Below are 502,821 nucleotides of genomic sequence, written 5' to 3' on the forward strand. Positions count from 1 at the left end.
GCACTGAACTCCCCCCCATCTGCGTTAAATGGTTCGTTCCTGCTTAGTGCTTGACGGTGACGTTTCAGCAGCAGTCAGTAGAAGACAAGAACGACTGTGGCAAAAAAATAAATAAATAAATTTAAAAAAAGAAAAAAAAGAATGACTGTGGCTGTTACTATGCTGCCTAAAAAAATAATAAAGTCAAGTTTTCAAAAAATAGAGATTTAAGAGAGAGAAAAAGACAAGAGTGTCTATTTATAACAGATTTTCTCCTCCAAGAGAGGTGAGTAGACCGTGTGAGATTATCAACCATTTAGCATAGTTAGCTTAGCTACAGACTACTGTTTGCCTCCATAGCATTAAATGAATTAAGGAAAAATAAATACCAAGATATTCATAATTTTAACTTGTCCCTGTACCTTGTAACTTGACAACAGGTGAGTCAGTCAGCAGCAGCTCTAATCCCTGATACCAACATAAACCCCTTACCCTGTCCCAGTGAAAAAGGTGAGCAACACTGTATCCAATGACAACCTACTTAGCATCATTCCAGGAAATATATAGGTATTTCTCTGTGTCTTTGCTCTTTTTACAATTACACAACAAAAACAATATATTTGTTGCTGACAGAAATTCAAACCATCCTTATGAAATGATTTTAAAAAAAAATCAGTCTCCTGTCTGGACTGCAGCCAGTCCAGTTTTACTTTAGCTTGCATTTAAATTACAGCTATATATTCCCAAGTCCCTCCTGACCCGTCCTCTCCTACGTGAAATTAAAGCTGCAGGATGTAACTTTTATAAAAAATATATTTTTTTATATATATTTGTTTGAACTGTCATTGTGTTGTGACAGTATGGCATGAGAGATAATTTGTGAATAAATTATTCCCTCTGCCTTCTCCCAGTGCTATCTAGAAACAACTAATCAGAGAGATTTCACCTGTATCTTTTATGCAAATGAGCTTCTGCTGGCCAAGCGTTATTATGACCAACTTAGAATTAGAAAAAAACACCAATATCTGGAGTAGAAAAAGATGGACTGAAGGACTGAGATATTTGTTAAAATATTGTGTATTACGAAAACAAACAAAGGTCATTTTTAATTTATCAAAAATATTATCCTCATTTTGCTCTCATGAATCTAATATTACATGTGAAGGAAGTGAAATTCATTTCTGCTTATTTTTTATAGCAATTATTCACAGAAATGATTTCTCAGGATAATTTATAGTCAAGTCAGATGACCAAGCTAATCCAGCTCCATTTGTCTGCCTAGCTAATCACTTTCAATAAAGATCATTTTCACCGTCCTTACTGATTTCTCATGCAGCTCATCAAAAAGCCTTTTCTTTTGCTCGTGTTGCAAAAGAAAAGGCTTTTTTTTTTCTTTTGCGGTTCTCTTTGCCTAATGTCTAGGCTCAGTAGTTCTGTCTACTTCCTTTATTCCACTTTTTCTTTGCCATCTTCTTCCTCTGAATGCTTTCTGCTTTTCCCCTCCGGTCTGAAGTCACTTCACACATCACTACAGGTTCTCCAACCATATTATCGTCCTCACAACAGTTCTTTAGTGATTCTGTACCCAGAATAATAACAGCAATTCATTTTTCAGGCACTCCGTCGATCTTCTGGCAGTGGTGAATTTGAAAAGATCACATTAGGGAATCAATTGGTCAATTCCCTAATTTCTTCTGTTCTGTAGGAAAATTGAAAGTGTGTCTTCAAAAACAAGTCAATGGGATTCTTAATGCATAATTCTCTTTGTAAACAGCCAATAGACCACGAGGTTGACGCAGAATATTCAGGAAAGGCTGAAAGATTTCAGTTCAAGCCTTACCTCAAGAAGTTGTGAAGAAAACGCACCAGCCAGCCCCCCGGTGTGTCAAAATCCATTTCCGCATGATCAGTTAGAAAGGGTAGCCCCCCAAAATGGGGAGAACTTTCAGCTTTTTCTTCAGGGAATTCTGCTTTTTCTTTTCTTCCTCGTGACTTGTCTCCTCTCTCAAGGTCCTCGTCCATCATCTCCCTTTTGAGCTCGGCCCCCTTTGTGGCTTTGATATTGAGATTTGTACACCTTGATCTGGAAAAAAGAGCCAATATCCAAATCAAAGAGGCATGAAACAGATAGAGCCATTATTGAAACTGATTGTGGTAATCATCGACTGAATCTGACAGACTAATCATGGTTTGTTTCCACACGAGAGGAGGAGAGACAGAAAGACTGCAGATGATTATTCATCCCTCAGTGATGTTTGGAAATGACATGGTAATTATTCTATCCTAGCTTGAGGGATGGCGCTACTGATCTCCCGTCTATCCTGGACAGTCATTTTGCCACACAATTAACCGCATTTAGAATGAACTGAAGTTTGGTCACCTCTCAGGGAGCTCTGCACTTCATCAAGATGGCGGCTGCCAGTGTGCACAAAACTGTCACTGCCTAACTGCTCAGATTATTTGTGAAGCAAGCTGGGCAACAGCTACAGAAAGAAAAAATATCAGTAAAAGGAAACATGCGTCATTTCTTTCTTTCTTACTAAAGCTTTTACATAAGTATCATGGCTTACAGTTTATTGTGTTGTGCTCCTGTCAAGATTTGTAAAAGATTTGGTGAGTTTTTCTAAACAGCGCCTCGTGTGTTTTATCATTGCTACGTCTGGCAGTTGGTGTGTTTATGTAAAGCCATATATATTGTCTCAGTGATCTTAAAAGCTCCTTGGTCCCCAGGTTTAGCTTTCAGCTTTAACCATAACTAATTATATGTCAGGTTTTAATGGCCGTTACTACTGATAACAATTTTTAATGTCATATTAACTTCAACATTGTGAATGTTTGGCCTGCATTGGGATAGCAGGTCCAAACACAGGGCCTCGCAAAAGCTTAAAGTAGGATCAGGTTTTAAAACACTACCTCATAGAACAATGTTCAGTCCGTCATCTGAAAAACAAGAGTATGGCACAACTGCAAACATTAAGAGACTTAAACAAACAGGCCTTGCAAGTAGGGCATTATTTAGAGGAGGAACAATCCAGAAGCCCATAGTAACTGGCTAACAAGTAGAGATTCATAGCCTAAGAGGGAAAATCTTACAAGAAATAGCCATGCAAACTCTACCTGGTCTTTTTTGACAAGGAGAAGCCATAGTTAAAAGAAAGGTACAAAAAGTTCCAGTTAAAGTCTGCCACAAGTCCTGTTTGTCGATAACAAACAATTGCAGGGTCTCCAAACTCAAGATTCGCAAAACCGGTGGGAAGATGCACCGAAAGATCTGCAGCTATAATCGGAATGAAACATGGTTCAGAGAAGTATGATGTACAAAAACACACCACACTTTTGAGGGTTTTTTTCATTACAACTTGCCCTAAACTTGACCTAGCTTAGGTCAAGTCGGTTAATTGTCCTGCTTATTGGATGCAGATCCAGCAACATGTAAAACTGAGACGATCTACGATAAGGAAGCCTTAGGCAGCAAACAGTTTGGTCTCAGTCGAGATCGACGCTGACGGCACTTGGCCCCTCAAAGGTCCGCAGCTTTTCAGTCTTCATTCAACCATGTAGGATATTAGAAAGAAAAGCATCAGTATTATTTCTTTGTTCTAAAGACTTCTTTACCCACAAGAGTTCAAAGAAAAGATGATTGAATACTTTTTGTTTTATAATGTGAAAACAAATGTTATGGTTATCACTTGTGTCCTCATTGCTTCATAGGAAATATCCTATATGGGCTGCAAAACGAGGCTGAAAATATCTGCAACTGTCATATGCAATAAGTGCGACATCGTTATTTGTGCAACCATATAGAGTTTGCAATGTTCTGCCTCGGTTACTTGAGGAAAATATTAGAGGTTTCCAGCTGGTCTGTATATTGCCTTGGTAATTGGACACATCCTCCACTTTAAAATTGGATGTTAGACTCATCAAGTGAGATAATTGCAGCCCCTCGCTAAATACACACAGTACATTATTGTGCTTATGAAACAATTGACTTTGGGCGTTTAAAGGGAGATGTGGAAGAAAGCACAGAGAGAAGTGATTCATCATGACCAGGTAACCGTATTAGTTACACCGCCTCTGTCTGGAAGAACGGGCCAGCGTTCAAGCAAGCTAATGTGAAAAACGTTTGGAACTTCAAACAGTTGAAGAAAGAAAGAAAAAAATGTCTTTCTCAGCTCAGTTTGACAATAAGAACAGATGTTTTGGGTTTTTATAAGCAGCGGGGATAAAGATGTGATTTCAACTGAAACACTTACCAAGTGAAGAATGGCAGTCCCCTAACACGCAATACATCATCAAGCATCACCTGATTTCAAAGGACAAAAGTGGAAATAAATTATAAAATAATATCTGAAGTAAATAATTCAACACGGTCGGATAAATACGATAAAAACAGAAGTGGGCACAGGTAATTTCATAAAGCTGACTTTGGATTGAAAATCATTCAGCTTCTCTTGGATTGAAGTAGAATATTGTGTAATTTCCTTTTGTCTGCATGGCATTTAAAAGTTTAAAAGTCGGGCTTTTCACAGACTTGTCAGAGCAAATGCAAATTCTTCCAGCTGCTACCAAGCATGACTTTTAAAAGGAGCATGTTTGACGTACCACTGAAGCCAAACCTACTTTTATATTCTCTTGCACAAGGTGCAGAGGATCTCAGAATTACACTAATAAAAATGTTCTGATCCTCCACCAAAGTTTATCTGTCATACAGGAATGTAAAGGTCCAGATCCAGATAGTCGTCCAACTCTGGTTCTCAGCCCTTTGCTGGCTCATTTTGTTTGCTCTGTATTGTTTGCTTGTGCGCTGCACAGGGATTGTGGAGCTCACCCTCCCACCCAATAAAAGCAAACATGCTTTCACACTGAGCCGAATGACAAAAGAAAAGGCCATTACTGGGTTTAATGTATTGATATTCTTTAATAAAATGTTACATATAGCTTAACATAACACAATTTATATTAAAGTTATAAAGTTGGAAGATTTTCGTGTCAGATGGAAAGTGAAAGGAGCTACAAGGGGATTAGCTTAGAGGAGGCTTGTCATGCAGAATACCCACAATCAGTTGAGATTTATTTTGAAAAATTCATATGGCATAAATTTAGTCTTTTACATAACAAGTCTATAAATTAGGCTTGTGTGCCACCAGCATGGTAGGGAGCACAGTGGTCGTTCAGTAAGTGTAGAGAGGAGCTAGTTAATATATTTTTGGACCAAGATCGAGCTCATGTTTAAGTTATGTATTGTAAAACTGTGTGTTTTCATTCTGCTTTGGAGCTTTTTCTTCAGAGAAACAATGACATAGAACATAACATATTCTTCTATATACTGTACTGCCATCACAGTTTTACACAGAAAGAAGCTGCATAGTACCTTTCGATGCAATCTGTCCAGGATTTTATAGATTCTTCTATCCTGACCTCAAACTAAGCTGTTTGTCTGCTCCAGTACTAACAACCCCAAACTCCACTTCCCTAAATGACACCACTGTCACTGAGGCATGAGCGCACTGTCTTTTAGGGATTCTGGCAAGATCATTACATTTTGACTCAAGCAGATCTGCCTCAACATGAGCCAAAAGCTGTTTCACATAGTTCATCAATGCTGATTGTACGTACTTATGTTACATGATAAACAACATTTAGGCAAAACAAGGATCTGTCAAGACAGAGACAGGCGTAGAGGCAATATGATTTAATGATCAGGAAATGTTGCTACTCATGAAACGCCTGTAAAATGCACAATGGACATAATTCTTTTAGGTTTCATAGCGTTTTATAAGCAGTGCCCGTACTCATTAAAAAGACCAAATGCAGAGATTCTGCTGAAAGGCAAGAGTTCAATTAAATCCAAATTCTAAGATTACAGTCAGTGACATCAGAATTAAGACATGGTCACATGATGGCTTTTGATAGATTTATTAAGAAATCTAAATTGTTTTGCCGTAATTTCTTGTTGGAAAAGAAAATTTCCACTTAGAGTTACTTTTTAATCATCAGTGAGTTGAAAACAAAGCATATCCAACCATGAAACACTCATACCCACTGTTTTGTCTATTCGAAATGAAGTAAAATACCATGAACAGTAAATGTAATGTAGTAATAGAATAATACTACAAATGAACCCCAAGACGATAAGAACAAAAACCACGAGTTGTTCATATGAAAAGGCCTGTCTGCCTGAATTACATTCAATTAACTCATCCTGTTAACTTCACATTCATTTCCAAGAGTTTGTTCATCTGTTTAAAATAGAATTCTACATCAAAAAGGCTTTTTACAATAAGAATACTAAATTTTTTTAAAAGTTCTGTTGGAACATTTTGCAACTTGTGGATGGCAGAGGTCTAAAGATTAGAACCAAAAATTGTCCGGAAAACCAGTAGGTCTTTCATTTTATTTAGACAACATCCTGAAAAGGCCTGAGGTGAGAGTTAAGACTAAAAACTCTCTCACAAAAGGAATAGATTTAAAACTGAGCCAGGCTCTGGATGAGTGCCTATTTGCCTGAGTGTCCAGCTATGAGTCAGGCTGTTCTGTGACATTGTGTGAAACTATCAACACCCATTTATATACAGTATATAGATTTATTTATTTATTTATTTTTTGTTACATTTTTTTTCTTTTCTTACACCAAAATCACCACCAGCTTCAATATGTACAACATGGAAAGCCCTTTTTAATCAATGCTAAACAATTTGGTCTGGCTTTCATCTGCATAAATACAAACAAATTTTGGTTGCGCTTTTCCCAAGCAATTGCATAAAAAGTAGTTTAAATGTGGGTAAGCTGCCGATTAAAGCCAGCTTTAAGTGGCATGTGTCATGTTTCACAATTTAAAGTAGTGATGTCCCGATATCGATATCAGTTCTGGTATCGGTGCCAGACCTGATATCAGTGTCATATACTCATTAAAAGCAAGACGATATTCCAAATCAATGCCAGTTTTCTGCTGGATTTTCCTCCTGTGCTGCGCTGCAGTGCAACTCATAGACTAAACCACACTTCATAACAGATGGTGGTGGTAGTATACATTGTGTATTAGCACCAGTGTGTATACACCAATGTATTATTCATTAATTTATTTTATTAACAGAGATCATCGATATATTATCTGCTGATCCCTGGAGCAGAGGTCGTGCTTGACTTTTTCGTTGTCCGTCATTTTGACCAACACTGTCAAAAAAAAATCAACTGAATTGATCAGAATTTGGCGAGACTCTCTGAACATCACCTGGTCCCACAAACACTCCCCTCAGAGGGAGAGTAATCCTGCAGCAGTGGTTCAGCTGCGCTAGACGCGCTCCAAAGCCTATAGGCCACAAATCCTCAACGTGCCACCGTCGGCCCTCAGATAGATCAGATCAGAGATGTTACTGTGACGTAAATTGTTCTTATATTGATTGATTTAGAGTGTTCTCGGTGCGTAAAGTTGAAACTGTCACATGCCACATTTTTCTGTCACCATTTAAAAAAAAAAAACCCCGTCAAAGACGGAAAATATTTGGCAACTCTTGGCTAACCCACAAAGGATATTATCTATTAATAAAATAAATTAATGAATAATGCAGAGGAAGTCAATAAATCCAATTAAGTGACGTGGATGAGTACAATACAATGTAGTCACCCGAAATGGTCTGCTGTTTAGCTCCAATTCTTTGAATTCCTCATGTTAAGCTACTTGACGCTACATGAAGTTTCCTCATGAAGTTGATCCTGCTAGCGATTGTTCTTTGCTGCACAGGATACAACAATACTGGAGCATCTTATCAGTTGTTGGCACACCGTTTGTCCTCTTTACCTCTTGATATGGACAAGGATCCGGACTATGTTTATCTCCTACATAGAGGATTTGTTTCTGTTCATTCATTTAGGGCCACGTTTCTTTAGTGTATATTCTCTCGGGAATATACACTTCCCAGGTGTATATTCCCTTCCCGAGGGAGCAAAAAGCAAACAACAAAAAACAAAGAAAAAACTAAAACAGAAAAAGGATATAAAAAAGTGATGCAAAATAGCATCAAAGTGTCTTGGTTATTTTTGGTAATTTTTTTTTATGGAATACGTTTTTTATACACTTCAACCTTCAGATCGGAGAGACATCCTGTGGTCACGCAGGACTCTGGTAAACTGCCTGCTGTGATGTGCTCAGGCGGGGCATTGCAGAGGTTATTGCTTTTGCCACAAACAGGAAAACAAGGTATTTAACAGGCTAACTTTGCATCCGTCTCTGTCTCCTTCCTGTTCTTTTCACCCCTCGCCTGCAGTGAGTGGCCCCATTAGACCTCCGTCATCAATTCGCATTTCTAGTCTGCGGTTCACACTCCATTCATTCTTTCTTTCTACTGTAATATTCAGCCCCAGCTCGTTCCAATGTTTTCATCCGATTGTTATGTTTTTCCATTGGAGGTAAAGGCATTACAATCACAGGCATACAAGAGTGTTCATGTGGATTGTTGCTGGTCATCTAGCTACTTCATATAAAATCCTATTTACTCTTTTTGTTCTCTGCCATCGGTGACAGTACATACCCAACACAGTTGCAGTTAAAAATATTTTCCAAGATGTTCATACAGTAAGCCATACAGATAGGATGCGTGAAATTGCCATCTTCTAAACTGTAATTTAAAAATAAAAAAGAAGAAAAACATCAAAGCGGCAGAGCGACTCATTTTCTCAATCTAAAGGAACAAACATGAAAACAATATCAAAATCAGTTTACAAAAAAAGGATTTCAACATTTACGTGTTGAGAGTGTTTGGCTTGTGGAGAGACATGCCTGAGCAGCGAGGCATCCACCAGGCAGACCTCCCCCCGAAAACATGATTAATGAGATGACAGCCATCAACCTTCACAGTCTACAGTGCTTTCATCCGAGGCCAAGAAATGGGTTTCTGCAAAAAAAAAAGAAAAACAAAGCCTGAGAAATGGTTACACCTCCTGGTGTGAACCAGAAAAGGACATTCAAATGGCTCCCTTTGTGTGCACATGTATTTTTATAATCCCAAATAGAAGCACCCTCTGGGTTAAACATGCTGTAGTCACACAATTACAAAGCTCAAGCATATAGGTATAAACAGATGCAAATGAAGCTGTCAGAGAGGGTTAATTGCTAAAGGTTGAGATTTCTGTAGATAAGCGTGAGCCACGTCTGTGACGTGTGCCATGATGATCTGTGAAGTATTTAAAAGCTTCCGCAGTGCCCACGCTTGGATGCGGCGTTCTCACATTTATCTAGTTTTGCCTTTACTGCGCCACATGTTTGGATTTTATATCGGTGGGTTGCCGGTCCGAGCCCCCGCCGGCCCTTCCTGTCGGTGTTTGTCAGAAGGGCCGATGGTGCAATATGGCTGCCTCGCTTCTGTCTGACTGCCCCAGAGCAGCTGTGACTACTATCCAGTAGCTCACCATGAATGCGTGTGTGAATACGGGTGACATATTTTATGGTAAAGCGTCTTTGAGGGTCATGAGAAGAAGTCTGATGTCATTTCATATCATAAGAAGACAGTATTGTTTGCCGCATTTCACAAGAGGAACAACTGGTTTCTTGACAGATGGTACATCAGCGTGTACCTTATGCTATTATTGTTATATCATTCTTTCATAATGAGATAATGCTTACATAAAAGGTGAGCTTATTCACAGGAAAACATCATTGCTCTTCCTTTCAAAGACATATCAGTCAAACGTGTTTTGCAGCAGGTACATCAGCGGTGTCATATTGAGCCCTCAACATTATTTTGTCTGCCCCCCAACATTACCTGAACATTGGTAAGGTTTTATAAATTTGCAGAAGCAAAGGGACATATTTAAAATAAAAAAATATAAACAACATTTTAGCAACATTTTAACTGAATTAATTTTTTTTCTAAATGAACAATGTGAGCTATATGATGGGTCAGCATGAAGTTGCCAGAAGTTAAATGATCTTATATGTGAATACAGAGAGTACTTTTATTCTAATGTAGAATAAATTGTGTTAATGTCCAGCAGGTGCAAACAGAAAATGCCTCGTTACCTCAAGAACGATATCCAAGATAAGGACAACAAAAAAAAAGAATGATGTTACAGCAGCAGCGTTACTAAGGGACAATATATAAAGTTAAGAGTTATTTGCACAAAAGTCTATGAAAAGTGACAATAATAAAAAATAGCTGTTCATACTTTTACTGCTTCCGAAAGAATAAAGATAAGATCTCCAATGAATCTCTAAATTTATTGTGATGAATTGAGGAACTTGTTGACATTAAAAACACCTTTTTGTTCCTATTTTCAAGTTTTAAAATAATAAAAAAGAAATAAAATTTTTGTACAAAAAAAAAATAAAAAAACCAAACCAAAACAAAAACTTTAAGTTTAATTCTGGAACTGTGGAAATGTAAGACAATTATCCCATGAAAAGACAAAAAAAAAATCTCCATTTGTATTTATATAATTATATTTAAAAACATTAGTTACTTCTTTGTCATTTTTGGACACTGGGACTTAAAAAAACATCATTTTGTCTTGTGAGACGACTAGTTTTCCAGCCTACAGTTAGAGTGATATTGCTAACAGCATAAACATATGGTAGCTTTTCTAGGAATTTCTTTAGAATGATGTAATATTGTGTATTGAAAATAAACCATATGGAAACAATAGCAAGATATTCCATTTGGACATACCTAACGTACTCTAAGGTATCTGTTGAAGAGGCATCATTAGGCTGCATTAAAAATGCAAGCAATTTGCTGTGAACAGAAGCATAAAAGAAGGAAGTTCCTACAATTTGGTAAGTCACGTTTGCAGCTTACATGTAAGAATTATTTCGATTAATTAAATACCAGAGTTAAAAGTTAGGGCCTTCATTTCTTACCCTGAGTTCATGATTGAATATGATGTGGATCTGTTCTTTCATCTTGGGATGAAGTCAACAGTGAATTGAACAGAGTTTACTAATACCGGGGGATTTCACTTTGGCATAAAGTAAAAGATAAAAGGACCTGTGTGTACATGTCTGTGTGTGCAAAAAAAAAATTTTATATGAAGAAAAGAAAAAAAAGAAATAAGCAGGTTGTGGTAGAACAAATATGCCTGTTTTGTTTTCATAGCAGCAGATGTCTAGTCTTGCTGTAAGATGTTCACTGTTTTCATCAGAGAGAGTGAAGAAAATGTCTCTTTAGTGGCTGGTTTTTCCAAACAGTTGTGTCCAGGATGTGTGGGGGCTGCAGAGATGCAAGCTGCATTTTTTTTCCTGACCCTTAGACCTGTGCAAGTCCTGATTGAAGGAAAAGTCAGTTTTTTGTTTTTGTTGCAGTCTGGATCTGTCCTGTTATGTGGATGAGTCAAACCACACAGTGCTCAGAATAATGCAGGTGCATTAGATGATCAGCAGGTCCTGTCACACAACGTAATGGACATGCAAAATTCTGTGTCCCAGAAAATGTTAATATAAAAAAATAAATAATTTTAAAACATAAATGTCAGGCCTCTGAAAAGAATGTCCATTTCCTGACAGTCAATGCTTGGTTGAGGTTTATTTTGCATGAATTACTGCATTGTTGCAACATGTCATGTGGTTCTGATTTTAAATCAATGAAGTAATAGTTCACTTTTTTTATCAATAAATGTGTAAATAATGAGTTTTACTTGACAAAAAAATATTGAATGTTTTTGCAATGCTTGATTTTTTTTGAGCTGAAATTGTGCAATCAATTTTTCAAAATTAGTTGGGTGGGAAAAAAAAATCAAGTGTTCTGAAAAAAATGTTGAAAGTTTGCTTAGAAAATAATTGCTGTCAAAACCTGTTATTGTTTGTCTGGTAAAATCTACAAATAACTCATAAAGTTGGATTTTTATCTTTGTAACATTTTTCTCCAGCCGCCTCCACTCCTCACCTCAGAGGAAAAAAAAATAAATAAATAAAACTAAACACAAAAAAGCTTAATACAAAAACTGGAAGACAAAAATGTCTATTTGTCCTGTCGTTCGTTCTCTATCGTCTTCTTTTTTTTTTGATTTTTCTTTTTGCTTTCTAAAAGCTCTTATTTAGACCCACGGCAGGACGACGTCGATGCCCTTGACCTTGGCTATGGCTGTGGAGCAGCATCACATTTCCCAGCAACACTAAGTCTTCCGGGATTTGAGCGGACTTTCAGACCACAACGAGACGGCTTCTTCCCAAACGGCTGTTAGTGGACGGTTTGTATCCTGCAGCCAGACAAAAGGGAAAACATGCAACAAAGAACTTAAGCAGCTTAAGCGTAAACAGTTGAGCTACCGTATGCGTTTCCAATAATCACAGAACAAAAAGCGGAACATTCTGGACATGGAATCAGTGGTAAAATGTTAAGAAACCCCGTTTTTAAACGCTGCGTTTTGTTCCAGCAGCAGCATTTGTAAAGCTACTCCAAGACGAACATGTTGAGTCACAATTATTGTATTTAAGTTGAATCTGTTGCATCATTTTATCCATTTAATTGATCAGTTTTATAATTAAGTTGATACTTTTTTTCTTTTTCTACTTTGTATTGCCCATTAGTGCCGTGTTACCGCAGCAGCCATTGCGTCTGAAATCCACTGCAGTGTGAGGAGCGCTCCTGTGTGTGTTATCCTGTTCAGTGTTGTGGGGTCACCAGCCTATCCTCGACCCTCCATTCTCACACACTCAAACACACAATTTAGAAGTAATGAAAAAGGAACTCATGTCCTCCTGTTAAATTGTCGAATGAGAAATAACTGCCTCATCATCCTCTGAAAACACTAAGTGGGTTTCATCTCTCACATTACGGCTCACTTTTTTTTTTTTTTTTTTTTTTTTTTCCCAGATGTTTTCGATAATGCACGGTATTCATCACCAGTAAATAGTTCGACACTGCAGAATGAATATGGAAGGAAATTGTTGCACACACTCCACCTTATATGTCAATAACTCTGACTCCTGAATTGACACGGCTTGATTTTCTCTGCTGCACCTCATTTCCTCTCTGGTGTGGACCTATCTACTCAGGTAAGAGCTGGGCTTCGAGGAGATCCCGTCCCATCACCCAAATGGATATATTCTCCCTGGGATATTTTGTTCTTTCTTTTTTAACTCTTCTCTTCATGACTCATTTCCTGAGAGTCTCTTTCATTTTGTCCACTCGTTAAATAAGTTCCTTTTTGATGCTGCTGCCAGCAATTGATCAACAGCATCTATTTTACACAAACTAAATCACACTTGGTTAAGAATGTAACAATTGATAGACATCTATTTAATTATTATTATTTGGAGAATTTTTCTCTGAATGACATTTTTTTTAAAAATTGAAAACATGATAAATGAAAACCGTTAAAGACGAAGCAGGGGATGAAGGATTCTTTCTTGATTATTACAAGAGAAGATCAAACCAAATGAAAAAAAAAAGAGAAAAAGAAAAGGTTGTGATTAGATCTGTGCAGTTTGGACATTTTACTTTTCATCGTACAATGAGAGCACCGGGCCATGAATGACCTCAAAACCACGATGTCTGTAAGGAAAAAGAAACAAAAAAAAAATGCGCTTAACTTTATTTTGATTGAATAACGTCTCGATGACGACTCCAGCCACAAGCGCTACTTAACGCTTCCAAAGACAGAAAATAATCTTTTGTCTTTGGATCTTCAGATAATCCGTCTCATCTGCAGACCCCCGGGGGGAACCATGGTCGGTGTTGTTTATAACCTTGCAGGCGCGACCATCACCAGCCATTAAGGACGTCTGGGAGAGACGCGTTTCAGAACGAAGAGAAAACGGTGGGCAGAGCAGACAGGGGGTGGCTATGGCAACCAGATAGCATGAACACTTGTAATAGAGCCATTAGCTGTATTATATTGACATATGCTTAAACACCGGCATATGCTTCCCTTACTCAATTTGCTTGTTTTGCAACATGATAATGTGACAGCTGGCATCTGGACACGTGGTAAAAAGTCAAGCTCAGTGTGTGAAAATGGCAGAAAATCTCAAAGGTCAAAGTGACATGTCAAAGCTTCTGGCTTGCGGATGTTGAAAGGGACGGACGGAGGAAGAAGGGAAAGAAGAAAAGAGAGGAAGGACCAAAGTTTCCATTTAACATGTTTTACAAAGTAATGTTTGAGACTTTTGAGAGTTTTAAAATCATTTTTGAGCCTGAAGAAAACAGCCATTGTCATTGTAAATTTGCTATTTTCTTCTAATTATTAAAATTACAAAAGTAGAAAAAATAAATGCAGCCATATATTTATATATATGGCTGCGGTATGTATATCTCCCATATACATACTGTGTATGCCACACCTTTGGAAAAACACAACTTAAATTCTAGAGTGGGTTTGTTTTTTTCTTTTTTTAATCGGGATTTAAAATAAAGTGATTCAAGATTATTGACATCAATATTTGTCATGTTGCTCTATCTGGAATGGAAAGTATGACACAGACCCTTTAACCTTTGTTTGCAGAGGTCATAGCTGAAAATGAAAACAACAACAACAAAAAAAAAACAAACAAAAAAAAAAAACAGCTAAAGATAGATATCACATCCTGTGAAATACACTGACTGGCCAAAAAAAAAAAAAAGGTGTCCTTTTGGAGGAGAAGTGCAGGGATTAATGTTTCAGCTGGCAGCAAGTTAAACTACTTGTGTGATGCAGCAAGTAGAAACAGTCAAAGACCGGGACCAACTGGACTGGATCTGAGCGTAAAGAGTGGTTCAGGTACATTTACAAACAGATTGAATATAATAATGTGCTTTACAGACGTTGGTCTATCTTACTGTCTCATCGATCTCGGTTACATAAAAAAAATGATAACAATCTGGAAAAAGAAATTAAACCTTATTTTTTCTTCACGTTTTTTTTTTTTTTGGCCAGACACTGTAGTCCGTAACTGACTGGTTCACGATCATCTTCACAAGCACATAGGTGAGTAAAGTACAAAAACACTCCCATATACATCAGTCTCATCCAGGTTCCTTTGTCTTTAACACGATTCTTACTCATAGGTTTGCACGAGTGGCGTGAACGACAGGCGGGACGTCACGTTGGCAACCGCTTGTACTTCTCAGTCAGTGGGGAAGTTAGTCAAATGGTTGACTGAAAATTGTCCCCTGAACGTCAGTCCGCCGGCCTCCGGTCCAGGAAAAACAGCTTCCACTGTAGATGTCGGGCACATCGGGTTAAAAGTACACATTCACAAAAACATGAATGTCGCTTCATAGCAGCTACAGGGAACATTCATACGTGTTGACATTAGTGAGATGTTTTGCTCTATTATCGTTTTAAAGACTAAAATCAAAGAAATTATTTAGCAAGCTTGGCAAAGAAATACTCACTGGGTGACTGGACAGACATTTCAAGTCTTCTTTTTTTTTCTCTCTCTCTCACAGTTTTACATGACTGCAGCATGACAGCAGACATGTAACGTAGAATAAACAATAAATACAGGAAAAGATGGAAGTTTGATGCGGATAGAAAGACGAGACAATAAGAAGCCGGGATGTCCCGATGCTACGCAGGTGTCCCAATCATAGTCCTGAATAATGACTCCGGAGATCCGGATGAAAGTCTGATGAAGCTTCTATGCCAGAACCTGATGCAGTGGCATGATTTACAGCCACTTTTGGAAAAACAGAGAAAAAGATTTTTCTCCTCTTACAATGTTTTCAATCTTTGTATTTTTGTCATCGTTAAATGTTTGGGCTTTGCTCTACCCAGGACAGTCCATAATTTAGTTATTAGCCACTCCATCTCTTTAGTCGTTGTCATCTTGTTGGGTTCACTTCTGCTTTTGCTTGAAGTCTTTCAGATGGTCTCATATTTCTCAAGCAGCCCCCTCCTCGACCCCCTCCGAAATTTATGGCGAGACAATTTGCTTCAAATTGCTTAATGTCAAACGTGTCCACCGTTGTGGTAGACCAAAATTTAAAACCATGAATGTACTGAAGCATAGTAATGCAACTCGGCCTCACCGGAATCCTGATCAGAAACATCCCAGATTTTCAGTAATACTGATATGAATTGAGAGAAATGATTGCTTTAAGTGTGAACATTGCACATTTAAGTTTTACTTCCATTTCCCAGCAACAATAAATAAAATGTCAAAAAATAAACTATAAAAATAAATAGAATAAAGATTTAGTACAATTAATCTGTCACGCGTTTTCCCTTAAACGTCAAAAAAGATGGATGTAAAATCTAAAGGTGAAGTCTGGTTTGCATAGAGGTCTAATGCTCAAAACAGAAGCACGAGGACCACTGTGGCAGTCTAAGAAGATATGGATTAAATAACCTCGGCTTGTTTAAAAATGGTTTGGGAACAACAGGTACAAATAACTGAAACGCTTATTAAGAACGCAAAAAGTAAGAAGTCGTTAATTAAACCTGACACAGTTCACAACGCTGTCAGACAGGCGTCGGCTCTGAGCCGACAGCGCGCAGACCGAACCGCCGTCCCTCCTGACGCTTTTGTTTTGAAGTAAAAATCACACCAGTGAGTCGCACGATTCGAAGTTCAGACTGTCGGTATGAACGTGCCTTGAAGCTGCTATGACTCTGTGATGATGAGGTGTTTCAAAAAAAATCTCAGAAATGAATGCCTTTCCATAGAGTGCAGGAGTTAACTGTTCACTTTGTACATTTTCTACACACACTATGATCAAGGTAAAAATGAGGATGCACTATGCTATAGGACTTTGCCTGAGAAATAATGGTGTATTCTGTAATATTCTCGACTGATCGCCTTGGAAGGACCAGCGTGTTTTCTGTTTTGCATACAACTGTAAAAAATACAGTGAAATTCAACAATCACATTGCATTATTTCCTTTTCTTTTTTCTCATTGACTTAAAAAAGCTTACTGGTACTGTACAGATATTGAACAGATGTCACACAATAATAGTATTAATCTGAATTTACACTTCAATATTGGGCAACAAACAGTCAACTATCAACAGTAACACACATTTTTTTCATTTTTTTCCCCTATTTCACATACAAAAGAAGGTTTTTTGGGGGGGTTTGGGAGGACACAAGCTCTGTAGTTTTACCATCATCAAATTAGTGCATGTTTAAACTTTTCCCTTCTCTCCACAGTTGCCTGTCACTCGTGGTGAACCGACAGAGAACAGACTCCGATGTAAAGCCGAAAAGGAAATACGAAAGAAAGCAAAGAGTGTGAGCCAGTGGCATTCTTGGTTTCCCGTTCTTCTCATAGGACTAAATCGTCTGTTCTTGTTGTTCAGCGCTGCGAGAAGCTCGGAGTGGGGGCCACGTTTCTCATCAGAACTTGAGCAGGTTGGATAAGGCTACGGTCAGCAGGAGGCAGAGGGAGCAGCGGCGGAACATGGGCGCTCCGTTTACATCATGCATTGCACCCGGACCTGCGGAAGAAGCAGAACGTTATTCCACGTCTGTCTGCAAATTTGTTTTATTCATTTTCAGTGTTGGCACTGCAGGAACTTTAGCGTCAGTTCACTTTTTGAGCAACACAAAGTAAGTGCTGCCCACCGTGGTTTATAGCACTGTTTTTTTTTTATATTCTTTACCTTTGCTTTATGCTGGAAGGTTTTTTTAAGCATGAGGAACAAACATATTTTAAATTGACCCCCTCACCCCTCAAAAAAACCAATGTAGGACTAGGTTCCAAAAATATATTCTAAAAATTCACAAAAGTTGTTTTTTTAAACAAGCATTCTTTCTATTCCTAACATTCAGTGGATGTAATTTCAATGATGATGGCTCTCAGATTTGACTCCACATTAAGTGGATCTGATTTACATATGATTTGTTAAATATACAACTCTAGACTCTGCATCCGAATGGTGACAACCCTTTGTCAAAATAGTTCACCAGGCTAAATGCTTTCTGATCAAATGAGATTTGAGGATTTCTCAAACATGAATGAAAGAATGAAAGCGACACTCCGGGTGATTCCCCTTTTTTTATGAAGGAATCACAAATCAAAATCTCTGATTTTACTGTTTGACTAAAGCTTTATTTTCCCTTCTAGCTCTGAAATTGCAGGTTTTTTTTTTTTTTGTAACAACATGCAGAAATCACTCAGTGCTTGCTGTCCATTTCACCCTGTAAAAGGGAGAGATAAAACAGACATATTTAAAATAAAATGTTTAATTAAACATGCTTGTTTTGTACTATGTACAATGACATGTTGGGTTTCATGAAAATAATGAGCTTTGCAGGCCGCGCACAGGTGTCACCTGGGAATTTTCCACAAATCGAAATATAGCCCTTTTTTAATATAAACATGTAGATATTTTCCAGACAGTGTTTGACTTAAGAGAATAAAATACATTTCATTATCTTCATAAATTGTTTTAGGATTTATCAGCCTCCCTATTTTCTTTAAGGTCTTTTTCCTTCCATGCTGCAGAACAGTGTTGGATAACGATGCAGCTGATGAATAGTAAAGTAGACTAACATGCAGTGAGTTACATGAAGAACCAAGACCTTCTACAACAATGTGAGTTTTTAGGACTTTTTAAAGTGTTTCTATACTCACCATAAAGAATTATACTGGCATTAGTGATTCCCATGGTGTTCATGGCGACACAGGTGTAGTTTCCATAGTCTTCTTCTGAGACATTGAAAAAGATGAGCAGTGACTGTTTTCCTTGAGTCTCTATCTTAAGACCGTTTATTCCATTGAGAAGCCTGTAAAATAAAGACAATCTATCAAAGTCCAGAACGGTTAGTGTTCAGGCAATAATCAATAATCTACGCTTTTCAATTCATCCTCGTTCTGTTGGCTCTGATGTTTTATCACATTGCTAACATATACAATCAGCTTACAATAGAAATACATCTGAAGAAATACACAATTCTTATTCTGTATCAAACATTTCTACAGTTGTTCGTAATATTTAGCATTTCATTTATTAAAGAAACCCTCCACTAATCTCTTTTTTTTTTTTTATCTTTTTTTCTTAGCCATATTGCATCAACATTATGTTTGTCCTTCCATTTGTAGCGCATTATTTGGTTCTGGTTGCTTTTTTTTAGTTGACTACGGCTAACGGGTTCGATTGGTTTTTATTGATCCAATATTTCTCAAAAACCCGGTCCAGATTTCCGAGTTTGGTCCAATCAGGTAAAACATTACACTATTTACAGCTGGTGACCAGAGCAGGAAAAAAAAAAAAAAAAAAAAAAAAAAAATTGAGGACAAAGACATGAAACGCTTTAAATTTGTGGCAATTCACAGGAGCTCTGGAAAGTGACTGGTAGATGTATGTCATATATTTGTGCACTTTGTAATAGCTGCTGGAATGTAACACAAATGTTCAAATTTGTCACTCGGTGTTAAATAAGCACCAACAAATGGTAAAATGGCTTAAGAGCATTTTAAGTGTCAGTCTGGCTGAGTGACAACTGTTTCATTTTATGTTGCAGGTTTTTGTTATGAGAAAAAAAAGGTTTTACTTTGTATCCTACATGACTTAAAGACAGTCCTTATCATTTTCATAGCAACAGAGGTCTACTTCCAGTTTTAGAAGTCAACAGTTTACGTGCCATGTAAATTAAACGTAAAGGAATTCATTAAAATGCTGTAATTCTAGTCACCTTTTAGCCTAACGCCATTAATTTCTCTTTCAGGTTTTACCGAATTCTAACAGAACCAAACACTTCCATAAGTGCTAAACCATTAAATGTTCTAATGCAACCCTTTGTCAAGAATAGCTTACCGGGTTAAATGCTTTTCATAAATGAATTTTCTAATCTCTGACAAGTTCCTTTAGTAAAAGTTCCTGCATTTTGAATGAAACACGTACACAGCAAAAACCGGTAACGGCTGCATTTTAATCCAGAGATTATTTATTCTTTCTTTTTTTACAAAAGATGACAAATGATAATCAGGATGTCATTTAGTAAATCCCTCTTTTCATATAATATGAATAAACATTGTATTAATTCACAGAGCCAAATGACATCCAATGAAAATGACCGAATCCTGTGTAAAAACCAATGGCGATGGAAAAAAAAAGAAAAAGAAAAGTGTTGTTCTTTTCAAAGCCGTTCTCACAGACACAGGAAGCAGAAAAGGTACACTCGCCTGCGGTCTTCTTTGTACCACTCAAAATCTGCCCTCGGAACGGCAGAGGCTTCGCACTGCAGGACGCCTCTTTGTCCGACCGGAGTGCCTGTACTCCTCGCCTTCGAAATGAAGGGAGGGTCTAAAAATGAAGACAACAGCCATCAAGCCCAATCAAAGCCGACAGAGTGAGCAGTAGATACATTTAAAAACTAATAACAAAATATATAAGTTCTACACCCCTCCTTTTTCAGTTTTCCAAATGAAATAAAGTGAAAGTGAATAAATGTAAAATTACTATAAACTCAACTCTGATTGGTTGGTGGTAACTTAGATTTCTTTTATCTTCATTGCACAAAGAAACTTAAGTGAAATTGGCCATGAAATGTCATCGTAATTATAATTCTTCATGTTTTACGTAGCTTTTTTTCTTCTTTTTTTCCCCCCCATGGCAACTAAAGGAAATTAATTGTACTAATCATTTCTAGCATTTTATTCCAATTAAATCATTCAGTGCTTTAATGCAGAGTTGAGAATAAACCTTAGGGAATCAGTGACAAAGTAGGAAGAGGACAAATAGAATGAGGAAGTCCACAGAGACTCGTACGTTCATTGCTAGAAACAATAAGAGCAGCAGCATCATCTCCGAAGTTGACGTTTTCGATTTAAGCCAAAACGAAAATGCACATACGTCACACTAGATTTTCTACTAACCTACAGTTGAAGTTTCTTATATGAAACCAATGCAGCTTCGCCAGACTCCACACAAAAAGACCCCGGCTTAGAGAGAACCGCTGATCTTTATTTATATTAAATAACTGCTGCTCCACGTTTCAGACGCCTTATCTAACTGAAACCGACACAAACCTCCCAATAAAACACATAGTACACATAACTTTATAACTCAGAAGAAAATCCCACTTGTTTGAAATGGAAGAATGCTTCCCTCATGAATAAAGATTTTTAATTTAACGAAGCCATGTATAATTTACCATTTCAATTAATGATAAAAACTCAAAAAAAAGAGAAAATGGTGGTTGGTTTTTGATGTTATTTACTTTAGAATCAGACACAAGAAAGAAAGAAAATCTTTCTTTCCAGACTTTCAGCCTTGAGCTCAGATAAAAAAAAACCCAACCTTCTCAAACGTAGAATTTAACTTCAATTATTAATTGGTCAGGTTTATGTGACGTGGACGTTCCTTTGTTTGTATTGTTCACATTAGCTTTTAAAGCAGCCGTGATCCACTTCACTCCGTCAATGCATTAATTATCCATCAGCAGTGGAAAGTTATATATCGATCAAAGCAGAATCCTCTCTAGTCCAACGTCTGATGGATTTCTTTTTCTCTTTAGATGATGCTCTAAGATTTCCACCTGCTGATGCGAATGGGATAATTCTGCGCGTGTCAAACAGCTGTTATGTTGAACCGAGTTCCTACCTTGGAGAATTTTTATATTTTTTTCATCAAAACACCTGATTTTGTGGAAATATCCCTGGATAATCTTCTCAGAAATACTTTTGCAATAATTACACAATTTTTTTTTTTAATTTGCAAGTGACACAGATGTCTTATTCAACTCATCGTGAGCAACATCCTTGGCTATTACCGGGTGAGTTTCTGGTTTTTCTAAAAGACATTTATTCAATGAGGAAAAATCAAACCGTTACCATAAAAATGGCTCAAGTTGAAACAGAAATCCAATTTACAACTTGTTCCGTATTGTGAGGCAAACTAGGTATCCTTCATGTTGCTGCCTGACATTAGTTGTCATGGCGATGAAGACAAACGGCTCAATTCAGAGATAATTAAAACAGTAAATATTCAATCAGGCAGAATGGAATAGTTGTCTTGTTTGAGGTGACCTTGCTGAAATTCTCTGATAAAAAAAACCCCATCTCTTTATTTCATTTCGTCATTTCATAAAACAAATATGAAATTTGTTTTCATATTTGAAAACAAATATGAAAACATCCAGTTTTAGTGCCCTTAAAACTGGATAAGGGTACTAAACTATGAAGCGGTGATTTTTTTTGGGTAGCATTTGATTCTAAAAAACCTATTTCTTAAAATGTTTTATGTAAAGCATGTAGGATAACATGGATAATCTGAGGTGCATTGGATGCACCATGAGACTGTTTAGGCTGTTAACAAAACAAAGAAGGAAAAGCATCTTGAGGGGGGAATTTGACGGAATTGTTCAACAATTCCATTATTACATTAAATGTGTGGTCTCCGCAAATCCATGTTTGCTGAGACCATGAAAACACTTCAATCAACAATCCATTTAGTGTTAAAATTAAACTATTTCCAGTGATCCGTTTGTCCATTTTCCACCTTGTCCTGAGCCTAAAACGTAAAGTTGTTCAAACGAAGCCCTTTTTTTATTATTATTATTATTTCATAAGAAACACTTTTCTGTTTTTAGATTTTGATTGTCAATGGAACTGAAAGAAGAAACAATACTTGGAGTTTAAAGCCATCAAAAGCTTCTGTTTTCCTCTATAATTGAAGGCATGGTATGTTCTTTGAGAAGCAGGCGGCATCAGTTTACAGTCCATTCTATTGAATTTCGTATTACATTGAAATGTAACATTTTTCACAAGAGTTTTTTATTTTTTATTTTATTTTTATTGAACACATAAAGACTCTTAGTGATGTTGGAGAAAATCTTAAAACTCTCTACTGCCCTTGAAACAGGCTTTGCAGAAACCTGTTTCCAGTTTGTGTTGGTGCACGTTCACATCGGTTCCCCTTTGTTAAGCCTGGCACTTGAAACTGCCTTTGCATGTATTCATGTATTCATGTTCCAGGATCAGGTTACCAAATACAGGTTAAATAATAAACCACCTCTTAGTTAGTTAAATGTATCCAGCCACACAAAAAGCTGATTACTGTTACAGGTCGACGCACATCGACGGTGCCATAAAACACTGTCGTTTTCTCCGAAGTAGTTTAACACAAATATCTGGTCCGTCCAAAACACCGGTGCTTTTAGAAACCTGTGTTATATCACAGGCTTGAGTTTACGGAATAAACGCAAATATCGCTACACTCCGCTGCACTGGTTCTGGAGTTCGTCTTCTGCTGTTGCACTGAATCACCACTTGCGATAGAAAAACCTTCACATCGGTGGGGAAATTTTAGTTTTGGGCACGGAGATAATTCCGTATGTCAACTGTAAAAGGAAGCATCTCGACAAAGCATTCAAAGGTCAAATCTAAAACACAAGCAGAAGCCTAAAATACAAGTCATTAGGACCACAAGTGCCAGAATTTAATAAGCTAATAAGGTCCAGAATTGAAATGTATTTCTTTTAATCAAAACTGTAGATGCATATATAGTATTAATTAAACTATATTTCATGTTAAACAAATAAAAATATATTAAGAAATAGCTATTTATATTTGTAAGTGTGGACTTCCTGCGTCATTCTGTTTGTTCCTCTTTTTGCAAGGAAATGATGTGCAACCAAAACAGCTCCAAACATCCTGAGCCCCCGATGTCGTCTGAAAGCCGAGAGCCAATCTGACCATGAATACGGCAGCTTGGTGCTTACAGTTGACTGTGACTTGCACTCTCCTGATGTCAGAGCTGGAGATGTCGTTCGAGGCGATGCACTCGTATATTCCCGACTGCTCTTTGGTGATGGAGATCAGCTCCAAATGTTCCCCCTCTGTCACAAATTTATGGCCACCTGCACAGAGTAGAGAAAACGGGAGGCATGGGCATTTCGTCTTCTGGCAACACTCACTGGTTCCAATGGAGAACGCATTACCTTCATATTTTATTTTTTTTACAAACCTGATGAATATTAAACAAAATGTTACATGTTATTTATATTTGCAATGTTTGATATTACATTTATATATTAATCCATATTTCAATATTACATAGCAATGTCCAAATTACAATTCATATACACACTCTGCATGTGGCGGTAAAAAAAAGCAATGTTAGTCAGAAAAACGGTTTACTACACCTTAGGAGGATTGAGCAATAACCTCCCAAGATAGGACATTTTTACTTTCAAAGTAATTAATGAAATATATAAAGACTAAGAAAAAAACAAAAACTAAAGGCAGCCATGTTTTCTGAGGTGATCACAGATGGCGAGGTTTCTCTTTGGTCCGGACAGTTTGGTTCACATACTGTGGACATATAAAGTCACTGGCGACAGATGTTTTATTTTTCCAGTGTGTTGAATTACATCAAATGTATATTTCTGATCTTTTGCTGTTGAATAAATTAAAAGGAATTAGTTTTTTGCTTGGCCAGACCCTTCTTTAGAGACACAGACTGTAATCGCACAAAGACACAACAAAGAGTTTGGCAACAAAATGTCGCTGGCTACTGGAGAAAAAAAATACTGAAAAGATATAAGTGGGCCAATATATATATATATATATATACTGCATATATATATATATATATATATACTTTTGACCTTTGGTGCTGCTGCACTTGCATCAACACAGTGATAAACTTGGTCAAGGTTCTGAGAGTGAGGAAGCTGCAGAGTTTGATGTTTTCCTACATGTCAGACATCCTCAGGGCCTGATCTGCTAAAGGTTTGCGTGCATAAAAACAGACACAAACTTGACATCAAGTGCAAACCTGATCTGCAAACAACACATAAGCAAACGGGTTTGTGTAGCAAAACGAGAAGAATCACAGGCGCAATAAATTTAGCATTGCGTAGCTTTAGAACCAGACTGCTAGAGGCAGTTTTTGCAACTATATCTAATACTTTTGAAAAGTACGTGTAAAACTGGTATTTGTATGTATTCGGTCACCGTGGCGACCAGGAGGCGTAGATACATTGACTTCATTGCTTGTCCAATAGTTGGAAGATTTAAAGGATGCAAAATAAAATAAATTAAAAAAAACAGATTTTGAGCTGCAAGATTACTGAATAATTCATCACTTTATGGCAGCACACTGCTGCGTCTTGATGCTCTGCGGGAGCGCATCTATTTTGCCCGGAAAAGGTGATGCAGATTATATTTATCAGCATGTTACACAAAGATCTTGGCTGGTGGTGTGGCACATGCCAGATCACATATTGAGTAAAATGGGTGGGTGTCAAAACAGCCACGTCCCCCATCGGATGCCCATATAAGCCTTTAAAAAAAAAAAAATCAAGCTAGCAGGAATGGAGCCAAAGGAGGCCTCTGCGTGCGACAGCTCATCAGTTTTGTTCTATTTTGAAGCGAGGATTTACCCTTGGCTGAAGTTCAGTGATCTGTTCTGACTCAGCGGACATCACTCCAACCCGTTTTGTGTTACTAGAAAGAAAGAAAAAAAAAAAAGTCTGTCCCATACCAACAATGTTAGTCCCAACATTACCTTAAATTCCCCGGCTGGTTTTCTGTACAAACTACATTAATGAATATTGCATTACCTTGAGGCTGGTTAGCAGAGGAGACATTGACTTGTAATTTGCAGCTTCCTGTCCGCACTACAATAAAAGACTGTTTCACAGTTTGCTTTTTTTAAGTAACATAAACTGCATTTGAGCAAGTCTAAATCTAAAATACTTAGAAATATTCTAATGAGCAATTCTTCGGCTATTGACCCAAATCTCTTATTTTATTTAATTATTATTATTATTATTATTATTTTTTGCCTCTTTTCCCCCAGAAAATCTAATATGCGCCACTTCCATATGTGGTACAAATTTGGATGCGTATCCGATCACTTTTAATTTTACTCTAAAGAGTCACGTCGCACTTCAACCGACTTTTGCGTCGCTGACGTGAATCGTGCATCACATTCCTTCACCAGAACAACCCGGACACTGTGAATAAAAAGATGGAATCAACGGCTGAAGTTTCTAATGAGGAAATTACAAAAGAAGTCTGTGTCAATGAAGCGCATCACTATCACACCACTTGTGGTCTTGACTGCACATCCAAACAGACTTCTCTACAGACGCTGCAGTCAATGCAGCAAAAGGCCGTTGCAATTAGGTTGTGCTTTTCTTTTTCTTTCCTCCCTTCGTCTTGCCACGATCTCGTGATGATACTGTCAGCTCCCGCTGCTCTGTATCTTTATTATCAATCCATAGACAATAGATTGATTTGTCTATGGATCCCTCTGTAGTACATTATTACATCCTTTAGAGGCCTCTGTGTGAACCTCCGTTCACAGATAAGCCTGACTGCCGTCACATTTGTTTAGCATTATGAATGGTTACACACACAAAAAATGGGATTTTAGCCAAATAATAATAACAAAGATACTGGGACTGAGCATCGCAGATTGTAGCCTAAGTTATTGTTCAAACCTTGTTTTGTTTCTTGAGCAGAATGTGTTGCTGGATCCCCAGTAAAAATGTTATTTAGGGTTGGAATGGTGGTTAAAAATGGCCGGTGGTAGCAAAGACCTGGGCTAATTTATTTTCACATAGCACTTCCTTACATTAGTCCTGTCTATCTTACTAGACTGAATGACTTGGGCAGAATAAAACCGTTAAGCATACCTCACTTGATGCAAAATAAGGCGGAGCAAACAGAAATAAAATCCAGTTCTCACCAGCGGCTATGAAAGTTTTTTAAAACTCTGGTTATCTTAAGATTTAAAAACATCTTCACTCTCGTCTCTCTAGGAATTAGTTTGACTCTTGGGCGAGAGCTGCTTTATGAACCGTTCTGGAGCTGCACTTTCACAGCACTTCTGTGCAAAAGTGTTTTATTATGACATAAATGCAGATTTTTTTTTATTTTAAATTTTTTGTGCTAGCCGAGAAAATAGATAGGCGATTTAATCCAAATCAACTGAAATGTCAATCAAGCAATATTTCAATATCCCCATAATGTGCAGACGTTACTGCAGCTGGCTGGGGATTCACTGCAAAGGGGGGTAATCAGCTTGTTGCACAGAACCTGGGGATCTGCTAGCAGTTAATTGAACATTTTCATCACGGACAACTAGATTAGGTAGAAGGAAGCTGCTGAGTTAGTGGACTTATCATGTAGCAGCCAAGGATCGAGAGAATTGTGCCGACAATAATGTAATTTACTCACTAAATTTGTGGGAGATTTGATTATTTATGTCTGAATTCAAACACTGTGGTTCTCCTTCAAGATTTAAGGCTGCAAAACCGTTTCAATATCAGCGTCAATTTAGAACATGAAGTTGTTTGTTTCTTTTCTTTTTTTTTTTTTAATTTGGAAAACAAGTGCGACCCGTTTCCGTTTTAGCGCCGAAAGCTGAGTGAGTGCTCAGAGCCTGTTGCTGCCGCTGGGTTTTTGTCCCAGTGAGTACGTTCGTCTCGGCTCTCATCAGATTCCCATTAAGCCCGCCGCAGATCATTCATTTGGAGATGAGCGAACATGCGTGCGCGTGCGTACGGCCTTTATGGAAGAATAATCAGTCACATCTCGGCATTCAAATAGCAATCTGAAGGGAGCACAGGTGGAAATAGCTCGGACAATAGTCTGTTTACTCCAGCTGAGAAACCTGATGACTGCAAAACCAGAACGCCAAAGCGCTCTAAAAGCTGCGAAAATAACGACCTCAGAATAAATATTAGGATATAAATGTCAATCTAACTTACCGTGGAGAATACAATTAAAGAGTGAGTCATGAAAATCACATAGTACTTGCAGTGAAGAAAAGAAAAAAAAAAACAAAAAAAAAACAATCATCATCATTATCGACTGCCTTGTGGAATGATCTGTGGCCAAATCTTTTGTGTAACATTAGCATCCATACAGCGTGACTCGATGACTAATAAGAGACACGTTAAAGGGCCAGGCAATGGCCGACACAAATGTGCAACTAAAAACACTTCATACAAAACCTCAGCAGTAGAAACCATTAGTCTGGTGCTCAGACGCTGAACACAAAGGCTTCAGCTGAGAAATTAGTCCAGAACAATTTATGGTTTTACAGTAGAAAAGAACAGAAGACCAGTGGGCCGGTGAGGGGGCGACAAATAGGTTAGAAAATGACTTACAAAGCACATAATAGAACATGGTATTTGCTAACCTTGGAGATGTTTTTTTTTTTTTTTTTACAAACCCCAAAACAGATATGAATTTGTTTCATGTGGTCTGTAAAAAAAAAACCAAAAAACCAGCCAATATTCAGATAAATCTAGATCTAACATGTTGCATCAGAGTTCTGATGCTCTCTAGATGGTTCTTCTATAACAAGTGTATTTCAGCAGGCTCAGCATTACCTTTTACTATTGCTTTTCTTTTGTGTCTGCATTTCACATGCTTTGTATTGTTGATGCAATTACTGTTGTTAACTGAACTGTGTCACTTTAGATATATATATATTTTTCACCTTCGTTTCATAGAAGGTAAGCAGTGTCACGTTTAAACACAGAGCCAAAGGAGGAGACGCTGCTGCCATCACCTGTGTGGATTCTCTTTCCCTTTTATTTAAATTGCAAGTATATTTGTCTTATTTCTCAGTTTTTCTCTCAGCTGTTCCTCCTGAATCTGACTCTGCTTGGGGTTTCATCTTGTTGGAGGTTGTTGTTCCTCTGCAGGCCTGCTCAGGTTAAGAGATTCTTGCAGTGCCAGCAACTAAAGGTTGTATTTCTTTATATGTTGGCATTTTATGATCAATTCAATCTGCCTGGAGTAGCCTGTAAATAACTGAACCTAAATTTGGAGTACTGTGTACTTAGTACCTACATGGATTATATATAACTGGCTGTAAATAATATCTTCTTGTCCAATAACACAGTCCAAAAGAAGTTAAATATTTTTATAGGATATTCAACATGATCTGATGCCAGCTTTGCATTTGCATTGCTTCTTCTTCTTAATAATAATTAATAATCAGTCAATCTTGTAAAAAAATAATTACAGCAGCAGGATCTATTTGTTCTAGATTCAGTTTTTATTTCTTTATCTGAAATACATTGCCCCCCCCCCCCCCCCCCCCCCCCCCCCCCCCCCCCCACACACACACAGTTTCTCTAAATGTGATTTTATTCAGAAGAATCCACAGAGAGGAGCGATCACGACTGTTAGCTAGGTGAATTTACTGATCCGCGATGCATTGAAGTGAACATAAAATCAAGCACTGCGCAATCTCCCTGACAAAAAGAAAGAGAAATGCTCTAATAATCCTCTGATGTTTGGTAAGGATTAATTCACACAGACCATGAACTTTAATCTGTATGAGTTAAAGAAAAAAAAAAAACGTTAGGAAAATTGTGGCTGCGCTGTAATGAATTCAGTTAATCTCACCATGCAATTTTCCCTGCCAACATGAAGCAACCCCCCCCTCACAATGTGTTGCAGAACGATCAATATGAAGTGCTGTTTCTTTCTAATTAGCTACTCTTGATTGCAGAGAAAGTTTAGAGGATATACAGCAGCGAGGGCGTAGCAGGGTTTTTTTCGGGTGTGTTTGACAGGAAGCCGTGTGCTCCAGCTGTAAAACAACGCCGCCGCTCGAGACCTGATATGAAGCTGTGTATCTGCTCTGACAGCAGCCAGCAGTTATTTTAAGAGCTTCATGCTTCCTAGCCATTGCAGAGCCCTGTGGTCATTCTCTCTAAGCTGAATTTTGTACTCAGCAGACGGTACTTGAAACAGGTCATGGTCCATTTGATTGCTAGACACTCGAGCTGCCCCGTAGAGCATGGCGTCTCCCTGAGGACTGGTTTCCTGCTGACACCATTCACTGGCCTTTTCTCTTCACCTTCACCTTGCTGTCACATTCCACCAATACCTCTTTGCCCCAGGCAACAGTCTGGGCATTGAAGGGCACATTTAAGTTTGGTTGCATCTCCCATTCTGTTTTTTTGTTTTTTTTCTGACTTTGACCTTCTTAAACCACCATCCCCTTCCTTTCACTCATTCACCCTGGAGCGGAATACTGCCTTAACAGAGGACGCTGCAGTCATGTCCTTTTAGTGTCATGCTGTTTGGCAGGGAGCAGGGAAATCCTCTTCTAATCTCCTTTTGCTGCACTTGCAGTTCATTTAGATGCGTTTCCATCAGATAGGAAAAGAATGCTGAATTTGTGCTTCTTATTGTAGCACAATAGTTAGTACTTTTAAAGTTGTGGAAGAAGAAGTAAAGAAAAAAAAAAAGCTTCAATCATACAGACTCCAAAGGGGTGGTTTAAATAAGTGGGCTTCTCTGAAGTAGCTGTAACTAGTCACTATCTTACCAGCAGTAGAGAACTTGAAAGCTAACGGCTAATCAGACCTCAGGTAAAGATTTCAGTTACAGTATATACTGTAATAGCTCCTGGTTTAATCCTAAGCTGTTTTAGCCAAGGTAAAAAAAAAACAAAACAAACTTATACTGTAATACTGAGGTTTTGTTTCTCAACGTAAGACTATCAGCGTCACTGAAACGTGAATAAATGCGCTGAGGCGGCCGATTGTATCCGTCTGACCAAATCAACTCAGACTCCTGACCAAACGCAACTGAGAGACCATTAACATTTGTGAATATGATAGAGAAAATATCTTGTCTGTCCCCGGGGAGATGGAGTAATAGCTCTATGATTCAGAACATGAAAAGGAAAACAGCTCTGCGTGGAAACTGTAGAAACAACGAACTAGATAGTATGCGGTTTTTATTTTTGTGTTTGTTTTGGGGTTGTTTTTTTTTCCTCACATGACTTTACATTCCTACAGTCTTCAACTGTAAGACACATTCTTTAATCTGAATTTCTTCCTTCAGAGATTTGCAGCCATTGCTTATTCGTTCCTTATCCATTCATTGTCTATAGCGCTGATCCCTGCGGGGTCGGGGGCTGTAAGGTGGGTGTATATCTCCAGAGGTCACTGGGTGATGTGTGGGGTACACCTTGAACAGGTTGCTAATCCATCATTCTATTCATGGAAGAACTGTCATACCACATATCCTGAGCTTCTCTGTGAGTGATCCTTGGCCTCCCTGATTAATGTACGACTCCGCTGTCAGCAAATCCTGCTAGGGGGAAACTGATCATGACCAGTTCGTAGAGAAATTATGTTTCGAATTACGGCCACCAAAATTATTCACTGGAGCATCAAGACTTTCAGAAATGAAATCCAGGCAATAATAGCTGGCAGTCTTATGCCGCCTGAATGTTTTCGAAAGACAGACAGGTTTTCAGCGCGTGTTGGATCACTTGAACAGCTGCCAACATTTAGAGTGAAATTTATTTTTATAGGCTTTAAAAGAAATATGTTTACTCAGAAAAATGCAGATGTGTTCAGTATTTTGCTATCCTCATTACATCTTCCCAGCAATATATTTTTTTATGTTTATATTTTTAACATTTTGTTTTACAAAAGAAAAAAAACTAAAATAAACACACACACAAACACACCAGAAAAAGCAGCAGCTAGAAACTAAGCTATATACCTCCACTTTTGTAACAGCTTTATCAGCGTTATTATTCCCCGGGGCGATAGTGGCTCAGCTCGAGTTGCTGGTTCAAATCCCTGTTCTGTCCATCTCAATCATTTTGTCCTTGGGCAAGACACTTCACACACTTTACTCAGCTTCTGTCAGTCATCATAGTTTACCACCATGAGTGTGTGAATGTGTGTATTAAAGGGGGAATGACTGAATGTAGCGTGAAGTGCTTCGAGTCCTCGGTCTTGATAAAGTGCGTTACAAATGCAGTTATTTAAAACCAAAATAGCAGCAATTTACCACCAATTTTTGTGGCAATTTTTTCCACAAAACGATTAGAAAGGAAATATAACTATATCAATAGACAAACCACTTTAGCATAACATTTGGAAGGAGTTTAATACAACGATAAGTATTAGCCATCCCATTAAGGTACAATTGTCTTTGGTGCTCTGTTGACTTTAATAATGATACGACAAATATCCTCTTATTCACTTATTTTTTTGCTGGAGTTTGTACCATTCCCAGCATTCTGCACTTCCGTGAAATAAATACACCCATTAACTACAGAACTGTTGAGGTACAGATTATGGTTTCCTCAAAACTGGTCTGGAAACAACCAGTCCATCCATCCATCCGGAGGGAAACCTCCCCTGAAATACGACGGCGTTGTAAAACGACAGACGATCCCGGCTGCTGATGTCTGACTGACACAGAATGTGAAAACATGGCTTTATCCTTAATTAATGTAAAAAAAATAATAAAAAAACAACCCCCTCAAAATAAAAATCCATTAATCCCCCATTTGTTTAGATATGTCGGAAATGGAAATGACTCTTCCTCCTTTTATTTATGGTTCCTTTCCATTGCTGCGTCTCGCACACAGCAATATTTGACGTACTCATTCAGTGACACCCACCAAGCCCATGTTCTTCAGCACAGCAGTCGCTAATCACAGTCGTGTTGTTGTGGATCCTGCAACCTAGTTATTTCCCTAATTTCATTCAGCTCGTCGTCATGCAGCAGAGTGCTGAGAGGCAGACGAGGCCTCTTCAGAGATCTGTATGAAAAAATCTTTTTTAACTAATGATTTCTTGAGGATCCGTTATCTTTTGAAGCAACGCACAACTTTCTTTTCTTCCAGCTCTCAGCACCTGAAGGTGAACCTCCACTAGAGAGAAGGTTCACTTGTGGAGTCCTGAGGATTCACAATTATTGTTGGTCTTAGAAAAAAAAAAAAAAAACTTTTTTAATTGACATGTTTTATGTAGCTCTAATTACATTTGGTGGCTTGCTGTATAATTGTAGGAGATTTGCATTGAGATATAGACCGTAGTTTCCTGCTGAGAAGAAAGTTGTGGTCATTAAAGAACGTAAAAACTTGTAAGACTCAGAGTAACTTGTAAAAAAAAAATCTTAGAGATATTAGAGAACAGCTAACCACCTCAAGCGACCTGTTGTTGTGCAAGGTGCTACCTTCGCCCCTTTTTTCTGGCAGAAAATACAATCTTTTTTTTCCAACGTTGAAGATGTTTTATTTTATGTTTATTTTACTGTTTCCATCAGTCGTTTCTACTGTGATTCTTCAAAAATGTGCATAAAAAACAGAGATGAAAACACAACTACAGTGATAAAATACATTTTAAAAAATCCCTCCTCATCTTCATTTCTCTAATAGGCATCTGAATCCCTTGAGGAGAATTTGACCGTTATTTGGAACTACCCATAACTTCATCGGCGTGGAAAACAAAAATGAAAACAATTCTGATTCTAAAGAAAAGTAACATCAGAAAACGTCATGAGACCTAAAGGAACTACAGCAAAAATGTTTTTTGAAGAGCTTAGGGAGGCGTGACTTTCATGACAAGAACACAGCTAATTCTCATCTTATTCTCACTAAAAATCATCTGACAAAAATATAATCTCATAACTAAAACAGTTGGCAAACTACGTATTTGCCAAGCTTGAGTTTTAGACAGCAAAAAACTTAAAGTACATCATCAAAAACACCAATAGATGACAAACGAAGAAGACTGTGCGTAATACATTCCAAAGTCCATTCCAAGTACATAGAAGCTATTATAAGGTAACAGTGTTTATTTTATAGATAAGTGTTTCTTTGATGAAAAAAAAATATATCAGTAGAGCTGCAGATATTCAGATAGATTCAGAATACTAATTTACATAAGCCATTAAAGGGGACATTGACCAGAACCTAAAAGACATTGACCTGATAGTATCAAAAAATCAATTTGCTCATGAAACCGTCTCTGTGCTGTTTTAACAAATAAAGTTCAATCTGCACAGAGAATGTGCTGATTTAACTTTAAAACAGCACATCTGTTTGAAATCTCTATCTCCATATCAGAGATATAGAGATTTATATATATCTATATAGATCTCATATATATATGAGCCATGAGCTATATGGCTAAATAAAATGAATTTATTTAGCCATGGACTGAATTAATAGATGGCACTGTGCCTGAGTTTAAGAAGAATCACATTCATTAGTAAAGCCATAATGCAAAGTTGTTCTTTGTAATTGTTTGTTTGGAGTAAATGAAGCAGCAACCTTGTTTCCACCTGAGGTGCTCGATGGAATCAAGTAATGAAAAACTTGTCCTTGATTTTAGTAATACAATTCAGGCTATCTAACTTTAGCTTTTAATTCATAGTCAGTCACGTCCCACTAAATGAAAGTGTCAAAGCTCCTCAGCTAAAGGAATAATGAATATATATATTTTTTTCACTTATTACATCACTAAGACATTTTGTCTATGATAACTTTAGCTTTTCTTATTCAGCAGGTTTTAATTGCTCAATAAATCCTCAAGCTGGATTCACAAAGTCTACTGACAAAAACACTTGAACGATAAAACATGGTTATTCAAGCTTGAGGAAAAGGAAACCATTCTGTCCGTTCTAGTCTACGTCTGAGAAACTCAGGGACCCTCTGACATGTTCTACTTGTGACTGATTCTTCTCACTTTGACGTCAACTTATTAAATGATGGATTTATAACCGTTTTTATATAAGATAATAAAATAATCACAAATTTTGGTAAGAATAAAGTATGGAAGCATTCATTTCTCCTTGCTAAGATCATACCCATGAGGTGAAACGTTGCCACTCAGCAGATATTTACAGACTTTATAAAAAATCATGTCAATTCAAACACACATCGATTCCTATTGATCCTCGTCATCAAACGGTACGCTTGCTAAATTATTCAAAGTAGTTTAAAAAGTTGCTATGTAAGGAAACCTGGCAGATTCGAGTCGAGTCACTGACTTGCAGCACTCACCTCCTGGACGACGCGCTACGCCAACAGAGATCTGCATAACTCTAGATTTTAATAGCAGAGTTTTGCTATTTAGTCGAAATGAAAGGACATGCCAGTAAGAGTAAATGTTTCAAAGAGAGTGCATATCGTGAGGTTAAGTGTGCAAGAAACCTTCCTCTCTAACAAAATACCTCTGCAACAGTGTTCTCTTAACAGATGCTTTCCGACATTTTACATACAGGCTTTATACCCACCATTTGCAGAGAAAAACGAGGTACTTTTTAGTACCTGCAATCAAAACACCTTCTTTTACAGGGATAAAATATATTAGACATTAACATGTAGATATTTTTGGCATAGAATTGAAAATCTTTTTGGCCAGAAGTGTCAAGCTCACTTTCGTTTTGGGCTGTATCAAGATTATAAACGTCCTCAAAGCTCCGGTTGTGGCAACACGTACTGATGAAATTACCCATTAACAAACTCTGAAAAAAATGAAATAAAATTAATAGCTGTCTTAACATTTAATTAGTACTTCTCAAAATTTAATATAGGATATCCTTTCAGATTGATGTAATTTGGCAGGATACAGATGAAAACTGATTTCATTTGATTGACAGAATAATGTTCAAGAAGATAAGTGCCATCTTAGAAGCTCTGTTTCTGTGGCCCTTGGGACCCCGGAGAGCCACATAAAAAAAGCTATGGCGGGCCAGATTTGGCTCTAAAAATAACATTGGCATTCTTTAACTGAGGAGATAAAATATTAGATTCTGTCAGTGTTATATGATCAATTCTTGGCTCTTAATTGGCTTTAATTTAGAATTTTACTACTTATCTTTGTGCAACTCCCACATTTAAATGGATTTCAAAGTACTTCATTTACTGTGATTATTTACCACTGTTAATCATCTCGAATGGCCTCGAGCACGAGCAGCGCTGCTCAGATGGATGCGCCTTATCCTTTCTCTGTTCCAAGTGCTTCTTAGAATGCTGTGAAATGAGTCGTTGCTTTGGTGGAGCTTTTGTCTCCCAACCTGACTATCAAAGCTCTGATTCGAGAGAAGCGCGGGAAGAACCTGGATGGAGATCCAGGAGAAGTCGGCCACAGGGATCCCTGTCATTCCTCCCCAGGTCCTCTGTGAGCTCCGGCTCCTCCGCCTGCTGCGTCTCCATCTACCGTGCTGTCGCTCCGAAATCTTAACTGGGTCAAGTAAACAAATCATTTTTTTCAGTAATCGGTAAACAGAAAGCAGAAAGTTTATTTTCCCTCCTCTGTCGTTTCTCTCTTTTTCTTCCCTCCTCCTCCGGCCGGGAGCTAGACTTTATTTCTAATCTTTAAAGTGGTCCTGAGCGTTAGTTCCAAAACCCGAAAAAAGAAACCTGTTTTTTAAATTTTTTTTTATAATGTCTTGTTATAAACATTGTCTTTAGCATCATTAGGCAGCGCATCAGAACGTGAACTTTCTTAAGCGAGTTCATATAACCGCCTCCTGCTGCTTTTAGATCCACCACAGCGTGACGACCGTCACATCAGCATGTTTAATTGTTCCCTAGGAAACTGCAGAAGTTTCATTTGGACGGTGAGGGTGCCCTGCTGACAGGTTCTACAAGACACTCCAATGCGGTTCTAAATCCAAAAGGATGATCACGTTTTATTAATAACAACAAATATTCATGGCTATAGAGACATTTTGAACAAATCGGAGAGCTTTCAGGGAACTGTGTGTTAATTAGTGCCGCTGGACTGAACTGCTACTTTCAGAGAATTATTACTTTTGGGCAGCAGATTTTATAATACAACACCGGCTGTTGTTGTTGTTCATGTCAGACGCTTGGATGCAAAATGAACTCACAGGCAGCAGTAGCTCATCTGCAGTCAAAGAGAGACCGCTGACGTCTGATAAGACATTTGAGACAGAGAGGCTTAGATATTTGTGTGCATCAAAGAGGCTTGCTTCTGTACAGAGAATTGTTTTTGAAAACATCGGAATCATGTAAACCGTTTATGGCCAAATAAATGTTGGTTCTAACAATAATGGTTATAATTTCATAAATGAATTACCGGGCGTCTGCAACGTCTTTTTATTATTGTTGCGAAATACCGAAACAAGAAAGAGTGGGAAAACAAACAAACAAAAAATAATCTTATTGCTTTTATTCATAAATATTTGCTGCTTTTAAGACAGAAGAAAATGGATTATTATGCTTATCTATAATATTTCTCTTAGTGCTGCTTTGATTTTGATATAAAGACGCTTAAAAACAGAGTTGCTACAAGGACTAGTGACAAAGATTAACCATTCATTACCGGTAATCAATTTTTTTTTTTTTTTGGGTAAAGATATCACCAAAAGTTAAAATAAATAAATAAATTGTAGTCAACCGAAAGTAATGTCATAAAACTTGATGAAATGAAAGCGGAAGCTAAAAGAAGTTATAACAGCCAACAAGAAAAATTCTGGAAAACATAAAAGAAAAAAAAAATGCAGCAATAAGATAAAAGGAAGTTGTTTTTTGTCTTTTCTTTTCTTTTTCGGGGGGCGGGAAGGGGTTCTAACTTTTTTAACAGCCCTCTAACCTGTTTTTCTGCTTTCATCCTGTTTTGGCTTGCTCTGGTAAATACGGAAACTGCTGATGCTGCAGACTTGAAACATATCATGTTCTTGCAGCACCCCGAAAGGGTCGAATGGGAGCGGGGAGGGTGTGGGGGGCAGGTTGGGGATGTTAAAAGTTAGGAGGTGAAATGTTCTTTCAAAATATTCACATCTGATGTTCCTGATCGTCATTAAAAGTGTCTGCTGTTTAAAATATGGTGTTCATCCATTTTTGTCGTGTTGAAAAATGGCGATACATCTTTATAACGGCGACTAGAAAATCGGAGTCACTCTAAATTCACACAGAAGCTTTTTTTTCCCCCCCAACAGCTACTGCTAAATCAGTTGCCAAGCCAAAATGTGTCCTTATCAACTCCCTGTGCAGAGCGGCAAAATCTCCAGAAACTCAGTGTGATGGCGAACTGTGAAATTCCCATTTCAGTGTTGCGTCAGTCTGGTAATTCTACCTGAAGATAATTAATAATGATCCACCAGTGAGGCATTCATGCGCGGCATCTACGCCTCACTCCTGTGGCGTCTCACAAAGCCGGAGTGGAGACAGTAGCTACACGTGTGGGACGAAAGGAAACATGATTCGAACTGGGAGTGTCTGTTGCATTCATGCTTCATCAGGTGTGCGACTGGCTTTATAATATGCTTTTTCTAAAAAAAAAAAAAAAGGAAAAGAAAGATGCAGTGTGTAACGCTACGCAACTAATGGTGGCTCGGTAATGATCTGACATAGAAGCTTTAGTCTGGAAAGTTTAGGCGGCTCTCGAGAGGGATCACAAGCCATTAGCTGTTCCTTTAGGGACCAAAGAGCCTGATTCTATTGAACAGTTCACTAATGTTTTTTTTTTTTTTGCTGCTTTGAAACCTAAAGGAGGAGTAGTGGAAAAATACCCCGGAGCGTCTCAGGAGTGATGGGTTTGAATAAAAAAAAAGAGGAGATTTTGCTTCGTACTGAGATTTGTCCCGGTGATGTCGAAATATTTGATGATCAAAATATACTACATCTGTGTACATATTCAGGGAATTGGAGAATTATTGGCGACAAGCTGAAAGGACCTGATATTGATAATGTTTATAGTTCAATTAGATAAACTCAGGGTTAGTTGTTATAGTGTTTTGATATTCAGATAAGTGCTGTACGAATCTGTAGAAAATCCTCTCTAGCTTCCTGTAGAAACATTGTATTCAGCCCAACCTCTCTCCACCAGTATCTGTGGACATAAAAGGTGCCTGTTTCTTCTAAGAACTGGCTGATAACAGACTGTTTACCCTTTAAAACCTGTTTTTCACTGCTTATCTTCGGGCACACCAGGCTGTCAGGCTGTGCCATCCAGATCCCTTCCGCCGATGTTTTTTTTTTTATTTGATATTAAATAGTCAAATAAATCAACCAAACTGGTTATTTCTGTCTCATTATGTTATCATTTTGCCCCTTAAGCACATAAATCAAAGTTTGGTACCACACAACAAAAAGCTTTTTTTTTTTTTCTCTCGCAATTGAAAAAATAGATAAAAGAGGATATGCCTCACTTTCTGATAAAAAAAAAAAAAAAATCAGACTGAACCTTTTCTGTTTTAAGTCTGTTAGGATTACCGAAACTACCTCAATTTTCTAAATGTCAGAATATCGATGTTTTTTCCAGAGTTTTTTAAAATTCTTTTGTGACCTAATATTTACGACTCCTTTCTTGTTGTCTACGTTTCTTGGTGAGCCGCCACTTGTTTGTGATTGGATCTGAAATCTGCCCCCAAACATTCGCGTAGATGCGTCCAGTCTGTCACAAAGCAGCCGTACCCACACACATAGCATGTCATCTGTCCTCCTACATTTTAACCTGGCGACCACTTTGCACGCAACGGCTCCCCTGCAATCCGCTGTCAGGGAGCCTGTCATTAAAAGCTTCAGCTTAGGAGCGACAAGAATCTGTAAAGTCAGAGTGGGCACCACACCGTGCTGACAAAACTTAATCAGTCTGACGACACAACATGCAACAGCTACATGTGTTCGCAGCACAAAATGTTACCATTGAAAAAAACAAAAGGACTTGAAATTGCACGATAAATATGTTTTGCTTAATAATTTTTTTTTCCTGCGCAGATGTAGGTTACATCTCTATGATCAGCAGGAAGCTTTGATGTTATAAAATGCAGACAGGACTGACCTGGAGTAGTTATTACCCTCCGTCCGTTTTCATGCTTTGAAGAAGGAATTTGAACTTCTTGTTTCACGCTTTCTTTCCAAGTGTGGCCAACAGTTAAAACTTTGAAGAGCCATCAATGACATAGTAAAAACAAACAAAAAAAAGGAAAAGACAAATCTAATTTAGATTTCATTGGGTTGACAGAGAATCAATGAACTGTCTCTGTTGTTAGGCTACTGGAGGACAAACTGACCACTTTTTCTCACTCTGCTACTTTCTTCTTCTGCTGCTTCCCAATTTGTCTCTGCCATTTTGTGTAGCTGTGGTTCCTTCCTGGATTTGGCCGTCAGCTTAGAAAATGCTGCCAACAAGTAAACACTCTCCCTCTCCTGGTATTATTATTTTTCTTTTTACGTTTCCTTAACACAGAAAGTAATCCTACATCAGCTCTTCTGTTTTGCTATTTCTTATTGCGCATTGTGCTCTGTTGTGGCCGACGGCCGCTTGTACTGAGCCAGGATCTGGTTCTGCTGGAGGTTTCTTCCTGTTAAAGGGGAGTTTTCATTTCCACTGTCACCACATGCACGACTGTCTACTGTCCAGGAGGAGTGAATGCACTGTTTGATAACTGGAATCAATGGGAATGCAAAACTTGAATTTAATTGTATAAAGAACAGATGACCATAACAGGTTCAACAGCAACAAGCAGGATGCTTCATAACGGGGCTGGCAAGTTTCACCCAACTTCATGAGAAGGATCAGAGAAATGCTGGAGACATGAAAAACAGCAAAAGGAGCAAAACAAGTATTGGCAAGGCTCCAGTACACAAGAGTTTACTGTACTTGGATTAGGAAGATGTCTTGGGTGAATCTGAGAAGGCCAGTGATCAACACTAATTTCAGGCAAAGACTAAGCAGTGGCGTTAGTATCAAAAAACCTTTTATAAAGTAAAAAAAAAAAAGTAAGCCTTGGTGGTACTTTTAAAATAACGGACCATCTCTGTTTCTTATGACTACTCCGTCTGTAGCCACAAGCTTTTTCTTTTATGATTGCATCGAGACTGACACTTAAACCACAAAAGATTTATTTTGTTGTTAAGCTGGCGACAGAAAAAAACTGTCTAGTCTTAAAACTGAAGTCTCTGGAATCACTGCAGCCTTCACACCTTTGTCCGGCAGCCTTTCGTTTAATGCTGCTGGAAGACATGAAAGTATAGAAACACGACACATCCACATCACCTCTCCACACTCATCAGCTGGTGTGTTTAGTTAACGCACTTTCAAATACAGTTACATTTAACTGATTTCTTTAGGTGCCAAACAAATATGCTTTCATTTGTGCTACATGTTACCAAGGGCGTAAATCCCATCTCATTATTGGGGGGGGGGACCATAAACAGGAACATTTCTTAAGAGCAATTTTGGGGGGTCGGCAAAGTCACAGTAAAATGGACCGTAAAATATTTGTAAACTATGGTTTACAAAGTTTTTAAACCACATTCAAGCTGCAGGACCAAAAATGACTAGTAATGCACATCAACAAACTATTGAGAAATAAAACTAAAATTCAAATGTTGCTTCTATGCAAGTTTTGTTCAGTCTGACTGATCTAATTTCTGCTACACCTTTACAAAAATTTAAGGTTCTAAATAAAAAAGCTTTAATGAGTAACTCAATGAGTAACTCAATGAGTTACTCATTAAACCCCCTCGACTCCCGGGGATTTACGACTATGCATGTTAAATCTTTTGGGGAGAGATTAAAAACACATATTTCTTGTTTTCTTTATGCCTCCGTCACACCTAATTCAAAGTTTCTTAATGTGAATACAAACAAAATTGAGACAATTGGACAAACTTGAGTCCTTTGCTACTCGTAACATATTTCCTAGTCCAACCTAGAATCTGTTTCTCTTCAAGAGATTAAAAGAGAAAACAGCAGACTGATGTTTTTACTTTTCCTCATTTAGACCTTTAGATTTCCTTGTTCGGGTTCTAGATCACTCATCCATTTGCTGTTTGTCGCTGCCCTACGACTGTTGACAGGACGAGAAACCGTGACCATCACCATCGCCTTGACTTCATTGGCAATAATTTTATCAACTGTTTATAAGGCTCTGATTTCTGTCTATCTAGATGAATTTTACACCAAAATATTTCAGCAAGAGCAACAGGGTCTGCTTCCCCGATACTCTCGGATGTCTTACAACCAGACAACAGTTGCCAGACAATTAAGAGTGGCTCACGCAGTCCTGCAGAACCTACCGATGCAGGAACAAATTGCTCAAAACATAGTTTCAGAAGAAATGACAAGAAAAAAACCTGCCTGGAAATTTAACTGCACTCTATTTTAGTGTAGTTTCAATACCTGATTTTTATTTTTTTAAAATCTATTTTATATTAATTAGTTTATTCATGATGTATCATTTTATCTCGTTGTTTCACTGTTTTAATTACCTGTTTCTTGGTTTGGGTCATTTCAATTAGTTGTTTTCATTTTATTGTGTAGAACTTTGGTCCAACTAGTTTTAAAAGTGTTTTATTGAGAGTGACTAAGACTTTGTTTTTCTTCTTGCTGTAAGCTTTGTTCCAAAACACTGGTTCATGGGACCTGTCCACAACGGCAAATAACTTCTTAAACTTTTTCTAGACATCTGCAGCTGTTTCGCATTTGACCTAAGGACTAGCACTATGGCTGATAGACGCAAACATGCATAAAAATTATAGGAATCATTTGATTTCACCATCTGTAACCACACGTTGCTTTTTTGACGAGATTCTTATTGTTCATTTACTGAGGTACAAGCCAATTTTAAAAAGTAATGGACACAGCATGAGATTTCTTTCAGTAATGGACCCTTTCCTGAGATCCAGTTGTCATTGTAATTTAGTCGCAGTGAGTAATATATCTGGAAAACAATTTGTCTGTTACAGCGCTTTGTGGTTTTGTAAAGTAATAACAGATTTGGAACCAAAGTGAAAAATTGTTTCAAGTGAGTTTCTGTGTCAGGACAATTAACAAGCACCCAGACCAGTACGAGGCAAATTTACATTCACTAAACTTTGTAAATAAATTGTACGTTCATATGCATTTTTAAAAGAGGTCGGTGGTCGAAGAATCATTTGCTCTTCAAATGATTCAATAAAAAGAAATGAATGAGATTTAAGCTTCCATGTATCCTGATTTGTTTTGAGCGAGACCCCTGCCAAGAGCGATGAGTCCAAGCAAAAAGAAATACAAATACTGCACCAGTTCTTTTCTATCTGCAGTGATTTTCTTTCAAAATTTCAACCAAAGTTTTTATTAAAAAAAAGAAAAAAGAAAGAAATCATGGACAATCTTTTTAGACCTTTAAAACGAGTAACCGCTTTTAAAATGCAAACTGCAAGAGAGACGGTAACTGGAATACTGAAAGTAAACTTACAGTTTATAGTTAGTGGAAACATGCCTAGTTGAAAGCTAGAAACCATGCTGTGTGCTGACCCTCTGGATGACAAGTTTCTTTGCAACCATGTGATGCTGTGGAGGTCAGACCAGGGAATCTGAATTTTGAGTTGCGAAGTTCTTCTTTGTAAGAAAAGAGAAAATATCCAGCGAGCGGCAGCCACATGGACCAAAAAATGCCTTGCCGATGTCAGAGGTCAGAAGAGAATTGGCAGACTGGTTCAAAATTATAGAAAGGCAAATAGTTTATATAACAATTGGTTACAACCAAGACGTGCCAAAAAGAAGAAAAATCATCTCTGATCTGCGGCAGCAGAGTAACCACACAGGGTTCCATTTCTTTTATCATTGACCAGAAAACGGAGGAAACAATTTACAAAAGGTTATTAAAAACGGACAGTTACAGATTGGAAAAATGCTGCCAAGTCTGATTAAACTATCATTTAAATGGGCAAGTCAGAGTTTAAGCAATAGGAAAGCATGGATGTTTCTTGGTTTTAATCATCTGAATCATGTTTTAGTGTGACGATGTGGGAGCATATTATTATGAGGGGCCGTTTAGGACAAAATTTACGTTTTGTCTCTCACACACTACCAAAAAGTCTCGCATACTCCAAAAAAGTAGCCACGCACACTCCAAAAAATTACGTTTTGTCCCTCACACACTACCAAAAACTCACGCATACTCAAAAAAATAGCCTCGCATACTCCAAAAAATTACGTTTTGTCTCTCACACACTACCAAAAACTCTCGCATACTCAAAAAAATTACATTTTGTCTCTCACACACTACCAAAAACTCACGCATACTCAAAAAAATAGCCACGCACACTCAAAAATTACTCACGCACATTCAAAAAATACTCAAATTGCGTATACACACACTACTAAAATGTCACACACACACACACACCAACGTTAACTTTCTCGCTCACATACACTACTACCAGCTCGCGCACATACACACAAACGTTAACTTTCTCGCTCACACACACTGCTAACAGCTCGCACACACACAGACGTTTATCTCTCACATACACAAGACTAAAGTTGAACACACACACAGTACTAAGACTCGTTTTATGTATGTGTGAGAGCGAGACTTTTTATGAATGTGTGAGAGCGACACTCTTTATGAATGTGTGAGAGCGAGACTCTTTTTGAATGTGTGAGAGTTGTCACGGAAGAGGCGGGGCATAATTTTTGGATCAAACTGCGCATGCGTAGATCCTAAACTATAAGTTTCGATTGTTGACTCACTGTATGTTCTATTACTTAGTATATTTGTGCTTTTAAATATATATAGAACGTTTAACTTTCTTGTAGATTAAATGTGCTATAGAAATAAATGAATCTGATTGATTGATTAAAAATAGCAAAATTGCTGTAGTACAATCTGTCCAATCTGTGTTTTTGTAAATTATTGTTCTTTAATCGATCAAGTGATCTATCATTTGATCAATGATAACATTTCCACTCCACCTGATGTCCGCCCTTCACACAGCACAATAATTTTCACGTCGTCCTACTTTCATTTAATGACAGGTTACGTTACGCCTCCAACATATAAAGTTAAGCGGAAATTTTGGTATTTTAAGGACGAAAATGACAATGACTCATGTAAGTGACAAAAAATAAAATAATCAGGCAAAAAGAAAAAAACATTCCCAAATCAATTAAACTCGTGAAACTTTAACAACTGCAGTTGTGCGGCTTTGTCCAGAAATGTTACTCAATTATGAATAGCAATACATTGTAAGGAAATTACTCAAGCAAAAGTAAAACATGCAGCAGTGTGAAAAATACTCGTGAAAGTAGCTTTTATTTTGCTAAAGTTGCTAAAGTAAATGTAATTGAGTAAATGTAACTAGTCACTTCCCAATTCTGAGATTTACACATGATGTGTCCTTTGAGCCGCTGATTTTATGGACCAAAACAATATCTCTGTCTGCAAATCATCTCAAACTAGATTGATGGACACGACCACGATCCCGTCGGCGTCCGCGGTCGCTACATCTCAGTCCAGTGGAGCGCCTTTGCAGCGCTCAGCGAGGTGGAAGCGGGAGATCTGCGTCATGAACATGCAAGCTAGCAACTCAGTGCGGATTCTGTGATCCCTGGAAGTAAATATGGATTCAAATCTCCGAGAGATGCTTCTGGAAGTTTGCAGAATCTATGCCACAAATAATTAGGCAGCTCAGTCACCAAAACGGGAGTCAAACCGGGTTCACCTGATGAAAGCGGCTCATGCGAACTTTGTTACTTTCCATGAGGTTTCAGGTCATTTCAACCCATAAAGAATAAGTAAATAAATAAATATTATTTTCTTGCTCAAGGTAAGTCAATTTGACAGAATGGGGACAGTCTAACCAAATTTGATACATGGTAATAAAAATGTTGCTTTCTCAACAGAGCATATCAAATTATGCGTCAAAAATAGGTTCTTTTTTTTATTCCACGCTACCTTAATTAAAAAGTAAAAGCTTAATTGCAAAGAAAACGTGCCTCTCTTATATTTTCTCAGGGTTACTCAAATGTCTCCCTGATGATGAAAGCAGAACTGAGAGCTGACATTCTGGTTCCTTTATTAAAAGTTTGAAGAAATGTGCACCGGAATGCTAATTTCTACCCGATTTATTTAAAACATAACTAGGTTTGTAATCATCTCAACAGTGACCACAGCACATTTTATAACGGAGTCTTGCGTTCTCCAAACAGTAAGAACCTTGTCCTCTTGTCCTTGTGTTTTTAAGTTAAATGAAATCTCGTTGCTGTTGACTGTCGCTCTTTAATGGACTTTATTCAAACCATCCATCCGTTGCTGATGTTGTGAGACAAACAGGCTGAGGGAAACTCTTCTGCACTGTGTCTTCTAGTATTTGTTTGTAGTATGCATTTCTTTTTTTTTTTTTTACTTTTAGCATTTCCACTCCCCTCGATGTCCATCGCTCAAACAAGCACAGTCATTTTCTCTTCTTCCTCCTTACGTTTGATGACAGGTTACATTACGCCTCCCGGTCCCATCATCACCTTCCTCACCTCTCCTTGAGCGTAATTAAATCGCCGAGCCCTCCGCCAGCCCCACTCTCCCAACTCCTCTGCCTCATTCATTTCAAATGTATGACCTTTTCCAAGAGCAGTTTTCAATCAATAGGTGTTTTCCCTCATCAGCTCATTTCAAAGTAGAACCACTGAATGAAGTTATGACACGAAAGGGCCGTTACTCAAGCTTGTAAAAATGCCAGTCAGGCCCCCCGTTTCATAGAACACGCGCCGTCACTGCGGTTCAAAGGCGATTCGATGGGTTTTGTTTGTGTGGATGTCAAATTCTCAGTCGGCCGCTTCGTGCATTGTGAGAAAAAAACAACAGGCTGGGTCAGAGCTGAGGTCGGAGAAGGTAAATATGCAAACTAGACAACCAGTCTTGACATGTTTCTGATTCACCACTGACAAAAATAATCTAATCCGCTACTTCTTCATGCAATTAAGAGTAAGGAAATAGAAAAATGGCAGAAAAGGTGGAAAGACAGGAAGAAGATTATATAAAGTGCAAAAGTCAGTATTAATTAGAAATATTACTGAGAGAAACAGAAGGGAAGAAATAATAGTAATCAGATTAAGAGTAGGTCATACTTATTTAAATGACATTTTATATTTAATAGGGAGTAAAAATAATGATAAATGTGAAGGATGTGGAGAGAAAGAAAATGTCGAACACGTATTGATGAACTGTAAGACATGAACCTGAAAGGGAGAAACCGAGAAGAATGGTTGGAAGGACGGGTCAAAAATGGAGTCTTAAAGGAATATTGGGAAATGATGGAAACATGGTGGATATTTACAGATTAAGGAAAACATCATTTATTTATTTTCAGAATACAAAATTAAAAAATAGAATTTAAGAGATGTAATGTTGCTACACACTCGTGTGCAGTAGGTGGCAGTATGCACCTTACAGTTGCTTGCCATCCGCCATAACAGAAGAGAAGAAGAAGAATTTCTACATGCAGCGCTGCGAAAAGCTTTACTGTTAACAGACTCTGTGTCAGGATCCTGGGTGGTTTGAGCTTTTTGTGTTTGCTTTCCTGTTTACTCTGCTAGCCTTAGTTTCTGTCTTTGCTTCTAGTAGTTGTTTATTTATGTCAGATATATTATTTGTGCCTTACGTTTAGTTATTCTTTGCCATTGTTATGTTTTTACGTCATCATTTGCCTCCTGGATTCTGTTGCATTTTGGTCCCACACATCATGACGCTACGTGTTTCTATCTTGTTCATCTCACCTGAATTTAAAATCATCAAGCAATTTTAAAAGTCACAAAAAGATAACCTATCGTAACATAATCCGTTTTCCAATTGATATATATTTTATTTAATATCAGATCTCTTTATGAAGTCATAAACTAACTAATGTCAAGAGCCACCACTATTTTACTGCTATATGTGAAAATCACTGGAAGGTTTTCAGCTCCTCTTCTGTCCCTAATTAATTGGATTGCTGGCAGTGAATTAGGAAACATAACCCATCAGTCATAGACTAGTAATCCTAATATCTATTAGGCAGCCAGTTTGAGGCAACGTCTCACTTAATTCAGTGATAGCGAACACTGAAATTTCTTGAATGAATAATGAAAAGAAAAAAAAAAACATCTGCAAAGCATCTTTTTATTGAAACGGTTTGCCAAAGGTTTCCAAAGGGCCAAGAGCCCAATTCAAATAAATGAAGACATCCCGTGTCTCTCCTGACAAAGTGCCTTGATGACACAGGTATTTCAACAACTCATTATATTGACATATAGCAGTTAATTAAGAAACATCATTCCTCTTAACCCTGAGTCTCCAGATAAGAGGCCATAAGACCCTTCTCTCTTTTCCACTCTTGAAAGGGAAACAGGTGTTCATGCAAATCCTCCCCTTGTTATTAATGGTTCAGTTTCAGGAAGGAATTTATCACTTCACTGTTGAGATTAATGATGAAAGACAGAACAGCAGACGCCAGTCATTTGGAACGGTCTGCACCTGTCTTACGCTTTCTGACGACTGTGTTTGAGTAAAAAGCAACAAATTTCATGTGTGGATCATCTTGGTGAAGTAATATTTTCTTTAGATTCCTCTACAAAGTTCAGTTCCATCTTTGTGCTTTTTCTTTGTGCAGCCATCTGTTTTTCCTTTACAAACTCGCTGCAGACCTGCTCCCCTTTCTCCTTCAGCACTTTTTCTGAATGCTTTTTTGCTTCGTGCTACAGAGCACTTTAAGTGTGCGGCTGAGTATAAGAAAAGTCTGACTGAAGGCTTCAGGTTTCCCACCAGGCACCAACACATCTACATCTACATCAACCACATCTGACAGCCAAACAGCCTCAATTCTGACTGTCAGACTGGAATTTCAACACAAGGGAAAGCTTACTAGGACAAATCGAAAAAAACCCAAACAAGCCACTGTTTGGGTTATTTGCTCGATAAAGTTTTAATGTCTGTTTCCCTAATTCTTCCAGGCTGACGCCATTGACTGCTTGGCCACCACTGGAAAATGATCAAGACATACTCCTGCACAAGATATCATCTTTAATATTAACTGACTGTAACGTAAATGCAACTTATGACTTGTTCAAACGTAACAAAGTGGGTTTCAAGAAGCAATTTTACTTCAGACAACGGAGCTGTTTTCATGTTTTCTGTGGTGCAATTCATAACACGCAGGGAAATTAATCCACACACACACACCCCCACACACGCTGCAGAACAAGAGACAGATGCAGTCTCCCAACAAAGACCCTATGAGTAATTTAATCATTCTGAGAATTATAACCCTCAATTACAGCTGAGGAACATGCAATCCCTGTCGGTGAAACGAGTACCTGCTTTATAAAATGCACAAATGACATTTACAGTCATACCAAGACTCTAATTTACATTCTAATCATTCTATGGTTTGTACCATGCTATTTCTAAATCTAATGACAATCTAAGTTTGATGAATTCTGAAGTCACTCAATTATTCCAAAAATACATCTGATAATAAATATGGTAAATTTATTGCTATGTAGTATTTATTTATTTTTTTAATTAGCTGTTGGTGACTGCGCTCATTGTAGTCAAACAACAAAATATGAAAGGCCAGCTGAAACTTTAGATTCTCTTACTGCAAAATGTCTGTTTGAAACAATAATTAGTGGAAAAAAATATCAAGATGTGCATGTTTTTGTATTTCGCAGTGTGTTTGCAATCGCTGAGAACAACTATTTGTTCTTCCCAAACAGGCACCTCAGATTGCACAGCATCAAGTGCTCATACTTTCAGCTGTTACCTTACGCACAACGTATGAGCTCACAAAATATGCATTTATACCGAAGCAGCCCTGCAAGAAGATTCACCAAGGTGAGGCAAGCTTCGATTGTTGCTTTAAAGACTCTTCATAGGTCACCAAAGATCCAACCCTGTTGCTCAGCAACGGCTGTGTCTGCGGTGCAGGGCCTACATTGTTTCTGTAGAGGTAGAGATGACTCCCCCAGTGGTCCTGGGTCTAGATGATCAAATCTTTTATTTTGCAACACATACTTGCAATAACTGACAGGAGGATAAAGAGTTGTCATTGTAGGAAGAGTGAGACAGAGTGGGTTTCATTTAAAGTCAAACTAAATCTGAAAATATGTATGTTGTGAAAATGACATCAGTTTAGTGTCATATGGATGATGATAATAGTCTGTTATTCTCACAGCGCTTTTCGGTGAGTAATAAAACAGTAGATAGCTTGATGCAGCTCATTTTTCATAAACTCTACATGGTCAACATCGCACTTATAGAGCATCTACTTTGTACACAGACATCTGAAATCTAATTTGATAATTATATACACTATATGTAATTTTATAACAATAATTTTATTATTATAGTTTATTTTATCAATTCAGTTCTGACTGCAGGGGCTATGATTCGATTCAAAATTGTTTTTGGATTAAAAACAATTATTCATAATGATCCTCTCTAGTCTGCTATGCATTGCAGAACAACAAATTGAGACATTAAAGTGTCTTCTATACATTTATTAAGTTTTACACATTAATGATTAGAGGGAAATTTTTCAAGCGGCATCACATTTTAGTGCCACTTTGGTGGTTTTTCGTTCAGGAACTGGCAACGTTTCATTTCGTTTCTTGGTAAAGCTGTGGCAGAGTTGTTCAAAGTTGTTCGTTTTTGATTTTGTAGCATCTACTTTGGGACATTTTATATATAATTCTGAATCGAACAGAGCAAAAGAGAATCACAATTCTTATGTGAAAAGAGTTTTTACTACACGCCAGCTGACAGCTCTCGCTCTCTCAAATGGTTTTTTCTTAAATTTATATTTGTTACAACTAAAGTTTCTTCTATCTCACCACTGCCTTATAATGACCAATAAGAAAGTAAAGAGACCAGAGCAAATAATAATAATAATAATAATAAATAATGATCAGAGAGTCAGAGATATTGGTAAATGATGTAATAAGATGTAACTACTCATATGTGTAGCCAGAGCCCTCTGTCAGACTACTGATTTGTCCCAAGGTGTGTATCGTGTAAAATTTTGGAGATGTTTGGAAGTTTGAGCTCTTGGCAGTAAGGGTTACACTGGATGTACAGCACCAAACATAATGTGTTAAAATATAACAGTAACACAATAATAACAAAAGCCTTAGTTTTTTCTAGCTTAAGGTGCTTCTGAAACCAGCAAAACCAGTATCTGACTATAATAGCGAGGAATCAGCTTCAGGAAGCCATTTCTAAATCAATAATCGATGCTAACGTTTTTATTGCATAGCAACAGACTGAAAGCTCAATCTCTTTCCAGAAAATCAAAGACTTTTAAATAAAAATGTTTCAGGCATTTGAGCATTTCTGATGGTCATAAATGTAATGTTAATTTCACTTAATAAAAGTGTAAGACCCAAATAGAAAGCTGATGTCTGTTTGGCGCATGTCCTCCTGCAGTGAACGCAAAAGCTGATCGGGATGGATTGTCCTCGGTGAACCTGAGCTGTGCTCTGTGGTTTGGATGAGTTTTATTTAGAGATCTCATTTCCCAGAGTTCTGTCCACTAACCTCTAACGGAGAAGCACAAGCTGTTCTGTTACCAGAAGGTTTGCATTCTAGACCAAAATCAGGATCAAAAAGAATCGCATGCCCCACTTGAGCAACGTATTTAGAGATGAACATGAAGGCAACAATGTGAGACGCATGAATGGAAGACGGGGTTTTATGTACATGTTGTTACTAAATGTAACTTTTTTGGAGATAAATTGCTGTTTTCAATACAAAACTGCAAACCCCCACCCCCAAAAAAACCAAAACATTGTTGCTTTAAGGGAAATTTTACTTCTTTTTTGTGTAAAACAGGATTTGATTGCAGGTGAGCACCAAAAATGAATTAGTTTTAAACATCAAACAAAAGAAACTAACACAACTGGATTGTAGCTGATTAAAAAAAAAAACGATGTTCACCCCATCCCCTAATCGCTCGTCTCACAACCTTCAGTTATAGATAAGTCCAGTGAGGAGCTTTTTGAAGCCATTCTGACCCACTCTTCACTTTCACCTCAAGATGTTTGAGACGTTTCTTCCATTTCCAGCCCATGTCACGTGTCGTCACTTCACGTCAATGAGATCAAGTTCTGTGCTCTGACCTCTCCCAGGACTTTTCATTTCTTAGTCCTCCGGCACTCCTGGGTGGATCCACTGGCATGTTTTGTTCATTGTCATGTTTTCACAGATGTTGTCACATTGCCCTCAAGGATCCTCAGATGCACGGTGGAATTCATGGTGGTTCTTAATTTCCATCAAGGAATAAATTACACTGACTGTACAATTTCTGTCCACTGTAAAGCCAGCAGCTTAGCAGAGGCCGACTGCCTCAGTATGCAAGAGCAGAGATGGCATCTTAAATGTGTGATTGAATTCTTATAATTTTTTTTTCTGGAATCAAAATAGACAGAACATAGGTACAACGTAAATTCCTGTATCTGTGTGATATCCAGCCGTTTGTATGATGTGTGTGAGTGACGGGGTGTGTTTACGTTGAGCGGATTTTGTGTGCTTGGAGTAAATGTGTGTTTGCACGTCTGTCACCCAGAGGTACAACACAGAACCCAGAAGCAGGAAGGCGTAGTCAACCTCAGCAGCGCCGGGCTACGGACACCAGGCACACCCAGAGAGCCGTCATGTCATTAAATATCGAAACATTATATTTAATGATAACTTCTGTTTCAAAAGAACTGCTCTGTTTTAGAACATATTTACCGGTGGTTGGTGTGTAGTTTCTCTGTGAGTTCTGCAAACCCTGAAGCCTTTGTTTCATGCTTTCCTTCTTTCTCCCTCTGCCCATTTCCTGTGCTATTTCTGTGAATAAGGGCCACTACTGTCAACAAACCTTTAAAAAAAATGTTTACTGACTCCAAGAACTGAAAGTGAGCATTGCCATTCCTCAATATGTCTCCATTTTGTTCTTTGTCCTCTCTGAATGGATGCCCACCACCCCGTACAATGGTGAATGGATGGAGTATTTATTTGATTGAGTCGATGTTAAATCTTTTTAACATGAAACATGAAAGAATGGTCAGGACTACATGTTGCTCTTAAAAGAACTCACAATACAGCAAGAACTGCTTTCAAGCTAATTAGCAAGATAAGACTGTTTGTTTTGCAGATCAAATCTAACACACAAAAAAATTAAATTAAAATATTAATGTCTGCACTTTGTTGAAATCTAAAATCCTCCCGAAGGACCTTACATAAATATTTTGTCGGCCCAAGAGTCCACTTCCACCTATTTGTTTATTGTTTAGCTGTTTATATCTTTTTAATATTCACACTGTTTTCACTTTGCTTATATAAAAGTGAATACCTCAGGACATTTAGATTTTTTTTCTTACCATTACGATGTAGACATTGTATAGACTTTGTGGCAGTTTATCTTGGTTTTCCAGTTCATCTTTTCCCTTGGGCACTCGTTATGTCATTCTGCAGCATTTTCTCTGTTTGGTTGGAAGCCTGTGACTTTTTATGTTCTTCTTCCTCCTGCTGCTCTGGCCCTGTGATAGTCTTCTGTTTCTGCCTGTCTCGGCAGTTTGGTACAATTTGCAGTACACGTTTTTAGTTTGCTATCTCTTTTTTTTTGTTAGCCTGTCTGTGTACCTACAGTGTATATCAGTACATTTAATAATAATAATTGGACTATTCTGATGTTTGTATGCAGGGTTCTGCCTCTGTGTCGCCCCGTGATGAACTGCTGATTAGTCCAGTGGTCATCCTGCCTCTTGGCCTCACATTGCTGGACTTGTGGTCTTGTTCTGGTTCAGCAGGAGAGGAGGATGGTGAGCTTGTTCCTGAACGGAATCTGATGAAGAATGTGTTCAGATCACTGGCTCCAGACCTCCATCTGTTTAGTCCTCCTGCTTGCAGCCTCTGATCTTCTTTATCCCTTTCCAAACATCTCTGGTATTGTTCTGCTGAAGCTTGCTGTCCAGGTTTCTTCCTACACACCTCCTTGCTGCCTCTAATCTTGACTTTAAGCTCCTTCTCTCTCTTCCTTAACAAGTCTGTCTCCCATCGAGTCTAAGAATAGAAAACTAATATATTTTTTTTTCTTTTATATCATAAAAAAAGGTTTTATGGTCTATCAGATAAAAATCCTGGTAGAGAAGTACAGTCATCCAGTAATGATGCTGGCTGGTTGTCAGGAATTTTAACTCATCAAGAAATAACATAAAGGGTATTTGTGAAATGTCATGTAATTTACATTTATGAAAGGTTCATCTGTTTTCTGCTCCTCACAGGTTTTATTTTACATTATGAACCCCAGCATGCATCCTCGCTCTACTCCCTGTGATAACTGCATCGCCACGACGTGTTTCTTAGCGTTTCCCTTATCTTGAGGCGGCATTACTAGAAAAGTGTGCATTTCTTTTCTGCTGTGTAACACCATGAGTGACACTGTTTAGGAGAATAATCCCAAGTTGACAGCAGCTGTATGGGCTGCTGTGCTTCTGTCACAGTCTCTCTGCGCTGTCAGTCCCTCAAAAGATGTCCTTCAGATTCCATGTGAGCATTGCGCCTCGCTGTTTAACGTCAAATCCTAAAACCAGAAATTCCAAAGAATTGGGGGGTGAACACAAGTAAGCCTTGCAATTACTTAATATGGATTATATTCATGAATCATTTTTAAAATATGTCTTCTGTCTCGATTAAACAGTTTATGCTATCTGTTGAATTCCCGATGCTACAAAGCATAGAAAACAATAAGACATTTCTCTGCTGTTATCTTGTAAAACTGACATTGTGTGTTAGCTCCACATAATTGTATGTTATGATGTTTCACAAAAGCATCTAGTAATGCCTGTTTCTGTAAACTGCCACAAACCAAACTGTCTGTCCTCAGCAGGACATGCTGTGATATTACAGGTGGGATAAACTTTAAGGGCATATTCTGCCCTTTTTAGCTTTACCGACATGATATGATGTGATATGAAATCCTCGAAATACAAGAAGAAAAAAAAACAGCTCAGTATCAGTTTCCTTCATTAATGCTGCACATTTCTTTTCTGGCAATTTAGCGTATTCAGTTCATTTAACCAGCTCACGGAAAATGTAATCCGGAAAACGTATCCAGTTCATTTCCGGTCACATAAAAAGAAATTCGGTCTGACACAGTCAGTTCAAAACAGTCAGGTTCCCTTTTAAATTCAGCTGCATGCAGTCTAATTAGATTGTTGTGATGCAACACAATCAGTGGCAGGAACAGAAAACTTATTTCTGGATGCTAGTTGTTTGCAGCAATGTCAGTAACATGTTATTTAGTAACACATTACTTTAAGTGTTATTACTCTAAACCTCTTTCTTTCCAGTAATGAGCAATTTAACACGTAACTACTTACAAACCATCAGTCAGATTAAAGTTACTCATTCAAAATCACTATGCGATTTTACTTAGTAAATAGATATTCTGTTATTACAACACAAAAGGTCAGTGAATTGATCCGGTTACTTAATGATCTCTGCCGAGTTATTGTAAATATTTTCTATTTAAACGGTCTAACTTGTGCTTTAAAAAAAATATATATATAGACCAAAAGTTTGGACACACCTTTCTAATTCAATGGGTTTTCTTTATTTTCATGACTATTTATAAGGCAAGAAATCCCACTTATTAACCTGACAGGGCACACCTATGAAGTGAAAACCATTTCAGGTGACTACCTCTTGAAGCTCATCAAGAAAATGCAGAGTGTGTGCAAAGCAGTAATCACAGCAAAAGGTTGCTACTTTGAAGAAACTAGAATATAAGGGGTATTTTCAGTTGTTTTACACTTTTTTGTTTAGTGCATATTTCCACATGTGTTATTCATAGTTTTGATGCCTTCAGTGTGAATCTACAATGTCAATAGTCAGATACAAGACAGATACAAGAAACATTGATCAAGACGTTCAGATGCATCCTTCTGTATTCCCAGTCATGGCTAATTCACAACTCCAGCCTTCAGAAGGTCCTTTAAGAGTTATATTTGATGAAAAGTTAAGATCAACAGTAAATACAATAAAATGATTAAAGACGCTATAAAAATAATCTATTTAAAATGAATGAATTGAAAGAATAACAATGAGTACAGTTTTGATTTATCTCCAGCAAATTCCTGAGCCATAAAGTGAACATTTTAATGTCAAATATGGTCTTAAAATCAGCGCCAAAGCTTACAGCTCCTAACAGAGAAGGCTGCTTGTCCAAAGGTCGTCCTGTAAAATGATATTTTACAGTCGTGATTTGTGGCGCTTCTACCGACTCTGTTGACGGTCGGTCTCTCTACAAGTGCATGTAATAGCTCAGGTGGTAACGATTGATGCTTTTAGGGAATTGTTTGAGGAAGCAAAAATGGATAAAGTCGTCAAACCTCATGAAATCATATCTAATGATGGACTTTTTATCCAAACTTTGTAAAGTAGAAAGATCCGATCCTGTGGAATGTGCCGACGAGACGGCGCACACGCTGAGTTTAAATTAGATTTCACACAAATTAAATTTGTAAAGATTTGTCTGTGTTGCACAGCTTTGGTGAGGTGCAACAAAGAATCACTGCTGCTCTGACTGTTGCTCTAAGGGTCAGACAGAGAGGTCAAAGGTCCCACCCAGGAGGCGCCCTGAAGCCCTGAAGCCATGCAGAAAGCCGGCATGCTGATATACAAATCAAAGACGTGTTTTTATTCACTTGAAGTTAAACGATTTTAGTCTTACACAAGTCTGTATTTTTCCATTCAGCCATAGTTTTGCTCTATGCTGCATCTCTAGTCCAGTATTTTAGATACCATAGAAAAAAAATATTCATCTGAATATCAATTAGTGGTTTTTATCTCTCTGCCCTCTCAAACTTTCACGCATGGAAATTTGTAGACTAACATACGTGAGAAACACGTGGTAACATTGCTACGTCAAACTATAGGGAATAAACCATTATTAGAAATATAAATGGCAATTACAGGCAATATGAAAAAGATCATTCTGAATAGGAGTTCACCGATGTGCAGACTGGACACATATTTTGTTTTAAAAGCACATATAAAGCTAAACAGCTTTACAAATTGCGTTTTTTAATAAAAAAAAAAGGCATCTTTTTGTAGTTCAGATTTGTAGCATTAAGAAAACACAGACTAAAAAGTTACTCTTTGAATGCTTAAGCTTCACACAGCCTCTGTAGAGAATTATGCTTGCTGTTGGTTTTCTGCTGTATTTCTGCCTTCCAATTACTTGGCAAGAAATAAAAAAAATCATTCTAATCAATGCTAATTCTTAACAAGTACCCTTTCTGTGGAAATGCCAGACAAATGATGAAACTACACATGTAGAGGAAAAGTGGGAGAGTATCAAAAATGTTTGACTGAAGTCATACAGTTTGAAAGACACTATGCATGTATGTAAACTTTTGAATTCAAGGAAAGTTACAAACAAAGTTTTCTGGCATTTAGCAACAGAAATAATATCGGTAATTCTAAGCTAAAACAAGAAAAGTTTGGTTTAATTTAACTTTAGACAGTGAGGGGAGAAAGAAATGAGTTTGTGTCTTCTTATTTGGTGTATGAAAATATCTGATTTCATCTGTAGCTCCTGAAGGTCTCTTTATATATTTCTAACAGAATCGCTCAACCTACCTGGTAAAAAAAATCTGCACACTGGGATTTCCCACATGAGTGGGGTAGTGGGGGGTTGTAATGTATTCATGAGAGCCTAGAGAAACTGAATGATTATTTTGTAAATTTATGCTCAAGTACTGAGGCTGTTATTTTACTCAAAAATCATATAAAGCATAGTGCTTATTTATTATATCTGCCAGCTCTAATCTAGATCATGCCGTTAGTGTACAGTATTTTACCCTTTGTTCTGTTTTTATATATTTTATATGATACCTGTTATTGTCTATTAGTGGGACAATAAAGTGAATTTCTATTGTATTTCATTCCATTCTATCCTCAGAACTACATTCCTAATACCAGCATCTGAGGTGAGATCCTTTGTGGGTTGTTTTGGGGTGAGTTCCCCTTTTGTTTCCTCTTCATTGAAAGAAATCAGGTGAAGTGGTGCCTCCAACTGGGATGCATCTTGAACGCCTCTTTTGGAGGGTTTACAGGGACTCTTCCACTGTACATAACTGATTTTAATCTTTTGCTTTGATCCTGGAGGCAAAATTTCAAACCTGGATTTTGGGAAAACCCTTTGGGGCTGAGGTTGAGCTCATATGTCTATTTAATTTAACAGTTAAGCAGCAAAAAGGGTGGCTGAATTAAAAATGTTGATTTGTCAATATTTTGCTTAGTTTTGTTTTTGATTTAAATGTGATTCATTGGGATTAGTTAATGACAATTAACTAATTTCAACATATTAAGAGTCCCACCACTAGTCATTTCATCTAAATCATATTTCGGTATGAGTGTGTCTGTGGGTGTGTGCAAGGACCATGAAGACAAAGGACCGTCTTCATGGACTGTCTTCAAAGGACCTTGAAGACGGTCCTTCAAAGGACCATGAAGATCTTCACAGGAAGATGGTCCTTTGAAGACAGTCCATGAAGACGGTCCTTTGTTTTCATGGACTGTCTTCTAACGGCTATCTGTCCAGGGTGTACCCCACCTCTCGACCAATGGCCTATGGAGTTGGGCACCAGCCCCTAACAACCAAGGCCAGTAAGGACAGGCAGGTATAGATGATGTATGGATGGTTGATATTTGGAGCTGCAGTCATGTACATCACCTCTAGAAATGAATCCTTAGTGATATCTGGCAGACTGTTTGCCCACTGGACATCTGCTGGACTGACCCTTAAATAGGCTGCAGGGATCTGAACTGCGTTGTCCCTAAATAAACAGTTTTCCTCAAACTATAAACCTTTTAATCCTTCTGCTGACCTGCTGCTGGAATCAGAGGACGCTGCTGAATAATTTATGAAGTCCCCTTGTGCTCAGACGGAGACTAAGCATTGAACTGCATAAAATAATGGTGACTTAAGTTGACTTGGTACATATATTAAGTAAAGGGCCAATGAGGCTACACATTTATGGTCTGCCGCTCTCCACACAAGTCTCATTTATGTCAACACACCTACTGCAGGATTTATCGGCACAAATTATTGTGGCTCGAGAGCCTCTCTACAGTTAGTGGTGGAAGGGGGAGCAAGGATATTATTTACTATCTTGTGGAATATGATGGCTGCTCAGTTTACCTAGCCTTAAAGTAAACACCATCCTTTTTATTTGCTTCTGTTTTCTTGGCAGCAGGGGGCTGTTTCCTAATGTCACACGTCAGTTCGAAAGTGGAACGTCAACGCTCGCTTCTGTATCAAACAGCTGCTGTGGTACAGTTGCTGTTTGATACTCACAAACTGTGAGTGTGAAATTGTTTTAATTGGCAGTTCATGCAACAACAACCGTCAAAACGACAAAGCGGCTACACGGCAGATCTGAGACCTTCGCAGATTCCAGTTGGACTCTGGGAGAAGGTTTGCTTCCTTTAGCGTTGATCTAACAGCTCTCCTCAGAGGGAACAGTCCATTACTGCTGGTAACAAACGAGAAAAGCAAACCATGAGGAGCAGCTCAGGAAAATGCCTCTCTGCAGGAAAAGCCATTTAAGATTCTTTGTGACAACGAGAATTTGCTTAGCCGCCTAAACATTTCTCTACGTAGTCTGTCTTTTTATGCAACTCAGAGAAATGTCAAGTAAGATAATCCATTACGCTTTCCCCACAAACACAGAAACAAAACACACCTACAGGCAACACAATTGTGTCTGTATTCGGATGCCAGGAGATCAAGTCAAATTCCTTTTGCCACGACTGCTGCTTGCGTACAGCACAACGCGCTAGCTGCAACTTGAAATTATGGAAGTTAATGAAGCATGGTTCCCTCCCCTTTAATAAAACCTATCAAGTTTAGGGTTTAAAGAGGAAACGACGTGATTTTTGCCGATGGATCGGAAACGTTGTGGTGATCCACCTGGCTTTGTGGAAAAGATTCTACTGGCTGGAGGTAATGGGGAGGGAGTCGGAAACAGCTGGGCTGTAAGCATCCCTGTCATTTCCAGGCTGAACATCTAATCCTATAGAGAAGCAGCACATGACTCACGCTGCTCAATGCTCAGTGGGAAGCGCAGGACTGACACAATTAGAGCACAGCACACACGAGTACGCATGCACATGAGAACGCGCACACACACGCAGGCGTGCACACGCAGCTTCTTGGCATTTCTCTTGGCTGTGATGTGCCAAGAAAACACCGAAACAGCTGTGGCCACCAGCCAAGTCTTAATTTGATTGGAGCCAGTTTGTCAGGCCACAGGTTGTGCTGCTTCAACTACCTAAATTACTCGAGCTGAAAGAAAACAGGTCAGTAGATTTAAATCTGGCGGTAGTCATCATAAATAATAATTTGGCTGGAAATGCAAAAAGGCATAAAGAGGCAGATGTTTAAACAGTGTTTTGGAAGTAAGCAGCCTTTAGCAGGTAAACAGATATTCCTATGAAGTAAACTCTAGAGTTTTGAAATTTCTAATAAAGGTTTATATAGATATACATCATCGTGAAAGCTATAAAGCTCCAGTGATGTTAAAGTAAATCTGGTGGGATTCACCTTGGCACTCAATTCACTGTCATACAGGACATAATAAAAAAAGAAAAAATACTATTTCTTGTCTTACTTTTGAGATTTTTTTGAACAAAATTAATTGCTGTCTTCTTCATTGTTGTTGCTGTAAGAGCCATTGTGTTTTTCACTTTCAATCAGATAACCATCACTAGTTTATTCCTTAACTCTAGCCTTAACCAAAACTTAGTTAACACCATACCTCTAAGCTTAGCTAGGAGACGACAGAAGATCTGAACAAAGGGAGGACCAAGAAAATGTCCTCACTTTCCACAAATGACCTGCATTGATAAAAGTTGTGCTAGCGGTCTGCTAAATGTAGTACATACACGCCCACACACACACACAATTTACATAAACATATTAAACTCATAAATACACAGATCATATTCAGGTTTTTTTTCCCTGTGACCCTTTTATTAAGGATTAACCAACATTTCTTTCACTATTCTGCATCAGAATGTTCCCACTGCTCTGTTTAACTTCAAGTACAAAAACTATATATCAAGTGTTGACATCAAGGCCAGTCAAAGTTCCTCCATTATGTATCACTGGGTTCCAGACTTTGCATAGAGGGCATTGCATCTAAAATAGTATAATAATAATAATATCTTTTAAAAATATGGACCCATGCATCCCATTGTATCAAGGTCTGCCTTCTCCCTATAAGCCATAATGCTTTGCATAGAATTTTGTTGACCACATCCAGAGCAGCTGTCTTCAATGTAAACAAATAACACCACAAATAAATCTAAATGTCATGATCTGGGGCCTCATGCATAAAAAGCGTGCGCAGTTTTCACACTAAAACTTGGCGTATGGAAAAATTTATAAAAGTCCGGCGCACAAAAAAAATCGGATGCGTAAAGCAGTGCGCGTGGCCGCGCACCTTTCCTTTATAAATCCTAATTTGCGGGAAATAGAGTGCAGCTGATGGTCCGCCCTGTCTCTGCCCATAAATACATATGTAAATTAGTTTGCCACCACGTGAAGCAATAAACATGGCAACGTCCTTGTTCGACGCAGTATAAGTATTTATAATAACAATACTTATATATTTTATTTAAAAGGTGCTTTGAGGACACATAATGTCATCTCACAAAAATAAAAATACATAAAAATAAAAAATCCAAATAAAAAAATAAGAAATAAAGAGTTTCTGCAAATGCCTGTTTGAACAGCAGCGCGTTCAGCCGGGATTTAAAGACAGACAGCGTGTCAGAGATTTGAGTGGGGAATGTGGACGTTTATTCTAAATACTAGAATGTTTTATGTCCATTCACAAAACGGGCAACTCGACTGAAGGATGACTGCAGCTGGACCGGTACTGGTACAGCACGGCTCTTTTGCTCAGAGCTCCAGGATGATCAGTCTAATCTAAACACTAATAAACCATCATCAGCATTTCCCAGCAGATCAATATGATCTCTGATCAATCGCTCCCTCTGAATCCTTCCATTGGCGATGTTCTCCATCAGAGCCAAAGCTCACCTTTACGCAGCTGCTTGTATACATGATATTGTATGTATACACACCTTGATCACTTTAAAATAATCAAACCTGATGATTATTTTTAATCAGCAGGTTTGAGTTAATCTGCTGTTTTCTTCTTTTAGTGAGAATGAAATGACCCCATAGCTGCATTTCATGCACTCCGGCGCACAGACCAACGCGTTACATCTTTATGAGACAAAAACTGAGGAAAAGTACTATTTACATTGGAGTGAGGTTTTCACATACTTTAATTTTATTTTCTTTATTTTGTGTGCTTGTTAGCTTATTGTCTGAGGATGAATGCGGTTCAGTTTCATCGTTTACATTTAAACAATAAAATATTAAAATCATAAAAATCATCGGGTTTGATGCTTCTTGGTCTAGATAACAACGAATGTCGTCAGATTTCAGTGTATTCAGGTGAGTTTTGACGCTTTGTAGTTTGTTATTGTCCACAGAAAAAGTTTGCATGGCTGCCGCACATTTTCACACCAGCAATAAAGTGTGCGTATATTTACGCAAACTTTGACGCAATGTTAATTTTTATTCTTGTGCGTAAAATATGGCGCCGCACAATCTTTTGTGCGCACGCACACTTTATGCATGAGGCCCCTGATGAATTATTACCCATCAGAAAACACAACTTTACTCATTATTTCTAAAACCTAAACTCATCCCTCATCTGCTCTCAGCAATGCTGTTAATTCCTTCTAGAAGCTGATATTTCTTCTCTGGTGGTCTGTCAGAACCCAAGCATGATGTGGAATGAGGATTTTCCTCCCTGGGCTTTTTACCTCTATGAAGTAGAAAGGAAAGACAGCTGCAGGGCTTTTGGTGCTCGGTTTAAATTTAGATTCCTCAGCCCCATTCATTCTAATTCCTTGTCTGTTGGCAACCTTTTGGAAACTAAGGCTCTGATCACAGGAATACTCCGCTTTCCCTTTGGGTTCACGTCATTTATGTCTTCCGCTGCTGAAGACATAAATTAAACTTTGTCTGACAAATGGTGCATCCGCAAACAAGAAGAAGTTTGCAAGTAGTCACGTTCGGAGATCTCTGAGTTTCAGGAGGGTTTGTCACGGTATGTGTGTAAATATCAAAGCAGACAAATATGAGAAGTTACATTAAACTGCGAAGATAAGTTCCTTCAAAAATATCTTTGCCTGTTAACAACCAAATCAAGTGGCTTTACTCTAATTGTAATTAGGGAAACCTCTGGGTTAGGCATAAATGTGGTTACTAAAAAGAAACTGAATACAAGCTCCTCTGACTGATGGAAGTACAAGGTTGTGTGTGCTTGTGTGCGCATGATAGAGGGTGAGACATTCAGAGACCAGGATAATTTTTTTTTTCTTTTTCACAGAGCAGCCATCACGTTGTTAATCCTGCTGTTTTCGCCAACATGACCTTTCAAATGTTCATCTCCAGGCTGTACAATCCCAGAAAACTTTCTGTCCTCCGCTTAAATCTTGTCAGTATTTTTAGCGCAGTAAAGCTGACTGCACTCGAAGGAAACTGCTTCTCTGGGGTGAAAATGCACTCAGGATTTCTGGACGGAACTGACAGAAATGTCTGCTGTCTGCATTGTATTTCAAAGTGATTAAAACTGTAAGGCAGAGAACAACTTGATTGTTAAAATAAAGATACAGATTTCAAGGGTTTTAAGAATTTTATGACCCTTCCTGTGATTGTTTATTCTTTTATGTTCTACAAATTCTAATTTGTCCGGGTTTTTTTTATGGGCACAATGGAGGCAAAAAGACAATTTCACTTTTACTCGACATCCATAGCGCGCTCTCGAGGTAAAATAGTTTCATTAACAAAACGAAACTTGGACATGTAGGTATTAATTTGGCAAATGGAAACCCCCCCCAAAAAAACAAAAAAACAAAAAACAATGTACAGAAATTGTTGGTACATTGAAGAATCACTCGAAATCACTTGCTCCCTTTTTTCTCGATCTCTGTGTCGGCTACTCTTAATGTAGACCTGTTGCCATAGCAACTGATTGACAACACCTCCATCAATGTGCCAGGACTCACCGCCAAAAACATGCAAACATTTTACGCACAGAGAGCAGAACTTGCAGTTATGTTTTCCGGCTTGATGCTTATTTTGCGATAAGTAGCAAGTGGTCGTCTGAACAAAGCGCTGGTTGCTTAGTTCATTACTAAGCAACCAGCGCTTAGTACACGTAGTTCCTTATGTGTACATTTAAGACTTAGCGTGTTGTGTTGACAAATGAAACCAGTGCTAGACGTTGTCGATGAGTAAGGGGCGTCGGATCTTGCGCGGATCGTGCAACGTGTCTATTCTCCTGAATGAAGTGCTTTGTCAGACAGGTTTGAGTACTGCCGTAGTCCTCGCCATAGCGACGAGGGATCCTCAGACTAGAGGGACACCAGCCCAGTGCAACATCTTCACATGGCCAGCCATGGTTTGGTGATGCACCTGAAGCTTTTCTGTTCCATTGAAGAAAGAAGATCCCCAGATCCTTGGCTGAGCCTCTGTGACTGATGAAACGAGACGTCTCCAGTGGGATGTCCTCGTCATGTGTCTACTTGAAATCAGTTCCCCTCACAAGATAAAACTTTCTTCCACATTCCCTATATCAATGTTTCCAAACTCTGCAGTGACAGATCGTTATGACCGGCCTTGCAAGTCCAGCTCATGTTCTGCTACGCTTTTCTGCAATACAGAACGACGTTTTGCCTTCGCCATCTTGGGATCATGACAGTGTGAATGCCTGACTGAAAATGACATAAAAAAAACTCATTTATGTGCAGATTTGGACTTGTTAAGGCTAATAAGCATAACCCGTCCATCAGCTAGTGAACAGCTTGGTGAGGTTTTCTTTTCTTTTTTTTAAAGAATTTTTCTCGTCTTTTTTTTTGTCACTTGCTGCTGTTTCTTGTTCTTACACGTTTAATAACTACTTACAATCTGGTTATGATTCAACCTTAATGTCTTTAAATTATTCTCCCATCTTAAGACTTTGATGAGGAGCATTTTACAAGTTTCCTAATTTGTATTTTGTTTCCCCTCTTCCACACTGAAATACACATTACGATCAAAAGTATTCAGTTGCCTGTAAATGAAGAAATTCAGGTCGTGGGCTACAAGATGCTTTATCGAATAAGACTTTGCTGACAAGCGTCGGGGCAGAAATGTGTCTTAGTAAAACACTAAAACAAAAGAAGAAGTCTTCCCTACCTCTCGGTGACTGATGCCTCCAGGTGACGCTGGCCTCAGGTCGTCCCACCGCCTGGCACATCAGATTGACGCTGCTGCCCTCGTTCACTGTGACGTCCTTCGATATGTTCGTTATCTTGGCAGGTACTGACAAGAGAAGGGAAAGGAGTGATTGATGTTTTCAATGTAATTAAAGACACGTGAACAGAGAGCCCACAGTCCCACAAGATCAGAGGAGCAACATGGATAAAAATAACACCAAGGTTGGGGACTCAATTAGCATGAAATTAGCTGACAAATCTGACAATCCTTTGGCATGCCATGATGTTCTACATGATTGATTTTCTTCATAGCGTACTGTAGCTTTGCTGCGCTGCTCATTAGACGAGCATGAAATGATTCGGAGCTGGATGGGATTTTTTTTTGTGTGTGTCTCTGACAAGGCCATGTGTGTTTATGCTTTGGGACGAAAGATTTAAATCAAAGGTTTTCCATTTGCTTTCACTTTGTTTTTGGGTGTGTGCTTTCCGGCAGGCCATTTATATAAACGGAAAAGCTTATTTAATTAATTTTTTTTTTTTTTACATATTTATCAATTTCTATTTTCAGTAAATATGGCACATTTAACTGTAATAGCAGTAAGTTCTAAAACTCGGCTCTTGTTCCCTTTTTTTGTATAATTCAGTGCTTCCACAAATCTGGACCAGAGTTAACCTTCCAAAACTAATCAATGCAATAATTATGCAGCTCTCTTTATGTCGACCTTATGTTAAATTTGAGCAGTTATTTTGTAAACACAAATCAATATGTCGCATATTTTTTTTTAAAGAAGCAGAGGTTCCTGGGGAAATATATTAATATCAAGACTGAAAGGAAAACAGGAAAAATGATTTTTTTTTTTTTCGCTTTCTTTTGTAAGCACAGGGGAAGTCATTGCAGAACATCTAATCTTAAAGGTCAGGTATTGTTGGCTCTATTTGCAGGCTCCTACTCGCCACATAAGAAGTCAATACGGGAGGTTTTACAAGCTAAGAATTGAATTTGGTGTTTTTCCTCTTTGTTTGGTTTGTTTACTATGAAATAGACAGAGCCATCCTTGTGGCTCTGCGTGAGCCCAAACAGCCCTCCTCTTGGAGCATTTTCCAATTGTCAGTAAAGCAGTATCTTTATAATCCAATAGAGTGCACTAAAATGATTTGAGTCCCTTCCCTATGAGAAGTCTTCCCTTGTTCTCCAGACAGAAAGGTCTCAGCTTTCTGTCTACAACAGCCAAAGACAACCATGGCTGTTGTATGCTGCATATAAGATATAAAGCCCTGAAAAAAGTGGAAGAAATAAAAAAATTCTGATTAATTCAAAATGTGTATATTGCTAAGGTAAAAGTAGCCAGATGGTATAAAATAATTCTGGTGCATCTGAGAGGAAAACATGAAGGAAAAGTTACAAAGCTGATCTGACTGTGATGGACCCTGCAGTCTACGCATCAGGAGCCCCGTTTAGCTTTAGGCTAACCGTAACTGTTGCCAAAACACAAGTTCACAGTAAACTACATGTAGGTCTGTAGCAAGAGTTCTGCTGTGTGCAATGTGAAGAATTATCTGTTCTCCATGCTGAGTACTTGATGTATGAGGTTGAAGAAGAGTCAGTGAGTTGAATTCATGAATTCCATTTATTAATACCAAAATACAGCTGGTCCATTCTGACATACTACCTTTAAGAGCTAGCAAGACAAAATGGCAATCAAGTTTGTGATCTGCTTTGTTAGCCTCTATCTGAGCTACACCCTAAAGAGGGCGTACCCTAATGTGTCATTTCCTCCAAGCCTAGCTCTCATTTGCATTTCCTAATATGTCATTTCCTTTAAGTTTTGCTTAGCAACTAGCTAGAAAGAGGTGGAAGGAAAACACATAATTATTTATTCTCAGAAGCAACAAGGAAAGAATGTGCAGCTACGTCCCCATTTGAAACTCTCAGCTCCTCAACAGGCAAAGAGCAAGGAAGAAGCTTTGCATTAATACGTCTAATTGTAAGATACTAAAGATTAATTACGGGTGAAATGCAGCACGTGATGTCAATGAGTCTCTGAGTGGAAAAAAGTGAACTATGGCGGTTTAAAACGGCAACACCTCCAGCAGAGAATGAATGAACAAGCATCTGTGTCCTTCTGCTTTCAGACGCCGGTGGCCTGACGATAAAACTCAGTTCCCCTGCTACTTAGGCTGCTGTGACTGAGACAGAGGGCCTGTGGAAATGTGACTCCGCATGTTTGTGCTGCCAGTGTGCTAAGGCCAACCCAGTTTGTGTAACTGCATTCCTCTGTAATACTTTCTCAGATCACTAAACGTGCACGGCTGAGATTAAAGAGAAAATATGTGATGGCGTGTTGTGTAGCTGCTCCCGCGACTCTGGCGGCTCTTCTTTCCCCTTCATTTTCCATTCGTTATGCGTTCTTGTCAGCTCGTCTGCTTCATTAAGGTGCAGTCGGTTTGCAGCCGGGTTTGTAGTGATTGCAGATTCCAACACACCTATAAGTCTCAATCGCTCCTGCAGTGTTAACCCAGGTCTTATCTCCAGATGCCGCTGAGTTTCCAGTTAGATGTGTTGCACTCTTACAGCCTCACCTTCTGAGCTGAACTAAATAAAGTCATCTTGTGCTTTTACTGACATACCTTACTCTAAACGGTGCTGCAGAGGATTGCCTGACGGTAGAGCTCCATATAGCAGTGCTGCCTTTATCTATTTTGACTGTGCAACTATTTGCAAAAGATAAATACCAGATTTTGTTTTGTGTACAATTTGGTGCGGTAGCTTCCATCTAAGTGCAAATTTAAATAAAACAGCAATACAAAAGAATGGCCTGTGTGCAGTCTACTCTGCTGAGTCCTCTGGGCCAGAGAGCAAAGCCCCCCTCTCTGGCCAGCACAACTGACCAACTGCGCCTTCTTTGCCAACAGCAGCAGACTTCTCCAGCTCTTCTTTTTTGTTTGTTTGTCTGGCTTGTTTTTCCTGAACTGCGTAGTTTTCCCGTGGAGGTTTCAGCTCTTCTGTGAAAAATGAATCTTCAACTAAGCAGGCCGAACAAAAGGTTGTGGATGACTCGATAAAAAACGTAAGACTGATCAGTGGAGTCAGCATGTTGGGAACATGCAATGTTACACGGGTGGAATTTACGACAGGCCGCTGTGGAGTAACGCACAATGTCTACAATGTTCACAGTGAGGTGTTTGTTTTTTTTTTGTTTTTTTACTTTATTCTTTTGTCATTTTCCAGAAAACTCAAACAAGCAAAAAGCAAAATCTTTTCACTTCTTTACATCTTAACACCCCAAAAGGGGGAAAAAAAAATTCAACTGGGTTTATACAGAAATGAAAACACTCCCGATTCTCAACAGCCTGGACCATTAGCATACAGGCTAGACCTAACAACGCAATCTTAATAAGCTATAGAAAAGAAAATAATCCTCTTGACAAACACTCCTACATTGCTAAATCCCTTCAAAATGTAATTTTCCATACGCAGTAGCGCAGTAGTAGTAGAATAAATATATACATCTGGAAAAGAAAACAAATCATTGCTAGGATGAACCTTTAAAAGCATTAATTATGGGGCAGCCAGTCCCTCCAAACTCCTCAGCTAGATGGTGAGTCCAAACCAAGGGGAAAATGAAATGATAGTGAGTATGCACAAAAATATGAACAAAGGAATCGTTTAATTGCGATTTACTTTAACTTAAAGAAAACTCTAATTTATCACTGAGTCAAAGATGTTTAAATTAAATGTAAAATGTGTGTCAGTTTGCTCTTTTGTCTGTGAGCAGTAGTTCTGATCCAAACTTAACAGTGAACGGTGAACCCAGCAGGTTTCAGAAGTGAAATAATGTTGGTTCGGTTCTGGATTCGCCTTCGTTCAGACAAAACTTTCCATTAAAGTTGCTGCATGTCCTCTTGGTTTCAAACAACATCAACGACCACCAGGCCTCAAAAGGTGATATGTGACAAATTCAAGTCACATTTTGGACAAAAATCCTTTTAGATTTTATCACTGCCATGTTCTGAAAAAATAGAAAATGAGGATGTTTGACATTGTCAAATTTCTGAACGGGTGCTTAATTTTTAGATGCTTGAAAGATCAGGAAAAAAAAAACCCTGTTTCTTGAAGACCAATCTTGTAGTGATGGTAGCCCGTGATGGTTCCATGGTGGTTCTTGTTTCATTGTATTCTGTTTTAAGAAAATTTTTAAAATATATGCAATAATACTTGTTTCTTGCTGTGCTTTACTGTTTTCTGAACAGTTCTATGTTGGTAAGTGTCCATTTCAAACTAGCTATGGATGTTGTAGTGTTCAGTATTTGCTTGCACTTATCCCAACGCACCTAAACAATAAAGAAAGGAATTCTATAGCAGTGGCACATACTGTATGTGCACTATTTATGGTGTCTGAACGGTTTTTTTTACCTTCATTCCGAGGAATTCTTATTAGAAAAAAAAAAAAAAATCGATGTCAGCCTGTCATAGGAAGTAATTGTGTATGCCACAGAGTCAGAGGCAAAGGAACTCAATGCTGGAGGGTTATTTATCTGAGGCAGCACAAGTTCCCTCCCAAGTGAAAGCAAAGCAAACACGGCGGTGGCTGTAGGAGGATCCTTTCACAAAGTGCTTCATAACATTATTTCCCTGAAAGCACTACGACTACTTCTGCCTACAAAAGCATCTGTCTCATTTTTGACAACATTGTTGTTTTTTCTTCCTTTAAAAGAATAAGTCATTTAGAAAAGATGATGTCTTGTCCTTAGTTGATAAAGGGATGTTTAGAGAACATCCAAACATTGGAGAACAAGCTTGAACTCAGTTCTACTTCTGTTTCAGTGACAAGAAAACTTGCTTTGTTGGGGGAAATGCTCTTAACCCTCAGTCACCTTGAAACCAGGTGGGTTCGTCACAGTCAGGGTTTGTGGTCAAAGAGATTCTGTTGATGTGATTTATTGAGACTGACCTCAAATCTCCAAAGGGATGTGGTTAACCAGAGTAAATCATTTGATGAGGCGGAGAATTTCTTTTCTCATGGGGTTAAATTCCCGTTTGGAATTTTTTTTTACCACTTAATAAATCTATCGTCATTTCAAGAATGCAGTTTGTATTCACTCAGCTTATCCCATCTTTCTAACAAAAAAAAAGAAAATGTTTGACAATTCTGAGTTTGAAACAACCAATAAAAGGAAACATCAAAATGTAAGAACATGAAAAAAAAGAAGATATAAAAGCATTCAGAGGAGTATATTAGACTGAGGTTGGACCTTTGGCCTCCCCAGATATCAAAGCCACTTCTCTTGTTCTAACATTAAATCATTAAACATTAAATTAAATCCTGAATAGATACTTACTTCTTTGTCATATCAAATTATCACCCCACTGAAGCATCAACAGAATCGATGTCAGTGAGTTTTTCATCCGTCTGTTTTATTCTTCAATCTCCTGTCAGGACAGGGATACGTTCACCATTCCTGTCCTACAGTTGTGGGTCCAAAGTCACACCAAATTTTAAGAGAATGAAAAAACACCAACATCCTCGTCCTATAGATGTAATTAAATACCTGAGCAGTGGGAGAAGCAACTTGTGCCTCATGGAAATTAACTTGTTTCGTTTGGTCACTAGTTGGCAAATTTCTCAAGCATCTACAGCGTGTTCCAAATTATTATGCAAGTGATATTTTCTTAAATGGCCAATGCAAATGATGGTCAGTATAATTTTTAAGTCATGAACCATTACAATATAAACACATTTTTACTGAACAAAGCTCCCCATGAGAACAGTATTTATTTCAAAAATAAAAAAACTCAAAGTGCACTGTTCCAGATTATTATGCACAGCAGATTTTCTAAACATTTTATGGATTATAAAGAACTGCAAACAGTCATTCTTTGAATGTGCAGCATTAGATGGTCACATGTACTAAAATCAAAAGCTAATTCAATCAAAAACATCTTAACAGACCAAGTTACATGTTAACATAGAACCTTCTTTGACATCACCTGCACAATTCTTGCATCCATTGAATTTGTGAGTTTGTGGAAAGTTTCTGCTTGAATTTCTTAGCAGGATGTCAAAATAACTTCCCAGAGTTGCTGTTTTGATATGAACTGCATTCCACCCTCAGATCTTCTGCTTGAGGAAACTCCAAAGGTTTTCAATAGGGTTGAGGTCAGAGGTCACACCATGAGTTTCTCCACTTTTATGCCCATAGCAGCCAATGACACAGTGGTATTCCTTGCAGGTGCAATGCAGCATGAGATGGTGCATTGTCATGCATGAAGATGATTTTGCTACTGAAGGTACGGCTCTTCTTTTTGAAAGAAAGTGGTGAAGTCAGAAACTCCTTATACTTTGCTGAGGTCATTTTCATACCTTCAGGGACTCTGAAGGTGCCGACCAATGATTCTCTCCCCATGATTTCTGCCCAAAAAATGACTCCACCACCTCCTTGCTGACGTCACAGCCGTGTTGGGATGTGGTGGCCACGTGGTGGCCACCCACTGAGACCATTTCTGCTTGTGAGCTCTGGTTAGGGGCCCAATAGTAGGTTCATGCACCGCAAGCCTCTGGAGGATCCTCCACCTTGAAGTCCCAGAGGCTCCAGCAGCTTCAAATAACTGTTTGCTGCTTTGTAAGGGCATTTTAACAGCTGCTCTCTTAATCCGATTAATTTGTCTAACAGAAACCTTCCCCATTCTGCCTTTATCTGTACAAACCCATCTTTGTTCTGAATCAGCCACAAATATCTTCACAGTACAAGAACGTTTCAGTTTTCGTTAAATATTTAATGTTTTCATATCTTGTCATACGGCACTATGCTAGCTGATGATTTTTGTCAGCAGAGATCCTTTATCTTTCCCATATTGCTTGAAACCTGTGGCCTGCTTAATAATGTGGAACATCCTTCTTCAGTAGATTTCCTTTAATTGAGCTCACCAGACAAACTAATCAACCCAGGTCTCTGGAATTAATTATAGTGATTCAAAGAGCCCTGACACACAATACCATCTATAAATTCAATAGCACAACAAAAAATTTGATCCTTATGACACTTAAATCCAACTAGCATAATAATTTGGAACACGGTGTATGTGGTTCACATGTGCTTCTGTGCTGCAGTTTTCACTGAGGTGTTCATTCCAAAGCAGCACTGAGGCGATGCTGAATGTTAAGATCCACTATTCTCTTCTATTAAGAGAGCAAAGGTACAAATAGTTTAGCTTCATCCTTCGGAGCAAAGCTAAACTAGGGAACATGGCCTAAGGGTCTCCAACTGTACGCAACTGTGTGTGTGCATGTGTGCAAAGGAAAGAGAGAAAAATTAAGGTGAAAAAGAGAGAGAGAGAGACAGAGAGAGGACCAAGAAATCCCCAAAGCCTGCTTTTCATAAACTGCTCTGAATGCAAACATTTCTAACACACGTTACCTTTCAACCAGCAGCGTATCAGACCACAGCGAGGAGTATTCACCAACATGTAAAAACGAAAGACGGTTAAATTGTCTTATTTAACTAACACACTTTTCATCCCAGACACTAGAAATCTGTATCTCTTAGTGTGAGCTGATGAAGCTCACTCAGGATGTTCGGGTAACTGGAAAAAAAAAAGAAAAAAGAATTGGGTAGCAGTCAGTTCTGGATCAGCAGGCAAGCTGGCGCACATAGCTGATGGGCTCTAACAGAGCCGGCAGCACCACTGGGTACAAAAACCAAAGGGGAAAAAACCACTCATCGACGTTCAGACGTTTTAGAAAGTGGAATTGGAAAGGATTTTGGGCATCTCAATTTCAATCGTACGAACATACAACACGTGAGTTTATGCTCTCTTGCCCGGGTCTGTGTCCTGAGGGTAAAAGTGAAGGTTGTTTGCAGAGATCAGTCTTGCGCAACATTTGTAACATTAGCAATGACTTCAAACTACGCTGGAAAATATGTTTTGATCAGTTTTTTTGAGGAAAAGGGGTTTTCCTCTAACCTTCCTTCCTTGTTTGAGGAAAATGGCGGCCAAACAAATGGTTGGCACAATATCTTTCTTCCGTTTTTCACTCACATATAAAAGGCCCAGATCAGTACTATGCATATTTGCACTAATTAAACCTGGTCTTCTTGTGTAACAATATGTAGATAGTTACAATGACGCTCGTTTGTCAGATTAAAAGTAGAATTCGGAAATAACACCCTTTAATGTCATCATGATTCTGACGTTAAATGAAATTGTTAAAGATCCATAAAAGTCCTTCAAGTGCAATACTCTCAACAGCAGTTTCCTGCATGAAAGGCAATTTTGATACAATGAATTTGTACCTTTTGTTTTGTGGATAAGCATCTACAAAAGACAAATATTTCCGCTTATTGGACTGACAGAACTGCGACAGACTGGCGACCTGTCCAGGGTGAACCCCGCCTCTCGCCCGGAACGTTAGCTGGTGATAGACACCAGCACTTCCCGACCCCTCTAGGGACAAGGGTGTTAGAAAATTAATGGATGGATGGAGATTGACAGAACAAATTGTGAATCTCCATGATTCTGTTATCAGATGCAAGACAGTACGTCATCTGTTCACACATTACATTACGTTGCAAGAATAAACATGACTGCGTATTTAATTTGACTATTTTAAAATTTATATCAGACGGTTGAAAATGCAAAGCTATAGTAAAGTAAAAAGAACAACAGGAAGATGTTGCCATTTTGGATTTTCTATTCCATGTTGAAGCTGTAAAAGTTTCCTAAAGTTTGAAGCAGAAGGAGCAGAGAAGAAGATACGACAGCATCATTGTTCTGATTTTGTCAGAAAATGTGACACTACTCATCTGATCAAAGTCAATTATCTGTGCCAGTCAGCAAAGCCAAACACTCACTGAACGCTCAATTAGAAACACCTGAACTCCTGCTTAATCATGCAGTTTCAGCAAAGTGGCCAGTAGGGTGACAGTAGTTTAATGCATAGACTCCTGGAGATCACTATCAGGTGATTAAAATGGAGGAAAATATGATGTCAATTACTATGATTGGGACTGGTGGCAGAAGACTCCAATTGTTGGCATCTGAAAATTTAAGTTGGGATCTTCTTGATATTATCATTCAAAACAAGTTTTGTAAATAAAGAAAACAATATGTGGCCACAGAGGAGTTTTCCGCCAAAACACCCCTCAAAAATCCCTTGAGTAATTTCACACGTTTACAAGAAAAATTGGGACAGTGTCTGCTGTCAAAATTGCTAACTCCCTATGAATAAAGGATTAAAGCTTCTGATGCTGTAACATCAGCAACTTCTAAGAAAAAACTCTCAATCTGAAAAAAGTCTTCCTGGTTTCAAATATAGACTCTTGCAACAAATAATGCTAAACGGTTTCCACAATTCACCTGTTTTGGGAAGCCTATGATTCTGAAAATTAGTTCTTAGGTTTCCTTTTGTCTGAATTTTTTTCTGAGCGTTGCATCTTTCACTGAATTTGTTGGGAAAATTTCAAGCTGAATCAGTTGAAAATATTGGTAACACTTTATTTGACGGGTTGTGAATAAGACTGTCATGACACATTACTGATTATACTTTAAAAATTATGCAGCTTTATGTTATTAAAGCTACAGTTTAACCAGTAATACTTTTATAACAAATTTATGATTTCTTGGTTAGTGTCAAGTTGTCATAACGAAGACATTTTGAATAATGTCAACTTTGTATTAAAAGTGTCATGATTTACTGAATGACACTTTATGACAACAGTCATAAATATTAATGAAGACTTGCTCATGTTCATGACAGGTGTTGTCATGTTTATGACGGTGTCATGACAGTCTTATTCACAACCTGTCAAAGAAAGTGTTACCACATTTTTTTTCCACTTGATATTATTTCTTACAGCAGAATGATGCTTTCCAGTTGCTTTAATAACAGCCTGATAACTGATCTAAGATGATCAGTTGCTTGTCTAATCTCATTGCTGATGTCTTTCCATATTGACGTTGTGTTAACACACCCGAATGCTGCTGACCAGCAAAGATGTACATCCTTGTGCCTTAAAATTAGTCAAAAAACTCACCAAAACAACAAATCTGTCGTGGCTTAACAGATTTCTCTGTTAAACCACAAAAGCTGGTCTGAAGGGAGAAGACATGCGGCAAAGATCATCAGGCTGGGAATCGAACCTGCGACAGCCACGTCTAGGACTAAGACCTCCTTGTGTAGGTTGTGCTCTACCCCTGCGCCACCACAGAACCCCGTTCGCTACAGGGTCTCTCCTTGCGTCATGACGCAGGATACGAAAGCGTCATTAAACTTTATTCTTTCATGTATAGTCAAAGTAAAAGTTCCTTTAAGTCAAACATGTGTAACATGTAAGTTAATTCAGCACAAAAAAGTAAGTTGTCATCACCAAACCAAAAAGAATTAAGTGAGATTAATGTAAATACGTCCATAATATGAACTACAGCCCAAAAACACTTTTTCGAGTGAAGATCGGCATCATACACTCATCAAGTCGCGCCTGATTTTAGAAGAACTTTATTGCATTTCCACATAGTATCGGATTTGCTCCTGGGGACAGCCTCAGGGTCACTAATGATTTGTTTACTTGTGTTACATTGCATAAAAGGTCAAACACACGATCCTTCATGTAACTCAAGCTTCTGAATGTAAAAATAACCCCACTATTCAAACTGAAATAGTAGCTTTCCTCCTGAAATGCAGAGACTGACTTGAATGGTGAAATAAATCAATAGGCTATGACGTGCTTTAAGATATTTCTACAGTATAATGATTTTAGCTGTCCATAGTCTTTCACATGCACATGTATTTTATTTCCACATTGGATCAATAATCCAAACATAAGAGAAACAACAACACATTTTTAATATTTAAATGTCAAAGGCTAAACAGCTTGATTTTGACTGGATGGCTGCAAATCTGAACAACCACACTTCAGTGTAAAAGTTCTGATGATAATGTAGTATAAACAGGATGTGCTGGATGTGCTGGATGCAGGGTGTCCTGCTGCCTTTTCAGCCATCTAATTAAGGTAATTCCCTAGAATCTACCAAATTCTCCTATAAAGATAGGTGTCTTTCAGTTTCCAGCCTTGCTGCAGAGAAGCAACCACAACCAGCATTGTAAGTTTTGGGTAAATAGTTTATATTGTTTTTTTTTCCTGTATGGAGAGTTGCACACATCCCTGAATGTCCAGTCTAAATGAAAGCATTCGATTTACCGCTCCATCACTGTTCCAACCATCAACTACGGCCAGGAGATTTGGATCGGGACCAAAATAGCGAAATCCTCCAGACAAACATCTAAAAGGATGTCTACATGAAGCAGCTGAAGGCCTGGGGGCAGGTCAGAGTAGAGATGCTGCTCCTCCACATCGGAAGATGACAGCTGAAGTAGTTCAGACATCTGTGCCTTCTGAACACATTCCATTAGAGGTTTTCTGGCCATCTCCCTCTGGTAGGTCACTTTCTGACAGAACGGACCTCACTGCAGGCACTACACAGCACTGAACCAGCTTGTGACTGGTCAGAGTTGCAGAATGCCTCTAATAAGAGGAGTCTGGGTTTCGTTCTTAAATCTGTGCCACCTGACATTAGATAGGTAGAAAACAGCGGATGCAAGGTACAAGGTCTATAATCTTATCAGCTCTAATGTGTAGAAATAAGACAAAATAAAACAGCACCTAAAGGATATGGCCCTGGTAACACAGTTAATGTTACATATTTAAAGCACCAAGGCCCTCAGGGAGCGGGTGTATGTTTTAGCAAGAGCATAAAGTCACTGTAGAGTCCTGTAGGAACAATTAGCATCAGTTCAGGGGCAAAGAACAACCTGTAAAAAAATCCCTAACAGACGATTAGGGAACATGATGGTAGAAAAGACACACTCGGCAACAAACAGTAAGTTTTTTGGTGTATCTCAGTTTGGGAGCTTTTTAAACAAATAATCAAACACACAAACAAAAAAAAATAGAACAAATATTGTATTGTGTCTCAGCTGTAAAACTAAAATATCTAAAAGTGTGTCAGTGATGTGGCTTCTAGCAAATTGTGGTTTGCTGCAACACAAAATCTTTAGGCTTCAAGTTAAACACAGACAGTTAAAACAAGAGATGACATAGGACTGAGTTATAACTCAAAGGTTGTGGGTGACACTTACTGCTTCTGCAGAATAAAGGCTAAGCTAACAAGTCAGCTGCAAACAGGGAACCAATCAAATGGAATAGATGTATAATTGATCATACAGTTAAAACATCTTCTGGATTATTCATCTTTCAAAGAATACCAGTGTTACTAGAAGATCCTCAGTTCAAATCTCAACTGAGTCTTTCATGTGAGTAGTACATATATCTGTTCTCAATTTTCATTGGCAGGTTTTCTCCCGTTGTCTGTATTTTAGTTGCATTGATGTTTCTGATATGCCCAATTCATTATTGCCGTGCAGATACTTCAGAAAACTTGAAGTACACCAGGAAAGCTATCACTTTAAAATTCATAAAATTCAATAACCGGGATGTAATCCACACTGGAAAATGACTTTCCTGTCCAACACAGAATTTACATATTCAGAGAGTGATTATATGGTTCAACCAAAGTCACACAGAGAGAAACTTAACCCGCACAGAACTAAAGTAGTTTTATTTGGGATTATAAGAAAACTGTCTTGATGCTGTTTCACTTCCTTTGGGGTTTGTTTGTACTTAGTCACTGTGGTATATATTACAAAGAGCTCGAAGATATTATTCTTTCTACTGGTGTGTTTTCTTCTGTGGAGTTGTAATGGAAGCAGACGTCCCGCACAGCTGGGGGATATTAGCTGACAAGGTCATTGGGCTGATTAATGTCGTCTTTACAGTCTCTCCTCAACACACTCAGCACAAACCTCCACTTTCAGATTCCAGAGAGCTGAGGAGCCACAGGATCGAAAGGTCCTACTAATATCCCCAAAGGATTCACTGATCCGTCTTTGCCAAAAAGATATCAGTATACCATTTACTACTTTATTGGTAACACCAGGGTATAGCATAATCTCTGCCATTTTCTCACAAAACAACAGTGGTACTTCCCCCAGTTTACCGAGTGAGTTCAGCTGTGTATGAACATTCTTATTTCATCATGATGAAGAGCAGTGCGTGTAAAATGACCCCACGCGAGTATAAAAGACCGCCAGCATGGGTCCTTGCTGGGTTCTTTCACCGGATCGCTGTCCCTCCACTTTTATAAACAGAGCAAATATGACATTGATATCGCAAACAGCAAGATTGCATGAGCACTGCCATTATGTTTACAAACGTAATTTGAAGTGTCTTCGTACAAACTGACATACACAAGTTAATAGAAAAAAAATTTGAACTAGGAATAAAGGGGACAAAATAGCAAACACTCTTCATTTTGACACTTAATCCAAAATGCTGTCAAAAAATTAGGTTACCAATTCTTTTTAATTGAATTTTGACACAATCTTATTTTTCTGTTCTTGAAAAGGTAATTTAATTGCAAGTAAATACAAAAAAGACCTTATTTTACTTCTTAAATTCAAACTTTGTAATATCTAGTCCTATGCCAATAAAGATGGTCCTTGTAGAAGTGTACCACCTCTGACATCATCAGTCTGAGGAAATTTTAGCCCACTCCACATATTTGAAGGGTTTTTCAGGTTTTAAGGGGTTAAATAGGGCAAGCCTTTAGTAAAACTCTGAATGAAAATGTTTTAATCAAGTGCAGAAGTACAGCTTTAACCTTTAAGGACAAACAGACTTCAGACAAGCAAAAAGAGATGATATGTACCATGCATGTAGTGAAATTGATTAAACAGAATAAAACACTTTTCACCTCAGAAAGAGTTCTGTTTTCTCAAAAACACTAAACCTACTTTTATGCATTCCTCAGATAGGATCTAAAGGAAGCCATGTACCTTTTCCCAGATCAGACTCAGGTCTTCCATGGTCAATTGATTGTTCTTGTACTGTAATTTGTTGCAGGCAGCAGTAGAACAGCAAATATGAGACAAATGCTGATGCAAGACTACAGTAAGATACGCAGTGCAGCTTTTGCAACTTATATTCTACACCCTGCATGTTTCATAAAACAGGTAGTGTAAGACTGTGCTTAGACTTACTGTATATATATATATATATATATATATATATATATATATATATATATACACACACCCACACCCACATGCATACTATATAGTATTCAAACTCTATAATTTAGAATTTGTCAGACTTTTGTTGCTTTCTTTTACCCTAAAACTGAATCAGGAAGATGAATTGCACCAGACTAAAATTATGGTCAAACATTTTGGCATTTAATCAATGTTGTATTTTGAGGCATTAACATTTTTTGCTCAGGTCACAATGACATATAGGACCAATTACCGCATTGTACATTAAAAAGGAGATTTATGGAATTTCTCATGACAGTCAATATTTAAACTATTGACCCTTCTTTGTAACTACAGCAAGGTAGTTTCGCACAATACGTGGATGTAAACATCCAGCTTTTATTCCTAACTGTTGCAGTGACACCCCATAAATGTACTTTATCAGAACATGTGGACCACACAGAAGTCGTGATTACAATCCCTCTTTTCTTCTTCAAACATTGACTTTTCAAATAATTGTGGAATGCTATTTACTTAAGGTTCCATGTGGATGCGCTCTCACCCATTTGCTGCGTGCTGAACTAACTGTGCAATATTGAATATACTGAAGTTTTTCTTGCTTCAGCTGAACTTCTCATCATGGCTTTATTGATTGGTCTTAGCTATATTTTTCTCACATGTAAGGCCATTCAGATGAATACCAGTGACAGACGGATCCTTTTGTTTCTTTTAATATATTGATTTAAACAGTCATGTTTAGCAGTGCAAGATTTCGGGAGATTAAGTTGTATTTCATAAGACATTTTTCTTCACTGATTTGTTTTAAAGATTGTACGATTGTGTGAATGGTGCATAAGCAATCCAAGTGTTTTGATGGAGATTTAACCTTTGATTAGTACCTCCATTTTGGCTTTGAACTACTATTAGTCAATGAATATATACTGTATTCCTCAAGCTTTAAAAGGGTAGCAATACAAAGTTCTGTTTAAAGTTTGTGGATGATGTTTGGATGAGATCTGTTTTGTTAAATCCAACAGTGGACATCACCCTGAACACACCATGTTGAGGGTGAAACATGGCCGTGGCAGCAGGTCCTTTGTTTCAGAAGAGAGTGAACCTGATCAAATATGATGGAAAGATGGATGAAACTAAATTCTCAACAATCCTAGAATTAAGCTATTGAACGGGCGCGGACCACCTGAAACTGGGGAAGGACAATGACTGTAATCATAGAACCAGAACTACAAAGAAATGCTTTCAGTCGGTTTTCTTTTCTGTCTAGCTCTATAGCTCATCACAGCCTATCAAGTACCCCAGTGGAACCTACTGACGACAGTTACTGTGCACATCCACTCAATGCTGAGAATATAATACATTTGCTTAAATTGAAAAAAAGTTAATCCTGCTTTTATCCAATGTTGAGTTGTATCGAAGAAAGCAATCTCATTTTCTGCTGATCAGAATCAGGACTTCCATGAACACTTGATCATTAATCTACTGTAATGTGTCGCTGGGAGCAGTGAGAGGAATGGCAAATGAGTTGCATGTGTCGCCATTCTAACTTGAATATTATACCCAGAATAAAAAATTATTTAAAGGAAACTGTAGTTCTGAGCAACACTTAGATTTGTGTTTTATGAAATAGGACATGCTTCCGAAGATCTCTCATTTATTCAAGGTTGTTTGATGTCATAAATAAAAGTAAGCAAGCAAACTAAACTGAAAGCTCCAAATTGATGTTTTTTGATCAGATCTAATGACCGATGTTGTCTTGATACATAACTAAGAATGATTTTTTAAAAAGCCGAGGCCCGACAGCAGAGCACCACAAGCGCCAAGAGGCAGAGTGGAAGGCGACCCCAAAGGTAGAGACGGCATTGGTTTAAATGTTGTGTTCTCCAAATTACTAGATCAGCGACACCTGTAAAGGGGAGGAGCACAAAGGCAGACGACAAAAACACCTGCAACCCAGCCAATGAGGCTCAGAGCCGTAACAGACACTGCAAGGCGAAATGAATGCTGTGCAAGTTTTTTGTACAATTTGAAACTAGGAAAAGACCCCTTTAGCTCTAAACCAAAAAAACCTCATATTGCCCGGTGAGGTTTGACAGAAACCTCAAAGCAAAAATCATCTGCTGCCTCTGATGGTGTGCCTTTTATGCACCAATTTTGAACAATCTCTGAAGATATGTTAAGTCCCGTTCTAATAAACTTAATTTATTGAAATAATAATAATGTAATAAGGTCAATTGCTATGTAAAGCTTCCTTTTCTGTAGCTTGGAAAGTCATGTTTAAAGAAAGTAAGTTGTGGGTAACCAGCAAGCACATTGTGGATCTCAGGTAAGTTGGACACAGACTTTCAGTTTCTTGTAGTTCAACTCCTGAAGATAAACAAAAGCCCTTGTGAGGTTCTATTGGAGACATCCTGACAACTCTTCTCAGCACAAAGGACGTACATAAATCATCAACTAATCAAGGATTATTTTGTGGTGTACTCATTTGCCTAAATAATGCAAGCAAAAGGGGTTACAAGCATTAGGTTGATTCAGGTTAACCTCAGCTAAATCAAACTTGGACTCCATACTGGATCGGTCCAGTCTTGTGTTGACTGCAAGGTAGTGATAGGCAAGATAATAGCTACACGGCATGTCCAGCTACAAACAGAATATAAGCATGATCGGATTGAAATAACTTTTTTTGTAAAGTGCCTTGAGATGACGTGTTGTGAACTGGCACCAAATAAAAAAACTGAACTGAAATTGAACTGAGACTGATGGTGAGGAAGATAAAGACAAAAGCAAAGCTGAGGACCAGGTGGTGGAAACTGAAAATGTTGAAGGATTTTCAGGGATCAATGGAGACAGGCTCTTGGTGGTGACTCCCAGAGGAGTGAATGGCTACAGATAATGTGATAAGGGAGACATGCAGGAGGGTGTTTGTTCTGTCATCTGGGAGTAAATGATGCAGCGGATGGTGAAGGTAGAGGTGACAAAGGTGTATGATGACCTGCATACCAGGTTGGACAGGAAGGAGGGAAAGAATGATTAGTACAGGTTGGCAAAGCAGAGAAATAGAGATGGAAAGGGTGTTCAGCCGGTAAGGGTGATTAAGGACAGGGAGGGAAATGTACTGACAAGTCCCAAGTTAATGATGGAAAGATGGAAAGAGTACTTTGAAGAGCTGATGAATGAGGGAAATGAGAAAGAATGCAGAGTAGAATAGGTGGCTGTCGTGGATCAGGATGTAGCTGAGATTAGTAAGGATGAAGCGAGGGAAAGGCACTTGGTCCAGACAATAAACCCGTGGGAATGTTTTAGGAGAGGTGGCGGTAGAGGTTTTTACTGGGCTGTTCAACGAGATCTTGAAGAGTGAAAAGACGCCTGAGAAGTGTTTTTGTGCCAAATTTTAAGAACAAGGGAGAAGAATTGCGTCAACCGCAGACAAAGCAAAACTAATGAGTCATACGATGACGCGGTGAAAAAAGAGCAGTACAAGCTAGGCTTAAGTCAGAATGGTTATGGTTTCATGCCAAGAAAAACTACTCAGATGCAAATTTTGTTTGTATGATGCCGATGGAAAAGTACAGAGACGGCCAGAAGGAACTGGATTGTTCCTTTGTAGATTTAGAGAAAGTGTATGAAAGCCGTGGTATGGCAGCAGGAAGTCTGGAGAGTTAATGGCCCAGGGCAGGGGTGGGCAATCCTGGTCCTCGAGGGCCGGTGTCCTGCAACTCTTAGATGTCTCCCTGGTCCAACACACCTGAATCCAACAGCTGAATCACCTCCTACGTGCAGTCAAGTTCTCCAGAGTCCTGCTAACGACCTCATTATTTGACTCAGGTGTGTTGAAGTAGAGATGCATCTAAAAGTTGCAGGACACCGGCCCTCGAGGACCAGGAGTGCCCACCCCTGGCCCAGGGTATGTATAAGAGCTGTGAGACAGCAGTGAGGTGTGCTGTAGGAGAGACAGAGGAGTGCAAGGTGGAAGTGGGACTGCATGAAGGATCGATTCTTGGTCCGTTCTCTGACCAATAGACAGCTGTATAGAGAGGGTGATTACTTGTAGTGGCACTCAATAGACAGAATAGGGTTTGCATCTAGCCCTTAAGTCACACATTTTTTGTTTCAACACTGTGTGTGGTATCCACATTTCCATATTGACACATTGTGGACTTGAATCCACTGTTTCCCCAATAATGATAAGACTGCTAGATGTCAGCAACAGCAACAGGGGACTTTCATCTCCCATGTAACGTCAGCCTGTCACAGTGTCACTCAGATATTACGGCTGCAGCACCAGCGCCACGGTTTTACTTTCACTTTCAGAAGCAGTTTGCTGCCTTCTCTGCAGAAGGACCCTGAATTAGAAGAAAATGGCATATTCCAAATTTGCTGCAAAAATAAAAGATTGACAACATTTTAAGCACCAGCGCTTGTGTTCTTAAAGTGCCTGAAAATCGTGGCTTAGAAAAATGTTTCCAAGTTGAAAAAGAATCATGACAGAAAGGACAGACATTTTGTCAAATTTCAATATGAGAACAAAAATAATCATACAAAGATTGCAGGCAGGGTTCTTGTTTCATCTGTGACACAACTGACATGTTGATATCTTTGTTCACTCTTTGTTCACTCTGTGGAGGGGTTGATTGTTTTAGTCAAACTAAAAGGCACCTTTAAATTTATTTAAAGGTTTTAGTTACTTTGAATATATCTGCATTTTGCCGTGTGGATTGATGGACTATGATACAGAGCCGTCCAATAATTTAGAATATTGTTAAAATATTATTTTTGGAACTTCATCACTGTGTTTGCTTTTATGTGTGCTAATTGTGGCAATTTGGGTTTAATAAAACGTATGTTTTCAAGTGTCCACAAATAGAAATTTTGAAGGGTCAAAAAGACATTTTTAGTCAAAGAAAAGCTCAAGACTTGCACTTGAGTGTAAATGTTGAAGAGGCTATAAACCAAAACCCACGAAAAAAGGAACCAAAACCTTCTGCCCTGTAAGGATTAGGGGGTAAAGAAAATGAAAGGTCAAGCAGTGCCAAAAAATCCAAAAAACAAAAGTCTTGTCTTGTGTTCCATAATCTGTACCCTTAGAGCCTCTTCAGTTTGTAATTTTCTGTTTTAAAGAACCAGGAAAAAACATTTGCCATTTTTCTTTGTTTTTTTTTAGTCAGCTGAGTTATGCATGTGTTGTGTGTTCTGTAATACTCCAGTAGTTAATATTGTGATGACAATAAGTAGCGTAATCAAAACATGGATTTGCTGTGAGCATCTAATATCTAACTAGCTAATGTAACAATAGTGTTATTGTAAAATCCTACAGTACTAGTGCTTTCACATAGAGCACTTTAGCAGAAATATTTGTTTACACTGTAATGAGTTATGAGAGAACAGTTCCAAGATTTTGACGTTCACACACTCTCACGTGCACCAATGAATAGTTAAAACGCAAATTTTCTTTGTCAAAAACTGTACGCATTTAGCACTTGGTTCTGTTTTAATTTGTGTTATCTCCAGATCTGTTAGTGAGGCTGGAGTGGAGCAGATTGTACAAGCCTTCACGGTTAGCGAACATGGATAGATAGAAAAACGGCAAATTACATTTTGTGAATAAATAATATTTTGCGAGAGACTTGGCTAAGATTTGATTTGATTAAAGCCAGGGCCTAACGCTTCGGGGTTATTCGTTTCAACATATTTTGATAACGTTTTAATTAATGTCGGCCAGTGGTAATTAAGGTTATAATTTAATGAGAGAAAAAAATTCTTAAGATAATTTTATTGTTTTATTGAGTTCCATTGAACACGTTTTACTCGAGTTGGTTTCTCTGCAGATTACAGAATCATAAACAGGGGAATCTTTATCTACTTAGGAATGTAGACAGCTCAGTTCTGATGTTGATCATTCTCATTTTGATTCTCCATCAGATATCTCTACCAGCTAATGTAGTAATTATGTTTGATCTTTCATTAAATGTCTTCTGGTGTAGCCACAGGGTTCAGACTTCTCATAAAAATCCTTGATTACAGAGCTCAATGGCTGTAGAAAGTGTGGCTTAAACTGATTTCATCATCAGGATGATGAAATCATCTTTTTTATTGTACAACACCCACTATTAATATTGACAGGGAATTTAAAATGAAATTGCGAATGAATGTCAGTTCATTCGCAATTGAATGAACTGACATTCAATTGCGGTCTGATACTCTTTAAAAATCACCTAATCACACCCTCCAAAGCTTTCCCCTTTGATTTTTAGCCTGACAGTGAACACCCAAGGGGACAAGAGATTGACATCTGGCAGCTGAAATGAATCCCTGACAAAGCTGCAGCAGCTGTATGTAATCCAACGACTTACCTTGAACAATGAGATGCACTTTTGTGGATTTTGGTTTCTTGTTGGTGAGGATGGAACAGACGTAAGGTCCCTCGTCGTGAATGTTAACATTTTGGATCTGAATGCTGTACTCTGTGATGGCAGTGTTTTCCATCAGGATGACACGAGGATCCAAAGACCACTTCTCGGTCCCCGCAAACAGAATGGTGGTGCGGTTGAGCCAAGCCACTCGAGAGACTTTGCTATCGACGCTGCATCTGGATGGCAGAAAGAACGATAAAAACTATTAGCATTTTACGCAGTAATCTGCTGTAGAAACCATTGCACTGCAAAACTAATTACAGGAGTAGCAGTCTTTTATTAGATGTTGTAAACAGTCGAGCTGAAAATGTCAACAAGGTCAAGGCTGCAAATTGGTAGTGTTGCCCAACGAATTGCAGCAAACCCCACCAACAGGTCCGGGTGAAAACAAGGGCATCTAACAAGGGATCAAAGATCATGACCAAATGGATAACATCACCCAATTAATTTATTTATGCATAGCAATATCGATCAGCCATTGCACACACTAAGTTGAACTCATTGGCCTTTGTCACTGATTCTGTTCGTAACCTTCATGGACAGAATTTCTAGGCGGGAGCCAAGGTGTGTAGGGGATCTATTTTGGTGCCCTCAGAATCAGATCTCTGTTTTTTTTTTGTAAATGATGTGGTTCTGTTGGCATCATCAGAACGTGATCTCCAGCTTTCACAAGAGCAGTTGTGAAAGCTGTAGAATAGAAGAGTAGAGTACAAGTTGTGAAAGCTGAGTGTGAAGTAGATCGTGATGACAACCAGCACCTCCAAGAAAAACCACGGTTTGAGACGGAAGAGAGTAAAGTGCGCTTTGAGTTCTGGAAAAATGAAGTGGGAGACAGACAGGTGGGTGATGTATGTCATGGTGAAGAGAGAGCTGAGCCAGAAGGTGAAGCTCTCGATTTACCAGTCGATCTATGTCCCCACACTCATCTAAAGCTAGAAATTGTCTAGGAAGAAGTTAAAACAGCAACAACCAAATCAGCTGAAAACGTATTTCTTTTTGACCATAATGCTTTAACCATTGTGCCTTAAAAGCTGTCCAAGCATTCTCATAATTTTTCATAACCGCTAATAAAATTTGCAGTACTGTGCCAAATAAGAGTCTGCCAAAACTTGAGCCGCCTTCGCTGGAAATGACCCTAGTCTAATAGAACAGTATTACTTGGCGCTTGGCAGCTATTTCTGTCTTGAGTATCACAACAACAGAAAGTCTTGTAGTGCTGTAGTGACTGGTGGACAGAACAAGTGCTGAAATCCCAAGAAAGATGTAGAGCCTGTGTGAACTCCTAACCCTATTTAAGGTACTACTTTATAGGAATTGCTTTTTCTTGCACACTAAGCTGTATTTGATCCAACAAGCCTACAACACATCTCATCCAACACACAGCAACCACAACATTTTTAATTCGATGAAAAACTCAAAATAAACAAAAATGTAGCTAGTGAGTAGTTTTCCAAAAAGAAAAGACCAATATGTTACAGCAAATGTTAGTAAGGTCTACTCTTTCACAGTTAAGTGGTTACAAAATTTGCTAAAGCTGGTTATTGATCTGGTCAAAGCTAAAAACAGATAAACAATCATTGCCATCAGCATAGTTAGGATAAATTGTATTCAACCGCAACATGTGTGTTAGATGGAGGCACAGGAGTGTAAAACAACATCATGGGGAAATAAAGGAATCAAGCCAAATATCAGGAAGTGAATTATGAACTGGATCCATTTTCCAGATGCCTCACAGTCCCACGCTCAACCGTTCAAACAATTACACACAACACCACATATTAAAGAAACGTTTGCAAACTTTTACAATTGTGGAAATTGACATAATGTCTTAAAATAAACCTTGAAATAATTCAATTCAACATTCCACCCTGGCATTGTAAGATTTAGAAACCTACGCTTCAATTATGTGCTCTACCCTTTTTCTTCCGTGTAAATAATCCTTACACTTTACTGATGTTAAATTCCTAATTTCTCTTGAGTAGAATGTTTTCTCTTCTCTTTCCGCTTCTGCGATGGTACGGTGCCAGGCTGTGATTTCTGCTTCTGGCCAATAACGCTGATAATTGAGGGGAAAAAAAAAAAAAGATAGAAAAGAAGACAAACTCACTGTGAAAGAAGCAGTAAAGGGGCATTATTTATTACACTAATGGTTTCTGCGCAGCTCACAGACGAGCCTCACACAGCTAGCAGTGTTTGCTAACCCCAGACACTGTTCCTTGTTAATAGCGTTAAACAAGAAATCATAGATTCACAGATTAGCACGTCCCTGCTGAATTGAGGGACGTGCTCAATTCAGCAGTGTGTGTGTGTGTGTGTGTGTGTAATAATGTGTGAGAAGAATGTCATGAGCAAGGCTAAGACAGACTATGAGCAACAAGAGTGTCAGCAACAACATGACTAAAAGGGTATTGGACAGAATAGAAAACGCCAAATGTAGCAGCAGATAATATAGTTAGATATATTAATTATATAACTACAACCGTATTTAATTATTTAGTCATTACTTTGTATTAGTATTTCAAGCTGACAAATTGTGCTGATGTGGTGCTATGTATGCTGCAATTGAACTATTAAGAGAGCGCACAGAAACCAGCAGGAGGTGTGTATGTGACGGGAGGTAACACATCTCATTAGTGTTCAACGGTGGGAGGAAAAAAAGCAGGGTGATCATGTGCAGAAATATCTGCTGGAGGAGCCGTAATGGCCTTAAAAAAAAAATCTAAAGGTCAGTCGCAGTCATTAAACTGTGGCCTTTTTGTTTAAGCCTGCGGATGATGCATATTTTACATGAAACGAATAGCCGTTCATTTAGAAAGAAAAAAAAAAAACCCAGGGTGGCACAACTGTGTTTTTTTTTTTTTTTTTTATGATCAGGGTGATTGTGGATAGCAGCCACAGTGGCTGGCACTATTCCTCACTGGAAGGAGACGCGAGTGTGAGAGTGCCTGTCCATCATGCTTGTCTCTATGACTCCCTGTGACGGCACAAGAGCTCCAGAATGTTCCCAACCTCTCGCACACCGACTTGTGCAGAAGGACGATGTTGGACTGAATTAAGCAGTTTGAGAAACTGGTTGTAGGGGGGAGAGGCTGCCCCCCAAAACCCTGAGCTCTTGGCTATGATTGGATGTATGCTAAAAAAAGAAAAAAAAAAAAAAGACCCCACATGCACATCATAACAAAATACAGTGCTGTGAAAAAGACATGGGTGCATTACATAATGTCATCCACGTCCTGAGGCCAAAGAGCCATCTCTGCCAACACACTGTTTTACGTCTAGAGTGCTATTTTTCCAAAATGCACACACACAGAGAATTGTTTCCCCCCCCCAAAAAAACCCTGGGGAATCAAGATCATACCGAACTTATTCTCTCATTGCTTCTCTTGTTGAAATCCAGTTGCCCTCAATCTAAACAAATGATTGTCATGACCTGGAAAACTGAGAATCTACACAAATGTACAGTGAGAGGTTGTTATTTTTTTAAAAAAGACAGACCTTTGCTTTCTCTTTCTTTGTCAGCAGAAGTTTGATTTCACCCAGTCTCTTTCTTAATGTTGAATAACGAACCCCGAAGCTACAGATTTGTTATATCTTTATTGACATATAAAACTGGGGTTGCATTGGGAGAAGCTTATTGCACAACCATTCTGACTGTAAGCAAAGACAACAGAAAACCTGATTGGGACAACTCTACTTACGGCTGTTCTCTTCAAAGCTGACACAAGACAGCATTGCTGTTGGCAAGTCTCAACAGCAATGCTCCCACTTTGCTTCCTGTACCACAGAGTATTTCCAGCAATACTGGATGACGTGTTATCGCTGCCACACAGTGTGCGACTTCAAATATTACAAATAACATGTATGTCTTGGGTGAGGAGGAGTTTTTTTGTTTTTTTTTAACGGTATACACATAGAATAACACTTATTCTGTGTTCTCTTATGCAGCAGTTCCAAAAGCTTTTACGAACTGAGAATGACAAAATATAGTTATCTAAATCTGATAACCTGAATAGAGCCTCCACTTGAGCAAATACTGTTAATGTGGAGATAAGACAAACGGATTATAAAGCTGTAATCCTATCATGTTTATCTATTAATCTGTCAAACAAGCTAAATATACAGGAAATGGCTGTAAATTGTTTTTACATTTACATTTTTTTTTATTGCACAGTCAAATATAACCTGATCATCTGTATACTTTACTTTTATTTCTATAATTATTTTAGCTGCCAATGATGCATCTGGCACCTCTGAGGTCATTCCAAGACGCAGGTGTTTCTCTCGAGCTTAGGTAAAATATTAAAACAAGCTGTGCCCGGCTTATGTTCAAAGATAATTTGTTGACTTTGAGGAAAAAAAAAAAACCACAATTTATTCCAGACTCAAACCTCCTCTGCAAAGCCAACAAGTAGTTTTAAATAGACTCTGAGTAAACTAGAGGGATGGGTGAAAAAAGCAGTTATTAAAAAAAAATGCAATGTCAAAAAGACAACTGTTTATGCTAAACATTTTATTAGAACTCATATATATGATTTAAAATTGAAAAACACAATTCAATTTTACGTTAAATAATTCATACGAATACAAGTGTTATGAAGAACTCAACATTTCTGCTGATATTTCAATAAGATAAGATACATTCAGTCCTTACAGCTAGTTTATTGTGACCTTTACCAAGATTAGTCACATTTCGAAGACTTACTTCAGCCACAAACTCTTCAAAAACATCACTGTGAGGCTTAGGAGATACAAAGAGAGAGGAGAATGTGAGGTTTTACAAAATCACATTTCACCCCACAGCCACTAGATATTAACCCATAAAAAAGCACTGTAGTAAAACACATGGCAGCTAACTTACATACACTTTCATTAGTTCATTTAAAAAAAAAAAATACATCTTGTGCTTTGCATTTTTTAACACAAGCCATTTCAATGAGCTTCTAAAAATAACTTCATTAAACCTAAATCTTTTCTTAAGAGTTTTCCAGTAGATAACTTTTATTAAAAAATGTGTGTTTTTACATATTTGTTAAAACTGTCCCCATGTCAGGACAGTATAACATGGGACGGACAATCTGTGGAAAAAATCGAGTTCCCCTGGTCCTTTCCTGTTGTTCTACTGCCATCTGCAGAAATGCACCACACGCAGACAGAAACAACCAATCAGAGTCAGGAGGAGCTCTGATTGGTTGTGTATACGCAATACAGCTGTGCTTTTGGTGGAGGTACACTTAGCATCACAGGACAAGTGTTCATCGGTCATAACCAGCTGCCATGTTAACTAGCCTGTTGTGGTGTACTGTACCTGCCTCTGATTGGTTGTTTCTGATTTAGCGGTGTATTTCTGCAGATGGCTGTAGAAGCACTGGAAGTAAGCAGAGGAGCTCATCTTTTTTCACACATTATCAGTCCCCTACTGACAGTTTTAACAAAAATGTAAAAAAAAAAAAAAAATTAATTAAAGTTACTTACTGACTCTTTCACAGTGTGATATTGGATTTTTTATTTCTGAGTAGGTAACACAGCAACGTAAGGTCTGCTGGTTTCCCTTCAATGTGTCCCAGGATATAATACATTTATTCAATCATTATATTCAAACTGCCAATATAATACAATCCCAAGGACAGTTCTGAAGGTGTTCTTAAGAAAGTTATTCTAAATGTGATCAGATCAATATGGACTCATTCTATATACAGTTTGAACTGGGTCTGTTTCACCTTTTTTGTCTCTTTTTTTTTTTTTTACAATCTAAGATACTTGGTTTTCTACTTATCACACCATCTGTTTCTGCTTAGGAGTGTTTCTGGTTTGGAATAATCACAGTAGAGCTTTATGAATTAACTATGTTGCAAAAGAAATACACACAGTGGGAGAGAAGAGCAGCAAGGAGCCACATCTGCAAAGTGCCTGGAGGTATAATTTAAAACTTTTTATGTTTATAACATTTGTAAATACCAATGTTATAAGCACTTTTGTTTCCAGTTTGTACTTCAAATTTGCTTTTCATGCTATGTGATTGATAGTTCAGACTCCAGAGGCTCAAAATGAGTAAATAAATAAATAAAGTTGAGAAAAAAGGTTAACAAAGAAGAGCTTTAAAAGATTTGGGGAGCCATCAATCAGGACCAATGTGATTACAGTACAGGTCAGGTTTATAAGGGATTGTCTTAGGAAAATAGAACATGTCTGTAGATATGAGAATGCAGCACAGTAAGCTCTCAGGCCGGAGTCGCTGGGACAGACCTGGTGACAAAGAATTCATATTAAAGACAGATTATTGTTTTCCTTCCAAGCACACACTGCCTAACCTTCAGTTCAATGGACCTCACAAGATGAAGAGCATTACTCAAGCTGTCACTTCTTACTGCCACTGCAGGGTCAGAGGCGACAGCTGTGTGTGTGTGTGTGTGTGTGTGTGTGGGGGGGTGCACTTCTATCAGAGTACTCCATCAAAGCTCTGACATGAATCTGAACTAGTGGACAAACACTTCCTGCGGGACAAAGGTGGTGGAGAGCTTCTTTCGTTTGTCTTAAATGATCTGAAATCAGCTCGGAGAGCCGAACGCGTTTTAACCGCATTTCCACATAGCAGATGACAAGTTTGAATGTAAACTTGTCATTATTGTTAATGACAGATCTGGATTTGACCCGGAAAATATTAGGCAGAAATAATAGTTTCTGATGTATTGAAACAATGAAGCAGGTGGAGCCACAAGATGACGCCTTTCATTCTTCACTGGGACTGCAGAAGCATCCCGAAAACTTTACTGACAGACTTTTATGTCTATGTCGGTAAGATTGACATAGACATAAAAGACAAAAAATTGAAAAATATTATCAGTGAGTTAATGTTTTGTTTTTTGTGTGTTCACAACATAAACTTCCAGCTTTTACCTTTTAGAACTTTTCTGGAAAACCCTGAGGGCAAACATTTTTTCTCTTTAGAAGCTAAATCCTCCTCATTTGTTGCTCCTATCTAACTTTGTCCCTGTGCCGTTGCCTCTAAGCAGCTTATATACTCTGTAAATAAGCTGCCTTGAGCTGCTGAAGAAAAGAATCAACTAAAACTAGTAAAAGTCACAGATTTTCGCCCACTGCTGTCCATCAGATCCACATAGAAATAAGACAAAATGCACTACAACACAGTAAAACCTTGCATCAGATTTTCCTTTGGGTAGGCACCGTGCTGTTTTCCTTGTCACTATTAATATTTAGATTCACCAAACCGCTGGGATTACTTCCAACTTAACTCAAGGACTGTGTGGCATTATATTAGCGGGTGTATAAATTGACAGCTTTTGATTCACAGCGGCAGTCCAAAGCTTGAAGAATATAAAAAAATAAATGCTTTTCTTTGATGTCAGTTGGACACAAACACAACTAATATGTATTGGCTGAAGTAAAATGGCTTAAATGCTCAGTAGTTGGACTGTTTTGTTGTCTGCCCGACTTCAGTTATGACTTGCACCAATTTATCAGCGGAAACTGAGAAGCGTTGCCCACTGAAGAGGGAGTAAACAACTCCTTCATTAGGCCGTTGGAAGTTCAGCTGAAGCGGAACATTTTATCAGTCAGAGTCGGAGGGTCTGAAACGTCCAATCAAACGGATCTCATGCGTGTTCACGCATTCAGACTTCACTAACACTTTCTCATCAAGATAATACGTTTTAATGTAAAAAATATTTAGAAATCAGTCTATCACATAATATATATAATATATGTCTATCAGTATATACACTGCCTGGCCAAAAAAAAAGTCGCCACCTGGATTTAACTAAGCAAATAGGTACAAGCCTCCTATTGGATAAGTACTGCATAGGCGATTATCTTTCAGCTGGCAACAAGTTATTTAACCCCAGCTGATGCAATGAGTAACTCCTCATTTCTTAAACAACCATGGCAAAAGACACATCCTGTGGTCGTGGAAAAGACGTTAGTCTGTTTAAGAAGGGTCAAATCATTGGCATGCATCAAGTAGAGAAAACATCTAAGGAGATTGCAGAAACTACTAGAATTGGGTTAAGAACTGTCCAACGCATCATTAAAAACTGGAAGGATGGTGGGGAACCATCGTCTTCCAGGAAGAAATGTGGTCGGAAAAAAATCCTGAATGATCGTGATCGGCGATTACTTAAACGTTTGGTCAAATCAAATCGAAGAAAAACAACAGCAGAACTCAGGAGTATGTTTAATTGTGAACGCAAAAGCATTTCCACACGCACAATGCGAAGGGAACTCAAGGGGTTGGGATTGAACAGCTGTGTAGCCGCAAGAAAACCTCTAATCAGTAAGGCTAACCAGAAAAAAAGGCTTCAGTTTGCTAGGAAGCATAAAGATTGGACTCTGGAGGAATGGAAGAGGGCCATGTGGTCTGATGAGTCCAGATTTACCCTGTTCCAGAGTGATGGGTGCATCAGGGTAAGAAGAGAGGCAGGTGAAGTGATGCACCCATCATGCCTAGTGCCTACTGTACAAGCCTGTGGGGGCAGTGCTATGATCTGGGGTTGCTGCAGTTGGTCAGGTCTAGGTTCAGCAACATTGTGTGCCCAAAGAATGAGGTCAGCTGACTACCTGAATATACTGAATGACCAGGTTATTCCATCAATGGATTTTGTCTTCCCAAATGGAACGGGCATATTCCAAGATGACAATGCCAGGATTCATCGGGCTCACATTGTGAAAGAGTGGTTCAGGGAGCATGAGACATCTTTTTCACACATGGATTGGCCACCACAGAGTCCAGACCTTAACCCCATTGAGAATCTTTGGGATGTGCTGGAGAAGGCTTTGCGCAGTGGTCAGACTCTCCCATCATCAATACAAGATCTTGGTGAAAGATTAATGCAACACTGGATGGAAATAAATCTTGTGACACTGCAGAAGCTTATTGAAACAATGCCACAGCGAATGCGGGCTGTAATCAAAGCTAAAGGCGGTCCAACAAAATATTAGAGAGTGTGACCATTTTTTGGTGGCGACTTTTTTTTTGGTCAAGCAGTGTATATACAGTACAGACCAAAAGTTTGGACACACCTTTTAATTCAATGAGTTTCCTTTATTTTCATGACTATTGACATTGTAGATTCACACTGAAGGCATCAAAACTATAAATAACACATGTGGAAATATGCACTAAACAAAAAAAGTGTAAAACAACTGAAAATACCCCTTATATTCTAGTTTCTTCAAAGTAGCAACCTTTTGCTGTGATTACTGCTTTGCACACACTCTGCATTTTCTTGATGAGCTTCAAGAGGTAGTCACCTGAAAGGGTTTTCACTTCATAGGTGTGCCCTGTCAGGTTAATAAGTGGGATTTCTTGCCTTATAAATAGTCATGAAAATAAAGAAAACCCATTTTAATTAGAAGGTGTGTCCAAACTTTTGGTCTGTACTGTATATATACAGTATGTATTGTGGATAAACAACAGAGGAAAGCATTTGTGGTGGATGTAGCAATACCAAGTGATTACAACATCAGGAAAAAGGAGCACAAGAAACTGGAGAAATACCAGGGCCTCAGAGAGGAACTGGAAAAGGCCTGGAAGGTGAAGACCACAGTGGTCATCAGGGCCCTCGGGGCAGTCACCCCCAAGCTGGAGCAGTGGCTAAAACAGATCCCAGGAACAACATCAGACATCTCAGTCCAGAAATGTGCAGTTCTAGGCACAGCCAAGATGCTGCGCAGAACCCTCAAGCTCCCGGGCCTCTGGTAGAGGACCCGAGCTTGACCTATTTATTCCACCACGAATGCTTACATTTTTCACTGCATGTAAAGTTTAACACATTCTTGTGTTAAACTTTACTATAAAAGATAAAGCCAAATTGCATAGGAATTCTTTATAGCTCATTAATAAGTGAGCCGCGACCCTGCTGGCTTTGTCTTACTGATCATGTTAAATAATTAAATGTGCAACACATAACAAACAAGATAAGGTCACAACAAAGGCTTCCTAAACTAAATCTTTTCACTTAGTTTTTTTGCAGTGGGAAGAAGACACTTTTACAGACCATCGATAGTGATCATTTAGTAAACCATTTAAACATAGTTAATTGAATATCATCCAGAAGATGTGTTCAGTCAATATTTGCCAATGAGTTAATGAACATACTCCATACGTCCTCTGTATAAACTCACAGGGATTTCTATGGACCTTTGTCTCTGGTTGCCATAGCCACAAGGCTGAAGTGCTAAGAGCATGTGTCTTGCCCTTAACAACATCTGAACAATGGATTCATTTTGAAGATTTCTTGCTACATTTTTCATTGCTGCTGTTTTTTTACACTATTAGTTCTCAACTCTCCCAAGTCTAGCCAAACACAGAGATTAGCAGATGAATTTGTTTAGCCAGTCACACCCAAGAGTGCTAAATTTTACTTTAAGCTACAAACGCAATATCCCCACTCCCAGGTGTTTCTCCATGTGACTCTGGTTATTCTGTTTCTGTCGAAATGCAAAACAGGAGCAACACATTGTTTCATTTTTGGCACCCTCCAACATCCCGCTTCACTACACTGATTTGGTGATTTTAAAATATAATGCTGAGTGCAAGATACCGACTTGCAGAAGCACATTAGACAGTCCTGTCTACAGATTTTAGATTTATAGACTTGTCAGGAGAAAAAGAAGAGACGACTGGTAACATGTAAGAGTGGCTAATCAGAACCAAGTGGAAAATCTCCAGTGGACTGGCTCGGCTGGGCGTGTGCACCTCAAAGGGGTGGTGTTAAATGGATTCACCACCTGGGTTAAAACAGGAGGCAAGCTGTGCTGTGTACATCCATGGTACAGCTAATCCTCGCTGTGTGGCCAAGCTTTGGGGCAAGTCATGTGACCACAGCTGACCTATCAAACAAAGTAATATAAATCACGGTAACAAAAGGAAATATATGCCATCAAATGTGCCCTACCAAGGGACTTCTAAAATCCATTTTCAAACAGAAAGGAAAGGGAAAAGGTGAATAAGCATCTTACATTACTTTATGGTAAATGATGCTTCAGCATCACCTTTTTGTACAATAGATTTACAACCTGTTCACTGACTGAAACTGTTTTAGAGACACCAGAATGCCTGGCAAAATAAACATCCTAACAACTTAGGGTTATAAGAAGGCAGCAAATGTGCAAAAATCCTGGCAATGTCTGAAAACTATAGTTCAGTATTTTGAATGATGTAGGAATTGTGGTGTTTAGCATGACATAGTGTCTCTGTTTATGAAATAGTCTATATGAAAAAGTTATTTGCCAATACCATGTTAGGATGTTACCTAAATGAGATATTAGTAGCACTAGAGACCAAAAACAACCGGCAGCCATAAAGCTTTCAGACAGGTATGATGAAGTGAACATTTAAATAATAAATTACTAGGTGCAGATTCTTATCTAAAAGAGATTACAAAGTATACTGCTTTATATCCAAGTGAACTTGTTAGAAAGCTTTTTATTGTGGGACAATTTGGCCAAGAAAATCCAACCGTTTGTGTGCCGTCCAAAGAACCGCTGCTGTCACCGCCAGTGCAGATCAGGCAGTAGATTTTGAAGTGAGAAAAATGAACGGCTTCGTGTTAGATTTTGCTTATTCGTAGCTCGACGGTGACCTGGTGTATTTACAGAGTTGGCTAATGAAGAGGCTTAGGCGGACACTTAGCTAACCTTTGGTTCCACAGGCAAGGAAGAAACCTCCATCCTTTTTAAGGCAGTTGTGTGACAGCATTTGAAACAATGACAGAGTGACACACAAGATATGAATAATTTATAAACGCTGTGAGAATATAGGTGTGCTCCCACTTCGGGAACGTGCTCTGGAACCAGAGGAGTTTCCTGGAGGAAGTTATTCTGCCTCTTGTGTCTCCAAAGGCAATACTCAGCCATTTCTCACTGGTTAAATTTCCCTTTATTTCAGTCATCTCAAACGTTCTCATTCTCTGAATTAGAGTCCTATGTTCTGTTCATTTTAAATGACGTTGGAATTTTGTACAATGTTCGCAAACACAGTATTTACATTAAGGCAGCCATGCTGAATGTCGCAGTGTTACAGAGTTTGAATCTTCTCTGATTAATGTTCTCCTTCCTAAGTCCTAGAGTTTAGGAGGACAGTCATGTTTCATCAGGGTTGCTGTTTTTCAGTAATCATCCCATTTTCAGACGCTGGTCTCTCTGTGTTTTAGGACAATGTTGTCCTAGACCTGTCTGTTGTGTCCCTTGGTCTCTGAATACTGTTTCGTTCACAAATGTTCTTTAACAAACTTCCAAAGCCTTCGCAGAACAAATTCGCCTATTCTGAGATTTATTACACTCTGGTGCACATTTTACTAATGAGGTTGTTTTCAAATACAATTAGTTCCAGTTTCTTTTATTTTGGAGTGTCACAGTATTAAATCCAAATTTTGCTTCATTTTTAACATGTCTTAATTTTTTTAGCCGTTAAAACTAAAGGGAAAAGTTCAAGAAGTAGAAATTATTTTCCAAGGCTCTGTGCAAAAGGCAGTTTAATCAATGGAAAGTCTTGTAATGAGGTGTAAAGGCACATAGTCAATCTGAGATAATCACCTGCTTAGTGTTCAGAAACAAAGACAGAAAATGTATTCTTAGATTCAACGTTCAGATAAATTCTTCTCTGAAAATATATTATTAAACTTGTGTCACAACAAGAACTTCACAAATGTTTTTTATTTATTTATTTTCCTATGGAAATGTGAGGAGAAGCAGCGAGTCAGTTTCTTATTAATATTTTCCTGCTGAAAGTGTTCTAAGCGCCTGGCAGCTACAACCAATTAAGCGGACTAACTCCCAGTTAAACACAGCAAGCTGCATCACAGTTTGAAGAGACGATAATTGGACTCTCCTCTTTTACTCAACTTTTCTTACCGCTGCTTTTGGTGGATGAAAACAAAATACGGCAAGCCGCTACACGTAAGCTGCTTCGCGCTGCTGATGCTCACAGTCCAGGACAGAGACTGTGAGGTAAAAAGTCCAGTTACTGCTGCCAGAGCAGATTGTGTAGCCAATCAGCATCAAGTTACAAAGGTCAAAGTCACCTGCCAAGCGTAACCCTGCCCCGAGTTTTCAAAGCTCAGCAAATTTAGTGTAGTACAGTCCTAATGAAAATCAACGCTGACAACCAGGTCAATCCTTTAAAAGTGCAGAGCTGATGCCAGTATTTGCATTACTAAACCAGAGTAACTTTATTTCTTCATCCTCACTTCACTGCCATACATCACGATGCAGAGCGGCAAAATTAAAGAAAGACGTTGTTGTGCACTGTCCTTGCAGGTGGAGAACGATAAGCAGCATTGCACCTGTGCAGGATTAAGCTGAGACTTTTGTTTTGGTTTTCTCGAGTCACGCATCAAAGAACCAGCAGACTTTGAAGGGCAAGGTGCAGAGCTGAGTTCCTTCCTAAAAGATGGATGGCTTCCAACGAGAGCTGTGGAGTTTAGATCCTCAATGATTAGGACTCACGATTTGGTGGTGAGGCATGTCGTTGAATAAATAAAAAAGTGACTTTGTCATACCTACCTGACAATATGGTACAAGAGTATCTACAGTGTCTATATAAAAAAAGTATTCACGCCCTAACCCTAACCCTTGAATGTTTTGCCCTTTTATTGCTTTTGCAAATCAGTCATGAGCAATAACTTGGGCTTTTGACGACAAAGAAAAAAACTGTAAAGGTCAAAGTGAAAGCTGATTTCCACAAAATAATGATAATTAGATACAAATAAATAACTGTGTAACACATGTCGTGGTAAGTTGACCATTCTGACAGTAGCAAGTATGATGTAGGACAGCTAACCACACTTTATCTTTTGACCTTGGTTCCCTCATGATGTTTTGGCATTCAACCTTCATTCTCACCTAATTTTCACCATGGCACGGTCACAATCAGCCCCCACCACCCCCAATATAAGGTTTATATAACCCAGTAAACAAAACTGTGGTTTGTCCATAAATGTTAAAGTTACTCATCTAATGGCATGGGTCACCTCACGACAGCAGTATAATGCACAACGAGTCCTTGGACTTGATAGAGAGCTATACAAGAACAGAGCCATTTACCTTTTAAACAAATCCAATCTCAGAGGTTATATACCGCACTATGCAGCAAGTGAGTAAATATCAGGATATGCTGCGGACGATGAATTAACAAAAAACAGTTTCGATAGCACTCAGCTTGCCACTCAGATTTCCTCGGAGCTTCCAGCTTTGTCTAAGAGCTCAGATGACTGGCTGTCAGGCCAGGCGCAGGATGACATAAACCACCGTATCTTTCTTTTTGCTTATCCTGTCACAATGAGAACAAGAAACGTGCCTCTGCTGACAAGTGAGTTTTGGGCGTCCTTTGTGAAAGGAGATAATTTGCCACATCTCACGTCCTGACAGAGACCTTCTCAAGATATTTGATAGGTTTGCAAGGCTCACAAATGTGTGCCAGTCAACACAACTCAAAGGGAAATCGGTGATAGGTAGGAATATAAAACAGATGGTCCTCGTTCTGCAGCACACGGAGGCGATGCGTTGCGTGTCAGACGATGGATGTGCTCTGAAGTAAAAGGGAAACTGTTCCTATCAAACTGCGAACATGTTTGAAATGTTAAGATTTATTGCAACATATTGCGTTGTCTCTGGAGCAACTAGCATTAGAGTGGCAAAGACTACAGTAAATGCAGTATGATGTTTATTTCAATGAGACATCTCATCCGTCACTACACATAGGAATGAATGTTAAGTGAAGTTTGGGATTCAGGCTCAATCCTCCTTAAGGATATTTTCTTAGCGTTAATGAGAGCGAGAACAGAAGTGGCTTCACAGGGTGAAAACATCAGCCACACCATGTAGCCACACTCAGCACAGGTCAACAATGGCAGCACATTTGCTGAGAGAAGATGGGGACCTTCCTAAAATAATGGCCTAAGCCATTTTTTTGCCAAAAGTAATTATTAGGGTTTTTTGCCCAAATCATCTTTTGGCAAAATAGAAGTGGTGACATTTTTTTTTTTTCTTTTCAAAATTACTTTTAGCAAAAAATGACATAAGCCCTTATTTTAGGAGGGTGATGACATAATAGTAGCAGCACATTTGATATGCAGTGTAATCAGATCTACTGCAGCAGTCCAGCTTGAGCTGCCTTTCCAAAAAGCGTGCAGGGTTTCATCCAGTTCTTTGCTGGGCACCCTGCACGGAAATGCAGATTGTATCACACAAGACAAAATACAATAAAAGAAGAGATGCACTGCAACTGGCTGGCTTCTATTGGTTGTCCCAGAGCAGGTAACACTACATACATAAACACAAAACACAAGTGAAGTTTCAAAACAAAACTAACAAATGAATATAAAACTGAAAGAAACAACAGAACCTACTCTATTCAAATATGTCTATTTCAAGTCTGAGGAAAAAAACAAAAAAACCAAACTACTGAATCTTGAAATAAAAAGGTTCTTTTTGCACAGTGATATTCATAGTTTGCATGTTGCAATTTATGACTTTGAGTTTAGTTTGGTTAATTTTGTCACCGTATTTTTGCATGTCTGGTCAATTAGTAGTGTTTTTCCTTCCTCCATTGCTTTCTGCTTTCCGACAGCTGTTAATTTCCCCACCTGTATGGCATTAAGTAATCAAACTCTTCAGAGGTTTTTCTCCTCGGTTCATTTACTCCATGGGTAGATTCGTTGCTGCTGTCACCAGCTTGTTTTCTTGCTTCAACTTCAACTGTTCATTAAATCCTTATTCATCACCTTTCTGCGCCAGGTTTTCTACAACAACATCGTTACATGACAGTGAAGTAAAAGGAACGTCAAGTAAAGACATTCATTAGATGAAAAATGTTACACCGCAAAATATATGTTGTAAGGAAGAAAGAAGATTATGAAGCAACGTCTTAAGAGATCTAAGGATATTAGCAGTGAGTTTTAGAGTGGCCATCACAAAGTCATTTGCTGTCTCCCTTTCGGTAGCCAATAAAGAGAATACAAATAGATCTCCTCGTTACATGGATGACATGCCCAATTTGTTCAAATCTAAAACATTTAAAATTTCTAGCAAAAAATTTTATATTTAAATAAACCCCTGAAAGAAATGAATCGCTCGTCATCTTTTTACGGTTAGACTCCATCAGTTTTTTCAGGCCTATGAATCTATTTTGAAATAAAATATTTTGTGTTTGCAGCAGAAAATTATTTCCCGATAGTGAAGGCAGACCAGCAACACCCCGAAGAAAAAGGATATAAAGTTACTCACAAGTACTGTACCTGAAACGGTTTTATTCTCATTTTAAGACAAACGTGAGCAATAAAATTAGAATTTAGCAAAAACAAACAAAAAAAAGAAAACGCTTCACTGTCAAAGTAAAAACTGATTTCCACAAAATAGTACCAATTAAATAAAAATATTTTACATAAAATAGGTGACTGCATAAATATTCACTCCCAGAGAGTCTGTGTGGATCGGTCTCAGTCAGGCTGCTCATCTGGACCCTGCAGTTTCACTCAATTCTTCCTGCTAAACTGCTCCAGCTCTGTCAGGCTGCATGGGGATTAGCTGTGAAAAGCCCATTTTAAGTCCTGCCACAAATTCCCTATTGGATTGAGGTACGGGCTTTGACTGGACCTATCCAGAACGTCCACCTTGCTTTCTTCAATCCATCCCTACGTAGCTTTAGGTGGATGCTTCGGGTCGTTGTCTTGCTGGAAAATAAACGTTCTCTGGTAGATAGAACCTAACTGTCCTCCAGGATTTCCCAATGTTTTACTGCATTTATTTTGCCTACTTTTACAAGCCTTCCAGGGCGGATGTTCCATCAGACCGACAGTTTCCGAAACCACATAAGAATAAAGACTCGTAAGAGTGCGCACGGGTCAGTGCAAGCTAGTGGGGTCCATAATGCAACATCTCTTAAGGCAGCAGGAGTGAATGCTTTTTATAGGCATTGTATTTGCACCATCATAATGTAATGGTTGCTATCAGTGTTAGTTACTGTAGACATTTGTGAAATGGGCTTTGTTCATGTTTAATCTTTTGGTATAAATACTTTACTTCATTTCACTTCATTTAATCAGCCTAAGGATTTCACAGCAATCATATTAAGGAAGCTGTATAGGATATATAATCGTCACATTCATCAAATAATTACAAAAACAACTTTCCTGATTTGCTATGTAACGCATTCAGTAATTATAGTTCGCTAAGAATTTGGTGTTACATTACCGGGTAAACAAGAACCCAGTAATGTAATGTAACCGGGTTTTGGAAAGTCAAAAAACTTTCAAAGAGGTTTTTGAAAACCTTTTTGAAGTTTTCAAAAACTAAAAAAAAAAAAAGCTTTTTGAAGAATTTGATTAGTGTAAAATATTTCCAGGGTTTCCCCCAATGTATTATAAGTCTGGCGGACCATCAGGCTTTACTTGTGCCCCCACCAGGCTAAGCATTGTTTATTTATTTTATTTTTTCTTAATCATTGCCTTTTTTTAAGACTTTGTAGTTGGTGTTTAGGTATTAGTCTTAACTCAAAAACATGGCGGACAGCTGGATGACTGCCCTAGATCCCACAGCACCGGGCTTAGCAAGTATTCTGGAGGAAACCCTGATTTCAGTTTAATTATTGCTTTCTGGCTAAAAATAATCCTGTTGTTTTTAATGTTTCTAATGAAGAACCCACTGTCTTACTTCAAGGTAAGAGTCTCTTTACGCACACCCCCCACATATCTGGGAATAACAGAAACAGCACACATTTAATTTATCAAATAAGGACATGGTGAAAGACCATATTTTGATGAGAAATTATGCTTTGATATTGCTAGGTTTTACGCCATGAGATCTCGCTGCACTGCTGTGGTTGTGATGGAGTCAAATCAAAACACTAAAACTAAGATTACTGATCTTGAAAATTAAAACAGTGAAGTAAAAGCAATATTTCATCTCACTTTGCTATTACGTCAAATCTATAAAGTGTCTTCAAACATTTAAGAGTAGGTCAAATGTGCTATATTCATAATCTCCTTGTGTAACAGTCAACGTGGTGTTGCAGTAAAATTAAATTTTAAATCAATTTTTGTCCAAAAAGTTGGACCGTCTAAGACCAGCTATGTTTTCACTAAATACATCAAATGAGTTCTTGTGCTGTTCCACAGCAGATACTGTAATACTGGTGTCAGTAGTATTTTCTGCTGGTACCATGGAAAGCAACGAGCCTTTTCCCATTAACCACACCGTGTTATATTATCATAATCATTTCTCTTTGTATCTGTCAAACTGCAAGGTTACCAGGAAATTCTGAGCCATATCAGAATATGCATAATGCATGAGAAAAAAATCATGTAACATAAAGCAACCAATAACACATTCTTTAGCCTGACAGAGCAGATGAGATGAGGAAGTACTGATAGTTCACATCATGGGATGCTGTCATCGTCGGCTACAGAGCAATGCATTTTTTCAAACTCAATTTTAATGGAAATCAGACCAACGGCTGACCTCACGTTTATTCCACCAACTAATCAAGCTGGGAGTAAAAGACAGAAACACTGATCCAATAAACGCTGTAACGGAATGACAGAACACATCAGAGATGCTGAAGAAAAGTAAGGAAATTGTTTTAGTGTGTCAACCCATGACCTGGATTTCATTATGTGAAATGTTAAAAATAGTCCTTCAAAGTTTGCGGCCGGAGTGCTGAAAATGATTCTTAAACATGGACTGGAAATGCCGCTATCAAACCGACACAACCAGATGTTAAAATGAAAACATGTAAAATAAAAAATGTACAGCTATGATTGTTCCTGGTATTTGCTCACTGATCTTTTCCCGAGATAGTATCCTCCTAAAAGCATTCATAAAACAAAACGAAGACAGAATAACTGCTGGGTTCAATAATAATCCTGATGCCTTCAGTAAAGAAAACATAGACCTTCTCTCATCAGGTTTTATAGCTGAATGTTGCTGAAATAACAGATATATTTTTTGGGCTGTGGGACACGGATCATAAATATTCATAAATAATGGTCTGCATTAGTACCTTTGTACAAGTGTTTTCATTCCCTTGCTTCACTTACCTATTACTCTTTCCGCTTTGAGATGAACGGTTTAAATTTTGTGACCCGTTTCATGTTTTCCCTTTAACAACTGTGATATAAAAAGATGTGAAAACAGCGTCTTACATATTTTGCTTGAGCCTTCATGCCTCCAGCAGTTATTAATTACTCCCATTAAGGAATAGAGGCAGCCTAGTTCTGTGTGAGATAGAAGTTGCTGTAAAAAAAAAGTGTTTTACATTTTTGTTTAACCCTTGCTGTCTATAGGCAGTTACCAAGCAGGAAATGGGGAGAGAGCTATGGGGGGAAGACATGCAGCTAAGGTCGAACCCAAGACGGCTCCAGTGCAACAGTCTCTGTATGTAGGGCGCCTGCTCTACCGCTGCCCCATAGTACAGATATTTCCTACCACTGCAATGCTACCCTTAAAAGGTATTTGTGTCAGTTGAAGAAAAGAAAAAGTTGTACAGCTTTGTGTGGATTTCTTCTGTCTTTTTTCTTTACAGAAAAACGTCAAAAGTGTTGAGCAAAAAGTTCAGAAAAAAAGACAAAATTTCGGGGAATCCCACCGACTGATCGCCGACGTTGCCAAATCTTGCGAAAGAAACAACCGGCTCTGTGAAAACGAGCCCAACTGGCAACCCACGCCCTTGTGTAAAACAGAGGGGGGTTGTAAACGGTATAAATTCATACATCTATTGTAAAAAAAAAACAAGTTATGAATGAAACGAGATAGCCAGATATCAAGTGTATATCCACTGATTTATTTTACACAACTAACTGGGAGATCAGTGGCAATGAAAATAGTTTAAGTACAAAAGAACAGTAATAATAATAATAATAATATAAACCCACTATACGAATGTTTGTGTTTTTGTATATTCTACCGTCGTCTGCAAAACTCTGATTTTTAAAAAAGCTTTTTTTACAAGGGCATCTTTTTTCTCACTGACAGATAGCCCCTTACCATCTTGCCATTTTAGTTAACACCTCGTTTTTGTTTATTTGTTCTCCCTGTTTATTCTTTGAGTTTGTTTCTTCCTGTTTATTTTAGGTTTGGACTCATTTCCCCTTTTTTTTATTTCTTTGCTTTATTTACCTTCGCTCTTCCTGCTAGTTTTCTCCCCTTCCCAAATGCCTTCAGTAATCTCGTCTCTCCCCTGCCTGCATTCCTTCTCAGCTGCATCCACTTTCCCTGATTAATCCCTCTGGTTCTTCTTGTTATTTTACCACCTCTGCCCCACTTCATATAGCTCCTGTTTTTCATTCCTCATTACGATTTCCTCGGTTGCTCTTAATGCCATTTCACTGATTCTTCAGTTTGCTTTCTAGTTCCCCATGTCAGGTTCTCAGTTCTTGCTCCGCTGTTTATCTTTTTGGTCATTTTCAATAAACCTCTGCACTCCACCGCTCTGCTTTTTGTGCCTTTACTTGGTTCTTACCTCATTATTATACAGAAATATCTCTTACTTGTTGTTGGAATTGTTTTTTTTTCACTACCTAAGAAGCCTTTATGTACATTTTGCGATCAAAAAAAGCATCAGAACTTTATGTTTCTGCTGCTTTAGGCAATAATTATTTGAATTTCTCAGTGCCTCTCTACCTTAAATGAGTACACGCCATCTTTGATGTGCTGCTTTTCAAGGTCGTTGGCACCAGTCAACAAATCAGAAGAAATGTTTGGTTCTTTGTCTCGCTTAAGAACAATCTGACAAGGGGTAAAGCTCAGGATCAAACCGTTTCAAATGGATTGAAATTGAACATCGTCACATCATTATTCTAGCAATCAAATTAATAAAGAATATCTGACAGAACATATCGGTAAGTGGGAAAAGCACACATGCCATCGAAATTCAGGAAACCAACCTCCTAGAGTTTGTGAACAGAGAGGCAAGCACATTTCACCATATTTGACACAATGTCTGTGTATTAATGTGTGTATGTTGAGTGCAGTAAGTACTTTAAGTGGACACTAGATGTGTTTACTCCATTTCCATTTCAACAAGGGCCGATTGTTTCAGCATGTTCATATAAATCCTGCAACTGTGCATACATCTGCAGATTAGACTGTGCAAAGTTTACACTGTTGAAGTTCTCATCCGTCCTGGTCAGACTAAAATCGGTCCTTTTTTCCTGTTAATCATTTAACAGGCTTCACTCGCTTACAGCTGAAGCACTGAGAGCTTCAGCTCTCAGCTGACATCTGACTAACATGCATGACGGAGGGAGAATACTAACCAGAGTCTGAAATAGAGACCTGTCTGGGCCGCGACTGTCAATTCAGCTGGGTCGGGGATGGCTAGATTAATCTGTGATACAGCTGTCCATCATCCCGTACAATCAGGTTTTATTTTTATCTTGCATCAATCTGAATTACTGCAGACAACGTCTGATTACGTGAAGTAAATCCCTTCCCCGAGGGAGGCCTGTAGCTTGGGCCACACTTTTCATTCCACGATTACCTCCAGAAGAAGGAGAAAGTGTCATATGCACATAAGCAGTAGAAACCATATATTTACGCACACTGTGTAAATGACATTGTCTTGATATGAAGACTAAATGTTCCTAAATGTTCCCTCTTTAAGGACAGTTAGGATAATAAAATCATTCCCGTTCGCTAAATGCCAATGAGAAAGCGAAAACATTTTAGAGATTTTTTTTTAATGAAATTTCTTCCAGGTGGTTTTACGTACACTGCTTTCATACTTGATAGTCCTGTTGACTCATTTTGATTGGGGGACCAAAATTACAACGTTTGATTTCACACCACAGTGTGTCAAACAAACAAAACTCTTTAAAAAACCTGTTCACCCCCCCTCGCCTGTGGTGGCGCTGCACCAAGAACCACTCAAGGAAATGAGACTAAAACCTTCAAAGAAGACTTCCTTCCACACAAAACGTAAGCACAATTGGAGTAGTGTCAGATTTTAGCGGTCAGAGGATTTCCCCATCATCTACCAGCCATTTCTCCCTCCAGCACTAGAGTATCACGTTTGTTTTGATTGCATTTACTTCCTGCAACTGGAGAAATCTCCAGCCCGCTTGCATTTACATATGCATTCAAACCACGCCGGAGTTCACTTGGCAATCGAACTGAGACCTATGTTTTAAGATGGACCAGAGTTGTTTTTTAATCTGCGTCAGAGTTTGATTATGCAGTCACACCTCCTAAAATGAACCAGACTTTGTAGACAAACGAACTAGAGTTGAGTTAAAGCAGCAAAGTTATCGTTGCTGCTTAACACAATTATAGGGAAGTACACGGAAATCTCCAGCCATTTTGTCGTTAGGTAAGATGATTGTTTTTGTTGCCCCATGGATTTTTGTGTTCTGATGCGAGTTGTGTGTATAAAAAATTGAATGATCTTGTACTGGCTTTTTCTCCAGGCCAGTACTGGAAAAAAGTGTCATTATTGAAAGTGAAACAAGTCCTGTACTAGCATGGGCCACAAAGCCACTGGGAGAGTAAGAAGCCATTACTCTTAATCTCCCAGTGACCTAAAAAGCCAAACTGTTTCCAAATGTAATTTTGGAATGTCTTATGATTCAAAAGAGCCTAAGTTGACGTGTTTTGAAATTATGACTATCTTTCTGAAACTACTTTTGAATTTCAAAAATGCTAATTGTCTTTGCCAAAACTTAACAGTTAAACTGACTTAAAACAGGAAAAGTTTAGATTGATTCAATGTCAGAGACAAAAAGGCTATGAGTCTTTTTCTAAAGTTTGTGTACATATCTGGTTTCCACTGTATCTACAGTAGCGTGAAATGATATTTCTTCACAACATCGGTGTTGATAATCATGAACTGTCCATAGACAACAATAACATTTGCCAAGTATGCTCTCCTGCACTTTGATGTCTCACCCAGCAAGTGGCAAGTGCCTCTTCAAAGGTGATAATTAATAAAACTCTCTTTCACCATATGTCATAAGGATAAGTAGTTAATTAAAAACGAACCAGGGAGGGAGAAGACCTCATGGGTGTTTTGAAGGTTCGGATTTGGAGAGTACCTGTTAACTTGTTCAACATTAGCTGCATGAACTCCGTTGGAAATACTCCTGCCATTTGCATTTCTGTTATTTTGCATCCACAGTCAGACAGGCTGCCTGTGCTGCCAATCAGCACCATAAACGAAACCTGAAGCTGCGGTTCTCTATTCTGCATCCGCAGTAAGCGAGAATCACTTCCTTTGGCATTCTGTTGTGGCAATTACCTTTAAAATGGGATCGGAGCACACAGATGTTTGTAAAACCTCTTTTAGTTAAAAAGATTGCATTGATGTACAAGCTGTTCGCATCGCTTAAAGCCAATTGCTATAGCATGATGTGCAGGCCTTTAATTAATAGTTACTGGGAATGTGTGAACATTTAAACATGTTGAGGCTCCTTTGTTCGCCATCAGCACATAAAACCAGCCTGTCCAGCATCCGTGGTAATAACTATAAAGTGCATATTTATAATTTTAAAGGGATCCAATTGGATTCATGAGAAAAAGCTGCTAAACAGCAGCAGGGTGTAATAAAATTGAAATATTATAGTCACAGGAAAAATAGTATTATAATAACAGTTCTGTGAAATAAACCAAAGTAAGAAAGAAATTTGGAGAAACCTTGGAGAAGAAACTGTCAATTTTTTTATTTGTATTATTTTCCACAAAAAAAAAAACAGTTGAGGACCATCATCCTATGGTTACAAACCTTTTTCCTGACAATTAACCAATCTGCCCAGGTGGAATGGTCCTCCAAATTCCCCAAAATGAGAAAGTAGTTGAAAACATTGTCCATAATGCTCATCATGCTGGGCAAAAAGCAACTCGCGTATCATGAACGAGCCACGCCACTCAGGTGAGAAAACCGGGCCACCAAGAACACAACACAACCGCAACTCTACATCAAGATGTCTGAAAAAGAAAAGAATCCAGCTGCTACAATGCTCCAGTCGACATCCAAACCTCAACTTGGAAAAAAAAAAATTGCATTTAGAGGTTTGTGTAAACAAAGGAGTGTAAATCTCAATAAAACTGGATTGGTCAAAATGCCTCCACTGTCATACATGCAACTTTTGCAAACAGCGAAGCAGAGTCCCATGCCTGCTCAGTCAGCTACCAGCAGGCAACTGCTAAGCCCCAAATGACACATTTTGGGGTCCTGTTCACTAAAGTCCAGAGCAAGCCAACGTCAGCCTTCAGGTTGCTCAGTTGGGGAATTTGTGAAGCACCACAACTCCACACTTCTCTAGCTGGCTTCTCCTATATTAATCCCTGTAATGCATGCAAAATAGCTGTAAAGCCATACCCTGCTGGCTGTCGGGATAGCTGCCAAAAGCAGGCTACGAAGAAAGTACTGATTGACTTTCTGAGACAGTAGGTGGTGCTCTGTGGATTTAGGGTAAGACTTTCCAGCCATGACGGATTTTGCTTGTTACAAATGACTGTTTCATGTCCATGAAACAGGTTACAGCAGGTAAATATATTTTTATTTTAAATGCTCAAAGACTTGCATTAAGTTCAACTTCAGGTTGGAATTCGGGAATAATGCAAATCACCAGATAAAAAGATCCTTTTCTCAGCCGTAATGTTGTGAAGTTTGTCAATGTGACGGTATGTTAAACACTGATAAACATTCAGCAAGATCAACTGAAGGTTTGTTGAATTCTTAATGGAGCTGTTTATGCAGCAGCTACAATAAGTGCTTTGCAAAAATATGAGGGAGAATATATTGTTATTCACAAACTGCAAAAACTGACACACATCAGGGGACGGAAGGCAGACAGCTAATAACCCATCGTAATAATAACCGTAGCTGCCGAGGTGTTAGCTCAAACAGAGACGTTAAACCCCACAGGACCATTTGCTTCAACCTCCAGACTCTGGCAGACGTCTGACACCTCGGCACCATGTACATTCTACAGACAAATCAATCTAGAAATGAAAGGCTAATTGCCAGGAAACTCGCGGTTTTGACCTGTTAGGCCTGTTCCAGCCAGCCACCTACCTACCCACACACACACCAGCTGAGTGTCATGTCAGCCGAACGGCATAATGTGAAGGAGGCAACAAGTGAGCAAAATCCAACGACTTGTATGGGTAATTCAGGTTAGTCTTCTATTTGACACAGCAATACACATGAAGGACTGCAGATTTTCTTTTTGCACTCCCAGATGAAATGAGGAGAGTCATTATTTAAACGTCACCTATCTGAGAAGCGTCAGCAGCTTCTGAATCCAAATTACTTCAGTAAATATTTACGTCCGCTAAATAATTCAACTCAATCTATTAGTATGTTTACAACAGTCTGCAATGATAAAACGTTTTTAGATCATGTGTTAATATGTCGACATTTTGTCATATGTTACAGTTTTTTACCATCAACCCTAATTTTACACATTTAACCTAACTACACATTTAACCTAACCTACTGTTTGAAGAAAAAGAATAAATAACCGGAAAACAAACAATAGAAGGACTTGTAGTTAAAACTGAAACAAATCTACCTAGATGAATGTTAGTTTCTTACAAACAAACACAAGAAGCCTTGTAATTCATCAACGATGACAAATTATAAGGTTTCATCTGAATTCTAATATCTCACTCTGATCAGAAAGCTATGAGGGGAATTGTATCAAAGGACGAATTCACCACAATAGTCCTTTGGTCTGCTTGTTTGGTCTGGATCAAAAGTGGACTTCATTTTTATTTTTTCGTTTGGTGTGGTTTGCTTTCACTTTTTTTTTTTCTTTTGCAAATGGACTGTAATTTGTAAACAAAGCCACAGGTGACCATCATTGCTGCCATTGGACAGAAATGACAATGAGAGGGACAGAACACACACCTGAAAAGTAACAAAAAACATGGGAAAATTTCATGCTGTACTTCCGTTGGGCACGTGTGTTGTTAGTACAGCTATAAAAAGATTTTAAATGTCAAGAGCAGCTCACTCAGTGCAGGTTCCCCCGTGGGATATTCTTAATCCTGGGACAGCGTCAGTAAATGCTGCCGCGAGCTGAATGAGACGAGACGCTCTGCATCCTCTGACTCACAACCTGCTGGTGGCAGCCTCACTTTCAGTCCAATCAGTGCATGCCATAGTAGTGTTAGTAACACTGAAGGGCTCATTTTCAACCATGATGCTTGGCAACGGTGGCTCATGAAGTTCAAAAAGACGTCCGTTTCCTGTAGTGAGTTCGGATCGAGATCGGTCTGTATTCACACCAGAAGCGATCCGCACCAGAGTAGGTTTTTTTAAGCGAACCGAGATCACCTCAAGACGTGGGTCTCAGTCTGGTTGTTAAAACACACCAGGGTTCGCTTGAGTGTATTCACGCCTGCAGAGAAGGTCCGGATCGGCGAGGGAAACAAGCTCAGGTCCGTTTAAAGCAGACCAAATGTGTCAGGTGTGAATACAGACAAAGCCAGGACCATCTTTGTGACCAGTCATCTTACCAAGCACAGGACAGTTGTCACAAGAAATGGAGAAGAAATAGAATTTAGTGCTCAAGGCAGGGTCGGAGAGTTTTTAAAAGGAGATTCTTCTTACTTTAATGTCGTGTTATAATGTCATTCCCTCATCCTGGAATGTTGCTTCAGCTCATTCAAGCATGTTTGAGAAATCCTCAATCTCTCACGGTTGCCATTCGGGGGTGCCATAACGATTGCTCATGCAATGTGCCGCCTACACCCAAACTGAACCAAACTGGGTCTCTATGGATGCGCAGTTTTGGAACTTGTCTCTGAATGGCTTGGAATGCTTTGAACCACAACAGAGCTGTGTTAGTCATATGAACGGGCATTCAACCTGAAATATCTCAATGGATGAAGTAGAGCAGCCTCTCCATAGTGTGTGGAGGAAAACATTCTCTCACCACAGTTTCACTCGGTGTTTATTTAAAATAATTAAAAAAAAGATTCATCACTAACTCCTTTTCTGGTCCAGGAAAAAAGAAATATTTCTGATTATAGGAAGTCGAGTTAACTGACAACAGCTCAAAACAGGAGTGAATACCCAGGATGGCCTAGGCAGGTAGAAGCTGGTAAATCAATCAAATGTAAAACTAGGGAAACCATGAAGTGTGCTCAGTAAAAGCATAACAATGTGAGGTTACCCTATCGATCTTTTTTTGAAGGTCTTTTCTTTTGGGCACCTGAGAAACTCTTCTAAGCTCCATATTTGCTGTCGGATGAAAACCTTTGAACTCCAAAGATTGATCTTTTCACAAAATGCAAAAACCCGTCTTGTTTCTAAATGTAAAAGTCCTGCTACTTGGCCAAAGCTACGTGTTTTGTTTTGTTTTGTTTTGTTGTTTTCAATGGAAATGTATCAATAAAATCCCAGAAAAATGGGAGTGAGAACCAATAGATACAATGGTTTTACCTGATGACAAGATAAAAAATAATAATAATAAAATAAATTAGAAATTCCAGTAGCCATGAAATTTCTTTGTCATGACCAACCTTCCCTGTTATCCTGCAAAATCCAACATGCAGCAATTTAAAAAGCAGCATTCACATTAAACATTTCACGCAAATAGGAATGATTATTTTAACTTATGGTTAATTAGAGATCACTTTTGAAAGTCTATGTATTCCTAAAATAAAGATAATGAAGCTATCAACCTATTGAACCTCTTTCTCATTCTCCTCCAAAACATGAAAACTATACACCCCTGCACTCTGGAAGCTACAGTAATTGTCGGAGCATTCTTTTGATTTGCTGTATTGCTACCTTCTTCGCCTCACATCCACACTTAGACTGTTTACAGACAGCACAGACCACCCAGCCTCATGCAACAAGGCAATTTCCAAACACTTGCTGAGTAGCTATCAAACATCGCCTTCATCAGGGATAGCTCTGCGCAAAGCAAGCCTTCCAGCTGTGGACTGACAATAGGAATCCACTCACTTGAACCAAACAAGAATACATGGACAGCAATCAATAAAGCTTCTCTTCGCTCCAACTCACAAAGGCTGCATTTTATTACAGCGCACAGTGTGCACGCTGATATTGTGCAGCACATATTTGTGTGTTAGGGGATATACTTCTGTTCTCTAGGAAAACATTGCATATTGGTTTTTAGCCAGTACAAAGGGCACTGTTAACAAAAAGGAAGCGACGTATACCATGTGCAGGAACTGGTCTTTGGCGAACAAGGTGGAAGCTTCATTAACACAACAGCAAATTGATGAATCAGTCTGATAACGACAGGCCCATTCAATCAATCAGAACATTACTGAAAAGCCAGTTTATTTCAAGAAATGTATCACTAAGGGAAACACATTATATATATTAATTACACACAGATGGATGTTTGAAAGTCGTTGTTTCTGTTAATTATGACGATTTCCCACTTGCATCCATTAAAAACTTGACATTCAAAATGAAAATATTACATCAGGCCAATTAACAAATAAAGATGTGGGCTTAATAAAAAAAAATATGTTTAAGGACATTTTCTCCAGGTCCTTTTAATCTGACAAGCGGGCCTCGTCAGAATGCATATTCTAATTTATGACTGCAGAAAACAGTTCACCACTGTTTCTAACGGCTGGAGGGATTTGTTGCCTTACCCAGTCAGGACAAGACTGCAAAGTCTAAAGCCACAGAAAGCTGCAGGTTCCTCCCTAGGAAGCTGCTCAGCCAACCCATAGAGCAACCCTGCTCCACACTGACCACCATCTTACCCTTTCAGACGAAGATACGAGCATCAGACCTTTCACTGCCCCACGCTACTCACTCCAATCATGATGAAGTGTCTGGAGAGGCTGGTTAAAGGCCAGTTGATATTCCGGCTACCTGCAACACTTGACTTTATGTTTGCATACTGGTTTGGTACTATGTTACTGCAGAGAGAAAATCTATAGCACTTTGTTAGAACCTAGCATGTCTAAATTGTCACATAAAAATAATAATAATAATAATAAGGTCATCAAAAGACAAAGGTTCCAGGCCACACACATGTAAAGCGATGATAAATGAGTAACACACATAATGCATAAATGATTTACTGACAGTTAACTGTAATGAGATAACAACTAAGCTGTATTTATGCCATTTATTTTACTATTATATCATTTAAAATGTGCTCAATAGAACAGCATATTTATTGGAAACAGATGTTTTCTTTATGAAGACTTACATTGAACTTGTGTCTGTTTGTATCAAATAATACAGCAAATGCAATACAATTTTATATGCAGTTGGTCAACATTTTTTATGTTATTTCTGATCTCTATTTTTTACAAAGTATATACTGAAGATCTCAGAACAGCATTCATATTTTGGCCCTTATATCAGGAGCCGTTAATGGTTACTTTCATTAAGAGCAAAACACATACAATCCTGGTTAGTAAGAGCTGTCACTGTTAAAAAAAAAAAAAAAAGTTTGTCCATTTAAAACATGAAGACAAGACAGTCATGGCGTTTGCATTTGAATCTGTTTTCTTTTGGGGGTTTTGTAATTAGTGTGGCTAGCATTTCGAAAACCACAGACGTTCTGTTTTCCCTAGAGAATAAAGATCCTTGCATTAACTGAGGTTTTAAAAAAGGCTGTCTACGACGGCAAATCCAGCTCGTCTCCTAGCAAAGTTTCAAAGTTCTAAGCAAGTTAAGATGGGAGCACAGTACAGACCTTCCCCAGTCTTTATGAAATATCTAACGGCTTGGATTTCACACCAGTGTGCAGGGGTGTGTGTGCGTGTGCGTGCAAGGCGGGGTTAGTGAAGTCATTAGTGTGTTTTGGACTGTTAGCTTTATACATATAAAAATTATTTCTATCTTTGCTGAAAACAGTATAATGTTTAGATTGAGTTGCGGAAACACACACACACACCCACGAGTTTTAACTTGACAACTTCATTCTAATTTTATAATAATAATTTTGCAAATTAATTGAATTAAATAATTTCTACCTTTATGTTCAACAACATGTTTAATTTATGTCCTGTAAAGAGACGCTTTATTTTCTGTACTTCATTGTTTAATATTCCAGTGTCTGTCTCTCTTTTGGGCTTTCTCTCCAGATTGATGCAAATATGTTCCAACTGGAAACTGTGGTTAAACTCGGGCCAAACATTGTGCAGCATCCAAGACAATAACTAAACTCCAATTAGTCTTTCTGTTATGTCCTTCAAGACTCACTCTCTCACAGTCTAAGGTCACTGTAAGCACGTCTTCAACAGCAGAAAGAAAGTTTCTGACTTCTATGTGCTTCCTCGTATGTTTTCTTTTTAAACACCTCACTGATACATACAATTAAATAAGTTTGAGTTCATTACTTAGAAACCAAGAAAATCAGTGCAAAACAGTGTTGTTACTGCCATCTGATTGGTGTGTCTGCTGATCAGAATGATCCACTCTTAATAACCATTCAGTCTCTGCTCAGGGTTAATCCAGCAGAAAATAATGGAATTCTATTTTCATCTCAGAAACAACAGCTACAGTAGACATAGCATATTACAACTTGGATATTAACGAGGCAAAGTAGAGAGTCGAATCTTTCCGTAAAACAAATTACATAATAAGATATGTCTATAGTCATTTACGGGCTTTTCACTGTACACTGCAAATGTCAGCTTCCTCGTTAAAAAACACAGCAGCCACTTTACTTTCTGCAACGAACGCTGAGAGAAACTGGAGTGAAAGCGCCCTGACCATCAGCGTCTGGGGGCCCTGCTCAGCTCTGACACTGACATGAATTAGGGTTGAGTCGGTTACAAATGGACAGCTTTAAGCAGCTTAGACTGGTACTAAATCAGCCCTAACTGATCAGATCTGTTACTAGAAAACAAACCTTCGGAGTTCAACCTTCTTCAAACCACCTATAGAGATGGCTGATGGGAAGCTGTCCTAAACCTGTGTTGAATGCATCCAATCATTGCCATCCACCTCTTTCAGCCATATAAAACCTTGATCACTAAAAAGACTCTTAAATTATATAACTATGATAAGGATCTGATCAGTAATTTTAATCTTTGTCATTTAGTTCTGGTTCCTTACTTACTCATCGCTGCAGCTGTGTGACAAAAATCGTGTCATTTTGGTCTCAGCCTCTTGTCACCCAGCCCTTCTTGGTGCAACACCCCTGGCAAGTTTTTGCTCCCCTCTGCAGGGGAAACTATTGTGTGTTTGGTCGTAATTTGTGTTTATAGACTCAACTAGTCATCTTCCCAAAGCCAGTTTTTCAGCCATGAATAGTTTTGAGGAGCAATTGTCCAAAACTATGAGGACATACGTACCGTTGGACCAACACTCTGAACGCCTCCTGCTGGGTTCTGGTCCGATGAGGTGGGCCAGCGTCCCAACGACGCCTTCTGTTCTTTTTTCCAGTAACGTGGAAAATAAAATGAGATGTTGCAGCTCGTCAGTCATTCCTACTCCGCTTGAACTTGTGAACTTGTAACAATCGGTCCCCTCTGCCAGAGTTGTTGTGTTTATTATCCTGTTGCACTGTTGTATGTTGCATACACATAAGAGAAAACGCAACGATGGATCCTTAAGTGAGAGGGGTTTCCCAGGAGCTTGGCTTGGTGTGTCCTGCAGACCTTGAAGAGTTCCAAAATAAAGGCCCCATAACCCCGAACCGCGCATCGACTGTCTGGCTTTGGTCTGACCATTCTGGGTCCTTCACTGTATGCACATTCTAATCTGCAGTTTCTGTTCATTTCTGAATAGCAAAAATAAGTAGCATTGTTTTCTGTTTGTTGGGCTGAATAAAAGCAAAGCTTCATTTGTTTTGTAACTATATTCTGTAACGATATAACTGCAAAGATATTCATCCCAATTCTCGCCACAGACTCATTATAATAAAACTCGTCAGCGGCAAATCTGTTGGCACAAAGTTTTCCTTTAAACTCACAAAATGCAACATGGTGACCTAAACCACACTGCAGGAAAACGGCTTGCAAATGCGCACTGAGGTAAAATCCAAAGTGGTCCCATCTGCAGGAGCAAATTACCGATGTCTGTTGATCTTGATGTGTTTTGTCAGATACACGACCACATGATGCTCTCATTGTAAACTGGAATACAAAGTTGCCGGCAACAGTTCATCATCTGGCAAATTTAGAAAGTCAGACGTTATGCACAGTTTTGTGGCTGGCCATGCTTCTGTTAAACAGTTTTCTGCCTGTGAGTTGCTTCAGGCTATTCCTCAAAGGGAGTTATTTAAACTAAACCTGAACCTTTAGTTTTCACTCATTTTTTTCTTTACAGTTTCTCATCCTCGCTTTTGTTTGAGCCGACGGTTTTATGTACGACCACAGTATCCACAAGCAGGTTCTCGGTGTTTGCAACCTGGTCATGTGCCACAGTTAACATATGGCCAAAAAGCTTCCACTTCTCATCGCTGCAGGTTCTTTGAAGCTGCATGTGTGTCAGAGCTCTAAAGGGCAGCAGCAGCGACTAAACCTACTAACATCAAGAGAGGATGTGAAACATTCATTGCGCTGATGACTGAAATCTGACCTTTTAAATGGGATGCAACGACATTTTAGAATCAAATTCTGCGTGAAGAGCCTAAATTAGAAACAAAAAGCTTAATCTACACGAGTGTTTATCATACTCTACTGCAATCACATTGTGGATTTGAAATTAGACAGGAGATCTGTGACATATTTTACTGTGTTCTGCAGAGATTTAATTTAATAGCCACCAACCAATGCTTCAACAAAGCAGAACTTTCCTTTTGCCCCACTTCTGTTTGTATGAAACCCGGCTGTTTTTTGTGCGTTTGATCCTGACAAGTCAAAGCTACGGGGTTATAAGCCGAGGCCGTCTGGGTAGAAAAAGAAAAAAAAGTTGAAAAAGGCTGTGAAGAAGTGTTTATGATGTAGAATGCATTCAAGGTGTGGGGGGTTTTCTAATGCCTGTTTACATGTCATTTTATCTGCAATGTTTTCCCCATACTGCAGAACAAAAAGATATATCCTTGTCTGGCACATTGGAATACAGCGAATGCATTTCTTGCAAAGTCTGGCAAACGCATCGCCTTTCAGGTGGAGATTTCTGAGACGCAGAGTGACTTAGTAATTGTTTGAAGCCGGAAATGTAACAACAAAGATCTCCTTTTAGAACGGCACGCAGTTTGATTTAAAGTGTGACAACAAGAGCGGGCCGACTTTTCACGGGATGCAGAGCCAGATCTATACAATGCAGGGATAGACGGAAGTAAACTTTCTTTTCTTTTGTTTCCTTGTTTTAGCGTAACTTCTGCCTCTTTATTATTATTATTCACCCAAATTTACAGTCATTTATAATAAATTACAATATCACTGAAAAGTGTATTATTTAATGTACTCAATTCACCAAGCAAGACATATTATAGAGATTAATTCCATGTAGACTGATGTTTAAAAGCCTTAATTCTTGTTAATTATGATTTTTCAGCCAATGAAAACACATTTAAGATAAGAACATAACTTCAGACCAACAAAAGAACATTTGTAATACAGAAATGGCTTAATGAAAGGAATGTTTAGTACCTAGCTAAATGTTATTTCCTAAAGATTCCATTCATTTGACAACAATGATTAAATCAGCCAATCATATGGCCTAAAATATTCTAAAATATTTTTAAAATTCCAGATTGGACCAAGGATTATGTCATAAAGTCAATATATAGGGGAGCTTCAATTCTTCATTTTTACTTTTTGTTTTCTTCAAATTGTAATTGTAGTTTAAATATTATTTTATCTACAATAATTTAATAATGCATTTTATTACAGAAATGTAATCAAAAGATTAAATAAGAACAAATCAAAATAATTTTACACAGGGTTAAGTGTATATTATCCTTGTGAAGACATTTTGACGTTACCCTGGAACACATTATGTGATACAACTAAGAAACTCAGAAGGGAGAATCGTAGGTGAATTAATTAAAATATTTATATCCATTTCAAATCACAATAAAAGATAATTTTGTATTTAAAAATAATTTACTGCAAACATATGACGGCAGGAAATGGGCGCAGCCTTTCCGCTTCTCTTATTTGTACTTGCTGGAGGAGGGCTTAACACCCTGCTTCACCCCTTAACTAACTCCATCAACATGTCCAAAGAAAAATTTAAAAACCTGCGTACAATACACCCATGGACCACCATGTGTGTTCAGACATCACACGCATGCAACCCCAGACCACATTTGGGAGGATTTCAGGCAGCTAGCAGATTCTGCAAACTGGCTTCTTGTAATTACAAGCCAGCAGAGGAGAGGGGATGGATCACCTATTTCCTGCTTCCCCACAGGCAACATTGGAGGCTACAAATTGAAGATGATTCCCACACATGGCCCAGATTCCGCCCGGAGTCAAATGCCCCTGTGCCCCGAGTAACAGCTTATCTCTGTGCAATAACAATGTCAGAGAAAATTGTGCACCTGACGCTCCGCCTGTCCTCCCCTCCAACCAGATCCTCGTTTTCTATCATTGTGTTGTCTCTCCCACGACAGAAGGCAAACACCTGTGCAAATCAGGAGGACGGTGAGAAAATATCTCCATCCTAATACCTGAAGATGTATGCCCAGTGTTGGCTTGAATAAAAGAGATAAAAGGAGTCCTAACCTACCCTTAAATGAAATAATAAGGTATCCGGGCAGCTGTGTGCTTGCAGTAAACTCTAATTAGCTCTGCAGAGGGAATGTGGGAGCGTCCCGTCCTCTGGGCTCAGTTAAGGTTCGGATTAGCGGCTGCTGCCGAGTCCGCCATGTGTGAGGCTCCGTCTGTTCGGCATCTGGCGGGAGACTTGTCACTTGCTTTAATTTTTTAAACTGAGTTCTCTCTACTGAGGAAGAGAAAGAAAGGAAAATATTAACTGCCACTGATATACATACTTATGATGAGACAGCATCAGAGCAGCCTGCGCTGTATGAAACCATCGTTGCAGCAGAATAGGTTTCTTCAGGGCTTTTGAAAATAAATAAATAAATAAATAATGTTGTCATGAAGTACCGCAAGACAAATATTCTGAAGAGAAAGAGAAGGAGTTATCGGGCTGCTGATCAGTGGTTGACTTTATATTTGATCTCTCACATGGACTCATGGAAAACTGGAGTGGGCCTTAGTTACAGAAACTTGTAAGCTGTCAAAATATTTGAAGCAAAACCACTGGAAGAGAAGAGAGCACAGAGGAGAGAGAGCCAGAGAGAGAGAGACGCTGCAGAAACGCGGCACAGCAACAAGACACCAATCCCCTCGTCTGGATGTTCCGCCTCTGCCGTCTCTGTGAGAACTCGCCCCGCGGTCAATCAAAGAGCCATTCAACCTCGGAGAATAAGCTAATGCCGCGCCTGGCACCTGGGCTCTCGTAGGCGCACAGGTAAGGCCGAGACACGTCTGCTTGTGGCTTAACGGCGAGCCTGAAAACGTTGTTTACTCTGTCACTGAATGGACACCGTGCCTGCTGTTCTATTTAAGCTGTCAGGCATCACAGCCTCAAAACAGGCCCAGCTGGCTGGCTATGAGCCTTCCACAGTAAGATTGATGAGGGGACGCCTGGCAGAGGGAGCGAGAAACGGGCCTTTGTGTTGTTCTGCATGTACACATCATTTTCTCTCATTCCACAGGAGAATCAGCAGCAGCAGATTAAATGACAGAATTAATTTCCTTCACTCCGTACACATGTTCCAGTGAATTTGTGTAACCACTCAGTGTAACCTGGAATTAATTAGGTATACTTGAATTCTAATGCTGCAATGGTAACTCAGCGCTGTGGCCGAAGCTAATTGATACCGTCCCGCATTAAAGTCCTGTTTTATCACCATGCCAAACAGCAAGCATTTTATGTTTTCAATATACGCCCCGAAATTTGGAGCAAAACCCGTCTAAAAGAGAAAGATATTGGCAGGTCATGCAGTCTCTGCTCAGCGCTATGGTGATGCATCCTGCTGTGAAAATGTATTTGTAACATTTCAGATCGCTCCCGTTTTTGGTTTATTGTCTAACGTACATGTTTCGAATCACCAAACATATTTTAATATTACATTATCATCACCTCAGTAAATTGAAATGACAAAAGTAACTTTCCTCCTCAAGCTGAGAACACGTTGTCCCACCACTGGAGACAACAACAACCACCGAGGCTTTTACTGTTTACTGCAGAAATCTTTGAATTCAGTAGAATTGAAACATTTTCAGGGCTTTCATGCTGTATTCAAGGTCATGCCCTAACAACTCACTTGTATTAAAAAGTACAACTGGCGAATAGGCCACTTCAAGCCTAAAAAAAATGTCTTTTTTTTCCAGACATTCAGGACGATTGTCTTGATGCATAAAGCTGAGTGTGCTCGAGTTAAGGTCAGGAACTGATGGTTGAACATTCACCTTATGGATATTCTGGTACACAGCATGATTCACGTTTTAATCATTTACAGGAAGTCACCCAGGTCCTGAAGCAGCAAAGCATCCAGATCACCATCACAATGCTAGCAAGGTTTCACTTCTGGTATGATGTTTTTTTTTTTTTTGTGGAATGAGATGTAGACCTTCCTAAAACTTTCACTCTTTTATTGGAAAAAGAATACTTTTTCCAAAACGTGGGGAATATCAAGATGTTTTTAGCATCACTGTTGGCGTTTGTGTTCTATTCGGCCAGCAGTGATTTCAATCTGGAGAGACTCAGACGGAGATAAGAAGACAATTAGAAGAGTTTATTGACAAACAGGATTTAAAGTCTTTGGCGCTCGGGCCCCGGCTGGGGATAACGGTTATCGCAGCGTTAGCGATAGGCTTCAGATGAGCATTCCCGATGCTGTTAGGAACGTCATCCCCCAGGGCCCGGCACTGGTGGTGGAGGTTGAAGAAGGGTGCGGGCCTGAGGACCGGGCGAATGGAGGAGAAGGGGTGGTGGTGGGTTGAGCTCGGCTGGAGAGCGAAGGACGCCATGAATGAAGGTCCTTATCAGCTGGGACTTGGTCGATGATTGGACGTGACGTGGCTTGGTCCAGTGTTGATAGGTCGACGATTGTGGGCAGGTCGCTTCAATTAACGGGTCCCAGTGGGGATGAAAGAGTCTTCCAGTTTGAATTTGCGCCTAGGCTTCATTTTTGCCTGGGAATTTTCCTACAGATGCAGTACCTGCCAAGCCTCACTGAATATTGACCTCTGACCTTAGCTAAGGCAGGTAAGGCTGTAGTTCTTTAGACGTTATGTGTTGCAGATTTGTCTGTTGCCTTGGAGTGATTTTGGTGGGTTGGACGACCACGCACGGAATATTTTCATATTTTCTCTATTTGTGTATAATGGTTTCTTTTGAGGTTTACTGAAGATACAACCCATTAGGCTGTGTAACCTCTTCCTGTCTGACCAATGTCTATAACTTTATGTCTCATCTGTTTCTGCTCAGGGCATGGCATGATGTGGCGTTTCTTTTATCCTTTGAGAAATCTTTAGCCTACTTCATCTTGTCAAAAAACAATTCTTGATCATACTGGTCTGGCAGTAATCCAGGCTGAGTGTGGCTGATCTCAGCTTTCCAAAAACAATGGGCTATTCACAGTAAGAAAAAAAAAAGAAAAAAAGCGGTACTTAATTCTTCATTAGAAAACTTCATTTTGTATTTACCCTGCTTATCTTTCTATTATATTCAAGTGTGTTTGATGATCTGAAACATGCAAGTGCGATCAAAAACAGAAGAAAATAAATGGATTCTCTAAAAAATACAATAAAAGAATAGAGGGGGAAAAAAATTCACCCTACTGAATTACTGCATGTACAGAAGTTAAAGTTTTGTGATGGTTTACATTTTTGTGTGCTAATGGATTTTAGTCTATAAAACACTCCTTTTTGCCATCTGCTGTTATTTAATATACTTCAGCTGCCAGCACTCTTTTTATTTATTTAAACACTTAACAGGAACTCAAAGCAACCACAATGTTGATTTTGCTTGACTGAGGCACTTACTATGACTAATTGTTTCTTTCCTCAGCGAAGCAAAGCTCGGTTTCAGAAGATTCTATCACTTTATAAAAGGGCTGTGCTAGATAGTACGATTCAGGTCCTAGCCAGCTTGCGGTGAAAGTTTTTGTCACAAAGCTGGCTGTATTTCACCCAAACCATCATGGAAACAAATGATGGATTACAACTTGCTCTAAAACAGTTTTTGTTCAGGCCTTCGGAACAAATTCTCTCCAAAAAGCACCAGAATGATCATAACTTGATATATTCTACAGCAAAATCCAGCTCAAGGTCTTATCAAGATAGCTCTCACTAGGTTGAAGTTGAGTCGTTTCCCCATGCGGAGCAGTTCAAGTAGGTTTGTTTCTCACAAGTGACAACAGTAATGGGCAGGAGATGGACTGACTGACCGGACCTTGTCTGCAGCGATGCTGTGCCACTCCGGTCTTTCGTAATGAAGACAGACTTGTGCCAGAGAGCAAAGCTCTCAGTTTACTGACTCACCTACACCCCAACACTTACCAGAAAAGAAATGAGACGTGGAATATGTGGAAAAGCATGAGACTCAGAGCAACTGAATTGGATGCCCTTCATAAGGTGTTTCATTTTTAAGGCTCCCATATACTTGAGCATACTGTGCGTTTTCTGTGAGCCGCACAGACTCCACACACTGAACGCACCCACAGTGCACTGAGCAATGAAAACTCAACCATCTGTGGACAGATTGCCTACATTTTTTGTGACAAATTACTTAATTTCCCACAATCCAGATTGATACTAGCAAGTTTGATGAGCTAGATGAGCACCTAGCCCAGCTTCTTCTCCACCAGTGCAGCCACTGCACACCTGTTGGTAAGGCACAGAGTGACAGTCTGGCTGATGCCATCCTTGGAACTGGTTTCGCCGGCTCTTAACTTCATCAGCAAAATGGTTTGATATGAACACTGCTTCCCCCCCACAAGCTGCTGGCTGAGTGACACATATTACACATACTCAGTCATAAAAGTTTACCTTGCATGGACATGTCCAGTGTGTTCGCTTTGAGTGTGCATGGACCTCCGTGGAGTAACGTAAGCCCGAGTATGTGGGGGATCGACAGGGAGCTCAAAGCACACCTCCATATTAAAAGAAGCATCCTTCATTTAATAGCTGCACCAATTGCAGTTTTTTGGCCGATCGCCGATTACCAATCTTTTAAAAAGCCTAACTTACCATTCCTATTTTGGCCGATACCATTTTTTCATCTGAAATGTTGCTCAATATATCAAGAAAGTTGCTAAATTTTCAACAATCGGGTGACTAGTGTTAACTGCAAATGTGCAGTCAAGAAATAGTCGGCCAGTTTGTCAGTCAAACCTCTCTCTCAGGAGAAAAGAATAGCAGAGTGGTTGAGTTTTAGACTTTTGCCGAGGTTGATAACATCGGTGGATAAGATCGGCTTCACATGTAAAAATCGGCCGATCACCGATCTCCCAAAATTAAGGAAATCGGCACCGCTAAATCGGCTGACCACTAAATCGGTGCATCCCTATAAGGCAGTTCAGGAATCTGACAAGGATTAATCCTAGACGATTCCGTTGGGATTTTTTAAAGTATGTAATACTGAGAGAAGATCCCAGAGCAGAGCCAGAATCTGCTGGAGGGACTAAATATTTGTTTGGGTCTTAGAACACCTGGACATTTCCCACAACAAAACATGGATCGATGGATGGATGAACGGAGGGATTTTATCACGATTACCCTTTGTTAAAGCAAAGTTTGTAAAAAATGGAACAGAGTCCAAAGAATATTTTGAAACATACAGTAGTTTCATTTTAAAATGGCAATACTCACTCCATAATAGCCACTGCATCCCTACTAGACTGAAGCTAGTTTATGTTGCTCAAAATATAGAACATTGATGCAACAATGTCTCTGTTTTGGCAGAGAGATCTCATTCTCAACACATTTTAATTTTTCACAATCCGATATCTTACCACCCACCATGCCTTAATTAAGTTTACATCTTATCAAGCAAGGTTCTTATACTCATCAAAATATTTTTTTTCAGAACAGGCAATATTAAACTAGAGCATGTTTTGCTTTTCATAGAAAGTCCAACATTTTTCATTCAGTTTGAGGGACAGAAACCAAAAACCTAATGTCAGTCTGCTCATCAATTCTACAGCTATTCTGATGTACTATTGGGATCATTCTGTTGTTCACTGTGTTGATCCAATAGGGACCAATCACTTTCAAGGTGAAGAACTACTGCAAAGTTGTTACAGTCACATTTTTCATAGTAAATTATAGTAGCAACAGCCCTTTTGCCTAAATTTGCTACACACTAGAGAGAATACTTGCAGCAACATATTGCTATCTGTTTCTAGCTGTCAACTGTATTCAGAATGACTGATGGATCTAAAGACCAGAATAATATCACACTTAGATTTATTTATGGGTTGTCAAACTATATCAGTCCGATTTTTGAAGCGTATGCACAACCGTGCATGGCTTTCACTCTAGCCGTCTACCACCCGGCCCCTACACAGAAACAAAATCCTACATTTAATCCCTGTATTGTCTGTAAACTGTGGTAAATAAAATATAGTCAAGAAGAGCCTCTGACATTAATGAGGGTAGACAAGATACAGCATGGAGCACATGTGAGGTACCAAGTTATTTCAGGTCACTCTTAGGTTAGGCACTGAAAAGAACGCTTTGACGCTGCATTTAATATGCAAAATGTTAAATCTGCTTGTCAGTTTCTATCCGTTGAACCACTTTTGCATTGCTAGTCACATTTATCTATTCTCACATACAAACCTTCTCTCATTCATACATCAGAGAGGTGTTCATACGCTCAACTTGGTGTACAGTGCCATTCTTTTTTCTTTTTTTCCCCCCCAAGATGTTCTCAAACCTACAATCTCTTGATTCAGAGAATACAGTTGGCTGTGTTCTCCACTGACCCATAACCATCCCATATGGAGTAGAAAATTGACAAATATGTCAGAAACCTTTGCAATAAGAGGTCTTATCTAACGGTGGCACACTCATTCTTTTCATATCTTCGCCACTCTATTGCCAAGGGCGAACAACAACATAGCATCGCATCAGTGGCATTTCACACCATACAATGCTCAATTTAACAACTCAGGCTTCCGCCGTACATTTTTGGGATAAACATTCCACCACATGAGCACCTTGGATTTCATTCACATTTAATGAAAACCAAGCACATGGACCACTGCTCCAGAATTAATCCAACTACAATGCAAATATTGCAGCAATAACTCAACAATAACCATATTCTCATCCCTCACATTCCAGAAGCATCACTCACATCGGGATGCTGGATGTTTGAAACTAAATGTCAATATGGCAGTCAGTTGATCCTTTAATGGGGAAAAAACTCAAAGTTGTGGTGGTGACATCAAAAGGAAAGTAACATACTCTGTTCTTATGCAGAAAAAAAAAGTATGAATCCCTAACAGCTGATCTCAAAAGGCAGCTGCAGAGTTCATACAGGGCACATATTCCCTCCAGATTTATAAACTACCTGATTTCTTACATAAGCACATTTATTTTTTTATAGATACACCATCATGTGCTTCTAGAAAGGAAACAGTATGACAGAATAACATTCAGCGTAATCCTGTGAAATAAATTATTACAATTTTGCTGGAAAGGCTGTCATAAAAATAGTTCAAGTTGAAAATATTTAAGTTTAATTACATGAAAATCAGAAAATAAAATGACTTGATGTATACCTACTATGTGCAATCATGCAACACATGGCATAATTAACACTTGTATTAAGGTGTGAAGGATGTGATCTATCAGATATTACTCAGGTAATTGGTTCATATGGTAAAGTCATATTAAGGGCAAATAGAAGGGAAAAACATGACCAAGTTAACTGCGAAAATTATTCTGCAAGGAAAAAAGGCAAACATATTTCTTCACCAAGGAGATCAAAGAGGACTAAGTGCAGACACAGACTGGATAAAGAAAGTTATGAGCTCTTTCCCCTTCATGAGCAATTGAGTCTGCCAGAGGACAGGAACATATCCTGCAGACTTAGCTAACCTAGAAACTAACTATGCACACGGCTAAAAATAAGACTGATAAACACCCTGAACTCAAGATCAACATATTGCGAGATAATGCAATAATGCATACCAAGCAACCTTCATTGTTTAACTCGGCACAGTATTTACACAAATGAACATTCTTTTCACATTTTCTCATGAACCAGGAATAACTTAGTAGTGCTGCCATACCACTAATCTGGAAAAAGAATATGGGTAAAGTTGAAATTTACTTAGACAACAATGTAAATTTCAAATTTCATTCAATTGAATGAAATTCTTTAATTTGTTTTACCTTCTTTTGTCTTCCAAATTACTTTTACCCTTAGATTGTACTTGTTATTGTTATTTTTTTGTTGTTGTTTTTTTTTGTAAGGAAGCAAGCCAACATTGAATGTTACTAAGAAAATAAAACAGATTGCTGCATTGGCCTTCGTTTATTCAAAGGCATGGGAAAACAAAATATATATCTTATAGAGCTTGTTTGTGAAGGGAAGAACAAATTGATAGAATTTCGCTATTTTATATTTGAACATACATCAGATTTTAATGTGGAAAAAAAAATCTGCCAAGATTTCTACACTCGTATAGCCTGGATCTTTGCAGGATTTAAGAACAAAAGCATGCTAGCAATTTGTTTGGCCCCCATGTGGATGTGTGTATGCTCCGACTGACACTGCACGTTGTTTCTGGGCAGATCTCCACCCTCACCTGGAACAGGAGACCAGTTAGCTCTAGAACAGTCTGAATGTGGCCCAGCAGCATTACACCAAGACATAATCTCTCAGACGTTTCCAAAGGATCTAAGTCAAGCAAACATGGATCAGTTGGGTAAATTCTTTCGTCCTCAGGGAACTATCTGCATATTCTCCAACAGATAATGTTTCTATTGGTAGTCATTACCAATCATCGACTCAAACTGCTGTTCCTGGCAACCTAGCATCCTCCCCAGTTCCTTCAGATGCTTACAAATTTGTTCTGAGCTCATTTGTGATAAGTGCAGGGAACCAATGATGGACCTCCAAATTCTGTTATTCAACAGGAAATCCCAACTGAGCTTGATGATCCTGAGCAGTGAGAACACAGCCCTCTGGTAGACAGGTAACCCTTGACCCTGATGCGTGTTTTTTATTTTCTGGTCCAAAACCTTCACCTCTCCCTCTTTATGATAAATGGGTAGATGTTGGTCCTGCTGATGGATGAAGGACCTTCCATAACCCAGTCCAGGTCTCATAGACTAACTTCCTGTCTTCAAGAATCTCTGCCATGTTCTTTTGACTGAGCTGTGTGATAAAGCAAACGTTTTGATAATGGAAACATACCGAATTTTTTCAAATATATTTGGTCTATACACTACATAATCAATTTTGATGACTTAACTATGAATTAGAGATGTTTGCATTGCCCAAATAAGTTTAGAAATAAAAAAAATTCTTGTAGTTCTAAGACAGCAAGCAGAAAATGTGTTTGGTGAAAACATTCATTGTCCCAAAGTTGTGTAAGCAGCACATATCCATGCAGTAACGTTTTCATTGTGCAAAGGACAGTTGAAGTAAAAATAGAATCGAGGTCACAGATAGCCTTTGTTGCTCATATTGTTTCTGCGTCTTGGTTCCAGCTCTGCTGTTTTGGCTTCTGTACAAAGCTCAAAGCTCCAAAGAAAGGGTCTGATTCAATCATCTGTTGTTGGGCAAGACATCGAAGCCTAACTCGTTGCCAATATGCTCATCAGGATATAACTGAAGAAAGGAAAGTGTATTTAGACGTAACTACACGACTAGAAGTGCTTTGTTGTATGTGCGTATATTTTGGGTATGAAATGTTCTGCAAAACAGATTGAAAAACTTGTCGTGAACATGGTTCTAGTATTTTCTTGGCTTCCAAATTTCTAAAACCAAAAGTCTCCATTTTGATAAATTTGACTGTACCCAAGTGCAGCCACTTACCTCCCACACTTTATCCAAACAAAAAAGCAGCTGATACACAACTGAGTTAATTGGAGAATATACAACAAGACGTTGGTTTAGTAGCAGTGTTACTAAGAATAGGTCAGTACACTTAACTAATTAGCTCACCATGGAGACTAAGAGCCTTAAGCATATATTTTCCTACTGAGAGTAAAATAGATGCATTTGTAAGCAAAACTTAATGTAAAGTCAGGAGACCTCCAGCATAACTGTGATCACAGTGTTTTGTGTCAAAAACCTACCATTCTGCAAAAGTTCTCCATACTTATATTTCCAAACCCCTTAATATGGTACATCTTCCCCAAACTAACTAACCTTTGTAACTAAGAGACCTGCAGAGTGAAGGCAGACTATAAACTTATGACTGCTGTTTTCATAATCCCAGCAACACTTTAGAGTTCTGACTTGAAACTGATGGAGAATTTGTGGAGGGAGCCAAAGACATGGAGTTCATCAACAACAATCAACGATAAATCATCGTCACCATCATCAAAAAACAAAAACAAAAAAACTATGGAAACATTAGTAATTACAGGTAGAGTTTGATTGCTGTAGTGTCAATAAACAAATAAACAAATGTTAGTATGCATGTTAGTATGTTAGTATGAATGCATAAAATGTAAATAAAAAATATTTTCATTTCAAAATTGATCATAATTTTAAAGAGTTTTATTGTCTCTTTTATTGTCTTTTGATAGATGCCTGTCACAATTCGATCGTAAACATAATGTTATGAACAAAATAACAGAATGGTATAAATAAATTTAGGCTTAGCTGTAAACCAATCCTTGAGTGTGATATTTAATATCAGCCATTTGTTTCAATGCCAATGGAATACACATTGCACTAGGAAAATAAAGCTCCTTGCCCCTGCAGGTGCATATTTTCAGTGAAGGCATATGATCATGTTTTCCATCCAGAACATTATGAACAATAAAACATTATACAACAACAACAAAAAACCTTTAAATGGCCAGTTGTCAAAATATTCCCTACAAATTGTCTCATCATAAGACCAAACTTGTGGAAGCACAGAATAGCAGGTGCCACACTTCCACATGTGGCAGTTCAGATAAAAACAAACAGCACAGACTGAGGATTTTTATGATCCTTATGAATGTGTACGCATACAGTAACAAAACAACTCCCATTCAAAGGGTGGCAGCAAACACACAATGAATCCAACTTCACAAGCCAATTCATGAACAAATGAAACACATTAGCATTTAAGACCTACGGATGAAAAAAATGGCTAGTATTTGGGCATTTTATCCATCTGTATATATTGTATTGGAAAGCACCTATTAGCCACTATAGCTAGTGACATGCGTCCGCAGGCGTTGCTACTATGCATGACTCGCATCAACAAAACCATATTATTCTGTTGCGGGATGAGCATTCATCTGTTCCAAAAATGGTTTTGGCTCCCTTATTTCTTGTCAGATTTCAATAAGATATGGCTAAAAATAAAACTGAGAAAATTGCCAATGTTTTGATATGTAAAAGTATGTATTCTCAAAAGGCATAAATACACAAGCAGTCTGGTCTCTGCCAGCATCTGTCAAGATGGTAGAGAGCGCTAAACAAATTAATTTAGACATAATTGCTGCTGTAGTAGTCATAGTTTGGTAAACACTTGAGGAAATATTTTTATCCAATTTGATGTTGTTTGATGTTCTTGTGGCAACCAACGGACAGAAATTGTACTTAAATGTAAAAGGAAGATCAACACCAAAAAACACAAAAAGATTTCATACTCAAAAAACAAAAAAAAAAACAGAACATAAAAATCCCAAACAGAACATTCACTCCATTACGGTGCTATGTTTTCGGGCTTGACGTTTAATTTGTGAGTAAGTGGTTGATCTGTCGGAGTGAGTGTGTGGGTCACATATTTTATGTTAACTGAACCGAAACTTACCGAATTGCACAGCACGTGTACATGTTAAGGTTGTCAAAGTCAAGCTACCGTAATTGACTATTTTAAACATTTGTTTGGTGACCTGCAAAAATTATACTCTTGTTGTCGTAGTGTTGACAATCAATAGCGGAAACTGCTTCCTTCCTTTTCCGGATGTTTTGTGTGGCTGTTTGCAGCGTGTCATTTACCATCAATGTTCCCGACCCCAACGCGTAGCAGTGGTGCGAGTGTGTCACCCGCTAAACGTCATGTCCCATCCAGTAATATATGTTGAGCACAGGAAACAAAACAACATTCATTTCCTAGTGAGAGATCATTTTATTCATAATTTTCTTCCTAATTTCTAAGTAGACAAATCAAAAACAAGGCTGTTGTTAAGAACGTATATGTAAAGGTAGAATGCTATAGTTAGATCAGCACAAAAAAAAAGGAGCACATAGACACAGTTTAGGTCTCCAAAGCCAATTGAACATGTTTTAACCACGATGCTTACAGCATTTTAGTAGTTTACTGATAAGCCTAATCTCAGCTCCTGACGAAATTGGTTCTTTACTTGGCCCGGCAAAAATGGGCTGCTGAAATATCAGCCTTTTTTGAGGTAAACAGATATGGTGCTAAGGAAACACTCTGCCCAGCTTAGCACTGTGAAAGTTTTTTGCTACAAAGTGCTTCCAGAAAATACGAAAACAAACCAACAGGTGTGTTCATTTGACTAAAGCCATGAATCCAGAGAGCAGAGCTGCAAAGTGGCACAGGCACCATTACATGTGCTTGATTAGATCATTGAATTCCAATTGATTAAAGGGCTATGAACCATCTGCCACCTTTTTGAGGGCTGTGCAAAGAGATTGATGATGTTTATCAGTTTCTATAAAACTCCAGAGGTGGCTCCAGAGCCAGCTCATAACTGGCCTTTAGATCAATATCGGCACAACAGACACGGCAAAAATGATGGAAGCATGCTTTCAGCCCTGCATGTGTCTGTGTCTGTTTGTGTGTGTGCGTGTGCGGGCGTGTGCGTGTACCTCAACCAGAGTCTGAAATTGAAGCATCTGCTACCAAGGACAGCCCATTCCAAGGGTGGAAATGGCTTTCAAACAAACCCATAGGTGTGCTGAAAATGACTGTTACCAACTGCAAAACCGTGGAAAATTAGAAGTTATACTTGGTTTCACACACAGCTAGGAAATTTTTAAAAAATGAGATGTAGCAGAATATATAAGGAATGCTTCCGCCTTTATAAAAAGTGGCACAGAATTCCCAGAAGAGTACGCAGAAACTCTTTGAATTTAAATGAGTAAATCAGACTCCTTTGAATGCTGTTAGAGAGATATATAGGCACCCTTATGACAAAATCTAATTGGTGGACTGATTTATGACCCTAATCGTTAATTGCTTTTAATTTCCGGTGACCGGATGTGCCCCCCCCCAAAATAAACATTCCTTTGACATCTGTTAGTCCCATCTTTGTGACACTTTATTTTGGTAAACTCCTTCTGACCTCTGAGTTTTAAGAGTAATACAATTAAAGTATGAAAAAACAATAAGTGTTAGATGATCAAGAATAATATATAGTATATACTATACCTAGAGAAGTTTAAATAGATTTTGTTGTTGTAATTACCTCTGGTTTTAAACAGGACGTCTTCCTGATACACAGCATGAAGGGGAGGGGAGAGGACTGACCCCGCCCTGCTCAACATGCCATCTGTGTGAGGAAGTAAAAGCCCCTCAGGATGGTCAGGACATTTGCTCACCAACTTTGTGTCACCTTGTTTTGGTAAACGCCTTCCAACATCTATGAGGTTTAGGAAGAATGCAATTAAAAGGGACCAACAATAAACATTTACTGCTAGGTACAGTCTAACAGTTGGCATAGCATGAGGAGACAGTGACAAACAAACAAAGGCCACAAAGGGGAGGGTCGATGGCAGTGGTGCTCAGTGTAAGGGTGTGTGGGGGGGGAGGGTGTGTGCGCACATGTGACCACGTGTGAGGGGTTTAAAGTACAACCCAATTAAACTATGAAAAACAATAAGTGATAATCAGTATCAAGAATAATATATAGTTTGTCACCTTTCCAGAGAAGTTTAGATTTAGAATCTTGTAATTACCTAAGGTTTTGCCGTTTGTGCGTCCGTGCACGTCCCTGCGTAAGAGTAAACACATACCTCTAAAGAAAACCTAGTTTAACTGTTTTACTGCATTATTTATGGTAGCATGATTAGTCAGTGCTGACTATGAGTTTGTGATTTCCTTCATCCGTTCCAAAAACTGTCACTCCAATTTTAAACTCTTGTAGATTTTTTTCCTGTAACACTTGCTAGTGTGATACATTTCAGTAAATGTTCCTCATTTGTACATGTACTTCTTAAGAATATGTGTCAGACAGTAAACAGGCCTACGTGAGGCTGCTCAAATGTAACTTTTCTGCACTTAAAGTGAAAGACAACCTCTAACATCGCTCCCTTTCCAGAATTTGTCCTGGCATCACTGTGAATGCTTTCGGTCAGTTTTGTTCTTGCTGTTGAATCAACCCTGATCTTCCCACTGCTTCATGGTTTTTCCAAAATAGTAAAGGTTGGTTTAAATACAGTACATTATAGCCAGCATATATGTAAATTTGTGGAACAAACACCAAAAGAAAAAAAACAATATAAAACCTGAATGGCCATTCAGTTTGATAAATATTTACACAGATCATCATTCAATAAATCGATAGAAATCCAAGTGCACACATCACAACATCAAATCTAAATAAATAATATTTAGTTTAGATTTGTAGTAAATATTTTAATACATTGATCATTTATAAGCTTTAGTAATGGAAAATTCAACAACTACAGGTGTACTATATTTTGTTAGTGAACACACTTAAATGTTTAAGACAATGGATGGAGGGAAAGCATCATTAGGGCCAAGAAACATACAGCATATAAGTCAGAGACAAAAGTAGTGGATAATTTTAAAGGTAAAAAAAAAAAAACAATTTCCCATATAGGAGCAACTCTTATAGTGTGGCTGTGCAATGTAAAAAAAAACTTTAAACTGTAGGGAAAGTTGAAAGATACATATGAGTAGCCTATAGGCCTGTTTAGTTCCTGTCAGATATTCTTCACAAATAAATTTACAGATGAGGAACTTTAACATCTATCACACTGGCAAGTGTTACAGAAAAAAAATCTATGAGTTTCAAAGTACAATTCATACTTTAATTGTATTACTCTTAAAACTCAGAGGTCAGAAGGAGTTTACCAAAATAAAGTGTCACAAAGATGGGACTAACAGATGTCAAAGGAATGTTTATTTTGGGGGATGAAATGTTTATTTTAGGGGGGGCACATCCGATCACCGGAAATTAGAAGCAATTAACGATTAGGGTCATAAATCAGTCCACTGATTAAATTTGGTCATAAGGGTCCCTATACATCTCTCTGCTGTTCTAATCTCAAATGATTTATTTCTATGAAATGTGCATCATTTCATGTGTGTCAACAAGGCCTTTTAAATTTTACTCTCATCGAGTCGGTGTGAATTAGTTAAAACACTGCAAAAGGTAGATAAAAAAAAAAACACTCACTATCTCTGGAGCTACATAGTATTAATCATATGCTTATCGCTAACACTTATCTGTCCTATTTACCTGATTTAAATCTGTATCTGTGTTATCATTGCCTGGGCAATGTCTATGTAGGCTAATAATTAATTACATTTTCTCAGCAGTGACTACTGGGAACAATGCATTGCAAAGGACAAACCGCGCCAGTTTTTCAAATTTTATCTGCAGACAGCTTTGTTTTGTATGTAAATTACTTTCAACTGAAAGGTCAAACAACACCAGACACATATCACCTTTCAATAGCAAATAACCTTTAAGCTCAGTGAAAAGGATGTAAAGCATTGCATTTTTAACTGACGTGACCCCAATAAAAGTCTGCTAAGAAAGGACGTTCATGATCAAGATTATTTATTCCAAAGTCTACCGGAAGAGAGTTAATCAATGGTAATAAGTTAGGAATGGCATATTTAAAGCATGATTAGCTTATGTGCTTGCTCTTTTGTTTGTTGTTTGCAAATTATAATCCATTTTACAAACCTAACTTCACAGCGCTGACACTTCTCTGGTGAACACGATGCTCTCCTCCAAACACAATCTCCTTAAAAAGAGTGTGTTTACAGTGCCACTTTGTGCATCCTAAATTTGCAATTAATTACTTGATTAATTACTTAAATTAATAACAGTGTGTTTATTTACTGGCATACACAGTAATATGTGTCCACATCACGTAAAGCAAAAGTTCCCAGAGTTAAAGTTCAGACCCTCGAAGTCTGATTGTTTGGGTAAAATCGACTTCATATCTTAGGCCGATATTTTGCGCTGTTTGCATTAAAATAAAAGTGCTACAAAAGGCTTTCAAAATCCAGCAGTGCTTTTAGCTGCTAATTAGTGCATTCTGACAGACGGTCACAAAAACAAATACTGCTCTAAAAATAAAACTCACCCGTTATCAAAGAATGCACAATTATAGTTACAGTCAGTAGTGCTAAACGACACAAATAAAAACATTTTTTTTAATTAATTAATAATAATAAAATTACATATGTGCAAAAGGCTAGTGAGTGTCTCACTAGACGTGTCTCAGGAATGTGAAAATTAAAACCCTACTGGGTGAATATATGTAGTGCAGCACTATTATGACTGCTATATGACCGAAAAATGTCTTTTTAATTTGCATTGATGTAGCCGCATTCCTGTTGTGAAAGTCGACGAGGGATGGCCTTCATCCTGTGTTGAGCAGACATTTAGAGTACTGACTGTCCCACACGGTTTGACGGTGTGATCGGAGAGACCGAGATCATTGCGAAGGATTGGAAATCCACGTCGGTCGTTATTCATCAGAGCTCCTCGCATGGTGAGGACGAATTCCAATGTATCAGCCACATCAGTAAACTTTGTAGAGGCCACAACTGACCTTGTCAATCGAACAGCGACATATTTTCAACCAGTGAGAGACCTATACTCTCAAGGGCATAACCAAGTCATAGTCTATGAATAATTTAAACACTTGTGTCACTCTATATATTTCATCGAAATATATTACCAAAGAATAAAACATTCTAAATATTGGGTGAGTAGAAGAGTAATACCTCCTTTTTTATGGGGTTTTGTTTGAAAAATCAAATTCTCCTTTTGCTCGCATGTTCTTTGCTCACCGAATTTGGAATTCGCCTCTGCAGCACACCAGAACCAGAACCATAAAGCCTGCGATACAAAGACAACACACAGAGGGCCTGTTGCCAGTAATAATTCATGCTGACAGAAACACACAGGGACTAGTCATTTAAAAGTTCAGCCCTGTGGCAGTCTGCAGAAGGAACAAAGTGTTGATGGACATCTTCGTTACAGAGTCAGCCATTGCTCTCTGTTGGTTTAAAGAAACTGAGAGCTGGCACACGTACTGGAAGTTGCATTCAAGAATGCAACTTCAGAAACAGAAGGGACACTGTGGATGTTGAGGAACAGATTTTTTTATGGCACAAAAAATCCTATTCTGAATATATTTTGATAGCATGATATTTTATCTCGAAGTGAATTCGAGGATACCATATTACATAAGCCTTTGTGGTAAAAGGTTTTCAGAATACGGTTACCTAATGACGAAGAATAAAATTACAAATGTGTCTTGTAATTAGTTTCCTCATGTATCTATTACGTGCTTATAAACTAAACAAATCACCACAAATGCATCAATATTGCTGAGAAGAACATAAAAAAGGAGAATTTGAATTGTGGTTTGCAAATAAGGATTTCATTTATCAAAGCGGAAGAAGCTGTCTATTCCAACCCGATATTTTCCCTCATTGTTAAATCATAAATTATTTGACCATATTTTTGGACAGCTACGTTTCAATTCAACTAGTCACTCCAGGTCTGATTACCTAATGGTAGAACTGAGACATCACATAAAAGACTTGCTACCAGTTATCATGTCTGCTGGCAGTGGTTTCTCCAAAATGGAGGCAAAACTAGTTTTTAGGATAATTATTTTTTTCACACAGGGCAAGGTTAGTTTGAATAACTCTTTTCCACTTGAAGAGAGAAATAATCATTTCAAAGCTGCTTTTTGTATTTACTCAGTCTACCTGTCTTTCATTTTAAAATTAGCTTGACCTAAAAATATTTAAGTGTTACACAAAAGCAAAAAGAGAAGATATACTTTTTTTTTTTTTTTTACCCCCCGGCAAGGTAAATCAAATATATAGGGTGAAAATCCATGTAGAGACAAAGGTGTTTGTTTTTTTTTGAAAGTTCACTCTGGCCTGCAAACAGATGATTTTTGGAAGGCTAAAAAAATGAGTTTCTTACAAGCTGTAGAGGTGCACAGTTTATTTTTATTAGCACATTGAATCATGTTTCCTGCTTTTATCAAAGTTTATTAGTGGAAACTAAATTTAATGCAACACTTCTAATCACAATCCAGCTACGCTGCTCATTTCTGTAGCTGCAATCACTGCACAACAATACACAGCCGCGCACACCTGACAGTTTCCAGCCCTGTAATTAAAGCTTTATGACCACGATAGCTCTGACCTCCATGGAAGTCAAGCAAGGCGCGCCTATTTGACAGCTCTAAATTCAGTGCAGAGTCAAAGGGGTCACTGTCAACAGTCTGCTTTTCATAGTTCTCATTATTCTCAGTGCAGGGGAAGGAACACTAGACATCCAGAAGAAGGTTAAACGCCTACAGCCTCAACATTAATGCCACGAACCCCAATTTTGATAATGTGCTCAACCTGTACAACCATGCTGTGATACTTGGCCAAGATTGAAGAGAGTGCCATTAAGTTGCCGCACCAGAAATTTCCTGCAGTTTCATTTTCAATGTTTAACACAGCGCGCCTGAGATAAGAGGGCCATGTGTCATAATTACGCCCTCCCTGTGAGTACACCATTACAGGAACATGAATCAGCTTTTCTCCAGAAAAGAACAAATAATGGTAAAAGAATAATGATATTATGTTGCTGCTTAATTTTTTTTTCCAAAAGTCTGGTAGCCCATTAAGTGCTGGGTGGACTGGCCCCATTTCTCAGACAGAAAGTCAGATTAATAGTGGAGCTCATTTAGTTTCCAAAGTGTTTGTTTGATTTATACGTGCCTCTTAAAAAAATGCATAGAGCTTTCTCCTAAGATGACGGATGGAAATTAATAATAATTGCTTTCACATCTTGTTTTCTGTCTTTGTGGGCTTCAAAAGAAGAAGTTCTAGAGTAGTCGTGTAAAAACCAGCCCAAACCGAAGGGTTTGGGCCGAGAAACGATTTGCTTCCTGGATGTGTGGACTCTGTTGAGGTTTAAAGTCTTACCCAATCACCAATGTTTGACTGTGACGTATGCAATGTGCCAGTTTGATGCTATGAAGCTCATGGGAAGTTGTCTGCGCTCTAAAAAACCATCCCTCGCTGCAAAGAGAGAAGTGCCGAGCCAAACGAGGCAGCTGTTGATGTTAACATAATTGGATAATATAATCTACTGCATTGTTTAGTTGTACTGTAAACTTTGATGTCTTGTACTTTTGAGGATTATAGCTGACAGATAAAAACCCAAAATACTGTCTCACAGGAAATTAGATCATGTAAAAAAAACTATAAGAAATATTTCCTTTTCCTTCATCCTAACAGGTTAATGTCTTTTAAAAGGGTTTAATACTAGAAGTGTGAATATCATTTTAGAAGGCAAAAACAGCAACCTGCTTCATTTTTGCAAGACAGCACTTTACTTTCCCTGCTGTCTGGTTAATTAAATTTGGTTTATTCCTCTCTGACAAATTTAAGCCTCTCATAGAATATTCAAGTTCAATCTAGGGTCAGCTGACCCTAGATTGATTTGAAACTAAAATAAGACAGTGACATCACAGCAAAGGTAACATACACACGTGCCATCCAAAGTGAGAGCACCGCAAAAGAGACGCACGTAGTTCAAAGACATGACAAGATTTGATATTCCACAAACTCCGCTTTGCTACATGATGTTTGGATCCGTTTTTCAATGCTGGCCTACACGTAGAAAAGCAAGCGCGACAGCAGCTTTGGAGGCTCTGCTGAGCGAAGAAACTTTTCGTCAAACTTCCGGACCTTCCCAACTCCAAATGAAACACATGCGACACATTGGAAACGTTGACAACAACGTGTCAAACCGCTAATGCATTCCACGTGTTCACTTTCAGCGAGTTGGTGCTTAAGTTCTGCTGTGTTTTAACCCCTCCATCTGCCAAATCCATCAAATGCTGACAAGTGTTAATTAGATATCAACAATTCATTAGCACATTTGTACTCACTTGCGTCCAGGTAGATTTAAATGCAGATGCGTTGCGCACCAGTCTATCCTTTTAGAAGACACCGCAATGTGCAATATGTAACGCAAATGATTACATGCAGCTGGATTAAAGATTTATTCCATCAATTTAAATGTCGGTATGACCTTTTTCATCTGGTTCAACCTGTGCTTCAATCACGTTTAGCTAAATGATTAAAAATGTGACTTGAATTAACTTAATAAAATTGCAATGGCCTTGTCTGCAGCAGCCTTAAGTCAAGGCAAGAGTCTGCAAACTGCATTATGGATACACAGCCAGAGACACACAGTAAATCATTTTAGTATCAACTTTGAGCTGGGAAGTCGGAGTGCAATACTCTCCGGCATCCACTTCCACACCTGTCAATTACAGTCTCATAAGATTATTTTATTGCAAACTGTGCTCCAACTTGCTATTACCTGTCTCCATTTCAGATTCTCTTCTGTTATTTATTGAGTTGCGTATTTCTGTCAGTAATTTAAAATAGCAGTGTTACATATGCTGCTCTGCTCCCAACCGTCAGAACCAGAGAAGTGAATCATCACAAGACACCAGGCTCCGCAGATGGAAAGCATTCTGCTAACGGTTAGCAGAAAACTCCTGACTTAATGTGGATTTGAAATACTAAAGCAGACTATCTTGCAGTTAATTTGTTCAGCTGCCCTTATCATGTTGGTATATTGCAAACCTTTTTCACAGGTGATGCAAAGTTTTGAATTCGACTGTTTTCGCTTTATTGAATAGAAAGTTATTCCTGGTGCGAAGTGCGAAGGAAGAACGGCAGTCCGACTGCTCAAATCAAGGTTTCGACTCACCAACAAACAGTTACACATGACAGGATTATATAACATTACATTCAAATTTACCATTTAACCTGTTTTTATACATATGCAAGAAGTCTATTAAAAATAAATGTGCAAGTATCGTTAAGTACAATTTCAGAATTCCCCGAAAGTGGACCGTTCCAATTCCTTACCTGCAACTGTGCATCAGATCTGCTGTCAAATGAACCTCTTGTTTTGTACGCCACAAAAACAAATAATACATTCCTACGTTAATTCCCTTTTGAGTTTTTTCCTAAAGAATTTTTTGACATTCAGTGGAAGCCTTTTGAACAAGTTTTTTAAGTGTAGTTAGGAAACTGGTTCTTAAAAGCTGAAGTCGTCGTGGCATTTGTGGCCTTGATTTGGATGCTTCATTCAAACTGAAAGCTTCCAAGCACAAAGTGCTAACTTCAACTTTGCTTTTCCACCTGAAAAGAGCTGTAACTGCTCTTTAGTTTACAATCGATCAACATCTCCGCTGTTACAAGGCCAAGAAAATCACCTGCCAGGATGAAAACAAATTAATTGCTTTCAAATCGCTGAGGCTACGTACTCCAGTTCAGTTCTGTAATTAGTTTCTTTTTGTGACTAGTTGGTGTCATGATGAGTGAAGAATTTAATTATTAACTATTAATTAACGCAGGCTTCTAATAACTAACATCAACTACGAGTCGATGTTAATTATTTTATTTTAGTTGAAACTAAGCGAGTCTTTTGGAGTCTAAAGAAAACTGAAATGAAAGCTTTTAACAATTAAAAGCAGTCATTATTTAATGTAAAAGTTAAAATATTAAGTGAACAAAACTTTTACCCCAGATATTCTTCTTCTCAAGAAAAGTAGCCATTAGATTAAATTGCTGGACTGTGCCTTTATTCTTAGTGTGAAACAGAATTCCTGGAAATGCCGTACAGTTGTAACATCATCTCCTTAATGATAGTGATGGTACACTGCCTGGCCAAAAAAAAAGTCGCCACCAAAAAATGGTCACACACTCTAATATTTTGTTGGACCGCCTTTAGCTTTGATTACAGCCCGCATTCGCTGTGGCATTGTTTCAATAAGCTTCTGCAGTGTCACAAGATTTATTTTCATCCAGTGTTGCATTAATCTTTCACCAAGATCTTGTATTGATGATGGGAGAGTCTGACCACTGCGCAAAGCCTTCTCCAGCACATCCCAAAGATTCTCAATGGGGTTAAGGTCTGGACTCTGTGGTGGCCAATCCATGTGTGAAAAAGATGTCTCATGCTCCCTGAACCACTCTTTCACAATGTGAGCCCGATGAATCCTGGCATTGTCATCTTGGAATATGCCCGTTCCATTTGGGAAGACAAAATCCATTGATGGAATAACCTGGTCATTCAGTATATTCAGGTAGTCAGCTGACCTCATTCTTTGGGCACACAATGTTGCTGAACCTAGACCTGACCAACTGCAGCAACCCCAGATCATAGCACTGCCCCCACAGGCTTGTACAGTAGGCACTAGGCATGATGGGTGCATCACTTCACCTGCCTCTCTTCTTACCCTGATGCGCCCATCACTCTGGAACAGGGTAAATTTGGACTCATCAGACCACATGACCCTCTTCCATTCCTCCAGTGTCCAATCTTTATGCTCCCTAGCAAACTGAAGCCTTTTTTTCTGGTTAGCCTTACTGATTAGAGGTTTTCTTACGGCTACACAGCTGTTCAATCCCAACCCCTTGAGTTCCCTTCGCATTGTGCGTGTGGAAATGCTTTTGCGTTCACAATTAAACATGCTCCTGAGTTCTGCTGTTGTTTTTCTTCGATTTGATTTGACCAAACGTTTAAGTAATCGCCGATCACGATCATTCAGGATTTTTTCCCGACCACATTTCTTCCTGGAAGACGATGGTTCCCCACCATCCTTCCAGTTTTTAATGATGCGTTGGACAGTTCTTAACCCAATTCTAGTAGTTTCTACAATCTCCTTAGATGTTTTCTCTGCTTGCTGCATGCCAATGATTTGACCCTTCTTAATCACCCTTCTGTGGTCTTTTCCACGACCACAGGATGTGTCTTTTGCCATGGTTGTTTAAGAAATGAGGAGTTACTCATTGCATCAGCTGGGGTTAAATAACTTGTTGCCAGCTGAAAGATAATCGCCTATGCAGAACTTATCCAATAGGAGGCTTGTACCTATTTGCTTAGTTAAATCCAGGTGGCGACTTTTTTTTGGCCAGGCAGTGTATTTTGCACTTTAGTTTTAGAGCAAAGTAGTTCATACGGCAAGTTTAAGATTGAAGTAAGCGTTTCATTTAACGGCAATGTTTTGAGGTGGGCCAGGTAGAGTCCACATTTAAACCAGATAGAAAATCTGCTTGGTGGGCTAAATATTTGCATGATGGCAAGAAGACTTGGAGCTCATCACTGAAGACAGATCGTCAAAATGCGAATGAAAACATGCAAAAAGCTGCTCAGCAATTTTAAAAAAGCGTTTCATTACTGTATTGCCAAGAAATATTTCCCTCAGACGACTGAAAAGGTTATGAGTTATTTTAAAAACTGATTCTTTCATAAAGTGTAAATAAAAACATAGATAGGTAATTTCTGACTACAGAGACTTTACATCATCTATATGTATACAATACATTGTATTCTCTATAGATGAGACATATCAGTGAAGCGCACCTGCATTTTACAGGTCTGCTTTCACATTCTGGGACACAGATCGACTCCCTTATGCTGTTAAAATTCTCACCCAGAAAATATTTCAGTGTGCATGTCAGAGAGTTCATTTCTTGCAGTCTGTTCTTTGTTCTGCTTTCCTATTTCATGTTCTCTGATGATTGATCAGCCCATCTGTCCTCCATTAAATGAATACCTCCCTCAGTACATATCAGCGATTTAATGGCCGTGATGGAAGAATTTCAAGAAATCAGTGGCCACAGCATATGTATCCAAATAGTACGTACAATATTGCTTGATATACTGCAGCCTGGTCTCACTGGCCCCTGGTTGAAGGTCGTTTTGACAGCCACAGTGAAGTCAAGAGTTTTCAACAAATACAAGCAGTTCATCAAAGCAAACAGCCAAGGGGGTTAGGATTAGGGTAGGGATAGTTTTAGGGTTTTTGTTTTTTTTAAAGCAGGTCTATAGAAAACTAAACAAAAACATTATACTTAGGCTTAGTTGACCTATTTTATCAACTCCAACAGCAATAAGACAGTAGACTTCTCTATGTGGTATTGTATTCAACTTTCACTCTTCAACCAAATGTTCAGTTAGTGAAAGGTTCGTTTGAGAGAAGAAATTGCAGGATTTACACTCTGCTAAAAAAAAAAGATGACTGGAGGACTGGAACTAGATGATCATGAAGCTTGTTTAAAAAATAGCTGCTGATAAACTGAAGTTTTTATTCTTTAATCACTAAGCAGACATAGATCCCCAAATGTCGACCTTATAAACTGCTTATTTCGTCAAGAGCAAGACCATTTGGATTCCAATTATTTGCTATGAAAAGCAATTACACTGATAGCATCATAATGCCGTCCTGTCTTATTTTCATATTCCTCATATCAGATAAATTTGACTTCAACATTCTAATGACCTATTTCAGATTGTTTTTATTAAAGACGATGGGTACAAGCACGCATCGTTTAACGCGCTTTTCCTCTAGACTTCTAAATTTGACACTGGATACGAACGCCTGACCAGAAATACGGAGCAAGGAGCATCTCGCAGCATGACTTATTAATTTAGAAAAAACCCCAAAAAACATTTTGATGTCATTCCTCAGATGTTGTTCTCTCTTGTCAGATGTTGTCAGTTAAAAAAACAACAACAACACATATGCAGTAAATGAGAATCTCTGATTACTGCATCTAGTGTTTGTGGGTTGGAAGAGAAGTGCAAATTACTTCCATCTGCCGGACTCGATAGGAGAGCTTTTCTACTGCATGCACTTAATCCAAGCTGCTTTGCAAAAGATAAATTAGCACCACAAAAAAGTTGCCTTCTTCGTTAATTCCAATCACAGTAAAAAATAAATAAATAAGAGATAAATTAAATATCACATTTACAGCTGAAAGTGACACACATTTGGAAGGTTTTGCTAAATGGGCATGACTTTAGATTCTCACTCAAAGACTAGTTGCAAACGAGGTTTCCCTTGCCATCCGTTCGACCAGTGCTGAATGTGAAATCCCAGTCAATAACCGTTCATTAGTTAATATAGAAAACGACTTCTCGGGATCACAATTCCGGCTGCCTACATCATTACATTGCGAGGTGATTTGAAAAGTAATTTGATTAGACCATTTAAAACAATCATACGAACCAGCAGCTATAAATTATTAGCTGCTTAATGGCTCATGTTATTGCACGGCCTGAGAAGCTGATTGCTGTGCTGCACTGAAATAATAGTTTAGACTCAGACCGTGAAAAAAAACAAAACTTCCCCATAGTGCCAGCCAAAGCAATGGCACCTGTTTATTTGGACACAGGTGAAGGCGAGTGCTCAGGAGAAAGGTCAAAGCTTTTATGGGATAATATTCTTCTAAAAAGAAAAGACGGAGGGAAAAAAAAAACAGGTCGGGTCTAGGTTGACTATTTCTGCTAAACAAGAAAACATTCTGCTAAATTGGCTTTATTGATTTTCCAAAGTTAAATTGTGTATGTCAGGAAAGATTTACAATAGTTTCAAAGCTTTTCCTCCTGCCAAGCTTCCATTTATTATCTTAGATACAGCTCACAGAATATGTGTGGGTAGACAGATGGTGTTGCTCCACAGGTCAGAAAAGGACCTGTGGCCAGGCCAGAAAAGTCCAGAAAGGCCTCAGGACTACAGTAGCATGCTACACTAGCATGGTGGGGAAAAAAAGTCAGAATGTTTAAAGCAAATCACAGTGCAGTCAGATCCTATTAATCATTGTCACCAGACAAACCTTTGGGAAGGTTTTGCAAAACCGTGCTGTGAGGGATTCCTTACATTTACATATATTTTTGTTCAGTTCAAATTATCTCTAGCTGGAATATGTGAGATATAAAATGTTTTTTGTTTTTTTCTAAAACTCACAAAAGCTCACGAGGGAGCTAACGTACATTTTCTTCCGCCAGCAGCAATTGTCAACAAGCTCTTGACCACAGACGTGTCAGCTTCTGCTCCGGCGCTGCTGAGTGGAGCAGCAGAAGACTGAGGCAGCACAGGACAACTCCTGAGAGGAAGCTCTATGTGGAAGGATTTCGAACTTGTTGCATTGATGAAAGCACAAAAAAAAAAAAAAAAAAACTGTTGTTAGATTTGAACCCAGGACCTTCTTGCTGCAAGGCAGCAATGCTAGCAACTCTACGTTATATTTTCAAATTCTAAAGTTTATTTCGTCAAAAAGATAGAGTAGAGATGACAAGCTGATGTTGCATGCAAAAGTTAAATAGCTATAGGAAATCTACCACAGTGCCTTGGAAATGTCATAAATAGGTAATGTCCAACTACCAGCTACATTTGGAGCCGAGTGTCTGCACCAAGCTGAATTAAAAACAAAACAAACAAAAAAAACCCCGTCTTTTCCAACATTGAAAACATTCAACACCATAATGCAGAGGCAGTTCGAGAATGGCTATATTCAGGATAGGAATAGAAGATCGACCCAGGTGGAAGAGATTCTTAATCTTTGATTTTTCTCATAAGTGTGGGGTGGAACAGATCAGGAAATCTATAAGCAAACAGGGGCACATCTGCAGAAAATGAATGAAGTCATTTTGAGGAGAGAGGTGAACGAGAACTATTCTCTCTATGGGTCTGTTGACTGATCCGCGTGAGCTCCTATATAACCTCACTAAAGACCATGGCTTTAGCTTAAAGATGCAAATAAGCAAATGTTGCTTAATTTCCCTTTTGGGATCAATAAAGTATTTTTGGATTGAACTGAATTGAATCGTGTGTGAGGAAAAATATTTAGGACAAATGAAGTTTGTTTCAGATCATAATTACAACAATTGATTGTCAAAGTGTCAATTTAAAAGTATGGACAGTTATGCCACCAGGTTAATGCAGCTTTATATATATATATAAATATATGTATATATATATATACTGTATATATATATATATATATATATATATATATGTGTGTGTGTATAATTTTGATAAATTAGTTTTTCACTTAAATTGGGCACAACATTGTTTTTTATGAAGAATGATTTTTCCAGTTGTCATTTTTAACATCAAAGCAAACTGCCATTTTATCTATAATGTGCAACACACTGATCTGTGACAAACACACTGTGTAAGCTGAAGGGGGCGACCTGGTCTCAGACGAGTGGTGAATTACACATTGAAAGAGATCATATAAAAAAAAATTGCTATAAGGAATATGAAAAAGAATCGCACAAGTACTGATTTATCTACGCCGATAAAAAAAATCCACAGTGTTATCTCAATCGTTCTAATACTGTAAAAGCAAAAAACTGATACAGTTTTTTGTTTAATTTAATAGTGCAGAACCAAAACATCAACTAATTCCATTTAGCTAGCAGCTTCAGAATGATATTTCACGACATCAACTCAGGACGGACGTGATTCCCAAATGTGATTAACAATAGAGAAGGAGGAGGGGTGTCAATGAGAAGCTAGCAAATCAATTTATTACAGCCAGTGGTTTCAGCCACTTATTTGTTTAATGTAGTATGACATTCCTCCCAGATGACTCCCCGTCAGTTTTATCCATATTAATGAGCACCATCAGCTGGCAGCGTGAGATAAATTTGCCGCCTCCTTTGTCCTCACATAGAGAAACCCAGTTGTAATAAAAATGTAGGGCTCCTGTTGGTTGTAATGTGCCAAAACCAAACACACCAAAACGTGACTTCTATCAGAAGAACAGGGGAAACGTGGCACAGTTTGAGGTGCTTTACATCCCAACACGTGTTCCAGTTACTTTAAGCCTTTCCTTAAATGACTGCAGCATCTTTCAACACATTGTGATCTGGTTGTCAGCTTAAGGCAATATTTGAAACATTGGAATTTTATATTACATGATGCAAGCTAAGATGTTTTGCTTACAGTACGCCTGTCAATATAAGCAAACATGAAAGAGTCAGTTTGTGGCTTTTTTTTGTTGCTTTTAATGCTTGATTCCTACCAAAGACAGATAGGCGATACCACAAATGGTTCAGACAGCAATAAACAAGATGCTAATCAGAAGCAAATCGCCGTAATGCACATGTTCATGGGAAAGCTTTCGTATTCAGATGAGCTCGTAAGCAGAGGCTGGCAGCCTAGTCTCATTTAATGGTCATATTTCCTGTACACTGCTTTTTGACGAAAGACGCTCTTTTTGTTTGGTTAACTTTCCTCCATTACCATTAGTTGGATCTCATTAAAGCAATGCCCTTATGCTGCATTTTTAACATACCTTCACTGACAAAGTGAGCTTGGCACCCAGAGGGAAAAACCTCGGTTAGATTATAGTGTGCCTAACAACCAGAGATATGTTTGGAAAAGATCTATGGAAGTAGCTGGGATGTTCAGAGGTCTTCAAAGACACACAAGACAGCTTTATTAACACTTGGCAGAGATTTGTAGAATTTGTGATTTAGGTTTGCATGGCCAAATGATCATTACATACAACTGTCTAATATACCCAGAATGTGTGTCACATAGGCCCAATCTTGCAAGTGGTAGTTGAGGGCACCTAACACATTGTACATTTTTTCCTCACCCAAGACACCCCACATCAAGAAAACATGTTGCGGCTCAATAGGTACAATCACCGTCTTGCAATCTAAAAGTTGTGTGCGCGATTCCAGTTTTCTCTTACCACATGTTGATGTGCCCCAGGGTAAGGCACTTAACTCCAAGTTGTCGAGAGTGTACGAATGTGTGTGCATCTGTGGCTATCTGTGCCCATCAATAGCCCATCTGTGGGCTATTGTGTAAAGCACTTACAGTGGTCAAAGAGCTAGATAAATTCAGACAGGATTCCCATGACAGCTGCATGTTAGATATTTTGCAGCGCCGCTTTTCGTTCCACACCAGATTATAACTGTCCAATCATGCGGCAGCTATTACATCAGAGCAGAGATGGCTGCGATACGAGTGCTGCTATGATCAGTATCAGTCAGCATTAACTAATTACATGTTGTATTGTACCTTGTTTGCTGATAAACCATGGGTGACCATCATGTGTCTGAACGGCAGTATCTCTGGTTAGCTCAGAGATCAAGCTCAACTATAGCTCTGATGGCCCACTTATAACATTTAAGTATTTACTTCTTGGTGCACAAGAGAAAATTCTGTTCTACACTGATTTGGTGTTGTGTCCATGCCCAAATAGAGTGCCAAGCCTTTTTTTTTTTTTTTTTTACAAGAAACCACCTCTGTGACTTTACTTGTAGGCATCTCCAGCTCTATTGGAGCTTCATAATAAGCCAATAGTTAGACTCATGTGTCAAACAGTACAGTATGCTCAATTAACTATTCAAAGTAGTTTAGAAAGTTTCTATCTAAGGAAACCCAGCAGATTGGAGTTTACCAGGGAATCAGCTGGTAAACTGGTTTCTCCAACTGCTTCACAGCTACGGTCCTGCAAACTTTAGTTGCATTCCTGTTCCAATACAACTGAATCAAATAAATGGCTCGATACAAAGCCTGTGAATACAAGCCCTGTGCAGAACTTGATGATGAGGTAATTTAGACATTTGATCCAAGTGTGTTCAAGCAGAGACCCACTGAAAACTTGCTGGACCGTAGCTCTGGAGGACTGGAGTTGGAAGCCCTGGATATTAAACATACAAAGAAATGGATCTTGAGGACTGACTTCGGAGAGCCACTCTTCTAAAGCCAGAACAGTGCCTATTTTTTCTAGAGTTGTAATCCTAATGATTAAGGATTTCATTTCATTTTGATCACTTATTTTGTCATTAGCTCAAATAAAATTTGGGAAACATTTCAACTATCCTAACCCTGAACAACGTTCTGAAGTCCTATATGTGAGTATGAACTGCTCAGGGAACAGAATGAATGAATATAACCTGCTTCATACTGCATTAGCACCTCGTGAGCATAAAGACTGGCGCTATGAGAACTGATTGAAGAACACACCACATATGGTAACCAGTCTTGCGTGGCACGGCAATAGGTGGCCAGCGAATAAGGCGTGTGGGTGACGACAGCAATAAAAACGTTAATTGTTATTTTCCAACTTCCACAAAAGTAGAAGTGTTTGAAGCGATTGTAGAAAATGCGGCAGCACAAGTCCATTAAAAGGCTGCTTGCTAAACTGTTGCTTACAAAAAAAAAAAAAGCAAATTACCACTGACTTCTTTTAATAGGAATCTACATAATGTGCTGGTGGCGAGAGAGAGAAAGACAGCATGTTGATGTGAAATAGACAACCCACTGTATCTAACCGGAGCATCTTCTTTGGAGACGATGACCTACTTTTCCCGCACTGCATTTTTAGAACAAGTATCTTTTGCCACAGAATCCATTGCAAAAACACGTCTTAATGCACTCCCTCTTTTCATAAACAGCATGAGATATTAAATACAGCCATTAAAGCAGGGGAGGTCAGTAATTAAGCAAAGTCAGTCACTAATTAATTTATCTCTACATACTTATCTTTGCATAGCACATGGGGAATATTAAAATTAACTTCTAGTCTGACAGCCTAAAGGAGGTAAAAAAAAAAAAATGAGGAAAATCATTAATCACTTAGTTTTCCAAAAGAAAGCAGTTTGTTCCAGTGGAGTCCAACTGCCTACAAGGGTTAATATTGGGCACACATATGCATACTATGATGATAACAGAATAGAATAATAGAGTTTAATTATGATTAGTAAGTTAGCAATTTGACTGGCTACCTTAAGATTAAGGATAAATGAGTACAGAGAATGTTAAGAGTTCAGTTCATTATCCAGGCCCTTCACAAATACAACATACAACACAATAACCCTGTTTAAGGCCAAGCACATACATTATTTTAGTAAAGCAAACTAAATTAAGCAGTCTGTGGCACCTGTAACAGTCAAGTTAAGGTTGTTTTCCTACATCCTGGGTTCTTACATTTGCCACAGTTAGATATTTTTTTTTCTTCTCACAGTCGGAGCTGCAATATTCACAAGACATTCAGTCCATGTCTGGTCTCAAGTAATCTGAAATCCAAGTCAGCTTTCAAAATGTCTGAAAGTGAATACGAACCGTTCTATAGGTTCAGTTACAGTAACTAAACAATGTCAGCAGGCAGGTTCTTTCAGCATTACAAGCTGAAATTAGCTTTATGATTTATAGCTTCTGAAAGCTTCTGTAACTTTTTTTTTTTTAAATATGTTTTTTTACATATTTCATATAAATCTCACTATGTCGTGATAATATAGTATGAAACTTATCATCATGCTCTGGGGTTGCTTCTCTTCAGCAGGGACGGGGAACATGGTCTGAGTTGATGAGAAGACAGACGGAGCCAAAAACAGGGCAAACTTAGAAGAAAACCTGCTGGAGTCTGCAAAAGACTTCTGACTGGGCGGAAGGTTCACCTTCCAGCAGGACAACAACCCTAAACATAAAAACCATGCAGGGATACAATGGAGTGGTTTAAACCAAACATATCCATGTGTTTAGAACATCCCAGTCAAACTCCAGACCTAAACCCAATCGAGAGTCTGTGGCAAGATCTTCTGTTCCTCTAATCTAACTGAGCTGGAGCTGTTTTGTAAAGAATAACAGGGAAATATTTAAATTGCTAGACGTGCAAAGCTGATAGAGACATACCCTCAAAGTCTTGCAGCTTTAACTGCTGAATACTTTTGCACACTGGACTTTTCAGGGGGGTTTTTGTTTTGAATTTCCACTTCACAATTGTACATCACTTTGTGATGGTCTTTTTGTTTGTTTGTTGTAACACTTTGGCAAGCCACTATAATTAAAATCTGGCCTAAAAGCTCTGCTATGTTTCTTTTTAACTGCAAGGCTTTGCATGTAGGGAAATAAAAATTACAGTCCTTATTGCAGAAAACTAAACTTTGAAGTTGTGGATATATGAAACACTTCTACAAAGGAGAACAAATTTATTTAAGTGTAATACACCCTCCATTGCAATCACACCACAATATTTAACAAATCTTATACAAAAATGTATCACAGTTACTCCATAAAAAGTGTCGACGTTAGAATATCCGAAAACCTTCTCAGGTTAATTACATACGGAATCCTACTAAATGTGCCTCAGGGATTCTGAAATGTGGTCCAATTAGTAAGGAAATCTTTGGACTGAAGTTTGTCCACAAGTTGCTCCTCTCTATGAATAGAATCAGATGGGTGAGAAGGATGGTAATGTATTAAAAAGAGAAGGGAGAGGTAGGTGGGAGGAGGCATTAGGGCGTAAATTGCCTGGCAGAATGTGGCATGAACGGAGCGTGTTCTTGATGAGTATTAATGATATCAGAAAAGTGCAGCCAAACATGCACAGTGGAGAGACAGCGAAGACAGGCTGTAATGGATGAGGCTTAGTGAGAGAAGTGGAGGAGCTAGTTGGACTGCAGCACAGCACATAGGTTGCTGAATATTAAAAATTAATGACTATCTCGGTGATTTACGGCAACACAAGGGTGCTGTAACCCAACCTGTGTAAGATGGATGTCTTGGGGAAAGCTAGAAGAAGACTGATGCAAACCATGTGAACTACTAGAGAGTGGGTGCATGGGAGCCTGACCCTTATCCTCTGGTACTTTATATCCAGTTGGTGTTTCTCTGACTGGCGAAATGTTTCTACAGTATCCTTTAAGGAAAAAAAAGAGGAAGCAATAAGACCCTTCGCCTGTGTTATGAGAAGCATATCTCAGACGGGGGTTATAAAAATAAAACATGCTAGGTCTGCTATTATCCAACTTTGAATGAAACCATAAACCTCACACTGAGTGGTTACTGAAAGGAAAGAAAAAAAGAGAGGTGGAATCTTTCTTGGCTCATTCTCAGTAAGTGGTAGATGCGCAATGACATGCAAAGTCACTACAGGACCCTTTCATTAAATACATTTGAATTTCATTTAATTTAGTCTATTCAGTTGGATTTTTCTATATTGCACCCACACCAAAAAAAGCCCTTGGGTCCATCACAGAGACACACCCACCAGTTAGAGTGGCTTATTAACCTAAAATATATATTGGCTGTGTGAGGAAACGAGAGCACCCACGGAAAACCCACACCTCCACAGGCAATACACAAAAACTCTACACAGAAAGACCTGATCTGAGATTTGAATCCATGAATAACAGCAGTGCATGCCTTCATATCAAAACGCAGAGATCCGACCGAGTTGTACCGCTGCAACCAATAAGAAAGCACTGTTCAACTGAAGGAGGTCAGCAGCGAGACGGCCTTAGGCAAAATAATGCCGAACTAAACAAATTGCACCCAAATGTCAAAATTTGCACAGAAGAATAAATTGAGAACTCTGAAAAAGAACATAAAAGTTCTGATAAAAGATTATCAGCAAAAAAAAAGTTGATTTGGGGGTAAGTTTCACTTTAAGAATTGACCGAACATCAAAAGTGTCAGAAAATCTATTAACACAATTTTTCGGTGCACCTCCAGTGTATATCAAGTATATATATGCCAATAACGCCACCTGCAACAGTACTTTGCAAAACACTAATCAGTACAGTTACAGGTGTATTTTGGTGGATATGTTTCTAACACCTTCTAACATCTGAGTCAGACTGGGTGGAGAGCAGCTGTGAACATCTATTTTCAAATCCTGTCGCAGAGAGCAGGATCTCGGTCCGGACTTCCACAAGGTCATTCTAACATATGAATACGCTTTATCGCCATCCATCTTCTCATCTACTCTAACCAGCTTATTTGACCTTGCTAAAGCATCACCACAGCATGATGCTGCCACCACCATGTCTCGCCATGGCAATGCTGTGTTCAGGATGTGTATGGTTTCTTTTCTGCCACACATAGAATTTTGCATGTAGGTCATCATTTAATTCTACTTTAATCAAACTCGTGCTCCCTAACCCGCCTGCCGTTTTAGGGGCTTGAATCTAGGAATGTCTTTTTGTTATGTGGAAAACCATGCCTTCTCTCCTTCTACTTCACAAGTAAACACTAATTCATGTTGGTCTATGTCATAAATCCCAATAAAATTCATCAATGTTTGTGTTGGTAACATGACAAAGTGGGAGTTTAATGCAGAGTTTAATAACTGGTGGAAACGAAAAGCACGTGTCCACTTTGAATCTGTCTGTTTGACTGGATTGAATGGATTATATATTTCAGCATATGATATGGATTTTTTTTTTGTAAGGTGCTTGAGATAACATGTGTAGTGGCTGGAGCTCTACACTGAACTAAATTGATTCCAAAGAGTTTATGAATCCTTCTGAAAAGCGATGTGTTAGATACATTTTTGCTCCTCAGAATTGGTAAGTTTGTTTTTCGTTGTTACTGGAAAACTTTGGATTTTTTTTCCGTTTTAATTGAGATATAAAAAACTGCCTTGAACACAGATAGGAAACATAATCTTGTTTCATAATGAGTGGCTGAGTTTATTAAAATCCCTGATATATGGTTGAAATTAAACAAAAGATACATGATTCCAAGATTTTGAATGACGCAAATAAGCTCAGTGCCCATTTCTATCATCGTTCCTTCATGCTTGTTACAGGAGCACACCCTTCTCTGCTCATTACCGTCATATTACTTTCAGAACTAACTAACTCCCTGTTAGTAGAGCTGCGGTGTATAGCCGTGTTTTGGGTCAGATTGTTAAGCGTGATGAAACAGTGAGGCAGGAGCTTGTTAGCAGCGAATCACCTTTCTTTCTAACTGCACTTAAAAATGGAAAAATGCAAAAAGAGAAAAATGAAGCACAGTACTGGACACTTTATGCTCAAATTAAAGCAACTTTCTTGTTACAATTTTTATCTGATTTATTACCACTCGTATTAAAAATATTGTTCTTCAAAATGAAATTATGTCGGTTTGAAGACTCTCTCTCTCTGAACAAATACGAGATAAACCTGTTAACTCCTATCTACTCTAAGCCGGGTAAATGATTTATGCAGCAGGGTGAACCTCCTGGAAAAAAAAAAAAGATCTTTTTAGTGTCAGACCTGATCAGTGAGAAACGGGTCAGAATCCCAGGGATGGTAGTAATATTTCTGTTTCTTCCCGTTGCTATTCGAGATCTTGTCTCACAGTCAAAATCAGAATCAGAAAACTAATAATATTGAAGCATTTCATGGATAATATGTAACTTCTATCTGCAGATTACTTTCCCTGCTATTAAACAGAGGTATATATTTCAAAAAGTGAGTCTAGAACAATATTTTTGCTCAGTCCAGATAATATTACACCCCTGATCCACTGACCAACCTGAAAACCTTTATGATCCTCAAGAAGAAACATGTTCCTCAGCAGAATCATGGAAAAAACAAAAATCTGTTTAAAAAAAACTAAAAAGTTTGCTTCAAGTTCCTTTTTATGGATGAAAGCCATAAGCAGAAGTTGTCAGAGACATTTGGATTGCTGCTCCATGGATTAAGTCTGGCTTGGCTTCATATTTGCATTTTGAGTATTGTCAGTGTGCCAATTTTTATTGTTCTCCAGTGTAAAATGCATATGGCATTAAAACCTAGCCGGAGGCCATATGAACTGTTGGTGTGCAAAAAAGTGTGTCTTGGTGTTTTGCCGGTCTGCGTTTCCCCTGCAGCTCCGCATCACCCATGCGCTAAAAAATAAAACGTGCGTTCTTGCAAGCTCACAATCGGAGTTGAGTTGACTTTGTTCAAATATTATATCTGAGTCTTCACGGTGGAAGTACTTCCTGTGTGTGCAATCAAAGAAGACCGGAAAAGAGCTTTGAATGAGATGGCTGGCCGATGGGGGGAAAGCAACTATACCCACAGGCTTTAGGTATAGTTTTTGAATTGATTTTGGTTTTTATACCAATTAAAACAATGTAGAAAATACATTCAGAGCAAGCTGATTCAACTGTAGAATAGTTACCCTGAGTTAACATAAGAATCTAATATTTACTCATTTTATGAATTTTATTGAGAGGTTCAACATATGGCAGAGCATTTGATAATGAAAAATAAACTAATCAGACATGTTGAATATTGATTTTTCTTTTCTCTTAGCACCTGCCTTAAGAAGAAGAAAGTCCGGTGCTTATTATCAAGCAGAGGAGATAAAGATGACCACACAATGTTCTTCAGGGGGAATTGAATTCTGAAATCAGGTGAAGAGGACATTATGTGGTTCAGGGCTGCACAGTGACGCAGTGGGTAGCTCTGTTGCCTTGCAGCAAGAAGGGCCTGGGTTTGAATCCCGAACCGGGGTCCTCCTGCATGGAGTTTACATGTTCTCTCTGCGCATGCATGAGTTTTCTCCGGGTACCCCACACACACACACAAAAAAACCCCAACATTTTTTGCATGATTAGAAATATCTGGGATTAAAAAAAAAAAAGGCATTAAGCTTGCTGGTGCTGTTGATGTCTGCATTTAAGAGGCTTTGGCTGAAGAGGTGATGAAGATTTACCTGCTGCAGAACAGAGACAGCTCAGTCGAATCTACCGATGTAAGGGTTGTTATTGAGGGAATAACTGTTCTCGGTAATCTTTGGGATTTCAGCAGAGGCTGTTGCTCTCTGTTGGGACTAGCCTACGCTTTGGATCTGAAAGAGTATCAGAAATAGTTTTGAGGCATTTCAAAAGGATTCCTAGAGCTGGATCCCAGAAGCCTTTCAGTCAAGGTTCAGCGACTTAGTTATTATTGAGAGGCTGTAGCTGAAAGTTATTGTTATGTCTTTTTATTCACTACTGTTTTCTCTTATGTCATGTTTATTGATAGGAAGCAGCACAGTGAAATTTTCAAGCAATGAACTGAATTTTTAGCATCGTGACTATATATATATACCCAAAACTTAACAACACAGCACATGAGACAGTCATCCATATGTGGTGGGAAATGTACTTCCACTGTTGTTTAATCCACAGTGGAAGTACTGTGGATTAAAGATAGTAAACTGCATTCTGTATGCAGAATGCAGTTTAGTTTACTGGATCTGTGCTTCAGATATGTCTCAAAAATAGAGCTGTTTATAAGAAATAAATATGTAATTTATTGGAAAATGCTAACTCGTGATCCTCCTTTATATGTTTTTTTTCTACACACACACACACAGACACACACACGCCAGTTAAAGAGTGAGAAAAAAAAGAAGGTAGTCGTAAAAAATAGTATTTAAATAGGCTAAGCTTTATTCTCTGAGTTCGGACAGCAGAGGGTTGATCCAGAAAACAAGTTAGTGACTTGGTCTGGATTCTGCAGACCAGAAACAGCCAGTGCAGGTCAATCATTGCGGTATATCGCAGACAGATGGCTGCCTCTCAAGCAACTAAAGTGCTTCCATTTAGATGACAGGAGACACACCTGCAGATTTCAAGTAATAAGTTGTTGTCCTCGCTCCATGTTGAGTTACAGATTCAAAGAGCTAGAAACTGCCAGAACACCTAGAGGTATGTTGCACTTCAATAAAAACAAACAGCGATGGGGTCAAACATCAGCCGCAGTCCTTGTTATTGGCTTTGCACAGGTGATGGTAGCTGAGCCGGAGGTGAGAAAATTCACTTACAACCACACTGTGTTGCCCTTACACTGAAGCTCGTTGCTTTCAGGGGAAATAAATCCTTGGTTAAAACCTACCATGGAAGATATTGCATTTTCAAGTGATTTAAGTTAGTTGATTTTTATCATTAATATTGTTTTATAACTAATGCTGTAGATGATATTGAGCTAATATGCTATATGCATTAATTAGGTTTGGGAAAAAATTTAATGGCACAGACAACAAGTGTTGAACACAATTACAGGATTTACTAAATGATATGCAAGATTTTCCCTACCAATGTTTGTCAGTCCGGCAAATAATTATTGCACGATATATTGGCGCAGGAAACAATTGGACATTTCCAATTTGGAAAAATAGAGACATGCACAGACTTATTTACCGATTTAGAATGCAAAAGTTTAAAAAAAGTGGAATTAGTTGCCAAAAAATGCAACGTTGCATATGTGGGACTACTTTGACTTTAAAGGGGATGAAGAGGTGGCTGTTTGCCCTTGCACTGATTCAGAAAAGTACTCAAACGGTCCGGCTGATTACGCTACACAATCACCAGCCGCTGCAGCCTATCAACAAGCTCTGAAAAAGCTTTTCACTGACAGAAATACAAAACAAGATTAAATACGAAGAGGACAGTCCCAGATAGACACAACACACCTTGGTTGTAAATATCTCCCAAAGGAAAATACATGACAGATGTTCCCAATTGATGCCACAAATGGCAGGAAAACATACATACCGGTCTTAAGCAAAAGCAAATCTTTAAGAGGAGCTAATGTCGGCTGGTTTGACCGCATATTTCCAAGTATCGGCTCATTTGACCGCAGCACGCGCAGACCTTCTGAACTCGTCTTCAGAAACGTTGGTAAAAATTGTTAACCACCTGCGCAAAATCCAAACAAGGTAAACATGCTTGTTTTCCTCACCAAAGCAGGAACAATTTTCGTCCAAACATAGTGTGACCCGTAACATCCAAAGAGCTCAGCGTTGGCCTTATCTGACCAAACTACATTCTTACAAGTGTTCTGCAGTCAACATTAAATAAACTTTATCATGCTTTTACTTCAGCAGTGAGTGTGGTGAGAGGTAGAGGTAATTTTATTTATATAGCACATTTTCAGCAACAAGGCAATACAAAGTGCTTTACAGGAATTAAAAGGAAATTCAAACAAAATAATACACCAAAGGAAAGAGCAAAAGAAGAAAAAGCTGATAATTTTGATCCAAAGTAAATAAACTAGAGAGGTCACAGGGGTTAGCTGTGTTACTTAAATGTGCCAGTTGTTTTCAGGGTCCTTTCTGAAGGTCACAGTGAATGCTCCTTCACTGTCGGGCAAATCATTTAATTACTTCCTTAATTGTCTGTTAGAAATCTTAGGAGGGGCACCCGACTGTGGCTGTTTTATGCTAAAACTTAGCACTGTAACATTTAGAGTTTTATAAGTTACCAGTTGATATGAAATTAGCTGATATGGATTTGCACATAGGAGCAGTAAATCGATAACTTCATTTGTGGACTAATTTGCTTTGATTTCTTTTCAGACATCTGGTATGAATTTTATTTAACAGGAAGCCTTACAATTGCTTAAACTACACGTCCATCCATATTTTTCTGTGCTGTAATGTGATAAACAGAGTCTGTTTGGGGGTAAAGACACTACTCTGAACTAGCTATATTGTTACCTTTGTTATTGGAAGTAACCACAAAAGTTTCTAATCTCGTTTAAACGCTAAACATCTCATTCAAATAAGTTATAAGCATAATGGAGGAAAATAGAGAGACACAATAAATCTGACAATTTCTCTGCGCAAACAGCCGTACTAGGAAAATAGAGAGACACAATAAATCTGACAATTTCTCTGCGCAAACAGCCGTACTAGTAGAAAATTTGAATTAACATTGTTAAATGCATGATTGCCACAAAGTATGATCTGATAGGTATAAAATTAGTATAGAAATACATTCTTATTATGAACAAAAGTGTTGGACTGCTCATGGATTCACTGGGGATGACTGAACACATAATGTGCTTCCAGCTCCTTGCAGCTCTTTCCCTCTGTAGTCTCTCTACAGTCGACAGAGTCTGTGACACTGCAGCACAGTTTCCTCCTGAAGAGGAAATAATGTAAAGATGCCAAAAACTCTGAGGACACATAACATGATGCCGTACTTACCAATCACTGCATTAACATTTTACCGTGTCCCCTTATGAACGAAACTGGTGCTGTATTATAAAATAGTACATGACAAACAGTAACACGTGATTTGATTGTAATGCGTTGATTTGAATATCCGCTCTGTTTGTTGATATGAAATGGACTTTAAAGACTGTCTAAGCAGACAGGGAAAAGGACATAGCACACCCATATTGCAAAAAGAGGAATGACAGTGTATGTTCCTGATGATTTATTTATAAAACAAAAGCAAATCTTCCTTCTGAAGCTTAATTTGAATGACAGTGAAAGGCAATTATTCCTGCTCACATCTGCCTAAGTTCAGGTTGGATGTGGTGTTACAATAATATCTATTTGGGTCTCTCATTAGCTGTTTTAATAATGCAATTTCCTAGAAAAAAAATATTCCCCTGGGAAATATATCAGGAAATCATGAAGCAGATGCTGCAATCATTGATTAAAAGATATTGTCAAGATTACATTCATTATGCACTTATGTTCTAAGCACCATTTCTTTTTTATGTAAAGTAGAGAAGCTTACCAGGTTATGTTAATTAATTATTAATATAAATGCGTGTTTTTCATCCATGTTTCACACCTGAAACCTGAAGTAGGCCGGACTTGTTAATTAGTTCCATATTTTCATCAGAAGACGAAAGCCTTCAGATTTTAATGTGAAGAGTGTTTACATCAGTAAACAAAAGACTTGATCTAATAAAATGTGCCATGAACTGGGAGATGGCTCGATCATTTCAAATCCAATTGCCAAAGGGTTTGTTGTAGATCCTACACTGTCAACGATTTTTATATCAGGATAAATGTCAGTGGATCTGCTCAAATACCCTCACAGACACAAAGCTAGCATGTGCACAGTGAGTCGAATCCATAATGAACTTAGGCGTCAAATGTCCTTTAACTCCCATTCAGAACATTTTTCAGAACTTTCTTTCGTCTGTACAATGCAGCCAATATCTTTGGAAAATTCAGCCTTAAAATGATCCACAAACTAGTCGCTTCGTTCATTGCTAAACTACTTTGATTCTTTATAATATTGCCCACATAAACAAAAGGAAAAAAATAGCCTTTCAGGTGATCCCAAATTGCTGCAAGAGATGTGATGACAAGTAAAAAGAGAGCTTATATTTATCCAGTTTAGTTTATCTTCAGAGGTTATTAGTTCAGTTCAGGGTAAAATTTAATTAATCTGTTTTCACATATGACACTCTGAGTGACCAAATTCAATTTATTTGAGGCAGGTGATTGTTTAATTTCTCCCCAACAAGCCACTTTTCTATCGTACTGTAAGTTTACTGATGGTAGCCTCGATAAACACAATGAGATGTTGAAGTTAAGAGACTGCTGTGTGGTGGAACCAGGTCTCATTTTGTATCGTGTAGACAGTCATTCTGTCTACTTGAAGCTTTCTTTTTCATTAAGCTTATAGTGAGAATGGTTTTGGTTTATAGTTACTCTGCAGTTTGTTTGCCATATATTTTTTGATCTGCTCTCTTCACTCATTCTGGATGCACTTGCAGTTACTGCTGCTGTTAACTTTATATTCTTCTTGTTTTCTCCTTCCATAAAAAATATGCCCTACTTGTATGTCTGACTCTTTTGTTTTCCTGTCATCTCATCTCCCGGCCGGTACGGTAGATGGCAGACCATTAGCCTTCTTCTTCTTGACGTTTCTCCCAGTTAACAGTTTGCTGTTGTTCTCCGCCATTGCTCCATATTTGCTCAGGTTGAGGGACTGCAGTAAAGTTAATCTTTGATGCAATTGTCTGTTTATGATCAACTAATTATGATCTCATTATAATATAACTAAATTGAATTAATATTTCATTTTTAGCCATGAGTATTGGTATACATTGCATTGTATAGAGATACAAAATGTATGTATTAGATGTAAACTGCACAAAAAAATTAACTAAACTGAACTGAAATAAGCATATTAAACCAAATCTGACCAGATGCACCAATCAGATCACTCAAAGTGGTCAATACAGTTAAGTCCAGAATTATTCATACCCCGTTAAATGGTCCCTCAGTCTAGCTCTGTAGGCTACACAATCATGGGAATGACTGCTGACTTGACAGTTGTCCAAAAGACGACCATTGACACTTTGCAAGTCACAAAAGAATAATTGCTAATGAGACTGACTGTTCACAGAGCTCTGTGTACAAGCACGTTCATAGAGAGGTGAAGTGGAAGAAAAGATGTGGCAGGAAAAAAAGTGTACAAGCAACAAGGATACTCGCCTCCTGAGAATTGTGAAACCAAACCCATTTTTAAATGTGGGGAAGATTCACAAAGAGTGGACTGCAGCTGGAGTCGGTGCTTCAAGAACCACCACAAACAGATACATGGCTTCAGCTGTCAAATTCCATGTGCTAAACATTCGAGACGGAGCCAGAAGAATCTCACCTGGGACACTTCTGACACCCAACTATTAGGTTTAATAGTTGTTGGTTGGCTTACCAAGATTTTTGTTTCTATTATGAAAGAAGGTTGAGAAAGATAGTAAGATAGCAAATCTTTGTCAAAGGAGTAAGAATTGTGAAGAAATTATCCTTTAAAAATTATGTAAAAAATTATTAAAGTCTTTCGCTGTCATTAAAGGCAAAATATTTATTGGCATCACAGCAATCAAACACTTGTTATAATGGCGATACTTCAATATTTTGCCTCCATTAAAAACGTCTCAAAAGCCCTTCTTGCTTTAATCTTTAGCTCCCCAAACAGATTCTCTCATATTTAGGTGTGGTCTTTTCCAGGGTCACTTCAAAAAATTAACATCTGTTCCAGTCAAAAGTAATTTGCTATCCAAATTTATGGATATGGCATGAATAACTTTGGTCTTGTATGCCCAAGATTGTTGTAAAAATGGATCTGCTTACTATAATCCATGGTACACATTTGGATTGTCAAAGGCATTGGACATAATAATGTACAGCAACATAAAGAAGAATTCTGTGTTAGAAGACCTGAACACACAACATAAAAAAATACATGTTTAAAGTCAGCGAGAGTGCAGCAAAGTCCCAGGTAATTATTGCATGTACAGTTTGACTGATTTACTGTAAAAATGCCAGAATTTTGTGGTAAAATGGGACAGCATTAGAGACATGATACAAATAAGTCTTTGTGGAAGATCTGCAGTTCATCCTGGGGACAAATATGAGTCAGACTTGGACATCAAAGCACAAAACGAAGCAAACATCCAATCTACTTTTCCCCTGTGTTGTACAGAAAGCATTTGGTAATTCTCTTGTTTCAGCTGAGAAATGCCAAATTTGTAGAAATGTCTTGATTTGTTTTGTGCACACATTACAATAAACGTAATAAATGTTGAACAGAATTTGGGCCTGAATCAAATTCTGTTTAAATCCTGAAACATTTCTGAATACTAAATTAGTTTAGTATTTATTTGAGAATCAGAATAAAATAGAATTCTTAAATTAATAAATTCACTCCATCTCTAAAAGGACCTGCTCACCTACCCAAATCATTGAGTTTAGGTTTTCACAGCACTTTCAAGGCCACAGATGAGCAAAAACCAGGATGCAGAATGATTATTGCTCTGAGGAGATCCTCACATTCTACTGTAATACATATAGTCAAAAATTCATTAATAAATACAGAGACCTCTGTATGGTTTATTCATTTGGCTAGTTGTTTTTTTTTATTTTTTAAAGTTCATGCAAAATGCTATGGAGGCAGGCAGCTAGGAGCAAAGAAAAAAGTGAAAAAGGAGCATTGAGATAGGTTTAGTGCTTAAGTGATTAGTGTGGTAAGCTCATAAAAATATTCTGCAACAAAATGTTCCTCCCACATGTTAAAAGAAATTACAGCAATCAGGATTCCTGCCACGGGATTCTTTAAAGAGGCAGCAGTGGCTAAAAAGGTAAAGGGTTTATATAACAGCAGTGAGGTCGGATGAAAACCTGTCCTTTCCTGCTAACTGTCAAAGTGTCCTTTTGTCTCTGTGAGACACCATGCCCGACATTGCTCCTAATGCTTTCATTGTGGGGGGAAAAGTACTGTAAAGGAAAAAAAAAAAAAAAAAAGACCAAATGTACTGTTAGAAGTTCTGTGAATATGGGCTGGTGTGGGTTATGTGAAGTGTAAATTGCTTTCTGTGATCAACTCAATAAGAAAAGCTCTGTTAGCTAATAGAAGGAAATGACTGCAAGTGAGGCAATCATGAGTTCAAGGTGGCTCTGTTCCAAATACCGCTGATGCTTATGCTACTTTTACACTGGCACGAACTGATAGGCAGATCAGTGTTTACATGAAAATTACAGACGGGAAATCATTTCCCCAAATGTGTCCAAAGACTGATTAGATAGAACTTAATAATGATGACGTGCATACTAATTTGAAAAAGTCTAACCGATCCAATATGTGTACCAAATACAAATCAACCTCACAGCTGTTTTGCTTCCTGCCTCCGGTGCGTGGCCCCTGGCCCCAGGCCCTCCCCTGTGCGCCTGAGCCTCTCCAGCCAGCTGTCCCTCCAAACCTTTGCATCGTTGCCATTTCGGTGCCGACACTCCTCACAGGCAAGGATCACTGCTTCACAGGTATCACAGGTATCACGGCTCCAGCCGCAGGTTGCTCAGCGCATGCAGCAGTATAGCTGTCAAACGTGTGGACAATGCAATCACATGCCAACTCTGCAGGGATTATTCCCACCCACAGAAGCCAGAAAGAGGCATGAGAATTATTTTTTTTTCTCTAGTTCTTTAAACACCATCCAGCTCCTCTGCACCTAGGGAAAGACTCAAAGCAATGTGGGCGGATAAAGTCTGGTTCCCTGGGACTGTGTGGCTCCTTCACTGACAACCGGTTCATCTTCTGAGGGACGGCCGGTTGGACACAGTGCGGAGGAGCACAGTGGAGCCTCGGGTCAGTGCATTGTCAACTCCCTGGTCCACTTTCAGCACCTTTTAACACTGTGCTTGGAATTCAACCCTGTGTCATGGAAGCTGCACCTCTTCTTTGATACCTTGCCAATTGAGAGGGGCCCAGGTAATGGTTAGAAAAAGGAAAGCAGCAATGTTCCAAAATCCAGAGTGAAAGCTGCTAAAGTAATGGTTTTTAGAAGAACCGGCAAGTCTCTTCAGGGCTGCTAATCAGTGAGAGCCAGGACAAATCTGGAATGGCTTAGACGGAGGCCAGGAGCTGCACAGACCAGAGTGAAGAAGATGAAGACTAAGCAGATTTTTACTTTAGACATTTGCACCCTCCCTGTGGCGATCTGGTGCATGATGACCTATGAGCCAAAAGATAAGCTGCATAGCTACTTATCTAGCAAGAAGTATAAGGCTTAGCTATACCTTTTGGCCACCTAAATATGTGGCCAAAAGGTGGATCAAATGCATCTCTACGAGTGAGACTATAATCTTAAAGTTGTTGATTATTATTTTTTTTTTTGTAATTTAATTCAAAAAGTAAACTCCTAAACATGGGTATATCATTTAAGCATTTAAGCCTGACCATTTTTTATGGCTTTCAGATAAATACAAAACCTACAATCCAGTCTCTGAGGAAATTAGAGTATTGCTAAGATCCAAAAATAGTTTATGCACAAACATCATATTTTGACGTTGTGGCCAACCAAAATGTGAGGCAGATTCTGGACTTGACAGCTGTCCACAGCAGGCGGTCACTGACCCTCTTTACATGAAGGTTAAGCCATGAAAGGTCACTACTAAAGAAGTTGGCTGTTTACTCATTGGGAAAGTTGAGTGGAAGAAAAATGTGTGGTAGAAAGAAGGAGCACAAGCTACATGGATTACTGCTGTCATGAGAGGATTATTAAACGAAGCATACCTAAGAGCCTGGGGAGATTTACAAGCTGTTGACTGCAGCTACAGTCAGAGGTTCAAAAACCACTGCACACAGATTAATCTAGGACACTCTCACATTTCTTATAGTAAGAATCTTTACTGGTCTAAGAATAAAACGGACTAGAAAGTTAATTTGTTCTCCAAAGTCATCTTTTTCGATGAAAGAACATGTCTGATTTCACTTGGAAATCAACTCAGGTTCCACAGCCTGAGCATGGACTGGTAAAAAGCTCTGCAGATGCTGATTTCATTTTCCTTCAGAGCTTGGCACCTGCCCACATTGCAGAAAGTGCTGAAACCTCCTTTAACTGCCCTTGTATCACTGGGCTTAAATGGTCAGTAAACTCGCCAGACCTAAACTCTAAAGCTAATCTATGGAGTACCGTCATGATGAAAATGAGAGACACACGCAACAATGCAGACAAGCTGAAGGTGTACTGAATGCATTTCATGTACGATGCATGGACATCTCGTTCAGTAGGCTGTTAGAAATAACCATCAGAATTTACTGAAATACTTTAAATCAATCACTCTGTGTAATAAATGTATATATGAGTTTACCTCTTTTAAAATGAATGACAAAAAATGTATTTTTAATGGTGGTCTAAATGATTGAACAGCAGCTGAAAACTGCGGCTTTAGTACTGAAAACAGAATTTTAAATCACATGCCCATCAAAACAAAATCCAATGTTCTTTTGCTGAGGTTAACAGTCATTGCAATCTACAAAAACTCTTTGAAGAATCGGAATTAATATGAGTTACAACAGCATTTAATTCCCTTTGGGATCAATAAAGTATTTTTATATTGTATTGTTTGAATACCTCGACAAAAACAGACGTTTTTTGTTTTTTTTTTCTCCAGTAGAATCAATCATGTTATCTGGGAAGGTTTTCCAAAATGCTGGTCTCCATCATTTTGCCGAAAGAAAAATGAGTCACAGCTTGCCAATCTTTTCTAGCTGAAAGTGTCGGATAGATAATTCCGACTTCAAACAGCCCTCGCTTAGCATGAGAAATGTCTAAATCTACAGCAGTCCAATTAGAAAAGACGGAACAAGTATAGCTTGATTGAACTGCTTGCCAGGATTATGTGTACTCTCTGTAAAGGCAACATGGCAGGATAAACTTGGTATACAAGACGTTATGTGAATAAATGTAATGATTTGGATTAGGTTTGCAGCAAAGAGGGGGAAGAGAAGGACAGACCCAATTTGACCCTGGATCCATGATAAGCTACCAGGTCAGCAGCAGAATTGGGGTTTACCACAGGTGCCGAAGACTCAGGATAAATCGTTTTCTGCAACTTGTCTCTTATTCCCTGCTGAAACTGACTTCCTAGCCTGCCCATCTGTCACCTCTCCTGGAGACGTGGGCCGCCTTTCACTGGCAATACACCACGGTGAGAGCCCGCTTTTTCTCATCATCATCAGGGTGAATTCTCTTTCCGTAAAGGAGTTGGTTATTGCATCTGGAACGGATAGTTACTACAAAAGCTATCGAAACATCTTCGGAAAAACTGAGCAAAGGTTTGATCTCCGTCTATTTAAGCCTGTTGTAGTAGAAATGACTTATAAGGCTCAAATTATATGAAGGCACTCTACAGCACTATTACTTTCTTCAATTTACTGGGAACCTAGGCGTTGCTAGAGGAATTTTAGTGAGACCTAACCCTGAGGATGAAAGCCACATTGCTCCTCCTGACTCTGATATTTGACCATCAGTCAGATCCTCCTCTCAAACACCCCAGGGGGAAGTGGGATCCCTAGATAATTGAAACACACTAACTTGCGTGTCCTTGAGCATCCATTATGTTATGTTGTTCAGTACTCGATTTATTGTCTGCTTAGTCATGACATTTCACGCTTGTTTAAGGGTTACCTTAGGTTCATTTATGTACTGGGTGTGAACGTATGATCTTTTAAATGACAACTAAATAGATGCCAGAGTTTGTTTGTTTTTTTTAGAGGATTACGTCTGGAGAAAGTGAAACATCTTCATCTGAGGAACACCAGTCTCCAGGAGTCATTCCCTGATGCTGTGACCTCAGTATGTTTGGGTACTGTCATCCATGAAGAAGAAAGTCGACCTTAGTCACTCTTGCGATGCCACAATAATTGGATGAATGATTTTATTCAGGTACTATTACTTTTTTAAACTACCATTCATAAGGTACATGGCATTTCAGTATTGACTGAAGTCTAGTCAGTATTGCAGTCTGGGTGGTTGAGTCTAGTCACCCTCGGCCTCCTCCATGGCTCATTCAGTGGCAACAGCAACTGACGCATGGCATTCTCCTTGACAAGTCTTAGTGGTTTTCTATTCTGCTCAGTAGAAATCTGCTTTCTTCAAATTGCTGTACTGAGGCCCATTGGTTCCTCATCTAGAACTATTGCTCGCTGACACATTCAAGATGAATGCTGTGCCAATTATCATGGAAGGTCTTCTCACACAGAGACCATGCTGACGTAAGCAGGGTTTTTATATGGGTGGATGTGACACTCCAGAGTTCACCAGAGTTTCACCTCCCTTTGGATGTGCCTGGAGTTAAATAGCATTTCCCATCTGGTTCCACAGGACACTGTTACTAAGGAAGCAGTCATCAACATGGTATCTGGCCAAAATACATCCACTTCTAAGTCTCTCTGTGAAGCTTCCAGACTCTGTGTGTCTCTGCAATCTGTTAATGACACTCTGTGACAGTTCGGTGGCGTCTGCCCTCAGAGAACATCCTGCCTGAAGGCTCACAATACCCAGGAACTGCTTATTGACCGTTGGGTGTCGTCTTGATGCTATGTGGCCAAAATTTGGACAGCTTATCAAAGAAGGACCGTTTAACTGTGAGTTGTCATTGATCCCAAAAATGTAGTGGTTGACACACACATCAGAGAGAATAAAAAGAAAAGAATTTAATAAAATATTCTGTTTTGCAATTGAGTGCTGGAAATTTATGCCATTAGATGTGATTTTCTATTAGAAACATTTGTTATGCAGTAAGCACTAAAACACTGAAAAGATATGTAGATTTAGAATTTAGAGAAGTTCTAATGAAGATCACCTGTAAAGGTTATACAGCATTCTTTGTTATTGAAAAATTTCATAAGATAAGCCATACACACATACAGACTATAGATAGATAGATAGATAGATAGATAGATAGATAGATAGATAGATAGATAGATAGATAGATAGATAGATAGATAGATAGATAGATAGATAGATAGATAGAGTTATTTAGTGGGGCAGATTTTAACAATTGCTACATACTCTACTGCTTCCAAAACACGCCCAGACAACAGCATCTATAACATGTCCATACTGTGGGGGGGGGGTTCGCGTGTGTGTGTTAGAGTGTGAGACTTTTTTTGTATAAGTGTATCAAATGTATTTTTTGTATATTGTATCAATATTTTTTACAGGTGTTTATAGAAGCCTATTGCAGGAACGGAAATAGTTTAAGGAGCTCAAAAAAGCAGTCCTACGCCCTCATTTCCAAAGGAATCTGTCCAAACTTTTACATTCGCAGCCCATCATCATTTTAACACCTCTGCTGACACTTCATTTTAGTACATCAGCTGTGCATCCTAAGTAAGATATTAACCAAGCAGATCAATAACACTCAAGGGCAACGAGCCTGGCTGTAAACACCGAGTTTAGCACCAGGACTCGTTTATGTCGCACATAGTTAAACACACAACAACAAGCATCTGTGTGCTCCATAAGCGCTAATTCTGAGCCAGTTTAACTCCGGGGCTGCTGTGCCTCGGACCAACACACAGTATAAAGCCCAATAGGAGCACATCGTTTTTGAATAATAATAATAATTAAAAAAAAAAAAAAAAAACAGTTCGAGACTTACTTTAACACGGCGCTGTCCCCCTGTCTCACGGTGATGTTGTCCTTCAGTGCAGAATCCCCGCTCCTGGCTGGAACTCCTGCAGGCACAAGGAGCAGCAATTTAAGTCCGAGGACGACCAGGAATTTCCCAGGTTCTGCCAGGTAGCCACACATTCCCATGTTTGTTTGCTTCTTTCTTTTTCTCTTTCTTTCACTGAGCAACTTCCAGAAAATAATAATAATGAAAAAAAGAAAAAACCCAAACTTAACGCGGTCGTATATATTCCTTTTGCGTCCTTATCAGCCTCTGCTCCTGGCACACAGATTTGCTGCCACTATGTAGCGCCGGAGAGATGCGTTCTATCCGGTTCTCAGCAAGACCACCGCGTTTCTCGGAGAAATGCGCGCCGTCTCCTCTGCTCCCGACTGTAATCTCTGTGAAATGGATGCTGAGGCACAGATGCATCAGCCTGAGCTCCTGTACGTTTCCCTCCCCTCCCGCGGCGTCCTTTTCTCTCTGTCGTCGGGGTGAGGCGGTGAGAAGCTGAGAGCATTCAGAGCAAGCGGCTGAATCCGCTCACTATCCTTTTTTAATTAAGTACACACACATCTCTCTCTCTCTCTCTCTCTCGGGGTGTGTGTGTGTCCCTCTCTCTGTCTCCCTCTCTCTCTCTTTTTCCCCCTCCCTTATGTCCTGGTACTCTTGCACCATGAGGACCTGTGGACATACCTGCCAATTCATAAGGGGATTCCAAGTTGTGGTCCATGGAACACCAAGGGGTCCCTGTGTTCTGCATATGGGACACTTAAATAACTTGAAATATGCCTGCTATCCATAACCTCGGGCTATTTCCTATTATATTCCACGATGGTTGAATCATAGCTACAAGCTAATCATCGAAGATTGGAAAGATTTCTAAATATGCACACCAGCATACAACTCTGGTTCTCTGGCCAAAGAAAATAATATACTGATAGTGACCTGATGATTTTATGCTTTTAAATCGCTGACAGGTGATTAATTGTGTGTTTTAAAATATCCATGTGTTAGATTGCTGCTATAGGGGAAGAATAAGTGATCATAAAATTTAACCAAGCATTCTATCCCAAACCAACAATCATACCTGATCTGCTCTCAGTATTGCTGTCGATGCTTTTCATGAGCCAGCAGCTGAAGCTGAACCACAACATGGGTTGAGGTTTTCCTCTGTGGGCATTTTGTTGACATAGTGAAAATAGACGATGTTTTAGGATACTTGTTTGAAACTTTAAATGTGTCTCAATTTGATATTTTTTAACTAATTGGAATAAAGTGACCACAGAAATACTCCCAGTTTACTTTGGCTGCACCTGCTGAAACCAGAACTTAAACGTAGTCCTTTTTTAATCTATGCAGCATAGACATGACATGTAGTCACGTTCAAACATGTCCAAGCTTCAAAGACATGTCTTTAGTTGTGTGGTAAGATGACATGAAGTAAACTGATAAGTAGTTACTTCAAAAATATGTCTCACTGCATCTGATTGGCTTCCAACAGAAAATACTTTTTACTGTGGCATTTCCTATCCTGTAGTAAATTTCCCAGTACTCAACAGCAACTGAGAAAACGTTACTCCACTACACATGCGTACGGGTAGCAGCAAACGTTTTTACAGGGGACAGCTGATATTTTATTTTCTAGTTCTTATGTGACCCACCCCTTTCTGATGTCACTCTGGGCAACTGCCCACATATCCCACATCAAAATCTGTCACTGTGTTCATGTTTTCTAAAAATGTATTAATGTCTCAAGTCGAACATGTCTGAAGATTCTCAGTTTTCCAGGTTTTTATATTCAGGGAATGAATTTTGTTTTAAACGTTGATTCAGAAATGCCCCTCTCCATTAATTTCCTATGCAACAAAGAGGTGACAGGCACCTGTCATATCATTGGTGGACCCAAATGCAGCAGGCCGAGAAATTGACGCGTGGTATTGAGGATTTAATGACGAAAGATGATCAAAACGCGTACAAAACAACCCAGTCCTGACACCTCATACAGCAAAGCGACTGGCGTAAGCGACCGTGCTTGTGAAATTTCAAGCTTGTACATGTGAATCTGCACATGTGGGCTAGTGGTGCGACAAAAGAAAGTTGAAAAATTTTCAACTTTTGTTGCCGTTTACCGTCACAGAAAACGTTCATCTTTCATAGCTCCCCATGTGCGGAGTCCATAGCATGTTGCTGTGAACTATGTATCCCTCCGCGGGATAGAGGCTTTTACTACTTCGCAAGGGTGTAAATCCCATCTCATTATTGGGGGGGGACCATAAACAGGAAAATCTCTTAAGAGCAATTTTGGGGGGGTCGGCAAAATTACAGTGAAATGTACCGTAAGATATGGTTTAAAAAAGTTTTTAAACCACATTCAAGCTGCAGGACCAAAAATGACTAGCAATGAATAGCAACAAACTATTGAGAAGTAAAACTAAAATTCAAATGTTGCTCAGATACAAGTTTTGTTCAGTCTCACTAATCTAATCTCTGCTACACCTTTACAAAAATGTAAGGTTCTAAATAAAAAAAGCTTTAATGAGTAACTCCTCTTAATAAAATTCCTCATAAACACTGATTTATTGAAATGGCTCCCAATACACATTATGGCCTATTTAAATTATAACTTGTTAAGTTGCTTTATTTTTAAGCCTTCTTTAGTTTTGCCATGTCCTGGATGACTGAGAACCAACAAGTAGATAGAAATGAATATCTGGGGGGTATTATAACTTAAACATAACATTTAAAGCACCAGGGTTTATATAGAAAAATATTCAGATTTTATTTTGTGGTTTTAAAGGCTCTATGTTGAAGACAGTGAGAAATAAAAATAAAGGCATAACTTTCTGTTTTTTCTTTGTTCTTTGGTCAGCCCCTCCCTCCCGTTTCAAACTCTTCTACTTAACTTAAAGTTAAAAAATCTCAATATGAATGTTTGCTACCTTTGACAAAAAAGCTTAGGTCTATGAAAGCACTGTAGCTGTTTTGCTAAAGAGGCAGCTTATCATGATTCAGCCAAAGTAATGAAACAACGAACTGCAGTCTGATCTTTATTGTCAATGTGTTTCTTCTTATTGAGCAGTGAAACTAAATAAAATATGTGCATGTTTTTTCCTGTAAGTACCGGTATTTACTTACTGGAGGGGATTTTATTTCTGCTGCAGAGCCACAGCTAACAGTTAGCTCCTCACTTTAGCGGCTCTGCAGGGCCTGTGTTCAGCCCAGCTGTTGTTCCACTTTGGACTGAACCATTGTTCTAACAATGGTAGGGGGGGGACCTAAAAATTCATTCTTATTTTTTTCTGAGATAAATGGCAGATTTTTGTTTCTTTTGCCTTTTCATATTGATATTATTTAAATGCAAATGTTTCTTCAATGATTTTTTTGAGGGGGGACAATTCTAGACTTGTCCAAGATTGGACCCCACGGGATTTACACTTATGCCAGTTCGATTAATCTGCGCTATCCAATATTTCAGATTAATTGCATGTGTTAACCTTAACTCTGACAGCACAATTTAAAACACAATCATTAGGCAGTTACATATTTATAGGGGAATTTTTCCGCCAAAATTTGAGAGCACACATTTTCAGTCAGAAAGCAGGATTACATGTCTTTTGTTCTCAAAAATGTTAATACTTTTGCTTGCATTTTCATTTTGAAAGCAGGACTTCATGTTGTACTTCTCAAAACTTGTAATGTTCACTCAAACCTTTCTCCTTGCGCTCCTGCAGAACTCTGATCAGAACGCCTTTTGGCACCGTTGCATGGCAAGTTCTCAGAAAATAGAATGAAAGTGTTGTACTGAAAGTGTACTGAAAGTGTTTGTTTCCTTCTAGCGGGTGTGCCTGCATGGCTACTATCGACCTGCGTCACACACTGGATGGGAGTTAGTTGGATGAACAAACTCCTGCCTAATACCTGAAGGCTGTTAGCACACCGCTAGCGGTTGTTTAGTGTAAGATTTAGCAGAAAGCTGAGGCCATTGTTTCTCCCTTGTAGCAACCTGCACCACCCACTGGATATGACAAAATGTTCTTTGGAAAGTCAGTTTAAAAAACTAAAGACATTCCAGAAAAAGACAGAATATGGAGGTGAAAATGTCAAAGACATGACCTTGTGGGCCGGTCTGTCAGTCAAACCTCTCACTGCAGAGCAGAAGAAGACAAAGACTGATTTTTAAACCTTTTCCGATGAAATTAAGATCAGGAGATAAGATGGGCTTCACTTGTAAGTAGCTGATCACGATCCCCAAAATTAAGGAAATCGGAGCCCAGTAATCCACTGGCCAATAAATGTATCCTATAGTAGGATTTTTAGGATACATTATATCCAGTTTACATAGGATATAATGCAAACAGCACCATCAGAGATGCAATAAGTTTATAGCAGGTGTGCAAATGATCTAATCCTCTAACTGTTGATTGCAGCCAGCCCACATTGTTAGCAGAAACAAAGGACCCCAAAACCAAATTTTATTTAGGGCGCCATGGAGGCTTGGGCCGGCACTGGTGGACTAATAGCAGCACCAACACTATCAGACTGATCCATATATCACTGAGACTGACTCCAAGTGGCAGCTAGACAGTAATATGTGCACTTGAATTTGATGAGCACCAGTTTAGCTGCGGATGGCGCGGTATCATCATGAGAGAAGTTTCTTAGTAGGTTACCGGCTGATATAGAACGAGCATATTAGGTGACATTTCACAATAATTGTATTTAGTTCGTATTAAAAATGAGAGCCTCTGGCTAAATTCTCTTCAATGCAATTGCAGTCTGTTTCAAGTTAAAGGCGAGACAAAAAAATAGGTTAAGGACATCTTCTAGCAAGGGTAGAGGAAGGGACAACATTCCTGCTCTATCTCTAAACCTATCAAAAACTGTTCTCTTTTAATGACCTCAACCTACAAAGTTTGTTGCTCGTAATGATGTTCTGTTTGACTGGACGTAACATTGTAATATTACAGTTGAATACTGCACAGAAAAATCGATTGAAATTAAATCACATTTTCCTCCCTATTTATTTTTTTTCCTTATCAGAACCTTGTTTTACTCACCAAGCTTTGTGATCCTTTGTCACGAGGATCTACAGTGCCGTGAAACAAGTTTTTTCTTACATATTTCCTCTGTTTTTATGTTTTTCTTACATGAAAAATGTTTCACATCAATAAACACAGTCACTCAGAGACAGCCCGAGCAAATACAGCATACAGTAAACAAAATACAATTGAATTTATTAAGAGAAAATGAAACCAAAATTACTGCAAGAGCACATCAACTACTCATGCAGAAGATCACAAAGATCCTAAAACATTTAAAGCAAACCAGGCCTCATTTTTCTTAGTTTATGATTAAAGTACAAGCAAGCAAGAGACAACCACATGTATAATTTGTTTTTATATCAGACCCACTGATTCTGATCATTTCGTTTGTAAGGGCTGTAGAACACATGTGGCAAAAAATGTTCAGATCACAAGATATTTTAAATGTATGCCTCAAAGCTTCAGTCTCTTAACATTTTAAATTTAAAAAGTGCATCAAAGTTGATGTTTTTGATTGATTCATTTACAGACTAAACATGGTAGGATTCTTGCCCTTAAATTCTTAAAATGTATGGGGGGGGGGGGTTGGATTGTTGCCAACAGTGCAGTGGAGAACCTCAAAGTTGTGGTTCTGATGGACTCAAATAAACCCAGATGTTTCTCTTTGCTTTTAAAGACAAACAACCAAAAGTGTCAAGAAGTCAAAATTAAAGCCTAAAATTATTATGTTACACCTCATCCTCCATCTGTCTGTTATCCTGGCTGTCTCAAATAAACCCAATGTATTTCATTTTGTGTTATAGAAATTCAACGCTCACCCAAACATAATGAAAACAATTCAGATTATCTTTGCCCAAGGTCATTCAGTACCTTATAGATTATAAAAAAATGATTTTTCTTGATTGCACAATGTGGATTCTTTGTTCAGCTTGTTAACGTTGTTTAAACTGAATGAAAATAAAATTCATCCATCCATTATCCAACACGCTTATCCCATGAGGAGTTCTGGTACCTATCTCCAGCGGGCAATGGGCGAGAGGCGGAGTACACTCTGGATAGTTCGTCGGTTCATCACAGTGGAAATAAAATTCAACTGAATATAGATCTGGAAGATGACTCATCTCTGTACCCGCCCCTGTAGGTAATGAACCACTCAATGGCTGATTTCGCTCTGAAATTTGTTCACTCTGATGAAGACATTTTAAATTAAAAAAATTCAAACACAAATTCAGAAATTCTTTTTTGATCCCAAATGGAAATTTCATGGGCAGGAAAGAACTCCTGTAGTGGTCTGTATTAAATTTTATTATTATTCAATTAGTAATTAAACTATACCACTCTCTTTTGTAAAAACAATGTGTACATTCCAGAGTATATATATATATATATATATATATATATATATATATATATATATATATATATATATATATATATTGTCAAGAAAATCCGAGCTCATCCCACTTCCCCATGCTGGAGATTTTAGTTTAACAGTAATAATAAATAAAGTTATCTTTAAAATGAATCACTCAAGTGACATCTAGGCCCAACAGTAGACTTAGGTGTCAATAAAATAAATCTGGTTGTGTGTGTTGTTTTTGTCTAAAGCAAACTTTGCTTTAATTCTACTTTTTTCTATCTAATCATAAGAAATCATAGTCAGTCAGAGAGAGTCATTAAACAGGAAAAGCAGGTTTCCTGGAAAAAGAGGAAGTAAGTTTCCAGCCTGTAGATTTATAAAAATAGCTGAGACTATTCCTTATTTTAAAGCATGAAAGTTTTAAAGAATGAAATCTAAACATTTGAGTAATTTGATAAGATTCAAAGTAAAATACTTATATTAATATTGGTTTACTTGTAATGATACTTACACTTACATTTGTGGGAACACTTACAAGAAAAACAAGTAACTGTAACTTTAGTATTAAATAATTAGAATCATGTATTATTCTTTGTTTCTTTTCAGAAAAACATCTGTAATAACTCACATTAAGATTATAATAAGTATAATTAATAAGTTATGGTTATAAAATCATAAATGAATGCTAAATCAGAGAAGCTAAAGAAAATAAATGTGATATAAATGTGATTTTGACATTAAACTTGAAATGGTGTAAAAAAGGTGTAACTGCAATTAAAGATCACTGATATGTTGGAGGTAGAGAGTAGGTGAAAGGTTGTGCAGGCAAGGGACATAGGAGGTTGAGCAACCCTGAGACATTAGCACAGACATCAGGACATAATGTCTGTAAGACAGTGATGGATATGAGATCATCTGTCTGAGCAGTCAGCCAATTAAACAAGTACAGCAACAGTGCTAGCCAATGAAAACGCACCAAAAGGGTGGATAAACCCTATAAAAGGTGGGTGCAAAAGAGGAACCTTTCGTTGGATCCTCCGGGCAGCTTCGAGCCAAGATCGAGATGGACAAAGAACTCTGCAGCTGAAGAAGAGCCGGGGCCACAGAGCTGAAGACTGTCCTTCTCATGGGGACCAACCCGTCTGGCCCGCAACATGTGGCTTCGAATCGCACTTCTCTCATCGGCTGGGTTCAGACCCCAAAGACAAAGATGAAGACAAAGACAAAGGCAAAGACAAAGAAGAAGAACTGGTGCCTTTTTTCCTGCCAGCACCAAGTCCTGTGTGACCTCACCATCCATGCGGAGAGGAAGCTCATCGGACCTACAGAGATTCCTGCCTTCGCTGATCAACTTCCTCCTCCTGCTGCAGCACCTTCTTCATCATCAAGCCAGGTCTGGGGTTCGAAACGCCAAACTCCGTCCGTCTCTCTCAAAGGTTCCCTTTTTTAGTTCTCAGTATCAGCAGTAGGGAAAGATAGACTAGATGATTGATTTTACTTATTTGATTATTTCTGCTACTGAATTAAGCTGTACTGACCCTTGCAAAACTGCCTTACTAATAAAATATTTAGCATAAAGAAAATCTAAAAGATGTTGTGGACATTCAGTTAATGAGTCACCTTAAAGTTCTTTGATGGTTGTAAAATAGCTATGATGTTTGATTCTGGAGAGGAAAAAGTTTAAAATGTTTTTAGGTTGCTGGTAGCCCAAATTTAAAACGTCATCCTTGGGACTCGCCCGAGTCACTAAAACCTACCTGGTTCAATAACAAATGCAAGTTGTAAAATAGAGAACGAGCGACCGTTAACAGGTGTGCTCTGTGAAACTAGTTGGCTGTAGGCTGCTCAGTCTGGCTGATTCACAGGGGGAAGAAGGGTGGGACACCTGGATGTAGGCCGTCAAAAATCAGGTGAATTGTTTCTCGAAACCAGCTTAAACAGAGTTTACTTCAGTTCTGGACAGGGTAAATCCCAGCAGATTTAGGAAACTCAATTAACCCGTTAGAAGGAGAGCTGGTAGCACATCTCCCCTCTCAGAAGAGGAAGCAGAGAGTGAGAGAGTAGAGACAGAAAGGAGGGGGGGGGGGGTGTTGCGCAACAACAATATATATATATATATATATATATATATATATATATATATATATATATATATATATATATATATATATATATATTTCCCTTCTTACATATCTATGTATTAAATGTTTTTGGACAGCAGAGTGAAACTGAACTCAAATTCCTTGTTTGTGCACACAAAGCCCGGTGGATGAAGCTGATTCAGATTCTGAAAAGAAGGTGAGGTTTTATTGCATTTTGGGCTTAGAATAAGACTTAATCCTCTTGATAGTAGATATCAAACACACTGCTACCAGAGGTGAAGAAGAAAAAGAAAATAGTTTACTACCAGGTTGTGAACAAGTAACTTCTCTCCCTGCAGAAAGTCAAGGATGTGTGGCATTGATTTTAACAACTTTCATGTGCTTGCAACGTCCAGTTTGCAGCTGTGCCCTGGAGGTAAATGCATGTGTCGGACTAACACTCGGTATCGACAGAAAGTCAATCTTAAGAGACTCGAATTTGTTTCAAAGGGACGGCTTTTGAGCCATCTTGATAGGATATATTTGCACTGCATTTTAGTTTGGTTGTTCGGTCATAAAACACCTGACTTTAAAACACTGTTTTGTTCTGGGTCCATATAGACTGGGTGAATTGACCTTGGGTGGAGTTTGCAATCCATAAAGGAATGCCGAGCAGACTATTACATTCCATTTCACCCTTTGAGTTAACGGTTTAAGACAATCTTTCTAAGATGACACATATTTTATTAGTAATTGACCTCTACTTAGCAGCTCTACTGTGATGTATTTAATTAAACATTGCATAACTGTCTCATAGACTTTGAAGAAAATGCAGTAGCTCCCACATTGCATTCTGATTAAAACATGCCAACAGTTCAATCTGGAGTAAATTTCCAATCTTGTTGGTCAGCTGCAGGGTCTTTTGTAAAATAAAAAAGCTAGTTCTCGCATAATTAGTTTGGAGTGTGAATCACCACTTTTGTTGAAGAATTGGGCGAGGAGAAGAGGCTGCTTTGAAAGGAAAGTGTTGAAGTTAATCAGACTCCGAATTTCTCTTAGATTAATTTGCGGGAGCATTGTTTACTAATGCTCCCGCTCTTTCCTTCTATCTTCTGATCTGTATGCATGGAAGGGCTGCTGGCCACGAGGGACACAGGGAGGCACATTGCCGCGCGTGGAACAGCATCTCTCACGATTAAGATGACAGCTTTTTGGGTCTCACGAGAAGCATGAACAAGTTAATTTCTTTACCTTAATGTCAGTTTGACAGACTGTTAAGATATTGGATAGGCACGGAAAGAAACAACAGTGCTCTGGCGGCTCCGGATGCCTTCATTGGAGAGAGATACAAATAACGCACTGTTCTCGTCTGGTGTCAAGTGTTTGTGTAAGTGTGAAGACACGGACGGGCTTGTATTTGCAAGCTACAGACTATCTTCTGTTGATCGGGCTCCTTCCACTTACCATTTATTTTACATAAAAGGCATTTCAGTATAAAGACAATGTGCAGCACAGCACAAGACAACCAAAACAAGAAGAAAAAAATTGCTATCTGAATAAAAGGGCTTTCGGGACAGTTTATTGATCGATTGTGTGGATCCACTCTAACATTTTCAGCTCAGCAGAAGCAGCGGTTAAGGTAGCAAGACACATACTCTGCACTTTCCATGTCAGCTGTTTTCTTTTCACTTCGACATTTCAAGGTTTTCACAATGCCTCAATGTCACAATGATAGAAGTCCTTAGCTAACATCGAAAGAAATTCCCTGAAATGCACAAGTCAGAGCTTGTTGAATGACCAGCCTGCCTAAACCCATTCATCAAGCCTGTTGTTCAGTTTATTTAAAGGTTGTTATTGTGTAATTATGATGATGTTTTGTGCAAGAGAAAATGGTCAAAGATAAGACTTAATTAAAATGATATCTGGCTGGGATGCAGCCCAAGTCCTGACGATGCTCACATCTTAATGGTTTTTAAATTAAACCCCTTCCTGACCTCAGCAAAATCCTGATAAGTGGTCTTAATTAGAGTCAATGGGTAGAAGGAGGAGGTGAGCTGAGGTTCCCGTTTGCAAACCTCCCCCCTGTCACGGAAAATAAGATCTGATGAGGTTTTTACGACACTGTGTAAAGGCCATTGCCTGAGCTGATAGAATTGTCTGTTTTTTTCTTTCTTATTCAAACTTGTCTTGATGTTGGCTGGTGCTATTCTTTTGACAATTGTACTAATACAAGTGTGATTGTTTTGTCAAAGTGTGAAAAAAGCACACAGAATAGTCTACCTGATACCCCATTAATAAAGTGGAAAACCAACCTAGGGTACTCTTCCTCTTGTACAATGCTGATGAAAGGGGATGGGTAGCAGTGGTACTGTAGCCTCGCAGCAGGTGCTGGGTTTGAATCACGCACCTGTACTGACTTGTGTTGAAGTGGCAATCCCACGTATCTCCCAGTGTTAAATGCACTTAACTTATACAGCACTTTTCCAGTCATTTTGGCCACTCAGATTGGTTAACACTACCACTTGGGATTAAGAAGCTGGAATTGAACCTATATCCTTCCAATTGCAAGTCGACTATTCTTCCCACTTTGCCACAGTACCCCGACACCCCAAAGGACTGCCAAAGAGAGGCACCACCTGTGCCCATCTCTGTGGTCACACTTGCAGGATAACACAATCCTGCAAGTATGCTCAGGTAAAGCACTGGTTCCCAACTCTGGTCCTCAGGCTCTTTTACATGTGCCTTTGTTCCAGCACACCTGATTCATTTCAGTTAAATGTGTGGCATGGCAGACAGCGGTTCCCCCGGGCCATCCTAACCCCTACTTAAAACACAAATAAATTCAGCCTGTTGAAAGATTTTCAGTTGCAAAATGCAAAAAAACCACAAAAAAAACGTGGTTGAAACCAAAGGACCAAAATAAAGTTGGCAAGCAGCTTATCTGTCAACAGCCAGCCCACTGCAGGCTGGAAGATGGGTAGAAGATGGTAAGTAATATCAGCTTGTTGTATCTGGTATCAAAGAGCAAATTGTCAAAAAGTAACAAATACGTGAAGACTGCAACATAAACTTATTCAACATAGCTTAAGTGCATTATTTTGCCCACAGGAATTAAGACAACAGATAAACTGAACGGCAAGCACGGTAACACACCATGCCATCAAAACAAACGAAGTAAAACGTACAAATAATGAGAACTAAATAATGTTGAAAGATGTTTGCCTTCAATAACAAACCTTAAGCACTAAAAAAATCTTATGTTGTGTTAAATCTTATTTATTTATTTTGCAGGCTCCAATTAATTTCTTAATAATTCAATGGGTTACCAAACAAATAGATCCTTTAACGCTATGAAATATCTAACAGTATGATTAGTGTATTGAAATTTTAAAATTCCATAGACAATGGCCCATGTTTAAGGTGAATTTGATATTTCTCTCCCAAAATGTCTCCTGTCAGTTATCTCCAAGAATTTTTGTTATGAAAATGTAGCACAAATGTTTCATATGAAAACTATAAAACAATCCATCCATTTTCTAACACCCTTGTCCCTAGTCGGGTTGGGAGGTGCTGGTGCCTTTCTCCAGCTAACATTCCGGGCGAGAGGCGGGGTTCACCCTGGACAGGTCGCCGGTCTGTGGCAGTATAAAACAATCCTTTTTGTAAAATAATAATAAAAAAGTAAATATTCAAATATGACCCTAAATTTCTCACTTTCAGTATAACAACAAACAACAGCTGGGGAAGAATTTACAGAAATGGCAGGAGATCACGAGCTTGTTCCTCTCTGTGAAAACGTTCTCTGACCACAAAAAAACTGGCTCAGCACATGTTCACTTTGAAGCTTCCATTGTTCATGGGTAGATAAAACTTACCAACAGAACAGCCTTCCTGCTTCATAAATGAAGCACTTTGCTTTTGCAGGTCATAGTTATTGATGAACAGTGCTTTGCTGTAGTCAGGTCTATATCAGACTGCTGCCGGTCTGAGGGAGAGCTGACCTTCAGCTGAGTGGGTCACAGACAGACAGGCTGCGAGATCGCGGCAGACAAGACATGCTGTTTTGCATCTTTTTTGTTCGTGTGAAGATTCACTTGCATAGCATTTTGATCTTTCGAGAATTGTCATATCAAATGCACAAATTACCAACTTCTCTGTCTGATTCCATACTTTTCTGTGTCAAAATCTATGGTTTAATCGGCATTTGGTGCCTGATTTGACTTGCTGTTCAGTCCTCTTCTGAAGAGAATTCATACTGTAAAGCAGCAGAATGAACATTTTATCAAAATCATATGTATTCTAGGTATTTCTTAAAACTTTCATTATGGAGTGACAGTAAGAGATGAGCCAGGAAATCTTTGAAAAGATCAAGCTGCTCTGCGTTTTCTCTCTGGTCCTGATGTCATCTGCTCTGATTGGTTGTCAGAAACAACCAATCAGAGCCAGAAGGAGGGTCTTAGTGCCGTCAATATTGCTTGTGTACATGATGCAGCTGTGCTATGAGCAGAAAAAGCAACGTGCAGTTGCAAGAAAACCGTTTATCTGAAGTCATCGGCAGCAATGTTAGCTAGCCTGTGCTGTAGCGTAGCAAAGATCAAGCGGGAGGGTGTTAGCAGCGGGTACAGCGTTAAGATCCTCCTCCTGGTTCTGATTGGTTGTTTCTACTTGAGCAGTGTATTTCTGCGGACTGCAGAAGAAATCGGATTTTTCACAGATTACCTGTCTTATGTTATTCTGACATAACATAGTGAACATGTTATGAAATATGTAAAAAACACAAAAGTTACATACCGTAGCTTTAAGTTAGGTTAGCTTAGTTGGATGACCGTTTCTTGGTAATTTTGCAGGTGTGCCACACTAAAAGTTTGGCATATTATTTTATAACCTAACCTTCTTAAAACATCTCCACAACCCTTTTCTCGACCCGTCCGCTGTGTTCCTAATGCTTTTTGATCATTAATGTTCTCTAAGAAGCATTTGAGGCTTTCATTGGAGAGCTTTATCTGTGCTGTGGATTCCTTTTTCTAATTGAGGAAGTAAAATTTTATGTAGACGTATCAGAGTAAAAGGGGGCTAAATACAATGCTTACCAGACTTTTGAATTTTTCATACATAAAAAATATTAGGTAGATTGGTGTAATAGATGGTTACAACCATTTATTATTTTCCATCCACTTTAGAACAATGTTCTACTTTGTGCTGACATAGTTCATGTGAAATCCCCAAAAAGTGCATTAAACTTTACAGTTTTAATGTCACAAAATGTGAAAATTTTCAACAACTCTTTTGAAAGGCAATGCAGAATGGCAAAATAAAACCACCACCCATACACTTGTCTAAGCCAGCATTCCTGCAGTTTGTTTTAACATAAAAATATAATAGGACTGTAGTCTAATTCTTCTAAGTCATTAGAAATATATATATATATATATATATATATATGTATGACCCCTCAGGTCCTCTGCTCTGCTGCACGCTGGGTCATGTAGATCCAATGACCTTGCCAAAGTTCCAGTGTGAGAAACCGTGCTAAGCATGCAGAAATGATGAATTAGAACAGCATTGTTTTTTTTTGTTCTGCTCGCATGAATCATTCTTGATGCATCACACAGACATGGCTATTTATCGAGTCAAAACAAAAAGACTTCACTGTGTGCACTAACTGTGCTCCCACAGAGGAAGTGTATGTATTGGCTTTGAAATGAATAAGAGCAGTGCTCTCAAATCAGCGTCTTTATGAATGGTTGCAACGGTTCTAGTTGTTATTCTTATTCATTTCATTTCAGTATAATTTCCTGCAGCACCACATCAACACCAAGACAATGGGGAGCTTGTCAGATAATCCGTGCTAATCTTCATTCACATCATGCAAGAATGACCGGCGCTAACAATGAACAGGCCCCTGACCAAAGCAAACTAATACTCAAGAAAAATATGGCTGGACTGAATCTAGACAACTCAGTCAGTGGGTTCAGTCATCTGTTAAAAGCTCAAATTTCTTTGGCACACTAAGAGCAAAATTATGGATCAAATTTATGAGAGGCTGATGCTGGAAGGCTCAATGTGCAGTAAAGTGTTATGAGATACAATACAGCATAATAATATTTACTGTATTGTCCTTACTTTTATTCAGAAACATTTGAATGATTTTGTTCATGATTGGGGCGAATCATTTCTGACAACGCTGCTTTTAAACTGAGAGCTGAGCTCGGCTCACTGAGGCGACATTAAACAATGTTGTGTTTTCGTTTAAATGGCTGCTGTAAGTAGAGAACTGCTATTGATAAAATGCATGCCTATCTCCCTGACTTGATCTTTGAGCTGTAAAAACAAAGAACACGTACCTCAACCACCAAAATGAAAGCACAGTCAGAGTGTTGTTCTCAGATCTACGCTTGCAGGTGGAGTATATTTTTTGGAGTTGCCTATAACAGGTCTTTATGAGATTTAAAGCAGACTTTGATGAGTAAATACATTTGACTCCTTTTACATTATTAAACAATCCAAATATTTTTACAGATTAAGTAACCCCAAAATTTAAAGACCTGATAAAGCCAATAAAGACCCCCCCATGAAACTAAAGTTACTTTGCCCTTTATAGTGGTACAAGGAGCACACCCACAGCTTCTCATATTTGGTATCACTGCTTTTGTATATTGGACAGTCAAGCCGTGATCTTTATCCACACATGGCCGTTCGTGGCAGCCTGCAGCTCTGGAATGTGTAGGTCACTTTTAACATGAACGTTTCAGCTTGAGTGTGAAAAAGTGTTTCCTGCTTTCTTATTTTATTGCGTGTTTGTCACACTTCAGAGCTCCAGAACATCAAACCAATTTAAATAGTCAAAGACACAAGTAACAAGAAAAAGCTAATTATTGTTAGTTATTCTAACTCTGCAGAGATGAGTGGTTTTCCAGCATGAACAGCCTTTTTAATGTGATCCCACATCATCTCGATAGGATTCAGGTCAGGACTTTGGCTAGGGCTCTCTAAAGTTAATTTGACTTTTCTTCAGCCATTCAGAGGTAGACTTGTTGGCGTGTTCTGGATCATTGTCTTGTTGCAGAAACCAAGTTCTTTTCAGCCTGAGGTCCTGAACAGATGGCCAAGCATTTTCCTTCAAGATGTTTTGGTGGAGAGCAGAATTCATGGTTCCAGTCATCATAGCATGTATTCCAGGTCCTGACGGAGAAAAACAGCCCCAGACCATCACACTACCACCATGTTCTGAGACACTTAAGTGTGACAAATAATGTTACTTTAAAAACAGCTATCCTTTATTTCCTCATTTACTGGTCACACTATTGCCACCATTTGAAGCCATATATTGGATTTGGATGTGTCAGCGGGAAAACAGAAAGACTGTTGACCTTTTTTTTTTTTTCCAGTGTTAGATGAACCTAACTGAAAAGATTTTGCAATTTTTTTGGTACCTATATATTCTATGCCTAAACCAGATGAAAAAGCCAGAGACTGGGAAAAAAAAGAGACAAAATTACAAGTTCTGAGGAAAGATCAGCGATGAAAGTAAACTCCACTACCTGAGCATTTCCTAACAAGTTCTGAGAAGACGCAGCCAATGTCAGGCAAAATCTAAATCTACAAAGCAGCACCAGCTGATCAGTTTCTGCTTTGTGAGTTGAATGTCTGTGCTGCTAAACTGGCAACGTTTTGCACACAACTTAAAGCTCTCTCTCAAAAAGACTATGTTGCCTGTGTTGTTTAACATGGCCACCATCATACCTGCACCAAAACAACTGTAACAGCAGCAGCTACTGATCTGTTGTCAACAACGACTCGACGTGATGACAGAGGCCCAATAGCATCCCACCGTTTCTCTAACCTTACAGTTTGCCTGTTGTGTCAGATGATTCTACCGTGACCTACACACAAAACAGCTCAAATGCATAAAAGAACAGCCAGTACCTCCTCTGAGTTCTCGCAAGACTTCAACCCAGTTTCCTCACAACAGCTCAGAGTCCAGCTTTTTGTGCTCAGGCTTTGAAACATCACTTTGCAAACAGATTTGAAAGTTCCAGTTATAAATTATTAAATAAATCAATATGACAGCAGCACAAAAAGGCATTCAGGTCAAATGAGCTCAGGGGTCCCTTAAGGATATGTGTTCAGTCCCTTGTTATTTAATCTGCAGACACTTTATTGTGGTGCCAGATTCAGGACAAAAAAAGCTCATTAAGTTTGCAACAACTGGTACAAACGTCCTGGTGTAGAGGTGGAACTATTGGTGGGAAGGTGTGGAGGAAAAAATCGAAAAGTGTTGGTGGATCTTAAAAAAACAAAACAAACAAAAAAATCAGAACATGAATCCCCTATGGAGGGAACCAGTCACACATTATTGGGTTGGTTCTGGATGACTGGGGATTTCTCCTGGATACCCAGCCTGACACACTTGGCCAGGAAAGCTCTTCCTCAGGAGACTGGAGCATATGAGAGCTCCACCCTTCATCCCTTTCTTCTACCCAGGGACTATTGAGAGCTTTCTGACCTGCTCCATCATATCTTGACATGCCGTCTGCACAGTATCTGCCAGGAATATTTAGCAACTTAAGGGGCGAGGGGTTGAGACAGTCTGCCAGATCTTACTGTTTTCCATAAAAGCCATTTTCAAGTAGATAAGCAAGAAAAAAAAAAGTTGTCAGTATTGTGAGAGATCTGTTCCACCCCTTCCATGTGTTATTTCTTCTCCTGCCATCTGGAAGAATGTATCAGTTTATGAATTGAGATGAATCATAATGTGCAGCAGCCTCACTCCCCTGGCAATGAGGCTGCTAAATTCCCATTAACATGGATTTGTATGAGGGGGAAGAAACATAGTTCAGTTACATGTCAAATTTATCGTTAAATTATGCATATTTGATCCATAGTTATTTTCTTAACCATAGCGGAATGGTTCAGATTTCTTTCTTTCTCAGGATCCCGATTTGTCTTTACTTTAAATTTGGAAGAACCGCAATGCTCTGGGCATGAAGGGAATCAGACGGTTTCAACTTTGATCTCAGGTAACGGCACCCACCCCTGTCTTCATTTATCAGACAGCGTATAAATCAGTTGCCTTTCCTCAAGTCACTGCGTCCCACACAAATGACTGTGTCTGTTTGCAGGTTTTAAAAACCTGAAGCTTCTTTGCTGTCAAGCAGGTGTCTCCCCATCTGATGTGATCACAGGGCCTTCCATGTTTCTCCCTGCTAATGCTGCACAAAGTGTTGCAAAGTCAGTCAATGAAAGCACGACAAGGGGACATGAATTATTTAGGAAGCTGGTTTAAGATGCAGCTCTGAAATGATCTGAATGCTCTGACATGCTGTGATATCAATAGGTGTAATATTCTCTGTGCTCCCAGCAGGCATGTGTTTGGCAGATATGCTGATACGGTATCAGGCACTGTCCTGCTGACCTCTACATGACATTCCTGTTGGTGTGCGTGTGTGTGTGTGGGTGTACTTGCTTAGCTGTTATTGTGAGGACTTACTCTAGACAAACAACCAACATTTGTAGTTGTGAGGACATTTTATCATGTACACTCAATGTAAAAATATATTTTTTATGTTAGGAAATAAGTTTAGCACTAAGCTGTGAATTGAGTTTAGGTTAGGAAAATCTCGAAGTGGTTAGGTTTGGAGAATAGAGGAAAGTGTCAGGATTATGGGGGGAATTTTTCTGAAAGCAAGATTTCATGTCTTTTTTTCTCAAAACTTGTAATAATTGCACTCAAAACTTCTCCTCGCGCTCACACTTAGCCTCTGCTCGGAGCAAATCTTCGCTTGCAAAACTCTCTGCTCGCTTGGTGGAATTTTCCTGCCATAATCCAAGAGCACACATTCTCAGTCTGAAAACAGGATTTTGTGTCTTTTGTTCGCAAAATGTAATACTTTTGCTTACACTTTCATTGTGTAAGCAGGACTTAATGTCTTTCTTCTCAAAACCTGCAACGCTTGTACTCAAAACTTTTCCTCGTGCTCACACTTAGTCTCTGCTCGGACTCTTTGCTCGCTTACGAAACATGGAACCGCCTTTTGGCACAGTCGCCTGGCAACCTCTCAGCCAATAGAATGAAATTGTTGTATTAGGCGCTTTTGTTTCCTTCTACCGGGTGTTCCTACTAGCGATTGTAGCAACCTGCGCCACCCACTATATGTAGGGAGAAACAGCGACGTCAACTTTCTGCTCTGTAGTACACTAAACATCCGCCAGCAGTGTGCTGCTGATTACTAACAGCCTTCTGATCTTAGGCAGGAGTTTATTCACCCAGCCAACTCTCAGCGAAGACTTTCTTAGAGCAGAGACTAAGTCTGAGCGTGAGGAGAAGATTTGAGTACAATCATTACAAGTTTTGAGAAGAAAGATATAAAGTCCTGATTTCAAAATGAACATGTAAGCAAAAGTATTGAAGGGTTTTGAGAACAAAAGACATGAAATCCTGCTTTCAGACTGAAAATGTGTGCTCTTGTGTTACGGCAGGAAAATCCCCCCCTACAGGATAGGAAATAGAAATTAGTGGAAGTAAATGCAAGTCCACACCGGAGTGTGGACTTAGAGTGTGGAAACTCCTTTAGACAGGTGTGTGTGGATCTGCAAATGTGTAACCACAGAAGCATCAGGGATGGGGAACATTTTGGTACAGGTCTAAACAGAGAGTTAATTTTATCAAAGTTGTTTCCTTTTTATCTAATCTGTCAATACCTGTCAAGTTTTGACCAACACAACTAGAGACATATAATGGATGTAAAAGTTGTCTGAAGGTCAAACTCAAATCATCCTGCATTATCCACATCCAGGGTTTGTTTCTGAAAAGCCTTGAAAGTATAAAAGCCATCAATAGGGAATCAGTGTGCCTTAGTGGCTGTTTTTGAAGCCTTGCAGCCAATCTTGCCTCGCAGAGTACAAAAGAGAATCAATTCAATCTCCTAAATACTTTCTTTTTACATCCTAAATGTTGCTGCAGAATTGCTTAAAGTTGGTAGTTGTTCACATAGAAGTGCTTCATCTAGCAGGGAGCAAATCTAGGACAGATGTTTCAATGAATGGATAAGTAAATGCTCTGAGAGACTGATTTAACAATTACTTTTGGGGAAAAGTCTAATAGGTTTTTGTGAAAAATGAGAATGAAGAAATTAGTTGACTGAAGAGCTAAATTAAGTTAATTAAGTTTATGCTTTGAACAGAGACTTTCACTACAAATTTTTATTACTCTTTTTTTTAACAATTGGAAATTTGACTATCAGCGTTAGTTTTAGCAACATTAAACTTAATTTTATGCATGTCTGAATAGCACTTTAGCACAGTTTACATGCTGATAATAACAGCTGAAATGAGAAGATCAGATTGGAGTGATGATCATTTGGGCACAGACTGCCATCCCAGAAATGGGATGTGCTCAATTCAAGGCATAGAGATCAAGCTAAGTAATTTCCATTCCAGTATCAGTCAAATGGAACTGATACCTCTCAGATGTTTTTCTGTTCCCTGTCTTTCTGTGTATCCTGGAGTTTGGAAAAGCATGCCAGTCTAAACACGAGGAAACCAAGGCGAATTTCTCGAGCACTCTGACATGTCTCGGAGGTATGTTGGTAACTTTTGGCTTGCTCCAATCCAATTCCGAAATAATACAAGTGCACGCTCCTAAATTAGAACATGATGAACTGATCATTTTAGATGGATATTACGCATTTACTTATGACACACACAGACTGAAGTCTTGAAGCCTTTACGATTTTCTGCTAATGAAAACACATTATGTAATGTCACATAAGAAGAATGAAAGACATTTTAATATAGTAATGTGGGCTTAATGAAAAGTTTGCTTAAAATCTGCTTAGATATTAGAGATCAAAAGTTACATTTAATCTGACCAGCTAGCTTCAGCAGAACACTTATTTGTACCTGCATACAGAGATCAGTGTGGTGTAATTCACAGTGTCCTGCTACATCACGACTGGGTACAGAACTTTTCCACAACATCATTGTATTGTTTGTTGTTTTATTTGTTTGTTCCCCCCCCCAACCCCATAAAACCAACAACAGTAGGGATACAAGGCGCAGACATACAGATGTATTTTTTGGAGAATGGCAGAAAATGTTAACGTGGTGAGATTATACAATTCTGACAGTGGATTATTGAGTTTTTCAACAAACATTCAGTACAAAATTATATAAATATTTAACTTCTCTTATATCGGGTTATCACTTTTCAAAGAAGTTGAAAAGAGAAACTATTACCACCGTTAAAACATATTAAAAAGTATGAGTTTTGGGATTACATGCATGTTGTCTGACACTCTTCATAATAAACACACTTTTATCATATTTTCCTGAAACACTAAGATATAAAAAGTTTAATTGCTACAGTAGAGCTGTTGAATATAATTTGTTTATACTACTTATGTATTACCAGTTTTACTTATGAGAAATAAGATCTTTGCCACTGAGACATTGTGAGATCGGGGCTCAGGTTGGCATCGGCAGACAGACTTCTGTCATGTCAGTCTCAACCTTGACACAAACATGTTACAAAAATTAAAGGCATCAAACAGTATCAGAGCGACTGTGCTCCGTGAAATGACTCAACAACAACTTTAACATCTCAGAAAGGCCACTGGGGGAAAAAAAACTCTGTTACTAAAATGTTCACACAGCTCTTTATAAAACATGCTCAACAAGTTCTTTTTAAATGATTTATTCCCTTGACTATTTATTCCAGGCAAGATTTGCCCAAAGCCATTAGTATAAAAACACCCATAATATTATTAAGCAAAATATAATAATCTGGGCTTTCTGAGATGCATACCCTAAAACCATTTCTTGTTTTGTTCAAAATTGAGACTCATGTCTCTTCTGCTTTTTTTTTTCAAAGGACAGTCGCGCTGCACTATGGATACTTCATTACTTGGCAAGACAGGAGTCTTTCGCAGTGTCAGGATTTCTTTCTGCGTAAATTCTGGATGTAATTCAACAGTTTTCATATGCTCAAACATTTCTGTAAAAACATACAAATATGCAGAGGCAGGGCTAATCTGTGTTTGCCTGCCTGCTGACGCAGGCAAAAACAGTAGAGAGTGATGTTGGGTAACGTTTTTAACTAAGATACTATTTGTAACTTCAAGGTTTCTGACCTGGTTTGAGGCGATGAAGGTATTGTAAGCCTTCCAGGATAAAATAGGTAAACACAACTGATGCTAAAAAGTATTTATCAGTCCAGTCAGGGTATGAAGTGCCTGTGATTGGTTTTGCGGAATATCCTAAAGGTTCCTAAGACCATGTTCTTCGTCACAGTGATCATAAGGATATTTCCAGTATGAAAGCACTTATTGCTGAAAAATATAAGTTATGTAATTTGTGAAGATAAAGTATCTCTCTGCACAACAATGTCCACAAAATCCCAATAAAATTGGGGAATGGTCAGACATTTATTGGAGAACATGTATAAACTGACATGATTCTATTCTCAACTTTACCTGTCAGTGCCTCCCACTTTAGGCCCATGCTTGAATTAATATTTCAGTACAACATTTCAGTCACTTAGAATGTCATTCTAAGTGATATTCCTGTTAATATGTACCGCAATTTTCAGATGGACAGGTGTAGAACTTGCATTGTGAGTCTAGCAAGTAAGATTTTTTACCATCACTTTCTGAATTTAGTGTATAAAAATCAGCAAAACTGTCTGCCCGTCTTTCATTCTGTGTCACTCATGTCTGTAGATATGTGTGCATAACAAGACAAAGATAAAGCACTGAGATTCCTATTGACAGCTTCTGCTTTGAGTTAGAATGAAGGGACACCTGATAGTTTAATAAGTTGTGAAGATATATCTGTGCACACCACACAGTAGTGTAAAGCGATGTTAAAAGTACCACACTAATCCATTTGCAGGGAGTTTGTGTCTATTTTTCAGCTACGTTTCCAATTTCCCAATATCATATGTACAGTAAGGACTAATAAGGATTTATTTAAAAGCCCTGCTTAAGTCCCTGCAGGGACCTTTTCTGCCGATTTTGTAAAGTGCGTCATTTTAACTGAGAGCCGGAGTATCCCTCCGTCTGACCATGCAGCTATTGATCAGAATATTTAAATTTCATACTTAACAGGTTTCTTTGGCTTCCTTATTTCCCTAGCATAATATTGAAAAACAAACAATACAAGTATCATTTAAGCAATGATACAAACCGAGCCTGTATTTGCTACAGGCTCGGTTTGCTCGACCACAGTCTTTCTTTTCCCCACCATCTCCCTGACTGTTCTCCGTCTAAGAATTATCTTCAATTATTGCTGCCATCAACTTTATGTTCTTTTCAATTTTTCTCACATTTTTTGGTGTTTACACAAAAGATATGTACAGAAACTACTTCCTGGCTTAAATCAGCTCTGAAAACGATCCTATTTACAGCAGCAGTACCACACACTCAGTATTTGTGCTCAGGGCACCCATGTGGATAGCAACAGCCCTGGATGAACCTCTTGTGTCACCCAGGGGGGTTCCAGATTGAAATAGGTTACTAGTCCTAGCAAACTTGAATGTCTGCCCTAAAGCGTGAATTGTTTTCTACAGTGCAACCTGCCTGCCCACTCCGCGTCTGGCTCACTCATGCAGCCAGATTTCTCCCCACCCTCCACCTTCAACAATAAATCTTCCCTCAACTGTCACTCCTGCGTCCTGGGGCCAGGTGGATTAAAGATGTGTAGGCACAAAGCACATTTATATGCCTGTTTTTGCACTCAAGGAAAATGTGAGAATGGCTTCTTGCATTCTTGAGTACACGCACACACACCCCAACACGCACGCACACATACAAAGTATTTCTGTCTATCTCCACAATGACTTTGCATGGACTTCAATTTGTTCATCATTCATTTCTATAGCCTGACCCTGACCCTCACTGAAAACCAGAATTTCTTCCTATGAGGCCCCATAAGGAACAGTCAGCTCCCACAGTATAGCATGTATTTGCTTACAATGTATTACATACATGAATGCACATGTTCTTTAGAGTTGACTTGTGGTGCAGACTAGTCTGTTTTTTCTACCCACTCTCCAACAAACATTTGTAAGCAAGCACATGCATTGAAAGAAAAATGCTACCTAGCAGCCAGACATGAGAAATGGTAAATGGTATCTATTTCTTTAGCTTTTTATCAACTACAGAGATCTCAAACCACTACATGCTACATTTAGTCATTCACACATTCACACACACGCCCCCACAACCCCCCATAAGCTGCCTTGGGGCACACTGACAGAGGTAAAGCTGTTCTGCACCTGCCCCCTTAAGCCCTTTGACCACCAGCAGGTGGTGGTCAAAGCAGGTGGTCAAAGAGGGTGAAGTGCTTTGCCCAAAGACACAACGACAGAAGTGAAGGGAATTGAACCCACCGACAAACTCCTACCACCATGTCGACCATCGTCCAGATCTGTGTGGACTTGCCTCTCTTGCAACTTTTCTTTCATTCTTAATTTTTGAACGGAAAACCAGACCAGACATCATCCGGCAAGACTGAAGATTGACAATGGAGAAGGGGCCTAACTCAATCCAAGTTTCTATCAATCTGCTGAATAAAGACTTCGCTAAAGCATGGTACTATAACCACCATGTTTTACCTTTGGATTTGTATGGGATGTGCAATGATAATTTGTTGCATGTGGGACAAAAGTTCATTGTTGGTCTCTGCAGATATTCTTCTATATGCTAATGTGCAACAGTTTGTAACATTCGCTTGTTACAAACTGCAACCAGCATTTCTTTGGACATTTTTTTTTTAACAGTGGCCTTTGTCCTGCTAACTTTACAAAAGACAAGTTTTTATGGAACGCATGTTAACAGATTGTTCCATCTGAGCTGTGGATCCGAGAAGGCCTGTCAGAGTAACCATATGCCTCTTGACTGCTTCTCTTCTTATTGCTCTGCTTGCCCTGACTGTCTGGTTTACAGATGTGCAGAGTTTGCCCCACCTTCAGGTGATGGATTAAATAGTGCTGTGATATGTCCAAAGCCTGAGGTATTGTTCTATAACCTAATCCTGCATTAAGTTTCTCAATAACTTTATGCCTGGCCTGCCTGATGGGCTGTTTCTTCACTAATGTTTTCTAACAAACATCTGGACCTTCACACAGCAGCTGGATTTATGCGGCAATTAAATGAGACACAAGTGAACTCTATTTACTGATTGGGTCAATTTAGAAGACAGTTGGTAGCCCTACATTGTGTTTATGGTTGGCTGAGTAAAGTTAAAACTGTGCTTCTTCTCAATTACACACTTGTGTTTATCTCGTGAAATCCCAAGACCATGCTTTGAAGTTTTGGGGTTTTAATGCAACAAAATATTCAATTGGTTCTTCATACGTCTGCAAGGCAAGATAGCTGTAATGCGCTGCAACTCCACTCACGTCTAGCCACAAGAAATGTTTCTTGCGACCCGCAAAACACCTTGGAATGACGGAGAAACAGTATTTATGATTGAAACACATGTAACCAGAATGCTGAAACTTCCTCATAGCAATCTGTTTGTCATACAGAGAACCATGCAAGAACCAAGCCAGGTAGTTTACATTCATCATGTGAAATTAGACCTGAAAGGTTATGTGCATGTATCGCTTATAATGTGCAGGTCCTGACTGTCTTTACATTATCCTAGGGGGATTTTAATGTGTAAAGACTCAATATAAATGTTCAGTGGTGTATTACTGTATGCTACAAGGCAGACTCAAAACAAACATCTGCTATTGCAGCATTAAGAATGCATGTTCAGCCCATAAGAAATTGCCTCTCATTACACCACGAGGTAACAAGAGGGTATATTTAAGAAAACTCAGAGAGAAATGAATGATAGTGCATTTGATGTCTTTGACACAAGTTCTTACAGAACATTTCAGTACCTTTGACGTACTGTATTTCGGTCTATTGAGGGAAAATAAGTGTTTCTTTTGAGGCTATTTTGAGAAAACAATTAAGAAATATCTCTGATCTCACTTACAAGTAATTCTCATTTTCAGTAGATTTTCATCATGAGAGACTTATCAAATTAAAGTAATTATCATTGGCTGGACTTTCCATTGGAGACACGTCGCTTCATTTCCTTGCAAGAGGCAATAGGCAGGTTGTTTGCTTGAAATAATCAGCTACCCAAACATGAACGAAGAAACCCATGGCAAAAAGTATCTTTATTGTCCAAAAGAACCATTGGAAAAATCAAAAATTTATATTTTGTTAGCAGTTATTTGTCAGTTCATTTTCTGTGCATTCCTAATTATACCCAGGATTACGGTTTGCTGATGCAAGATGTCCAGCGGTCAACGGAAATAGACCTTAAAGTGTTTTTAAATGGTTTTTGTTGATCTCACCTAATTTTATAACTCGTAAGGATAAATAATTTTTTTTTCCCTCCCAAATATCTGTATACATAATAATGCATCGGTATTTTGGACTACAACCGTTTAACTTTGAAACACATCTCATTATATTTTTTACTACAAACGACAAGAATTTCAAAACGGCATTGCCTTCGGAGTCAGCTTTATGACGCTTTTAGAGTTCCAATTTTTGGTCGATGATCTCAAGAGGTGCTAATCCTACACAGTTTATTATTTAGGTCACTGTGGGTGGTGCTGCTAATACTGCACATGAACGCCTCCTGAGCAGGCACAGACGGAGCTCCAAAGACTGCAGCTGCTGCTCTGCTGACTCGCTGCTCAAGCAATGCCCTTTATTTATATATGGCTTTGGTCACAAGCACAAAGACACACACCCAATACACACTCACACACATATGCTATATTGGCATTACCAAGACAACAGACATGGTAACATAAATCATTTTTCCCGCGTCTGCCTGTCCCACATATTTCTCCGTCACCAGAGCTGTGTTGTATTTTTTTCCTCCCTATCAAACATGTAACTGCTGCGCTCAATATTTAGAAATGATCCCTTGGAACAATTAGTGAGAATTTAGATTGTTCTCAAATGCTTACGTCAACAAATTTGTACACTTGGAGTGCTTTTTCAATAGGGGGATTTTCTAATGGTCTGAGATTAACATTGGAAAATGGCTATTTACACATGTTTTGTTTTTTTCTTTCCTTTTTTTGGCCACCCAATTTTGATGCAAGAGACACAGACTTGGAGAACAATATTACAACTGGCAACAGAAGAAAAATTAGGCTTTATTACAGTCACTTTATTATCTAGGTGAAAACTCAAGAGACCTATGAGAACAATATTTCACATAAAAGAATCTAGATGTACAGTATATATTCCAAATATAGAAAGACACTCTAGTCTTTTTTAGTGCTGGACAATCCCTTTTGGCTTGAATTAAATGAAAGGGGGTAATTATATTAATATTGTTCTTTCTTTGTCTAAGCTTCTTTCAAACACCACATGTTTACAAGTATTATCTTGTACAATTACAGAGCTTTCTAAAATAGTTTGCTCTGTGACAGTCATCTGTTTTCACCTTTATTGTCACAGTATCATCTAACAAAATGTAATATCAGACAAAAAAAGCAAACAAACAAAAAAAATAAAACATGGGTAAACCTGAAATGCAGCTTTTAAATGAGGATTTTATAAATAAGGAAAAAATGTGGTTCAAACAAACCTGGCTGTATCTAAAACATATGTTTTTCCTCCTACAGCTAATAACTTACATCTCTGTGAAACAATTTTGTTTCACTCTTCTTTGTAGAAGTATTTGAAATCCAGGCCTAATAGTGGATTTTGATTACTACTTCTCAGTGCAATGCTGTTAAAAAAGAAAAAAAAAAGTTAAATGGTTAATAGAAGAGCAATGTTGTGATGACTTCCTGAAGAAGGAGTTTCAAAAAGAATAAGCGTTTTTAAAGTGACAGATTTCAAGGAGTTAAATTACAAAGTCAAATGTATTTTAAGTCATATTTGACATATAGCGTATTTTAGCATCTGAAGTTAACTTAGTTACTTGATTGTACTATGAAATGGCAATATGCACACATAATACTGCCCCTGTAAGTTGTCCTGGTTCTGAACTGGTAAAGTAGACCCAGTCCATAACTCTACCACCCGTATTTTCACTGTAGATATGATTTTCTTTTTCCGAAGTGCTGTGTTACTCATCTGCCAGATGTAACTAGGCACAGACTTGGAAAAAAAAATTTCACAGAATTTTTTTTTTTTTCCCCAAAAAATCCTTGGGATCATCAATGTGTTTTTGTGGTAAATGGGAGATGGGCACTGTTTTGTTTCTGGTCAGTTGCGCCTTTTGGCTCTTGAAACTTTCCTGCAGACTTCATTTTGACCACAGTCAGTCACGAACGCTGTCATGGCTGCGTTCACGACTGTCATTCAGTCGTGAACTCTGACATTAACTGAGGCAAACAAGGCCTGCTGTGTTTTAGATTTGTTTTTGGTTGTTTTTTGTGAACTGTTGATGCATCCCTGGAAAACATTTTGGTCAGCCAGCCAGAAAATATTGTGGAAATATTCACCGCTCTCCCATATTTTATGCATCGTGAATAATAGCTCTCCCTGTCGAACACTGGAGTAAACGAAATTATCACTTGACGACTGAATTTAGCATTTTACTCAGATTGTCTTTGTCAGTTTTTAGGTTTTGTTTCATAACCTTGAAACATTTCAGTGTGTTAAAAACCAAAAGCAGAAGGATTCTGTTGGGGGAGTCAATGCATTTTCACATAATCATTCTCTTTCATTCATATATCATTCTCTTTCTGAATATGATTTGATAGGTTCAGCTACTGAAAACATTTCCAGTGGCACCACTTGGTTAATTCCCTGTGGTAGATCTTAATTAACACAGCAGAACCTCACAGATGATTCTCATGCCAACAGTATTTGGTCAGTGGGGATGATTGCTTGAAGTTGATCTGCTCATTCAATATTCATTATTTTCCTGTCCTATTTTCTCACGGGGCAGAGCAGGTCTGTACGGAAATCTCACATCTCGAATTCATACCGACTTGAAATCGAAGACTTCATATTAAATTAATTCTATCAAAAGCGCAAAACTATTTTAAAATTAATCAAGCATGAAATGCTTTCCTCCCTCGGCCCACCAAGTTGATTTGGCCACATTTAGCTTGTTTTAACCTTGCATTTGAATGAAACATGAAATAAACATTTATAAATTGTCTGAAAACTGACTCTGACTTGTCAATTTTCCCCCCGCGTCCTACATAAATGAATTCTTCCAGGGCTGCCGTGTTAGCACTCAGAGCTAAGATTGCACCAAGCTGCCTTCCATTTTCAGTTTACTGTAACAATGATGTGGGAAAGAGCTCAGAGGATGGATTTATTATCCTTATCAAAAAGCCCTAGAGAAGCCAAATATAAACCATTCATCGGCTCTCAGCCCTTAAGCACAAAGCCCAAGGGAGTGGCATTAAGACAGCTAAAATATGCTCTTTAAAAGTGTGTTGAAAGGAGGTGCCACCGCGCCACACAAACCCACAATAATGTGATCAAGACGGCAGCACAGTGGGCTGTTCTCCAAACCTGTTATTGTTTCCATCACGTTTGACAAAGTCTTTGCAGGACTAGACACACAAAGGAGAACTCTGTCTCAAAAGGCTTCTCGCTGGCATTGTTCAATTTGTTTAGAGGCCTGAACGGGAGAAGAAACCAAATCATACAAATTCACACCAACGTGGAGAGAAACGCACCGCCAGGGCATGTAGGAGGTTTGGAAAACGCTATTGTTCTGAGATTGTCTTGTTACAAAAATGTGCAAAATAGATTCAACTTTACTGTGTATTGAAAAATGGATTCAAAATAGCAGCAATTAGAAGTTCTTTGAAACATTATTTTAAAATATATCTTTGATATATCCACAGTTTGACGCAGTTAGCAGATCAACTCATAGATTGACTGAGCAGAAGATTCGCCTTCACCTGTAAACAATTTTAACTTTTTGAATTCCTCTTTTTTTATGATATTCAAACTCTCTCAGATTAACCTGTTCCGTCCCTTGTGACATGAATAGCATAAAGAAGTTTTCCCAATCTGTTTGGTTAGTCATTTGGGCTTCTGAACTTCATAATTTGGAACCACCGGTGAGATCCTTAAACAAATACACTGCTGACAGGAAAGGAACTGAGCTCTGCAAAACAGGACTTTGACTGGTGTTGTGGAAGTGGATAACAAGGAGAAGTACTTTTTTTTTTTTTGGAATATTAATAACTTGAAAGGATTGCTGCAGGTGCAGATAAATATTTGCACAACTATTTATTTTTCATACAAGTTTTTGGGAATTGCTTTCCAAATATGTCTCAAAGTGCAACAGAATGCCGACCATTTCCTATAAACATTATGACAGGTGACATTTAAACTGTTTATTTTTTTTATTAAAAGAAAGTCAGACAGCTCCACAAAAACAAAAAAAGAATCAATCCACTGACCTTAATATATCATTGACTTATTGAATTGAGTTGTTCCGATCACTGTCATGGCCACTGATTTACAAAAATTCAGGATACTTCTCCAAACATTTGCGAAGGGATAAGTTATTTACTGAGCCTCACCATGGTTCTGTCCGTGATAAGAAACCAACTGTGCAATAAGTTCAGTCATGACATTTCCTCACCAATAAACATTCCTGTGTGTTCAAAGTTCAAAGTCTTGCCAATTATTAGTAGCAATATACCAATCAGAGGAAATGTGGTATGTTGAGAATTATCCTCTCGTTGCTAAGTTCTTGATGTATGAGGTTGAAGAAGAGTCAGTGGGTTGAATTCATGAATTCCACTTATTAATACCAAAATGCAGATGGTCCATTTCCTTCTAGCTTAGGAGCTAGCAGGACAAAATGGCAACAAGCAACACTTGGTAACTTCCTTTGTTAGCCTCTGTCTAAGCGACGCCCTAAAGAGGACGTTCCCTAGCGTGTCCTATCCTTTAACCCTAGTTTTCATTTGCATTTCCTAACATGTCATTTCCTTTAGCTTTAGCTTAGCAACTAGCTAAATGAGATGAAGGAAAACACAGAATTATTTATTCTCAACAGGCACAAAAGCAACTTATTTGTAATTAAAAAGAGCAGATGATGAGATGCGTAATGAACAGTTTTTCAATTTTCTGTGTAACCAATAGCTACAGATCTCTGAAATTCTCGTGGCCTTTAAATTAACTAAAGAATTGTGTGTCGATAGCTTCGTGGAATGGTTTTGCATGACTAGGCAGCTGCATCCAAGCCTCTCGTCATCAGCTAGAATGGAAAGCTTTAGATGCAGTGATGTAAAGCGTTCCACCACTGGACTCCAAAGCAGCGCAGACGTCCTCTGTGGAGCATTTCACCCGCTTAGTTTCACTGAGAGGAACCCCAGATATTTTGAACAATTTCATGCTCCAAATGTCGTGAGAACACTGTGAAGGTGGCCCCTTCCTGAAAGTCTTAGGTGAGAGAGTTTGGAGTGAAATAATAGGAAGGAATAACGCTCATTACGCTCTCTCTTGACCTTTCTTTGTAAGCCTGAGAGGTGAGAAAGGTCAGAGTGAAAATCTGAATAGATCACCAGTTTGTGTCCCATCTGACATCAACATCTGGCATGCCAATTTTAAAATCACCTAAGTCCCAATTCTTCCTCCTTCTGAGGATTAGTTTGAATGTTTGGAAATCACCTTCACCACAACCAGATGCTTCAATACATTAAGGTTCAGAATAGCTTACTTGTCATTTGTGTTAACAAACAATTCACCAGGTGAATATATTAAGTAGTGATTATATAGTCAATTTTATTTTTTGCCAAAAAAAATTTCTTTAATCTCTTATTGTCGATCTCCTAGTCAATAGGTTACTATTGAAGGTGTGAGTAGATTTGTTGTTTTTAAAAAGATGAATTAAACATCCTCGTTTATGATTAGTTACTGTTTCTTTGTCAGGAACCCTTGGTCTTTTGGCAAAAGTGTGAGATGCTATGATTCATGAAGATCAAGAGTTGTTTAGAATATACCTCTGTCCTTCGAAACACAAGGAGCTACGGTTGTTTGTTTTCTTTGCGCCTGCATATCCCCGCATCCCTTCATTTTTTTGGAGTCTCTCTTCTGTCTGCTGAAGATGAATATCCATCCTAACCCTGAAATAACTAAGCAGGCAATGATGACTATTGTCAGGAAGGACTTAGAGAGGCACAATCGCTCACTGTCATAAAGTTAGTCTCACCCGGGCAACCCTCTCTCTGAATCTTCTCATGTGGTCAGCTTTCATTTGCAGACATTTTGTCCTCCAAGTTTTAAAGATGTTTGACGTGTTGGGTTTTTTCTAATTTTCACTTCCACACAGCTCCTGACACTTTTTTTTTAGGTTAACAGGCGAAGACTCTCTCGAGCGGTCTTCCACAAACCAGTGCTGAAGGTTACTTCTGGCTAAAACTACACTTACGCGGTTTGCACACCAAACAAAACAAAACTGTCAGTTGTAACATTTGCCTGACCCACATCTATGTAAATCCACTCTGAATGTAGAGGGAATAGGAGAAAAAAAAAGAGAACATTTTATTCATTGTAAAATTATTCATGAAATTATAATATTAATTGCGTGCTGTTGAATAAAGACAAAATGCTTTTCAATTTAATTTACAATCAGAATCACCTGTAATTAATTTTTCATGCTTCACATGAGTACTTACAGAGAACAGGCTGTCAGGAATAGGTGTCAAATTAGCCTTCATTGACATTAACTGGATGTACAACACCCACCACTAATTATTTTCCTTTCTTTTTTTTTCTTTTTTTTTAGCTCTTGAAAAAGCATAATAGGGTGGAAGCTAATTTCAGGTACATAGATAAGCCACTGATATCGTTCATCGAGTGGAACGTTTCAATTTAATTAGAAACACTGGAGTTGCTTATTCGGAAACCGAGATGAAAGAAAACATTTTTCCTTCTATTAGGTGTTAATGTGCAGTGAATGCTTTTATGCTCTCGTGTCTGATCCTCGCACTGCATGCTGCCGTTTCTGATACAGTTCCCCCCCCCCCCCTCCCCCGCCCCCATTCACGTCATGTCGGGGTTCTTCGCTCCAAAATTAAAGGCATGAAAAGGAGCGGAATGCGCCTTAATTCTGAGAACAGTATGCCCAACTTCCAGCAGCAGTGTGTTTATCACAAATTTCCCTCTCGGCAAAAGCAGTGGTGCTTGCTAAGATAAGCCCATGTCATTTAAAATATCGCTGTCGACTGACAGTTTGTAGTGCTCAGCGAATACGCGGAGTGATGCCAGCGCTTTACTAAAGGACAGATTTTCTCTCTCTTATCGCAAACTGTGCTAAGTGACACGTCGGACATGCAAACAAGCCGTAAGGTCAGAGTCAATCAGGCTCAGTCTTTTGCCGCTTGGGCATGTTGGCATTTCATCTACCGCCATCAACAGCCAATCATCTCAATAAAAGACTGGTCAGGCTCTTAATCTGGCAGTTTTAATTTTTCAAGTTTTAATCCCTCTTTGGGTGGGGTTCGGTGTGAGGTTTCCAAGATGCCCTGTCTGAACAAATAAAGCGGGAGTCTGATAAGATCAGACTAAATTCAGTGGCAGCAGTTTGAGTTCTCTCAGTCTCTGCACAAATACTGCAGGTGTATTTGACTTAGAGCAACCTATTGGACACAGAATAAAATGGTGTTTAGAATGATCTATTTGAATATTTACAAATAATAATAAAAAAAAAACTTTATTAATAACATCAGCAACTCAAACCAAGGCTAACAAAGTACAAAGTGTGCAAAGGGTTAGAGTTTCAAATCTTGTGCTTGAAAGGAAAATTTCAGCTTAATATTTATTGACACACTACTAATATTCATTGGTCAATGACCAGTGGAAGACATGATGTGGTAGCTAGGACAACCGCAGTGCCTTAATACGCATTTAGCACAGCCAGACTCCCCAACTCAGGTGCTAAGCTAATATTCCACAATTAAACAAAATACTTCACTAGCCGCTGGTGCTGCTTTTTCCAGCCCGACATCATCCATGTTTCTATGCAGAGTTTTCTAGGTTGAGCCTGCTGGCCGTATCAGTCTGCCAGATCATGACATCTCACACTCTGCCAAGAATGCGGTCAGCTTTTGGATTTGGCATCAGTTGTCCAGCAGCATTAATGATGGCATTTTTCTGTGCTTTCCAGATGCTGTGGTAGTTTGAATATCATGCTAGTAGACTCACATTCAGTAGATTTGATACTCTGATCAAATAGATTCATACAGCATATCACTGACTCCCTTGTTAGTATCTAGTATGTTCTAGGATTTACTTTCCAACCATTTTCCAACAAGGTCACAAGGACTTCTTTCTACTTCAAATGAGAGGAAATTATCGATAAAATATTCACCTAATGTAATTTTAAAAATCTAAACTAACCCTTTGATCTTATGGAGCACCAAAGAAATGTTTTACTCATCTGGGCATGCTAGAGTCTTGAGCTCTTTGAATTTTTTTCTGCATGAAAGTTTATTTTTAGCTGTCCAAAAAAAAAGAGAAAGAAACAAAACAAAACTCAAATATTTAAAAACATTTTCTTATTCCTTTTTGACACCGAAAAGGAGACGCTGTATTTTAAATTTAATTTTAGATTTTAAACACAAATCAAATTGCCACTTGTTTCTTGTTTTTTTTTAAATATCCAATTCGAAAGTTAAAATCTAATGACCAAAAAAAGAAATACATTCACTGTTCCCATCCCTGCTGGTATTTACACAGTTTTACTCATTTGTCTCATTTGTGTGTTGTCTAAGTGCACAAATACACATTCACAGTTTTGAATATTAAGAATAATCCTACTCAGTTGCACATTACCTGGATCTGAACAGTCTTTTCCTGATGAGTCCATATCATTTTATTTTATAAACTAGCCTTTACTTATTCTTCATGTTTCTTTTTACTTTTTTTATTCTTTTATCTCTGTGTGGACATGCATGCCTTGATGTCCTGTCACTTTGCTCCCGTTACACCGATTTCCCCATTGTGGGTCAATAAAGGATATTTCTATTGTATATGAGAAACTAATCTATGGGAAAGAGCAAAATAATATAGATGGGGGCCGAAATTGAAAAAAAGAGGAAATACACACACTTTAATCCATGTATTGTGTTCCTGAATCACCTCAAAGGGAATTTTTACACATTATATATGCAATTCGAAATGGAATACAAAGAATAGTTGCAAAAATCTTGTAAAACTTTGCCCTAAAGCAACCAATGGAGTTACACGGATAAACAGAAAAATATGACCACATATATCATACTGATATTAGCCTAATTGCATTGCCTTGGAGAAGGAAATTAAACCCTACTCCTAATTCTATGCCCCATTTGTCAGGAAGTGAATGTCACTTAAAGACCCGGCCAATGCTGATAAATCTGAGCTGTTAAAGTGTAGGACTGAAATGCTCTATCATATCAGGAAGGTCTCAGGAATAGTGACAGAAGCTTTAGAGGCGGCTTGGCATTTGCAAATAAATCAAACAAAAGGCAAGGCCAGTCCTCAGATGGAGTCTGGGTTGTCTCCAGTGGAATGACCTTGGCTAACATAGTCTAAACTGGTTGCCAGAGATCCTGTCGGATCCAATCAGTGTTTTGTTCAGACGCAAAGACTTGGGATTTTTATTTATTTATTTTTTTCCTTCTTCTTGCCCAGGGTATTGCTGTTGGCTTTGTGTGGAGGGCTAAAGTCTAATACAATTTTGACTTATCACGGCGAATATTTCATGAGAGCCGTATTTTCACCCCTGATAGTGAAAATAGAAAGATTCGATTTCCGGGAGTTTATTCCTTCCTGTAAGCATAGCACGCTCTTTGATCTTAAATACGGAGATCTTCAGAGGCAATGTAGTGAGAGCCTGAGCAAGAGTCTGATTAAAACATAAACTCCATAGCTGCTCCTCTCAGAATAAAGGATAAATTAAATTATGATCATATAAATAAAATTAAGGATGTTGTTCTTATACATACATATTATTATTCATAGTACATATTAGTATTCATAGAAGTATATAACGATATGCATATAAACCAAAGATTCTGTTAATTGACTGCATCCACTTAAATAATATGTTTTTTCTATCTGCTTCAAGATACCACACCAAAAAGAAAAGGTTCTTACACTTGTTCTAACATTCCCCCCAAAAATAAAAGTCCAACAACCTGCTAGGTTGTTGCTAAGCAGTCTATCTAGTACATATCCTCCATCACAGACCACATGTAGTGAACACCAGATGTCCAACATCTATTAGTATCCTTAGTATTCCAGGCTTCAACAAATATGCCGTACACATCCATCACCTTAGCTGTATTTATAGCAGAACAGAAATCAAGATAGTTTGTGATAAAGGCGATAAAAGAGGATTTGGCAAAAGGCAGGAACACAAGAGGTACCAATAATTATGGTTCATAGGATTTCATGTACAGGTTGGCCGTCCTTGGGGACACCTGAAGAAAGTGATAAGTGTTAAAATAGTTAAAAGGACTGTGGCTTCTGTGGTTGCACAAACAAAATCTTAAGCATGGGAGAAATTTCGACAGACTGTGCAAAGAAAGTTCTGATAGGCCACACGAAAGTTTAAGAAACCCTTTGGTGACTGAAACAGGAAACACTGTAACTGTTTCAAGAAATATGCTTTGGAGGGGGCGCTGTGGCTCCGAACTGAGGATGCCTCTGGGCAGTGGAAGGAACACTTTGAGAATCTCCTCAATCCAGTCCCCATATCCTCCAACTCAGGAGAAGGTGGTCCAATCACAATGGCAGAGGTTGCTGAGAAAGTGCAAAAGCTCCTTAATAGGCAGTAAACCAGATGTGAGTGAGAATCTGAGATGCTCCAGTCACTTCAGGGCTGTCTTGGTTAAGAACCCTTCAATGGTGCATGGAGGACTGGGAAAAGCCTGGTGAAGTGGAGATTTGGGTCCCAAGTGGTCCCAATATGTCACCCTGTCACTGATCTTGTTTCTGGATGGACTGATCTGAAGGCATGTGATGGAGATGAGGGTGTCTGGTTTGAGAATCTCAGGGTTTCATCTTTCCGTAGATGATGTTGTTCTGTTTGCTTCGTTAGGCCATAACGTGTACGGTAGTGACTCATGGCTGAGTGTGAAGCAGCTGGACGGGGACTAAGCTCATTTATGTCTTGAGGTCCTGGTTTTTGACCTCGAGTGCCTGAGTTTAAGTCTGTTGGTGTCTTGTTAATGATTAATGTTAGAATCAAGTGGGACATGGACACACGGCTTAGATTAAAAAAAAAAAATTTAAGTGTTCTAATTGTGTGAAATGTGACAAATGCGAGGTGGGACAGCATTTTAGGACTCTTGTTTTTGCAGCAAAAAGGTGCTGGGTTTTCTATTGAAGTTAACATTGCACTTAGCAAAATCAAGTGTTAGTTGGTGTGACATCATGGATTGTAGCAACTTGAAAAGATAAGATAATGAGATTTGTAAATCATCTGTATTGACAATAAGAGTAATAACATTAGTCTTATTGAGCAATAATAAGAGTTTGTTTTTTTGAAAACATGTCCTTTTGTAAGGTCACTTGTTTTTGTAACTGCAACGTTACTTTTTTAGCACCTTCATTTCTCTTTGATGAAAGGGGAAAAAAGTGTGAAATTTCTTTAACAAAAAAATATTTAGCATACCTGGGCGTTCTACTTGTCAACCCTGAGTGACAGACATAATTGCAGACCAACTCTGCTGTGCTTCTGCTATGTAAATTTGAGAGGTACACAGCTTGAGGGTTACCAAACATCTCATTAACAAAAGATGAATGATGGTGTTCATTAAGGAGGGGCTTCAGCTGTGCAGATTTGCATTAACTGATGTGGTTGAAATAATAATACTTGCAGGAATTGTAGCACTTCAAAATTAAGAAACAAAGAATAAATTATTTGTGTAACTGTGTAAAGAATAGAAATAGTAAAGTTGTTCAAGGGAATGTTAATATATCTCTTTTTAATCAAACAGAAATAAACGTTTTGTTGAAGCATTTGTAAATGTGGTTGAAAACTGAATAAGTAAAAAGAATATCCATAGATGTCCAAACCTGTTTGGACATCTATGGATGCTTTTTAAAATTTTTATTTTTTTTTTACCTGTAAAGCCTCTAGCTTTGTTGTGTGACACACCCTGTTTGCTGCTGCTTTTCAGAAAACATGGCTGTGCCGTCAATCAAACAGAACCCATATGGGGTGGAGTACGTGCCAATAGTGATGTCTGCTTTGTCCTTAGCTAAAGCCAGGCAGAACCGGGAACATTTAAACAAATTACGTCATTACAAACTGACAGCATTTCTGTGAATGTTTCTATCATGGAAGTATTGTTGCCAGTCTTAAGCTGCCTATTTTAATACAGCTGTGGGTGCAACTGGAGGGAGTTGTACGTTGAATGAGGCCAGACAGTGACACAAACAGTAGATACAATTATTAAGGCATGGTATAAATTTGCACTTTCATATAAAAAAAAAAATGCAAAGACAGAAAGAAATCTGTGAGGGATCAATACATTGTTGTTACTGTTTGTGACATGGATCTCTCAAAAAGAAAAAAAAATAGTCTCTTTTTGTGGCTGTGAAGAAAGTTAAGATATTGATAAGTCATTTAATAATGTCATGTTTGTATGTGAGTCCAAAGTTGTACTAAACTCAGAAAGCAGAGAGCTGTCATCAAGCAAATGCAAACCCTCCACCACAATTTTACAATTGCGCGTTGTTCACGGAGAACCACTGAAGATGAACTCAGAGAATACAGCGGCATTAGAGAGGCACTTTGAAGGATGGCTTTCTGTTATATTAGGTTGGGGAAATTGGAAAGTACTTGGCGGATTCCCTTGATCTCTAGTGACTTTCATCAAAGGTTCGGAACTGCATAGGATGATAGCAGGATTATTTCTGAGTGTTTGTAGGCTTTGGAGCTGAATTAGTTATGGCTTAAGAACACAGAGACTTCTTGCTGTTTAAAGCCTACACTTGTGCAGAGTTAACAAGGCCAATGCGTATGTGTGTGGGATTATGATCACATAGATCGAATCAGATCACCAAAGATAATCAAATGAAATGAAAACTAGAGTTCCCAAACACATGGTTTAACCTTTAACTAGGAGTTTTCCCTATGTGAATGTCACACTCTCCTGCAGAATAACTGTGAGGAAGAATTGTGGATTCCATCCTCCCTGCACCAAGTCCATGAATAGAAACACATTTCTTTAGGGTGGAGAAATGAGAACCTGGAACCACATTATCAGGAAGAATCAGCTATTTGAGTATTCTGTGTACAAGATACACTTGGTTAATGACTATATTACTTATTAAATTTGTTTACAATTACTTTAATTAGCTTTGTTATTCAGCTAATAGGGACAGAAATCATTGTCATAATATCCTTACAAGCAAATGTCAAAAGTTACATTTATGAACAGCAAAATTGCTCTTTTAAGTAAAGAGACAGTATTCTGTGTTTCCAGGATCGGCTATGTTACCTTCAGTATGCTCTATATACCAAACATAACTTTTAATTGGAATTTGACACTGTGAAATTGGTCTCTGTCTCTTTAATGGTTGCTGCTCTTGCTGACACTTTTCCAACACGTCATCACAACAATGCTCCACCACTAAGCCATTTATAAATGTTCTTGTATTGGACTGAGAAATAGTTTGTATGATAAGCTCAGCAGTTCCTCCACGTGTTTGCTAATTGCTGCTGCCACTAGTCTGGTGGAGCTGCGTGGGTTTGAGGATTTCTCAAACATGCATGAAATAATCGAATCGAATCGAATCGAATCGAATACCATCATAACCTGACATAAAGCTCAAAAGATTTTACGCCCTTACAGAAAGTTGAAATTATTCAAAATGTGTCATCTTAGGAGTTTTTAAGGCATCAAAATGAGACTAGTGGCAGTTGTAAAATATTCTAAAATACAATTTTAGTGTACAAGCATTACACAATTATGCTAAAGCTCACATGAGTTACAAGATTCAATCAGTAAATCACCCATTACTCCTGTATCATTCTTCTTCTTTTCCTCTTTCCATCATTCCTCCTTCAAGTTCAGCTGAATGGGGATGCTGGTTCCAACATCACCCTCATCATCACCCTCTACTGCGCTCCACTCTTCACCACTTTGTCAGCTTACCTACTTGGTGGAGTCCGTGTCAACACATTGATATATTGTGAGAGGATTGTTTGACCTTGCTGTGTGTTGAAACTGTCAGTGTGCCTCAGAGAAGAGCTGGTTCTGCCTGTAAGCTCACTCAGCAGAGGCCTGGATAATAAGCCTAATTAACAGCTTAGCGAGTTACATGTATGTTGAGCTAAAAGTAAGGGTTTAGAGGAAAGGAGGTTTTTTTTCAGTCCTTCTTATTCATGTGTGAACAGTGAACTGGCTGTGGACTCATTTTACCCGCTTTATATCAGTGAGACAGCAGACTAAAATAAATGGCATATTAATCACCAGATTTCTAAACAAAACATTTTACTTCTCTTTACCTTCAGTACCATTAGAATTTGGTAATAACTACAGAATATGTATCATTCTTCATTAACTCATACTGCTGGACAGAAATAACAAAAAGACTGAAAGAGGTCATCCTTGTTTTGTCTATTGTGCCACACAAAGGTGCAGAGTGGACCGGCGCTTTCACCGGCAAAACTGTAAATTAGGGTTTTGATGTAGTATGAGCTGTATAATGTTTGACTTTGAGGTATTCTTTGTAGGGAGGTCTGTTAGAAATCAGATTTTATTTTCACAAGAATAAGAAAATGTGCATGTGAAAATCAGATAGTATTTAATGAGCAGTTTCTTTTGTAGTTGCCTTTGAGGAAAATTAAACGTTATCCGGAACGGAATGAGATATAACCGAACATTGCTAAAATCAAGAGCTTTATGTCACAACCTGAACAGCAGATTTTTTTTTTTTTACTAAAATGTTGTTTCTTGTGTTAAATTATTTTTGAAGTCCCATTCTCAAATGACAATACACAGACTTTGGAGGTCTGCATTTATAACTTCTTAATCAATCTGGCATAACATGCATTTTTACAAACTTTTTTTTAATTAACATTTTTATATAAGGGTTTGTCGAACCCAGTTATAAGATCTCTGAAATAGTTTCGTGTGATTAAGAATACAAACATCGAGCAGAAATTGCACGACATTTTCGAGGGTTTAACTCCTCTTGAACAAAACACCTAGTAAAACTTTAAATCTATTCTGCTAATTTATTCATTAAGAGGCAGTTTAGAGAAAAGTCCATTGGAATATACTTAAGCATTACACTGAACTCTAAGTTACTAACTCAGTGTCTCGGTGTGACTCTTTGCAAGTCCTCTGGATGGACAGTAAGACGAGAATAACAACATAAGTGCAAGAACTGTACCGTTCCATCTATCCTTGCAGTCGGCAAAGTTATTTTTCTTTTTAAAGCAGTTAGTTACAGAACGTTTGCTCAACACTCTTTGTCCACACGACTCAACCCAAGAAAAAATGTATGTCATTGTCAGTGAAAGGTAAAGCTTTGACCCAGTTGCTAGAGATTTTAGTGGAAGTATGGGCCAGTAAGAATGCAAAACAATTCAAGGCAATGTCATCCTAAATATCAAATTGATTGATCTCACCAGTTCAATTCAATCTGATCTTGTTTTAATACTTGGTATTTGCCTTTCTGCCCTGTTAGGTTTCAAGTCAATGAGTTTGCTCCCACCACCACACAAACACAAAAACGCCCCCACTTTTTAAATCAAGGATCATCTCAGTAAGAGGGTAGATCTGTAGGTCTATGTGAACATAACTTTATGTTCTAAATAACAGCAGAGCATGATCACAAACTAGGTCAGTCAATTTCTTTTTTATTTGACCATTACTTTTTCTTAAGGGGCGATGTTCACAGAAAAAGAAAAAAAACAAAAAAAAACAAATGCAGTATACTTTAAAAGCATGAATGGATGTTTGGATTAACTGATATCTTCTCTGACCCACATAGAGTCCAAATGAAACATGGCGGCTCAAACGTATACATACGCCCCAACTAATAATTGTTAATGTCCCAGAGGATTTGGGACATTGTTTGAGCTACCGAGATGCTAATCAGCTGCTACTAGTTATAAAATCAATGCTTTGTATGCGTTATGACAATGGTCCAAAGTTTAAAAAGTTGCGAAAAATCCTTTTCGCTGTGCAGCATCCAAAACCAGAGGGAATAATTGTCCAAATGTGTAAAGCCTCAACCAAAAATAATGTATGTTTTTGCAAAAAAGATCAAATCAGACGTAACACAACAGTGCTACTTCAACATGCTAACACCATAAGTGGTACAATTCTAGTTGCTTCAAAAGTTAATGGACCTTAGAGTTGCTTCCTTAGACTTTCCTTTTGCCTCTAAGAAAGCATCCTTTTTAGTGAATATATCCCAATTTCAGAAAATAGAGGCAATAACTTGGATGATGTAAAGCAGCACTAGCTGGAATGAGCGAGCAAGTGGAGCAAGTGTTTCTAAAACAGTTGAAGTGAGCAATGAACAGTTTTAATAGTAAGTGAAGGGCATGAATCAGAGGTGGGGGAGATTCTTAGTTTGGCTTTCGACTTTCAGACTGTGTATAAAACCACTACTGTACTTGCGATGCCATCAGTCATGCCCTCTCAAGACTGGCCATGACCTTAAAAATTAATCATTTACACAACCTCTGCTGTTCCGCAAATTTACCGAGCTGTTTTCAAATCGCACCACTTATAAATTAGCTGTTTAACTGTTGTGTTAATATATGATTTCCGTTAACCTCACATGGCACATTAACATGTGGTTTGCTCACTATCAGACCTTCACCCCCCCGCAGCCCATGGAGCCCATGAATATAGACACTAACTGTGGGCAGCTGAGGTTATTTGAATCACAGTTTGTGGGTGGAACCATAATCAAAGAGTCTCACATACTGACTCAGCAGGACAGCTGGTGTGGCCTTTTACCGCGTGAGTAATAGTTCTGACTCCTACACGGTCTGATATCTCTCTCAGAGAGTGATTCCACTTATTAAAAAACTTCACTGATACACACACTCGTCCTGTTCAAAAACTATACGCAGAACAAATGAGCTGCTATGAGAGCACCAAGACTCATGCTGCCTTGTTAAAGGTCATTGTAGATGTCAGCCAGCAGCACTTCAACACTAACGCTGCCTGAATGTGAGGTCATTCAGTATTTTAACCAAGAAGGAGTCTGAACGTCCTTGCGTGCTTCGAAAAGTTTTGGATAAAAATGTGTTTTACTGAAATTTAAATTTCTTTCAGTATCTAATTACTTGCTCTTCTTCTTCCTGTTCAAACACGTCCATGTATTACAAAAACACTGTAAGGGAAAAGGTCTCACCTCACGGGCTGATAAAGGTTAGCCCCTAACAAAAACTAAAATTAGAGGAATTTTGAATTGAGTCGAGCTGGGTTAAAAGTCTTATGATTAAATACTTGACACTGGATAGCCATAAAGCATGGACTGATAGATGAAACCTATTGTCAATCACAATTGAATTATTAATGTATTCAGATATATTTTTGTTACTATCAGTTTCATAATCCAAACTACTGTCCTCCACAGAAGTATATGTCTGCATCTGACACCACAAAGAACAGCAGATTTGCCTGCTTTCTAATACAGTGCCTAGGAAAAGTACTTCTTGGATGTTTCAACGTTTTTATTGCTTGAAGATATTCATCAAGCTCAATCAAATTTTTGTACAAAACACTTTAGCATCAAAGTGGCAGCTGATTTTAAAAAGGAAGAAGAAAGACTATAACATTTTAGGTAGCAAAAAATAAGTGCATATATATCCTCTCACTCCCTTCTTTAAAGTGACTGACCTAATTGGTATATTTTGCAAAACAATTCAAGGCAATGTCTTGAATTGTCCAGACGATCTGGACCTCAAAGATCAAATTTGCATGATCATGATTGATTTGTAAATATAATACAAAAGGTGAAATATCCAAGGGGGTAAATATTTTTTATAGGCTCTGTAACGTCTATGAATTCATATAAAATGTACACCTACAAACAAACCCAACATCTTTTTCACTCAGCTGGGAAACGCCACACTGGAGTTAGCATCCGACGAGAAGCATCCAGTTCCACAGTAATGTTCAACCAGATTTATACGACTTCATTTGCTGTTTGCTGGGCAGTGTTTCCTCTTTCGATAGGCAATGCCCTGTCAGAAGTAAAGCAAAGATTGTTTTTTTTTTTTTAAATTCCCATCCTTTTTACTCCTTACAGACTTGTTACTACTAGAAAACATTTGCATTCTTACCCAGACAGGGAAAGGTTTTTATAATTTATCTGTAAATTCATCGGAACAGAATACGAGCCACTGTTTGCGTTTCCCTTCAGTGTTAATTCAGTCATTTGCTCATTTTGAATAGAAACAAGTTTGGATTTGGAAAAAATGGTGACACTCTGTTACTGTGTGATGGAGACCACGGGTTCCATCCCATGTTGATTATTGATATTATGTTGTTTCAGTTCAAATGTGTTTGTATTAGTTCTTTGTTTAGTTATATTGTGACATTTGGTGAACATTCTTTGTGGGTGGGGAGACTGGCCATCTTTCCTGTTCGGAGAATGTGGGGGGGGGAAATGTCAGTTCGTTTTGATTTAGATTAGTTCAATTTGAGTTAATTGAGTATTTGCCTTTCTGGGTGTGTCTCAGCAAGGTGGATCAGAGAGGGAGACGAATGCTCCTGGAGCATACCAACTTCCATTAAGAGGGGGAATACTCTGAGGATTTATATTTAGTTATATTTACTTTTGATTGACTTTAGATTAGTTTAATTTTAATAATTTGCATGCATGTAAATATTTGTTGGATCATTTATTGTTAGGTTTGTGTAAGTAGTGTTTGTTTGTCTTTTCTTTTTGGATCACCCCTTTACCTGGTGTAAGTGTTGGAACTTGCCTCAGGTATAAATGTCAGCTTCTTTGTTTCACGAGAAAAAAAGGGTGCTGGTGTAATGAAGACTTGGAGCTCCCAAATAAATCCACCTCAAAGACATTCGTTGCCTCACTTCCTTCTTTAAACGCAGAGCCTCCGCCGGTCAAAGTGACATACTGCTTTAAATAAGACAGATCGGAAACTCACCATCCAGGTTTTCACCTCTCATCTTATTTGTTCTTTTCTTAAATTCACAAAATAACATAATTGTTCAGCTGTCACTTTATAAATATCTTTAGGATAATAGAAATTGGAATGAAATAGAAAAAAAAACAACTTTATTTTTTATCCCCATTTAAATATTTTAAAGCAAATAAAAGGGTGCAGTTGTTGCATCATGTCTTCATTGCCTCAGGATGGAGGTCTTAATTCATTTTGTATTAACCAAGAAAATGTGTCCTACAAATACAACAAAACTGCCTAATAACACTACCGCTACTTTACAACTACATAAGAGTAGTAGAATCTCTTTTATGTTATAAATCCATAATTTCAACCAGACAATTTATACTGTTTTTATTTACTGGCTGTATTCTGTCATTCTCAATAGCGGTTAGCAATAAAACAGTTGGAGTTCACGCTTTGGCCTCAGTACTCAAGGTTTCTTGCATCGTTTTAGCTGATTTAGCTCTGGAGGAATCATATAAGAAGATCTTTGCAGTATAACGGTCACAGCCCTTCATATCCCAGCAACCATGAGCAACACAAATGCCTTAACATTTCCACAAATATATTCATTCATTTTGTTTTGTGAAAATGCTTAGCATTGAAACACGACGTTCCAGGTCTAAGCCTGGTCACTCTCATTCTCCTTAACGATTGGTTAATCAGGAAACCCGTCTGTCTGTCTGTCTATAGATGTAGATATGTAGACATGTACATAGATATCTATATCTATTTACATATATAGAGAGATCTATATATCTATATAGATATATATCTATACTATATATGTATAAATATATGAGAGATTTATATATGTATAGAGAGACATATCTCTCTACTCTCTATACATAGACATATATTTATCTATATATCTATATATATAATATACATATATCTACATATCTATCTATCGATCGATCGATAGATATAGATATCTATATACATGTCTACATATCTACATCTACTGTATATATCTACAACTCTCTACATATAGAGAGGGGTAGATTTATAGATATTTAGATTGATATCATATGTAGATATATATAGATTTATATATATTTATAGACAGAGAGACATATATATATATATATAGAAATTTAGATATAGATATCTATCTTATCTATCTTTATCTGTTTATATAGATAAATTTAGTTTTAGATATTTATATCTTGCCCATATATATGAGAGAGATATCTATATCCATGTCTACATATCAACATCTATATATCTACATCTCTCCCTATAAATATAGAGAGGGGTAGATTTATAGATATTTAGATTGATATCATATGTAGATATATATAGATTTATATATATTTATAGACAGACATATATATATATATATACATATATATATAGTATAGATATATATCTATACTATATATAGATATACATATATATATATATATATACATATATATATAGTATAGATATATATCTATACTATATATATGTATATATGAGAGAGAGATTTATATATGTTTAGAGAGACATATCTCTCTACTCTTTATACAGAGACATGTATATCTATATATATATAGATATATCTACATATGTAGATATCTATATATCTATATCTATCTATATATATATATCTATATCTATCTATCTTTATATATATATATACATATATATATATATAGAGAGAGAGAGAGTTATCTATCTTTATCTATTTATATAGATAAATTTAGATTTAGATATTTATATCTTGCCCAGAAAGATAAATAGTTTTTAACATTTTTCCCAATTTGTATAGGTTTAGACTTCTAATAGGCTCTTTCTGTTGCACATTGTTTACATTTTTTTTCCCAAATCTCCCTTTAATTAATAAATGTGGTTGTCTTATTTTCTGTTTAGAATTAGAAATAAAATCTTACACTGGATGAACATGAGTACTGATGTTGTTGAACGTGGGGGAAGCCGGAGCACCCGGAGTGAACCCACACCTACACGGGGAGACGTTTCCCCCCGTGCAGTCCTGGCTTTTTAATATTAAAATGTCCAATTAATAACAACAGTAGCTCTTTTTCCAATTATCGCCAATCACCCAACCCACACGTGGCCCCACCTCCCTTTCAAATCTAATATACTAGAGACGTAAAGTGATGTCTATGCTGGATGGACTTTACATCTGTCTTTGAACTTGCGCAGAGATGTCGGAGATAAAGCCTTTTTGAGACGCTTCCACAGTGAAATCTTTTTTCTGGGGCTCTCTTCTTGTTCAGCGATATCGTTCTGCTGAGCTGACTCTTCTGCTACTTGAGTGTCTAATTCCTGAGATGTTGCTTGGATTACATCTTCTTTTACTGTAACCTTTATCTGTGGATTGGATGTTCTCTGTTTTTCCATTAGACCACTCTCCCCTTCTGTGGAAACTATGGGAACCTTACTTGTTACATTTTCTGAAACCTTGCCAGGTTTTGTCTGTATTTGCTCAAAAGCCGTCTGGGGGATCTCTGGTATTATTTCAAAATCAATTTTTGGTGTCTTAATGTTTTGGACTGTCTCTGTTGGGTTTATAATGGTTTCCAGTTCAGTTTTCATTGCCATCTTTCTGTTTTTCTCACATTTAGATTTAATCAATGGCCTTGTCTCATCTGGCTGGTCCAAAATTTGTTGTGTTTCAGGGACCGTTTCGTCTTCCGTCACCTGCTGTTGTTTACCAATCACCGTTTCATTCGTATGAATCTCTGTTATGATGGTAACTGTTTGATCCCCAACTACTTCCTGTATTGAAACTTGTTTTGTGTTTTCTCCAGAAATTCTTTCATTACTGACAGCTTTCAATGCAGAATCAGCTTTCATTGCTAATTTTCTCTTGTTCTTACGTTTTGATTTCTTTGATGACCTTTTCTTCTCTTCAATATCCCCATTTTGTTGTGTTTCGGAGATGATTAGTTCTGCTGAGATTTGCTGGGGGCTAGAGATAACTGTTTCAATCATATCAATGTCATTTATGATGGCAACTGTCTGATCCCCAACAGTTTCTGGTACAGAAACTTCTTCTTGTTCAATGTTTTTTCCAGAAATGTTTTCTTTATTGAGGGTCTCCAGCTCAGAGGCAGCCTTTCTCTTGTTCTTATGTTTAGATTTCTTTATTGGCTTTTTCTCATCATGATGGTCCCCATTTTGTTGGGTCTCAGAGACCGTTGCTTCTTTGATTGCCTGCTCAAGTTTAGCAATGACTGTTTCAATCATATGAATCTCATTTTTGAGTATAGCTTTCTGATCCTCAACCGTTCCTGGTATGGAAACTTCTAGTTGTTCACTGTTTTCTCCAGATTCTTTATCAATGTTGAGGGTCTCCGGCTCAGAGGCTGCTTTTATTGCTGACTTTCTCTTGTTCTTACATTTAGGTTTCTTTGATGGCTTTTTCTCATCTTGCTGGTCAAAGTTTTTTTGTGCTGTGGAGACCGATTCTTCTTCAATGATTTGCTGTGGTTTACCAGTCACTGCTTCATTTCTATCAATCTCTATTACAATGGTAGCTGTCTGATCTCCAACTATTTCTGGTATCGAAACTTCTTGTTCACTTTTTTCTCCAGAAATGTTTTCATTACTGATAGCTTTCAAATCAGAGGCTGCTCTCATTGCTGGCTTTCTCTTGTTCTTACGGTTAGATTTCTTTAATGGCTTTTTCTCATCTTGCTGGTTCCCATTTTGTTGGGTCTCAGAGACCATTTCTTTTTCAGTGATCTGCTGTACTTTAGAGATCACTGTTTCTTCTCTACGAATCTCGTTTTTAATGGTGCCTGTCTGATCCTCAACTGTTTCTGGTATAGAAACTTGTAGTTGTTCATTGTTTTCTCCAGATACTTTATAATTATTGAGGGTCTCCAGCTCAGAGGCAGCTCTCATTGTTGACTTTCTCTTGTTCCTACGGTCAGATTTCTTTGACGGCTTTTTCTCATCTTGATGGTCCCCATTTTGTTGAATTTTAGAGACCGTCTCTTCATCGATCGCTTCCTGTGGTTTCCCAATTTCATTTGCGTGAATATCATTTGTGCTGGTAGCTGTCTGATCCCCATTTACTTCTGGTACTGAAATGTCTTGTTTTTCACTGTTTGCTCCAGAAACCTTTTCATTACCGAGGGCCTCCTGTTCAGAGGCAGCTTTCATTGGTGACTCTCTCCTGTTCTTACCTGTAAAATTCTTGAATAGCTTGGTCTGCTGATCCTGATTCCCATTCATTTGTATTTCAGACGGCTGTTTTCTTAGCAATAAAAAGAGCTCAGTCTGCGTTGAAATTGTTTGATAATCTGGTTTGAATTGAGATCTGGTTTCCAACACATCCATCTCAGTTTGAGTTGAAATCGTGTGACGGACTGGTTTTAATTGATAGCTGTTTTCTTGTACATCCATCTCCGTTTGAATTGAAGCAGATTGATAACTGACTGCTTTCTGCTTTGGGGTGTCTTGGTAATCGGTCTGAGTTTGAACAGAAACCATTGATTTGTTGCTTTGTTTTCTTTCTGAGAGTCTTTTCCTCATCAGATCTTTCTGCTGTTTAAGTTTAGCGTTTAGTTTCTGATTTATATTGAACATCTCCTCAAGCTGATTCATTAAGTATTTCTGTACTTCTATATATTCCAATTCAGACTCCTTAGATTTGACAAGACACGTACACTTTGCCTGACTTGTGTTTTCAGAAGAGTGGGGCAAATTCTGAATTTCAGGTAAACACTCTAGTTGAAGATTTTCTGCTGTTAGATTATCAAGAACCTCAGTTAAACTCTCTGTTTGGATGATGTCCTTGGGCTTAACCGTAGATGGATATTTCTCCCCTTTTTGATCGAGCGTCTCCTGCGGTGTGAAGATGGATTCCTTTTTGGTGGCTATCTGTGTTGTAGAAATCACTGTCTTCTTGGAGTAACTTTCCTTTTTCAAGGAAGCTGCTTCATCATGTTCCGGTGCTGGTATTGAAACATTTTGTTTTTCAATATTCTCAGCTAAAAAACTTACATCTATGAGAGGTTCTGACTTGGGGAGCATCTTCCAAAATGTCTTATTTCCGGTGCTGGGCAAAGTTGCCTGATCATTTTGTTTTTCCGGCAGAGGACCATTATTGATGTCAATGTTTTCTGTAAAAAATGTAAGATCTATGCAAGCATCTGACTCTGGGAAAGATTTCCATAACAGTGGAGTCTTCTTGATGCGCTTCGTCTTTGATGTTTGTTTCTTCTCTTTTTGATCCACTTCCTTCTGGGATTTGGAGATGGATTTCTTTTCGCCGACCAGCTGTGTTGTAGAAATCACAGGTTCCTCTTCGCAAATCTCCTTCTTTAAGGAATCTTCCTGATCACCTTCTTCTTTAGGCAGAGAAGTGTCCTGCTTTATAACATTTTCAGCACCAGACTTAGAGGGCTGTTCCTTCTCTGGAATCTCCTGCAGTACGGGGATCGATTCCTGTTTGGTATCCAGTGAAACATCTTCCATTCCAGTACTTTCAGCTGAAATCTTTAGATCAGCAGGGGCATGTTTCTCTAACCAGATTTGAAATGGTATCATTTTCTTCCTGTTGCGCCTTGTCCTTGGTGGCTGTTCCTTAGACTTAGAGGGCTGTTCCTTCTCTGCTATATCTATTGTCTCCTGCACTCCAGCGGTGGACTCTTCTTCACTGACCAGTGAATTGTTCTGCTTTTCAATACTCTCTGCAGAAATCGCCTGGTCAACGGGGACGTGTTCCTCCGACCGGGTTTTAAATGGTACCTGGTTCTTCTCATTGGACTCACTCTGTGGTGTCGGTCTGTCCTCTTTTTGATCCACTGTCTCCTGTGATTTGGAGATGGATTTCTTTTCGCCGACCAGCTGTGTTGTAGAAATCACAGGTTCCTCTTCGCACATCTCCTTCTTTAAGGAATCTTCCTGATCACCTTCTTCTTTAGGCAGAGAAGTGTCCTGCTTTATAACATCTTCAGCACCAGACTTAGAGGGCTGTTCCTTCTCTGGAATCTCCTGCAGTACGGATTCCTGTTTGGTATCCAGTGAAACATCTTCCATTCCAGTACTTTCAGCTGAAATCTTTAGATCAGCAGGGGCATGTTTCTCTAACCAGATTTGAAATGGTATCATTTTCTTCCTGTTGCGCCTTGTCCTTGGTGGCTGTTCCTTAGACTTAGAGGGCTGTTCCTTCTCTGCTATATCTATTGTCTCCTGCACTCCAGCGGTGGACTCTTCACTGATCAGTGAATTGTTCTGCTTTTCAATATTTCCTGCAGAAATCGCCTGGTCAACGGGGACGTGTTCCTCCGACCGGGTTTTAAATGGTACCTGGTTCTTCTCATTGGACTCACTCTGTGGTGTCGGTCTGTCCTCTTTTTGATCCACTGTCTCCTGTGATTTGGAGATGGATTTCTTTTCGCCGACCAGCTGTGTTGTAGAAATCACAGGTTCCTCTTCGCACATCTCCTTCTTTAAGGAATCTTCCTGATCATCTTCTTCTTTAGGCAGAGAAGTGTCCTGCTTTATAACATTTTCAGCGCCAGACTTAGAGGGCTGTTCCTTCTCTGGAATCTCCTGCAGTACGGATTCCTGTTTGGTATCCAGTGAAACATCTTCCATTCCAGTACTTTCAGCTGAAATCTTTAGATCAGCAGGGGCATGTTTCTCTAACCAGATTTGAAATGGTATCATTTTCTTCCTGTTGCGCCTTGTCCTTGGTGGCTGTTCCTTAGACTTAGAGGGCTGTTCCTTCTCTGCTATATCTATTGTCTCCTGCACTCCAGCGGTGGACTCTTCACTGATCAGTGAATTGTTCTGCTTTTCAATATTTCCTGCAGAAATCGCCTGGTCAACGGGGACGTGTTCCTCCGACCGGGTTTTAAATGGTACCTGGTTCTTCTCATTGGACTCACTCTGTGGTGTCGGTCTGTCCTCTTTTTGATCCACTGTCTCCTGTGATTTGGAGATGGATTTCTTTTCGCCGACCAGCTGTGTTGTAGAAATCACAGGTTCCTCTTCGCACATCTCCTTCTTTAAGGAATCTTCCTGATCACCTTCTTCTTTAGGCAGAGAAGTGTCCTGCTTTATAACATCTTCAGCACCAGACTTAGAGGGCTGTTCCTTCTCTGGAATCTCCTGCAGTACGGATTCCTGTTTGGTATCCAGTGAAACATCTTCCATTCCAGTACTTTCAGCTGAAATCTTTAGATCAGCAGGGGCATGTTTCTCTAACCAGATTTGAAATGGTATCATTTTCTTCCTGTTGCGCCTTGTCCTTGGTGGCTGTTCCTTAGACTTAGAGGGCTGTTCCTTCTCTGCTATATCTATTGTCTCCTGCACTCCAGCGGTGGACTCTTCACTGATCAGTGAATTGTTCTGCTTTTCAATATTTCCTGCAGAAATCGCCTGGTCAACGGGGACGTGTTCCTCCGACCGGGTTTTAAATGGTACCTGGTTCTTCTCATTGGACTCACTCTGTGGTGTCGGTCTGTCCTCTTTTTGATCCACTGTCTCCTGTGATTTGGAGATGGATTTCTTTTCGCCGACCAGCTGTGTTGTAGAAATCACAGGTTCCTCTTCGCACATCTCCTTCTTTAAGGAATCTTCCTGATCATCTTCTTCTTTAGGCAGAGAAGTGTCCTGCTTTATAACATTTTCAGCGCCAGACTTAGAGGGCTGTTCCTTCTCTGGAATCTCCTGCAGTACGGATTCCTGTTTGGTATCCAGTGAAACATCTTCCATTCCAGTACTTTCAGCTGAAATCTTTAGATCAGCAGGGGCATGTTTCTCTAACCAGATTTGAAATGGTATCATTTTCTTCCTGTTGCGCCTTGTCCTTGGTGGCTGTTCCTTAGACTTAGAGGGCTGTTCCTTCTCTGCTATATCTATTGTCTCCTGCACTCCAGCGGTGGACTCTTCACTGATCAGTGAATTGTTCTGCTTTTCAATATTTCCTGCAGAAATCGCCTGGTCAACGGGGACGTGTTCCTCCGACCGGGTTTTAAATGGTACCTGGTTCTTCTCATTGGACTCACTCTGTGGTGTCGGTCTGTCCTCTTTTTGATCCACTGTCTCCTGTGATTTGGAGATGGATTTCTTTTCGCCGACCAGCTGTGTTGTAGAAATCACAGGTTCCTCTTCGCACATCTCCTTCTTTAAGGAATCTTCCTGATCATCTTCTTCTTTAGGCAGAGAAGTGTCCTGCTTTATAACATTTTCAGCACCAGACTTAGAGGGCTGTTCCTTCTCTGGAATCTCCTGCAGTACGGATTCCTGTTTGGTATCCAGTGAAACATCTTCCATTCTAGTACTTTCAGCTGAAATCTTTAGATCAGCAGGGGCATGTTTCTCTAACCAGATTTGAAATGGTATCATTTTAATCTTTTTGCGCCTTATCCTTGGTGGCTGTTCCTTAGACTTAGAGGGCTGTTCCTTCTCTGCTGTATCTATTGTCTCCTGCACTCCAGCTGTGGACTCTTCTTCACTGATCAGTGAATTGTTCTGCTTTTCAATATTTCCTGCAGAAATCGCCTGGTCAACGGGGACATGTTCCTCCGACCAGGTTTTAAATGGTACCTGGTTCTTCTCATTGGACTCACTCTCTGGTGTCGGTCTGTCCCCTTTTTGATCTACTGTCTCCTGTGCTTTGGCGATGGATTCATTTTCGATCACCACTGAAGCGTCCTGCTGTTTGATATTTTCAGCAGAAGTCTTCAGCTCCTCAGGTGCGTGCTGCTCTAACCAGACTGCAAAGGACACCTTCTTCTTCTTGTTACGCTTGGGTGGCTGTATTTCCCTGTCAACAATGTTGTTGGATGCAACCTCTTCAACTCTACTTTGGCTGGACTCCATTATAACCTTTGGTTGTTTTAGGTACTAAGCTAAAATTACTTCTCTATAAACTCAGTAAAGATTTCAAGTTAAACTTGCTGTCAATCTCCAAAGAAATGTGAACCAAACAAAGCTGAAATCTTACTGCGGACTGCTAAATAAATTCTCACGAGAAATGTATCAACAACGGCTGCTAAACGGCTGTGATGAAAGTAGATCGATGTGAGGAGTTTATATAATCGCTGGTGATGTCAGAATTCTGCCTTTGGAGTTATATTGTGATGTCACATTGTGATGTCACAGTTTCCTTCGATATTCAAAGTGGGCTTGTCTGATGGATTTTTTATTAACACGGCGGATGCGCGCGCAACGTGACTGCAGAAAGAGTCAGTGGGCTTTTAAAAAGATGTTCCTGCAGACCAGTGGCTATCTATGAGCCAAAGCTGACCTGCAGGCCAACTCTATCCAGCTCGCAAAGACTTTAAAATGTCAATAAGTCAAGAGCAGACCAACAGAAGAATCAGGCAGCCTCCCTCAGAGTGCTACTTTATCATATCAGAGCACTTGGTCTCTCACTAATGTGGTGGAAACACACACCAAACCTCCTGCTGGAATTAATTATGCCAAGTACTGGAGTTGGTTAAACATATTCTTTTTCACTTTTTCTAAGCTATTGTAGTGTTACACTTGTATTCCATCATCTGATTTGATCAGTGGGGATAGTAAGTGATTTAGCTTCCTTGTACCATGAAGTTTGGCATCTTAAATGCAGGGTTAAAACAAGAAGGAAAACATTACCGCTCCCAGCCATGGATTAGATTGCTGTCTGTTGCATCCTTCATCCTAACTAACTTAATAGCTTATTAGTCGCATGTTTCGGAGTGACTTGGATTAAAACTAACGATCCCGTTACGACAAAAAGCATCATAGAATGTGACACCGTTTGTAGTGCAACTCACCCATTCCTTTCGAAGCGATGTCACAGACGTGTCATGAAACATAACGCACAGATGGTGCAGTACATAATCTGAAGTGCTACTTGAGCAAGAGAAATGTGAGGCTGCAGCAGCAGTGGTGGGCGTTAGCAGGAACTAGATTGCATAACTCATTGTTTATTGACTTTGATGCTCACAATAGAAAGAACAAAACAGCAGAAATGCAACTCTGTTGTTAGATTTGAGCAAAAGAATATGCTAGAAGCAGACTAAGGAAAACATGCATATTAAGTGAACATGAACTGCTGTACCACCCTGTAAATGAATTAATGTAATCATGAATAATGACTCCAGCTGCTTGCCTGGATTTCTATTGTACTGCAAGGTGAAGATGCATAGGATTTCCAATGAGTTATGTTGAGTTGCAACACCTTTTTTGTGCACATCTGAATGGATATTTTCCTCAAGCTAAATATTAAACTCTGCTCTACGATGCGTTGACCTGTTTTGCCACTATACATACATTTTAGTTTGTTTATTTTATTATTTTGCTACCTATTTGCTATTCAATGCAAACATAATTGTGTACAGATGTAAAATAGTGGAGAGCAGAACATTGAGAACTTTTGCAAACTGAGGTTTGCAGCAATAAATCAGAAATCGGAAGCTGTGTTGTATTTACATTTTGAAGTCAGAAAGGGAATCTGAGAATGATATAAAACCTCAATTGAACTATAGAGTCACAGCCCAGTGGGTTCTGCTAGCTTAGCAGAGGTGGTTAGTAGATCATTTTTACTTCTACTTGAATACTTTTACTATCTACTGACCCAGTTGTGCCATTTCTAGGTTAAGTGTATGTATCAGAAGGATCCAGCAGTGGGTGAAAGACAAAGAGGAGCGTAAATACTGAAGGACAGGTGGAAGTGACAAAGGGACCAGAAGAGCTAATCACAGGTGAGAGGACGCAGCTGGGGAAGCAAGCAGGCAGGGGCAAATAGCAGGCTGAGGGGAAGGTGAAAAACAACATAAGGGAAAACCTAAAACTGAAATAAACAGTAAACAAAAAGGAACGCTGAACTAAAAAAACAAGTCCAAAGCAAAAATGGCGAGAACTCGTGAACCGAGTCAAGGAATAAACTAAAAAGGCAAAATCTAAACAAATAAGCAATAAATAAATAATAAAAACAGAAACACAAATTAAGCTATAGTTTATGGTGACAGTTTTAATAAAGATTTAAAAACATATTTTTTTATTAAAAGTTATATGCTGTAGCTTTAAATATAAATGTAAAGATCCATAGGCGCAGCCTACAAACAGATGAGTTTCCTAGTTCAATAGCTGGACTTGCTCATTACCCAGCAGATTCAAACCCACCCCATGCTGGAGTGTTTTAATATACGCACGCTGAAGCAACTAATTGTGCAGACTAAACAGTTGGACCTAGCTAAGCCACCATTCCCTATGGGAATGTGTCTGGCAACGTCATGGTGTGGAGGAGGTGAAATATTGAAACTACTTTAGTTGCATGCAGTTTTAGTACTGCTTTATGTTCGTCCCAATTTTTGTTACTGGTTGTTTAACCATATGAAGGCGGCGAACTGAGGCAATTTTTTTTCCACTAGATGTGACTTAACCACAGTGAGAACGCTTCAGTTATTTCTAATAGCAGGCAGGGGGGTTATGTTAGAAAGATTGATGGATGTATTCTTATTTTGTGTGTGAGTTTAACATATGGTATGAACTCCTACTCATCCATAAATTATTGTGTACCAGAGAAAGAAGCACCTTTGTTCTTGAACGCTTTACCGCCCCTGATATCACCGGTCACAATCACAAGACTGTTTTAAGTGTGTTAAGCCGTGCTTGGTCTCAGGTGGAGGCACATTTAACCATTATGAATTGTATTTACTCTCTGGAAGTTAACTTCAGCAAACATTTGTTCACCTCCACATCTAATTAGCCCAGTGTATTTACCAAGGAGGTCTTCTGCACACTGTCTAAGTTCAAACAAAACTGTAGTCCCCGTGCTCATTCAGCACATTCTGCATCCTCTGCTCATTTACGCAGAAGCCTCTCGCTGGCAGTTAATTCTTCCTAATTCATCACAGTGTTTGCTAATTAGCCAGCAGCTCCAGGATTTTCTCAAGTAGAGTCAACACATCAGTTCCTTTATTTTTTCATCCAAGAAATGTTGTAGTTTTGAACTTAATGTGATATAGGCCCTCTACGATGAGCTACTTTGTCCTAAAAATTATGAAGAAATAGTGTATTGTCTCAAGCAAAACATCTCAGTTTTCTAGGTTTTATATTCAGGACGGTTGAAAAGAAGTCATTTTTGCTTCAAGCTGAATTTAGAAATGTTGACTATAAACTGGTTGTGCTTCGGTGGAAGGATAATTCATCATTGGAAAAAGGTGGCCCCATGCCAGCTTGGTTTTTAAAGCAAAATTTGCTGCTGGGTTAAACCACAGAGGAAGAGAGGATTTTAGGTCAAAAATAGGTAATGAGATTAATCTGCATTATGTAATATTAACACGTGTAACTTTTCAGATGAATCGCATGCGTTGACGCTGACAGCCCCAGCTTAAACCCAAACCAGGTCCAGATAACTGACGTTTTTAACCATCTCTCTTCCATCACGCTCTCAGCCAGTCTAATTCCCGCTTGCTCTGTTTTGATGCCAGATTCTTCTGTTTTGATTACAAGCTCTACAAGCAGTACTGTGGTTAGCAGGTGGACTAGAGATTTATATCATAGGCCAAATTTTTATCATTTCTACTGTGCACCGTATATCCCGCACATAACTAATTAACACATTTGTGAACTTGCTCCTATGAGGAGGGGCCCTGGTGTGTTTTGTCTTATTTCACATGCCATCCATCCATCCATCCATCCATCCACTTTCTGTTCAAAGTTAATCTGGTTCATGGTCACAGCTGGCAGGAAGCAGTGTGCACTCCTGACAGGTTGCCAGACCATCACAGGGTCAACACAAAGGAGGATAGAGGACAGACAGTTACACACAGAAACACACGCCTTCATACATGTGCATACACAGGCTGAATATGAAAATCCCACATAACAGAGACACCAGCAGAGTGTTGAACATAGCGCCTCCATCCCAGACCATCACACCACCAGGTACATGGTGGTAGAGGTCATGTAGTAAGAATAAAGCATTATAATTGCATGTTGAAATTTCTGAGTTAAATTTTAGTCTACGGTATTTGTAGATGACTATGGACCAGAATAAAACAGAAACATCTTTTACGGTCCCAAAATGGGGAAATTCAGGACTGCATTTAACAGGATTGAAATGAATGAGGTTGTTTTAATATGAGCTTGGATAGAATTGATTTAACTCAACATAAAGTTGGTCTATTTGTGTTATAATTCGTCTTGTGAAGGCAATTATGAACTGCCGCTGTTAAGGTAAGTCTGTTTAGTTTTTATTTACACAGAAGAATGCCAGTGGAGTAACTACAGCTTTTTCAGAGATAAATCATTCTTCATTGATGTGACAGTTTAACATTGTCCATCTTCTCCTTGCCACCATTCTTTAGTATGAAATGTCTGCTTTGAATAACTACCACAAATGCAGTTCATTTAGCACAAGATAACACTAGATTTCGCTGTAAAATGCCTTTCAAAGAATGGAATCCTCTGTATGTTTTACTACAGGAGAGGAAGTCCACATGTCCCCTGGCAGAATCATTTCATCTACAGTCAATGTTTTTCATCATATTCACTGTAATCTTCATCTTTTTAAACGTTTGACCTGAAATCATCTAAGTCACGTAAGGCGGACGTAAGCCGGCGCCAATAGTTGGGGCATGGACTGTAGAAGATTGATGGCAAAAGCAGATAGTCATCAATGTGTACAAGGAAATCAAGAATCAAACGCATATTGTTTTTTTTGTTGCATTCTGATGCAAATGATTGCCAGCACTAAATGTTCTTTGCTAAATCTGAAGTACAATTCAAAATGCCCATTGGTAGCGCTCTCTTTATCATGCACCACAAAAGAAATTAATAGCTGACCAGATGTGAGAGGATATATGGGAGGTTAAGGAACAAGGTCTGTTGTGATCAAGAAGCAGAAAAGGGAGCGGTCCTTCATTGAATGACTCAGAGGGAACAATCATTTAAAAGCGATTTTCAAGGCATTCACTTTCCCACCATAACAATCGACCCCTCTGTTTTGGTTGCTCTAAATAAAGAAATGGTCATTATCTTCCCTTGGAGATCCACTGAGACCTATTGACGGAAGGCCTGTTGTGTTGGCAAGTGAGCAATGCCGTCTCGTCACTGGGCATAAATACAGTATTGATTAGCCATTCTACACAGCTTTCTCTGTCATTTTTCTACCCAGCTCACCATGAAGAATTAGTGGACAGTAATCACCACGCGTCCTGCAGGCGGGATCATCTGCTGGTCCGAAACCCAATAAATCCTATTCACACACTCGCACCGAATCCACCTGTCACCATGAAATATTCACCAGACAGAGCATGGAAATACTGCTGTTGTTGTTTGCTGGCCTAAAAATCAGGTCAGTTTATATATATATTTTAAATAGTTTGTAGCTAAAGAAATGCCTCTACTCACATCCCAGGCATATATCCAATATTTGGACTATGAATTTGACATTTCATCACAAGTAATGAGAGCAAGACAGTTTCTGCGGAATTTCCATATTGGGCTCCAGCTTGCTGCGCAGGCGGTACAACTTGTACACTGGGAATGTATCAAGACTAACTCCAGCGGAGAGAAGATCTCACTCCATCTATGCTGCAATTTCTGCCAAGCAATTAGGTTTCGGTTTGACATTTTACCCGTCTGGTGGAAGCGTCAGTCACTCTGTCTTTTCAGAACGTTTATGCACATGTTACAAAGTAACAGGACTGAGCAAGTAAATAAAAGTTACACAAATATTTAAAAATGTATGTCTTGTAATGAGTATATCGGCTGCTGGATCCTTTTCACAGTTTATCACATTGCAGCAATAAACTTTAATGCATTTCATTGGGACCTTATTTACGAAACCATCACAACGTAATTATGAAGTGGAAGAAAAATAACTCATGGTGTCAACAATTTTATAGTAGTAATTATTCCTCAGTTACAGTTGTTTATATTTATATTTACATATTTCTACCAGTTTTGTACACCTAAAAACTAAAATTAATGTCCATTCTGTTTTGGCAAAATAGATTCTTTTGCACCTTAAGCTATGGTGTGTGACAAGTTTTTCTTTTTTAAATAAGTAAGTATGACCGTTATTATTTAAAATGATTTTTTTCTGGGCTGGATCTTAAGATGCTCTACTGCCCCAGTGTTGTCTGTGAAGAAAAGCTGGCTAATGACGCAATGAGACCATATTGACTCTGTTATATTCATATCAAACACCTACTGGGCTTGACACACGAAGCATGATAGTAACAACTGCCACAAAAGTTTAACATTTTTCAACTTTCTTCAGTCTCGCGTGTGCACGTCTACGTGTTCGAGCTCAAAGTTTTACATGCGCGAATGTCGCTGGTCACTTGACTCGAAGAGGGCAAACTATTTGTCACAGAGCGTTGTTTCCTGTGTGTCGGGCCCTTCATTTTGATGACAAACCCCGGAAAGTTTTTGAAAGAAGATGAAATAAACTGCAGTTTCAGCAAAGTTTAATTCATTCTTTTAATGCTGTAAACGACAAAGCAGCTGAAGCATCAGATCATGTGGAGCTACACATAGCTAAAGCAGGTATACCCCACAACCTCAGTGAGAAATGGATGGAACAAAAAAGACAATAATGCAGTTGGGGGTTGATGGGCGTCAATGTCTATTTGCTACTTCTCAAGGAAATTGTCATGATTAGTGACGGTGTAGCTTCACCCAGAAGTGAGCTAAGTTGAGGCAAAGTAAGGTTGAAGTCTTTAGTAAAAGGAAATCAAATCTTACAAAAAGGTAACGATCAGAACATGTTGGGTTATATGAGCAAAAGTGAATAAATACTAACGGAGGAGCGGGCAAATCAGAAAATGATCTTCAATATAGAATAACTAAACACAAAGGATGAAGAAGAGGGTTAAAGTAAAAAAATAAACAACAAGTAATAAAGGACTGATAAAAAGTAAGGAAAATTTTAATCAGTTACATTGGTGTCTCGTCAAGACTGTCAAAAGGAAATTTCTGAGAGCCCTTAAATATCATTGTTTTATGAAAAAGGACATCAATTTAAAAATACTACTTTGTCAGAGCTTGAAAGTGTATAATTAGCTTTTATAAATATTCCTTCAGGGAGTCCCCCAGATGTGTAAACTATATATTTCAGTCATTGCTCAGAGTAGGATGATCCTGCCTCTTCGTTTTTATCTCCTTCCAACTAGAGCTTTAAGTTATGCCTGATTTGCTGTACCTTGAAGGTGGGCAGCTTAATACTCTTCCGATATTGCATATCACCACCATAAACCAAGCGGAAGCAGGAAGGGGTTTGTTATTTTGACTTACTTTTTGGCCAAAGGGCCTAGGGATCTTGTAGTTATTAAGTAGACTGTATAATTTTTAAGGCAAATGCTAGGAGTAAAAGTGCTACAGGATGGCTCTGAAAGAAAACAGTAGACGCTCAAGTTCATAAATTCTAGTAGTGAAGTTCAGACCTCATCCTTGTAAAACAGCCGATGGGAGATTTGTGGCAAGTTGGGTGATAAAAGGAAAGGCCAAGCATCTGAGCCTCTCGTGAAAACACTGAGTGGTTTTCTGTTTAACTTGGCAACATTTCAGAGCTGTTTATTATGTGACGAAATTAAAAAACAAAGATCTGCAATGATTATTTCTGAGTTAGGTTTTGTAAAATCCACATACCCCTGTCACAGAAGTTAAAGGAGTCGCCCTAATTGTGTTGTGGAACACTCATGAAAAGTTCCTCAAAATTCAAATTAAGTTGAAAAGAGATAATGAAATTCAACATTCTCTTAAGATAAAGGCTATTTTTAAAATGTTTTTTTTTTTATTACAAAATTTTATTTTATGTTTTCATAAAGATGACAGGTGAACACCGGGGCTCGGTTGTCCTAATTCTGTGTCGCAGGGAAATGGCGCAGATATTTGACATCTCACTTTTTACAGTCATCTGGAATGAGACGGGCGATATTGTATTGTGTTGTTTTGTTGTTGTTGTTCATATTTTCTAATACTAAATGTAGCAGACAAAGACACTTTATTAAACAATAGTGTTTTTGTAAAAGTGAAAATATGAGAACAGCACAGATGAAAAACTGCAGCTTCATCTCCCTGCACCAAGAATTACGATATCCATGCAAAAAGTTACAGAGCAAATAGGAAAGATCTGATTGAGGAAATTCGAATAAACAGTTTTTCCACTGATTTTTGAAAAGGTCGTAAATTGTTATATATATACTGTGTATATATAGTTTTACATCTTACAATATAAGATGTATACGGTATAATTATGATGTATAATTTTTTAAAAATTGATACACATTTAAAATGCCTTAACTGTTTTAAGAGATTTTTCCTGTTAGAAAATAAACTTCTTGAATGAATTGACATATTCTGAGTTTAAATATTCCAGTGGTATGAATAACTTTGGGTTTCACTGTAACTACAAATAGTTGTTAAATATAATAAGGTCAAGCATGCTTGAATCCATCATTTTTCCATAGAATATATGGAAAAATCTTCAAAAAAAGTACCATATGTACTACCACATCTCTACTAATATGAAATATTAATTAAAAATCTGCAAAATCAGTTCATCACTTAATTGGGCAGAATATGGGCATTTACAGAAAAGGTAGGAAGAAAAACATCTGAAGAATTGTATTTATTTTACTAAAGGTTGTGTGGAACATTCACATTGAGCTTTTGAATCTTTCATTTAGTGGATTATGGCTAAATGAATCATACTGCCTCACTACTGAGGCAGTATGATTGTGCTTTTTGATATGCCTACAAGTAGCCACATCGATTGTAATCATTCACAAATTGTGAATTTCATTGACCAGACAGGATTTCTAATAAAGTATGGAAAATCTAATTAAAGGACACTTAACAAATAAAAAAAAAGGATTTTGAAACTACTCTTATCACAATTATTTTATTGATGGCTAAATTTAGATAAACCAGGATTAAAGATTCAGGTCAGGCGGCACAAAATCAATAAATCAGCAAAATGTCATTCTGTACGTCAGTATTTCTCCTTGGTGGAGTGTCGCTTCAAGCTGTCACGTACACACAGAGAAAGCATATAAAAGAGTCAAGAAATAAAGAGTTGTTGTTTTTTGTCTGAAGAGAAAATATATAATGCATAAAAAAAATAAACAATAAAATGTTAAAATACACAAATACGTCGTTTTCGCTGTGGCTTCTGCAAAGATAATGCTGTCCCACAGAACAACACCAGAACAACACATACGCACCGCTTCCCATTGATAATGTCGACAAAAACTTGCAGCTGCTAGCTTACTGTTAAGTGCACAGAGGCAGACAAACTCTCTCCTTTCCAGTCTTGTCGGGAATTTAAGGTCTTATTCTGGGCTTAGTTTGGCTTTAGGAAGCTCTAACAGCGTGTAAATAAGTCTCCTGTTGGCATGGCTACTCATCATAACAGATCATTGCTGAAAAGTGCCAGAACAACCAAGTGAATTTATTTAAGTAGAACAGAAACAATCCAGTGTTTCACCGCAAAAACCCCCAAAAACAAACAAAAAAAAACAACAACATTATATGAGCAGACATACTGTAACAAGCTGCCACTAGAGTTTGGCTTCACCAGAATTACTTTACATAATTTAATAATTAATAAGAAAAAAAAAGTCAGACATGTTTTTTTCTGGGAAAAAAAGTGCTTACTGTTTCAAGATAGTTGTTGGTTTTTATTCAGCTCCCTCAAATCCCAAACGGCTAGAAGAACATTTAAATGTATGCAAAAACAAAGCTTTCCAAAGAAAGAAAGAAGAAAATGAGGAAAGATAGAAAAGTTATTAGTATGCATTATTTAAAACATCTGCAGCAATAAATGGTTATGTCTGGTTATTTTCTATGATTTGGTGGAAGCCTTATTGTTACCATTTACATAGTGTTCATAGTGTTGTAAAAAAGTATTTATCTTTCAGATGTCTATCCATCTCTAATCACAAATTGAAGAAATGGCAAAAAAAAAACACCAAAGAATGCAGAGAATAGAAGGAAGGATATTGACTAGATGCACACTCCTAGTAAATATCTGGCCAGTCAGGATTTTGGTCGCTATTGATTGATTTTTTTGTATAAAATGTTGATGCGTATAGCAATAAAGTTGCTAAGTTGACTGCAGTAGAGTGACAACTGTTAACTGCTAATTTGCAGGCATGACCCAGTCGGTCAGTCAAAGCTCTCTCATTGCAGAGGAAATCTGGACAGTGGTTAATTTTTAGACCTTTGCCGAGGTAGATAAGATCAGTGGATAAGATTTGCTTTGTATGTATTAGTCTATCGCCAACTTCCCAATATTAAGGAAAATCGGGGCTGATTTATCAGTCCACCTGTCCATCCGTCTTCTAGTTCAAGGTTGCAGGGTCAACACATAGGAAACCCAGACATCACTCTCTCCAGCAACAGAAGGGATCGTTCCATCAGTGGGGTCTGTTTCCAGAGGAACCATAACTCCAGACTTGGAGGAGCTGACTCTCATCCTAGAAGATCCTTCAACATCTTCCAGCTGCTGAAGATCACACCAAAAAAAGATACCAGCAAAATGTGCTCTTATGGCTGCAGAGAGCAGCTATTTAGGTCATGATCTTTCATATCTTATAGGTGTCGACTGGCTGACACAGGGATCAGAGCCAAAGCAAACTGAAATAATAACTTGCATAATGCAGAGCCTGTAAGATTTTGGTTTTTTCTCTGTTAAGTTAGGTTTTTGTGTCGTTTTCAGTTAATTGAGTCTCTGTGTTGTCCTTTCTACCCATTGATTGTTCCCAGCTGTGTCTCCTTCCCTGATTACCCTCTGTCTATTTAATGCCACCTGTGTTCCTTGTTGGGTCCTTGTCGAATCTGTTGTGTCTATTCTGTTTTGCCGTCTAGTTTGTCTAGACCAGGGGTCTCAAACTCCAGTCCTCGAGGGCCACAGTCCTGCAACTTTTAGATGTGCCTCTACTGCACCACACCTGAATAGAATAATTAGGTCATTAAGGCTCTGGAGAACTGATCTACACAAGGAGGAGGTAATTAAGCCATTTCATTCCAGTGTTTTGTACCTGTGGCACATCTAAAAACTGTAGGACAGCGGCCCTTGAGGACTGGAGTTTGAGACCCCTGGTCTAGACTGCCTGATCTTACATCTGTTTTGCCGTCAGTTGTCTGTTGTACCAGTTGCTACCAGATTGTGAGCTCTTAACCTTCCGCTCAATCTGTGCTGCCTGGATTGTGGACTTTTGGATTATTGTGCTCATGTCATCATTTTTTCACTCCAAACTGGGTCCACCGCGTCTGGCTCACCACCGCTAACCGCAAATCGTGACAGAATCGAGTATTTAAAGACTATTCAATAAAAAATATAGGTTGGAGATTTAAGCTCTTTGCCAAGCTTTTCTCTCTTTGTTTCATGAAAATGCTTAATAAGGAAAATTAACATTATGCTACTGTTTATTGCTCAAGGCTAAGAAATGAAAGTCGGAGGGGATGAAGCGGCTCCATTGAAGGAACAAACAAAGCAACCCACAGCTACTCCGGTTCATGTTTCCTCTTTTATATATATATATATATATATATATATATATATATATTGGAAAATATATATTTAATTAATAAAACTCACGAGGCTTGCACAATGTTCCGTATACACAACAATGATGACTGATTAGAGGCTATATCTACTTTATGTGCTGATGATGAACACTGCTGTGATTAATGTAACAGAAATTGTTTCAGAAGTGTTTGACTCGTATTCGAATTGTATTGTGTGCTTAGTGGACTGAGACCAGCTTCTGCGAAACCTGACGTTCGATCCATCAGCCACGTGAAAAAAAAAAGTTTTTCCAACAGAGTCACAGGTGAAATCTAACGTTGGAAACATAAGCTCACTCGTACAGTTATAAAAGATTTTTTGATCACCAGTCATTATCTGTCAATAACCCACTAACCTCGTCACCGACCCACACAACTAAAGTTCTTCAGTAGCTTTTTAAAGAAAATGGTGTGGCTTGAATTTATATCTAATGCAAATGATCCTGGTCTTGTGACATTATCCATACTCCTGTGTGACAACAACAATATATATTTTTTTGACAGTTTGAAAAATCCTAATTAACAACTGACCCATATTATCAGAAGACCTTTATGAATAAGATAAAAAAATTAAATGCGCAATGTTAACAGTGCATTCTGAGAATCCAATAAAAATTACCAAAATATCCTGGTAGCTGAAAGCCGTCTCCCCAGGCTGCCAAGACTCGTTCTTATTTGCAATAAAATGCAAACATAAAACACAGAAATCAAGAAGATGATTCTTTCTAAGACGTGTAAATAAGACATAATCCGGAATGAGTTGCTTTCATCCACATCTCCAAAGCAATTTAGAATTTGCCACAGTTTTACTGCTGTCAGTGCAAGCAATTACTGTAAAACATCTTCAGAGATGCTTCACAAACACCTCTGTTCATCCTCCGCCTCTCGAGTTGGCTTTCTTATATCTCTCCATCAGACACAGGGAAATCTTTGCGCAGAACCAAAGTCCCATGTGTTTGTTTCTTCATGTTTGGTCTAATCACTCGTCCAAAAACAACGGAGGGATGAAACTACATTTTAACCAAGGGCAGACAGTCTAAGCATGTAAATTTCACGAAATATTCAGCTGTTTGTGGCAACATTGTTTCACACTTCTTTAGGATCTTCTGTTTTATGTTACTGCAACATTACCGCCCCGCCATTGCAGACTGTACAGTATATCATGCTCAGCTAAAGGGACATGGACCAGACAGTTTATTAAGTACATGTGCTCAATTGCTTGTCACCACTATTGACCAGTCACATGTGAGCAACTTAATGCATTGAGGCATCTAGAGGCGGGCGTAAGCGACTGAGGCTGCAACCAGATGGGCTGCACAGTGTTTTAAAAACTACTGATGTACTTGGATTTTCACCCACAACCATCTCTCAGGTGTACAGCGGATGGTTTGGAAAACAAACGACAATAAAAATAAATAAATAAATAAATAAAACAAAATCACTTTGCAAGCAGCATTTGTGTAGACGAAACATAACTAGCGAGAATGTGAAGTAGAATTCATAAAAGAAACTTGTAGGACCTTGAAGCAGATCTACAGGGAAAAGGTTGCTGGGCTGCAACATTCATTCCAATTCATTTCAGTTTATTTGTATTGAAATGAATTCACAACAAATATTGTTTGCACTTTACAATAATATAATAATAGTAATAATGATAATTTCAGTCAGACATATTCCAATTGATCCTCGTTATCCCACACTACAGTAAGCTCAGTTAATTATGCACAATAGTTTTAACTGTCCTTATGACAGCTAAAATGTTCTCATGGACCTATTAGACAACATGTAAGCATTTTGAGGGTGACAGTGGAAAAGTTAATAAGATTCAAATAAATTTTATTGAGTCACTGACTTGCGGCATTCAGTCCCCTGGACGAGAACGCAGCGACAGCAGAAAATCACTTGCGTTATTCCGTCGACTTTAGAGAGATAAATCTTTATTGTCATTGTCACAAGGACAACGAAATTTAAAAGGTGCCATCAGTCAGTGCATATGCTTAAAAACAAAAACAAGCAACTCCTCATGCTGAGCAAACATTCAGATGGAAAGATCAGAGTTTGGGATGAACAACATGACAGCATGCTTCTCTGTATCAACGGTTCGGGTTGCTAGTTGTGTTGAAATGGGGTGGAGAATGCTGTCCTGGCACACTTTGTGGTCTTTTGAACTAACCGAAACTCAACTAAGCGCCTCAGTGTTCATAAGTGCAGTGTGTGAACACAGCATCTCTATCTGAATCCAGAGCATCGGTTACCCAGAAGATTTTCATCAGCCCAAAAAAAAAAAAAAAAAAAGTGTGTGTATTGCAGTCACTGAAAACAACACTGTGTAGAAGTAACAGTCCCAGCATTTTATTGGAAGATATTTCTTCTTGAAGCTTTAGTGCCCTTGAATGAGCAGTAAATGGAAAGGAAATAGGGAGGAGAAGAGAGGGAGAAGACATGCAGCAAATGTGTCATGTTACATTGTCTTTTTGCTTTTTCTAGCTTTATAATCTTTGATTTTTGCCAAATTCCATCATTTGTTTGTCATTATTTGTTTTAAATGGTTTCAACACCAGATGGCAAACTTTTTTTTTTTTTTCCCAGAAGGCAAGTAAGTAAGTAAGAAAGTTGTTAATATGAACATCTTTAAGCTTTTTTTTCCTGAGCGAATTCTGTTGAAAAAAAAGAAATTCACCCCCTTGACTTCTCATTCAAAGAGCAAATAAACTGACAAGGCTGAGGAGTTTATTTATAATATCAAAGGGAAGAAGAGCCTTCAGCATTGCCAAGCCAGCAAAAGCTTTCAAGGTTCAGCTGCTACAAAATGAGATTCTCTCTGTTCCATTACGAATAGCATAAAATGTGAGGGGAAAAAATAAATAAATAAATAAAGAAAAGAAACTTTACTCCAACAATGAATTCCAACATTTGTTAAGGATGTTGTGCGCAATGAAAGACAAGGATTGGGAGAAAATGCCTTTTCTGAAAACTCAATTATTGTCTGTCAGTTCCAAAGGAAGACAGTTCTCATACTGAGGACGCGTTTCTTAATGGAAACCTTGGAAAAACACAATCTCTGCTGTAATGGGAACAATAAGGTAAATATTGACGCGACCGAGCAGAACCAGGAGTGAGCTGTTCAGAACAACATGGAAACTGTATTTGTTGTGGACAGAAGAAAATCAAATAAAGCTGCACAAAATGCAGCACATTCTGATCACTCGTAGTAAAACCTTTAACATCTTGACCTGTAAAGCCTCAAGTTCAATAAATATCACTCTACGGGTCATTTCATGCTTTATTCTTAAGTGTTTATTTTCATGCTTTGTTCTACATTATTGCACCATTTTATGGGCTCTATATATTAACACTGTTTCACTTGTTAGTAGTTTATTAGATTCATTATGGTTTCATCTTTTACTTAGTTCAGTGAAGTGTTAGTAGCTTAGTGAGTTTGTTGATTTATGCATTTTATCTGGAAGGTTGAATTCTTTTTGTTAATAAACTTGTTTATTGGAGATGAGTTGTAAAATGTATTTATCGCACGTCTTCTCTCTGCTAAACAGTCTAGTTCATAAATGTCAGTGTTCCTGACAGTTTATTTGATCCTCCCCAACAATTTTACGTTGGAGTGCGTGTGGGTTTGTGGGTGTGTGTGTGTGTGTGTGTGAGACGTTGCCACCCACACACCACCAGCAGCTCTTTCACAAAGCAAAGTTATTTGTACGTAGAAAGAAAAAAAGTAACCCAGGTTACTTTAAGAGTGAAGTGCTTTAAGTAGAACTTCACTCGGTGGGGACATTTGGGGCTCATTGAACATAAACAGAAAGTCCGACGTGCGGCGTAGAGTCATGTTTAGAAACCAAGGTCAATTTCACGTCAGCGTTCACAGTAATTCAACCATAAACCATTTTTCATCCTGAAACTGCAACAAAAGGCATAATTATATGTATTTGTGTCATGCCAACTCTGGTGTGCTGCCAGGTCTTGCATCAAAAGATTATTCATAACCTTTTACTGGAGAAAATGCTAATTTGTTAGTATTTGGATCATGGATTTGGCTCTGACGAAGAAGTGCAGAAAGGAGAGCAAACTTCAGCCTGCTGAAATAACACATCTGCATGTTGGCGGTGCCATTTCCCTTCTCACTGCAGGATAAGTCAAAGGCGTCTCTGATTACGACATGAAAACAAACTTCAGAGATCCAAAAGTGCCTTTGACCTTACGGTTCCCTCTGCCGTGCGCAGAGCTCCCCGGCTTGCCTGTGTGTCGCTTCTAGCTGCAGAGCCACAAGAACAGAACAGCACTGCTCAGCTGACTCCGTCATACAGACATCAGCACGGGCAAAAGCTATTTTAATGTGCTAACTTTACAGTGCAACGCTTTAAGCGGAAACACAGAATGATTTATACGCAGGTGGATGTGAGCAATTTCCCGACCTGCCCTGCGTTTACGAAACCCATAATTTAGAACACAGCTAATTTATAATCTGCCGGGGTCATTTGTTATTTAAGTACAGCTGCCCACGCTGCACCTCTCCACCAAGCACTTTCCTCTGTAGTGAGTCGATTAACCTCTGCTGGTGAAAGCAGAAGTGGTTGAGACTTTGCCAAGGTCACGGGTGCTGCCCTTTGTTGCTCACCCTTAAATCCCTGGAGGTCACAATTGCCCTCTCAGCGGCCATTCCGGGCTCCTGATCTTTATGGAAAACTACAAGCAAAAACGCCCATTAAATAAATTAAAACTCTGAATGTTTATTGAAAGAGTAACCTAGAAGCATCACACCACTACTACTAAGCTTAATGTAAAGCATATAGTTTTTTTTTGTGAATCACAAGTCGAACAGGACGAAAAACTTACTATTAAAAAATGTTTCCAGGTTTTATTTTAGCATATTCTTTATGTTTGACGTCGCAGAGGAGCTCCCAGGACGAGCGTCCGACTCAAACAGATTAATGACGCTTTTAAGTTGCCTAATTACAGCTTTCAAGATAATGAAGGTCACCGCTTGTTGTGTGGGAAACGGAGCATGTTATGCGAGTAGAGAGGAGTTCATTTAACTTGAGAAATGGATTAAAGTCTCCCACTTAACCCCAGACCCAAAACACTCAAGACCTGGTAAACACGAAACCTAAAGAGTCACAGCTGATCAGTTGGAAAGCACACATCTGCTGTCCTGACTGGCTTTGTCTTTAGGATTTCTGTAGGTTTTGCAAAAGTTCTAACGAGACCGACGCGTTGTAGGAGAACAAAAAAATAAATAAATTACGTGGGAAAAGTGAAATCAATTAATTAGCTTTATTCAAATTGCTTGCTTTTGTTTCTCCACACAGCAAAGTCTGTCTGTGTGTAGCATTCATTTGGATCGGTAGCTACAGCCGTGTGGTCGCAGTGTGTCCACCGTTTATTTCACGCGGCGGCCAGAGACTATTTAATGTGCGAGTGAAATTGAGAGGACTGTGTTTCACGTCTTCACTTAAAGTAATCAGTTTCGTCATGTTGAAGCGAGTCCAGAAGGTTTACAAAAATATATTTTAAAAGTAAAAACGGCTGAATGAAGTGAACTCAAAAAGTGCTACAGCTCGACTCCTAATAAGCTGTGCAAGCCCAGTTTTGAGTTGGAAATGCACTAAACTCCCTTCATGTCGTATCAGTCAGTAAATGATTAAACTGAAATATTAATAATGGCTCTGGTCATATTTCAACAGAAGTGTCTAAAAGTAGCTGCGAAAGGATTATCATCCTAATCTAAACAGAGGTTGAGAGGCATTGAAATAAAATATGTGAATATGACATGAAAATGCAAGAAAAAAAAACAAACAACAAAAACCAGGTCAATGAAAAAAAGACAAATGAGAAAAACTGAATATTCAGTTTTTTCTTTGCTTGGTAGCATGACAAGCTTTTTATAATAACTGATCATTTACTGGCCGACACCCAAGTCTGTGTGCAGCATGTTATAATTAAATTGATAGAAAATCGCATTACAGGGTTTTGTGGCATTTATCACTTTAGCCTGTGTAATTTTTGTTGAAGACTTTGCTTTGTCCTTCACTAATAACAACCTGACTTGGCTGCTCTGTTCAGACTACATGCGCTATTGAAACCTGTGTTGCAGACTAACAGAAGTTCTCGCTGCAGAGTGAGGTTAGCTGGAATCATGTGGAAACGCTTTTAAGGAAGATTTTGTGATGCTAAATCACATCTAAGTTCAAAAAACATTTACAGTAAGTCAATTTATGAGATTATAAATGTAATACATTCATCCTGCATTTTATTTTACATAATTAACCACATAACTTTGTGGTTGATTAAATTAAAGATGTACTTATCAGCGGTATTCATGGGCAGTGCTCTAATATACCATACAATATATATAGTCTGGTATATCGTGGTTTCATTACAGGATAACATTTAAAAAGCCATGGTTTTCAAACAAGTGAAAAATTCCATCACAAATTGTTGCATCTTATATTCCTTTTAATGAAGTGGCACAGCTAGTGATCCGAGTTTTCCTCAGCTGTATGGACCAACTAATAATGAGAACTACACATAATTTTCCTGTATCTTACACTATGCAATTGCACATGTGAATAATTGCATAAATGTTTTTGTTCTTAGTCCATGTGGAAGGAAATCACTAAAAGTTGCTCTCTGCCTCCAGGTGTCAAGAAAGTTAACATCTGACTGGAAATTCTGAATGGTCTGGTTTCTTTCTTGAACTTGGGACGCGTGGAAGCTGCATCCTAAACCCGAGGGTCTGCTTATGTTTTGCAGGACAGTTCACTGAAAACAACACAAAAAGGTAAATGGCAGCCACATGTTGGTGGTGATGATCATTTACTGAAATATAACTAATAAAACACAAAGGAAGGGACATGAGAGGAACTGCAGAGAAACTGACTGCATAAACAAAACAGTAGGACCACATACATACACACACACACCCCCACACACGCCCACACACAAAACAGCCATGGACAGATCAGACAATCGAAGTAAATAACCTGATGGGTTTAACTGGTGGGAGCCGGAGGGGAGTGATTGAGTGACATGAGAATCAGACGAGGACCAATTAGGGGAATGCAGAGCAGCTGAGTGAGAACCAGAACAGAGAAGCAGAGGTAAAGGAAGAATTAACAGAAATGCATGCAAATGTTTATTGAAGGTAAAGACTGATTAAAGAATCAAAACAAATAAAGACAGAATAAAACAAAGAAAAGAGAAAGCCAGACATGAAGGGCTGAGAGTGACGGACTGAACAAACCTAAAACCAAAAAGGAAAAGAAAGAGTCAAGATTCTGAGACCAGTGGATCACAAATAAATAAATAAATATTGTAATGCAAGTCTTTTTGTTTGAAGCAGTCAGTTTCTTCTGACTAGAAGCAATGTGAATGTTTTGCACCAGAATAACCAGAGATCCAACTTGAATCTGATCAGTTAAGGGCAATGGGAGGACAATAACCTTAAAGTCTTGGAGTTTATCAGCAAAGATAAATTTTAAAAATCCCAGTGAGAAAAGATGCTGAGCAATTATGTGCAGGATTATTTTAATGCCTATAATTTTTTCATCGACTTCCATGAAAGGCATCAATACAATTTGATGTCATTTTTTAACAATTTAAATAAAAGCAAACAAATTCCTTCTTCTGTATATAGTGCTACATATTTTAATCTTGCTTTATTACCTTTAAAAAATAATAATAATTTTAAAAAAGTCTGTTTTGGTGTCCATTAGTTTTGAATGCTTTTGGGCTCCGCTGTATTTTGAAGGGTCAGTGCAGCAGATGGACAAGGACACAATTTCCTTTCAGCCCTTCACAATAACAGGCTTAAACATTCTCCTCTCTGATCGTCCAATGACAACATTTCTGAAGCCAGTTAACCTTAACTGTCACCCCAAAAACACTTAAATGCAAGTCAATGGGTCCATGAGGACGCTGGGGTCCTCATGGACCAGTTAAAGGGTTAAATCGTCCTCTTCGCTTTTAAGAAAACAGAACCGTCTGACTGCCAGGTGAAGTGTGTGTGTAAGGGTGCAGACTTCAATTTGCTTCAGATTTGCTATTTTGCAGATAAAATGAGATGTAGAAAAATAGTGTGTGTAATTGAGAAAGCTTTGTGAATTAAAATTTTTTTTTTTACATAACTAGAACTGAAAATTGTAGCAACCAAATGTTAGTATTATTTTACAGCCCACTTCTTACAATCTTGTGAAGTACAAATATGTGCTGAAAAGAATTTGACCTAAATACACCAATGTTATCTTGCGGTAGTGTTTTTCTGTAGACGAATTGTGATGAAACTTTGACAATGATTTTTTTATTTTTTTTTCCCAGTTAAAATAATTTTGATAAAATAGCTTCGAACATCGTCCACCCTTATTTGCCACCAGAGGTTTTATTTAGTTTAAGAAAACAAGTAAAGCATAAAGACAAACATGTGTTGCTTTTTCTGACTGAAACATCTCCCGGTACTGAGGTTCGAATCCTGACTGCACCACACATAACAAAATCACATAAAGTCTGATTTACAGAATGTCAGCTTTTACTTAGTTGTGATTAATTTCAGGACTCTTGCCTGGGAAAGAACATTGCAGCATGTTAAAGGAAAGAATTGTAGAAAACCATTTTGAAAATGGTGATACATTGACTGTATTTAGCCTAATTCTAAGTTGACAACCAATCTGTCTATTATTATTATTATTGTGGTATCTGAAAGAAACACCCAACCTGAAACCTTCGTACTAATAATACAAATTTTTACTTTATTCATCCCAGCAGGGAAATTATTTCACAGTTACAGCACACGATAGGAGCTGTGTCTGCAGGCAGCCAGCTGAGCCGGCACCATTTTTTGAAGGAGGACATGCGGCAAAGGTCGTCGGGACCGGGAGTCGAACCCGCGACGTCCGCGGGTCTAAGGCCTCCAAACGTGGGGCGTGCTAACCCGCTGCGCCACCACAGCACGCCCCACTATGAGTGACCTATGCGTCCCGGAGCTGCAGGTTGCCATATATGAATGTGTATGGACAAAGATAATGACTTGAAGGTCCAATTTACACAAGCAGTGACGCCAAATGTGGGGAGCTGTGGGTGTTGCTTCCTGCACCCCTATAAAAGGCAGAGACTGTCTAATTTTGGGGATCCTGGGGGACTTTATTGGCTTGATTGGTCCCTTCAATCTGTCTCTAAATTTTGGCTAATTTAATCTCTAAATGTTGGACTTCCTTAATCTGTAAATATTATTATATATTACTTATTTTGTTAAGTCTGTTTTTACGTAGTCTTCACTTACACATCTCAAAAAAAGTACATTACAGACAATTATATGAATATATCAGTATATGAATGAGGTTTATTTTCTTTACATTAATGATTGTTGCTGCCAGCAAAACAGATAACATATTGTAGCTTACTAAATGACACATTCTCGAGCTAGTATTGTATTGATTGTTTGCAGTTACATTAAAAATCTGCCTCTTGAAATGCAGCACTTAATATGTAATTCCCCTATATTTTAAGAAAAAAGGAAATTTAAATCCTACCAACTTCAAGATCCTTCTTTAACGTTTTAGGATTTCAACTGGCAAACGCTTCCTCTGTGGCTCACTGTTTCTGCTGCCTTACTGTATCTATTAGAGACCAATTAAGTAGGAGTGAAAACAAAGACAGGCATGGTGTTGGTGGAGGCTCAAACTGGAGAACTGTTTTAGGTGGTGGGAAAGCTGAATGTAGGGCACCACCAGAATTACAGTCTTGTTTGAATCCACTGAATGTGACAGAGCTTGTCTCGTGTGTCTCCGCGCTCCGAAGGCAGCAGTCTTTCATTAGCAACCCCTTTAAGAATCCGAAAGCAGTCGGATGAGGAGACTATATTGTCTCTGCTTACTATGTATGCCCCAACTGTCTCAGACAATATCCTTTCCATTATCCATGTCTTCCTCTATCTATCCAAGCTTTCACCTCTATCTCCTGCTTGCGTTGCGTCTTTCCAAACAAGCTGAATCTCACGGCCTCCCATCTAATTGCCTGGTTGCTGACGGACAGCTGAATCACAGCAGTGTCACAGCTGCCTATATGTTAATAATGTGGGAGTGGGGAGCCATTTTAGGCTCCTATCAGAGTCACTGGTGAAACATTATCCCTTACTTTTGTTTTAAGGGGGCAGTGTTATGTGCTTTCCAGACACATAGTGCCATTTTATAGCATTAAGCCTTCAGTTGTTAGAAAAATGCTGTATTTATCGAATATGACTTAAAAGCAATTTGACTTCGACATTTAATGCCTTGAAATTGGGCCTCTGTCTCTTTAAAAGCTCCTGCTCTTTCTGAAACTCTGCCTTCAGGAATTCATCACATCATTCCTCTATTAACCCTTTATCAACGTTTTGACCAGCGTTCACTGAGAATTTGCTTGCAGGCGCTCAGTTCCACCAGCTGTTTGATGATTGCTGCTGCCACTAGTCTGGAGGAGCTGAGTGTGTGAGGGCTGCTCTATGAGGCAGCAGCTCAGAAGCCTGGAAAATGCAACTCCGAGGAGGAGCTACGTCCACCCAGACGTTTTGAACAGCTGAACGGCTGCCATGGGAGATTAATAACATTATAACAGGGTGTAAAGCTTAAAAAAGTTGATTTTAAATAATGCTGCCGTTTAAACATATGATGCTTACATTGTCAAATTAAACCCTAAACAGCATATTTGCATTTTAAAGGGACTATTTTGGCTGTGACTGAAATCTTCTTTTACACACAGCTATAGACGGCAGTTTGTACATGCTATACACAGCAGCTAGCATTTATTTCCATATAATCTGACAGCATTAGTTGCTTCAGATGAATCCAAACAAACCATCTTTTCTCCTTCTGCCTCACGCCATTGGATGATGGCAGACATCTAAGCCAGGAAGGGCTCCGGCTGTATGCTTGATAGATCACTATTTGTGCACGAATACCCCGAACCCACATTGAGCAGTAATGTATTTTAAACAAACAGCGAATACGGAATGATGTGTAATCTCAGTCAGTGCGTCTCAGATCCAGGGAGAGCAGCGTGGCAGGATGTCAGCGGCGGGTCAGCAAACATTTTTGCTTCAGGGAGAGCTCTGGCTTCCAAACCAACTCATTGCCAGCATTTCTTCCACACACCAGACGATGACAGCTCCACACTGTAGCTGCTAGCTACCTGAGAGTGTAATTGTCTACGTTTGTGCAGATTCTTCTCAGGAGGATGTAGTCTAGCAGTAGTTTACTGCTACGTTCTCTCAGAACGCACATGAAGGACGCTTTTTTTTTTTTGTCAACGACGTGCGTGCAAAGGGGAAAAGTAAGTATTTAACTAATTGTTGTTGTCAATAAATACAATATTTTTAATGAGTCCATTAAACTGAAATTTACGCCGGATGTCTGCAGCAACCCCAAGAATTCCACATATAAAAAGGAGGCCATAAAAGAAGTGTGATGAAGTGAAATGGCACGGGGGAATAACTACTGAACAAACGAGGGTTTGTTTGGTCCAAAATGATGGTCTATAAAAATATTAACATGAAATTGCACTAGTATAATGGCGTGATTCACAAAAGCCAATAACACTCTCAAGACCTACGCAACCTCATTGATGTAAAAGATACTAATTGGTTACAGAGCTATTTCTGAACTTCTGAACGTTCCAGCGAGAACCACTGGGGATGTAATCCAGAAGTGGAAAATAGCTTCCTTTACCAAAGACCAGCCAAGGCCACAGAGGAGTCAAAAACAACCAGAAGAGTCACGTGCAAATTTCATAGCAAGAGAAAGAAGTTGTATTTTAAGGGAGAGTTTTTCATTAAAACAATAAGCGCTGCAATCTTTTAATGTCTGCACACTGCACAAGAATCTACTGCTTAGTTAAAGTTGGCTGTCAAAACATTTGGACAAACCGAAACAAGACCATTCAGAATACAATCTGAGATAAAAAATTTAAGTGAGGTTTTGGTGGTGAAAACACTATAACTCCGGGTTGTCTTTCTGCGTGAATGAAGAAATACGCTAACTTTATTTATAAGTAGCCGAAATATCCATTATTAAAAAACAAACAAACATTGGTGCCAAACAAATAGCCAAGGAAACTTGGTTTAATTCAGAGAAATAAAATACAATTGGCATCTTTATGCCTTATTCAATCATCCACCCCAAAGCCAACTGAAACTCTAAGGAAAGAATCACAGGTGGAAGGAAATCCACAGACCCTCAGAACCTTCCAGATTTGAAGACATGTTGTTGTCAAACTCAAAATTCCCCATGTTACCAAGTCTTCCATCACAAAAAGGTTTTGATTACACATTATTTAATAATTGTCTCATTTAATAAATATGCTACACGTGTCTTTGTCACTCAATTTATGGACTAATTGTTACCTATGAATTCATCAGATTCCTACCAGCATCTAATGTGGATTTTATGCCACCAGGCCAGATAGAGACGACATGTTCGATATTTCTTTCCCCCGCGGGACAAAAGAAAATTCTTGCCAGCAGCGGCGAGCAGATTCAGAGTAGTTGCATTTCTCTGATCCATTCATCCACTCTGCTGTGGAAAAATGTTTGAAAAGGCCATGAGAGGGAGCCATGGCCACCTCTTTGAAAGACCGAGTTGGTTGTTTGTCCGAAGAGTCAGCAGGCCTGTGAATGCCAAGCGCAGCGAGGCAAAGATGACAGTCAGGGAGCTAATCCTCTGAAATAATTTGGTAGGCAGTCTCTGAACTTCCACATTATCTTCCTCTGCATACGGCAGATGATTTAAGCGCCTCAGCCCAGTTTTGACAGGTGAATAAAAGTCTGAACCAGTTTGTCTTTTTTTTTTTCTTTTTAGGAAGAGCAAATGCTGTGGACGAGGTCCATGTTTTGGCCCGCAGTTTAAATTTCTTGTATACAAACGGTGTGAGCAGCCTTTATTTCGAGATAAGGGAGCTGACAGAGTGAGCAGTCTGAGCCTCGGGGCTGAAATCTGCTTGCACATTGGTTTCAGCTTCATGTGTGACGCTGGATGGTATTATTTGCCGGTTACCTTGTCACTACACTCACTAAAAAAGATATCCTCGGTGCCTATATTCCCTCAAGAACGCTTCTGCTACAAAACCACCTGCTTGGCACCGGAGAGGAAATGTTTACCCATTCAGGCAAATAAATAAACATGTCACAGAAGCAAACAAGAAAGAAATGACTCCCCAAAGTCATACCTGTGTTGTATTTGGAAAACTCAACACTGATGAAAAAGCTGATAAATTGGACGTCTTCACCAAGATTGCTTTGAACAGGCTAACAGACAGAAATGGGAAGCTCTAAATGTGAAATGTACTTGGGGAAAAAAATAAATAAAAAGAAGAAGAAAGATCTCCACCAGCTGTCTAGAATTGAACACCTTAATTTTCCGGAGCAAAGTGAGCCTGAATCAAGATTTAATTGGTGGCACACAAGATAACTGGGCGAATTGAAGTTGAAAAGAAAAGCCTTGCATTTAGCTTGGCCCCTGGCTCATTCTGCTTAGGAAAATGTATACATATGTGTGTAAATATTTATGTATATCTTTATGCATTAGTTTCTGCCCCAAAATAATTTTTTCCCTCTCGGCTTTTGCTTCATGACCTGACGCGGTAAGTGGATCATTGCACTCATCCTGCTGGTGATTTTAAATCCAGGTGCCACTGTTTCCTGTATGTCTAATTAAGATCATGATCTAAGTTCACAGGACTTGATCCGGCATTGTCACCAGATCGGTGTTTAATTTTAAAGCGCAATCACAAAATCTAAGTCTCGGTATGCCTTGTATGTGTGTGAAGCACTTCACTCCAGTCGAGCAACGTCTGAGTCACTGTTCTTTCCAAACACATGGAAATGAACAAAGCAAAATAATATTAGAAACAAAAAGAAAAAAAACTTTATAAATTTGCTTGTTTGTAATTTGTTAATTTATTACAGGCAAGTTCTAAATTGCCCTGAAACTCACTCAGGTTACGTCGACGTTGACGTAGATATGAAATGGTGGCGTTCAGTGGTCAGCACAAACCAAGTTACATACTTAGACGGAGTGCTCTCAACTGGAATACAGAATGGCTTGTTTTAAGAACTCAAACCGTTTTTGTCAACATGCAGAGTGCAATGTGCGAAAGGACATTCCTGAACGAAAACCGACGGTGATTCGCATTTCTGCCCAGCAAGGACCCTAAGCATCCAGAGCTACAGTTCAAAGTACAATCCTGTATTTTGGATGATGCAAAGTCCACACTCTTTACATTTTCATTCCTCCAACCATATGTCAGTTCCCTTAATTTCACAAGGATTCGCTACTTGTAAAAAACATGATTGTTTTTGCGCGGCACTGTACTGCGTGTGCTTGAGAACGGCTGCTTAGAAGAAACATATTCCACCTCCTGGTTATTTTAAGCACGCTGCAGTAAATTATTAGAGCAAAGGAGAGCATAAAACCCAAGTCTTAAAGATCACAGACCTGTAAAAGCCTCAGATAACGTGGGGAGAGCACATCAAACCATTTGCTTGTGTGAATCACGTTGTCTGCTTGGCAGATGCTGTGCTTTGACTCTCCTCCTACTTGCCTCCATCCTGACTTCAAGCAATGTAGACAAAAGCCTCAGGAAGCCCCTCAAGTTACTTATCTTGGCAGAATGGATAGACACAAGCCTCCCACCTTCTTCACACAGCTAAAGTTTTAGCAACAAATGTTTCGTTACCTGCTATGCATTTGAAAAGTTACACAGGCTTTGCTTTTTCTTTTTTTCTTTTACAAAAGGTTCTTGTCATCAGTGAACTGAATTGCGACTCGCTTCTCGATGTTTGGAAATACGTTATTTAAAAGGCCGAGCTCCTCCACAAAGCTTTTTAAGAAGGCATATAATACCGGAATACTCAATGTGTAAAGGATATTTGTTTACGTTCCTGGCGTCTGGGTTCACATTTAATTTTGAATTAATGAATACAAATGTGTTTGTCCAAGTGGTGCTTAATGTGCACCGTCTTTTCATTAGCAAATGTGATGGAGCGGTGACAAAAAAAAAAAAAAAGAGAAAAGCTTCCTCTCGGCATCCTGTCTCCAGGTTGAAAAAGGAGATTTTAATGCAGATTGTACTCTTCATTAGAAAACTGATTTTGCCTTCTCTTTAATGTGTCACAATATGGAAATGAAATGCGCAGCATTTATGGAACATAAAAAAATGAAATAATAAATGGAAATCAAGTGAGAAGGTAAGTGATAAAAAATTTTTATTGTTAAATGTTGAGTATGTCACTCTTTTAGTTAGAATTTTTAATTGGAAAACCCGAAGAGTCAGCAGTTCATCAGAATAACAGAGAACCAGTTCTGGTTACAGGTTGAGCAGCAACCATCGTTCAGTTTAAAGCTAGTTTTATATTATTGGTTAGGAATGTCCTGCTCTTATTTTATAACGCCTCCTAAAAGATATCCGTGATGTGTGGTCTTATATTTTAAAGGAAAGTTGGCAGAACGAGAAGAGGAGAGGAAGCAAAACCTATCTCTACTCCCGGGATGTCCAAAGTGTGGCTCCGGGGGCCATTTGTGGACCTCCGAATGACTTTGACTGGACCATTCTGACGCATGAACATGCTTTGATCCAGGATGATTTAGCAATTTGATGCCTGAAAGCAAAAAAAAAACATTTTAAAATTAGAACAAAACCAGAGAAAGGCTGCTGTCCTCATGTAATAATACACAGAAGAGACAGCCTGAAATAAAGTTACAGGAACCTCTTACAATTTAACACACACACAAAAAAAACCTTAACTAATTTCATGCAAAAAACAGTAAAAAAAAAAAACTGTGCATTTGAGGACAGCTTCCGACACACTTGAAACACCCCAACTGAAGTCAGATGGAAAAGTACGAGCAAGCGAGATCCAGATTACTACGTGCGATCTCAAAGCATATGTGAAGTTGTGCCTTCATGCCCGGTTCTGCTCTCACTGCGTTGGAGCGCGCTCTGATCCAGTTCCCGGCTTGCAGGCGGCGAGGCAGAAAACAGAGGGAAGGGAAGGAGCTTTGAGAGACGTAGCTGCTTCTCTCTCTCTCTCTCTCTTTATTTTTTTCTCTCAGACCTTTGTGTATATGTGTATTATCAAACTTGGCCCTGAATTTTAAAGAGGTTGAATATGAACCTGAATTATTTAGCTGAAATCCATGTAAAGTGAACTTGTGTTCGCTAAACACCGTTGATTTTTATTTATTTATTTTTTTCTACTGCATGTTTGCGGCGAGGCTTTCTTCAGGTTGGCGATCTGTGATTCTAATTTAACCGGTAGTGTGTCGTGTGTGTGTGTGTGTGCGTGGCCTTGATTGCGTAATGGACTGGTAGGTTGTTGTGTGTGTACCGTACCACCTGCCCTATGACAGCTGGGATAAAATATGACCAGCCACACCTCTCGACCCTGAACATGGAACAGAGCAAGTGAAAACGAATGAATAAGCAGTCCAGTCTTACAGTAAGCGTTGACTAAATCGCTTAAAAAATGTTATTAACAAAAATACATTACTTCCCAAGCTGTTTCCTTTGATATGTTTTTTTTTATTTTGAATATATTGGTTAATAATTTGTGCGTTGTTGTTTCCTTCGTCACCCATGCTGTTCTTTGTGCTTGTATATAAAAAGCCCACAATAATATTTCCAGTCTGATTTGTATCCCTTTTACAATGCATCCTCCCTGCACAGACGAACAAAAGATACTGCAGCCTTGTCGGCAGCGAAGACTGCGATAAGCAGAACAATCTTTTATGAAACATGATGGGCTGGATGCACAAGCACAGTGCCCACGCCGAAACAACTTTGCAGCTATTGTAGTTACACGAAAAAGACTTTGGGAAATCATGAAGGTTTTCTTATGTGTGCCGTTTGGGAATAAATATTTGGACGTTTTTATGCAATGGAGCATTAAAAAAAAAAGAACGTAGAAGTCAATAAGATTTTCTGCTGCTTTTCGTCAATACTTTGCCCCCAGTTTAAACTCAAACTGATGGGTCTCTCACCTGCGAGCTGTCGACAGTGGATTCCCAGTAGTTCCCGTTCTAGACCTGGACTAGAAACGTGACTGTTCTCCCAGATGCCTGAACAAAAAACACAAGCCACAAACCCCTGAACGCAAACAGCGCCTTTCTTCCGAAACGCAACTATTTTTAGCCAGTCCTCACACTCTTAACAGCCAAATGCTAATCTCAGCCGGCATCTTTTTGAAGTAAAGAAGATACTTGAGGTGGATTATTCATGGCCACATAGCCATACTCTAAATCCCAGTTAAGGCTGCTATAAACCCCTCACTGTAATGTCAGGAGGGCTGCTACATAAATAAGTGTTGCCGCAGTACGCCATGCACACGGCACCGTTTACCAAGGATAATGTTCAGGTTTAAGGAAATGAAAGCTCCCACATCTCCCTCCTTCCACCTTCCTCTTCATCTCTGCTAAAAGACAAAAGGGGAAAACGCAAAATCACAACTGAGCGTCCACGTCTCGTTAATGACATGCCCGGCCTTTGCTGCTGTGACGTTGCAGTTAGCACTGCCAATTGATATGCTAATGTACTATATGTTTGCGTGCATATTTTCATTTCAAAGAGCCAACAACAAATGCATGAGATGAGCAGGTCTGGAAAATGGGTCACCGCTGCTAAATGTTGATAGTGCTACTTTGCCCCCCAGTGGCGCTCGGGCTGAGTGCAGATGAGGAGGTTTCATTAACATAACCTTCAGGGTGTTGATTTTTTCTCTTTTTTTTTTTTTTCTCTGCACAGATGCTGGGATGTAGAGGTGCTGCATATATGCTTTGGTAAGACACCTTCAACAGACATGCATTTGTCTGGCAAAAACATGTTTTTCATATTAATCTGAAATTGTTGGGTGAAGAGGTTTTTTTTTTCTTTTTTTTTCGTCATGCAGTTTTTTGCTTTCGTGACTCATTTACAAGCTGCTCTGACGGATGACTCATGTATTAAGGATACTTGGCGTCCCATTTCAGAAGCTGCTGTAAAAGCCACTCTATTTTAATTCCGTTTATCATCTGAAACCGTGTTTATCACATCCTCACAGGTTAACAGGCTTTGTTCGAAGGTAGAAACCCAAAGCAGGGATGTGTACATATCAGCAACAACCTGCTGTGCAAAACATTGAAACCAATCCGCGCGCTGTTGCCAAAAGACATCAGGTTCCTTAAGAGACAATAAGGATTTGATTATTTATTTCCGTGTGTAAATTAACTGGCTCAGTTTTTGGTCTGCTGGTAGATATCAAATCCTGCAGGAGATGGTTTCCCTGTCTGTCACCTCCTCTGCTAATTATAGCCCGCGAGAAGCAGCTCGTGCTTAAGGAAGTGAATGTTTAAGCCAGCCTCATGTCCACACACACACACACACAGAGGCCAACACAAGTTTTAATAATTCACAGTAAGCTGGCTTAATGATTCCTGTTATCGCAAGCCAAATTGTATTGTTCCATATGGACTATTTTAGCGTTTTTGACTTGTTCTGCAACCACTCGTTACTTCTGACGGACATGAAAGTGTATTAATTAGGCTGTAAAAGCTAATTATTGTAAGGTTCTCTTAGTTGAATACTGGTGTGATAAGTTAAGAAATAACTTTTTAGCTCTAGAGCTTAGGAGATCATTAATGGAGATCATTGTTGTTTTTAAGCATTTATTTCTGCTAATTACAATTACTTTCTGCTTACAGCTGTAGGAAATATGACATTTATAATTAAGATATCACATCAGAGCAAAAAAAAATAAAACGATTAAAAAGGAAAGTGGGCTTGATGCCTGGTTAAGGAATATTTTAAATGATGCTTTTGATCAGTTAAATTAGTCTCCTTGAAAAGCATGTTCAAATGTATTTAATATCACTTTATGTCCTGTAAATTAGCACAGCACTGTTCAAAATGGGGGGGGGAAAAATCATTTGAAAATTTTTAAATTCACTGTGAAGTTATCAGTTAGTAATTTCTGCCTCGCTTTATGTAGCCTGCTTCCTCTAGGTTTCGGTTTTGGTCCAGATAAGTTTATTGTTAAAATCAATGAAGATCAATGTAGTGTACCAAGAAATGTAACTCCTAAACCAAGACCAGCTGAACCACGGTTCGTGTAAACCGTTTCACCTCTAGCTTTCTCATTTTAGTTTTCAGGCCACTGGCTACCAGAGGTGTCATTCAGACACTGCTGGTGAAAATAGGGACTGTTTGTTGTAAAGCTGGTTGTTTGCCCCTTGTCAGCATTCCTGTCAGGGTGTTAATGGACTGGAACTCAGATAGGGTTCTGTGTCTTCGAGCTTCTTGCACACACATCGGAGCAAAATTCAGGCATCTATGAATGATTTCAGGACGGATGACGAAATGAACAAATCAGCTTTGCTTTGCTTTAAAGCAAAAGTTAGAAATTTAGCTGATGTTTTTTTTTTAAACTAGATTTCATCCACGCATCCTTCCAGGGTCGTGATTCTATGCTAACTAGCTTAAATGGCTGGAACAGAATCAATGTGCGGTTCCACATATCCCATTCCAGCACATGAAAGTTGTTTTCAAAGGCTTTATGTTGTCCTTTTTGCAAAGCCAGAGTGCTGACAAATCCATTTTACAGTCGGGGGTAGCCCTGCCAAACTGCTATTAAGTAACCCTGCTAAATGTGCAAAAGCATCAAATCCATAACACATTACTGTGAGGTAAGTTGAAATAACCTTAACAACAGCATGTACGGATGAAAAACTTCTGGAACTTGGGTCTCTCCCAATACTTTAGCTGAGTGGATTTTTTATCCCCCCCCCCCAAAAGTAACAGACCATCCATTTTTGAAAATCTGTGAACGACACACGGTGGTGTGACATTTCCAGTGGGGACAAACCTGTGATAAAATCCGTAGAGAGGTGTGACAAGGAACCGGATGGAACAGGAAGTGGTTGCGGGAGTCCAGCAGGTGATCCAACGAAATGGTTTTGATTGGATGCTTAAATGACAGAAACAAGTTTTTTTTGGTGTCTTTATTGAGAGGAGGCCAACAGAACTGAGGCTGGAACTATGACAAAAAAGAAGAGAATTGTAGTAGAAGCTGAGTAATTTTGCTTTTAGGTGGTCCAGGTCAAACAGACAGTAATCAAAGTAGTTTTGGTGGTCCCCTCCTAAAGATAAACCAAAACCAGAAACTCCCTAGTTTTGAGAATCCAAAAGGGTGACCAGGCAAATCCTCTTCAGCCTGCACACTGCGGAGTTACTCTCTCTTCTCCAGAGAAAAAGAAAAAGAAAAAAAAACAGGGATTGGCAGATTAGGTTGAGGAAGGCCTCTCAAAGTCCTGGACAGCTTGATTTGATTCACACACGTAGTGGAGGGTGTCAGCAATATTTTCCAAATCCACGGGGTTAAACAAGAGACAGGGCCAGGGTCATGAACAAGGAGGCAGAAATCTGATTACTTATCCAACGAGCAGGTAAAACGCAGACGAGGACAGAAACTGGGTCAATGTCCAGAGATCAGAGGCTTGGTAGAAGTGACAGCAAGAGATGGCAGGGAAATTCAAGATCTAGCATTTGATAAGGAAAAATATATATAATATATGCTTTCAATGCAAAATATCCCAGTGAAACTACATTTCCGTTATGTATATTGCAATCCCACATATATTACTTTAGGGTTTAGTCTTATTCACTGTAACTGAACTGTTTAAACCAATATTAATTTTTTACTAAAGTGTGTTTTTTCTTAATTAAGGAGCCTTAAAAAAAAAAGCAGAGATAAAAAGTAAAAACTATTTACTATTTTGTAACCAAGTACAATTTTTCACGTATTTACACTTTTTAAAATTTGAACATTTACTGGAATATACTCAATTCCATTTGAAGTCTTACCCATTATTGAGTAAAAAAAACAAAATTCTGATATACAAAATGAAAAGTCACAAACAAACTGTGTGTTCTGCTAAAATGTAGACTCATGGATACATGTCACCATTTGCGGGAGCGTGCACGGCTTGTAGACTGAGTGTGTGTTGCCTGCTTACGGCGGGGGTGTGAGATGTTTGAGTCATTTTTTGGCACAACACTAGACAAGCATGTGACATTGTCTGCCCAGCTTACAGATGAATCCTGTCACATTGTGTTGCCGCTGAACTAAACACAGTTCACTCAGACACAATAAATCCCCCTTAAAATGGAAATTCCTTTAACATAAAAATAAGATGTTTTGGCTTAGTGGACAAGATTATCTTCAATATTTGTATGTTCAACCTGATATGAGTCCTGCAGCATTAATATGCTCATTCTGAGGACCGATGTTATTCAGCAAGAAACTTTATTAAATGATGTTTGTGCATGATTTTAATCTCCTATTTAACACTAAGGTTTTATTTATTCAGTATTTAATTACGTTGAATAATTTATTCCTGAATTTATATCCAATAATAAAAATGCTGCTTTTGTTTTTGCTGTCAATCAGTTGCTAAATTACTTGGAGATTATAAATTAGAAGATTGCACCGACCATTAGTGTAGATTTAGGTATGATGCTAATTAGACCCACCAGGTACTTAAGGAATGAAACAAATAATTTCAATAGGTTTACTATTTTTGTTGATGCTGCTATTGCATAGTCGAAATGCATGCACATCATTTACATTTTCTATAATTACATGTCATATGCAGCTTTTTTTTTTTTTGGCCTAGTTTATCTAAAATGTTCCTTACCCCAAATTTGAAATAACTTAAAATTTAGGTTATATGCTGTCTATTCTTATGTATTAGTTGTAGAGGACATTAGTCATCCTAAATACTATATTTTTTATTTCACAACCTAGCTCAAGGTTAAGATTATCTACTGAGTTTATCAGCAAAATTTCATGCAGTTATCCCACTGCACAGTTTTGCTTAATTGAACCAGTTCACACTTCGATAGCTACATTGGTATCAAACCACTTCTATAGAAACCTTAGTATTAAAGGCATAAGTATCAATCAGCATTTGAAGTATTCATACAACCACTTGGCTCTATTCTCAGTGAACGCGGTATAAAGATAATTAGCTTCACTAGTCCATAAGTTAAAAATGGATAATTTCCCATTAATCATATTAATAAGTTCTGAGTATATCGTCTAATCTCAAACATCCAGCATATTGAAAACCAATTCTTACCAAAGGTGAAGTAAAGGTGAATTGCATCTTAAAGGGGTAACTGTAATTGCAGTTGGTTTAGGTCCTCAGGCTGACAGCTGCTCACTTTGTGTATTTCTGATGATTCTAGTAAAAATATGATTGATGATTAAATGTTTAAATTTGTATGCTTAAAATTAGCTGCTATACAAATGATGGAGTATTAGCTGTTCTGGCTGCATGAGGTACACTTATTGACTTAATGGTTATATTCTGCATGTTAAAGGAGGAAATCCTTGTGGAGGGAGAGAAAAAAGTTTCACAGTCCAACACAAACGAAATCAGAGCATAAATAAATGTCAACACTGCGAAACATTTAGTGATTTTGTTGATCTGTGAAAATATTGAAAATAAACTTCACTATCTACCTACTCTAGGTAGGGAAGCCTTACATGCTCATAGTTGCTAATTCGAACTCGTGAAAATCCCTGAGCTATATGTTTCTTAGCAGAATTATGTTGACAACAGCGTTTGCATATGATACTCATGTTTAAAAATCATGAATATGTTTTTTCTGAGCCTGTGTGAAAAAAAATAGCTGAGTTGTAATAATAATAATAAGAAGAAACTATGGTCAAACTAGAGGGAGAGCAGCTAATTTAAAAGAGTTTATATATATATATATATATATATATATATACATACAGTACAGACCAAAAGTTTGGACACACCTTCTAATTCAATGGGTTTTCTTTATTTTCATGACTATTTATAAGGCAAGAAATCCCACTTATTAACCTGACAGGGCACACCTATGAAGTGAAAACCATTTCAGGTGACTACCTCTTGAAGCTCATCAAGAAAATGCAGAGTGTGTGCAAAGCAGTAATCACAGCAAAAGGTTGCTACTTTGAAGAAACTAGAATATAAGGGGTATTTTCAGTTGTTTTACACTTTTTTGTTTAGTGCATATTTCCACATGTGTTATTCATAGTTTTGATGCCTTCAGTGTGAGTCTACAATGTCAATAGTCATGAAAATAAAGGAAACTCATTGAATTAAAAGGTGTGTCCAAACCTTTGGTCTGTTCTGTATATCCGCTCCGTCGTGGTTCATCTGGAGGCAGGCACCAACAACCTGCAACCCAGCAGAGATTAAACGGTGATGTTGTGTCTCAGTGTTCCTTTATTTCATTACAGCAACTGCAAAAATAGCTTGTGTTAACTTGTAGCTTTCTAACGATTTATGGTGAGTATAAAATAATTTCACCACATGGCTATTGCACACTGGACTGCGGAAGCCCCCCCGTCAATCAAAACCGCAACCATTGTTACTTTCACTCTAAGTATATTTTTGCTTTTGCCGGGCTACAATTTGACAAGGTTCCAGCAATTTGCTGAAGTATTCTTTGTTTAAACCTGCAATAGGTCACGGAAGCAAGACGCTTTTAATTTGAGTATGTCATTTTAAATAACTTTTTATGACTTCCTTATGTTGTCCAATTGCCCTAAATGTGCAATCTCTTATTTTTATTTTCCTGTTTTTATTTAGTTTGGCTCTGCGTGCTTCCATTCACTGTGGAAGAATAACCAACATTTCTATTCTATTCTGTTCTGCAGAACAGCCACCAGTAAAAGCTTTTCTGCAGCCATTTTTCCACGCGATGCGCCAAGACAAGGCGAGCTGGTCTGTAGGTGAGACGATCCCGTCTTAAAGAGGGCCGCTTCTTCCAGCTTGTAAGCGTTTGCTTTATTCCCTATAATCAGTCCTTTGAGACTTGCCCGTGGCCTTGTTTGCAATTTTCACAGACTGTCATGCATATAAAAACGGGAGCATTTTCATTTAGCAAATTCCAATTGTCATTCTTAAGTGGCTTTTGTGAAGGGCTTACCAAACTTAATCCTTAATCTCAATGAGGATGGTTACGCCTATCGCGAAAGAATTCCGTTTACAGAACGCATCACTCAAAACCAATTCCATTTAGTCTTTTCAGCCGCGTGTAGCCGTACTGCAAACGACGGCGCAATCCCCGCACATGTGAGGCAGGACCTGCTGTTTCACATAAAACTCAGGCAGCTGCCTCGGAAAAAAAAAAAAGAAACGAAATAAACACAATAAATAAATACCGGAATTTAACATCAACATAACAAAGCACCTCATTACAGGAAGAAGGAATGAATATGGGTCGTAATAAGTCACACCGATAAGCCATATTCCCATTAAAGTATTGGCAGTGTGGGAGGTTTGCACGGAGGAAAGCTATTACTATGAAACAACTTGAACATGTACAGTCTCCTGGGATGGATTAGGAGAGTTTATTCAGTAAAATAAATATTTCCCGGCATTTATCATTTTATCTAGAGGTCCAAATTGCAAGCAATGACTAGGATAATCTTGTTTTGCTGAATAACTGCAGCACTACAAACAAGCGGGGGGGATTAGTAACCCCTGTTGAGAGATTTTATTTCCACAGAGGACGCTGATAGTGGTTGGCACCGAGGGCAGGGGCTTGATGTCTGAGCAGTAAACATTGATGTTTTTCTCGCTGCAAGAGCCACAGTCTGTCTGGACAATATTTCATATTGATAATAGCATTTGAGGGCGCTTGAGTAAATGGAGTTGGATACAGCAGGTGACGGCGTGAGGTGACCTTATCACACTGTGATGAACTGGAAATGGGGAACTGAAATCAAAATGCCATCACGGAGAAGGAGGCGGAATTCATCTGTGCCGCGACCAAGGGTTCCGCTAAGATGGGTGAAAAAGAACAAAAAATAAAATGAAATAAGAAACGTGCCCCGTTGGAAAGAAGATTGCCAACCTGACGGTATGACAGAGTTTGAAGGTTCGGCTGATCGAGTGTCCTGTCACGCCTTCGGGGAAGTGGAGTTGTTTATTTCTTTTTTGATTTAAGGATCGCTCCATTAGCATTCAAAACAAGACAAACGGCTATTTGGAACTAATTAGGTCTAAATGGCACCTGATCACGATCACGTACACACACCCCAACACGAGCAAGGGCATGTAGACACACACATGCACACGCCTACGTGCACACGCACACAGACCATGGCAGAAATTACTGCTGTCTCTTTCAGAGACCCTGAGAATAAACATCAGCTCATTCCATCCAGGTCTCTGAGCAACAACTAAGGTCAGGACAAATTGAGGTTCTTTGCAACTGTGAGCGAACTGTAAATGAGCAAGATGAATATCGCCAGAGACAGATTGTCTCAGGATCAGTTAGATGCAGGACACACACACGCACCCCCACGCGCGCCAACACACTCATCTTACAGTACCCTTTGAGACAAAGGTCGTCCTTCGGAGAGGAAAACACAGAAAGATGTCTTACCTGTGAAGAAAGGACAGAGTGCAATTAGTTTGATCTGATATTGACTAGCAGGCGGTGCTCGGCACTAGCTTGTTTGATTTAGAAAACGCTGAGGACATTTCTCTCATTATATATCTGTATCTACAGTGCTGTACTAAAGTATTTGCCTCTTCAATGATTTCTTTTGTTTGTGCTTTTTCTTGGCAACTATTAGGGGTCCAAGATCATCAAGCGTAAATAGAAAATTCAATAAATCAATCAAGTTTATTTGTACAATATAGAACATTTCAGTAAAAAAAATTAGGTCAGAGCTTTACATTGTGAAAACATAAAAACCCCCATCATAAACACATTCTGTAGTCAACAGTTTAGAAAACCAGTAACAAACATTACATTTTGTAGAGTGCCACCTTCAAAATCATCAATACTCATCAAATGTGTTGGTCAATGTTCCATTTATTAGGGTTCAAAAGCAAGTCCAAACTGGTGGGTTAGTTTTGCTTCTTTACAACAAAGAAGCACAACACAGCCGCACTTAGCCGGGTTTTTATTAAAATGATGCGGTGGAGATATTAGTTTCTATAAAATAATCTCTTCCACACCTGTTAGGTTAAGTAAACATATTAATCCAATGAACCTGCTGAATTACACTACTGAATTATGTTTTAAAGATGTCATACCTATTTTGTGAGTAGCCTGATTAAATAGGCTATAAACAAGTATAGTATATCCATCCATTATCATACACACTCATCCCAACTGGGGTCGTGAGGGTTGCTGGTGCTCCAGAGGTCAACGGGCAAGAAAAAAGCATATCTATTTATCTGTCTGTCTGTCTATCTATATGTGTGGAGGGGTGTGTGTGTGTGTGTAGATTTGCTGCAATGACTGCAAGCATTTGCAATAACTAGGGGTACGTCCATTACATTGCTGCTGGGGAATTTCTGCTCATTCTTCCTTTCAACTCAGGCACATTGAAGGATTTTTGTACATAAATGTCCAGTTTGACTTCATTTCACAACACAGCAATCGGATTCAAGTTCACACGTTGACCAGGCCACTCCAAAATGTTCTGTCTTTTTTTAGTCCTGGTATTTTGAATCACTAACCTGCAGCATAAAACAAGTGGACTTGAGTTTAAAGGCACAAACTGATAGCTGGAGAGCAGAAATGTCATTAAAAAATTGAGGCTTCAAAGGACGGCCAGAATATTACTCTATAGTTGTTAATGTTTCACTTTGGAAAAAAAAAAAGATTTAGAAACGTGTGGCTTATCAAACTTAATTTATGATTTTTACAAGGGGGCCAAGTGCGTTATATGATTTTCATTGCATTCACAGCTGTCCACCAGGTTGGCGTGAACACCTGTGAAGAAATAAAAATAAATCGTCCAAAACCTGCATTTTGCATTTACTCAGGTTATCTTTGTCTGATGATATGGAACAATCAGGTGTAACCAGAAGCAAAGACAGAAGGAATCTGTTAGGGAGCAGTTACATTTTCACAGCATTGTACTTAAAATGGAAAGAGGTCCGCGCTGACTGATGCGGCATCACAGGACTCCTCAGAGCTGGCCTTGGCATGTCGCACTCCTTCAATTTGCCACCCTAGTGGCTCAGCCTCAGTTCTTTGATTAAAATAAGGGGGAGAAAAAAACAAAAAAATCATCCATCACGGCTCACTTGAGATCGCCAAGTCTGCACAGGCTTTTAAACGGGCTCACTCTCTGAGCACTCGCAGCGTGCCATCCCAGCAGATGTCAGTGTTACTCGGCTTATTTCTTTTTTTTTTAAAAAAAGCACAGACGCTGCAGTGTATGTATAGCTGAGCAAATAGCAATCACAACCCTTCTGTGATTCATTTCAACCAAAAGGATTCGCTCAGCCGGCAACAGTCTGAAACTGCAGGGAGATTTGCTCCGAAGTTAACATGCAAAGAGTGTGCACAACAACTTGATGATCGTGGTGAAGATGAAGAGGGATGAAGAGGGAGGAGGAGGAACAAAAAGCCCGAGAATCGGATGCCTGCAGCACGCTCAGGATTGGAATCTCTTAAGAAGCCGAGAAAGCCAATTAGACGAGGTTTGATTTAATAAGAACTGTGAGCTGACTTTTTCACAAAATGCTGCATTTGTTGACATGTTTGTGTTTTGTTTTATGTGACAGACACGCTGTGACTAAATGCTGATGTGGTTTAACACTTGCCGAATCAACTTAAAATAATATTACAGAAAATAGATAAAAGTTTCACCTCGAAACACGTCGTCCTTCTATTTTTGTTTCAAACTAACGCGATCTTGTAGCGAGAGACAATAAATGCTTTAAAAATGAATACCACAAACTTGCTTTTTCATGAACTAAAAAAGTCATAGCATCTAAGGCCCAGAGGCAATGCAGTGTTCACAGCATAAATTATAGGATGAACAGGTGCTGAGAGAACTGAGAGGTTCAAGATCTGCCAAAAAACTTTCAAAATCCATCTAAATTTCCATGTTTGAACTAAACTTGGGACTAAAAATGAACATGTTTGCTACGGCAGCTTGGCAGTGGGTCATCACAGGTAGAAATATGCTGTGTTTAACTCTAAGCTTCTTTAAACTACATAGTATTTTACTCTCTTTCACCAGTGCCAGTTTCCACAACACTTGGGAGTCCATATGAATGGCGCCCCAAGCAAAACCCTACTTTTGCTTGGGTTTGTTTGTTTTTTTGGCTTCTTTCAGTCCAAAGTTGCCCTAACAACAGCAAAGCTGGCAATGCTCTCTGGTTTTTGTGACTTTCAGAATTAGCAGTTTCATAAAATCTCAAAATGAGTTTTAAAAGATCGCCGTTTGGGGGTAGAGCTCAGATGTGTTCTTTATTTTTAAATGTAGACGATCCAACACGGCACAGAATCCGACATGATCCCTAATTACATAAATTGACGATCAGAGGGGTCAGTTTTTAGTCACAGATTGTAGGTTTGGACACACTGAGAAACTGAGACTTGGTAAGTTTATACTGTACACTGAACACGGGGCAGACAGTGAGTGGCTCAAGTAGGAGCGTCCCGTAACCAATGGGTCATCAGTTCGTGCTCCTGCTCCTTCACGCTAAAACGTCAATGCTTCTGTTTACATCCCACAACCTGCATTTGTAATTCTGTGCTGTTTTACTCATTTTAAACAATATTTCTCTTTGAATTTCCACATCTACATTGTCTGAGCAGATTTTATTTTCGTATATTGAAAAGTTCCCTCCTGTCCTCCCTTCGTGGCATTGCATGGATGGACGTGTTCAGACTGTAGATGGATGGATGAAAAGTCTGGCGTCTTTAACGCACAACAAACACATTCTGTAATTTTTCTTAGAATTATACCATTCAGCTGCCTTGGATTACAGAATGTCAATCTATGATGTAGAAGTTGGAAAAGGAAATATAGAGGTCAGTGTTGGTGCAAGGACACTAAAGATTTTATTCATTAAATATATAAAAGATTTTGTGAGCTCAAATGCATTTATTGGTACAAAGGTGGAGATGAGAGTATGTGGTTGAAATCTCATGTCAGAAACGTTGCACACATAACAGGAGCATTAGAGGCTTTTTAGCACTTCAAGTTTGAGTTCAGTGTGCTTTGGTGAGTTGGGTTCTTGTTTTATTTGGTCATTTTCTGTTATGATTTTTCATTTTCCTGCTCCCTTGAGGAATCTCTGTTATTGTTTTCTCATTTGACTTTTAACTGGTGGTTCTTCACAGTTGTATATCAGTGTGATCATGTCTCAGTTTTTACTCCACCAGTAACTCTACTCAGTATCCTGACTCCTAATTTCTGCAGATTATCCAGCTAGTTAGATTATGTTCATCTGCTTTGTAAGTTTAGTTCTATTTATTAATCATCCATTCTTATATTATCCTGCCTGCCTCGTCTATGCTGCTTGTTTTCAATCAGTTGGCAGCTGAACCTGAGTTTTAAAATTGTTTAAAAAGTTAATAATAAATTATTTTCTGCTTATGGACTGTGACATCAGGTCAAGGGGTGTCTTTTCAATCTGTCCAAGATGCTTTCAGGTGCCTTAACTAATGAACATAGGAAGTTGTTTCATACTATCTTTGGAGGTTATGGGTAAAGAGTCGACAGAGTTCGGCACATAAGCAACTTGGCATGTTCTGGTTACAGAACGTTATATTATACGTTCTGCAGTTCTTCAGCAGTTCATGCTACTCTTCCCACCAGCCAGACTGCTTAACGTCACTCAGCCAAATCTCCAAATACTTTTTCCCTCACTCAGACATTCACAAATACACTCACTGCCCACCTAATTAGATAAACCCAGCTTGAACTTGTCTTTTCCTTCTGAATTAATTAGTTGATAGTGACTTAAGTTTCACAATGTGTCAGAAACACTCCTTAGAGCATTGGCCCAGCTTTTGTATCATATCTACAAACAGTTGCCAGTTTGCAAATTGTGATGTGAATCTTTTCTTCCACCAAAATCTCAAAAGTGCCATGACCATCTGAATACTGATGTCATAAAGGGATGGAGACTGTCGGCAACAATGCCAAAGTAGACTGTCGGGCTCTAATGGTGTTGTATTATTTGGCCCAAAGTGTAGCAAAAAAATATTCCCACGCCATCATACCACCAACACTAAACTGAACCCTTGATACAAGGCAAGTTAGATCTCAGCTCTTGAGCTGTTTACACCAAATTCTGGCCCTATCATCTGAATACTGCAGCTGAAACTGACACGCATCACACCGAGTAATGATTTTATAATCTCTTATTGTCCAATTTTGGTGAGACTGTGTGCATAGTAGTAGCAGTGTTCACTGCTTTACCAAGACGTTTCACTGCAGACCAGACGAAAATTAAGCTTCTTTCCTGTAAGTTCAACAAATTGCCTGAATGTGGTTTAAGATTTCGTACCAGTGCATATGCAGAAATTAAAAGGCCAAACATGAAGAGTTTGAGAGCAAAATTCCGTACCTTGTGTTTGTAAATAATAATGTGGCGGAATACCATAATACTTTTGTGTTGAGTGTGAAAGGGAAAATAGTATTTCTATTTAGCCAACTGCATATTACAGTTACACTTAATTAATAAACAATTGTGTAGTGGAAGGTAGGAAGAAAATTATTTTACCTATTTTCTGCTGTTAATAAATTCAAAATGTTAATTGTCAAATAAAAGTTTACATATGCTTTTAAGAGACGATTTCTCCATTGAAGGACAAACAGGTACAACTAAGTCTGAAGTAATCTGGAGCTGCTTTTTAAGGAATTGTTTTCTCGCTGTGCTTGATTTGTTGTTTGTTTCTCTGTTTCATTCCGCTAAGTACGGACAGATTGCAGGAGCTTGGAACACACCTGAGACCACAAAGCAATGACCAGAAGATTTTACAAATTGAGCATCGTTGGCAGAATCTTGGCGGAGTGACCTTCAGGGACAGCAAAGGAATGAACAGAGTCTGTCGGAGGCTCGGGACACCATCCATCTTTCTGTGGAGAGTCATATTAATATGGGTGCAGATATTGCCTCAGTGGGTAAACTGCCAGTTTACACCTTTGTAATTAATTTTCAGGTTGAGAGGAAGGTAATTGCCACCCAGGCATGAAAGTGAGACTGCAAGTTGTTTTCTCTCCGGTGTGCTACCATCCAGATAGGGATTTCTAGGCTTCCTCTTGTTCAGCTCACAAAGTGAAGAAAACAACAAAAAGATACATGTACCTTTAACTCTCCCCATCTGTCTAACTGATTATTATGTTCCTGCAGGAGGTAGCTGTCACATTGGGGCTACACATGACAGAAGTGACTTACCCGTAGAGCAATCTTAGTCATTTGGGCCTGTTTCTTGTGTGCAGGTTCACAAGGGCAGGGATGCAAAATTGTGCAACATATTGTTTTTTTATGTCATAATAATTGTAGCAATCTCAATACAGAAAATGTATGGTAACGTGGGAAGATTTGTAGAGACATATTTTGATTTAACCTTGCCATTTATAAGTAAGGGAAAACTATTCTGTTAACTAATAAGCATAGTTAACAATGCTTATTGATAAAAATTCCTATGGTATTCTTTTTTCCATTTCATTTTTTTCAGGCTAGTCTGTTTATTTGCAGTTTTCTAATCTGTAGTAACATAAGAGATCCTTAGAGAACTATTACAGTCTTAGAGCTAATCGAAGGCCTGATGCAGCATCAGAAAAATCCATCTTTTTTTCTTTCAAGTAATGAAACTTAATCAAATGTTTTTTTTTTTTTTACAACGTTCTCAGAAGAACTTGATTTCAAGTGCTAAGCCAAATGCATCAGGGTTATTGTTGCCGTATGTATAGAAGTAAAAAACAAAAACAAATTAGTACCACTAATTGCTGTGTGCTGGGTCTGACCCTGTCACAACAGTGTGACTGCACCTTAGACGGTTTTAAATGACTGAGTGTGTGTGGCTTTCACAATAACAAAACCCGGTTTGCAAGTGACCAGAAGCAACTGCCGATCAAGAATAAAAAAGCTTTCAGAGTAAGAGACGGGGTGTTTTTGAGGACTATACCAAATAAACTTAAAGTCGAGATTAGAGCTATTCATCGTTATGGAGAATCGATAAATAGAAAACTCCATAAGAAACAATAAAAAAAAGCTGGCTGGTTAGTGGTCACCATTTACAAACAGGAGGAGATGGAAATCTGCGTAATGCCAATGAACTGAATGTGATTCTGAAATACTTGTAGCCAAACAGAAAAAAAAAATTACTGTATGTTAAAAGCTTTTACATGTCAAGCGTTACATCCATCATGGAAGAAAAGTGAAGGTGGTGAAAAAGTTTTAGGTCATTATAGCATCCCCCTATGTAAGTTAACTATATGAATACCTCAGTATTCGCCTGGACTAAAGACTGGACCAGAAAAGTCTGAGTGAAGCTGTAAACAAGAAGAAAAACAAAACAACTGCATTACTGCAGAGAGCTCAGGTCCTTCTGTGGTTCCAGCATGATGTTGTAGATAATCTATCACTCTTTTGTGAAGCGTGCAGGCTCAAATGGTAGCAGCATTGAGAGATTTGAAGAAACCGATAAAGAAGGCAGACTTCTGGAGTCTGCTCTAGAGCGACTGAAGATAACTGTATAAAGAAACACCCATCCATTATCATACACGTTATCCCTAGTGGGGCCGCCAGGGGTGCTGGTGCCTATCTCCAGAGGTTAATGGGGTACACCCTGGACAGGTCGCCAGTCCGTCGCAGGGCTGTATAAAGACTCAGACTGTAAAATGAAGAACATAGTGGACAGCCTGAGCATTGCCTTTTGCAATAATGTAATAAGAACATCAGTGTCTATTGTCAGAGATCTGTGTAATAATGATATAAGAATCCCCCGTGCCCCAGTAATCAACATCTATATTTACAGCTGAAAGGAAATTTGATGGTGAAAGTTACTAAAACACCCAAATCTCCTTTGAGATTGATGAAGTGTTATGTGAAAACTTGTTTTGATTCAGTGCAATTCTACATGTTCATTTCAAAGTTTGGATGTTGAAAAGTAAAGTTCACGACTTCATGTACCGGCAAGCTAACAGCTTTAATGAATTACTTTTCTAAATCGTCACTGCGAGTTTTACATCAATCAATCAATCAATCAAATTTTATTTGTATAGCACATTTCAGCAGCAAGGCATTTCAAAGTGCTTTACATCATTACAAACACAGAATCACAATGCAATATAGAATCAATCATTAAGTCAAGTTCCATCAATAAATTTGTAATTGATTACATTTCAAATACAATTCTAAACAGGTGGGTTTTCAGTTGAGATTTAAAAGAAGTCAGTGTTTCAGCTGTTTTACAGTTTTCTGGAAGTTTGTTCCAAATTTGTGGTGCATAGATGCTGAAAGCTGCTTCTCCTCGTTTGGTTCTGGTTCTGGGGATGCAGAGCAGACCAGAACCGGAAGACCTGAGAGGTCTGGAAGGTTGATACAACAACAGCAGATCTTTAATGTATTGTGGTGCTAAGCCATTCAGTGATTTGTAAACTAACAACAGTATTTTAAAGTCTATTCTTTGAGCTACAGGGAGCCGGTGTAGGGACTTTAAAACTGGTGTTATGTGCTCTATCTTCCTGGTTTTAGTGAGAACGCGAGCAGCAGCATTCTGGATCAGCTGCAGCTGTTTGATTGATTTGTTGGACAGACCTGTGAAGACGCTGTTGCAATAATCAATACGACTGAAGATGAACGCATGGATGAGTTTCTCTAGATCTGGCTGAGACATTAGTCCTTTAATCCTGGAAATGTTCTTCAGGTGATAGAAGGCCGACTTTGTAACTGTCTTTATGTGGCTCTGGAGGTTCAGGTCAGAGTCCATCACTACTCCCAGGTTTCGGGCCTGATCGCTGGTTTTCAGTTGTAATAACTGAAGCTGTGCATTGACTCTAGATCGTTCCTCTTTAGGTCCAAAAATAATAACTTCAGTTTTGTTTCTGTTCAGCTGGAGAAAGTTTTGGCACATCCACACATTTATCTGTTCTAAGCATCTGTTCAGTGATTGGATGGGCTCTGAGTCACCTGGTGACATCGTAATGTAGAGCTGTGTGTCATCTGCATAGTTGTGGTAGCTAATATTATTTCCTGTTATAACCTGAGCTAGTGGGAGCATATAAATATTGAATAAGAGGGGTCCTAGGATTGAACCTTGGGGTACCCCACATGTGACCTTTGACCTCTTTGATGAAAAGTTTTCAATTGAAACAAAGAAATCCCTGTTCTTTATGTAGGATTCAAACCAGTTAAGCACTGGACCGGAGAGTCCGACCCAACTCTCCAGTCGATTCAGTAATATATCATGGTCAACAGTGTCAAAAGCTGCACTGAGGTCCAACAGAACCAGCACTGTGGTTCTGCCACAGTCCGTATTTATATGGATGTCATTGAACACTTTCACAAGGGCGGTCTCCGTGCTGTGGTGAGCATGAAAACCAGACTGGAAGGATGTATAAAAAAGTTGGGAGCGTAATCAGTGGCAGGTTTTAGTGCAACAAAGACAGAATTCCTGCAGTTTTCCTGTTTCAGTAAACTGCTGTGTGTCATGTGCAGTAAGAGCTGGATGCCTGAAAGACATCTGGTTTGACCTTGTTTAAATTATAGGATGTGACAGGACTGCTGTTTCTGCAGCATCAGGAGGCACAGACAGAGTTTGTACAGATTGAATTAGGTCAGATGAATTTGGTAGTTGCTATTATAACTTCAAGTACATTTTTATTGAAGGCACTTTCCTGTGACTGGATGACGACTATTACTAAGATGTTAAGGTTTCCCAGATTTCTGTAACTCTTCAGACAGATTCTGTCAAGAGAACAGCCCATTCGAGGATTTTTACTCATAAAAGACGATCCAACAAAAATCCTCTAAAAATGTGATTAAGAACTGTTGAATGGAGAGGGGGAAAAAAGAAGAGTGCAACACATCCATCCATGGTTCCCATGAAGCAAAAAATAAATAAAATAAAGTTCCCCTCAGCTCTAACACAAGCGGTCTGGCTTTATATCACAATTTGCTATAAATATTTTTTTTTTAAATTTATGGGTATTGAAGTTAAGCAGTCTAATATTTAAATATAACACTTATGAGAAATGATTTTGGGTTGTTTTGCTCACAGCAAACACAATATATCGTTGTGTCATTGAATGACAATCTCACGATTACTATTACTATTGACAAGTTCATGTTCTGGTCTTACCTAACTGGGAAAAAAAGGTCGTCACTGTCACAAAAACACAGTCAGCTGTGCTGAGACATACATTAACCACTATCAACAACAGTAATATTAACAAAACTCACTCTGAAATCACACAGTATGAAGCTTAATGCGTCTTCAAACACGTCATCACTTGCTCACGTTTGAAAAAGTCCTACATGAGCCGTGCTCAGTCACATTCAGGTACACTCTGCACGTCTCGACTGTTCTACACCTACACTGGGCTGTAATGTGCAGTAACTAACTTACGAGATACCTCATGAATAAAAGAGAATAATTCATGGCTGCTAGTTTATCACGACAGCATAGCATTAGCACCACTGAGCGAACTGATCATTAAAGGTTGTCTCGAACAAATTCCTTCCAAAGTGTCATTTCCATCTTCTCTCGAGATAAAAAAAAGAGATTTTAAACAATGCTGCTGAACATTAAAGTGCTATCAAAACAATTACAACTCATGTCTGCTTTGATTTTCCCACCCTTCTATTTTATCTGTAAATGAATTAATATTCCGGAGACAAAAACATTTCCAATTACTTTGGAAATGTTACAGTTTCTTCTGTAACTGAGGCCAGTCAAAGTTATTGAAAGTAATAGTTCAAGTCCAGATCGATGTCTTCGTCACAGATTTGCCTTTTCAAGTGTTGAACAAAGTTTCTTTTTTTAGAAAGGCGAATAATTGTACCAATAGTTAAATAAACATTGTTTGATTTGAATTTTGACCCAAATTGACTAATTTCTTCCTTGTAAATCTCAATTCTACACCTTTGTATGGACATGACCTTTGCTATTTTTTATATTCACAGCTCTCTGTACTTACAATATGTAAAAGGCCACTGATGAAAAAAGGGACTTTTGTCACGATGGCTTCTTCCTGAAAATAAAAGCTAAATTCTGAACAACGGAATTGCAGAAATATGGTTAGTATTATATTATTCCTGAATACATTAAGTATCACATAAAGCAGGGAAACTTGTAATTGATCAGTTAGGTCTTTGTTGTAAGAATACTTCTTGGCAATAAATCGTGCACCATTGGAAAGCTGTTCATTTAAAAATAGGAATCAGATTTATCAGCCACGATTGTCTGCACAAAAAAAGAAATTTAACTTCGGTTTCAAGCATTCACAGCATACGGACATTAGGTACACATATTTAAACTTTCGTGCAGATAAGATATTGCATAAAAAAAAAATATGCGCATGTATGTATATGCACAGCCTTTTTTATGCATATTCTGTAGATAAGGGCAAGAAAAAAACTAGGTAGATAGGCTGTGGCAGTGCAAACATGCTTGTTGTGTTTCACAGTAGAGAAGCTGGCAGCTCTGGCTTTAAGATGTTCATTGTGTTCATCAGCGAGAAAGCCTGGAAGAAGAAACTGTCACTGTAGTGGCTGGTTTTTGAAAAAAGTGATCTGTAGTGCCAGCGTGAGGGTAGAAGTCTCAACAGGTAGTGCCCAGGATGTGTGGGGTCCACAGAGATGCTAGTGGCCTTTTTCCTGACCTTAGACCTGTTTGACTCCTGGATGGAGAAAAGATCAACCCTATGATCCTCTCTGCAGATCTAATTGTATGTTTCAGTATGGATGTGTCCTGTTCTGTAGATAAGCCAAACCACAGTGTTTGATGTGCACAAGACAGACCAACTCTTTTTGAGTTGCAGTAGGAAGTACAGTCTAAATGAACAATGTCTAGAAGTAAAGATATTGTTCTTACAATGTCCTTGGTAAGAACAATGGTACAACGTCATGCTCATAGTAGGCACCTTCTGCAGTAGTCCACCATCATCTTCAAAGTTTGAACAAACTTCATCTACAAACTTCAGCAGACTGACAGATTGGTTCAGTGAGGTGAAGTCATTTGCATACAGAGAGAAGAGGAGTAGGGAGAGAACTCACTCCTAGGGGTCATGAGTGCTGATGGTCCTTGCTTGGGAGAGGATGCTCGTTCAAGCTCCTCCAACCTGCAGCAGAGTTGTTAGGTGAGAAACTACGTTCTCTAAGGTCCACTGATCTCCTTGGTCATTTTGTTCCACGACTTCTTGGACATGGTTCGCTTCCCCACATCTGAAGTTAATCACGGTTTACCAATGTTGTACGCGCAAAAAGTCTCATTCTGGACACACATTCCAACAAAAAATTATGTGTGATGTCACAGTGTGGATAAAGTTTTTAAAAAAATCTGTGGCAGGCCCATAACATCTGCATTGATTCATCTGTCCACTTATTAAGAGTACTGACCACAGGCTGAAAAGATTTTAGATTTCCCTGTATGTTGTCATGACTTGTCATGATGGCTTCTTCCTGAAAAGAAGCCATCATCTTCTGTACATGTGCAGTATGCACAGTTCATGTACTGTACATACTGCACATGAACTGTGCAGTATGTATCTTCTAAGACTGTGTAATAATGGTCCAGTGTGTTTATGTCTTTGGTGGGACTCGTCACATGCTGTTTGTACTTTGGAGGTTCCCTGGCAACGTTTGCTCAGTTAAAATCCACAAGAACAATAAGGACAGAGAGTGTAGGTGTTTTTTGTTTTTCCTCATGTCTTTATCAGCTCGATGAGCTGTTGTTTTTCAGCTTCTAAAATGCAGGCTTGAGGTGGGCTGTAAACACTGACCAGAACAAACAAGAAATCCTCCCTCAAGTAAATAAAAGATTTACAATTCATAAAAAAATGACCCCAGGTGAGGGCTACATATCTTCTGTAACACCGGTACACAAGAAGACTGACTTTTATGTATACAAAAGGAGATAGTACGTCCAGAATCACAACAACGCTGTCCACAACGTGCTCACCAAGCCAGCTTTGGGTGAAGCAGAGGGCAGCAGATCCACATAAGCCTGAGTTTCTTGTGCTAATAAGGAGCAGGTCTTCCATTTTGTTCACTAGGTGGAGAGAAGGAAGGTGAGGATGCGGTCCCCGCTGGCAGAGCTTGTCGAGCATCTCTGCACATTTTATCCATCTACATCGCGAGTAAATCTGTGGTTTCAACTAGGATCTCAGATAAACTTTCTGGAATGATGAAAACTGATTAAAAACTGTCCAGAGAAGGCTGCACTGTGCTTAAAAGTTTCTTTTTGCTGAAAGTGACAGTATATAACAACAACGTATAGTAGAAATGCACCAAGAAAAACTTCAAAGTATGAGCGGGCGCAGTATCGAGGTGACCATCCGCACAGAAGAAACCCTGTAATGATGCTTCTTCTGTGGGAAAAAAAATGCACTTGTGGTTGGAGCTGCAGTGCTGAAACTCTGCATAGTGCCCGGATATTCTCTGCCAGTACCAAACAGTTTATTCTGCTATTCACTCTTGTTTGCTGTGGAAGAACCTTTCACAGCCACAGCTGCCAGGCTTTTATCTGTTCCCTAATTAACATTTGTCACAATTCAGCCAATGCGGTTGCGGTAAGTCACTTGGGCACAATCACCACACCCAAGCTGATACCACAACAGTACAATTAGTCTGAGATCAGATCTAGAGGCAGGCCATCCTATCCTCGCCACCTCTGAATTCTGGAGTGATAACGCACTGATTAATACCTCTGTGTGGAGGTGGACATCAGCATCTGAGAGGACGGTATAGAGATATGGTTGCAAGGTTCTCATTGCCATTGTGATTGTCTCCAATGATGACAAGTCTCTCCTTTGAAGTGATGAAGATGCCAACCCACACCATCAATTTGGTTCCCGAAACCTATGTGATAGTGCCAGGGAGATGTAACAAGTTTTTCCTGTTATCTCCAACACAAATTGTTACAACAACAAAAAAAAGAAAAGAAAGTATTTATTTTTGTGCTTAGCTCATAAGCTACAGGCTTGAAGATATAGATATATTGTAATGCTGATGAGAAACAAAGATTCTTAGAATGGATACTCTGTTTTCCTCGAGGGGGAAGAAATGAGCAACTGCTTTCTTGAACATGCGTAAGAAGCTCTGAGCTTTTCAGAGTGAGTCAGGAATGACGTGTAAAAAAATAATTGAGGTATGACTAGTTTTCCAAACAAGTGCAAACAGAAAACCGTAGTTTTTGGAATCTATTTGGAGAACTCTTGCAAATGAAGCATTTTCACATGGATCCCACTTTATGCTTAATTTATAATTTTATCAAAAAGGCCTGAAGATTTTGTAAACCTTGTCGTAGAGTGTCATAAAGAGGCTTAAAAACTAAATGTAAAGTACACAGTAAATTTAATATTAAGCGTGAATCCTATGAATGCATGCTTCACTTAAAGGGAACATGAATGGTGTATGTGTTTGCCTTTTTAGTTTTTGATTTGTTGCTGTATTTATGCCGCTGCAGGTTTTCTTTTGTTTGATTTTCTGCACTCGCCAATTATCAAACTATGCATGGCTAAAATCCAATTAGCATTGTCATACAACTTTTAGTGATGCTCCAGAAAATGTTCTGACAAAGGAATAAGGAAGCTGCCTGTGATTCAACCTCACAAGAAATCCCGTCAAACTGTACATGCAGCTTAAAGAATTTTAACCACATCTCGACTTTTTAGGAGGACACCACTCTGGCCCGCCACCTAATTAGAAGCTGTGATCTGCTGGCTCACTCCAGGATCTTGGCTCCAACGTACTTTGGGGTCCCTGATTGATAGTGTCCACCTGCTCAGCCGCGTGCCTTCCCACCAACACACAGATGGTGGGCTGATGAGAGTACTCTTTTACCCACTTTCTCCAAGTGTATGAAAATATCATTCTATGCTGGAGCCAACATACATTTTTATACAGTGAGTCTAAAATAATGCTGAGGTTAGAAGCTGAATTTTCTACAAAAAAAGTATCCAGGTAAGCTGTCTACCTGATGTCAGAAAGTGACTTCTTCATAACTTTCAAATGCAAACATAGAACTCACTCTTCCCTTTTTATTTTCATTTGGCAATGAGTAATTTGTCAAATCTGAAATCAATTACACACATACACACACCCACACAAATAAATAAATGAATATATATGATGGGCAAAAAAAATAAGTTATTTTTCCCTTAATAAATAAAATTATTATTTTTTTAGTTATTTATCATTGCCTTATATCAGAATGTTTATGTTCTAAAACATGTAATTGTACCAAGAAGAAAATAAATCTCTGAGGAGACAAGCAATTTCAGTATGGGCCTTGTAAAGATTACAATGTTGCGTTTAGCTGATCAGCTGTGACAAGATTATACTAACTGTTTATTTATATGAAATTACATTTCCAGACATTTTCTACATTTGTCTTTCTTAGACAAAACAAAACATGAACAGATGGGCAAATGTAAAGGTGCTTTCGCAGTAATTACCAATTCAAGGGCTTGTTTGCTGTCAGGTTTCGACATCAGAGCAAATACTAATTAAAAAAAAGCAAACAAAAAAGAAACCTTTTATAATTTTGGGCAGTTGGTTTCAAGACTGAAATCAGCAGTGGGAGTAGAACAATAACATATTGATTGCAGTTTATCATTAGTAAGTTATTATGCATGCAATCAACATCAAACATCAAACCAATGCATTCTGTACAAAGAATACAGCTTATGCTGGTGTGTTCCCTCAGTTAGAAGGTAAACATCAGGAGTTGTCCATCATACTGTGAGGTCATGGAGATATTGATTAAATCTGCAGAAACCTTGACTGGCGAATTTTCGCACCCATCAGCAGTCATCAAGAGCAATTGCACGAACATTGTTGATGTATAAGCATCATGTCTGCACAAGTGAAACAAAACAAAAAGGGGCTGAATAAGAAATCATAGATTGTTGAGAACCAGCATTCAAGCAAAATGTTTTGAAGATCATTTGAAACTTCTGTTGCCCTGTTTTTTTCCCTCTTTACACAATGAGTAACATGCGTTTGCCTTAACTATTTCATAGCGATTATTTTATAGCACCTTATGACCTTATGTTGACGCAAAGCAGGATACTCTGATAAGTCTACCAGGAAGGTCTCACTAAAGTTTATCTTCATAAACCTGAGTAATCAGACTATTCCATAGCTTAAATAAACTAGATGCAGAAAAATAGTTAGAAAACCATCGTAGTAAAAAGTATTTAAGTACAACATAAGTTTATTATATTTTCCTCATGAAAATGAACAAAAAATACTGAAGAAACTTTTGTAACTGCTTCTATAACTACATAAACTACTTCATAACAACAATGCCGCCCCGTCACCAGGGAAACGCTCTAACCGACATTGGAGGAGAGAAGAGGTACACACAGCATGCTGCTGTGTTGAACCGTTTTGCGCTCAGAGAGGGGCTGAGAGAGGCACACTTGACAGGGCATGTAGTGTGTGTATGCATGTGGGGGGGTGTATGTGTGTGTTTGGTGGGGGGAGTTTTGTCAGAGAAAATTACAAAAATGTGGGGCAATTTTTAATCCAGAAACTCACGGTAACAAAAAATTCAAAAGGGCATACCCTCTGTATGCCTTTCCAAAAAAGGAAAACAAACAGGTGCTGTAGTACCACCTAGTTCAAATGTATTGAATATGACTGTATATTTACTTCATGTTTACCCCTGGTGTAATTTATTCACAATTGATGTAAAGTAGTGGTCTCAAAAGCCAGTCCTCCAGGGACAGTGTAATGCAACTTTTGGATGTCTCTCTGCATCGGCACACCTGGCTCCAATCTGTTAGCTCATTAACAGAACTCTGTAGAGCTTGACTGCATGCTAGTGAGGCAGTTTTGCCATTTAATTCAAGTGTGTAGGACAAGAGACGCATCTAAAAATTGCAGGACACTTTGGTGTACATCTATTACGGCTAAATAGATGAACCTACCGCATTGCCCAACCAAAGTGAGCATGGCACAAAATGGCCCATATGTAGGGTCCAATGTTTATCGTAAGTGGGACTCAATGTATGGAACAGTATTGTTATAATTCTGGCATAGTACAGTTGTTATGATACACTTTGCGTCTTTGAGATTCATTACTTAAAAGTGAGTTATAACAATAATATGTACTTTTTTTAGTATTGTTATTCTTAGCTTACTATTAGTGGGTTTATTAGTACTGGTGTGTCAGTGGTTGCAATAGTAGTACTGGTAGTAGTTGTAGTAGAAAATATGTTTCTACTACAATTGACTAGCTGGGCTTTAAAAATGCCCAGCCAGTTTAATTCCCAAGAATCATTTGCCAGCCACTCTGGTCTGACTTGGATGCAGTGTTGGCATTATTTATTTCTCCTTATTTTTGCAAATGCTATATTTTCTGTAATACATTTTCAATAAACAGAGTGTGACAGTGCTGATTTCCCTACAGTCATATTACACATAAGGTAAAATTGGTTCAAACCCCTCGAGTAATACACTTCCAGTCTCCTAGTAATTTGAGCTTAACGTCACCCTAGTCCAGAAAACCTCACACGCACGCATACACACGTGTACACGCCGCCTTAGAAATATTCACAATATCCTTTTCCCGATGGCACGCAGAGTAAGTCAGCATGATGTGGGCAATTTGACCACAGGGTAACTTTCAAGCTGCTTACCTAATCCTAAATGAACTTTCCTTTTACATGGCAGGAAAAATAAAATAAAATAAAAACAATTTAACATTCCTTACATGCATTTTAACATATCAACTACTCAATCTACAAAGTCAGTTGGATGTCATGTAATTGGCACTTTCACTTTTTTTTAAGAGACCTGCAGTTTTCACAGGAAAACAATACCATCTCTTCCCCCCTTCACTTTGGAACAGTCCATATGTAACCTCAAGCAAAAAAACAAGTAAAAGAATATACACACACCACATATTTCATAATGTATAATGAATATAGATGAATATAGATTAATAAAAATGTTTCGCAACAGAAGATGAAAAACATTAGAATATAAACATTTATCTTTTTATCTTCACTATAAAAGGCAAGCTATAAATGGGCATCTCATATAATTTTCATTATGAAATCTCTCCTTCAATAAAAATATTCTGCAAATTTACAAAATACTGTATTCCATTTCTTACATGTAAGCATGTTTGGTTATTGTAAAGCTTTTAATTATTTTTAAATTTAGCAACATTGGAGCGTCTATTACTATCACCACTGAGTTTACGTCAAAGAATCTCAATTTGATTTTTTTCTAGACTTCAACTATGCCACTTTTGACCTGATTAGAAGTGGACAGACTGGCATGCGTCCCAAGTCACAAACTGATGGCCGGTTGATTTTCTCAACCGGCCAAACTGATGGCCGGTTGAGAAACTGATGGCTGATTAGGATTTATGGCAAGTGGTAGTAAGATGTTCAGGATCTGAAGCAGTGAAGCACATTTTATATATAAAAAAAAAAAAAAATGAAAATCACTTTTGTTTTGGCAGTACATAAAATGGTTTCTCTAGAAATTCTTTGACTTCTACTGTAGTTTTGACCATGGAATTCTTTAATGGGCACCATTTTCCCCAGCTTGTCATTTTGTAATGAATTACACCATGATTTGGATGTTTTTTCTGTGTCCCTTTATAAGTCCTTGATATACTCTATATAATTTGTAGATTTGCCATCACATGGCAGGGTCAGCACTCTTCTGAGTTTTCTTGAGTTTTATGAGAATGGTTCTCGTTGTAATTTGCTAAACTCCCAAACACTTACAAATTTCTCTGAATTAATCTACTTCTTGTTGTCAAATATGTTCTCTTTAGATGATTTATTGATTCAGCAGGCCTGATGGTAATCTGGTCTGGGTGTGGCTCTGCAACCGAATCAAGCAAATCTGGCCAATTATATTTAACTCCTGCTTTAATATGGGGCTTTTTATCTTAACGTCACCCAAGTAGAACCCAGAGAGCGTGATTGAGTGGTGTTGGGTAGTGGTCCCAGGGTAGCCTGGGAGAAAGCTCCATGAACTAAATCATAATTCAAAAAGCAACTTGTGATGTGATCATGTGTCTGAGTGACATGGTTTTATAACCAAAGCTGGAGCAGTAGAATTGAACTGCTTTGGCACTGTTTCATTGAAGGAGGGCAATACTTAAACAACTGTAAGAAAAATAATGCAGAACTAAAGAAATGTACACAAAAATGTCAAAATTCTCACAGAAACATGAAGATAGAACCCCCCCAAAATCTATTTAGACAGTTCATAAGCAAAACAAAAACCAACTTAGGGTTCAGTTACACTTTAATGTATTTACTCTCATTAAGTTTGTCTGATTTGAAACAATCAAATGTGACACACACAAAAAAAAACTGAAATTAACCGTAAATGGTAATATTGTTTCTCACATGCCTCAGAAAGGAATAAACTGATTGGCTATTTGTTAAACGAAACCAGGGAAGACAGATGACTTAGTTGTCACCACAAAAGAATGATGAGCTTCTGGAATTACTAACCTGTCATTGCACATGTTTTTCTATTTTTGCCTTTGACAGCTGTCTTCCATGATGTAAAATCCATTAATTACCTGACATCAGGTGAGGGGACTGTCTTCGTGCAAATACTGAGCAACAAAGATTTTGTTTTTGAGACATAGGAAAATTGTACATATGTGCATTCTGCTTTTCAGACATCATGCGTGTCGCTGGTCATGATCATGTGTGGCACACTTGCTGTACATATATTTACATATACATATCTGCATTTTTTGAATCTTTGCAAGGACTGCTCTTAAGTTGCTTTTTATATTAACAGCATTTTATATTTTTACAATTTATAGCATTTTATATTTTATTTTTTATTTTATCTACAACTACTACTCAGTGGTAGTTGTTATTGTGTCTTGTCTCTATGCTGTAACTGCGAAGTAATTTCCCTGCTGGGATGAATAAAGTACTTCTATTCTTCTATTCTATTCTATTCTATCTCAACACCATGTAGGGAGACAACAGGGAAGGAATAAATCAAACAGCGCAAGTTCAACTTACCGTAGCTAAAAAAAAAAAAAAAGGAAAAACAAAAAGTTAAATAATCTTTAAAGGAAAGTTGAAAAGAACTTTAAAGAGCGTTCAAGAGGGCTTGAAAATGTTAAGAGGTAAATGGGTGGGGTCTGTGCAGTCTGCTCAGGGGATTCAACTCGATGGGTAAAGAACTGCCTCTTGCTGTGGGAGGATCCCCTCGTGGGACCTCTCCCTGGTGTCTGCTGGCCCTCACTAGGTAGATTTCCTCCTTTGGAAGTGGACCATGACCAGCGCGATTTGTATGCACCCCCTGTCCAATGCGTCAACCATAAACCTAGCTTAATTCATCTTTTCTATTACTGATGCTGGCATATAAAAACGCCTGGTTGGCTGTGACTCTGTGTACGTTGAACCTGCAAACAGAGCCAAAGTGGCTGTGTGCAGGAGAAATGGATAAGGAGACCCAACAACATGGGTGATCTTCTGGTCACAAAGACTGAGATGTAGGGCTGGAAGGAAGTTAGGGAGTTGTGAGTTGTTGATGCCGAGGGCGACATCAGGATGCCTGAACTAGTCTGCAAGAAATATGTTTTGTGGTGAGAAATTCATAGGACAGTGCTTGTCCTTGATGTGACCATTCACTATGAACTGGATACACACCAGTTCAAGCTGCACCAGAAAAAAGTGGCTTCCTACCAACTAGTGGCAGGTCAAAAAAGGCTGGAGGGTGTAGTGTGAAGGTCACGGATTTCCCTGAGGGAGCGTGGGGTAAGTGGCCATCAAGCAACACCACAGTGCTAAAGGAGTTAGGAAATCCCACTGGTACTTGAGATTAACCATGTACCTCTGACCAAATAGGTCTTTCTATACATCATACTGAAATAATAACCAATTCTGTTCCAACAGGTTGGTGGTAAGCAGACAAGGAGAGAGCGTGGACAAGGTCTGTCCCAACTGGAGAGACAGCAAGCTCAAATTGTGGCAGTGGCAGCAATAGTGGCCACCATGCCGGGGCTTCTGAAACATATGTAACGGCTTTTGTGGCATATGCCACTGCTTCCGTGTAATATGCTATGGCTTTTGTGACGAACGTCACAGCTTCTGTGAGATCCGTCACAAAAGCCATGGCATCGGTCACACAAACTGTCACCGAAGCTGCACCAAAACAGTGGTGGTTGTATGTGTGGAAGTCATGCAGTAAAATGCCCTGCTACTAAGGTCAAGAAGGATACCCAGAAAACTTGTTCCTGCAACGTATATGTGTCCCACATTGTTCTTCTCTCAAAGAGGTCTCTGTCTTCATAAGAAATGTAAGCATCTGTGCAGGTGTTGTTGTAGCGACTGCTCACAGCAACAAAATAGACTCAGAACAAAAAGACCAATCTCCTTCAGGGCATGGGGAATATGAGGTTGACTGAAATAAAATATTAATTCAACCTCTCAAAGGCACTAAACAAAATTCTAAAAAGGTACATAGAGGACATAAAAAGACCAAAAAGTGGATGCGCAACCCATGGAGGTGAACGTTCAAGAGGTGAGATGCCCTCCATTGAAAAATTAGCAGAAGGCTTGAACACAAAAACCTCCAGTCTTTTCATAAAAAAACAGCTGTAGCAGCATGTAAGATACTTGATGGTAAGGAACCTTGTAACAGCAAAATCTCGAAAAGAGATGTTCAGGAAACACACAAGAATTTATGGGAAGGTACTTATAAATTCAAAGTTCAGTAACCTCCACAGAGTGGGTAAGACCTTTCTCAGCTGCCCCATCTTGGCAGAAGATGAACAATCGCGAAAAATGGTTAAGCAAGGCAGTTCCACTGGATCAGACGGCAAAAAAGAGCAGACTTATTAAGACAGGCGATAAAGAGAATGAAACTTGTCAAATACTGTAATGCCATTCTACAGTATATAACAGCAAATTGCCTAATTGTCTGAGGCAATTGGTGACCCATCACCTTGAGATCAAATGCACTAAAAACCTCTTCAACATTATTACTAACTGCCTAACACTAATGGCAATACAAAGTAAAAAAAGAAAAAAGTATCGACTTAATTATAAAACTAATCAATTAAATGGATAAAATGATGCAACAGATTCAACTTAAATACAATAATTGTGACTCAACACTGGTGTAACTCTTTTTTCCCTAAAGAGTATTGTGAAAGGGGAAACTGAAAGGCAAAAAAAAATTACAATTCCAATGAGTGAGTCCCAGAACTAATTACAGTGAACTGTATGAAAGTAGAAAACACTTTAATAGGTTAAATAAAGTTTTGATTTGGGAAATCAACAGTTACCATCCTGTTTCTTCCTTGATGTTAAAGGCTGAGCAGTATGAAACTGCTTAGTTTCAATCATATTATAATGCAGGATTCATTTATTTGCTACGGAGTTTATTGTTAAAGTCATGGCGGATGATTAGAATGTTTTGTAAGAAGTAACCGGTTTTAACATTTATTGACTGCCTTGTTTTGCGTTTCAGTTTTGCAGAAAACGTCGGCAAAATCTGGCTCATTTTGGAGAGATTAATGAATCAAAGCAAGAAAATGGCACAAGCACTCACTGTGGTTTTCATTGACCGAGCATATGCCTTTGACTTGGTCTCGCACAAACACATTGATGCAGTCTCATGCAGAAGACGAGTGGATAAGCTCTTTAGAGGACTCATCTCAGTCTCCTACAACACCAGAAATTCCTCAACAACAGGTGAAACTGAGAAAATGTTTGTGAAAGTGGGAGTGAAACAAACTTGACTTCCCAAGAAAACAAACCAGGGTTTAATTAAACTCTGGTTTAAAACATGGCTGGTGTGAACGTACCCTAGAACAGAGAGGGGTGCAAGCAGAAGCTGTGATGTTCATAAGGCCTGAAAGTTATGAAACAAGACCACAAAGATCAGCATAACTTTTTCGAAAAACACTTATGCTGGCTTGGTCGTCCTCTTTGACTTTGCCCAGAGAAGGATGTTTCTTTTTAACTATTATGACCTCATCATTGCCTTATGGAAGTCCGAACAGCACCAACAGTAGTGACAGTGTGTTGAGGGCCATTGCCTACGTTGCTGTGGGCAAAATAACAGCAAATGAGATGTGACAGCTGAAAGAGAAAACAGGCCCAGCTGATGGGGCTTAAGTGAACACTGGGTACCATGTGAATCAGTATTTTTCATGGTAACTGCAAAGAGGTTACTTGTGCAAATATTTGTTTTATCCAATGGATTTCATGTGTGTAGACTAGTTGTGTGCGTAAATATGTATTTTTGACTGCATTTAAGTATATGACGAGGTGTAGCACAAGCACAAATCTCAGGTATTACTGTCCATGAATGACTGTTATTTGAATAAAAATAAATAAATAAATCAGCGGGTACTACAGTCATCTTAAAGCTCATCTGTTTGCTAAAGATCTGAGCTCTCCTTTTGATTTACAAGAGTGAGCTGATGGAGGAGGAGGAGGTTGGAGGTCTTACTGAAATTGTTGTTTCATCAATAAATAATGACAGAACTCTAATGGCCGTGGTGCGCCTCTGATCTATGATCAAACAGAAAGCACTGTTCCCTTGTCAGACTGCAAATATAGCTACACACGATGCATCATACATACACGTGCTCCAACACACGCGCGCACACACCCCGTGGCAAAGAGGACAAACACTCCTGCCAAACCTAACACAGCAATTTCATGATGCATTATTTCTCTAAATCATGGTTTCCACAGTTCCAATAGGTCCCTGCGTTGGCGTTTCAGCCACTGCTATTGTTCCTTTTGCTACTTCACGGTCTTTAACTTGCTGAATCACTCCAATGTCCCTACTCAAGTCGGTTTTAAAGCACTTAGGAGTGAGCTGACCGTGGAAAATTCTACCTTGGGAAAAGCAGTACACCACGCTATTCAATCTTTTTAAGACCTATCTCAAACTTAAAATGTTTAGGTCATGGTGGATGATTAGAATGTTTTGTAAGAAATAACCTGTTTAACCATTTTTCTTTGAAGATAAATAAATGAAACAAAGTGAAAGCAACATATCCCATCTTGATGCACCAGAGCACCTAATCTGACACCCTTGATCTAAATGAAAATCCACTCTGCAAATCCAAACAAATTAAATAAAAATTGTCACATACATACACCTTAGCACAGTTTTGTGCTTTTTAGTGGAACTGAAACTGGGATTTGACTAGAATAAAACGGCGCAGTGATATAACATCTCATCAGCTGTGTGATCACACTTGTACTCAGCAGTTTCTCCACGGCTGTATTTTTTGTATGAAATACACAGACACTGAGCTGAGATACTGTTTAAAAAAAATCACCAGCAGTGTGCACACAAGTTATTTCAAATTGTGCCAGTGTCAACAGTGCCAGTACATGTTTGCTGTGTCGCCCAGCAACAGGTGAAAAGATCATGTAGGAGGAGACCTGACCATCAAAAGAGATGGTTGAAACTGTTAATGTATTTAGAATGACTAACACATGCGGAAAACAATGTTCCTGTTTAGCAGAACTACTTTTCTTATATGACAAGAGATTAGTTACTATAGAGTGAGATAGTAAGAAAGAGAGGAAATGGGCCTCTTATGCAACAGCTGGCAACCAAAAGATGTGACAGGACCCACCCATACATCCACCCATCCATTTTCTAACACCCTTGTCCCTAGTGGGGTCAGGAGGGGTGCTGGTGCCTATCTCCAGCGAACGTTTTGGGCGAGAGGCGGAGTACACCCTGGACAGAGACAGACAGGACAGACAACCATACACACACACACACACACACCCACCTAGGAAGAATTTAGAGAAACCAATTAACCTAACTGTCATGTGTTTGGACCGTGGGAGGAAGCCCGAGTACCCAGAGAGAACCCACGCATGACACAGGGAGAACAATGCAAACTCCATGCAGAAAAACCCCGGGGCGGGAATTGAACCAAGGACCTTCTTGCTGCAAGGCAACAGTGCTGTGACAGGACCCGAGGCTGTAAAAAATCTACTTCATTTCTTTACATTTACATACACTTAGCATGTTTGTCACAATGCCAGAATGCATGGCAACACAGGAAACAGTTAAGCAACTTAATCAACTCCGCCTTTGGCACTTACACACAATGCTTCATTTTTTATGTTTAATAGAAACATTAAACCATCTTCATTTCAAACTAAATAGCTTTTCAGGAAATACTGCTATTGGACATTTTATCTATTTTTACATCACAGCATCACACAATTAGGATCAGTGGTTTAATTTATGCTCCTCTATTTCCATCAGAGCAAGGTAAGGCTAAGACAATCCTATTTAAAGCACACTTCTGTCCCGTCTAACCTTTCTGCCTTCCCCTCCCTTCTAGTCATATCTAATGGCTCTCAGTCTCTCACAAACTCCTTACACTCCCCTATGACTTGTTTCAGTCCGTCTGTCTTGCTTCTTGTAGCACTCAGCTCCAAGTTTCGTGCCAATACTGCTAACTCTTTCTTAGCCTATTTTCACCTTACTGCCTCTAACTGAATAACAGCATCGCTGCTAACTTGGCACGGAGTAGTTCTTCAGTCCCTCCTTTTTGCTGAACTGAGGTGATCTGATTGTAGGAATCATTCAGTAAAAGAAGAAAAGTAATGTTGTTTTCCATGAACATTACATGTGGTGATAGTATCAGTGTAGCAGCCTACGTGACCTAGGGGTCATTAAAGTTATTTTATCCATGCCATAGATGGTGGTGTCTCATGTTCTTCATCTATTCAGTGGTGCTTCTTTTGGCACAGACTGTATTGAACTCTACTTCCTTTGCACTAAGCTTCTTTTTTATTAATACATTTCTTGCTTCTTTTGTGTGGCCAATTCAAGAAGCAGAATTTTTTTTGTTTTCTTTTTTCCTCAGTGAAGATTGTTTTTTGTTTTTTTTTCTTTTTTCTTTTTACCTTTCGATTTTTTGACACAACTGACAGCACAAAGAAACTTCTATTAATGCTTCTGTTTTTGTATTTCATCTTCATAATTCTAAATACTACTATTGTAAAGGAAGACACTGGCCGGAGCTGTGGGAGCGACGGATTTGAGGGATCTTTTTACTCTAAAACTAATTGGATATTGGGTCTGTTGGGCAGTCTCAATGGTACCTATAATCCAAAACTGTAGGACAAAGCTTTTCATCTCAGTAATGAATTGGAGAGAGGCTCTTCAGCAAACTGTCGGAAGTATGAGATTTTTTCATCTCACGGTGGCTTCCTCTGTTTCTATTAATCGTCATTGCATGACAGAACAGAGTAAATGAAATAAAAGCAATGAATAACTCCATTGCATTTTGTTCTTGGTTTTGTCTTTATTGAAAGGTTATATTACTTGGGGATCGGGTGATACCAACACTATCAGAAGACCTAATAGTTTTTGAAAGAAAATACCACACAGATTAATTTTCTCTTTCAGTTACAGTGAGCATGAACTCTGAAACTCATGGAATGGGGACACATGGAAATGGGAGTGTGTTGCATGACACAAGGTTGCAAAGATAATAACACAAACAAATAATATTACATCTTATTTATAAGGCACCTTTGGAGAAGCTCAATGTGCTTCTCCAAGGATCGTACAAAGGTTTCTGACTCCTTCGCATTGATTTGGCTTAAGGCTCTGAATGGTCAAGCCGACATGGCAGACTTTTCTCCCCCAACCAAAGACCCCAAAACTACATGGCAGAACGTCAGCAGTTCGATTTTGACCTGACCATGTTGGGCCCTTGAGACTAAAATGCTAAACGTCTGAGGTATTTATTCCTCTTACAACTTTCCCTACAGAAATAAATGAACATATTAAATAAATGGTTGATTATGGTATTTCTAGTATCCATAAACATCTTGTAACTTCTGGACTATACAGATGTCAAGACCCAAAAAGCAAAATGACATATTTTTGTTTGGGAATTTTTTGTTGAAATTGGTCAGAAACAGACATAGGGTGAAATCCAAGACCTTTATCGTTTTTGGTGGTTGTTTTATTTTTTTAATGCGATACATTATTTTTATTAAGAAGTTTCCTTTTCAGTATGGCGACTCACATTTTATTTTTCAATTGTAAAGCATGCAAGAAGACAAGTTATATTTAAAGTTCTCAATCAAACATATTCTTGTAAAAAGAAAAGATTTAGTCAATTGTTTGATCCTCTACAACAATTACAGCTACTTCTGTGACCCTTTAAGAAAAAAAAATATATATATATATATACTGATCACCTCCTGAGGCCTTTTTCAGTTCTAAAGTTGTGCAATTACATTTACAGAATTATTACATTCATAAGAAAAATAATTATTTAGAGCAGTTAAAAGTAAAGCATAGCATTGCTGGAGTTATGACTGGATGAAATTACCCAGCATGAGAACGGGTTATGGATCCCAGCTGAGGAACAAGAAAAATCACAGCAATTTCCAAGCAGACAGGCCCTGCTACACTGCTAACCTCTACTACTAAATGCCTGCCAGCATATAAAAACTTAAACCAAATATTACAATAGTAACTTATTTGTGAGAAATTCATATCAATGTGTGCTAAAGGAAATCATCCTCATAATCAGTGGGTTTTCTGAGAGGGCACATGAACATTGTCTGTAAAAGTAGTAGTTTGTGTCAGGACCTCCCAGTTATCCAATCTATATCCTTTTGAAGGCCACACCTAGGCCCATCTGTTTAATCCAACATTTTGTATCACTGAGTTGGTGGCCAGGGTTTACAGTCACAAGCTGCTATTCAGTGTTGTACCAGGATCTGAATGGTTGTGTTTATGAGGAACACTTAGCCACAGACTTCATGCAGATCAATGCTATTTCACTGTTGCTTTATTGCTTGATTTAAAAAAAAGGACTGTATCAATTTGGATCTTTAAAAGGATAACAAGATGTTGTTTAGAGCAATAATGCCATTGTCCAGTGATACTTGATGTTGTTTGATTATTCCCATGACTCTTTTGTCTTAAATCTTCTAAAGAGAACTTTGTCCCAGTCAGATTTTGATAAAAAAAGATCTTCTCTTCATCTCAGGATTACAGCCCCAGTGGGGAACATTGAAAGCTTTCCATGCTGGCTTAAATCTTTTTGTCCTAATGTCCTCACTGTTCTCTGTTCTTTTACACATGACTTATTTTATGCAAAAAAGTTGCTTTGATGACAACTGGTTTAATTTCAGGTTTAAGTTTAGGCTATTAGTCAGTAGCCTAAACTTTTTAGGCTACTAATCATAAAGTTAAACCAATGAGGTTATAGCATCTTTATGATTAGGCTACTATTGTGTATTTGAAATATGTTTGCTGCTGTATGAGTCATGCTAATAGAACATATTTCTCCATGTCCCTTGAAAGTTTAAACGCAACCTATTGTTGTGCTTTTGTAAAATTTCAAAACCATACAGAGTCCACGGGGAACACCTTCTTCGTTTGTTGAGATTTTTAAGTCAGACAGTTACATGGTTGTGGTTTCCTAGGACTGAAAGTCAAACAGAGCCTAAAAATTATTACATGTCTTACCCTTCAAACTGCTTTCACAAATCGATCATGTTGCTCATGATCGATTTGTGAAAGCAATGAAAAGGTTAAAATATTCAAGGGACTGAATATGTTTTGTAGGCACTGTAGATTCTTGCCACTAGAGTGTGGCAAGATTTCTCATCTTTCCCATCGTGAACCAAGGTCTCTGATTTACATCCAGCAGCAGGTTATCAGCCATTGCAGTTTTTCATGAAATCCCAACCTGATTCCACCCACTACAGCATAAATTTACACTTTTACACCTTAGGGGACGTCTTAAAATTCTTCCGTCAGAGGAAAAGGGGAGAGAGAAAGAACCAGGGTCTGGATTTGATGATAGTTTAGTTGGCAGTGATGATACCTTTTCAGATCAGACTTGTTTGGGAGTGTTATTCCAAAGGCTGCCTTGCTAAAAGGTTAATAAAATATCCTGTCTTTCCATTATGGTTCAGAAGAAAGACAGCAGGCGGGCTGAAATGCCGTTTTCCAACAGATTAAGTCAATTGAACTGTGGCATGTATTTACTCATCTGATCTTGGTCTCATATTAATACTAATTAGATTATCTGATATATGTAGATATGACACAAAAATGCAAAAAAATAACTGAGAAAATATCTAAGTGAGTAACTGCTTTTATTTGCAGCACTAAAACTCAAATAAACACATAAATTCCACTTCTGTGTAAAAGTTGTGGTTTGACTTCCCCTAGTGAAGAATAATTTAAAACCAAAGCATGTGTAGAGATCAATATGTTATCCTCGAGAGAAGCCACATGATACCAGAGCTCACAGGTGGATTTGGGGGTGATGGTCAGGCATGACGTGAATTTGCAGCAGCTGTTGTGAGGGATGCGCAAATGTATGCTTTCTCTGCTTAGACTTGGTTGGCTCATTGCAATTCATTCAGCTAGTTAGAAGATGAATGCAGTGCTTTTTGCAATAGATAAGGAGATTCAGTTAATTGTCACCATCTGTCAGTCTGTCTATTACCTGGCCAAAAGAAAAATCTGCACTAAACCCAAAGCCTTCTCCAGCAAACTCAAAAGATTTTCAATAGGCAAAGGTCCGGGCTATGCGGTGGCCAGTGATATCTAATAGTTCCAGAACCACTCTTTAATGAGTCCAATGTATCCTGGATTTGTTATCTTGGAATATATCTGTTGATGGAATAACTTATTTTGCCTCTCTTCTAAAGTGCCCATCACTAAGAGGCTTAATTTGCACTGAAAGATAATTGCCCGTGATGTAATTATCCAATAGCTATCCATATATTTCCAAACAAGACGACCCACCGAACATAAGCATATTACTAAACGGTGGAAAAAAAACTAACGCATTGTCCACTGATAAGTGTAGACTTAAAATAAAAGTAACATTTAACCACTCAGTCTGAAGAGCCTCTGTTGCTGTGTAAGAAATTATGTGGGTTAATAAACCTAACAAGTGAACATTCTGACTCATCTACTTGTTGCCTCGAACATGGACTACGACATTGATGTGGCAAAACAAAATGTATGGTGGATTAATTTAGCTGAAAATTCATGACCCTGTTAAGCAGTTCTGCACAAAGGCTGTGATGTTATTGTTAAAAAAATCATAATAGGGAATAGAGCAGAATGACCTAATAGAAAAATATGAGCCAAACAGAAGATATTTATTCAGCAATAGGAGATACTACATAAGTTTCAGCACTACAAACACTCAACAAAATGGACTAAAAGAAAGTGGATGTATCTGCAATATGTGATTTTTGCACAAGTGATTGTTACAACCAAAACATTTCCTTTTGCACTTTTTAGGCCACATTTATCAAGCATTTTTAAAACTACTCTTTTACTTCCCCTCACAAACTTTAATTATCTGTCTGTGCTTTATTTTTACCCTTGAATATACACTCCATTTAGTTTGCCCTCATAGCTTTGCTACTAATTTCTGTATTTCTGAGTCTCTTCCATACTTTTGTTTCATACAAACTAACTGTGGATTCATTCAAGCTCCCTATTGTATGGTGCATTTCTCTAGATGTACATGTAAAGAGAAAGTTCTGGTAGCCGTAAATGGCGAGATTAAATGCCTTCTAAGAAACTGGAGGTTACAAAGACATTCTAATTTTAGATGCATTTCTCAAAAATGTAAGAATCAGCAACTGGAGAAACATACATGCTACTTTCACTATACTCCTTTGGCTGATCACATAAATACATCCCCTGTAGATGTTTTGTTAGCATTACACTAAGCAAAACAAAACAAACACACGTGCACAAGAAAATAAAAAGATTAAAGCAAAACATTTCCCAGACAGCATTATTATGTTGGACATAGATTTAGATGTTTGTTAGAAAGATTCCAGATTTCACATTGATTCCAGAGGAATCAAGTCAGTAAGTAGCAGTCTACATTGATTAACTGATCATTGTTGATATTGATGAAGTCAGACTTATTGACAGTTTTCTCCTCCACAGGATTGGTGCGTGTGGGTTCGGGTGTGTGTGGGTGTGTGTGTGTGTGTGTGTGAAACTGTTACCAAAGTGTGATAGTATAATGTGAGACAGAAAATCAGGGAAAAAAACGAACAAAAAAATAAACTAGAAAAACAATAAAGCTTCTCTTACTTCTCCCACTGCTCCTATTGCCATCTGCAGAAATACACCGCTCAGTCAGAAACAACTAATCAGAGCCAGGAGGAGGGTCTAACAGTCATTCACCCACGTGTATGTGCTGCTCACACTCCTGTCCCTCTGCCATGCTACAGCTGAATCACTACAACATAGTCTGCCATGAATGCTTAGGATAGCAAGCATGGCCACTGATAACGGAGGACATGTAACAGTTCAACACCATGTCAGTGGTGAGTGTTTAAGATTTTGCTTGTTTTTATTAGTTCTGTATTTCCGTTTATATTAGTACAAGCTAAAAACAAAAAAACAAAATTGGCCCATGGTTTCACAATAGGTGAAAATCAAAAATGTGGGCCAGATGTGCGAATGAGTCAACCATAACCTTCTCTGTATACCAGAGTATTTCTGCGTTAAATCTGAGTTTTAGTATCCTACAACTCAAACTTGTCCCAATAGGGCCATTTAAAAAGAGCCTCATTCCCTATTAGAGCAACAAATCTACCACGAATGGCTGAGAAACAACAGGACCAAACTGCCTTTAAAGTGCACACTTTAATCTGATTGAACTGCTTTGGCTGGACCCAAACAGACTCGGAGCTAAATGAATTCATGAAAACCTCGATAGCAGAAGTAACTTTACAAAGAGAGAGGGTTGAAAACTCAACAAAGATGTGAGAAACTGATGAGGTCATACAGAAGACAATTAGTTCAAGTTATTGCACCTGATGGCAGTTTTACAAGCTATTGATTTATGGGAGGAATTAACACAGTTTCTGCATTGCGGCTTCATTTGGGATTATTTCAGTTCCCTTATAGGAAGCAATTCCTCTCGAATTGAACAGCCAGATAAGATAATGGTGTCAGTTATCACTGCTTATGAAATTACGTTGAAGGTCAAATTAACCTGTCTCTGACCCTCAGGAAAGCTGGTGCATCACCATCACACCATTATAACGGTTTGCTACCATAAATCAGTTTGATTTACTACTCAACTGTTAAATCATTAAATGAAGGACAATTTTAATCTGAACATAAACCAACAACACAGCCGGGACAGAGCAATGCTGTTTTTGCAATGGCTTCAGAGCCAATGGTATTTGGGTTTTGCAATCCCTTGCAGCAGCCCTATAACACTACGCTTCATTGTTCGTTCATGTCAGTGGTTTGCTTATCCAATAACAATGGCTGTAAGTCTGAAACTCTCATTTAGTCACAAATGTTCACTGGGGGTTGAAGTTCTCACACCAACGGACAGCATGTTTATAGAAATGGAGGACTTCTGATGAATGTTAGCCTCTGTCCCGTCTTCCCACGGTGTGTTACAGTGTCTGACAGTGACTCCAGCTGTCAAACACTGGAGTCACTGGAAACAATAACTCCAGTGTCTGGAATCTACAGTTGATTATGTGTCATTAAAATAGTTATTTAATAGTAGTTTCAGAATTATTTTGTGACAATGTATTCAACAGATAAACAGGCCTCTTCACAGGCATAGACCTACCAAAGGGCACAGAATAAGGGCCCAGACAGCATTATTATGTTGGACATAGATAATAATGCTATGCCTCTTTGACATTTTTTCGTTTTCCAATGTTAAAATCAGAAACATAATGTATGTTGACTGAAGACAAAGTAACACAATGCTGCAAATCTTTTTTTTTTTTCCACAATCACTCATTTGAAAAATGTAGGGTGCATTTGTATTGAACCCCCTTGAGTCACTACCACCTTCCGGTGCAATTAGAGCAATTAGTACTTTACGGCATCACAGAAAAAAAAAAAAGTTCAAGAAGTTAAATAATTAATTTGATCAGATCTTGCTGATAGAAAAGGTTGATTTGTCCTGTTCTGATTCAACTCCTTCTTTTGAAGGAGACTGGGACTTCATCAGTATTCTTCTTCACAGATGAAGGAAAACCAGGCTTTCTGTTCAGGTCCCCAAACATATGAAATATTATGCTATATTTTTGGTATGCTGAATTCTTTACTAAACAGCAATTTCTGCTTACAGCTTCCAAACTCAGCATTAAAACCTGGCCTCAGTATTCCCTGCTGAACAAGCAAGAGAGGAAGAGATGTTATAATTTCCAAGCAAGCTGAAGAGAGTGGCAGAAAAGACAGACTGCTTGGACTGCAGCGTTACAAAAAAGACTTCTCATTTTGCTTATTTTACATTTTGATTTCTATAGTAAAAGACAATTAAACATGTTTCAGTGTCCCGCAATCTTGTGGTTTAAATACTCAGCATCCTAGTGAGTGATCACTTTAGTTAGCTTCACTCATGATCAGAGTGCAAAGCAGTGGAGACATATATATATATATATATATATATATATATATATATATAAAATTTACATTATATCAAATACTATTTACTAAAAAAAACACTATTTATTAGTTACAAGCATAAATTAAGCCATGTTTAAAGCAAAACTGCCCAAATATTTGACAAAGTTAAGACGAAAACAGAACTTATTTGTTTACAGTAGATTTCTTTTCTACATTTACTGTCCTTAATTATAAGATTGTCTTTATTAAAAAAAAAATGTTTTCACATAATTAAACTCTGTCATTTTTCACAGCTGAAACTGAGCCACATTCTGCCGTATTCATTAGCGTTTCTCATCTTATACTGCTCAGCAAAAAGATAATTGTTCTTATTGGCGCTAAATTAAATAACGAGTCAACAGAGCCATTCTCTCTGATGTTCTGCTGAAACAAGGAGTTCTTGCATGGTACTTTGTATGAAAAGGTGTCAAAATATGCACAGTTCTCAGCATTTTATTTTAATTTTTTTTTTTTTGCAAAATGGGGAGACTTATGCTCATCAAAAATACTTCAATTACACTTCACTGACACTAATGGAAATGACAAAAATGGAAGCTAAGGTTCACATTTCAACTGAGCTCTTCTTTCACTGTCTAAACAGAGAAAGTCTCTCACTATAAAAGCACTGAGTCATTTGAAAAACTAATTCTGCTCTTTAGTTTAGTGAGTGTATTTGACATTATGGAATTTCCATTTAAAAAAATCTCAGGTTCAAAAATCTTTAGTGTTCAGCCTTCATAGGAATGTCATCAAAAAAAAGTAATAAAATAAAAAAATCATCCTTGTAAGTAAAGCTACTTTCCACCAAAAGGTTTTCACACCTTTTGAATTTTTGTCACATTTTGTTACACAATGGTTGTATTATTAGCATTCATATTATTAGCATCATATGTGACGGACCAGCAAAAAGGAAAAGGAAAAATGTCTTTAAAAATTTTAACTACTACAAATCGTTTGGAAATGATTCAAATTCAGTCCCCACACGGTTTCGTCAGGGACAAAAAAGGCTGTCAGAGTGGATGGGAGACTGCAAAAGACTTGAGGATGAGGTGGACGGTTCATCTTCCAAAAACACAAAAACTGTAATCGCACATCCAAAGCTGCAACAGAATTGTTTATATCGAAGCATATTCATATGTTGGGATGGTCTAGTCAAACTCCTGTGCGTCCCCTGTGTGTGTTTGACTTGGCAACTGACATTCACAGAAGTTCTCCATCCACCTGACTAAGCTCGCACATTTTGTAAAGAAAATGTACAATCTGTAGCTTGAAAAGACATTCTACTCATGGAGACTGGATACAAATGTATGCTTTTCAGATTACTCAGACATAAGACAACTGTTTTACGTTGGTCTGGAATAAATTGCACTGACCTCTGTCAGTTTGCCACAGAATATTGATATTTCCTTTAGTCAAAGCTGATTTGTATCCGTTTATTTATTTCCGTATTGGTTAGCACAAGTTAATCAATTGTAAGTTAGGAACATTCAGTAATGTTCCTAGCTTGCATATGGTAAAGATATGCTACATTTATGAAGCACTTTTCTAGACATACCAACCACTCAAAGCACTTTACACTAAAGCCACATTCACATAGTTGCACTCAGAAACATGCACCGATTCATACACCGACACACAGATGAGTAACTAATTTAGAATCAAGTGCCTTGCCCAAGGGCACATCAACTTTTGGCACAAGTAACCTAGAATCAAACTCACAACTTATAATTTGCAAAACAACTACTCTTCCTACAGTTTGGCAACTAACAGAAGAACCATTACCCTTTTATTTTAATACAAAACACCTTCTCTCATTCAGTTTAATTCTATTTATTTATATAGCCCCAATTCAAAACAAACATCTTCTTTACAACACAAAACAGATCCAATTTATGCCAAGAAATATAGTATATGCATAACTTTAGGCACACATATACTGTAGGTAGACACATTCAAAGTCAATTGCATACATTTTAACTTATCTGAAATGACTATATACTACCCCTCCTGCACCTCTGCTGTTATTTGAGTAGTTTTTCTACTAGCAGTCTGAGTAAGATGAGTAGGTTAATACACAACTTCTAAGAAAAAAGAAATATTTGGAAATTACAGTATTTGTATGTGCTACACCACCTCAAACACCAACCAAATGCACGAAGAAGGTGAATGACCTTGTCAGCAAGAGTACAACACCTCGTCTTCCAGATGGCTCGCACCCAGCACCAGCAGGTATGCAGCAATTGCTCAGTCAGTAGAAGAGAGACCAACTGCAGCGCAAGGCACCAGGTGTGAAAGTAAAACACGGCCAGGGTGTGTGTGAATGTGAGACAAAGTGAACAGAGAAAATGTCTCGTCCAAAGGAGCTGATTTAATTCCAGTTCATGCTTGGAGTGAGCCATGGAGAGATTCTTCCGTTACCCAGCAGCTTGGACGACATTGCCATAATCACGCGTTCGCCGAGAAGGAACTTAGAATTAATGGAGGAAGAATGAGTCCGATCTGGTTGAAGTGGCACTATTAGACAATTACAGATATACAGTGTCTAGAATCATACAGCGTTGCGCAAAGACAAAATTACCCCAAATTAATGTGGCATGTTGACAAACAAAACTGTTCGGAATGTGAATAAGAAAGAAAAAAGAAAAGATTTATGTTTTACGTTCTAAATATGAAGCTTGTTTTGCTGACACTATCTTTGTTGTTATTCTAGTAACATAACAGTATGTTGCACAAACAGAACAAACTGTTATTACAATAAAGTTTTTATATAATAACTTGATATAGCTAAAATTTTTCTTTTGCCTTGGTGGCAGTTTTTTTTTCTCTCACATAGAAACCATTGTGAATAGAAATACTGAAGAACAATCAATCATGTTGGCACGCTTGGTACTACCTCCACAAAACTCCACCCGAAGGTTCCTGATGGGGGGGATAGTCGTGAAAAACCGGAATGGTTCACCCAGAATGGTTAATCACACTTGACAGCTTGATCGAGGTCACATTTTACATTCCAGTGAGGCTGAGTAGTAGTGCTGTATGATTTCTTGGTTTGTAGGGAGGATTCTTTACAACACGATGTAGGATGACAATAGCTGTGGTAGCCCTAACGTGTTGACTGGTTTCAACATCCACCCACTGTTACATCTTCATGCCCCATATTCTGGACAAAACCATTTCTAATGCTGTAGAAATGACATGGTACACAAATTTTGAACTTCAAGTTCAAGGTAAAAAACAACAAAAAAAACACCATGCAGGCCCAAACCACGGCCCAGACACAATGATGAGGAGATGTGCAAATAGTTTTATCCATTTTATAAACATGAACATTTTTGGAAAATACCAACCACGTTATCCAGCCATTACTGTCTATCTGGTTTGGTAGGAACGACTAGCTTCCAGGGTTTTCTGAGAAGTAGGTGGTGTCACTTTAACACCTGCCCCCTAGAGATTATTGATCTTTGTGTTATTGCTGCCGAGGGGTTTCTCAGTCCAACAGTATGAAATCTGTTGCTCACTGCACTGTTTGTTTTTTGTTGCTTTTCAGTACCGTGAAGAAAAATTCCAGTGATCATTTCCAATGTTTTTTTGTCCTTTTTTTTTTTTTTTTGCTTTAACTGAATTTCTCCCACGGGCAGATTTTCTGTCTTTATGCTCATTACAATGTTAATGAAAAATCCAGAATGCACAGGCTAAGCATCATGCTTAGGTATACAATGAATATCATTAATTGTTTGAATAATTATTGTAATAGGACACAAGAAGCCAACAAAAAGTTTCCTAATATCTGCTATGTTTCAGTTCTTGAAGAATTTAAATAAATAAAAAAAAGACATACGAATCTCATCTGCACACAATCTCCATTACTGCAGTCAGGCTTTTTTTTACTAAGAGCTCCTCAATTTCACACATTACAAATGACAGAAACATTCTTTCTGAGGAAGTCCAGAGCTTTTACTGCAGCACCATGTTAAATATCTTCTGTAAGCGCCTATGGTAAAGAGTGAAATTTTCTTCTTGAATTTTTCTTCGCCTCCATTTGTTGAAGAAGCAACATCAGAGTCAGAGACTCAATAAGCCCTGAAGTAACTGAAGTCCCCTGAAAGAATCCTTCCATTCTTTTCAGAATACCAAGTACTTTAACTTACACCAATCTTGAAGTGTGAAATCAGTAATCTCACAGCTCTGCCTGAGACATTGGCCTCAGATCAGACAATTAGAAAAGACACAAGAAAGACAATGGTCTACGTATGAAATACCACAAACATCAAAGTGAGCACAAGTATTTTAGTTATTACTAAAACAGGTGCAGCTCAAAAAATTAGAATGTGATGGAAAAAGGTCAATACTTTTGTCTCATCTCAGAAGTAAAATAAATTTTATTTAGATTCATCACGCAGTGGTAAGCTACGATCTATCGACAGCAGGCCTGGGACAGACTGACAGAAGCAAGGCGTAAATCGCTGCCTCCTGACCAGGGTTTGACCCGGCAACCCGCCAGTTACAGGGTAAACCCCTATCTCCTGAGCCAACATCACCTCAGATGTTCCATTCCTCCTATTTAGTCATTCCTGAACAAGAGTGCTGCTCAATGGTACAGACTCCTGTTTTCAGATGAAAGGCAATTCTGCATTTCATGTGGAAATTAAGATCCCAGAGTCTGGAGAGGAACAGAATCCTCATCGCTTGAAGAAGACTGAAGTTTCCACAAAGTACTGATTTGGGGGTGCCGTGTCCTCTCTTGGTGTTGACTCACTGTCTTCACCAAATTCCACAGTCAATGCAGCCCTGGAGATGCTGATTTCATTTTCTAACTTTCTAGCAAGAAAGTCCTAGCAGAACAAAACAAGCCTGCGATTTGTTTTGCAGGCTTGGCAAAATTAGCCTCAAACGTATGCTACTACCTCGTCATGCTAATTGTGCCAGACTAGTGTTAGGCAGTTATTCCAGGTTGCAGCAAAGGATGTAGTGCAATTATTATGCACATACTGTAGCTAAAGCTACATATTTATTGCAGATATAGTTTTTTTTTTTCATTCAATCTGGCAGTTTCCTGTTTTATATCAGTTAGAATTATTGATTTACCAAATTCTAGCATTAATTAACTTTCTTCAGATTGAGAAGTTAATGCGTTTCCTTAGTGTTTGGTAGAGTTTGCCTCGAAAGACTTGGGATGAATATTTTAGGCATTCTCTCACAAGCTTCAAACAATAACTTGCTGAATTTTTGGTCCATTCCACCTGACAGAGATGGTGGAACTCAGTCGAGTTTGTAGGTTTTCCTACTCTCGTATACCTTTTCAGTTCTGTCCACAAATGCTTCGTGGGATTATCGCAGCTTTGATGGCTACTCCTGAACAAGGACTTTGTTGTCCTCAAGCTTCTTTGAAACTAATTTGGTGGTATAATTAAAGTCATTTGTATTGAAGCAATATTTTACCAGTAGAAAGAAAAAATCTCCTTTCATGTCCATTTGTGGCAAAGACTTTGGCCTCGGTCTTCTCACATTTTCTTTCCTTGGGATGCAGATTTGTTTTGTAAAGTGCACCAATCTCTCCTGTAGCAGTACACTTACAACATGAAGATGTCACAGTCAGGATCGTGTTATCATGCCCGCAAGCTTTGTCTTTCTCCTGCAACTAAACCTCTAAATTAAAAAAGAAAATGTGTCTGATATTTAGCAGTCCTAAAACAGAAACACTTTACTCTAAGTCAATGTCAGACAATTGACAAAAAACCCCAAAACAAAAAAGCAATATTTTTTCCACGTTTAACTTTAGACCATCATAAGGAGATACTGCTGACATGCAAAAATGCACGAAAGGTGCGGAACACTATCTTGGGTAGGCTTAAAATAGTAGGTAAAAAGCAAAATGTCAAGCACTAACAGCATAGAAGCATCTTTATTCTTCCAGGCTCACTGCAAGCTAGTAATGTTCTAAAAGGTCCTGCGGGCTAAGAGAGCTTTACCAGATCTTCATCCACCGTGAGGGCACTGTCAGAGCACGCAACTGCTTAGTGACTTGTTTTCACACGCAAACACTGAAAAATGACAAGACAATTGTGTGCGGTTTTTGCACGACAGCTCGCAAACATACATAAAGTCCTCTGAAGGGTACTTGTTAATGATTCAAATCAAACTTGACAAATTTGAATATGTGTCCATTTGACTCAAGCATCAGAGCAAAAAACAAACAAATCTTGGGCTCATGTTACATCAGCTTAAATGAGTTTTTCTACGAATGTGTTCAAGTGTTCACTTGAAAAAACAACTGCAATTTTTTTGTATAAAATTTTTCCAAGCTTGTAATGTTGTAAAGTGATATAGTCTAAGCACCTTTTGGGGAAAAAAAACCCCAAATGTTTAGCTTGGTAAAATGTTTCAGTTTAACTCAGTTGAGTAAACATTTTTTATTTGAAACATTTTTTAAGATTTATTGATCTGGGAATTTTCTGGCAAATGTTTCCTTGCTTTTCAGTGTGACGATTATTTTTATATTTATTGGTGTTAGTGAGCTGCGCTGCTAGCCTGCGTTTATTCTTGCCTCAGACCCATGGTACCAGCACCAACTGTCATCTTCGTATAGACTAAAAAAAAAAACCGGGGATGAGGCAGAGAAAACTTTTTCTTAGTACTGAAATAGAATCCATTTGACAACTTGGCCAACACTGCACGTTTCGGCAAACTTAAGAGTCAACTTTGTTTTTGAACTTTCCGAGGAGAAGTCTCACAAATATCAGTGACACAAGACTTGTAGACAGAGTGTAGAGATCATGAAGCTATGCATCAACAGTGCACTTCGCTGTGCATCTAAAGGAGCTGGATATCTAGAGAGAAGGGGGGTGGAAGGATGTAAACACGTACAAAGAGCAGGAAAAAAAAAAGAAGAGGTCTTACCTGGAAACACAAGGACAGCAAACACCCATGACAGGATGATGAAACATACTGAATTACACATGCTTCCCAAACAGTGCTGATTGTGATCTGGCCGTTTGTTTTAAAGAGGCTCTTTTTGTATCTTCGCCACAGTGGGGCTTTTAGATGTCTGCCCACTTTTCTTTTTTTGTCTCACAGCCTATTCTCTAGCTGTCAGTGCGCACAGCGTCTCATCCCCACTTGGAGGCAAGTGAAGATTTATGCAATCCAGTGCAAGTCGCAGCTGCGGAGAAACAGACGATTCCTCACGAGGTGTTCAGGCTCCCTCTTTGCTCCGAACTACAGCACACAGAGGGACCAGCATTCTGCAGGATTCAGGGCAGAGTAGGGGGAGGGCAGCCTGTGCTCAATTCAGATTGGCTGATGGTTCTGCCGTACTCTCAAGAACAGTCCCAGCTCTGTTTTATTTTGTGTCCTTTTATTTTACTGGCTGCTTTGACTCAACCCTTCTTTTGTTTTTGCCCCTAAAACAGAGCAGAATGGACAGATTAATGCAATCGCTACACACCGATTTTTTTTTTTTCCCCCTGAAGTACTTTTTGTACAATATTTTGTTGTTGTTTTTTAAATCAGAGATGTTCAGAGAAACTCTTTCCCACTGGTTGCAATGGGGTACCTAACTTTACCGACATAAGAAATTGTTCAAAGTAAGACTGTCAATGCACATGAAATGTCTAACGCTCTTATTGTGAAGGTGGTGGAAGTTATACATTGTGTGAGAATGCCCAAGTGAGGTAGTCCCACACAGAAGGGACATCAGCAATGACATGCCCTGCTCAGATCTACTGGCACTTTGCTAATGTGAGAAACAAACACTAGAGCTGTTTGGGTGCCAAACCAGGAAGGACAGGAGTGTATAGGTCAGAGTTGAGACTTTGAATGCAAGGACAATGACAGGTAGAGAGAGAGAGAGTTGGCAGACATTATGGAGAGAAGGAATGTAGATATTGCATGTGTTCAGAAGACCAGATGGAAGGGAGTAGGGTTTCAAAGTGTTTTACCAAAGTAACAGATAAATAAGAGGAACAGAGTGGAGATTTTGCTTAGAAGATGAAAATGTTGGTTGTCCAAAAATGTTGTAACAAGTGGGAGGATAAAAGGGTAAGAGTGGAAGTCCAAGCAGGGTGATTATTAAGTAGTAGCAAGGGAGAGTATAACAAAACCAAAGTTATTGAGCTGTTATAGTTGCAAACAACTGCTTAATTACCCCTTGTCTCTTTTATGAAGAGGTTTTTTTTTTGTTTGCATTTTCTTATTGTTGTTAAACATCATATACATCAACGTGCCAATAGGACTAGAGATGGAAAATAGCCACTTGGCTATAATCTCATGTAGTGACATGTAAATGTGAATTAGTATGTAATGTAACATTTTTTAAAATTTAACTTGAAACAACCGAACAACAACAAAATCATCAATGGTGGTTGTAAGACAACAAAAGGAACATTTCTGCCATCGATTAATGTGCAGTGTGAACAAAACACTGATCTTTGTATGATTTGATATGAACAAATTGTATGGTAGCCAATCAGATTGGTGCAGAAGTAAGCTCACACTATAGGAGAGAAGAAAGGAAAAGTTGGTGGTGGAATGAGGAAGAGCAGGAAGCATTCAGAGGAAGAAGGCAGCAAAGAAAAAGTGGAACAGTCAGAGATAAAAAAAAAAAAAAGTAGACAAGAATATTGTGAGATTAGACGCAGGGCAAAGAGAGCAACAGAAAAGGCTGCCGAGCTGTATAAGAAATTAGTAAGAAAGGTGAAAATGAGCTGTGCTGACTTTTTTGGTTATGAAATGTTTATTTAACAATATGGAAAACATGATGAGATCAAAACCACTTCGACAAGGGTGACCAAGAACAGCAGCAGCACAAGTCATGGTAGACAACACAAGTGAACAGAAATAACAAAACTAGACATTAGAAATTTATAAATGCCATCAATTTAAGAATGAAGGGCAGTTCTTCTGACAATACTCATTTAAAAAAACAGTGGCAGTTTAAGATTTGAAACACAGCCACCATCGACATGATACTCATTGTTGAGTCTTTTAAAATTGTTGCGGTTAGCTGGACAGAGTAGAGGTGGGTGGGGTGTGAAGCAGGATAGGGTGCCACAAGATTGAAAGGGGAATGTGTTGATGAATGAAGAAACTCTGTTGAGAGTATGGAAAGAGAACTTTGAGGATGTGATGAATGAGGAGCATTAGAGAGAGGAGGACAGATGGTGCAGATATACTGAATCACACAGTAAGGGAAATTAGTAAGACTGACGTTAGGGCAGCTTTAAAGAGGACAAGAAGTGCAAATTCAGTTAGTCCAAATTACATGCATGCATACATGCATGTGGTGTTGGGTTTTGTTTTCTTGTTTGTATTTGATCATTTTCTTTTGGGTTATTTGTGCTCCGTAGATCTTGCCATACTAATTTTGCAATTTTTATTATTGCTGTCAATGTTAATGGCAGCTGGGTTTAGTTTTTGAATTCGTTTTTCTTCAATCATTGCCAGCATTCTTCTCCTTTTGGGTTTCTAGAGCTTTTGTTTGGCTTCCACTGTGTTAGATCCTTCTGTTTCACTACCTCATCTCTTCTCTTCCTTTACCTATTCCTTGTCCATTTTATCTCATGCAAGTTTTTTTTTTTTTTTTTTTTTTTATGAAGCCTTAAAAAAATGCATATGCCAAACAAAACATAACAACATGTATGGCGATATGCTTATCGCCATGCCTTCCACAAGCCAAGATGGTGTGGGAGGTTTTGGAACAGGAAGTGGAGGCTGTAAAGGTTACATGAAAGAAGTCCTATTTCAGCTACAAACATAAGAGGTTGTGCACACCCTGGACATCAGTACATGCATGCTGTTGAAAAACTGTGATTCTAGCATTGCAGAGAGATCTTTGATCTGCCCCTGCATGTCTGAAGCCACATCAGTTGCATTTCTAAAGCAAATGTTTTATTTCAAATGCTCAGGGAACCTCTTTGAGTAACTTTGATGAACGAAGCGCGGCAAGCCTCTGATGCACACTTTAAAATCGCTGGGTATTGGCGTCTCCCTCTGTACCCCAAGTTGTGTCAAGTTAGACGAGAACATTCCAGCTTCCTAAACATCTCTAGAGCTCTTTACTACTATTATTATTTGAAGCAAGACTGTTTCAGTCACAGAAGTCCATGCTCTAAAGTAAAACTCAAGACCCTTTTTCTTCTTCAGCGTGTAATCCTTTATGTGTGTAGATGGTTTCATTCATTAAAGTCATTAAAATAACCAAAACAAACTGACCTTGTGTAAAAAAAGGAATTGCCCCAAACTTAATAAATGGTTGTTCCAGCCTTGGCGGAAAGACCTGCCATCAAGCGTTAGAGATAACTGGCAATGAGTGTTTTGTATTGTTATAGAGGTTTGTTTTTTTTTTTAAATCCAGCCATATTGGAGGGCTTTCAAGCCTGGTAGAGAATTTTATTTGAGAAAGTCTTCCTACTCTACACTCCTTCAGAAAGCGACTGACAAAAGAAGCAATTTTCGAGACATTTTTATCCCAGGATGCCGAGAGTCTGATTGTTCTGTAATGCAGAAGGACAGCATGGACAGGTAGAGCTCACTGGAAGAGCATGCAATGCACAGGACGTCCAATTTGTTTTCACTGCACAGTGGGAGGATGGTGAATGTTCTCTGCTTTTAGAGAAGTCGCTTTTAGATGAAGCCAGTTCTGGATTGACACAGAGGTAATATTCATAAAAGCTCCCAGAATTCAATACACGTCACGCGTTGGGTGCTTCAGACTTCTGTCAGATACACCCACGGAGCTGCCAAAGGGAAGAGGAGGAAATTCAGCAAAATATCTAACTCGTCTTCTGAGAGTGACATGTTGCATCTGTGCATCAGTAAGCGTCTTATAAAATGTGTTACCGTGTGTGATGACATCAACAGTTTTATGTAAGTTCAACCTAAGTAAGAAGTGGTTGTGTAGCATCAAAATAGGCTTGCAGAAATACACTTGGTTTAAACTATTAGTCGTGATGTTTGGGGCGTAAGCCGCCTGTTATGTGTAAAGTGAAGAAGAAGGCATTATCATTAAGGCGAGTTTAACACAAGGGAGAGGCGAACATTATCATTAAAGGGCCTTCCTGTGTGTGCTCAACAGCTGAACTGTGTCTTTGCCTACACACACGCACAAGACAAACACACACCCGCACACGGAGCTGCAGCAAAGTAGTCACCCAGCTTTTATGTTAATGATACCATTATGAGCTGCGCCTCGATTCAAGTATATTATGTAAAGATTCCATAATGCATTTCAAACTTCTAAAAGTGAGCGCCACTGATGAATGCCTTCATTCCTGCTGGGGATCACAATAAGGGGCGAGTTAACAATAGTCATCACAGAGTTCGACGGTGGGACAGAGGCAGCATTCCAGTTCTGGAGGTGTTCAATGTCTGTATGATGATAAATGGCGGCTGGGTAAAGTGAGTGGGGGAAAAAAATGCAGTTAATAGAGGAGCTTTAAATACCCTTAGGAATGACAAGGATAACAGAGGTGTTAAAATATTTGAGTTCCTGTAGCTACCACTTTTAGCACATTGAGCAGCGCGTACATGAGCACGACTGACCGTGCTAAGACCCTCCTCCTGGCTTCGATTGGTTGTTTTTGACCGGGAGCAGTGTTTAGGGTTGGTGTACTTCTGGAAGTTGAACCTCCACGTCCGTCTCAAAACTTGTTTCACTTTTATTAAGATGGTTTCTTCCATGTTTGCTTATCCTCAACAAGCTTCCTGCTCATTTCCAAAGGAAATCATTCCCACAGCATGTTGTTGCTGCCACTATGTTTCACTGTTGGGGTTGCATTGTTAGTTTTCTTCCATGCATAGAGTTTGGCATCTATACCAAAAAGTAAACTGTCATTTTTTGTTTTGTTTTTCCTTTGACATCATGAGGTCATGACAGTATCTGCCTGTCCAAATATAACAAAAAGGCCATCTTGGGCCTCAGACTAATTATTTTTGTTAGGCTGATAAATATCTTGTTTGTCTTTAAATGCAGTTTTCAAGAAACTGCCTGGTTTTAAGTTTTCATTTCTTGTCCCTGCTTTTGATTTTTGCATTTTGAAGCTCCACTTAGTAGCTGCTTATGAGTCACCAGCAGGATGTGAATTAATGTAATTTCCTCTCCAGACATCAAATTGTGATTAGGTGTGTACATACAAAAGAAAATTGTACTTTATATCTCATAAAGTACGTTGCATATGACTATTTTAGTACAATGAGTAAAAAAATTTAAGTGACCCCTAACATGAACATGAGGATCAAGAGCAGAAAGAAATTAGATTAGACTGTTGTTGATTTGAGGCATGGAAATATGTAAAATTGTTGGAAAGTCTTCCTTTGTTATAACTAATCATAGAGTTACTTGTGTTGTTACCTCTAAGCGTACAAAATAGATAATTAAAAAAAAAAAAAAAAAGAGTACAAAACAGATAACGTGTGGTGAACAATTACTTTTTGCAGTTGCATGTCATAATTCTTTCATTCTGCCTCTCTTGGGAAGGATTCATCATCCTTTTTAACATAAACGAACCGAAAAACAAACCAAAAACTAAAGAAAAAATGAATGTCTACCTGCTCAGCTAATGGACCCCATACTAGTTTTAAATTTTGACCTATCCTTGAATTTCATTATATTTTCAGGTTGTGACATTTCATTTTAGTGATGATGCTTGCTCTGTTTTTGTGCTATTTGCTTTGTTTTCAAATTGCCCTGATCCTCGTATTTTGCTTTGTAATCGTTCTCTCAATTAGTCATTTTCCTTTATGTCCTTGAGCCACGCTTACCAGGCGGCTGCTGTGGATTTAGTGTAATTAGACTCATCTGATCCTCGCACCACAGTCATTAAGCAGTATCTGTCCTATTGCAGAGGTTCCATGGTTTGGCTTTTCGTCACACCTGCACATAGTATTCACTAGACCAACGTAATCTGACTAATTAAAGAAAGCTGTTGTCAAATAATGCTTTGATTTATTAAGCCAAAACCAATCCGAACCAACCTGGCTACATATAAAAAAAACATGAGTTAACTGTGTTAAATGTACTCGCTACACTCAGGCTAGATTACTTATTGATCTGGTGGTATCAGTTATTTTTTATACATATATACAGTATATATAATCAACAAGCAAACCAAAAAAAAACATCTAATGCAATGCAGGCCTCACTTGACTTATTTAAGGTCGGAGTTCAATTCAACAACAAGAGAGGCCCAAGAGCGTCCATCAGAACATCCCAAAGCCCAAACCACTGCCGACCAAAACCAAATCAAAGACCCGTCTCACATTTGCCAAAACAGATGTTGGTAATCTTTAACATTTTTGGAAAAAATATTCTATGGACTGAAAAGAATTTGTGTGTCCTATTAGAGGTAGTGTTGAGCTAAGCCAGGGTTTCAGGAACAGAGCATCACATGACACTCGAACAAAGTAGAAGTAGTGTGATGGTCTAGGGCTGCTTTGCTACTTGAGGATCCTTTAACATAGCTGAATCTAAACAATTTTAAAAAGGAAGTAAAAATTCCTCCATAGATTTAAAATGCTCCGTTAGGTTTAGAGGTCAATTACTTTTTCACTCATATTTTGAATATGGGATATTTTTTAACTCGCGTTATCTTTGTTTCATTTTAGAATTATTTTGACGATCTGAAACCAGACGGAACCAAATTATGTAAAGGAATACATATATTTTGTAAAGCAGTTTATGTGGTCCCAAAGTTTCCCCACATATTCCTCAATGGCTTGTTCCTGTCTATGTTTGTGTAACCACTACTTAATTTAATTAGCAATAAATTCAGTAGGAAAGTTACTTTTGTTCTAGGGTCACACAGGAGGATGATAAGCATACAAGTTTTAACAACTCAAGTTTATCTTTCTTTCCCCACAAAAAAATAATAATCCAGGTAACACTAATTACCTTAATGAAATTAAGGTATAAAACTTAAATTGTCCACCCTTATAAAAAAATATCAAATTAATATTCAGAAAATTGAGGGTAGGTTTTATAAACAGTAGCTTTAAAGCTCATTTCAACAAAGAAATTACATATTCCAGTTAGTCCTTCAATATAACAGTTCAGTCAGTCAGTTCAGTCAATGTGCACATAAGTTGTCAGTTTTGAAAATGTTCATGAACAAATAGTTTGTGGAATAAAAAAAAAATTAAAGGATTGGGGGCCCCCTTTTTGTTCAATAAGCTTACCTGTTGTCCAAGCAAAATATCCAGCAGCACCAGTCCCTCCGTCTTTCCAGGCTTCAGTCCGAGTCACAAAGATGGCGGCGGAACCCTCCTGCTTCTGGAACCACTGGCTCGTTCAGGTATCGGTTGTCCAAAAAAAAAAAACCAACCTGCATGCAGAGCGTTAACCGATCATGCAGGTATACGGAAATCATAGAAATCTTTCAGTTACTTCTCAGTGAAAACCAAATTAGCGTTTAAAATAAACCAAAAAGAGTAATAAAGAACTTACTTAATAAACATCACTTCATCATAAACGGTCTCATTTCACAGAGCTATGCTGCTTACAGAGAGGCACTTTATACTCCGGTTGGTTTGTTTTTTTTTTTCAGTTCGAAAAAACTGAGCAACGTTAGCTCCAGCTAGGTAGCCATTCTGCGTAAGTAAACCGGTGAGTCTGCTGAAAATAAAACAACAGACTCACCGGAGAACTCTCAGAACAGAATGTACATTATCCAGTTCAAAATAAACAGAACTGTGCTTAGTCCACATAATCTACCATTTCTTTTTTCTTCTTCCCCCTGCCTTACTCTTCTTCTCGTACCGAGACAGGAGAAATGTGGGTCTAGTGCCCTCTACAGGACATTCTAAGAACTAACAAAACAAACACAAACGTACAGACAGATCATCATAGTTTATGGGGGTTACATTTGCAACAGATAATATTTCCGATAAGGTTTTACCGTCACCTTCTAAACATCTGTGACCAACTTAGCAGCGCAATTTAACAACAGTAGTAAACGTAGATCAATATAAGTGAATGATAATAAAAAGTAACATGGAGAATTTTTGATGCAGAGTTTTGTGACTGCTTCCTTTGCAATAAACACTGTAAGAAAAACTGGTAACTAAAGAACTAATACTTTCTGTTGGCAAAGAATTATGAGGGATAAAAAACGGATTAGTTTGCTTACTTTTCACCCTGTTGGACCACACCTGTGTTACTAGAATTTAAACACAGCCATACCATCAGGCTTAATCTTACTCTTTTGTTCTTTGTTTGACCTTGATTATGCAACTGTTCCCTATCCACCCCCAAATGTCCTTGATGACGTGGACCCTGGAGCAGGTAGAAAGAGAGAGCCTGTGCAAAAGAATGCCAACAGTTCAAAGTTAACAAGTCGGGCCTCTTTGTTCTTTCATAGAATAATGGTGCGTTTGATTTACAATGTCTTGCAGAAGTATTTGTCCCCTTGCCCTATCATTTCAGATTTTATGTTGGCCTGCTACATAAAATATGACAGGCCAACATAAAGTAGTGCACAATTGTAAAATGGAAGAAAGTCTTACATGATTTTCAAAATATTTTACAAAAGGAAATATCTAATAAGTCTGGCATTCATTTGCATTCAGCAACCAGAGTCACTATTTTGTTGAGCCATCATTTTGCAGTCTGTGCGTACTCTGAACAGAAAAATTGTCTGCATACTGTTAATAGCAAATGCAAAGCGCTCTCTGGTCGGGATTTTTTTTTTTTTTCAGTTCACAAAATACTGAACTGCATGAACTCCTAAGCATTCCTAATACAGTTCTGCAACTCAAAGCATAGAAACCACACCTGCTTTAAATTTCTAACCCATCACCCAAAGGTTGTCAGATACCACACAAGGAGAAGATAAAAAAAGTTTACCCCAGATGAAGAGTCAGGAGGCAGTTCTAAGAAGTCCCAAGCCAGGGCCACAAGGGAAGAATGATATTCTGCTCCCAGAGCCTTAGACAAGAGAAAAATGTTCTCTGTTCTTACAGATAATGTACAAGGCTTGGTGAAGGCATTTGGTGGGGGGTTGCTCATACTTTTTTGCCAAACAGCATAGGAAATGTCAGAGTTTTATAAAAAAAACAAAAAAAACATACATAAATAAAAAGAACCATCTGTAAACCTTAATTTTCAAGTCCCCCCACAGAATAGAATAGAAATGTATTTTATTTTCCCGCAGTAGGAAACTTCAGGTGTACTTGCACCACTGAGACATGTAGGTTCATAGTAAGATAGATTTTTTTAAAAATGTAAATAAAAAGCAAATACAAACAAGATCATAACATAAAAGCTATCGTTCAGTTATCAGAAATTATGTACTCTGATCCAAGGAATGTGCAACTGAGTAGGATACATTTTTTTTAACAATGTACAGAAATGTGCATGTTTGAATTAAAAGACAACAGACTATTTATTTACAATATATATATATAAAATCTTTTTATTAAAACTGTTCAAACAGATGAACATTACCTGCAGAAATCCTTTTTAAATGAGTACAACTGCAAATACAAGTAGGAATGCAAATACTTATTGATTTTTGTCTAGAGTAGTGATGGTTATAGAACGTAACATCTGAAATGAGGAATGATATCCAATCGTTCCCTTATGCAATTAGAATGCAGCAGCCTGCCACTGAAGTATATCACTGCCATGGAGAATCAATTCACAACTAATTTCTTTGTAATGCACTTTACAATTGAAATAGATCCAATTCATACAGAAAAATAGACTATTAATCCAATCAAACAGTCAAATGCAAATCAAATGACATCAATACCAGTTTGATATGAGTTCAAATGCAATGCTGTTTAGTTTATCATGCCAATTGTTAAAGGGACAGCATTATGTAAAATCAACTTTTTTTGAGGTTTACATCATGTTACAAAGGTTTTTTTTTCCCCTCATCAAAAACACGCCTGGAGTGTTGCCTTGATTCTTTCATGGATTTTTGAGAAATTTAATCGCCCCTGGTTCAGACTCCTTCAGACTAGCCACCAGCAGTTAGCAAACACCTGGTGGAACTGTGGATCTCCGGAGCTCATCATGTAAGCTACTTCTCAGAGTAATGCTGGTAAAAACATGGTTAAACGGTGAGTAGAGGAGCAATGTTGTGATGACCTCCTGAAGGTGGAGCTTTAGAAATAGCAGGAGTTTTTAAAGAGATAGAGGTCCAATTTTAAGGTGTTAAATTACAAAGTCAAATTTCTTGTAAGTCATATCTTACAAGAAATATATATAATATAGCATTTTTATAACAATTGGAGGTGGCATAGTTACTTGTACATAATACTGCTTCCTTAAAAAAAACCAGCTATCTGAGGAAACCACCTGATTGCAATGAATCATTGAGTTTGACACTATCCCTCATACGGAGCACACGAAAGCATGTGCAAACAGTAAAACATGTCATGTCAGATTGTGCAATGCCAGCTCCTTTCCCAACAGTCCTTGGCACTGTCTCGTATCCTGCCATCCTCTGCTGTCTGTATTGACATAGTACATCAATCAGAGTTCAGAGTTTCCTTTAGATTCGGAGGCAGATGCGAAATCTTGATGCAGCAGCAGATGTGTATCAGTCTGTTCGGGGTGCAAAGAGTACAGAGCAGCTTTTCAGCTAAAAATGATGTGAACGCATGCATGAACAGAAGACTGTCACTTCCGAAGTTATTAGTGATGATGTAGAAGTGTAAAAGAAACTGCAAAGCTACATATTTGTTGCTACTGTCGTGGTTTACTTTTGTTATTCTGACCGACGCCAAGAAAAAAAAAGGAAAAAATTAGAGCTTAGATTTCTGGAACTAAAAATATTGTTATCAGCTGATATCTAAGACAACTAACTTCAAATCCAAACAAAAAGATGGATATATTTCTAGTATTTACACTTAATATCAATCATAAAAAAATTAGCTGAGCATCCAGAGTCCCAATTCTAATATTTAGGGGAACAAAAGATTCAAATCCTGAAAAAACCCAAAACATTTATCTTTAATCTGTATATTTGTGGCTTTGTAGTGGTGGATAATGTTATAAATGTTATGCTGGTCAGGGGGAACGATGTTTGTTCTTCAGAGTCGTATCGATTTGTATGCATGTTTTCTCAAGCTGCAGCGGGTTGGAAACTCAGAACTACTAATCAGCCACACCTCAGGGGATAAAATCTAATCCTAATGTAGACATAATTGAGAGTTTTCTCATCAGATAAAAGTTTCTTTACACAAAATCAGCAGTGTTCAGATCAGTGATTACACATAATGGGGAAAAAAAATTGAAATATGTTCACTCATCAAATGAATGGGTCTCTGTTGTTTATTTTAAGTGTTATAACTGAAAACTTTGGTGGAAATGATTTGTTTTTGAGAAAAAAAATGCATTCACATTGTACTTTGAAAGAGAGATTTAATGTAAGAGAGTATTTATTTTTCAAATTTCAGAAATACTTTTTCATTGCTTGGTGATTTTACTTCATCAAAGAGGCTTCGGTTCTGTATTTAATGTCTTGTTATTTGAGCTACAGAGTTAATGGCAGGCTTTATTCCACTTGTAAAGCTATGTACAACAGCCACATAAAGAAGGTCAAATGTCAGCAAGAGTGTATTTTTACACAGTGGTAAAATTTTTCAGCACCTTCAGAGGTAAGATTTCACTTCATAACCATTTTTTTCAGGGGTTTTCTGAAGTTAAAAATAATCTTTAGTAAAAGTAGACACAGTAATATAATAAAGTATCTTATTATTGTAAATTAACGTCACCTAAAAAAACCTGCAAAGAGAAAATCAGAAATTGAAATTAGCACAGTGTTTGGTTTGACTGTAAAGCGTAATAGATAATACAGGAGGTTTGCTTAAAATAAAACTGATATTTAATTGAAGTGCAGTCAAGAGAAAAATCCTTTGAACCAAGTTCACTGGTGAAGATGCCGCGCCTCCTCCTTTTCTTCGTTCTCTGATTGAAAATGTAAAAGTTGTACTTTGATGCCGAGTCCTCAATAAGAACTGCATTGCCATTTATGTCAAGCCAAGTTTCTGTTCAAATGTGCAATCAATATTCTGATCTGAAATAAAGTCATGAATTTAAAAAAGCCTCGTTTGAAAGGAATCATCTGACGTACAACTGTGCTCTTCGCAGAGTGGTAACACAAAAGCTTCTGAGACTTCCAGATTTGGAGTTATGGATTATGACAGATTTGGGCTTATTGTCATTCACAGCATTGCCTTGCTTGATGTGATGTTTTTAAGTCACTCTGCAGCTTGCAGTGATAGATACAGAAACAGTGGAACAAGTTGAAGAGAAGTATTTGTCCGGTGAAGTATCTACTGGTGTCCAGAAAGCATAGAAGTTGTTGATGAGGCCTGTACATTGGGAGGCAGAGGAGAAGGGTTGGTGGTCAGCTGATGCAGCTCATATTTTTAGGTGAGACGGGATGCCAGAGTCGTAGATCCTGAGCAGTGAGGATTTTGATGGTGTCAAAAAGGTGGAGGATGACGCACTTCAGCACGGATTACCAGTCAATGGATGAGAAGTCTGGGATTCGGTTCATAATATCTAGAACTGTAGCTATGGGGGAAAGATAACATTCGGGCTCCCGCTTCACAATCCAGTGAAGACGATAGAGCTGATAGAGACACAGGGCTGAACTTTATTGGCTGTGTCTGTGAAAAAGCACCAGCTGTGATTGACGTTCTGCTCCGTTTGGGTTTCTGTCAGCACCAGTTCAGTTTGGGGTTGAGGTGAAAAACTTAAGCAAAACACCCATTTGCGCCCACTCCGGTTTGCTGGAGCTATGACGGCGTAGACTTGATGGGAGACCGTCTCCGGCTTCTTCAACTGGTAACCCTGTTTACTTGGCTGGTGGATGCTCTCCTTCGGCTCCAGGTATTAATTTATGTCGCTGCAGAGATTGTGAGAAAACATTGATGGATGGGTTGTGATTTTGAAAAATAATCTGATAAATCATTAGAGATCCACAGAATTTCAGTGTAATGATGATTCAGTGGGATGGTTTCTGGTGAGAAGAGGTATAATGGATAAATGTGTTTTTTAGGGGCAAAGCCAATAAAAAAAAAACAGAAGGGAATTTCATTTGTAAGGACAATGAGAATGAGCTACTGTGAAGGTTTTAAAAAATGTTTTATCTCTCTCCACAACATAGCTACAGAGTAAACCCCCTGAAGCTCTGCGTCTGAGATGCCGCAGCCTCACCAAACGACTCGACTTTTGATGTTTGCTCCTGAGGGAAAGGACTGTCCTGATTTCCCATCAGCTATCAGTGCTGCAGCGACGACAGACCAAAGGTTGTCAGACTGCAGCTGAATCGTAATACCGTTATAAAACCTCCTACTGAGAAACCTTTCGCTGTTACAGAAAGACAACATGTTGTAATCAAAAAACAAAACAAAACAAAAAAAAGCTTGAACTCAAATACATGCAGAGGCAGTCTGGTGGAATCTTTTTTCGCAAAGTATTAACTGTTGAAGTGCATTTCATCAGTAAATGTACTGGGATGCATCTGTGTTTTTCTTTAATAAAACTCGATATCCCCTTTACCTTCTTACACACTTTTAACCCCCCAAAATTACAAACTTGGCAAACACTTGTAAGAAACACTTTACAGCCTTTTCCTATTAATTATCAAGATAATTTGTTGCAGTTTTAAAATGACTAGAAGATTTTTTGAAGTATGCTTATCTTATTTCCCATCAGAAACAAACTTCTTGGCTAACTGAAATACACTTTAAATCTGTCCTGCTCCAGAAAATTGTAACTTTTAACAGTATTACGTCCCTGTGGTGAATTCGTTGAATTCATGAAACACTTTTCTGACAGAGACCACTATAGAGCTGCATTCATCGAATCGCAGCCACATTCAAACACCCATACAGAAGGCCTCTCGGGATAAGTGTCTTCCCCAGATACACATCAACATGTGATAGAGAGAAACTGGAATTGAGCCCACAACCTTATAATCACGTAAACAACTAATCTACCTGCTGAGCCACGGTCATCACCTCTACATGTGGCATCCTCTTATGTCCCTTCCAGAACAGTAAAATAAAGGTGCATGTAAATGTTTGCTTATATTTGCATTAGAGCAAAAACTAAAATTTGTAAAAAAAAAAAAAAAAAAAGCAATAATAAATTGTCTGAAGAAGGTTCCAAAGCGGTATTGTTTAAAGTGTTTGAAAAGCATTTGATGGTTTGTGTTTCTTCAGGATGCCGTTTAGCATTCATTTCAATTCTATCCAACGAATGTCGTGTCGAGGCATTTTAAATAAAAATCCTTTCAGTTCATTTACACATACATTCCAATTGACCTTACGTATCAAACAGTACAGTATGCTCAATTAATTATTCAATTAATTATTTGAAAAGTTTCTATCTAAGGAAAACCCAGCAGATTGCATTGACTTGCATCCCAAGCTGGACAGTAAATCTGCTCCGCCACAGATTCCACTTCTCATTGTTAGAGATTCATGTCATTTCATTTGACTTGAGACAATAGTTTTAACCAATCTGTAGTTTCTTTTAAGAACCAGAGCATTGGTATTAGGCTCATTTATAGATTCTCAGAGCAAAAACTGATTTGCATTCACTCTGTATCTGCATACAGAGCAAATATTGATGCATGTCTTCTCAGGGAAAAATTTACATAGGTTTTCAGATATTGTACCCAAGTGGCTGAGAAAGATAAGATGCTGCCCTGAATAAGCAGTTGAGAGGCTAGTTCATAGGCATTGCCGATAAAATCCCTTCTCCCTTAAGCTTGAAACTAATGAGCCACATATACTATTTCCGTGACGATTTTGAATAATACGGCTCAGCCTCGGGACTCGGATAGATTTGCCGATATATTAGGCACACTCACAACTTTCCGAGAGTAAGATACAACTGAAGTTACCTGCTGGTGTTTCATAATGGACATTTTATCTGAGTTGAACTTCAGCAGGAGCCTGATCTCTTTGAAAGGTGGTGAGCAGTGTGGAACGTACCGCATACGGAACATACCTCTTACTTTGTGTGAGAAAAAAAAAAAAAAAAAAGTTTGAACAAAGTTTACATGTTAGCGGCACAAATGCCATAATCACCTAACAGAACTCTCCTTCATAAACATTAGAACTCCCTAATGTTATAAAGTATTCGGTAGCAGTCTATCAACATTGATCTAATGTGACAGGGTTCAGTAAACAGTTTGGAGATGAAGGTGTGAAATATTTAGCTATCCAATCACCTGCTACTTTGCATGCAGCCCGCTGCAAAGTAGACTGCATGCAACTGATGCATGCAGTCAACATTTTAATAGCGTACAAGAGGGCTATTGTTGAGGAAGGAATAAAACCTGCTGGCTGTAAATTAAAACCTAACACCCAGTGACACCATTACCAAAACATCTGAATCGTTGCACCATGTAATTGACCTTGTCTGCTCAATAGAGTTGGGACTATCTTCTGCGGTGAATGTGAGCAGCTTGAAACGCCGGCGTGGCGTAGCGCATTTGGGGGAGATCTTTACATAATTGCAGACGGCTTTGTATCCAGCATAAACCGACACAAAATCCCAGACTAGAGGTTATTAATTTGGACACAGAACAATGGGCAGATGGAGCAGGTAATTGTAAGGAGCTGCTGAGCAGACAGCGGAGGGTTTAATTGAATTAAAATATGGTTTCACCCCACAGGCAATAAATCTTATCTGGTTTCCAGAACATTCTATTTTATGTTCTCCTAGTAAAAGTAAGGATATCTGTTGTTCATCTCTTGGAAATTCTGTATGTCTGTTTATTTTCTGAAGCCTTTATGTAATGGAGGACAAAAAGCTTAACGTGTGTCTGTCTTCAAATTGCATTTTGGAAAATGCAGCAGCGAATTTTCCAAATCCCAATTTTCTTACAATGAAGTATTAACTTAATTCTTTTGTATCTTATCAGTCAAAAACTTGCCCTCTGGATATTTTGTTACTGGTGTTTTAGCCTCGGAAACTCTGAAGCCTTTTTATTACTCTCATTGTGTTTGTAAGGCCCAGAGCCAGAGGAAAAATAAATAATTGAAATGTTGCGTTTCCTTTTTTTTCCATTTAACACTGTTCAATCAGTGTTAAATGTAACACTGATTGTTACACTGATTCTAAGGTTGCACAGGGTGACAGGTTGTTCAGGTATGATTGAGCACACCTGAACATAAGCTGCACCCTCTAACTTTAAAAAGCAAAAAAAAAAAAAAAAAGTGCATACATAGGCTGCAGTATAAGCTACAGGTATCCATGATGTAACAAGATGTATTCAGACACAAATATATTACACAAAGATTTATATAACTTTTAATGGAAGTTAAAAGTTCCATACAGAAATACAAGTAGTTCTGGTAACATACAGAAATACATGTCTGTAACACAGCTGCCTAAAAAATACAGTGGACTACTACTGAAACCACTGAAGTCGTCTTCTTAGTGCCCAGCATTTTCCTGGCCAAAGTTTCTGCTCTCATCATTTGCACATTTTTAGATGTGAAATGACCAGCGTACTTATATCTGGCATTCACACATTTTTAAATGTCATAAATGTTAATTGGAAAGTTTGTGTAGTTACTTTATAATTCTTACTTCAGCAAAAGTGAGACGGGGAAAATGTGTGTTTTACATTTTGCTGCGCAGTAATCGTGCCCAATAATAGCTTTCCGATAATTGTGCTCATTTATATGTTCTTGTAAGAAGGCCAAGATGTTACTTATAGTGCATTTATGAACAGAGAGCATTGTAGTTGGTGAATAATAAAAAGAACCCTCAAATATAAGTTTTCCATATAATTGTACACACTGCCTATTTGATTGTAAAGTTCTGCATATGAATAGATTTTGATGCTAAATTGATAAAACATTGCGAAAACAACTTGTAAACTGTCACGGTGTCAACGTTTTGAGATGTGTTGTGGGGTTTTTTGTTTCATATGTTTAGTTTTCTGTTGACTGTCAGGTTTTATTTTGATCTAGGTCATTCTCTCTGTCTCCTCTATTAATTTAGCTCATGTGTGTCACCTGTGTCTCCTAATCAGTTATTCCCCTCGCCTGTTTCCTCTTGCATTTAAGTTTTAATCATGTCCTTGTCTGGTGTGTGTGTGTGGGGGGGGGTCATGTCTGGCTATTGGCTATGGTTCACCAGTGTGTGGCCTGGTCGTGTCAGAAGTAATGAAATTGTAAGACGCCACTCCGCTGTCTATCTTTTGGCTCATCCTCACCTCCAAAAACACCCTTCCTGACGACAACCTCATTATTTGGAGAACAAAATGAGGATTTTAATAAGCAGGAGTGCATGGGCATTTAGCATGACAGAGATATTTTATGGGCTTCATTAGCCACGCAGAAAGAGAAAAACATACAACAATCAGAGAAGTGTTTAAGCAGACAAGAAAACATAGGGCTAAGAAGTCAAATTTAATAGAACACTTCCAGGCAGTCGGCAACACTCTGTAAAGTATTCTTCCCTTGATCATTCCCAGGAGGCAGCCTGTATTCAGTTTCCTCGGCAGGCCTGCATCTTTTCTCGAAACCATGAAATGGGCATCAAGCAGCTCGGGACAATAAATATTTTTCCATTAATATTCAAAACCCATTCGCCTTAAAGTTCTGTATGCTAATGGTTTAGCAGTCTAGCCTTCCGTATTCAATAACCGGGGGAGAAGCTTTCTGCAGAATTTATATGAAGATTAAAAAACTAAAGCAGAATTGGAAAGTATATTTCTCATGTGATTTTTGTTGTTGTTCTTTTTTTTTCCCAGGGGGGCTTTTCTGTACTGGTAAGAATTTGTTCAACTGAACCCACTGAAACAGTTCATTATTTACCATAATAATAAAAGTACAGGACCACCCCGAAGCCTTCATACGCACCTTATCAAATTACAACATCCTCACAGGCTGGTAATCAGAAAAACGAAGGCTGTAACCTGTGAAGAAGGCATTACGGGATGAAGTGCCTCACAACTAAGTATATTTGCCCACTAGCTAGTTAAATATAGCAGAGCACTGGCTTTAGGATAGAGCATATCCTTTAAAAGGTCTCCACATTTTGCATAACACCAGGAAGAAAAAAAGAAAAGAAAAAAAAACAGCAGTAAAAAGATGGATTAACTCCACCGAACTACGCATGATTCTAAACTGATAAAAAGAAAAGAGAAATAGACAAATTTAATTCACTGAACAGCATGAAAATCTGCAGGTCCTTGAAATGAAAGGCTGTCAGAACCTCAATATCAAAGTTCTGTGTCTGGATATCAGCAAGCAGACCAGTGTACAGGTTCAAATGAATACAGCAGAACACTGACAAAACATGCTAATAAGATCTGCTTGCTTTGAAGATGAGAACTAATGACCGTCCTGTTCGATCAGTTGAGTAAAAGCTTACAAACCCAATTAGAGCGGGCTTTTATGATGGATGAAAGGCCCCCCCTATAACTGCTTGCTAATAACTGCCCCTTTGCACAACAATGGTCTAATTGGAGTAGACTGATGCGATGTGAGCCATTTGTAAGACATCTGCGTCTGTATGTTCAAACTCAGCGTAATTTAGTTATGTTTGAAGAGGCTAAACTATAACAGATGACATGAAATACTGGCAGGCATTCCTCTGTGCGCTGTACGCTGGGGTGAAGTGGTAGGACTTTGGTTCTCAGGTTTTATACTTTATGCACATCTGTCAACACGAGTCACTAAGGGAGATTTTTTTTTTTCTACAGAGCAAAATAAATGATGTTAGCTTCACTCAGGTAACATCATTACGGGATTGTGAGTGACCTTTAGCCTTGTTGTTACCTGTTGGTTATTTTGTAACAAAATTATTCTTATCTTGAAGGGAGCGTGACTTGTAGAGATGTCTTGAGTAGTCCTTGTCCAACTTGTTCAAAGTACTGAGGACGGGAGTCGAACCCGGGATGGATGCGTAGAGGTCTATAGCCTAGTGATTAGGGTGACTGCTCTCATCACTGTGCCACTGTCCTATTTTATGTTTCAGGTTAAAGAATGGCTTGTTCAAAAATGCTTTTATCATGCATTCTGTAATTGCATGTAATGTGGCGGGTGGGGCAATTGTAGCTCTCTGGTAGTGATCATGTTTCGACTGGGAATTTGTTGTCTAGAGCTAAGTTTGTCTGGATAATGTTGCCAAAGTATTAAACTCCCCTCCAAACAACAATATGTAGGCGTTCAAATCACTTCCACAGCCCCATCTGCTTAAAATCAAATCTCTTTGGTTGAAGTATGCTTCTACAAACATTTGTAAACGTCCTCATCATTTAATGTTACACAGTTAAACGTTATTGCTATTATAAGAAAGTAGAAACAATTACAGCTTTCTGCCTCCAGAAGATTTATGAGGAAAAGTAACAGCATGTTGCACATAAAGAAACGGTTTTTGGTAATTAATGATTAGCAAGTATGATAAAACCAGGAGTTTGGACACTTTTCTGATCCAAAGTCTACAAAGGGTGTGCGAACAGTGCACCAGTTTTCGTTGCCATTCGATTGGGAATATTTATGAGATCAAACTTTCCAAGTAATTTGAACTCCATCATTGAACAGTGAGACTGGAAGTTATTCACAAATTGGAATCTGCCCAGAACTGGATGGACATTTGCAACAAATTCAGACAGTAATAAGTGCAAAGAAGCTTCTGCAACTCTAAATGTCGTCTCTCTACAAGCCTCAGTTGGAACAATAAATGTTAAAATTAGCTATCTGTCAGGTTTGACACCTATTAAAGACAAATTGAACAACACAGAAAAGACAAGAGAGTTAGATTCTTTTGTACTCGCGAGGAGAACGGACAGAGATGTGTTTACAGTTACAAATCTCCAACCGCTCTGAAACACATTTGTCCGCTCCTCTCCTTTTATTACTTTCAGAGTCCCTATCACAGAGAGCACTGCAACTCTAAGGGGTGGGGACAAAGCATTTTAGTTGCAGTGCTAATGACAATCACTAACTAAACACATGTTATCTTGCATTAAAACACAGAGTAAAAACAGAACAGGTCGTATATCTTCAAGGCGACGATTCGTCAGCTATCTAACAGTTCAAAGGAAGAAGAAGTCCTGGTGAGCAATGAACCCCGTGAGCACGGTTATCACTCTTCTCTTCAGGGAGGCCCTCTTGTGAAGACGGAGATAAAGTAGACCAAAACATACAGAAACAGTCTTTATGTTTAGGGAAAAGAAAACAATCAAGGAACATCAAATATGAAACACTATTGTTATAAAGGAAACAACAAATATATGATAATATATTGTTAGGTAAATTGTATTAGTAATTATCAAATATTTGATGTATCATGTAGCCTTGTAGTTACATTTAGATAATGTTTCTGTGTGTTAAATAACTTTGATTCTATCCTGAGACTTCCTTGGGAAATAGGGGTGACAGCTACTCTCAGCAGATGTTGCCCTGCAGGACTTCCTACAAGACGGAGGTGTTAATTGCTCCCAGCAGAGTTTTACATACCTGACAATAAACTCTGCTCTGTGCTTTTTTGTGATACAAAGCCGTTGCTTTGAAGCTATGCAAACGGGTCTTATTCAACGCTGTGCCTGGAGAAAGAAAGATTTAGAGTATAGATAACATGTGTCTAGATTAGTGAATGTTATTTAGCGCTGCAACCATGTTTTGACTCCACCCTTTTAGAGTTGCAGCGCCCCGTGTGGCAGGGTTTCCTAAAGATCAATAAAAGAGAGGAACAGACAGATGTGTGGCAGAGCGGTCGGCGGTTTGTAACTGTAAACACATCTCTGTCTGCTCTCCTCGCGAGAAACAAAGAATCTAACTCTCTTGTCTTTCCTGTATTTGTTTAAATTGTCTCTAATAGGTATTTAGACCCGACATTATTTGGTCCTTCGAGCCGGATGCCAATATACCGGAAGGATTCCAGCGGGCATGGTGGACCCCAGTAAAAGACCGTGCGCACGGCAAGTTTCCTAGTGGAAGCTTATCAGAACCTGTTAAAGGGCTGGCGCTCTGCCTGCCTGCTGGGATCTTACGGTTGACGGCTCTGAGGGGAAGACAGGAGAGGGTGAGTAGATTCTTGTTTAAATGTGTGGCGAATGACTGAGGGTCATTGCGCGAATAAGAAAACCCTGGACATTCTAGACTCTAACAGGTAAAAATAAAACATAATATCCGTGGAGGGCGTCCGAAGTCCTTGGCCAAAATTTCGTGGAAAAACAACAGGCGCACGGAGCCTAGTATAAACCTGCAGTAAAATTTAATAAATTGGAAGATAAAAAAAAAAAAAAAAAAAAAAAATAATAATAAAATTTAATCAATTAGCCGATAAAAATAAAAATAATGAAATTTCCTCAATTCGATATATAATAATAAAATTTAATCAATAATAAAAATATTTAAATCAGGCATTAAAATTGTAATTGGAACGGATGGCGGAGTCCGGCGAAGCAGGCGCTTAAGTTCCGCAACAAACGTATGATTGTGAGTGTGATTGGAGATATAAATACCGCTTGGTGTTTTATCTCATATAAAAACAGTAGGGTTGTAACCAGCAAACCTGTCTTGGATGCAGAGGTAAGAACCCCCCACTCGAAAGAGTTGAAGCGGGGGTTACCACTACAGGTATTTTTAATTGCTGGCCTACTGAAAAGATCTCCAGTTTATAGGATTCCCTATGAGTCGGACAAACTGGGCAAAATTGTATAAAAACAAAAAAAAAAAAAATGGGGAAGAGTCTAAGTAAAATTAAGCCGACAGCCAGTTTAAAATCAAATGACTGGAAATATGTTGAAAATCAGGATCCGCATAAAATAAAACATTTAGATAAATGGATAACAAACTATAACTTTGACGGCCGTCTAAACTCACAGAAACTAACAGTACTACAGGATGAAATAATGCAAAAAACAAAGTCAAACCCAAAGAAAATGCGCAAAGAAGGGTATGAGGATGTAAAATTTTGGTTGGAATTAGCACAAAAAAGAGAAGAGGAGGAAGAATCGTTTGATGAATACAGCCTGAGAATACATCAACATTACATAGGATTGAAAACTGGGATTTTAGATGGATGCATTAACCACGCTATACACGTAGAAAAGGTCTCAAAAGAACAGACAAAGGTTTCAGGAGCCTTTTTCCCAGATGAGGAGCAAATATTATATCATGACAGGAGAGGAAGAGGAAGATTTAGGGGCAGAGGTCAGAACCCCAGAGGACTGAGAGGGAGAATGGGAAGAGGGAACTACAGACAAAATAATTACAGACAAAATAATTTCAAACAAAATGATTTAGGATGTTGGTGTTGTGGGAAGGAAGGACACATAGCCAGACATTGCCCAGAAAAAATACATAGATCAGTCAGCATGACTAGAATCAGAAAGTTTAGAGAGTGAAGAAGTCCAATTTAAATCTACAGGATTTATTATCTATGGACAGTGTAAGACCAGAAATAACACTTTTCATGCAGGGATGGCCTTATGTAGCTAGGATTAGTTTTGATTCCAACCACTGATGGGCACATAGCGGTTAACAGGCAGTCGAGCAGCAGGAGGGGGAGGGGAAGTAGCTGAAATTACCAAATACCAACATAACAAAACAGAAGGGGAGGAAAAAATAGTACAAAATGCAAAACTATACCCCGACTTGCCCGCACCCCCACACTATGAGGAGAAAGGTAGTGAGGGGTCTAACACTAGATCACAAAAAAGCAAACTTTAAGTGGTCTAAGAACTGGGGAGAAACTTTTCTCCCTCCCCCATGTTGCCCTTTTAGAAGAGCCAAATAGTCAGCCACACACGACTGATCTTTATCCTATGATACAGTTAGCAAATCCAAATGTAGGGGAAGATGGAGCAGCGTCCACGATTCTGGTATATAGAACGTGGACCTCCCCGCATGTAACTCTGTTTAAATAAACTAAAAATAAAAACTAAAAACATAAAAAAAAAAAATTTAAAAATGTCTTCCTCTTTGGAATGGACAGAGGCAGCAGAGACAGCACTAAGTGAAATAAAGCAGGACCTAGTGTCAAGTGCTGCGCTCGCCTTACCAGACTATAAAAAAACATTTTTTCCAGATGGTGGATTGCAAAGGTCAGTATATGACCTCGGTGCTAGTTCAGTAACATGGTGATAAAATGAGACCAATAGCATATTTTTCTTCCAAACTTGATAGTGTGGCATGCGCCCAACCTCCCTGTGTGAGAGCAGTGATTGCTGCTTCTATGGCAGTAGAAGTTAGTGCTCCTATTGTACTGTTTCATCTGTTAACATTAAAAGTACCACATGCAGTTTCGGCACTATTATTACGAACAAATATGATTTTTTTATCGCCTGCGAGGCATCTCTCCTGTATGAGCACATTATTATCGCAACCTCGTCTGACTATTGAAAGATGCACGATTTTAAAATCCTGCAACTTTGTTACCTCTTCCAGATGATGGTACAAAGCATGATTGTCAGGAAATGGCAGAACAAAACGCAAAGAGTAGAACTGATTTAAAAGATCTACCATTAGATCACGGTGAAATACTTTTTGTTGATGGTTCCTCAAAGAAAAATGTACAAGGGACAACTCAAACTGGTTATGCAGTAGTGACTGAAAAACTAGTGTTAAAAGCTGAAAAACTTCCCTCGCATTATTCAGCTCAGGCTGCAGCATTGATAGCGCTAACCACCGCTTGTAAACTAATGAAAGATAAAGCAGTGACGATTTACACCGATAGTCAATATGCGTTTGCAACAGTACACTCGTTTGCACAGTACTGGCAAAATAGGGGTATGATAACTTCTACAGGAAAACCAGTAACTCGTGCAGACCTATTAAAAGATTTACTACAAGCTGTACAGCTACCAAAACAACTAGCAATCTGTAAATATGCCGCACACACTACAGGGAAAGATAAAGTGTCTCTAGGAAACGCCTTCGCTGATGAGATGAAAAAAAAAAAAAAAACAGCGGAGGGACAAATAACGATTTTATATATGGAAAAAAATAAAAAAAAAATAAAAAAAAATTAAACATATGACAAAAGATCCTACAAGACATGCAGCAATTAAGTCCTGAAAAAGAAAAGGATCTTTGGCTTAAAAATGGAACGGGAGAAAATGGAAGATCAAATTTATAAGTGACCTGCAAATAGGCCTATCTTGCCAACAGAAAAACTTTGTAAAATGGGTTGTAATATTGAGCCATGGCGTTTTCGCATGTCTCAACTGGGGGGATGGTAAGACAGATACATTAACATTACTCTATTTATGGATTTATTTCTTTTTTAAGAACTTTTAATGCATTACAAAAGGTCATTTCATTTTCAAAAAATGCCTACAGAAAGAAGAGAGGGCTGCAAATGAAATAAGGAAATATGATTATTTTTAATGCTTAATACAGTTAATCTTAAAAGGTATATGGAACACTCTTATTTTGAACAGGTTTGTGTTAAGCATTTAAAACTAAACCAGAGGGGTAAGCATTCAGAGACACAGGAACCAAATGCAGATTACGGGAGATCACTCAATGGGACCCCCACTGTGAGGCCAGGCCACAGGCGAAGCCATAAAATTTGCATTTTCCTTGGGAGACAGAGACTTTAGATTTCTCAGGTATCTGTGAGGTCTTATCTCAGGTCGTTCTGTACTCAGAATGGCCGTGGGAGCCACGGGGGGTCAGGGCCAGCTATCCGCTCTTTTGTTTCGGTAGAAGGCAGATGGCCCTTTGATCTTTGCGTAGATCAGGGGGAGTTTCCAGTTGGCCAACAAGGGGAATGCCTAGAATGCATAAATTATATAGAGAAACAGGCTCTAACTGTAAGAGGCATTGCTTAGATAACAACAAACTGCAGTATGCAACCGATTCTAGATAGTTTCACAATCAGTCTTTTTAAACTGACCAAAACTTTAGGATAGATAAAATATTATTAAATCTACAGGACAGAATAAAATAGAAGTAACTCACTTGTTGACTAAGAAATTGATTGAATATAGAAAAAGTTTGCTACACTGTACAAATTTGTTGTTAAAGGATAATATTAAGTTTGAAATACCTTATGGGTTAATGGTAAAGATCATATGGAACTTTTGTAGAGATCAGGGGACTTGCAGCCCCCCCTTGCAGCCGCTCCAGGAGGGCCACAGAGCTGGGCTGTAACTGCTACCCCACAAGATTCAACTAATTAACATGTGAAGCCTTTTTGCATACCATTATTTTTTAAGTGTGAAGTAACCCCCACTTGCAGTAGCTTCGCAAGACAGAACGAGAGGGTGTGATGTAAATCACTTTCGCTCCCAACATCTAAAAGTACCTCCTGGCAAAATATCAGTAGTGGTACGACGAAAGGGTTTTTTTTTAAGTTCAAATTTTACAATTAGAGACTAAAACATATCTGATGCTTTACGTGCCAAAGCCTACTAAAGTATTTAAAGAATTGGGAGTTCTTCCTGACATCCTTATCGGCTCTCTTTCCTGCCATATAAGTCAGTTCCTCCGAGAGGTGAAAGGGGGTTTTATGGTGGGCTTCAGAATTTGTTTTATGGTCTGACAATAGAGATTGCTCAGACTAGTGTAGTGACTTTAAAATATAACTTGTGAAATATAAGCATATACGGATTTCATAAATTTTAGAGAGTCTTTATCATTACATAAGGCAGGTTTGTGCTTAGATTTAGTGAAACATTTTCTCTTTAGTGTAAATAGTTTAAGCAAGTAAATACTTAGTGAGCAAGGAATAGTGTGGAAAATGTTAAATATAAGTTTTTTGCATCCAAACACTGATTTGCTGTTTTCCTTTAATATTACTTTATATATCGATTAGTGAGTAGTTTGGATTTTTTATTTTTGAATTTTGTTTTCGTTGGTCTGACTTTTTGTTTAGCTATTTGCTGTGTATTCATTTAGTTAACTTTAAGTGTCTGTTCTTTATATTTTGTTAAATATAACAAATTAATTTCTTTCTTTTGAGTTACCAGTTTCCTCTGGACCTGTTGCTCATCATACAGATGAGCTCCAGCTGATTGGTGTCCATATATGGGTGTCAAACTTCCCTAGCGGGCCATTCCATTTGTTCACCTAGGGAGGGGGAAATTTGATTTTTAGTTTAATTTCTTTCATTTGTAGATTTGGTAATATTCTGGCCAGTATTTGTTAGGGTTTTGTGTGTTTAATTACCCCTTAGTGTGTGTTAATGGTCTGATCAGCCACTATTTAAGTTCCCCTCATGTCTTGTTTGTTAGGTCAGTTTGTGCTTGAGTTTGTTCTGTTACCAACTGAATTGTTCTTTGTTATGTTGATTATAGTTTGGGCCCAATTTATCATTTTTGATTTTTTGTTGACTATATTTTGAATTTTCTTCGACGTCTCTCTGGCTGGTTAATGCAAACACCTTCACAGAGTCTTAATTGGTGAACACGCCTTGTCAAACACTAGTGAAAATTTTTGAGGGGTTTGTAAAATAAAATATCTGACAATCGTAAGAGTAAAATGAGATAAGGAGCTTTAAAACTGTAACGTTTTGGGAAAATAGTAATCTTGAAGATAAAGCATGCTAACATAAATTGTTTTGTTTGTTTTGACGGATTTTGCCTTTTGGGAAAACGGCAGCATTGAATTTGGTAGAATTTCTCGGGGAACATCATGAACCTGTTTTATCAACATCGTTATTTAAAAGTAGTGGACATGTGATGCGTTAGTAGATAATGCATCAACAGGGGGGAGAATGCTATAGGGTTATCTTTTATATTACTTGAATATTACTTGAATAATATTTTTTATTTTTGAAGAACATGTTTGATCCGTGTTACACATAAAAAGTGAAAGGAAAGATATGGTCTGGTGAAATATATGTTTCTTTTAAATGGATTTGAGTCGTTCTCCATTGAAACATGTTCTGATAATGGGCTAAAGGATTTTGAAACAATAGATAACAAATTTATAGCGATTACTGAAGCATATTTTGGTAAATTAACTTAGGAAAACAATTATAGAAATTAAAAATATTATTGTGTTAGCCATTTTCAGAGCATTAATTTAATGGAGCAAGAATGTTTAAAGAAATGTTTTGAAGAATCTGTTCTTGATTAAAGTTATCCCTAATCAGTAAAAGTACTCAGGTGGGATTATAATGATTTTTCTAAACTTGATTTTTGTTTTGATTTACATCCATTTAAAACGATTTTGAATAAAACTTTAAATTCAACGACAAGTAAAAGACCTAGGTAAAATTGGTATATTCTGAAAATGTCTAGATTTGTTAAATTATACATTGACATTATAATTTCTCCAAGTTTAACTCTTTTGAATTTTGTTTAAGGAACGTATGTAAAATGATTTAGACAAAACAACCAGTAAGATCTAGTTTGTTCTATAAAAGTAATTTAAACTGGACTGTTTAATTCACATCGTTATTCATTTTGGTGGTAAATGTAAGCTTTACAACTACATTTTTAAGTTTTTGTGTTTGTTTTGTTTCGTTTGTTTAATCCTATTTTTACAAGATTGGTTTAAGAAAAGATCTGCATTTGTTTGATATTCTGGCAAAACGTTACTTTGGAAACATGTCTTTTGAAGCAAATGATTACAGGGTTTTGTTGTTTTCCATCGGTTAGGAGCTATAGTATATAATAATAGCAACGTACATTGAAGGGATCACATCCACCATTTGATGAGCAGAATTGGACAAACTAGGAGATAAGGTTTCACGTGATGTGTTGCTCATGGTTTTACACACAGACTGCCCTGGAGCTCGGAGCTCCAGGACTCTGGACTCTGTCATACAAGCTGTGTCATGCGAGGCGGGGGTGGGGCTGCTTGGAGAAGCGGCTTCACACTTATTTCGAAGATAACAGCCACAGAGCCACGAGCAGTGGAGGATTCACTCAGACACGGAGTGACTTGAAGATGTTTGTGTTGAATACACAAAATGAATGATGCTTTTGGAAAATCTGAACTCTGCTTTCTCGTTCCAGTTGACAGCTGTTGTTCCGGTGCTGTCTGGATGTGATCTCATTCAAAGTCTGCGTTCTTTGATAAAAGATTAGAGTAATTACCCTGATGGACAATAACAAAGCAAAATTTATTTTTGAATTAAACCATTGTTTGATTATGCTGACACTGATGAAGATGACACTAGAGAATGTTGTACTTATATTTCTGATGCTAATGAAACTCATTTTGATGACAATGTCTGTTTTGAAAAATCTGCAACAGGCCATGTCACAGGATGCAGTTCCCTCATATGGAGAAGTTTTTTTTTTTGGCTCATATCTGGACTATGGTGGAATCTGCTGTTGAAATTAATGATGCCTCTTCTTATTCTTTTCTTGTTTTGTTCTGTGCCTGCGTTCTTTGTTTAACCGTCTCATTACCACAGCGATTTCACCCATGGCGGACCAGATGGCACAGATGTATCCTTTATTAGAGAAAAAATCTAATGTTGACAAAGAATACTCTGATGATGACTCTTCTGACAGGTATCCAGATCCTAATTTTTGGACTGGGTATAACCCCTGAGTGTAAAAATGTTTGCTTTCCAAAAAATCATCTCCCAGTTGAAAATCATTTGAAGTGACTGGTTTTGAAGGGATATGAGAAGTACACCAAATATCTGATAAACAGGGCGGAAATGTTAGGTAAATTGTATTAGTAATTATCAAATATTTGATGTATCATGTAGCCTTGTAGTTACATTTAGATAATGTTTCTGTGTGTTAAATAACTTTGATTCTATCCTGAGACTTCCTTGGGAAATAGGGGTGACAGCTACTCTCAGCAGATGTTGCCCTGCAGGACTTCCTACAAGACGGAGGTGTTAATTGCTCCCAGCAGAGTTTTACATACCTGACAATAAACTCTGCTCTGTGCTTTTTTGTGATACAAAGCCGTTGCTTTGAAGCTATGCAAACGGGTCTTATTCAACGCTGTGCCTGGAGAAAGAAAGATTTAGAGTATAGATAACATGTGTCTAGATTAGTGAATGTTATTTAGCGCTGCAACCATGTTTTGACTCCACCCTTTTAGAGTTGCAGCGCCCCGTGTGGCAGGGTTTCCTAAAGATCAATAAAAGAGAGGAACAGACAGATGTGTGGCAGAGCGGTCGGCGGTTTGTAACTGTAAACACATCTCTGTCTGCTCTCCTCGCGAGAAACAAAGAATCTAACTCTCTTGTCTTTCCTGTATTTGTTTAAATTGTCTCTAATAGGTATTTAGACCCGACATATATACATTTCACCTAACATTCCCCCCTGTTTATCACATATTTGTTCCAATTCTCATATCCCTCCAAAGGCAGCCACTTCAAACGATTTTCAGCCGGGAGTTCATTTTTAGGAACGCAAACATGCTTACACTCAGGGATCATATTCAGCCCACAGGTTAGGGTCTGGATACAGGTTAAGAGAGTCGTCATCAGAGTATTCTTCGTCAGGCTCAGGATGTTTTGCTAACAAAGGATACATCTGTGCCTTCTGGTCGTCCATGGGAGAGATTGCTGTGGTAATGAGACGGTTAAACAAGGAACGCAGGCAAGGAATACAACAACATCCACACAAGGTTAAAATTACAGCAAAGACTGCAATTGATACTAAGACAGAGGACACAAGGGTTCGGTACTCTCCCAAAAACATCCATCCATGCATCCCACATGGAAGTATTCACACCAGAGAGTTCTGTCATTTTGCCATTAAAGGTACGGAGACCCGCAATGGCCTTCGTCAGGCTCCCGTTAGCTGCTGTGTTTGGCAGAAATGTGCAGCACCTTCCTCCAAAGATAGCACACACCCCCCTTTTTCAGCTAGCAGCCTGTCAAGAGCAATGCGGCTTTGGAAAGCCATCAGTGAGGTAGCGGCCAGCTGCTCGTGCACCGCCTCGAAACCAGCCTGTGTCCAGTTGCCCAGTTTTTGCACGTTTGTAATGGATGTAATTGATTCTGTCTACGTTTTTGTTCATCGTACACCACCAACAAAGTGAAGATTCAAAACCAGCTGAAATTTGGTCGACTAATTTATATTCATCAGGTACACCGCGAGGGACGCCGATGGCGGCGATGTACGTGGGATCATCATAATTTTTCCATGTTAGTTCGCGTTTCTCTAAATGATGCCACTGCTGTGGCAAAATGCTAGATAAGGTGTGAATTAGATCTTTTGCGGACATAGGATAGACAGACACAGGTAACAATAAGGAAACTAATGCACAAAACCCTGTCACCTTTCGAGGTAATTTATCAAAAAGTCTGTTGTCACTGCACCACCACCAACATCTGCACGAGAAACAGGGTTAAAGTCATTGTTTACATTGATTACAGCAGTACACATGGTGTCTGAAAGATTTCCCAATCTTTTCCCAGACCCTGTTATATTTACACATGAGAAGTTACTCGGAGCTATCTTTAGAAAAAAATGGTTTCTTTTCATCTGCAGCTGTAAGGGGAAATATTGAATCATAAATCACACAGGTGCTATTAGGATTAGTCTTAGTCATTACTTCTAATAGACATTGTTTTGTAATGGTTGCTGGAGTCACACGAAGTAGAGGCCTTGGTTCCATACATACTACACAATACAACAGTCGTTCCCTGATGAAAACACAAAATAAAAACAAAAACAACATATTTACTCGCCATTTCATCAAAAGTGCATCAAACCTAAACTATCAAAATGTTATTTAAGAAATTTAACGGAAAAGTGAAACTTCTAAGATTTAAAACAGTAAAAGTGTTTATTTCTGGCAGTTTTAATGATTCTTTACAGCTACTAAAGACCCAAATTTTAGCTTCTCAGAAAATTAAAACATTAAAGACCAAAGAAAAAGGATTTTGAATAGAAATGTACCACAGCAAAATAATCTGGCTCTTCATTGAGAGCTGTATGCAAGCATATTACAGAAAGGTGAGTGGAAGGTCTTAATTCTGTCAATTAACTTTTAGCATGTTTTCTTGAACCAAAAGATCAGAACTTAAGGAGAAAAACAAATCAGTATCAACAAAAAAAACCTCGTCGAGTATTTCTGTGATTAAATTTTAAACAACCCAACCCCTCTGACAACATAACAAGTCTGAATATGGCCATTTCACGAATACACACATTATTAGGTCCTTTACAATACAATAAAATGTATCAAGTAAATAGTGATGGTCAGTGTTTCTCACACTACGTTACATATTGTGAGGTTGGTGTGCCTTCATTCCACGGCAGTACTTCACTTATCACTACATATGCCTCATAAATAACCCTTAAAAATTCTTGTAATGAGTTCGTAGCCCTTCATATCTGCGAAACATCAAGAAATGGCAAAACAAAAACAATGTGCAACAAAACTACAGATAAATGCACAGATGGACTAAGTACATGATCACAACTCAAAAGGCAGAGGAAAGCACTTTAAACTTTAGTTTCAGCTTAGAAAAGAGCATACAAAAGTTTTGACTGTTTGTATACTTGATTGTTTCTGAGATAAGTTAGGAAACTGTCTAAAAACACAAAGAAAACCTCAAAAAAGCCACTTCTAGTAGTCATTTGTAAACATTCATAAAAACTCCTTCTCCCATCCTACAAAAAGCTTTAGCTGAGCTGAACCAGGTGTTTATGTACAGATGTAGGAACATCTGCGATAGCTGGTAGGTGCAGCCTAAAATACCTTAAACAATAATCATTACATCAGGATGAGACAGAATGGAAAAAACAAAACAAAGACTAAACAATTATATAACAGAAACACTTCAAGTTGAAGCCCGAGGGTGGTAAACAGGACTTATTCAAGATCTACAAACACATGCCACACTATCTAGTTTAGAAGAGAAATATGCTACTGGTCTCATTTTATCACCATGTTGTTGAACCAGTACAGAAGTCATAAAATGACCTCTACAGTCTACCATTTGAACAAAAGGTTTTTTATAGTTTGGTAGAGCCAGTGCGGTGCTTGACACAAGGGCCTGTTTTATTCTGCAAAGGGCCTCTTCTGCTTCATCTGTCCAACTCAGCGAAGAGGACATTTTAAAATCTTTTTCATACATCAATTTGCTTAAAGGAGCCACAAGTTCTGCATAATTGGGCACCCAGGTTCGACAATAGTTAGTTAGTCCTAAAAAGGACATCATCTGTTTTTTGTTTGTGGTTTGGGGGCTTGGAGAATTTTTTTTTTTTTTTTTTTTTTTTTTCTATCCTCCAATATGGTTCGTCCCCCTGCACTCAAATCATGACCCAAATATTTTACTTTTTCTTTACATAGCTGGAGTTTATTTTTATTGACCTTATGACCTTCTTCAGCTAAATGTTTTAAAAGCGCTAAGGTGTCTTGCTTACAGGTTTCCATGTTTGGAAAGGCTAATAAAACATCATCTACATATAACAAAATTTGGCTCCCTCCTGGGGGTCGAAATGTTGACATACTGGCACTCATCACTTGAGAGTAGATTGTAGGGCTCTCACAGTAGCCCTGGGGCAGTCTGGTATATGTGTACCTGTTCCCTTCGAAAATAAAGGCAAACCAGAATTGACTCTCCTTATCAACAGGTACTGAGAAAAAGGCATTGCTGATGTCTACAACAGTGAATACCTTTGCATCTGATCTAAGGGAATTCAACAATGTGTGTGGGTCAGGTACACACGGTGCCCTCTGGATTACAGCATTGTTTACTGCTTGTAAATCCTGAACCATCCGCCATCCGACAGAAGGGGGCTGTTTTTTGACAGGAAAAATAGGAGTGTTGCACGGAGAATTGTCACACCGTACTACGACTCCTGCCTCAATAAGGTCTTTAATTACTGGAGTTGTTTTAACCCAAAGACTGATGTGAAGACTCTCAGGAGATCTTTGATCCTGCGGGGCAGAGATGGCTTTACGCCCCTCCGCCAGAAGAGTCTGTGCAATGTTGTGTGGAGGCCTGTTAGGCACATCCAATGAATAGTGATAATATGGTTCCCCATATCCCTGGACGACAAAGAAATCTTCCTTTTTTATTTCTGACCCCTGCCTCTAAAATCTCCTCTTCCTCGTCCCCATTGATAAAAAAAACTTGTTCCTCATTCTGGAGGAAAACCCCTGGAACCTTTTTCTTCTCTTTTACTACCTTCTCGGCATGAATAGCATGATTAATGTATTCATCTAAGGTTCCAGTCCCCAATCCTATGTAATGTTTAGTTACCCATGATCTTATTGCGTCTTTTGACCCTGCATGTAGTGCATTTTTTAACTGTTTTTTATATGGACCATTTTCGTCATCATTTTCCACCAGTCCACTGTGCATCTTAAATGTGGTCATCATTCTTGTTCTAAAATCATCAAAAGTTTCTTCCTCCCTCTGTTTGATTCTGCTTATCTCAGTGTAGTTTGCTCTGCGTTTAAAGTTTTGAATTGTTCTTGCTGCTAAAGCATCAACTCTGGTTGATTGTTCCCTATCATTATGTGCAAGAACTGCAGGAGGGGACCCACTTAACAGGTTCCACCCTCCTCAAACATGATGCCAGTCACTACCTAGGGCAGTCATCCATGCTTGCTGGACTTCGTGTCCGTTCAGATGGTAGGACTGGCGCAGGCTATTCATCTCCTCAACAAAACGGTTTACATCCTCCTTATAAGATGTAATCCCTGCTAAGGCTTTTTTTTTTTTTTTTTTTTTTCTCCTTTTGATCTAGTGATAGGTCTGTCACTATCACTCTCCTCATATTCAGGGGGCGATGGCAAAGCTGGGTATAAACTTCTACTCTGCCCTCCCGGTTTTACCCCCTCTGCGTTTTTTTGTAGAAGCACCATCTAGTTCTCCACCCCCTCCCGCTGCTTGTTGCTGCGTTATCTGCCTCCTTGACCCAGTTTCATTATCCTCGTTGCTGTAGTACATCACATTCCTTTCTTTATTCTGTTCTACACTCCTTTTTTTAGAGTTATTCTGCCCATTTTCTCTTTTTAGCGCTAATTCTAACCAAAAATTCACATCGTCATACCCCTGTTAACGCATTTTCTTTGGATTTGACTTTGTTTTTTGTTTGATATTATCCTGCAGTAAAGTTTTTGTGAGTTTAGACGGCCGTCAAAGTTATAGTTTGTTATCCAATTATCCAAATGTTTTATTTTACCAGGATCCTGGGTTTCGACATATTTCCAGTCATTTGATGTTAAACTGTCTGTCGGCTTATTTTTACTTATCCCTTTCCCCATTTTTATGAAAATTTGGCCCAGTTTGTCGACGCCTAGGGAGTCCTAAAAACTGGGGTTCTGTTCAGTAGGCCAGCAATTGAAACAACCTGTTGAGGTAACCCACGCTTCAACTCTTTCGAGTGGGGGTTCTTACCTCTGCATCCTCAAGAGGTTTGCTGGTTACAGTCCTACTGTTTTATATGAGGTAAAATACCAAGTGGTATTTCTACCTCCAATCACTCGCACAGTCACACACTTTTTTTTTATTTTTTATTTTTGTCGCGGAATTTAAGCGCCTGTTCTCGCAGGACTCCGCCGTCCTTTTTTGCAACGGGTGTTCGTCGGGCCCCGTCTCCCTGAACAGGAAGGCACCAGGCTCCGTCCACCTAACCACGGAATTTTGCGCGAGGACTCCGCCGTCCTCCACGGATTTCGTGCTCTATTTGTTACCTGTTAGAGTCTAGAATTGACAGGGTTTTCTGTGCGCGCAATGACCCTCAGTCACTCGCCACTTTTAAACAAGAATCACTCACCCCCGTTGTCTTTCCCTGGGGCACCGTCAACCGTGAGATCCCAGCAGGCAGGTCGAGCGCCAGCCCTTGAACAGGATCTGATAAGTTTCCACTAGGAAACTTGCCGTGCGCACGGTCTGCACTGGGGTCGACCAGACCTGCCGGAATCCTTCCGGTATATTGGCGACCGGCAATCGAAGGACCAAGTAAATGTCAGGTTTGACACCTATTAAAGACAAATTGAACAACACAGAAAAGACAAGAGAGTTAGATTCTTTTGTACTCGCGAGGAGAACGGACAGAGATGTGTTTACAGTTACAAATCTCCAACCGCTCTGAAACACATTTGTCCGCTCCTCTCCTTTTATTACTTTCAGAGTCCCTATCACAGAGAGCACTGCAACTCTAAGGGGTGGGGTCAAAGCATTTTAGTTGCAGTGCTAATGACAATCACTAACTAAACACATGTTATCTTGCATTAAAACACAGAGTAAAAACAGAACAGGTCGTATATCTTCAAGGCGACGATTCGTCAGCTATCTAACAGTTCAAAGGAAGAAGAAGTCCTGGTGAGCAATGAACCCCGTGAGCACGGTTATCACTCTTCTCTTCAGGGAGGCCCTCTTGTGAAGACGGAGATAAAGTAGACCAAAACATACAGAAACAGTCTTTATGTTTAGGGAAAAGAAAACAATCAAGGAACATCAAATATGAAACACTATTGTTATAAAGGAAACAACAAATATATGATAATATATACATTTCACCTAACACTATCCTACAATTGGGGGGTAAAAAAGAAGAAAAAGTGTTACTTATTTCTTCTTCCTAAATATAAATACTTACATCCTGATCTGATCCTCAGTGTTTTTGATCCAAATCAGGACAACATGAGGAAACCTCAGCTCCCAATGCCTAGAATTGGTCCTGAACCTAAAACACAGTCATGCTAAGAAAAGTTTGAATCTATAGAGTTTTGTTCACACAGAGTTGGTACATATTTTAATATGTGTAATTAGTACACTTGAGGTTAGAGTTGCTAAAGTTTTTTATTTTTATTTTTGATAGACATTATAATTTACATTTCCCTGTCAGATCCTAAGAATTTACAGAGTCTACAAGTTTTACAGAGTCAGTTAGTTTTATAACAAATGAATATCTGCCACCATCTCTCCCTCCTGTGTGTGTACTTACTAAAATATACAACTTAATGCACAAAATATGAAAGAGGAAAACAATTATGAAGCTGCACACATTCCGATAAAGGGAGGAAACACACAGCAATCTCCCCGCATCCTGGTTGTTCCGAGTTTCTTGTCGTACTTGTTGTTGCGCAACACCCCCCCCCCCCTCCTTTCTCTACTCTCTCACTCTCTACTTCCTCTTCTGAGAGGGGAGATGTGCTACCAGCTCTCCTTCTAACGGGTTAATTGAGTTTTCTAAATCTGCTGGGATTTACCCTGCCCAGAACTGAAGTAAACTCTGTTTAAGCTGGTTTCGAGAAACGATTCGCCTGGTTTCTGACGGCCAACATCCAGGTGTCCCACCCTTCTTCCCCCTGTGAATTAGCCAGACTGAGCAGCCTACAGCCAACTAGTTTCACAGAGCACACCTGTTAACGGTCGCTCGTTCTCTATTTTACAACTTGCATTTGTTATTGAACCAGGTAGGTTTTAGTGACTCGGGCGAGTCCCAAGGATGACGTTTTAAATTTGGGCTACCAGCAACCTAAAAACATTTTAAACTTTTTCCTCTCCAGAATCAAACATCACAGCTATTTTACAACCATCAAAGAACTTTAAGGTGACTCATTAACTGAATGTCCACAACATCTTTTAGATTTTCTTTATGCTAAATATTTTATTAGTAAAGCATTTTTGCAAGGGTCAGTACAGCTTAATTCAGTAGCAGAAATAATCAAATAAGTAAAATCAATCATCTAGTCTGTCTTTCCCTACTGCTGATACTGAGAACTAAAAAAAGGGAACCTTTGAGAGAGACGGACGGAGTTTGACGTTTCGAACCCCAGACCTGGCCTGATGATGAAGAAGGTGTTGCAGCAGGAGGAAGACGCCGATCGATGAAGGCCAGGATCTCTGCAGGTCTGATGAGCTTCTTCTCCGCATGGATGGTGAGGTCACACAGGACTTGGTGCTGGCAGGAAAAAAGGCACCAGTTCTTCTTCTTTGTCTTTGCCTTTGTCTTCATCTTTGTCTTTGGGGTCTGAACCCAGCCGATGAGAGAAGTGCGATGTGAAGCCACAGGTTGTGGGCCTGACCGGTTGGTCTCCATGAGAAGGTCAGTCTTCGGCTCTGTGGCTCCGGCTCTTCTTCAGCTGCAGAGTTCTTTGTCCATCTCGATCTTGGCTCGAAGCTGCCCGGAGGATCCAACGAACGGTTCCTCTTTTGCACTCACCTTTTATAGGGTTTCTTTGGCTAGCACTGTTGCTGGGCTTGTTTCATTGGCTGTCTGCTTAGACAGATGATCTCATATCCATCACTGTCTTACAGACATTATGTCCTGATGTCTGTGCTAATGTCTCAGGGTTGCTCAACCTCCTATGTCCGTTGTCTTCACAACCTTTCACCTAAATAAGGCGTTGATCATCTCTGCTCTCCTGTTAGTTCCTTGCCTTTCACCTTTCACCTACTCTCTACCTCCAACATATCAGTGATGTTTAATTGCAGTTACACCTTTTACACCATTTCAAGTTCAATGTCAAAATCACATTTATATCACATTTATTTTCTTTAGCTTCTCTGATCTAGCATTCATTTATAATTTTATAACCATAACTTATATCACATTTATTTTCTTCAGCTTCTCTGATTTATCATTCATTTATGATTTTATAACCATAACTTATTAATTATACTTATTATAATCCTAATGTGAGTTATTACAGATGTTTTTCTGAAAAGAAACCAAGAATAATCCATGATTCTAATTATTTGATGCCAAAGTTACAGTTACTTGTTTTTCTTGTAAGTGTTCCCACAAATATACGTGTAAATATTATTACAAGTAAACCAATATTAATATAAGTATTTTACTTTGAATCTTATCAAATTACTCAAAATGTTTTAGATTTCATTCTTTCAAACTTTCATGCTTTAAAATAAGAAATAGTCTCATCTATATTTATAAATCTGCAGGCTGGAAACTTTCTTCCTCTTTTTCCAGGAAACCTGCTTTTCCTGTTTCATGACTCTCTCTGTCTGACTATGATTTCTTATGATTAGATAGAAAAAAGTAGAATTAAAGCAAAGTTTGCTGGAGACAAAAACAACACACACAACCAGATTTATTTTATTGACACCTAAGTCTACTGTTGGGCCTAGATGTCACTTGAGTGATTCATTTTAAAGATAACTTTATTTATTATTACTGTTAAACTAAAATCTCCAGCATGGGGAAGTGGGATGAGCTCGTATTTTCTTGACATACCAGAAGCATCAGAAACGTCTGACAGGAAGAAGAATGGCATTAAAATGAACAGCTATTTTCCATCAGCAAAATTCCCATTAGAATTAGATGTGTCTCTGCTGACCCACAGATATTAGCAATAGAAAAAAAAAATCATTTTAGTGCAGATTTTACTGAGTGTATCTCAAGGTGGGGTGGCTGGGTCGGGGTGGTGGTAACTGAAATTCTATAAGTCATGCTCATGGACTATTGATTGAGATTAATGACTAGGCCTTTGGGAATTAGGTCTAAAACAATAACCTATTACACTGGTTAATTGATCATTTGAAAAATCAATAGCAGTCCTATCCTCAGGCTAAAATTAATGTGTCTGCCCCTAATAATTCATTAACTGTTTGAAAAGTGGTTGGCATTTTTTCAAGAGCCAAATTAAAATCCAACAGCAGAAAAATATCTCGCTGATTTGTTCCGTGAAGTCAACAAGCCCTTCTTTTTTGTTCACAGCGAACTTCCCCAGTTTTGTCACTTTAGAATATAAGGTGATATATAAATTACATGAATAATAAATCACAATCTTCTAGTTTACTAGTGGGGAAATTCAGTTCCTCCAAACGTTTTGGGTGATGAGACACATATACACCAGTGCTCTGATCCTGTGGCCTGACAACAGTGTTAACATTCTCGTTCTCTGTAAAATCCTTTTACATACCAAATTACTATCACAGTAGTAATCAACCTTGTCATACAAATTACAGGAAACCATTTCAATGTTGTGTGCAGGTATGTGTCTAGTTTTTTTTTTTCAGTATCTGTTTTATGCTTTTCTTTTTCAAGCCAGTACTAACTGGTTCAACAGTTAATGAACAACGCATATGTTCAAGTCTGGAGCCTAATCCACAAATACATTTCTTTACAAATGTAGCATCATATTTATAACATTAAAACTGAAAAATTTACAAAAGTATTCTTACCCCTTAAATGTTTTCCCCTTCGTCACATCACAGTGTATTTTTAAAGATTTTTATGTGATAAAGGAGTTTTTAATTGTGAAGTTAAATGACAATTATTTACAATTAGGAGTCTGAAATTTGGGGAATTTTTATTCAGCCTCCACAGCTGCCGGTGTTTTGGGGTTTGTCTCTACCAGCTTTGTATATCAAGTGACAGGTTTTGAAAAAAATATCTGCAGGCTCTTTAAAGATGCTTTTACACGTCCAAGTGCAGCATATCGAGTTGGATTTGGGAACAAAACGGCAACATTTAATACATTTGGAGCTGTTGTGGTTCGCTTTCATATTGCACTGTGTTGAACTTACAGTGGTGGCGCTACACCAAGAATTACTGGAGGAAACGACACAAAAATCTCTGAAGAAGACACTGAGCGTGACTTCCTTCACAAAACTTAAATCCTACGTTTTAGCAAATGTAGAATTTCTCCTTTTGACTTTGGAAAAAGACCACAAGCTATTTCTGCTAACGTTAGACACGCATGTTTATTTTAGTTTTATTTACCCAGAAATCCCTCTGTCCTCTGTTTTAGTCCGCTTCCTGCTTTTGGAGTGATCTCTGGTCCGCTTGGCATTCACATATGCATTCAAACCACGCCAGAGTTCACTTCAACCGAACCGAGCCCAAGGTTTTTAGGCAGATCAGAGCTCGTTATTTTGGTTCACATCAGAGTTTGAGTGTGCACTCAAGCCTCCCCAGACATGCCTGAATTTCTTAGCAAAAGAAGTAGAGTTCAGTTAAAGCGGACTAAACATGGCCAGTGTGAATGACTGGATACATAAGCTGATTCTGCACCGAAGCGGCTTTAACCAGAGACCCGCATAGTGCAGAGGAACGTAATTAGGAGTTTAATTTTGAAAAGTGCCAGGAGGACATGCGTCAATTATTGGAGTGGAATGACTTGTCCTTGTGGGTTTGCATGCGTCGTAAACTAATAAACTAATCTGAATTTCTTTCATTATATTTTGACCAGCAATACAGAGAAAAAAATAAATATTTCGCTTTATTTGAGTCCCTCAAAACCTCAAGCTCCTCTGTCACACCTCCAAAGAAATAAGCTACTTTTAAAGATACATTTTAAGCAAGGCATGTTAGAACATAATAAAAAGCGTCTGTAAATTCTCTAATCTCAGGGAAGTAATTAAAACTCAAATGCGCTGTTGAGGTGCTGCATACTGATGAAAAAGCAAGAGATATTACCAGAAAATGTGCAGTTGTCCAAGACTGTATAGTGATAAAGAAATCATTTCAAAGGTTCAAAGGCAGAATTTTTGGCTTCAATTAAAGCTGACTTTCAAAAGAACCACCAGAGCGGGAGTGTACAGCTTTCAAGAGAGGTTTCTGTACACAAAAACATTGATGTAGTCACTGCATGCAGAACTAAAAGGACTGAAAGAATCAAGAAGCAGCCAAAATGCTTTGATCAACATGTAAGAGAGGCCAATAAAAATCCTGATTTAAGTGGACCATAAGGTCTGTACATGCTCTGCAAAAGCAACAAGTCCTTGCAGGTTGTTTTTGACACTGCAAAATATAAAAATAAAATAAAATAAAATCCTTTTTTGTGTGATGTCCACTAATATCTAAAAATATTGCTTGGCTGGTTAGAATTCGAAGTGAGTGTGGTTGACACAGTGGGAAGTCCAAATGAGGATTTATTCCTTGTGAAGTATAAAATGGAGTTGATCTTCCTAACCCAAGAAAACCAACAATAACTTCAAGCAGTTTTGAAATTATTGTCATCTACTGAGGGAAATCTGTTATCTAAAACTAGCATGGCTCTGTGTTAAATTTCAAAAGCCACAGTAATGCCTGGCCATTAGAACTGAGAAATCCCCTACAGAGAACCTGTCTCATAAACGGGAATACACTAAAAGATTTAAAAAATAAAGAAACTCAAAAACATTTGAGGACGTTCACAAACACATACAACACAAAGTTGTGAGGTTCTCTTGGGTTTTTGCTGCGGTTAAGATTCAGCCTAGGAGCTTGGATTGGAGAACCCTTTGATCCGAGAAAAGTTTTTTTTTTTTTTTTTGTTACCCCTCCAGGGGATCTTTTGTGGGCTCTAGTGTCCCTTATATGACAGTGGGCTGACAGGAAACGGGGAACGAGAGGGGGGAAGACATGCGGCAAATGTCGTCGGGTCCGGGAGTCGAACCCGCAACAGCCGCGTCCAGGACTCAAGGCCTCCAAATACGGGTCGTGCTAACCGCTACGCCACCACGGCACGCCCAAGAAAAGTTTAATCATAATTCAAAAACAAAATAATTTCTGGTATAAAAACAATGTTTTTCAGCAGTCTAAACTGCTTTTTGTGTTTATGTATTTAATGACAAAACAAAAAATAAAAATCAATCAACTAAAGAAGCAGCTTATGAAAATCAAAGTAAAAATTAAACAAAAAACAACCTCCAAAACTACACCGACATGAAGGGCCCATGTTTTTACAACCCACATTCCTGTCTGACAACCCTTAAATAAACCCCACTCTGTAAATCAGGGGTCTCAAACTCCAGTCCTCGAGGGCCGCAGTCCTGCAACTTTTAGATGTGCCTCTGCTGCACCACACCTGAACAAAATAATTAGGTCATTAGCAAGGCTGGGAGAACTGATCTACACAAGCAGGAGGTCATTAAGCCATTTCATTCCAGTGTTTTGTACCTGTGGCACATCTAAAAACTGCAGGACTGCGGCCCTCGAGGCCTGGAGTTTGAGACCCCTGTTTTAAATAAAAGGATATGCAAGATATCAGACAGACCCAGTCTGACGTTTCACTGCCTAAAAAGCAACAAATCAACTGAAAAGTTGGCCAAGCAGCAGCGCTGATGCGCTTTGTTTATGGGGTAAAAAGTTTGGCCTGCAGCAGACCAGCCATTCGGGAAACTCCCTTAGCTCCCAACGGCTAAGCAGCCCCTCTGTGCATTATAAAAATCTTCCGAGTCATTTTCGACGCCTGGTGTTTCGAACAAGAATGGGCAAACAAATTGTGATATTTAAGGGGGAATTGCTTTTTCTTTCAAGTTTAGCTTAGCTATTGTTCCTTAAAAAAAGAAATCCACATTTTTTGTTTATTTACATGGGTTACGATTAAATAAAGAAACAGAAAAATTCTGTAAAGCGCTGTAAAGGCACACTGTAGGTGTCTTCTTTCACTCCTCCTCTGAACCATCCTGAAGGGTGTTCTGGTCCTTGTCATGTAGAATAACCTCTAAGTCATGGAGTTGGTGCAAAAACATGGAGAACACAAATAAGAAGAACCCTCTCACTCTTGAATAAGAGTGGTTTTCTTATTCAAATGACAATTTTTATATCTTTTTTGTGTTTTTAAAAAAAAAAATCTATTGTGCTATAAAGACAGTTATATTACAGAAATGTTCCTAAGCAACATATCATGGCTGCAAACATCCCTCCTCCATCACTTCGGTTTATGAAGAGTGGACACGTTTAGCTGGAACGAACAGCAACACACAAAGTTGGAAGAGGTAAAAGAGCTGCATTATGTCAACCCTAGAGCATATATATATATATATATATATATATATATAACCTCTGAGTTTGAGTCAGAATCGCTTGAGAAATTGCTGAATTGAGTGGAGTCCAAAGCCACGTTATCAGCTGAAGAAAATGTGTTCAGGACCACATGGCAAAAGCAAAAGTCTTCACGTACACAAAAAGAGTTTAGCCTACTTAGACAAATCTAAGAGCTGCTTTATGTGGAAGACAGGCCATGAAGCTGAAGCACACAGCTCAAACAGCGGACATGATTTTCTTGCTGGCAGGAACAGGCTGACTCCTGACTCCCTCGGGTCTGAGGTAATCTGACAGTATCAGTAAAGGTGCGAGAACAGATGTGCAAACTGGATGAGCTTCTCAGGTGGTTGGAAAAGCAACACAGAAGATTAAAGAAAAAATGCTATCTGTCTTATGCTTCAAGTCCGAAAGTATGGATCCGGAGCTTTAGGGGTTTAGTTGAATTCACTACAAATTAGAATGTAACCTAACATTTAAAGAGTAGAGGTATCTATAGAAAAATATGCGATGAAGGACCGAGGCAAACAAAATTTACGTTTTTGGCTATTGCTCCTTGGTACGATGTATCAATGTCTCAGTTTGACCTTTTCAACAGTACCAACAATTCCCTGACATTCCAACATGGATCAGGAAGCCCAGCTGTAATGTTTGGTTTCCCTCATGAAACCAAACATCACATATTTTTGCATATTCCCTGTGCAAAAACGTTGAGAGTTTCACTAGTTACTAACTTCACTTTAATGCAAGTCTTTTGGGTCTTGTTTCTAAATGTGTAGTTGTTTACTTGGGCTCGGAATTAAGCAAATATCAAGTCCCAGAATCTGTCTGACATCCAGGTAGTTTTTAGTCCGGCCTGTGTACCTTTTCCTAGATAATCCATCCCGCATTAATCTGGTAATATTTGCTATGCGAACATCATGTCTATTGTACTATTCTGGACTGTACAATAGACATGAAGACAGGCATAAACAAACGTGTCGGTAAAGGTGCTCAACTCATTGCCATATTTTTGTATCAAAAGCTTCTCTGGAGATTGCTTTCTCTTATTTTTGATGAAATTATGCAATGACAAACTTGCAGATGAGTAAATAGAGACTAAAGGCAGAATGTCTAGGTAGGATGTTGTTGGTCAAAAATCTATTGTCTTTCAATCTTACAGATTAACTCTTAAAAGTGCGTGTTTCACTTTAAACACTTCTTGAAGCCTTTGTATCCCAACAGGTCTAAACTTCATATTTTCAGCAAAAAAAAAGAAGCTTAGAAAATGTGCTTCTACTGCCCCTATGGAGACTTTTCTCACCACCTTTTAAAAACACATGTATTGAAGGAAAAATCCTTAAAACATTACAAAGAACATGAATCTCCAATTCTTTATTTAATCATAGAAAATACAAATACAACTTTGGTTACACCTTTTTTTTTTTTTGTCATTTGGAACAATAAATCCCTGTTAAAGTGAGGCCATTGTCTTGTGGTCACTATTTTGATTAGCACTCAGAGCAACTTCCATTACATTTGAAAGTCTCCCTTAGACCCAAGGGTTGGGAAGTGGTGGTGGCAACACTAACCAAGTTCAAGAGCATTTTCCAGTTTTCAGAGGTAACAAAAATTTCCTCTTGGCAGCTGTAAATCTCAAGCAATTTTAAACTATTTTATGTGCTGAACGCTAAGGAACGCTTTAGGCACTTCCTTAGTGATACTAAGGATAAAATCCTATAACGTGCTACTAACAGTACTTCTCTGTGTGGCACCATTCAGTCAGAAACTGTAAATTCAACCTATTATAAAATAATTTTGGCCAAATGCAACCCTCATGGTTCAGAAGTATGCACTTTTTAAATCATTGCTCCAAAACACAGCATTTAAATGACATAATCAGTGTACATAGCTGAATGTTTCTTTCAACAAATAAAACATAAGTTCAACCTCCAAATCTTTGCTTTCACAGGTTTTTTCTCAAGTGAATTAAAGCGTTTTCTCCAGAGCTTGCAGATGTTGTTATGAGTGGCAGAGAAAGAGGCTGCAGGACGTCTAAGAAAAAGAGATGAAGAACTATGCTGATGTGGACGATCTGAAAATATCAGGGCAGAAGACAGATGTGTAATGGCAGTGGGAGAATGACAGGCGATGTAGCTCAGCCACTGTAGGGGTTGGCAGGAGAGGTCGCAGGAGAGGTCAGAATCAGCATGAATGACGGTCAACTTCATATAGATGTGTCCATCACAGGGCCCACAAAACAAAGATGAGGCTGGACAGAATTTTAAGAGGTGCAACACAGACACAAGGCTCATTCTGGTACTGACTAGTTCAAAAAGTAGGGGTAGAACAAAATCTGGAAAAAAACTTTTACTTTAAACATCATCTTCAGCTGCAGCCTGTTCTCTGACAGTCACAGCTGTGACTCTCTGACAGATTAATGTACTGGGACCTCATGACGGTACAAGAAGGAAATAGATCGATGTGTAGTCAATTTGGTGCACTACTCTAGAAAACTAAGCATAGCCGAGGCCAGTTGGAAGATTAAGCAAACATCCTCTATCAGCACCTTCAATCCTGTGAGTCTCAGACAGATAAATGGGAAGCTGCTTACAGGGAGCTATTATCTCATGTGACTTTATCAATTACACAGGATCACTATCTTGAAGCTAGACGTTGGGGGGATTGTTGTTAAATGTTAAGTTGGATGTCATTTTGAAGAGAAAGAGGATTTCTGGAGGAAACTTAGAGGTGGTAGGAGGAATCTCAGGAGGGTAGAAAGTTGCGATAGCGACAGATTTCAATCAATATGTTAGTGAAGGAAACAGAGGTGACATGGAGATGCTTGGTAGGTTATAGAGAGGAAGTGTGGAGAGTTGCTAAATGGAAATCGCATTAGCAGAAGACGGTGGACCATAGGATCCCATACAGAAGTGGAGGAAGGTAAATACAGAATTGTGTCCAAAAGGAGATGAGGAATTATGAAGTAAAGCCATCAGAGGGCATAAGAAAGCAGCACAGAAGGTTAGCATTCAGGAAGACGGCAGAAAGAAAGAAGACTAAAAAGCCAAAGGTTCGACGGTTCAAATCGAACAAGCATGAATGTTGCAAGAAGTTGACGGATGAGTTCAGGTAGGTTCTTTGGGTAAGAGAAATCCCTACAAGAGGACTGGTGTGAGAGCAGATAAGGTGGAGACGGAGTGCCGTGGTGTTTTTGATGAGCTTGTTTTTGTTAAGCGGAGTCCCGGACAGTGAGAAGATGTCAAATGATCAGAGGACAAGTGTGCTACTGCAGCTTTTACAGTATAAAATGCTGTGAAAAGAAGACTTCCAAAAAAAATCTTAAAATCATAGCATGTCTAAAAACGTCTATACATAAATTGCATAAAACTTAACAGAAACACTTATTTGTTATGCATTTTTCATACAATTACACATTTTTATGCAGAAGTTATTAAGTTGTGACCTCAGTCACATTTTTCTTCAATGCGCTACCAGTTCACATACTGAATTTAATGAAATAAGGTGTAACAATGAGTTGTTTGAAATTCACCTTACATACTGTGGCATCAAACCTTTAAAATTCAAATGCTTCTGTTTTTTTTTTACATCTGCTGTGTCTGATCTCTGCTTCTGGAAGAGAGAAGTAATTATGTGGTTGTGTGATCAGCTTCTGCATCATCAGTTTTCATCAATAGATTCAGTCGCTTAAGAGAAAAAAAGGATGGCAACAAAGAACTTCTTTGGTGTTTTCAATATAAATTTAAAAAGCAAACTGCTGAGGTGGAAGTCCTTGATTTAGTTCTTTGACCTTCGATGCTTGTCCTTATCGCTCTCGCTTCATTTTGATTACTTATGTTCAAATGAATTCAGTTTAGGTTACATAGATAGCACTTTATTACAAAGAAAGCAAATTTAAGTTCAAATTAATCAATTTAATTTTAGTACAGTCAAATCAGTTCAACCAAATTCACGATTACATTTCACACTCCTCGACAACAAATAAAAACTTTCCTACGCTCCCCTTGATCTCCAACAATATCTGAACGCTACTGGACCTCAGCAATCCTCTTTTTAGTCTGCAGCACATTTTTAGTCGATGGCTATCAGAATATTCTGTGGGTTCCTCACATAGCAACACCAGCATGACGAGGCTTGTATTGAAGAGTTTTGTTGCAGTCACGGTTTCTAATTTAGTATTTTGGGATACCAAGAAGGTAGTCTGGTAAAACCCAGCCCCTTGTTGTAACACTTTGCTATGTACAGAAGGTCTGAGCTCTCAGCAACTGAGGAGTGGACTGTGTTGAGGTTTTAAATTTTACCCAATTGTTAATGTTTGGTGGTGACTTATGTAACGTGCCATTTCGACGCTATGAAGCTTGCCAGAAATCGCCAGCACTGTAAACAACCATCCTCCCCTGCGAAGGCAGAAGTGTCAAGACAAACGAGGCAGCTGCTAGTGTTAATTCAATATTTGGAAGCATGGCCGACACCGACTAAATGGCTTCATTCACCTCCACTGCTGTCATTGCTAAAAGTACAGGCAGACTACAATTCTAAAGCAGTTCAGAAGATCAGTCATCTTTCACAACTTCTCTTTCTGTTCGCTGATCGGCCCGGTTGAAATTCTATTCCACGAATTCAAGTCAACAGGAGGCAGCCCAGACTGACCTGCAAGCAAGAGCTGAATCGAGCTAAATATCGTAGGAAGGCAGTGGCTTAACAGACATCAATAAGCTGGATTTTGCTGTTTTCAACAATCTCTTTTAAGTCCAAAGCACCTTAACCAACAATATGGTGGAAACAGAAGAAGGACTTCAGTAAAATGGAGTATACTCACGTTGCATAATTAAAAAGGACTCCTAATCATTCTACAACCTTATAAAACACTGTTTATACCATACGCTCTGCGGTCTGTTTATGCCCAAGCAGTTTGAAGGATTTACAATCCTGTAAAAAACAAAACACAGTGAAATAAACAAACAATAGTCAAATTGTTCATCCTAAGCTAATCTCTGCCCAGACACATCTCTTACATGAACAATTCTGGTAAGAGAATCTCTGGTAGACAATGAGTTGCATGATGAAAAAGGAAGTGTAGCCTATGCACTTTTGTCCAGTGTTATTTCAGCCTACAGCCAATACTGAATCCAGTATTAAGCAATAAATATACTCCAACTCTGAAGTCTTTTAAGACAGTACTGCCAGACCATATCATGGCTGCGACATTCAAATTAGCCTATTTGATGAAACTAGCAAAATGTGGACACGGGACTCCACTGCAGTGGATTTTAAAGGTCATTATAGGAACTCAAAAACGTTTCCACAGTCAACATTCTAATACCTGAAAGTAACAGAGACTGCATTAACCTGCTTTGGCCATTTTAAATGTTATAAAGGCAATATTACAACAACATGCCAATAGTACACTACAATTTCTTGGATTTTGTTTTTGTCGATCGTAATATTTTATGTTATTGTCATAAAAAAAACTCCTTTGAAAATGTAATAGCTTTCAGCGACATTGTAAAAATTCGTTGCATTTGTTAAAAATAAAACACTAATGGCAGCTTTTTGTGCAGTTTGGTCAGTGTAAATATAGTGAAGTGCATAGCATACTCATCAACTTCATTCATTCAAGGATATGAGCTCTTCAGCACTCGCTCTTTGACTAAGGTTGTAAGGGTCAATTTGAGGTTCTTGTTCTATTCAAATTCAAAAATACTTTATGTAATAATGTTAATATAATAATATATCTTTAGTTAGCATATTACCCAGTTGCCTAGATGTGTAAATTCATAATTTAAGGTATGAATAACTATTATTTAAATAACTACTGTGAAGTGCATTTGGTTGCTAGATCAGTGTGCAATAATTCAAGAAGAGAACAGCGGTCATCTAAGCTACACTTAAAAAATTGTATGCTATTGGCTCATAAAATTTATTTTGAAAAGTTATGCGATTAGTTTCATTACTTATAAAATTGCCAGAATTGTATCTTTGTTTACTGTTAACACATTACAGCTTCTTTTTTAACCAGAAGAATCACAACAGGGCCAGTCCTGACATAAGTAGTTGGTCAACAATCATCGTTTCACCATCTCTGCCTCACGCAGCCTGTAGAACTAGCGTGCATTGAGTCACTTGAAGCCATCTGTGCTAACCCTGTTAACAACATTACTATCATGTTTGCAAACAGGGGGACGATTGAACAGGAGGCTTTGGATGCCTTTGGTCTCTCATTTCTCTCGGTCAAACACCTCTTTAAAGGGTGAGCATTGTGCCAGCCATTTTGAGCTGTGCAGAGCTAAAACAGGGGGAATTGATGTCTAGCCTGCTGACAAAGCGAAGACTGCCAGTAACTTCTCCGTTCCAAAAGGCAAGGCTCCAGCCAGCGCAAGCCCAGCATCCTCACACATAACGACTGTTTGAATCTGGCTGCGGCAGAGAGGCTTTAACAGACTGGCCACGGAGACGGGACCTGCTGAACGTCTGATAAGTCTCATTTGAAACAGGATGGCAGTCTCCTCAGTTTTGATTACAGGAATTATAAATATCATCAACAGGCTCAGTTGTGAAGCTGCTCTAAATTAATACGTTGTGGCTATCCAAACAATGACGACAGTCTAACTTAGGCATGATTCAATGATGCCCTCAAGTGGCCCAAGCGCAGCAGCTGCATCAGATACAGCAGAGAGCGGAGGCCTATGAGATTGCCTGTGTGTTAAGCTTTGAATTAAGACTGCCCTCAATTCAGAATACATGGCTGGGAATATTCATTATCATAACCTGCCGCCTGTATCTTACTGTGTGCCAGATGAAGGGTGGAGAACAGGAGGTGGCATTCCCTGCTTTTGATAGAAAGTATATCAGCAGATAGCCTGCTTTAAAGTTTAGCTTGTTAAAGTCAAGAGACTATGTGGAGTGAATAAAGGCCACTAACATACGCTGTCTGGCTACTTCACGAGGTACACCTATTCAATTGATACTTAACAGCAATGGCAAATAATCCAAACGCAAGATAGCTCCTTAATGTATTTAGGTAACTAGATGTGATGAAGACAACTAACTAAACCTCAGAAAGAGCAAGAATGTCACTTTGAAGGCGGCATGTTTGTTAGTGCCAGAGAGGCTGGTATAATCTACTGAGGGTTTCATCCAGGAATGGTTTGAAAAGGGACATTTTGTTTTCAGATGATCCAAAGCCAAGAGTAGCTCAAACCGAAGGTTTCCTGAATACCATCTCTAAAAAGACAAAGTGTTGTACCAGCACAAGCATTGCTTGGTCTGACAAGTTTTGATTATACAGTCAGAATTTGATAGAAAAAACATGAATGAAAGTTTATATCTATATCGTTTCAGAGGGCTGCCTTTGGTGACCAGTACTTACATTGACACACATAAGGTCCCTTAGTACCAAATGAACATCAGGTAAATGCTCCGTCAATATCTTTGCTAACCATGTCCATTCCTTTATGACCGTCGTGTGTTCATCTTGAGTATAGAACACCATAATTATCACATAACTTAAAACTGGTTTCTTGAACACGTCAATAGGGTTAGTATAATTAATCGTCAGGTTACTCCAATGACCTCAACAATGCAACAGAGCACCTTCGAGCGGTATCAAATGAGAAATGATCACAGATAAGCAGCTGTGTGTTTCTATCGTGACAATACGGAGCAGAATATCTGAGGAATATTTCCGTCACCATGTTGATCTACGCCACCAAGAACGGCTCTTAAACCAAACTGGTACAAGATAACTAATGAAGTGGCTATTGAGTGTAACTCTGCAATATGTATTTCATGGCTTTAGCGTGTTTCACTAATGTGTCCCATATGAAAAGGTCCCTTGCTTAATTATCTGGTAACATGGCTGCTTGTGCGTCTGTGGTACAAAGTAACTGCTTTAATCCCTGAGTTGGTTAGCGTTACATCTCAAAAGAACATGGTACAATGGTAAAGCTAGATGCTGAACGCCAATTACTTTGACAGGTGCTCAGCTACATTCGTGTGGTTTTTTCACTCACCACTTTAAGAGTCTGTCACAATGAGGCACATTTACACATTCTGACAGCATTTCATAACTTCCACACAGCTTTTTTCCATCTTACACACAATGAAATAAATGGTTGGACGAGGTGAAGCAGGGCCTAAATCACTGCACTACCAAATGGAAGGCAAGCGCTGAACTTCTGATACACTATATGGACCCCAAGACATTTAAAAACCAACCTGGACTGTTTGAAATAATGTTGTGTGAAGAAGTCATCAGCAGTTTGTACTTTATCTAAACCAGACTAACGTTACAGTGAAGTTAAAAGTGAGAAACTGCAACATTTAGTTTGTTCATTTTTCCTGAACAGCTGGCACCGTCATTTTACAAAATAAATCCCCAGAACTGAGAGACTGTAAGAGTGAGTGATCAGGACAGTGAAGATGACTTGTCTGTTTCTGGGGAGATAAGAGGATATCTGTGTGAGCCAGAATACAACACAGGATATTGGCTGATGGGAGAAAAACAAGAAAACAGAGCACAGAAAAAAATGGGCACTGCTTGTGTGTGAAACTCTCAGAGAGAGAGAGCCCCATCAACCTGCTAGCTCAGATGTGATAGCCATATATCACTGCCATCAAATCTTCACTGCAGTTGTTGTCACGAATGGGACTTGCCAAGAACACAACTCCATCGTCTTTCCGGCAGGGAAGAGGGGATGCTTTATCGTCAGTTTGTATTATGAAGAGTTTCCTGCACTCATAAATTCCGCTAGTTTAATTAACTTTTATGACAGAAGAAAAAAAGTCAAAACATTTAAAAGTCTCTCCCAGCTACTGGAATGAGGTGACAGCTGTACTCATCAAGATGGCTGTATCTGTAGAAAGAAAAAGTTCTGCAGACATTTCTGTTGGATACCAGTTGCTGTCAAATCTAACGGAGAATTCTGGATGTAACTGGATCAGGATCTCAGTCAATTGTAACAATAAAAAATCCTGTTTCAGAAAGAGGTGAGACACATAATAGGAGGATTTTTTTTTTCATTACCTACCCATCCATTTTCTACGCCTGGTTGTTCTTGTAGGGTCATAGTGATGCCAGTACTTTTCTCCAGCAGTCACTGGGAGAGTGGTGGAGTGCACCCTGGACAGGCCACCAGTCCATTACCCAGCAACATTAAGACACAAGACAAACAACCGTGCGCGCCCACTCTCATGCTTAAGGACAATTTTAGAGAGATCAATTAACTGAACAGTCATGTTTTCGGACTGTCCAGGAGGAGTGAATGCTGCAAGTCAACGACTTGATGCAATTTGCTGAGTTTCCTTAGACAGAAAACGTTTTTTAAACTAATCTGAATAATGAACCAAACGTAATGCACTGTTAGATAAGTAGGAGCAAATGGAATGTATGTATGACTTTGTTTTGGTAAAGTGCCTCAAGATGATGCGGTGAGAGTTGACATTATGTAACTAAACTGAAGTGTCTGTGTGATTACGCCAAAGAGACCCCACACACATACACAGGGGGGAAAAAAGCAAACTACATGCAGAGAAACCTCAGGCAAGGATTCGTACTCAGGACCGTCTTGTTGCTGTTCTTGTTCCAATGTGCAGCCCTGATCTTCTGATCATTTCTTTCCTACATATAACTTTGTCATTCACTACTCATCCCTTGGACATATTTTTTCACACTGTTAGATTTAGGCAGTGTGACATTTTATATTGGTTGATTAGCAACATTAGTCAAAAAATGACACTAATTTCTTTATGTTTATATATTTAAAAAAAATACTGATACCAAGAACTTTATTTGATGTTGAAGTGAAAAGAAAATAACAGAAAGATGATAAAAGCAAGCTGTCATAGAAAAGCAAGTGCATAACACGGTGGATAAGTAATACTTATTGAATGTTACAGTGGCTCTCACAGAAAATGAACTGACAGAGTACTAAAATCATACAGCAGTTTCCATTTAACATGCGCTTTTGTCTCTTGACATCAAATAAATACTGACTAAGCAGAAAGCTGGAGCTTTTCACAAGTGTTTTCTCCTGACAAGTGACATCCTGGCAACACAATTACAAGAACCACTTCTTTTTTTTTCACAAACTTTCCTTTGACTCTTTTTTAAAAAACACATTAAGGTCTCTGCTGAAAGACAGAAGAAAGATCTGTGGCAGCTACACAAGCCCAGAAGCTAAAACCTGACAAATCCATATCCCATTGACATTTCTAGTCAGAACAATTTGACCTGAAACTCTAAAGGAGTTTTTTTTTTTTTTTTTTCTAGAGTGCTGAGCCCCAACTGGTGTCCAACCCTCTCTTCTCCCAGACGTCTTAAAACTCCCACCCCCCCATTGCTATCACATTGATTGAGTCCATTGAAGGTCTAGTACTGACTAAATGGTGCAGTCTCCTTCAACTCATGGTACCCCTGGTGGTTTGGCTCTGTAAAGAAACAGAGAGGTCAGTTAGGGCAAAGAAGTACCACAAATCCATCTCTTCTGCATGTGCCAGAAATGTTAAAGAAATACTACAGGCTGCTTTCTGTTTTACACAAAAAGGCAACGGAGTTAAAAAAAAAAAAAAAGAAATAATAATAAAGAAACCATTCATTTTGAGTAAATTGTTTACAGTTTGAGCTGCTCTCACCTCCGTTTAATCTCCTTACACAACAATATGAAAAGCAGCATGTAAGCAGCAGTAGCATTCTGGAGATTACTAAATGATTTTCTGTACGTCCCAGATGATGAAAATGAAAATAGAAGCTAAAAGTATACGTTTGAGTGTATAGATAAGTGTTGTGGTACCCAGGCTCATATTTTCTTCCATTAGGGGCTTCTTCTCACTGCAGTTCACCACTCTTCCCTGAGCCGCTCCCAGAATAGTCATGATGTCCACCAAGTTGAGCCTTCCTTCCTCCTTGGCCTCCTCTATTTCTTCAGCGAGCTCCATCGCTGCTTCTTCGCGTTCCTCCATTTCTTCTTGCGTCAGCATTGCGTTCAAGCCCTGCCCGGCTGTTGTGTTGCCCACTTGTGGCGGCGCAAGGGAGCACAAAGCTCTTACCTGCCCGTAGGATTTCAGGTGAGCTACGTTGGCACGCAAAAACAGCAAGAGGACGTTGAGGTCATTCAGTGGGCAGCCTAGTCGTTGGCGGTTGATGAGATCCAGGGCTGGGAGGACCTCATACACAGAGATGAAGCTAGTGTCCCAAACAAAGAGTCGAATAATGCTAAAAAGCACGATGGGTCCCAGCAGGAGGTAGATTGCTCCGTTGACCACACTTATCACCTGAAAGACCAGCTGCCCAATCATCTTGCACTGAACCAGTTCAGGAATCCAGTTCTGATCCCGCAGCATGCCTGTACGAACAAAGCAGTTAAACTCATCCTGCAGTAAGGCCGAAAGGTGGAAGTAGGCAAGATACAGGCAGGCAGAGGTCATAAAGGTCAGCAGGAGGAAGCCCCGCAAAAACAGCATGCTGACGAGGAAGTAAGAATTTTGCTTGCACTGCATGTATCTCTCCAGAAGGGGGTACTCAAAGTATCTCTTCCGCTTGGCTCTGGAAATAGACAAGAAGAAGAAAGTCAGGAAGACGTTGCTTTTCACACAGCAACATCTTTTCTCAAACGCGATCATAGTCCTCAAGATGCCGCTCTATTGATAGGCTACATGTTACTGGATTGGACATCACATGACTATCGTGTGACACACATCATGAGGCAGGAATATTGACGGTCGATAAAAAGACAAAATCTGGCAAAGAGTCTGAGAAAGGGATGTTTTTGTATTGATTGTAAACACTACGACTACCAGATAACAAGGTCCAAGTGTATCACATTTCAAAGTCGAGTAAAAAAAATTTAACTGAAGAAAAAAGTAGCAAGGACGTGGCAATTAGGTGAGTGATGCCAGCTTAACTAGGACAACCTTAACATGTACATGCTGACACTAAATATTTAACGACATACAAACTACAGTATGTCTCCTACTGCGACAATTGTGTCAAATTAAATTCATTGTCCAATATAAAAGAGAAATGTGTTTAGTCCTCTCTTGCATCTTGGCAGAACTGATGGAAACCAGACTATTTATAAATTTACATAATGGGAGAATACATATTTTATGTATCAAAAAGTGGCCAAGAATATCAAGATATTCCAGTTGGGAGAATACATATTGTTATATTTGAAATCAACAGCTTCTCTGCAGTATTTTTTGTTCTTTTTTATTGTGTCAGTATGTTTTTCTACCGCTCCAATAAAAATAAAATTTTCTGGAATCATTAGGACTCCAGAGGGGCGAATGAATACCCAGGAGGTTGGGCTAGTCACCATAAGCAAGACTACAGAGCTATATAGAATTTGACAGGCCAATATAAAATAACAAATGTTTGTGCCATGAGCAGAGCCGGAGAAGTCTTACCTTTGAAGCTCGGCCTGAAATGTGAGCGGGTTTTTTGTATTCTGCCGCATATCCAGAATGCTTTGGGCCAGTCGGACCGATCGGTTGTAAGACTTGTCAAGTTCATCTATTATGAAGAGGAGGTCTGAGCCCAGTGTGGGTGTGACAAGCTGGCGCCAGATGAGAGCCGGCAGGTACATCAGGATGGCCATGGCCAACAGAGAGTAAGGAAACATCTGAAACGACGACGAGAGAAAGATGACAGAAATGGGCCAAGGAAACAATAAAGAGGGCAGGAACAAGTTCAAACAAACTAGAACTTGAACTTTCTGTTGCGTTTTGCAAATGAGGTCCTCATTAAAAATGTATGGTGACATTTTCAGCTGAAGTTTTTAGCAAGAAAAAAGAAAAGAAAAAGGCTTCGGCGTATGACTGTTCGCAGCCTATCAGTCGAGGTAAGTGGGTGAAGCAAGTCAAGGGAACCCAGTCAAACGCTTTCCACTCACTTTGTGCACCCAGAGCGAGCGTTCCTCAAAGTTCCCGTCGCCGTCAAACTCGTGATGCATGAGAGAATCCCAGCAGTACGTGTCGACATAGTCGGCCTGCTTAACTGTGAAATTGCTGGGAGGGAAGCAGCTGATTTGAGGCCCTGCGAAATAAACAAATCAGAGCTGTAATTTGAGCTGCAAACGTGAGGAACAGGTCTACAACTTTCACTTGATCATGCCGTATCGGAGTGCCTACCAGCCGTCCCCCTGCACTCCAAATCTCCACATAAAAACTGACATATACCAGCGCTGGAGGTTCATTACCGAACGCAGAGATCTGAGCTTGTTTTTTGCCCTTTTCCCTTCAGTGATACAGATTTTCAGCAGAGAAATCACATGTTTCCAAATGGCAACCTGACATTTAAAAACCCTGGATGACTCCTTTCTAAGTTTGTTGCCTCTGCAGCCTTATATTTAGTCCACCTAGACATTACCACATTGTGGTTCAACCACTTGAATCCATTCTACACCAATCTGTCATTTACCATGGCTGCTCCACCCTCTAACAGTAGGCTGAAACTGGTGGGGCACACCCTTGGTGTGTCCCACCAGTTTCAAAGTGATGGGAGAGACTTTTTTTTTTTTTTTTTTTAGCCTCGCCTTCCGTTGCCCAGCTCTGGAAGTAAAAACCAGCCACTAATTTACTGAGAGGGTGTGATTCGTGCTACAAGCCAACCTTATTATAGATCACAGCTACATGTTTCCATATGCTCTTATCATATGTGTGTGTTCTTAGTCAGCTAAAACTAAATCCACTTTACTTATGGGGATGTGTGTAGTTAAGATGGTGTTTCATTATTTTTAAACTTGAAACCTTATTCAGACCGTTTTTTTTGTTTTTTTTTTAGCTCAACACAAAAGTGAAACAGACAATAACAGTTGTGGTAGAACGTGTTAAGATTTTTATTTTTTGGGGGGGGGGAGCAGCTTGCTGATGTACGGTATATTTATCCTTTGACTGGTCCATGCAAGCTAAATTCAGGACCTTTTATGGCTTTTCACAAACTTTTACGAAAGTTGTCTTTTCTGTGAGGCAAAGGCTTGTAAATGTCATCCACAAATGGTTGGAAAGAAAAACTCTTGTGGGTGGTGTGAGCACCTCGCATACAGAGACGGCTTTTAGTACTCAGCATGGCCGTCTACGATTCCCAGTCTCAGGACCTTTCCTGCACATCTTCCCCTGTCCTTCCCTTAACCTTTCTTGTCTCATTGCTGTGAATTAAGGCCACAAGAGATCAATATTTGTGTTGCCACCATGATTTCCTTACAATGTATTTCAAATATTTTATTTATAAACCAAACATCTCGAAATCTGTTCAGATTTATCTACAGCTGAGCAGACTACTACAGACTGCCGCATCCCATAATATGCAGGGTTGGTATTTAAAGGCTTTATTTCAGGGTTTCCCAAGTTAACTCTGATCCTCAGGGCCCGCTGCCCTGCATTAGGTGCTTCACCTATGCCACATACCTGACTTAAACGAATGGAGAATTTTTGCGTGCTTCGGAAGCATTCGGTGGCGTGCTGATGGGGTTTATGCAATCATTTGCATCAGTTATGCTGTAACAGGAAAAAGCTCCGAAACACAAAGGACCGCGGTTCCCCCCGAGGGCCAGGGTTCAGAAGCACTGCCTTAAGGCACGGATCCGGCGTGCTGGAGAATGCTGAATCGGTTTGCAGGGTTTTTACCCAGAAGTCTCTGTGTAGACGTGGGATCAGACACTCCTCTGGTGTCACCTCATCTCATGAGCGATCCTTGTTTGTGAAACCCACTCAGAAAACACATCAATAAAGAATTTGTTGTAAGAGTATCTCTGAAATAAAAGTAAGGCAAAGCCAAAAAAAAAAAAAAGTTAGACATTTAATGAGAGCTTTGTTGTTGATTTTTCTTTGCTTCCCTTTTCTGCCAAAGGTTTTACATCTACTACTCCTATGGCAATTATCAATGTTCTGGAGTTGTTTTAAGGTGGCTGACAGCTTTGATCTTTGCCCCTACTCGACTAGCTGCTAGATTCAGCATCTCAATCTACATCAAGGCAGATGATGCACAACAGCTACATTGCCGTCTGATTGTGAAGAGAAATTTTGAACGAGCTTTCAAACGGTTGCAAAAAATGAAAAGGGGATGCAAATTAGACGTGTTTTAATCTACTGATTTGGAGCAAAGCATAATTTCATCAGATGTTGACGCCATGCATGGCTGCGACAAACAGGAAGCAGAGGTTGCAAACTAGCATGGGGTGCACATCTCAGAGAAATGGGGAGGTGTTTTCAGGATTGTGTTACTATTGGACCAGTTGTGGCTGTCCTGTCTTGTCAACTGTTTGTGAAGTCATGTGCTGTCCGGAGACGTTCGGAAAGAAATTCAATTATAACGCACTAAAACGGTGGAAAGAGCTGATCAGTCACGCTAGGTAAAAGTTTGCATGACTTATTTGGCAGCTATGCTTCCATCTCTCCTTTAGTGTGTTAGCTATTTTTTTGGAAAAGCGAAAAACCAACTTGTGCAAGTATAAAATCTTTTTTTGCTTAGTTCTCTCAAGTTTTGCTGTTTACATCAACCATTTCTAATGCAATACTCCAAAAATACGAATGGAAAAAAAGTTAAGTGAAACGTGGCTATGTACTGGTGGAGTACATGTGTGACAACAACAAAAAAGTCTATAAAACCCCCAATCATGGAAGATTTAAATATAAAGATGTACATATAACTACATAGAATGGATTTTGAATGACTAAAACAAGTAAACAGAGCAATTAATTTTTGCACTAAGGTCTGGAGTTTGCATGGACGATCAATGTGCAATGGTGGAATTACAGCAGTTTTCATTGTCTGCCACCTGCTCGCTGGTTTTTGTGTCCCTTCCGTGTCCACGGTGCAAATCTCGCGAAAGTGTGTCGTCGTTCACTCAGACAGCCATCAGATCAGCTCGATTCAAATTCATCTAATTTCTGCAGTGACATCTATCACCTGAACCCGCTGAACACGTGGGTTGTGAGAGGAGACGTCAGCCATTGTCTCAAATGTCAACCTGACTATCGAGTCTTGGCGAAACCGCGACGAACACGAGGAGAAACGCTGATCAGGTCTTTGCACCCGTCCTCAGCTTGCTGCGCGTTGTTTGTCTTTGTAGAGCAGACGTCCTGCGCTCGCAGACACGGTTCTGTGCACTCGTAATACATGCAGGAGCATCTGTTTCCACGTGCTCGGCTTTCACCAGTAATTAAATACCATAATGCTGCCACACGGATGGCATAACCCTGCAAGTGTTACCCCGACGACACTCTCCTTGCACACGGTTGCTAGGCGATTCATGTGTGAAACTCTCCAAAAACGAAAGGCAGGAGTTCACGTTATTAACCCTCAAGGAAGTAAACCAACAACGCCGCCTCGAAGGGAATCATTTTTCTTTTCTTTTTTTTTTTTTTTTTTTTTGCTTGTGACTGCATGGGCAGACACGAGTTACCAGATCAGCCTTGGCAAAAAAAATAAAAATAGATACACAAATAACCACGTTTTAGTGTAAATCTTGGAAAACCCTTCAACCTCTGCCTATTTGGCGACGGAGCAGAAGCTTGTGCCTCCATCTCCCAATCCCCAATTAACGTTGGCAGATCCCCGCCACATTTGTGCCTTGAACAAGATTTCTTGGCTGAGAGTGCAGGTGCAAGTAAACCCGACTTCTCTGCGGCAGAGCAATCAAGCACTGTTGTGAAATTGTCAAGTCTAGCAAACCAGGCAGCCAGGATCCATGAGATGGGCCCGACACTCCAGCCCCCCACCCGCTTCTGGTTGATCAACATATCCCCTCATTTGACTCAAATAGAGAGGAGCCGCCACACAAGAACTTTGCCTTGTAATTACAGTTTGCCCGTCTCAGTAAACGCAGCTCTCAATCATCCCCTGTGGTAATTAGCATCAGGAGCATCAGTGCTGATTGCAGGCCAGCTCTGAAGGGAAGACATTCTGTTCAAAGTCATGAGAGTCAGTCTCCTCACTCTCCCTCCTTTTAGAATGACTCTAGACACCCTGGTCGTGAGATTTTCCATTCCATATATATATATATATATATAAATATATATATATATATATTTTTTTTTCTTTCTTTCAGATTGGCTGAAAACCTTTTAGATGACAAATGAAACGGCAGAAAAATCAATCAACTCCCCAGTGGAGTTTCTCTTTCAGCAACTTTGTTTGGCTGCTGCGTCGCTGCTGCGGCCATTTGCAGGAGAGAAATTGTCATTTAACTTACTTCTGAAAATAAAATTTAAAAAACGCATTCAGATTAACTGCTGCAGCAGAGATCATTGCGGTTTTAGTTTGTGCCAAAGCCCAGTAGCAAGCGTAGCAATGCTGCTACATTTGGAAAGCTCATACAAATGAGACGCCATAAGGCCATGAGTCCAAATTCCGAGTTGCGTTTCAGTTTCATGGACTTTAACTCTGTTGATTTGAAACAATTTTGAGCCGAGCTAATTGGGACACATCAATCATTTGTATCTTTATTCCGATATTCCTGAAACGTTTGACTATAAATATTGGAATATTTATTCCAATATTCCTGAAACGTTGACATGCAACGTTTCATGTCAAACGTTGCATGAAACGTTTGACAACGTCATGCATGAACCCATTCAAATTAACTCTCCCTTCATATAAGCTGTAATACCAGGCTGTTTATATATATATATATATATATATATATATATATATATATATATATATATATATAATTTACCCAATTCTGTGAGCAAAAGGACAGGACAGAATTCAACAAATTAAGCTGTTAAAGGCCAGGGTGAAAATCCTGTACAATTTATGTATAAATATATATTTTTTTCATACATAAAATATAATAACTGAAAAAGGACTAATTTGCGTGGGAGCTACGCTGAACTGTGATCATGAATTTATTATTCTGCTCTGGGCTGAATGAATTTAGAAGTAGTTCTCGTTGAGGGTGAACTGGCACAAGGCTGTTCAGGACAAGCACAACATAATTAATATGCAGAAAATTCTAATATTGCTTAAAAAGAGCAAAAAAAAAACCCAACCAAAACAAAATCACCACTGTGGAACACAAAGCCAAGCTCTTATTGCAGGGTATGATAAAGGGCAAAAGCAAATGGAAAACAAAGCAAAAGTCCTGCCACTGTGTTTTTAAAAAAAACAACAACCAAAAAGAAACAAAAAAAAAACAGCTTAGAGGCAGAACTGCTCACCCAGGGAGATCTCGCGGGCGAAGGCCATGCAAACCAGCATTAGTGGGAGGCCCACAGACACATACTTGATGACCTTGTCCAGAGGAAGCTCCAGTTCCAGGTGGTTGATCCTGTATATCCCAGAGCTGTCCTGCAGCAGGGCATCTGATAACATGGCCTTGGCCGCTGCCTGGGCGATTGACATTCTGGATACCTACCAGGTGATAACAGAGCCGCTTATTTTTCAGGACAGTAAAGGAGGAGAGGGAGACGGTTGAAGCGTTCAGCTGTGCATAAAAAAGAAAATAATAATAATAATAAAAAAGTCCTGCTCGTGACCTTCAACACGTCACTCCCACTGCGTCGTTAGTTATTAACAAAGTGGGATACAATAACACGGAAATGTCATTGGGTCTCTTAGGCTTTTTAAAAAAAAAATAAAGAAAGAAAAACAACAAAAAAAGCTTCAACAACTAATGAAACCTTTAAGTTCCTTACTTTTAGTTTTCCAGTCTTTTCCCCCCTGATATCCGTTGTTTGCGGAGCCAAACAGTCCCTCTTCAGGCCCGTGTGGAGTTGGAAAGCTCCTTAAGTATTCAGGGAGTGCCTTGGTAAATGAGGGGTTGGATCTGGGCTGGACCGGGCCGAGCCGGGTCTGGCTCTAATTACAGAGTGGACATCTGGGAGCGTACATGTGCCCAGATGGCACTGACAGCAGCAGACCTCCAGTACTCAACAGTGGGCCTTGAAGCAGCCTATGTGTGTGGGCGTGTGTGTGCGCGTGGGGGGGGGTGTGTGTGTGTGTGTGTTTGTGGCTCTGCTGTAGTTGGGCTGTGAAGCATGCTGGCTGTGGCCCACTTCAAACAAGTGAACCTTCGCCAGTGGCTTTTCCAGCCTCTGTCATTCTGATTCTATTTTTTCCTGCACTTCAGCCTCTGAGCCACTGCTGAGACGCTGCGGCGTACAGGCAGGCATGTTTCTGACTGCATGCATTAAGAGAGAATCAAACACGGAGCGCGCATTCTGTTCGAGGGGATCTGACGTACAGGGAACACTGGTGACTGAAAAGATACTTTATGCTAACATGTCAGTGCTGCTGAAGGGCTGGAGCAGTTTCTTTCCAAAACTCTAGGGGGGAAAAAAAAACAAGTTTTAAGATCATCATTTCATGGCAGCTCTTCTGATCATGTGCTCTCTCAGACTGGAGAAAATGTTCAACTGGAGTCGGCAGTTAACTCCGATTCCTAGCTTCTTTGAATTTAGGAGATACTGTATATTTTTAATAGGCTGCAGAAACGGTTACAAAATAGTACAAAAATGAAAGCGACTCTGTGTTGGCAGACAGTAGTTTCTTACCTGTTCATTCGATTGGACAGGGGAAGTTGCTGCAAGTTGTTTCCTGTTTACACTGCTTACTACATTTCATTAAACTGTTTTGAACATAATTTGTATAGGCAGTGTATATCACACACATTCTCCCTGGCAGTCCAGCTTCTTCCCACAGTAACAAAATGCATATCAGGATGATTAGTATCTGTAAATTGCGGTTCAGAGAGAATGTGAATCTGGTTTTGTGACTAACACAAACCCAGTTAAGGCTACCAATGGCTCAACTGTTCAAACTTCATTCCAGTTTCACCTTTGGATAGTCTGTCTATTCTTTGGCAGAAACAAGCCATGGAGCCCATCGTGTAATAATGTTTAATTTGCAGATAGAGTAACTTTTAACTGCGCAAATTATGTTTACTTTGTTTTACAGGAGTTTCCCTACTTAAGATAAGATAAGATTTATTTGTCATTGTCATCAACAGATTACAACGAGATTGAGATTTGCTCGACTCAAGTTAAGATGCAGGTTATGTGTATATACATAATACTGTATACAAAGATAAAGAAATGAATATTAAGCTACAGGTCTAGATGCTAAAGTTCCTGCATCCTGAAACAGCAACAAACAATAAATAATTTATATTGTTTAGGGTCGTTATTATTTGCTTCCTAATTCAGTCAAATACTAATAAAGCTTTACTTCCTCAAAAGAAAGTTCTGTCTTTTGAATTGTGAAATAATATTTGGTCAACTGGTCTAAACTAGTTGTAATTCCTTTAGGGCTAATTTGGTCAAAAATATCTCTGCAATGCAACACTTGTTCTTTAAGCAGACAGGTTCACACTGAACTGTGCATTATTGTGTCTTTTATTGGTCATTGGCTCTATTTCTAGTTACTCTGTTTTTACATTTAAAAACGGGCGACTATGGCTGTATGGTAGAGCAGTAGTAGTGGTAGAGCAATCGGAAGGTTGTAGGTTCGATTCCAGCTTCCTCCTGCCACGTCGATGTGCCTCTGGGCAAGGCACTTAATCCTAAATTGCCTACCGATCTTCGTATCGGTGTATAAATGTGAGCGCGTTTGTGATTGTGAATGTGACTCTAGTGTAAAGCGCTTTGAGTGGTCAAAATGACTATTTACTTTTTAATCAGTAGTTTACTTGACTGAGCATTTGAATTCTTTCGTTTGTGGTATTCTGTATTGGAGAGAAGTATCTGTGTTTATTCTGAACATGCGCAGTGTCTCGCTGTTCAAAGAACACCAGCGCTGGACTTATGTCTTCATATATCATTTTAAAACATAAGCTTTATCAGAGCGGTATTTAAAGAGAATAAGTGAGACTGAACTATTCGGATTGTTTTTCTGGTGTTCCGACCTGATAATTTTGGTCTAAATTATTAGTTTTACTAATAATTGTCCCAAGCAATTATTTATAGTTAATCATAGCCAAACCTAGACTCCTGTTGTGGCACAACATATATCATATATTTATACTCATTCTTTTTATCTACTGACTACTAAGGAACTCTATCAAAGCCCGGCATCCCAAAGTCAACACAATTAAACCAAAAATAAATTCATTCATGCTTTTCTTCAAGGGGATTTTTACCAAAATACACTTCAGATGCATCAGTAACATAAACACTGTGACCAGTTTAAAAATGCTGCTTTTATGTTACAAAAGCTGACTTTAAAATTCTCATTGATTGCCTACTAATTACTCTCGAGGTAAACTGTTTGTATTAATAAAGGGAAACTCTGGCGACTACCAAAAATACTTTTTGGTTTTAAGTACGGTAGTAGAATGCATGTGTGATGTTAAGCATGAGCAAAGAATGCAGAAGCTAAATTTCAGAAAAGCTGCATTTTCAAAGCGGCGCCAGCTGACTGGATGAGTGGGTGTGTTCCTGTGTGTTAGATTACAGGTTTGAGGAAGAGCCAGTAGGTGGGAAGCTATATAAAGCATGTGACAAAGAGCTGAGGTAAGTAAGAGAGGTAAGGCAATGCACTGTGGGAAATTCAGACATAGGAAAAAGCAAGTAAACACCCAAAATTATGTTGTTGTTTTTTTTAATACTTTTCTTTATGTATTATGTTGTTTTTTTTTAATTATGTTTTTTTTTTTGGTTCTTTTCTTTATACCAGGTCTGTAAAATTAACGTAAGAACAGAAAAATTACTTATTCAAGAAAAGTCAACATTTTCCACTTGTTCCAGTGAAATCCTGGGCTGCTGTTTTTTAAATTTTTTATTATTTTAACTCTTAAAACCCGACACCTTTGGCACAGTTGACATGATGCAAGAAATCTATCATTCAAGGTTAGACCCTACGATGGACTCGCGTCTTACCCAGGCAGTATCTCACCTCTTGCTCAGTGACCGCTGGAGGTAGGAACCATTTTTATGATGTGGACGCCAGGAAACGTAGCAATTGATACGGCAAGGGCTAAAAAAACAAACAGACCATGTATTGTCATTCAACTGCTGGCTGCATGTCAGTCCAGATCATCAGGCTTCCACCACCAAGGTGTAATGTTGTACAAGGTGATATTGTTTATGAACTTTATTTGGTTTTCTCTATGTCGTTCAGATCCAACATTATAAACAAAACCTACATAACGTTTTCTGGAGGGTGAACAGGCTTTCATTGTGCAACCCTGCCAAACAAGCCAGGCTTTTCAGTTGTGTCTTGTCACACTGTTTTAAATTTAACATGCCATCTAAAGTTTTTTGATAGAATGTCCGAGTTTGTGCCCTTTGTTTTTCTTCTCGCTGTAATGTAAAGAAGCTCTTTTCAACCAATCCAAGCGTCGACGTCTCGTGCCGTTGCTGTGTTCGACACTTGTGTGCATTTCTTCCGCAAATAGAAAGCATCAGGAAATGCAAATGAGCACGTCAGATTTACATGTTTTAATTATTAAAACTGATCTATTGAAACACAATAGATTTTGACAACAAAGTGTACAAATGAAATAGAAATATTCCCCTAGTTGCTCTGGAAGATCCATTAAAAAAGGCGATCAAGAAAAGAATATTAATGAGCAAAGTACTTCACAATGAACTATCAGAACATTCAATACAGCATGAGTTTTTCCGTGTGGTTTTTTTCTGTGTTAAACATTTTCACATTAGAAATGACTGATCACGTTTGTGTTCTGGACAAAAGAATTTCATGTGATTCCCAGTTTTCTCAAAACGCCTTCTCTGTTTTGGTTGTTTGTTTTTTTTTTTTGTTTTTTTTTTTTTTTTTTGCTAAAAATGTCTCTTAGCTCTGAAGTTTCCAGCTGTCACTGTGGGATTTCTGCTGTTACAACAAGTCTGTGGTGACGCGATGATTCCAGCAAGGTAATAAAAAATACACAGGCCGTTATTTCTGGATTCGAGTACATATGTACATGGCGGCCACTTCTTTTGAGTCAGAAACTGTCACCTTTGCTCAAGTTACTCTGTGAGGGCACACTCGCAGGCAGACACACAAATAGAAGTGAATAAATATGCAAACCTCCCAACATCAGGATGCAAACAGAGGGAAAAATCCAATTTACATACTGTATGAGCAGTCGGTATACACTGGTGTACAACAACTATTTGTCTTTTTTCCTCCCCCCCCGGTGTGTGTGTTTTTCGTTTTTGTTTTTTTGGCTCACAGAAGAAGAAACTATAAACCGAGCGAGTTTTAAAACGTCATGCTGAAAATGCGGATTTGCTGCAGCGTCGATTCAGGGGTCATGCCTGTGAGGAAGAGACTCTGTTCGACCTGAGAACCTCGGAGTCATTTTTAAAGGCGCGAGCCGTGTCCCAGCGGTGGGAGCTCCCTTCGAGCTCACTTCTGCGGGTGTTTTGGAACGCAAAACGCAAAGCCTCCCTCCTTCCTGTCGACCTTTTCCTCCTCCACCCCGCCCCTGTTTCAGAAAATAAGGTGACACATTTTGCTGCTAAACTTCCTGTCGGTAAAAACAAGATTAAGAGAAAAAAAAACATTCTACAGACCTCTTTTTTTTCTTTTTTTTTTTAGGAACTTCAGGTGCCAAAATATTACATTCAGTTTAATATCTGTCCCCACAAATCATCAAAAATTCTTCCTGTGCAGATTTTAAGATTTTTGATGCATGGAAACTCCTCACACTCCTCGTTGTTCTGTGCAGCTTTCTCTCTCTCTTTTTTTTTTTTTTTTTTCAAAATGTCCCAGAATGCATTAAACAGGGATTGTTTCTTTTCCACAACTAACCCAAGTCCAAAAATGTGCTACCAACCAAACATCCCAGCGGCTCGCTGAATGATGACGTACAATGATGAAGATGCAACAACACAAATTTGTCAGTGAGCTAAACTTTGTTGTCTACAAACAGGACGTTTTGCCTGCGGTGAAGATGCAATGTGGCCTTAAAGAAGCAGGAGTTGTTTGGCATTAGAGCCAGGCCGTCGTGGTGTGAAAGGGGCTCACATTAAGCTGACAGCTGGGGGTCAAAGTTCACGCTGCCCTCTCCCTCTTCCTGTTCGACTACTCCAGCTCGTCTCCTGCATCCATGCTGAGCTCTCTTCGTCCCCCTCCCCTGCCGGACAGTTGCCTTCCTCTGTCATGTTCCTCCTCTCCTTCTTCCTCCTCCTCTTCTTCTTCTTCTTCGTCCATGCCTTCCTCTTCCTCCTCCTCCTCGTCGTCCTCGTCGTCCTCCGTGCCGTCCATGGAGTCGTCGGCCCCCAGCATGGCCTGCTGCATGGCCAGGGTGGCGGAGTCTGAGGACAGCGACTGGAGGCCGTCCATGCTGAGCGGGTCTGTGGCACAGGGCAGCGGAGTTAGTCTGGGCACGGAACAGCTAGCCACACAGTTACTGTAAAAAGAAAAACGCTTACATATTTTATTATGCTGTTCCTGCAGTTTCCTGCAATTTATTGTAATGAGATGTCCAAAAACATGCTGGGCCGAAAAAAGTTTTCCTTTTTTGGGCTACAAGAGCGTAGAGCAATAAGGATTAAGATAAAAGAGTATAGGAAGTATAAAAAGAATGATCATTTTAATAATAATTTTAATTATAACGGTATAATTTTATAAAAATAACTAATGCTGTAACTATATATTAATGATAATAATAATACCATTCTAAAATGTTAATAGCATAAAAACATGTAAGCCATTGTGAGAACAGCTAAAAGAAATATTAACAGTGATAATGAGCATTATCATTATGGTTATTCTATTTTATTGTACATAAGATTATCACAGCTGAAGTAATCAATGTTATTTTTTAAGTAGTAGCAACAGAAATATTTTTAGCAAATTAAAAAAAAATAAATAAATGAATACCTATTTTTTGTTTGTTTGTTTGTTTGAGTAAATACCACAGAACTGTTGTATTTTTAAATCCGGGTCATCATGATGTGAGAATCTAAAACCAGCCCACAGCTAATTGTCCAAACACGAAAAACACATGAAGAAGACACTCTAATGAGGTGCAAGACTAGATCAGGTCAGGAATGGAGCTAATGGGGAGTTAGTTTGCTTCCTTCCCTGCATTGTTCAGTCTCTACCTGCGTCACCTCAGGTGCCGAGATAACAGGGAATAAATTACAGGCAGCTTAAATCCATATTGCACTCTGGGGACAGTTCCTTTGTCTTTGTCGAGTTGCTCTCCGGAGACTTCCAGCTAGTTTTAAAAACACGCTCATCTGATTCCTGAGGGAAAAGTTCTCTCTCTTTTTAAATTTTATTTTATTTTTTTTTTAAAAGATGACAAGCTTTGTCCTTGAAATAAACTCTCACTCAGGTCGCAAAAACCAGCCAACACCGCCATCTAGTGGCTAGAATCTACACACAATTTAAGTTCACATTTACCCATGACAAAATTGTGGACACAAATGGAGTGTGTTGCACTCCATTTGTGTTGCACTTGTTTACGTTTTTTGTTTGTTTGTTCTGCAGAGCTTTTAATGAGTTTAGCTGAAATCAATGTCATCTTGCAAATGGAGAAACTGCGATCAACAGCGACCTCGTGATAGTCTGGAAGGCTTGGTTTGTCTACCAGACAGTCAGACCCCAGTCATCTTGATGATGAAACATTTGTTACATCTTCAGCTGTGTGTCTTGCTTTCACACTGCACTGTGTCAAACAAAACAAACTCTTTGAGCAACCTGCTTACCAGGTGTTTACCAAGAACCACTGAAGTAAACGGCACGAAAACCTCTGAGGAAGACGCAGCCTCAGTCAGGATTTGACAATTTCAAATTTTTATCACAACAGCATGAAAAATAATGTTAAAGACATGAAACAAAATGTGTGTCCATGCAAACATATCTGGCTGTGATTTGTGGATAAGATGTTGATTTTTGTGTGACTGCTGGCCTACTTTCTGAGTTGTTCACTGTCTGAGATCTGTGCGTCTGTAGTACTCCAGCCACGATAGAGTCTGGCCAAAAGCGCTGTGTGGGGCGGTGCTGGGACTTCATTTTCTTCGCTTTAGGAGCTGGGTCTGGATTACTGGCATCCAACATGGGCTGAAGAATACGGCGCCGGGCATTGATGAACCTTAAGAACCGAAAAATGGCAAAAGGATGACGGAAAACCTAACAACGTGGATTGTAATGATCAGCAAACAAAAAACTATCGTAAAAACTATTCAATCATTCAAGCACATGAACCCCTTCTGGTGACTATAATCTAAAGACATCGACTGCAATCAGTCTCTGAGATTTTGCTGGACACAAGTCTTCTTTATGACTTGAATTTTTGAGAACGTTGAGGTTTGCAGAATAGTTCTCTTTACAACTACTGCATTGGCTCACCATGATATTTTTCATGCTAGCATCTTACACCCTGGTGAGAGATGCTGAGTCATTTCTTGAGCCTGCACATGGTGGGTAGATATGGGAATCTATTGTTCTGGTGCTCAAGGCATGGACATGTGCTGCCGTCCTTCAGACCTACTCTCTTTGGCCATTGGTAGAATGTGGTCATACCAACCACTACAGCTGTCTGCCAGTGGTATAGCCCATGTCGGGGCTTTGCCTCCAACAATATCTATCTACTGTATGTCATTGGAGAAAAATGTGTTTTAAACTGGGCTTTCCAGCAACAAACACTCCATGTGTGTCTAATATAAAACATTGTATACACACTGAAAAGCATCCTATGTCAAATGTTGAGGATGTCAGAGAACCACTGGTACTAGGAGTCTGTCCATGAAAGGCCACTGAGAATCTTGTGAGAGTAATGGTCAGATCCCTGTATGCTCCAACCTTACAGGACAATGAATTCACAGCAAACCTTCTCAGAAAGATCAAACATAACAAAAATTCCTTCTCTATGGTTACTGCTGACGTATCTGCCCCGTCGCATTGTGTTAATATTGACCTGGATGCTCCAAAGCAGTAAACCTCGCAAACTCCAGTTGTTGCATGGTTCCTCGCAGCTGCTGCTTATAATTAGAATCTAAATAAAAGCTAACAAATGTTAAATTCTTTAATAATTCTTAAAGAGGGGGACCTGAGTTTTTCTTATTAAACAAGTTGTCATATTGTATCCCATGACCAACACACCCTGTATTTACAAGGTGTTTTATTGTGCCCTTTAGTTATCTATGTTTTATTTTTGTTTGTGTTTTGCAGAGATATGTTTAGTGGTAAAATACACCCAAAAACAATAAAAGGAGCACCCCAAAAACTGGAAGAACAAGAAGGACAGCAGCAGGAACTGGTAAACAGTGAATAAAAACCCAGTGGTTTATATACTATGGTGGTGATTATCTGCTTTAAAACAGGTGAGTCTATTGACAACATGCTACAGGGAAGAATGAGGAAATAGCAACATAAAAAGAAAGGGAAAAAAGGAGCAATACTTTTAGATCCTAAATTTTCCAGAATTATTTCTTATGTGGTAAAATTACCAATAGCTAATATCTACAAGGTATTCTGCAGATATTTGACATTTAGGGAAGTATTTAATTCCTGGTGCACATAACATATATGGCCAGCAGATGGCAGCAAAGCTATAGCAAAAATAATCTGTAGCTCAAGAGTCTATACTTTCAGGAGTTGCCCGTGTGCCCAGTGCTGCCTCTCTGTATGAAGACTTTCACCCTTCAATGCAGATTTAATTAGGAGCTGATAGGGTTGCAGCAGCTTACCAGTTGTTCACTTGCAAGAGGGTGAGACTTGTTTGTGCAGCAATCTGCCTCTTCTCATCTTCTGTTGGGTATGGATGCTGGAAAAAGGAGGGAGGATGCACAATCTCAGTTTTTGTCCAGATTCGTGCTAGTGTTTTACTTCTTAATGAAGGTCGACTTCTGTTAAAACAAATAATTCTACTGCCCCGTCCATGTTTCATGCTTGACTATTCACTGTCAAGTTTCTTTGTACAGCACATTTCTGCAACGAGGCAGTTCCAAGGACTTTACACGATCCTCATCTCTTCTGATTCTACAGCAGCCACTTCAAAACAGTTCCTTTAAAAAAAATTAAAAAAAAAAAGCTGATGGATGCTGATGTTAAAGCTCACCATGAGATGCTGGAAGAGCCAGGAACGCATGATGTTGGTGGCGTGTTTGGGCAGGACCCCTCTCTTGTTCTTTGACTTCTTGTCTTCACTGTCCAAAAGAGATGACAAGTCCACATTTACCTTTGCAAAAGGCAAGAAGGGAGGAGGGAGCATGAAGGGGGAAAAAAGGCAAAAAAAAAAAAAAAAGGTTAGGCTTAGTTATTGTTGCCACGGAAACAAAGGGAGACTACCAATTACCTTTCCTTTTTTCAGCAGCAAGGGCAGAAACACCTTCTAAAGTGTCACCATGGTAACTGAATTTGAGTAATGATACTTAAAATATAAAAATGCAGAGAAGCCAACGAGTCTGTAGTCTGCTTGGTGTCTTACATTAAGAGTTAAGAGAGCCCAGGGTCAGGCCCCAAGTTTGAATTTCACAGCACGGTGCTGATTTAGTTTACTACTGGTAGGGAAGCAGAATGCTTGCTTTACTCAGTTGTTGACTAAAGCCTGTTGGAGAGAAATGATTATTCAGAAGGTTTTATCTGGAGTGTGAATGCAAGACAAAGAAACGGCCTTTGCTGGCAAAGACGTAAATATAGCGTAAATATGGATGGTGTGTGTTTCTGTGAGACTGAGCTTATTGTGGATGAAGCAAAATCACTTCATGCATTTAAATGTCTTAAGTGTTGATACCAAGATTTACAGTTGAAACCGCATGTTTACATCCAGTGTTTTAAAAAAAAAAAAACCATAACCTTCTGCTCAGTTTCTGACTTTAACATGAAGTTTTTCTCATTTACTTTGATTAGGGTGTTAAGGAAATAAATACGTCTTACCTAAGGTGAAACGCTGAGTCAAACAAGAACGAATCAAAATGCATTTTGATTATTATTTTATTAAGAAATTAAGCAAAGAATATAACAATGACTCCCCTGGCTGGTCCAGGGAAGTGAAGAAAAGATGAAGGTACATCGCTTTTAATATCCACCAGCCCTCTCTTCTGATTCTACAGCAGCCACTTCAAACAGTGGCTGCTGTTTTGCTCCCATCTTTTGCTCCCAAACATGGGAACAAAAGAGTTGGAGTATCCCACCAGTTTCAGTTTACTTCACAACTCAGGTATTTGCACCTGCAGACTGTGACCCTGGATGGTTCAAACCTAGTTCAAAAATACCCTTTGTTATGTGTTTCCAGCGAGCTGCCTCCGACATGACAGGTGCTTTATAGCTAAAATTGATTGCTTGATTGAAATAAAACAAAGTTTGACATAACAAGGGTTACCAGAGTTATTTCTATATACCATTCTGTCCTCATTATGCCATTTATTTTGTGAAGTACATCAGTTCCTCCTGCAGGTAAGCATCCATACATCTCCCGTACTTCACGGTTGGGATGGTGTTCTCAGGTTGGACAAGCTTTCACCCTCTTCCTCCCAATGTAACAATGGTCATTACCTTAAACTTTAGTGTCATAAAACCACAGGACATGTCTACAAAAAGTGATGTCCTTGTCTTTTAGTGCATCTGAAAACTGTAATCTAGTTTTTTTTTTATGTTGCTTCTTCCTCTCTGCATGACCTCTCAGCCCACCTCGGTGCAGAACTCATTTGACCATAGCACATGACACTCTTACCAGATTCAGCCAGATTCTACGGCTTATTTGTTTACTAAGGTAGAATTGGAGGTTGATCTTTCAATTTTCAGACTCCTTAATACTTGCCCTCTGCTATTTTTTTCTTCCATTCTCAATTTCTGCGTTGTTTGGAATTTGTGCCGCTATTACCCTGCCACATGTGTTTGTTTATTTGTTATTTGGTTCTTTTTTTTTTTTATCTCCCCAGAAGGAATGCCCGTTCCATTATGGGCTGAAATATGCCTGTATTCCACACAGAGTTCCTGGAGCTGTTGCTGCCTGAAACTTTATTAACCTGTCTGTTTTCCATCAGATTTACGCCACAACAGGCCTGATTCAAGCTTTTTCCTCCTAAAAATGCCTCAGCACAATTTGGTGGTCAGGACGACTGAGGACAACTTTGGACTAAAAGCTTCATGGGATCAACCGATTTATTTTCATTATGATCAAATTGCAGGGTATGTAACTGGGTCACATATGAGCTGATCTGAACTGGATTTGGATCAAACTGGATTCTCCCTGTTTATAAAATGCCGTGTTGAACCTTAAGGCTGTTGGAGTTTTACGCCATGTTGATAAACTACACTGAACTGCACTGAATTAGTAATAAAAACCCAGCATGCTTCCTAATATTGTAAATTCTAGGCATTATGAATACTTAACATTTATTAGCAACCAGGATAAAATCCACGATAAATAAAAACTGAATTGGACTGATATCCGCCTTAGGAAGTGCGTAAAGTCCAAACTTAAACAATCATTTATGTGCTCTGGCAGTACAGTGCATATTATGGGAACTTCGCTTATTACTAATGACTACAACTTCACGTCGCATTTATAGTCGCGACACAAAACAAGACTCATTACAGTTGCGGATGGGCTTCACTTGGATAACCTCCCTAGCCCAGGGTATGTATGCGTTCCAGGGCAAAGGGAGGCTGAGTTAATTGGCGGCACTGAGCTCGAGAGTGTGATTACCCGGGGCTTGTCTGCAAAGTAGCTATGGGGCGGTGTTCAATTCCCAGCACAAATGTAGCACTCTGCTTTGGCAGGGTTGATGTTACCCAGTGGGCTCCTCTATAACTGTCAAGCACAGAATTACCTGTGTGAAAATCTAAGTCAGCACTGCGGCAGATACAACACCGCTGCTCCAGGTTTTTATACGCCGATATAGGTAACTCTGTGATGCGTTTGACGTTGCTAGTTCTATAATCAGAGCTCTCTTTTGTGAACACACAAGCATTTTAGGAAGTGAATATACAATTAAACTTGTTTCAGAAACGCCTCGGAATACTGTTCCTTGCCTACCTCTTGATGTTTTCCACATTTTATGGATTCTGCTGGGATTTTAGGTCACAGAACAACAAAATAGCTTCTATTTGAGAATCAGAATGTAAATCAATAAATAAAACTCAGAAAAGTGTAGTAGGCCTCTGTAGCCTCCCTGAGTCAATGCTTTGTAGAATTACCCATCTTTTCGTCAGTTTGACCCAGCTTCCCCATCCATCCTGAGAAAAAGCTTCACCACAGCATGATGCTGCCACCCATGTTTCAGTGACTGCATGGTAGCTCCACGGTGACGTCCAATGTTTTTCTTACCGCTTTGAATCTCACCCAAGAAAGGGATAATATGACCAAAACCTATTTTTCCAAATGTTTGCTGTATCCCCGACACAATGTATGTTTTTCCATTAAAATGCAATCAATTGCCACTAATTACAGAACCTGAATTTACCTCCACTAATTATTTTCCACCCACTTCTCATGTATGAACTACTTTGTGTTGTGCTGTCACATGAAAGCCCCTCTTTTCCCCCCAAAAGCAAGAAGACATCATGTGAAAAAGTTTAATTGGGCATGCTGACTGAGACCCACAACCTCTGAACACACTCAGGAAAGATTCACCCAGGAGCCCAAGTCTGGTGAAAAAAACCCAAGCTTTTTAAAGTTGGTAAAATTTAAAAATAGAATTATTTGAAAAAAGAATTACTCATGTCGTTTCATGTTTAAATAAATCCACTAATCTTGTCGGAAGTAGTCGACGTGCAGCTGGAAAGTTGAAGGTTTGACTCCAGCTTCCTCCTGCCTTGTGTTGGCGTTGCCCCTGGGTAAGTAAGGCACGGAGCACCAACCAAACTGCACATCGGTGTATAAATGTGCGCACGTATGTGAGTCCAAATGAGTGGATGTGGCTCTAGTGTAACACACTTTGAGGGGCCGGTATCACCGGAAAGGTGCTTTATAAATTCATTCCATTTATTATGTAGTCTGTGATGCTAAAGGTTGTATATGTAAGGACATGTCGGCCCCACATGTTCTGTAATAAACTCTTCTGCACATCTACAGTAGCTACTAAAGTGTTACCCTTGCAACCTCTATAGCCTCCACAGTGTCCACACTTAGACTTTTCAGCCATGAGTCCTGACAGCATCATAATGTCTTTTATGATCCTGCCTGATAAACATCAGGAAGAACAAACAATTTCCATTTGTTTGGCAGCAGGGGGCACGTTCAGGTAGAGACAATGAAAAGGAACAAAGCGAAAGGGTGAGGAGAGAGGGAGGCGGGGGGGGCGTTCAGTGAAACATAAAGAGACGCGTTGAAAAGTCAAACTGTAAAACAGTGGGAGGTTTGACGAAGCGCCGCCAGTGTACATGGCGTTACCTGCGAGTTCTGAATCTGGATGGTTCCTGGAGGTAGTGCCTGCGTTAACACTTGCCCTTGCGATGTCACCATGGCAACCGGCTGGTACAAGGTTCCACCTGAGGGGATAATTTGCCACCGTGAGTATCAAGTGGCCTCAACAGCTACTGGAAGCCCCATCACGCACAGCCACCGGAGGCTTATTAACTGCTTGTCGGTCTCGCAATAAAAAGAAAAAAAAAACAACAACAAAAAAAACAAAACACAGCAAATAAAGAAAGCAAGTGATTAAATCCAAGGTGGTATAATGTCCTTTAACCCTGACAAAACAAGAAGAAGGAGGTGGAGTGTCTTTTTTTTAATTTTTGCTCCTGGCTTAATTAGCCTTGATCAAGAGACTCTTATCACAGTCTGTTTGAGCTCTACAGTGTGCAGTGATCAAAGGCGAACACATTGATTTATTTTGGGCTAAAAGGGATTTCCAGAGGGCAAGATTAACATTTCACTGTACAAGCCTGACATTATAAGAGCCAAGTAGCAAGCCAAGCTCTCGCTCAAGCATACACAGACATAAAAGTTATGGCTGCAATAAAAGGCACGCCAGTTCCACTGATTGCTTCTCATTAGAAGACGGTATGTACTTGATCGTATCGATTTGTATGCGCGGCTACGGCAGCCGTTTGTGTGTCAAACTTAATTTATTCCAAAGACGTCATCTTCAGATCGTTCAGCACGGCTTCGCGCACATGTGGCAATGAAGCATCGCTTTGGATACATTTTACTCTTCTGACACATCGACAATGCTCTTCCAGCTAGAGGGAGGGACCACTTCCTGAAAAATCTATTAGAGTCCATGCTGCGGAGGTCAAACATGCATCACCTTTTAGCAGGACTTTCCTTTGCAGAGAGAAAAAAAGCAAAGTGAACATTCTTTGTTGTGATAATAGGGCTGCAGCTGGTGATTATTTTAGTAATTAATTATTCCATCAATTACTATGATGATTGATCAGGTAAAAAGTTCTGCAGATTTTTCATTTAAGCACTGAAGCCTTTTTTTGAACAATAAAAGCTGGAAAGACACCAACAACTCTATTATTATTATTATTATTATTATTATTATTATTATTATTATTATTATTATTATATTACAGCATATAACAGCATTCCTTTGGTGAACCCTTAATCATTTGTAGCAAAGGATTCATCTGCAGCAATAAATAAATAAAAAACAAGAAAGAAATCCTTCTAAAATCAAAATGTGAAAAGCTCTTCCACCTGACTTAACATCAACACTGGTCTGGTAATTATTTTTGGATTAACTGATTAATAACTGGATAGCAAAAGGTTCTTAAAATGAGATTTTTTTGTTTGTTTGTTTGTTTTACAGAATTTGAATCAGATGAAACCAAAGCTGCAACCTGATGGGTTTTGATATATATATATTTTTTTATCTTAAATGTAAAGTGTGTATATTTCTTTGCACAGTCTTGGCTCAGAGCATGCTGTTCTTTTATCAATTAATGATGAATGAATGATGAAAAGCAATTCAAACCAATGTGGTGGAAAAAGTAGCTGCCTTTTAAGCCTAAGCACTAGCTGTTTCCCTGCATTCAGCTGCATCTGCAAGATTTCAACCCACTGTTTATTTTAATTCAGCTACGCAGAAGGGGTTTTAACCATGAATGACCCTCTTTAAGGTGATCACTTAGCTTCTTGTTTGGATTTAAATCTCCATGTGTGCTTGGCATGGAGCTCACAGACTGATGGGCAAATCTCATCTTTCAGGAAGAGAGCACCCCATCATGGTTTGTTTATTATCTGTTCTTGAATTTAAAAGAATACAAATACGCTGGATTAATTCGAGATCATTTAACATATACCAGGGCCACTGGCTGGTATGGATTTTATCTCCATTTTTAAATGAAATTGTCATCCTATAATTGTCATTTGTATTTGCCCAGATAAATAAAAATGGGTAGATATGGCCATTCTAGTGGCCATATCAGCCACTGGAATGTTTCTAGGGGACAAACTGAGACATTCTATTGTGACAAAAAAGCAAAAAACAGAAACAAAGCTGTTGGGGTGTGGGATCAATTTTTTTTAACAGTATTTTTCACAATACTGTATATGAGTGCTATTCTTGTAGTTTTCAAACAGTGTTATCTTAATAAGACTGGCGGTGGCAGTAGCTTCCACCAGAAGGCAGATTTTTGCAGATGGAAATATTTCCAAACAGTCAAATTAGTTTCTTAGTTAACATGGGAATAGTGAAGTAATCTGTGGTTCACACAGTCAGACAATACTATGGTGAAATGTTTTTGTAGCTTTGAAATTGAAACCGTTTTCAAACCTTGGTATAAATGAAAACCGGCCTCCGCATTTTAACTTGCAGTTCGGCTACTTCCAGTTCTTGATCTAAACTCAACTTTGTCAAGTTTGTGCCACAGGTGTGCAATCACATCCTAACCTGATACCACTTGTGAGTTGATGGTGGTCATGGCGACGTTGCTTTGCTGCAGACCTCCGGCGGGCACCACAATCCCTGAAGAGTTAACAGAACTGGAGACAGAGGTCATGGATGGAGAGGAGGTCTGAATTAGTTCCTGGGGGGGATCGCAGAAGGAGATATTGGTGAGCAATTGTGGTGCAGGGCAAAGCACAGAGCAAAGCACACCTGGTGGTATGCGACAAGGAATGCCCAGAGGAAACAGTCCTACTCCGAGGTTTGGCTGAGACTAACCTGCTGCATGCTGAGACTGGTGTGGGATGGAGAGTAGGGCCCTCCGAGGTCGTTGCGCAAAAGGTTGTCGCTGTGCATTTTGGTCTTGAGGCAGGTGATGTAGCGATTGCAGAAGTCCTTACAGAGCTCATTGACCTTCTCTAGCTCCAGTAAGTGGATCCGTAATACCTGGATAGCCTTCACCATCTAAGAGTACACACAGGCACACGTCAAACCACGTCACTTTTGTGCATGTTAAGTCTGCAGTCGAAGTTCTTTGCACCACGTTCTGGAGTGCAGTGCCCACCAAATTAGAGAAAAAGAGGAGCTTTTAAACTCTTAGTTAGTCCTTGGTGTACCTACTGGCTAAAACCTCCATAGTCTGCCCAAATAGGTTTGGGCATTTGAGTCTGAGCGAACCTGACTGGGTTCAACCAAACAGCCGACTTAGAGCCTAGGCAAAGTTACCCATCCAGCCTGAGTCCATCCATTTTCTAACACCCTTGTCCTAGTGGGGTCAGGAGGGGTGCGGGTGCCTATCTCCAGCGAACGTTTCGGGAGAGGCGGAGTACACCCTGGACAGGTCGCCAGTCTGTCGCAGTCCAGCCTGAGTGATACCCAAATATTGGCCAAATATGTTTGCAGGTTTGGTACTGGTTTCCTTAAACGGGTGACTTCTAACATTGTTTTAAGCTACGTATATCCTGATTTACACTGACATTGACTGTTTTAAGTTGTAACTGAATTTGAATCTGAATTTATTAGATTGAGGGAAATGATTTGGGACGAGTTAACTGCATATTAATCTGACCTTTTCAGAATTAAATACAGCTTTTTAATCCAGATTACTACTACAACTGTGCTACTAGCAGTGCACTTAAATCAAATACAATTTGGACATAAGAGAGTTCTAAAAGTATCAGAAAAAATATCAAAACAGACACACACATTAGAATGTATTTAAATGAAAGGATACATACTGCCAGTACCTCTGCATTTTGGCATCTTTGGCTGCTTTTGCCATTCTGTAAAACTCTGCTCTAAAGTCGCCACTGAAGGTCAACAGAAAGGTCAGAAAAGTGCTTTGCCAAGGAGAAGATAAATGAGCTAATGAAACTGCCCTCCCTTAATCAAGGGACCGGTAACTCCTGTACCCATGGCAGCCAGCAGGGCCCAGAGTAACATCACTGCCCTGTGGAAGAGTTAGTGCCCTCTGGGAAGGGTGCTGACACCCAGTGGCTCATAAAACACACAGATGCAGGGTTAATTGACTGTTCAGCACTTGTCAGCATGCCCTCCTGTACTGTGATGACAACGCTGACCATTTAAAATCCAATTTCTCTTGATCAGCAGGCATCCTCTTTTTATTTGTAATTCTTCATGGCTATTGCAAGCAGAGTGTGTGGGGGGTGCCAGAAATGACAAGGGGGAAAAAAATATCGTTGGAGTGAATTATTAACAGTGATGTCTGGATATGAAACGTTTTAGTAAGACAAAAAATTAGATCTACTTGTTCATTTCTAATTCTTTTACACATCAATCTGTATATTTTCATTTTAGTGGGAATTGAAAAGCTGATGGCTTCCATAAAGTAAGGAGCATGTTTACCCTAATGCTTACCAGATCGCTCTTCTTGCAAAATGAGTTTGCAGGTTTGATACTGGTTTCCTTACCCATGGAACAGCGACATGTGGTTACATGTAGTCATTGGAGTATATGGCTACATGAAGACCCAACACAGAAAATCATATCCATAAGGCTATTTAGCTCTTTCTTTCTATAGGTGTTGCTTGCAAATGAGCCAGTAAGCCGTAATTTTTGAGCGTCATGCTTTCTGGTTTGGAAGAGTTCAATGCAGGCGAACCGTTTAAAGTTTATATGCTCGCTTGAGTTGTTTTTTTTTTTGTTGTTTTTTTTTGGCTATTCTGAAAAAGAGTTCAAAGAGAAATTGAAAGACATTTCTCCTTTAACTCTTCAACTGTCAACTGACATATCAAACATTTTTCTGTTTATCTCATAGGAATGAAATCACTCGTCTCATTCACTCTTACAACCAGGCAACAGGTCTATTCTGAACTTTCTTTTTATTTTTGTCTGTGAAATTTTAAAAATTATCTCCTGACAATTGGACAGGAACTTAGCCGAGCAGCAAATCTGTGGGGACACCTGAAGAGGGACGTGGACAAGAGACGTCCCCGACCTTTTATGCACTCAGTGTTTCTTGCCTCAGTCATTGACCCACCAAGTTGTCAAGCTCCGGATCCTCACTGAAGAAGGGCTTGTGTTCTCGTTCTTGCTGGTGAACAAAGTTTTCAATGTCTACATCGAAGCTGGCCGACGTGATACACTCGGATCCCTGCGTGGCCTGTTCACATTTCTCAAACAGCAGAGCCAGCAGGGGGAACAGCGGATGTCTGAAGGAGACGAGCGGGAGAAAAAAGAACTTAGTGCAAACCAAATACAGCAAGACAAATAAATGATTCGTCAGTTCATTTTCCTCTGATGAAGATTTTCACATTTTATAATAACTTTTTCGGTAAAGAAAGTTGAAAATTTCAAATGTCGATGGTATTCTTCGATATCAGTTGTTTTCTGCTCAAAGGAAATGCTCTACATATATCCAAGCGATATGAACAATTAGACGGCGTGTCTGAGCGATCCTATGTGAGTGACATTCCTGCGAGAAGCTAAAGGTGGGAATGTAGGAGACACTCATTCGACCATATCCAATTCATTTCAAGATCTTTTCAAAGATCTCCAGCAGAACTTTGCTTAGCATGTTCAAGATTTTCCTTAGGGTATGTCATGCTGCTAAACAATCAAAACTGCCTGTACATTTAAACACAATAAAAGCAGAGCCAGCATAACCCGATTGCATCTGCGTTGTGTTTCCATTGGACAGAAACACACTGCCTCAGGTTAATGCCACTCCAGCCAGAGTTAGGATTAACGCATAAACGCATTTAATAGTATTATGTGATTTAATTGGAATGTATGAGTAACTGTATTTTGTTACAATTACCTATGAAAATATTCATATTTGCAATTTGCAATTGCAGTCTGCCATGTGGCAGCGCATAATATTTATGGTTTTGAGGACCGAGTCGTGGCATCATTGTCCAGAAAATGTTCCGCAGAACTTCGTGAGAGAGATTGTGACTTATGAACACGGCAGAAACCTTTAAATCAAAATTGATCAACTATAGTTATTTTCTGCAAAATTTTGTTGACCAGGACATAAAAAGCTTTTGATTTGCGTCAACTCAAAAAGATAAAATGATAAAATTCATCTTGAATTTACAGCACCACTTTCCAATGGAGATATTGATGCCAATAAATACGAACCTCATTGTTCTTCATTTCATTGTTCTGGCTCAGTACTTCTCTGTTTGACTCTTTTTTTTCCCCCTGCTGTTAGCGTAAAAGTGATTTCAACAATTAGCATTAGCATTACCTAATTAACTGACTTCCTTCCACTGTCCATCACTAGATCTCATTGGGATTGTATTGTATTTGGAATAAATAGAGTTGATCTGAATATATAATGTGGTGAGCTAAGAGACCATAAAGCTGAAAAAGAACTAACTGTGGATCGAATTATGTAACATGACCTCTGTTGTAATTTGCCCTTTTAACTTAGTGACAGCTGTTTTTTTTTAAAAAAGGATCCTGCTCTGAACATCATTGGTATTTTTTTTATTTTATTTTACTTTGCGTCATTTGTATAAAGACGTGTGTGGAAGTAGTAATTGCACAGCTTAGCATATGGCTAGGCAAGGCCACTGCTCAGACTCTAACCCCTGGCTCCCATTTGCAGCCTTTAATAGTCGTCTATATTATACTCTAATCTCCCTGATCCCAATTTAATGCTGCTCCACCAAACAGGCATGGCAGGAATACTAAACAGGGGGACCACGTGCTGAAAGGAAGGCCTCTACCTTCTGCGTGCTAGGGTTTGTGCTCGTTGTGCAGCAGAGAGCGGTGCTCAGTTGGGAGCGAAGCTAAAACGAGGCCAAAACTGATAGCAGGATGATGTGCAACATGTAGATACTTTTCTGTTTAAGATTTGTACCATCAATCCCAGCAATAGGCTAACCAATTCTTTAAGTGTTAGCATGCCAAACAATCTGAATCTAATAAAATGTCTAAAGCATAAACAATTAAACAGGCATGTCGAGCTGCTGCAAACAAAGGAAATAAAAGCAATGTTGACAACAAATAATTATTAATAATGGGCAGTTGAGGTTAGTCCTAAAAGAACGTCAGCACTAATGAGACTGCAAGCTAGAAAGACCCGACTGCACAGTAGAAAGTACGATGTTGAACGTTGTGGTCAAGTCTTGCAACATAACTATGTGGACAAGGAAGCTATGCTGGACAGTCGGCTCAGTCTTTTAATCAGACTTCTGGTTTGATTAAAAGAAATGAAAGTCTGAAAAAGAGAAGTACAGGCGAGAGTTCACTAGCCAATCAGTGACTCCTAGTGTTCTGATGTTGCGCCCTTTAAGATCTCTAGGTACTTTTGGTGGACGGCTTAAATTCGGAGGGGTTTACCCAAACCTTCAACTTCTCTTCACCTCCAGAGAAGCAGCGTTACGGCTGTTTCTCCGGACAATATAGTGGCGTCCCGTCGAAGTCTGGAACTCAGTGTTAATGTTTTGATGACGAGAACTGGGTGTGCAGCCTGACAAAACTTGGCAAAGCAAATCCGCCAAACCAACAGTAACATGAGGCAGCCTGTCACAGACTGGACAGAAGGCTTCAAGCTCCTTATAGCAGAGATATAAAAGAAATGTGGCACACTTGCTGTAGGTGGGTTGTGTAATGTGTGCGCTGCTCCTAAGGAATATTTACCACAAATGTATTTGAGGAGACAGAGAGAGGTGTGAAAAAAGGTAGGCTGTAGTTTTCTTCAGGACATAGTTCGCCTCTCATGTAGTGAAGACCAAAGTAATTCATACTCTGGATAGATTTACGTTTAAAAATTTTGGTCCAGTCAAAATGTTTGCATCTACTAAGAAATGAGACAAATATCTCTCAAAAGGTATTGAATTCCAAATCCAGCAGTAACAAAGGAAATATTTATCTTAGTATTTACACTGAAGTAAACAAATACATAAAAACAGATACACACTTCTAAATCATTAAAATCTTTATTGGTTAACAGCAATCTGATCCTTTTAATAACATTTTTGCACTGTTTTTGCTAACATTGGCTGTAGGATTCAAGTGGATCTGCTTGGAAACATCAATAATGCTTTCAAGTTGGAAGAAATATGTTGCAAAAATAAAATATTTTTTAAAGCCTCCATCTGCCAGGGGGTTTGATTATGTTCTGTGGTAACCACTGAGCAAAGTCTCACTACAGCTAAAGGTTTACGTTGATCAATTAAAAACTACGGTACATTGCGGTCTCCACCTTAAGCGCATATTCGGAACTTAGTGTGGAACGAGACTGGAACATTTCCAAGACTCAAAAATTTAAGTTGTCAGAAAACAGAAAGAAGCTGCAGCAAAACTGATTGGGAATTTTGCTCGATTTTACATTTTGAAAATGTCAAAATAAAACAATTCCAGTGCTATCAGGCGGGAATGAAATAAAATCGCTCACATTTCCATTTCACCCACCCGGGGATGAGGTAAAAACTCCACTGCTCTGTGCTTCCTTATGACCTTTACACAGTCAGGATTAAGACAGATGGGGTGTGAAAATCCAGGTCTTTTTTATGTACATGGGCCTGCATGTGTGCGTGACTGTATGGTCACATTATGGGTGCTTTTTATTCTCTCTCTTGCACTATCTTCTAAACCCCCTCCACCCCTCAAGCAGCCCCATGTTCACAAGCGAGCACGGCATGTCCTATCTGCAGTGCGACGGTGGGGATATTGCCGGCTGGGGGATCATTACAAGGGCCATAAAAGAGCGATTTACAGATCGCCCAGTGAGTGGAGTCAGCACGGCAGGTCCTCCCACCCTGCAGCACCGCGCCGCGCTGGGTCACCAGCAAAAAGCCCAGAATCAGAGGCCAGTACGGAACGCGCCGGCTTACGCACCAAGCTGAGAACTATTGGGTGAGCTTGCAGCATCCGGTTTATGGTCAGTGAGTCAGAGGACGGAAACAGGCGTCAGTTTTATTGCTGAGGTTCAGCTGAGTGGCAAGATGTCCAACGAAGTTACAACTGGGAATTCTCTGGATTATAGGAAGCAGCTGGTAGACCTGGATCCGAGTTTCTGGAAGGGGATGCATGAAGTAGTACGGAAATGTATTCAAACCCCAAAAACGTTCATTTTAATGTGGAAGACCGACACAAAATACATAAATGTGACGTGAAAGGAGAAAGAAATGTACAAATACACAACTAAAAAGAGTGAGATAGATTAGTATTCGGTTCCATCAGCTTATCTCATGTTTGGTTCCAAGTAAAGAAAGTTGTTTGATTGCAAGTAAACACGAAAACTTCATCTTTCTATCTTATTTAATAAAGGGACTCAACAGAAATCTGTATTCTAACTGTGGAAAGGTTTGGACAGCATGCTATAGCAGCCAGTGTTGCTAAAATAACTCAGAGCAGCCATCTAATCCATGCAAAAGGAAGGTTTCCCTCACTTTCAGCTGAAACAGATTTCTTCAGTTTCTTGTGTCTTCAGCCTGTTTCAGGTGACATCACAGCATTTCACTGAGATAAGGCTTTGAATCATTCCACAGCTTTCCATTATTTAGTAGTCCTTCCTGGGTGAATTTACCCCTTTTCTTTTGAGTCCTTGTCATTTTGCAGCATCCAGTTCTGCACCAGCGTATTCTTTTTTTACAGATTGTCTTAGGATTTCCTTCAGTGTCTGATACATGGTGGAATTCTTCGTTGTCCTGTACCAAATCTATGCTGTCCAAACATTTTAGATTTCTCTAGAAAACTTCCACCCAGAAGTCCTTATCCACATTCTCTAGGACTATCTGGCATGCTTTTTTTTCTTCTTTTGGTTACATTAACACGTCGGGTTTTGACTCTCAATTCCAATTTTTCATAGAAATCAGATTTTTTTTCATTTATTTATTTATTTATTGACTTTGTCGTTCATGCTACTGAATGACCGCAGTCGCACTTTTGTGCAAACGGTTTACAAACCCAAAGAGGCCCACATGTGCAGAAGAAGAGTGTAGAAGTCACACAGAAGCGCACTGATTAGTAGTGGTCGCGCTTTTAGCCGTCTCAAGGGCCGGCTATAGTCTGGTGTAGTTTCAGGTCTTTGAAAACTTGCGTTGGTATCTTGCGGTCTGCTGTGAGGGTGAACTTGCTTTGACGTGTTGTTTTTAATATTAGCCACTGAGAAACAACTAATGACACTCTCGTCATATGCGGCTGATATAATCTACCGTTTCAACTGGAAATAAAAGTGCGGGTAGCCAAATCTCTTCACCATATAATTTTTTTAAAAATTACATTTATAGAAAATGTTAAAGTATGTTGTTTGCTTTTATTACTTGAATTGTTCAGTTTTGCTCAAATTGATACTAGATACTGATAGGAGACAAGCAGGCTTTCATAGGCTACTTCTTTCATATAACTGCAGTATATTTGCATTCAGAGAAGAGCTCTGCATGCCTAAACCTTCTGCATCCTGAGAAGAAGGGGATCAAACTGGATCCTCCTTTAACGTTGGATTTAATTTAAGGGCTTTTCTGAACACGGTGAAGAATAATAAACCTGTTCATTCGAGGCGCTGCCGCGGACAAGCTTGAATAAAAATCACTGTAGTCATCTTCAGAACAAATTGCATTTGCCAGTATTTACAAAAATCTAGCAAACCACCAAGAGGGCACAGATGGAGGGCAGCGCTTTAAAAAATATGTGTTTATTTGAACGCGTGCGAGCCGGAGGTCTCTGCGTCTGCGCTCCCCACCGTGTAGCAGTCTAATCAGGCCGGCTGTATGCCCGCATATTAGAAACCAGATTTGCTGGAGTCAAGCTGCGTTTGCTCCCAACGAGGCCCCTGTTTCCCCGGGCTACATGTCTGAAAAACACCCCTGTGTTCGAGGAAAGGTGCGGGGTTAGAGTGTACAAAGGAACACACACACACACACACACTTAAATAACCCAGAGCACTGAATAATTCCTATTTCCATTTGACTACTTTTTTATTTTAGACTTATTCTAATGTACTGTCCTAATCGGATGGGTTTGTTTTTAACAATGCAGTTTCCTTAACAGTTTTTTTCTTTAATGGCCCCCTAACCTGTCTGTCAGTAAGGGTGAAAATAATTGCACACATTTGGAAATTTGTTGGCAACAGCTAAAGAAAAAAAGAAAGTTTGTTGTTTTTTGTTTTTTTTCCTGGTCTAATAAAAAACCAATTCAGTGTAGGAACAATTAGTTGTTTGTCTAAGTCTGGGGGGGAGGAAAAGCACCAACTAGTAAAAGAAAAATATATCTTGAACTTTGTTCTCATCTAAAGTCAACCATAAAAGAAACTCGTAAAAATAAGTATCCAACAGAAACAGCCAATAAAACCACTTGAGCTCTGACACAGTTTCCTGCATCCAGGAGCCGCTGAGCACCAACACATGCTGACCTGTGAAATGGAAAGAGGCACGGCCTTTTTCTTTAAAGCCCGTCAGACGGCCTGAGCAGCTCGCTGTAGGAGGACGCATTCATGCATTTTGGCACCGAGGATAAAAAGACTTTATGGTGCGTTACAGAATCCCATGAACACACTGCCAAGCCTGAAAACCTTCTGGACGACATCCTTGGGTCCATGGAATTAATTGTGTTTACTTGTGTTGGGTAATAGAACTTCAATCTTCTGTGTATTTTTTTGGCTTTTAAAAAGAACTAAAAATGCGTATGTGGCAGAATGAAACCCCGAAATCCTAAATCTGTTTTTCCTGCTGATTTAGTACAACATGCTACATTAGACTTCTTATGAGAAGATGACACGAAAAGCACTCTCACGGTGCTGTTTATTGTTGATCTTCATCTGAGGGAGACAAACGGCAAAGTTGTCCTGTTTTTTTTTTTGTTTTTTTTCCCGGTAAAGAAAGTTCTTCCAAGTCAAGCTTGTGAAGTCACAAGGACATTTCTGTTTGAAACGGAGCTGACGCTCGCGTCTCTTTCAATTAAACGCATATTTCCATTTCCGAGCTGCGGAGAGCGTTACATCCGCAACCTGCAAAAAAAAAAAACAAGAGCCCTCTCCGCCTATTTAATGAGATGCAGAGAATCCAGAAGGATCTTTACAGTAAATGCCACAACTCATTAGGCTAATCACCCTATCACACAAACAGTCAGCTGTTAATAACAAAGCATCCAGAGAGAGAGAGAGAGAGAGGAAACCACACATCTCATCATAAAGCTGGCATTCCAGCAATTAGTGAAAAGAAACATTAAAGCCTAAGCCGACTTCCTGAGGAAAAATGATTCTTAGAAAAATGGCAGGGATGTTGTTTTCGTTCATGCGAAAAGCCTTCAGCCTCGACATAGGCATGGTGCTGATGCAGGAAGGCTGACAGATCTGAGCGTCTATAGAAACGACACAGCTATTTGTGCCTCCTTACATCATCCTACCTACTGTGGGAGTGGGAGATGAAGTCCAGTTTAAATGTGACTGTAACAGCAAGACGAGGCGCGTTTAGCCATTTGCTCCCAACGTGAGCAGTGTTTATTCTTTACTCTTCATTTCCATGCCAGTCGACCGACCTGGGGATCAGATTGTAACAGGTGTGGATATGTGACAATATAAAATCCTTAACTATGTAATTACTGCTTATTTTCTGCCAAAACGTAGTGGTAAATAACTGAAGCTGGAAAATATTTAGCCGGTCACGAATGAGACCTCCATCAGTGCCATGAGGGTCCAAAGAGGAATTTAGGGGGTAAACTGGATCTGGTGTTCAAAATGAAAGAATAAATCCCACTAAGAGCAGCAGTTTGTGAAACACTCCAGCCAGTCTGCCTGCCTGGCACCATCAACCATGCCACATCTAAGGCGCTTTTCCACTGGCAAGACGCGCTCTGATCGGTTAATGCGCGGTTCGGTTCTACACCAGGTAGTGAGCTTTTCCATTATACACTCTGCTCCTCGCTATGGAGGGTGGGATGTGAGCGCGCAGCAGCTGTAGTCAACTCTCCACTGATGTTTGCAGCAAGACTCAGAGATGGAGAACCTGCGAGTTTCTGATGGACTAATGTGAACCCAGATATTTCATTAAACATTAAATGCTAATGTCATTTGCAGTTTTCAGTGATGTCGTAAATCACGAGCCAATCAATGAATGCGGTCAGCTGTAGATCAAATGGCATCTGTGCCATACCCTGCTCGGTCCTGCTGGTACTACCCCTGAAGTAGGTGTGAAAATCTGAGAACAGCCGGGCTGAGTGCTAGTGGAAAACGAATCTGGCCGGAGGTGGTCTAGTGGAAAACGCCTGTAGTTTTATTGAGATCATCTTTGTTCAGCATTCTGACGCTTTGTCTGAACTTCAGGAAGTCAATTTTCCTTAATCTAGATACCTTAATGCATTGAGTTGCTGTCATGTGATTGGCAGATTAACTATTGGTGATCATTCCTAAGCTCATTTTCATCTCACTTTCTCCAGAGTTGCTAGTAAACACAGGACTCATCCTGGCCCGTGCCACAGCAACAAGTCCTACGACCACGTTGAGCACCATTGACATTACTGGATAGGTCAGTACCTATTAGCCGCTATAGCTAGTGATGTGCTTCTTCAACTGCATTGATTCATGTCAATCAGGTTGTTCCGATGATGGATGAGCAGGAATCACAAAAGTGTTAGTAGAGTAGTGATCTTATTTCTTATCCGATTTCTATCAAATATTAATTTAAAGCGGAGGAATTTGCTGATGTTTTGATACATAAAATATGTCTCCTCCCTCCCTGGATATAAATCTAGAAACAGTTTGGTTTCTCTCAGTTCTGTCAAGCTGCTAGAGAGGACTAAACAGACGGGGGGTTTTTATATTGGACAACTAATCAAATTTTTTATACTATTAATTGCTGTTGTAGGATACACAGCTTCCTAGCTGCTTTAAGATATATTTTATCCTATTTGGCGACTGTGTCACAACGTTATACAAATAGGCAGTCCAGTTTCTGTCGTTTATTTGAGCTAGAGTTTAGCCACAGCAAAGAGAAAACAACGCTGATAAACAGGTGAAGAGCAACTCAAAGCCATATGTACTCTTCTTTTCTCTCGCTCTGTGTCAGCTGTATTCCACATGCACAGCCGTCGCCATGGCAGCCGACACCATTTTTGCTTTTAATTAAAACATTTTTACTGAGTGGCGAAAGAATATCCCCCTCGGACCTCAATGAGAGTCATTGTATTGACAACTGAAAGTAAAACACCGCGTCCCTTTTTCAGATTCTTTGTGCGGTTGTGTTATTTCATCCGTGACTCAACGCAATCCGACGACACATACGCGACACACGATCGTCACGTAAAGTCATCCGGTAAGAGGCCTGTCAGTGGTGAGCATCCACCAGCCGAAACGTAAATCGGCGTCTCTGCGTGTTGATAAGAGCCAAAGGGTTTGCTTTCTCCGGCAAGGGGAAGATTACTGCCATAATTGTAGTCAGGAATCAGAACACGGATCGTTTTCTTCCACAGAACCACCTGAGATAAAAATCAGAGCAGCTTTAGGATTAGTCACTCTGCAGCAACAGCTGTGCTTTCTGTGACAAAAGGCCCTGAAGGCAGCAAGAGCTGGCGCGCACTCATTGGCTGTCATCTGACTTTACCTTTTCTTGTGAGCTCTAACACACTGTATCCTGCTGTTTGCTCTCATTTGCACTCTTAGTTTGAATTGTGCCTGACAGGGAACTGTCCCAACACGTCATGTGACAAACGTAGATCCATGTCTCATCTCCTCCACATTCAGGCAGCCGAAGGCTCAGCAATGCTGGTACGTTGCTGCTGTTCCGACAATTTTCTGATATTATTATTTTAATGCCAGAGGATTTCTCAGTCTCAGTTCTTATCTCAGTCGTATCGGATCAAAATCACCTGCGTGAAGGAAGTGGATTTGTGTTCGGTCGACGTTTTCTTTATTGCAGCAATGCTTCTTGGCAAGAAACACAAACCATCAGAAACTATGTTTATTTCCCTTTAAATGGTGCCACATTTGTAGGGAAAATCTGGTTTCCAAATGCCAAAACTAAACAGCTTATTCTGCTATGGACTTTGGTTTTGATGCTTGAGTTTCAAGCATCAATCAGGCATCATACCCTTGAGATTGAAACCTGCTACAGCAGTCGGTCGCTGTCTGCTTCATGTTTAACTGTTATCTGGGGCAACTTCAATCTGGGTTCCTTTAAACCAAGTGGACACGTTATTTTTTTTCTTCAAGTTGAAGGCAAAGTGACATATAAATGGTGAACTGCCGTTCTACACACGAACGCATTCTTTCCTACAAATGTGTGCTTCGAGAAAAATAACCTGGCTTTTTAATGGCATGAGATTTATGACAAGAAACTTTGCTACAACAATAAAATAATCAACCAAACACAAATGTGCTCGCTTCAAGTTTATGTCATCATCGTCAGTCCAACATTATAGAAACATAGAAAGTGACTCTACTTGTGTCACCCCAACAAGAATGCAAAAACCGTCAGTAATTATCACCAGTTGCACAATCTGCAACACAATCAAAGACATTGACTATAATACTCAATTAACATCAATATTTGTAGTCGGCATATAATTTTCCTAAACTAATCCTTTTTTATTCTCCTAAACCTTTTATTAAAAAATTTAAAAACTGTGGCGAACAATCATGTTTGGCTCTGGTTCAGACCACACTTTAGTGGACAAAGCATCTCCTTCACTGTAAAAGGGTTTCAAAAGTTATCCAGAATCCAAAGTATGGTGATATTTTTTCATTTTGCTCCTGGGAGTATTTCAAGCTGGGTGATGCTTGGATGCTCTGTAAGGTTTCATTATGAGCCACAGCAGCACAGGTAGCATGAAGAATGATCAACCATTCGTCCCCAGAGGAGTTCTTTGGAAAGAATCATTGTTTTGGACAGTAGGGACAAAAAGCCAACATTACATGAAGGGGAAAAGCAACACATATTAGAATCGGTGAGAAAAATCCGAACTGAATTAAGACTTCAATTGAAGTAAGATCGTCCTACCCTTTCAAAAAAAAAAAAAAGGGTTGTGCCCTAATTAATTATAGTGAAAATATAAAAATCCTAAAGTACATATGGGGTGGATGTGATGTTAGAAAAAAATAAAAAGTCAGCATGTTTTCCTCTTCTTATTGAGTCCCATCAAGTGTTTTCAAGTAATTTCCACAGCCAAGAATAGATCCACAAATCCCAGCACTCATGGTGTGCACAAGCATAATTAACATAAATATGATCTCTGATGAGGACCATGAAATAATAAGAAACTCCACAAAAAGAACTAATATCTAAAGTATGGGGGAGAAAAGAGAGAGGGACTAAACAAAAGAAACAAAACAAACCAATATGTAAACATAATATGTAAAAATGCGGGAGTGTGGCAACACGCAACAAAATATGCACAAATATTCATCGATAATTTAATTTCCCTTTTTGCAGTTTTATTAGTTTAATTATTTCTTACAGCATAAAAAGTGTTTTTATCACTTCATTATCTCTAGGAGGTTTCCCTCTGGTTTTTTTTCTTTTTATTCTTTTGGTTTTACTAATTCTTCCAACATTTGCTCTCAGCCCAGAGTCAGTTTGAAGATGCCAATCAGCCAATCATGAGCTCATGACCGGATGAGGACGTCGTTACGGTGTTAAAAAGAAGAAAAAAAACCCTGCCTGAGTGGTCTTTGCAGGGTTTTAGCGAGCCGTTCCGAGACATGCTGAGCATGCTCTTAATTACCCATAAGAAAACATGAGAGCGTTTTTAGGCATGAACAACTCTCTTTTGGAACGGTGGCAGCTTACTGGGGTTCTAGGAGCAGCATGGTTGCAGCCCATGATGTCGAGTAAAAAGAGCTAAAAAATGTTTGCAAAACAGACACTAAGCGCGGAAACCTCCCGTATTTTCTGCAGGCCGCGATAATACCACGATGACCTCCTGGGGCGGCATCCCAAAACCGCATCCTGGTAGAGCGGCTCCAGGACTCTCCATCGGTGTTTGATGTAGTTATGACAGTAAAGAAGTCGGATCATCATCGGAGCGTGTTTTGGCTCAAGACAGCGAAGAAAAATGCACGAGTGCAGTGCTGAACGTAGCGACTTCACAACTTCCTTCACACAGAATGAGTTGCAGCAACCAGGACGTGGTCCAGGTGTGCAGGTCACAAAGAGTGAGGCAGGTGTCTCACTCTTTGTGAGTACATGAAGATAATGATTGGATCTGGGCCGTGTAAACGGGTCAACATCCTACAAGTGTAACATTTATCTTTGCTCTCAAATGTGCTCAACAGATCTTAATGCGTGCTAAATTTGAACTGAAACTGACTTTTTTTTTTCAGTTCAGTAATAATAATAATGGTTAAGACAGAATAACTTCAAAGCTACATTGGCTTAGCTGTTTATTATTGTTTTATTATTTACCTGCTTGTTTATTTTACCATTTCCCTGCTCTGCTTTTTCCTCTGCAAACCAGCAGAACAACGCATATCTCAGACGAGTAAAGGAGGGAAAAAAAAATTCCACAGACGCTCTTTTAAACGTCCATGTTGTTCTTGTCGCCATCATAATGCTTCCTGTGCAGTGCGGTGTACTGAACGGGTGGAGGAGGAGAACGGCAGCCAGCTAGAACGGGTACATGGAGGAGGAAGAGGAGCTGACTCCACCGGCGCCACCAGGAGCTGCTTCAAACATGGCTGCTTCACATCAAAGCCCGCCTCGTCTCCCGGGGGAGCGGCTCAGGACTTCGCCGTGGCTCGCCTCGGGTCGAAGCGTGGAAGCTCTCACCTCCTCAGAAGGCGGTGGCGGATACCTGCGGGCTGCACCCAAGGAGCTGAGGCAGATGGCAAACTGCTGGCTGGAAGCTCCAGGACGGCAGGGAGCGCACGGCGCCCTCAACAGATCCAGTTGGCTCCTAGTTTGCTGACTCCATCAGATGGGGAGGGGGGGGCTTTTAGACATGTCTGTGTATTTGAATATTTCACTTCATGAATAGGTAATGCAATCTCGTTACGAAGGTACATCAATATTGTAGTGATAAGCTGAAAGCAGAAGGAGGCGGTTGTGTTTTGAGACTTGCCCAGCAGCCTTTTTTTTTTGTTCTTGTTTTCTTTTTCTTTTTCCACCGAACAAGAATGGAAACTTTGGGGCTTTTTTGAAGGAAAGGTAAAATAAATGTAACCTCAAGTTTCTCTCTTTCTTGCTGTAGCAGATACGGTTTGGGTTCGGCCTCTAGTGCTTCAGGTCTGCGGCTTTTTATGTGTGTACAAGCTTCACCTTCACACTAGTTAGCTTCTGTTGTCTGAACTCATACATACAAGTTGAAACCTTGAGCTGGGTAACATCTGACCAATATTTGGTGCTTTTAGGTGTGGGGGTGGGGGACATGAAATTCCCTCAATTGTCTATCAAGAAATGAACTTTATGTGAAATGATTTACAAGATTAGAGGAAGCTCTAACTGTTAATTTATTCAGTGTGTTTCCATCGTGTCTGCACCTGTCTGATCTGGTTCAGAATCAAAGGCTTGAATTCACTCTAACCCAGAGATAACTGAGGAGAACGTGAAGCTGCAGGGAAGAAGAAAATCTATCAACACAAAGACATGGAAGAGCTACAACCTACTGAGAGCGGCTTGGAGCTGCTAACTATCCTAACATACAGTATTTTTGCACAATAATCACGACTCTTGAACATTTTTTTACATTTTGTTACACTGCTGCTATCTATGAACTCGATTCTATTTGGAAGTGGAAGTAGAACGACTCGTCATTTCCTACTTTTTCACAAATTCAAAGCTTAAAAGTGTGCTGCGCATTTGTATGCAGCCCCCACAAATCATCAGTGGTTAGTGTCTATCTGTGAGTGGTGTGATCTCAGTACGAATCCAATATGAAGGCCTCGGCTGTTTATTTGAGAAGGTCGGAGGAAAAACAACGGCGTCGTGGAGACGAAGGAACACAGCGGACAGGTAAGGGGGAATGCTACGGAGAGACCAAGAGGCCGTGGTATCTCTGGAGGAGCTGCAGCTGACACCAGAAAAGAGCACACAATGCCTCCCACATGTAGACGTATTTGCAGATAACCGTTTTTTCAGAAACGCTGCATATGTTTCGACCACCTATCATGAGTAAATGACAACTGTTACCGAGTGTGAGCGGCTTATATCCAAAGACATAAAGTGAGTCCTCTGGTACTCCAGCAACAACAAACCGCATCCTGCAGAGGGATAGTTTCTATTTTCACAGTAATTCTAGCTTTTTGGACAGTAATGAAAGTTTTTAGACTTACTGTGACTGAAGCAGAGTCTTTGGAAACATTTTGCAATTTAATTAATGCCTATTTCCAGATTCTACAAATTCAACATTTGAACAACTATGTGTGAACACATGCGCCATAAAAAGGGTGGTAGGTGGAGTAGTAAGACTACCACTGCTGACTAAGATAAGTTTTGTTATCGTCAAGATTAAATGACAAACATGACAGTGGATTTAACGGATGTGCAGCATGACACAACAGCTGCTAAAAAAAAAAAATCACAGTTTAATCCAAACCTCATCATTATGTGTCTTCTAATTCACAGAGAAATATCAGGTAGTTTTTTTTACTGCTTATCCGTTGGCACACGTTGGATCTTTAAAATAAAATGGTAACAATGGTGAAATCTACTAAAACTAAAATGTCTTTATTATTTCATTCCTGATATTTTTCCAAAGACAGAATGTTTCATAAGACCTCTGTGATCTGGAGAGTAATCCTTACCTTTGAAAATGACTGTTGGCGTGAAAGAGAAATGAATTCATTTCACAATGTTGATCTCAAATATTTGTAACAAATTCTGTTTGACTACTGAAAAGTCTCACATCAGATTTTACTTGTTTCTTGTTTTCTTTTTCACCAGACCATTTTTAAAAACGTTTAGCTTCTTTTAGCTTTCCCTGGAAATACTGGTTACAGTCAAATAACCAGAGCTCCTTCTCCCAGTGCATTCTTCTGCTGGTGCAGAATACTTTCCTCTTGGAGTTATAAACTCATTATTAACAACTTTAATCGCTGAAAGTACTATTTTGTTTATGAGGCAATTAAAAGAAACCTTTTGGGTACAGCTTTAAATGTTTTTACGACAAAGCCTGCTCAGAACGGATGAAAAACAAACATGTCCTGTGACATTTACTAACAAACTGTTTAACATCACAGAACATTACAGGAATTTGACTGGTCATACTTTAAGTTATGAAGGAAAACTCAAGGAAAAGTTCTTATACAACAATGATGAATGGCCTTAGTAATTTTTTCCCTCCTACTTACCTGTAAACAGCTCTCTTGTCAGACTCAAGCTGGGCCTGGGGGTCAAGGGTCACACTGACAGAGTTATTTCCTGCTGCAGAGGCTGCTGGGATATGGACCTGTGGGGTCTTGGAGTTCTGCTGAGTTGTGCCCGTCATCTGGCAACAAGTGACAAAAAAAACAAACAAACAAACAAACACAAAGTTAAAGACGATTTGAACTTCGAACTCTCACAAAGGGTTTGGGTGGTGATCAGTCAGAGTCTAAGCTGGGAAACAATATTCTGCTTCCATTTAGGAAATGGCAGAACACAACAGCTTCATTATTGGTCCCCGTTTCACCAAAACAGCCCCATGAATTGGTGCAAAGGGCAGTGGAAAACTAAAGAGGCCTTTAATGTGTTGAGGGAAAACAATGAGTTTGGACCCAAATAGCAAAAAAAGTCACTTAAGGAAAATAAAGAGGAAAATAACATTACTGTATAATAGTACATTAATATACCATGGTACATAACTGCGCCATCTCACTACTGTAAAAGCATTTCCTTCAATCTGTCTCCTCTTCACTGTCAATTAATCAGATAATTATTTCAGTGATATTCATTCAAATTCAATGTTCTACCATTTGATTTGATTCCATTTTGAAAAAGAAAAGAGACTAATTCAGAATCAAACTGTTTGTTTTGTCAGAAGGCTCCGATTCATCCTGGGGGATCATGGATACTCCCATCAAGGTTTCACTACACTTCAGTCCTTTCAGCTTTATTGTCAGTTTTAATGTTATTTTGAAAATATAATCAAGTTACGTCAAGTATCTAGAGAAAAACTGCTCAAGTTGGACTGGCACTTATTAAACCAAAGGAAGGACAATAAACGTGGTTCGAACTTTTGGTGTGGGAACTCATCATTCAGCATAAATAACGTAACGAACTGCTTCCTGTGTTTTGCGTTACTTTTTTCTGAGAGCTTGATAAGTCAGCGACCACGTTCTCCAAACCGAGTCCGTGGTCGTCGTTGTTGCATACCCCGCTTTCCTCTCTCTCCATCAATCACTCCATGGAAATGGGTCTAACGTCTCCCATCCCCCCTGTTTTTTTGAGTCAGACTGAGGTAGCAGGAAGCTTCAAGTCTTAATCCCAACAACAAATGGGAAATAAATTACCTTCTTCACACTTAACTAGTTCTCATTTGCATTTGTGGAGTGCCTGTGCTGCTGCTCTGGACCTCTTCCCCTGGCACTAATCCTCCGGGCAACACCGGAATGCGGAGAAGGAATAATAGGTGATCAGAAGAAGATGCCATGCGGTGCGGCCGCCGGACCTTCGGCACAGCGCTTCAGGGTGCACATCTATTTTATGGAGGTGATTTGTTTTAAAATTAGGCTTTCCTGCATTATCCAGCAGCCTCCATAATTTCCACAGGATTTCTACCTGTCTTTTCAGATATTTCCATTCACTCATGATTGGCATAAAAGTCCAAATATATTTTTTTTTCTGGGGGGATGAGCTGCTTTTTCCTTAATTGGAAGGTGTATACAATGTACAACTTTACATTTGGGGCACAGATTACTCAAATCCACACAATATTGGAATTACTACATTTGGGTAACTCGTGCGCTTTTTGAAACCGTTAACGAGTTTCTATCATGTTGCTGGCTGCATATTTGACTGTTTCAATCAGAAACGGCAGGACTCACTGAAATGAGTGGGTATTCTGCTATGGACCCCGTCATAACATGATGCCCACTACCGTTATGACTGTAATTATCATAACAGTCAGCAAATTTTTACAAAAAATAAAACTTAAGTTTGAAGTTCTAGAAGCTAAAGATTGTCCTTTGTTGTCTACTTAAGAACCAGCTTCATGTGTGTTTGAAATTGTTGTCCTGTTGGAACACCCATCTCAGTCCAATTTCTAAACATCTGGTGGAGTGTGTGAGGGGAAACTGGAGAACTTGTAGGTAGATATGTGCTTTTATTATTCTGTTTACTGTATGGAATACCATCAGCAGTAGTAAACAGACACTAAGGATGTTGTCACACCTGGTAGACCCGATGCGTCTACTAAAAGTCCAGACAATAATCAGTCGACTCATTTCTCCCTGGTCAGAACGAACACGCAAAGTTTTTGAAACTTTGACATTCCCCTTAACCTCATGGTCAATAAGAAGCAGGCCCAGACCAAAGCAGATTTCAAAGCAACCACAATCCTTAAGGTTTTCTACTAACAAACAGCCATATGTAAACCCTTATGCGTCATGTCTAAGATTGCTAACGCTTCTTTGAATCTTTTGTTTTAGTTTTTGATCAGTTGTTCCTGTCTTTCAACTTTTAATTAAATTAACAGTGTTTGTAAAGATAAAGATGATAAAAGAAATCAACCAAGGAGGTTGTTACGGCCCTGGGCCTTGTGGGCTGGGTTGCAGGTGCTTTTGTCTGTCTTTGTGCTCCTCCCCTTTGCAGGTGGTGCTGGTCCGTTGATTGGAGCACAGAGTATTTAAGCCTGGCTGTCTCCACCTTCTGGGTCGTCTTCGGCGTCCACTCTGACGCTTGTGGTGTTTTGTTGCCAGGCCTCAGCTCCCCTCCTTTTGCACGTTTGAGTTTGTCTTTGTTTTTGCACTTCAACACTTCCATATGCACTCATACAACACATCCAAGCATTAGCATTACACCACTGATACCGACATCCACAATCCATTGTTGTTTTTGTTAATAAATATTCCTTTTTATGCACTTTAACCACTGCATGGTCTCCTGTTTTTGTTATGACCTTGAGCCAGTCGTAACAGAGGTGTTGTTATATTTTTTATCTAGTTCATGCAAACCACTTACCGGGTGTCCGGCTACATGCTTTTCTGAGAAACGGTTCTGTTGAGAGGTTATGAGGAGTTACTGGACCTCAGCTTGGTTACATAGAAAGAATTTTTGAATGTTCCCTTAACCCCATCATTAATTAGGAAAAGGTCTTATCCAAACAAATATCAGTCATTTCAAACAATTTCAGTTTTAAAGATTTATATAGGGTTTATATATCTTATGTCATTAGATTGCAATGTAACTGTAATCATTACTTACTCATGTCAAATACATTCTGTGTAATGAAACAGGTTTTACAGAAGTAAAACCGCATGACCTGGAATATGCTACGCCGATTAAAGATTATTTCATTTGTACTTCTGTGGGGTTTTTTTTTAATTATTGTTTATTTGTAAATAGAAAAAGTGGGAATCTTAAGTTTTCCCAAAGTCATTGCTAAACTATAATCTAATGGGATTATGAAATAAGATTTCAGGAATATTTTATTGTTGTGTAAACTCACTCTTGTTACTCCCTCTCTAACTTCTCACTTTCACCGATATTTTTTCAGATTTTGCAAATACATTTTGGAATGAAGCATGAAATGATCTACAGTCTGACAGTTCCCCCTTTCCTTTGGGGACGGGCTGCTGGTAAAAATGTCGCTCTCACCTGTTGACTTTCCTGGTATGTTGGAGGAGGAACGCTCTGGGTGGCCATCATTGTCACTGCAGGCGGTGGGGAATCATGTTGCATCATGGGACAGCTTCACATCGAGACTGGAAGACACACACAGGGAAAGAAAGATCACCAAACATGAATCGGGTTTGAAAGGTGCTTTTAAAATCTATTACACCGGCAGCCACCAGGTGCTGCTGTGACTGAATAATCAAAAATGAAACACACAAACACACGCGCACACACACACACACAGAATCTCAGTCTTCTTCTCCTGATCTCGACAGACTAGTTCATTTCTTTCTCTTTTCTGCTGAGTCTGCCTCTGCATGGTGCTGCACAGAACTAGCAGACAAGTCAGAATGATGTATTAATACGGAGTGATCAGACAACGCAACCAAGCAGAAAGGAAACAAATGAGAACATCCTCAATCACCAAGCCCGTTCTGCAAATATTCAGCAAATGCTGAGCAGCGGCAGCGGAGATCTAATGGCGGCACAGACAAACCCAAGTATTTGTTTCCCAATTACAGAGAACCGGGCCTGTTTACTAATTAGAGCTGGCTCTAACGCCACGCTCCACGATGGAGTCACAGTAGGACAGTCGTCTCTGTTAGTTGGCTGCTGGTGTTGTTGTTGCACTTTAACCAAGCAAGTCATGAAGGCTAATTAGGGCTCTTCGGGACCCCACAGGGTCGAGGACAGTACCCTGTGGAACTCTGCTGTAACCACTGGCCCCACCCCCACTGATGGAGCTAATTGGCTCGGGGGGAACATTACACACACCAATAGACCCCCTGCCCGCCCCCCAACAGCACAAACACACACAGCAGGTCATCCAGCCTGGAGCTCCGCATAACCTGTGCGTTCGCACCGCTTGAAAACAGACCTGAATATGTAACCTTATGTCATTTCTTTTTTCAATATTAACAGAAGCTCTTAAAATTATTTCTAAAATGGCCAAATATAAAGCCATGTGTGTCTATGGAAGGCAGTGGACTAGCGGACTTGGGTCGACTGGTATTGACCTGGAGGAATCGTTTCATTACATGTTAGTCAAACGGAACCGGAACATCTGAGCACAATCCCAGTTCTGGTTCCTACAGAGCTGTGAAAGTATGCCAAGAATCTGAACACAAATGAAAGATGATGATGTTGTGACTTGATAAATAAAAGCTAATCTTTAATTCCTCTTCCATTCTGGGTTAAACATTTCATTCAGATGTAAGGAAGTGTCTTTACATCTTTCCTTGTCTGTCTGGATGTTTCATTCTTCTGAATAGAACTTGATCGACTACAGCCTGACTAAAATGAACATTTCTAATTACTAATTATAATAAAATGACATTCAGTCAAGAGGACATGCCTGAAATTATGCTCGTTATGTTTACCAGGAAACAACATTGATGTTTTCAGTCCTTATTTTCGACTGAAAATATGATGTACAAAAAAACCCACATTGCTTAAAAAGATCATGCATGACACAGAGATGAAGTCAGTTGGCATTGTGATAAAACAGATCATAGATTGTTAAACAGAAAGAGATTAGCACCACTCTGTTCCATAGTTCTCTGTTTAATCGGTGTGTTATGTCCAGACGACAAGTAGACATGAATATGTCTAAAAAGTGTTTTAGGCCCTTTTTGCATTTGCTCTATGCCATAATCTCTTCTTCACTCTCTCAATCTGCACAATAGTCCAGCATGACTAAGAGAGTCGGATCCTGGCACTGCCTCCGCCTGGAGAACAATAGAACTGAGATGCTTCTTTGTCTGATTGGCATCCAAACCAAGTGTCGCTGCCAACATCCTGATAATAAATGGTGGTTTGGTTTCTAATTTAAGGTTTCAGCTGAAAAATCTGCATTTTTAACATGCCTTGCCGTTGCCGCGTGCGGACTGAGCAGTCGCTGCTTGTGCCGCGCGCCTTCGCACTTGTTTGTGTGCCACGCGCGTTGCCTCCGCGAGTCATTCCGTGTTCTGATTGCGTCTTCTGGTTTCTGTTCCCATTCCAGCTGGTATCAGCTGAAAGACATCTTCTCTGTTATCAGCCCTCATTTTAATTGCAAATGCAGCGAGCGTGTTAGTGATTAAATGGAAAATTGCACATTAATTGATGAGACTGAAGATAAAGCCAGTCCAATTACCACATGGTATTTTGGGCCTCTCAAGTTTTCGCTGTTCCTCGAAGGAACAAGCCGCCAAATGCCAAGTTTGAGCAGGCAATTGGGCATCCATAAATATGCACAAAGAGACACAAAATGTGTGCGCAAACACATGCCGCACGCTGGCTGCCCAGGCGTGAAAACACATACAAGAAAGACAAGAAGGAGGGAGAGAAAAAAAGAGACTAATTTTAACACACATGTCCTCCTCAGTGTGAAAGCACAAACCTCTCTTTGAACTCACCAAAGGTGTTCAGTTACACAATAGGCTGTCGAATTCATTGTGAGGACAAATGACATGTTTGTTTCTCAACAAAGGCCTTGGAATTACGACACAGTTCATAATGCATATCAACGGGAGAGCGCCTGTAGTCGCAATCAAAATTCAAAAGCAAGCATAAAGTGGAAAATGAGAGAGAAGTAGGCATAAAATTATTCCAACCAACATCAAAGGCTTTCCCGAGTTTAGATTGGAGGCAATTTCCCTTTCAGTGGATTCTGTGCAGTAAGAAACACTTCTGTTCACAATTCAATTTTCTAACAATTTCAGGCATACAGTGTCCTCCTTCTGCATCGACACAAGGCTTGGTAGCCTCCCTCTCACCCTCTTTTACCTGCAGCACTGAGACGAAAAATCATATCAGATCGCATGTAATCTGATTACTGACCGCCACCACTACAGCCTAAATATGTCTGAAGTCATTTTTCTTGTCAGCTTGAAGGGAAATTTGTCACACGTGGCTGAAATTCAAATAAATGAGGCCTGGGATTGCTTCCTGCTTCCAAATGAACTAAACTCCAGCGAGCGTTTTAGAGTTATAAACACATCAACACCCAGCACTGAAATATAAACTTTAATATGTTTTACCCGAGTCTGAGCTGGACAAAAAAAAAAAGAGCAGCATCAAACGGTGTTTAACTTGAGACCTCACTATTACTAATCGAGATCGTATTCTGGGCAGCTTTATAGTTTATACAACATTTCCATCAATCCATACAGTGTGAATATTTCATTGCAGTATTAATTAATTTACTTAATTTTGTGCACACAAATAAAAATATTTTCCTCAAAATAATGCTATTGCTAACAATACAACTAAAGAATGAACAAAGTTAGTTTATGAAAGCTCCATTAGGTTTGGGTTTATATTTTTCTTGGTGACTTTATGTAATTTCCATTCAAAGTTTAGATTGCTTTAAAACCAGGAGTTGGTCTAAACCTGGAATAAATGTACAGGTTTAAATCATCGCTAAAGAAAAAGATGTATCCTGAGTTATAATCTAATTAGGTTTGTTATAGCTTCTAGAAAGAAAGAAGCAGTTAGCTTTGTAAACATCACTACAAAGCAGTGAAATAAAATACCAAGTTAGTTTACGATGGACGTAAAGTTGTGACTGCATGACTTTACTGAACTTCCCTTGGAAAAAGCAAAGTTTGGTAAAGATTCCACAAAAAACAAAGCAACATTTGCTTTTTGTATCCAGAACCTTTTTCTCAGGAACTTTTAAAACTCATCTCATCCCTGCTTGACTGTGTTTCCACAGAGATCCGAGGATGTTCTTAGATTAGGAAAGTTAAGTCCCCATGTCGCTCTTTGTGTGTTCTTGGAGCGTCGCTCTTTTGGAACGGAGTTTAAAAGTAGGAAATCCATCGCTTGTAGATTTGTTCTAATACTGGAACAGTCTCTTTTGTCTGCAAACACTCAAAAACCTGAGCTTTCATTTGCCTTTGTCACATGGGAGATCCAAACACAACATAGTCTGACTTGCAGAATGATGTTTTACACAAATTAAATGTTATCCTTTTACTATTTCACCAAATTACACTCTTATTTAAGCACCATGGTCTCTTTTTTTATTAAAGTGGATATAACCAATCTTTATTTGTTATGACGTGACATTAGAAAAAAGAGATTATATTGAAAAATTCCATTGTGCTGGATGCAATGGAAGCTATATATAGGGCCTATATATATATATATATATATATATATATATATATATCATTATTTTTTTTAAATAGTCCCAAACGGGAATATATAAACATAACAGGATGGGTTCAGAGCCCTGAGGAAGACAGCTGTGTGTTGTGAAAGTATTTGCCCCCTTCCTGATGTCCTGTTCTTCAACTTCAGTTATTAGGTGTTCATTATTAAGGGAGAGAAAACAATTCCGTGTGAAAAAGTGATTGCTCCCCAAACCTAATAACTGGTTGGGCCAGCCTTAGCAGCAACAACTGCAGTCAAGCATTTTTGCAGAGTTGTTGTAATTGAGTCACACTGGATGGATTTTGAGCATGAACTGCATTTTCAAGGTCATGCCCCAGCCTCTCAAGCCACAGCATCTCAATAGGACCCAGGTCAGAACTTTGTCAAGGCCACTCCAAAGTTCATTTTATTTTTCTTCAGTTATTCAGTAGAAAACTTGCTGGTGCATTCTGGATCATTGTCCTGCTGCAGAAACCAAGTTGGTTTCAGCTTGAGGTCACACACAAATGGCCAAATATTCTCCTTCAATCCAATCCCTTTTTCACACAGCGTCATGCAGGTTTGAATTTATTTATTGTTTACTCCCTTAATATTAAACACCTTCATTTAAAAACCCTTGTTTTTGTCAACTTGTGTTGTCTTAGGCTAACATTTAAACCAGTCAGATGTTATGAAACACAAAGTGTAATAATATTCCCATTACGGCCCCGTCCTCATTCATGGATGCAAATTTAAATTGATTTTAAAAATACTCTGCAAGTATTCAACTGGGCGACATTTTTGGCAGCCATTCTAAAAATCATGGCTACATAGGTGAGAACCTCATTTGATCTATCCCCTTTGAATATTGCTGTTAGGAAGTTGACCTGCAAAAGCAATGAATAACATTTGGAAGTAGGCATGTCACCTTGGTCAGACATTATGCATCTTGAGGGTTGCCGAATAAATAAATCAGGTGTTTTTGAATATGAGTGGGATCTAATCATCGCCTTATTGTCAGGCCTGATTTACAATGCAAACACCAGGAGGCAAAGCCTTGATGGTGTTGAATAAAGCCACGGAGGGAAGGACGGAATGGTAATGAGATCTGGACCTGCGAGGGAGGAGTCTGTGTACATAATTGTGCCTGGACTCAACAGAGAAAAAAATCGAAAAACACACAGATCAGGGCAGGGGGCCTCCGCATGCAGGAATGGACACACATGCAAACGCAGGCATTTATAATGATGTGCGCATTGCGCAAAGAGATCTTAAAGCTTCAACCAGTGTCATCCTTGGGGCAATAAATCTTTCACAACCTCACAGCCTGAAGTACAAGTACAGATGTGCACACACATTAAAGTAGAAGCACATACATAGCCGGAGGCAAGGAGAGTCTAACTCATGGTTTTAGGGCTACAAATATCCCCCAGGCGAAAGCAAGCTGCATGGACGCTGCAGTCAGAATCCAGTCCACACTCCCAGGCCACCTCATTAACCCCAGCCACCCGTCTTCCCTCCGTCCGTCCAGCCAGGCTTGCAACACTTTGCTCCATTCTGGCCAATGCTTCAAATTCCTGCTAACATAATTTATTCATCATCCACTCTTGAGTTGATTGGACGCAGTCTTGTCCACAATAAAAGATGAGGCATGAAACTGAAGGTGAGCTTCAGCATGGCTGCAGACAACATTGGTCATAATGAACACGGTCAGGCACGGCATGGCTGGTGTTGACCACAATTTGAAGGCTTTGGGTCTCTTGGGTCGAAACGATATACACCTCGCTTTTTATCTTGGCACTCTGTACTTTGCTTCGTCTTGCCTCACCGCAAACAGAGCACCTCAACCGGTGAAGGTTACGGTTGAGGCGCTCTGTTCTGAATGAAATATTCAAAGGAGAGACCTGTGCACCGTGTTTTCGGTAGCAAAGAGGAAGAGCAGCCATTAAAGATGTCTACCAAGAACAGTCAAGTTATAGTTTGAATTTGTTACAGTGTGACAAGATTGCTTATTCCCTCAGATAGCTGTTTCAGTATCAAGTAGATTAGAAGAAGACGGTGTATATTTAACAAAACCTTGGAGCTTCATCTCAAGGAAACTGAACACTTTTCTTCAAGGGTAGCGCTGAGCTATCAGCCGTTCTTCTCAATTACTTCCCTTCAAAAGATCCCTTTCACTCGTCCTTATCAATTCACAATGACATTTTATCCTTGAATTTCTATAACCTTTCGAGTTTATTGTTTCATCTTGAACTTCTTAATGAGCGCCCTTCAAGTATTCAAATAGGCCCCACAGCCTTAATGAAGACACAAGGATTTCCCTCGGGTGCGGCAGTTTGCGAGGCTCTCTTCCCGACTGCTGACAAAGGCAGCCGCGCTCCGATCTGACTGCAATTCTTGTTTTCTTTGTATTTATGCAAATGACTGTTTGGATGTTGCACATTCCAAGTTTGATTGTGTTGCCTTGGGTTTTTTTTAAAAAGAACACTAAACAATATGGATAGTGTAAAAACAACACTACGGTTAAAACGGCTGAAGTATACCTGTGGGATAGGTGGTCTGCTTGCAAACGACATTGTTACCGCAGCTGAAAGAACTTAATCATTTCTCTCTTAAGCAGTTTTCTGAGAAGTTAAACTTTATCCGAATCTTTAGCCTGAGGGCCATTTCTAATCACTCACAGGAGTTAATTATATTGTCGCCCTTATTTATATTAAAGAGAATTACATACAGAGCAAATATATATGCTAATAGTTTTAGAATTGATCTTGACCAGTTAGCACCGGTACTTCTACATAATGAACGCTAAAAAAACAAATATAAGTTTACAAACCCCTGTTAAAATGCAAGGACCAAAAAATGAGTCAATGGTATATTATTTCAAAACGTTTTGGACACTTGATGTGACAAAAATTCTGTACTATTTTTGCAATAAAAAGAAACAACTTGAGATACAATAGTTGAGTGTACCGATTACGTCCACTTCCTGTGACAAATTCCTACATTTTTTTTCCCAACAATATTTTTATTGAGTTTTTTACAGATATACCTGCCATATAACCAATACAATAAACAAGACCAACAAACGCCCCCTTAGATACATATCTGCATACATTCCTTTAAGTGTACAGGAGATAATAGTCCACTGCTGAGGCTCCCTTGTTTAACATTATGGTTTGACATTAATCTCGTCTTTAGCTGGTTTCTTCGTCTTGTGACAAGTCCTCTCCTTCAACAAAATTCCTGAAGGGTCTCCAAATGTTTTCAAATAACTCGCTTTTCCCTTTTTGGAGATATATTATGCGTTCCAGAGGTAAAGTCTTCAGCATTTGCCCAAATTCCTACATTTGCTACAATCCGAACTGCTACTAGCAAGTTTGATGAGCTACTTGGGCGCATCGCCCTGTTTGTCCACAAACTTATCGGCGTCACATACAAAACGGTTCGATGTGAACATCGTTTCCTACCGAGCCATTTCCACACAGAGTGTGCATACGCGGTTGTAAAATATATATCTTTGCGAGAACGTTCGGTTTGAGTACATTTACCTCTTTGGAGTGAAATTTGCTGGAGTATTTGGGGAAATTAATACAGATTATAGTGATCAAGATAATAATGCCCACAGAGAGTGATGGGAACATCATGATAGTAGAAATCTAAGGTCAAGATGAAGGCAAAATCGTAATTATTCATAGAGCAATACTTGTTCTTACAAGTACAAATTCACAAGTGATGAACTCGAAGGTGTCTTTAAGGGTCCGTGAAATCCTGCAACAGCAGCTTCAACATCCCGATGTTAAAATGTGGCATTGAGCCGAGTGTTTGAATTCTGTGGTTGACAAACAAACACAGGCAGGAGGAGGATTTCTCCTTCTAGGCTGATATCCATCAGAACACCGAGGGCATTAAAAAAAACACACACACACACACATCCAAACGGGAACGAAATGAGAAGCTTGAGGAGGGAAACATAATTCACACGAGTTCCCCCGCTGAATCTTTTCCAGTACCTCTGCTCTGCCTCCCTTTCCGTCACTTCTCCCACCACCACTGCCTCTTCGCTCCTCGCTTTCTCTACCGTTGTGTTTGTTGGCACACACGTCGCCCCGCTTATCTGGCGCTTCATCAGTAAAATTCCTCTTTTTTTTTTTGTAAATGAACACGTTCTTATCAGAAAAAGAGAGTGCCACCCATATGTCACTCTGCAACCACTTTGGTCACTGCTGGAGTGTCGTGACTGAGAAGTAAATGAAATTTAATGCAGGAAGGCTTGCTAGCATAACTCCTCAAGCATTTAACACAAGAAACTGGTGCTAGCCCTTTATGTGAGCTCATATTAAAAAGCTCTAAATAGGGAAGCATTTAAAGTAGATATAAGACTGAGTGGATATGTTTTCCTTTTTGAAATCTCAAATGTCAGTATGAGCAAACGTATTAAGTCGATGTCGATTGGACATGTGCTCAGAGGAAGAATCATTATATTTAAAATAGAAAGGTAACATAATTCTGCTTTTATATTATGAAAGCAGAATTGTAGAAAATGTTTTTTATAAAGCTCCAGTAAACAAGATGAAGAACAATTTTCATGGTTCCGCTCCTTCTGAATAACAATTTCTGAAACAAAATTAAAATTTGCCCAGGAGAAGTGGGACTTGACAGATTGTAAGCAAGTGAACCAAAGTGTAAAATGAACAAAGCTCAGTTTTTCTTATTTCAAAAGCAGGCAAGCCATTAGAACACAATGTTCTGAAATAAGGGATTTTGGAGTCAAGCCTCTGAAAAGCAGAAATAAACTACTGTATATAGACACAGAATATGGAACAGCAGACTGAACATAAAGAGATTGTTTTTAATCTACTCACCAACCAAAACACAGGGAGGCAACAACCCATCATTGATAAATAAAAAAAATGATAAAGAGAACTTTGTGCCACAAGAACTAGAGATAGTTCTAGGAGAGTCAGCAGCCAGACTGTTAAGCAGCTCATTTCTCTCAGTGCCTGAGCCAAATGAACGGCAGACTGCATATCAGTAAGGTATTTTGACTTCCCTTCCAATCTCCAACAGTTTGCCATTTGTTTTCTTTAAAGATCAAATGACAAGCTGTTGTGGGAAAACTAACTGCAAACAAACTCACAGAAAATTTCTTTATCAAAGTGAGACTTTTTGTCTTCACTGCTTAATTGCTCTCTGATTTACTTGTGGCACGGTAATTAGGAAAGACAGGTATGCTGACCTGCCAGCCTGACTCAGACCTACAGCTCAGACCTGGGCTAAAAATTCAAAACTTTTACATAAACAGTCATTTACCACTGAGGTCATTTATAGACTGGGCCTGGAGAGGAAAACTTTTAAATTCCTCAAAGTTGTGTTTGTTGAGTCTCCAAAGGACTGAATTTGTAACTGACCACCTGCTTCTCTCAAGACACATTTGGGATGAGAATCTTCAATATCTGACCTGATGGTTGAGGTGAAACGTTACCATCACTATCTTTTTACTGTTTGGCCATTGTGGTGTGTGATGATGCTTTATATCAAGAATATACGGACAAAGAGTTAGGCTCATTCCACATACAAGAATCTAAGGTCGACTTTGTAGCAACAGCCAAGCACAAACAACCTTTATTTAAGCATAACAGTCTTGTTAAAAAAATGATGCTTCTGAACTTGTGTGTGGTACTTCCATTTTACTGTCCACCTTACAATGACATCAACTTCAATCATTGATTTGTTTGCTGTCTAAATGATCTGAATCGAACAAAAGTCTGAAAAGAAACTTCATCAGACGACGTTCTTGGTTTGGAAGTGAAATATATCTTGATATGAATGTTGGTGTCCAAGGATGGTCCTGTTGCACAGTCCCCCTCTGCCCCGCAAGAGCCCCAAATTGCACACTTCCTCACAATGAGATCAGCAGAAGGGAATAGTTGAGGAGAGTGGAAGGGGGATTATTGAGGGGGGGGATTAGCAGGTGGGGGAGTCTGTCTCTGTGAATTTGTGTGTCTGTATGCGTGTGCCTGTCTGTGTTTTTTAATATTGACCACTTGGGTCTCTGCAGCTCTCGGGCTGGGGGGCAAAGGGGTAGGGAGGGGATGGTGAGTTTGTCTTGGCAAAACGCATCAGGCAGGCAGGAGTCTGCCCAAGAGAGCAGTCACAGAGCAGACAGAAGCAGACGATGACTGAGCTGGCACTGAGGAACTCCACTAGGCTGGTCACAGTCTGCATGGTCTCAACATGTGAAGATGGTGGGAACAAGCTTCACTTAGCAAGTGGTACATGGGGACATTTCTCCACATGTGCATCTACACATCTGATGTGATTTGCTGTCCTTGTGGCTTGCATTTGTTTGGGTGACATCAAGAAAACTTAACCAAAGGAACAGTGAGGACAACAGCACAATCCACAGGAAAGATCGAGATTGTGCTGTTACAGTACACTTTAATGAGGATCATCATTATAAGTCATTATTGTGATTTTGTACTGAACGGGTCACTTTTCCACCTCAGTCTGGTGACCTTGATAAGTTACTCAAATAACTCATCAAGTTGTTTGATAAGTGAGGCTTTCTGGGTTTATACCCGTAAAGCTTTAGCTCCAACCAGACTAAATGATGAATGTCTTTTTAAGGATCAATGATTTGTTTCACTAAAGTGATTGGACTTTGTATGTATTGATTTGAACATTTCTGCTGATGAGATAATGTGAGGAGATTTTCTGGGTAACTATGCTGTATATAATTGTTGTACACCTTTTCAATCAGTTAAATGTGATTGGTTAGACACTTCCTATTTAAGATGGTATTCAACCATTGTGTTGTGCTTGCCTGATAAAAGTTTGGCACTGACATGTTACGCATTAGTTTACAAGCTTAACATTCTGTGGAAAGTTTTTCTGTTCTTTTTTTTGGCTTTGGCTTTTTTGTTTTTTTTTGGTCCCTTGTTTCTCCTATGCAGCTATTTGAGCCTTAGATGTGTTAAGTTTGTTTGAATGGACTGTTTCAAATCAGAACATAAAAAATTGTTTTGAAACTCTGATGCCTTCTTGGTATACTTTGTATGGTTTTAGCTGCACAGAGATGGTGTGAACACAACAGCATGGATATTCTAGAGAGGTCCAGTCAAAGCCCAGACCTCAATTGAAGAATTTTGTAAGGAAGAATGGGGTAAAATTCAGCATCCAGATGTGGAAGCCTAACTGAGTTCTGTCCACACAAGGTGCATCTACTTATACTGACTTGAAGGGGGTCAATATCTATGCAGTCACTTATTTTATTTTACATATTTTTGATTTATTTTTTTACTTTCTTAATAATTACTGATTTGTAAAAGCAGTAAACTATAACTATAAACCTATGGTCTACTCAGGAAAATAAATATTCAAGTATATATCACACATGAATCTCGACAAACCAAAATGTGCAGTAGAGATGCAGTGATTTATTTTAGTCAAAGATGATTCCATATTCACTTTCTGCCCTGATTGTAAGGCGATCAGCCGGTGGCAGCTTCCCGCTCCGGAGCCTGGAGTCAGACCCACAGAGGGAAGAAAATATATCTGATAATTATACTTCTCTGTGATTGTTTAGAGGCAAAATCAAAACTGAACACCGAATTTGATTTACTGCACAGCCCTAACCTGTACAATTTTTAGGTTTGAGTCACAAATATTAAAATATTTCTCATGATGGATTAACAAAACCAAACCACCCTTGGTTATTAAAATGCCAAAGTATTTTTCAACAAGCTTTAGTTAGTCTTGCGGAGCTCTGCCCAGGTAGTGTCAGCATGACCTTGTGTGATGAAAAAAGTGTAATCTGTCATTATGACACCTGAGTATAAAGATAAGTGCTTCAAGCTAAACACCCTTTATTCTGTTTGCGAAAAGGATTAAAAAAAAAGGACCTCTTAGGTTTTACAGATGTCTGATCATGAAAAAAAATGGTGTCCAGCAGCTTGCTGGACTTGCACACAGACACGCACAGCTAGCTCTCACCTAGAGGATAAAGATTGGTGTTGTTGACTCTTCTATGCTTAAAGAATGTGACGTACGTCTTTAGTTCACCATTAATGTAGCCCATTTAAAATTCCAACGTCTTAGTTAAACAGCAAACAGACTGCAAACAGACAGCACTGTTCTTGTCTTTGCCAACGACTTAAAGCAATTTTAAGCCAAATCAATATTTCAGGACCAAAAACGACAAAGAACACTAGAAATAAAAAAATATATATTTCCACCAATCTCTTAACAAGGACTAACCCTAACCCATGAATACAGAGTGATGGATGGACTTTAATTTTGTCTGTGTGGTTCCTAATGTGATTCTTTTGTAACTAAAAAGAGAAAATAATTCTAATTAAGGCTCTGCTTGTTTTTGTTTTGTCCTCAGATTTTGCACTGATCTTATGTTTTCACCTCCTATTTCTCCTATCCTCGCATGGATGAACAGCAACGTCACTGTTGTTGCAACAGAACCCATTTTCAATCAGGATTCAACTGTCTAATTTGCTACCAAGATGTTTCTGTGAACAACTTTCAAATGTGCATTAAAAACTGATATTTAGAGTAATTATTCAAGTATATGATTATATTAAGATCCTGTAGCATACAGCATGGAACGTATTCAAGTTGAATATTAAAGAGGGGTTTAACAGTGGAAATCACCAATATTTTAAGTATTATTTGGCTTTATTTAATATTTTCCACCTCTGCCGAACTTCTTAAAATGTCAGTCAGTCAGACGGAGCCAGGAGAAAGCTATAAACCAGGAAGATAGAGTACATAACACCAGTTTTAAAGTCCCTACACTGGCTCCCTGTAGCTCAAAAAATAGACTTTAAAATACTGTTGTTAGTTTATAAATCACTGAACGGCTTAGAACCACAATACATTAAAGATCTGCTGTTGTTGTATCAACCTTCCAGACCTCTGAGGTCGTCTGGTTCTGGTCTGCTCTGCGTCCCCAGAACCAGAACCAAACGAGGAGAAGCAGCATTCAGCATCTATGCACCACAAATTTGGAACAAACTTCCAGAAAACTGTAAAATAGCTGAAACACTGAGTTCTTTTAAATCTCAACTAAAAACCCTCCTGTTTAGGATTGTATTTGAAACGCAATCAATTACAAATTTAATGATGGCACTGGACTTACTGTCATGTTTTGATTGTTGATTCTATGACTTTGTGTTTCTGTGTTTGATATGATGTAAAGCACTTTGAAATGCCTTGCTGCTGAAATGTGCTATACAAATAAAATTTGATTGATTGATTGATAAAAACATTACAGTCCACTGTGTTTCAAAAAGTAAAGACAAGCCACCCATTACAACTCGCAACTCAGTTTTGTAAAGTTGTTTTTGTCCAAAGAATGATCTTCAACTGCAATTCAAAACAATGCAATTCATCCACAGAAGTCATCAAAAACCTTTTCTAATAGATCCAGAACGAGTTTTCCATTTAAGACGGGAGGAAAAAAGAGAATGAAGTGAGGCAGGAGTCACCTGAAATGTGAGGAGCAAATAATGAGGCCAACAGCAGCGTGTGTTTGCTGCTCTTGGCTGGATGGACTCTGTTTGTCTTAGTGTCAGGGGGGGCAAAGAGAGCCGGCAGCTGAGTGGAAACGCCAAACAAACCCATATTAAATTTCTTCTGAAATGCCATGGGGGAGAGACGTGGAGTACGCCTGGCGGGGGGAAGAACAGACAGAGAGGTGGACGGCGGAGGCACACACACTGCAGAGGGTGAGAGGAAAGAAGGCACTCTGTGATAAGGGGTGTGTGGACAGCTTCAAATAAAAGAGACATTAAGGTGAGAGCGATTCTGCGGCCTAAAAAGGAAGCCATGGGGGAGGAGGAGTCTGGTGGGAAGAGAAGAGGGGAAGGTCATGGTGGATAAAGAAAGAGAAGCTGGGAGACACAGTTAGAGAAACAAAAGAGTAGTGAAAAGAGAAGGACATGCAGAACAAGCAAGAGGTCCACAGACTGAGTAAAATATATCCCTGAAGTAGTCCGGCTTTGTTTGGGAGGGCAAGCACATTGTTCTGGTCCTCTTCGTATAGAGATGATACTGCTGGTCTATAGATCTGAATAACAAACAAGGCTAAATATACACCAGATATATTGACCTGGGAGTTAATATCACTGCCACATAAAATAAAATATAGTGCTCCAATCCAAGAGCAACTCAAGCATCAAGTATCATATACCATATGCTACAAATAACCGTAAGGTAAAAAAATAATATACAGTATATATATATATTATCCCCAACATATATCTCTTCTGTTTTCACTGAAAGAAAATAGAACCTTCCTGACAACAAGAAGAGGGCTAAAGATCTTTAAAAAAAAGGAACGGTGATTGTCCAGATCCGAAGGACCTAAAGCAAAGATGAGAAATAAAGATACTGACATCTGTCAGTCTGGAAAGGCTTACAAAAGCCTGAGAGCCACACTGGGAATCTTTATTTACATGTGGAGAGAACCTGGAGCAGCGGTGAGTAACCGAAATGACTCCCAGAGTGCAACAACGACTCAACCAGGGGGTTTCAGAACCAGCCTGGAACTATGGGGGGAAAAGGAATCCTCACCTCAAGCTAATGACTGCCTGTGACACTTTCTACTGTGGTTTCAACCACAGAAGAAGGTCTCAAGCATGAATGGCCTATCTAGAGTCATGCAAAAGGACCTCAACTGGATTTACAGGTGCGTTTACCCCAGCCCTGTTTAGTCGTCTTTAGTTGAACTCTAGTTTGTTTACATAGAAAGTCTGGCTTGAGGTTAGCTTGCTATGTTAGCTTAAGGTTAGCTTGCTATGTTAGCTTGGGGTTAGCTTGGGGAGGTGAGAATGCAAACTCTGGTGGAAGAGTTCAAAGGGTGTTATTACTATTGCAAAGCACTATTGACGTATGCTGTCTATAGCATGTACCCGTGCTATAATACATGCTATAGACATGCAGGTTCAATTTAAGATACTTAAACCGAACCTTATTTCATGCAGAGCATTGAGCAACACTCTCATGCTACATAAGCTATCGAGACACTGCCACAATCAGACATATACTCAAAACAACTGCATATTTTTTAAAAGAGAATATATATATATATACTTTTATTTTTTACTTACATAACATTCACATGAGCCCAGCTAATAAATGGGCAGCCATGACATGTCCCCAACGTCTAACATTAAATCTCCACTTAGCTTTGGGTGTCAAAGTCATGACCTCTGGTTTGTTACACAACACTCAATAAAAAGGGTTGTACAGTCTGTGTGGGTGGCGACCACAAATCATAAATATCACCAGAGTCACAAGCTAAGTTGTGTCAGAAGTAATCTGAGTACCTGTTGCTGTATGTAAATAAATTGATGATTTGTTTGTTTTTTTTACCGTAGGACTGCTCGTTTAGTCTTTTGTAAATCAACGTCTCCTTGATTTTACTTTGCCCTGATATATATGCATAGATGTACACACTTAAGAGTTGTTGAAAGAAACTTGAAATCCTGGTTGAAGATTTTGGCCAGAACACAGTCCTGAGTCGCTAACAGGTCGTGTCTTTTTTTCAGATGACATGAGAGGGAGACAAATCTCCGCCGAGTTGCAAAGAAAACGGAACGCAAGCGTCCTACGAAACGGCCACAGAGAGAAGTGCTGTTTGCCTTTTGTGTAAATGCCAGTGAAACTCTCTTCAGCTTTCTCTAAGAGCACAAGCTGCAGGTGCACCAACAACAATTCCTCTGAGGAGAATGTTTGACGAGCCAGAGCTGGAGTCTGTGGGCGAAGCCGAGGTCTGCTTTGAGGTACGAAAGCCTCCAGTTATCCCTCTGCGCTCCCCTCTCGCCTCTCTTTCTTTCCTTCTTGGCTGAAAGGACATCTGGAGCGCATTAAAGCAGTAAGGACATTGGATCTCCCCAGAGCGCTTGGCTGGATGGGTGGCCCACTGTAGCCCCCTTTCAGCAGCAGGACCCGACCCTTCCTGATTGATAGTGGGAGCCCCACACACACTTAAAAATGACACACACACACACACACACACACAGATACATTCTATGCAGCTGACATGAATCACCAACTATTGAAATAATGGCGGTGCTGCTAACAGACTTCGATTACCATGTAGGTTTTTGTATCCTCGTTTCAGAATAAACTTGAATTGATGCTCTGCACTGAATATGACTGAGAATGAATAAGATTTAATCTGTTGACAGTGAACAGAATTTTGATTTAGATTACAGATGAGCAAAGAAATCGGCTGTCAACTTAAACTGGATGATTTTGAGCTGACTCGTGTGCAGCTTGCTCAGAAACTCAAAGGCCGGATCTTTTTCTTATCAGTGAAGGCATCATGCGGTGCCTTTTGATGTTTTACCCTTTTCATTGCTTTACAAAAATTAACAATGATCAGCAAAATGTGACTATTTTGATTAGAAAAAATACTGTAATTTTAAACAGAAAATTAATTTTTTCAAAATAATGACAATTAAATAAAAATATGAAACAGAAGTTAGATCACTGCATAAATATTCACCCCCTTCAGGTCAATATTTAGCAGACGTGTGTGGATCGGTCTCAGTCGGGCTGCACATCTGGACGCTGTAGTTTTTCTCCATTCTTCCTGCTAAACTGTTCCAGCTCTGTCAGGCTGCGTGGGGGTCGACTGTGAAAAGCGCTTTTCAGGTCCTGCCACAAATTCTCTATGGGACTGAGGTCTGGTCTTTGGCTAGGCCACTCCAGAACGTCCACCTTGTTATCTTGAAATCATTTCTTTGTGTGGTGTCCACTCTCTCTCTCTCTCTCTCCCTCTCTCCCTCGCTCTCCTTCTTCACGGTCACTCAGGTCGTGAGGACGGATTGATCTAGAGAGATTTACACTTGGGCCATATTCCTCCCTTATTTAACTTAATTCCAGGGGATGTGCAGAACCTTAGATAATTTTTTTTTGCCCATCCATTGACTTATACTTTTCAATTATCTTTTCTCTGATTTGGTTGGAGTGTTCTGTATTCTTCTTACTGTAATGGGAGTCGGAAATCCCGATGAACAGGTGAATGCACCTTCCAGACACAGGTGTCTTTATACTACAGTCACTGCAATCAGGTCACCTCCATTTCGTTCATTATGAGACTTCTAGCACTGGTTGTCTGGACCTCTTAGGTCAGTCACTTTAAAGTGAAAATAATAATAAATGTTTTTATTTAATTGTCATCTTTTTGTAGGAATATGTTTTCGCCCTGACATTAAATGTTTCTTCTTGGTTTTTGTCAAAAAAAACAAAAATCCAAAATTGTGTGGCTCATCACTGACTTATAAAAGCAACAAAAATGGTAAAGGATCCACAGGGGTGAATACTTTTCATAGACAGTGTTCAAGCTGCAACGCAGAGGTGAGACATTTTTAAAATGATTATAATCTAGATTCACCTCTTCCTAATCTTCCAATAAAAAAATAACGTTTACGTTATTGCAATTAAATACATAAAATAATTAAATAAATATCCAATATAAATATTTTGCATGATTTATATAAAGTTTTCTTTGGCCATTCATACACTTTTTTTCACTCAAAGTGAAAACATTGCCAGAGAGCAATAGAGTGGGAGAGACTCTCTTGCAGCATGAGAGTCTCTCCCACGTTCAACTTTTTGATGATAAAAACTTGTCCCCTTTTATCATTTGGAGCTTCGTATCGTCTTCAGTGATGAAACATACTGATCCTCGAAATGCTGTCAGCCTTTTTGAACTCTCACATTTGTATCTTCAATGTGAAATTTCCATTTGTGCAAAGCAAGACGCACTGAATTTTAACAGGGAGGCATGAATTTGCCTCTTTCCCAAACAAAAATAATAAGTGACTGAACCTGTTGCTGACTTAAAAGTACACTATGGTTTTAATAAGTTAGACTCTGTGGTGTTTACAGTGTTCTAATTTCAGGTAGGCTGAACAAAACCCTGCTCTCGTTTTAGAAATCAGCAGGTCGAAGCTTCACGAAGCTCCAGCAAAATTCTGATGAACAACTCTTGACATTTGGGTGAATAATGGAATCAGCAGCAGATCTCCAAAGTGAGCAACCCTTTATTCCAAGGTCTCACAGAGATGTAATATGTTAATATTACCACCTAAACAATGCTGTAGTGGCATAGAGGTCTCCTTTCTCAGCTAAGAAATTGCACCCAATCAAACCATTTTATTTTTTACATTAATTAAAGTTTGCAATTCAAAGCACTACTAAAGACAATATATAAAGTAGCTTTACATATTGTAAAAGAAATGCAGTATTGGGACGAGATAAATAATGTTTACCAGATCGGCACAGATCTGAAAATTAGGGTTGCAGAAATCTGATCACTATCCAAGATATTTACAGAATATCTGTCAATTATCACCTCTTGGTTCATGCATATATTGCTCCCTGAAGTTGTGTGTTGCTCCACACGCTGGTAGAAACAGCAACCCAGAGCATATTCTCGAACAAACTCTAGCTGAATAGGAGGGTCCGCATCCATTCAGAGGGTTGCTGGTGCCCATCTCCAGCCGTCATTAGGAAAGAGGTGAGGCGACGCCCTGGACCGGTCACCAGTCTATCTCAGAGCATGACAGACACCAGAAAAAGAAGAAAAAAAGTTGCCCGGGCCCAAACTTGAGGTCTCCAGCTATAAATAATGATATCCTATCAGACAGCAGTTACACACTTCCCACTGCTAGGCATGGGTACACTGTTGTTTTACTCTATCCACATTGCTGGGAGGCAAACAACATGGTGGCTGGAAACATGGCGGGCGGTCGGTGATGCTCTGCATTTTTTTCCAATTTTATCTCCCATTTTACAACATAATAAGCGCTCATGTCTACCAGCAAGGAAAACTCTGTTGTTTTTTTATTGACTGGAGGTTAGAATCTATCTGAAAATGGGGCACAATACTAAGAAATAGACAATGAAATTAAGGTGGTCCACGTGAACATTTTTAACTGTTTGTGGTGCTTTCTTTTATCCTAGTCAGAAATCATTAGAAACAATGATATAGAGGTCCAGCTTGTCCATGTCCAATATGAGTATGCCCACTGGAAATCCCAACAGTAATGGAGAAGGTTTAATGTATTTTTTTTTTTTTGTCCCTGTTTTGTATCCCTGGCAACGTAAGCATGAGCTCTATGATGGAAATCCGTCTGAACAAAGGGCACAGTTACACACAGCTTTTAAAAAGTAGTTAAAATTGATGAACGCAAGTGCTTCTTCCAGGTAATCTCTGTGTTCATGTCTCTCTGTGTGATCAACTTCAGATTCAGAAGCTATAGAAAGGCATTTACTCACAAAAATAAGGAGCAAATCAAAGCCCATTTTGTTTCTCAGAATAGTTTTTTCTTTAAAAGCACAAAGGGAATAGTTCTATAGGATTTCCTTTTTTTTTTTTTTTTTTTTTTTTGCTCTTCATGCAATGAAAATCCACAAACTTTTTTCAAAGGGGGAGAGTTCAAAGAAGCTCCTCATTTCCAGTAAATTGCTTTGCCTGATTTGCCATTTCAAATAAATTGCAATGTTGGCCAAAATTTGCAATTCACAGGAAGATGTCCCCTGAGCCACACAGAAGAGGTTAATCCATATTTCACATTTGAATATAAGATAGAAGAAGAGAAAAAGGAGGAGGAAGATAGGTAACTCTTTGCCAGGAGACGAGAAGCGGCGGGGAGAGGGGGGTGGAAAGCTGTGGGAGTGGAGAAAAACTGAGAGAATGGGAAGAAACAGGCGTCATTTAGAGTAAATGGCATCCAAAAACCCTCTCCAATTATCTTTGCCTTCCATGCCAGTGAGACTGACTTAATTAAAATGACTTGAGAGGGAGGGGAGAGAGGAAGGAGCTGCCAATGATTGAGGGGGCAGGCGGGCGACGTATCTACAACGAAACACAAAGCTCAAGCATTGCACAGGCTGTCCACCATTCTCCCTTTTCAATTCCCGACTTCAAAAGAGAATAAAGAAATAATAATAATACAGTGAGGGGGCTCTCACCATTTGCAGCCATGTAATTGCACTATTTAAATCCTGCATTTTTTTTTTTTTTTTATCAATGTAAAAAAAAATTGGTGGCAGCCGGCGTGTGTGTGTGTTACTGTGCTGGTGGGTAAATGTAGAAGAATGGGCAAGAATAATGCTTTTTGTTGTTTCTGGGCCTCCCTATTTTATATATATATATATATATATATATATATATATATATAAAATTGTATTTTTTAATAAAGAAAACCCTCAGCACTGACCTTTTCAGGGGTGTTTCTATGGCAACGGATCACTGTCCTATGAAAACTACAAGGCCCACTTCTAACAAATACTCAAATCTCCAATTTTGCGTGTGCATTAACAATGCGGCTAATTTTTCCAACAATAAATACTAAAAAATAAAATAAAATGGTGCAATATAAACACTTTAACAATTATTAGTTAGAAATCTGTAATTAATTACTTTAATTAATTATCATTTCATTAATTATGAAATATTGAATTGTTTTCTTAAGACGGTTCGCTACACTACAAGAAGCTCAAGCACAACGGTTGCTTACATTAGCATGCATCAGTAAAACTATCATTTCAAATAATCAAATCTATAAATATAGCGATAACGCAGAAACAGAATTCCCTGCTGAACAACAAAACACTTATTATGTCCAAAAAATCTACGACATGTGACAACGTACAGAGTTGGGTTAGCAGGCGTCGGCTGCTCAGTCAGCTCAACGTTCCCAACATGAACTAACATTCTCTTATTTGCATAAGTCTGTCTCCAAAAACACAAAAGCTTTGTGTTATCCTCCGTATTGTATTTACTTTATTGGCTTCACTTCTGTCTCACGTTGATAAAAATGTTTCTACTTAAAAATAAAACTTAAAAGAAAGAATGACAGTATTCCTATAAAGAAAATTCACACAGTTTTATGGTGTTGCTTCTACATAGACAATAGTCATTTTTTTGTAAATTAAATGTTCCGTGTGCTAACATTCAGCTAGGTAAAAGTATTTTCAGCATTTTCTTAAGTCCTCCTATATCATAGTTCTTAAAGACGAATCCATATTGGATGCTCTCAGTTACTGAGCATCAGCTGGTTCAAATTGTTCAGAAACCTAATATTAACTTTCTGAGGTCACTCTAGTGGTAGAAAACTGCATGTTTATATCAATTAGATGTTTGACAATGTGGAGAATTATCCGTTCTCCATGCTGAGTTCTTGATGTATGAAGCTACAGAAGAGTCAGTGAGTTGAATTCACTGACTCATTTATTCATTTAATAATACCAAAATACAGCTGGTCCATTTCACATGCCACCTTTAAGAGGTAGCAAGTCAAATTGGCGTCCCACAAGAGTTTCCCATTTCCTTTGTTACCCTCTCTCTGAGCTACGCCCCAAAGAGGTCATTACCTAGCTCCTAGTATCCTGTAATCTTAGCTTTGAGGGCGTTTCCTAACATGTCATTTCTTTTAGCTTTAGCTTAGCAACTAGCTAAAAGAGATAAAAGGAAAACATAGAATTATTTGTTCTCAACAACTGTTTACAGAAATAGTCAAACATGCCAGGAAAAACTTAACATTAATTCTAAAAGAACTTTGTTTTGAAGACGTACAGTACAGACCAAAAGTTTGGACACAACTGTGTGTCCAAACCTTTGGTTTGAATTCAATGAGAAAGTGTGTCCAAACTTTTGGTCTGTACTGTATATGGAAAAATAAAATAAAAATACAACATTGTCTGGTGAGTTTAATCATGGGACAATCCATGTTTGAGTCTCGATTCACTTTTTAAGTCATCCGACTTTGGTAGACATACCTTCCCATGTCTTCCTCCAATGAGACTTCCCATTAGGGACGTACCAACAATCCCAGAGAGCTGAAGAACGTACACGTTTACAAGACATCATGCAACTTGAATTGAGACGCGCTCGGTGCCAACCACCCGATGTGCTGCTGATGTCAATAGAAAAAGCTTCATACAGGCATCTCACACCTTGATCATCCAAAGCACACTCACTCCTCATGTGTCACAGCTAACACCTGTTACTGTCCCTTTGTTTCGCAGGCCCATTGTGATGGCCTCCGCTGTGTTCCCCACAAACTTGCTTCATTGAATGTGTTTGCACAGAAGGTTGGTGGGCAATATTATCTCAAGTGTGAGAATTCACAGAACGGGATCATTTACACGACCAACTAATCGCCGTATCACTGGGAAGGTAGGGTATATCTAACTATATCTGGTCAAATAAATAAACAAATAGGCGTAATTTAGTTTTTTTTGAGTAAATGTTATAGACTACCGTAATTAGTTAAAAGTCGATGGAAATGCTAAAACAGGGAGAAATTTTGATGTGTTAAAGTGGTAAATTTCTAGTTAAATCATGATAGTATGTCATACGCAGTAGTAAGAAAAGAAGTCATGCCGGCGGGGTCGAGAGGTGCTCTGGAAGGTTGACGGAGTAAAGATGGCAGCTGTTATTTTGTTGGAGTTTTTTTTGGTCCAAAGCCAAGTATCATTCCATATCCATTTTCTCCCCCCATTTATCTTCCCGTTCTCCCCGCTTCCCCATTCATCGCCACAGTTCACACAGGCACATTCTCCTCATCCAACCCAAACCCTCTCTGTTCCCCTCACCGTCTCAGGGAGATTCACATTCCCTTGTGTTCGGCTCAGGGAGTTGTTTGAGAAAAACAGGGAGCGATAGCGCACCGAGCGCACCCCGGTGTGGTTTGGTCTTCGGCTGTTTGTTAGTCGGTTTGGGAAAGATTCGGTCTAGTTCCAGGTTATCTCAAGGAAACATTCAGTGGGAACATTTGCAAAAGTGAAACACAGATAAAGTGAAGCAGGGCTCTGCAACCTTAACCTTCAGTTTTTCCACTCTCTGACTAAACTCTGCTCCCTGCTAACGCATACAGTAAACACACACACACACACGCCCATCAGCTCCAGTTGCCAGGGAGACCGCCATACCAGGGCTCTGACCCAGGAGGCTTGGGACTGTTTTTCAACCCCAGATCCCACTCCCCCTCCCTTTCTGAAGCCGGAGAGATAGCAGCTGTGGGACAGCTGTTTCTGCCACGGCCGAGCCTTAAACCGCAACCGTCATCCCACCATCCCGGCAGCTCAGATGGACAGCAAATTAGGGGACAAAAACACCCCGCAGCCCCGATGATTACACACATCTGTCTCACACTTCTTCAGGAAGAGTCTGGTGGAAAAAGGTGACTCAGGGAAGAAGTTTTGCTATTTCGACAGACACATGACATTTCATCCTTTATTCATGTGATACAAAAGCAGCAAGTCATTTCAAGATACTCTATATGCAAACAAAATTCAGGTTTATTAATTTTACTCCTCACAGTGAGGTGTATGTTTTATCAGATGAGTCCAATAATGTCCAACGCAAATTCTGTCAAAGAAAATCTGGCTTGAAAAAAATGCTTTAGGAACCAACAAACATGAGATAATATGGACTCACCTTTAAAAGAAGAACTCTCCAACAAACCTCCATTTTAAACCATCCTCTTCCTATTAAACCCTCCTATTTGTTTGGGGTTCTTTGGGGGGGGGAGGTTGCTGGTTATTTATCTATTTTATGCATTTCAATTCTCGGTCGTTTCTTATCAATTTGTACCCACTTTTTACAACGAGTTAAAGTCATTTCCTATCGTGCACTCAGAGGCTACCGTAGCGAAATGTATTTATATAACTCCAAATAAAGCATAAATCATTTTTGTTTGTTTAAGACTCATAGTTCTTTAAATTGAATTAAAGATAATAGGCTCAAACAGGGATTAGAACAGTAATAAATGGAAATAGTTTTCAGAATAAACTGAATTGCCTGTGAGTATGAAAGAGAAGCAGGCATGGACAAAACGAAGATACAGTTTGTTCAAGGGACAAGTTGAGCAATAACATAAACAGGGATTTAGCCTAAGTAAGTATACTTTTTGAGCTGTCACAAACATAATTCTTCTTAAAAAAATCCAAGATGATCATAATTATTATCATGTTATAATCAGCATAACTCCCAATCTGTCATGCAACAATGGCCTCTTGAATATCAGGAACTGCACAATGCCACGCATCTGGAGATAAACTCATCAGAAAGGCCAACTCTGTCATTTTGATGATTCATGTCGTTGATCTTTAGTCGTTGTTTTACTTTGGTTGCGTTTTACCAACAACATCCTCTGGTTAGACATTTAAAATAAAATATCAAAATGTTTTTTATGTTTATTACAGGTAACGGAAAAACCCGAAGGCTAAGAAATACTGATGCAAAACTGTGCAGTAGAGACTTTATTCAAACCACTAATCATACACAGCATACTGTCCATATTACCTACAGTAAAAACACACTTGTGTGGAGTAGTATGTGGAACAGTAGATCAGAGAACAACTTTCAAAGCATGTCCATCACGCACTATGGCCAATACTGGACTTTGGCTCAAGAACTATACCAACAAAGCAAAAAACAATGATGCAGACAGGGCCGGTACCAGTCAGAGGTTTGGACTAATCGGCCTATCCTTTATGAGCAGACGTGTAAAACCTTGAAAGTGTAACTATGTGTTCACTCTCACCTCTACTGTGTAGTCAGTGTATGACGGACACAAATTTTTCAGTACAATGCTTCAGACCTGAAGTGCCATATTTCCCTTGGAGCCAACTGTATTTGTATGTTCTCCCTGTAGTAGATCATTGTCTTCCACTTTGGACTAACGCTGAAGAGGAAATCGTCATTATTTTAGATTTAGATTTAGATTAGCCCAATTTATTTTACTATTTGCTTCAGTGTTGTTGAAATCTTATACCGTATTATACTTGTTGGGACATCATGTGAAAACAGAAAGGTCCATCCGTCACTCCTAAAGAAAGAGTCAAGGTCCTTATGCTTTTATTCCCTACAATATAACAGCAATAAATCTACCTTATGTTGCAAACAGTCCTACAGGGATTTAGCTACAATGGAGAATAATGTATTTATGAACAAACAAGAAACGAATTCTGAAACGTTTCCTCGTCTGTAAAAGAAATCTTCAGCAACAATATAGTTAATACAAATCTCAAAACCTATAGTGTGAGTTGAGAGATTTTTTTTTTCAAAGGTTCTAACAGAACTATTACATAGACATTAATAAAATATCAGAAAAGCCATGAAGATAAGACAAAAATGTGTGGCAAAGCATTAAAGTCTATTGGAGAAAGAAAAAAAAAAAAACGAAACGAAAAGAAAAGAAAACATCTATATTATTAGTTTCAGAAATAAATTTGAAAGAATAAAAGTCGAAATGTTGACACCATTACTTCACTGTGTAAAAGAACCTGCTCTGGTTCTTAAGTACGCAATGAGTGACTTGCTGTGATAGAGTCTGGTTTTAAAAGTGTTCTGGTTTTGTGTCATACACAACAATGCATTATGCATATGCAACAAACATGTCTTATCCGCTTTGTTGGTCTTGACCTGAGCGGTTTCTGCTTGCACTTCTCATTTAACCTGCACAGATTTATACTTTGGATCACTGCCTTTGATTTCGGAACAGGCTGTTGTGCAAAAGAGCCCACATTCACATCTATTTCTGTGCTGCTCAGCTCTGCCTCTGTCTAAATAATGTGTGAATAATGTGGGAGTACTTGGCCAGGACTGTCCACGCTGCAGAAAAAAAACATTACAGTTCTTCTGTCTTTTGCTGCTACTTTGCTGGTAAGGGGTTGCTGCCCAGTCGTGAGGCACATTATAATAACTTGTTTACGTTCAGCTGAACGGTCCAGATCTGTTAAAGCATTGCGTCAATTTTTCCACTTTAGGCCAGGATAGAGGTTTTAAGTGGCTTTGTGTTTACAGTTATGTATCGTTCTTTAATAGCAAAGTACGATTTTCTTTTTTGCTTGAGTGACAGGAAGAGAAGCGGGCTAAGTTACTTTGGTTGTGATTTGGCTCTCCCCCTCCATCTGTTTTGTTTTCCCTCCATCTTGCTGTTTTTGATGAGATGGGTCTGCAGCCCCCTTTATAAAATCCCATTAGCTCTTAATGAAGTCAGGCTCCTAGCCTCTCGGCCTCACCTCATTTAGCACGATTGTCTGGCGGCCATTAGCATGGAGGCAATTACAGCCGCACGACAAGAGTAATTGGAAATGCCGACAGGGACCCTGAGAAATGGGAATAAATAAATAAAAAATGTATTCCAACTAATAAGCTCCCATTCAGATAGCATGGAGGGAGCTGCATGTGTTTAAGTTAAATCAACATAATTACAATTAGGATTGGTGGGGTAGACACTATTTCTGAGGCAGAAATTGATATGAGTGGACTAGGAGACAACAGTTAGGCACGGAGGTAGCGAGGGTGATGGAGAGATCACACAGTGAGGCTCATAATGAACAACATCAAGTGTTCAAGGGAAGCCGTGTCACAAAAAGGTCAGGCAAAGTTTCTCAGGACATGTCCCCTAGAAGGTCTTTCACATAGTTTCACATAGTTTGCAGTCACACTATTGACACAGAAAATAATCAAAACCAGGGAGGCACCGATATGAAAATTTGGGCCGATATCAATATCCGAAATTGATATTGCTATAACAGCCAATATATGTATATATACAGTATATATATACTGTATGTATGGGCACATTTTTAGTTTATCGGACCGATGTCAATACCAATATATCACGCGTTCCAGTTATTGACTTTAGGAGAACATTATACTGTCTCACATAGCATCAGGTTGGATAGCTTGATGAAATTGCAGTTTGGAAACTGCTATTTCATTTTTATTAAAAAATAATTTGATGATCAGAAATAGTGTAAAAAAAAAAAACTGAAGGAGAAATCTGGAGGGGTCAAGAACCCTGGTGTGTAAGGATGGATGGGGAACATTTCGACCGCATGAGTTCAGGAATCATTGCACAATCTTAGAGGCTCTGAGTAAGCTGAAACAACAGGCAGGATGCTGGCACGGTGCCATATTGCCATGGCACCCCACCCCCTCCCTCCTACTGCCCACCACCATTTCCCTGCCTGCTAAGCTGACTGACAGGTGGCAGAAACCTGATCGGCATGAGCCTTCAAGAAGAAAGGAGTCCCATCTGAAATGGGCACTCTGCCTGCTCACCCAAACAAGAGGGCCACGGCATAGATGCTTCTTGTACTGAGCGGTGTGTATGAGTGTGCACAAAAATAAAAGGGTACGTGAGGAGGTGCATAATGGACATTTTGGCCGAGGCGCTGAGCCCTGGCACTGGATATCCAGGACTGAAAGGGGGGAAACAGGAGGCTAGCTCCCACAATAGTCAGTGTGAGAGTCCCACAGGGTCCACAATAGCAGAGCAAGCGGCTGTTGTCAGCGGCGACCTCCGAGACCTTACTGCTTGAAGTGATTTGATCCCACCCTTCAGCACTTCCCTTTTAGCACTGGCCTTTGACTAACGCAGGGATTATTAAAAGAGAACATTTTAGCTTTACAATATCTGACCTGTGTGCTTCAAGCTTAAGTAAAAGTACATTTAAGGCACATAAACTGAGTCATACAATGACAAACACAGAGTAGTGATCAAACCTGATGTAGATTTTAGTTTTGGTCAGCCTACTGTGCTCATAATGTTTTCTTATCTCTCCAAACCAAATCAGATCTGAAAATTCAGCCACAATCACAAGATCACCAGAGCATCTTGGCACAAAATGAAGAATCCCACCATGGAACTGGCCTCGGCTTTTACAACTCACTGTTGCTGTTATTCATTAAAGAAAAAGCAGGACGTTTAGTTGTGCAAAATAGCTTGCTGAGCAATCTCTCAGAAAGCTGGAGTGATTTTAACTGGAAAGGGGGACGAGGAGGGGCTATGTTAGGAAATGAGGAAGTGGGGGTCTCCAACCAGGAGGAGATTTAATTAGTAAAATCTCATTAAGTCTAACAAAATTAAGCGTAAAACAATCCTTGGCAGAGAATCATGGTGGAGATTCTGAGAGAGGAGACGCAGGGAAAGAGTGGGGAACACTTGGGGGCTGAGAGGACAAGGAGACAAGCTGTGTGATTATTTGGGAATGTGTGGAGGAAAACACAAATGTCTTAGTTTACAAGGCCTCTTCTGACTATCAGCCAACGACAGCCGTATGTTGTCTACGTGGTCTTATAAGTTTGAAGTCAAAAAATTCAATTTAAAGAGTCATTACATTAAGGACTGAATTACAATTGAGTTAAAGGACTACGTTGTATAAGAATAACAGAAATAGCTTGACTTTAGTAAAGACATGTCATATACTGTAGAGTAGGAAGTTGTTTCCAGTAAAGAATCTAAAGGAGTGATTCTGAAAATATGTCTGTAACAGTCTATGTTTGTCCAAATTCACATAATACATAGTTCAGGCTGCAGACGACAAGACTTTGCAATTTGTTTTTCTATTTGTTTTTGTTTTTTGTTGTAAATTGCAACTTAACTGGATGAAATTTAACGTGAACAAAACCAACTTTAGCATTCCGAGCGCATGATTCCAGGTTGTCCTCACAGGTGCTACGACTCCCACACATGTACTGTGAGTATTCTGTGAGCCGCATGGACTCCGACCGCACAGTCCATTGTCGGTTGAGAATTTTTTTAGTTGAGCGTACCCATTGCCTACATTTCTAGTGGCAAATTCCTTCTTTTTCCACAATCCAAAAGGGATACTTGCATGTTTGGCCACCACACACCTGTCAGTGTGGCACAGAAGGTGGCAGTCACGCAGCGCGTCCTTGAGCCCGACTCTCAACCTTATCAGCTCGGTGTCACATACAAAACAGCCAAAGCAAACACTTTCTCCTGCCAAGCAGTTTATTGTGGGACACTGGCTATGCGGTCGTAAAAATTGACCTTCGTTCAAACGTATCCGGCGGACGTCCACTTTGAGTCCTCATCGAGCACGTGTGGACATCCGCGAAGTGAAGTGCGCCTGAGTATGTTGGACACTTAAGATTACAGAATGGACTCCTGGGTTCACTTGTTCTGAGGTTTACTTGTATTCTGTAGAAAAAAAGAGCCATATGTTGAGAGCAATGGGGGGTTTCCAGACTCAAGAAGATTACCAGACTTTATATAGGTAGACAGTTTTTATTTCCAAGTACCAAATGTGTATATATTAGCAGTCCCTGCACAACAACCACATCACCATCATGAATGCTTAGGCAAGCAGATAGACCAAACCAGCTCGCTCATCCATGACTGTAGATGAAACATACAGTTATAAATAATTACAAATAAACACTTCCCCATTGTTAAAAAAAATATTACTGTCGCTTTTTATTTTCTACAAAAGTTTATGGGGTACACAATTATAAAAACGAAAAATAATTCCTTTCTGATTTTATTTTTGCTCACAAGGTTGTAGGATCTGAAAAAGCCCATCCCTGATTTTCTTTGGAGATTATTTCTCATTTAGCCAGAGCTTAAATTGTGTGCTTTCAGTCCTTCAATTTGCAATTAGGTGCCAACATGAGGGACCAGAAGACATTTAAATTTGAAGGCTTAATTCAGTCTGAACCACAGGGACGGCCATTAATATTCAAATCCTCCAAGAAAACAATTTAGCACTTTTTCAACTGACTGCTTATTGGCCAAATAGAGCAGAGGTGGAAAACAGCTCACAATAAAAATACTAAAGGAGGAGACACTCTCTTGAAGGATATGCTGATTAAAGCTATTATGTACAAACATATTAGAAAACTACATGATACGACAGCTTTAGAAAAAGGAAATATCAATCACTCAATAACTGCCTGAGCAATAATGTGATTGTGTTTGTGATTTGCTTAAAACAGACCAAATAGTTGAAGCATTGGTGTATCGATATGCTAAAAATAAAGGAGTAAAAAATCTAAACGTTTGCCCCCTTTCTGAATCAAAGAAATATTGTTTCTTTGATATCATTTATTTATTTGAATCACGGAACAGGAAAAGAATACTAGGTATTTTCAAAAACTTTTCAAACATTGCAACATTTGTTACATTTTCAGCTCGTCCCGTTCGCATTCACGCTGCACTGCGTTAAAGGAGCCACTCCAACCGAAAAACCTGTTCCTCACCTCTCCTGTGGCGGCGCTGCACCAAGAACTACCAAAGGAATCGCCACTAAACCTCTGAAGAAGACCAGCGCAACTTCCTGCTTCACAAAATGTAAATAAAAATTGAGCGGCAGAAGGACTTCTCCGTTGGTATACATTACTTTACTCATAAAACATTAACATTTTATTCACACATGGTCAGTTGAGACAGGAAAAATAAAACAAGACCATAAAGTAACACCAGATGAAACACCTGCAGTCTGGACAGAGCAGAAGTCCAAGCCCTTCATTCCAACACTCACCAGCTATTAAGCACGTCAAATATGACGCAGGTACTTTGCAGACAAGAAGCAGTGGCAGTAGCTTTAAGAGAAAGAGATCACACCCGTCCTCATGCTAAAGTAGATATTGTGTTGTTTGCTGCTGACTGAATCATATTTAAAAAAAAAATTAAACTGAAGTGCCAGTTCAAAGGGAGCAAATTAACCACGATTAAGATGATCTTTTGGTTTAACTGAGTCCCAGCAGGACAATCTTCAATTCTGTACATATGTAAGCCATTGAGCTTTTACAGATTATAGCTCTTTTCAAAAAAGTGGTAGTCCAAAGTAAATTTAATGGTTACTGAACGTACTACAATGTTGTTAGTAAAGAGTAGAATCAAAGATTGCTCAAGAAAAAGGCAACAGATAACTTACATTCAGCTGGCCCGCACCAAACATCCGAATCTCCAGTCACAGCCTGTGAAAAGATGCAAAGGTTCGCCTGTTTATAAGTTGTAATTATATCTCTTATTTTAACTTACTGCGAGAATCAAGGCTTGCAGGTCTGTGCAAGTCTGTAACAATGCAATCAAACATACTGTTATTGGGTTCACAGAGAGCAAGTAATTGTGAAAGGTATTGATAGATTCAACAGTCGGAATTAAATCTTCACCAGAGTGTCTACTCTTTTTGTCAGTACTGTAAAAATTTAAATAAATATTTCTCTAAATCTATTAAAAACACACAAGGGGGAACATACCTTTCATAAACACTTTCATTTACTGTTGCCCGATTTGTCTCGGTTTGCTTTAGAGATGAACATTTAAGTAAAAAAAAAAAAAAACATCTTAGTTGTGATGAAAAAGTTGATTTATTAGGATTGATTTAATATATTTTTTTTAAATCTTTTTTTTTTTTTTATTGAAATGTTGCCAACCTTACGGGAAGTCTTATTCGATTCAGAGGCCAATGTTTTTGTAATGCTAGCTATGCTAATTGCTAAAATAAGACGCAGTTTCAAATGTCAACTCCCAAAACATTTTGTCTTTGTTCTAAAAACACAGTACAGCCAGTTTTAAAGCAACCTCTCTCTTACACATAATCACATATCCACACACACAACATGTTACATCACCTCAGCTCATGAGCTAAATAATTGATCACTTATGGCAGAAAGATCAGGAAAAATGCTTTCAATACTCTTCTTTTATCTTCTGCTAATGTGGATTATGTAATCTAAAACAGCGGAGATCAATATCGGCAGTTCAACGCTTTCCATAGATCGAAAATATGCCACAAAATTTGGATTTTTCCATCTCTGGCTTAAGGAAAAGAAATTTCCTTCGGACAGTAAAACTTTATCCCCTTAAAACAAAGGATCATGTGACTTAGTTCTCAAAATGTTTTCGGATTTTTATTTAAACAAAGTAAATCAAATGATCAAACCCAAAATATTTCCATAACTTTCAAATGAAATTTGTGAAAACATGGAGGTCAGTCAGACTCAGGCTCGGCTGAGCGGTTGCCAGGCTGGCCACGTTTGAGCCACATGGTGAGCAAGTCGTGGCGCACATGTAAAGGATTTAAGTTCAATCGAGCATTCAGGGCCGGACACCTGATCTTTTGCTTAGAGCTCCACTTGAACAGTGGGAGTGTGGCCGGGCCTCACAGCACGCTGCCACCTCCTGCAATCTGCTAGCACGGAGCCTCTGAAGGGTTGGTATTTAACCAGTTCCTGCACATCTCAGTGGGGACTGCTCTGTGTGTGCGGTGGCTGGGTATGACCAGAGGCCCCACGCTGATGAGGAGGGGAGACTAAAATAGAGGCGGTGGAGATTATAAGAAAACAGTTCCAACATTTTTGAGTTTGGATTATTTCAAGCGGGTATTGGGGGGTTGTGTGTGTGTGGGGGGGGGGGGGGAGGGGGTAAAAATATATAATAACAGAAACTATATATAATTCATATTGGTTTTTGGGAAAACTAGGAAATTCTTTTGGATTTTTAACTATAATAATGTGAGAAAGTATGTGGAACTGCCTCAAGTTTTAATAAAATCTGTCAGAAACTGGACATGCTCATGTTTACTGATGCATCCCTTACAAAAGTGAAATTCACATGCGAGCACATGTGAATCACATGTGAATTGCATGGGATTTTTTTGTAAGGGACGACATACCTCCTTAAATTGAATAGTTACTATCAAGGAGAACTGTGTATATACAAATGGAAACTTTGGGATTTCTATTTGTCTCATTCCTAATTTTTTTTAGGGTTTAAGATTCAGTAGTCAAAGTTTAGAGATAAAGAAAAAGAAAAGTCCCCGATGTGGTTTCTTTGGAAAAGGGCCACTCAAATGTGAGCAGGGCTGTGCAGAAGAATTTCTAAGGTTTCTTTCAGCCACAAAGAAAACATTTTAGTCTCTCCATAATCCTTTCCGTAGTCCTCCCTAAGCCCCTTCCTCCCTCTGTCGTCCCTCCGACCCCTGCCTGAGATCCCACTGAAGTGCCTCCGTCTATTGAAACCTACCACACACACACGCACACACCAAAATCTTCAACTGTTCTTATCCATGACCCTTTAGGGACAGAGCCGACCTTCCTGTCCACATCAGAGTAAATCAGAGCAGGAGCCAGGGCACAGAGGGGCTCCCCCCAGGGGGCTGGAGGTCTAATCACTGTGTTCCTAACAGAAGTCACAGAGGAAACATTAGCATTCCTGAATCTGCTTCGCGTCGCTCGCACTGCCTCCGCACAAGTAGACCTGGGGACACACAGTGCTGGTCTGAGGTTTATATCCACTCATTGTGGGGATGAATGCCACACTGAGTTTGTAGAAGCATGTTTGAGTTTATGATGTGTGTCCTTTAATCCACACAGGCACAAATGTATACATGCTGGCTAACATACCCCAACAAATGTGTGGTTAAATGTTTTACAGTTGTAGTGAAACCACGTTTTGAAGCCACGGGAAAAGTCTTGGGGAAACTCTGACTGTCTGGATATTTTATATTTTCTTCACATAAATGCTTCATTTAGATGAGCTGCCTTCTTGACACAGACTCGCCTTTAGGCGTTATCCATAAATTTACAATCAGGTTCAGGTCAGAGCTTTACAGACACTTTATGCTTGCCTACTTCATCCACCGCAAAAGCAGTTTGGTGTTTGTTCTCCTGTTGGAACATCTTTGTGGACAAGTCAAATGCCGTGGGGGCAAAAAAAAAAAAGGTTTATGGTCAAATGAGATCAAGAATGTTTGAAAGATTCAAAGCGAGCCTTTCAACCAAAGAACACCACTAATTGTCAAACATGGTGGAAGTAGCATTATGCTGAGGCTTTGTTTTTCTGGAAAATAGCACAAAGTGGATGTAAAATGAAGAAGGACACATCCAGAGTTTTTAAATTCCTCTCACAACAGCAACTACATGATCCCAACTTGGATAACGCAGAGTTTTTAACAAATGAAAGATCCCAAACACACCAAAACCCAGAACAATTCAGCAACTCAGATAAATGTAACACACATGGCGACGGCGAGGTCATGTAAGGTTTTACCGTCACTAGAATCATCTCCAGCTTTGCTAGGCAAAAATACTAAGAAAACTAGTAAAAATATATCAAAGAAATCTCTGAAACACCATCGTTAACCTAATTCATCAGGTTTTTGCCTTTTGGCTTGTGGGATAATACTATTGTTGTTTGTTTAATCTTTTTATTTTGGCAAAACATATATTAAGGAAAATATCTTGGAGACAAACAAAATACTAGAATACATCAGTTTAATATTCAACATTGTAATTGCCTAATATTTAATTTACCAAGGAGGAGACAGCTGTCTGCTGGAAGACTTTATGGTAAAAGGATATGTATTAAACATTATATTGATTAAGATTATATTGATTTTTTTTCTATTTGTTTATTTCTGGGTCGCATTGTGGGGAAGTGTAAAACACCAAGAAGCTCAATTGCTCAGCTTTCATTTGGGGTGTTTGCGTGTGTGTGCGTGTGTGTGTAGGCGTGGGGGTGTGTGTGTGGGTGTGTACTCCCTCGGCCTCATGGGCTGTTCAGCTTCGTCTCGCACACATTCATATCAGTTGAGCTGAAAATTCTTTCAGCGTGAACGTGTGTGACATGTTGTCTCTATGAGTTCAGCAGCATATGAATCAGACATATAAAAGAAGGAAAAGTGTGGGGAAAAAACAAGCTGAAGATTTGGGCTAGAGAAAGCAACTCAAGATGAATAAACATTAATGTGTTTTTTTTTTCTCTCTCTCAAATGAAAATAAATGATCAAGGTCTGGAGAGTGATGCTGAAGTTGTTTCTTTTCTCCTTCAGGAGTTATTTAGCCTAGAAATGGGTGGATAACGTCGCCTCTGCATACACTGAAGGTTAAATATCTATTTATATGAAAAATTTTTCTGCTCCAACATAAACTCACAGAAATGAGCAACTGAATAGTTTGTTGCCAGCAATCAGATGCATGTTAGTTTATTGTAAAGACTTTTTTTATGTACTTTTTCTTTTTCTGCTTTTTCCACTCTGGCACAAAACGACACGTTGGCTTAAATCCATTACAATCATGAAGGTGTGAAAGTCCAACTGAAGTCGCTATCAATCCAATTAGCAGCCTGGTTGCTAATTGCTTGCAATTAGAGATGTTGCAACCAGGATTGTTTTGTCCCTGTTGAGTTATTTAGGGTTACGCATTTCTTATACTGCAGTGCCTTCTTCTTTTTTTTCACATTTTGTCACATTACAACCCCAAACTTCATTGTACATATAAGTGACCAACCAACACAAAGTAGTCCCGAAAAGCGCCACAGCACTCTCCCTAACCTGTCTGTTTGTAAACCAATATTCTCTAAAAACAGCTGAACTAGACTGAATTATTAATTAGGCGATTTGTGAATGGAGCTGATTGTTCTACGTATTATTTAGGGGTATCGGATCCAGGGCGACTGAATCCAGTTTTCTGAATTTAATTATTAAAAAAATTAGGAAAGCCACTTAATCTTGGTCTGTCACATAAACTCCATATAAAATGTTTTGAAATCCGTGGCTCCAAGAACACAAAATGTGAGGCAAGGCACTGTAATAAGATCACTTCACTTGCAGTTGAAATTATAGTTGCGTAATTTCAGGTGAAGTTAAATAAATCTAAAGAAACCACAAGTCGGGAGCTGCTTTATAGATGAAATGTGTATCTAAATGTTCCTCTTCCTAATGCAGGTTGGAATGCAGTTGCTCTTGTCATTTGCATGAAAGGCTCAGAAGAGTAAGGCAAGCTCACTTGATCAGTTCAGTTTCTCTGCACACCCAAAACCAACAGGAATAACTGAATATTCACAACTTCCTGCCTAAATGTTGTATGCAGGTTTGATAAGGGAACAGGTAACCTCCAGACGGATGCCTTCAATCCATCTTGGTTCGGTTGGAGGAGTTTTGGGGTCAAGGTGTCAGGGGAGGACCAAAGGACCTGTTCCCCCACAATTCCTCCGCTTCAATAGCCCCCCAGCTGTTTAAGGGCTTCCATAACAACAGCTGCGCAGAGGTTTAGTGGCTCATGTTGCTATGACAACTGCAGGATCAATTGGCATGCACAGACTCTTCGTGCTAATAGGAAAAGTGACATTAAGCCACAACTTCATTCCAGTTAAACAATGGAAGTGAGTAATGGTGCTAATAAAGAGACACAAGGAGAATGTAAACCGTGAACTGCCAATTGCAATAATCTCGAGCTCATTCTGACACTCGTTCCACCAAACAACTCCAAACATGCATTGAAAATGACCTCAGTGGTGACAGAAATCCTTTCTAGGTTCAAACAATGCATGCTAAATAGGTCTTAATGCCCGGCAGCTGCATGTGCTACAGATCACTGGCCGACAGGATGTACAACAATCAGAAATATTTCTGTTCGCCTCGCAAACAGGATACTGGGTCACTTGGCCACTGTAGCAGTTCCAGAGCGGCTTCGTGGGAGGGACGCAAGCCCCAAACTGACTGCTCTAGATGCACAGGTTGTGATCCATGTGCATTTCCATTATAAAAATCATTAGTTTGTTGCTGTTTGTATCTGGTTGACTGGTTTCCAGCTAATTCCTGGCAATTATTTGGGACCTGGGATGGGAATGCAGGTACTCCCACAGGAGTAACCTGAGCCGCCACAGTATCAGTGTGGGTGTAAGCTCAACATTTAATGAGCACATGGTTGATCCAGGCAGCTGTGGCAGACAAAACACCGTGAAAACCTCCCCAACCAAAGGAAGCATGCTGCACCGCTGCCACACACAGCGACCAGCAGCACAGGAGGTTCCCGAACTTCGTGTCTCTGATCTTTGCCTGATACTTGACATTGATTATTTCTCCCGTTCTCACAGAACATGATATTCTCTAATGAACAATGAAGGGGGCTGTCTGTAGGATGGAGGGGGGCAGACAGGAATCTACAGCTAAAAATACCCCCACCGTGATGACTCAATACAGACTGAGCAAACACAAAGAGACCTGTTAATTTCCTCCTGTCTGGGCTTTGGGTGACGGCTTCGGAAAGGAACTTCCAGTCCTCATTGGCACAGATGGATTCCTTAATGAATCTGACTGCATTAGGGGAAAAAAAGAACAAAAACAACATACGGGGCACTGGGTTCCAAAACAGATTACCCAAATGGAGGGTAATGATGTAAAGAAGATTTATAGGCTACAAGAGCTCTTAAGGTGCTTTGTGAGGACATGTTAGGTGGTGGTCGGCAGGGTTTGCTTTCTGGTGATGATCACAATCATCTGTGGAGTGTAGACAACATCTACAAGTTCGAGGCCACTTCAGGTTTCTGTTATTAGCCTCCTTCCTGGCAGTGTTGCTGAAGAACTGATTGTATTTTCAACTTTTGGTAAAACTGTGAGCCTTCCACGATAATAAATTCTACTGGATGATAAATTGCCCCCGCAATTACTGTGATAAACAATAATATTGCTGTTTAGAGACCTTTTTAAAATAATATCTTGAAAATGCCACAATAATACAAGTTTGTCCTCTCAAAGACCAATAAACTTTAATTTTGTGAAGAACACTTTCCACTGGAACCGGAAGATATTTTAAATATCCCGATATAAAAACAAACAAAAAAAAAATAAAACAAAACAACCAAAACCATTAAATAAAATGGAAATGAAAAACACACACAATGGACACCATAAATAAAATGGATTACGATGTTTCTGTAAACAAAATTGCCCCTCGTAAAATATGAATCGCCACAATGGAAATTATCGAGCTCATTTTAATTGAACATGCAATTATAATAAGCAATTAATCGATTAATTGCTTATTGCGATGTGCTTAAGTGAGAGCTACAGTAAAGCAGTGTGAGCTAATAGTACGCAGGAAGCTGTATATTTTTAAATAACTTATTTGCAGTTTTGTGAAATGCATTGTTTTTATTTTTATTTTTCCCGATAGTTACACTCCTATAACCTCGTCCCCACAAAAACTTTGACACTTCATTGTTGCCCTGCTGCTTCATCGCTACATGACGAAGAAACTACATTTCTGGCTTCAGCTGTTGTTAAACATGGACCCAAAGTGAAATGGGATGAGTCTTGTGATCAGTAATTGTAGCATCAAAATGTGTGGCAACCACTGAGTACATTGCATGATTGCTCATTTCAATTGGTAAAACAAGAACTACAATTTGCAGTTTGGCTGTAACCAACCTCCAGAGAAAGCTACTACGTGCTTCTGGAAGGATTTATGCAACAGATTTTAGTAGTAGGATTTTTCATCAAAGACGAAGGAAAAATACCCTACACCATACTGAGCTACAAATAACACAAAAACTGATTATCAAAAGTAGATTGATTCACTAACGTACTCTTGTATTATCATTGTAATAATTAAATATTGCAGGTCTGGTCTTTATGTCTCTGGAAGCTTAGAGACTTACAATCATAGTCAAAATAAGCTATCAAAGTTAGATTAAATCTTCATTCATCATCCATAACAGTGAAGTAGACAAAGTAGCTAAACATGCTGGTATACGCAGGTGAATTACTTCAAGTTGTCCTTGTAATCGACCAATGAAGCTGAAAAGTTACAACCATAATTCACAACAAAGAATGTTGGGCTACAAGCCTTACGGTTGTAAGTTTGCCCATTTATACAGACTTTCTGAGAGTACAAACTGATGAAACTACCACGAGCTACCGAAAGACGAGGTCCGCTGCAACAAACATGTTTTTGTATTTGTTCTATAGTTGTTATTTCGCCCACAGTATTATTTATTAGTTTATTTAGTCAGTTTGAACTGAAAGTTTGTCTAAAAAAAACACAAGCTTAAGGCTTTCCTTATATGACAGATATTAAGGTCAGTGTAATCCTGTTTGCTCAGCCCAACATCCACGTCTTTCCGCAGCGCAAAAAAACCTCAGCAGGGACTTTCAGAATTACACATTTATCAATGTCTGCCGGTGTTATTGGATTTCAACCCAACTTCCCCAATGTAATAAAAGAAATGTAAGTCATAAGATTTTATGTGGAGAAATAATTATGTGAACATGCACTTCAACACTATTGCTCTCTCATTCTCTTAGAAAGATTCTTACAAATTTAGGCAAGAGGTTCTCCAGCTGAATTTCAGTGAAATCCACCAAAAGAATAATTTGAGCATTTCTTATTCTTCCCATTTTTGACATGAAATAAATCGGTGCAGTCAAAAACGTTTTAGCACTTTCTCAGTCAGAAAAGACCATTGTTACTGTTATAAGCGTGCGGCCGGGCAGAAAGTAGGCAGTATGTTAGTGCTGTGTTGGACCTGCTAACCTGGGATCTTATTTTATGTTCTGTTAATGTAATAATAATCTGTTAATAATTCTGAGTAACTCTTTTCAGTATGGAGATAAATAACCCTTTCTCTCTCTAAAAATATGAGAAAAGAAACAGCATGTAGGAGTCTAGTCAGTTTTCTTTGTGAGAAAGGCCTTTAGATATAAATGAATAGAGTGGCTATTCGTTGTGATTGTGTTTCTTGAACAGCTGTCTCATTTCTGATAGAATATGTTAACTACCTAACCCTAACGGGTAAGGCACATTCCCTCTGTGCAATGTGTTACAACTACTCTGGTCCACAACACAAAAGTCATTTTGTCACATTTTTTTTTTTTTACTTTGAGAAAAGTATCTTGAATATAGAAGTGTCAAGCACAATTAATTAAGACTTATTTAGCTAAGGTTAAAAACCTGCAAACTTAAGAACCAACAGGGAGGTACATTCTTGTTACATAAGTTATTTTAAAGCAAAATGAAAACAAGAAAGAGTTTGTTAGCAATTTTCCCAAAATTCATATTTTCTCACCTTCCTAAAAATAATGGTCAAGTCAATTTCTGCCAAAAGCCATTTTTGGTTTGTGCCTAAATTCATGTTTGGCAAAAAAGGGGGTGATTTATAAATTTAAAAAAAAATCAAAATCACTTTGGGCAAAAAATGATTTAGGCCATTATTTTGGAAGGTTGCAATTTTCTATTTAAATAAAGTTGCCTCCTGTAATCCTAGCGCTGCTTGTGTTTCATTTCGTAATTATGCTCCTCCACACTTTGCAGCTCTCTGATAGCAGCCAGCACGTCCAAAAGTTCTATGTGAAAAATATTTGCAGTGACATAAATCAGGAGCCAATCAACGAATGCAGCTTGTGCCACCTCTGAAGTGAGACTGCGAGACGGAGAAGAGTCTGTCCCAGCTCAATCTGGCCTGACCCGGGTTTTTTATGTTGTCTACATTAAATATAACGTTGAAGAAATTTGAGTTCGTAATTTGATGCTTTGAAATTTGGGCCTCTGTTTCTTTAAGAAGCTTCTGCTCTTTCTGACACGCTGCCTTCAGCACATCGTCACAGCAGTGCTTCTCATGCTGTTTGCAGCCATTCTCAGAAGCGTTTAGCGAATTAGAATTACTTTATTCATCCCAGCAGGGAAATTATTTCGCAGTTACAGCACACGACAGGAGCTGCGTCTGCAGGCACATTTATCAGGCAGCCACCGGGAGTCGAACCCGCGATGTCCGCGGGTCTAAGGCCTCCAAATGTGGGGCGTGCTAACCCCCTGCGCCACAGCACGCCCCTTTCAGCAGAGTCACAGTTCCAGTTTGCTAATTGCCACCTAGCTAGTCTGGAGGAGCTGAATGGCAGAGGCACAGGGGAGGGAAGTCTGACTCGAGACTGCAGGTCAGAGGAAGAGCTTTCTAGAAACCATTCAGGGTGAACATTTAGGTGGCCCTGAATGGTTGCCACGGGAGATTGGAGGATTCCTCAAACATGCATGAAATAATTCAAAACATGCATCACGGATGCATAACATTACATAATGTCCCTCGCGCCCTTAACAATTCATCACTATTTGCAAAGCTTGTAAAAGTCTGTCAGTTATTCATGAATACGTAGCAAATGTTTTACAATAGAGTGAGGAAGAAGTCTGTCTAGTGAAATGCAAGCCCTTCAGATAGAAACCTAATTGGTACAATGTTGTGACAAACCTTCACTGAAAATGCATATTTTCTTATTTACTTGCAAAAGAAGATCTTACTGCCTGCAGTCATAAAGTCCTCAGTGGAAAAGCTAGAGCTAGCTTGCTTCCTCTGGTTTGAGATGACTGGTAGTTTGGCTCATAACTGATTTTCTTGTGGTTCTAGTTAATTATTTGTGAACAAAAACTTAAAAAATAGTTTTTCTCCTGCTTCATAAAGAGCTTTGGTTTGAGCACTGCATTTATTAAGTGTTTTGCACTGCGTTGGTCGTCTAAAGAAGAGACGAAAACACACTTAGAGCCCAAATTCTACAGGTGACATCCACCAAATAACCGAATTTATATCAGTCTGCATTTGACTTGAATTCCTATTTATTTGTTTATTCGTGTAACTGTCTGTGTTTTAATCAATAATGAACATTCTGCAAAGGATTTTTGACAATCTGATATTGTCGAATTACCAAACTCTTATGTCAAAGTGGCTGTATAACAATGTTTTGAAGAAAAAAAGCAAACATTAGAACCATGTCTCTTTAAACAAATGACAGAGAAAACCAACTACAGCTGACGAACAATACGCGAGTACGAAGATTAGAATCTGAAAAAGAGTCCAGATTCTCCGCTCAGTACTTTAAAGAAACTGCCTTAAAATCCCCAGAGTCGTCTTGTTCTGATTCTCTGAAACATTCCAGGTCTAAATGAGGTTTGTTTAAAAGAAGATATGTAAGCTTGTATTATCCACTCAGCTCTGTTATTTACATATAACGTCCACTGGGCATTAATTATCCTGTCAACGAGGAGAATCTTCAATAAATGCACAACAAGAACCTTGAATTTTGCTCAACTTCCTTTTTGATGTTCTGTGAGAAAGAGAAAAAAAAAAGCTAATCAGCTCTGTCCTTTACCATGACGGAATAGGAATAGATGAATACAGTAGCAATTGGTGTCTTTCTATTTTTCAGCACATGTTCTTCATCTGGGGCTGACTAAAAGTTGGTGTAAGATAAAACAGTCCTTGCCTTTACTGCGAGAAACAGAGCAAAAAATTAAACCAGCTTAGCATTGCTACCCAAAGCAATTTGAAGAAACAACAGGATATCATCTCAGTTCTTACAGATGTTTGTGTTGAACAGATGTTTCGCATAGCAATACTGTAAGATCGTCTTATGCTACATGTGCATAATATTTAGTTTTAATGTCTAAATTCGACATATTGTTTGACTTTCACACAATGTTTATAAAGATGGAGGTGGGGGACAAGTGCAACGTGAAATACGTTTCCTGAATTTTGCCTTAAAACGGTTCAGTGACTCCATCAGAGTGTTGCTGTTGCTTCCTGATGCAGCAGAGAGCCAGTAAAGCTCAGACACAATGTCTTCTTCAGGAAACATAAAGAACTCTTCATCTGACTTTGTTTGAAACAGTCCGTGTCTCTTCATCATTCCCACCAGACCCCATTATTTTTAAAAAGCCAATGTTTCTAAAGCGGATTTAGACCAGTTTTATAGTCAGAGCATGAAACAGTTAGGACAGGAATGGAAAGCAGAAGCACTGTGGACTTGGCAGACACGGCCGAGGCAGAAAACACAGTGAGGAATTCCCCGCAAGCGTCACAAGTAAACTAACCTTGCTTTTTTTTTTTTTTTCCTTCCTGACTCGTCCCTCCTGGTGAGAGTCCAAGAAAAGAAAGTTAACTCTTTCCAAATCTTTCTGATTGTGCTAAATGCTGGTTTGTTTGTTTTTTCATGGTGTGCCGCTCCTTCCAACAAAGCATTGCATCCACCTGGACTAAGCCTGCAGAATATCCTGACAGTCAGGTGTTCTTTATAATGCATTTCCTCACATTAGAGATGCTCCACTTATTTAACAGTCCCCTCAGCTCAATATCCAGGTAGTTAAAAGTAAAGTACCTTCTGTCCATTTCCCAAGACAGAGAATTGTGTCTTTAAACTTTTAGATGCCTCACCATCTGTATTAAATTTGTCGAGCACCTAACAAATGCCACCAACTGTGGGGATTTAAAGAGGGTCTATGCAAGTTCACCGAAAGTTTTTTAGTTCTCTTTGTTTTACCGAAAATGTTACAGCATATTTGTAGTTTATATAGTAAATATCTAGCCTTGTCAAAATAGACAATATAAATCAATTAATCGCATGATGTATTGAAAGAAACTCAATCATTTTCATTTGCTTGATTTATCGTTTTCCTCTTTTTTTCTCTCTTTTTTTACCACAAACTGAATGATAAAAGTCTTCAGTCTGGTGTTTTGGTCTCAACTTCCCCTTTTTTTGAAAGAATTTTGTTTACAGAGACTTAGTACATAAACTACTGAGAGAATATATATATATATATATATATATATATATTTGTTTTATTAAAGTTGTGACCAAAGAAACAGGAAATGTGTTCAAGTGGTTTAAAAACTATCAGTCGCTATCGATCTCTGTCACTGGAGTTTTGGGAGAGCACCTGGCCTTCTTAGTACAGGCCACTGCACAGAAAGGGTGAGAGGTCACATCTGGGGATCTAATCACGAGTAGAGAGCTGATGATTTTACATAAAGTCTGGCCAACTAACCACCCGACCCAAACCCCAGCCTCCGCCACACACACACATGCACACACACACACAAACTTCCTTTTCTTTTCAAGCCAAACAAACAAATCTGATCAGCACTAACGCATTTCCAACCCCGTGTATTTGCCAAGCTGACACCAGAGCTGTACTGAAGCTGTGCCAGCAGGGAGACGGGCACAAATGCCCCAAACGGGCCTGGACTGGTGGGTCTTTAAAAGCCTCATCACTTAGCAGCAAAGAGGAACTTGCATCATGCAGCATTTACTTTCCTGCCAACTCAACAGCTGACTATAACACACACGCGCATGCACATAATCTTAAATCACTTATACAGAACCGCTATCAAAGGTGTGATTTCCTGATAATAGCAGGAATCACATTTAATTGTATAAGCTCTGACACCCCTCCTTTTGCCTTTTTTTATATATATATATTTTTTTTTCATTAATGACTATCTGGATCTGGAAATAGTTCCGTGATGAAGAAGCTCATTATGTTTGTGTTTTGCAGACTTTTGGCTCAGGTTAGTGAAAGGTGTGACTTGCCAGAACTGCTCCACGGCCAAATAGGAAAAAAGAAAAAAAAAAAAACAAGGAAGTGAAACATTTGGTGTGAAAGACGTTCCTGTTGTGGAGAACTTGCAGCTTCAAACTCTCCAAATCGAGGAGAGATTCCTCTCGAATGAGCAAGGCTGTATTTTTTTAACACACTTTTTGTGCCTCTAATGTGTATACCAGACTGAATGGCAGAATGTTTGCTGAAATAACATTGCGTTCACTCTGCATGCTGAGAGCGGTAAATCATTTTTAAAGGCCTCCGCGATTTATCTACATGCTGTTTAAATAAAATGCTCTAAAATGGCTGTAACTGATAAAATTAGCAGATATTCCTGTTTCATATTATGCTAGAAGGTTACTCTGGGCAAGGCAACACGACGGGTGATCATTGGTGATCATTGGTTTCCGTCAATAAAACCCACCAAATGGTGCAGCATTAAGCTGAAAAAGGTTATTTGAATTGAAAAGCTGCTGCTACTTGTTCTAGTCCTAAATGTCAACCTTTTAAACTAATACTAATATTGCCTGTTGTTAGTTCTCGTCAAAAACAAAATATTTCATTTAATGCTTTTGTTTTTGTTAATTTCGACCCAAACTTTTAATGCTTCTAGAATATTAAAAGCACAAAACACGTCCTTCCAATGTTGAATCGCCGTCTTTCAACGATTCAAGTTTCACTGATTAACTTTGTTGCTGAAAAGATACGAGACAGTTTTTTTATTATCATTATTATTTTCAGTTTAACATTTTGGCTCTATTTTTTAAGAAATAATCAAAGGAAGCCGATGACATCGCTGCAATTTGTGTTAAACGTTTTTTATCCAAATCCAGTAAGGGAAACATTTTAGAAATCACCCAATTGTTCAAATTCAAAGTTGTACTTTTTTTTTTAAATGAAAAATGCAGCCTGTGTGCTTAATTTCTCAAATAAATACCTTCACATAATTCGAGCTGGTTGATTGACAGGAAACGGAGCCGTCAGCATTGAAAAAACCTTGAAAACGACCACAAATCGCCTTTCAGAAAGTAAAAGTTCAGTCTGGTCAGCTCTGCTGTGTTAGCCATGAATCCAACTCAAACACCATCAAGGAGACAGACGACTTCAGGCAGGTAGAAAATGAAAGAGGACGACTTCCTGATGCAGTGACTCTAATGGATCCTGGTTGTATATTTTAGATCCATCTCTCTTTTTTCTTTTTTCTTCTTTTTCTCAAGGAATGTCTTCAGCAGAATAATCTCTGAGAGACGTCTTATCGGGGGCTCATATCCGAACATGCTAATTACCCCACACACAGTTTGAGTTCATTTATTATGCATGAAATAATATAATATGATGACTGTGATAATTATGCGCACTTAGATAAGATAAAAGAGTGGTAACTAATTATGGTGAGGGAGTTGGGGGGAAAAGTAATTATTCTTTGCAGTGCGGTGAAGTCGGGGTTCAGAAGGAAGAGGGCTCAGCCTGTTTTCCTCTTCCTCTTCCAGTTCAGTGTTGCAATTAGCGCCAGGCCTCGCGTCTGCGCTTTCTGATAATATTTGAGCAATATTTTTCTTGATTGAGCACACTCAGATTGTTGTTTTCGGAAAGAGGAAAGTCAGCGAGAAACCTCTCTCTGCACACGCTGATTTACAGCCATGCGTCTGTTATGATAATTAAAGCGCTCTCGCTCCCCGAGTCTCTTCATACGCTCCAGAAAATCTGACATGTTTACATTTCGGCTTGAAAGGCAACACGACTCGGAAGCCTCGGATCTCGACAGCAGCAGCAAATCAGAAAGGACACGGAGAGGAAGAAGTGGTGCTCAGAGTCGAGTTGTTAAATATCACCACTTCTAAAAAAAAAAAAAAAAAAACCGGAGCTGGCGTGCGGTTAGCCTGCACCGCTGTACAAACTGATTTAATACAGAGCAGATTTCTTTGACAAATTGCAAGTCTGCCGCCACAAATCACGGGAAGCAGAGCACTGACAGAGTCTCTCAGTCGGTGCTTTGGCTGGAATTCTCTGTATAAAATAAACTTTTGTCTGATGGAGTGCAGCATCCTGGAAACAGAGATTAACAAGTCTTAATATGCTGGCAAATATTTTTGCTCATGTCTCGGGGAAGAAATGTCTTAGAGGGATTCTGGGTATTACGTAGGAACTAAACTGGTTTGAGTTTGCTGCTACAGACAACACGGTCAAATGCAAAGACAAAAATAATTATACAAACCTAAGATGGAGGTTGAATATTCACATGTAATAATATCTTTTTTTAGAAATGTTTGAGAAATTGGCTTCTATAATTGAATGTAAAACCCAGTCTTTACTCTGCTTAATGAATATCCCATACCTAAACTCTTAACAGGTCGTTATAACAAAAGCACCATGTCGTGTTGTCAGTCTCAATGAGATGCTTAGAATGTGTTAAAAAGGAAACGTTCAGGTTGCTATTAACCTCTAACAGAGACGGACACGTCTGTAGGAAGATAGTTGTTCAATCTAGGGCAGGTCAATAAATTTAGAGCAATAAGCATATCCATCACAGTAGACCTCTGATCAATATACATTGGATAGAATTTTGATAATTTCACTGAACTCAGACCCAGAACAGCTCTGCATTCTGGGGAATGAAGGCAGAGGAAAAGCTTTAGCTGCTCAACCTCTCCTGGCCAAGAAAGGTCGGTGGCATCAACAAATTCACTCACTCTTTAGTTAGCTAGCAGCAACCTGTCGTGTGACATGCCGTTTCACACGCAACACTCCTCTCAGGTCCACACATGCGCTAGGTGGACTCAAATGTGGAAAAGAAGTTTGATAAGCTAGCCACTTAACTAGCTTATCAAACTTTTTGGATTTTGATTTGGATTCCCCATTTGGATTGTGGGAAATTAGTTTCTTAAACTTGCTAGTATCCAGTTGGATTGTGAAAAATTAAGGAATTCGTCACAAGAAATGTAGGCAGTCGGTACGCTCGACTATGAAATCTTAACCGTCCCCGGATGGTGCGCGGTACACACATGCCTGAGTGTGTGGAAGCAGTTTCATGTTTTGGTACCATAGCTGCTTAAAATGACAACAATAAATAAAAAAATTATATGTACTGCTTAACATGTAGAGAATAAACCGATGCTAACTGTGCTCACATCTATTGGGGAATAGTGATCTTGCAATTTGAAAATGTTTGGTTTGATTCCAGCTGCCTCCTGCCACATATCAATGTGCCCCTGGGCAAGGCACTTAAATATCAGCGTATGTGTGCACATTTGTGAATGTGCTTCCAATACGGTTTTGATCAGAATGACTAGTGAAGAACTGTATAAGTTCAGTCCAGTCATCATCGAAAACATGTTAATGGTCTTTGTTTAAAAATACCAGTGAAATCTACATTAACTGCAGACCTGTGTTATATTGACTGCTCTCTGTCGCACAATGTGTCTCTGGCCTTGATAAATAATTTACATTCCAACACATAAAGGGCTTTTTAACATAGCTACAATGAATTGTTAAATCATCATTTGGATTGGTCTTAAATATGTCAAGTGTGCTAAAAAAAAAAAAATGATAGTGAGGATTAATCTGTCTTGTAAAGTAGCAACGGAGCTGAGTTGCACATCAGTCCTATCACTGATATGCATCAGAGGGATGGCTCTGTAATGTGTCCCTCTCTCTTATTATTGTTTAATAAACATTTTTTAAAGCCTTTACATTTTCATTTTTTTTTGTACTTAGACTAAGTAACTTCTACGCCTTTGTGTAAATAATCTTATTCAGAGAAATCAGCCAAAATTGTTATTGGCAGGTCAGAGCTTTCTGAAATAAGCGAGAAAAAAAAAATCTCTTTTTTGTACACATAACCAGACATCTTTGTTAGTCGTTTCTGAGTTGAACAGACACCGCATTCAGGTGGCTTATGAGGACGTGCGTCACGCTCATCCGAAAATATCCTTTTACTCGCTTCCACTCAAAGTCTCCCTTGTTCGGCTTTTGTTAGCTCGACTATTTGCACAGTCCGAGCCTCGGGCCAAATCTTTTACTCCAGCATGATAGCAGTTAACCGAGCACCAGAAGGGTTCAGAAAGCACACATCACCACAAACTGCAACACAAATCTTAACAGACTTTTCTGCCTCTCGGATCCTCAAAGACGTGGAAATGACATTTTCCAGGCAAAATGTTTCCACGTAGGTGTTGATCCACTCTCACCGGAGAAGAGGAAATAAAAGACAAGAAGACACGGGAGCTAACAAAGGGACTGACAATCAGCTCTCTGTTCTCTGCAGGTTAACGTCAGCGCGGCTCATGTTTCCTGACACTCCCAGCGAAGGCATAATGTTGTAAATCTAATGAAGTGAGGAGAGGAGAAAGCAAGGGCGACGGATACAGACAGCCGAGGCAGCGATGATAACATACCATGCGTTTCATATGGACAGCTGATGCTGGGAATAATTGAGCTACTGCAGAATTCTGCAGAAATGACTTCTTCACACACACACAGTCGTGTTTTCGTCACTTGTGGGAACTTCACATTGACTTCCATTAATTTCTACAGCCTAACCCTTACCATAATCCTAATCCTAACCATCATATATCTAACCCTTACCTTAACCTTTACCCTAAACCCAGGGGCGCCGCCAGGAATCTTGGGCCCCCTGACAAAAAATTTGATTGGGCCCCCCTGCGCAGCTGCTGTTACAATATTTTGAGTCTATTTGACCCATAAAAAGCATTACATTTTTAAAGGCTTGCAACTTGCTTTCTTTGGTTCAATACTGATTCTAGCACAATATTTACTGCTCATGAATTTTACATCCACCAGTCTGCAAGTAGGTTGCTTAAATTTTTTCTATTAGTTTTAGTTTACTGAAATGTCTCTCCCCACGAGCAACAGTTAAAAGCAACGTGCAAAATATGCATAAAGCAATCCAGACTTCTCAAAAAATGCTATGTAGTTGCATTTTATTCAAGCTGCAGCATATAACTTTAATAAAAAATATGTTTTGTCCATATTTGTTAAAGCTGTCACGATGTCGTGACAGTTTGTTATGAGACAGATAATCTGTGAAAAGATCAATCTCCTCCCCTTCCTCCCTGAACTACTATTACTGGTTAAAGTAATTCTGGCCAAAACAACCAATCAGAACCAGTAGGAGGGTCTTAGTGCTGTCAATCAACCTCATTCACTGACTGCTAAATGTGCTAATGGTGGAGAAACAACTTATCATTACAGGAAACCGTTTATCTGCCGTCATTGGTAGCTATGCTAACTAGACTGAGCACTCACAACAGGCTATGCTAGCTGCAGCATAGCACAGAGCGAGGGAAGGAAGGATGAGCAGCCACATGAGATTGTGATTGACAGCACTAAAACTCTCCTGCCACTGACTGGTTTCTAGCACTGGGAGAAGTCAGAGGAAATAGATTTTTCACAGATTATCTCTCATACCATATTGTCACAACATAATGACAGTTATGTGAAATATGTGAAAAATATATATATTTATATAAAAGTGACATACTGCAGCTTTAATTTCACTTAGGAGAGGACGGGTCAGGAGGGACTTGGGTTAGAAATGCTGCTGACTGACTCATCTGTTGTTAAGTGGTAAAAGGTACAAGGGACAGGTTAAATATATCAATATGTTGGTAATTTCTTTCCTTAATTCATTAAATGCTAGTGAAAAGGAGGCAAACAGTAGTCTGTAGCTAAGCTAATTATGCTAAATGGTTGATAATCTCACACAGTCTACCCACCTCTCGGAGAAAAACTGGGTTACAAATGGACACTCTTACCTTTTTGTCTCTCTCTCTTTTTTTTATTTTTATTTTTTTGAAAGCCTGAGTTTATCATTTTTCTTAGCAGCATAGTGACTGCCACAGTCGTTCTTGCCAAACAGGCACTGACTGCTGCTGAACACCGTCACGGTCAAGCGCTCCAAGCAGGAACGCACCATTTCATGCTGATCCAGGGGGGAGTGGGGATGTTCAGGGCAAATGTGTATGTCTGCTTTTTTGGTCTGGGAGGGGTAACATTTCATTTTTACTGCTAAAATCAATCTTCGAAAACACAATATGATTAATTTTGTAATTGACAGGGCCCCATTTTTTCGTTATTTCTATGAACAAAAAATAAATAAATAAATTGTGGAGGGCCCCTGTCGGTCAGGGGCCCTTAGAATTGTCATAACTGTCTCCCCTATACCATCACAGACCTAACCACTAAAACAACAATTTCCCTCAAGAGGACCAAGAAAATGTCCCCACAAGGAGCAATGGTCCCCATAACACCACATTGTAGACAGGTTCCCATAAGGATATGAAAACCTGGTACACACACACACAAGGATGCTTTTTGGATGTTAAGCTGTGTCAAGACCGTGACTTCAAGCTACTAATGGGACATCTTTTGACCGAAAGAGAAAAAATGTTTCAGTTTTGCTAAACTGACTAAAATGATTAAAAAGGTTAGCTTAAAGTTTGATCATTCACAATTCTCAGAGGATATATTCCATCCATCCATTTTCTGTACACCCTTGTCCCTAGTGGGGTCAGGAACCTAGAAATATAATGTAAATAAAATCTATTTTCAACAAAACTGACCAAAACCCAGAACTACATTAAAACGTCCGCTGCAAACGCTTTTACTGCTCCATCGGCTGCAGATGAAAATTATCTGGGTTGAATAACAATGCAGAAGCATGGGATATAAAGTCTGTAGCTGAACATCCTGGTGAGACAATGTGCTGAGTCAGTGGATGCTCTTTAGCAAAACATAACAGATATCCTTAAAATCATCATGTATGTAAAAGATAAACTGATTTCATGTTTGTTTTTTTACTCCATATGTAAATGTCTTATATCACAGTGGGGGTGGGCAATATGGACTTTATCACAATATTTTGTGATAATAATGATACAAATGATGATTAACTATTTATTACACTTTTTAAGTAACTGTACGGCTGTCACTGCACAGTGCCACAAAAACAAATACTGCTCTTGAAAAACGTTCCAACTTAAAACAGGCTTCTTCTGCCAGTTACTTAATCACTAAACCACACGCAGTAACTGCGTTTAATCGTACTATTGAGTTTTATGATATTTGTTGGTGATCACATGGAACAAACAATGTAAATAGTAGTGAACAGGAAGACTAATACTTTTATTTATAATGTTATTTTTTTTTAAACATCATTAAATGGAATTTATCAAGGTGACGATTGATCGAAATTCTCATCATGATGAGTGATTTTTCACAATAATTGATAAACAATATCAATGCCCATCCCTACAGGGTACTGTTCTGCCTAATGCTGTAAATGTAATAGGCTGGTAGGATTAGGGGTTTTCCCCAGTCATGTGTCTCTCCCCTACAATTCACTGAAAAAGTTATCATTTCTGATAACAGAAAGTATATTCTTGTCGGTGGTGAACTATGGGAATTACAGTCCACTGCAGGTTCACTGCCATGGCAAATAAAGTTACCTAGCTAACATCAGATCCTAAAGTTGGTGTTTCTTCTCATTCACCCTGAACATATGATATCTCTCTTGCGTTTCAATTGACATTGATTCACATTTGTTAAAATGAAGCACAAAACTTTCAACACTGATTCACAGAATTATTTGAAAAGCAATTAGATAATCAGATTCAGGCGCAAATGAAGAAGGTAGTTCTTATTTTAATCTGATAGTTTAGTTTTTCCACTCATAAGTTTGTGTCTGTATGTCAAAATCAATATAACTAGAACTATCGTAGAGCTGTAATACTAATAAATATAATAAATGAATGCAATGTATTACGTTCTCTTAGAATTGGCTGTAACAGTTGCAGTTTGGGTTTCAAATTAAAGAAGCAATTTAATTTACTTTTACATTTCAAGATTATAGTTTAACCATTAGCGTTCCATTAGCCTGCTGTATTTGGTCAGGTTTATTTTAATGTTTGAATCTTTTACCGTCACACTCCTACTTCCAGAATACTTTTTTTTTTACACTAGACTGTGTCAGTAAATGGTCAGGGTGAGGTGGAAAGCAGGATTTCTGTAAGCTCAAGGTAAAATACACTGGCTACACAGTTAAGAGCCACGACAACTACAAGATTAAACTTTTATTAGAATCAAAAACCTGCGGCACTGAGGCATCAAGGACATACCAGAGGCCTTCATGGAATGTGATTCAGGAATAGAACAGTATTTCTTTTTGAATATTTTAACACTGACAAGACAGGAGACAGTGGCACTTATAACCTTACCAAAGAAAAGGGTTCGACTGAGGCCTTCGCTCTCATAAAATCGCTCCACACAAGTCATTTGCTCTTATTATAAGTGGTATCAGTCAAAATAAAAAAAACATCAGAGTAAATGCTTGTGTCCTTGCCCATGCTCTGCACAATGCTTTGATATAAACCGTTGTTTCACCAGCGATTGTTTCACCAGACGTCCTCAAAGAGCACTTGACGATCAACAGCAAGGTACACAAATGGATCTGAATACAGTCACTTTTGTTTCAGTCAGAGAGAAGGGCCGGCTGCAGACAGAGTGAGAGTGTTGTCCTTCACGTAAATGCTTTCCTAAAGTGAGGTCAGTTGTCATTATTCAAGAAGGCAAAAGTTGCAGGAAGAGCAATAAGAAAAACTTCTGTGATGCATCAGAATGCAAAAGGTCATTTCCTTCACTAGACTTTTTGCAGGAGAGAAATTTTTGCTCCTTCCTGCTAGAAATTCCCTTTTAGGAGGAAGTTGCTGGAGCAACAGCAGCATTTCAGAACACCTCTATGTTTATAGGACATAGATAAAGGGAGGATGTGATTACAGGTTTTAATGACAGCATTATTGTTTCAAAATCAGTTACCATTTGAACTGTATTAATTTTTGGCAGTAATAAATTAAAGATTGTTCAATATACACAGCATCCAGCACACAGTGGAAGTACAGCAGGGATTTGTTTTAGTCACCAGAAGTATTATTGTGGTGTAGTGCAGTTTTGTTCGGGACATTCACAACTAATACAAAACATTTTAAGGTTTGTCTTCAGAATAATCCGATTTTCAAACTTTCAAAATAAGATTCTTAAAGTGGAACACAAACTTCAACTATCACGCTTTAAAGCTATTTTAAACATGTCAGGTTCTACAAACTCAACTGTATGACTGCACGTCCCAGCTGAAACTGGTAATCAATCCCTAACAAAGATTTAAGAAATGTAACTTTATTTTTTATGTCAACTTCTTACTTGGCTACTTGTAAAAGCATTAAAAGCCCCACGCTGAGTTCACCACGATCAACAAAGTGTGCTCATGATTAGGCCGTTACATTCAGTTGTCTTTTCACCGACAGTCAAATGCACATTTTCTGCACGGAGCTCTCTGGTGATGGTTCTATTTTGCTTTGAAATTACTGCTATTTCCTTAAAAATGCAAATTTTACAAATCTAGAAGTCATTTATAGGAGTTCACCAACTGCAGTTCTCAAGCCGATCACCAATCTTTTAAAAAGCCTGACCCGCCGATTCTGATTTATGCCGATACCAATTTTTTGGAGTCATAAAAGTACTACTACTAGTACTTCTACTACTACTAATAATAATAATAACTATAACCACTAATGAAATAATATTGACAGTAACATGCTTCAGGGAAATGTTGTGATGGTGTTGGCCTCTGAAAATCCTGCCATTTTCAAAGCATTTAAACAAAGCTGCGATAAATAATCCTGATGTTTTCTGGTAGATAAAGGAGAAAAAAAGAGACTTCCCTGCTGCGGTAAAAGCACTGCAGAGATGAAAAGTTGTACCTGAACGCCCTGGAAGTCTGAAGTGGTCGTGAAATGAAAAACAAAACTTCATTTTGCGAGAAGCCGCTGTCAGAGCTTCTTGTTGTTCGAATGTTTCGCCGTGCGGCGTAAAGTTGGAGCTATTAGCAGAAAAAAAAGCACCCTTGATGACTCTTCAGCGATTTTTCAGAGCATAACTCTGTGGGAAGTTTTCAAGAGCAGCAACAACATTGCGGCCTGTGCATTTATTCCTTTTGGATGAAAAGTGAAAACATAGAGCAGCACAAGGGCTTGGTGGCGTTTTTTCCCCTTCTTCCTTCAATCATCTGCTGTTCTATTCAAATCAAATATCTTGAACCTCGCTCAGCTCAGCTGTTACCACGACTCCCATATATAATAAATTCAGGATTTAGTTACAGGCTTGATATTTCTCTGCATGAAGCTCTGCTCATTTATAGGGATTATCCACATTCCACCAGAGATCAGAACCGCGTCTACATCGAGGGTTTCGCAGGCGCAATGTTTGAGAAGATCTTCATTTGATTGTGTGGCCCATGTTTGAATAAAGATCAATGATATCTAACAATAATGTTTTTCTTTGTGTTCACCGTAAAGAATATGACAAAACCTTTTCACGGGCTCTGCAGATAACTGATATAATTTAAAGATGCGAGCACAATGGATCTGTGTGTGTTCCTTTTAGGTTCATAGGAAAACCTGACTGGCTTTTTCCTCTCTGCTGCGTGACTTTTTCTCAGTTTAGGAAATGTGTCCTGCTGGGTTTTTATTTCCTCTGAAAAGACGAGTACAATTAGAGTACCGATCCTGAAATCATTACCTAATGACTCAAGGCTTTGTGGGACTCCTTTCATGCTGTGGCAGTCACTGTTCAAGCACACATTTGGAATTACTCTGATGATGAGAGCATCGCTGAAACTTTGTCTGAGGTCTGTCTGCAGAGCAGTTCACTCAAATGTACTAAGAGCTTTCGGTCAATATTGGGCTCTTCTGACTCAGGGAAGTAAATCTGAAGCAGTCTTGCGGAAAGTTCACAAAAGTCATTTAGAAACACTTAATAGTAATGGGGTGTGTTTGTCATTTCCGGGCTGGTTCCAGTGTCAAAGCACACACACACAAAAAAATAGCATACACTTCGATACTGACTTATAAACAGTCTTTGATTTCTTTTGTCTAAAGAATAAAAAAGTAATGTAATGCTAGCAGTTGAGAAAGTTGTAGTTATTTTTTTTCTGCACTTTTGTGGATTGTATTTTTTCACACAGCAGTTCTTTATGCTCAAAACCAATTATTTTTTCCCCAAATCCTTTTTTTTCTGTCCTTTTGCGAAATGGTTCATGCTACTGAATGATGTGACTTCAATCACACTTCTGAATGGTTTACAAACCCATAGTGAGTCACATGCATGGAAGAAGAGCATGGACGCTACACTGCAGCGCTGCTTAGTAATAATGGATGCCGCCGTCTATGTATCAATTTTATACACAAAATGTTGACAAGAAATAATTTTTCTGCCTTCGGTTTGGTGCCGCCTCAAGCGCAGCCCCCATATTCACTGGGTGTTTGCTGGAAAGAGGTACAAATATTTTAAGTTTTAAAACCAACTATGTTTCCCATCATACTCTTCCTATGGTTTAAAGTCCTTTCCCCAGTTTTGTCCAGTTACACCAAGCACAGAGTTATGCCCTAGCTGCCACTTCCTCACCTGACCTGCTGCTCCACACTGCCAGTCAGCTGACTGATAGAAGACTGCTACATCGTTCATATTCTCACAGCAAGTACAAATTAAGTTGTTTGGAATAATTTCAAACTGCAAAATATTGTTAACGGGGCCCGCGGATGGATTGTAAAGGTGCAGGATAATAACCACTCCAGGAGGGAATAATGTTAATCCTTCTTTAATGAAGATAACCGAACAGGAGTACAGCTGGGTGGTTTAGGTGCTCTAACGCAGATGCAGACGAACTTTATACGTCCACACCAGAGTCAGCGAGCATCCAACAGAAAAAACAGTCCCACCACCAAAACATTCCCCTGGAACACACACCCACTGCATGCAGAGTTCCATTAACGAGATAAATGCACAGTAACACACCTAAACTCAGATCGACCTAGCAAGCATGGAAAATAGTGCTGGCATAAGCAGAAACATACAAGTACTACAATATTAAGAGCAATGCTGTGGAAACCAAAAGAGTGCCACCCATCGCTCTTTTTTTGGGGTGTGCTGTTTTAAAACTACACTTGGTAAGCCACAGGCAGCATGTTTGTTAGGCCACTGACTTCCTAATTAACCAACTAATATGAGCTTGTTGTTGTTGCAGCAGCAAGGTGGAATATTATTAATAGATTTTGCATTTTTCTGGCACTGTAGAATTTGCTGTATGTTTCAAAATAAAAGTGGTTGAACCATATCTTTGCTAAAAAGAAAACTATAAATTTGGGAAATGTGGCATTTTGCTAAATGTATAATGAGAATCTCATAGCAGCCCATGACTTATAAAAAACTGAAAAACACAAACAGTCATCTCTTGCAGTCTTTAATGACTAGACGCAGGCGGCCTTGTTAACCAGGGGGAATGAGTATTCCCCCTTACTTATATATCGACCAGCAGCCCTGCAGAAGCATGCTTCACTGAGCAGACACGTCTGCAAGCTGAACAGTATTGCTGTGATTAGAGAGAGCGGAAGTACCACACACCTCTGTCCGTTAAACAGCTGCCTGCGCCGCAGCGGTAACAAGAAAGTTCTGACCTGCAAGGGGTCTCGCCGAAGAAGCACATACCAAACAAACAGGGCCACAAATACTGTCAGATAAATACAAAACAAGCATTTAGCATAGACAGTAGTGTTTCTCTACACGAGCAGAATGACAAAGTGCTTAAAAAAATACTCAATTGATTCCATCTTCGTTCTGTTTTTAGTCCATGTATTAAAATAAAAATCTATATATTTTGGTTTGAAGTTTGCGTAGGTGGAGTAATACTACAAAACTGTAAAGCTGTGGTATTTTCTCCAAAAGGTTATTTCACTGTGAGAATTTCATATCAATCTATGCCTACTTACTAGGCATAGATTTGTCTTTGTGATGCTTTTCTGTTTTGCTTTTATGATATGAAAATATTCAACATTTACTGTGTTTTTTTTTTATCTTTTCAACTTCGTTGCAACTTTTTGCCATCAGTGGCTCCTACACATGAGCATGATGTAAAACTTCTCGTTTTACAGATGATGAGGATGTAAATAAAGCCAACCCAACAGATGGAGCATTTCGCTGTGCAAGTTCAAAACCGGCTTCAGCCATGAATAAATTCCTAACAACCCTGGTTGGGAGTTTTTAGACGTAACCACAGCTTGATACAACATGTATTTGGTGTATCTGTGTTTCCACCTCATGTCCTTTCAGAAACAGAGCTCCCTGATGTTGACAGTGTATTGAAAATCGTTGAATCTCCCTGCTGTTGTTCTTGAAGCATAAATCAAGCCAATCCATCTCTCTCCGACCCGCGCTCCCCGGTGGCTCAGTTAGAGCCGTGCCAACGCAGCATCGGCCAGGCGTGCACCGGCTGTCCTTAAGCCAGAAACGGGCCCGCAGTGCTCCTCCTCTGGAGAGCAATAGGGATCAAGCGGGCTTAGCGGGCATGACCTGCGAGGCCGCAGACGGCGTGGAAAACATGCAACGCTACACAACTGACTTCGGGGCGGGGGGGGGGGTTGCTGCACTATTGAACGAGGCAAAACGAGCCGGCATCACGCTGCTGGCGGGCCGGAGCAGGACCTGGATGTAGTCCGCTGAGGATATGCCCCGGCCCGCGTGCTAAATCCTTATGAATAATTCTGAACAGGTCGCTCTTGCTTTCTCCAACCGGATTTAGACTGGTTAGGTTTGAACAGAAACACAATCTGATCGCTGGAGGGCAGGGGAGAAAACATGCAAAGAGACAGCAAGTTTTAGAACATCCAAACACGATGTTCCTCCACTGGTTACTGTTGGATTAAGCACTGGCCTTGTTTACTAAAAAGGTTATGTTTTTAGTTTGCTGTTGTTTTATAATCATTAAAATATCCATTGGCATGCCAGCTACTAAAAATATACACACACAAGTAAAGTGTACATCAAAGGGACATTGGAGACCATCCAGCTGGGCAAGTCTATTATTGGCATGCAGGGGATGGAAGTTGAAATATTCATCAACATTGCATCCAATAAGTCCTTGGCGATTGTTTTCTCACAAACACGTGAGCCTGTCACGATAACGTTTTGATAAATTGTCCAAGAAGTTATTGCGATAAATGATCATATTGTCGTTTTGGGACCTATTTTCAAGTGATAAAATGATAATGGTATAATAATGCAAGCATGCGTCATTTCTAGAGAACACGTAATGCTGAAACTGGATAGCAATTAAACATCCCCCCAAAAAATAAATAAACAAAACAACCAGAGGTGTAAGTAAAACGGATTATGAAGTGTCTGTAAACAAAACTGCTGTTCAAAAAACTACCGATCATCAAAAGTCAACGAAAGCAGGCAAAACTCAGACTTTTGGAAACAAAAAAAGTGCAAGCTGGCAACAAAAACACTCATCTAAATAACTCAACTAGCATTTCTCTGGCGAGTTACTGACTCCAGAGTTCGAAGCAGGAGAAGTGTCAAGACTGATGTGCTGGAGTGAAGCCTTTTGTCACCCTGTCTGTCTGGTTCTTTTGTTGTTGTTTTTTTTTAAGAAAGACTTGAGGAAAATAATCAATCATGCGGATGGAAATGATCAAGCTCACTTTAATTTATCATGCGATTAATCCACGTGTTGCTTATTGCGACAGACTTCCAAACACTGACATCATGTCAATATGTGGTGCCAGCTGAGATGCAGAAATTGTCTAACGTAGAGATAGAAATTCTGTTTATCCGGAGGAAGAGGAGCAGAAAGCGCCTGAGTGATCAGTTTTCTCAGGTTCCCTCCTTCCCCACGCGTTGCTGTGTACTGCTGGTCAGCTGGCTTCAACGCAGGAAACAAACAAGACACTTTCTTCTGTTTGGACACAATGACCAGCTCTGTTTAACCGGCCAATATCAATTTTTCCAACTTAGTGGTTTAACAAAAACCAGATTGGTTCAAATGTGCTGAAAACCTACAACTAACTTTTGTTCATGATTGGATTTTTATTGTAAGCATGAAAATTAGAAATAACAAGACTGATAGGATTTTTATAAATGCATTAATTAAGAAGCTGTGTGGTAAATATAGTGGAACCGTGTTATTTTTTAGTGGTGAGAACCTTGAACGGGCCCATGTCTGTCATGTGTCAGTAAAAAGGCTGAGAGAAATCAGAACTTTTCCGTCCATAGTTTAGTTTCCTCAACTGTTTTGGTCGTACAGAACCAAAACAGTTGGTTTGGGAAGTCTGATCTCACTGTTCACTTCTTCATTTAGTACGCCTGAATCACTTTATTAGTGATTACCCCACACCCCCCTGTCTCCAGCCCCCTTCCCTAAAGAAGCTGCAGGAATGCACAACATCTCCGCCTCATCGTGCCGTTTATCCCGTATAGCAGAGATGGGAAAATGCAAATGGGGATGGAGCTTTCTGCAGCCCCCGAGGCTGCTTGTCCAATGACACAAATCATCAATTAAGATCCCAGCAGGGTTAGCTAGATCTGCTAAATTGACATGATCCCTCTTCTGAAGATACGTACATCTGCATGGGGTACATGACAACAAAGAATAAACATCTCCGAGGGCAACCATGTGTGTGTGTGCGTGTGTGTGGGTGTGTGTGTGAGGAAGAGGGACTGTTTCAACTGCTACAAGAGTCTCAACAAAGCTTCAGTTAAAACTCAGGAGTTAGTTCCTCTGAGGGTTTCTACCTGGCGACAACGAGGGCAGCTGAAGTCGTCTGAGTCTCAGGCAACCAGGTTTTTAGACACCAAATACTTCAGGTTTACTTTAACTAAGCTCCTAGCCGAACACGGTTGTGGTATTTTTCTGCCATCGCCAAAAGGCGAAGGTAAATCTGCTCAGTAAAATGACCACAGAAATGCGGAACCCGCAGGTGACGCCGGACTGGAGGGCCACCGATTAAAGCCGAGTCGACTCACAGGAACCCTGAGAAACTCCAAAAGCGCCGCTCTGCCCTTTTTTTTCCTTCAAATCAAATCAAATCAAATCAGAAAGAGGCCCGTTCCCTGCCAGTCCGCTCTGTCAAAAACATTAGGGGCAGCCAAACCCAAGAAGTTTGGGACTGAACATATGGAGGGGAAGGAAATCTGCTGCTGGGTGGCGCACAAAGAAGGTCAGTGTTCAGTTTAGAGAGTTTTTTTTTTTTTTTTCCCTCAGGCCTGGGAGCAAACATGAGAGCTCAATGAAGAATTCAGAAACAACATCAAACAGAATTCTAGTCCTAATGTTTAATATTGAGAAATAACACGCAACAGAACAAACAATAATTTTTTTTTTTTTTTTTAAAAACCTATTGAAAACAATTTCTACTTAAAGAGAAAAGTCTGATTCAGGTTATGCAATTACAGAAAATAACAAGGAAAGAAGAAGCAGGTATAAAAACAATACCGACTATTTTTTTTATAAACACATTCAGTATGTATTTACTCTTTCAAAAAGAAGAAACAGAAATCAGTTAAAGACGAACATCTCAGCTCTGTTTAGTCTGAGGTCTTCTTTACGCGCTCTCTCAACGGTAAAACGCGTCCCGCTCAGACTGAAAGCATCCGCTCAGACAGTCAGACAAGAGAAGAGAAGAGCCGCTGCAGAACTAAACCGTCCTTCTTTTCCAAAAAAAATGTTTACGGAGCAGAACCCGGACAGAAGGGGCCACTTCCCGCGGAAAGACGCTCACTTTACTCTGGGTTCTAGCTGAAGCTTCAGGACGCATCCTCCCCATCTGCCTCACAGACACCAACCCCGATCATATCTGCCTTTACATTCATAATAATATTACTGTTATTATTTTTTTTAAAAATAATGACAACAATAATAACAACAAAAGATCCGGACGCAGAAGCGCAGGAAAAAAGCTCATTCAGTCCAGCACAGACCGCATCTCCTCCTCTCCTCTCCTTCTCTCTCTCTCTCTGTCTCTCTCCCCCACTCCTTCCGTTCCTCTCTCTCTCTCTCTCTCTCTCTCTCTCTATTTCGCTCTCTCTCTCCCTCTCTCACTTTCTGTTTCTCTCCCCTCCTACCCCCCTCTCTCTCTCCCCAACCCCCATGCCAGCCCCCCACTCTGGCCTGGCTGTCTGACTGGGTGAATAATGCCCTGGCTCCCGTGATGGAGTGGGGGTGGGTTGGGGTGGAGGGGTGGTGGGTTGAAGGGGGAGGGGTGGGTGAGGGGGAGAAAAGGGGGGGAGGAGGGGGGAGGAAGGACGCTGAAGTGCAGCAGCTCTGCTCCCATGCACTGACACTGAAAATGAATGACAGCTTACCTGCATGCCAATCTTCATCAGACTGACACTGGGCTGACAGCACAGCCTATACTCCTCCACACAGCCGCTGACGTCAGCCGCAGCAGGCCCCTCCCACCTCCCCCTCCGTCTGCATCTACGTCCCCCCCTCCCCCGCCTCCCTAACACCACCAACCCCCTCCCTCGCTCCCCCCTCATCTCGCTGCTGCCTTCCAGGGTTCGTGGGAAAAACGGCGATCACGGGAAAAGGTTTCCGAGGGGAAAAGGCTGCGCGTGCGTCACTGCTTACAGGACAGAACCACAAAAGAAGAAGAAGAAAAAAAGGTTTTCTGCTTCTGAATTCTGGCATGAATCATTTCTGATCAGAACAGCATGTCTCTGCTGTTTGCCAACATCAGTGCTGTCTGGAGACGAAGTTCTAAAGTGTTTATTGGGTTTTCAGGTGGAGAGGATACACGAAATGCTGCTAGCATGCACAAAATGCTAGCAGACGAATGAAAGTAGTAACACTTCCACATGCAAACGCTGCTAATAATTACCTTTGTATTGTAAATATATATATATATATATATATATATATATATATATATATATATATATTCAATATGTGTTCAACTTACCTCAGAACTCAGGTGCTTGGAATCTAGAAAGTTGCCTCAATAAATGAGCAGGAGAAAAAACAAAGTCCTACTTGTTGTGTGACCAGGCTGACAGTTAGCAATACATGTAGTTAATGATGTAATTTGCTACATTTATTCAGACAGTAATGCATGTTCACAAAATACATCAGTGAGTGACTGATCAGAACAGAAACTGTTCGAAGCGTGATTATGAATTTTATTTGTAGCGTTTTGAACATTGTGATGCCAACTACTGGATTTGGATGGTTGATGCAAAACCTCAGACTTCTGGTTTATTTCAGGAGGCATTGCAGTTTTATCACTGTGAACTGGACACCAAGTGCTGCCGTTCATTTGCTTTGAAGATGGAATTTCTACATTTACTCAATCTCTGTCTCAGCCTCATCTAGGACGAATCTTCCTCGCTGAACCCCACTTCTAAATCCAATATGGCTGCCGCACATATAAAACATAGCAACAATAGCAGCAATTTACTGTTTTTTTGCACTTCAGATCCCATTAAATTAGTTCCACTGTACATCAGTCTACGAACACACTCCTTTAGTGTTGGATTGCATAAAATTTTGATTTTGTGGATCCTAGCTTAAATTTCTAGTTGCAGCTATAGTTAACGTGGCGACAGAGCGTAGCAGCTAGAAAATCAAACAGCTTTTCCCCACTTCTGACTGGAACAATAGTCAGTTTGCTGTGATTCCTGTATCTGAGTTCCATCTTTCGGGGCAAAACTGGTTGCAGTCTCTCTGTGGGGCGTGATGCTATTCTCAGATCAAAGCTTTGATTTCCAGGGCAAGTCAAACACAACATTCGGAAATTTGTATGTAGGCCCCCATATTACAAGGTTCTCAACAGACTTTAAAAACATACAGTCAACAAATTCAGTGTCTCAAAGGGAAGCATTAAAAACCAAAAAAATTTGCAATATAAATAGGGAGAAAGCATTTAAAATTATATATATATATATATATATATATATATATATATATATATATATATATATATATATATATATATATATAACTAATAATTTTCAATAATTTTAGATGGTTTATCCATACCTTCTTTATCATTTGTAGGTAAATGCTACGATGGCCCAAAAATCAACTTTACGTCTATATTTGATTTTAGGGGCCTTTAGCGCCTCCCAGAGGCCACAGGCCAAAATAGGTGATGATTTAAGAGGGAAAGATCTACAAGATGCCATGGGTGGTACGGGGTGTGTTGGCGTGTGTGTGTGTGTGTGAGAGTCTGTGTACATGCCCTTGTGCATCTTTTTTCTTAATTTTATTCTTTTTTTCTTTATTTTTCCTAAACAGTGTTAAATCTTCTTCGCTTAGAGAATTTTGTAAATGAGGCTTTACTGAGAGCAAAGGAGGGAGCAGAACATGTGATACAGCTGCACTGCAATAGGGCTCATAATGTAGAGCACTAAGCAAAGCACATATAGCATTATTGTACTTATAATAAACAGTATGGCATATGCAGTCATATGAAATGAATGAATGAGACTCATTTGTCAGAAAAAAGTACCTTTTGAGAAGAAATGTTTGTGTTATCTTACAGTAAGCCCATATTTCTCTATTAAAATGCTATTTTTGTTTTGGTCTGATGTAATGTTCTTCTCTGAAAAGTGTTTTCATTTGCTGTAATTTGAAATTCGTCAAAACTTACACAGATAAAGGCTTAAAAACACAGCGTGTTTCCCTTAGTGAACTGAATTACAGAAATAAATGAACTTTTCAATAATGCTCCAAATTATTAAATACAATTGCAGAGAATGTGTATGTATATTATAGAAAGACTGTTTAATAAGAGTGAATGAGAAATGTATAAATTCTTCAGAGCTTAGATGAGGTTAAAAGATGTTCAGTGAGCTTTATTCTATATAGTGTTTGAATAATATGATCATGTTGCATTGCAGCAGAGCTAAGGCAGGTTATGAAGGAGAGATCTCAAGCTTGTTCCTTTTTTTTAGCAAATATTCAACATTTCCCAATGAAAGTCTCAGTAAATTATCAGTTGCGTAAAGTAGAGCAACAATTTGTTTGATTCTGCCAGTGGTTTCCTCCTGTGGCTCCTCTCCACTGTCACCCTGTGCCATCAGTTTTGTTATTTGCTTACTTTTATAATCTATTTAATGTGACTGTGCTGGAATTGAATTGCACTGTATTTTTGACTTATTTTAATCTAAATGTAAGTGTGATAAATGCACTTCTTTTTGTATTGGCTGCATATCTAACATTGTCTGAATGGGAGTGGATTGAACTGACGTAAATTAAATGAAATTAAACTGCAACATTGCAAAACCAAAGTGTGAAATGTCCGATATGTAGCGTATAGCCTTAAAATAATGCTGCTTCTCAGTGAAAGCAAATAACCCTCTTCCTGCTTCTACTCCGTAAATCTTTTCCCTACAGCTTTTCTATTTTCGCAAAAAGATAACTTTACTTTTGCTGATAAAAGTAAATAGAAATATTTCAGCACTAAAATATTTCTATTTCAGAGCCGAAAAAGAAATCTTGTCCAGTTAAATCGAGATAATCTACAAGGAAAAGGGAATTTTTCTCCATTTTCATTCTTGAAGATTATTTAGCTAATCTGCTTGCAGCATTCAATGGCCACGTGGTTCTAGCCCGTGTCCCCTATACACAAACACTGATGCATGGATGTTACGAGTGTCACCTAAAGGCAGCAAGTTGTTTTCCAGGAAGCGCCGTTTACTGGCGCGTGTGCGCCCACGCACGCGGTAACCTACACATTTGATTTGTGGACGTGACCATCCGGTTTGCCAGCGCGTGGAGCTCGGCTGGCCGTCAGAGATATACTCAAAACAAATGTAATTAAATATTGCTTTGGATGTTGCTGTTAGTTGTCGCAAATATTTATTTTTCTCCTCTAAATGTGTACGGTGGATTCTCCCTGTTTTCTCATTTGCTACTTTGCTTTAGTTATTTACTTTGCAACGATGATTCACGCTGAAATTCATATACATACTAAATAAAGCCATTAGCGCGTTCTAAAGGGTTCGTTCCTTAGCAGTCAGCCGGGAAAATCCCAGCCAGAAGTGAGGATGAGGCGCTGCGGAGAAGTTATCTTAAACGGAGATCAAAGCGCTGAGTGGAGTAGATCAGACGCAACCTGTATGGACGATTTGAGTTTATTGCGTTATTAACCACTGACGACGATGTAAATGCGAAATAATTAAATATAAGCTACAAGATCGATTTGCTGCTAGGAATTTAGCATATTCGGATTAATCAATTTGATTTAAAAACGATATGTTAATGTTAACATACAACACAATTTTTATTTATTTATTTTTTTTAAGTCAAAAGGTCGAAATGGTTATCCGTCGCTCCCGGAGGTAAGCTCCGACAGTCGTGAGGGAAAGATATGCAAACCCCGCCTACCAGGCGCACTGTTTTGTCCCGGCGGGTGAAAAATGGGGCGTACCCACACCTTCCAACTTCGTCGTGTTTTAGGAACGACGCATTTAATTGGACAGCTCTCTCATATGTGACTATCCAATTACACTCGAGCTTGTGGTTACCAGGAAGTGCAGGACGCCAGAAAGAGACTCTTCCCAACTCTTTCTAACCTTAAATTGCAATTTCCTGTCGTAGCCTTTACAGAAACAGGATTCTGTTATCGCCGTCACACAAGTTGCTTCTGTTGCCAGCGTAACGGCGTTCTCAGCACAGTCCACAGCCAGCTCGTTTAAATGTGACGGCAGGATTTGCCCAGCTAGCTTGTGCTGCTAACGCAAGTTAACAAACAAGAAGGGCGACGACGCCTCCTGCCAGCAGCAGTTATTAACCTTGTCGTCCCACGGACTGAACAACTTTTCGCAGATGATCGATATGACTAACACTGTGTTGCAAGTCGGTACCGGTGTTGTTGTCATTGTGTTCGTTTGGATCGCAGCTCTTGCGGTAGGGGCCATTCTGCTGAGAGCCGATGGATCGGGAAAGTGAGTTGAAGAAGCAGCTTCACACACTCCGCTCACACGCCGTGATATGAAGTATAAACATTAGTGTGGGACCAGATGGATCACAAAGGGATTCATGCTGTTTCTACAACGGTTCTGCTGCCACGATGTTGGAACATATGACTTACGACATTTTAAAATTTGAATCTGGTATACTGACAGGCTGCTAAATAATCCTGGCATGAAGTAAAGTAACCTCCTCACATGTTAGCAGTTTATGATTGCAGTTTGTTGTAGTTGCAGGAAAGTTTCGGTGTGTTGAAGAAGTCCAAAGGAAGCCAAAGTCCAAGAGTTTTAGAATTTTACATCCATAAAATAAACTGAATGACAAAAGATGGTAGAACACCAAATCCAAAAGGAGGGACATCGTGGGTATGCTGTTCCATCAACATGCGGTAGGGATGGAAGATTCCGTTTTTAATGAAGGTGGCGTCTTGACTTGAGCTTTCAGTATAGATAATAAACCAATGCATTTCTCCTGCCTAACCTTCTGCTGCAAGGTGAGCCAGCTAAAATGCTACAGTTTTCCATTTACCTGTAAATGTTTTGCAGCAGGACACGAGCAACTGTAATATATGACATTCTATTTATCCATAATAATCAATATTCTGTGTTGTTTTAGCAGCAGTAGAAATGTTGTTTTAAATAAAACAAGTCAGTAGTAAAATACTGACCTGGCAAATTGAATTCATTTCATTTTAATGTTCAGCAAAAAAAAAAAAAAAAAAAAAAGACAGATCATGATGATTTCTTCTGGATTCATCATTGTCCTTGTTAGCAAGGACACAAACTGGGTGATGGGAAGAACTGTGACAACAGAATGAGCAAATGACTCCTGTAACATCAGCATTTACTGTGAAATTCCCAGGATCTCAAATGAACATCAAGACCTGACTCATTACACTGCATTCCTATTTATTTACTATAAGAAAACACCAAATATAAGGTGGTAAATAGCCCATAGGTGATAATAGTCAAATGAGTTTCATATATGTTTTTCATCACTGTCTAAAGGGAGAAGTTTTGGTCATTTGTAGCTCATATCTAAACCTATGCAGCCATATTTCTTTGTGTGGAATTCACAATAGAACAATTAAAAACAGACAGCATCTGGCCTGATTGGAAGGCTATGAAGGAATGTGCCTATCCTAAGGCTAATTGTCATTTTATTGAGAGTATTTTATCTAGGGCTGAAACGATTCCTCGAATGATTCGAGTACCTCGGTTATTAAAATTGCTTGAGGAAAATTTACCTGCCTCGAAGCTTCTTTAATTTATGTTTTGTTCTTTAGCGCACCGTGTTCCGGGCGGGACATTACTTGCGTTGCGCGGAGCTCTGACTTCTTCCTCTGAGTTGTTGACAAAAGCTAAGTGTTAGTGGCATAACGTCCAATTTTCAAGTTCGGCTTCAGGGGTTTTATTGATTGATTATAATGCCCGGGTTTTCATCGATTTTTTTGGGGACCAGTAAGAATCCTTAAAATGACTGGCGCCATGCCTGGAGTACGGCAGCCTTTCTCCTCCGGGAGCTGCTGGTTGAAAGTGAACGGCGGGAAGAGCGCTGCGGGATTATTTATACAGGTAAACGGATAGACTGAACACGGCGGGCGGCTGAGTAGCTGATGCTTATAGTGTTAAGTGTAGCTTTATGGACGGACAGCACAATAAATTTCATGTAATCTCGGTCTAAACAAACTGGTGGTGGAAATCATCGTGGTGGTACATGGCTGGTAGATGAGTTTCTGAGTGTGACGAACGAAGGTGCCGTAAATATCCCGTATTGCTCCCCCCGTTCTTACTTTCATCCCCTGGTCTACCGGTCTTACATGACGTTTGTTCGCTCGTCTCCCCCGCCCTTGACTTATACGTTTGTCTGTCCCCTGGTCTATTTCCTGCCCTCCACCCCCATCTTACGTCGTTCGTTCGCCTGTCCCCAACTCCCCACCTTAAACCCCGCCCACTCCAGGCGACATTTCCCATATTCTCAAACCCAAAGCTTGACAGGTATGGGGTAAGGTGAGAGTTCATCTATTAAACTGACTGGCGATGAACACATGAACTAAAAGCTGGAGCATAGACATTTTTTATAAACGTATTTGTGAGACTGCCTCTATATTATTAAATTGAATATAATTTCAGATTTTTGTATTATTTCCAACTTAGAAAGTGATACAGTTAAAAAGGTCGAATTAGTTACTGGGAAATTCAAACTTCTTTGCTGTTAAAGTCAGCAAAGAGGTGTACTGTGTTGTGTACTGCCTGCTGACAATCCTGGCAACCAATTTTCTACGGAGACGCATAAAACTGTCAGTCTGTTCGTCCTTCCAACTATTACATCTACAGAAATGAATTTGCACTGACATAAACAGACTACTTTAGCTTGATTTCTTTAAATCAGCGGTGCCCAAAGTCGGTCCTGCATGTTTTAGTTCTCTCCCTGGTTTAACACACCTGGATCCAATGATGGGTCATTAGAAAGCCTAAGAAGAACATTGACATGCTGAGAAGGTTGTTACTACCTCCAGGGAGAGAACTAGAACATGCAGGATGCTGGACCTCCTGCATGTTCTATGCATGTTCTACTTTGGGCACCACTGCTTTAAATGAATAGGGATTCAGAGGAATATCGGTGTTACGCTGTAGGCCAGCATAGTACTATTTGACAGAAAACCAAACAGTCAACATACTCAAACATTGTCTTTGGGGAATAGCTTTATTATGGCATAATGCTCAGGACACTGTCATTTACAGTTAATAAGAAACACAAACTGTTTTTTAATGCTTGTGTCCCGCAGGTTAGGAGTCATCCCCACTACCCTCCTGGCTCTCATCATCACTCTGGTGCTGGTGTTCTTCCCTCGGAGCCCAGAGACGCCTCTTCCTTTCAAAGAGATAGAGGTAAACCACCAGCTGATCAAACACTGTGGTAGAAATACTCACAAGTACTACTGGGTTCTCTCTTTATAAATGTGTCCACTGTCAGCAAGGTAAACAGAAACTTCTCAAATTAGGATTAGAGACCATTCAAATGCAGCCAGATTTGCAACAAGAAGCATTTTCAAAATGTAGCTCATTAGATAGCTAAAGCAACTGTCTCCGGTGATCTTTCGTAGCATTTGCATTGTGTTATTAATATGTATCTGAGATCTTCGCTGAGAAATAAAGATTAAAGACCGTGAACAAAATAACCCCCAAAAAATATCAGTCATGCAAACAAAATGGCAGTGAACTCAAGCACAGCATGCAGGACACCGTAAGAATGTGAACGGGTTAATATTAGTTATCCTGGTAGTGGCAAAGCAAGGCAGTTTTTCATTTTTTAAATTTGATGGAAGCACAGAGACTCGAACAACTTGAGCAAAACTACAATGTCCAGAAAGTCACACCTGCCAATCCTAAACAATGGTCCCAGTTGTCAGTCAGGGCTCCCCAAAGCCTGGGAAAATTAGCATTAAAAACTCAACCAGAAAGGGGGGATAAAAGTGAGCACATTTTCTTTTATGCTGTCAGGAAATGGTGTGTTTCAGCGTGGATGCATCTAAAAGTTGTAGGATAATGGCTCTTGAGGACTCCCAATCTAGTTCAGAACATCACTTCACTGGGCTACTTCTTTGTTGCCTTGGTAGTGGTTATGAGTTTATTGTCATACATGCTGGATGACCCATCTGTGACTCACCCTCAGTGGTTTGGAAAAAGTAGAAAAGTTGTGGCTCAAGATATTATCATACATGGCCAGAGAAGTACGTGGCTGCAGGCCTTTTCCAGTTCATAACTTTCGCAGAACTACAAATGCAGCTTCATTCATATTACGGTGGTGGACCACAACAGATAACAAATGAACCCACGCAGGAAGCAGTACGAGAGTTTCAGACTGTGAGACGTAGGAGTGGTGTTGGGACTGGAGGGCTCGTTGTGGTGGGACTGAAGTTAAAATGTCGACGAGCAGCCACATAATTTCAGTGCATTTGTTTTTACATAAACGCCCTTCAAGATCCTCAAAACACAGCAAGCCAACTTCTTCTGAAACCCCTCCTGCTGCATTATGCACCTTAGTGTTTTGAAAAATGTGACTATTTTACAGCAGCATAGTAAACACAACGACCTCAGCATGGAACAGCAACTATTACAAGTTCAGTGTAGGAGGAAATAATGATTGGTAAGCTGTAACATCTCACTTTATTCTCCGTGTTATCAGAAGAAGAAAAAAAAAAAAGAACAGAGGGCGTCGGTGAGACGTTCGCCCACTGCATCGGACCAGAACTGAGCAGCGGGAGTTCAGTGTTTTGGTCCAACAGTATGTACTTCGGACAATTTCCACTGAAAATTTACCGTGCTGTTCTCTGGCTGAAAAACAACAGGTACGATCTTGGCTGTAGCTGCAGCTCTAGAGCATTTGATTCATATTTACTCCATATCTGAATAAAAATAAGGTGATGATCTTGTAGCCAATTCCAGGTTTTCACTGATATACTATTTTGTCCCTGATGTCCTCTGAAAGCTCTTGGGTCTTGTCCATGATGGTGAAGAGGTTTAATTAAAAAGAACAAGTTGAGATGAGGAGTATTTCTCTACAACTGATTGATGGATTGAGAGTCCTGTTCCCTTTTTGTTGTTGTTTTCACTGACTGAGGGTATGAGCTCTGGTTAAGAGTAAGGCTGTTTAAGATAAACACCTACCCCAAAAAGAAACCTTAATTCTGCTCTTCTGTAAGCCTGCAGTTCCACAGAACTGCAGGCCTGTAAATAAAGCCAGCGTGTGCGTCTCTGTGCATGTGCTCGTTGTAAAGGCCTGTTCTGCTTTATCTGAATCCAACAGCAACACAGAACAAACACTCCCCATGTTGCCTTCGGGTCGTGCCAGTAAGCTGTCCGGATTTGCCAAGCAAGCTGCCACCCCATCAAAATAGCAAAGCAGAGCCTTGTCCCGGCCAGCTCGTGCTTTGTATTCTCTGTACAGTGCTGATAGGAGAACAGCGATGCCGAGAGAACGACTGCAAAATGGGAATTTCCGCTGAATATTCCAAGTAAATTCAGACCAAACTCACTTTAGGACCTGGTTGGAATTGAGTTCCCAAGATCCTTCAGCACAAATGTTGCTTCTCGCAGAAATACGAGTAATTAACTAGAACGAGTCTAAATGTTGTAGCGTAGCCTGTACTCAATGAACTCGTCCCCTTTTGTCAGAAGCGGTACCTAAACTTGTCATTTCCTGTTTGCGCCTTGTGTTTCTGTGTGGATTAATATTCAGCAGCGACCGGCTGAACAGGACCAGCCAGCAGAGAGAGACATGTTTAACCTCTTGCTGTTAAACAACAGTGAAATATCACAGTACCAATTAGGCCAGTGTTAGACTGGAGGTGGGGGTGGCTCATACAACACCCCACCCCCCACCTGCTCCTACCCAGTGGCACATTAATAAAACATGGCCCACACACTTTGGGCTCCTGCTTGCTGCGTAATTGGCAAATTAAAAAGTGAGATGTGTTAAATGCATTCATAAGAGATGGAATACATCATCAGCAGCTCTCCCAGACACACACACACACACCCCCACACACACACACACACACGCACTACTCCCATTCCACAGCAGTCCTTATGAAATTTCTCTTTCGGCAGCAGTTGGGCTCCTGCTCGTCTTCAATCATACTGGCTTAAGGGTGTTTTCTCTGTTTGCATTCTCATCATCATGGGTGGCTCATGACTGAAATATTAACACAGACCCAGAGTTATCAGTGAAGCATAGAACCAGTCACTCCATGGCAACCTTTCCATCCTAGGGAGCTGCGACGTTAGACCTGAAGATCGTTAGTTTTTACGAAGTGCCACTGATTTGCTTTGCGTTCTCTTCATTGATTTCATTTAGGAGCGGCGCCACAAACAGCAGGAGATAAACATAAAGAGGCACTTTGCACTTTAAGATGCCAGATTTTACCTTCTTCCTCGTTGTACGGCTCACTTTGACAATGCTTCTACCACTATTGAACTAGGATGTTTTGCTAAACATCAAACATACGGAGATAAACTAGATTCACAGATATGTCATCTCACAGCACAAACGGGTCTAATCCTATGTGAGAGTTACATAAAATTTGGTCCAAATTCAGTTTAGCTCAGTTCACAGCAATACGGTACAGTCACGTACTCACATTCACATCCAGTTACAGTACATGGAGTGCAGTTTGATTCTAACTATGTCAAAATGAAATCCAAATCAGTTGGTCATATAATCCCAGTTGGTAAAAAGTCAACAATTTAGTCAATGTTGAGGAGTTTCTCCTGTTATTATGGGATGGTGAACCTTAAGGCAAGACTTCAGGTCACCTCTGCTATCAATACAGGGGAAGCAGGCAGCGCTGCACATTTCTTCAGTCTGTTTTGATGTCCTAATGTCTCCAGTATTCTCTTGGAGACATAAGAACACTGCTGAAGCCCCGCCCCATTCAGCAGTGTTACTCTGTGTAACAGTATGCATTATCTGGCTGCAGTGTAGATATGGGTATCCTGTTTGCAAACAACCTCAGAGTATTACATGCAGAACACATTTGGTCTCTTTCATGACCCTTCACCTGATCAAAAGAGAACTGGTACAGACAGAACTAGTCAAATTGTCACATAGAATGGAGTTATTGCACGAAGCCTTGAGTCTAACTTTACAGCTCACTGAGGAGAAACGGCTTGTTGACCGTTTGCTTTGGGTAATATATTAAAAAAAAAGGAAAAAACAAGTCAAACCTGGATTTTTGCTTTTTAATTGCAGAAGGAAACAGGAAAAGTAGGATATGTTCTGCTCTGGAATGATGTCCTTCCTTCCCTGGATACTTTAAAGACACTCTGACATTTAGGACATCAAACACCAGATGGTTTCATGAGGAGTTTTGTCCCGTTCTTCCTGCACACACACATCACGGTGACTTATTGGTTCTGTATTCTCAGCACATTCTCCAGATCCAGAGTGCAATCATGCCTATCCCGGTATATGTCCCCTGTTCTTCCTTTGCAGTAGCTGCTGCACGGACCTATGTTGCCCTCGAATAGAATAGCATTCAAGTTTTAAGCGAACCATGAATTTCTTACACTGAAGAAATTCGTAATTTTTCTAACGTGGGGTTGGGTTACAGATACTGTGCATCGAAGTAGATCATTTCTATCGAATTTAATCTTAATTAGTCTCAGATAAATGGCTGCAGCCAAGGTGTCTCTTTCATTTCAAACGCGGCTAAATACTGACTCAGACTGTATCTCTAATATCAGCAGATCTCACTACAGTGAGCCACCGTCCTGTTGGAGGTAGGAACGTACGAAGCCCCGCCCCCTTCAGCAGTAAACGCTTTAATCGCTGCAGGTTCCCCACAACAAAGAGACAATAAGGAAAACATCCAGACACAAAGCCTCGGCATCCATCTGCCCAAAGTCCTTTCATGACACCTAGTGGTTAATTGAGGAAATACTAGGGTGGAAAAAAAAGGAGCTGTCATGTCCCTGGTTTCAAGAATGTCTTGAAAAATGTGTAGCAATCCTGTATGACTCCAAATCCATTCATTCTTTCTTTTCACTACAGATAGTCGACACCTTCTTCATTGGCCGCTACGTTCTCCTGGCTGTGGTGGGGACAGTTTTCCTGGTGGCGTTCTTCATGCTACTGCCCTTGCACTTCCTGGAGCCGGTGCATGCTAAGGCTTTAAGGACATACTAGGAGGCCAGCGTCATTGGCGGCAGCAGGGTCACATCCCCCCAAGATACAGAACCCAGGGAAAACAGGGCTGAGGGGGAAGAAAAAGAATCTCTCCTTGTTGTGAAGGACAGAACTAGAGACTGACACTGCTCTGAAAATGAATGAGGAGAGCCAGCAGTCTCTCAATGAACTTCTGAAACTTCTTACATCTCTTTTTTTTTTACTTGTAAGTAGCAGTGCTTGTCACAAATGTAAATTTTGAATCGTTTTTTCTCTTAACTTCTAGAGTCAGTTTTCATCTCTTCTAGATAAACTAAGAGGTCCTGAGTGTTTATGTTCTGTTTCTTCTCAGTGTAGATGGGTGAAGTCCTTCCCTGTCACACTGGTTCCTTTTTGCCATGTCTGTTGTTTATCAAACATTAACAAAATAGTAACAGAAAGATGTGAATCGCATTTTGTGGAACCTTAGGTCTTGAAGCACAGCGCCTGTTTAAAGTATTCACCCTCTTTAATGTTTAGCCTTTTATTTTTTTTACAAGGATAAATAAAATGTGACCTTTCTGACAAGAAAGTTTACAAAAACATCTCCAATGTCAAAGTAAAACCTGATTTCCACAAATTAATGACAGCTAAGTAAAAATATGTCATAAAAATTTCACAAAGTTTCAAAGTGGCCTGGCCATTGCGTTCCTATGCAGCTCTGCTCGATTCTCATCTCCCCTCTGTGCTCTGTCTGGGATTTCTCCCATTGAGCTAGAATTCTCTGGTTGAATTTCAGTTGGACTAATCAGGGAACAAGAAGGAGTTGCGAACAATGACGTAAATTTTCTGTGCTGTTTTAGAATTGTAGTCTGCCTGTAGAAGGTTGTAGTTTGGCAACAGCAGTGGAGGAAGTGAATGAAGCCACTTAGTCATGTGTTGACCATGCTTCAACAGAGCCCACACCTCCAGCAATCGATCGTTTCTCAATAGCCGAGAGTCCAGACTCTGTACGAAGCAAAGCGTAAAACAAGGGGCTGTTTTTTGTTTTTTTTTACCAGGTTAGTTTCAGAGAAGAGGACAAGTGGTTTTCATTTTCTTGCTGTGCATGTTAAGAGCTAGTTGAGTACTGCGGCCTGAACGCTCAGAGTTTCTGTGCTTTGATGAAACAGGTGAGTTTTCCAACGAGTGACCTGTCAAAGCTGGGCCCAGTCTTAACATCTGTCTGGCATGTTACAATAATTACATCTCCAAGATCACATCAGCTTGATCTGAAAGCTATATCATGAGCATTTCAGTTTGACACATTGAAATCTTTATCTATGGTTGCTGACATTTTAGAGTGCGGTACTTCATGCTCCATGACAACGATCAGCAATCTGAAACAGCTGCTAAGCAGAAAGTGTTTCAGAGCCTTGTAAAAGTATGGAACCTTTCCACAGGTACTATGTAATTTATTAGGATTTTTTTGCTAGACCAGCAAAAAGAAGTGAGTCCTTGTGAAGTGGAAGGAAAATAAAGCGTAGTTACTTGTCTACCTCCGAATAAAATCCAGTGCAGGCAGTGTATTATGTTTCAAATTGGAAAACGGCACATTTCAATTCAGCGTTGATATCCGATGTGTTATGATAAAATGAACTCATTTAACATGGATAAAAAATAATCGAACTTTTGCTTTGAGCTCTATTTACTGAGTTATTTAAAAGTTTTTCATGCAAAATGTTGAATAGAATAGATAAAGCACATCGGCCTTAGTTTTCTTAGTACCTGGAGTAACTTTCAGACATTTTCAACTCTTTCTTCAGTGTTAATGTAGCACACTTGTTGCTGACACACATCTGGAACCTTTAAGGTAAAACGGTGTACGCCATTTTGTTGTGCATAAGCGACGCATGTTCAGTCCAGAAAGGTCACTTCGATCCCGTCCCAGAGGGAAAATTTCTGGACAAAGAGAAACTCCTTGAGTCGAGCAATGCCCCCAGTCATTGATGTGAGGACTGAACAGGTTTGCATCAAAACGCTCATCCTTATACATCTTCACAAAATGAGGCAACTCAAGCAAAAATGGATTGAAGAACCACCGGGCGTTATTGTGTTTTTGCTGATTTGCGCAGCTGTTCTACATGTTGGTGCCGCATTTGACCTGCTGACGAATTCTGTTTCAGCCTGGCGGTTCGACTAACAGGTGACTCCAGCGAGTAACAAGGTTTTGCAGTAGACGGCCCCAATTGCACGAGTCCCTCCTTCCCTTCCCAAATTAAATTTAGTAGCGCGAAGCTGGAGGAGATGTAGAGCAGAATTCCAACCATGATGATGAAAGAGAATCTAATGAATCAAAACCAATCCTGTTAGTTCCGGCCCACAACTCCAGACTGTGTTCCTCTTCTATTTTTTCTTTTTTTTTTTTGTAGAAGAATCCGACTGACTGATTTCACACAAGCTTGGGAACTGGAGGGGTCGGCAGGGGCGGGGGTTGGACTAAACCAGGGTGGGATAGTGGATCTGAAACTATTCAGCGATGGAGGGATTTGTTACCTCTAATTGACCACATGAGTACCACTAAACACGATCTAAGCAGTCACAGCGAGAGACACCGGAAGAGGCTCAACGCAGGCAGCCAATCTTCTTGCTTTAACTCCGGAGGAAGCCGATTGGCTTTTGACTCATCACAGCTTTTTGCTTTTTTTATTAAACAACGAGTTCCACCTGTAGCTGCTACTGGAGATTTTGTCAGGATAGTTCAATCCCAAATACAATTTGGATTTAAAACTCTTAACATAAAAACTCGTCTCTAATTGAAAACTATCCAATTTCCAAATATACAACAACAACAACAAAAAAAGCATTTGTAACTTTTTTCTTTCTCAAGCCATTTCTCGGAGTATTTCTCCACGTCCTCCCTTCTTCTCAAACCCGGTCTCGGCCTCATTTTTCCGATCCTTTCCTCTCTCCCTCTGTCATTCCTTTATTTTAATCTTAGCGAGAAGAAGTGTCTCCCAGGAGTGGGAAAATGAGCAGGACAAAGCATGTGGGGGTTCGAGAATCATTTGGAACTGGAAGATGCAGTCTTTGTGGCGCAGCCAGCTGGACATATAAAGAGACGGGGGAGGGTGGTGGAGGCTGTGGGGGGTGATGGTGGTAGAGAAAGCAATGCAAAGCCAAAGAGGTGTGAGCAACAAGCTCCGGGTGCTTAATGTTGGGACCACAGAGGGGACGGGTTGCATTCCCACCGGGCCAGACCCGGCATTCAGACGCATTCAAGCAGAACTTCTGGCTCGCGGTTCACATCTTCAGGCCTCTTGCCCTCTGTTTGGGATATGGTTACTGTCACCGCCCCGCGAGATTCCAAAACCCAGAAAATCCATTAGTAAATTTCTGACAAAATGTTCACTCTTATCCCTGAAGAATGTCATTCCGTTGGTGCTAAATCAAGCAGATGGCAATGTTTGCAGTCCTTTCACAGAGTTTGGTAAATAAAATCTGATTGGTGCTCCGTGTGGTAGCTGTAAAAACAGGAACGCAACATGAAATCTGATTTTACTGAGAGTTTAGCTACTAAGGATCGGCTACCTTAGTCCCTCCACGTCGAGAGGAGGAGTGCGAAAGAGAACACCGTGATGAACTAAAGCTTTATGCCGTGGCAACAGATTTTTTTTTTTCTCAGGGTTTTTATGTGCAATGAAGGAAGCTATTTTTAGAGCGCTTGAGCTCTTGGTGTTGTTTTCTCTCAGGAGAAAAAAAAATTAACTCTAACGGGTCTCTGCGGGACACGATGAAGTCTCAGAGGGGGGTGAGGTTGCCCTCTAATGGCCCCATTGCTGCTCAGACACATCTCCCGTTGAGGGCCAGAGAATGGCCCTCTAAGGGTTTTTATATGACAGTGCTGAGAGAGTGTATGACTCAATATACACCAGGATTTAAAAGGCAATGGATACACACCTCAAAGGCCATAGCATTAGAGATTAACGTTCTAATTAAGGATTACAATAGAAAATGCTGTCTTGATTCGCTGTGTGTTTGGATGTATGAGACATGATGGTGAAATAATGGTTTCCTGTTAATTGGAAATTAGTTTAATTGTCCATAAGCAGAATTTAATTCCATTAAATTTTAAAATAATTAATGTTTTAAACATTATACTGTGTTAACCCTAACCCTAACTGAATCGTAGGGGCTGGCAAAAGAGCAACAATTGTTGAGGTAATGTAATGCGTCAGAAAAGGCAGTTCATCACATTTTGTTGAGTATGAAGCTGCCTGGCACCAGACCAGTCAGGGTTCTCATGCTGACCTTTTACTATTGACCACATGACCAGCAATGAGTAAAACTGGACCAGAGTAATGGACAAAGATGTCGAATCATCTGTCCGTTACCACTTGGATAGTCAGATGATCATGAATCGCTACTCTGAGCAACACGTGATGCCAAAGTGCTTCATGTGAAAATGAAGGAACAAAGACTCACGTTAAAACAAGAAACACGTGAAAAGAACAAATAAAAACAAATTAAACGTCATATGAAGAAAATAAAGGTTAAGATGACAAATTTGAGCAAAAATAACCAGTGAAGACATGGCATACTTTAAGTGGTAAAGTAATCTCTGAACAATGTCTGAAAGTTGCAGCTGCAAGGTTGTGAAATTCAGGTCTTTTATCGTTTCAGTCAAAAAAATGACATAATTCAATGGCAGAAAATAATCCAAGACTACCGATGCAGTCCTATATCACTCTCAGACAGAGATCACTGCGGCTGAGGTTTAGGTTTATTATTAATGCACTGGTGTTACTTTAGGTGTAGTTGTCTAGTCTGCTTGGAATTGGTTTTCAGCAACATGTTATTAAAAAATGTCCTTCCACTTCAATTTCAATGTTGTAAGGACAGTTTTTATTTTTAAGTCTTCGTTAAATTCATTCACTGAGAAAAAAATTCGGTAAGTTAGGCACAGAGCAACTTTCTTCGATCCACAATCTGACAGGAGACAGATATTTGCAAGTTGATTTATGTGCAGAGAAAATTCACTGCAGCTTCGACTTTTCTACCCCACCTTCATTTTACATCCATCTATTATTGTTTGCAGGTGGATGTGATGTACAACCAATCGGTAGTGGAATCTGCTTCCTCCCAGGCGGCCACTCAAACCACGCATACTGATTGCATTTGGATTGAGGAAAGACCATCCAGACATGGCTGACTTGGTACTTTTGTTTGATTGCTGCAGGCGAGCCAAGATGATGTATGAGACTCATACTGTGCAGACAGACAGCTACAAATTTGCCTGGCTAGTTGACTGGTGGGAGGCTGGTTTGGTGGGGGGTGTTGCTGCTCAGACAGCTAACCAAATTAGCTGTCAAAAGAAAGCAAAGAAACTGTTGCACACGTTTTGTCTTCCTTGAGGCTCATTTCCCGAAGATATTTATGTTCAAAAATGTGCGTCTGTTTTGTCTTACCTTTGATCAAATTAAATGCTGTCGGCTGGAATAACTGTAAATGGGTTATTCTGCATTTTCGCTGGACTTTCGTGAATATTTTTTTTATTGCTATTTTTAAAATGAGCTAACCTAAACATCTACAGTACAGACCAAAGGTTTGGACACACCTTTTAATTCAATGAGTTTCCTTTATTTTCATGATTATTGACATTGCAGATTCACACTGAAGGCATCAAAACTATGAATAACACACGTGGAAATATGCACTAAACAAAAAAGTGTAAAACAACTGAAAATAGCCCTTATATTCTAGTTTCTTCAAAGTAGCAACCTTTTGCTGTGATTACTGCTTTGCACACACTCTGCATTTTCTTGATGAGCTTCAAGAGGTAGTCACCTGAAATGGTTTTCACTTCATAGGTGTGCCCTGTTAGGTTAATAAGTGGGATTTCTTGCCTTATAAATAGTCATGAAAATAAAGAAAACCCATTGAATTAGAAAGGTGTGTCCAAACTTTTGGTCTGTACTGTATTTTGCTTCAAAGCATTTCTCCTGCTGATCTGGTTTTCAGAGATATATCCTCCTCTCTCTTTCCCTTAAATCAATCAAACCAGAAGTATCGTCTGACCAGATGAACGGTGCTCCCCCCCTCGCTTCTCCCTCAGCATGAGGTCTGAAACTTGTGTTTGATCATTATTTGGCCCTCCTCCCTTTAACTTTGCTCTTCCCTGGAGGAAAAAAAAGAGAAACCCACAGAGGAGTGAGACTGGGATGAATGTAACATCCAGACTAACATGAGGAGGAAGAGGAGCTGAGGGAAATGAAGAGCGGGATCCGCTGTCTGAACATTTAGCTTTCGGGGACAGGTTGAGGGTTAAACGATCAGTGTGAGTTTGACTTTTGCGGTGAAGATGCTCGTCCGTGGGTGGCTTCTTGGCGTATTCTGCTTTCACACCTGTGCCGGGCACTCGCAGCAGTGTAAGTTCCACAGCGTATGTCTAATGGAGCCAGAACTGCTGGACGGGAGCTTAAAGAACCCGTTCAAAGAGCATATTCGTCACAGCCTGGGAGAACAGGACACACCTCACAGAAACAGGGCACACCGAAGAAAAGGTAAGGCTCAGGAAATACGCCTGGTGAATTAGTCAGTAGGAGATTAACATTGATTTGACTTTGGTTTGTTTTGTCCTCAGATACATGATATTTTGAATGTTTCTGTTAATCAAGAAGTAAAGGGATCAAAACAATTTCTTTCAGAACAAACTTGTCACTAGATAAAACTGACAGAATTCATTGGGGGACATTCCTGACATCGTTATATTTACCAAAAAAAAAAAATGTTTCTTTTTTTTTTTGCAGTTTGCAAAAAAAAGAGATTCCAGAAAAAAAGCAAACTGCTTTTTTTCTGGAATCTCAATTTTTATGAAAAATTATCGTTAGAAATCGTAATATGAACAGAATTGTAAAATGTGTTAGTCTTTAACAGTCTTCCTCTGCTTTCTTTTGTCTTTTTTCACATTGAAATTTTCCAAATGTCATCAAACAAATTGTCATTACAGAAAACAATAACTTGGGAAATTACAAGATTAAAAGAAGATTTAAGTTATTAAGGGAAACAAATTATACCAAAGCAACCTGACCATGTGTGAATAAGTAACTACTGCCTGAACCTGAGAACTGGTTGGGCCATCCTATTCCAGTAACATCTGCCACCAAGAGTTTTTGGTAACTGTCAATGAAATTTCGGCAAAGAATCCTCCCATCGCTGCGGAGGATTTAGTCTTTTTCTTTTATGCAGAATTGTCTTTATTTAGCCCCATTGGAGGTTTTCTTTTATCATAAATGGCCTGTTTAAGGTCATTCCACAGCATCTCAATTGGACTCATATCCAGACTTTGTAACCAAAGTATACTCTGGCTTAAGGTAACAAAGTTATGGTCGGACATTTTCCTTCAGAATTTCAGTAAGAGGCAAAATTCATGGATGTAATCTAGATCCTAAAGGGGCAAAGCAGCCCAGGACTGAGGCAAATGAGGTCTACAGTGCTTTATATGTTGCTTTGGGATCTTTTGTTGCCGCCTGGATGAGTTGTCAATGCACTCTTGGAGTACTCTTTGGTGGCCAGCCACTGTAGGGAAGGTTCACCCAAGTTCCATGATTCCTCCATTTGTGGATAATGGGAGTCCAAAGGACGTGTCTTTGTTACCCTTTCCAGGCTGATAAATGCCAGCAACTTCCTTAAATTTCTTTAGATCAGGTCACAATGAATGTTCTTTCTTTTTAGATCTTTTGCCATGATGTCAGACAGATGCTATTAAAGTAATTTCCTCATTCTAGGTCGGGCAGTAATCAAGCGTGACCTTAAAACAACATATTGTAGTATGTAATTTACAGTGAATGTTGTTGAAATATCCGCTAGAACTTAATTAAAAGATATCCCGGAAAGACATTCAATGTCTTTGAGGAGCCTCTTTTTCGTTTTCATGCTCAGGTTTTATCTTCTTCAATTCACAAAAGTTTAAGCACTGCACATATTTATGTTGACTTGCTTAAAACAGCATTCATTTTGTTGATTTCTTTACAGATCTCAATGGACTTACTTTAAGAATTCACTGTGAAGTCACTGTTTATCACACTCTTCACTACAGCTGACACATTCTTTCTTTTTCGTACCCCAACTCCCCGTCTTTCGCTCATTTGCTATACTTCCCCTGACCTCTTGGTCAACAGCTTAGAAAAGAGCCCTTCCTTCAGCAAATCTCGGCCTCACAACATTCCCATGGGTTGTGTTTTGGAAGGCGGGATTCATCCCTCATCCTTTCTAAAGCTTTTGTTGTCGACTGAAAGCTGGCTGATGCCGAGACCATCAAGCCCACGTTGTTGGATCAATATAAACATCCATCACTTAGCCTCGGTCCTTTCTAAGCCTCACAATGAACAGTTCGCTACACAATGCTTTGTTTGTGTGAGCCATTCCAGGGAATGAACTAGTGGTAGTTCACTTATTTCTGGGTCATCCTAGAAGATTTTATTTATCAGGAGGAGTGTTACGTTTGTGCCACATACGCTACAATTGTATCTAGACTCGTCAAACTTTTTTGCATTGTTTATTGTCATTATTTTGTGTTTGTAATTTGAATTTTATTAGGATGTACATAGGTGGCAAACCAACACAAAGTTGGATATAATTGTGAAGTGAAAGGGAATTGATATGGCTTTAAATGTTTCATATGAAAAAGTCAAGAACCGTTGCTTTTATGTGTATATATATTCTGATACCATGACAAAAAAAACAGATAAATAATTGGTCAATCAACTACCATTGTTGAAAGAAAGCAACAAGAATTTCCATTTTTGGATTGGCTCAGATCAAAACTGACATATTGCATAGAGACATATCTCAGAATACCTGCAGCGTCAACAAACAGCGGTTCTACAAAGTTCTAACGTTGAGGTCTGTTACATGCACATCACACCTTTCAAGTTTTAATATGCTCATCCTCCATTGTATTATTTTCCTTCTCCTCAATTCAATTCAGCTTCGTTATAAAAGCTCCACCTCACAACCAATGTAATCTCATGGCACTTTACATTTCAGTCAAATCACAGATGCGTTCCAATTGTTCCTAATTATCAAACAATGCACTAAGCTCAGTTCATTATTAAAATTTGCTTAAAAAGTTTACATCCAAGCAGTTTGCACCAAGGCATGTAGCGACAGTGGAGAGGAAAAACTCCCCATTTACAGGAAGAAACCTCCAGCAGAAGCAGAACCTGGCTCGGTACGAGCGGCCATCTGCCACGACCGACTAGGAGTTTGAGAAGGCAGAGCAGAGACACAAAAAGAAATGGAAGAACTGATGCAAGTGTCAGTTCTATGTTAATGAAAAATAAAATGTTCATAGCAGGAGAGGGAGAAGGTTTAATTGTCGGCAGCGTCGTCTCAGCCGATGCTCTCCTTGAGAAAGGAGCCACAGCTACACAGAAAAATAGACCAGGTGTAGCGTCTATGGAGAGAAAAACAACTGAGAGAAAACATGACGTTAACAGTTGAAATAACAACAAATAATGTAAATTGGAAAATAGTAGAAGAAGAAAGTGAGGAAAAGTGTTCAGTTTGTCCTCCAGCACCCTAAGTCTACAGCAGCATTACTACAGTAAGGGTTAGGATAACCTAACCCTTAAAAGGAGGCATTAGAGGCAGAGCCAGGGCTACTCCAAAGCTAGGCACTACTGTGTTGCATGAAATCCAAGTAAAATACACTAAGGTATATGTAATAAAGTATGCAAGACACTGGATGTAAACCAAGTCATATTGTTATTTCTATTGTTTTCTTTTAGATGTTTATCCCGTTTTCCATGTCATGTCCTTACTCCACAGCTGTTTAAATTCAAGCAGCACACAAAATCGTTAAAACACACACATTTGCACATTACAGTTTCAGAAAAGCTGGTTTAAAACTTAAAAGCCTTAAAACACATTGTGGTATGTGGATGTAAAATGTCCAGGGGCAGGAAAACGTGAAATGCAAACAAATCAGATGAACTCCGACATAAAGTGCGTCGTAATGGCTGACATACAGCAGGCTGAGAGATGTACCGTTTCCTTCTATTGTTGGAAAGCAAACAGGCCAGGAACGTCCTGCCTCATACAGTGATGGTGACAGAACTGCTCCTACAAAAACAAACCAAACAACAGCAGAGAGTTCACAGCACCAGCATCAACGCGTCTGCTGCTCAGGTTTTCATTATGTGGCTGTGATAAAATGGTATATCAAAGTAACAGTGAAACTGAATCTGTTGTGATTTTACAGTTAAAAATTAGACCAAAAACAAAAAGCCTTTGTGGACTTTGATTAGTTTATTATTGCTGCTGTGATCCAGCAAATATAATATCAGACAAGAAAACAAACTGTTACTGTTAGAGCAATGCGATGGAGCTCATATACTCAGCTTGTTTAACTTAATGCATGTTCCTTCAGAAGGATCTCTGTAACATCTCCGGGAATCTGTCCTGGCTAGATGGAATATTTTGACACTTTAATTTCAATCTTGGGAAGTTATAAAACTACATACACAATCAAAGCAGAAAGGAATACATTGGGGGCTGTAAAGCTAACATTCATCCTACTGGAATTTGTACGTTTATTTAGCTGTTTTCAAAATAAATGTACAATACTCGTTGGGACAATAAAAAGACAAACGGGCTTAATTATCTCAACTTCTCGACAGTTCAGTGTGATAGAACCACACAAAGGTTATACGTTTAAAGCTATTTATTATTACTATTATTACTACGCTGACTTGTTTCTTTTATTTTGAAACGGAGGCAAACAGGAAGTTGTTAACTGCGTGTTGTCAGCGTGTCTAACAGACTGTTCAGTTTGACGCTCATTTCTCTCAAGGAGCGGCAAGCTAGAGGGAGAGTTTGTCCGTAAATTTAAAAGAAGACAATTGACAGACCGACCAGTTAAATTCCAGTCAGACCTCAGCGTTCAGCTAAAGAATCTTAGATTATATTATTACTGTTAACCCACCTAAAGATGAGTGTTAGAACATGTCTAGTAGTTGCGCTGTTTGGGTCCCTGCTCTCCGGTAAGTTCACAACAATAACCGCCTCATTTTCATATTTCTCTAGGTGTATATGAACAGTGATTCATGGGTGGCTAGTTGGGTGAATTATTCAAATTTATTTTTGATGAAACGATAACTCATAGCATCATACTTCATTGACATACTGCCTGAAAACTTTAAAAGAGCCTCAGTTTACTTCCCTCAGAGTCTCTCAGGTTTTCCAGAGCTGTACCAAAATTATATGGGGCCCTAATCAGCACTAGGTTTAGGGAACCATCTGTTGAAAGAGTGGTCTGTTTTTATTTTTATTTATTTATTTAAGTTTAAAGTCAGTGATAATTCCCCTGTTTGTAGTAGATATATATTGTAGTGTTGTGAAATTATTTATTAAAATAAGATGTACCCTGCTGGTTCCAATCTTCTTCCACTGACCAATGATGAAATACTCATTTAAATTTATTTTTGAGCTGTGCTAAAATAATGAGAGCTGTTCATTTGGTTGACGCAGTCGCTTCCCGTTTAAAGACTCTAGATTAGGATTCACTCTATCTTCAGCGTGCTACTTATCAAATATGCAGGTGTTCTGGAATTTACACGCATTTCTCGTTCATGTTGTAAATCGTAAAGGAAGTGGAAATGCTCCTACTGTATCGGATGCAAAGAGACGACAAAACTGTACTAGTCTCGTGAAATATTCTTTGTTTTCTTCAGAGTTCTGCGGTGCGTTTTGTTTGACTTGATGTTCCTGAGACCGGCTGGTTCCCGGTTTCCTCTCATGTCAGGAAGCCTATCACAATCTTCCCGTTTCCTCCAGTGTGGTCATCCGACTTCATGGGAAGTCCCGACAATGGCATTCCACTGGCGGTGGCTACAAATAGCCATTGTTTGGGAGTAGCGGGGGTTTGAATGTGTTAACTGGAGATATTTTCTTATTGTGAACCACGAACTCAGAGATGTGCAGTATTGATGACCGGGCGTGACAAACTAACCCTGGTTAGTATAAGATGCAGACCTGCTGGAGCTCATTTCACTCAGTAAGTTCCGTGGCATGGATTCAGCTTTTAAGTGGATGCTGTCCATACTTTTTGTCAGGCGAGCCAAAATCATCAAGCAGAAAGTCCTCGCAGGTCACAAATTATTATTACTATTTTTTTAAATCCACCTTTTCCTTTGGTTTGCTTTTTACCTGCATAACAACAAACTAAACATGCATTATCTTAATTATGCGACTAAAAGAGTTATTGTAGGAAAGAAACGTGCACGTGTGCCTAAATTGAAACGGCGTCCAGTTTGCAGATTTGAAAGACGAATGCTTTGTGATGCACCTAAGAAGATTTAATTAGTCAGTAATAATTTAAAAATAAAAAGCCCCCCATCTCCATCACCCACCTGTAGCCAAATTAGTAACTTGCTTGAGTTTCAGAATTTCAGGGCTGCACGAACCCACTCCATCAACCACAAATGGACTTTGGACACCTCTGATTTAATTAGTACGCACATTTTTTTAAAGAGTCAGTGTTGGGGCTTTTGGTGAGCTTCATATAATATTTTATTTCTCCCCAAGCTAGTTTTAGAGAATATTTGTTTTCATCTGTACCACAGGCAGCAGTAACTCACAGCATGATGCTGGCACTTGTGGGCTTGTAGATTTTGTTGGATTAAAAAAAATTTTTTTTTGATATTCAGATTTTTATAAACACATTTTTTATGTAAATATATATAAAAACCTACTTATATAACCTTTCATGTCTATATTAAATATCAACAACTCAAGGAAAATATTTTTCCAAGTGAATAAATGCTGATTAAAGCAACAAAGTGTTTCAGTTTTACAGATCACTTTGTGCTCAAGTTGCTTCTCATACAGGTTTCACATATAAATAAAGTATATTTTTACTTGTTGAAATGAGTAAGACTTTCACAATCATCTGGTCCCACCTTTAGCTGATGCGCTGCATCACCTCTGTGTCCCCTGCAGGTAGCAGAGTCCGGACCGAGGACACAGAACCACGTATAGTCCACCACCCCTCTGATGTGGTGGTGAAGCTGGGCAGCCCTGCCACTCTGTCCTGCCGCGTGGACGGCAGCCCCAAGCCGACCATCGAGTGGCTGCGGAACGGTCAGCCCCTGGGGACAGACAAGGGGGACGGCCGGGCGGTCCCCATGGTTCTGTCCGAGGGGAGCCTGTTCTTTCTAAATGTGGGAGGGGGCAGACGTGGCCAGACCCACGAGGGCGTCTACACCTGCATCGCCACTAACAGCGCCGGCAAGGCAACCAGCCGCAATGCCTCCCTGTATATTGCAGGTGAGATGGCGAGGGGACTTAGAGGTGTCTTAGCTGCAGCGGTATACATGTAGTACCTGTAGTATAGTTTCAGGATCAGAGCGAAGCTCGTTGTTCTGATCCAGCTCAGTGTAACTGTGTCTCTGTGTTCCTGCAGTTCTGAAGGAGGAGTTCAGCGTCCAGCCCAGCGACGCCGAGGTGGCAGAGGGGGAGGTGGCTGTCTTAAACTGTGGTCCGCCGCTGGGACATCCAGAACCTAACGTCATCTGGAAGAAGGACGGTGTTCCCATCAGCAACACGGACCACCACTACACTGTAAGCAGCTGCTTTGATTATGGAAACATGTGAATATGTTTTCATCCTGAGGTTCATGATTCCAGCGCAGAGTTGTAATCAATGATTTGACTAATCCTCACACAGAAAACGCAAATGGATTATAATCTGAAAAAGCAGTCCCTGCATCCATGTACTCAATGCTTGATGGTTAAAATAAAATGTTCCACAGATGCTGTAGCTAGTTGATCTGTGCTGCTTGCTTTGCTCTGCAGAAGCTGAGCGGGAAGCTGATCATCGCGCCTGCAGAGAAGAGCCATTCCGGCTCCTACGTGTGTGTGGCCCGGAACATCATGGGAGAGAGGCAGAGCAGGGCGGCTCGACTCTCTGTGCTGGGTGAGACCAGATGAGAACGAGTAGACTAAAGGCCCCGACATGCTTCATCTGAAGCGGAACGGCTCACGTATTCACGCACACATTTCATACAACAGGGCAGACCACCTCCCCGTTTCGGTATACGTCACCCCACATCCTGTGTTTTGCTTTTACCAAACGGTCATGTAGCTCACGCCACACTTTTCCGCAGTGAACAATGACACTACAATTTCCATCCAGGGGGGTTATTCACTATTTCCCAGTCGTATTTTCATAGGACCTTTTATACCAACACTGCCGTCTGAGCGCATTTCCGCATTAAAACTGCAACAAACTTCTGACCAATCACACACCACTTTGCATAGAGCTCTGTTGAAGCCTCGTGTCGAGTTCGGCAGGCACTCTGCCTCTCTGCAAACCAAATGACACAGTTTTCATCTGTGTCAATGAGAGATGATTTTGGCACTTTGGATGAATTATGTTGTTAAGCACTACCTTTTTTCTTTCATTTCTTTTTAACCCACCAATGGGGAAGAAAAATACTTCTCTCTTCAAACAAACTTGTGACATATTTACACTGACTGGGGTTTTGCTGTAGCACTTAAAGCAATTCACTGAGTTTCTTCTTTTATCTACGTACCGCAGGTAAGCCTGTGTTGGTGCTGAAGCCAGAAAACGTGTCGGTAAAGACGGGAGAGTCTGCCCATTTCTACTGCCAGGCTAGAGGGGACCCTCCTCCTACGGTGGCCTGGAGCCGAGAGCGGGGGCCGCTTCCCAACGGCAGGTAGACCGCCCTCCATCTACCTTTGTTCATCAATGACACGGCCAGAACACTGTGTGCTGGTCCGGTGTTGGAATCTGTCCAGTGTCTGCCCTTCGTCTCACCTGTTGACTGCTGGGATACACCCAGATCCACATGTGACCTTTGTAGGAAATTAAGGAATGAAAGAAGAGAGCATCTTTATGCTCCATATTGTTGCGGTCCAGTTTATTTTCCTTTCTTATAAGTTGGATAAAGTTGGATAAATTTGAATAATTTACTTGTACACTAGGCCCTGTGGTATTCACAGGGATTAAGGACCACCAGGTCCGTGAATAGCTAACATCTGCAAATAATTGAGACCCCTTTAAAAATGCTTGTCCGCCTTGGTATTTCAGCTCCCCAAGGTGCAATTTCCTTCAAATATTTTAGATTTTTTCGTAGACATATTTTCTATGAATACTAAGCTCTGAACAGGCCGGGGTCCACTGAATAGTCTGCTGATAGCTGGGGTCACAAGTCTCCTCAGACTTGATGGTCTGAAGGTGAAAAGTATGAGTAACAACTGGTTCAGAGTTCTTCAGTTACTTCATGATTTTTGCACTTTCTACAAAAATAAAAACTGTCTGCTGAGGCTTTTTACGTTTGGAACAGAGACATCCTCAGATAGGTCAACTGTGAATTGTTTCTGAGGAACATTTCAGCTTGATGTACCTGTTTAGGTTTGACCAAGCTTTGCTAGTAACATGAGACCGTCAATTCTTTCCGCTGCTCGGTTTGGTTCCAGGTATCTCATAAACCCGGACCAGACTCTGCAGCTCCATTATGTGACGGTGCAGGATGCTGGGAGCTACACCTGCACTGCTGCGAATCATGTCGGCGTCGTCACTGCGGTTGCACAACTTCAAGTTGAAGGCGAGTAGTTTTCATTCTCTTTTTACATTTATTTTGCAACTGCTTTATGTTGGAAAAATATCCACGACAACAGACAAACTTCCCAGAAGCGGTTGTTATTACTTCATAATAATAAATTCACAGCAGACATGGTGCATGCTAACAGAGAGCTGGTGCTTTGAAAGCTAACTTGTATTCTGCAGTGCAGATAAAGATGAATTTCCCTCATGCTATTAGCTTGCAGGACATACAATGCAACAAAATAAACCAGATTATCATATAATAGTGATGAGAACAACTGTTCATTTGAGTGAATATCTAGGATCTGTAAAGTAAAATTATCCGTTCACAAGTTCACAGTTCATTTGCGCTGAACAGCGCCTCCTCTAGACCAATCCGCGTACTGCACATTTCAGAACGTGATCCTTTCAAGCTGACACGTCGCCATTCCAGCTCTATGTCTGTTTCTTCAAGCTAACGGCTGATGTTCTGTCAAGCCACATAAAAACTAATACGCACGCACACGCCCACACACACCTCCCCCTCCCCCCCCGCCCACCACACACACACACACCCGCCCCAGTTATCTTAACAAACTGCAGTACAAAAACTAATGTGATCGTGAGGAAGGGAGACATAGTACACATAAAATCTATAGATTTACAGTATTTATGAGGCTTTTTATTTATTATTTACCAGTTCAATTATTTCTTGTTTTAATTTCAGTGCGATAAAACATATTTAACAACCTGGCATGTAGTCATCTACTAATCCATTTACTTGTTTATTTGACAGGCTGTAAATGCACTGGCACCGCTTTCACACTTCAGTCAAAATAAGCCCATTGCACCAAATGCAGCATTAAAGACACAGCACAGTTATATAAAACAATAAGTTAGTAGTAGAATACAGCAATGTGGCATAAATGGGTTGAAGTGTTTTTTTTGTTTTTTGCCCTGAAGTTGTGACTTGAAAATCTTCAGGAATTGTGTGGTTGCATCCATCCTTCCATCTGTCTGTCCGTCTGGGCTGGTGCCTATCCCCAGCAGTCATTAGACAAGAGGCGGGTGGCTGCTGTTTGACTACGCAGCAGTACATTTTCTTTTGCTCTAGTCAGACTCATATTTTGACATGATTAGTTATTTATTTCCTTTCTCATGAAAAATGGTTTCCTTGGAACAAAGGTTTCAGTGAGATCTATCTGATTTAGTCTATTTTTAAGTCAAGCCGCGACATGGCTTGGTAGAAATGACCTTCTGCAGCCCAAACGATGGGCTAAGTTGCGACTTCTGTTTTGTCCTTTAACTTTCGTTAACTGTCGTGTTTCCACCGTAGACGACTTGATGCTTTCTAATAAATGTTAATATGAAACATTTGCTGTTGCAGAGGCTCCCAGCACTGAACAGAAAGACTTCCACAGAGAGCTGTCAGCCTTACGAGTGACCCTGGAGAATGTCACCATCATCGCCTCGGAGTCCAACGTTTCCCTCGTCCAATGGAAGGTATGAGAATCCTGTTTTCGAGCTTTGTGGGTGGACTGTTTGAGTGTTTGATCTGTGTTTGGTGTTTCCTGTGACCAGCTTCAGTCCCTTCCAGCTCAGCCGCACTACCTCGACGGCTTTGAGGTTCTCTATCGCCCCCTGCTGCCTGTCAGCTCAGACTGGGCAGCACTGAGGGTCTCGCTGCCGGGCGTCCAGGCTCAGGTCGGCCCCTTGAAGAGGGGCTACAAGTACGAGTTCAAGGTTCGTCCTTATGGGAGCAGCCTGTATGGAAGGGAGAGCAACACTCGGCATCTCCGAGTCCCTGAGAGAGGTGAGGGAAGGCTGGCTTCAGAAGCCCTCACCTGCATCTTCTCCTCTGCTTTAATCCACCAATCAAACTAATTCAGGGGGAATATATCGCCTCTTTTCATGCAGCGCCCAGTGCGCCCCCTCTGGCCGTGTCCATAACGGTGAACCACGAGCAGAACAACACCGTCCATCTGAGTTGGGAGCCTCCTCCTCCCGACAGCCACAACGGCGTCGTCCAGGGCTACCAGGTGACCGCTCCCTGTCTGGCTCCTCTTCATCCGTCAACAATCGGGTTATCAGCTGAGGACTATTCTTCTTTTTCACCATTACATGTCATTTCTTTCTTCCTCACTGCCCTACCTACTTCCTCTTAATATTCCTTTATTCTTTTCTTCATTAGCTCCTTTGTTTTTTCCTTCCTTCCTGTCATCCTTCTCCTTACAGTTACTTTCTTCTTTGTTTCCTTCTGTCCTTTCATCCCTCCTTGCTTTCTTCCTTCCTTTTTTTCCCCATCTTTTCCAGGTGTGAGCTTTTTCCAGAGTTTACTGCTGATCCCAATCCAAACTGGTTTGTTAGAAAACATTCTACTCTGCTGTTTTACATGAGAATCATTCTAAATCATACTAGCAGTGTTTTTGAGACTATGAGCTTCCTCTCATAAATGTGTGAACTGCTACTTTAGGTTTGGTGTGTGGAGTCTGACGAGCAGCAGTACCACAACTGGACAGTGGACAGCGGCCAACACAGCCTGGATATCTCCACACTGGAACCAGGGAAGCAGTACTGGGTAACCATGGCAGCGGTGAACGGTGCTGGAGTGGGAACGCTCAGCGATCCTCATGGATTTGTCATCAGTGAGACCAATAGCTTTTTCAACTAATTTCTCTGTCATGTTCTCTCAGTGTCTGACCATCCAGAATGTCTGTTTTTACTCAGAGCCACAGCTAGGGGGCGCCTCAGACCCAGACAGCCACAACAAGGATGCGTTTCCTATGCTGGCCCTCCTCCAGGACCCAGTGCTGATTGGCAGCGTTGGCGCCCTCTTGTGGTGTCTTCTGATGATTGCAGCTGTTTTCCTGTTCAGACGCCACAACAGCGCTGGTCAACTGTCACCTCACCACACCAAGGCTCAAGGTGACTTTTCAACAAATATTGACTGTGTGATCCCTGCTGGAGGTCAATCTTTGTAGAAGACAAGAAATTGTGTATTTATTTATTTGCTGTTTTTTTTTTTCCCCCAGGTCTGCACAGATTGGCCAGTGAAGATCTCATCATCAAACACAGGTGAAAGTTCAACAGCATCATGTAGATTACACGTGTAATAAGACATGAGCAAAAATCAGCTTTCTACTTGGACTTTTAACGGAATATGTTTAAAATAAAACATTTGATAAAAATCAGGCAAAACCTTAAAACCACTATTTGCTTTATGAATTGGTGGAATTTTATTAATCTAATTTCTACATTTCTTCCAATTTACACTTACACTAAATAAAACATGAAGCCTTGTAGAATATGCAATTTGTATTGATGGTTCAGGTTCAGGTGGGTACTGTGATGCTAAATACATTATACACATGCATAAACCTGAAATGGCGCTTGTAGCTGAACGGTTCTCATAAAAAACATCCATAACTTAATAATAAAATTCTTGTGAAGAATCCATATCCTTAAGAGTTGCCAAAGGCTGTTTCCTGTGAATAAAAGTTGTAATTTTTAAAAACTTTAGTAACCATTTAAGTTGCAGATTCAGCTGCAGGGTCCACAATATAGTGTGTCACAACCTTTGATCCATGGCCGTCAGGTTCTCACATTATACTTATTTTTTAACCAGTTACAATAATCATCTGTTAGCATCACCTTTAAAGAGCCTGCCTGAAAATACCAAGTCCGATGTCTTTACTGATATTGTTTGTATTGGTGCCTGTTATATGTATTTAGCAATAAATTACTATTATTATTTTTATATTTCATCTAGATTTGTATTTATTTATTTTATTTATTATTTGGATCTCCTGCCAGTTACACCTGCACATATGTATATGTATTTATAATCACACTTACAGTTTTTCAGTATTTTTTTCTCTATAACCAAGCAACAACATTTTTTTTTGCCAAATTCAATGTCTTTGTGCAATGACAATAAAGTAAGTCTAACTCTTGCTAATATAATTTCTATTTTTCTTCATTTGCATAAAGTCCTTATTACTTCTTTTGATGTGATGTGATGAGAAAATACTTCTAATTGTTGTAGCTATACCATACCATACCATACCAACTTTATTTATAAAGCACTTTAAAACAACCACAGCTGATACAAAGTGCTGTACATCAAAACACAACATAACAATAAAAAAAACATAAAATAAAAACTTACAGTTTAAAAACAAAAAAAACATACAATTTAAAACTAGATCCCGCTAGAGTTAAAAGCCAAATAAAATAGATGGGTTTTAAGACGAGCTTTAAAAGCTATACATAAAAGTCATATCAAAAACGTGTTTTAAAGTCCCTATTGATGTATTTTTTCCTTCAACCGTCTCTATCTTTCTGTTGTGCAGGATGGCCGCTCCAGATTCTCCATGGATGTCCGGTGGCTGGAGACCGCCCTTCAACCAGAAATACCAGGACTTGTGGGCCCAAGGTCACAGACATCCTGGGATCAGGAGCACCAGTAAGCGAAACACACACACAATGTGTGTGTGTTTCGTTCAAACTGTTTTGTTTGAACTGTCCCTGTAGCTGATATTTATAGGGGTCCAGTACTTTACATGGCAATCACAACTAATGTTGTCATAACAATATTTAACTTTGATATTGAATTTAATTTTCTTCCTAATGTTGTTACTGAAGCTTAAATTAAACAGCAGATGGGATTCTTTGTTGTTTAGCATTTGGGTTGTTTCATGGATAACATTTCTCGTCAGTCCAGCATTAGGATAGTTTTAAATGACTAAACTCCAGTTTCTCGCACCTGTCACAACGTGCAGAAAAAAATACCGAAAAAAGAGAACAGAAAATATAATATAATATAATGTAAAGCAATATAATAAAATATTATAATAGAGTATAATATTATAGAATTTTAAAAATAGTATAATATAATTTCTATTCGTCCAGGTCTTCCAGTCTCGTCCAAGCAGGACGGCAGGATCGTGGACTCAGCTGTTCCCATGATGACCGACAGCTGTGGCGTCTACGGAACGTTTTATGTGGACCTGAAGGGCAGCAGCCTGAAGACCTTCAGCAGTCCTGGACGCTGCCCTAAAGCAGCTCACGCCTTGCCTCACCAGCAGGGGGCGGAGACGATCCAGATCTTCACCCAGCCTGACTCCAAGTCGTCGTCCCTCAGCAGCCAGGAGGCTCTGCCCTGGAAACAGGCCATACGTCCTCAGCCAAAGATGGGGGTGCTGAGGGAGTCGTGGGGGAAAAAACCCCACGGGAAGCCAGGTGGTGTAGAGCTGGGAGTGTGACGCTAGCGTTTTGCTTTTGGGGTTTATAGTGTGATTTTTGGTTCCAGTTCATTCTGACCCGTCTCTCTGCAGAGCTGCATGCAGTGAACAGCGTACCGGTCCTGTCATCCAGAACCCAGAACGGTCCCTCCAGAGCCTGCAAGCAGAGACTCAGCCATGTACCAGCAGGACGCCACGGTACACAGATGTTGTGCTTCTGTCACACACTCCAACAGGACAGTGTTGGAGTGTTGGAGCATCACCATGACTTCCTTTACCGTGTTCAGGTGGAGCTTCGCAGGGCGGGGAAGGAGCTGCTGGTTCTCGCTTGCTTCATTACTCTGCCTCTCTGCACTTAGTGGACCTGCTGCCTCCCCCACCGCTGATGTCCGCAGACAGAAACACCCTGTCCTCAGACGAGGGGTAAGACACGTCAGCATGGTCCAGATAAAAATGATGCAACACTGTTTTTATGAATGGTCTTAAAATTTCTCCAAAATACAACTTCTGTTTTTTTAAAAAAAAAAAAACATCATGACCTGTTTTCATTTACATTGCTTACAAAACTTTAGCATAAACACACACGTTATTTTGTTAAAATGACAAGTCAGGTTCTTAGCGCCATGCCTGCCATCTGACCTGCAGCCTGTTCTCAAAGCCAACCAGCTGTCTGGAAGCTAATTATTATCATTAACGTAATAATGAAAACTAGAAGGAAAAAAATATTGCTGTTAAAGCTACAGCCAGGAGGAGGGTCTTAGTGCTCCTTGCTCCCTGCTGCACTGCACCTGGTTTACCACAACATAGCCTGTGACAAATTCTAAGCATGGCCACTGATGATAAGTTATTTCTCCACCAATAGCACATTTAGCAGGGTGTACACGTGTTTGATTGACAGCGCCACGACCCTCCCCCTGACTCTGATTTGTTCTTTTTGAATGGGAACAGCAGCACTGGGAGGAGATGAAGGAACTCCATCTTTTTACAGATTATCTGTCTCATACATGTATGCCGTCACGTGGTGACAGTTTGAACAAATATGAAGAAAATATGTTGTTGAATAAGTTACATACTGCAGCTTTAACTGAAATAAAAGTAAACAAAATAAGGCTTTTCAAAAATATGGGCAACTGTTCATAAAACTAACTAAAATTCCCTGATAGAACTTAATTAATAGAGTGCTTAGCTGCAAGACATGTAAACAGTATTCACTCTTACAGATTTCTTCCTCCTTTATGAGAACTGAGTTTGTTTGTGTGTTTGTTTTAACTGTGTTCAGTTCCAGTCATTCCACAAAGCTGACAGAGGACCTGGGCTCCATCCCATCAATTAGTCCTCCATCAGGTTACCATGGACAAGCAAGACCCAACAAGCACAGCGGCGCCCCCTACAGCCACCTGTCTGCTTCATCCTACTCCACGTTAATGAAGGCTGATCAGAGTCCTTCCCTGACGGCGCAGGAAGCCACTGAGTACCTGGAGCTCACTCCTAACCCTGAGAGATACAGGTAGGGATGGTTTACACCTCATTCTCTCCAGATGTTCCAGACGTGTGTCCTGACGGTCTGCCTCTGCTTCAGCAGCGTTCTGCCAGAGCAGCGTCCCTCCTTGCCCCACAGCTTCACCTCCACCCTGGGGAGCATCTGTGGGCCGGTCGGCTCGGCCGAGTTGGAGGATGGCGCGGCCGCCGGAGCCCAGCCGTTGCCGGCGGCGCTGTATCATTCTGGCCTTCACAGCTCGCCGTCCTCCTGCTACAGTGACTGGGACAGCTCCCTGTGGAACACCTGGAGCTCGGCCATGGACAGCAACATGGACAGCAACCGGACCAGCCTCATCAGCTCGGTGGACAGCTGCTACACCAACGACAGCGCCACGTTCGCTCGCCTGCTGGCCGCGGCCGCAGAGACCATGAGTGCAGCCTCGCTGACGGGTAGGAGGGGCAGGGGAGGGTCTTACATGGCAGCAGTTAGTGGAGCTCTATACACACACACACACGCACACACACACACCCACCCCCACACACATAAATGTATATCAGACGTATAACGGTACATGGTTTCAGTGTTTATTCTGTGAGCCTTAATCAGCAGCAAACAACAAATCTTTAGAAACCAGTTTGATTTTATTTGGTTCTCAAACCTAAAAAAAAAAAAAAAGTAGAAAGTAAGAACTGACTGGAGGTTCGGCTGGAATTTTTCCCATAAGTAAAGCAGAAAGCAGACATTTCTACTTTATATTACACAACTACTAAAACTACTTAAAAAACTTTCGATATTTCAACAACTGAATGTCCCAGCTGTACCCGAATGCAGCATGTGCAGCTGTTGCTATATGTATGCTGCATGGTTCTTCTTCTTCTTTACCTGACTGAAGAAGGTAAAACCAAAAATCTCACAGTTTGCAGTCCAAGATGTGATTTATATGTTTCTCCTCTAGATGGCGCCATTCAGCCGTGATTCCTTACTTGTAGCACACAGCAGCACTTCAGTCCACCTGCCTGAAGAGACAGCTTCTTAGATTTCACGTTTCTATGAAATTTCTACTTTCCACTCTAGAATCAGCATAAGGAAGAGCAATAGTTGACGCAGCTGATTATTTAATCCACAAACCATAACTAGTTTGTACATATATATGTAGTTGTGCACATGCCTGCTGCTTGAAGAGAGATGAATTCATTCCAATTCCTGCTCCCACTTATTTAAAATCTTTCATCAAACTGAAGTCTCAGATCAGATTTCTGCCCCTCTCTGTCACCTCATCCATCACTCTGCCCGTTCCCCACAGGATTCATTCCATCTGTCAAACTCTCACTTTCGGCTCTTTTCTGCCGTGACTAAAACCACCTTAACTTCTGCTGACACGTGGCTCAACAGCCACTGCTTTTTTTCCATTCCATTTTCATGAATCTTTGAATCGGATCAACGTCCTCAGCGCGGATTGTTGTCTTGTCCTGTGTCCAGACTTCTCGCCGCCGGCCTCCCCCCTCAGCGCCTTGTACCCGTCGTTCTGTTCAGACGGCGATGCCTTCAGGGAGCTGGAGCCCATCCCCGCGTGGGACTGGAGCATGGCCTGGGTGGAGGAGATGGCCGCGCAGTACGGAGCTCACTATCCCAGCAGAAACACGAAACCGTTCAACACTTAGAAGTTTTGCTGTGACCGTGTCAGTGAGGACAGAGGGAAAACTCTCCTTCCTCCAGAACAACGCAGAGCAGATTGACCCGATGCTGCAGGTGGAGCGTTTCACCAGCCGGGTTCTGAAGCTTCATTAGAAGCATTTCACTGACACTTCCACTGGAGATGCAAGCCTCATGCTGTTTGTAATAGTTTTTCTTTTTTTCTTTCTTTTCTTTTTTTTACGTCAAGGCACTTCAGCTACTACTTTGAATCTCTGAAATGACTTTCATGGTGCTGTGGAAGTTTTTTTTTTTTTTTATTCAAATTGTTTCCCTGAAAAGGAACATAATGAGACATTTCCCTGGGGAGGTTCTCACCCCGGGTGTTCCCAAACGTCCGGAGAGATGCGGCGGAGACAGTGGAGAGAGACAGTCTTAGAAAAATGCACTTCTTGTTTTCATGTGGGTCTTTGCCGGATTTCATTAAGACTGCGGTTCGAATCCATTATAGCATTATGGTTTTGTTGTGACTAAATGAAATGCAACGTATTCATGAAAAGGCTATTTAAAGAATTTTGAACGTGTTCCTAACCGTTGTCTTTTCTTCTGTCTTTGGCACTTCTCTGTATGCTGATGACTTGGAACGTCCTGATTGCACAGTAGGCATTGGCAGATACCCAGTCATATTGAACAGCCTCATCAAAATAAATGCTATGTATATGATTGAAAGTTTGATCAGAAAGATAAAAACACCATAAATGTTATCAGAATCCCTCATATTTAGTAACTATTGACAATCTGGACGCTGTCACTCACCTCTTTGTTTCCCCTCAGTCATTTACTCTGTTTGATCAGCATGCTGCTCCAACACAAGTTAACTGGTAATAAATCAGACTATGTAGCTTAAAACAGGCAGTTCTGACATTTGTTTCTGAACTTCTTTTTGTTTCGACCCATCCAGCCAGGACCACTTTTTCCGCAATGCTAGGCTAACATTAGCTGCGTGCTGACTCTTTGTTTTGATACGACTCATTGATAACTTGGATTGCTGGTCCAGCTCATTGTGTGTGTAGACAGAATGTGCAGAAAAAGCCGTTCTGCTCCATGAAATCCAGTGACACATATTTATGATGCGGTAAGAGCAGCTCCCTGTGCTACAACCTGTGTCCGAGCACAGCGGACAGAGTTAAATCACACGACACACACACACACACACACCCCCACACACACACAGGAAGCCTCCAACAGGCCACTTCAGCCTCTCTATTACACACTCTCTGAATGTCAGAGTAAAAAGTGGAAAGGACTTAGATCCTAAGTAGAACATTCTGATTTATTCAACAAAAGAACGGGGTAGAAACTGTCTTACAGTTTTGCAAGCCCTGTAAAAGAAAATAAGCTGTGATTGTAAAACATAAATGGACTCCAGGGTCTGTGTGGAGTTGTGTCTGACATGTTCACAGACTGTAGACCAACAGCAGGCATCAGGTGCTGAGGTTTTTGTCAAACACTCCACAAACAAAACGCTGTGATCTAGATGCCAGAACTGAATTGCGAAGTTTCTTCTGGTAAATACACATTTTTTTTAATGATTTTATAAAGTTTACATTATTCTAAAGTGCACATTTGCCTTAGTAGAGATATAAGCATTTAAAGTGTAATAAAGATTTTAACTTTAAATAACTGCAATTGGGAGTATTTTGTGTATTTAGAAGCAGATCTATTTGAAGCTCAGCCTTTGCTCTCAGACAGATGCATTTTTACTAATAGCAGCAAACTTTAGCATTTAAGAAAAAAAAATCCGCTTTGTATTTTGTACATCTTGAAATAAAATGTGATTTGTAATATGAAATAAAAAAAGTATATTTTATTCTGAGATGAGGTTTGTTCACTTGATTACACTTAAGTTGTTCTGTAACAAAACAAAGGACTGAAAGAAAGTATTAACTAATATTTTTTCGTTTGGCCTCTTTATTTACATACTTAATTAATTGATCTTATGTCAATCTGTGTCAATCTGTACTGATCTTGAAACGTTAAATAGAAGCTTTTTCAACACATTACATAGACATCTTGATTGCATCACTTTAAGATATTTTGGTTTATGCTCATATTTCTTAAAACAACTGTGTCACAAATGGGCATCGGAACCACATTCACTGAATTGAAATGATGACTTGTTTGTAAAATACCTCGAGACAATTGGTTCTACATAACCTGAAAGTAAATCACCATCAGCCTCTGTTAAAAGAAGTTATCTACATAGTCATAATTTGCTTGATGTGTCATACTACTGATTTGCTTTATGAGTTAGAAACTTAACCTCACTGAGCCAGACGTCACAAACTGTAAAAGCCAGAATATTTTATTGCAGGGTAACATACTAACTTACCTGCAACTTCTGATTAGAATCCCTAAACCCTTTTGGCCCGTCGCTGGAGGCGGAGCTTGCCATGTCATCCAGTTTGTTGGGCAGTTTAAGCATCAGTCTTTAATGAGCACCAGATCAGCAGGTCTTCCTGTAACTTTAGCCTTTGTTGCTCCAACAAAGTTTGAACTTTCAGAGCAGAAGACATGCAGCATTTTGATTTGCATACTAAAGAACTAAAGCTTCTCCAGGAGTCCAGTATGTTCTCATAAACAGCTTTTTGAAATGATCAATGTGGCTCACCACCCAGGGCGCCAATCCAGCAGGGGGCTCCATACCATTTTGATTTGCGAAACCTTTATGCAAAATCAGGAAAAAGCTTGTCAGGGGCACTCAGTGAGCCCCTATTAATGCACAAAACATCAGGGAGTCTGCCTTAAAACTTTCAGCTCAGTTTGGGATTTTTTTTTTGCCCCTCAGGGAAGTGTTATAGTCTTCTAGCACATTTTCCAGGACGTCTTGTTCAAATCCAGGCAGAGAGAGAAAGAGAGAGAGGATTCCCACTGGTTCCCTGTGCTGTTTTCTCCTGCTGGGAGACGTGGGAGCCACAGGAGCTGATGAAGCAGCGTAGTCTTGTTTTTCACACCGACATGCTAGGCCAGCCATGTTAACGGACGTATAATATCTTATCATTCCAGATGATCCCTGTGAGACCTGATTTAATTGACCCCCCGGCAGCTCTTTGCGGCCCGCGCAGAGCGGAAAGGTGACGGTTGGAGCTCGTCCGTCTGACTCGATTAACCGAGGCCAACAATGCTGCTGCACCTGGCAAAAGGCTTCTAATTGCAAACGCGCTGAGGGAAATAATTACACTTTCATCTGTTTGCATTCGGAGCTAAACGGGAAGCGCGTTATTTATGACTTTCTCACGCTCTTACCTGATGCTTCCTGTTCCGAGCAGATTGCGCGCTGATGAATCGGTGAGAGCTCTTGCAGAGTTGCCTGGATGTCGTTCCAGCAGAGGAGCCGGGAGGTCAGCCACGACTCCTCCACTAAGTCTGATTAATGATTTCCTCGACAGCAGCTTGTCGTGCCCCAGCAAAGCACAACACACTCTCTTTTCTTTTTTCTCCCCCTAATCCGTGCCCGTTTGGGTTGCTCGAGTCAGACAAGACCAAGAATGTGGAGAGGAGGGAGAGCTTTACCATCTGTTTCATTTAGGAACTGCAGGGCAGCTCCTGCTCAGGGCTCGTGATTTATATGTAAAAAACTAAAACCAGTTTGGAAATAACAGAGAACTGAAAAGCAGAGATAAACTTCTTCACGTCTTGACCAGGCCGCGCAGCTGCTGTTGTGGTCAGATTAGGCGAAGCCGACCTGCTGGTCAAAACATCCAGAAAACATGAAAAAGGACACGCAGACACACACACAGCTCTGCCCTGAACCCGCATCTGACCGGATTGTTGGGGTGTGTGTGTGTGTGCGTGTGTTTTATTTGTGCAGCATCCTGCCACAGGGATCAGCCCTTCTTCAGTGAGGACCATATGTTTGTACATGAAGCCCCGAGCTCTTCTGCACAGCACACACAACCCCGCAGTGAAAAACTGTGTGTCTGCTTGTCTTATTAGTGCTCACACACACACACACCCCAACAAGGAACATCGCCGTTGGGATTTTTGCATCACAGATTTCGGTCTATGCCAAAGTACCAGCTTTATATATATATATATATATATATATATATATATAACATGTCTACAAAGCAGTGAGGCGTGTCAGACGCAGCCTGAAACCATCTGCACACTTTACACACACTGATATGTAGCTTTACAGCGCGTCTTTCTAGCAGTCAGCTTGTCTTAGCAAATCAATGATTCTCGGCCTGACAGCTACTTGATATTTACAACGGTTTGCAAAAGACCATTGGAAGTTCCTTACATTTTTTCCCACATTATAACCACAAACCTGAGAGTATTTTACTCAGATTTATTTTTTTAATGTTTCACAAAAAGAGATGGAATGTCTTGGACAATATATATACATATTGAAAACTAATTTAAAAAAAAAATGTAATTTAGAGTTCAGGTAAATTTCCCCAACTTTGAATTTGGACGTCTCGCCCGGAACGTTAGTTGGAAAACACCAGCACCCCACCTGACCGCGCTAGAGACAAGGGTGTTAGAAAATGGATGGATGGATGGATGGATGGATGAATTTGGACATTGTAACATTGGTGAACAAAGGATGTGTAGCATCAGTTCCAGTGTTCTAGACTGTGTTTTTCCTTTCCTTCTGCTCCAGTCCTCCTCGGTTCACACATTTATCTGTGCAGGATCCGTCCACTGCTGAAAAGACCTGCCTGTTGGAGGTTAACCGGACATTTTTTTTAAAACTCTTTTTAGATATTTCCGATTCAGGTTGGTGCTCAGAGGGAGGTGGGAACAGGAATACATCAGTCACACAGGTTTGATTTACATCCACAGTTTGTCATACCAACAGCTCCGGGCGTTCATTTTGATCCAGTCATTACGCTCGCATCTGTATTTAGAAAACACGGCAGAGCTCTATTGATCCGTGAAGGAAATTAGGCTGGTTTCGCAAGCCGCCGTCGGTGAAGGATATTAGAGGCTGTGAGGGGGGAACAGAACACCAGGAACAGAAACCTAATGAGGAAAATAGCTGCAGTGGTGATATTGGTGAGGCAGTTTGCTTATGAATATCATCTTCCATGTCAGTCCAGAGACAAGCAAGAGCAACACAATCACGGCGTATTCTAAAGTAGAACGTGGAACACAAGCAACAAACCGCGTAGGACTGCATCTAAAGCTGGAGCTGCTAATAGTGGGGACGTACTCCCTCTGTCAGGCAGAACGACAGCCCATCATGTGCCTCACACACACACACACACCCCCGCACACCCACACACACACACACGCCGCCGTGCTGACTGACAGCAGCGCTCAGCTGAGCTGCTAACGTTGTAATCATTCAATTAACTGCAAATCAATAACAGCCTTATGGATGAGGAGTTTCAGGATTGCTCTGTCGCTCACACACCTTTCTGACTACACACTCTCTGCTGACTGAACGTCTGCTGTCAAACTCCCGCCACGGCTGCAGACGAAGCATCCCGGCCGAAGTTTGTCTGCGAGACAAGTTTAAGTTTTCCCAACTCGTTCACGTTGGACGAGGCCGTGACCTAAATGCTAAATGTGTCGCGCCAGCCCACGTGGTAATCTTACTTCCTATGTTCAGCGACCTCGCCTCCACGCTGTTTTAGCTCCTCAATGGATGCGTGACATCAGCCAAAAAAAACCTCCCAAACATCCATCTCTCCTGTCACCCTCCAAATTAACATGGAGATTGCTGCTTTGCATTCTGGGATAAGGGAAACAGAGATTTAAACACCTTCTTTTCACCCCTTGCCTCTGCTCGCTCTCGGGGGCCTGGGGCCCCTTTTCCTCCCGACCCGGTGGGCGTTCCAGCCGTGACACCTGCCCAGTGAATGAGTGAGGTGATTAATGGCTTAAGGGAGGAATGAAGAGAGGACAGGAGGATAGAGGGACATGGGATGGATAAAATGTGCTGGCTGCTGAAGGTCAGCAACGTAAATCTTGTCATCTCCAAACTGTGTGAACGACCTACAGTATATTGTCACGTTAGTAGTGATGCTGCTGATTGTGTGAACTGGTATGATTTTAACACATTTGCTCTTTTGTGTGAAGCATTTTACTTGCCGCATACAAATGCATTTTTTTACTAAAACAACATTTTTGACTTCTGAACCCCATCGTCTTAGTGAAAGAGTTGAACGTAGCTCGGGGGAAATGATCATGACTATGTTGGCCCCTGCAGGTCAGACAGTGTTGCCCAGGATAGGCTTTGGAAAGCACTGTATGAAAAGGAATTTGTGCAAAAAAGGTTAAGTTGATCTTCAGTCTCACTCTTTATTCACACATTAGTGAATGAAGTGGAAACAGTCCATTAGTGAGACTCGTTGATTGAAACCTGGACAAAGGAAACAGCAGTTTCTTCATACCTCAGTTTGTTCCAGAGCCGAGGAGCATAAGAACTTACTCAGCCTTCCAAGTGTCCGTTGGACACCGAGTCACCAATTCTCCGATGACCTGAAAGGATGTGTGGCTGGTTGTCCAGCAACTCAGAAAAGTATTTCAGGCAATGACAATTTAGTGCTTCGTTGACCAATACCAGGATATTGGACTCCTGCCCAGTGACAAACCTGTCCTGGGTGTACCCTAACTAACAACTGGAGATGGGCACCAGCTCACCCACGACCCTACAGAGATGAGTATAAACGTTGGATGGATGGATTACTTGACAAACAGAAAACAAGTTCAGTGACTTAAGAACTGGTTTTGATATGATCCATTTTGCTGGTGTTGGTCAAGATCCTATCAAGGGGTAAAAAAAAAAAAAACTTTTACCAATATTGTCTCAATTGGTAAAATGAGATCTAAAATTTAACTAAAAAGCAGAGAATATATTATTATTTTTTATCATAAACGAGGTAAATGTGTTCAGAAAACGCTTTTTTCAATATCATTTCTACCTTGAAATGATAGAAATGGTAGACCGGATATGGCTCTGCAGTAGATTATTATTGATACATCTGGCGGACACGAGCGTCATGCTGCTTGTCTTATTCTCTGAATTTTGTCTGTGAGAAATTCTGTGGGTTTGTTGTGGGTCTCCCATTTTCTGTTGGGTTTTCAACTTCCAACAGAAAACCCAGAGCGGCCCCAGTGAGGGCTCCACAATGAGGTCAGTCAGCTGCTTTTCACCACCCAGTGATCCTTCTTCGTGGTTAGCCACATCCACAGTGTCCACCATCGACACGCTAACGCTGTAAAACGTTTCAGCTGAGAAATGGTTATAAATAATGCATTTTCTGGTGTGGTAGTGTAAAGGGGTGCAGATATGCAATAAGATCGTGATAAAAATCATAGTAATCATTTTTATAATGATTACAATAATAGTAGTTAAGGTTAAGGATACTGTATTTTTGTCTGTGGTTGTAATGTGACAAAATATGGAAAAGTTCAAGAAGAGTGAATACGAGTCACGTACAGAGAGAAAATACACAGAAATAAATATTTAACATGTTGTTTTGAGTGTGCTGGCATGACAGCTATTAGTCATAGACATCACAGGTCTGGTCTTTAAACAGGGATATCAAGAAGGAAACCATCAATAAAACATAAAAAAATGTAAGAAATCCCAGTTACATCATGCAAGAAATGCAACTTTATATTTTAAATACAAAAATAAACTTGAGGGGTTTGGTACTCTTCACTTTGGGCAAAATGTAACTAAAAATACATTAC

At 39.2% G+C, this 502,821-nt stretch overlaps 5 protein-coding genes and 2 long non-coding RNA genes across 15 annotated transcripts; 3 read left to right on the forward strand and 4 right to left on the reverse strand.

Annotated features, from left to right (window-relative positions):
- Positions 1-14,285: 14,285 nt before the first annotated feature.
- Positions 14,286-299,491, reverse strand: opcml (opioid binding protein/cell adhesion molecule-like). Of its 2 annotated transcripts, XM_032576660.1 has the most exons (8): positions 299,167-299,491; positions 168,729-168,804; positions 85,133-85,368; positions 64,664-64,789; positions 23,559-23,696; positions 20,020-20,140; positions 18,469-18,620; positions 14,286-17,329 (listed from the first exon to the last, which is right to left on the reverse strand). In XM_032576660.1, exons 1-8 carry the CDS (start codon positions 299,225-299,227, stop codon positions 17,229-17,231), a joined length of 1,011 nt encoding a protein of 336 aa, XP_032432551.1. In that variant the 5' UTR covers positions 299,228-299,491; the 3' UTR covers positions 14,286-17,228. The 2 variants fall into 2 exon arrangements, with proteins under 2 accessions (XP_032432551.1, XP_032432550.1); XM_032576659.1 differs by lacking the exon at positions 299,167-299,491 and having other exon boundaries at positions 168,729-169,301.
- On the forward strand, positions 20,254-21,891 carry LOC116728501 (uncharacterized). Its single transcript, XR_004340994.1, has 2 exons — positions 20,254-21,326; positions 21,367-21,891. It is a non-coding gene; the product is annotated as an uncharacterized LOC116728501 (long non-coding RNA).
- Positions 299,492-306,233: 6,742 nt separating the features above from the next.
- Positions 306,234-306,943, reverse strand: LOC116728707 (uncharacterized). The gene is made up of 2 exons (XR_004341018.1): positions 306,899-306,943; positions 306,234-306,584 (listed from the first exon to the last, which is right to left on the reverse strand). It is a non-coding gene; the product is annotated as an uncharacterized LOC116728707 (long non-coding RNA).
- Positions 306,944-351,579: 44,636 nt separating this feature from the next.
- On the reverse strand, positions 351,580-360,605 carry LOC116728913 (pannexin-3). Of its 4 annotated transcripts, XM_032577251.1 has the most exons (6): positions 360,447-360,581; positions 359,970-360,235; positions 354,701-354,843; positions 354,216-354,430; positions 352,601-353,352; positions 351,580-352,238 (listed from the first exon to the last, which is right to left on the reverse strand). In XM_032577251.1, the coding sequence occupies exons 2-6, from the start codon at positions 360,151-360,153 to the stop codon at positions 352,180-352,182; spliced, it is 1,353 nt and encodes a 450-aa protein (XP_032433142.1). In that variant the 5' UTR covers positions 360,154-360,235; positions 360,447-360,581; the 3' UTR covers positions 351,580-352,179. The 4 variants fall into 4 exon arrangements, with proteins under 4 accessions (XP_032433142.1, XP_032433143.1, XP_032433141.1 ...); XM_032577252.1 differs by having other exon boundaries at positions 351,580-353,352; positions 360,035-360,162; positions 360,447-360,605; XM_032577250.1 differs by having other exon boundaries at positions 351,580-353,352; positions 359,970-360,162; positions 360,447-360,605.
- A 3,566-nt stretch (positions 360,606-364,171) lies between these two features.
- Positions 364,172-458,977, reverse strand: LOC116728593 (pbx/knotted 1 homeobox 2). 3 transcript variants are annotated; one of them, XM_032576817.1, is made up of 13 exons: positions 458,907-458,977; positions 428,489-428,531; positions 397,625-397,731; positions 394,180-394,316; positions 393,634-393,645; positions 378,988-379,159; positions 376,767-376,952; positions 376,494-376,629; positions 374,045-374,142; positions 369,767-369,886; positions 369,396-369,472; positions 367,620-367,798; positions 364,172-366,050 (listed from the first exon to the last, which is right to left on the reverse strand). In XM_032576817.1, the coding sequence occupies exons 3-13, from the start codon at positions 397,709-397,711 to the stop codon at positions 365,779-365,781; spliced, it is 1,476 nt and encodes a 491-aa protein (XP_032432708.1). In that variant the 5' UTR covers positions 397,712-397,731; positions 428,489-428,531; positions 458,907-458,977; the 3' UTR covers positions 364,172-365,778. The 3 variants fall into 3 exon arrangements, with proteins under 3 accessions (XP_032432708.1, XP_032432711.1, XP_032432710.1); XM_032576820.1 differs by lacking the exon at positions 393,634-393,645 and having other exon boundaries at positions 458,907-458,976; XM_032576819.1 differs by lacking the exon at positions 428,489-428,531 and having other exon boundaries at positions 458,907-458,968.
- A 4,066-nt stretch (positions 458,978-463,043) lies between these two features.
- On the forward strand, positions 463,044-471,856 carry tmem218 (transmembrane protein 218). Its single transcript, XM_032577400.1, has 3 exons — positions 463,044-463,493; positions 466,307-466,409; positions 471,073-471,856. The coding sequence occupies exons 1-3, from the start codon at positions 463,375-463,377 to the stop codon at positions 471,205-471,207; spliced, it is 357 nt and encodes a 118-aa protein (XP_032433291.1). The 5' UTR covers positions 463,044-463,374; the 3' UTR covers positions 471,208-471,856.
- A 5,390-nt stretch (positions 471,857-477,246) lies between these two features.
- robo4 (roundabout, axon guidance receptor, homolog 4 (Drosophila)) lies at positions 477,247-496,688 on the forward strand. 3 transcript variants are annotated; one of them, XM_032576312.1, is made up of 19 exons: positions 477,247-477,707; positions 484,147-484,473; positions 484,610-484,767; positions 485,001-485,121; positions 485,746-485,884; positions 486,648-486,775; positions 488,141-488,256; positions 488,335-488,566; positions 488,671-488,792; positions 489,227-489,398; positions 489,481-489,678; positions 489,786-489,828; positions 491,106-491,218; positions 491,665-491,994; positions 492,090-492,194; positions 492,284-492,419; positions 493,276-493,503; positions 493,576-493,925; positions 494,956-496,688. In XM_032576312.1, the coding sequence occupies exons 1-19, from the start codon at positions 477,506-477,508 to the stop codon at positions 495,135-495,137; spliced, it is 3,402 nt and encodes a 1,133-aa protein (XP_032432203.1). In that variant the 5' UTR covers positions 477,247-477,505; the 3' UTR covers positions 495,138-496,688. The 3 variants fall into 3 exon arrangements, with proteins under 3 accessions (XP_032432203.1, XP_032432204.1, XP_032432205.1); XM_032576313.1 differs by having other exon boundaries at positions 477,249-477,707; positions 493,579-493,925; XM_032576314.1 differs by lacking the exon at positions 477,247-477,707 and adding an exon at positions 481,977-482,189.
- Positions 496,689-502,821: the final 6,133 nt, after the last annotated feature.

The sequence above is a fragment of the Xiphophorus hellerii genome, chromosome 11, assembly GCF_003331165.1.
Source record: "Xiphophorus hellerii strain 12219 chromosome 11, Xiphophorus_hellerii-4.1, whole genome shotgun sequence".
Lineage (NCBI taxonomy): Eukaryota > Metazoa > Chordata > Actinopteri > Cyprinodontiformes > Poeciliidae > Xiphophorus > Xiphophorus hellerii.

Coding starts and splice junctions, on each gene's coding strand:
- opcml (XM_032576659.1), bottom strand. CDS start 168,886: ATGGGAATGTGTGGCTACCTGGCAGAACCTGGGAAATTCCTGGTCGTC. Junction 20,141..23,558: donor AGTGCAAGTCACAGTCAACT/GTAAGCACCAAG, acceptor CTTCATTTTTAG/ACCCTCCCTTCATTTCGAAG. Junction 18,621..20,019: donor TGGTACAAAGAAGACCGCAG/GCGAGTGTACCT, acceptor TTTATTTTACAG/GCTTCTCAATGGAATAAACG.
- tmem218 (XM_032577400.1), top strand. CDS start 463,375: ATGATCGATATGACTAACACTGTGTTGCAAGTCGGTACCGGTGTTGTT. Junction 463,494..466,306: donor AGAGCCGATGGATCGGGAAA/GTGAGTTGAAGA, acceptor TGTGTCCCGCAG/GTTAGGAGTCATCCCCACTA. Junction 466,410..471,072: donor TTCCTTTCAAAGAGATAGAG/GTAAACCACCAG, acceptor TTTTCACTACAG/ATAGTCGACACCTTCTTCAT.
- robo4 (XM_032576312.1), top strand. CDS start 477,506: ATGCTCGTCCGTGGGTGGCTTCTTGGCGTATTCTGCTTTCACACCTGT. Junction 489,829..491,105: donor GATCTCATCATCAAACACAG/GTGAAAGTTCAA, acceptor TCTGTTGTGCAG/GATGGCCGCTCCAGATTCTC. Junction 493,926..494,955: donor GAGTGCAGCCTCGCTGACGG/GTAGGAGGGGCA, acceptor TCCTGTGTCCAG/ACTTCTCGCCGCCGGCCTCC.
- LOC116728913 (XM_032577250.1), bottom strand. CDS start 360,153: ATGTCAATCGCCCAGGCAGCGGCCAAGGCCATGTTATCAGATGCCCTG. Junction 354,431..354,700: donor GCTCGCTCTGGGTGCACAAA/GTGAGTGGAAAG, acceptor TCGTCGTTTCAG/ATGTTTCCTTACTCTCTGTT. Junction 353,353..354,215: donor TTTCAGGCCGAGCTTCAAAG/GTAAGACTTCTC, acceptor GTCTATTTCCAG/AGCCAAGCGGAAGAGATACT.
- LOC116728593 (XM_032576817.1), bottom strand. CDS start 397,711: ATGATGCAACATGATTCCCCACCGCCTGCAGTGACAATGATGGCCACC. Junction 394,317..397,624: donor CATACCAGGAAAGTCAACAG/GTGAGAGCGACA, acceptor ACTTGTTGCCAG/ATGACGGGCACAACTCAGCA. Junction 367,799..369,395: donor CTCTTGCAAGTGAACAACTG/GTAAGCTGCTGC, acceptor TCGGTTCTTAAG/GTTCATCAATGCCCGGCGCC.